Source organism: Mobula birostris, chromosome 20 (assembly GCF_030028105.1).
Source record: "Mobula birostris isolate sMobBir1 chromosome 20, sMobBir1.hap1, whole genome shotgun sequence".
In the NCBI taxonomy this organism is placed as follows: Eukaryota; Metazoa; Chordata; class Chondrichthyes; order Myliobatiformes; family Myliobatidae; genus Mobula; species Mobula birostris.
The window spans coordinates 8622070-9198785 of NC_092389.1; the positions used below are offsets into that span (position 1 = coordinate 8622070).

The 576716-nt window shown below is 42.7% G+C and overlaps 2 protein-coding genes and 1 long non-coding RNA gene across 21 annotated transcripts; all 3 read right to left on the reverse strand.

The window, feature by feature from the left end:
- Nucleotides 1-606: 606 nt before the first annotated feature.
- nlrx1 (NLR family member X1) lies at nt 607-37747 on the reverse strand. Of its 8 annotated transcripts, none has more exons than XM_072283976.1 (11): nt 37730-37747; nt 37382-37487; nt 35607-35699; nt 20914-20958; nt 20694-20822; nt 17836-17920; nt 15766-15857; nt 12561-14553; nt 7716-7802; nt 5945-6196; nt 607-2467 (listed from the first exon to the last, which is right to left on the reverse strand). In XM_072283976.1, the coding sequence occupies exons 4-11, from the start codon at nt 20933-20935 to the stop codon at nt 2149-2151; spliced, it is 2979 nt and encodes a 992-aa protein (XP_072140077.1). In that variant the 5' UTR covers nt 20936-20958; nt 35607-35699; nt 37382-37487; nt 37730-37747; the 3' UTR covers nt 607-2148. The 8 variants fall into 8 exon arrangements, with proteins under 8 accessions (XP_072140077.1, XP_072140078.1, XP_072140074.1 ...); XM_072283977.1 differs by having other exon boundaries at nt 12561-14550; nt 37648-37741; XM_072283973.1 differs by having other exon boundaries at nt 37648-37741.
- A 22700-nt stretch (nt 37748-60447) lies between these two features.
- On the reverse strand, nt 60448-467020 carry phldb1b (pleckstrin homology-like domain, family B, member 1b). Of its 12 annotated transcripts, XM_072283985.1 has the most exons (28): nt 425088-425184; nt 421294-421540; nt 308525-308623; nt 295051-295174; nt 282822-283001; nt 226085-226207; nt 198761-200346; nt 148273-148605; nt 145178-145321; nt 144125-144262; nt 133559-133687; nt 132840-132995; nt 132366-132476; nt 130999-131088; nt 128814-128939; nt 126036-126161; nt 121765-121926; nt 117702-117857; nt 114640-114756; nt 111320-111422; nt 109775-109810; nt 108787-109099; nt 93939-93977; nt 76130-76220; nt 72567-72713; nt 65199-65418; nt 64873-64958; nt 60448-62338 (listed from the first exon to the last, which is right to left on the reverse strand). In XM_072283985.1, exons 3-28 carry the CDS (start codon nt 308582-308584, stop codon nt 62198-62200), a joined length of 5037 nt encoding a protein of 1678 aa, XP_072140086.1. In that variant the 5' UTR covers nt 308585-308623; nt 421294-421540; nt 425088-425184; the 3' UTR covers nt 60448-62197. The 12 variants fall into 12 exon arrangements, with proteins under 12 accessions (XP_072140086.1, XP_072140082.1, XP_072140087.1 ...); XM_072283981.1 differs by lacking the exons at nt 421294-421540; nt 425088-425184 and adding an exon at nt 466851-467020; XM_072283986.1 differs by lacking the exon at nt 421294-421540.
- A 48489-nt stretch (nt 467021-515509) lies between these two features.
- Nucleotides 515510-559365, reverse strand: LOC140185445 (uncharacterized). Its single transcript, XR_011882637.1, has 5 exons — nt 559258-559365; nt 530988-531048; nt 529524-529651; nt 520703-520826; nt 515510-516888 (listed from the first exon to the last, which is right to left on the reverse strand). It is a non-coding gene; the product is annotated as an uncharacterized lncRNA (long non-coding RNA).
- Nucleotides 559366-576716: the final 17351 nt, after the last annotated feature.

Consider the following 576716-nt stretch of genomic DNA (forward strand, 5'->3'; position numbering starts at 1 on the left):
ACTTTCTGAGGAAGCTTAAACAAGCATCACTCCCCACTAACATCTTAACCACATTCTACAGAGGCGTGGTTGAGAGTGTGCTGACCTTTTGCATCACAACCTGGTACTCCAGCTGCAGTGCTGTCGACAAAAAAGCCTTGCAGAGGGTGGTTAGGGGAGCAGAGAAGGTTATTGGGGTCTCCCTACCTTCTGTCCAAGACCCCTTTCAGAGTCGATGCCTCCAGAAGACCCGGTACATCATTAAAGACCCCTCACACCCTCTCCATGAACTGTTTGTTCTTCTGCCATCAGGCAAACGTTACAGGAGCATCAAAACTAAAACCACAAGGCTACTAAACAGCTTCCTCCCACAGGCAGTCTGACTGCTAAATAGCTGCTCCACCTGATGTATGGTTAGAAGGACAATAAAGTTTTTTGAATCTTGAACCTTGAAAGCGATCCATTTCATATCAGATTCGAGAGGAGTCAAGCCTTTAAATAAAAAGCCATTGTCCCTGAACGCTGTCTCATGATTGCAATTAAACCAAAAATCAGTAAGGGCAGAAGTTAACAAGCTTTTCGTAATATCGTACCAAACAGAACATACCAGACTAGTTCTAGTTACTTTCACATATTTTCATTGCTTTTAATTAGAAATCACACTACAATGTCTTTACAGAATATACTTTTCATTACAAAGGAAATCTTCCCTATCCATTATATAGAATATAGAACAGCCAGCACAGGAACCCTTGAACTTCTGCAGTGCTTCTGCTCTCTTTTTACACACACACACACACACACATTTCTTATTGTAATTTCTAGTTTTTTTTTGGTATTGCTCTATACTGTTGCCACAAATCAAGAAATTTCATGACATAGGTCAGTGATAATAAACCTGATTCTGCATGGAAGCTTAGCATAAATTTTAAATGCTCCAAAGTGCTTCACAGCAAAGAGTCTGAAGGGTCTCCAATCATACATGGAAAAACTCAAATCAAGTCCCCCATTAATGTCCATAGAGTACTCATTATCAGCAACAAATAGAGGTATGGAGATTTTTAAAAATCTACAATTCTTCATCCATACCTAATCCACCCTCCCTAATAAATCTTCCATTTAATGTTCTTCGTTAGGCAGTGCATTTCCTCATACAATAACCCTCTATATTTAAAACTTCACTCCCTTTCCTTCCACAAAACCCGCCTATTCCTGACCCCAACCAGCCTCTGGCTCTTTCTCCAAGTGCTTCATCTGTATCCCTAGGTTTCAAGTTCCACTCTCTGCAGGAACCGTTTCCCCACATTCATTCCATCAAAGGCCTGAAGAAATTTTACTTTATGTTTTTGTGTACAAGTGCTGAGGAAAGGGGTGATAATCAAATGCATGCAAGTCGACAGAGCACATTTTCTTTCAAAATTCAAGTATTTGTTTTTTTGTTGATAACCTTCTAGCTCCTGGGGACATTATTGGCCACTTCCATGGTTATTGTTTTCCCACTTGTTGTAAGCAGTAGATTTAAAGTCCTGATGAAGGGTCTCAGCCCGAAAGTTGTGTTAAAGATTTGAAGCATTACTGGCTATTGTTAACCAAATACTAAGTGCTACAAGAAGTCATAGTGCAAATCTTGAAATAATAGTGCAATGTCCAAGGAACATAATCCAATGCCCAGAGATTTCAGAATAATTTTAGAGAGTGGAAATATCATAATGGACAGCAGCTATGAGGTGTGGGAGACTTGTTAATGCATTTCAAAGAATTGTAGGAATCACCTTGGGTCCTCTTCCTTCATTTCAATCAAACATCAAACTCTTAATCCAGAAGCGCTATTGAAAATTTAACTGCCCTTTGAACTTAACATGGTTCCAATATCAAATCCAGCTTTTCACACTGAGGGTCAGGACATTGCACCGTGTCCTCAAACAAGTGACACCGATGCCTCCGATTCCTCTCTCATCCCTACCTAACCCTCCTGTGTACTCCATGTAAAGGGGAACACTACAGCACCATCTCACTGGAATTCAAATCTGCAACGACTCTCAGTGCAACTTTCCACTCGCAATACACCCTGGTAAGAAAGGCACAATTACAGATGGCAGATAGATTGTCACCAGAATGAAATCCCATCCCTCTAAAATCCCACAGCAGAGAGAGCTTGTCAGACCACAACTATTTCTTCTGCTGCTGGACTTGTTGCTGCAAGTACTCAAACTGGTTTTGAACCTGCAGGAGTTTCATCTTTTTCCACGGGTTCCTCGTCTGCTGCCAGCTGAAGCTCAGGTCGTCCCGCAGGAGCTGCAGGAATTCCTCGGCACTCTGCTTATCCCGGTTTACTGCGTTCCGCGCAATGTTCTTCAGGGTCAGTGTCCAGGGCATGGAATCACTTGACCCTTCTGTGATGGACACCAGGACATTCACTCCTTCTGGGTCCTGTCTGAGCGCCTGTAGCTTCTCCTTTTCACAGACGCTGAGCTCATTTAAGTAAAGGCTGTAGAAAACAAAAGGCTGATGAGGTACTGACTCTCTGAAATCCAAAGCAAATTTATCATCAAAACACATATATTTCACATTATACTACTCTGAGATTCATTTTCTTGCAGGCATTCACAGTATAATAAAGAAATGCAATACAACGGAAACAAAGACCGACATACAATCAATGTATAAAAGACAGGATTTACAAATATTTTTAAAAACCGAATAATAATAATAAATAAATCATACTGAGAACACGAGCTGTAAGATCCTTGAAAGTGAGTCCATAGGTTGTGGAATCAGTTCAGTGTTGTGGGGAGTAACATTGTCCCCACCGGTTCAGGAGCCTGATGGTTGTAGACTAATAACTGTTCCTGAATCTGGTGGTGTGCTACCCAAGGCTCTTGTACCTCCTTCCTGATTGCAGCAAGAGGAAAGCATGGAACACAGAAAATCACACCAAGGAAGAAAACAGAGATACATGTGGCTTTACAGCAGATGATCGAATCCAAGGGCAAATGTTCTGGTGGTCATTTTAAAGGAGCAGGGAAGATGGGCATATCTTTAACGTAGAACATTACAGCATAGTACCCTTCGTTGCACTACCAGCTTCAACCTTGTTAGAGGACATCTCTCAATGTCCTGACCCTTCGTGTGAAAAGCTGAGTTTGATAATTACATCATCTTAAGATCAAAGGGTGGTTCGACTTTCAACAGGACAGCATATGAATTATTTGATGTTTCATCAAAATTAAAGAATAGAAAGTAAGGTATGTATATAGTTTTTACAATTCTTTGAAATGCAGAAAAGGACTTCCATACCACAAGGTTCCACTCTCCAAGATTAGTTTGAAATCTCTGAGGATTAGATTAAGTTCCTTGGACTTTGCTGAGGAAAACCTTGGAGGAAAATCATTGGGCACCCATCTTTTGTGTGTGTTCAGCTTGATAATTAAAATATTAGATGAATATATTGGAGAATGAGAAAATGTTAAATAGATGTCGAAGAGCAAGGCTGGAGGACCTGAAATAAAATCTCCAGAGTAGGTTAAAAGGTTGGCAGTATTTTGTAGGGATCAGAAAGCATGAGTACTCATGGTGGAACAATGAAAATTTGGATTTCTGTTCTGATGCCACAATTGGAAAGTGTGAAGGAATTTGAATAGTTGAGGATTGTACGGCTGTTTAAATAGTTCACCATGGGCTATGCTGGGGCATGAATGAAATGGTGGGTAAAATCCCAACTCTTTGACACTTATACCACGGGGCATTGTAACTGCAAAGGCGTAGCATTTACCAATGAAATAACAACACCGTTCACAGAGGACACAGAATACACAAGAATTCAGACTTGTGCTCCTGGGAACATAAGGGTTAACATATAATGGCTCTGGGGTTGTACTCGCTGGAGTTGAGAAGAATGAAGGGGGATCTAAATGAAATCTCTTGAATATTGAAAGGCCTGGATAGAGTGGATGTGGAGAGGGACATCCATTTAGAACAGAGATGAGAAGGGATTTCTTTAGCCAGAGAGTGGTGAATGTGTGGAATTTATTGCTACAGATGGCCATGAAGACCAAGTCATTGGGTATACTTAAAGTGGAGGTTGATAGATTCTTAATTACTAAGAGCATTAAAGGTTACAGGGAAAAGGCTGGAGAATGGGGCTAAGAGAGAGGGTCTGAATGACACAGCAGACTTGATGGGACGAATGGCTTAATTCTGTTGCTATGTCTTGTGGTTTACAGTCATCAATGGTACAGAACTGATAACATTAAAAAAACTCACTGACTAGAAACTATTGCCTACTCTCAAATTGCCTTCAAGAAGGTGATAGTGAGTTGCCTTCTTGAATCTCTACAGTCTGCTCTTACAGTACCACAATGTTAAACACCCTGGAAACATTAAACTGGGAAAGTAAGATAGCAAGGCACAGAACTTATTCACCTAAAGGACATTCACAGTCCATGAATAAGTTGAAACTGAGTAAAGATTAAAAAAGATTGAGGACAATGAGGGACAAGGTGTGAAAATGAATCAACATGGGGTTTGAGATGGTGGGACAATGGAGTTGAGGGACGTAGTGTGGAGATGGGGGGGGGCGCGTTGGAACATAGTGCGAGGGTGAGTTGATAAGACTGAAGGTGTAGTGAAAAGATGGTCCCAGTCCCTGATCAAAGACAAGTTTGTTGCACCCAACACTCTGTGTTCTTGGAAAAGACCTGACTTATCTTCAGATCTGCTGTCTTGCTCGGTGAAGCCACAAACAGATTTACCCAGGGTGAGAAGGGTGACACTTGTTAATCCCAGTTGCCTGCTTTAGTTTCAGATTTCCACTAGCTGCAGCTTTTTAAAAAGATACCAATAAAAGAAATGACAAAGTCAGAGTTGGGAAATACAAGAACAGAGAAATCTTGGGGGAGATGAAGATAATAATGTGTATTGTGCAGCTGCTGTGAAAGCAACAACAGCATATTGCAATATATTTTATACGTAATATATACTTGTCATTATAATTCACAGTATATTTTATGTATTGCACTGTACTGCTGCTGCTAAACAACATATTTCAGAGACATATGCCATTGATAATAAAGTTAATTCTGCTTCTAGGATCCTTAGTGTTACTAAAAGAGAAAACAGTGTACAAAAGCAATGAAGTTATGCTTAGCTACAGCATAATGGTTAGATGTCACATGGGAACGACACTTTATGATCTGTCAAAGGAATGAACACAAGCGAACAAGACACACAAAGCAATGAGGGGTCTTGGCCTAAAATGTCAACTGCTTATTCCTCTCTCCATCAATGCTGCCTGACATTTTGGGCTGAAACCCTTCATCAGGACTGGAAAGGAAGGGAGAAGAAGCCAGAATATGAATGTGGGTGGAGAAGTAGTAGTACAAACTGGTAGCGGATAGGTTAAACCAGGTGAGGGGGAAGGTGGATGGGATGAAGTCAGAAGCTGGGAGGTGATAGATGGAAAAGGGAAAGGGCTGAAGAAAGGAGGAATCAGATAGGAGAGTGGACAGTGGACCATGGGAGAAAGGGACGGAGGAGAGGAACCAGAGGGCGGTGATGCAGTGGTTGCTCTTGAGACCAGAGAGATTGTAAGGAGACTTCGGAAGAGGTTTCAGTAGCAGAAGGATTGATAACCAGAGGCCAGATTAATGAAGGCTAGCAAAAAAAAATTCACAGGGAGAGATGCAGAACAAAAGAATCACACAATGAGCTGCCGTGATCTGGAATGGATTGTTTGAAAGGGTCGTGAAAACCAACTTAATAGGGAAAAGTAAATTACAGGGTTTTGTGGGGGTATTTAATAAGTAAATAAAAATATCTTAAATATTGAGCAGGACCAATTTGATGGACCTATTAAGGAGCTGGTAGAGGCACGCCAGGCCCAAAGCCCCCCTTCTCAACTGCTTTATTCTTGGATTCTATGAAGATAAATGGCATCAGCCAATTTGCAAACATTGACACTACTCACTGAACTTTTTCCAGCGTTGGGTGTTCTTTGACCATCTCCACAAGGGCCACTGCACCATCATCAGTGATGAGATTATTGCCGAGGTTAATCTCCTTTAGGTTTGTGTTACCCCTGATGTACGGCATAAGGATTCTCAGATCGTCATCAGCAAGTGACGTATGAAACAAAGACAAATGGGAAATAGAACGATTCTGAGTGATGGAAGTTCCAATACTGTTAATCGCAGCCTCCGACAACACGTTGTGACAAAGCCTGAGGGTTAAACAAAGATCACAAGTTTATAGTCCTGGAAAAAAATCTGAGATTACTTTCTCGATGAGGACATGCAATTATTCTCCAGACAACAGTTAGTCAGCTTTTGAAAATCGGCCAGCTCCGTTACGGGCACGAGCCTCCCCACCACTGCGGACATCTTCTAAATGTGCCTCCAGAAGGTTGCAGCTGTCATCAAGAACCTCCACCACCCAGGACATGCCCTCCTCTTGTTACTACCAGAGAGGAGGTACAGGAGCCCAAAGACAGACACTCGTTGTTTTAGGAACAACTTCTTCCCCACAACCATCAGATTTCTGAATGGTCCATGAACACTACCTCACAATTCCTCTTCTGTACTAATTATCTTTTTTATTTTTATTGTAGTTTGTTTTTCTAATGTCTTGCACTGGACTGGTGCCACAAAACAATAAATGTCATTATGTACATGAAGTCAGCAACAATAAACAATTCAGATTCTGAACTATGGAAGTCATCTTAATCCAATGGTACCCTCCCCTATAAGAGTGATCACTCTCTGCATGAGGAATCACTGTATTGGAGCATCCAGATTCTACAGAAGTGCCCCACGATTTCCCATCCATCAGTGATGGACAGGGAGCTTCACTACTCGATTGAGGGTGGGAGGGCATCCTGAATTGTACAAGAATAGGATGCAAGACTGGTTCCCATGCCACTTGGCATTCAAAGAAATGACTGAGGGAAGAGGAAAGGACCCTGTCCCTAGCCCTCCTCTCAATCCCATGTTCTTAACCTGTCCTCCTCCCTCTGCTTCCCCTATTCCCCTCCCTACCCTTCACCATGCGTTGCCCACTCCTTCATTTAGTGTTTCCCTGCGTGAAAAAGGGGCAAAAAAAGAAAAAAAAAACCTCTGCAAATTCTCACTCCAAACACAAGAAATTGAGTCCCCTTTAGAAGATTTTTCAGGACCAACACAAAAAAAAACACAAACACTCATTTACTTGGGCACATATTGATCACATGATCTATAAACCAGTATTAATAACACTAGTTATACTCTGTAATTTTTCTTGTTTTTTATGTAAATAATAAGTATTCTTTTAAGGCAAAGAAGTCCTTGAAAATTAAAATTACAGTTTTAGTCGATTTAATGTATTCCTTCCCAGAAGGAGACCATCATTTGTAAAATCAGAATTACAGCTAACATGTAACCACCCTCAAAGGTACTTTTAGAATATTGTCCCAATAGTGGCAAGTACAATAGTGGGTGCCCAAATGAGGGTGTAGGACTTGGAAGGGGATGTTGGAAGCAGAGATATTTTCATCCACCTGCTCCCCTCATTTCTAAAGTGGTGAGTTTGGGAGCTGCTGCTGAACAAGTCACTGCAGCCCAGGGCAGACACGATGGGCTGAATGGCCTAACCCTTCTCCTGTGTCTTATGATAGAGCAACAGGTAGCTTGGCATATCATAGACAAACAACTTGCATCACAAAAGGCAAATGAGTAAGATTTGGCTTAACAAAGATCTAGCCTTACCACAGATTTTCTATTGCACAGTTTGGATCCTGTAATAGATTGCTAATCTCCTTCCAGGCACCAATCTCCAAATTGTTAAACTGCAAACTGCAAAGAAAAACAAATTAAAACTTTAATACAGTAATTAAATTACACTTTCAATAAACAAAACCAAAAGATTGTAACCAGATTGGAGCAAAAAGAGAGGGTGTGTTCACAGTCCATCGAATATTTGCCAAAGGCGTTGATTCTTGTTGATTCTCTAACCAATTGGTAATGGGAGTGCAGGCAAATTCTTTTTGGAAGCTAAGTGAGTCAGGAAGGTCACCGGGGCACTTCTCAGCCTAACTCTTTAATATACAGCTCTGTATTAAAAATGATAATTTTAGAAGTACTCAGCAGCTCAGGCAGAATCTTTGGAGAAGATATTGCAGGTTTATGACCCCTCACCTGCTCTATGCAACTCTTTTTGCATGTAGTTTTTGCGAGGTTGAAACTGACCAAGCACATCTTTGCAACCTTCACCTGCCACGGCAGCATTCACTTTTATTCCCTTCCATCACATGGATTCCAGATGAACGTACCAGTGCCATTGTAGACTCTGAAGAATCCGTGGTCAGTAACAGAACTCAAGCCCCACTCCAGGGACTAGACATAATCTAGACCTGACCTCCCAAGGAGTATGCAGTAAAGCAGAGCTTCCATCTTGCAGATGTTAAACCTAGGCCCCTTTTCTGCTCTCATCGATCCCAGAATGTTGTTGTTAGGGATCAATAAAGTGCTGTTGCTACAACTTCATGCAATTGGCGACAGTGTTTCCTACACTGGCCATATTTCAAATGTACTATATTACCATAAAACACTGGAGCATGTTAAAGGGGTGATAGAAAAGCACACTCTCTCTAAATTGAGCATATCATTATTTACAGCAAGCCAGGGAAATCTACCTGAGCAAGATTTAATACTCTATACATGCATATTCTGTGTCATTGTACTTTCACTAACATTCTGTATGTGCTTGTATATGCGAGAACTGGGCCTCCAAGCTGCGGTTGCCAAGCAAGCGTTGGGGCCGGTTGACAGATGATATGCCCTGCTGAGATGTTTTAGCCTGAGACATCGACTGTTTAATCGTTTCCATAGATACTGCCTGCCCTGCTGAGCTCCTCCAGCATTTTGTGTGTATTACTTGAATTTCCTGTATGTGCAAATTTTCTCCTGTTTGCGACACACAGGGCTGGGCTTTAGGCAGGGCTAGGCTGGGCTGCAGCCCAGGGGCCAGAGCCGCAGGGGGGCCCAAAATAGGCAGCTATCATCATGGCGAACAAAAAGAAATACGAGAGTGGAGCACAGAAAAGAAAAAAGAGATAAAAAGAAGACCACCATGAGAAAGAAGCATTAAAAAACACAGTGAAATTGACAAAATTTTTTAAACCTGTTCTCGATGATGCTGCAGTACCATCGCTCTTGTCACAGTCTGAGACCGGTGGACAAATGGAGACTTGTTCAACAGCTAGCGTTAGCACCAGCGTTAGCACAGGACCACCGTCCTTGCCACAGTCAGCAGCTAACATTGAAGAGGCAGAGAGCATGACTTTGGGATTCCTGACCACAGAGGCCTCTGAACAGTCAGGTCGCCATTAATGTTAATGTTACCGCTGCTGAGGATCGTGACAGCACTGATCCTGCTCGCTGGGGAAAGGAAACGTTAGATGATTCAGTCCGAGCGTACTGGGCTAAGAAAGGGTCGGAGTCCTCCCAGAATAAGGATGTGGATATCAAAGCTTCGGAATGAGTATACAAACAGCAGAAACGTTTTTTCTCCAAGTTTCACTTCAAACACAAGCTGATAAATGGTGAGTACATTTCAAGGCAATGGCTCTTATATTCCCCTTCCACTGGCTGTATGTTTTGTTTCTTGGAATAGTGGGATCCATGTGCAGCACACACATTGAATCTCGTTGGAATCAACAGTGTCAACTTTTGTGATGAAACAGCTGATATTTTCAGCTTCGTGCAGAATGTGTTCAACTTCTGCTCCAAGTCAACTTCTAGGTGGAAAGTGGTGACTGCAGGACTTTAGCCTAATGCGAACAAGCAGATTGAAACTCCGAAGTCTCTCTCTAATACTAGATGGGCTGCACATGCAGAAACCACACAGGCATTGTGTGGAAATTATGCCAATATTGAAGATTTGTTAAAGAGCATTGCAGATGACATTAATCAGAATGTGGCAACTAGAAATGAAGCAAGGTTACTATACAAAAAAATGGACAAGCTTGAGATAGCTTTTCTGAGCAAATTGTGGCATTGCATTCTTCAGCGCTTTGAAAGTGCAAGTGTTGCATTGCAAGCTGTAAATCTAGACCTGTGTGATGCTGTGGATTTGGTGAGATCACTACGGGAATACATAGCAAGCTTGCGTGATCAATTTGATACTTTTGAGACCCAAGCTAAAACTACGTCTCCAACATTCTCACAAGTGTACAAAGAAGACACCCAACGACAAAGAAAATGTAAAGCCTTTCTGGGTGAATTAACACCTGATGTTGGCTTGCCAGCCAGAGAAAAATTCTCAGCTACTGTTTTTTTGGTCGTGATGGATAGATTACTTGCAGAAATTGATTGCAGATTTGCATCATGTAATGACCTTAACAACACATTTGGCATCCTAAACAATATCCCTTCTCTCTCTGTACAAGATCTGCGCAGGAGAGCATCTGATCTTCAAAGCAGATATTCAGCTGACCTGGAGTTAGACTTTGGGGAGGAGATTGTCCATTTCTGGGAATTTGTAAGTGGCAAAGATATTTCATTGCTACAGAGCTTTTATGCTTCCTCAGAGAAAAAAAACTTGCAGGTCATCTTCCCAAATGTAAGCATTGCTTTGAGGCTTTACCCAACTCCCCCTGTCACAAATGCAAGTGGTGAACGATCTTTCTCCAAGCTCAAGCTAGTGAAGAGTGGGCTCAGATCCACAATGGGACAGGACAGGCTGAATCATCGTACTCTGATGTCACTTGAAAGTGATCTTGTTCAGAAACTGGATTTTAGTGATCTGATCAAGGACTTTGCTGCAAAGAAATCCAGAAGAACTAGGCTTTAATTTTGAAAAACAAGCATCTGACTTTGTAAATATCTAGACAAACACGAGGAAATCTGCAGATGCTGGAATTTCAAGCAACACACATCACAGTTGCTGGTGAACGCAGCAGGCCAGGCAGCATCTCTAGGAAGAGGTACAGTCGACATTTCGGGCCGAGACCCTTCGTCAGGACTAACAGAAGGAAGAGATAGTAAGAGGAGGCCTGTCTTCTCCTATCATTTTGGATCTCCCCCTCCCCCTCCCATTTTCAAATCTCTTACTATCTCTTCTTTCAGTTAGTCCTGACGAAGGGTCTCGAAACGTCGAATGTACCTCTTCCTAGAGATGCTGCCTGGCCTGCTGCGTTCACCAGCAACTTTCTTGTAAATATCTAGGCTTGTGTAACAGTGCTGTTCCTGTTTTTGTGGCAATAGGCTAATAGTTGTCTGTTTACAAACCTAGTAAGTAATAAGTGGTCTTTACTCTGCAAGCCACACAGCACAGCAATAGGTTAGTATGTGCTAGATCTCATTTTTCAAAAAAGGTTGTTGGAGTATTGTGAAGTTTCCTAGTTTACCATAGTGCCATCTCTCTTGGCCTTTTTGTCTCTCATTTCCATTTTACTTTCTCAGAACACACGGTTGAGAAAAATACCTAGATAAAAAAGTTTTGACATTGTTTAAGAAATAAGGCCTATGGTATGTGCAGCAATAGCTAAATAAAGATTTAAGATTGGGTACATCATACTTCGTCTCCCTCATAACTTTACTAAGCCAACTAAGCCTGGGTCAATATTTGAGTGCTTTAGATGCTGTCCTTCAGACTAAGAATCTGCATTACTTTCTGTCCCCCCTTTTAAGGCCTGTAAGTTTATAGCCTACGTATTGTACTAAACCAATGTCTTGGTCCACAGCTTTGATATTTAGACCAGTTTGACCTTTGCTCTTGTTCTTGCCTTTTTTTTGCTTGGCACAGCAGCATTTTACGGTGTCAGCAGGGGCCCAACAGGGCCTCCAGCCCAGGGGCCCCGGCCCTGGCGACAGATGATCTCGGTGGGCTGGGGGCCTGGACTATATACATGCATATTCGGCGTCGTTGTACTTTACTGATATTCTCTATGGGTTTGTGGACTTGTATGTATGAGGATGGGGCACCAGGCTGCTGGAGGATGTGTGTGTGTGTTGGGGGGGGGGGCAGCGTTGGGACTTTTATTCCATGAATGTGTTCTTGTCTGTGACTGTCAGTAATGTGCTTTGCACCTTGGAATAGTCTCATTTGGCTGTATTCATGAGTACTCACATACAGTTGAATGACAATTAAACTTGAATTCTCAAAAATTTGGCACTTGTGGTCCCAATCCCTGACTCTACAAAACTGTAGCATGATTGCATGTTTTTTTTTTCTGTACGAAGCTAACGCCTTGACCTACTCTAGCAAAGATCGAGAACGAAATGAACCGGGAAATGCCTCAGCAGAGAGTGTGCATACTTTTCCTTAAGTTACCAAAGAACGGCACTGGATATAGTTCCTCAACACACTATTTCAATAGATATTCTCAGGAAAAGTAGGAAGGGTTAGAGTGGACTGAAAAAGAGAAAGAGGGGAATAAAACAAAAAACGAAATAGAAAATGCTGGAAGATAAAACTCTGCAGGTCAGGCCGCATCTGTGGAGAGAGCCAGAGAATTTAACATACCAGGTTAACGATCTTCCACCAATTCTGATTTCGACTCAGTTTTATTTTTCACTTTTCCAAAGATGAAAAAAAATTGGAAAACTTACTTCAAATTCTTGCATCTTCGAAGAATTGGGTGGAGGATTTTTATGTGGTCTCCTGACAAGTTGCAGAGGCTGAAGTCCATCATCTCGATTAGATGGTTCGACGTACTCATAACTGACACAATCACGATGCACTTCAATAAAGTTATCTTAACTTGAGATAAATTCAAACTATTTAAGGTTCTGCTGATCTGCCCAGAAAAAGCATCATTCTGCAGCTCATACAGGAAGATAAGCAGGTCCATGAGCTCTGAAGGAGCCAATTGCTGACTGACAGTGCTGCTGAGATGCTTCTTCAAGTTATTTGCTATTTCACGCACGGTTACATTCTTTATTGTACACCCAAGCTGATTTAGGAGAGCGCAATTCTCCTGAGCCAGTAAACCAGCCATGAAAGTTGGAAAGAGCTCAAAGGACTGAGCATCCATTTTTCCACCACTTTCCCTCTCTCCAAGAATGCTGGTATTTATTTGTTCCAATACATCGTTGTTGAACTCATCATCTTGCCTGAACATTTCAAAGATTATGGTGTTAGCGATTGCCTTCTTGCTCTTCCAGTTGATTTTTCCGAAGATCCGTGGGAAAATATTTATGAGCCTTACAAAAGCCAGAATTCTGAATGGCAGCAGTTTTGAGACAATAGTCAAAATTGCAGTCACATCTTCACTGGCTTTTCCAATGGTTTCAGACACCATGTTTCCAACTTGTTCGAAGATGGTTTTCTTCTCACCCAAGACAACATACAGGGCAGCCAAGTACTCTTGCATTGCAGGTATGGTGAACCTGAGAAGGGGTTCACAGCTAGATTGAGCAACAGGAGACATGAAAAAGCCCAGCATATCAATCTGAAATGCCGTGACCTGATTCAACTCTTCCTCTGACATGGCATCCAATCCAAAGCATCTCTGCAGGTCCTCCTCGCTGAAAAATGAAGTCTTCTTTTCTATCCCCTCATAGGCAAGCTTGCCGACCGTTTTGGCAATGTATCGCACAATCGACATGCTTTGCTGATTGCTGAAGTCTAGAATTTCACCACCAAAATTGAATCTCAGGAAGTTGGTATAGATGCCAGTCAGTGTCTGAACAGGCATGTTCGCAGTGGTAAAGTGGAGGAAATGCAGCGTAACACAGATAAGCCAGCAGTACGATGGTAAAAAGCAGCCTGCTGTGATCTGGCTTTGTCTTTCCAAATTCTTATAGAGCATCGTCAGCAAATCTTCATTGGTTTTATTGTCCTGAGACACTTCCAGCCTGTTTCTGAAGTACAGATACTGCTGTGCAACATCACTGAAACCACAGATACGGGTGTACTTGTCTACATACTTGGTTGGGATTGAATGCAAGACTGAAGGACGCATTGTGACCAGGATGCTGGCGTCTGGGAGCATGTATTTGCGAAGCAGGTTGACTAGCAAGTTGCCAGGTGGTAGGGGCTCATTTGGATCATTACAAAGTCTGTTCTTTAAGAGGCGAAAGTCAAGTTTAAGCTGCTCCAGACCATTGAAAATAAAGAGGATGTTCCCTGCTTTTCCTGACCCAATTTGAGGGGCAATCAATTTCAGTTGAGTATACTTCTGACAGATCAACTTGTTCAGAGAAATGGACTGATTCTGTGAGGACAAATCTTCACAGGAGAATGGGAGGATCAGATCAAACTGATTTAACTCACCATCACACCAGTCCAAGACAAGCCTCTTAACCACTGTTGCCTTCCCCATTCCCACTATCCCAAACAAAACCACATTCTTCACCAGAGACTCAATGGACCCAGTTGAGAACACTTCATTGAGCTTTATGATCTTGGATTCTTTGGGTTCAATGTGACTGTAGATTCCGAGTCTTGCTGTGAGTTCCCTGTTCTCTTCAGGAGAGCTTTCAACAATCACTGGATCGATGTGCCAGTTTTCCACTGAAAATAAGCCAAACTGCTTTTCCTCACTGGGCAGAAAACCAAACCAAGCTCTCAGTCGCTTTCTGTGCTCTTCAATGGGATCTGCTGAAACAGACAGAATTTGGCTTGTTAAGGATTCTGCATTAAAATCTCAATTCCAGAGCCCTGCATCAAACACATTTAGAGCATAAAGAACAGACCATAAAAGGAGGCCATTTAGTTCACTGTGTCCTACTAACCCATACGACTTTTGGAGCGTGGGAAGAAACCAGAGCACCTGGAGGAAGCCCATGGTCATGGGGGGGGGGGGGCGAGGGGGAACGTACAAACTCCTTACAGTCAATAGCAGAACTGAAACCAGGATGTCGGTGTTGTAATACTGGTAGGCTGAGCACTACGCTACTGGGCCGCCCCATGGCTGTGCATGCCACCCATCCACACAGATCTTTTCATTGCATCAGTACAGCGAGGTGGCACAAGGGAAAAGCAAAAACGCAATGCAGAATAAAATGTTATAGTTACAAAGAAGGTGTAGTGCAGGCAGACAAGAAGGTACAAGGCTCTGATGAGGTAGATTGTGAGGTCAAGAGTCCATCTTGTCATACAAGGAGATCATTCAAAGGTCTCATAACAGCAGGATCAAGTGATCGAGTTTAATCTTGCTTCCCAATTCAGTGTTCCGGCTTGCATGCCACCAAGTACACATTCACACACTTTGAAAAGTGATGAGGGTTTCCGCCTCTGGCACTTGAGCTTCTGGCCCCCAACCACTCTTTGGGTCTAAAAATCTTTCAGTTCCTCTCTTAATCCTTCTATTACTTATGTTCCATAGTTAATGGCCTCCTCTCAAAGCCATAAGACCTACCTGTTCAACGTTTCTTAGCCTCTCTTTGGTACACCTCAGTTAAACTTACACTGTCTACCTGTAATGAATTTGAAAACTGCACACAATCCTTTAATTTACAGTTAACAGTGGTCATGCTCATCATTGAGTCTGTAGTCCTTTCCAATCCTCAAACCCTTTCCTCTTGTGCAACCCCTCCCCCTTTACACTACAGTCTTGCAGCTGCCAAGGTCTTGAACTCCGAAGCTGAGGTTGTGGTCTTGGAAACAGAGGACACAACCCTCTCCAGCTCTTTTCCTTCTCCTTAAGATGTTCCACACAGACTTCCTTTTGAGCCACGGCTTTAGTCAACTCTTAAATATCTAATTCTTGGCTCCGCCAATTTTGGTCTGAAAATGTACACGTCACATTCAAGGGAGGGTTTGCAACATTCGAGGAGTAACAGAAATCCCATGTCTTGCAAGCAGTCCTACCTTGAGCAGAGCTGGTGTTCAGGGCCCTGCACTGGTGGTGTGCACATTGGTAATGCTGCGCAGATCCAGGCCTTCCAATGCTGGAGGGATTTCTGGATGAAAAAGGAAAGGAGATGGTTTTTCTTTGACTGCTGATGGTATGGATAAGTAGCTCCTCCATCACAACAATCTAAATGAAGTGGCCTGGAGATGTTTTGGAGCACATACAATAAATACAACGCCCTTCAGTAGATCGGACAGTACTGTGACACGCCCAAGTGCTTATCGTCCTTCACAGCTGCAGTGAAATTGTAATGGAACACTTTTGTAACTTAGCTGCTGCTTGGGATTGAGAAGGACTTGTTTTCCCTTTGGTTCTGAGGTGCAGATAAGGCTGATAAAGCCACAAGATATAGCAGCAGAATTTAGCCATTCACCCCATTGAGTCTGCTCCACCATTTGATCATGGCCGATTTATTTTCCCCTCTCAACACCATTCTCCTGCCTTCTCTCCATAACGTAGATGCCCTTTCTGATTAAGCGACTATCAATCTCAATCTTTGCCTTAAGTATATCCAATGACTTGGCCTTCAAAGCCAAATGTGGAAATTAATTCCACAGATTCGCCACCCTCTGGCTGAAGAAATTCAGCATCTCTGTTCTAGTGTGATGTCCTTTATTGTGAGGCTGTGCTCTCTGGTCCTAGTTATCCCAGCCATGATCAAATGGGGGAGTAGACCCAATGGGCCGAATGGCCTAATTTTGCTTCTATATCTTATGATCTTTTTTTTTTAAATATATGGATGGTGATGGTGTTCCACATCATATTTATTAAGGCAACAGAGGAAAGTGGAAGGGGATTTGGGTGGACAACCCAGGAATGACTAGATGGGCTGAATAGCTCACTTCTATACAATGTAGTTGTCTCTCTGGGCTGGGAGAGGCACACAGACTCAACTGAGATCTGATATTCTGCCAAATAAAACCATAAGATACAAGAGCAGAATTAGGCCATTTGGCCCATCAAGTCAGCTCCGCCATTTCATCATGGCTGATCTATTTTCCTTCTCAGCCCCAATCTCCTGCCTTCTCATCGTGTCCCTTCATGCCCTGACTAGTCAAGAATCTACCAACCTCTGCCTAAAATATACCCAACGAATTGGCCTCCACAGCCGCCTGCGGTAATAAATTCAACAGATTCACCGCTCTTTGGCTGAAGAAATTCCTCATCTTCATTCTATAAGGACGCCCCTCTATTCTGAAGCTGTATCCTCTGTATCCTTTCCACGTCCACTCTACTGAGGCCTTTCAACAGTCAGTAGGTTTCAATGAGGTCACCCATCATTCTTCTGAGTTCCAGTGAATACAGGCTCAGAGTCATCAAACACTCATATGCCATATATCCTCATATGACAAGCCTTTCAATCCCAGAATTGTTTTTGTGAACCTCCTTTTGAACCCTCTCCAGTTTCAGAATGTCCTTTCTAAGGGGCCCAAAACTGCTCTCAATACTCCAAGTGAGACCTCACCAGTGCTTTATAAAGCCTCAACATATTTGCTTCTATATTCTCGTTCTCTTGAAATGAATGCTTACATTGCATTTGCCTTTCTCACCACTGACTCAACCTGCAAGTTAACCTTTAGGGGAATCCTGCATGGGGACTTCAAAGTCCCTTTGAACATCAGACTTTTGATCTTTCTCTCCACTTAGAAAATAGTCTATGCTTTCATTTCTTATACCAAAGTGCATGACCATACACTTCCCGACACTGTCACTTCTTTGCCCATTCTCTAAACCCGTCTAAGTCCTTCTGTAAGCTCTCAATTTCCTCAAAACTACCTGTCCCTCCACCTATCTTCATATCATATGCAAACTTTGCAACAAAGCCAACAATTCCATCATCCAAATCATTGACATAGAATGTAAAAAGAATCGGTCCCAACACAGACCCCCATGGAATGCCAGTAGTCACCGGCAGCCAAACAGAAAAGGCCCCCCTTATTCCCACTCTTTGCCTCTTCCAAAGTGATGCCAAGCAGCCACTTCTGAACTCTTGCATGCAAGATGGCAGACCCAAAATCTGAACTCACAAGTTCCTAGCAATTGCGAAGATAATCTGCTTCACGTTTGGCAGTGGCCCATGCTGAAACCTTCCAGATGTTGTCCTGCATGCACCTGGTGAGAAGCCAAATGAATTAATAGCAGAAACCAAGGAGTTAAGCAAATGCACTCATTGAATTTGAAGAATGCTCAGAATACATAAGTAGTTCCAAAATAACTCCTGTGTGACCAAGAATCCATCAAATACTCCTCCTGATCTCAAGCCTTACGGCTAGTTCTTATGAAAATACTTCCAGACTGATTGAAATGTCTGCTGGATTCCCTGCAGTACCCGGTTGGCAAGCTGTCTCAATCAACATTCATTGGATTCAGTACACCGTTCCCAATGCATCACTCACACTTTGTTTTACACTTCATGTGACCACTCATCTCAATTCATAAAAACCACAGTTTCCCTTTACATATGGCTGATGTTATTCGCCTCAGTTATCTATTAGTGACACTTCATGTTTAATACATTGATTAAAATGAGATCCTGATTGGAATAGTTATGCCTTACTTAATAGCAATTGTCTATATTTATGGATCTTTCTTTCAGACTCAATTCACAAAGAGTGGATACATTCTCCACATGTTAATATATATATATGTGATGATAATAAATTGATTTACCTATATATATATATAGGTAAATCAATTTATTATCATCACATATACCAAAGTACGGTGAAAAACTCTGTTTCTGCAGTGTTTTCTATCTTCTGCTTGATGGGAAGAGGGTAGAAGAAAGAACGTCGAGAATCAGGAGAGGAGGTGCCTTAGTTATGTTGGCTGCTTCACTCAGGCAACAAGAAGTGCAGATAGAGTCCATGGAGGAGAGGCTGGTTGCCATGTCAACAACCCTGTTTCTTGCAGTTTCAGGCAGAGCAGTTGCCACACAAAGCTGTGATGCATCTGGTGCATCGATAAAAATTATTGAAGGTCAAGGGCCATATGCTACATTTTGTTAACCTCCTGAGAAAGTAGGGGTACTAGTGAGCTGTCTTGGCTTCTGTACTTTGTAATAAACTTCTTTGGAAGGGCTTTATGAAATCTTACACTAAAGTCACAGGCATTGCTGCCTGTTTAGAAATGGGTGACATTTTCAAACAAACAAAGTGAACTAAAATAAGATAAAATAAACTCTCAAACAGAAGAAAATCTACAGATGTTGGAAATCCAAAGCAACCCACACAAAGTGCTGGAGGAATTCCGGCCAGGCAGCATCCATGGAAAAGAGTAAACAGTTGACATTTTGGGCCAAGATCCTTCATCAGGACTGGAAATAATATAGGAATTCAGAGTAGCAAAGAAGCACAAGGTGGTAGGTGATAGGTGAAACCGGGACAGGAGGAAGGGTTGAAGTAAAGGGCTGGGACATTGAATGGCGATGGTGATAGAGAACTGGAGGAGGGCTAGAGCAGCATGTAGGGTCAGACCAGTCTCTGGCAGACAACCTGGCAGTGCTACCCAAAGACTTGGACACATACAACAACTTTAAAGATATTCCCACGACCAGGGATGGATGGATAGCAGCCAGCTGGAGGATGGGATGGAACACTAGTTCTCTGAGGTATGTTCAGTGAAAACTTCAAAATGGAGAGATCGATCTGGTGGGGTTTAGTGATAGACTGTTGGCGTGGTAACTTGACATGTAGCATTTGTGAGGCACCAAATGAAAGGGCTGAATAAATTAGATGGCAATCAGAAACAAGATTCTGCAGATACTGGAAATCCAGAGCAACACACACAAAATGCTGGAGGTATTTATGGAGGGGAATAAACAGTTGATGTTTTGGGCCAAGGCCCTTCCTTGACTGTTTATTTCCCTCAACAGATGTTGCTTGACTTGTCAAGTTCCTCCAGCATTTAGTGTTGTTCAAATCAGACCGTGTAGTGGAGGTGGACTGAATTGCAACATTCAAAGGAAATGGGTAATTAAATGAGGGGGAAAATTCCATGGCTTTCAGGAGAGGGCAGGGGAGTATTTGAGATTCACGTTTCAGGATTCAAGATTGTTTAATGTCATTTCAATTACACAAGTCTAAAGGAGAAAAAATTAATTATTACTCCAGATCTGATGTAGCACAAGAAAAACACTAAGATAAAGAACATATACTATATTATGTGTTTACATTGATTATGTCCATAAAGTGACACTAGGTACAGGAGTGTCTGTACGCAAGGTCACTCTGACAGGAAATGATAAAGTAGTGGTGGTTGGGGGTGTGGAGGGGTGGGTCAGTGGGTGGAAGTGTTGGTCAGCCTTACTGCTTGGGGAAAGTAACTGATTTTGAGTTCGATGGTCCTGGTAACTACATCACTGCTCTTGCATTGAGCTGGCACAGGCTGCAATGGGCCAAATGGTCTCCTTCCATTACCCTGTGGTCATGGGGCAGGGGATGAGTGGAAATTGTGGAGAAGCAACTCCATGAAGGACTGAGTGAAGAAGTTTTTTTAAAATCGGTGAAGATCAACAAGGATGATCGCCAATATGAAATGCCATTAAGGTGCTGGAGTTAACTGCTGTTATATGGCAGGTTCTGTGGATACCTGTACTATCTGGAATCAAGGCATCAAGGTTCTCATGAAATGGGAACTGGATACAAGCTCAAATGGATACAGATGTGAATGAGGCTTTCAGCAGCACCAGTGAGGAGGTAGAAATGGAAGGAGTAAAATTAATCAATTTATTAAAATATTTACTGGTTTACTATCACACAACAAATGCAGCACATCAGCAGAATAGACTATCAACTACTACCACTGAAGCACTCCAATTCGCTATAAAGCAACAAGTGTAGTTGCTTGGTCTGATGGTACACGACGCTGGAAGCTTAGGACTTACTAGTCAAAGGATTCATAGGAGTGCTTCCTGTCCAGAGCTTCATTGAAGTCCATTTTATTCCAGTGGGTAAGTGCTTCACACGCTGCATTTTGTCTCTGCCAGACACACATTCACAGAACTCTCCAACTCCTGAAAGTGAGAATCAATTGACAAGATAAGCACACCTGTAAAAAGAACAAGACAGATTCACAATCAGCGTCAAAGTTCAAAGTAAACTTACCAAAATTTGTGTATGTCTCCATATATTACCTTGAGATTTTATTTTCTTGCAGGCATTTACAGGAAAATAAAGAAATAGCATTAGAACCAATGGAAGCTACACACAAAGACTGACAAGTAACCAATCTGCAAAGGAAAACCAACCGTGCAAATACAAAAAATAATAATAATAATCATAATCAATAAGTAAATAAATACTGAGAACAAGAGTTGTAGAGTCTGTGTGTTCAGTGCTGGAGTGAAGTTGTCCACACTGGTTCCAAAACCTGATGGTTGAAGGGTAACTCACATTAGAAAGAGCTAGAATTCCATTTTCACACTAAAATTCTTTGGGACATCTGGTAGGTGTGTTAAGCCATTTGAAATTTTGTGATCTAGGTGCACAAGACTGGAATGCATATGAGTCTCCATTGTAGTCTCAGCCTCAGTCTGTCTGTCTGTCTGTCTCTCCTCTCTCTCTCCCTCCCCCCTCACGTTTTCCCAAGATAACAAAACTACAGCTCTTTCCAGAAATAACACTGTTATCAACATGAACCATCCAATACAAATTAAATATTTAATCAATGACTTGCAGCCTCCAGGACATAATAGTCAGTCTTAGGAACACAAGTAGTGTTGTGTCTTTTAGTTACTGATTCCAGTACATACACAGCAACAGGTCTCTATCAAATTTTCATGAGGGAACAGAAATTCCTGCTGTGCACAGTCAGATGAAATGAAAAAGCACACAATGCCAAGTGTTCTGAAAAACTATGGCAGGCGCCAATAATTTTCGAGGAAATGCTACAGTATCATTTGCGACATTAGGTGGCACTGATAGCGTGGCCAGGATCAGTTCAGAATTCAAATCGGTGTCTAGAAATAAAATTATTTTGTTTTTTTTTTGGGAGCACTCGCTATAAACTGCATGTAGCTCATCGTCCATCTCTCTCCACAAGCCTAGAGCAGAAGTATCAATGTTTCTCAAGGGCAGATGATGTGCAAACTTCCAGGTATCATCTCAAACACTGCCAAGTTATTAATCCAGCAGCTTTGAGAAGAGAAGCAGCGTGCTTCAGATAAAACGTGCAACAAATCAACTTTTCTGGTTGAACTATTACGTTTAGCACTGGACGCCAAGACATTTGAATGGAGAATTATGCATTGCCCTAGTTTGCAGTAAAATCTGGAGCGAGTTTCTATGGAGAGTGTTGCATCACTGGTGATTGAACATTGAAGAAGGAACACCAAGTTCGGTCTGGACTAACAGTTTAAGCTATATTTAGCAGTAGTATTGAATCTTCCACATCTTCAGAGCTGAGAAATTTGATAACACTCTTTTCGCAAATGTTTAAATTATGCAGCACAAGTTCTCACTAATAAATGAGAGAAGTGACCTGCTTTGACCCAGGTTACTCCTTAAGTTACACACTGACACAAAATGGTGGAGGAACACAGCAGATCAGACAGCATCAATGGAGAGGAATAAACAGTTGACATCTTGGGCCAAAACTCTTTATCAAGACACTCAGGTCTTCAAGGGACTCAGCCCAAGACGTCAAATGTTTATTCCCTCCATGGTCCTCCAGCATTTTGTGTGTGTTACTCTGGATTTCCAGCATCTGCAGAATCTCTTCTGTTAACCTTTAAATTACCAAGGATATGGAGAATTTCCTGCTGTTTGAGCCCATGTAACATATTTTTGGAACAATTTTCAGACCCCATCAAAAAAATCTGCAAGCTAAGTTCTTGCACACAATCAACACAGAGATTTAGGCAAACAACTTAACTGAGATAATAAAATATCAAAGAGTACAGCACAGGGCTCATTTTGGAAATCTTGCCATTCAAGGACCACTATTGGCGCAGCGTAGCAAGTTCAGGATTTCCTGACAGTTTTTGACCACATAGGTGTCATAGATACCGTGTGCTGTACCTGCAAGGCCAAGCTGCTTTATCGTGCATTGAACTGATAAATGTGCAGTTGGGATCTGAGCCAAAGGTCCTTTGGGCAGCAGTGATACCTACCCTCCTGTACACGGATACGGACCACCAACAGCAATAACAACAAAACACCAGAGAAACCACCAATTTTGCCCCAAACCCTCTTGCAGAATAACTAACATCAGTGTCCACTTCCAGACAAGTGTCCCCACCACTGATGACCCAATTACACTGTCAGTTCTGTTGAGCGGGTCACATCTTTCATATGCCTGATATTAGAATCCAGAAATGGACATTCAAGCCTGCAAGAGATTACTCGGTGGAAAAGGAATCACCTTGGGGATGTCCTTGAAGCTGTCTTGAAAGTATTTATCATCTTTATTAATATGGGAATCCCTGACGTATGACTAATAAAAGTAGAACAGCATTCAGAATGGAATTATACTAATTTGGGGCTACACATAGGTAGCCTGTGTAAACAGCAACAGGAGAACATCACCTTCTGAACTACCCACCTCCTTCTGTCCCCTCAGGGGCAGAGTCTGTGACTTCCATATTGGTTTCATCAAGCAGCTTAGAAGCCACAGGCTAATCCAAAACATCCTCGATTCCCAAGTTCTGCTTAAGAAGGTGACAATATAAAAACTAATAACACCAAGCACCTTGTAATAACCGACTCGCTGAGATCCACTTTAAAAATTGCTCTCCACATTAAAGGAGTCTCCTTCAGTTATGATGCAGAAATACCGAAGTTTTTATAATAACTAGCATTTATCACAACAATAATAACAAGCATAATATTCATCCTGAGGTACTTCATAAAAGCATTAGTGACCAGAAGACATGTTAATGTAAATGGCTTAAAGTTTGATTAAGGAAGTAACTTCAGTGTCTTAGAGAAGGAGACAGGCAGAGGGATTAGGGTAGTTTAGGACTTTGACAGCTAAAAGTACAGTAAGTCAACTTGGAGATGACCAACAGACTATAATTCAATGATCCTAAACATTTTAGACATCGGCAGGGAATTCAGATATACTGTGGGACAAAGTAGGTTAACACATATGGGAGTTATAGACGACAGGGGTGTGTGCAACAGAATTTTTGGTAACGTTAAGTTTAGAAGTCAGTGGAAAAAGAATTGAAGAATGATTGTTGAAAGATGCAAAATTGTTGAGAAGATTTTACCCTTGTGATGATCACAGGGAACGTTGTTGCTAGCTTTGAAAACAATTCTCCCAGATCCGAGGAACAAAATGCAAAGGTACAGTCGATTTCCACCTTGGAAGTTCATTGAGAAAAGGAGAGTTTTCATGCATAACAGGGCAGACAAAACGGAGGTATAGTGAGGAATCCAAACTCCCAATCATAAATATCAAGACATCCAACATATATACTTCTCCGGTCAGAGTTGAAATCTCTCAGGAATTTACGTTAGTGAACTACAACTTGCATTGCTGATTTTTTAAAGATCACCCCAACCAACACCATGTGCGGAAAGAGCAAAAAGCACAACTATAATGTTCACATAATATTGATATTGGTTTCCTTGTATGATGTGCACTAAAATGAACATTGCAAATTTCACCTTGTTGTTCCCCGTTGATTTTATACAAAATCTCAGTCCTCAGAATTTAACCCCACAGGTGAGATACTTGAAATCAGCCCCAAAGAGAGATTCACAATAAAAAAAAACAATACTCTGCAGGTTACTTGGCTCCCTACACTGTTCCCATGGCAGTCAAGAGAAACAAGAGAAAAGAGATCCCAATTTTATACCAGGCGCTACTCCATCTCACACACACACACACACAATATGTGTGCATATATACACACATATATACATCATATTGTAAATGTTGTAATTTATAGATTTTTTAATACATTTCACTGTACTGTTGCTGCAAAACCTGACATTTCACAATATTTGTCAGTGATAATAAATGTGGTTCTGATTCAAACCCTCTGACATCACTTTGAAATGAAGGGAAAATACTAGGGATACTCAGCATGTTAGACAGCTTCAAATGGTGAGAGAGACAGCGATAATCATTCAATGCAAGGTCAATGCAATGGAACATGCTAAAGTTACAGGTTTTTAAGCAGATACAAATGGGGAAGTGAGACAAACAACATTCTTTGCTGAAGCGGGTAGACAGATTCAGTTCAAACCTTGATTCAGGGTTCAGTGCTGCTATGGGGCAAGAAACAAATAACTTGTGGAATTGAAAGTTACAAAAGCAGAATCATTAACAGAAATAAACGCCCATCTCAGTTCCTATAACCCACACTCATCTTTTACTTCATCTCCAAGATTCACACATTGTTGTTCTTGGCCCTATTTTCTCCCTTTTATCTTTTTCCCCTCCCTTGTCCAAGGTCTTCAGGTAACCCACCATCACATCTCCTCTCCATCTTTAACGGTTTAATCGCGAAGCGCAGAATCAAATATCGCTGTGATGATTGTACATTCTAGTATCAATTGTTTGGCGACAATAAAGTATAAAGTATAATCTCCAACTATCTGCTTGATACACCAGTGGAGCAACTGTACCTAAAGGTTAAAATACGCTAGTTAGTCCTGAGCTCCAAAATAGTCAATGACCAGCTGATTCCTCTAACTGTGGCTTTGCGTACATTTAATATTATTGGCACCTGTTTATAATCAACCTTAGCAATTCCTGACCTCAAATCTTTCTCTTCCTGCCAAAAAAAAGCCACGCTCATTAAGTCTTGGTTATATGTCCCATTATCTACATATGTAAATTAGAAATAAAAAAACTGCAGATGATGGAGATCTGAAATAAAAATAGAAAATGCTGGAGACACAGTCAGGTAGCAGCTGCAGAAACAGAAATAGAGTTAACGCTGCAGGTTGAAGAACATTTGTCAGAACAGGGAAGGAAAGAACAAAAACACTAGTATTAAGTTGCAGGGAAAGTGGAGAAGGGATGCGAGGATAAAACAAAGGGCATACTTCTAATATTCCCGTCACCATGGGGATAAGGTATAAAGAAAGTCATGGTCTATAAATTAATGGGGGCAGTTAGGGAAAGAACATTCTTTTGTTCATAAGGGCTATGAAATGAGGGCAGTTAGAGTGTTAGAACACAAGGGAAGGGTGTGAATACTGACAAGGTAGAATTGAACAATATGTTCAGTAGGTGGAAAAAATAGCCATTATCACTGGGGGATAACTTGTCTGATATGAAGGGGGAGGGTGCTACTGCACAAGAATCAGAATCAGGTTTATTATCACCGGCGTGCGTCATGAAATTTGTTAACTTATCAGCAGCAGTTCAATGCAATACATAATCTAGCAGAAAAATAAATAAGAGTATACCTATATCGAATAGATTAAAAATCATGCAAATCCAGAAATGATATATATTAAAAAGTGAGGTATTGTCCAAAGATTGAATGTCCATTTAGGAATCTGATGGCAGAGGGGAAGCTATTCCTGAATTGCTGAGTGTGTGCCTTCAGGCTTCTGTGCCTCCTACCAGTGAGAAAAGGGCATGCCCTGGGTGATAGGGGTCCTTAATAATGGACGCTGCCTTTCTGAGACACCGCTCCCTGAAGATGGGACCGAAAGAACCTACAGAAAGTTGTAAAATTAGTCAGCTCCATCTTGGGAACTAGCCTCCATAGTGTCCAAGACATCTTCAAGGAGCAGTACCTCAGAAAGGCGGCGTGCATCATTAAGGACCCCCATCACCCAGGACACGCTCTTTTCTCATTATTACCATCAGGGAGGAGGTATTTTCACAACACATGCTGGTGATAATAAACACGATTCAGATCAGGCAGCATTATCCGGAGGGGGGAGTAAACAGTTGATGTTTCAGGTTGAGACCCTTCATCAGGACTGGCAAGGGGAAAAAGCCAGAATAAGGTTGGGGGAGGGGAGAGGTACAACTGGCAGGTGGTAGGTGAAACCAGATGAGGGGGCACATGGGCGAAGGGAGGGATAAAGTGAGAAGCTGGGAGGTGATTAGTGGAAAAGGCAAGGGTTGAAGAAGGAGGAACTGATAGGAGAGGAGAGTGGATTAGGTTAGGGGAGAGTGGGATAGAGAATTAGAGTGTCAAGGGAGCACAGGGTTGGACCTTGAAACCATCCAGAAGGAGAAGACCATAAGATATAGAAGCAGAATTAGGCCATTTGCCCCATCTGGTCTGCTCCACCACTTCATCATGACTAATCCAATTTTCCTCTCAGCCCCAATCTCCTGCCTTCTCCCCGTATCCTTTCATGCCCTGACTAATCAGCATAAAGATACGGCCTCCACAACTGTCTGCGGCAAAGAATTCCACAGATTTACCACTCGCTGGCTCCTCGGTGAGTGGAGTCCAGGAAACGTGAAATTAAATTAATGGCTCTGTTAACTGTGGTGGGGGACAAAGCAAGGTTCAGGAAGAAAGACATCGCAGACAGAACTATATGGAAATACTCACTGGACTAAGCACAATGGAAATGGAGACAGACATAAGGAGATTGGAATAGGATTCAGGCAGGAGATCAGCTGGGACCAAGCATAATCCAGATAGCCCTGGGAGTACATGGGCTTGTAATGGACATTTACCACTAGGCGTTTCCCTGCAATAGAGATGGAGAGATCCTGAAAAGGAGTGAATAGGTCAGAGATAGACGATGTGGAAGTGAGGACAGTGTAGAAAGAGGCAGTAAAAATAATGAAAGCTCTGAAGATCTGCAGGAAAGTTATGGATCAGAAAAGGGGCCCCGAGTAGGAGTGAAATAAAAACTGCTCCACAAAAAGGTGCAGATTAGGCCCAAGTGAGTCCCCAAAGCTGATCAGGAGAAATTGAGTGGAGTTGGAATAGTTTCTCAGTGTGAAAGTGCATTGGTGGAGGAGAGTTAATTGAGATGCTTTCAAGAAGCAGAGGACCCTCAAACCATCTTGGTGGAGGAAGGAGGCAGGGTCTTGTTCGAGCATGGTACTAGTTGGTACCATGAAATTGGGAACAATCCAAGCGGCAGAGGGCATTTGAAGTTCCATGTGTGCAAGGGGGAAGGGACTCTACCGGGGAAGAAAGAATGGAGTTCATGTAGGAAGAAATAAGTTGCCTGGGACATTCCTACTTATAGATCCTGCCCAGGAGGCAGAAATAGACTATACACCATAGGATATAGGAACAGCATTAGGCCACTTGGCCCATCAAATCTGCTCAGCCATTCGATCATGGATGTAGGCTGTGCCAGGCCGCAAGAGTACAAGGTTGAAAGATGGGGAGGGCAGATCTCCCAAGGAACTGAAACCCATTACTGCATGGAAGAGAATGATGGAATGTTCCATGGTGGGGTTATGATCCAGAGGGAGATACAAGGATGTCATGGGAGGTTTGAGAGCTAACATTTGGTCTCTGTTGTGTAGAGGTCAGCTTGGAGACCTCAAAAACACCACTTTGTAATTGAGACAATGACAATATCAGAGCTGCTTCTTTAAGAATGGAGTACTGCAAACTCAGAAGGGCATAGATTGGAGTGAGTGGGTGGCTAGGTGGTAGAAAATCAAGGCGAATAGATCCAGAGAGTCCAGAGGGTGGAGTCCCAGTGGGTTGGGTGCTTTAGACTGAAGCTCCACAATCTGAGGTGCAGGCTCCTGACCAAAAATTGGGCAGAGAGGAAGGAAGAATGCCAAGTCAGGAGTGGAAATTTATTTGGGTGGATTGGAGAAGGATGAAGCCAGGGTCTTTGCTGAGGACTGAATGTTTGGGATTAGAGAGGCAAAAATGAGATGGGATGTTGAAAACACAGCAAACTGGTGGGAGAAATTGTCCCATAGGAAAGTGTCCCATAGCTTAATCTTGTTTGAAAAGTACTTCCGTGAGACTTTATTGCATGTTTTACTGGAATACAAATGCAAATTGTTATTCAGACAACATTTAAAGGAGAGCACCAATGTGACTCAGAGCAAAAGCATTGTTGAACATTCCAATTCCTTTCACTTCCCACTTTCCCCACTGGGCCTCAGCAGAAAGCAGTAGTAGATAATTTGCCTATGCCCTTCACGTTGCACCATGGCAGGTTAGAGACTGACCTTTGACGTCAAGGTTGGTGTTGTCAAACTGCGATACTCAACTGATCTTAAAGACAAGCTGCTTTCTTCACTGTAGGCTGAACAAATGAGCGGAGGGCAAACCGTCTACTCTATGCTTTGATGATCACTGACAAGGGAATTGAAATCCCAGCCACAATCGATGATGTGCAAGAACCGCTGTTCTATTTTGGCTGCAGCCAATGACAGAATTACATGACTGGTTGTAATGCACGCTTGTGGAATCCTAAACTCACTACAGATGTCATTGCAACTACCGTAAGATCTCATGTATACGCTGCAACTCAACTATAGGATGGCAAATTCTAGACACACGAGATCTCTAAGTTCATGATTAAATTGTCATGGCAACCTAACTGGAATCAGCAAGGCAGGGGCTCATGCCACACCCAGGGGAAAAGTTGCTGATATAGACCTGGGAACTGTTAAAAGTGCATTGCATTGGCAAAGATGCCAGCTTCAATCTAATGCCCAACTTGCAAATTGTTGATTGTGTCCGGTCATCCCGATGCGGCCTCCACTACACTGGGGAGACCTGTCATGAATTCGGGGACCTTTTCACCTCCACTCCATCTGCAGAAGTGGAATTTCCTGGCGGCCAAGCATTTTAATCCTGATTCCCATTTCAACATGTCTGTCCACTGCCTCCTCTTGTGCCATGATGAGGCCACCTTCAGGGTGGAGGGGCAACACCTTATATTCTGCTTGGGTAGCCTCCAACCTGATGGCATGAATATCCATTTCTCCTTCTGGTAAAAATTCTCCCCACCCCACCCCTATTTCCCACTCTGACCTTTTACCTCTTCTCACCTGCCTATTACTTCCCCCGGGTCCTCTCCTCCTTCCCTTTTCCATGGTCTACTCTCCTCTCCTATCAGATTCCTTCTTCTCCAGCCCTTGACCTTTCCCACCCACCTGGTTTCACCTATCACCTTCCAGTTATCCTCCTTCCCTTCCCCCCACATTTTTAGTCTGGTGTCTTCCCCCTTCCTTTCCGGTCCTGAAGAAGGGTCTCAGCCCAAAACGTCGATTTTATTCATCTCCATAGATGCTGCCTGACCTGTTGAGTTCTTCCAGTATTTTTTGTGTGTTGCTTATCACTGGAAGGGCTAGTTCTCTTTTTCCAGTAGTTTAGATTGCAAGTTTAGCATCCTTCAACACGTTTCAAACACCAATGATCACCATTCACGGCGTAATAATTCTTTATTTATTTGCTGTTTGTGAGATTTTGCTGTACATGGGTAAGGGTACATTGATAGCAGTGGTGAATTTGACACTAGAAACATGCAAAAAGTGCCTGACTGACACTATGGTATAGTGCTGGAGGAATACTGCATTGTCAGAGAGGCAGACTTTCAGAAAGAGTAATGATACAGGAGCTCTACCTGCTGTATTACTCAGATATGCAAGGTCCCATGGCAAAGCATAAAAGTGAACAGAAATGTTCTGGGTTCAGTTTGATTTTCTTGCCACAGGTGGAAACCAAATTCTAATCGGTTGAGATTCGACTACAAATGATCAAATTCACATACAGGGCCTCAATAAAGTCATTAAGTTCCTCAGCTGAGCACCGCAGTAGTGTAGCGGTTAGTGCAACGCTATTACAGCTGACGGCACCGTCGTTCGGAGTTCAATTACGGCATCTTCACTAAGGAGTCTGTACGTCCTTCCCGTAGAATGCATGGGTTTTATCCCAGTGATCCGGTTTCCTCCCACAGTCCAAATATGTACCAGTTGGGAGGTTAATTGGTCACTGTGTATTGTCCCGTGATTAGGCTAGAGTTAAATTGGGGGTTTCTGGGTGATGAGCATCTCCAAATAAAAATACGAGGCAGTAGGGAAGAACTGGCTTACTCAGGCACTAATCGCTTCTCAAAGTTGAGCCCCTGATCTACGTTCCAAAAAAAACAAATTAATAATTAAAATCACTGCTACTTGTGGCATCTTGGTGTGTGCACTTGCTTCCAAAATATTTAATGTTAAGCACGTTGTCATGACTTTTGCTGGCTAGGTGGAAGTCTACAAAAAGCAGTAAAAATTCCAAATGTACTTTTCAAATACTGTAATTGCAAAACAAAGCAACCAATGCATAGGTACATAGTCTGGCTGAACGACTATATTAAATAATTTGTTAATTTCTAAAATTTTAACAGTCTAAATTGCGGTTTTCTCCCAATTTACAGCCCTTCCATCTTTAAGCTGTTTCTGTATAGAGTTGAGAAGCTGCTTATGTTTATACAGCTACCTCAAACTTTACAAAATGGATCAGCAATGATGAGTATGAATCATGCAAGCCTTTCCTTCCAAAAGGGAAAAGTGAAGGTTATTCAAGAGTAATGAATTTACTTACTTATTGAGAGACAGCATGGAATAGGCCCTTAGAGCCGTGCTGTTCAGCAACCCCCGATTTAACCCTGGTCTAACCACAGGATAATTTACAATGACCAATTAACCTACCAACCAGTATGTCTTTGGACTGTGGGAGGAAACATACACACTCCTTACAGGCAATGGCGGAAATTGAACTGATGTCACTGGTACTATAAAGCATTGTGCTAACCATCACACTACTGCGCCACCCCAATTCAGCACAACACACCAATTACCCAAGAGATTTTATTTAACCTTTTGTCTCAGTACAGCTCTTCTCCCTTGAGGGGGAGAAGGCCTTCAGGATATGATTGCATTTTCAGTGCACCTGCCACCTAGTAAATGGACATCTTGGAAATTGCACTAGGTCTCATTGGACTGGGTGGTTTGAGAGATGATCATTAGAACTGGATAAAGTCACACACAATAAGCAATTTCTTCTATTTCAGGACAGAAACACTTCAAACACAAATGAATGTGAACTTAACGATACAATCATATCAGAGTGAATCATCTGCGATTGAGGTTCTCAAGGAGACTGTGAAAGCAGAAGAGGACATGCTGACCAGACTACCTGAGTAAATAAAGATGTTAGGACAGCACCAGCAAGTTTGGGCTTGTAATTATAGCAAGACTAATGTACCCATGAAATGCTTGCTATGATTTACAGTTCTTCAGAGTTCCTGTACTAACATATAATTTTGGAATTTTTACTGTGCATTTATCTTCAGCTTAAGAGCCGTAGATAGAGTGGACAGCCAGGGAGTTTTTTCCCTGTGCTGAAATCACTAATACAAGGGGGCATAATTTTAAGGTGTGGATACCAGAGGCTGTGTGTTTTTTTTAACTAATAACGCAGAGAGTGGTAGGTGCATGGAATGCACTGCCAGGGGTGGTGGTAGAGGGAGATACATTACAGAAGGTTATGAGTCTCATAGATAGGCACATGGATGAAAGAAAAAATGCAGGACCATGTGGGAGCGAGGGGTTAGGTAGATTAAAAGGTCAGCACAACATTGTGGGCTGAAAGGCCTATACTATACTGTTCTATGATCTATGTTAACACAATCCACATACAGTACCTCTTCAAATTAATCCTGCTCAAAGTTAATTCTGGAAAGATGCACTATTTACCGAGGAAGCGTGGGAAAAGAGCTGGGCTGCTGGTCAGATTGAAGCTGAGGGGCTTCAGGGTCCCTGTGCCCACCATCCTACTAGCTAATGTGCAAGCCATAGAGAACAAGGTGGATGATCTTAAAGGGAGACTCACCTACTGCAGGGAGATGCAGAACTGCTGTGTATTCTGTTTCACCGAGACCTGGCTCTCCCCTTCCACCCCCGACTGTGCCATCCGACCGGAGGGATTTTCGATCCATCAGATGGACCGCACGGTATCTTTGGGCAAGATGAGGGGAAGTGGTGTCTGCCTACTGATCAACACTGCGTGGTGCTCAGACACAGTGACACTGACAAGCTCCTGCAGCCCAGACCTGGAACACCTGTCGGTGAAGTGTCGTCCCTACTATCTGCCGCTGGAATTCACCTTGGTCATACTGACAGCGGTCTATATTCCCTCCCAGGCGGACGTGGAGTGTGCTCTGAACATACTGTATGCCAACATCAGTGAACTTGAGACCAGGTATCCGGAGGCTTTGCTCATTACAGCCGGGGACTTTAACCAGGCCAACCTCAGAAAGGCGCTGCCAAAGTTATACCAACATGTCTCCTGCCCCAATAGAGGCCCGAATATACTTGACCACTGCTACACAGCAGTCAAGGATGCCTACCGTTCTGTCCCACGACCTCACTTCGGAAAAATCGGACTATCAGGCCATACTCCTCCTCCCGGCTTACAAACAGAAACTGAAGCGGGAGGTCACAGTGTCAAAAGCAGTGTCGCATTGAACGGAGGAAATGGATGAGGTCCTCCGTGACTGCTTTGAATCGGTGGACTGGTTTGTATTCAAGGACTCGGCAGCTAACCTCGATGAGTATGCCTCAGCTGTCACAGACTTTATTTGGAAATGCACGGAGGACTGTGTGTCTCGCAAGATGATCCGGGTATTCCCTAACCGGAAACCTTGGATGAATTATGAGGTCAAGTCCCTTTTAAAGGATAGATCTGAGGCTTTTAGGTCCGGGGATACCAGTCGCTACTCGGAATCCAGGCGTGAACTCCGGAAATAACAGGAATTCTGCAGATGCTGGAAATTCAAGCAACACACATCAAAGTTGCTGGTGAATGCAGCAGGCCAGGCAGCATCTCTAGGAAGAGGTCCTGACGAAGGGTCTCAGCCTGAAACGTCGACTGTACCTCTTCCTAGAGATGCTGCCTGGCCTGCTGTGAACTCCGGAAAGCCATTAAGGGCGCCAAGAGGGAATATCGAGCCAAGTTGGAAGCCCAGGCTAACCACAGGGATGCCAGTAGACTATGGCAGGGTCTCAATGAGATCACTGGGCACAAAGAAAAGGCTGGGAATATCAAGAACTGTGGCGCTTCTCTTCCTGATGAACTAAACGTATTCTACACAAGATTCGAACAGAAGAGGAGCGTCCCGCTCCCTCCGGATGAACCGGACCTGGTGGTATCGAGATCCATCGTCACCGAGGAGGACGTTAGAAGGGTCTTCCTGAAGATAAATCCAAGGAAGGCGACGGGCCCAGGTGGCGTCCCAGGACGGGTTCTCCGGGCCTGTGCAAGCGAGCTAGCTGGAGTGTTTGCTGACATCTTCAACTGCTCCTTGCTTCAGTCTAAGATCCCCTCATGTTTTAAGAAGGCAACGATAATCTCAGTGCCAAAGAAGAGCAAGGTGGCATGCCTGAATGACTATCGACCTGTGGCTCTGACATCAATTGCTATGAAGTGCTTCGAGAGATTGGTTATGGCACACATCAACCACAGCCTACCGGTCAACCTCGACATTTTGCAATTCGCCTACCGGAGCAACAGGTCAACGGCAGATGCCATCTCTCTGGCCCTACATTCTTCCTTAGAACACCTGGAGAATAAAGACACATACGTAAGGCTCCTTTTCATTGACTATAGCTCTGCCTTTAATACCATCATTCCAAATAAACTGATTCCTAAGCTCTGGAACCTGGGCCTTAGCACTCAGATCTGCAGTTGGATCTTCAACTTCCTCACAGACAGGACCCAGGCTGTAAAAATAGGGGACAAGCTCTCCTCTACAATCACCCTGAGCACTGGTGCCCCACAAGGCTGTGTACTCAGCCCCTGCTGTACTCACTGGACACCCATGATTGTATAGCCAAGTTTCCATCAAACTCAATATATAAGTTTGCTGATGACACAACAATTGTAGGCCGTATCTTGGGTAATGATGAGTTTGAGTACAGAGAGGAAATTAAGAACCTGGTGGCATGGTGCGAAGACAATAACCTATCCCTCAACGTCAGCAAGACGAAGGAATTGGTTGTTGACTTCAGAAGGAATAGCGGACCACACGACCCAATTTACATCGGTGGTGTGCAAGTGGAACAGGTCAAAAGCTTTAAGTTCCTCAGGGTCAATATCACAAATGACCTGACTTGGTCCAACCAAGCAGAGTCCACTGCCAAGAAGGCCCACCAGCGCCTTTACTTCCTGAGAAAACTAAAGAAATTTGGCCTGTCCCCTAAAACCCTCACTAATTTTTATAGATGCACCGTAGAAAGCATTCTTCTAGGGTGCATCACAACCTGGTATGGAAGTTGTCCTGTCTAAGACCGAAAGAAGCTGCAGAAGATCGTGAGCACAGCCCAGCACATCACACAAACTAATCTTCCATCCTTGGACTCACTTTACACTGCACGCTGTCGGAGCAATGCTGCCGGGATAATCAAGGACACGACCCACCCAGCCAACACACTTTTCGTCCCTCTTCCCTCCGGGAGTAGGTTCAGGAGCTTGAAGACTCATACGGCCAGATCTGGGAACAGCTTCTTTCCAACTGTGATAAGACTGCTGAACGGATCCTGACCCGGATCTGGGCCGTACCCTCCAAATATCCGGACCTGCCTCTCGGTTTTTTTGAACTAACTTACTTTCCATTTTTCTATTTTCTATTTATGATTTATAATTTAAATTTTTAATATTTACTAATTTTTACTATTTTTAATATTTTAATATTTATTATTTGTAATCCAGGGAGCGGGAAGCGCAGAATCAAATATCGCTGTAATGATTGTACATTCTAGTATCAATTGTTTGGCGACAATAAAGTATAAAGTTCAAGGTAAATTTATCGAAGTACATATGTGCCACCAAATATTGCAAGTTTGAAGTTTCAGCACCAAATTCAACCTTATGTCTGAGATTAATACTTACATTTAATTCCCTTTGTGCGGCTTCACGTATAACTTGATTTAATAGGATGGACTCCAACTCCAGTATTAGATATATACACAGACTTGATGGTTGCTGAAAAAATGGAACATTTCTGCTCACCCAGATCTTGGGAATGTATCCAAAATAATCAAGTTGCAAATATCAGACACATAGGAAGAAAGGAGGCAAGGCATTAAAAACATTAATATATTCTTATCACTCTTGTTGAGTATCTTGCTTGTGTATAAACTTCCTAGTCTGATAGTTTCTTGAAGTTTTGCTACAAGTTTAATTCCATGGTGAAAAGATGCCAAGACTGAAATAGAAATATTCTAACAGTTATTTTAGAATAGTGCTTATTTTTGACATTAGCAAATAAACACTTTTAATAAATGAAATTAAAACATATATTTATAGAGTCGTAGAGCACAGAAACAGGGCCTTCGCCTGTCTAGTCCATGCTGAACTGTTATTCAACCTAGCCCCACCAACCCACACCTGGATTGTAGACCTCAATACCCATTACCTATATACTTATCCAAATTTTTCTTAAATGTTGCAATCAAGCTCGCATCCACCACTTCTGCTGCAGCTCGTTCCACACTCTCACCACCCTCCGAGTGAAGTTTCCCCTCATGTTCCTCTGAAATATTTCACCTTTCACCCTTAACCTATGACAAGTTCTAATCACACCCTACCTCAGTGGAAAAGCCTGCTTGCATTTACCCTATCTATACCCCTCAGAATTATAAATGCCTCTATCAAATCTCCCCTCATTCTCCTCTGCTCAGCTTTTCCCTATAACTCAGATCCTCAAGTCCTGGCAACATCCTTGTACCCTTTCGATCTTATTGATATCAGAGTTTTACATTTCTCCCTTTCCACTTTGTTGCATCAAAAATGTAGGGAACTCCTCCTCAGTTGGATCAAATGGGGGTGAGTCAATAACTGGGAACCAACTGATAGGAACTTTTGGAAATAAGGAAAGTGTGCATTCTTTAAATCAAATGCAAAACTAAAATGGCAAATAAAATGTGAGAAACTTGAAAGAAAAATTGTTCCATTACTGTTTCCTTCCATCTCGGGACATCCCGAAGTGTAATGCTGTTTGAGTGGACGTGACACGGTGATTTGTGACAGTCAATTTAAAGACAAGCTCCCTCAAGCAAGAAGATGTTTCACTTAAACATAGAAACATAGAAAATAGGTGCAGGAGTAGGCCATTCGGCCCTTCGAGCCTGCATCGCCATTTATTATGATCATGGCTGATCATCCAACTCAGAACCCCGCCCCAGCCTTCCCTCCATACCCCCTGACCCCCGTAGCCACAAGGGCCATATCTAACTCCCTCTTAAATATAGCCAATGAACTGGCCTCAACTGCTTAAAGTGGTTGCCACGGTATAGAGATACTGGCTTGGGGCAGGGGTGCAAGGCCTCGACTTAAAAGTGGCATTTGAAAAAAATCGTGAATTTTCGGTAAGTTTCTGAGGAGACTGAATCCCCAACGGATTCAGAAAGAGGCAAATTATTCACTACCCCTTGCTTGCTAATGGAGGCAATTCGTTAAATGACTTTAAAATTACTACACATCGGCGCCCAGTGAGTGGGAGATCTGTGAAAATAAAACCAATTTCCTCTCTCATTTCGCAGTCACGAAATCTGTCTCGGAAAAGATCCTACAACTCGAGTTCTACAACAGCGATTACGTGCAACGTCCCCAAATTCCAGCCTCGAACCCTTTGAACGCAAATTAAGGGAGAATGGAAAAGTTACCTTTACGTGAAGGACAACTTGAGGTCCCCGTTTATCGTCGATGCAACGGTCCCTGCTGCCTGTTTCTCAGACTTCCCGGTCAAAACACTATCTTCATTACACAGAGCTGGTGAAAAGAACATTAAAAAAATATATTAAGACTGGGCTCAGCCGCAGCTTCCGATCCCGCTGTGTTCGGACATTAGAGTTAGCAGAATTATAATGAACAACTTCCAACATTCTATAGAGTAGATCCCACTCCTGAGTTGCGTTGAATGAGGACCGACCTCATTATAGTTAATTAAAACTATTAATCGTTTTTGATTCGTGGGAAATCTGGGCCACTCAAAGTTATCTTGCTCCGCTCACTTTGAAACTTGGTGGTGTCAGCCAACTTCCTGTCAAATCGGTGCAGCTTTCAAGCTCCCCCTGCTGCAAACGTGTCGCTTTGCACTTTCTTGTAAATGTCTGAACTTCCCATCGGGCAAAATATTAAAAACCCGAAAGCACGTACCACCAAACTCCAGGGCAGCTTCTATGCCGCTGTTCTAAGAGTATTGAATGAACTCGTGTACAATAAGATGGACTCCTGGCCTCACAATTTACCTCAGTATGATCTTGCTCTTATTTCTTATTATTATTTCTAGTTATTATTTTGGAGGCCCTGTCCTGGCCCAGCATATCAGTGCAATTATGGAGAAAGCACGGCAGCACCTCAACTTCCTTAGGAGCTTGTGAATGTTCAGCATGATATCTAAAACTTTGACAAACTTCTACAGGTTTGTGGTGGAGAGTATATTAACTGGCTGCATCACAGTCTGGTATGGAAACACCAATGCCCTTGAATAGAAATTCCTACAAAAATAGTGAATATGGTCCAATCGATCACAGGTAAAGCCCTCCCCACCATTGAGCACATCTACATGGAGTGCTGTCGCAGGAAAGCAGCATCCGTCATCAGAGACTCCCACCACCCAGGTCCTGCTCTCTTCTCAATGCTGCCATCACGAAGAAGGTACAGGACTCACACCATCAGGTTCAGGAACAGTTACTACCCCTCAACCATCAGGCTCTTGAACCAGAGGGGATAACTTCAAATTCACTTGCTCCATCATTGAAATGTTCCTACAACCTATGGTCTCACCTTCAAGGACTCCATGTAGCCAATGAACAGGCAGGCATAGCTAGGACCCGCGTGAAAGCCCATGGCTGCAACACTGATTTGTAGAAACTGAGAGGAATCAAAATAGAAATTGTTTAGGGTGAGAAGGGTGTCAGTAGAGAGGAATGTGGTATCTAAATTCATTAAAGGAATGGAAGGCACTAAAGCACTTCCTAATGGGGAATGGAGGTGTGCCCATGGTGAAGATGAGGCAGTGAGGATTAGGGAATTCAGAGTTGCTAAAAGCATGTGAGATGCTATGGATGTAATTGGGAAGGGTCTGGACAAGACAGTTGGCAAGAAAGAGTCAAGTAATGAGATGCTCTGTGGGGCAAAAGCAGGCAGAAACCTGCTGTGGGATGAAAGGATTTGCTGATTTTTCGATCGTGGGTGGAGTTTGCAAGTTGCATATTTATTGATTGAGATGCCCCTCGTGTCATGATGTTGAGTGCAAAGCACATCGTAGTAGTGCAGATACCTGCTCCCCCTCCCTCCACCACATCATCTCCCCGGTTCCTCATCAGCTCCACCTGTGCTGCTCTTGGCTTTTTTGTCATTTGATGATGTTCATGTTCTGAAAATGTTATCTTTCCCATTTCTGATTATCCTATCCTCTGCACAGTGCATTTCCTCCATTTCCCATTTCCCTGCCCCACCTTTTGTATTTCTCTGAATCCTGATCATATTTTGAACTTGATGTTTAATCTTGCTGTTGAATTAGCACAGCACAGGAGGCTAAGGGAAACTTACAGAGGTTTATAAAATTATGAGGGGTTTAGACAGGGTAGATAGTCACAGCCTTTGTCCAAGGAAAAGGCAAAGGACAAAATAAAGAACATACTGTACACTCAGTGGTCACTTTATTAGGTACACCTGTACGTTAATGCAAATATCCAATCAGCCAATCACGCGACAGCAACTCAATGCATAAAAGCATGCAGACAAGGTCAGGAGATTCAATTGTTGTTCAGACCAAACATCAGAATGGGGAAGAAATGTGATCTAAGTGACTTTAACTGTGTCAGATGGGGTGGTCTGAGTATCCCAGAAAATGCTGATCTTCTGGGATTTTTAGACACAAAAGTCTCTAGAGTTTATAGAAAATGGTGCAATAGTTTGGATGCTGGTTGCCTCTGTCAGCTGTATGAGGAATAAAGTACTTTTGTTGATAGTTTATATTATCAATTGTTTGAGACCATAAGATATACAGTAGGGGCAGAATTTAGCCAATTGAGTCTGCTCCATATTTTAATCATTGTGGGGTTTTTTTCAACCATATTCTCCCACTTTCTCCCATAACCCTTCATCCATACAACCATAAGACCATAAGGCACGGGAACAGAATTAGGCTATTCAGCCCATCAATTCTGCTCCACCATTCCATCATGGCTAATTTATTATCTCTCTCAACCCCATTCTCCTGTCTTCTCCCAGTAACCTTTGACACCCTTACTAATCAAGAACCTATAAATCTCCACTTTAAATATACCCAAATGACTTGGCCTCCACAGCTGTCTGTGGCAATGAATTCCACAAATTCACCACCCTCTGGCTTAAGAAATTTCTCCTCATCACTGTTCTAAATGAACGTCATTCTTTTCTGAGGCTGTGCCCTCTGGTCCTATGCTCTCCCACATCCTCTGCACATATACTCTATCTAGACCAGGGGTTCCCAATCTGAGGTCCGTGGACCTCTTGTTTAATGGTATTGGTTAAAGAGGTTGGGAAACCCCTGATCTAGACCTTTCAATATTTGGTATGTTTCAATGAGATCCCCCTCACTCCTTTGAACTCCAGTGAGAACACGGTGCAATGCCATCAAATCCTCACACATTCACCCTTTCATTCCCAGGATCATTTTTGTAATCTTCCTCTGGACTCTCTTCAATGCGTTCCTCAGATATGGGGCTTGAAACTGCTCCCAATACTCCAAATGCATTCTGACCAATAATTTATAAAGCTTCAGCATTACGTCCTTGCTTTTATATTTTTATCCATTTGAAATGCATGCCAATATTGTATTTGCTTTCCTTACTATTGACTCAACCTGCAAGTTAATCATTAGGGAATCCTTCATGAGGACTGCCAGGTCCCTTTACAGCTCTGATTCTGTATTTGTTTCCTGTTCAGAAAATAGTCTATGTCTTTCTGCAGTCTCACCGCTTCCTCAACACTACCTTCCCCTCCACCAACCTTTGCGTCATCTCCAAACTTGGCCACAAAGCCAACAATATCATCATCCAGATCATTAATGTGAAAAGAGGTAGACCCAACACTGACTCCTGTGGAACCCCTTAACCAATCAAGAACCTGTCACACCAGGGTGCTGGTAATGGACCCAAATGCCAGACACAGACACTGAAGCACAAGGAACAGGATTTGACTAGGAGGACCGCCCCTGTCTGCAAATGGAGTAGCAGTAATTTTGTGCTGCTCTTAGTTTTCTTTCTCTCCCCCTAGTTTAAACTTTGAATTTAAAATTTTTATTTGCTGATTCTTCAGGGGGAACAGTATGTCTATATCTACGAGAAGTGGGAAGAATTTACCTGAACTTAGTGATAAAGGTAATGGGAAAGGAAAGGTGCAAAAGGAAAGATCTGATGAAATGCCATCGTGGGTTGAAGATATCGTTTGGACACTGACTTCAATTAAGGATCAGAATGGATCAATTAAGACCAACTGGAAATGAATAGTAATAAAATGAAGTCATTTCTGGGAAAACTTGAAGACTTGGAAACTCAAGTTATTACACATGAAGAGGAATTGAAGATAACTAAGCAAAAGTTGTCTGAAGCTACAACTTATTTGGAAAGATATCAAAATAAGATTATAAACCTGGAAACTAGGTCTCGCTGAAAGAATATACGAATTGTTGGGCTGCAAGAAGGAGCTGAAGATGGAGATTTAACTGCTTACTTTGGTAAGCTTTTCCACACTTTATTTCCTACCATTCTATCAAAGCCGCCTGCTATAGAAAGGGCACACAGGGCGTTTATTTTGAAATTTAAGGATTCTAGTAAACCAAGATCTGTTCTGGTTTGCTTTCATCACTTTAAAATTAAAGATCAAATAATGCAACAGGCAAGAAAACAGAAAGTTTTTAGATTTATGGAATCTGAGCTCTGCTTTTACGAAGATTATCCAAGAGAGATAATGGAACAAAGATCAAAATTTGCCCTGGTAATGAAACAGGCATATGATAAAAAACTCTTTCCCTCTCTAAGGTATCCGACAAGAATTAAAGTTTTTCCTGCTAATTCTCCTCCTCGTATTTTTTTTGATCCAAAAGCTGCACTGGACTTTGTTCAGGCTATACCCGCCGCTGTTACTGATGCTGCTACTGAATGAATTATCTGAAAGGCTGTTTGGCTACCTGTATATTATTCGCATTTTGGAGGGAAGTTTATGAAGGTCATTTGTATATTTCATTGAGAGACTAATTAAAGAAGACAAGGAGAGTTGTTCATTATTGCATACTGTTGGTTTTCCATAGAAACCATAGAAAAACTACAGCACATAAACAGGCCTTTTGGCCCTTCTTGGCTGTGCCAAACCATTTTCTGCCTAGTCCCACTGACCTGCACACAGACCATATCCCTCCACACACCTCCCATCCATGTATCTGTCCAATTTATTCTAAATTGTTAAAAAAGAACTCGCATTTACCACCTCGTCTGGCAGCTCATTCCATACTCCCACCACTCTCTGTGTGAAGAAGCCCCCCTTAATGTTCCCTTTAAACCTTTCCCCCCTCATCCTTGTCCTCTGGTTTTTTTCTCCCCTTGCCTCAGTGGAAAAAGCCTGCTTGCATTCATTCTATCTATACCCATCATAATTTTATATACCTCTATCAAATCTCCCCTCATTCTTCTACGCTCCAGGGAATAAAGTCCTAACCTATTCAACCTTTCTCTGTAACTGAGTTTCTCAAGTCCCGGCAACATCCTTGTAAACCTTCTCTGCGCTCTTTCAACCTTATTTATATCCTTCCTGTAATTTGGTGACCAAAACTGAACGCAATACTCCAGATTCGGCCTCACCAATGCCTTATACAACCTCATCATAACATTCCAGCTCTTATACGCAATACTTTGATTAATAAAGGCCAATGTACCAAAAGCTCTCTTTACGACCCTATCTACCTGTGACGCCACTTTTAGGGAATTTTGTATCTGTATTCCCAGATCCCTCTGTTCTACTGCACTCCTCAGTGCCTTACCATTAACCCTGTATGTTCTACCTTGGTTTGTCCTTCCAACGTGCAATACCTCACACTTGTCTGTATTAAACTCCATCTGCCATTTTTCAGCCCATTTTTCCAGCTGGTCCAAGTCCCTCTGCAGGCTTTGAAAACCCTCCTCACTGTCTACTACACCTCCAATCTTTGTATCATCAGCAAATTTGCTGATCCAATTTACCACATTATCATCCAGATCACTGATATAGATGACAAATAACAATGGACCCAGCACTGATCCCTGTGGCACACCACTAGTCACAGGCCTCCACTCGGAGAATCAATTCTCTACTACCTTTGGAAAGAAGATTTTCGGCTCAAGTATGACTGTCTAAATGATCATCTGAACATTCAACTGAGAGAAGGAGATAAGGGGATTTGTTCCTTTAATTTAATACTTGGTTCGTTTCTTTTTTTAATCAGCTAATTGGTAGTTTTTTCCTACAAATAGGGCTTTATATATATATATATATATATATATATATATATATATATATTTGGGAGGGTTTAATTACTTATGACATTATTAATCAGTCTTTTTGAAAATTCAGCTGGGTCAAATATACTATTTTTTTCAGTTTTATTATAACATTTTATAATTGAATTTAAAGTTTTTTTAGGGAATTAATATTAAACTTAAAGATGGCGCTGGTTTTTCTCTCCAAGAGATAACATTATTTGGGTTCTCTCTTGTTTATTAGTTGATGGAATGTAAATACCTTTTTTTGCTGAGACTTTATTGTCTTTTTCACAAGGTCACTCTACTTTTTTACTAACTGGGAGGAGGGAAAGAAAACACAGACAGAACGGTCAGTAGCTTTGAACTCTATCGTAGATCGCTTGCCTTTTCGGGCTTCTGGGTGTGAGAGGGTGGGTTTAGAGTTAGGAGTTTTTTCCCATTGGGTGGTTCCGGAGCACGCGTGTTTTTTATGTGGTCGTATTCTTCATCACCGCCATTTTTGATCATCCCATATTGGTATGTGCTCTGCGCATGTATAAAGTAGAATAAAATTATAGTACGGTATTTAAACGGAATAATATAATAAGTTGGAATGTACGTGGTTGGAATTATCCTATTAAACTAAAAAAGACTTTTAAAATTATTAACCGATTCCAACCTGATATAATTTTTGCTCAAGAGACACATACCAGGGCAGGAGATCAAAATAGATTTTTTGGATGGTGGAATGGTTTGCAATTCCACTCCACTTCTCAGAGTAAAACAAAAGGTGTGTCTATTTTTATTAAACCTAATATATTTATTCAAGAGGATATTGAATCAGATTCTAATGGTAGATTTTTAATTGTTAAATAAATGATCTATAACAGAAAAGTTGTTTTGGTTAATTTGTATGGTCCTAACTTAGATGATCCTTTTTTTGAAAAAGTATTTGCTTTACTACCTGATTTAAATGAATATATGCTGATAACAGGCGGGGATTTAAACTGCTGCTTAAATCCTATGGTTGATAAGAGCTCAACCAATCAGCGACTTCCAAATCGATCCGCGTCATTTATTAATTCCTTTTTGATTGATTTTGGGTTGATTGATTTGTAGAGGTAGCTCCATCCCAATAATAGAGAATATTCTTTCTTCTCACATGTTTATAAAAAATATTCGAGGATTGATTTTATTATAATCGATGCCTGCTTCTTGCCTAGTGTTAAAACTTGCGAATATGACGCGATTGCTATATCTGATCATGCGCCTCTGAGTTTGTCTTTTGAATTTGATGATGTCATTCTTGTCCGCCCACCTTGGCGCATGTCTCAGACATTATTGCAAAACTCTGACTTTGTCAGTTTCATTGAAACCCAGATAAAAGCATTTTTTCTTTTTAATGATGTAGGGAATATGTCTAAATTAATTATATGGGATACATTTAAAGCATTTTTAAATGGTCAGATGATTTCTTCTTCAGCTAAACTTAAAAAACATGACTAAAGCAGAATTAGATAGAATTTCAAAACAAATTAAAGATTTAGATAATATCTATGCAATTTTCCCCAATACTGATTTATTTAAACAAAGGGTGGAACTTCAATCACAATATAACCTGTTAATAACTCATCCCATTTAAGGATATTGGCTTAAGTTAAAGAACCAATTTTATATGTTTGGAGATAAAAATAATAAACTGCTCGCATCTCAATTAAAATGGCTGCAGTCAAAAGGCAAATCATGAAAATTCGTAGGAAAGATGGTACCTTGGCTCAGGAATATGAAGAAATTAATAAGATTTTTCAAGATTTTTATGCTGAACTTTATAAATCTCAATGTCCGTTAGATTCCTCTGAAATGAATGCTTTTTTACAAAAGATTGTTTTTCCTAAAATCTCGGCTGAGGATCAAAAAACTCTTGATGCTCAAATCACTGAAGCTGAAATTCATAAAGCTATTTTTTCAATGCAATCTGGTAAATCCCCGGGACTTGATGGCTATCCTGTAGAATTTTATTAAAAATTTGGAAAGTTGCTTTCTCTGTATATGTTGGAAAAGTTTAAGGATTCTTTGGTGAAAGGTGACTTACCCTCTACTTTTTATGAGGCTTCTATTTCTTTAATTCTTAAAATAGATAAAGATCCACCTGACTGTGCTTCATATAGACCTATTTCATTACTGAATGTCGACGCTAAGATTCTGTCAAAGATAATGGCCATTCGGTTGGAGAATATTTTGGGTAAAATTATTTTTAAAGATCAAACAGGCTTTATAAAGGGTCGCTATTCTTTTTCAAATGTTCGGAGACTATTTAACATTATATATTCATCCTCTTTTAAAACTCCACAATGTGTTGTGTCTTTGGATGCTGAAAAAGCGTTCGATTGAGTCGAATAGAAATATTAATTCAATGGTTTAGAGAAATTTGGCTTTGGTGCTAATTTTAATAATTGGATTAAATGATATATAAAGTCCCTATTGCTACTGTTGTCACTAACAATTGTAGGTCTCCTTTTTTTCAGCTTTCATGGGGGATAAGGCAAGGCTGTCCATTAAGTCCTTTGTTGTTTAATGTAATATTAGAACCCCTTGCTATTGCTCTTCGTGAGGCTAAAAATATCCGTGGGATTTTTGTGAATGAGACCATGCATAAGATCTCTCTTTACGCTGGCGATTTATTTGTTTATATATCTAATCCTGATGAATCTATTCCTGCATTGTGAAAATTATTTAATGAATTTGGAGGTTTTTTAGGATATAAAATAAATTTTAGTAAAAGTGACTTGTTTCCTTTAAATGATTCTGTCTCTATATATGATAATACTCCTTTTAAAGTCACAGTTTCTTTTAGATATTTAGGTATGATAATTACCAAAAAATATAAGGATCTTTATAAAGCCAATTTTGTTCCTTTAGTAGACTCTATGAAGTATTTATTTAGTAGATGGAGTCCACTTATATTTTCACTTGTTGGTTGTATTCATATAGTTAAAATGATGATTTTACCAAAATTTTTATATTTATTTCACAATATTCCTGTTTTTTTGACTAGGAAGTTTTTTGATCAGATTGATTCTATTATTTTATCTTTTATTTGGAATAATAAAAGACCAAGAATTGGTAAATGTCACTTACAAAAATTGAAAAAGGATGGAGGTCTTGCTTTGCCTAATCTAAGAATGTATTATTGGGCTGATAATGTGCGATACATGTCTTTTTGGTTATATTGGGTTGATAAGAGTGATCGGCCAATTTGGGTAGACCTGGAACTGAAAGTTGTAAAACAGTTTTATTTAACCTCGTTATTGGGAGCTGCTTTACCTATGCAATTAGCTAAAGTTGGTAATTTAAACCTATATCCTGTGATTAAGTATTCTTTTCAAATTTGGCTCCAGTTCCACAATTTTTTTAATCTTTAAAAATTTAAACTTTGTAGTTTAATTTATCGAATTAATTTATTTTCAATCTTTAAGATAATGTCTTTTTTGAGACATTGTAGGTGTTGTTACTTCAGTGTACTCATGTTATTTCTCTTGTATAATATAACAATAAAAAGTTTTGAAAAGAAAAAAAAAAACAGGACTTGACTAGAGTATGGATGTGACAGGATTCAGACCAGGAGCAGGGACAAGAATGCAAACTTGGGCGAGGGAAAGCGGGACCAGGACTAGAAACCATAGACTAGGAGACAAGGCTTTGACTCCGAGCCCGAGACTGGACAAGGACCCAGAACCTGGGTCTTTCCTCGGGCTCGGATTCCAGAACCAGGCAAGGACATGACATGGCTTCAGGACAGGACATGGCTGGGGCCTTGGGTCGTGAGCTTGGCTGTAGGCTGGGGTCTTGGTATTGGGGCTTGGAGGCTGGGGTCTTGGTCTTGGGGCTTGGAGGCTGGGGACCTCAGGCTTAGGTTTTTGGAGCTTGGCTTGGGATCTTCGAGGCTTGGGTTCTTGGAGCTTGGCTTGGGATCTTCGAGGCTTGGGTTCTTGGAGGTTGGCTTTGGATCTTCGAGGCTTGGGTTCTTGGAGGTTGGCTTGGGATCTTCGAGGCTTGGGTTCTTGGAGGTTGGCTTGGGATCTTCGAGGCTTGGGTTCTTGGAGGTTGGCTTGGGATCTTCGAGGCTTGGGTTCTTGGAGGTTGGCTTGGGATCTTCGAGGCTTCGGTTCTTGGAGCTTGGCTTGGGATCTTTGAGGCTTGGGTCTTGGAGCTTGGCTTGGGATCTTTGAGGCTAGTGTTCTTGGAGCTTGGCTTGGGATCTTCGTCTTGAAATGTGGAAGCTGATCACTCGGAGAATGGAGCTGAGAGACTAACTGGGAACTGAACATCAACATAGAGCCGGGACTTGTCCTTCAAAAAGCCGGGACTCATCGTTAACACAACACCAACATGAGACAGGACAGTACATAGACATAGAGCCGGGACTTATACTTAGACAAGCCGGGACTCAACCTCTCCACACCAAGGTGGGACAGGTCCACCTGTTGGGTAACGGCAGAACGGCCAGACTTACCCAACAGAGGCAAAGACAAGACATGTCCCCCCGCAGGGCAACGACAAAATGGCCTGACTTACCCCACAGAGGCGAGGACAAGAAGAGACAAACACCAAAGAACGACAGACAGATCCATCTCTGCTTCGGGGTTGCTCTGGGTCGCAGTTACAGCCAACAACCTCCGCTGGCTATGGAAACAGCCAGATCCCTACCTAGCACAGAGTGGCTGACGGCCACTCAGCTGGCCCAAGAAACAGCTGAATCCATACCGCAAAGACTACTCCAACGAGTGGCAACAAGGCTCCATGAAGCAGTGGTCCTCCAACCAGGCCTAGAGATCACAAATGGTTTCACTAGCCTTCCATCGGCTGGTTGCTCCAAGGGGGACTAACAAGACAAACCAGCCCCCACACTCAACCCCAAGGCTACTTATATTCCAAGCCTAAAGATGGGAATCAGGTGCCTATGATTAACTCAACCAAACGAGGGGCAGCTGGAAGACCCGGAGTCCTGAGTCCATGGACTGGACCGTGAACCGGAATGCAGACTTCACGGACCGGACCACGACAGAACCTATTAATCCCAACCTTAGATACACGAAATGGTTTTGCATCCTGAGCCATCAGTAATAACAGTTTCCACAGATTCACTACTATCTGGCTGAAGACGTTCCTCCTCATTTCTGTTCGAAAGGCGCTCAAATATTAGACTCTCCCACTATTGCAATCAACTATGGTTTCCAGCATAATAGAGAGTGAATGTGAGATTCTGAGAAAAATCATTTTTATTCAAATAAATTCAAATATCTTCCTCAATCCTCTCCATATTTCAACTTATAAAAGTTAAATTTTATATAATGGGCATCACTGTTCCCTCTAAGCTGTGCAGGTGCGTGGCCACACCGTGACTGAAATGCTTCTGCGCACGTAGCCTTTGTTACCATGCAGCTGGAATTTTCTTTTATATAATGTCAATATAATTTTAAAATAATGATAATATAATTTTGAAATTTGTTAATATATTTGTGGAATAGCCTGCAAATGATTATGTGTTAATGAATATAATCCATAAATTTTCTAAATTTCCTATGTAATAAATGTACGACAACCTTTATTTTGAAACATTTTAGAGCTTCAATGTATTTACATTATCGGTGTTTCAAGTTACCACACTGTTACAAATTGTGACAATAAACATAGAATGGAAGTTGATAGCTCATTGTCAATAAACCCACTGGCCTGCTGAACACCGACACCATCTAGTCAAAACATTTTACTTTTGCCATTGTGCTTGAAAGTTGTTTTGACTGCCTGACATAATTTATTTGTGCTCTGAGTTGTGGTTTGTGTTTGTTTGATATGCATATTACAAAAAAAAACATTTAAAGTGCTGCACAATGGTTGGTCCACAGAGCTGTAATTTAGATTGTGGAAAAATGTTGGACAAGGAGGTGCCACAGTAGTTAGTGCAATGCTATTATGCCTCGGGGCATTGAAGTTCGGAGTTCAATCCCAGCATCCTCTATAATGAGTTTGTACATCCTCTCCACGGAATGCACAGGTTTCCTCCCACAGTTCAAAGACATACCGGTTAGTAGATTAATTGGTCATTATAAATTATCCTGTGATTAGGCTAGGGTTAAATTGGTGGGTGGCTGGCAGCGCGGCTTGAAGGGCCATAAGGACTTATTCCGTGCTGTATAACTAAATAAAATAAAATTATTTATTTCAGGTCAGTCAGCTTTCAGGAGATTCAGAGAACCCAGTTGATATGTTTAATATTATTCTTGGCTCAGTAACTGAACCTGCTGGATCCGATGCACAAAATTCTTCTACAAGCAGATGGATGAAATGATTTCTCCAACTCCGGAAGTCAACATTGATTTTGCTTCCCATCTTCATCAAACAACAGGTGTTGGCAGATCTTCTGTTCTTGCTACCTACAGCCTTTTTGACCCATCTTCTGTCCCAGTACATTCCAGTGCTGCTTCTATCCCGTTTTCTCCCCGTGTTCGATTCAAAACTGTCACAACTTCTTCCATTTCTGAAAAATGGCCTTAGTCTCTGACCTGAGGCATTAATTTTGTTTATCTCTTCAGAACTGCTGTTGACTTGTTGAGTGTTCCCAGTGTTTTCTGTCTGTGCCATATATAGGGCTTACCAACTCCAAGCCGCAACAGTAGCTGACCAAGATAGTGACTGTACATTGTAAATCATGCAAAATGCTGGAAGAACACAGCGGGTCAGGTAGCATCAATGGCGAGGAATAAATAGTCAAAGTTTCGGGACAAGACCCTTCATCTCCTGATCTGTGGAGTTCCTCCCGCATTTTGTGTATATTACTCTGAATTTCCAGCATCTGCAGAATCTCGTGTGATGTAATGTAGGTATCGTCTGGTCCAGGTGTTACCAACGAAGGTCCACAGACCTTTTGCTTAATGGTATTGGTCCATGGCATAAAAAGGTTGGGAGCCCCTGGACTAGTCAATTACCACCCACAAGACTGTCAGAAAGATGCCCCAGGGTAACATTGATCGCCAATGGACTCCTACTTCTAGATTGTAACAGGTGTTCAGTGTGAATCAAAGAATGAGGCAGAAAAGGACAAGGGCTCTCAGTTTAGAGAGACTCTTTGAAAGGCAGTCCGCTTCTTCCCCAATAGTCCTACATGAGAAAAAGGAGCAGGAGGAGGCAGTCTGACTCCATGGACCTGTTCTTCTATTCAATGGTATCATAATAATCTTAGCCCCAACTCCATCTTCTGCCCCATAAATCCTTAACCAATATACTGATAATCTATCTTCCGCATTTTATAAAATACTCAATGACTTAGTGCTTACTCATCAAATATTTAAGGAAAACGGTTGTCTCCAGAACTTTGGAATTAAACACTTAAATAAGAGCTGCCAAGGAGTTGAACAGTTCTGATCTCCGCACAGCAAGATTCCACAAAAAGTGGAAGTCCATTGTAGCCAGACCTAGCACAGTAGCTGTGCATTGCCTTTGACAATGCTGGAGAGGTGGAGTTCCACTCCACAAACATCGATCCAAAGCTTAAAGTGACATTTCTGAGATGAAACATTAGCTTTTCGAGGGAGTCAAGAATCTTAATACCACTGGGTCACAGTCCATTTGATCGCTATCACATCCACCTCCTTGAATATTCCCCCTCACCAGAGAGGTGCAGAGTGTACAAAATGCACTGCAGTGACTGGCCAAGCCTTTGAGTGCATATCACAAACCCACAAGGTTTACAACTCGAAGTTGTCCTCAATCACATGCTATCCTGACTTGGAAATGTATCACCCTTTCTTCATTACTGTTGAGTCGAAGTTCCTACAGATAAGAGTGGAGGGGCCACCTTTACCATTTGGAAGGTGTCAGCAGAAAGTGTTCATCACCATCTTCTCAGGAGCATTAAACGTTGACCTTGCTCACAGTGCCCACATAATACAATGAAAAAACAGAGAACATTGAGAAGAATGTTGCTGGGAATCGAGGATCAGAGTTACAGGGATATGTTGAATAGGTTAGAACTTTATTCTTTGGAGTATAGGAGAATCAGAGGAGATATTACAGTTATATACAAAATTATGAGGGGTACAGATAGGGTGAATGCTTGCAGGTTTTTTCCTCTCAGGTTGGGTGAGACTCAAATGAAAGGTCATAGGTTAAGGGTGAAAGGTGAAATATTTAAGGGGAATCTGAGGGTGCCTCTTCACTCAGAGAGTGGAATGAGTTGCCAAAGAAATTGGTAGATATGAGTTCACTTATAACACTTAAGAGAAATTTTTATAGGTACATGAATGAGAAGGGTATGGAGAGCTCTGGCTGTAGTACATGTAGATGAGGTGACCATGCTGGGCGAAAGGGTTTTGGATAGCTTCTAAAAGAGAGTGAAGAGGTGTGGAGAGAGAATTACAGAGGCATAGACAGAGGCTGCCACTGAGAGAGTGACTTAGAAACAATTGCTCCTATTTCTCCCTTTGGGATCTTAATCTTACTCTTTTTTTGCGTGAGTAATCAATCAATCTCTGTGTCATGAGCTTTGAGGGCCTCTGTGGTGAGCTGCAGAGTGTTAGACTTTTGGGTTTCTCGAGCATCTGTATTTACTAATTGTTGCTTTAACCAGAGTCATTAAGCCCTGTGCTTTCTGTTCAACATTCTCAAATTAATGGTGTCTGGCACGGGTTTTCCATTTTCTATGATTATTTAATGTGGACTCCTGATTAGCTTGGATTGTGGGGGCCTTGTATCGAGAATGATTTATCTCGCAGTGTCACCAATGTTGGAATTCCTATGTATAACCTTTTGTTTCCATCTCTACATGGAAGTCTGCCATTCCTCCACACCTGGTTTCAGCCTTTGCCAGCGCGCACTGTGACACCCTGGTTAGTGTAAGTAAATGAAAACCAAGGCTCATTCAATCTGGTGCATTCATTAGCACCAATACATTGTACTGGGCAAGTCTGCCATCTATTCTGGACCAGTAAGCCACACCACAGATCTTAATATATAGGGGCAGAATTAGGCCATTTGGTCCATTGAGTCTACTCCACCATTCAATCATGGTTAATTTACTTTCAACCTCATTCTCCTCCATTCTCTCTGTAACCCTTAACCCTTGTAACAGTCAAGAACTTAATTTCTACCTCCAGATTCCTCCATGGAGAGGAATTCCACAATTTACCAGTCCCTAGCTGGAGAAATCCCTACTCATTTCAGATTAATTTTCTTTATTCTGAGGTTGTGCCCTCAGATCCTAAACTTGCCTACTGATGGAAGCATCCTCTTCTGGTCCACTCTAGCCAAGCCTTTCAGTATCTGGTACCAGGACAGGTTCCCTGTTGATGTCATATGGGACATGGCAATTTTCTGACAATCAGAGATGCAAGCAGTGTAGACTCTTCCCAGCCAGTGTCCATCCTGCTAGCAGATATATGTTGGTCTTACCTGAAGACAGACAGATAACTGACTGTCCATTTCCCTCCACAGACACTGCTTAACCCACTGAGGTCCTCCAGCTTTCTGTGTGTTGCTCCAGATTCCAGCATCTGCAGAATCACTCGTGTCTCCAAATAATCCTGTTGCACTTATCAGGGAGGAAGTGAGGTTATAGACAATAAAACCACAAAACATAGGAGCAGAATTGGGCCATTCAGCCCATCAAGTCTGCTCCACCTCATGGCTGATCATTTCCCTCTTAACCCCATTATCCTGCCTTCTCCCCATAAACTTTTACACTTTGATTAATCAAGAACCTATCAACCTCCACCTTAAATGCACCCAGTGTCCTAGCCTTCACGGCCGCCTGTGGCAACGAATTCCATTGATACACCATACTCTGACTAAAGAAATTCCTTCTCATCTCTATTTTGAGGCTGTACCCTCTGGACCTAGACTCCCCCACCAAAGGAAACATCCTCTTCACATCCACTCTTTCTAGGCCCTTCAACATTCAATAGGTTTCAATGAGATTCCCCCCCCCCCTCATTCTTCAAAATTCCAGCAAATACAGGCCCAGAGCCTTCAAATGCTCCTCATATTATAACCTTTTCATTCCCGGAATCATTCTCGTGAACTTCCTCAGAACCCTCTCCAACGTCAGCACATCTTTTCTTAAATAAGTGGTCCAAAACTGCTTACAATACTTCAAGTGAGGCCTCACCAATGCCTTATAGAGTCTCAGCATTACATCCTTGCTTTATATTCTAGTCCTCTTGAAATGAATGCTAACATTGCATTCACTTTCCTCACCAACAATTCAACTTGCAAACTGACCTTTAGGGAATCCTGCTTGAGGACTACCAAATCCCTTTGCACCTCAAGTTTTCAAATTTTCTCCCCATTTAGAAAAAAGTCTACACTTTTATTCCTTCTATCAAAGTGCATGACCGTACACTTCCCGACACGGTATTCCATCTGACACCTCTTTCCCCATTATACTAATCAGTTTAAATCCTTCTGCAGCCCCTCTGCTTCCTCAACACTACCTGCTCCTCCACTTAGCTTTGTATTGTCCACAAACTTGGCCATAAAGCCACCAATTTCATCATCCAAATCTTTGACATACAACATAAAAAGAAGTGGTCCCAATACAGACCCCTGTGGAACATTATTAATCATCAGCAGCCAATCTGAAAAGGCTCCCTTTATTCCCACTCTTTGCCTCCTGCCAATCAGCCACTGCTTTATCCGTATGAGTATCTTTCCAGTATACCATGGGCTCTTATCTTGTTTAGCAGCCTCATGTGTGGCACCTTGTCAAAGGTCTTCTGAAAATCAAAGTATACAACATCCACTGATTCTCCTTTGTCTAAGCTGCTTATTTCTTCAAAGAATTCCATTTGCTATTTTCCAGTCCTCCAGAACCATGCCAGACTCTATTAATTCTTGAAAGATCATTTCTAATACCTCCAAAATCTCTTCAGCTGTCTCCTTTACAATGTTGAGGTGTAGTTCATCTGGTCCAGGTGACTTATCTACCTTCAGATCTTTCAGTTCCCCAAGCACTATCTCCCTAGTAATAGCAACTGCATTCACTTCTGTCCCCTGACACTCTCGAACCTCCAGCATACTACACACATCAAAGTTGCTGGTGAACGCAGCAGGCCAGGCAGCATCTCTAGGAAGAGGTACAGTCGAGCTGTACAGAGCTCTAGCATACCACTTGGGTCTTTCACAGTGAAGACTGATGCAAAATACTTATTGTCCCCCATTACTACCTTTTGGGCATCATTTTCCAGCAGTCCAATATCTACTCTCATCTCTCTTTTACTCTTTATATCTGAAAAAACTTTTGGTAACATCTTGGATACTATTGGCTAGCTTCTCTTCATACTTTATCTTCTCTCCCCTTAAGTTTTTTCAGTTGCCTTATGTTCATTTAAAAAATCTCCCAATCCTCTAACTTCCTACTACTCTTTGCTCTATTAAATGTTGGCTTTGACCTCCCTTGTTAGCCACGGTTGCGTCATCCTGCCTTTAGAATACTCCCTCTTCTTTGGGATGTATCTACCTTGTGCCATCCAAACTGCCTACAGAAACTCCACCATTGCTGCCCTGCTAGTGTTCCCTTGTAGTCAACCTTGGCCAGCTCCTCTCTCATGCCTCTGAAATCTCCTTTACTCCATTGTAATACTGATACATATGACTAGCTTTTCCCTCTCAAATTGCAGGGTGAATTCTACCATATTATGACCACTGTTTCCTAAGGGTTCCATTTCCTTAAGTTCCCTAATCATATCCAGTTCATTACCCAATCCCCAGTCCAGAATTGATGATCCCCTGGTGCGCTCAACCACAAGCTGCTCCAAAAAGCCACCTTGGAGGCATTCCACAAATTCTCTTTCTTAAGATCCAACACCAACTTGATTTTCCCAATCTATCTGCATATTGAAATCCTCCATGACTAATGCAACATTGCCTTTTCGCCATGTTTTTTCTATCTCCTGCAGTAATTTGTAGACCACATCCTGGCTACTATTTGGAGGCCTGTAAATCACTCCCATCAGGGTCTTCTTACCCTTGCAGTGTCTTAACTCTACCCACAAAAATTCTACATCTTCTGATCCTATGTCACCTTTCTAAAGATTTGATTACGCAAACACGGGGAAATCTGCAGATGCTGGAATTTCAGGCAACACACATAAAAGTTACTGGTGAACACAGCAGGCCAGGCAGCATCTCTAGGAAGAGGTACAGTTGATGTTTCGGGCCGAGACCCTTCGTCAGGACTAACTGAAGGAAGAGCTAGTAAGAGATTTGAAAGTGGGAGGGGGAGGGGGAGATCCAAAATGATAGGAGAAGACGGGAGGGGGAGGGATGGAGCCAAGAGCTGGACAGGTGATTGGCAAAAGGGATATGAGAGGATCATGGGACAGGAGGCCTAGGGAGAAAGACAAGGGGGGAGGGGGGTAAAAAAGCCTAGAAGATGGGCAAGGGGTATAGTGAGAGAGACAGAGGGAAAAAAGGAGAGAGAGAAAAAGAATGTGTGTATATAAATAAATAACGGATGGGGTACGAGGGGGAGGTGGGGCATTAGCGGAAGTTTGAGAAGTCAACGTTCTTGCCATCAGGTTTGAGGTGACCCAGACGGATTATAAGGTGTTGTTCCTCCAACCTGAGTGTGGCTTCATCTTGACAGTAGAGGAGGCCGTGGATAGACATATCAGAATGGTAATGGGACATGGAATTAAAATGTGTGGCCACTGGGAGATCCTGCTTTCTCTGGCGGACAGAGCGTATGTGTTCAGCGAAACTATCTCCCAGTCTGCATCGAAGATTTGATTTCATTTTTTTTACCAGCAGAGCCATTCCCCTTCATCTGCCTACCTGCCTGTCCTTTTGATAGATTGTGTATCCTTGGATACTAAGCTCACAACTACAATCATCTTTCAGCCATGACTCTGTGATACCCACCACGTCATACTTGCCAATCTCTAACAGCATTATAAGATCATTTACCTTATTCCATATGCTCTGTGCATTCAAGTAGAACACCCTCAGTCTTGTACTTATTACCCTACTCAGTTTTGTCCCCCTTTTACACCACAACCTATCCCACTGACTGCAATTTTGCCCTATCATCTGCCTGTCCTTCCCAGCAGTGTCACTATACACTATTTCTGCTGGTAAACCAACATCCCTATCACTCTGGCTTCCATTCCCCTGCCAAATTAGTTTAAACCCTCCCCAAAAGCTCTAGCAAACCAGCCTGCAAGGATATTGGTCCCCCTCAGCCCAGTGAGTCAGTGAGTAGTGACGGGCAGGAAATGGAGAACATATTGATCAGAATAGAGCTTGATATGAGGTTTAAACTGACTGTCTCTGGCAATAATCCGGTCCAGTGGATGACAAAGTAGCTCCTACCTTGCCCTAGGACATTTGTGGATTTCGTGGCCATGCACATCACAGCTGAATCAGGTACCTGTGAGTGGGGCTGATGCACCTCAGTGAGGTCTGACAAGTGAATCAGTGAATACAATTCCATCCAATCATCCCCCACTCCTCTCCAGCCTCTCAAACCTCCTCCATTCTTACAAGCCTCTGAGATCTCCGCACTTCTGCACTCCTCCAACTAGGCTGTTGTGTACCTCCTCAATGTACTCACTCCACTGACTCAGTATGCCTTTAGCTGTGGAATGTTTTATATTTATTTTGAGAGACGGCATGGTAACAGGCCCTTCTGCCCAATTACATTGATTAACCTATTAACCCGTCTGCCTTTGGAATGTGGGAGGAAACCTGAGCACCGGGAGGAAATCCACATGGTCAGAGGGAGAACATACAAACTCCTTACAGACAGTGGTGGAATTAAACCCAGGTCGCTGGTGCTATTATAGCATTATGGTCTCACTTCAATTTCTGATCACCTGCCCCAATGCCTCTTTATCCTACTTGATGACATGATCTGTTTGAAATTTATTTCAGGTTGTTAAGAATGTCATGCAAATGTGAAGTGTTGACAGAGGAGAGGAGTCAAAATTCTGTTTGAAATTGTGGGTGACATTTAAACTTGGTCAGGTGGAATACGACAAGGGTTTACTGCAAGAAATTGTTGGGGATTGGTTTATCTGTGTGCTCCATGAAATGCTGCCCAACCTTGCGCCTCTCTTTTATCCACATCCAACATCACCACTGCAGCACAACCCAAGCACTCACCATTTCTGTGTAAAAAAAAAATTGCCCCACACATCTCTTTTGGACTTACCACCACTTTAAATTCACGGCCTTTAGTGTTGGATATTTCAATCCTTGGAGAAAGGTACCGGCCGTCTACTCCATCTATTCCCCTCACAATCTTATAAACTTCTATCAGGTCTCCCCTTAGTTTCCATCACTCCAGAGAAAACAAACCAGAGTTTTCCAACCTCTCCTTGTAGTGCACGCCCTCTAATACAGGCAACATCCTGGTGAACCTCTTCTGCAAATCCTCCACATCTTTCCTGTAATGGGGTGACCAATTCCAGATGTTGCCCATCCAGAATGTGATAAAGTCTCAACAGAACTTCCTGACTCTTGAATTCAGAGCCTCAACTAATAAAGGTAAGCATGCCGTATGTGTTCTTTACCCCCAAACCAATCAATTTGTGTGGCCACTTTCAAGGAACTAACCAAACAGCAAGACCCCCTCTAACCTTACATCAGGATAAGTAAACCCTGGCTTCCTCCCCCTTCCTTTCCAGTCCTGATGAAGCGTCTCGGCCCGAAACGTTGACTGTTTATTCCCCTCCATAGATGCTGCCTGACTTACTGAGTTCCTCCAGCATTTTGTGTTTGTTACAAGTAAAACCAGTGGTGGTGTTTTCCATTCTTACTGGAAAATCAAATGCAAGGTATCAATGAATAACACATTAAATTCACACCTTCCTTTTCCAATTAAAGTCCCAGAATGTTGAGAATTAAAACGTTAGGTCAACGTATCACGTTGGGTGAGTACGGCAGGTACTGACTTGGGAATTATGATAACTGTAATATTTCACAGCAATTTAAGCAACGGCTCTGTCATAGCAAGCCTGACGCTCTTGGGGGTTACAGGACATCCATGTTAGGTTGGATGGATCCCACATTTTTTTGTTGTTTATTTCTGGGTTTGATTGGCGAGGCCAATATTTCACGTCCATCGCTAACTGTCCTTGAGCAGGTGGCAGTGAGTCATAGCTACAGTTCAACTGCTTGCCCCAGTGGAGTGCGACTTGGAGAGGGACCTGCAGTTAATGTCATCCCCATTTGCCTTGTGGCCTCGTCCTTCTCTGTGCTAGAGCACAGAGATGTGGAAAGGTGCTCCGGCAAATGAATGCAGTGCACTTTAGAATATAAAAAGTACAGCACGGTACGTGCTCTTCAGCCCCCAATGTTGCGCTGACCTGCATAAACCTGTAGACCGTTTTGTTGGTGCTCACACTGTATGAGTTTAGGGTGGTTGAACAGATTGAGAATTCAACACAGCAGTCAGTGTAAACCATAATCAGATTTCACAGTAACCACTAACAGCTTTGATGAAAGAAAGTTGTCGGATATGACTTTATGGTGTAAATATACAGTACGTTACATGAACGAATGGCAGTGATTATTCATTACTTGATTTGCATAATTTATGTATATAAAAATATGACATTTTAGTCATCACGTTTCATAAGGATCATTATTTAACCAACTAATAAGACCCTTATATGATACAATTATATACAGGGTCCCGTGTAAATAGGGTTTTCACCAGAGCCACCACGATTCTCCTGAATTCACTTTTTCTGACTTATTAGCGTTAGGAACAGGTTTCACCTTGGTAAGATCCAACACAGTCCTTTAAGTAGCTTTATCCTTTAATTTAAAAAAAATTGCTGAGATCAGGGTTTGAAAGCTGTAAAATCCTTTAAATCTGTTCAATTCAAAAGCTAAAACATTGTCAAAAAAGGATAACATTTAACTTCCCCGTCTGTCTTTGTTGAACCTCTCATTCTGTAACAGCTCGCTATGGTAGAGGTGGGAACAGATCTGTCACTATATAACACTGCATTTCATTACCCACCGGTCTGCTATATGAACCAGGATGCAATCCTGACGAATACATACTGGATATTGTACTGGTCACTTTCCAGCACTGGGCTAAAGAAATGATAAGTGCAGGTGGGCTGTTTTATAACACTCCCGGCCAGTACTGTTGTTGTATAACACTAAAGGCTCTTAGTCTGGTAAGTATAAATCCTTTGTTACAGGCGATGGGATCAATTTAATGAATGAACAGACCGAAAATCAATGAATGCATTACTCCAAGTGATAGAGGCACTTCACACAATTAGCTTTGGTCAAAGTGAAGGACATTTACCCTACAATAATTCTGGCAAGAAGCTGTATAATGGGAACACAAGGGCCAGATTTTTTTTCATTGTAGTTAGGATTGTTACTGACAGGAATCCAAAGATAGTCGATGACTGATTCATATCCAATTATGTCTCTCTTAGTAAACAATTCAGTAACCAGGGAGGCAGTTCTACAGCTCTTTTCCAAATAGCATGTTAGGATGGTACAGCAATGGAGGAGGCCATTTGGCCCATTGCATTAATACTTGACTTGTTTAACTCCACAAAGAAGCATTCCTTTACTTACTGAAAATTAAACACTGCACAAAATATTCCCTACTCTGAGAAAAAAAGACCTGAGATGCATTTTGTTTAATATATAGAACTGTAATTGCAATTTGACTCTAATTCGTGAATGCTTCAGGAAAAACAACAATTTGTCTCAACAATAAACTTCAGAGTCTAATGGAAAATTGCTTCACGGTGAATATTCAAAGATGACACCATGACTTTGGGGGGGCGGTTAAAACACCATGTTGGGCTATATCTGGCAATGACCTTTGATTACATGGGGTGGGGGGGGGGGATGGAGATCAGATTGCCCTAAAACGCTTTCCCTAAAAGCTCCAGATCCTGTCAGTGTAGTTTTCTCCAAGTGTTTGTTTGCAGTTGGTGCACAAGTCAGTCTGCTGGATGCTTTCCTGCCAGCCTCCGCAGGGGACAATCGATACAGATCCTGGAACGTACCTGAAGTATCCGTGGACGTACATCCCCCATGCAGTCAACACGATGGAGGTGAGGTAGGGGTGGAGGGGATGAAAGGAAGGGGTGAATTGGGGAATGGAGTGGATGGGGGGGGCATGAGGTTATGGGGAGGAGCGAAGGAGGGAAATGTTGCCAAGTTATGCTATCAACAAAACTCAGCTTTGGGTTTAAGAGAACAGCAAAGTGTAAAACATATAAATGTAATTTATTAATCCAAATTCAATAGGCATTACTGGAGAGCAATGAGAAACAGCAGCCTGCTTGATCCATTCCTTCCCCTTGTAATGAAGATACTAGGACCAAGTACTGGTCTGACAAACAATCTTCCTCCTGGTAAATGATCCTAGGATGTTCCCGTATGTGTGGTTAAACTACATATCAAATGGCAGTGGACTATTCAAACACAGAGGTGGCTTACACAACCTCAGTCAACCTCCATCCAAATCCTCCTCCAACCAAAGGGTGAAGAAGGGCTGACGATCGCATTAAAAAGATTACAGCCAATTCTAGCACCAACACACTATGTTCTCCCTGGTTTGGGGATTTTCAGATATCATAAAACATAGATGTTGCTCCTCCGCTGGGTAAATCCACCCTTCAAGTGACCTACAATATGTAATACAGTTAAACCATCACAATGTCTAGTCAATAAAGCAAGGATGAAGCTCCCATAGCCTCTCTTTTTCCTAGAAATCATCAAATCTCTCAAACTGTTAACACATAGTCCTCAAGAGACACAAAATGGAATTCCCTTTTCTTCTTGTCTGTAGTATGATACTGGCTAAAACGCAAAGTTTAAGAAAGCATAGCTGGGTACGATTATTGACGTGTTAAGCAAACTATGGCACAGGATGTATGGGAGGCAAAAAGCAATACTGGGCCTCTAATAGTTAAAAAACTGTAAAAATTACCCTTAGCATTGAGATAAGTCTTGCTTACGGCAACCTCAGCTAAAGCCGTTGTTTAACAGAGTAGTTCAACAACAAGACCAAAAGTTAATAAAATAAAACATATTTCAATCCCTGATTCAACTCCCAAGAAATGCTGCTTATGCCAACACAAGTCCATAGATTGAGCACTTGGAATCCCTGGACCGGAAGTTTCAAAGGCACGTAATTTCCACCTTGTCTGCAGGCAACTTGGAGCTCGTCCAGCTGTTCGTGCTGCCAGTATCGCTGCAGTCAGTCCACACGTAAGTGGGTGTTCGCTGGGAAGAGATCACGTTCCTTTATTTTGCCTGTCACTGAACACTGGACATTTCCAATCAATGGGGGTGGGGGTGGGGGGGGAGAGGAGGCGCAGGTCATGCCTGAAGCTGGCACCGGCACCAATCTGTCCCCATGGCGACATCGTCAAAGGGAATTTGACACTTCTGAAGCCTGCCTGACGTTTCGGGTCAGGGAATAAATTATTCTTTTCTTGTGTCTTTTTGTCCTCTTTTTGTCTCCGTTCACCATCCACTTGAAATGTCAGAATGTTCAAACTGCAATACTGGATGGGAGTCTTTGGAGCCTTTATGTTTCGATTATGAGTGTAGGTGTTTCTCCTTATCATTTGTTTGAAGCCAACTTCTGGTAAAAGCATTAGAAAATGTTGCATTGCCTACTTGCACTCTGCATGGCTCGGTGGGACAGGCCCCACTTACTGCCCACAATCAGTATTCAGGCAGAGGACAAGAGAGTGAGAGAGAGAGAGAGAGAGTGTGTATGTGAGAGATAGAGAGAGTGTGAGTGAGAGAGAGAATGAGAGAATGTGAGAGAGTGAGTGAGAGAGAGAGAATGTGTGTGTGTGCATGTGTGAAAGAGAGAGAGAGAAAGAATAAGAAAGGCAGGGGGTTAGTTAGTCAATACAGGCAGTGCTGGACAGAGCAGGTTGACTCAATGAAGCTCTGCACGACCCCAACTCACTCCACCCCAAGGAGGGGAGCTTCCCCTTCTCCTCAGCTCATGAACTGTGTGTAACCCTCGGCGCCCGTCACAATCACATCCATCCAAATCCGCATCGCCTCTGGCGTCGGAGCCACCATGAAGTAGAGCCGGTCGTGAGTCTTCACACAAAACGTGAGGCCAGGATTGGGGCTCTGAAATGACAATAAAATGGGAGGATAAATTCACATCAATTTCTCAAGGACAATCAGACCATTTTCACTTTAAATAAAAGTTTGTCTGTGAAGTGTTTGTGATGTTCTGAGGATGTGGAGGATGCCATATATAATGAACTATCTCTTTTTATGAACTAGGCACAAAATTGGGAAGACTACATGCCTTGCCATCAGCCGTGGCTCTGTGGGTATACACTCGTCTTTAGCTCTCAGAGTTTTGAGTTCAAGTCCCGCTCCAGAGATTAACACTGAGGCTACCAAAGCGTTTTTCTGGGGTAACTATTAAACTACTGTTTCTTCAAATTGAATACAAATGATCCCGTGGGATAATTCCGAAGAAAAGCAATGGGGGTTTCCCTTGTGCTCTGGCATTTATCCCCTACTTCCTACTGGAGCAATTAAGATGGTCTTTGTTCACAGCCTTGCAGGATCTTACTGTGTAAATTGGCTGTTTCTTTTCATACTTTCCAAAATGGCTACACTTTACAATTCCTTGGTGGTACAGCACTTTGGAACACTGTGGGGCCCTGAGTGGTGCCCAAAAATGGATATAAAGTTTCCCCCACAGGGGACTGCTTGCCTCACTGGCTCTGAAACACCACTTCACTGTCCATTTGTTTCACAGGACAGCCCATGGAAACCTGGAGACCTTCACCAGTCTTCTTAAACTGTACTAGAAGCAGCAGGCTTGTCAACCCGACTGCTACCCAGTGATCCCAGCCGGAAATAATACTCTGTCCCTCTCAGCACCCAATATTTTTATTACCACTGTTGGTGGTTTCAATTTTCTGCTCCCCAAATTAGACCACAAGACCATAAGATATAGGAGCAGAATTAGGCCATTTGGCCCATCAAGTCTACTTCACCATTTCATCATGGCTGATCCATTTTTCCTCTCAGCCCCAATCTTCTGCCTTCTGCCCGTATCCCTTCATGCTCTGACTAATAATGAATCTATCAACCTCTGCCTTAAATATACCCAATGACTTGGCCTCCACAGCCACCTGTGGCAACAAATTCCACAGTTCACCACTCTCTGGCTAAAGAAATTCCTCCTCATCTCCATTGTAAAAAGATTCCCCTCCATTCTGAGGCTATGTTCTCTGGTTCAGACTCCCTCATCATCAGAAACATCCTCTCTACATCCACTCTTTCGACATTTGATAGGTTTCAATGACGTCACCCCTCATACTTCTGAATTCCAGTGATTACAGGCCCAGAGCCATCAACCACTCTTCATATGACAAGTCTTCCAAACTTGGAATCATTTTTGTGAACCTCCTTTGAACCCTCTTCAGTTTCATCACATCCTTTCTTAGATAAAATTCTGGAATCCCCTCTGTAGATCATTGCTCTCTCTCTCTTTCAAAAACAGGTGTTGGTACCAACCTATCCCCCTGGTTTCTACGTGCATCTTTCTTCGTGGGCTCAGACAACTGCTGCTCAACAAACATGCCTCCCACAGGCTGGACCGGAGAGGGATCAGGCCCAGTTATTTCTGTGATGGTGTGATAAAGTATTTTGTTCTGTATTTCTGAGTGGTATCTGTTCCAACAGATTATGGCTACAAGTGTGATCAAAGAAGTTACCAAGAAAGATATTGCGGCAAAACTCACCAGTGTAAGACCACCAATTCTGCAAAAGCAACGTGAAGATCAGTCCTGGCTGTAAAACTTACGCAAACCCTGAAAGGCGTGTGCGATTTGAGCTGATGCTGGTGTGGATTTGAAGGGGATGTGTGTGCTTGTGGCTGGAGTTTTATGTGTGTGCGGTGTTTTGGTATTTATGAGGGTAGAGTGACTTACTTTGTGTGTGTGTGTGTGTGTGTGTGAGAGAGAGAGCGAGTGAGTGAGAGAGGGAGAAAGAGAAAAAAAGATGTCATTTGTGATGAAGATGCTGTCAAAGACCATAAGATATAAGAGCAGAATTAGGCCATTGAGCCCACTGTGTCTGCTTCGCCATTTCATCATGGCTGATCCAATTTTCCTCTAAGTCCAAATCTCCTGATTTCCCCTGTATCCCTTTGTGTTACATTTTCAGTCTTTCAAAAGATTAATACTGGGATGCAACAAACATCTCTATCTCTTTTAAAGTGCCCTTAAAAAGAGGTCCTGATATCCTTATTACTCTTAAGGTCTCAGCTTTTGACTGTGAAGTGTCTCGGGAATTTCAAGGTAAAGCTACTCTGTAAATACAAGCTGTTCCTGGATACCACAACAGATTTACTTTCCTCACAGGCTGGATGTAGACCAAGCTGCTCTTTCCCTGGCAAACAGACAAAAAACCTGCTCTTCACCAGTGTTCAGTGGCCTTCAGAGAACTCAGATCGTCAGCCAAGGACCCCTATCATTTACGCGGCAATCATGTTCTAAAGTTGTTTTGACACAGAACAGAGACAAAGCCTGGGAAACCAGACTGCAAGGCCAACACACGCCACGGAGAGCTGCAGTTCATATGTACATTTGCTGTACGCAGGCTCAAATATCCCTTCGGAGAGCACTTAAAGTCCTTACCTTTGAGGCACTTCTGAGATGGTCATAGTAAACCTCTTCAATAGCTTGAAAATAAATCACTCCCTTTAACTTACTTTCGTGTTTGTCTGTCAAAGAAATACATTATTTTAGTTAAAATGGCCAGATCAGATGTTCTAAACATATTGCCTCATCTCTTGTCTTATCCTTCATTCTTGATGTAGCATTGTTAAACAAGCCTACTCTTCTAACAACACTAGTTTCTCCTGGGGTCCAAGATATCCAGGGAGCTCGATCTTCCATGCAGACAATTTTGAAACAATTATGGATTTGAAGACAAAATGCAGATCAGGTTTAAGATAATTTACCTACGTAATAAGACAATGTCCGCTTAATGCGATCAAAGACGAACCAACGTTTTCTCCAGGATTTAATTTTCCCACCCATTTTTGTCAGGTAGCCTTTACACATCTTTTCAGACATGGTAATTTGGTAGCAGGTTTCCAGGTTGTGCCCAGATGATTCGATATGTGACCGCAAATCAAAATCTTCCTTCCTGATTGGTAGATACCGGGTTAAAGGTCGTGCCTGAAAGAAAGTTCAGAATGAGCTGGTAGAATGCAAGGGTAGATTATCAATAACTTTCCCCAGTGAATCCACCTAACAGCAATGCCCTCATTCCTGGAACATAAACCTTCTGTTTCCACTCCAAGGGCCTTTACACTTCTGAACCCTTTTCAAGAGTTTTACATCCTTTCTAGTACCACTGTCTGGCTGGCTTATTGTTTTCAGAAGGGGTTGTGATATTTATTTATTTAGAGATACAGCATAGAACAGGTCTTTCCAGCCCAAGGAGCCATGCCACCCAGTAACCCACCTATTTCACCCTAGCCTAATCACGGGACAATTTACAATGACCAATTACCCTACTAACTGGTACATCTTTGGACTGTGAGAAGAAACCTTAGTACCCAGAGGAAACCCACGCAGCCACACGGGGAGAATGTACAAACTCCTTATAGTTGGTGCCAGAATTAAACTCCAAACTCCAGAACTCCACAAGTTATAATAGTGTTGTGCTAATTGTGGTGAGTACTTGTAAGGGCTCTGGCTATGAGTTGTACTAGTCTCCACACATTTGGTCCCATTGACTCCAACGCAGCCCGATTTCGGAGGATGTTTGTAGAATAAAGCTGATTCTTCAGTGCAGTTGATTGCTGATTAACTTCTGGGTACTTTCCAAGGCTCCTACGTCTTGTTGTTAGTTTACTGTTGTCACATTTACCAAGGTACAGTGAAACATTTTTATTTGCTTAAGATGCAGGCAGATCAAACCATAGGTAACTACATCAAGGTCATAAGAAGAAAATATGGCACAATGTGGTACTGCAGTTACGTCTCACAAGTGAGATTTAAAAGAGAATGATTGTAGTAAATGTAATGATGATAAGATCATAAGACATAGGAGCAGATATAGGCCATTCAGCCCATCAAGTTTGCTCTACAATTCCATCATGGCTGATTTATTATCCCTCTCAACCCCTTCTCCTCATAACCTTTGCTGCCTTTACTAATCAAGAACCTATCAGCCTCTCCTTTAAATATACCCAATTAGATTAGATTAGATTATGAGGACATGCAGTCCTCTTTAATTGTCATTTAGTAATGCATGCATTAAGAAATGATACAATGTTTTTCCAGAATGATATCACGAAAACACATGACAAACCAACTTAAAAACTGACAAAAACTACATAATTATAACATATAGTTACAACAGTGCAAAGCAATACCATAATTTGATAAGAACAGACCAATTTGATAAGAACAGACCATGGGCACAGTAAAAATCTCAAGGTCTCTCGAAAGTCCCATCATCTCACGCAGACGGTAAACCTCCAGCGCCGCCAACTTGCCGATGCAGCATACCGGAAGCATCCGACCACTGTCTGACTCCGAGTCCGTCCGAAAATTCCGAGCCTCCGACCAGCTCTCCGACACCGAGCACCACCTCTGCCGAGCGCTTCAACCCTGGCCCCGGCAACAGGCAATACGCAAAGCCGAGGATTTGGGGCCTTCCCCTCCAGAGATTCTCGATTGCACAGTAGCAGCGGCAGCGAAGCGGGCATTTCAGAAGTTTCTCCAGGTGTTCCTTCGTGCTTCTCATGGCTGTCTCCATCAAATCCCAATGAGTTGGCCTCCACAGCCATTTGTGGCAATGAATTCCACAGGTTCACCATCCTCTGGTTAAAGCAGTTCCTCCTCATCTCAGTTCTAAAGGGATGTTCCTTCTATGTGCTTTCTGCTCCTAAACTCTCCCTCAAATGGAAACGTCCTCTCCATGTTCACTCTATCTAGGTCTTTCAATATTCGGTAGATTTCAATAAGAAATCTTCTGAACTCCAGCAAGTACAGGCCCAGGGCCATCAAAAGCTGGAGTATTATGCTGGGGTCCAGGGTCCTGCTCTTTGGGAAGGTTTAATTGAAGCAGTTTGTGGATTGGACTCTGTAGTTTATGTTGCGATGTGTTTCTGGTTTCTGGTCACTCCATTTTTTGTTGCTATTTTAGGCAATTTTGATCACGGCAGCCTGCAGTATTGAACGACACAGTGTTAGACTGAATTGAACTGAATATGCCTGGACCCTTTCGATTTTTTCTTTTACATTCTGTGTTATTCACCTGTTTTTTTTTTGGCTATTTGCATGATTTGCTTTTTTAGTGCGCGGGGGGTTGTTCAATGTTTTTGAACGGGTTCCATGGTTGTCTTTGTTTTGTGGCTGTCTGTGGGAAAATGAATCTCAGGGTTGTACACTGCATACAAACGTTGATAATAAATGTACTTTGAATCTTTGAACCCTTTCATTCCCGGAATGAATCTTGTCAACGTCCTCCAGACCCTGCTGGTGACAGCTGACAAAGGATTGCCGCAATCATACTTTGAAAACCAGAAACACCGTAAGTCTGGAACAAAGACAGAAAATACTCAAAACCCTCAGCAGATCAGGCAGTGTCTGTCGGAGGAAAAACAGGATTAACATTTAGTAAAACAACAGGAATTCTGCAGATGCTGGAAATTCAAGCAACACACATCAAAGTTGCTGGTGAACGCAGCAGGCCAGGCAGCATCTCTAGGAAGAGGTGCAGTCGACGTTTCAGGCCGAGACCCTTCGTCAGGACTAACTGAAGGAAGAGTGAGTAAGGGATTTGAAAGTTGGACGGGGAGGGGGAGATCCAAAATGATAGGAGAAGACAGGAGGGGGAGGGATGGAGCCAAGAGCTGGACAGGTGATAGGCAAAAGGGATATGAGAGGATCATGGGACAGGAGGTCCGGGAAGAAAGACAAGGGGGGGGGGGAACCAGAGGATGGGCAAGAGGTATATTCAGAGGGACAGAGGGAGAAAAAGGAGAGTGAGAGAAAGAAAGTGTGCATAAAAATAAGTAACAGATGGGGTACGAGGGGGAGGTGGGGCCTTAGCGGAAGTTAGAGAAGTCGATGTTCATGCCATGAGGTTGGAGGCTACCCAGACGGAATATAAGGTGTTGTTCCTCCAACCTGAGGACAGAGAAAGCAGGATCTCCCAGTGGCCACACATTTTAATTCCACATCCCATTCCCATTCTGACATGTCTATCCACAGCCTCCTCTACTGTAAAGATGAAGCCACACTTAGGTTGGAGGAACAACACCTTATATTCCGTCTGGGTAGCCTCCAACCTGATGGCATGAACATCGACTTCTCTAACTTCCGCTAAGGCCCCACCTCCCCCTCGTACCCCATCTGTTACTTATTTTTATGCATTCTTTCTCTCACTCTCCTTTTTCTCCCTCTGTCCCTCTGAATATACCTCTTGCCCATCCTCTGGGTCCCCCCCCTCTTGTCTTTCTTCCCGGACCTCCTGTCCCATGATCCTCTCGTATCCCTTTTGCCAATCACCTGTCCAGCTCTTGGCTCCATCCCAACCCCTCCTGTCTTCTCCTATCATTTTGGATCTCCCCCTCCCCCTCCAACTTTTAAATCCCTTACTCACTCTTCCTTCAGTTAGTCCTGACGAAGGGTCTCGGCCTGAAACGTCGACTGCACCTCTTCTTACAGATGCTGCTTGGCCTGCTGCGTTCACCAGCAACTTTGATGTGTGTTGCTTAACATTTAGTAAGGTGTCCATAACCTGATGATATTTCTGGATGATGGTTCCAACACTGAGGACACATGACTGCACATGCTGGAATCTGGACCAAAAACAAACTGTTGGAGGAAATCAGCAGGTCAGGTAAAAAGACAGATGGGTCGATAACTCACATCAGTCTTCAATCCAAAACACCGTCTGGCCCTTTGCCTCAATAGATGCTACTTGACCTGCTTCACGGCCTGGTATGGGAACACTAATACCCAGGAATGGAAAAAACTACAAAATGTGGTGAATACAGCCCAGTCCATCACAGGCAAAGCCTTCCCCACCATTGAGCACATCTACACAGAGTGATGTCATGGAAAAGCAGCATCCATCATCAAAGCCCCCTCCATCCAGGCCACGCTCTCTTATTGCTACTACCATCGGGCAGGAGGTACAAAAGGTCCCACAACACCAGTTTCAGGAACAGTTATTACTCTTCAACCATCAGGATCTTGAACCAGCTTGGATAACTTCACTCACCTCAACACCGAACTGACTCTACAAGCTACAGACTCACTTTTAAAGGCTCTTTACAACTTACGTTCTCAGAATTATTTTTATTCAGTTGCACAATTTGCCTTCTTTTGCAAAGGCGACAAATTGTGGTTGCTTGCCAGTCTTTGTTTCTATATAGGTTTTTTGAAAATTCTATATTTCTTTATTTTTCTGTAAATGGCTGCAAGAAAATGAATCTGAAGTTAGTATATGGTACTTTGATAATAAATGTTACTCTGACCTGCTTTGTCTGGCAGTTGGATTTTGCTCCTTATCCAACATTGCCTTTCCAGAAGTGGGCACTAGATGGCGATCACAGACCAGAGGCGGTCTGATCTCCCTTCTGCCTGGTCTGAAGCCCCTGGGGTTCAGGACTACAACACTGAGATCTCAATGTAATGTCTCAGAGAAAGAACTCTAAGATCTAAGTGATTTTTTTTTAACAAATTCCATAAATAAATTTAATTTATAATATATAAATACAATTGGTACACACCTTCTACCTTCCTTCTACTATCAATTCAATAGTTCTCTTACAATGTGTCAATGTTTCCATCCTAAACAATTAAGTATTGGAGGGGTATTTCATATGTGGCAGCTGGATCCTAGACTGTGGTTGCTTCTCACACAGCTTTGGCAGTGGCTGTACTTCAATGCATCTCTCAGGATGTACTCTGAGATACAAATACAAAAATACCAAAGGTTTAAGCCCGGAACCCAAGATTTGTGGACTTTATTCAAACTGAAGCCCCCACTGTGCAGTCACAAGGCAGAGCACCCCCAATCGAGGTCCTGCTGTAAAGGTCTCACAGTCTAGCATACCCAGAGAAAGATACTCTGCAATGTTCTGGTCAGATTCTCTTCTTTAACCAAGAGAAATGAAACTACACTCACAACACGCTGGAGGAACTCAGCAGGTCAGGCAGCATCCATGGAAAAGATCGGTCGACGTTTCGGGCCGGAACCCTTCGTCAGGACTGTAGAGGGAGGAGGCAGAGGCCCTATAAAGGAGGTGGGGGGAGGGTGGGAAGGAGAAAGTGTTGCTTTGACCCCAGCATCTGCAGATTATTTTGTGCTGAGAAATGAAACTAGTTATTTGTTTATTGAAACAATGTTGCCTGTGGGAACTTCATCTGTACAAAATGCTCACATGCTGGGAGAAAGTCTCATCCGTCTGAATGAAGGATCAGCTGTTAAGGAAGACACAAACAGAATTTTGCACATTGGGTGGTTGTCAGTTTTTACTTATGTGTAGTGTTTCATTGATCCTATTGGACTTCTTTACTTTACTGTGAATGCCTGTTAAGAAAATGAATCTCAGGGTAGTGTATGGTGATACAACCATATACGGTGCTCAAGTCCAGATGACGAAATGAGGGGAATCCAGACTCAGGAAAGGTGGAAGGTTAGAGACACAGGAACATAGATAAAAATGCAGTAATTATGGCTGACCGCTTATCTCAATATCACATTCCTGCTCTCGCCCCACTCTCAACTGCATCTGCATTTTTATCTATCTTCTTAAATATATTCCGGAACGTGGCTTGTCTGTGGTGAAGAATAACACTCTACGAGTACAGAAATCATACCACTTTTCAGCCCCACCTTATACTGAATGATACAACCGATAGACAGTGTAACTGCAGAGGCCAAGTCACTGATCATTGTAATACACGCCTATTACCCAAACAGAGTCATTTATCTGGGGTTAAGTCATCTTTCCATGCCATTGATTTCTCCAGCATTAGCTTCTTACTGATACCAACTTCCATCAGTTTTCAACCTTCAATACATTCTTGGTTTCCTAACATTTTTAGAAAGTTACTTGTATTCTCTTGTGTGAACATAGAACCAAGGTACAGTGGATTTAATTGGGACCCATCAGGACCAGTACATTTTGGCCCAATTAAACAGCTGCCACAATTAGCTGAAGTTTCATGGAAATGAAAAAGGATCCAGTGCTTTCCTGGCGTATATAACAAATAAACTCTTCTCCACTAGGCATACCAGGCATCATCCATGATGAAGATGTCAGAATTTGTCATCGAAATGTCGGTTAAAATTGACACCTGTACCCAGCTGGAAGCCCAAGAAGAGTTTATTTTTCATGGAAGTAGTTAAAAAGGCATTAAAAAAAAAACAAACTACAGTTTAACTGAGTAACAAATTATGTATTTAAATGAAATACAGAACAAATTAGAACACTATCAGTACTACTACAGTACCATAAAACTGTATTCATTCCTAATAGTTATCAACGGAAGAATTCATCCACTGAATATGTTGCCGTGTTCTTTCGATTGATTGTGAATGGATCAGCGCAGACACCTAGTGTAGATAATGGCCTGCCTTCATACAATGCTTTCAATGGATTGCATCCTCCAAATCTTCATTTGTATTGTAAAATTCAAGATATTTGTTGATACCTTCAAATTCTTTGTAGTTCCTAACTTGTTGAAGTAGTGAAATTGTTTCGTTTTCACTCCCGGCCATTTCTGGCATCTCCAAGTGTGAAAGCTTGAAACTGCAGTGAGCAAAACGGTTCTGAATTGTCTTGCTGCTTATTTCTCACCAATGACAAAAATCACTGCGTTTTGAATACAAGCACACGCAACTGACACTATTTAAAAATCGTTTTCTCTTAGCATGGTGTAGTGTCTAATGGCCACACAAATACATATGAATAACACTAGTTAGAAAATGTTCAGCAAGTCTCCTGTCCCAATTAGGCAGTATAGTGTCCCAAATAAATGAAGGGAATTCTGGCTATTTTCTCAATTTGTTTTTATTCTTTAAGACTTGGCTCAGATAAGTGGCTGCCCCAATTAACCAATGATGCAATTAATCAGAATCCACTATATTTGTTTAATTGTTCTTGCAATTCCCTGTTCCCCACGATAAATGTTCTCATTTCTGACTGGAGGGGACCAACCCTTGACTACTTTAATCTTTCTTGTTTTATATATTTGTAAAGGCTTTTACAATTTAGTTTTGACAATTTACACAAAATGCTAAATGGGCTCTTCCATTAATCTGTGATAAATAGAAACAATAAGTTTCCAGTCACCTGTGAAAAATGTTTCTCCCGCATCTTGACCTCCTTGTCAACCAGCTGCTGCCGATGGACAGTTTCTTCCTGAAGCCTCTTCTCCAGTTCCTCCCGCCTCTTGCGCTCTTCCTCAAAGGCCTGGCGACGCATTTCCATCTCACGTGCCTGAGGGGGAGGGGGGGCAGGAAACAGCACCAGTGTTAACACCGCAAATCCTGACCCGACCTGTCAAGCCTCCATCTCTACTCTGATTGAAAGAAGATCATTCCATGGTCAGGATAACCTCATGATAATAGGGATGTGCTCTTATCCACCAACAGTATTGTTACTAGGGGGCAGATTGAGTTTATATATAATTGGAAGTTCCACCAAGAATTGCCATCTAAAGACAAAATGATCCCATGTGCACTTGACAAAACACAGATGTCCAAAGCACACTGGAAGTCAAAACTCATTAAGCCCAGTGATGGGACACAGATATGCTGATGTGAGGGGATGTATATATTCTGTACTTAGACCTGCATTTCTACGCCAGGGCTGGTTGGTATAACAATGACCACATTTGTTTAGACCCGAGTCTAAAGACAAGTGTGATAGTTTACTCTATTTAGCACAATTAGAGCAGGAATAACCCTGTTAGCATTCCCTGGTTGCTCTGATACTCATCAGAATCATGCCTGGTGATCTACTTCAGTTCCATCTCGCTGTATTATTCCCAAATCCCTTGTTTCCCTCAATAGCCAGAAATCTATCTGTCACTGTTCTGAAAGATCCCAGTGACAAGTCCAAAGCCCAGTGGTTAGAGAATTCAATCCCCTTATGGAAGAAAGCTCTTCTCAGCTTGGTCCTAAATGGACTATCCTTTATTCCAAGAATATTACCCCTGCCTTTAGATTCCTCAAAGAGAACATCATCCCTGTCGAGCACTGTAACAACTTCAGTGAGATCATTCTTCTAACCCCTGGGGAATATCAGCCTAGTTTGCTTAGTCAAGCCAAGCGTGCCATCAATGAAACCAGTGCAGTCAATCTTTGCTGCACACCTGTAATGGGCAGCCTGTTCTTCCCCAGGTGTGGGAAACCAACGTTGTACACAACACTGCAGCTGTGGTCCCACCAAGGCCTGTGTTCATATCCTTTCACAGGCTGCCCAGGGTGGCACTGGGTGCAAGTACGACATAGGCACACGGATGTGCTGAGAGTGGGAGGATATGGGCGTTGTGTAGGCAGAAGGGATCAGTTTAGTTAGGCGTTTTGTTAGTTCAGCACAACATCGTGGGCCTGTTCCTGTGCTGTACTGTTCCGGGTCCTGTGATCTCAAAACCAACAGGTCATTTCATATATATGAAATATAATCACCCTGTATTTATGTCGACTCACTCTCGCTCACACACACCTAGTTTCACAAGCTGATAAACACAGATCCATTTCTTAAGTATTCACTGAGTTTATGATTATACACGCCAATAAATTTAGAGACAAAAGACACGTGCGCATTCATATACATACAGATACAAGTTTCCATCCCTCCCAGAATATCCTGATGGTCTTTGGCAATTTATTTTTGCAGAACATTTTTGAAACATCAGAGATATTTATAAACAGTTCTAAATTTTCTTTTGAAAAGCCATGATTTTTTAACATGTTAATCTAAACTCTTTAAAATGCTTACAAATAGCTTCAAAGAGTCAGAGTAAATAAAAGGGAAATCACGTTTGACTGAACTATTGGACGTTCTTTGAGAACAAGCAATGAAACATCATGTGTTCATCTCCACCACACATCACAGACCCAACAAAGAATGTCGGAATCATCTCAGTTTTCATCTCCCAAAGCAAGAAACATTTTAATTTCGACTAAAAGATAAACAGGAAATGATTGTATAGCATTATTGAAGCCTCCAGAGCCAATTGATCTCAGAACAGGAAATAATGCCCATGATTCCAATCTTCCCTTTCATACCGTGTGGCAGGTTGTCACGTCAGAAACACTGCGATAGAATAAACATTTGCTAGATGTGGGATGCCAGCAATGAAAAAATTAAAAGTTAATGAGAGGAGCTTTAAAAATTATTTAATTCCTATTGATTACTAGAGGCAGAATAAACTCAGCTTCTAACCATTTAAAGATTAGCTTTATTTGTCACATATAACTTGAAACATTGAAACACACAGTGAAATGTGTTGTTTTTATGTCAATGACCAACACAGTCTGAGCATGTGCTGGGAGGAGCCTGCAAATGTTACCATACTTCCAGCGCCAACCTAACCCGTATGTCTTTGGAAGAAACTGGAGCACCAGAGAAAATGCATGCAGTCACGGGGAGAACATACAAACTCCTTACAGACAGTGGTGGGAATCAGACCCTGATCTGTAACCGCTAGTGTTGTAAAGTGCTAGTGCTAACCGCTATACTACTGTGCTGCCCTGAAGAATTTACTTTTTCAGTAAGGAGTTTGATAAATTTCAAATTGAGGATGAGGACGATGATTATAAAAAGACAACATATGATCTCTGAGGATATAATGATGCCACTGTAAGGGGGGGACAGAAAAAGTGTTCATTTATGGTAGGAAAAGAAGCATGGACTCTATAGATTTCAGTGTAGATTTTAAAGATAGATATAACCTTTAAGAGTTTGTGAAACAACACAATCAGCATTATTCAAATGACTCAGTAGAAGAGTTGAAATCCACTGCAATAACGCTTGTGTGTGGGATGTGTGAAAACAGAATTATTGGACAAACAATCTTTTCAAAATCTTCTCAATTATCTTCCAGTGTAGCCCTCTCAGGTATGAGAATAAAACCTTATGGTTATCATATACTTAATAGCGAAATTACAGCATAGAAATCGCTCAATCGACCCTTGCTAGTGTTAAGCTCAACACAAGCCTTCTCAACCCTTGTCCATCAAAATTTCCTCTTTATTCCTTCCTCTATCAAATAGATACCTTTGCAGCTCACTTCAGTTCCTCCATGTGGGTGGTAAAGAAGCTTCTTCCAAATCCCTTATTGGATTTACGGTAACCCACACTTCGGATTCCACCACACCTTCCCTATGTCTACTTTATCAAAAATGACAATCTTCTTTTTGTCTTTACGAAAAGAAATAGCCTTGAGCTGTTCAGTTAAGGTTACAAGTGAACAACTCAAACATGTCCTGTTTATAATTAGGACTCAGAAAGCTTGAATGTTAAAAGCAGAGTGATGTGGGAAGTGACAAAAGGGCGTTCAGCCGGAATAAGCTGTTGGAGTGAGATGGGTTGGACAACAAGATGACACTAAGAGTGAACAGTGTGAGGCAGGAAGTGTGGCAAGGGTCACAACTGTCCTAACAGTGGCAAGGAAAGTTACACACACAAAATGCTGGAGGAACTCAGCATCTATGGAAAGGAATAGAATTGACGTTTCAGGTCCAGGTCTGGCTGGTGAGGGAGGAAGGGAGGCCATGAAAATTTGGGCATAATTCCAGTGGAAGAAGGAAATGGTTATTTTCCTGATTAAATAGAACCCAAACAATGACACATTTTATTGACTAGTAAGTAACTGATGAGCTCAAACCTTGGCTTCAGTTACATACCCTCGTCTCCAAAAGGCGAGCTTTCTCTGCTTGTGCCTCCTTCAGCATCTTTTCCATCTCCTCGATCTTGGATACATCCACGCCGCTGGCGCTTTCGGAGGAAGAAAAAAACATCAAGCATCAGAATAATTAATCAGAGGCATGAACAAAGTCCACAAATACCATCCCAATCTTTTGAGCACAATGGATCACTTTGCCATTTTAGAAAGGAATAAACCTGGAATGTGAGAAGACAATGCTGATGTCAACAGGCACATCATCACACACTGGGGTGTGAAAATCTAACTCTGCAAGAATATTAAAATTTTTTTTATCTGAGCTGTATAGTGCTTTCTTCCTGGAATGGGGCATTGCTGACAAGGTCAACAGTTATTTGTTTCCTGGCTGTCCTGAAAAAATAATGGTCAAAGTAACCTTACTACCAAAGTACATATACAGTACTTAGTGGACAGTTTATTAGACACACCTGTACACTTGCTTGTTAATGCAAATATCTAAGCAGTCAATCATGTGGCAGCAACCTAATGCATTAAAGCATGCAGACATGGTCAAGAGGTTCAGTTGATGTTCAGACCAAACTCAGAATGGGGAAGAAATGTGATCTGAGTGACTTTGACTGTGAAATGACTGTTGGCGCCAGATGGGGTGGTTTGAGTATCTCAGAAACTGCCGATCTCCTGGGACTTTCACACACAACAGTCTCTAGAGTTTACAGAGATTGGTGCAAAAACAAAAAAAAAATACATCATTCAGTGAGCGACAGTTCTGTGCACGAAGATGTCTTGTTAATGAGGTCAGAGGAGAATGGCCAGACTGGCTGAAGCTGACAGGAAGGTGACAGTAACTCAAACGTGTTACAACTGTGGTGTGCAGAAGAGCATCTCTGAATGCACAACACATCGAACCTTGAAGTGGATGGGCTACAGCAGCAGAAGACCATGAACGTACACTACCTTGAGATTTATTTTCTTTCAGGCATTTACAGGAAAATAAAGAAATATAACAGATTTTAAAAAAAAACTCTACACAAAGACTGACAAACAACCAATGTGGAAAAGAAGACAAATTGTGTAAATAAAAAAATAAGCAAATAATACTGTGAACATGAGTTGTAGAGTCCTTGAGAGTGAGTCCATAGGTTGTGGCTTTCTTGAACCACTTTAAGCAAACTGGTACAACTGTGTGTTGTGTTATGCCCACTTTGGAAAACAGTTAACAGAAGTAGTGTGAGCACAGAGTCAGATATAGAGAGGAGGAAAGTAAGGGAATAAATTTCCTTTCTTCAAGAACATCAGTGAACAACCTAGAATCTTACCACAGGGGGATGTAGGTTCTTACTTGGCAGCAGTTAAATGGAATCAAAGATGGGCGGGGGGGGGGGGAGAGAGAAGGTTCGTTACTGCTTCACTCAGCTAAGTTTGGGTGATAGTATCTGGAGGGGGTTAGTACATGGGAATGTGGGGGGAATAAAAAGCAATCGTGAAGGATTATGTAAAAGTGGGAGGTTGATGGTCAGCACTTGTGTGGACTGTGTATCTCTCTACAAGCTTATGACTCTCAGAGTCAGAATCAGAATTGGGTTTATTGTCACTGACGTGGTGAAATCTGTTGTTTTACGACGGCAGTACAGAGCAAAAAAGAGAACAAAATAGTGAAGTAGCATTCAAAGATCGGATGGCAGACTCTTTTGCATTTTATGTCTCTCTTACCTAAAAGGCTGTGCAATCTGCACTTTAAGCTTAATTTGCCAAATCTTTACTCACTCATTCAATCTGCCAATATTCCTCATAGCCTTATGATATCCTCTTTGCTAATTACATTCCTGCATATTTTTGGTCCTCTTGATAGCTTGACAATCAAACTTTATTGATTTATACAAATAGAAAAAACGTTGCTATGATGCTCCCAAAAGCATTTGACGTGATCACACTGCCATGGGTGTAGGGATGAGGAAAACAACTTAATGTAATTTCCACGTTAACATAAAAGTCTTGGATCCACCTGCAAACTAGAAAGTATTTATGGCTCAGAAGCAGGCCACCAGTTCTGGACCAGAACTTATGATCCACACAATCCTCTTTCCACCTTAACTTGTCTAATCCTCCCAATGTAGTTTCTATCCCTTTCGCCTGATGCTTATATAGTTTCTTCTTTAGTGTATCTGCACTATTTCTCCCTCAGTTCTGGTACTGTTCTACTAACTCGAGTTTCTGAATGTCCTGCAAATCTTTTTTCCTCATCAAGGTTCTATAAATTTAACACAGCTTCTTTGGTGGGGGGTGGGGGTGGATCTCATTGAAACCTATTGAATGTTGAAGGACCTACATAGAGTGAACATGGAAAGAATGTTTCCTATAGTGGGAGAGTCTAGGAGCAGAGGGCACAGCCTCAGAATAGAAGGATCTCCCTTTAGAACAGAGATGAGGAGGAATTTCTTTAGCCAGAGGATAGTGAATCTGTGGAATGGAATTCATTGCCACAGACGGCTGTGGATGCCAAGTCATTGGGTATAATTAAAGTGGAGATTGGTAGATTCTTGATTAGTAAGGGCATCAAAGGTTACAGGGAGAAGGCGGGAGAATGGGATTGAGAGGGATAATATATCAGCTATGATTGAATGGTGGAGCAGACTCAATGGGACAAATGACCTAATTCTGCTCCAATATCTTATGGCCTTTAACCTTCAAATCTACCCTTGCAGAAATCGAAGTGGTTTAATTACATTTCTCAAACTAGGCTTATTGACATCAGACTTTCATCGACAGTGTGAACAAACCGAGGGGTGAAAATAGATGTAGACACGAGAGTGGTGCTTGCTTTTTTTTAAGATTATGAGGACACTCAGTCCTCGTTTATTTTCATTTAGAAATGCATGCATTAAGAAATGATACAACGTTCCTCCAGAATGATATCACAGAAAAAAACAGGGCAAACCAAAGACTAACACTGACAGAACCACATAATTGTAACATATAGTTCGCAGGCTTGAAGCAAAAGCAAAGGTTGGAGTCAGATTCAGCATCAGGTTATTTACCACTGACATATATCGTGAAATTTGTGGTTTGCACTATGTTCAGAATTACCAAGGCCACCATGGAGACATACCTCTTATGACAGTTTCTGCTGAAAACCATAAATCACCAATCATTACAGTCACCATCCCAATGACGGTAAAATATTGAATAATTAATTTCATATGTTACTGAAAAAAATCAAGGTTAGAATTGCAATACTATCCAAATTGGAAAGCAGACCACTTTCCTTGCAGCGCACACCGAAGGGGCCATCCTATCTTTAGGTTATAATTAGATAATGTGTAAGTGCGGCTTTGCCAGATGGAACAAACATAGTAATCTTTCCCCATTCTCCAATTGCTATTCAAGGTCAGGCCGGGAGAACAAGAAACGTTAACTGTCCATGGGAAGAGATAAGAAGCACGGTAAACAGTGATCAGGTAGATTGAAAGAGAGTAATCTGCTGCAAATAAGATAAGTTGTTATGGAGACACTCGCAAGAGATAAGACTTCAAATGGTATATGAAATTAATGACTATTCATGTGTGGGATGGTCTGTGTCTAATGAGCAACACACAAGGGGAAAATGCCAAACAGTAACACCTACCCTCATCATTAAGCAAGCTTACGTGTCTGTCGCATAAGGTGCTGACGCATGGTAGCAACATCTGTCCTATGTAATTAAACCCATAAATGATAGAAAAACACTGGAGTTTATAGGAAACTGGACTTGCTGGGGCGAGTTGGGTGTACGCAGCTCAGACAACAACCTTGTGACCAGGTGTAACTGATACCAATCTCATTTTCACTGTATGCAAGGGGCTGAAGTTAAAGTTGGCTTAATTAAATAAAAAGAGTTTCAGCATTTTCTAAACCTTGTGTATACCCAAAGTCAACGGGCAGTATTTCACCGGTCCTGAAGGTGTTAGGTATACTAGTATGGTACTAGCTTTTCAGCTCTGTACCTTTCTACACCAATCTCTTTACAGTTTGTCAGCACTCCTGGTGCAGTGGGAAACTTTATTAACATCACTTTGTAAGTGCAGGTTATTATAGAGTTAATCAGATCACCATTATGTACAAATTGCATTGAGACATATAATTCTGTTAAATAGTTTATGTTCGAGCCAATACTTTATAATGAGAAGTTCCAAAATCTTATTCATTATTTATCTATTTAGAGATACAGCGTGGAACAGACCCTTCCATCCCAATGAGCTGCATTGCTTAGCAACAACCCACTGATTTAATCCGAGGCTAATCTCAGGACAATTTACAATGACCAGTTAACCTACTAACTAGTACATCTTTGGAACGTGGGAGGAAACTGGAGCACCTGGAGGAAACCCGTGCATTCCATGGGGAAGACGTACAGACAGTGACACAATTGAAGTCTGAACTCTGACGCCACGAGCTGCAGTAGCATTGCGCTAAACACGACGCTACTGTATCTTTCGATTCACAGGAATACTTCAGGAACAATAGTTTGGCCAATTTAAGTTGTAGAAAACAGAAATCGGTTCAGTTCCTCAATGGTTTTTGAGCATTCCATGATATTATTGATGACTTGCATCTCAACAGTTCACCTTTGATCTATAAGTCTAAGTATCCTTGGATACAGTAAATTAAAATAAAATCAGCCTAGAAAACTACAACTAATTCTTAATAGTCAAACAAAAGTTAGAATTAAAAACAGGAAATGCTCAAAACACTCAGGGGAAGTCAGGCAGCATCTGTGGAAAGAGAAACAGTTAATGTTTCAGGTTGATTAAGAGTTCTGTCGGTGCATCTTTGACATGAAATGTTAACTTTGTTTCTCTTTCCACAGATGCTGCCTGACCTGTTGTGTATGCAGTGTATTCTGGCTTTATTTCAGATTTCTAGTTTCTGTAGATTTTCAATTACTTTTGGAGATTATACTCCTCCTTCCTCTTTCCCCGGGGGTTTCCGACCAACAGAAATAGCTTTTCATTATCTCCCTTTTCAAATACATCTATTTTCAAATAAACAGAATAGATTCTGCAGATGCTGGAAATCCGGAGAAACGCACATAAAACGCCGGAGGAACTCAGCAGGTCAGGCAACGTCTATGGAGGTGAATAAACAGTCAAAGTTTCAGGCCGAGACCTTTCTTCAAGACTGAGAAGGAAGGGGAAGAGGTCTTAATAAAGGGGAAGGGATGGAGTGCAAGCTGGAAGGTGATAGGTGAAACCAGGTGAGGGGGAAGGCAGGTGGCTGGTGGAGTGGGATGAAGTGAGAAGCTGGGAGGTGATGGGGTGGAAAAGGTAAAGGGCTGAAAAAGAAGGAATATGATAGGAGGGGAGAGTGGACCTTGGGAGAAAGGGAAGGAGGGACACCAATGGGAGGTGATGGACAGACGAGAAGAAAAGAAGGGGTAAGAGGGGAGCTAGAATGGGGAATGAAAAAAAGAGAGAAGGTGGACAGCGAAGAAATTACTGGAAGTTGGAGAAATCAATGTTCATGCCATCAAGTTGGAGGCTACCCAGATGGAATATGAGGTGTTGCTCCTCCAACCTGAGAGTGGCCTCATTGCTTCCACTAGACCCTAATCGACCACAAATATTCATGGTTAAGATGCAACATTGCCATCTACCGTTAACATTGCTTTGCAACATGGATATTAGTAATGATTTTGCTTGTCACTGGGAGGACGAGCTGACACATGACTTGAGTGTTTCCAGGAATTGAATGAAGAATCAGGAATCGGAGGGACAGAGAAATGCAAGAAAAAGTGAGGCACTCGGAGACAAGGCCAAAGGGTTAGGTTCAAGGGTTGGGTGTGAGACACTTGTCCATGGTGTTGCTGTGAAAACCTACTGGTGAGTTACCTAATGTCAGAAAGTTTCTCCATTGAGTAGAGTTCTCATTGTACCTGACTTTCAGCAAATATCAGCAAGTGACGGTCTGGTTGAAGCCCCTCAGTTCACCAAGAAGAGTACATCAAACCGTATTGTACCCAGCAAGGGTCAACAAGCTCAAAATAAAACAAGAATTGTACTGTGCAGCTTTACCGATTTTACTGCGCCAGCAGTAAGATCGGGGTTCAATCCCTGCCGTGGCCTGTAAGGAGTTTGTACGTTCTCCCCGTGACCATGTGGGTTTCCTCCGGGTGCTCCGGTTTCCTCCCACAGTCCAAAGCCACATGGGTCAGGGTTAGTGAGATGTGGGCATGCAATGCTGGTACCAGAAGGATGGCATCACTTCCAGGCTGCTTAGCACAATTTTCGCTGATTTGATTTGATGCAAATTGCGCTTTTTACTGTATGTTTTTAGGTACATATGAACAAATAAAGCAAATCTTTATCTTTATGATGAGCTTTGTAATTGGCTTGGCTCAGTACTGCATTATATTTACAATACCGAATGAAAGCAGGAACCTGCATCGAGCACGAGTCTTGGAAATGCCCCACACTTTGTTAACAGCTTTGCTGTGCTATTACATGGCGAGTATAGGGAGAGATGCTGTAAATGGACAACAATATGAAGAATCTGTGCAGGGAGCATGTCAACAGGACACATGGAACATAACCGGTCCTTTCTCCAAATGGCGCAGTGAGATAGCAGCATTGGGACCGAGTCACCTGGCCTGCGGTGGACTGGGCCTTGAGGTCTAAATAAAGCACAACTGTTACTAATATTCATCTTGTAGAACAATGCTAAGGTGAGGTGACAATGTTGAATTTTACAATCAGAATCAGGCTTATTATCACTGACGCAAATAGTGAAATCTGTTGCTTTGTGCCAGCAGTACAGAGCAAGACATGAACATCACTATAAGTTACAATAAATAAATAGTGTAAAAGAGGAATAGTGAAGTGATGTTCATAGACCATTCAAAAATCTGACCGCAGACGGGGAGAAGTTGTTCCTAAAATGTTGATTGTGGGTCTTCAAGACCTTGTACCTCCTGCTTTGAATATTAGTTGTAGTCCCTTGAGATATAGTGGAAGCATATACAATAATAAAGTATTTGAAAAGGGAGATCATAAAAAGCAATTTCTGTTGGTAGGAAAGAGAAAGCAGGAGTATAATCTCCAAAAGTAATTGAAAATCTTGAAAAAAAAGCTGCGGAAACATCATCAGGATGGACTCAAACCCTGGTTTGCTCACGCCTGCTCTCACCTCATCCTCCTGCCATCCTACCACGGATAGGGTTCCTCCTGTCATCACCTACTGCCCCACCAGCCTCCACATCCATCACATAATTCTCCATAACTTCCGCCATCGCCAATGGGATCACAACACCAAGCACATCTTTCCCTCCTCACCTACTTTCTGATTTCCACAGGGATTGCTCCCTACATGACTCCCTTGTCCACTCGCCACTCCCCACTGATCTCCCTCCTGGCACTTACCTTTGCAAGCAGAACAAGTGCTACACCTGCCCCTACACCCCCTCCCTCACTACCATTCAGGGCCCCAAACAGTCCTTCCAGGTGAGGCGACACTTCACCTGTGAGTCTGTGGGGGTCACGTACTGTACCCAGTGCTCCCGGTGTGGCCTCCTGTATATCGATGAGACCAGGCATAGATTAGGAGACTGATTTGTCAAGTTCCAAGCACCAGAAAAAGTAGGATCTCCACTTTCCATTCCCATTTTCACATGTCCATCCCTGGCCTCCTCCACTGTCGTAATGAGGCCACACTCAGGTTGGAGGAGCAACATTTTATATTCCGACTATGCAGCCTTTAACCCAATGGCATGAACATTGAATTCTCAAGCTTCTGGTAATTCCACCCATTCTCCATTCCCCATCCCCTTTTCCCCCTCTTACCTTACCTTCTTGCCTGCCCATCGCCACCCTCTGGTGCTCCTCCCCCTTTTTCTGTCTCCGATGGCCTTCGGTCCTCTCCTATCAGATTCCCCCTTCTCCAGCCCTGTATTTCTCTCACCAATCAACTTCCCAGCTCTTTACTTCATCTCTTCCCCATCCTCGTTTCAGCTATCACCTTGTGTTTCTTCCTCCCCCTCCCCCCACCTTCTTATCCTGACTCCTCGTCTTTTCTCCCCCAGTCCTGATGAACGGTCTCGGCCCGAAATGTCAACTGTTCCTCCAGCATTTTGTGTGTGTTGCTTGGATTTCCAGCATCTGCAGATTTTCTCTTGTTTGTGAAACCACATTAGCCTTTCGCAAAGCCTTTTATTATCTTCGGCAAACTCTTATTTAAATCCTTTTTTTTGAAACATTCTAATTCTGTACTCCAGCCCTTGAGAGGTTAATAGCTTCAGACCTGTTGCTAGCAAACTGTGTGAGGGCGTGGAGTCAGAGAAGGGTTTAAAGGTCGCCTCCCAGGTGCCAGGAGCACACGGGTCAGTTTGCCCTCCGCATCTAACACTGGACATCACACCAGCTGTGTCCAACCAACAATCACAGAATGCCCTTCCCTGCCCACTGGGGAAATAGTTGATGCTTACAAAAAAAGGACAGATCGAAGAGACAGAGAGAGAAGGAAAGAGAGAGAGGGAAAGTGGGAGGGAGAGTGGGAGGGAAAGGGGGAGGGAAAGGGGGAGGGAGGGAGAGAGGGATGGAGGAAAGGAGAGAGGGATGGAGGGAGGAGAAAGGGAAGGAGGGAAGTACTGAAAGCACTCAGTGCACTCTGCACACTCACCAGCCACACTTCTTGTTACAATTAGAAGCCATCGGTTTAGGTGAAGCCCAGGTCACTATTCCCAACACAAAAGAACTGGGAACACTTTCTTCTTTGTTCTCATTTTCAAGACAGTTTAGGTGTAAGGTGACATTGAGTGGAGGCTGCCTCTATCCGTAAGACCGACTGACAGCAATCTCTCTCTCTCTGTATCTCTGTGAAACTTTGGCAAATGCAAACATGGATCAAGTGCACGGGCGTAAAAGGAGAGGAAAGCTGGCCGGAAAACCCGGAGTGGAATCTGTGGCCCAGTCACAGAATCCCAGCAATGCAGCGCACAAGGAACCATCTCGGAATTCTGAAACCTTTCCTCTCCCTGCCTTTGAAGCCAGGGCGGCGTGGTGAAGTTCGAAGGACAATTATAAACAGCTTTGTAATTAGAGTGCAGAATGGGGATGTTGTGCCGGAAAACTCTGAAGTGAATGAAGCAAAACAAGAATTGGCTTATTTTGTCAGGATTTTTTTCCCATTTCTGATCCATTTCCTGTATCTAACACAAATCTGCTCATTTATCTTGACTACTAAACAGTTATAAATCTTCAAAAGATAAACTCATACCATCCACTGAAGGAAAATGTATTTCCTTCGTTTGCTTTTAAGGTTTGCTGTGATTTTAAGGTACTCGTACCTTAAAATCTTAAAACCTGAAGAGACAATTTCCTCTGGTGTGGGAGAGAGGCAGAATAAGAAGACCCTTATACCGGTCTCTCCCACACCAGAGGGAACAGTTCATCTCTTTCTAGCCTAGCATCCTCCTATATTACCTTAAACACCTCAACAAGTTCCCAGTCTTAACTTCTGAACCTCAAAAAGAACACAACATGAAATTTCTATTCCTTTCCGACTTCCCTGTTCATCTCCATGACATGCAATTTTTTTTCAAGTGTGTCATATTCCTTGGCAACACACACAAAATGCTGGAAGAACTCAGCAGGTCAGGCAGCATCTATGGAAATGAATAGACAGCCAACATTTTGGGCTGGGACCCTTCATCAGGACTTGCTTTACTTTTTCATTTTGTGGGCTGTTATTCCTTTTGTTTCCCTATTTACTCACAGCTTGGTGAATCGATAAACCACTTTCAAAGCTTGTGAGGTTGATTCTGATAAAAGTTACCTTCCCCCAAGCAGAGTTTTCAATGATAATTTGATGACTCTGTGGTCCCGATAACTGATTTCACTCCTCGTGAATATTAACCTGCCTACAGTCTGCTGAGCACTGGTAAAGGACAAAATGACATCTTGTGTAAAGAATCTAAACAGGGGTTTCTACTGCAGATGAACAGCTGGGCACAGTTTACTGACCCTGACAAATGGTGGATGTGCACTTGGTTAGGTACCAGAGGCTGATGCTTGCAGAAACAATCAAAATCTGAATCAGATCATAGTTTATTATCACTGACATGCAATATGCCATAAAGTTTGTTGTTTTGCGGCAGCAGTACAGTGCAATACATCAGAACTATAAATTACAATGAGAAATATATATACTCAGTGGCCACTTTATAAGGTACACCTGTTCATTAATGCAAATACCTAATCAGCCAATCATGTGGCAGCAACTCAATGCATAAAAGCATGCAGACATGGTCAAGAGGTTCAGTTGTTGTTCAGACCAAACATCAGAATGGGGAGGAAATGCGATCTAAGTGACTTTGACCGTGGAATGATTGTTGGTGCTTGATGGGGTGGTTTGAGTATCCCAGAAACTACTGATCTCCTGGGATTTCTATGCACAGCAGTCTCTAAAGCTTACAGAGAATGGTGTGAAAAGCAAAAAAAAATGGAGTCCAGTGAGAGGCAGTTCTGCGAGCAAAAATGCCTTGTTAATGAGAGAGGTCAGAGGAGAATGGCCAGACTGGTTCAAGCTGACAGGGACTCAAATAACCACACGTTACAGCAGTGCTGTGCAGAAGAGCATGAACCTGGAAGTGGATGGGCTACAGCAGCAGAAGATCACACCAGGTTCCACTCCTGTACCTAATAAAGTGGCCACTGAGTGAGTGTGACTATGTAAAATTACATTAAATAAGCAGTGCAAAGAGAGCAAAAATTAGTGAGGCAGTGTTCATGGGTTGGTGGCATTCCTGGTTCAGAAATCAGGATTCACAGCAGAACCAAACAATCCAGGAAAAAAAATTGAAGAATGCTCCTCAAATTCAGCAACAGGTCAGTCCCGTGTACAGACATGGAACGTCTTTAGCAGATTAACTGCATATCAGTTACATTCCATATGGCTTTCTTGCTGAATGCCAGTAAATAATTAGCCACATCTAATATAGAGAATGCAGGCACAGATAGCATAATTGGGCTCTTATTGATTCAAGCGTCCGGCTTTTGCTTTTCTATCTCTGAAACAGGTTAGATCTGAGCAGAGGAAATGTTTCATGTTGATAGCATCACATTTCTTTAAAACTGCATAACATCATGGGAATTGTGCACGACATGACCAGCTTGAACCTCTCATATTTGGATGCACAAAATACACTGGGGCTACATACAATGGCTTTTCTCGACATGGATGTGTGATCATCATATGCAATTAACCCATGCCTAGTGAGCACAATATAAGCAGATAGTGACCATCTCAGACAGGACTTATCTCTGATATCCATATCCTCTACTGTAGTCGACATTACTGTAAACTTTTGCACACACTGCCAGCTTATTCAACAGGAGGGAGTGTACTGTAATCTCCTGTCAATGATCATTGCCATGAGATTGTAGGAGACTTTCCCCTTTCTTATGTGGGACAAGGCAATTCAAAGGTTCAAAGTACATTTATTATCGAAGTATGTATGCAGTGTACAACCCTGAGATTCATCTTCCCACAGACAAGAAAAACCATGGAACCTGTTCAAAGAACAATATCAACCCCACCCCCACGTGCAAATAAAAACACAGATCACACAAATGGCAAAAAACGAGCAAAAAACACAGAACATAAACCCCAATCCACAAAAGTCATCGAAAGAGTCCAAGCATATTCAGTTTGGCTCAGTTCAGTTTACTCTAGCACTGTGTCGTTCATTTTCTGCAAGCCGCCCTTATCAAAACTGCACAAAATAGCACAAAAAAAGGAGCAACCAGAGACCAGAAACATATCATAATATGAAATGTATCAAAACGTCAACTACAGAGTCCAATCCACAAACCACATTGATTAAAGCTTGCCCAAGACCCAGAACTCCAGCACCATCCTCCAACAGCATCAAGGAAGGGGAGGGGGAGGGAGAAACCGTTACACACAGACACCCTCCTCCGGCAGCACCGAGCAGAGGCTGGTAGACAATGCAGAACACCTGCTCGCCTTCCGCTCTCGCCTTGATGACTTCAATTTTCCTCAGTGCTTTAATTGGCGAGAAATAGAGTCGATCATGGGCTCGCGCCCTGTCTCCAGGCTTCTTGGCCCAAGGCTGCACGCTTCGCTCGAAGCCTCACCAAACACCCTTGGAGACAGCAAAGCACCAGACTGCTCAATTAGCCTGAAAGCACACCATCAAAATGTAGATTGCAAACTCCAACAGTAGCAGAACCACATTTGAATGAAAAAGATGTAAAAGAAGTGAAGGAAGTAGTTTCGTAAACCGTCTGAAGGATGTTGCCCTTGGTTGCGTTGTCTGCTGGCGCCATCTTCTTCGGCACCATGTCTGCACGCCCAGGCAGGGCACATGATAATTAGAGGGAAACTTACAATTCCCAATCTCCATGGAAGAAGGAGATTGTAACAGGGACAATTACTATTCATGAGACATGCAGGGCTCAAAATGAGGGAAAACTCCTACTCAAGAATATGAGGGGTATTCATTCCCAGATTGATCAGACTGCCATTCCTCGGCTATCTGACAGGTAAAGTATGAAATGGACACATACACCATCTGCAGTAAATAAATCTTATAGGATTAGAACTCCTTGAGGTTCTTTGCCTGCAGTTTCCTCCAGGAGGAGACCCTGATAGCCATTGGCAATGCAGTTTTTGCCCTGTTCTCAGTTTGCAAGTGAAATTTAGGTTTAATTATCATCAATCATACATGAATAGCCAAATGAAACAGCATTCCTCTGAAGTCAAGTTGCAAAACAGGTTGCCAACAGCACACAGCACATATGGTTATGATAGCAAAAAATATACAATATAGCCTAAGCTCCTGAATGGCATGGCCTGTAGATTAATGGTGCATGGGATGATGTTCTGGTCCAGCTTGTTCTTCCACCGAGCGAACATTAGCGGGCAGCACAGCTGGGAGGGGTCTGTCTTCAGCAGGTGGATGATTTCACTAAGGACATCTTTACTGTGTAGACACGTCCTTGGGTTTAGGCAAGATAAGATTAGCTTAGTTTTACTTGTCACATGTATATCGAAACATACAGTGAAATGCTGGTTTATGTCAAATCAAATCAGCAAGGATTGTGCTGGGTGCAGTGGTCACAGGGAGAAAGTACAAACTCCTTACAGGCAGTGACCTGAAATTGGTCACAGGGAGAAAGTACAAACTCCTTACAGGCAGTGACTTGAATTGAACACTGATCGGTGAAAAGTGGCGCTGTAAAGCGATGCGCTAACTGCTACGCTATTGCACTGGCATCCCTCCTCCACCTTTCTTGTCCAGAATGTGCCGGTGCTGATCTCAGTGACCCCTGCCCATTCTCCCAGTCGTATTCCCAAATGGAAACATCTCCGAATGCACCAGTGTCTGAGAGTAATTGTGCAGAGGCCTCCAAATCAGTAAAACACTTTTCAGCTCCTGCCTCACTAATCCCTGTAAATGTTTACAAGACAAAACAATTATAAAACTGCAAAAGCCACAAAAGTAGAATTATTGTAACAAACAGGAAGGCATGGTAGTGATTATAATTTTAATTCACCCCAGTGCTGATGAGGTATCATTTGATGGGATGAGTAATAGGTAGGCCTTACCCATGCAAGCTTGGTGTTAAGTAGTTCAAAATGGCAGTACTGTCTTCTCACTGACTGATGACATGTTCTCACTAATTCCAATTTACACTCGATGAGTGTTCGCCAGCACAGTCACCATGGTAACATGGCAGTTGGCATAATGCTTACAATCTGAAAGAGTGTCGTGTATCTAAGTTTGCTGATGATACTAAATTGAGTGGAAAAGCAAATTGTGCAGAGAGATATAGATAGGTTAAGTGAGTGGGCAAAGGTCTGGCAGATGAAGTACAATGCTCGTAAATGCAAGGTCATCCACTTTGGAAGGAAAAATGGAAGAGCAGATTATTATTTAAATGGTAAAAAAAATTGCAGCATGCTGCTGTGCTGAGGGACTTAGGAGTGCTTGTGTATGAATCACAAAAGGTTGGTTTGCAGGTACAGCAGGCTATCAAGAAGGCAAATGGAAAGTTGGCCTTCATTGCTAGAGGGATTGAATTGAAGAGCAGGGAGGTTATGCTGCAAATGTACAGGGTACTGGTGAGATCGCACCTGGAGCACTGCGTGCTGTTTTAGTCTCCTTACTTGAGGGAGGATATACTGGCTTTGGAGGTGGTGCAGAAGAGGTTCACCAGGTTGGTTCCAGAGTTGAATGGGTTAGACTATGAGGAGAGATTGAGTCACCTGGGACTGTACTCACTGGAATTCAGAAGAATGACAGGAGATCTTATAGAAACATATAAGACTATGAAAGGGATTGATATAGGTGAGACGAGAACTAGGGGACATAGCCTCAAGATTTGGGGGACGAGATTTAGGACGGAGATGAGGAGGAACTGCTTTTTCCCAGAGAGTGGTGAATCTGTGGAATTCTTTGCCCAATGAAGCAGTGGTGACTACCTCAGTAAATATATTTAAGACAAGGCTGGGTAGATTTTTGCATAGTAGAGGAGTTAAGGTTTATGGGGTAGGTGGAGATGAGTCCATGGCCAGATCAGCCAGGATCTTATTGAATGACGGAGCAGGCTCGACGGGCCAGATGGCCGACTCCTCCTCCTATTTCTTATGTTCTTATGTTCGAGCTCCAGTGACCAGCAATGGGGGTTCAATTCCTGCCACTGTCTGTAAGCAGTTTGTATGTTCTCCCTGTGACCGCGTGGGTTTCCTCCGGGTGCTCCGGTTTCCTCCCACAGTCCAAAGAAGAACGGGTTAGGGTTTGCAAGTTGTGAGCATGCTATTTTGGTGCCAGGAGCATGATGACACTTACGGGCTGCCCCCAGCCACTCCTCCCGCTGCGTTGCTTGTTGACACAAAACAATGCGTTTCACATGCACACGTACATGTGCCAAATAAAGCTGATCTGAACTTAATCACCATGTTAGCACTTTACCACACAGACAAGGCAGCACCACAGATGTCATTTATGCATGGCAAGGACAGTTGTAACCAAAACAAATTTATTGCTGGAGAACTTAAATCAAAAATCTAATTTATTAAGTTCTCCAATATTGGGGGATGTAATAGCCTTTTTGGAATTACCAACTAAACATACAGCACTTTCAATCCAAACTTGACACAAGGGCTTGTCACTCTTTGCTACCTGACCTGACCTAACCCCAATACATATAGTTGTAAAAACCAGGGTCAAGTAGCTGGACTCGAAAGCAATAGAAACTGCTTCCTGTGTTTCCTGACACTCAGTGGATTGTCAGCCTTTAAAATTCCTTAGTAATGAACCTTCTCGCTTTTATCTGTAACTAACTGGCCTGGCCTGGTCATATTTGATGCAAATCTGAGGTTTTTAATTTATTCATTTGAAATCTCACCCCACCCTCATACATATACTCAAGATCCATAGCCCAGCACAGCTGCTCAAACTCTGGGTACAGACCAAGTTTTACATTGAACCACATTGAAATCCTTGAACTTGTTCTGTTATTCAAATGGAGTATGGGTGAGATTTATCTCAACTCCATCCATGCAGCTTGGATGTATCGCCAATGACATTCCTACCCAACCAATGCCGCTCACTCCACAGGTGAAGACAGGTGTCATCCATATCGAAGGTAGGTTAGAGGAACGCTGGGCAGATAACCTGACAGGATGGACACAGATACTAACAATGGGATGCTTTGCTAACCCCAAGATTGTTCTGAAGATCTGGAAAATGAACTATAACCTGGATACCAGGAGGGGAAATCATAGAGAAAATTTTAAAAAGTTATTTTTATCTTCTATGAACACATTTATAGTTCTATAAATATCTTAAGTTTATATAATCATAAGACTGTTATGGTTTAGGAAGCCATTCCTATACCATAACTAAATCTATTCTCTGTCACTTCCTGGTGGAGCGGTCACACCAGGCCCATTTTCCCCTTTTTTCACCTTAGCCCTTTAAGCCATTATCCCTCAAGTGCCTGTGCAAATTCCTTTGAAGGCCGTGATTAATGAAGCTTGGCATGCAAGTGTAGCCAGGCTGACTGTTGAGTCTTGCAGTGTTTGACTCATTCCACTGAGGTAAACAGCACCGTCCCTCACAGAAACAAAACATAACTTGTATTTAAACAGCTTGTCTCCTCATCTCAGAACGTCCTGAAGCATTTTATGGCCTGTGAAATAACTTTATACCATTGACTGCACTTCACAAGTAGTCAATGGCTTTAGAATATCCTGGTGAAAGTCTTTCAATTGCTGATTAAATTGCTGGTGCTTCATTCTTTTAAATAATATCCCCAAATCATCATAACAAATATAGAAAAATAACAAACGTCTTCTTAAACAGACTTGGACAATACTCACTTGCAGACCCCAGTCAGTCTGGATTGGCAACAACGTCTCCTCCACAATCTCCGTCAGCACGGGTACACCACAGGGCTGTGTCCTTAGCCCCCTGCTCTACTCACTTTATACCTATGATTGTGAGGCTAAGTACAGCTCCAATGTCATAGTTAAAATTGTTGATGATACCATGCCATAGGCTGAATCAAAGGTGATGACAAATCAGCATATAGGAGGGAGATTGAAAATCTGGCTGAGTGGTGCCACAACAACAACAACCTCTCACCCAATGTCAGCAAGATCAAGGAGCTGATTATTGACTTCAGGAGGAGGAAACCAGAAATCCATTTGTCAGTTCTCATTGGGAGATCAGAGGTGGAGAGGGTCAGCAACTTTAAATTCCTTGATGTTATCATTTCAGAGCATCTGCCTTGGGCCCAACAGGTAAGTGCAATTATGAAGAAAGCACAGCAACACCTCTCCTTCCTTCGAAGTTTGCGAAGATTTGGCATGATATCTAAAACTTTGGCAATCTTCTATAGATGTGTGGTGGAGGGTATATTGACTGGCTGCATCATAGCCTGTTATGGAAACACCAATGTCCTTGAATGGAAAATCCAACAATACAATCGTGGATACGGCCCAGTTCGTCGTGGGTAAAGCCTCCCCACCATTGAGCACATCTACATGGAGTGCTGTCGCAGGAAAGCAGCATCCTTCATCAGGGACTCCCACCACCCAGGTCCTGCTCTCTTCTTGCTGCTGCCATCAGGAAGGATATACAGGATCCTTAGGTCCCACACCATCAAGTTCAGGAACAGTTATTACCCCTCAACCATCAGGCTTTTGAACCAGAGGGGATAACTTCACTAAACCTCACTTGCCCCATCACTGAAATGTTCCCACAACCTCTGGACTCACTCTTCAGCTTATTTTCTCAATATTTATTGTTTATGAATTTACTATTATTATTATTATTATAGGTTTTCTTTCTTAGCTCATCTGGTAGAACCTGAGGAACAGACATAGCGAAGTACACTCATTTCTCAATTGCTAGGAATTTTATTATTATTTCTTTTTTTTCTTTTTATATTTGCACAGATTGTTGTTTTTGCATATTGGGTATTGCTGGGTGCAGTCTTCCACTGATTCTTTTGTGTTTTCTCCATTTGCTGTGAATGCCCACAAGAAAATGAATCTCAGGGCTAATATGGCGACATACAGTACATGTACTTTGGTAACAAATTTACTTTGAACATCAGTTGCCACGCTGGAACACCAACAGGACTTCCATTAGCACTTCACCACTGAGAATTACTTCAGACCTCCTGAGATCATGAATAACCCCATTCCACTGCCAGAATCCCTTTATCTTCTATCTCACACAGAACATGATATTCCAGAAAAGGAATATCCTTAATGGCAATTAAATTGTTAATGCTGATTTTGCTCACCTCAGCTCAGCTGAGCTCCTTCCATTGTCCTCAGTATCCCTAGGGTGGAGAGGAGAGGGGAAAAAAATCAGCCACTGGAAATCTGCATCCGACATCCTTCCTTTTTCCCAACCTCATCCAGAGAACTAAATCATCAGACTCCACTCTGGACTGGCCACTGCTTTATATGGCAAGTTAATGGAGGGATACACCTCCCAAGAAACTGGAGGCAAACTAAGGACTGCAGGAGGAACTAAAGCATTTGAACCTCAGTCAATAGTCATTAAGTTAAGTTCCAAGAAAAGTCCATATCCAAACTTACATGAAGTCCCGTGTTTGCTCACCTACACTGACACCCAATGAAGTACAATGCAAATCCTTAAAGAGAGCAGACAGTAGCTGTGCAAGGTAAGGGGGTGTAGTGGAGACTCAGGGTGGATTTGAGAAGACCAGCTAAGGTGAAGGATGTACAACAGGCCAGATTTGGAAGGTTGGCTGGGCAGAAGAGATTCTCGGGATAGGGGAGAGTGAATGCCATGGAGGGATTTGAACACAAGGGTGAGAATTTTTAAATTGAGTTATCACCAATTAGCATAGGAAGCAGCAGAATTAAAAAGCTCCATTGGTAAAAGAGAAGGTCCATGTATACAAGTTCAAGTTCATTGTCATCTGACTGTACGTATATACAAACAAAGCAACGTTCCTCTAGTCCACGGTGCGTGTGTCTGTCCGTGTGTGTTTGTGTACACATCTGTGCCTGTGTGTATGAGTGTGTTTGTGTGTGTGTGTGCACTTGTATATCTTGAGAGTTTCAGCCTGCTATTGTACAGCCGACCAGGAGACAAGGGCAGGCAGTGTGTCTGCACTGGAATGCTATGTTGTTTTCACTATAGTCCCTTTAACAGTGATTCACTCAGAGCCACAAATTGTCAGGAGATTTTGGGCCTCAACATGCCATTAGATCTGTAATAAAAGCCTTACCCTCCGGCTACATTCTGGTTCCACAGAGGAGAACGTGCAAAGCGCACAGGGTGGAGCAGGCAAGCAGAGATCTGCTTGAGATAGTGGCCCCTATCATCACAAGAATCACCGACTGGAGCCATGGAACTGCTGGGGAGACAAGCACAACTGCCTGTGCACAGCCAACAGTCTCCACTGAAAGGTGAGCCTGTCACACGTTACAAGGCACCCCGAAAGACAGGATGAGTTCCACAAAGGAGTCAGTTTTTCTTCTAATTGAAAACTAGGGTGTGCAAAGTGACAAAGGTTATATACAGGTAGATCAGAGGCCTGGGAAGTATTTAAGATCCAGCAGAAGACTAAAAAGCTCATAAAACTCATAAGCTCATTGGCAGAAGAAATGAAAGGGTTGACTATTTTCTAAAATACAAAAACTGAGGTGCAAAGGGACTTGGGAGCCCTTATGCAGGGTTTCCTAAAGGATAAATTGCAGGTTGAGTCTGTGGTGAGGACGGCAAATGCAATGTTAGTATTCATTTCAAGAGGACTAGAATATAAAAGCTAGAATGTAAAGTTAAGACTTTATAAAGCACTGGTGAGGGCTCACTTGGAATATTGTGAGCAGTTCTGGGGCCCTTATCATAGAAAGGATATGCTGAAACTGGAGAGGGGTCAAAGGAGGTTCATGAAATTATTCTGGGATTCAATGGCTTGTCATATGAAGAGCTGATGGCTCTGGGTCTGTATTCACTGGAATCTCAAAGAATGAGGGGTGACCTCATTGAAACCTATTGAATGGTGAAAAGCCTAGGCAGAATGGATGTGGAGAGGATGTTTCCTATGATGGGAGAGTCTAAGACCAGAGGACACAGCCTCAGAATAGAGGGGCGCTCTTTTAGAATGGAGATGAGGAGGAATTTCTTTAACAAGAGAATGGTGAATCTGTGGAATTCATTGTCGCAGGCAGCTATGGAGGCCAAGTCATTGGGTATATTTAAGGCAGAGGTTGATAGATTCTTGATTGGTCAGGGCATGAAGGAATATGGGGAGAAGGCAGGAGATTGGGGCTGAGAGGAAAGACGGATCAACCATGGTGAAATGGCCTAATTCTGCTCCTATATCTTATAGTCTTATTGTCTGAAAAGGGAGAAAATGAATTTTGAGGAAACAACATGTATTAAAACAAACAGTCGATAGCTTCTATTGATATAAAAGTAGAAAGATAAGTATACATGTGCACTTTCAAGAATTAACAGCAGCAAGTAAAAATGGCATATAGGTTGAATGTGGGAGATATCAGATGGGCTAATTTCAAATCACATAGTTGAATTCATAAAAATTCCAATTACAAGGGACAAGGGATATGCTGGGATTATCCAGAACTAGAGGGCACAGCCTCAAAATTGAGGGGTGACTTTTTAGAACAGAGGTAAAGAGTAATTTATTTAGCCAGAGAGTAGTGAATCTCTGGAATGCTCTGCCACAGACTGCGGTGGAGGCCAAGTCCGTGGGTATACTGAAGGCGGAAGCCGATCGTTTCTTGATCGGTCAGGACATCAAAGGATATGGCGAGAAGGTGGGTGTATGAGGTTGAGTGGGATCCGGGATCAGCCATGATGGAATGGCAGAGCAGACTCGATGGGCTGAATGGCCTAATTCTGCACCTCTGCTTTATGGTCTAAGTTATTGGAGAGACACATGCATGGGGGTGGGGAGGAATCAGCAGGACTTGATGGATTGCACACGAGACTTTTAAAGGAAGTGGCTGCAGAAATTGCGGACCCATTGGTTAAAGCTTTGTTAAGTTGCTGAAGTCTGGGAGGGAAACTGAAGATTGGAAACAACCAATGTGACTCCCCTTTTCACAAAAGGAGAAAGGGAGAAGACATGGAAGTACAAGCCATTTAGTTTAACAACTAGTATTGATAAGATTCTAGACTAAGTACTCAAAGAGAAAATAGCTAATCAATTTGGAAAGCTGAATATAATAAATTCTGGTCAGCACAGTTTAATGAAAGCTAAATCATAAAACCATGATGATTAGGTTTAATTATACTGGGTGCCATTGTTGCATAGCAGCTAGTACAATGCCTTTACCGAGCCAACGACCAGGTTCAACACCCATCGCTTTCTTTGAGGAGTTTGTACCCCATGACCATGTTGGTTTCCTCTGGGTGCTCTGGTTTCCTCCCACAGTCCAAAGACAGGGTGATAGAAGATTAATTAGTCACATGCATGTAATTGGGCCAGAAGGGTCTGTTACTGTGCTGTATCTCTACATAAAACTAAATAAGAATAAAAATCATGTTTGAAAATCTTTCCTAAATCCTTTGAGGATGTAACAGGGAGAGTTGATAGAGCATACTTAGATTATCAAGAAGCATTTGAAAAGGTGCAACAGAGGAGGTTGGTGCCAGAATGGATTAAAAACTGTCCTACAGAAAGTAAAGTGATGGAATAAATGACAGGAAAGAGGACTCAAGTGGAATATTGTTCAGTATTTATATTAATGAGGAAGTAACAGTGCATAATGCTTCCAAATTTGCTATTGCTAAGGTGGAAGATGGAAGATCATACTGTGATTCTGAAAGGGTATATAAATAGATGAATGAGTGGGCAAAAGAGTGGCAAAAAGAGTATAATAAAACCATAAGACAAAGGAGCAGAAGTTGGCCCATCGAGTCTGCTCCGCCATTTTATCATGAGCTGATCCATTCTCCCATTTAGTCCCACTCCCCCGCCTTCTCACCATAACCTTTGATGCCCTGGCTACGCAGATACCTATCAATCTCTGCCTTAAATACACCCAATGACTTGGCCTCCACTGCCGCCCGTGGCAACAAATTCCATAGATTCACCACCCTCTGTCTAAAAAAATTTCTTTGCATCTCTGTTCTGAATGAGCGCCCTTCAATCATTCAGTCATTCCCTCTCGTACTAGACTCCCCCACCATGGAAACGAATTTGCCACATCCACTCTGTCCATGCCTTTCAACATTCGAAATGTTTCTATGAGGTCCCTCCTCATTCTTCTAAACTCCAAGGAATACAAGAGTGGACAAACGTTCCTCATGTGTTAACCCTCTCATTCCCGGAATCATTCTAGTGAATCTTCTCTGTACCCTTTCCAACGTCAGCACATCCTTTCTTAAATAAGGAGCCCAAAACTGCCCACAGTACTCCAAATGAGGTCTTACCATCGCCTTGTAGAGACTCAACATCACATCCCTGCTCCTATACTCTATTCCTCTAGAAATGAATGCCAACATTGCATTCGCCTTCTTCACCACCGAATCAACCTGGAGGTTAACCTTAAGGGTATCCTGCACGAGGACTCCCAAGTCCCGTTGCATCTCAGAACTTTGAATTCTCTTCCCATTTAAATAATAGTCTGCCCGCTTATTTCTTCTGCCAAAGTGCATAACCATACACTTTCCAACATTGTATTTCATTTGCCACTTCTTTGCCCATTCTTCCAATCTTCCAAGTCTCTCTGCAGACTTTCTGTTTCCTCAGCACTACCGGCCCCTCCACCTATCTTCGTTTCATCAGCAAACTTAGCCACAAAGCCATCTATTCCATAATCCAAATCGTTGATGTACAATGTAAAAAGAAGCAGCCCCAACACTGATCCCTGTGGAACACCACTGGTAACCGGCAGCCAACCAGAATAGGATCCCTTTATTCCCACTCTCTGTTTCCTGCCAGTCAGCCAACGCCCTATCCACGTATGTAACTTTCCCGTAATTCCATGGGCTCTTATCTTGTTAAGCAGCCTCATGTGTGGCACCTTGTCAAAGGCCTTCAAAAATCCAAATACACAACATCCACTGCATCTCCATTGTCTAGCCTACTGGTAATTTCCTCAAAAAATTGTAATAGGTTTGTCAGGCAGGATTTTCCTTTAAGGAAACCATGTTGAGTTCTGCCTATCTTGTCATATGCCTCCAGGTACTCCGTAACCTCATCCTTGACAATCGACTCCAATAACTTCCCAACCACCGATGTCAAGCTAACAGGTCTATAATTTCCTTTTTGCTTCCTTGCCCCCTTCTTAAATAGCGGAGTGACATTTGCAATCTTCCAGTCCTCTGGAACCATGCCAGAATCTATTGACTTTTGAAAGATCATCGCTAATGCCTCCGCAATCTCCACAGCTACTTCCTTCAGAACACGAGGGTGCATTCCATCTGGTCCAGGAGATTTACCTACCCTTAGACTATTCAGCTTCCTGAGTACTTTCTCTGTCGTAATTGTTACTGTGCACACTTCTCTCTCCTGCCACCCTTGAGTGTCCGGTATACTGCTGATGTCTTCCTCAGTGAAGACTGATGCAAAATACTCATTCAGTTCCTCTGCCATCTCCTTATCTCCCATTACAATTTCTCCAGTATCATTTTCTATCAGTCCTATATCTACTCTCACCTGTCTTTTACTCTTTATATACTTGAAAAAGCTTTTAGTATCCTCTTTAATGTTACTTGCTAGCTTCCTTTCATAGTTCATCTTTTCCCTCTTAATGACCTTCTTAGTTTCCTTTTGTAAGCTTTTAAAAACTTCCCAATCCTCTGTCTTCCCATTAATTTTTGCTTCCTTGTATGCCCTTGTAATGTGGGGAGTCTGAGGTCATGCACTTCGGTGAGAGCAAACAGAAGGCAGATTATTATCTAAATAAAACGAGACTACGAGTGAGTGGTGCAGAGATATCTAGGTTTCTGATGCAAGAATCACAAGAAGCTAGCAGGCAGATCTGGCAAGTAGCTAAGGAGGCAAACAACATGTTCAACTCTAATCCCTTTGCATTGAACAACATGTTTGCCTTCAATGCAAGGGGATTAGAGTTGAAAGGAGGCTCTGTTGCAATTGTACAGGGTGTTGATGAAGCCTCTTCTGGAATATTGTGTCATGTTCCAATCTCCTTACCTTAAAAGAAGCATTGGAGGCAGTACAAAGGAGACTCACCAAGCTAATTTCTGGGATGAGAGGGTTATCCTATCAAGAAAGACTTAACAGTATGGCATCTATTCCTTTGAGTATGAAGGAATGAGGGGTGACCTTTTTCAAATATATAACACATAAAGAGGCACTTCCATAGGCACATGAACAGGTGTGGAGTGATAGGCACTGAACTGGCATCATCGAGTACATTTATATACAGCACGTCAGCACATTGTGGATTGAAGGATCTGCGCGCTCTTCTATCATGGTAGCACAGATAGAGCTTGTTCCTGTGCTATGTCTGTTTATTATTATGATCATAAGGGGGCTGGAAAGGGTAGATGTTAGCATGTTTTCAGATGGGACTTAACTACAAGAAAAGGGACCAGTCATTAAAACTGGGTTAAACAGTAACGCACATCAAAGTTGCTGGTGAACACAGCAGGCCAGGCAGCATCTCTAGAAAGAGGTACAGTCGACGTTTCAGGCTGAGACCCTTCGTCAGGACTAACTGAAGGAAGAACTAGTAAGAGATTTGAAAGTGGGAGGGGGAGGGGGAGATCCAAAATGATAGGAGAAGACAGGAGGGGGAGGGATGGAGCCAAGAGCTGAACAGGTGATTGGCAAAGAGGATATGAGAGGATCATGGGACAGGAGGCCCAGGGAGGAGGAAAAGGGGGAGGGAGGGAAAAACCCAGAGGATGGGCAAGGGGTATAGTCAGAGGGACAGAGGGAGAAAAAGGAGAGAGAGAGAAAGAATGTGTGTATATAAATAAATAACGGATGGGGTATGAGGGGAGTTGGGGCATTAGTGGAAGTTAGAGAAGTCAATGTTCATGCCACCAGGATGGAGGCTAATTTCTTCTTGCAGAGGTGGTGAGTCTCTGGAATTCTCTGCCCCAGTGGATGGTGGAAGCTGGATCATTTGAAGAATTTAATGTGCAGCTGGATTTTCGATAGATTGAGGAATAGTGTAAATGCAGAAACAGCACAGAAGAGACGTTGAGGCCCACTAGCCTAATCCAGTATCTATTTGCACTGCACGGCTGTGTCTAACCCCTGCTCTACTTGCTTTACACTTATGACTACATGGCTCAGCACATCTTCAACGCCATATTTAAGTTTGCTGACGACACCACTGTCATAGGCTGAATCAAGGGTGGTGAGGAATCAGCAGATAGAAGGGAAATTGAAAATCTGGCTGAGTGGTGTCACAACGACTACCTCTCGCTCAATGTCAGTAAGACCCAAGGAGATGATTATTGACTTCAGGAGAAGGAAACCAGAGATCGATGAGCCAGTCCTCATTGGAGGATCAGAAGTGGTGAGGGTCAGTAACTCAGTGTTATTATTTCAGAGAATCTGTCTTGGGCCAAACATGTAAGTGCAATTATGACGAAAGCACAGCAGCCCCTCTACTTCCTTGGCAGTTTACGGAGATTTGGCATAACATCTAAAAATTTGACAAACTTCTATAGATGTGTGGTGGAGGGTATATTGACTGGCTGCATCACAGCCTGGTATGGGAACACCAATGCCCTTGAATGGAATCCTACAAAATGCAATGGATATGGCCCAGACCATCACAGGTAAAACCCACCCCACCAATGAGCACATCTACATGAAACACCATCGCAAGAAAGCAGCATCCAATTTCAGAGACCCGTACCACTTAGGTCATGCTCTCTTTTCGCTGCTGCCTCAGGAAGAAAGTACAGGAGCCTCAGAACTCACACCACCAGGTTCAGGAACAGTTCAATACCCTTCAACCATCAGACTTTGGAACCAAAGGGGATAACTTCACTTGCCCCATCTATGGACTCAATAATCTATGGACTTGCTTTTCAAGGACTCTTCGTGTCATGCTCTCAATATTTATTACTTATTTACTTATTATGATCATTATTTGTTTTTTTTTCTTTCTTTTTGTATGTGCACAGTTTGTTGTATTTTTCACACTGATTGTTGCCCACTGATAGTTGGTGAGGTCTTTCATTGGTTCTGTTAAGGTTATTGGATTTACTGAGTATACCTGCAAGAAAATGAATCTCAGGGTTGTATATAGTGACATATATATACTTTGATGATAAATTTACTTTGAACTTTGAGCTATTTTCTGGTGTTAGAACATAGAACATAAAACAGTACTGCTCAAAACAGGCCCTTCGGCCCACAATGTGCTCTTGTGTCATTGGAGGATTTGATAGACTACAAAGAGAAGAATGCTACGTCTTCAAGTCTTAGACAGGGGGCATAAATGAAAGTTAATGCCTTACTCTATTGAATTGCTGCCAAGAAGCACCTCTTAACAAAAAAAAACGTAGTGGAAATTATTCCCACAAATTGATGTTGAACTTGGTGGTCAAATGAAAACTTGAACAGTGAATTTACATTTTTGCACAGGTAATAGGGTAACAGAACAAGGAGAGGGAGATGGAGTTAAGTTGTAGGTTTAACCATGCTGGAACAAGGCACAAAGGGATGGGTAGCTTCCATAGGTTTATATGTTCTGCAGACACAGACCTCCCTCAGGGACCAGGCACCAACAGGTAGCCAGTCTCTCCCATAACCCTGTCCAGGTCAGTAAGGATTGATCAACAACTCATTGTGGCTTTGAGAGAGGACGATGCACCCCACTAGGCTGCACATTCTATTGAAGAGGAATTTTAACCAGACTTCTGCTACCTCCTCAATACATTATGCTCAATTCCTGCCTCTTTATATTTAATGTGCAGGTGTCAAAAGCACCCAAACTGGCGTGAATTGGGGTCTTATTTTTAAATTTGTGCCAATTACACCATTGGGCTCAAACACAGCTTTAATTGGAACTTGAGCAAGGAAACCTTTGTGACTCTGAGATAGGCAAGGAACAGGGCATCTGGGATGAGAGGCACCAGATAGAGAGCTTCTAATGTTTTAGGTTCAATTCTCAATCCAGGGACGAGGGGACAAAACGTTTACTGAGGGCTTGCTGCACAGTTAGACATGTTATAGCTTAGAATTTGACACTGTCATGCCATATCAGCTCTTTCAGGGCGGGGATAAATGATCCAAGAAGAGTGGGGAAGGTTTTTCTGGGCTTCATTTATTTCTCAATCAACATTATTTTAAAAAATATCTGCTCATCAGGTACATTTAAGAGACTCCTAGTTACGTGCATGGATGAAAGAAAAATGGAGGGCTATGTGAGAAGAATTAGATTGATCTCGGAGTAAGGTTGAAAGGCCAGCACGACATTTTTGCGCTGAAGGGCCTGTACAGTACTGTTCTACGTTCTATTTCTTTTATGAAAATTGGTTGCTGTGCTTGCTATATTACTACAGTGACCACACTTCAAAGTATTTCATTGGCGACAAAGTCCTTTCATCCTTATGATATTATGAAAAGGACTGAGGAGAAAAATGTCAGACTTTCTTTCTGGGAACCAGTTGTGGATCATCTTGTTTTGCAGGGTGTGTTGCGCCATATATTGCCAAACACCGAGACACACGTGAACTGTAAGTTACCAGACACAGGAGCAATGAGGCCTAATTTAAGCTGAAGGAACAACACCTCATTTCTTGTCTGGACATGTTACTGCTTGCATGACTCAGTATTGAATTTTCCTTCCTTTGGTTTGTTTCAGAAGTAGGCAGTTACTATTTACCATCAATTTTTCTTTCAATTTGTACATTCTGGCCTATTCACCACATTCCAGTAGGCTGAGCTGTACAACATCATCTACGCTTGGAGACACAAGGAGACTACACTTGCTGGAATCTGGTGCGAAAAGTAAGCTGCTGGGGGAACTCAGGGGGTCGAGCAGCATCTCCAGCGGGAAAGGAATTGTGGACATTTCAGGTTGAGACCCTATATCAGGATTATTACAGGGTCTTAACCCAAAACATCAACAATTCTTTTATCTGCACAGATATGCTCAACCTGCTTCGTTCCACCAGCAGTTTATTTTTTATCACCCAGACTTCCGAACATTAGCATCACATTACACAGACCAAGGAGCTTAACTGTTCATTCAATGGCTGCGTCATTTCAAGATTCAAGATTTAAGATTGTTTAATGTTATTTCCTGAACTCAAGTGTAAAGGAAAACAAAATAATTGCTACTCCGGATCCGATGCAGCACAAAAAAAACACAATAAGATAAAGAACACAATAAACATCAATACATAAGATAGCTTATATACATAGACTGATTATATGTCCATCAAGTGATGCTGGGCACAGCAGTGTCTGTACATAAGGTGACTCTGACAGGAAATGATAAAGTAGCGGTGGCTGGGGGTGTGGAGGTGTTGATCAGCCTTACTGCTTGGGGCAAGTAACTGTTTTTAAGTCTAGAGGTCCTGGCGTGGCTGCTATGTAGCCTCCTCCCCGATGGGAGTGGGACAAAGAGTCCATGAGCAAAGTGGGTGGGATCCTTCATGATGTTACTGGCCCTTTTCTGGCACCTTTCTGTATATATATGTGACCTTGATGACAGGTAGGCATCGGACAGTTTAGGCTACCAGTTGTAGAGCGTTTCTGTCTGCCGCAGTGAAGTTTCCATACCATGCAGTGATGTGGCATGTTAGGGTGCTCTCCACTGTGCATCTGCAGAAGGACCTGAGTATAGATGTGTATGATCCAGCTCTCTTCAGCCTCCTCAGCGGCTGTCACTCGATTACTGACATTCCACGGCCCATCCCCACCTTCTCTGTTACTGAGGCCAACATGAGGCCTACTCCCTTTCTCAGTTCTGATGAAGTACCTTCAGCCTGAAACCTTAACTTGTAGTTGCTACTGATGCTGCCTAAACCCCTGGGCTTGTCCAGTATTTTCTGTTTTAATTACAGGCAGTGTGGTGCCAGGCACTATGACATACCGTATACAGACACTGGAATGGGTATAGTTCATGAAGAAGCAGACACTGAGGAAAATACAGGCCATATTCCATTAGAATCCATACATGGATTATGTGATACTACAAATGGACACCACACAAGAACCTTAAATTACTGACGCTCAGTCATACAGTAGCGAACAGTGAAGGATATGTGGGGCATATGGTACATATGGGCCAGACGCTTAACAGCTATACAATGGCAGATACTGTGGCAAACATGGGTCATACATTACCAGGGGCAGATTGGAACATTACTAGATACATTCAAACTGTGGACCGCACTGAAAAATACAGTGTGTACTCGACACTGAGACATAAATGAACTGTGCATCACAGAGTACTGGACATGTAGCTCTTGTGTTGCACAGCAAGAGCAAACCTTACTGAGTGACACATAATTAATACATAATAATTCTTATTTGGATAACGTTGAGTACGATCTGAGAACGGTCTTTGCACATAAATCATACTCCATTGTCTTTTGTCCAGTGGGCATTGCACAGAGAACAGTCAGGATTGAATTATTTCCTGGCACTGCACGTGGAGCGAAGCTGACAGGACATCACACGAGCTACCCTGTACCAGCAAGCACCAGGCTGGAACAGACAGCTGCCACCCCCAATCGATTACCAAGGTAACGTGCTGAAACTGGACAGCTGTCAAGTGAACGAGATGAAAGCCACCAGCAACGTCTACTCTGTGATCCTTGCCCATTCAGTTAAAACAGAGCTTCAAAAAGCTTTATAAAGACATCCAGGAAAAAGAACATTCAACATCCTGTCAGACATTTAGAACTCTGCATCTAGCAGTTCCTAAAAGCCAAAGCAAGGGATCATTCCAACGTTGAATACCTCCTCTGCTGTAAGTGGGGCCAAGGTACAACTGAAAATATTCTAGTAGACCAGGGGTTCCATGGACGCCTTGGTTAATGGTAGGGGCCCATGGCATAAAAAGGTTGGGAACCCTTGTCATAGACTGAGGGGATGGGACTACATGGATAGCTCATGCCAAGAGACAGCACAGGCGTGGTGGCTAAATGGCCTCCATTTCTACTGCATGATACTTTGAAGAAGGCCAGAATCTCCAGGATCAATGACTCAGAGCTATTTTTCACCATCTGCTCCTCTGGTGCCCAACTGACTGATTGGGCTAGTTTTCTGTACCCTAGCAGTGAACTTTGTACTAAAGGTAACTTCCAACCAAATTCCCTTTGATGGGTTCAAAGGCTTGGGCACCAGAGTTAGAAGCAAAATTATGGGGGCAGAAATCAACAATAGCAGATCACTCAAGAAGACTCCCTTTCAAATTACCAAACATCAGCAGTGGCAATATAGAGCTTATACAGCACTGGAACAGGCTGTTCAGCCCAACTAGTCAATGCTGACCAAGACGCCCATCCAAGCTAGTCCCATTTGTCAGGGTTCGGTGCATGACCTTTTAAACCTTTCTAATCCAAGTACCCGTCCAACTGTCTTTTAAAAGTTGTTATTGTACCTGCCTCAACTACTTCGTCTGGCAGCTCATTCCACAAAAATATTACCCTTTGTGTGAAAACGTTGCCTTTCAAGTCCCTCTTAAATCTTAACCGTATCTCCTTAAACCTATGCCCTCTAGTTCCTGATACATCAACTGTGGGGAAAAAAGAGCGAGTACAATCAGGCAATCTAAGTCCCTTATTATTTTATACACCTCAATAAGATCATCTCTATGCTCTACAGAATAAAATCCTGGCCTGTCCATCCTCTCTCTGTCACTCATTCCCTCAAGCCCTGGCAGCATCCTTGTAAATCTCTTCTGCACTCTTCCCAGTTTTGCAGAATCTTTCCTACAGCAGGGCAACCAAAACTGAACATAATACAAGAAGTAGGGCCTCACCATGTCCTGTACAACTGCATCATGACCTCTCAACTTTTACATTCAATGTCCTGACTCATGAGGGCCAGCCTACTTCACTACCAGGACTCCACTTTTAGGGAACCATATATTCTCCTCTTGAGGGACTATATTCTCTCTTTAGTTACTCTTTCCCTTAATGTACTTATAAAATCTCTTTGAATTTTCTTTAACCTTCTCTGTCAAAGTTATCTGATGTGTTTTTTTTTGCCTTCCTGATTTCCATTTTGAGGATACATCTGCATCCCTTGTACTCCTCCAGGGATTCATTTGAACCCTACTGCCTACACCTGACCCATGCCGCCTTTGTTTCCTGGCCAGATTCTCAATATCCCACATCATCCGGTGTTCCCGACTCCTACTAGCCCTGCCCTTCCCTGTAACAGGAACAAGTAGACCTTGAGCTCTCGTTATCTCACCTTTAAAAGCCTCCAACTTGCCTGTGGGCCTTCTACTTACAGATAACATAGTCCAAAACACCTTTGCAAACTCCTGTCTTATACGGTCAAATTTGCCTTGTTCAAATTGCGAACCTGAAACTGTGGACCTGTTCGGTCCCTTTCCATTACTATTTTAAAACTAATAGAACTCTGGTCGCTGGTCCTAAGGTCTTCTGCCACATCACTGGGAGGTGGGGGGGAGAACTCTGTCTCTGATCATTCTGTGTCTCCAAAAGGCTTGAATTAAACTTCAATATTATCCCAAAGTAGAAGGTGTTCCCATTGTTGCAGCCATTGAACTCCACATCTGGATAATAATTTAAAGTCTTGCATTTATATACAGCACCAAAAAAATCTGCTGGAGGAACTCAGAGGGTCGAGGAGCATCTGTGGGATGGCATTTCAGATTGCAACCGTACAGCAGGACCTTGCCCCCATAGATGTTGCTGGGTTCCTCCAGCAGATTATTTGTTGCTCCAGAATCCAGCAACTGCACTTTCTTGTGTCTCCACTTGCACTGACAGTACATAGCATGTTTCACAACTCTTTTAAGGTTCCCTAAGTCCCTTAGGGTCGGGATATGTCTCTACCAAATGAGGTGGAAGGCACTCCTTCCCTCTGCTGGCCTGCAGGTCACCCTTGGGTAAGGTGCAGCACCAACTGAGCAATCCAATCAGAATCACGTGAAGCCACGGGGGCAGGTGGTGGATGGCTGTATGAATGGCTGGTGCATATCACAAGTCCTGGTTATGTGAGGGTTAACATATGAGGAACGGGAATGAGAGGGTTAACATATGAGGAATGTTGGTCCGCTCTTGGACTGTATTCTTTGGAGTTTAGAAGAATGAGGGGAGACCTCATAGAAACATTTTGAATGTTGAAAGGCATGGACAGAGTGGATGTGGCAAAGCTGTTTCCCATGATGGGGGAGTCTAGTACGTGAGAGCACGACTTAAGGATTGAAGGGCGCCCATTCAGAACAGATATGCGAAGAAATTTTTTTAGTCAGAGGGTGGTGAATCTATGGAATTTGTTGCCACGGGCAGCAGTGGAGGCCAAGTCATTGGGTGTATTTAAGGCAGAGATTGATAGGTATCTGAGTAGCCAGGGCTTCAAAGGTTATGGTGAGAAGGTGGGGGAGTGGGACTAAATGGGAGAATGGATCAGCTCATGATAAAATGGCGGAGCAGACTCAATGGGCCGAATGGCCGACTTCTGCTCCTTTGTCTTATGGTCTTATGGACCCCTGACGCCAGGCAGGCAATCTCTGAAGAGTATAGATAATGGCTGGAGTCACCCGTCTTGTAAAGTCACTACCCAGAATGCAATGGCAAACCACTTTTGTAGAAAAATTTGCCAAGAACAATTATGGTCATGGAAAGCCCATAATCGCCCACGTCATAACGACATGGCATGTAAAGATGTTGATGAAAGTCCCTTAGAGCCATTAAAGTACTATTGAAGAGTAGTCACTGTCACAACGCAGGAAGTGCATAGTAAGCTGCAAAAAAAGTTTAAGGTACTTGCATTTACTGACTTCAACATCTTCTTTAGGCAGGGTGGAGGGGAGGGGATGTGGTGTTTGAGTCCCAGATCTCCACAACTCTTTGTGTGGGGGAGTGTTTCTACCACAGTTACTGACAGTTGAACTCTGATTTTGGAAACCCCAGAAGAAGAAATCATTTCATTCTAACCTATCTTTGTGACTCCTTGAATCAACAAAGGGCCTTCCCCCTCCCCAAGCTCACTCTCTTACCTCGACATGTTGTCAGGGGAACAGGCCGAGTTGCCAGTGGATATGCTAGTCTCCATGCTGTCTGAGCTCTCCAGACTGAGTGTGTCGAAGGCATGATCCACGTCTGTGCCATGTTGAGCAGAGAGGGGCTGAGAATGGTGGTGGAGGATGCTGTGGTGGATGAGGTGTGACTGCAGGTTGCACGGCTGGCTTGGGTGAACAAACATGGGCGAGTGCTGGCTGTGCAGGGCGTCCCATTGCGATTGGGCCTCGACTGCAGCCTTTTGTTTCAGCTCCGCCAATCGCCGCTTTTGCTCTTCAATCACCTGATGGCCTGCGCAAAGATTTACATATGTTACTAATTACACAACTGGACTGCACTTGTTCCTCAAATACAAAGTCTCCCCATTATGACACTAAATTCTTCCAGAAAAAAACAGCAATTGGAATTTATATAACGCCCTAATTCTGCAAAATATCCCATCATTCTTTCCAAGGATATTAGTGAAGTCAGAGCCACATAAGGTCAGCTGACAAAAGTTAATTGGTTTTTAAAGGAGGATAGGGGGGCATCTTAAACAAGAGCAGAGAAGCACATAGTTAGGGCTGAGGCAGGCAATGTTTAACAGTGGATAGATTATTAACAGGAAAGGATATGTGGCCAGAAGTGGGGCAGGACTGAGGCCTCAATCAGTTGTAAGGCTTAGGAAGGTTATAGAACTAGAGCAGGTTGGGGGACATGTCTGTGAGACCATGGAGGGTTCTGAAAAGTAGTTGAAAACTCAGAACAGAAGAGCAAGGTTGAATTAATTGATTCTTTCTCGACCCTAAATGCTGTTGAAAGCCTATCATTACAGAACCTCGCTGCAATCCGAATCTGGTCTTACCAGGATCTACAGAAGGGCTACCAATTCACAGAGCACCCAAAACTCTCTCATGCAAACCCAGGCGCTAACCTACGTTATAAAGCAAACCACAACTTTCTTCCAATTCCAATCAGAATTCCTACCTCTTCTGTGATCCGATCTGGATATCCCTATTGTTTCTGCACAGCACCAGAAAGGAGAGAGGAGCGCGAGAGGTAGAGTCAGAAGTGAGGAGTCACGCGCCGTTCAAAGAGGAAAGAAGCAGAAAAGAAGAAGGCAAAAGAAAAAAAACAGTAAGTGTTTCTTTAAACAAGAGACTTGGAAATATATATACTGTATATTTAAAACATTACAAGATATGTGTATCTCACACTACAAATCAAATTGAAGTACTGGAGGTAAATGAGGAAATCAATGCAATGGTTGTCAATGCATTCGTTCTCATAACCAGTTAAAAATTTTTAAAAATTGTACAGAATCATCCTTCTACTTCCAGAGGATGTCACAGCCAGGGACAAGAAGAGTCAATCCCACTTTGGCTGCTGGAGTGGTTGCAGCATTGTCTTGAAATACAACACCAATGCCTGTCTAGCATATCTGGTAACACGAACTAATTGGTCTCCTTGAGGGCTGGACTGCTCCTACCATCAATAAACACAACGGACACACGCCCTCTTCTCATTGCTACCATCAGGAAGGAGGTACAAAAGCCTGAAGGCACAAAGTTAACAATTCAGGAACATCTTCCCCTCTGCCATCTGATTTCTGAATGGACATTAACACTACCTCACTGCTTTTTTATTTCTTCTTTTTTTTGCACTACTTATTTAATTTAACTATTTAATATAATTAAATTCTTACTGTAATTCAGTTTTCCCTCTCCATTATTATGTATTGCTGCTGTTGCAAAGTTAACAAATTTCACGATATATGACATAGGAATATTAAGCCTGATTCTGAGATTCTGCAGATGCTGGAAATCCAGGACAACACACACAAAATTTGGTAGGGTTAGCATCAGTTTGTATGTTTCATTACTCTTCAGATCACAGAATTGTACAGAAACAAGCTATCCTGCCCATTAAGGGATATTCAAACATCCTTGTCCCATAAAATGTGTGACTTGTACCTACTCTGAAACAGAGACACTGCACAGAATTGCAACTAATCTAAAAAAAAAGTCTCCCGTGGTTTATTTTGGATGGTTACAGACCAGTGAGAGGACAGATGGAAGCTCAGTTTAACGCCTCATTGGATTTGGTAGCAGTTTCTTTAGTACAGCAGTGGAATTAGACCTCAATTTATCTGCTCAAGCCTCTCTAGTGGGACTAAAAACTTCTGATTTCCAGATCAAGTGAACAACGCAAGCCCAAATAAACAAGACAAAGCTGTGTAATATCAGGGCGCTTGGTAATCCTGAAGTTGAAAGTTTAAGATAGCGAGAGAGGGGAATGACAAGCAAACATCTTAAGTGATCTGATCTGCAATGTGCTGTCATAAAAAACAGCAGAAGTAGCTTTGATAGTCAGTTGTAAAAAGGTGTGTTTTTGAAGAGAAGAAATTTGCAAGACTCTGGGGATCTGGATACTTCTGCTAATGGCTATCTTCCTCCGTTATGATATCCCATGCTATTCTGCAGTCTTTTTAGAGTTTAGCTCAGTATCAGTAACTTTGAGCCAATTGCCTACCTTTCTGCTGCAACGCCAGCTGGCGCTTGGCTTCGATGTCTTGAAGGGTTGCAGCCAGGTTCCGTGGTAAGCTGCTCGTGCCATTCTGTGCCAGTGCAACATTCTGGAAAGTTAACACAACGCATTTGACTGAGGGGAAAACAAGACTTCACCGTGAAACACTATGTGGAGAAGTTATTCAGCAACAATGATTCTGTCATGAGCCCTGCAGGTCTCTGCGGCGAGCTGTAGAGTGTTGGGTTTCTAACTTTCTCTTGCACCTGTATTTACTCATTGTTGTCCTAACTAGAATTGTTAAGCCCTGGTGCTTTCTGTTTAATTTTGTCAAGTTAATTGTGGCAAGTACGGGTTTTCAGCACTCTATGATTATTTAATTCAGACTCTTGTTTAGCGCTGATGGTGGAGTCCTTGTGTGTTGAGAATGACGTCTCACGGTGCTGTTTGGTCGTGCCACCGATGCCCTGTTGGCATTCTGATGTCTAACCCCTTGTTTCCGTCTATATGGGGGCCTGCTGTTCCTCCACACCTGGGTTGAGTCAATGCTAGCATGCACCGTGACAGAATTACTTCGCCAGCAATGGACCCAGCAGAGGTACGACAATGGCTTGGACATCAGTCAGCTGGGGGTGAGGATGCCTCCTTTATTTAGTTCGTGTCCCAAGTCTACGCTCAGAGGTTCCTTTGTCTACATTCCGAGTGTCCCTAATCTACGTCCCAAGTGCCCCGAGTCTACGTTCAAGAATTTTTTCCAAGGTTCTCTGGGTTGGCAAGGTTCATAAGGTCTCCCACGGTATTCAATGTTTCCAAGCTATATGCATTGCCTCCGAGCTATTCACAATGTTTCCAATCTTAATCACAGTGTTTCCGAGTTATATGCACAATGCTCCCTAGTCATATGCACAATGCTCCTGAGTTATATATGCAATGCCCCCAGTTATATGCAAAATGTTTCCAAGCTATTTGCACAATGTTCTCAAGTTAGACGTGCAATGTTCCCGAGTGACATGCACAATGTCCCCAAGTCATATGCACAATGTCTCTGAGCTATTTGCAATGTTTCCAAGCTATATGCAATGTCTCAGAGCTATGTGCAATGTTTCCGAGCAATTTGCAATGTTCTCGAGCTGTTTGCAATGTTCCCAAGTTATATGCGCAATGTTCCCAAGTTATATGCACAATGTTCTCAAGTTATATGCGCAATGTCTCCAAGCTATTAGCAATGTTTCAGAGCTATTTGCAATGATTCTGAATTATATACAGTGCTTCCAAGCTATTTGCAATGCTCCTGAGTTACATTTGCAAAATTTCCAAGTTAAATGCGCAATGTCCTGAGTTATATTTGCAATGTCTCCAAGCCATATGCAATTTTTCCAAGCTATATAAAATATTTCCGAGCTACTTGCAATGCCTGCAAGCTATAAGCAATGTTTCCAAGATATTTGCATTGCCTGCAAGCTATATGCAATGTTTCCAAGCTATATGCAATGTATCTGAGCTATTTGTAATGTTTCTCAGCTATTTGCAATCCCTGTGAGCCATACGCAATGCTTCAGGGATATTTGCAATGCCCGAGAGCTGTAAGCAACGTTTCTGAGATACTTGCAATGCCTGAGAGCTAATGCAATGTTTCCAAGCTATATGCAATGTATCCAAGCTATTTGCAACGTTTCTGAGATACCTGCAACGTTTCTGAGATATCTGCAACATTTCTGAGATATTTGCAATGCTTCTGAGATATTTGCAATGCTTTGGAGATATTTGCAATGCCTGCGAGCTATATGCAATGCTTCCAAGCTATATGCGCAAAGTTTCTGGACTATTTGCTACGTTTCTGAGCTATTTGCAATGCTCCCGAGTTATATGCACAATGCTCCCGAGTTATATGCGCTATGTTTCCAAGTTATATGCTCTGTTCCAGGTTTTCCAGCTGTGTCTCTAGTTCGGCAGTGCTCCTTGGGCCATCAGGTGTTGGCCATAGGGAGGGAGGTACTGTCATTAGTCCTGCTGGCCTCTGCAGTGAGCCGGAGAGCATTGGGCCTCCAGGTTTCTTGAGCACCTGTACTAACTCATTGTTGTATTAACTACAGTCATTAACCCCTTGTGTTTTCTGCTGAATCTTGTCAAGTTGAATGTGGTGGGCGTGGATTTTCCACTTTCTATAATTATTTAAATTCAGACTCTTGTTTTGCGCTGATTGCGGCGACCTTGTGTGTTGAGAATGACTTGTCTCGTAGTGTCACTCAGTCACACTTTACAAGTAGATTTGTGGGTTCAAGTTGCACTGCAGCACAGTAAGCACCACATCCAGGCCGACATTTTGTGCGGTGATGATGGAGTGCTGCACTTTTAGAGATGGTGCGATTAGATAGCACTAAACTGACGTTTTGCTGCTCTCTCAAAAGGATTAAAAGAGAGAGTGAGGCAATTTTGAAGAGCAGGTGATTTTCCAAGGTTCTTTCTTCAGAGTTTATTCTGAAAACACCATGATTAAAACCAGAATCACTTGGTACTTTGGAGTGCAGTGGCTGTTAAGTATGTGAATAATGCACTGTTTTGCAGATTGGAAGATTCCTCAGTTGGCAATGAGCTGAATGACTGGTTCATCTGCTTTGTATGTTTGAGGGAATAATGTTGGAGTGAAGAACACTTCTTTAATTGAGGCAGGTAGGTCTTTGTGCTCTGCCGTGAAACAAAGCACACGGCTCCCTGACAAGAAACTGTGGATAACCTGCCAACTAAAGATAAAGAATTATTTTTATTTGTCACATGCACACTGAAACAGACGGTGAAATGTGCCATTTGCATCAAATCAAATCAGCAAGGATGGTGCTGGGCAGCCCGCAAGTGTTGCCACGCTTCTGGTGCCAACATAGCATGCCCACAACTTACTGACCTTAAGCTCCCATCAAGCCACAAACAGAATCGTAACGGACAGGGATGGGAAAACCTATGGTTGAGGGTTGCAGCAAGAGGTTGTGGGATCAGCCCCTGATGCCCAGGAAAGGGGGATTTATTTATTTACTTCTTTTTATTTGGAGATACAGCACAGTAACAGGCCATTCTGCTTCAATGAGCCGGCTCCACCCAATTACACCCATGTGACCAATTAACCTACTAACCCGTACATCTTTGGAATGTGGGAGGAAACTGGAGCACCCAGAGGAAACCCATGTGGTCAAGGGGAGAACATACAAACTCCTTACAGACAACAGCAGGAACTGAACCCCAATCTTACAGCTGGCAATGCAAAGCGTTGCACTAACCACTACACTACCATGTAATCCTTAGCAACTAATTACTATTTTACTGAGCCTTCCTACCTTGGAAGTAAGATTTCGTCCGAGTGTTGAGGCGGTGAATGGTGAGGAGGGGGCAGACCCTGTCTTTGTCCGAGGTAGTGTACCACAACCATCACTCTCCATTTTGGATCGGTAGACCTGAGGCAAGAAAACACAGAGAACAGGAAATCAAGCTGTTGGACCTTCAGACCTTGTTGTGTTGGAAGTGGTCAACTGTTCAACTGCAGTTGAAGTTGTAAATTTGCCCAGGAGAACCTCAAGGGCAAAGAATTGCTGGTCTGCACTTGACCTCAACAGTGAGATTCAAGACCAAGGCTGTCTGATCCAGAGAGGTGAGGATGAACAACTGGTCAGTTTACAGGAGTCCTGGCAATTGGTAACTCCAGTTTTCTTGCCTTTTCTCTATAAATGGTGGTTCAAGTCACAGTAAAATTTTAGTTTTTTCCCCTCTCCCAGAGAGGTGGCACCCCTCAATCTGAAACTGGTCCGCCTGTGTTAGTAGGTGATCTGAACAAAAATGCTGTTGTCATATCAGATCTGAACCTGAACTTGCGCCTGGAAATCATAACAGGAGGACATTTGACCCATCAAGCCTATGCTGGTTTCCTATGTAGACATCCATTCAATCCCATCCTCCCAATCTTTCCCTGTCAAACTGCAATTTATTTTCCCAAGTGGATATTGACATCATTTTTAAAGGATTTGGTTGGCAGCTTCCACCAGTGAGTTCTACGTCATTATCACACTCTGCAGTACTTTCGTCCTTCACGTTAAATTTGCCTCTTCCTGGACCTTGACCTTCTACTAATGTGAGCAACATCTATTTCAGACCCATCATGAAAATTTACAAGGATGTTGCCAGGACTGGAGGACCTGAGTTATTAAGAAAGATTGAATAGGTTAGGACTTTATTCCTTGGAATGTAGAAGATTGAGGGGAGATTTGATGAAGGTATACAAAAATATGAGGGATATAGATAGGGTAAATGCAAGCAAGCTTTTTCCACTGAGGTTGGGTAGGACTATAACTAAAGGTCATGGGTTAAGGGTGAAAGGTGAAAAGTTTACAGGGAACATGAAGGGAAACTTCTTCACTCAGAGGGTCATGAGAGTGTGGAACGAGCTGCCAGCGATTTTAACAGCTTAGAGAAGTTTGGATGGTAGAGGTGTGGAGGACTATGGTCCTGGTGCAGATCAATGAGAGTAGGCAGTTTAAATGGTTTGGCATGGACTAGATGGGCCGAAGAGCCTGTTTCTGTGCTGTACTACTCTATGACTCTGTGATCTGTACACTTCTATCAACTTTCTCAGGGAAAACATTTGCTTCCCCTCCCCCCCCCCGCCCCCGCAATCTAACTTCAAGGCTTAAATTCTTCATCTGTGGAACCACTACTTGACACCAATCCATAATAATTTTCCATGAAGTTTCAATAAACAACTGGACAGCTTATCTCATCTCCAGCTGGGAGTGTATGACACTGAGCATAAACCTGACTAATCCTTCAGGAGAAGCTGCAAATCATAGACAGGAAGAATCTTTTTTTAAAACACAAGGGATTCTGTAGATGCTGGAAATCTTGAGCAACACACACAAAATGCTAGAGGAACTCAGCAGGGTCAGGAGAGGAATAAACAGTCAACTTTTTCGGCTGAGACCCTTCATCAGGACTGGAAAGGAAAGGGACAGGAACCAGAATAAGAAGGTCAGGGGAGGAGAGCTGGCTGGTGATAGGTGAGACCAGATGAAGAAGATTCTTCTTCAACCCTTTACCTGTTCTACCTGTCATCCCACATTCTTGCTTCACACCCCTCCCCTTCCTGCAACCACCCACCTTCCCCCTCACCTGGTTACCCCTGCAACAACATACACCATCAAAGCTGTGTAAGAGCAACACATACACTCCACTGTGTACACTTTGCAATGGGAACTTGTGGTGGCAGCAAATGTAATAATCACCAAACAGTGATCAGCTATACCTGTTTATAAATGCCTTCCAATATCAGATGATATGTCAGATTTTGGAAGAGGTAGTAAACACCACCTCAGCAGGTCACTTCTAGTCACACTGACTAAACTCCCTTCACCCTTGAACAGGATCACTTAGTCATCTTCCCCTTGTCCACAGGGATCATTTGGCCTACTGCATTTGGGTGGACCTCCAGGAGAGAATTCAATTTAACAACTCATTATCTCGGAAATTCAATCTTTTGAAAGCATTGTCCAATTCTTTTGAAAGGTACTGTTGCATCTGCTTCTATTTTCCTTCAGTCATTTATAGCAAATCAGTGTCTAAAGTAATCCCATATTATTATGAAGAACTTGCCAATTATCTAGTATCATTTACCAGTAAAAAGAGTTTCATCTACTGCACAGAAACCTTATCCTTCACTCTTCTAAATACTGCTGCTTAAGCTAAACAACTTAAAAGGAGTGCAATCATTGTGAATCTACGCACTAAGCATTCCAGACTTAATTTGAAAATCGTTGGGATTATTTTTATACACAAAGGGAGAGGGAATTGGTAGCGTAGCAGTTCGCACGACGCTGTTACAGCTCAGGGCATTCCAGACTTCAGAGTTCAATTCCGGCGCAGTCTGTAAGGAGTCTCTGTACATCCTCCCCATGGAATACATGGGTTTTCCCCAAGTGCTCCGGTTTCCTCCCGATGTACTGGGCATGTTAATTGGTGTTGTAAATTACCCTGTGATTAGGTTAGGGTGAATTGGGGTTGTGGGATTGCTGGGGCAGTGTGGCTCGAAGGGCCGGAAAGACCTACTCCATCCTGCATCGCTAAATAAAATAAACCAAGGCCCTCAAGACAGGCTGTGGATCCTGGGGACTGAACGGGAGCTCTAACAAGGAAGATCAATTGATTTTTATTAGGTAAGGATATCAAAAGATTATAGAGAAAAAGTTGGTAATTAGAACAGTTTCAGATCAGCCATGATCTAACAAAAATGGACAACATGATCAAAGGGCAGAATTGTCTTCTCAAATCCAAAAGCCCTGTCTCCCCACATAATCTATTCTTTTAAAATATCTGGTCTCTAAGACTGGAGAGTGGAAACAGAAATGACATTTACCTGAATGGATCTTCGAGTGGAGTGAGTTTTAGCTGGAAGAGGAGGAGGAGAGGAGGAAATTGGAGGTGAAGAAGATGAGGCCTCAAAGTTAGCCATTATTTCTTGGTACCATCTCTCTAGCTCCAACGTAGAGGTCAGCAGCCTGCTGGTAGGCTGCTGCAAGATGTCACAGGGAGGGAGAGAAGGAGAGAGAAAAAAGAAAAAAGAGGGAGAAATTCAAGAGTGTAGCAATAAAGGGCAGGAAGGTAGATGAGACAGGAGGAGAAATGGGAGAAAAGAAAAGTCAGTGAAGTAGAGGGGTAGGTGTACAATGGGTGGAGAGAGAAGAGGAAATCAAATAGAAAATAATTAATGAGAGAAATGAATGCTAAATTGAAAAAACAACTTAAAACACATTGTGCTTTGAGATCTATACAGAGATATACTTAAAAGATTATTGTAAGTAATAAAATCACAATGCTTTGAAAGAAAAAGATTTCAACAGGCACTTGAAAGTGAACTTAACGCCTTTTTCACAAAACAGATCCAATTTTGGGCTGCTGACACCAAGTTAGGTAAAGTATGAATGTCACTATAAACTCCAGCCCCATATTCCCTCCACCAGCCCAATCTTACAGAAATAGCCACTTTCTAACCCAGTAATATTCATGGATGTGTCACAGTAATTTCTCTCGAGGGTATTGTCTTTAAATTAATTTTGTTTAACGTTGGCACAATTTTTCTCCTGAGTCTTACTTGGAGATCAATCTTCAATCAGGCAGACATCAGGGGCATCTTAAGTCGTACAAGGATAGATCAAACAATCATTTGAACAATGGTCTATGGCTAAGATTATGGCTGATTTACTTCTTCAAGTCCACTTTCCTAGCTGATCCCCCAATCCTATGCATTCTGACATACTAATTTACATATCACTCACTGACCAATTAATTAATATCATTAATTCCCTTTTTCCTAATGCCTCAGGTCTCTACCCCTCTGTAGCCTTCCTGTTCTTCACTCCGAAGCTCTTAAGATCCTTGTTGGTTTCCATTCATTGCTTCACTCTCACCCCCAAGCACCCCCCACTGATCAGTGCCAACTTTTTTTTGCCATCCCTTAAGTCACTTGTGACATAATGTTCAGCTGTTTCAGAAACCTCACAAAAAATTGCCTTCCTGAGGTACCTTTATCATGTGAAATCTCCCAAGGTAAAATCGGAGGCAAAATCAGAAAGAATGGACACTAATATTAATGAGAACGCATTAGAAAGGGGGATGAAAATTTTCAAAGAGGATTAAAGACAGAAACTAAAAGAGGGAAAAGATGAGGCAGCGAAGCAGAGGGAAATGCACGAAGTACCGCAGTACTTGAATCTTCCACATTGGCATGAGTTAGGAAGGATCGAGACCATGAGGAGTTTAACCAAAGAGATGATTTTTTTTAAAAATCTAAGATGTGCAAGACAGAAAGCTAATGTTGCATAACATGCACTTGTGATGTGCCTGTCAAGGACTGGATGTCATTGAATAAATTCCTGAATATATATGGGGCTTTACAGTAATGTTCAATGTCTCCCTAACTCCAGGTAAAAATATTGGGCACTGTTACTGCCCACTTAACAGTCCAAATTACCCTGATTATCCACTTCAAATCTGGTACAATGTGTAGTCCAGCACTGGGCACGGTTTTGATCAACCTGCTATAAAAAAGACATGGCTAAACTGCAGACAGTATAGAGAAGATTTATGTACACATTGCCAGGACTAGGTGGCCTAAATTACAGGGAAAGGTTGGCCAGGCTAAGTCCTTATTCATTAAAACATGGGAGAATGAGGAGTGACCTTAAAGAAAGGCATAGTTAATATGGATGGTGACAACTTCTTGCCCATGGTAAGGAAGTCCAAAACTACAGGAGGGGGCATAGGTTTAGGGTAAGAGGGGAAGATTTAAAAGGGACCTGAGGATATTTTTTTCATGTAAAGGATGGTGAGTAATGATATGAGCTGCCAGAGGAAGTAGTTGTGGCAGGTACAATAGTATTACTTAAGAATCATGCAAGTGTGGCACTTAAAGGGGTACGGGCTGAATATGGGAGATTGGAACCAGCTGGGTGGGCACTGTGGTTAGCATCGACTGGTAGGGCCAAAGGGCCTGTATTGTTCTATGATTCTGTAGTATGTCTGTTTGGAACTGTCAGTATTTACCTTACCCACACAATTTCCGTTCAGTTAGTCACCAGTTTTGGGACAAATAGTTCTAGTTTTCTTGTGGAGAACTGCTTCAATTTCCTAGTGACAAGATCAAGCCCCGACCCCAAAGAAGCGAGGCAGCAGCACACTCTGCCTCACTGTTGTGATGCCCTGGTTAGATACACTTTTTAAGACTGCATGCGGTTAGTGCTGTAACAAAGGCAAAGGGAGAGTCAGTGACTCCACACTTGCGCTGCACGTTTACATCACAGAGTACAACAATTCTGAAGTTTAAGTTTAATTTTCAGAGAGTTCAGGATCTACCTGGACAGTTAGCAACCCCAGTGCCATCAAAAGTGTCAAAAACAATTCTTCTGTTTAACCTAATATCCCTATTCCCACTTATGTGTACAAGATGATAAGAGGCACAGATCGAGTGGATAGCCAGAGAATTTTCCCCAGATGGAAATGGCTAATACTAAGGGGCATAATTTAAGGTGATTAGAGGGAAGTTTAGTGGGGGGATGTCAGAGGTAAGTTCATTAAACAGAGTGGTGGATGTGTGGAACACCCTGCCAGGGATTGTGGTAGAAGCAAATACATTAGGGGCATTTAAAAAACTCTTACGTAGGCACAGGGGTAATTTAAAAAATGGAGAGTCATGTGTGTGGGAAGGGTTAGATTGATCTCAGAGTAGGCTAAAAGTTTGGCACAACATTGTAGGCTGAAGGGCCTGAACAACTGTCCTACGTTTATTTCTAGCTCAGTGTTTGCAGGGTGAACAGCTCTGAAAAGATCTCCGACACAGGGAATACATCTCAATTCAATTTGACATTGACTTAAGCAAATTTTCAATGAGAAGCTGATTTTTATTTTTGGAGAGAACAATTTCACAACCAAACTGAGGTGCCTATAAGACCGAGCAGGCTGGGTTATTCTCTCTATGGAAATTACTTGATTATGAAGAAATACAAATCTGAATTTGAATCTGAAATATTTTTAAGTTTCAGAGGCCATAAATATGTCCATTCAGAATTTCAGAATAAACTTATCAACTTAGGGTGCTTGGGACTTGCTCCCTCAGGAGTTGCTAAGGTCTGTTGATCTTAACTACTACAGATGTATAGTGGAGAGTGTGCTGACTGGCTGCATTACGGCCTGGTATGAGAACACTATGCCTTTGAACGGAAAATCCTACAAAATGTAGTGGATTTGGCCCAGTACATCACGAGTAAACCCCAACCATTGAGCACATCTACATGAAGCACTGTTGTAGGAAAGCAGCATCCATCATCAGAGATCCCCACCACCCAGGACATGCTCTCTTCTCGCTGCTGCCATCCGGTAGACTGTACAGGCGCCTCAGGACTCACACCACCAGGTTTAAGAACAGTTACTATCCCTCAACCATCAGGCTCTTGAGCAAAAGGGGATAACTACACTCATCTATTGAGATGTCCCACAACCAATGATCTCACTGTAAGGACTCCCTATCTTGTTATTTCATGCTCTTGTTATTTGTTGCTGTTTATTTATATTTGCACTTGCACAAGAGTGTTGTCTTCTGCACTCTTGCTCTTTCTATAGATTTGCTGAGTATGCCCACAGGAAAAAGAATCTCAGGGTTGTGTGTAGTAACATGATGTACTCTGATAATAAATTTCACTTTGAACTTTGAGAACATAAGTTAGAGGTCTTTGAGGTGAAGATAACAAGTGTGTTAGAGAGAAGTCTGGACCATCAGTCACATCACAGACACAAGATTGATCTTCAAACAGGAACTGATTGTTGAAAAGCACAGTTTGGTGGGAGGACTTGGTTAGAACTGGGGTTTGCTGTCAATTCATGCAATGAAGAAAATTAGAGGAAGTTAGCACTATCCTCATACCAACCTCAGCTGTGAACAGTGTAGAGGAAGAAGCCAGCAAAGGCAGTGAGCTTTCAGCAGAGAGAGTCAGAGAGGCAGTGGCTGAGTTAGTGTGGAATGGGGCTGGAGCTGAACTCTCTGTTGATCTACCGTATAACTCCTTCAGCTGACCTAGGGTAACGTACTCCTGGGCAGAGCGGCAGAAAAAGCAGAAACCGTTGGGAGACAAGAAACAGTCTGTTAGTTGAATAAAAATGCTAATTTCATAAACATTCAAAAAGTTGAGAAGTTTCCATGCTAAATTAATGAAGCAGAAAATATAAATTAAAACACAAGAGATTTTGCAGATGCTGTAGATCTTGAGGAACGCATGCAAAATGCCAGAAGAACTCAGCAAGTCAGGCAGCATCTACAGAGGGGAATAAAGAGTCGACATTTCGGGCTGAGACCCTTCATCAGGGCTGGAAAGGAAGGGGGAGAAACTAGAATAAACACAAATTAAGTTTTGTTTTATAAAATTTGCTGATCTTTGCAGATGTGAGCAGCAGAGTCCACACCAAGTACACTTTTAATAAATGTACAGGAGTTTTTGCATAAAACAATTATTACTGCAGGTCTGAGACTTTTGTCCAAATAGTTACATCATTTGTGGGAAGTGGGTACTGTGATAATATAACAAGGGAACAATTTGCTGTATAGGACAGAGCACTCCTGTCAGTCATTTTATGGGTGTTTATTCCCCGTGAGTGGGGAATGACAACAGCTATGGAAGAAGTCATTCTACCATCCCACCAGTGGACAGCCAACTCACCCAGGTTTCACACCATCCACTATTAAAGGAATAACAAGCCTTTAGATTGCAAGAAAGGTAATGGGCTTTCCAGGACTGATGCTGTCAGGAACACAGGGGCAGAAGAAAAGCACGGGGTCATTCAGGATTGACGTCAGTAACATCTGTTCACAAAAGGGCCTGTGGAAACCTGGAGCTATCTTCCTCCAAAACTTGTTAAGGCTGGGATAAGTCAAAAACTAAAGCTGAAATAGGTATTATTTGGCATATATGATATGCATTGTTGCACTGAGGCAAGTAAACAGATCAGTCACAACATAGATGAGTGGAAATACAGGCCTGAGGGATCTGAAAGACAGGATCTTCTACACACCCAAGGTATTCCGTTTTATTAACCACTAAACTCACAAGATTATAACCAACAGATTTAAGCTTCAAAGCTCCTGTGATGTAGATATTTTACACTCTGCCTTTGAACTTGGATCAAGTGACAATTCCAAGTAACCTTTGGATAGTGAAGACCCAGGTTGTGTACAGGTGCTGAGAATACCCTTCAGGGGCAACTCCGAACAATTTGGATGATGGGATTGATGGCTTCGTGGCCAACATGAAGATAGATGGAGGAGCAGGTAGTGTTGAGGAAGCAGGCAGTTTGCAGAAGGACTGAGGTAGATTAGGAGAATGGGCAAATAAGTGGCAGATGGAATATAGTGTAGGGAAGTGTATGGTCATGCACTTTGGTAGAAGGAATAAAGGTGTAGACTATTTTCTAAACGTGGAGAAAATTCAGAAATCAGAGGTGCAAGGGAACTTGGGAGTGCTTGTGCAGGATTCCCTAAAGGTTAACTTGCAAATTGAGTCGGTGGTAAGGAAGGCAAATGCAACATCAGCATTAATTTCAAGAGGACTAGAATATAAAAGCAAAGATATAATGCTGAAGCTTTATAAGGCATTGGTCAGACCGCACTTGCAGTACTGTGAGCAGTTTTGGGCGCCTTATCTAAAAATTAATGTCAAACAAGAGAAAATCTGAAGATGCCAAAAATCAAAGCAACACACACAAAATGCTAGAGGAACTCAGCAGGCCAAGCAACATCTTTGGAAAAGAATAAAGTCGACGTCTCGAGCTGAGACTCTTCATCAGGACTGATGAAGGGTCTTGGCCTGAAACGTCGACTGTTTACTCTTTTCCATAGATGCTACCTGGCCTGCCGAGTTCCTCTAGCATTTTGTGTGTGTTGCTAAGTGTTAATGTACTGGCATTGGAGAGGGTTCAGAGGAGGTTCACGAGAATTATTCCGGGAATGAAAGGGTTAACATATGAGGAGCATTTGATGGCTCTGGGCCTGTACTCACTGGATTTTTGAGGAATGAAGGGAGATCTCATTGAAACCATTTGAATATCAAAAGGCCTAGATAGAGTGGATGCGTAGAGAATTTTTCTTATAATCCGGGGGTCTATGATCAGAGGGCACAGCCTTAGAATAGAGCGACATTCTTTTAGAACAGAGATGAGAAGGAATTTCATTAGCCAGAGTGTGGTGAATCTGTGGAATTCATTGCCACAGACAGCTGTGGAGGCCAAGTCATTTGGTATATTTAAAGTGGAGTTTGATAGGTTCTTGATTAGTAAAGGCATCAAAGGTTACAAGGAGAAGGCAGGAGAATGGGGTTGAGAGGGATAATAAATCAGTCATGATGGAATGATGGAGCAGACTCGGTGGGCTGATTGGCCTAATTCTGCTCCTATGTCGCATGGTTTATGGGTCTAACTCCTTGCAAGATTGGCAAGCATTTCTAAGATACCATGTTACAGCTGTGTGATTATTTAGAAGCTTCATATGGAAACTAAAAGGAAATAATAACAAGCAGGTTCCAATAGACAATTGCTTAATAGTGATGCCATGTTTCCGTTACAATATGATTAAAATATCTTTCATATAAATTGGGAAAATTTGATATGGACATCCATCTGCAGGTAGTCATATACAATATTACCGAACATAGAAATCTACAGCACATTACAGGTCCTTCAGCCCACAATGTTGTGCCGACTGTGTAACCTACACATTATCTGGCAACATTTTGAGATCAGGTCTCCAAATGATGAGTTTCATCAGTAAATGTCTGAAACTTAGGTACCTAATTAATTAACCCTGAGACGTCACTAAATTTCTACTGAACACATGACTGAAAATCTATCATTCTCTTTGCGCTGCTTCATAATGTACAGAGTTGAGCCTCCTAATCAGTGAGATCAGAAAAATCAAGGACTGGTACTCCATTTAGATGTCAGCAGATCTCAGGCAGAAATTAAACCCACGTTTGTGCTTTTCAATCTGTATTCAAACAGTAAACTGTGTAAAATTTCCAAAATAACAAAACAATTATTTGTATGATTTTCCTTTCCTTTTGAATCAAACCACCTGGTTCAACTAAACCGTAACCTGTCAACAGGGGATAAAAATATTCTTTTTCCATATGTGGTTAAGTACACAAAACCAAATATTGATCCGATCTACCTACGTGTTTAAAGAAACAGTGCCTGTAATATCGTTTGCTCAGGTACTATTCTAAATTCTGTTTATTTTTTGTACACGTCAAACTGAGAGATGCCAACACAAAGAAAAAGGACTGTGATCACTCAGTATGGCCATTAATTTCTTCTTTTTACAGTATGCATTAATCCCCTCTTCCTTACTCTTCAAGTCCGACTTCAGCTGCATGAAAGAGGACATCTTTGTTTGAAGTGTCAACTTTCTGCATTCTAATGATGGTGAAGTCATTAATTTGAGTCAAACAGTGGCATTTTGGCATACTGAGTCCATACCGACCATCAAACACCCATTGACACTAATCCTGTTCTATTCTCATTTTACTCTTTCCACGCTTGCCCAATATTCCTGGGCACAACCCTTCCCGTCATCGAGAACATCTTCAAGATGTAGTGCCTCAAGAATGCAGCATCTTTCATTAAAGACCCTTTTGTCATCTGGCACACGCCCTCTTTGCGTTACTACAATTGGGGCAGACATACAAGAGCCAGAAGACCTACACTCACCAGTTTAGGAACAGCTTCTTCCCCTCCGCCACCAGATTTCTGAAAGGTCCACAAATCCATGAACACTACCTCACTATTCATCTTTTGCATTATTTATTTCTGTAAGTTACGGGAAGTGTTATGTCTTGCACTGTACTGCTGCTGCACAATGACAAATTTCATGACTTACCTCATTGACAATAAACCTGATTCTGAGATTCTACTATTCCATCTAAACATTAGGGGTTGTCAATTACCTCACAAACACTTCTGTCTCTGGGATGTTTGAGGAAATGAGAGCATTAGCGAAGCTAGCAGAACCTCTGGACTGCCTTAACTGACTGAACTGAAAGGTGATTGCTCAAATCCTTCAGCATTTGACAAAAGAGTTGCAGTCAAGTCATGCAGAAAGGAGTCAATTAGTACAAGGACAATAATAACAAAGCATGATGTGGCAAGCGAGTACCTCATGGACTGATGGAGGTACAGTAAGCGGCAGAGAACGCAGCGGAGAAGCAGAGAGCGCAGCATCAGTGCCTGTGCCATATATATCACTGTAGAACTTAAACACGTCAGCCAGCTTCATATATTCCTAAAATAAGAGCAATGTTAAGGCAAAGAGACAGAGACAAAAAAAAAGATTAGGACAATAGTGTAGAACAAGGACTTGCTGTTTCAAATGCATAACACAACACAAAGGAAAGAAACATCAATCATTTTAGCCAAGATGATTCAGAAGCAATGTTAAAAGTTCATTCATGGAGCATGTTGTTTAATTCAATATGGTTTGCTTTTAGAAAAAAAAACAATTAAAATTCACCATTTAGGGAGAATATTATGAAAAACCAACGTTTCCTGCAATCATAAAAATCTTCTCCTGAACAGTCAGTCTATATTATTACACAAGTCTGGAGTTTTGTTCCATTGTGGTCAATATGCACAACACAAGTGATCATTTCATGCTTGCCAGTCCTCCAACAACATCTTGCTTTTATAGAATCCGTTCAGCTCAGGTGAACTAAAGCTTCGAAGAAGGAGATTTTAAGGAGGAAGAATGGAAAGGTTAAGTGCCCCAGCAAGTGAAAGCAGGGCTTCTAAAGGGAGAGCAAAGGAAATCAGGGACGTGCGAGACAAAAAAAGAAGCCCAGTGAGTTCAGAGTGACGCCGAGCATGAGGAGGCTACCGAGATAGGAGGGGCAAAGTCATAGCAGGATCTGAACACAAGGAGTAGTGTTATAAATCTCCTCTCTCAAATGAGGAAACTTCATGTCTGAAAAGTGGGAGTAGAATGGCATAAAGAATTTTTACAAAGAACCTCGTAGATCCCTGCTCTCTATTACCACCTGGCTGGCGATGTGTGTGAAGAGAGTGGATGGTCCAGTGGGAAACACTTTACAGCAGGGTAGCTCACTTCAAACCCTAGATCTGGATTGCAGCTGAAGAATGATGCCATTCGTGTTATAACCTAGTAACAATGCCATTAGAAAGGAGTCTGAAAAATTGTTGTAATATTTTTGGATATATGTTGCTTGGGAAAGGAGCTAAAAGATGTAGATTAAAAGTAGGAAAGTAGAGCTGAGAATGCACTACCTATATATTTTTTATATTTCTCTTTGTGACTTATAGTAAGTTTTTAATCTATTGTATTGTACTGGGCTGCTGCCATAAAACAACAAATTTCATGACCTATGCCAGTGCTGATAAACCTGATTCTAAGTCACAGATCAGCTGACATTCAATGTAATGCTGGAACTCGTTGGATGGGCTGAATGGCCATCTTTGCTCTTAATGAAATTATTCATAAAAACATCCTTCCTTCTGTGGACTGTGGCTCTGTCTGATATATAAATTGTGGGCACTAACTTTTCTTTGTTTTTCAGATAATTCCCACGTTAACAACATAATTATTACTCAGTTCTATAATGAATGTATTTTCCTAAAGTCATACTGTGAGGGCTGTGTGAATTTCTTTGTTACAGCTCCAATTCATTCTAGACTATCCTAACAAAATTCTGAATCATCAGTGCAAAATATCCCTGATTCCAATTCTGAACGTTATCCATTTTCATTTCCTAACTTATGAGCTGTGCTACAATGAGGTTCCCATATTAATGCTGATCTGTGCACAACTCTACACAGGAGCACTAAATGATCACCAAATTTGGGCAGAGTAGGGAGGGTCAAGTTTGTCAGGATGTGGTCACCCACAAGCACATTTCCTGATGGAGCAGAAAGTAGAACCAGACCACACACAAAAAAAAATCTTTACCCAACTTCCACAAGGTGGCTGAGTGCACCAGAGTTGTTCTGATGTACATATCTCAGATAATCTTTCAGAAAAAAAGGTCGATATTTTGGATGCATTGAAAGCAAACAAGACCTTTTAACTTAAAGGTATGCATTGTTATTTGGTTCAAGCATTTTCTTGTGAGTGCCCATTGGAGGTGAGTTGGAGGGATGGAGGCGCTAGTGATAGTTCGATGTGTTGTCAGAAAAAGATCCAATGGCCACTTTATTAGTTACATCCGGTGTCTAATAAAGTGGCCACTGAGTGTATGTTCATGGTCTTCTGCTGCTGTAGCCCATCCACTTCAAGGTTCAATGTGTTGTGTGTTTAGAGATGCTCTTCTGCACACCACTGTTGTAACACGTGGTTACTTCAGCTACTGTCACCTTCCTGACAGCTTGAACCAGTCTGGCCATTCTCCTCTGACCTTCTGATTAACGTTTTTGCCCACAGAACTGACGCTCACTGAATGTTTTCGTTTATCGCACCATTCCCTGTAAACTCTAGAGACTGGTGTGCATGAAAATCCCAGGGGATCAGCAGTTTCTGAGATACTCAAACCACCCCATCTGGCACCGACAATCATTCCACGGTCAAGGTTACTTCGATCACACCTCTTCCCCATTCTGATGTTTAGGCTGAACAACTGAACCTCTTGACCATGTCTGCACGCTTTTATGCATTGAGCTTCTGTCACGTGATTGGCTGATCAGATATCTGCATTAATGAGCAGGTGAACAGGTGTACCCTAATGAAATGACCACTGAGCACAGATGACGCCAGAGCAACAATCCAAAGTAGCCATGATTGAGATTCCAGGCCTTGAAATCAACGTTCAGACACATTGCATTAACTTTACTCAGCAAGCCTTCAACAAAGTGACAATACCATAGTGAACAAGGGAAAACTCTTTTTAAAAGCAAACCCAGAGCATGCAGTAAGTGTTAGTGCTGTTACCTCCTGTATCTTGGGGTACGATGGGGTGGAAGGAGAGGGGGATAGAGAAGTTGCTTTTCCTGGTAAGCAATGCTGATACTTAGTCTCTTCTAATAAGTCGCTAGGCTCTGTGATACGAAGGACTTCCTGTTCAAAGGGCAAAGGTTGAAGCAGTGTTGTGATGAATGAACAAAGCATGTGTGTAACAAGCATAATTCAGAATATCCCACATGAGGACTTTGAGCACTTCATTAGCTTGAGAGTGAACAAAAGTTCTCACCCATTCAATGCAATGGCTAACACAGCCTGAAGATATGAGGGGGCAGCCCACAAATGTCGCCATGCATCTGGCATCAACATAGCATGCCCACAACTTACTAACCCTAACCTGTATGTCTTTGGAATGTGGGAGGAAACCAGAGCACGTGGAGAAAACCCACTCATTCAACAGGCAGGACGTACTAACTCCTTGCAGAGGACGTCGGCATTGAACTTGGAACTCCAACGCCCTGAAGTGTAATAGCGTTGTGCTAACCGCTGCCCTACCATGGCGCCTGATATTTATTTATGATTTTTTTTCTTTTCTTTTTGTTGTCTTTTGCACACTGATTGTTGTCCATCCTGTTGGATGTGGTCTCTCATTGATTCTATTGTATTTCTTGCATTTACTGTGAATGCCCACAAGAAAATGAATCTCAGGGTTGCATATGGTGATGTATATGTACTTTGAAAATAAATTTACTTTGAACTTTTATATCACCTGCTCCAACATTGCTTTGGACTCAAAGCTGTCAGAACTTGGGGCTTGATGATCACACAAGGTAGTGTGTTGGAGAAAACAACAAACACATCAGTAAAATCTGTAAAATCCTGAACCTCTGACACAATAGCAACATATTCATGTTGCACCTTTGATACAGAAAAATATCCCAGACAAGATTTGGCACTAAGAAACCTAAGGAAATATTGGGGGCAGATGGCAAATGATGGTCAATATGATAAGTCGAATTCAGTGTCTTAATGAAAAAAGCGAGACAGATTTCAGGAGGGAAATCCAGAGCTTCGAGTCCCAGTAGCTTGGAAGCATGCTGTCAAAGGTGGACAGAAGATCATCCGTGAGACCATGGAGGACTTTGAAAGGAAGTTGTTCATTTTAAAGTCAAGGCATTCTTTAAACTGGTGACAGTGTGGGGCGTGTCGAATTGAAGAATGGTTAGGATGGTCCAGGTTAGGAAAAGGACAGCAGAAGATAGAATGACTTCAAGCTTCTAGAGGATCAAACAAAGGGTGGTGAACAGGAACATATTGGAATATTCAAGCCTAGATTAAGAAAGGCATGGATGAGAACCTCAGCAGCAGATGAGTTGAGACAAGGAAATATTACAGAGATACATTGAACCTTAGTAATAGCATGGATACGTGGACTGTACCCCTGGGTCCAATAGGAACAATTGGGTTCATTCTCTGGTGGATGCCAAGGTGTGGCATGGAGTCAAGGGCCTAGTGGCAAAGCAATTGGAGGAGTTGGGTTATCTCAGGCTATAGGGGGACAACGATCTCTGGTTTTTGACGATATTGCTGAAGGGCGGCTCGTAGGTGAAAAATGAGAGAGGACAAGGGTAGATCCTTCCTACACAATGGGAAGGGGAGCCACTACAAGTGATTCTCTCCCTATAAGACCATAAGATATAGGAGCAGAACTAGTTTGGCCCATTGTGTCTGCTCCACCATTTTATCATGGCTGATGCATCATCTTCCTCAGCCCCATTTTTCTGCCATCTCCCCCATGACCTTTGACACCCTATCAACCTCGGCTTTAAATATACGCAATGACTTGGCTGCCACAGCCATCTGTAGCAATGAATTCCACAGATTCACCACCTTATGAACGGACATATAAAGATGGAAAACTATTGGGAGATGGCCTGTGAGAGAAAGTAACTCATGATAAATTTTAACTGAAATGGATTGACCAAGGCAATTTTCACTGGAGAAGGTTTGAAAAGGCTAAGCATCTGGCTCGTTAACAAGCCTATGTAGCGTTGCATCAACCCTATTGCCTTATGTATGAACAGTTGCTCTACTGTTATTGTTTGTGCAAACACTTGAGATGTCTTAATTTGATAATAAATCTCTTTAAATGCTCTAAGTATCCAATGTCCATGAGCCAATAAAAAAGTAACCATGGTAACATAGATTATTTTACCTCTTTCAATGCTGTAGAACTTTTGGAGAAGGCTTTGCCACCAGTCACCATGAAATATTGTTTTTCTAGATTGGCCAGTTTGTCTTTTTCCTGAAAAAGGAAGATATTCGGCAAATTAGCAAAATCATTGAAATTAGATGAATTCATATGATGTTCTGAGATGGAAAGCAGGTGACATGAGAAGGAAATTTTCATTATGAACTACAGTGGGTAAACCAGGGCTGAGCTATACCACTGGGATGAGTTCCTGCTCCTAGGTTGTAGCAACAGGCTAGAAGGACGTCAAGAGCTCCCTCTCCTCTCCAGCTGACAGCTGTCCTTCTTAAAGAAGCACAAACTGAGGTCCTCTGGCCCAGCCATCCTCATCCCCATTTCCTTTCTAGCCCTGGTCCCATCCCAGGAGGCTGGTATCACCTCAGCAAAATACGAAGCTGAAAGAGCCCATTAGGCCTGTGAAAGCCTATTGGTACAGCTATCTAATAGGTTTTACACCCCCTGCTTTTACCATTGAGCCCTTGGAAAATCAGCCTTTACCAAGACCCCCTCCCACCTCAGTCTCTGCCTCCTTCCATCAGATAGAAGATTGAGACCACATACCACCAGGCTCAAGAACTGCTTCTATCCTGTTGTTATAAGACTCCTGAATGGATCTCTTGTACAATAAAGTCCCTGAAGCCTGAAGTCCCTCACTACCGAGTTCAAGAACAGCTACTTCCCTTCAACCATTAAGCTTTTCAACCAACCTGCGCAACCCTAATTGTTACCTCAGTATAGAAACACTATGACCATGTTGTACTATAATGGGCTTCGTAATTTTTTTGTTCTGCTTGTGTTCTTGCTAATTGAGGGGATGAGATACATTTAGCAGAATATTAAAAGGTGTAAGTTAAAATTGTAAGGTTTTTCTACCATTCACTCATTTCTTAGGTTATCTATATCTCAATTCCATCCAACTATCTTGTTCCATTATCCTTTGCTTTGATGAAAATCAAATCAAGTTTTTCATTGAACCCCACCCTGATGACTCATCTCTTACACTCATCACTGCCACTGACTCAGCAGCTTTTAGAGAAAGAGGGCTCCAATAAGATTTGTATGAAGATTGCTTCCAAATGCCACCCCTCAACTAGTTCGAATCTGAATACTTGTTCTGGGTAGCTGATTTATTTTCTCTTCACTTACCCTATGTGTTGATGAAATTATCACTAGATTCATTATCCACAAGGAAATATATGTCTAGACTAGGCAAGTTATCCTTATGATTTGACTATCTAACTTTGATATCACCTCAAGAGAAAAGACATGGGAAATAACTCAGAGTCAAAAGACTTTCTTCAAAAGATTTCTGGCAGTGTGGGTATCGTTACCTTCTGAAGCATTTGTATCATTGCGTTTTTTTCCCTGTTCAGTCTCTCACACTCCTGAATTGCCTGATAACGGATTTGATTGGCTTGGTTCTCGAGGGCAGAGACCTTGTCCTGTGGAGTAGAGATGACACGTTTTAGCAAGAGATCTGGACTGATCCAAACCATTACCCAAGAAAGAGCTGTGCTGTTGGGTGAGATGCCAAACAGGGGTCCCGGGATCCCTTTTCCACTGAATGTAAGTAAAACCATGGCCATGTTTTTAAGTTGTTCGGGGGCTTCCATTTGTCACAAACAATACCAATCATCAGCATTATAAATAGCACAGTTTGTAGGATCCTGCTGTGCAGAATATCCACCATGTTTCATCCTACTTCCAACAGCAACTACACTTAAAAAAGCCTTAACATGCAGCAAGCTCAAGGGAGGTTGCTGGCACATTTGACGTGGTTAGGGAGCAGGGAGCTGTGCTCGTACCTTTCTCCGCATGGTGCTGCGCTGGTACTCAGCCTTATCCTGTTGCAGCTGCTGACTAACTGTCTCCCGCTCCTCCTCCAGGCGGCTCTCCTTCTCCAGCTGCTGAAACTCCAGGTCCTCGAACAGTTTGGCTTCGGATTCCAGAGCTTCTGCCTCCTAAGACAAGCCACGAGAGGCCCATCACTACTGGCAGGCAGGGGCGATACAAAGCACATTTCCTACTGGAATAACCTCCCAACATACTTGGACGTAACTTGTTTAAAAGCGGCATAGGATGCAAAGAGCTCAATCACACGATATTGCCTGACACCCTCAAAATCTATCAGGATATTGGGATCAAGGCATCTAAAGCTTCAACATGACCTCCAAAGACTGCCAAGTATCAATGCGTGCTGCACATTGTTAAAGGAAATGTTAGTTGTGTTTTAAAAAGCAGAAGATGAAAATATTTCATTAAATTTAGTAAAGTGCAATGGAATCAAACATAAAGAACAAAACCAAAACCAATATACAACACATATCTGATCATGCATTGCAAGCTTCCTGAATCTTATATTTTGTAGGGACTACTGCAAATACCTTACTAAACAGTGCTGATTCCAGGACTCCTAATTGGCTCTTTACAGTGACATTAGTACCTGGAATCAGTCAGTGTGCAGGGACAGAGAGGTCACACGATCCACAGAGAGGGGAAGCCAATGAGGTAAGAAAAAACTGACCCTTCTGAGGTGTTCCTGTAACTGCTCCCTCATTGATTCAGGGCAGTTATCAAGCTGGCTCTTCAACTCATGGCAATGCGATTGCAGTCTCTCTACTTCTTTTTTCTCTGCATCAAGCTTTACCCTTTCCTGAATTTGAAAACAAAAACAAAAAAAAGAGAAAAAAAAAACACACTTCTCAAATCCACGCCATGCAGAAGCCTAAAGATTAGAACAGTGATATAGCCATAGAAGGTTGGAATGATGAGTGAGGTTGGAAGAGGTTTGGGGGCAAGTTTAAGGAAGAGGCCTGAGAACAGAAGCCAAATTGAGTTTTAATCTTTAGAGCTTTCTTCAGTTTTGGGAGCAAGAGTCTTGCAAGGGAGGAGGAGGCTATTCAGCCCATCATACCTATGCTTTGCAGCATCTCTCAATTAAGTCTCACTCTCTATCTGCTTCTCCATAGCACTTCAAATATTGCTTTTCAAATCGTTACCCAATTGTAATGAAATTTACCCAACTTCCATATTCATAAACTTTGTAAAGATTCTATTGTCTCTTGGTTGCATGTATTGTGAGGTGTGATGTCAGTAACAAACGGTGACGACGTAGCCAGTCAGTGCACCAAGCCATTGTGTGAATTGCTTGGGAACTAGCACAATAATGAAGCATTATCGAGGCTCATGGTTCTTTATTCAATGCATTTGAATACAATTTCTGAATAAGATAGGGAGGATTTCATTCAAACACATGAACAAGTTTGTTACTAAACTTCATAGTGTAATATCAACACAGAAGTATTTCAAATGAAGTAGCTCAGTGTGATTTCATGTCTACTTGGATATGTCTTTCAGTTGATAAGACATTCTTATATTCTTAGACAGGAATAATTTACAAATTTTCATTCCTATTTATCAAATTTTGCCGCAACCCAGTCTGACTCATTTTGATATCTGATTCAAGCCACTTTTGTTTCCATCTCTAAATTCTTTGATGCTTCAATGAATACAATCCACTCTAATTTCTTTGCTGAAAGTTGCAGCTAAACTGGATCCATTCACTTCCCTGGCTCAAGACTTCCTGTCCTATTCCAAACCTCACTAAAACACAATATTCAAAGTGGTCACAAGGAGGAACTCCACCCTTTCCAAATCCCCCCCACTGGAACCCACACCCTGGCTTGGATGTTTTTCCTCATTCCTTACTTCAACTATGAGATCCTACTGTTAGGAAGCCATCAAGTAGGTAAGGCAGACTAGATGATCCAACTGCTCCCCATCATTGTTCAGTTACACATCACCATAAGTTTCTAGTATCTCAAGGTCGGACTTGGCCTTTCCTAGGATTCTCTCCCTCACTGCATATAATCTGCAGCAGACTGTAGACACTTAGCCACCTATGAGGTGTTAGTGCTCCACACAAACACCCTCCCTCATCTTACATTATCCCTGCCTGTGAGATCACTATGGACATGCAATGTGGCACTGGAATGTGTAGCCACACTTGTGGGCTGCCCCCAGCACATCCTTGAGCGTGTTGGTTGTTATCGCAAATGCTGCATTTTCACTGTATGTTTCGATGTACTGTACATGTGATAAATAAATCTGAATCACCCTGCCTGTGTGTCCCTCCCCTACACATCCCCATAAGCAGCTGCCATTAATATATATGTGCAATGCTTTTCAACCTCTCTATGTGGCGACAATTTTCAACATGTTCTTGGCAAAATCATTATTAGATTAATTGGTAATTATTTTATATAATTCTTACAACGCAAGCATCTTTCCTACATGAATCCTATCATTATCCTAATAATATGCTGGACATTTCTACCAATTCTTATTGTAACTTTAACCAGGCAGGTCACAAGAGATCCCACGGAAGGGCAGAAGCAAGGAATTTCACTTATACAAATAAGATAGTCGTCTACTGGTGCCTGTAAACATTCAAAATCCCTCCCATCCTGACACCAGCCTGTACAGTAGACTGGTGGTGGTAAATTTTTACAGTCTTTTACTAAAGTGGCTGAAAAGGATTATCTTCGACACCAGAAAACCAGCTATAAATCTATTGAATTGTGTCCCAGTAAGAGGAGGCAAGGAAAGAAACCAGAGGGAAATGCTGTATGACTCTATGAAAAAAATCATTTTAGTTGTGTTGACTTGTCTCTAAAATTATGAAGCTTTACAGCACAAAAAGGGTGTTTGGATCTTACCTCTGCCAGCTTTCTGAAAGATTCATTCCATCCTATTCCCTCCCAATCTTGGCACGGCAATCTGACTCACACGACTTAATAATTTAGAACATGCATGTTAAATACCTATTCCAAATCCCAAACTTACACAAGCTAAGGTATCTCTGGGCCATTAAAGTCAACACTAAGGAGCACCACTCAGGGTGTAGCATGGGCTGGGCTTCCATCTGGGTTATAGCTTCAAAAAATGGAGGCAGAAATGAAATCTTGCCGTTGCCGGGGACTTTGGACTGTAAAACAACTAGGATTGAGAGACATGTCAGACTCCAATTTCAAGCCTCTTGCACACTCAGCTCAGTTCTAAACATTTCATCCATCTACCTTCATCCTTCATGGTTTCCCCTCATCCAATAGCTGTAACCTCCTCCAACACCTTGGAATTACTCCAAATCTCAAATTCTGTGTCTTTGTACCCCTTCTTTGATGCCCTCAGCTGCTGCTTCCTTCTTTCTCTTTATCCCTCATTAAAACCAAACCCCTTTTATTCACTCATATGGTGTAGTGTTGTATCCTGGTGACCACATCACCGGTCTGTTCTTGGCTTGGTTGCAGTCTTGTAGCTTAGATTAAAGCTGCTTTATTAGGTTCTTGTGAAGCATCTTGGGCTTCTATGCAATGTGAAAGACGTTACATAAATGGAAGTTGTTGTTGCAAGCCTGAGTGACTTGAAAATTGTGATATGCCAACTTTACAGTAGCTGCGGCAATCTTTTGGAAGTTATACTCTAAAAGGGACGTGAGAGACTCTGCAGATGATGGAAATCTTGACATAAAATGTTGGAGGAACTCAGCGAGTCATGCAGCATTTATGGATGGGAGTCCCGATGGAGGGTCTTGGCCTGAAACATTGACTGTCTATTCCCCTCCACAGATATTGTCTGACATGCTGAGTTCCTCCAGCATTTTGTGTGTGATACTCTAAAGCAGGGGTTCTTAACCTTTTTATGCCATGGACCCATACTATTAACTAAGGGATCCGTGGACCCCAGGTTGGTAGTCCCTGCTCTAAAGGGATTCTGTTATTATTGTTGTCAGAAACCCACCAATATTGGCAAGACCTTATTCCATTTTGCACCAAAATAGTTGAAAATGAGACTCTCCCAACTACTGCACTACACAGTTGTTCCAACTTTAGCCATCCATGAAGAACCCCACTTTGGACCAGTATGGGCTATGTAAGGTGTACTTGCAGGCATACGTACTGCATCCATGCAGTAATAAGTTGAATGCATAAAACATCCCCTCTACAAGCACTGCTGATGGAGCCATTTCAAAGAAGCACTGAGTCGGCTGTGTTTGGCTTGACCTTATTTCTTAATGGTTATGATGGGTTGAGGTCAGAGAATGGCTCTTGTCACTGATAAAGGAAGTTGGCTAATTTATTCAAGAAATGTCTAAATTCACCACTTTTTACCCACATTGATTGGATCATGATCATGCCACCGTCGCCCTACGTGTTTCTTCTTCACAGTGTTGGGAAGAATGGATGCCTTCTTCTCGCCCATCCATTAGCACCTTAAATCCCACTCTGCGCCAAAGGAGCGATAAGGAACTTTAGGTTGCCCTGTTGAAATGCGGTTTCCCTGATCTTCACCTCGGTAGACTTTGTGCTTCATTTATTAGGGACAAAGTAAATGGCATTAGTTTGACCCCCTTCATCCTACCAGTTTTGGGAAAGAAGCTTTATGAATGTTTAAGAAATCCATCCACTTTGGAAAGAATCTCAGGCCACTTCTGTTGTTAATTAATTTAAAGCAAGCAACTTGTGACATTGATTTCCCTGACAAGGCACAAAAGGGTGCCTCTTCCCCTTCTGAGCTGTATACGATGAAATCTCATCCATCTTCCTCTGGCCATGCCACCAGATTAGGAATAATAGCAGAAAGATGTCATTACAATCGGTTAACTTAATACATAAACGTTATGAACAAATTTATGTGGATAAGCTGAGAAATGAGGTGCCTCACGAGGTGGTTAGCTCATGGGCACGCGCATTTGTGCACGGTTAGGTGCGGATGAACATGCAGTCATATCGATAATGTTGCTTCTGAAGAGAAGGATGGGAGAGGGTGCAGAGGAAGCAAGGTTGCAGTTACTGTATGTCACCTCTATTTTCTCTAATCTACGACACCGTGCAGCAGACAACGCATGCAGAAGAGTAGAGCAAAACCAGACGTGGTCAGTATATCAAACAGTTACACATCTAGAAATAGTTAGTCCACAGTAAATTAGAGACATTATTTAAGCAGGAGTAAAATCTGTCACAAAACCCTTGTGTAGTAAGCCTTTAATATCAACTTCTGGCTAGCTTGAACTTGGGCTCTCTCTGCATTGTTCACTGAAGTTTGAGACCACTTGGGGGAGGTTAAAGCTTGGAATCCTTGTTTATTGGAACTCTGAATCCATACCTTAAGTTAGAACTCACAAACCTGTAATGTAATAATTATCACAATAGCTCACTGAAATGATGTATCAGGTGTTGTTGATGTAATCTGGACCCTGTGGCTTCAAATGGCCTGAAATGGTTAAGAATCCCGAACTGATTAAAGGGCAGTCTATTTCCAAAATCAGACTCATTTGGAATGAGGGGTTGAAAAAGATCTCCATAACAATCTGAACAATCACCAAAAGACACTGCACAGCTCAGTATTTGAATTTTTGTGTCATTGCTAAAAATCATCATATTACAATCAATTGGTATGGTGTGATTTGACTCTGCATCAACATCACCTAATATACAAGATATTGGTAGGATCTAGAGGCCTGTCCCACCATGGTATGCTGAAGTTTTTGACATTATGGACTACTACACCTAGGATTGATACCATCAGAACATTATGTCAGTGACTCTTCTATCTGCATCAGCTCAGCACTGTGACTCAGCATGTCAACTGACCAAGACAACTTCCTCCTAGCCTGTTAACAGCCAATCTCTGCATCTGAGCTGACATTTAGGACTTGACAGATCAATATTACTTTGCAGTGATGAAATCAGAGTATGAAGACCCATGTGAAGCAAATAGCATCTTCTGCCACGTGTAACACCAGAGATTACAGTGTCAGAGAAAACCTTTGGAGCACAGATCAGGCTTTCCAATAGCAGTGGCTCTCTGCTGATGGTGAAGGATTATCGTCAGAGTTAATGTTCCTTGTTCCGAAAATTGCTGGCTTGAAACAAAATTATGGTATTCCTGAAATAAAAGTGTATGTTGGGCCTGGAATGGAATAACTTCAGCATAAAAAAAAAAGCCCAGTCTGTTTACCCTCACAGGGAATCCACAGTTTAAGTTTTTCTGCTGATAAAATGTCAAAGTCTTTTTACACTCTCTCAGTCAACATTCTTGGAGCAAGTACAGTAATTCCAGTTATGATATAAATCTCCCTGCACACAGTCTTATCAAACACTCTCTTGGTATTTCAAGCATGGGTCAGAGGAAGAGTGGAACTCCCTCCACGATCCCTCATAGAGTCCCAGGGCAGACAACTGCATGGACAGGTCACAATGTAAAAAGGTCCCTCTATATTTTATCAAAGCAAATAAAATATAATTTATCAGATACCCCCTATACCTAATGAAGTGGCCACTGAGCGTATGTATGGGCACCACGCTATTAGCGTGCCGCTATTACAGATTGGGCGTTCTGGAGGTTGGAGTTCAGAGTTCAATTCCGGTACCATCTGTAAAGAGTCAGTACATCCTCCTCGTGGATTGTATGGGTTTCCCGCGGAGGCTCCAGCTTCCTCCCACAGTCCAAAGATGTACTGGGTAGGTTAATTGGTCTTTGTAAATTGCCCCATAATTAGGTTAGGGTTAATTGGGTTGTTGGGGGTTACTGGGGCTCAGAGGCCTGGAAAGGCCTACTCCATGCTGTATCACTAAATAAATAAATACATTAAAATGTCCGTGCTGTTCTAGCCCATCCAATTCAAGGTTCGACTTGCTGTGCATTCGGAGATGCCCTTCTGCACACCACTGTTGTAACACATGGTTGTTTGAGTCACTGTCACCTTCCTGTCAGCTTTAACTTGTCTGGCCATTCTCCTCTGACGTTTCTCATTAACAAGGCATTTCACCCACACAACTGCTCCTCACGGGATGGTTTTTGTTTTTCACACCATTCTCTGTAAACCCTCAAGACTGTTGTATGTGAAAATCGCAGGGGATCAGCAGTTTCTGAGATACTTAAACCACCCGTCTGGCAACAACAATCATTCCATGGTCAAAGTCACTTAGATCACATTTCTTCCCTATTCTGATGTTTGGCCTGAACAACAACTGAACCTTTTGACCATGTGTGTAGGATTTAATGCTGCCACATGACTGGCTGATTAGATATATGCATTAACAAGCAGGCATACTTAAAAAAAGTGGCCACTGTATGCATATAGGGTAAAACTTACTTTATGCTCTCATATCCATCTCTCCTAAAGAAGGGACATCACAAGCTGAACGCAGAAAAAATCTCCCTCTGGCTCAATGAAATGCCACAACCACCTTCAATCCACTTCCCACATTTGCATCTTTTACAAATCTCTGTCAGGAACCCAGTAACTATCTTGATTTATACTATAGCTAATCTGTACAAATCCCTTGCAATTCCATAAATGCTTGGCTTTCATTGCAAAAATGTGCTGCATGATTATACTAGCTCTCTGCCAAGAAACACAATTTTACACAGAGGCAAAAAATCATTTTGTGAACCCACAGATCTGGGACAAGAAAACACCCATTATGAGAAAAGACAACCATCCTTGTGCCATTCCATCTATCACAATTCTCAGCACCCAGGTTTCTTGGAAGCTTTTCCTCCAAACTGTTTCTTTTCAAGCTATTTTGAACCTGTCATGGCTTTTAATCAACTCTATGGAAATAAAAATATGGGTGAATTCAAACTGAGGAACTGCAGATCAGATGGCTAGTTATTTTAAGATGGGACAACACAAAATCTAGTCATCTTTTGGAGAAAATCTCAGGAATCAATTTGTTTTACAGGATATTAGAAACACAAGGCTTCACAATACGTAAAAGCCCAGATGTAAAAAGAGGGGTGAAGGTAGAAAGGGAAAGAGAAAAAGAGACAGAGAGAAATAGACTAACCCACAACAAATCATCCATCACTGTAGGCTAGGTGAACAATCATTTCATACACAAACATTATCTTGAAGGAAGCAATCAATTCTCAATTAATTCAAGCATATCTTACCATATTGACATTATAATAACTAGAAACGAGTTGTCCATTTGATGCTTGTCAAACTTTTATTCTGATTCTGTGACAGAGTAGATTGTAGAATGTTTTGGATTGTTTTTCTCTCCATTTCTATATACTTCTTACTGCATATCTATTAGCATATCTGCTTAGCTAATCACCTGCACTGTACCCATTGGCAGGCATTTCCATATTCTCAGCATTCTACATGAAGAAGCTTCTTTTGAGATTATTGAAGTATGAATAAACCTCTAGCATTTATAGCATTAGTTTTGGAATATTCCACAGTTAGAATGTCTCCCTACAGCAGATTGAAAAGAAATTATTTTCTTTGCGAAGGGTCCAGAACAAGGGCATAGAGTCTTAAAATGAGAGCAGGAACTATCAGGACCTATCTAGGGAATAATTTCTTCCATCAGGGAATGGCAGAAACCTATCATTATCTTATACTACCCTGCCATGAAACCTATTCAGTTTCTAATATCAGCATTGTGGAAATCACTAGTGCTGTATTCCATTTTTAAATTAACACCTACAATACTGCTAAGTTTTAACCCCAGTTGAAACCTTTGGGATGTCAGTGTTCTCTTTAATTCAACTGCTCTTTTGCTTTACAGTTTTTGATGAAATATTTAAAGTTTTTGGTTCACAGCTCAATGCAAGTGGTTTAAAATTTATCGCAGATTTAGATTTCCATTGCAGCAATTTATACATTTACAACAATTAAGCATATTTTTGATTATTGTGGTCAATCTTAAATAAAATGACAAGATAGGCCTTACCTAATCCTTGTAACCAATTTTCATTGGTTATTTCATAACAATTAAGCATATTTTTGATTATTGTGGTCAATCTTAAATAAAATGACAAGATAGGCCTTACCCAATCCTTGTAACCAATTTTCCTTGCACCTTTCAGAAAAGCCAATGCCTTTATGTTAGTCCATTTTAAACATTGATGTTTGTGAAGCTGGATGAATTAAATATTCCTTTGATTTTTAAAAGTTGTAAACTTTTGTCAAGCACAACAAATCTAATTATCTGCACTTGCTTTATTGCTAAAATTATCATGAACAACTTATTGTAGACAATTACCAACAGAAAATATTGCTTTGTAGCGTGCAAGATTTGATTGAAAGTGTGCTGTTATGGGGTGACACAGCTAATGGAGTTGCTGCTTCAACTCCAGCGACCTGTGTTCTTTCCTGACCTCTGGTACTGTCTAGGTGGCATTTGCATGCTCTCCCATTGACTGGTTCCTCTGCTTCAGTTTGAACTCACACCCCAAAGAGTTTTGTTGGCCACTGCAAATGATCACTTACCTAACGTTAGGGATGGAACATGAGAGGAATTGACGGATAAAGATTAAATTAGTGCATTTGGATGCTTTGTGTGATATGGACAGGGAGTCAGTGGAACTGTTTCTGTGCTCTCACTCTGACTCTGTCTATTTTGGAACCCTGCGTAGCTTGCTTAAACGAGAGACAACCAGAGAGCATGTTACCAACTGATGGAGTTTTATCGCCAACAGTAAATGGAGTTTCTTTGGCTTATTTTAACCATATTTATTTCAAGGTACTTTGAGGCCTTTATTCATTGCGTATTCATGAGGTAAATTCAAAAACCTTCCACGTGTCATATCAGCTATACACAGCTAATTTATTTAAGCCTTTTGCTGTAGAGTTTCAGTCATTTGACTTATTCAGCATAGCTAGTGATATAATAGGGCGCCACAGTAGCACAGCCGTTAGCGTGACACTGTTACACCTCGAGGCGTTAGAGGAGTTCAGTTCTGGCACCATCTATAAGGAGTTTATATGTCCTCCCTGTGACCATGTGGGTTTTCTCTGGGTGCTCCAGTTTCATCGCACAGTTCGAAGATGTACCAGTTAGTAGACTAATTGGTCATTGTAACTCGTCTTGCCATTAGGTGAGGGTTAAACATTTGGGTTGCCAGGCAGCACGGCTCGTTGGGCCAGAAGAGCCCGTTCCACATGGTATCTCGATATAAATAAATAAATAAAATAAAACCAGGAACCTGTGTCGGTAGATAGTGGGAGGTCAACAGAAAAATTCAAGCTGACGAACTGTTTTAGGCCAGGATATTTACCCATTCTCCAAAAGCAAGAAGTAAGGACTCAGTCTCACTGCTACAGAATCATTCACAAATTCATTTAACCCAGAGGGGAAATGCTGGCACATTACATAACTGCTGCACTGCTACAGTGGCATCTGATTCCATTCTTGCATTGGTATTCATGTATTCTCCAGCAGTGATCATTGTCAACCAATCCTTAGACATTCCCTCTTCCCCTAAACTCTGCGATGGTTTGGCCAATGATCTCCCCAAAAGCTTCATTTAACAACTGGCCTGACTGTTTCTGTCCTTGGCCTTGTTAATCTGTGAATCTTGTGGGTGTAGGTGTATTAGCATCCTCTCTGTAGTATTTTACGGGGAAGCTATTGCTAAAATTATTCACAGGAATTAATAAATCTCAAATCAAATACGATATAACATCTACATTAAAGACAAGAGATTCTGCAGACGCTGAAATTCCAGAGTAACACACGCAAAATGCTGGAGGAACTCAGCAGGTCAGGCAACCTCTATGGAGGGAAGTAGTCTAAGTTTCAGGCCGAGACCCTTCATCAGGACTAGTAAGAACTTTATCTACTTGAAAAGGTCCTATGCCCAGATATACAGATAATTCCAATTTTAATCTTACCAAAGAACTGTTGTTAAGAACTTATCTGCAATTAAAAGCCTACACCCATCATGCTTCAACCCCTGCCCAAGCATGTTAGGAGACTGGTGTGTTTGGGAGTTGGTTAAGAATATAGCCACCAGGCCCCAATTATAAAATATGCCATGACCCATAGAGTTGTAAGGAAAGTAACCAAAGGAAATACAGTGTCACTTCTCTGAACAGAATAGCAAGGCTGTGGTGACCAAACATAATGCAATTGTGCTTCAATCCTGTGTCACATCTTCCTAACAATTCACCAGGTGCATGCAGTATAAAGAGAAAGCAGCCAGCTCACACTGAACAGACCACGACTGCTCGTCCTTTTGAAGAAAGAAACATTCCAAGATTAGAAGAATACCGAGGTGGGACTGACAGTACCTTGTCCTTTTCTCTCTGTATATTGTGCTCTAGCTCAGAAAGCTTCTCCTCCAGCTGACTGATGATCTCCTGCTCCTGGTGGATCTGGGCAACTTCAGACTCTCGCTCCCCCTGAAGCAGCGCTCGCTCCATCTCCACCTGTCAACAACATTGCAGAAGTACAAAATGGAACATGTACAAAGCGTACGTTTCAAAAGGGAAAAAAGGTCCTGCACTTACACTCAGAGGCCTCTTTATTAGGCACACCTGTCCACCTGATCAGTAATACAAAAATCTAATCAGCCAATCACGTGGCAGCAACTCAATGCATTAAAGCATGCAGACGTGGTCAAGAGGTTCAGTTGTTGTTCAGACCAAAACATCAGAATGGGGAAGAAATGTGATCTAAGTGACTTTGACCATGAAATGATTGTTGGTGCCAGACGGGGTGATTTCTTTATCTCAGAAACTGCTGATCTTCTGGGATTTTCACGCACAACAGCCTTTGGAGTTGAGAAGGAATGGTACAAGAAGCAAAAGTCATCGATTGAACAGCAGTTCTGTGGGCAAAAGTGCCTTGTTAATGAGAGAGATCAGAGAAGAATGGCCAGACTGATTCAAGCTGACAGGAAGGCACAGGAAGCACCTAATAAAGTGACCACCGAGTGTGTAAAGCACAACACAACATTCCAGGCTTCAAATGCAGTTGCTGTTGTAAAGAAGATAAGAATCAGGATAAAGAGTGGAAGTTCTTGCCGATTAAAGCAGCAAGGAAGATTGAAACATCAAGGCGAATGCGGAAGGCGAGCGTGTGTTCAACGCCGTCTACCAACCCTCGCTCGCTGCTGCTGGTCATGGGGAGAACATACAAACTTCTTACAGACAGCGATGGGAATAGAACCTGAGTCTCTGGCACTGTAATTAGCGTTACGCTGATCGCTACACTACCGTGCCACCCGTTAAACTTCTAGGAACAAGTCCAATTAAAGTTAGCCCAATGAGAATCAATTTTCTAAAAATTTAATCAACAGTTTGCAAATTAAAGGTAAACCCATAGCTGGAGCAAATTCCTACCTCACGTGTGGACTCCTCAAGTTGTTGATCCAGCTCCTTGATTCTTTGCTTCAGTTCGTCCACGTTGGTGAGAACTCTCACCCTCTCCTCCTCCAGGTACACCACCTGCTGGGCTGACTGACCACCTGCTGAATCTTCATGCTGCTTAAAATTAAAACATATTAAAGAATGAGAAAGGAAGACAAAAATAGAGAAATCAAAGGATCCAATGTTTTGCCTGATATGGATGCATACAACACAGGAGGTAATTCAATGCATTCATGCCTCTGCCAGCAGTTTTACTGCTGTTAATCGTGTTCTTTTCCCATACTCCTGTAAATATTTCACTTCAAGTAGTTACCCAATTTTCTTTTTAATTCTTCCCAGATATTAACAAAACACTTGGTCATTTTTCCCCCCTCAACTTACATGTTTTCCCCTTAAATTCTTCAAATTTGCATTCTCTGTTGACCAAATTTCTGCCACTGTAAACAGTCACTATTTAATTACTCTAGTTGGGGTAGCACAGTAGCCTAATGGTTAACAAAGCGCCTTACAGTAGCAGAAACCCGGGTTCAATTCCCACCACTGCCTGTAAGGAGTTGCACGTTCTCCCTGTGACTGTGTGGGTTTCTTCCAACTGTCCAAAGATCTACCAGGTCATTGTAAATTGTCTAAGGATAAGCTTTAAGGATAAGGATAAACTTTAAATCAAGGATTGCTGGGCAGGGTGGCTGGAAAGGCCTAATTATATAACCATTCATGGCAGTGAACCCTTTTTCTAACCCCGTCTGCATGAGAGTGAACAACACAACACACACAAAATGCTGGAGGAATTCAGCAAGTGACGCAGCATCTGTGGAGAGGAATAAAGGCTGATTTATACTTGTGCATCAAATGGACGCTGTAACCTCCGCAAGTGGCCTACACGCATTGTGAGCATTTATACTTGTGCGTTGGTGTGTCTGCATTGCTCTGCAATTCGGGCACGTCGTGCATGCGCACACATCTGCCCGCACAAGGTTTCATTGTCATGGTAGTTTTTCTCGGGGTAAACAAGTTTAATGCGAGCATCTTTTTTTGTAAAAGTGAAATGTGTCCTCCATAATTTCGGAGGTGTGTAAAGCTTTATGGAAAGCATTGCAGCCAGAGTTCCTTCTCTGCCCTTCAATCGCCCAATGGGAAGCTATTGCAGTGTAGGAGGAAATGCGATGCTACCAAGCCGACCAATCACAGTTGTTGTGGTCTACATTGCTGCAGCACGCAGTTACATTTTGGGAGAGGTGCACGTCAGGCTATGGTGTAGGGATCCGCGTCGGCTCTGCGTAGGGTTCGCGGCAACGCCGTACCTACAGCATTGAGTTGACACGCATGTATAAATTAGCCTTAAGCGGTCAATGTTTCAGGCCAAGACCCTTCATCAGGACTGGAATGGAAGGCAGAAGAAACCAGAATAAAAGAGTGGGGGAGGGGGAGGGGGAGGGGGAGGAGTACAAGCTGGCAGCTGATAGGTGAGACCAGATGAGGGGGAGGGTGGAATGTGTGGGGGAGGGTGGATAAACTAAGAAGCTGGGAGGTGATTGGTAAAAGCGGTGAAGGGCTGAAGAAGAAGAAATCTGATATGTGAGGACAGTGGACAATGAAAGAGGAGGGGCAACAGAGAGGGGTGTTGGGCAGGTAAGGAGAAACAAGGGGAGCCAGAATGGGAACAGAAAAAGAGGGAAGGGGAGGGGAAGAAATTACTGGAAATTAAAGAAATTAATGTTCATATTGTCAGTCTGGAGGCTACCCAGATATGATCTGCCACCCTCTCCTTATATTCTTTGAATAACCAGACTCCTTTTGCCTTCTTTACATCATTAATGCTGCTCTCCTGATGCTTCTGCATATTACCAGGAATACAATATAGTGGGTGATGATGGTCTTTAAACATGTCAGCCCAGCTTCCATTATCTCATACAAGCCCAGAACGGTTATATTCACAGGATATACAACTCTCCAGTTTTCGTATGGCTCTCAAAGCACATACATGTGCAAACACACCACCATAACCACCACACCCCATGCATAAATACACCATTCAGGTATTCTTGCTGGCCTTCCCCCAGTCTAGATCCACAATATTTGTCTAAGATATGAACAGAGCGGAAGGGAGAGTTGCTCTGCATTTACTGTTGTGCAATGCAACAGATAGGAAGTGGGAGAGGATTTAATGGTGGTTTACTCAAATCTTAAATCACTTTATAAATGTCTTAGGTTTGGAAAACCTAATGTTTATAAGTGATTAATAAATGTTGCAGCTGTGGAAATTGTCCTACTTAGCTTCACCCAAAATCCCCTGTAAAGAAAAAATATTGTTCCTGTGAAAACTCATTGCCTGAGTTAGCAGTGCTAAATGCCCTATACAACAATGACTATGCATTATCCCTCAAATCTAAATTCAGTTGTACTGAAGTCAATAGAATCAAAATTTGCAGGCAGATTGCTAATATAATGCTCGATGTCAAGATAACCTTGTATAAAACCCTAGTTCTGCTACAACTGTAGTGTTATGGCTAATTCTGGGGCCACTAGGGAAGATGTAAAGGCATTAGAAAGTGTGCAGAGGAGATTACTGAAATATTCGAGGGACTTTAGAAGGACTTTAGTTGTGTTGATAGATGTGAGAAACTGGGATTAATCATCTTGGAACATTAGAGGTAAAAGGGTATTTAAAATCATAAAGTCCAGATTGAAACAATGCCCATTGGAAAAGTCAAGAAACAGGAGATGTTGAATGAAGGTGATAGGCAAAAGAATCAAAATAAACTTGAAGAAAGTTTTCTGTGTGCAGCGAGTGGTTAAATCTGGCAAACCGCGCTGGGGTCGTGATCGATGCAGATTTGTCTGAGATACTTAAAAAGGATGTAGATAAGAAAAGAAAGTGCAGGTTTCCAGTGAGATAGTGAGGTTGAGGACAAAATGGGGTTAGTATGTACTTGACTGTTGAATACTCTTTTCCCACACTGAACACTTTCTGAGACTCTGTAATTATAACGTTTACTAGTGTGGATTAGGGAGGAATTTCTTGGCATGTCTTTTTGTAAGGAGCAGAAAACTGGCTCGTGCCAACCTACCTCGTGGTGTGTGCTCTCTGTGCTGCTGCACTCTTCCTTAAGGTTCTCCTCATCCGATCTCTCCAGACCGTCTCGTGGTTTCTGCATGCTCGGCTCCAATGGCTGTGCTGGGCTAGGCTCACTGTAGACTTTACCTCCGGTGCATCTGTCCATGGAGGTTCCTCTGCTGGCTGTAGTTGGGGCAGGCTCCACTGAGCTGGGGAACAGTCTCTGCTCGTCGAGCTGCAACTGCTCGCTGGCCTGGTCCACCTTTCCCATATCAGGGCTGGTGGGTGAGTCAGTTTTTGTGTATTCGGCACACAAGTTCAGGATGGTTTCCAGTCTCTGACGCTCCTGAGAGATAAAGAATTGGAGTTCAGAAAAATGTCATTCACACAAAAAAATTACACCTAAACATAAGTTGTAGAAGCAAGAATGCACAGCCCCTTGAGCTTATTTCACTATCTTGTACCTTGTCCACTAATCCACATATCCCTTGAGGCCATTAATGCCCAAAAATATATCGATCGCAGACTTGAGTATATTCAACGACTCAGTATCCACTCTGTTCCAGGGTACAGAACGCCCATGAATTACTGCACTCTTAAAACTTGGACAGGTACATGGATTGGAAAGGTTGGAAGGTCATGACCCAAATGATGGCAAACAGGACTAACTTTCTATATTGCATGGACACAAAGGCATTTATATCTTTTCCCTAACAATGAAGCCCTAAGTTGTGCACACGGTATCATCAAAATCCCATATACATGCAGCAAGGTTACCTTAACTCCCCTAAAAATGTAGTTTGCCTTCATAATTGGTAGACTTCCTGCTGTGTCACAATCTTACTATTCAATAAACGTTTTGATTTGTTATTCTAACGGTAAATTGGGTTATCTTACATTTCCACATCATACTCCAAGATCTGCTTTTTTACCCACTTATTGACTGTAACTATTCCCCCACACAGCTGATTTTCTCATCTAGCTTTCTGCATCAATATTTCAACACAAAGTATTAATATGGATTAAAAATAGTTGAAAGCCAACATGAAAGTGATGCATTTATTCCTGCTGTTTTCTGCCCTTTAAGCAATCCCTATGTGAGTCAATATATAAATGCAAGCCCATGACAATCTTTGAGTGACACCTGATCAAATCCACTGGTTCCATCTTATCTGCTATATACATCTTCAAGAGACTAAATTAGCTTTGTGAAACACAATTTCAATCATCATTGCAGCCACAGCATTAAAGATGCCAGGAGGCTTTACAATGGGCATACACTGAGGGGTTGAGAATATTGTTTGTGACTGATAATTCTGGGTCATATTTCAGGAGGATTAATTACAATGATTACTGACTTCCTATAGTGAATACTTGTAGCAGACACGTCTGTCAAAAAAGACAAAGACAAACATGAATAATAACTTACATTTACTGTATATAGAACTTCACGTGGCAAAACATTCCAAGGCGCTTCACAGAAACATGAACAAACAGATTTGGCACCATCCCTTATAAGGCAGTATTAGAATGAATGACCAATGACTTGGTCAAAAAGATAAATTGCAAGGAATGTCTTGGGAGGTTTGAAAGGAAATTCCAAAATTTAGCAGCCTGGTGGTTGGAAGTGCATCTGCCAACGGTGGAGCAAGTAAATCCAAGGATGTGAATGAGACGGGAGTTGGAGGAGCACAACTACCTTGTTGGGCTGGAGGATATTAAAGAGGTCGGCAGGGTGAGACCAGAGACGGAGCTTGAAACAAGGAAGGGAATTTTAACATTCACCAGAATTCAATGCTGCTCGGTGACACTGATGAGTGAATAGGACTTAATGGGAGTAACAACCTCTGCTGTGCCACAGAGGAGAAGAGCCAGCTGCAGTAGGAGAGACTGAACAACCAAACGACCCAAGCATTAACCACAGACACCACTTCTTCATGCCAACACTGCACCAGAATATGTACATCTTGGATCAGCCTCTACAGCCACGCAAGGACCCAGCAAAAAAAACAACCCTTTAGAAGAACATCATACTCAACTCAAGTGTGCGCACTTGAGATAGGACAAGGACAGCACACTTTAGAATGAGTTCAAATACACAAAGAGCTGAAGAACATCAGCAAGAATGCATCGGAATAGTCAAGCTCGGAACACGATCATTCCAACGCATTCTCTCCAGAAGATGGATTCAGCAGTAACAGGAGTAGAGTTATCCATAATATCCATGTAGAGAGAGGCCACACTATTTATATGATCAATATTAAATCACTCTGACAAGCACAACAGATATTTATTATATGGAATTTAGATGTATGAGGGGTGATCTCACAGTAATGCATAAATTTCCTCGTGGTTTAACAGAGTAGATTTTAAGAAGCTGTTTATTCTGTCTTGAATCTAGAACTCGAGCAGATGCTAATGTGTAAAGTTTTGGCCATTTGGGATAGAAAGGGAGAAATTACTTCATTCAGAGAATTGCAAATCTTTTCAATTCTCCACCCCGAGGGCTGTGGTTGCTCAGTAGAGAACATTCAAGAGTGTGACTGATTGTTTTCAGCTACAGAGGTATAGGTGTTCCCCACGTTACAACAAGGTTTCGTTCCTATCAAAGCCAAAGTCAAAGTCAAAGTAAACTTATTGTCAAAGTATTTTTATGTCACCATATACTACCTTGAGATTCATTTTCCTGCAGGCATTTACAGGAAAATAAAAAAAAAATAGTATTTATATAAGCTGATCCTAAGAACTGTTCGTGACCCAACCAGTTTGCAGGTTGGAAATGTGCCCGTGAACAGAGTTGCCATGCAGCAGATAGATGGCTGCAGCCAGCAAACCCATCCTGCTGCTCTCCCATATACACAGTTATCTGTATAGGCTGTACACCAGTCCGGATTTTGTAAGATGAGAAGGACCTGTTATATGGGAAGGGGGACAGAGCAGTAAGGTGAAAGTGGAAATTTAGCCGTGTTGAAATTCTAACAGACTTGAGGAGACAAATGATCCAATTCTGCTCCAAATTATGTATTAGGAACAGAAAGATATGTTGATAGGTAGTAGGTGGGAGGTGGCTTATAAACAGACTGATTGGCTGACTCCTCATCCTCTGTAACTCTATATAAAAATCTTAACATGGTATGGGATTGTCAACACCACATTATCTGTGATTGGTGAGGGGGGCATGGTACCATGGCAGTTAGCATAATGCTTTACAGACCAGCTGTAAATTTGGGGTTCAATTCTGTTAGGAGTTTGTATGTTCTCCCTGTAAACGTGTGGGCTTCCTCACACATTCCAAAGGTGTACAGGTGAGGATTAGTAAATTGTGGGCATGCTAAATTGGCACTGGAAGCATGGCGACACCCGCAGGCTTCCACCAGCACATTCAGAGTGTGCCGGTCATTGGTGCAAACAATGCATTTCACCGGACGTTTTGATGTTTCAGTGTACATGTGACAAATAAAGCCAATCTTCAGACTTTAATCTGCATCTTATTGTGAAAGAAACTTCACCTGAAGTGATTTGTGCAAGCGGGAGTACAGAGACATGGACCTGACAGTGAGTTTGTTAAGGCCACTAGGTTTAACCAATATTTCCCCCTCAAACCAACATAATTAAAAACACAGATGAAGTTCACTATGTGCATAATCACAGAACCCTACAACGCAGGATACTATTCAGTCTATTACGTTTGTTTTGGATTCCATAAATTCGACTCTATTCCCTCTTCTCCATCCCTTTAGCCATCACAGCTTATACTTTTGCACAAACAAGAGAAAATCTGCAGATGCTGGAAACCCAAGCAACACACACAAAATACTGGAGGAATTCAGCAAGCCAGGCAGCATCTATAGAAATTAATAAATAGTCGATGTTTTGGGCTGAGTCTCTTCATTAGGACTGGGAAAAAAAGACGAGGTCAGAGTAAGAAGGTGGGGGAGGGGAGGAAGAAACACAAGGTGACAGGTGAAACCGGGAGAGAGGGAGGGATGAAGTAAAGAGCTGGGAAGTTGATTGGTAAAAGAGATACGGGGCTGGAGAAGAGGGAATCTAATAGGAGAGGACAGAAGGCCGTGAAGAAAGAAAAGGGGGAGGAGAACCAGAGGGAGGTGATGGGCAGGCAAGGAGATAAGGTGAGAGAGGGAACTGGGAATAGGGGATGGTGAAGCGGTGGGGGTAGGAATTACCGGAAGCTTGAGAAATCGATGTTCATGGCATCAGGTTGGAAGCTATCCAGACATAATATAAGGTGTTGCTCCTCTAGCCTGAGTGTGGCCTCATTGCGACAGCAGAGGAGGTCATGGACTGACATATCGGAATGGGACTGGGAAACGGAATTATAATGGGTGGCCACCAGGAGATCCTGCTTTTTCTGGCGGACATTTTGTTCATGCTTTTGCGCAGTCTTCTTTTGAAACCAACAAATAAACCTAAAGCTATAATGTAACTGCCATTCCTGGCATGGAATTCAAGATTAAAACAGTGAGTAAATACAATGAAAGTCAAAAAGAGTGCCGAAGCAAGAAATCTAAAACAAAACAGCAAAATAAAGTGCTGGAGATGTTCGGCGCGGATCGGGCAGCGTCTGGAAAGATGAGCCTCACTTGTCACATGTGCGTCGGAACATACAGTGAAATGCAGCAAATCAAATGTGCGTTGGTCAGCCTGCAAGTGTGGCCACGCTTCTGGCGCCAACACAGTGTGCCCACAACTCACTAACTCCAATCCGTCTGTCTTTGAAATGTGGGAGGAAACTGGAGCAACCCTGTGAGAAACAGTTACCATTTCAGCTCTGGTACTCTTCCTCAGTCCTGTCTGGCCCTGAAACACATTAACTGTTTTTCTTTCCATAGTGAATGCCTGATCTGTTGAATACTTCCAGCATTTTCTGCTTTATTAGTGTGTAAATATTTTTCAGCAGCTTCTCCGTGTCCTTAGCCAGTACTCTTTGACAGTTCTATTTCCTCTGCATTCTAATATCTTGCTGAATTACACACACCCCATCACTGAGTGCAAAATGACTAGAATTGTTCAAGAACATGTTGTACCAAAGGAAATGTTTTCCAAGGGGAACATTATCAGTTACATTTAATTTCCATTTTCTGCGTCACTACTCAGCTTCTCTGCATGAACTTAAATTTAGAATGAGCAAACAATGGTCCAGATGTTGTGAACATTTATTTTCCAATTTCTTTGTTGTCTCCTTGTATTTTGACAACTGGTTGATAATTTGGAAATGAAGCAGTCATCGATCAATACAAAAACAAGCCACTTAAGCAGCAGCATCTCCAGAGTGCTCATGGGAGCATTATCACTCTGAACTTAACAGGAGACCACAAAGAAATTTTAATATAAACAGTAAGTAACAATAATCAGATATCTTAGAAACATTTAAGAAACTCTTAGATAGGCACATGATGACAGAAAATTAGAGGGCTAAGTAGGAGAGAAGGGTTAGATTGATCTTAGAGTCGGTTAAAAGGTCAGCACAACATTGTGGGCTGAAGGGCCTGTACTGTGCTCTGCTGTTCTATGCTTCATGTTGTTAATAAAGCAGGTCTGTGCTACTTATAGAAGCAGCTGGGATATTCAGTTATTCAGTCAGGGAGGTTTCAATAGAAGTCAATCAATAGGAAAGTGAAGGAAATTAGAGGCACACAAAATTAGAAGAGCACAGAGATACGAGAGGGTTGTTGAGTTGTTTACAGCCAGCTGGGTGGAGGCAAGGACAAGATTTAAATACAAAGGTAAGGAAATCTTGCTGGATCAGAAGCCAATATAGATCAATGAACACAAGGGTGAAGAGACATAGGATTTAAGACACATGCTGCAAAACATTCCATGAACCAAATAGACAACAGACAATAGACAATAGGTGCAGGAGTAGGCCATTCGGCCCTTCAAGCCAGCACCACCCATTCACTGTGATCATGGCTGATCATCCACAATCAGTATCCAGTTCCTGCCTTATCCCCATAACTTTTGATTCCACTATCTTTAAGAGCTCTATCCATCTCTTTCTTGAAAGCATCCAGAGACTTGGCCTCCACAGCCTTCTGGGGCAGAGCATTCCATACATTCACCACTCTCTGGGTGAAAAAGTTTTTCCTCAACTCCGTTCTAAATGGCCTACCCCTTATTCTTAAACTGTGGCCTCTGGTTCTGCACTCACCCATCAGCGGGAACATGCTTCCTGCCTCCAGCGTGTCCAATCCCTTAATAATCTTATATGTTTCAATAAGATCCCCTCTCAGCCTTCTAAATCTGTAACAGTTCCCTTGTAAACCAGCTATAATAAAATATTCCAAGACAATCCTTCAGGAAGGAGTAGAGTGCTTATTTGGATGCTGGGAAAGAGATGGAGGATATTGTGAAATACACAGAGTGATGCTAATAGCTGCTAGCTGTATCAAGAGGCTTTCCTCCAACTCAGTCTCCCTCCACCTTTCTAGGGTGGCACAGATGGAGAAAACTCCTCACTCTTGCCCATTTTCTCTTTACTCCTGAACCCGTTCGCTGTGACAAATCCTCATTGTTTGTAACATTCTTATCATTTTTCTCCACACAGAACTTTGGTGCTTTCTAAACCTATAAACTTCCTGATTCCTTTCACCTCACCACACTGTCATCAGCACTCACTGATCCAACTTTATTCTGCACAGTGCTTCAAATCTGTGAGACCTCCTGTCTCCCTCAGCTCCCTTCGTCCTACAAACTGTCAGCTATTTATACCCTAACTTGGCACCAACAAACACTCCTTCACCTTCTGATTTTCTTGGCGTTGCATCTCAGCTCCTGATGAGACTGCTAAACGAGTAGCTCGATTCCTTTATCTGAATTCTTAAATTTAATATAATAAAATATTCCTGGTGACTCCTCCCAGGGATTCTTTCTCTATAACTAACTTAACTTGAATACGAGATTTGACCAACATTGCTCAGCAGTTTAAGAGTTAAATGAAAAGGTTTCAGGCCATCCCAAACCAGCACAAGGCACTTACAACTGATCCATTGGTGAGTTCATCTCCCGGAACGTTGTGAATCTGTAGGTCCATTTAGTAGCAAGAAGATTTCAAATCCAAACACTTCAAAGAGCCTTCCCTGCACACATACTGTTCAAGGTGTCCTGCCTGATACATTCCCACCCATAACATGTCAAAACAGTTAACGTTCCTTTATTGCTTCTGCTCTCTCTATCCCCACGGTCACATGACACTACCAATCAGAACAAGCAGCAGAAGTCAGGTGCCTCCCTCTAAACTTAAGCCTGGCTTTCACACCAGCCTCTGCATTTTAAGGCGTGGTTACATTAGAAACTTTAGCCAGTGGAGCAGGAAGAAGGAATGGCTCGTGGCGGTGGTTCACACCCCTTTCAATGAACCCGAGTTCAAAATCCAGGTAAAGGATCCGGTGACACAATATCAGAGAAGAGCAGGACAGTTACAGTCATAGAGTAAACAGGCCCTTCAGCCCAACTGTCCTGTGTCTACCACAGCATCCCTCTGTTAGTTCCAGTTGCCTGTGTTCAGCCCATAACCATCCAAGCCCCTCTCCTCCATGTACCTATCCAAATGCCTCTTTAAATTGATATTGATGCAATTACAAAGAAGGCACAACAGTGACTATATTTCATTAGGATTTTGAGGAGACTTGGTATGCCACCAAAGACTCTCTCAGATTTCTACAGATGTACCGTGGAGAACATTCTAACTGGCTCATCACCGTCTGGTATGGGGGTGGGGGGAGGGAACACTGCAAAGGATCAGGAAAAGCTGCAGAGAGATGTAAAATCTGTCAGCTCCATCATGAGCACTAGCCTTCCCAGCATCTAGGACATGTCTAGATGCTAGAGTGCGTCTAGGACACACTCAGTGATTCAGGAACAGCTTCTTCCCCTCTGCCGTCGATTCCTAAATGGACATTGAACCCGTGAACACTACCTCAATACTTCTGTTTATTATTTCTGTTTTGCACTATTTTTAATGTAGCTATTTAATACACATATATACTTACTATAATTGATTTACTTATTTTTTCTTTCTACGTTACAATGTCTTGCATTGTACTGCTGCCACTAAGTTAACAAATTTCACAACATATGCCAGTGATATTAAACTTGATTCTGATTCTGATGTTCAAAAGGCGAGCAGCATCCATCATTAAAAACCCCCATCACACAGGACATGCCCTTTTCTCATTGCTACCATCAAGGAGGAGGCAAAGGAGCCTGAAGTCACACACTTAACATTTTAGGAACAGCTTCGTCCCCTCTGCCATCAGATTTCTGAATGGACAATGAACCCATGTACAATACCTTAGTATTCTCCCCCTCACTTTTTGCACTATTATTTAATTTAATTTTCTTTTTATATATACTTCTTTTTGTAATTTATATTTTTTATTATTATGTATTGCAATGTACTGCTGCCACAAAACAACAAGCTTCATAACATATGCCAGTGATATTAAACCTGATTCTAATTCTGAACGTTGCAACTGTACCTCATTTCCGGTACTCTCTATCCTCTGGGAAAAGAAGCTCCCAGCAGGACTCTAGTAAATCTCTTCCTTCTTATCTTGTGTCAGTGCCCCCTGGTTTCACAGAGTGTTTTTTTAAGCAGCCAGTGAAGTACTTCTCAAGGGTACCTCGCTGTTGTACTATGACAAAGTGACACACAGTTTGTGCACAGCAAGCTCCCAAAATTAGGTGACACAGTGAGGCAGTAGGGGAGAGCCATTGCCTCAAACCTCTGGTGCTTTCTGTTTGGAGTTTGCATGTTTTCCTCCAGGTGCTTGAGTTTTCTCCCACATCCCAAAGATGTGCTGATTCATGGGTTTGTTGGACTCCGGAAATAGCCCAAGTGGTAAATCTGTATGTGAAGGTAGGAGAGGGGATGGGGGGGGGATGTTAAGAGTAGGTCACGGGGAAACTGGAATTGCTCTGAGAATTGACAGACTTGAAGGGCCAATTGGTCTCCTCCTCTGCCATAAGCATTTATGGAATATGAATGACATGATGAACAAGTAATCATTTTTAATGAGGAATAAATGGTGAGAGGTAGAACTCCTTTGTTCTCTGAAATGATGCCACGAGAAGCACTTTCCTCACTTATGAGAGCAGACAAGATCTCTGTTTAATCTAATTGAAAAGATGGGACCTTAACTCCCTCTGTGCTTTGCAAAATGTCGGCCCAACTTGTGTGTTCAAACCCCCAATGGCCTGAACAAGAATGGGAATCTGGGATTATCTATTATCAGCATTGTGCAATATACTCTTCTAAATACTTTTATGCATTTAACACCAATATAAAACTTTTGAAGAAGGTACTTTTCCACAATGCACACAGCTGTCTTCTTGAGTATAACCACTTCTTTACTGATCTATGCTGCTGTTATTACTGTGTACATATATCCTTCCCTCAGTACTCAATACAGGCAGAAACACAAAGGAACCTACAGAAACTAGTGTCACACTATGAATTGTAACCTTCTCTGGTTATACCCTCTATTCAATTGTTGCCTATATTAAGGATTGCTGGCCCTCAGTAATTTGACCCTACATTTAAGACATTACTATTAAAAAGATAAGAATGCTGTACACACCTCATGCTGCCATCTTTGCTCAGAGTGGATTCATCCTGGAAGCCTGAACCTCAGTGTTCATGGCTCCCAACTGTGATTACTTATCAGACAGCAGATGAAGTAGCTTATTTATATCTGAGTCAGGGAACTTGTCTGACTGTGTCAGAGGGAACTGCGGTTCTCACTGATCACTGGGCTACACTTTCAGATGCTGAGAATCCTTGGGGACATTCCAGACATTTTAAAGGTTAGCCATTAATCATTAGACAGCCTTGCTTTCCTGGATTGCCCTGGCTTCCATAGCTCTGACTCTTATCACCAAAATTCCAAAGCATTAGTGGTGTTTTATTGATGTCCCAGAACTGTGCTCAAATTAAAGCAAAACCATTTTGGTTAAAGTATAGTAAAATGGGTTTGTCCTCCTCTTCTGAGACCGTCTGAGAGGATCGAGGGTGACACATTTCCTCCTTCTCATACATTCCTTTCTCTCTTTCACCATTCCCCATTCTGGTTACCCTCTTACCCCTTCTTTTCTCTTCACCTGCCCATCACCTTCCACTAGTGCTCCTCCTACACCTCTTCCCTCACTACCATTCAGGGCCACAAACAGTCCCTCCAGGTAAGGTGACACCTGTTGGGGTTATATACTGTGTCTGGTGCTCCTGGTGTGGCCTCCTGTATATCGGTGAGACCCGACGTAGATTGGGAGACCGTTTCACTGAGCTCTTTCTGCCAGAAAAGGGGGGGCCTCCCGGTAGCCACCCCCTTCAATTCTACTTCCCATCCCCATTCCAACATGTCTGTCCATGGACTCCTCTACTGCCACGATGAGGCCATACTCGGGTTGGAGAAGCCTTCAGCCTGATGGCATAAATATTGATTTCTCAAACTTCCAGTAATTGTCCACCCCCTATCTTTTCACCATTCCCCATGAATAGTGTGAGGTGCTGTTCTCCTAGTTTGCATTTGGCCTTACTGTGGTAGTGAAGAAGGTCAAGGGCAGACAGGTCATTGTGGGATTGGGAATGGGAGTTGACTTGTAACTGGAGATTCAAGGTGGTCAGTGTGAATAGAACACAGTCGCTCTGCTGAGAAAACTTGGTAACCTGTCAGAAAGTAAATCCGTAGGGTTTGGAAGTAGAACAGGACAGAGTGGAGCAACTGGGGCAGCACACTTTACAGAACCAGCAAAGGCATGATGGACTGAATGGCCTCTTCTACGCTAAAAGAATCTATAAAGGAGTCACAGACTGCCTGTCAACCTGTTTGCCTGCTTGCCACCCTGTTATCTTAAGAAGATAATCAGTTGGGAGGTATGGCACATCTGCACAGTGTAGTGGGAGAGAAAACTCATCAGAACTAATCATGGAAATCAGTAAATCATACAGAGTTTGGAAGGAACATATACCTGTATCAACAAGAATCTGTGGAATTAAACAAACCATACGTTCCTTATCACCAAACACTGTGTGGATCTTTAGACCAGCTAACTACACACTGTCGACACTGTCTTTTCATAGAGTTTAATGCAGTCAGCTCCCTAGGCGTTGTCCACAACCCCGTGAAATACTTGAGGAATGCCGACAGGGTCAAGTAAAGGGCAACATTTCACAGTTTCGCCACTACATTTTACCAAGTGTTGCAACAGGCCAGACAATCTGTTGAATGCCTGTGTCCCGGCTGAAAATTCTTTCCCGCTTCACCTTCCTTATCCATGTTTCGTTAAATGTGAACACATCTGTGGAACCCAGTTCCTTTCATTATACATCATTTGAACTGGAGACAGGCAGATGCCTGCACCTACATTATTTGATAAGGATGGTCAGGAAGAATCATCCACCAATTGATATAAAACACTAGAATCAGAAAGAAGGAATGTACGTGGTAATAATACACACCAAGAGACTCTGCAGATGCTGGAAATCTTCAGCAACACACACACACACACAAAATGCTGGAGGGACTCAACTTGTCAGTTTGTACTCATTCCCTTCCTGCTGCCCTTCTTATAGTAATTTCTGCACCCTTCCTTTCTAGTCTTGATGAAGGGTCTTGGCCTGAAACGTCAACTGATTATTTCCCTCCACAGATGCTGCCTAACTTGTTGAGTTCCTCCAGCATTTTGTTTGGGTTACACATCTTCATGTTATTTCATGATCTATAGATTTGGGTGGTGGGCTGGAGATACGTCTCTATCCAAGGAGGTGTAAGGTGCTCCTTCCCTCCGCTAGCCTGCAGGTCACCCTTGGGTGAGGTGTAGCATCTGCTTAGCCCCCTCGATCAGGGTCATGTGAAGCCATGGGAGCAGGTGGTGGATGGTCGTATGGCAACTTGTGCGTATCACAAGTCCTGTGACCACTGAAGCCAAGCAGACTATCTCTGAAGAGTATTGACAATGGCTGGGGTCACCCATTTTTAAAGACACTGCCCAGAACAAGACAAAGCACTTCTATAGTAAAATTTGCCAATAACATTCATGGTCGTGGAAAGGCCATGATCACCTACGTCATATGACATGGCACATAACGAATTAATGAACAGATTAAAACTGAAATATTAGAAATGGAATACAACCTGTGAACAACAAGATAATAATCAGTTGGCCTCTGCCTTCTCTGGATTTTATTGACAGTAGTGATCTGGAGGTCACTTTTTATTTTCCAGATGTTTCATGGCACTCCTGGACCATTGGTGATTCTGGCACTGAGGTGAACTCATTCAGAAGGACCACTCCATTGAACCTGGGTCCCTGGTACTGTAAAGTGTTGTGTTAACCACTACGCTATCATGCTGTATGAGGAAATGTGAAGGTTTGGCTCATCCATGAAGAGAGACTTGCTTGGTTGTGATGACCTCTTCCTGTTTCTCAAAACATTAATTATCAGAATCCACAGTGTGGTCATCACATAAATCTCAAAAATATCCTGCAAACCTTATTCATCCAATACACTGAAAGCTAATGCTAGTTAACATTATTCCACATGATCTATCTGGATTTAATCAATGGTGAAAATTGAGCTGCTGGAATTATCTGAGTTTTACATGGTTAGCTTTATCTGCACAACAAATTAACCCATGCTTAATAGTGCCATTACTGAGTAATATTATCTGAATAAAAATATCTGCACAACAAATTAACCCATGCTTAATAGTGCCATTACTGAGTAATATTATCTGAATAAAAATATCTGCCAAAGATCCTATCACTTCAATAGAGCAATATAAGGCTTGCCAGAAACAAACCTACACAAGAAGGCACTGCGATTCCTAAAACTTATTTCCCAAGACAACTCAGTGCTTATTCTAATTGACAAGGAATGATAACAATTACTTGCATTGTTATCACAAAATTTCACATTAGCTCAATGAAACATCACCAGGCGCTTCATGGGAATGTTATGTAACAAATCTGTCGCTGAGCAACATTAGGAGATGTCAGGACAGATGGTCAGAAGTTTGGTCAAAGAGATTGGTCACGTCTTAAAGGGAACAGAGAGGCTCCACAGAAAAACTGCAGAGCTTACAGTTCTGGCAGCTGCAGCCGTAGCCACCAATGGCGGGGTGCTGAAAATCAGGAATGTACAAGCGGCCAAAGCTGCAGAAGTGCTGAAATCCTCAAGAGTTTTGTAGCGGATGCATTTAAAATCCCATAACAGCAAGAAGTAAAGCGAACTTGTTAAATCTATTCACTAGTGAGCGGCCACCAGCCAATGAAATTATAGAGATCTCCCAGTCTCAAACAACCCCCAATGGCTTTACTCCACAGGAAATTTTCTCCAAGGAATGAAACTTAATCAGCAGTGGGAACTGAACCCTGATTGACGATCACTGGTGCTGTAAACTGCTACACTACTGTGCTGCCCCAATATGGTTGGTGCTAATGTTCCCTCTGATTCTTTTTAACAACTGCACCGATCAACCATTGCCCTGAGCAGGAAATTTTTACACGGCCTGAAAACTGTGCAGCACCTTAAATGATTCTTTTTTGTAATATGCACATCAAACAAACACAAACTACAACTCACAACACAAGTAACCGATGTCAGGCAGTCAAAATAACTGACAGGCACAATGGCAAATGTAAAATGCTTTGAATAGGCAGCGTCAGCGTTCGGCTTGCCGGTGGTTTATTAACAATGAACTACTGACTTCTATTCTGTGATTATTGTTACAATTTGTAACAATCTTGTAACTTGACAACGTCAATACATTGAAGCTCTAAAATGTCTCAAAGTAAAGGTTGTGGTACGTTTATTATTTAGAAAATTTCTGGATTATATTCATTAACACATACCTAATTACAGGGTATTTCACAATTATATTAACATAGATTTCAAAATTATATTAGCATTTCAAAATTATGAAAGAAAATTTCAGCTACACAGCAATGAATTCTGTGCACGGAGCATTTGAGCAGTGTAGAGGGAATAGTATTTGGAGCTATAATATGAGATTAGACACAATCTTATTGAATAGTGGAATAGCACAAATAGCCTACTCCTTTTTCTGCTTGTCTTGAACACCTTCTTTATACCTATTTCTCAAGTATTATACTTACAGGTGCTTCATGCAGAGGTAAGAAGGATTCTGCTAAATTTCGGGCCAACCTGAGCAAACTTGGATGAACAAGCAACGGGAGCAGAAACGAGAGCCTCTTTTCCAGCTGAATGGGTCCACAGGCGAATTGCAGCTGACCATTGTCAGAAGAAGCAGAGACTGCCTCCAGTGAAAAAAGTCATGCTACCCATACTGTGTTCAGTTAGAGACCTGCTTTGAATGGGGTAAGCAAGTCATTGGAGAGGATGAGTGATTGAGTGAACAGTCTTCTCGGTGGGTGAATTTGCAGATATCTGCCATCACAAACAATTCACCAGCACAAGACTGGAGGCAAGGATACTAGAATTTGACTCAGAGATCGTTGAATAGGTTCCTTTCAAATAAAACTCATTCAATTTCTATGCCAGTTTCCTATCCAGTTGCTTCTTCAATCTGTCAAAACCTCTTTGCAATCTCTGCCTTAACTATCAATTACTCAACAGTCTAACTGTCTATTCAACCTTCGACTTCTGTTACTGGCTCTGTGTTCTGTGACAAATGCACCCACATCAGTCTGCATGCTCTATTGTCCTGGTAAATCCTTTCATTGAACCTTATTTCATCAATTGTCAAATGAACATTACTGGCAAAGGCAGAGCAAAATGCTGACTGAAAAGTAGACAGGAAAATAATAATACCGGAGTAGAATTAGGCCATTTGGCCCATCGAGTCTGTGCCACCATTTGATCATGGCTAATTCATTAGCCCTCTCAACCCCATTCTCCTGCCTTTTCCCTTTGATGCCCTGACTAATCAAGAACCTATCAACTTCCACTTTAAATATCCCCAATGACTTGGCCTCCACAGCCATCTGTGACAACAGATTCTGAGTTCCACAGATTCACCGCCCTCTGGCTAAAGAAATTCTTCCTCATCTCTGTTCTAAAGGGATGTCCTTGTATTCTGAGCCTGTGCCCTCTGGCCCTGGACACCCCCACGATTTGAAACATCCTCTCCATGTCCACTCCATATAAGCTTTTCAATATTCGGTAGGTTTCAATGAGATTCCACTCCCCCCCGCCAACCCTTCATCATGACCCAAAACCATCAAATGCTCCTCATGTGTTAACCCTTTCATTCCTGGAATCATTCTTGTGAGCCTTCCCTGGCCCGTCTCCAATGCCAACACATCCTTTCTCAGATAAGGGAACCATAACTGCTCACAATACCTCAAGTGCAGTCTGATCAAAGCCTTATAAAGCCTCAATTTAAAAAAAAATTATAAATATTTACGAAAAGTACAGGATCTTAACAGTCAGTGAAGTATCGTAATGAAACTTATCTTTGAAATTACCTCAGTAGCCTTATTCTAATAGAGCTCTACACTAGCACGTTTGCCATAGTGTGGTTTGATATGCTAAGTGCTATTTCCACTTCCAGAGGAACACAGGGGTTTCTTCTTGTGCTGTTGAGGGCATTTGCACTATACATTTTGGAAGATAGGAAAGTTCTATCCCGCTGTTATCAAAGTCCCGAATAGACCTCTTGTATGATAAGATGGACTGTTGCCCTCACAATCTACCTCGTTATAGAAACATAGAAAATAGGTGCAGGAGTAGGCCATTCGGCCCTTCGAGCCTGCACCGCCATTCATTATGATCATGGCTGATCATCCAACTCAGAACCCCGCCCCAGCCTTCCCTCCATACCCCCTGACCCCCGTAGCCACAAGGGCCATATCTAACTCCCTCTTAAATATAGCCAATGAACTGGCCTCAACTGTTTCCTGTGGCAGAGAATTCCACAGATTCACCACTCTCTGTGTGAAGAAGTTTTTCCTAATCTCGGTCCTAAAAGGCTTCCCCTCTATCCTCAAACTGTGGCCCCTCATTCTGGAAACTTGCACTTTATCATTTACCTGCATGGCTCTTTTTCTGTAGCATTTATACTTTATTCTGCATTGCTATTGTTTTACCTTATTCCAGCTCAATGCACTGTGTAATGATTTGATCTGTATCAACAGTTTGCAAGACAAGAGAGAGAACAGACAATTTAGTCGTTTGTTTGACCTGCAATTAACAACAGATAGATTAATTGCAGAATAATTTCCCACCACAATGAATTTTAATTCTTTTGCACACTGGTGTGATCTTTATAAATGATCCACTCGCCTCTCTCCTCCCCTTCAGATGCACCATTAAAAAGTGCTGATCATATTTAAAAAAAACACCCTAATGCAAAGGCATAGATTGAGTAGTCTTCGCACGGGACTCTGACCATTTATTGCTATTTGTGCAGCTGCTTTTAACTATTCATTTTGTCACTCATCGCAGAGTTGCAAAGGCAGCTGATCTGTAGTGTGGTCAAGGAGGGAGAAGTTGAGTTAGTAACAGGTGCAGGATGGGGGGCTAACTGTACTGAGAACGTACCCCCGGCTCCATCCGTTAAATGATCTTTCCTGCTCTCCTTACTCTGTTGATAATTATTGACTCAGTTCACTCAGTTTCCCCTTAAATATTTCATCTTTCACCCTGAACCTATGACCTCTGGTTCTAGTTCCACCTATCCTTTGGTTGCATTTACCCTATCTATGCCCCTCATAATCTATACCTCTATCAAAACTCCTCTCATTCTCCTACGCACCAAGGAATAAAGTCCAAACCTATTCAACCTTTACAGCTTAAGTCCCAGCAACATCCTTGTAAATTTTCTTTGTTCTCTTTATGTCACTTACAACAAATTTTGTATATTTAATGTAATTGAGGGGAGAGTGGTGGTGAGAATTATAATTAGTTAATGGAAGTAACAGCAGTTCATGAAGATATTATCAAACATGCTGAGTGAACTTTTAAATTGCAAATGAATTTCAAATTAGAAACACAAATAACTGCAGTTTTTGATAACAAATAAAGTGTCATGTAATCCTTGAAAATTTTCCACCTAGATTGAGCACAAAGGGACCTAGAGGTAGAGGTTTACATATCATAAAAGGGCACCACAGGTCACCAAGATCTTAAGAGTGTAAATCTTTAAGAGTTAGTTATTCAAGGGGAAGAATTAAAAGGCAGCTATAAGTCCTCAACTAAACCTCACGTGGAGTGTTGCATACAATTCCGGTCTTTGTAGCACCAAATGGCATAGAGGCACCAGGAATTGAGAGTTTACAATTATCGGGGGGAAGAAACTTACGTCTGGAGAAAGTAAGATTGATGGATAATCTTGTATGAAGTGTGTAAAATTGTGAAGAAACTTGATAGGGAAGGACGTAAAGGGGATTTTGATTTTTGTGTGTTAGTCCAGAACTAAGGACATAAATTTATAAAGCTTAAACTATCTTTTCTTCGGAAAGCGGTGAGAATGTGAAACTTGTTAACATTTGAAGCCTTTGAGAGGGATAACTGATACATTTATACAAAGGAGAAATGATTGGAAGGATATGCTGACAGGCTGAGAAAAAGTGCAGTGGGGAAGAGGTTTATGTAGAGCATAAACACTGGCTCTGACCCGTTCTGGTTCTGTGCTGTAAGTGTCCTTGAAAATCACAGCCCATAACTCATTCTCAGATATCTGTTACTCTAAAGATAAACCCAATGAACCCTTTATTAGGTCTCACTTATAACTCCTGCACGATTTCTATTTGTCTTTACAGGAACCCGCTGAACCCCTCAATCAGTTTTAAATAGACATTTAAAATGGAACACAGACACAGTCTGCATGAAAATAGTGACAAAGGAATTTCACTTTGTCTTCTTGTCCGTGCAGTAAAATTGCAGATTTCATTTTATTTCTTAAATGACCTCTACACAAAGATGAAGACAATTAACTAAGAAAATTCAATTAGTGAGAAATGGAATGATAAGCTTAAATTAATTCCTGAATCAATAATCTCAAACCTCTCCCTCACTAGGTGTTGGACACAGTTCGAGTCTCTGTACCACAAGATAGATACAGAGGTGCCAGAGAAAATGCAATTTAGGTTTAAAAGGAAGATGAAGAACTGTGAAGTTCCGGTTATCAGGTACGACTGAGCTAGTTGACACTGTCCGAAAAAGGTACAAACGAGGAGTGAAGCGCTTAAAATTCTGAAGTAAAGGCAAGAGTTCAGAGGTTTTGAGTATTATTGCACGGTGCCTTTAATGCTGTACCATAATAACAATAGATTTCACCAATACTTTACCTTCAACAGAACTCTTCAACAGGGTTATAACAGATTCATTGCTTAGGAATGTAACTACTCTCTCAATTTCCATGCAGATTACCTGCTTTAAAGCATCAGCAAACCTCGACCAATCCTTGTTACAGCCGGAATTCAGCTTAGAGTAAGCAAGTAAGTGCAACCAGCCAGTGTCAGTCTGATTGTCGGCTCTCTCCTGTGCTGTCTTTGTTCTCTCACTCGCTGATCGCTGCTCCATTGGATAATTAAACTGCTGAGAAACCAGCACAACTTTCTCTTCTGGAAGCTTTTGTTCCTCCATGGGTCTGACTTTTCTCAGCACTCACTGGTCCCCACCCTCCCCAACCCCAACCTTTCCTCACACCTCCCCCCACCCCAACTTCATTCCGGTACAGTTGTCACGAGTTCAGCCCCTCAAACAGATTGCTCCATGTGTGGGTTACAATCAATCTCAGCTGGCTGGCTGTGGAAACACGACGAGAATACAACAGGATGGGTGTGGAGGTGGGGAGAAGCTGCAATGGGCTCCTGGACTGTGCGTAATGACCTTGTGTCGTTCAACAACTGTCTGCTATTTTCTAACTAATGTTGCCACTTTCTCTAAAGTGCGGTTGCAAATCATCTTCCTCTGAAGCACTTTTAACACGAAAGAGGTCTTTGCTGGTAACCGATTGGCATTCCTATCCCAGCTAATGACTTAAAGATAGGGCAGGCATTATATCACACCTCCAAGCAGTAAAGTCTATTTAAACAGTGCACATAAGCAAACAGTCTACAGAGTCTACCTAAAAGTCCTTCGAACCACAGCTAGCAAAAATTATGAATATAATCAACATTTAAAATGGATTATTGGCTTATATTTTTAGCACTGTAGTGGTGTTTGTTAAGCCATTGGTAGCTGGATTTTCTACATGTTAACAGCAACAGTGCTTCTAAAATATCTCAGCAGTTTAAAGCAAGTTAGCAAGCAAATAGAGAGTGAGGGGTGAGAAGGTGAAAAGAATTGGGTAGTCAGGAAAAGGAAGGGATCGTGAGAGCAGGGATTAAAGAGAGTATAGGAACAATTGTGGAGAGAGTCAAAATATTCTACAGTTCAGACAGACTAATATGGCTATAGTTCATGATGTCATGATATAAGTCCATGAACTCACTAACACTACCTCTCTATTCCTCTTTTGCACTATTTATGATTATTGTAACTTACTGTAATTTGTTATTGCCTGCATTGTACTGCTGCCACAAAACAACAGATTCCCTGACTTATGTTACTAACAATAAGTCTGATTCTGATTCTGATATAGTAAGTCAGTCAACTGAGCCTTGACTTCAAACTACGGCTCTTATTTTTCTTTGCAAAATTATACCATCACCTTGAATGTCCCTACACAACGAAGCTCAGAATTCTGCAGGTGGATGCCTTTTAGGTTGTGCAGTGCCTGCTAGACATTAAATTGCATAAGGTGTACTCAACGGTGATAACAGTAACTTAAACTTATTTCACACCTTTAACACAGAAATATATTCCAAGCCGCTTCATCTGGGTGTCGAAGTTTGACAGCAAACTATATTCAGAGATGTTAGGGGAGGTGACAAGGAGGAGATAATTTTTACAGATTCCTTAAAGGGAGAACAAAATTTAGAGAGAGGATTCCAGACGCACATCATTGACAGCAAGATGGCAGTATTCCCATCTGGAGGAGTGTAGATGCCTTGGAGAGTTGTAGGGGAGATCACAGGGAAAGAGTTCATTGACTCTGTGAAGGATTAGGTCCTGGCTCAAGCATCTAATGCGGAAATTTGGTAATTTCTGGAAAACACATCTGAAAATGAAACCTGGGAGGTAAAGCTCCTCGATTGGAGACACCCACACAAGTCACAATATGTTGCCTCAAGCAGGCTCCATCTCACTGCAAGCGCTCTTCACAGAATCCCAGTTTGGCCCAAGTTTTACTCATCTTGAGCAGATTAAGCAGCGCACAGTGCAGACATCAAAAGAAAAATAAAGCGAGGAAAAACTGTGCAGGGGACAGGAAATGGCTAACTACAACCTGGGAGGTTGCTGCTTTCATCGTCTCAAAATCCAGGGTGGTCACAAGGATGTGTTCAAGGAGCTCAATCTGCCTTTTCCAAAGGCAGTAAGAATTAATAAGTAACTTTAGTTTTATTCTGCAGATTAGTCTGTCACAGAGAGGTCTTCAAGTGCAAGTAATTAGCTATTAAACTAATTGGTACATTTGGGAATGTGAAAAGCAAGATAGAAGTGATACTTAAGCAACACACAACAAACTCAGCCAGTCGGGCAGCATCTACGAAGGAAATAAACATTTGATGTTATGGGCTGAAACGCTTCATCAGGAATAAGTGTTACTTATTTATTCAGTACGTTTTTACATACTGAAGGGTTGAATGAAAGAACTTGCAATGATTTGGGGAATTAGACAAATATGAGAAAGGAAAGAAAGTGTCAGGGCTGTTGGGAAGGAGGGGATAATTGAATGGCTATTTCACAAAGTTGCCTGATGCACAATGGGTCAAATGGTCCTTTTGCTGTCAAATTAACTGAGTCGACAGTGTTTCAATTCTCCCAAGAAGCATCGAGAGCTTTGAAGACAATAAATTATTTTGAACAATATTGCAGTATAGACAACAGTTAGGTTGATCTTAAATACAAGAGATTCTGCAGACACTGGAAATCCAGAGAAACACACACGAAATGCTGGAGGAACTCAGCAGGCCAGGCAGCATTTACGGAGGGGAATAGAGTCAAAATTTTAGACCAAGACACTTCAAAGTAGGTTAAAGGGTGTGCTGTTTGCTTTGCTTTTAGTTAGTTGCACGGTGGGTTTTTTTGGGGGTTTTTTTTTCCTTTTCTCTGTTGATATATATATAAAAATTAGTATACTATTATGTTACTTTGGTACATTATGTTTAAATTACATTGTTTGTATTTTTTTTTGTATTAATATCTTCTGTAATTTTATTATATTCTAACAGTGTATTAGTGCCTATATGGCTTACCTTTTTGTATATTTATTCAATAAAAAGATTTAAAAAGGGTGTGCTGTGGTGTTCTATGTTATAAAGGCGGTAGAGTGGCTGGGAAGGGTGGGCAGCAGAATGGAGGAATATGTAAACAATCGGAACAATTAGGATACATGGGCCTCTCTGAAACTTCTAACGTGTTTTCCATTAAGGCTGTCAGCTCGGTGTGGTGGTGGCAGGGTCTCACCATCTCTCCGGTAGAAACCACAACGGACAGAAGTTGCAGTAACAGAGGGAGGAACAGTTCAGCTAGTCACCGAACCGCACAGCAGAACAGCAGCTTCAGGAAGACGTCAATCAACTTCCGGATCAGGAAAGCCTGGACCACAAGGAAGAGAGAGGCTGAGGCTCCTCATTAAACCATTCACACAAGGTAGACAAGCAGTGTGATGAAAAGAATTTAACAGTCCAATCGGGCATCAACGAGAACCATTCTTATGAGGGGCGGGGGTGTTAGAATAGGCAATTCACCATCCTGGGGGTAAGTTATGGACTCAGAGTTTTACAGCATGAATACAGGCCCTTCAGTCAAACATATACACACCATATATTTGAGTAGTGCAAAAACAGAAATTTAAAAAAAGTGATGAGGTAGTCTTCATGGATTCAATGTCCATTCAGAAATCAGATGGCAGAGGGGAAGAAGCTGTTCCTGAATCACTGAGTGTGTGTCTTCAGGCTTCTGTATCTCCTACCTGATGGTAGCAATGAGAACAAGGCATGATCTGGGTGATGGAGATCCTAAATGATGGATGCTGCCTTTTTGAGGCATCGCTCCTTGAGGATGTCCTGGATACTAAGGAGGCTGAGTTTACTACCCATGATGGAGTTTACAACTCTCTGCAGCTTACTTCGATCCTGCGTAAAAGCGCCCCCTCCCTCCATACCAGACGGTGATGCAGCCAGTTAGAATGCTATTCATGGTACATCTGTAGAAATTTTTGAGTGATTTACAACCAACAGTCCATCGACTGGTTTAGCTGCTCAGACAGTTTTGATGCTATAAGTCCCATGCATCCAAAGTGAGGAAGCATACTGAAATTCAGGACAGTGTGTCTTGTTCTGAAAACCAAGCCTTGACAACATATGTACATTCGGTCCTGACTGACCCTGAATTGGGGAGATGTGCAGCACAGAGTGTGCAGGCATAAAATGTGAGTTGTTTATCAGCCCCTGTCACAATCGCAGAGTATCATAAACACAAGAGATTCTGCAGATGCTGGAAATCCAGAGTAACACACACAAAATGCTGGAGCAACTCAGCATTCTATGGGGAAGTCCAGATAAAGGGACTCAGCCTGAAAATTCAACTGTTTATTCCTCTCCAAATGCTGCCTGAGCTGCTGAGTTCCTCCAGCATTTTGTCTGTGTTACTTAGAATATCACAGTTTTTTATAGGCATTGAAGTATTTTAAGTGTTATTACATAGACAGTCACACGAACACAGAAAGCTCCCCAAAACAGCAATGTGAAAATTACAAGAAATAATCCTTCCTGCTGAGGCTGCCTGGGGGGGGGAAATGTTATTCTTGGAAAACTCCTCTGTCCTTGCATAGCAGTTAGCATCACGCTATTACATCATCAGCGACACCGCTGTCTGTAAGGGGTTCACACATTCTCATCCTTGCTGACCAATGTGTCTACCTGAACAAGTCCCATTTGCCTGTACTTGGCCAATTTCCTTCTGAAGCTCTCCTATCCATACACCTGCCCAAATGTCTTGTAAGTATTGTAATTGTTCCTGTTTCTACAACTTCCTCTGAAAGCTCGTCCCATATACCCACCACCCTCTGTGTGGAAAAACTGCTCTCAGTGCTGATTTAAATCTTCCCTCTCTCAACTTAAATCTGTTCCCTCTAATTTTAGACTGCCCTATCTTGAAAAAAAGACTATCTTTGGCCCTCAAAATTTTATAAATCTCCTGAAGTTCATCCCTCAGCCTCCTTTATACCAAGGAAACCAACCAATGCCTATCCAGTCTCCTCTTTTAACTCATCCTCCAGTCCCAGCAACTTCCTTATGAGTCTTTCTTACATCTTCTTGAAGTTAACCACATCCTTCCTGTTCTCAAGACCGTAGAGAATGATACCATTAAGAAAGTCTTTGACTACAAGTACCTCGGGTCAAGAATGATGAGTTCGGAGAAGGACATAAAAATACGGAAGGCGCTGGCGTGGAGGGCTATGAACGACATGAAGGATATCTGGAAGTCGACCCTGACCAGAGGCCTTAAAAAGAGGATTTTCTTAGCAATCATAGAGACCATTCTCATGTACGGATGTGAGACGTGGACACTCACCAAGACGATGCGGAAGTCTCTAGATGTTTGCTATACACGAATGCTCCGGATGGCTCCTGATGTGAGTTAGCAACAGCACATGATGAACATTGAGCTCTATAACAACCTACCGATGCTCTCTACTAAAATCGAGGCGAGAAGACTGCAACTAGCGGGGCACTGTCTGCGCCACCCCGCGCTACCTGTCAGCCTAGTCATCATATGGGAGCCCAAGCACGGGAGGATGAACCCTGGGCGCCCTCCCAAGACTATGGTCAACACGCTCCTAGAAGACAGTGGCGCGGCTAACGTAGATGAACTGAACACACTGATGAGGGAGAGGGAGAAGTGGAGAGTCTGTCATCGTGCCCGACGCTGGCCCCCTAGGCCTGAGTCGATGTAGTAGTAGTAGTAGTTCCTATTCCATGCCGACCAGAACTGTACACAGTTCTCCAAGTGTGGTCTCACTGGCATCTAGCACAACTGTAATATTAAGTGCAAACTCTTGTGCTCAGTGGGCCAACTGAGAAAGCAAGAGTACCTGCCTACATGAGTCACCACTTCTAGGAAACTTATATGTACCCCAAAATCTTTCTGTTATTCAACTCTCCTTAAAGCCCTGTCATTCACTGTGTACGTCCTGCGCTGGTTTACATCTCTGAAATACAATGCTTTGGACTTGTCCGAGTTAAATTCCATCTGCCCTTCCTTGGCCCACTTTCCCAGTTGATCTAGATCCAGTTGTAACCTTAGACAATTTTCTTCACTGTTCAACATACACCCCTCACGCCCCCCCCACCCACCTTCTAGCTCTGACTTCTCATCTTCCTTTTGTTCCAGCCTTGAAGAAGGGTCTCGGCCCAAAACGTCAACTGTTTACTCCTTTCCATAGATGCTGCCTGGTCCTGCAGAGTTCCTCCAGCATTTTGTGTGTGTTGCTTGGATTTCCAGCATATGCAGATCTTCTTGTGTTTGCTGTTATCTACAAACTTACTGATCATAACACCTCCATTCTTATCCAAATCGTTAACATTAAGTTCAACAATTTCAGAAATCAGCCCACCAGCTTATATCAAAACATGTCTATGTTTCCAATGTACTGCTTTGATTTCAGATTTCCTGCATCTGCAGAATTTTGCTTCCCCAGTGACCTGATCTGTTTAACGTGACTTATACCCAGGAACAACTGTCTCTAGGGCAAGGGGTGACTAAGGATGGACAACAAATGCTGGCATTGCCAGCAACATTAACCCCTGGTGCACCTCAGGGGTCTGTGCTTAGATCACTGCTCTACCATCTCTATACCCACGACTGTGTGGCTAGGCATAGCTCAAATACCAGCTATAAATTTGCTGATGATACAACTGATGATACAATTTGCTGTTGGTAGAATCTCAGATGGAGACAAGAGGGCATACAGGAGCGAGATATGCCAACTAGTGGAGTGCTGTCGCAACAACAACTTGGCACTCAACATCAGTAAGACGAAAGAGCTGATTGTGGATTTCCGGAAGGGTAAGACGAAGGAACACATACCAATCCTCATAGAGGGATCAGAAGTGGAGAGAGTGAGCAGTTTCAAGTTCCTGGGTGTCAAGATCTCTGAGGATCTAACCTGGTCCCAACATATCGATGCAGTTATAAAGAAGGCAAGGCAGCGACTATAATTCATTTGGAATTTGAAGAGATTTGGTATGTCAACAAGAACACTCAAAAACTTCTATAGATGTACCATGGAGAGCATTCTGACAGGCTGCATCACTGTCTGGTATGCAGGTGGGGGGGGCTACTGACATGACCGAAAGAAGCTGCAGAGGGTTGTAAATTTAGTTGGCTCTATCTTGGGTACTAGCCTACAAAGTACCCAGGACATCTTCAGGGAGCGGTATCTCAGAAGGGCAGCATCCATTATTAGGGACCTCCAGCACCCAGGGCATGCCCTTTTCTCACTGTTACCATCAGGTAGGAGGTACAGAAGCCTGAAGGCACACACTCAGTGATTCAGGAACAGCTTCTTCCCCCCTGCCATCTGATTCCTAAATGGACATTGAACCCATGAACACTACCTCACTTTTTTAATATATATTATTTCTGTTTTTGCATGATTTTTAATTGTTTTGTAATTGATTTACTTATTTATTATTATTATAATTATTTTAATATTTTTCTTCTTGTTCTATAAAATATTATGTTGCCTGGATTGGGGAGTATGCCTTATGAGAATAGGTTGAGTGAACTCGGCCTTTTCTCCTTGGAGCGACAGAAGATGAGAGGTGACCTGACAGAGGTGTATAAGATGATGAGAGGCATTGATTGTGTGGATAGTCAGAGGCTTTTTCACAGGGCTGAGATGGCAAGCACGAGAGGGCACAGGTTTAAGGCGCTTGGAAGTAGGTACAGAGAAGATGTCAGGGGTAAGTTTTTTACGCAGAGAGTGGTGAGTGCGTGGAATGGGCTGCCGGTGACTGTGGTGGAAGCAGATACGATAGGGTCTTTTAAGAGACTCCTGGATAGGTACATGGAGCTTAGAAAAATAGAGGGCTATGGGAACCTTAGGTAATTTCTCAGGTAAGGACATGTTCGGTATAGCTTTGTGGGCTGAAGGGCCTGTATTGTACTGTAGGTTTCTGTGTTTCTATTATGAATTGCATTGAACTGCTGCTGCTAAGTTAACAAATTTCACAACACATGCTGGTGATAATAAACCTGATTCTGATTCTGTGACCGAATACACATGAAATAAGTTTCAAACAACAGGTTCCGATCTGCATGTATTTCAAAAGCATTATTCTTCAATACAGAAGACTAAATGATGATTTAAATGAAATGCTTCAGGGTGGTGAATCTGTGGAATTCACTACCCCAGACGGCTGTGGAGGCTTAGTCATTGTGTACAATATATTTAAAGTGGAGGTACACCCAGCAGTATATTTGGGTATGAATCAGCCATGATGGAATGGTGGTATAGACTCAATGGGCCAAATGGTCTAATTTTGCTCCTATGTCTTATGGTCTTATAGTCTTTAAAATAATCAAAACACCGGTCATGTAGGATGGACTCCTGAGCAAAGAGGAGCAAGAGTGCAACACTCTTCTCTAACAATCAGCTGAAGTGAGGGGGTCAATTGAAAATTACAAAACTGGGCAGGAGTTACCAAACTTAGGGAATAGATGGAGTTAAGACACAGGCCAGCCATGAGCAATTGAGTAACAGAACAAGCTTTATATTCTGATTGAATTAACCCACATCCACTGCAATGTATCTGAGTTTGCTCTGGATGTGAAGAGAAATTTAAAATAAAGTCTGAATAGAAAGTCATATTGAGCTCTGTGAACATTTCGTTTTAGTCTGAGAACAATTTAATTCCCAGCATTAATAGGTACGGTAATATCTTTAATATCGTAGACTGCTGAACAAGATAAGAGTCCATTGTATTACAGGAAAGACACTAGTACTGACAGAATATTGTTTGACTGCCAGAAGGTAAAGAGTGGGGATAAAGGGGGCCTATTCTGATTGGCTGCCGGTGACTAGTGGTGTTCCACAGGAGTCAGTGTGGGGTGCGCTAATTTTTATGTTATATGTCAATGAACTTGATGATGGAATTGATGGCTTTGTGGCTAAGTTTGCAGATGATACGAAGATGGGTGGAGGGGGAGACAGTGTTGAGGAGTCCGCAGAAGAACTTAGATGTGAAGAATGGGCAAAGAAGTGGAAGATGGAATATGGTGCAGGGAAGCTTATAGTCATGCACATTAGTAGAAGGAATAAAGAAGTAGACTATTTTCTAAACGGACAGCAAATTCAGAAGTCGGAGGTTCAAAGGGTTTTGGGAATCCTCGTGCGGGTTCAGTCGATAGTTAGGAAGGTAAATGCAATGTTAGCATTCACTTTGAGAGGTCTAGAATATAAAAAGGTGTAATGCTGAGGCTTTGTAAGGCATTGGTCAGACCGCACTTTAGTAGGCAGTTTTGTGCCTCATACCAAAGAAAGGATGTACTGGTATTGGATAGGGCCCACAGGAAGTTCATGGGAATGATCTCAGGAATGAAAGGGTTAATATACGAAGAGTGTTTGATGGCTCTGGACCTGTGCTCACTGGAGTCTAGGAAAATAAGGCGGTGGGGGGGGGGGGATAATATTGAAAGACCCAAACAGAGTGAATGAAGAGGTCATTTCTAATAGTGGGAGAATCTAGGGCCAGAGGGCACAGCCTCAGAATAGAAGGACATCCCTTTAGAATAGAGATGAGGAGGAACTTCTTTACCTAGAGTGTGGAATTCATTGCCCTGGATGGATGTGGACGCCAAGTCACTGGGTATATTTAAAGCGGAGGCTGATAGGTTCTTAATTAGTAAATCCATCAAAGGGGAGAAGGCTGGAGGATGAGTTGAGAGGAAAAATAAATCAGCTATGATCAAATGGCAGAGCAGACATGATGGGTTGAATGGCCTAATTCTGCTCCTATGTCTCATGGTCTTATTAGCAACACAGCTCCATCTGATGCAACCACTCGGCAGCTGCTTATTCTTCCCCAGCAGTGAATTGCATCAGTGGTAGCATTCCCATCACTCAGTCAGGGGGCAGTGACTTCTCATCTCACCTCAGTGGAAGTGAAGCTTTACTTCTCAGGCGTGCGACTCCTTCGACAGTGCAGCACTCTGTTGTTAGCTAACACCCTGAAGTTAGCTCAAATTCACAAAATCATGATTCAGGAAGCAAAACTACTGATTCTTCAGTCACAACTGATGCACTCCACCCAAATTTGATGGCCAATTTTTAAATGGATGAGTTGATGCAAACTCCTAGGCCTGAGATTTTGGACTGTCCACCATTCTAGACCTTGTCTCCTTAGCTCCCTCTGGTGGTTTGATGTGATCCTTAAATGCTCACACCTGTCTCAACTTATGAGGCACACTTTTGTGAGGTGATTGTAATGAAGTGGTTGTCCATCTCTAATACCCCACATTTCCTTTGTGTTTATTTTATTCAGGGAAAGCATAAATGGAATAGAAACAGGAGTAGGCCATTCAGCCCCTGGTGTTTTGTGTTTGGCTGGTTCCTCTTCTTCAACCTGTTATAATTCTTAAATATGTCTTTGTTGTGGAGGGCATACAATATTCCAAATGAACCTTGAGATAGTCGTGCAGCAGCATGCCACACATGTGTAAGAGAAACATCTGTTTCTAACGTTCTATTTTAAAACAAAGGCTTTTCACACAATCACCATCTGTTACTCTTGTAGTAGTTCATGGCAATCTCACTGCATTCCAGTCCCAACACAGGCCCATGGGCTCAGTCAGACTCCCATTCCACACCTGAGCTCTTAATGACTGTGCAGGCTCCAGTGTGGCTGTATTCTCTCTATTTATGGGACTCAAATCATTCCACTGGGAATGAAATAGAATTAAAATTCGGATGGCACAATCTTTGAAGTACCCAGATGCTTCATCGTTTGATGTTCATCGCCCCTCACAGTTGCAGCATCATGAAATGGAGGTCATCTGTGCTAGCTTTCTTGCTGGCTGCTTATTTACTAACTTTTTCCTCAAGTACTTACCTAGTTTCCCTTTTGAAGGCTATCATTCAATGCTATCCTGGGGAAAATAAAGTGTTTGAACTGGCTCCCTACCTCACCAAGGTGATGTCTATATAGAGGAATAAACAGTTGATATTTCAGGCCGAGACCCTTCATCAGGATCAGATCTGATGAAGGGTCATGGCCTTGAAACCTTTATTCCTCTCCATAGATACTGAGTTCCTCCATCCTGTTGCTGTCTGTAAGGAGTTTGTACGTTCTCCCCATGACCGCATGGGTTTCTGCCGGGTGATCCGGTTTCCTCCCACAGTCCAGAAGATGCACAGGTTAATTGGTCACAAGGGTGTAACTGTAATTATTTTAAATAAATTAATCTCACAACATAGACCTGTGATGTTAAACCTGATTCTGAAATCCGTCTGGAAGTAGCAGGGATGTAAACCGTTGTGTTCAGAGGAGGGGAGAGGGATGAGCAGAAGTGTTTGGTCTCAGTTTCAGAAGTGTTTAAAATTCTATCTCAACTGCTTCAGACACGACTTTGCTGGTGATGAGCTCACCAGACACCATTTGACTTGACAACACAACAGCGGGCCAGCTCAGCAGACAGATATTGCCAATGCAGATACCTCCAACCAGACAGCATGAACAGACATGAGTAAAACGTACACATTTTACAACCACTTTTCAAAGCCACAAACAGTAAATCGCCGGATAATAATGGCAAAGTAAGACAACCTAGTCTCTTCAATTAACCATGCTGTCTCAACCCACAACTCCCTGTGATATCCCATTATACTCTGACATTGCTGCGATTAGTAATGAGGGTTCTTGAATTAGCTGCAGTCCTTATTGTAACCAATCAATGACTGTACATCAGAGTGACAGACAATTATACTAAGTGACAGAAAGTCTGCCTGATAAATTGAAAGGTCAATTATATAAACTCCGGGAGTGGCTTGCGATTGGCTTGTTAGGATAATTGAATATGTGTTGAAATTGGCACTGCGGAAAATGCTAGAAAATTAAATGTTTAAATATCCTTGTGCCCTTTAGAAAATTTCTGCTCTACCAATGCCCTTGTTAAAGGTCTTACCCAAGCTACAAATTTAAGATGCAGCAAGAATACTTCATTTGATCGAAATGAATAAACAGTTGACGTTTCGGGCTGAGATCCTTCATCAGGACTGTTGCAAAGGACCTCGCTCCAGACCATCAGCCACTGTCTCCCACACTAACCTCATCAACTCTGGAGATCTCCCATCCACAACCACCAAACTCGTAGCACCCTTATCCCATTACTGCTCATTTCCACCTCCTACTCAAGATCCACAGCAACACACACAAAATGCTGGAGGAACTCAGCAGGTTAGGCAGAATCTATAAAAATAAATAAACAGTCAATATCTTGAGCTGAGACCCTTCATCAGGACTAAGTCACACACACAAAATGCTGGAGGAAATGAATAAACAGACAACGTTTCAGGATAAGACCCTTTGTGTTCTTCTGAGTAAGATCTCTCAGTTCCAAGAGCAGTTAATTGGACTATGTGAGCTTGGTGCCCATGGAGTGGCAGAGAAGGATTATGAAACTAAAAGCTGGCACTAGGTTTCTGACATGGTTGAACTGCCTTTATAGCTGAACAGCCTGATTTCCCAAGCTGAAGAATACCCACCTGAAACTTTCTCTGGATAAAACCTTGCAGTGTGTGACAGTACCATCCCTTTTCACTTTGCTCAACATTTAGAACATAGAACAGTATAGCACAGCACAGGTCCTTTGCTCCATGGTGCTATGCTGACCCTTTAAGACCAAAAGACCATAAGATATAGGAGCAGAATTTGGCTACTCATCCCATCCAGTCTGCTCCAGCATTCCATCATGCCTTCTCCCTGTAACCTTTGATGCCCTGTCTAATCAAGAACCTATCAACTTTTACTTTAGATACACCAAATGACTTGGCTTCCACAGCCAAATATGGCAATAAATTCCACAGATTCACCACCCTCTAGCTAAAGAAATTCCTCCTCATCTCTGTTCTAAATGGACGTCCCTCTATTCTGAGACTGTACCTTCTGGTCCTACACTCACCCACATAGAAGTTTTCTGATGACTCTGCCATAGTTGGATGCATCAGCAAGGGAGATGAGGCTGAGTACAGGGCTACGGTAGGAAACTTTGTCACATGGTGTGAGCAGAATTATCTGCAGCTCAATGTGAAAAAGACTAAGGAGCTGGTGGTAGACCTGAGGAGAGCTAAGGCACCGATGACCCCTGTTTCCATCCAGGGTGTCAGTGTGGACATGGTGGAGGATTACAAATACCTGGGGATACGAATTGACAATAAACTGGACTGGTCAAAGAACACTGAGACTGTCTACAAGAAGAGTCAGAGCCGTCTCTATTTCCTGAGGAGACTGAGGTCCTTTAACATCTGTCGGATGATGCTGAGGATGTTCTACGAGTCTGTGGTGGCCAGTGCTATCATGTTTGCTGTTGTGTGCTGGGGCAGCAGGCTGAGGGTAGCAGACACCAACAGAATCAACAAACTCATTCGTAAGGCCAGTGATGTTGTGGGGATGGAACTGGACTCTCTGACGGTGGTGTCTGAAAAGAGGATGCTGTCCAAGTTGCATGCCATCTTGGACAATGTCTCCCATCCACTACATAATGTACTGGTTGGGCACAGGAGTACATTCAGCCAGAGACTCATTCCACCGAGATGCAGCACAGAGCGTCATAGGAAGTCATTTCTGCCTGTGGCCATCAAACTTTACAACTCCTCCTCAGACACCCTGAGCCAATAGGCTGGTCCTGGACTTATATCCTGGCATAATTTACATATTACTATTTAACTATTTGTGGTTTTATTACTATTTAATTATTTATGGTGCAACTGTAACGAAACCCAATTTCCCCCGGGATCAATAAAGTATGATTATGACTATGACTATAGATAGGAAACAGCCCCTCCACATCCACTCTTTCCAGGTCTTTCAATATTCAATAGATTTCAATGAGGTCCCCCCGCATTCTGAAAATACTGTAAATTTACCCGACTACATTCCAAATGTTAACGTTAAGTAGGTGATAATAGCAATTAAGACTGTAGTTACTGTTATCTTTATGTTGAAGCATAAAATATCATGTCAGGAGAGGGAGATTCTTTTGGATTTTCCTGGACCCTCTCTCCTGGAGGTGCGCCGTGTGAACAGGACTTCCCAGTGACAGTTTGCATGTGGCTCAATTGTAGTTGGTCACAAAACCCCTTCACAGGCCACTTTCGGTAACACTACAGATACAAAACATGACTCAACTAGAAATACTAAGATTGATTTGAATCACTTCTTCCCCAACAGTCCAGCTGTAACATATCACGCTATGTGGCGGATCTTACTGCAAAGTCACTCTTCTCCATGCAGCTGGCTACTGAAATTCAATCCAGGAGATTAACAAACCTGATTTGTTCACATGCATGTTAATAAAGGTATGCTTTTCAAAGTGAGCAATTGCTTTCAAACTTAATAGGCAGGAATTTATAATGAATATTTAATAAAATCAAGAGCATTTTTGCCTTTGAGCAGGAGTTCAATTCAGCGTCAAGGAGGGTGTGGGGGCAGCGAACAGAAATTACTGGTGTCGTTTTCACTACGCAACCTGAGCACTAACTTGACCAGTACAGAAACCTGCTCCAATGATGTTCCTCACAGTGTTTTCGGCCTGAAAAAAACATAAATTGGATGGATCGTACAATTTGTCATACCGAACAGGCAGTGAGGATGAAAATTAGTCTTCTTGTCATTCTGGTCTTGGGCTCCTCTGGTGACACGAGTTTGCAGAAAGAGATCATAAGACAGAGCCAGGCCACTCGGCCCACGAATCTGCTCCACCACTCCACCAATGCTGATCCAGTATCCCTCCCAACCTTACCCTCTCGCCCCTCCCAACAGCCCCTGCCCCAGATATACCCAATGACTTGGCCTCCACGGCCAACTGTGGCAACAAACTCCACAGAGTCACCACCCTCTGGACAAAGAAATTCACCTCTGCTCCGCGGCTGCATCCTTCGGTCCAAGACTCACCCAGGACAGGAAACATCCCTTCCACATCCACCCCATCCATGCCCTTTAACCTACTCCAAGATCAATCTAACCCTTCCCTCCCACAAAACCCTCCATTTTTCTATCATCCATGTGTCTATCTACGAGTCTCTTATCTGTCCCTACTGCCATTAGTATCTGCCTCCAACACCACCCCCAGCAGGGTGTTCCACACACCCACCACTCTCTGTGTAGTTCAGCTACCTCTGACATCCCCCTATACTTTTCTCCAATCACCTTAAAGTTATTCCCCCTGTATGAGCCATTTTCGCTCTGGAAAAAGTTTCTGGTTGCTCACTCCATCTATGCCTCTTATCATCTTTTACACCCCTATCAGGTCACCTCTCACTCTCCTCTCCAAATGGAAAGCCCTCTGATCACGCCGCCTATCCTCAAAATAACATGCATTCGTCCCGATAAATCTTCTCTGCCACCTCCTGAAAGCTTTTACATCCTTCCTATAATAAAAGGACCAGAACTAAACACAACTCCAATGTTTACTCCTGTTTTCCCAAACCTCGGCGACTTCTTCCAGTTTGCCCGCAAAACAGCTTCTTCTTCTTTTCTCGTCTTTCTTTTCTTTCCAAGGTGACAGGGGTCCTGTCGGAGTCCACGATCTACCGCTGCAGCTCAAACCACGGTTTTCTATGAGTGGTGGGTTCTCAGATTTGCCATGCGGCCTGGCATTTCGATATCTCCAGGTGTACCTTCGGGGTGTGGCCCCATGGACGACCTTGTTCCTCGCCAATTTTACTGAGTAATGTGTCGTGGGAGACTGAAGCATCGAGAGAACCCCCCCCCCCCCCCAAAGAGCCTACAGGTCCTCAAGTCAAAGGACTCAGAGAAGCGATGCGGAAGATCGTAACATTGGAACGGTGATTTGCTGGTCTCCACTCTCGTTGTTGCAGCAGCGACCTCTCTCTCCCTTGCTGGGGAGGGAGAGCCTGTCTGACGTACCGAAGTGCTGGGTTATGAACTGTAGTTTTTGATTGACTCCAGATCACGGTCAGTTTGGGGGCTTTTGCTATTGCTTGCACAGTGGGGAGGGGGGAGGGCAGTGCTTTTGCAGGTGCAAGTGGGGGAGGGTCGATACTTTTGCTATTGCTTGTGTGTGGGAGGGCGGAGGGGGTGCTGCGGGATTTTAATGTTTCTATCATTCATTCAATGAGGTTTTTTTCTCTGTTTCGAGGATGTCTGGAGAGTAAGAATTTCAGGTTGTGTACTGTATACATTCTCCGATATTAAATGGAACCATTGAATCATTGTATTGTTGAATGTGTGACTTCTAATTAGCAAATATTCCACACATCATCTTCACCATCTGTGTTACCACTTTCAGAGAACCACGTACCTATACCCCAAAGTCTCTCTATTCTAACACACTCCCTGGAGCTCGGTTGTAACACACTCCCTAAGTCCTGCCTTGGCTTAACTTCGCACTTGTCCGGGTTAAATTTCATCTGCTATTCCTTGGCCCACTTTCCCAGATGAACTAGAACCTCTTGGAACTTCAGGCAACCACACCATTTGGTGTCATCTACAAACTTACCCTGCTGCCCACATTCTCCTCCAAGTCATTAAATTCAACAATTTCAGATAACCGGCCCTCCTGAGGACAGTGAATGGACATCAAACTTAGTTATACTTTGCAACAGGCACTGCTTATCGACAAGTATTTTATCATCTGTAAAGTCTTTTGTACCTCACTAGGAATTAATAATGGTAATCTTGTACTTCATTAGAACGTGTCCAATGGCTGCCCTAATGGTGAATGTGATACAACAGGTCCTCAACTTACAAAAGGGATGTGTTCCTGGAAAATGTTACAAATTAAATTTTGTAAATGGAAATGCTGGGTGAAATTCATTATGTATGTTTTAATACAATGAATGCCTGCAGAAGGAGGGTGATGTCCCACTAAATATAGTGATTGATAGCTTTGTGAGTCGAAGGTGTGTAACACAAAGAGACAATACCACTATAGAAAAACTTCATAAATCAACCATTGTAAATTGTGGAACCACTCAAACAGCTACAACTTACATTTAAGCAGTAGCGATCATAAAACATCCCTAGATACAAAAGATACAAGATCCCTAGTATCAGTTTCTTCCCCTCTGCCGTCAGATTTCTGAATGGTCCATGAACACTAACTAGCTATGCAACACACACAAAATGCTGGAGGAACTCAGCGGGCAGCACCTATGGAAAAGAGTAAATAGTTGATGTTTCGGGCTGAGACCCTTCATCAGGACTGCAGTGAGGTTGGAAATGGAGAGAGGAGTGGTGAAGTTGAGATGGCTGATGTCTCATCAGCAATTAGCAATGAAAAGATCCAGAGCAGGCAGAAGACCAGAGTGGGGTGTCTAAGAAGAGGTGGAGCGTTGAAGATGAAAGAAGGAGTCACCGGTGTGGGCTGGAGAGTCCTTACCAAAGAAGTAGGCATGGAGATGGAGGTGGTGGAAGACGAGCTCAGCATCATGACGGCCGCAGAACTCACTGAATGGGGCAGGGGTACAAAGGTGAGGCCCTTACTGAGGACAGAACATTCTGCCTCAGAGAGGGTAAGGTCAGAGGGAATAGTGAAGACCCGGCATGGATGAGAGCTACACACACAAAAAAAGAGAGTGGGTTTCACTGAACTCCCGTCAAAGGGAAGATTTAAGCTTTTTCAGGGTAGGCATCCAATCACAAGTAAACACAAGAAAATCTGCAGATTCTGGAAATCCAAGCAACACACAAAAACTGCTGGAGGAACTCAGCAGGCCAGGCACCACCTATGGAAAAAAGTCCAGTGGATGTTTTGGGCCGAGATCCTTCTTCAGGACTACTTAACTATTCCTTTTTTTGCACTATTATTTATTTATAATTTTTGTAAGGAAGCCCTGAACACCACCAGTGATGGAGGAACTTCAATGCTGCCCTAAATGCCAGTGGCAGCAGCAGGCAGTAAGCAGCACTGTACTGCTGCCACAAGACAACAAATTTCAACAACTGAAGTCAGTGACAATGAACCTGACCCTGATTCTATATTCGTGCTGTGTCAAACAGACTGTGGCACTGGATTACATAAGAGGTGATAGGAAATGTCAGGAAGGGACGTGCTTTAAAACGATCCACCCTTCAGTAAGTAGAAGGGGATAAAAGCTTTTAACACCATCTCTTTAATACGGTACATGGTCATGTAATTTGAAGAAGGTAGCAGGTGTTAGGAACCAGGTGGAGTGAAATGGAATTTTTTCCAAATGTCATCCACTGGCCAACATTCTATGAGTTGCCATGACACTCAGCCTCTCTTTTGAAGCTTTATTTTGGACATCCCTCTAATTTGGCACAAACAGCACATTCCACATTCATCTAACAGAACCAATGTGGCTGTCAGCTCTGCTGTACCGCTGTGAAAGCCACGTTGCTCTTGCATTGAAACCTGACACGTGTGCAGTCAAGTCAACCTCTTTCCTACATTAAAATAGTGACTACGCGTCAAACCAAAATAACTTCTCATTGGAGGAGTAATGTCTCGTATTGCATCTGGGTAGCCTCCAACTTGACGGCATGAACACTGACTTCTGTAACTTCTGGTAATTTCTCCCCCCTCCCCCTTCTGTCTTTTACTATTCTCCAATCGGCTCCCCCTCCCCTTATCCTCACTTGCCCATCACCTCCCTCTGGTATCCCTCCTCCTTCCCTTTTTGCAATGGACCACTCTCCACTCTTACCAGATTCCTTCTTCAGCCCTTTACCTCTTCCACCTATCACCTCCCAGCTTCTTACTTCATCCCCGCTCCCCCACCCACCCATCTTCCTCCTTACCTGGCTTCACCTATCACCTGACAGCTTGTAGACCTTCCTCTCACCCCACTTCCCCCTTCTAGTCCTGAAAGGGCTTCTTCCCACTTCCGTTCTAGTCCTGATGAAGGGTCTCGGCCTGAAACGTCAACTATTCATTCCTCCCCATAAATACTGCATGACCTGTAGGGTTCCTCCAGCATTTTGTGTGTGTTCCAGTGCCTGTAGAATCACTTGTGTTTGAAAAGAACTTCATTGCTTATTACATCCGTACGACATGTTATGGTTATGAAAACCACTGTGGAGGTACAAGGCAAAAGTCCCTTAGGGAATCAGTGAGTGTGAGAGAGAACCCCTTTACACTGCTCTATGTTCTCAGTACTGAAGCCAGGTCTTGATCCAAAATGATATCGATCGCCCCACTTCAACGGATGGTTTTTGAACCACTGAGTTCCTCAGCAATTTGTTTTTTGAATCAGTGAGTTAGTCATGGTGAGTGAGCCAAGTCTAGATTTTTACTGAGTTTCATCTTGAAACTTTCATCCCTGACATGAGGGAGATGGAGAGCTTAGTGATGTTGTGGTGTCGTGACAACAATCTTCCCCTCAATGTCAGCAGAACAAAAGAGCTTGCCATTGGCTTCAGGAAGGAGGGTGATGCACCTGCTTTTGTCTACAGCAAAGGTATTGAGGTTGAGAGGATTGAGAGCTTCAGGTTTCCAGGAATGAACATCACCAATAGCCTGGCCTGATCTAACCAAAGAACTGAAAGCTGATCTGGGTTAAGTGTAGCATGGTTGGGAGAGAAAGGGTGACTTTGGGCTCTAAATACCCAATTGCCTCCATCACGTTGGGCTCATTGTAGACACTGATTCAAAAGGTTGGTGGTTATTAGAGGGCAACTCCATTATATCTTGTAACCACCACAATACAAGATGGTGAACTAAAAGGATCTTATTTCCTTTGTCTAGTATGCCCTAGCTATCTCTAACACTGGTCCAGCTGCTAAAGTTCTCGGATCCAAGGCTAGATTCTAGCTGTTTGAAACATTAGTGCAGAACTCTCCCACACAGCAAAGTCGTTGAAAATTCTTGGACATATTTTCTGGAATTGCCTGTGGTAACCACATTAGCTGGCATGAGGCAGAGTGAAGAGATGGCTGGTGGTTGTCTATCATATCTGGGATTTCCCCTGCCCCTGCTAATTGACAATATTACATAATTTGTATTTCCAGTGATGCAGGATGAGAGGACAGAGCAGAGGAGGTGAGCACATTGGTCATTAACGAGGCGACATTCTCACTCTCTGAGAAGCCAAGTTCATCACCAGGTCAGAATGAGATGGCTTAAAGGTCTTCTGGCTCCCCGGTGAAGTGACATTTAAATCTGCTTAATAACACTTCTCAGAGCATAAGGTAATCTACGGCATAGCATGCCTGATGATAAAAACGTTTGCAGTTTTGGTACTGCCGAGAACTTGGCATGGCAAAAAAATGTCTTTTAGTGTGGTTTAAAATGTCATTATAATAAAATGGGCAGAACTTTTTTGTGCTTAACACTCCCCCACTCTACCTACATATATTCATAAAGGTTGTGCAACTATTCCTGATATGACATATTCCAGATGATTTCATCATATGACACCCATGTGACCCCTCCATTACCTGTCAGTCACCTTATGCACAGATACTCCTGCCCTAGCATCACTTTATGTACATACAATAAGTCTACGTATAAGCTAATCTTATATGTTTATGCTTATTGTGTTTTTACGCTGCATCAGATCTTGAGTAACAGTTATTTTGTTGTTCTTTACACTTGTGTACTGAAGAATGGCAATAAATCATCTTGAATCTTGAACTTATCCCACAGTCCTATCCCAACGGAAAAAAATTGGAACTTTTGTTGTCTAATTAGATTAACCTTGTGTATCAGGCAACCTGTTGATAATAAATTTAGACATTCAGAATCCCAAGAATATACTTTAGTAGACAAATGAAAGTGACTAAGGAAATCCAAAATATTTTGTTTATTATCTTGGTCATATTTTTCCCTGGGATATGCAACCAGCTCTGGCAGGGAGGTTAATCTCCAGTGTGCATTGGGATTGGCCAATAGAGATAACTTGAGACAAGAGACAATTGAAGGGTGAATAGAGGAGGGGGTAGTAACTCTCCTACAAGTACAACTTCAGGTGGGTCTACCACTATCCAGAGCCAACAATATCTTGAAACATTGCTGTCTATGAATCACATCTCAGAGAGACAATTGCAGTAAGGACAGCACAAGGAAGAAGTGTTTACATACAATATGCTTTTCACAAACTCGGTATTTTTTTAATGTACTCACAGCTGAGTGTAGGAAGTGTGATAGCTGTCAGTATGCTTTTGGCATTACAATAAGTGCCTTAAAGTGATCAGTAGTATTGCAGGTGCTGCATTAAACATTGTCAGTCATAGTCATTGTCATACAGCACAGAAACAGGCCTTCAGCCCAACTGGTACATTCCAAACTCAACCACTTTCTCTCGCACCTGATTCCACATAGATACTATCCTTTGTGAGAAAAAGGGAGCCCATTAAATTCCTGTCTCAGCTTGAATCAAAGCCCTCGAGTTCTTGATTCTGCAACTTTGGGGGAAAAGATTGAGTGCATTCAGCCTATCTACTGTCTATCCCTCATGATTTTATACACCTCTGTGAAATAACGTCAGTCTCCCACATTCCAAGAAATAAATTCCTAACCTGTCCAACCTCTCCCTATTACTCAGTCCTTCAAGTCCTGGCAGCATCCCTGTTAATCCTTTCCGCACTCTTTCCATTTTAATAAAATCATTCCCATAGTAAAACAACCAAAACTGAACACAATACTTCAAGTGTGGCCTCACCAGTATCCTGCACAACTACACCATGATCTCCTGACTTAAAGAAGGCCAGCATGCCAAAAACTTTCTTAACCATCCTGTATACATGTGGCTCCACTTTCAGTAAGACATGCACTTATACTCCAAGCTCAATCTACAACACTCCCCAGGTCCCTGCTGTTCCTTATGAAAGTCCTACCTGGATCTGACTTTCCAAATGCAACATCTGACACTTCTCTAAATTAAACTCTATTTGCTATTCCTTGGACTACTTGCTTAGCCCACTATATCACCTATTTTAGTGTCATCTACAAACTTACATGGCTTCTACATTCTTATCCAAATTGTTGATATAGGTGGCAAACAACAATGAGCCCAGCACCAACTCCTAAGGCACTCCACTAGTCACAGGCCTCCAGTTTAAGAAACAACCTCCGCTTTCTACCATCAAGCCAATTTTCTATCCAATTATCTCCAGCTCTCCCTGGTTTTAATTACACTCTACACATTCAGGGCCATCAGGTGTGCTAAAAAGAGTTGCAATTCAATGCAGGTTAGACAAGGAAACTTTCTGTTGCTTGGAAACAGAACAAATCTTTGCACAGATGAGACATTCCATTAGAGGAAGAATTGCAATAATGGACAGGAAGGGCTTGCATCATTTATTGGAAATGCAATACATCTCTCAAGATAAATCCACTCATTTCACATTTTTTTGTATCTCATTTAAAGCAACAAAGAAATCAATCAACTCAATTCAGCTTTGCACAGAATAACCGAAGAGCCATTGTCCCAAGGTACTCTGCAAATTTGATCAAACAATAATTGGCAAGAGATACACAAGGGAATGTTTGGTCAAATTTTATCAAGGAAGAGAAATTGATAGATTCAAAAAGGTAATTCCACAGTTGAAAGCAAAACATTGGAGAAGTGAAAGGGACTAAAACTGGGGAGCCCAGGGGTGCTGAAGGTTTGTGGTGGAGGTCTCCGAGAAAGTGAGGAGCAACGCTGAGGGTGGTCTGAATGGCATAATCAAACAAAAAGTCAACTCATGTCCAATGTCCTCTCACACACTCTCCCTCTGGTTTCCTCGCTGAAGGACTGTTTATTCCTCTCCATAGATACTGCCTGACCTGCTGAATTCCTCCTGCATTTTATATGTATTGCTCAAGATCTCTAGTATCTGCAGAATCTCTTTTGTTGAGATATAGGGTTCTGTTTTTTTAAAGGGAAACGGATCTATTTTTTTTATGTCTAGATTGGAATTATTTCCAGGAACTCAGTTCATAATTCACTACACAGCACTGATTTTTTAAAAGGTCTATGCACATTTTAAAACTTCTTTGTTTTTAGAATGCTGTTATATCTGGGTACTCAGGCTATGATTCACTCTTTTGCTGATGACATAATTTCTGCAACAGATGTACATAGTTCCCCAATGTAGTCTTGTCCTAGAAATTAGCTCATGGTGTTCTGATGTGTGGCTGTCATTGGTCACAGACAGAATCACAGTGGTTTCTGGGCAATGCTGGCTCTAAAGTGGAGCTATGCAACACCCCTATATTTTAAGTAATTGACTTGTTCTCCTCAAGCCTCGGCCTCCAGTCCTTTGTGCTACACAGAAAAGAAAGTGTGCAACAGGCTGTCGGGAGCCTAGAGTCAACTGGATTTTGCAGTCGTGATCTCACAACCAATGCATTCTGACTGGATGTATAAACAGTTTGATAGACCAACTGTTCTGCCTGTGACCGCAAGAAACTGCAGAGGTGTGGACGCCTCTTAGCACATCACAGGAACTAGGCTCTCTTCTCTGGACTATGTCTATACTTCTCGCTGCCTCAGTAAAGCAGCCAGCATAACCAAAGACCCCACCCACCCTGGGCATCTCCTCTTCTCCCCTCTCACATTGAGCAGAAGATACAAAAGCCTATAAGCACATTCCACCAGGCTCAAGGACAGTTTCTGTCCTGCTGTTATCAGACTCTTGAACAGAGCTCTTGCACGATAAGATGGACTCATGGCCTCACAATCTACTTCGTTATGATCTTGCACTTCATCGTTTACCTGCAGTGCAATTTGTCAGTAGCTTTTACACGTTATTCTGCATTGTTATAGTTTTACCATGTTCTAGCCCAATGCACTGTGTAATGATTTGATCTGTATGAACAGTATGCAAAACAAGCTTTTCACTGGATCTTGGTACATGTGACAATACTAAACCTAACCCAGAAACAGTTGTTGCCACAATCATCATGCGGAAATGTTGAAGACGGAAGAGAGGCCAACTCCATCAGAGATGAAGGGACCTTCACTGCTGTGCTAATCATCAGCGGGATAGTGGGCAATAGGTAAGTAAGAAATGGTCATTGGCTTCCTATACAAACGTTTTAGTAAGTCTTTAGCAATACTCATCAATTCCTCCGCTCACTTGATTCCCCACAAAAGCTTCCTGACACAATCAGCATTTCCAGCATTATATTAAACCTATTTCTCTTCTTAATTCCATCTCCATATCAAACAGGAACAGAAAATGCTGGAAATACTCAGCAGATCAAGCAGCATTTTGCAAGACCTGCTGAATGTTTCCATTATTTTCCGTTTCAGACTTTCAACATTGGAAGGGATTGGCTTTTTGCCCCAGCCCATCTTCCTTTCTTCTCTCTCAGTTCCCCATAGCCTTCATACCATTTTTTGACAAATTAATGATTCGAGAAGATCCTTAATAGATGATAGATGTATTATTATAGTAACTAACACGGGCAAACAAAGGCAACCTTTCTCATAACGTCAAAGTAACCATTTGCTTATAATGTAACCATAGAGTCATAGACACATAGATTTCTCTGACTTCCAGTAATTTCTCCCACTCCCTCTTCCCTCTTCTTTCATTTCCCACTCTGGCTCCCCTCTTCTCCTCACCTGCCTATCACCTCCGGTTGGTGTCCCTCCTCCTTCCCTTTCTCCCATGGTCCACTCTCCTCTCCTATCAGATTCCTTCTTCTCCAGCCTATCCCACCTTTCCCACCTATCATCTCCCAGCTTCTCACTTTATCTCCCCTCCCCCACCCAGCTGGCTTCACCTATCACCTTCTACCTTGTACTCCTTCCCCTCCCCCAACCTTCTTATTCCTGCTTCTTCCCCCTTCCTTTACCATCCTGATGAAGGGTTGTGGCCTGAAACATTGACTGTTCATTCCTTTCCATACAATGCTGCCTGACCTGCTGAGTTTCTCCAGCATTTTGTGTGTGTTACTCATAGAGTCATAGAATTATAAGCACGGAAACATGCCCTTTGACCCAATTTGTCCACGCTCACCGAGATATCAAGAAAAACTAAACCCAATTGCCTGCATTTGGACCATATCCTTCTAACCCCGTTCTATGAATGTGCCTATCTAACTGTCTTTTAAACATTGTAATTGTTCCTGCCTCTATCACTTCCTCTGGAAGTTCATTCCATATACCCACTCTCTCTCTGTGGAAATTGCTTCTAAGAAAATAGACCATACTGTAGAGCATAGAAAAACTGCTCTTAGTGCCCACTTCAATCTTTCCCTTCTCAACTTAAGCTTGTGTCCTCTAGCCTTGGACTATTCCACCTTGAATAAAAGACTATCTCTGGCCCTCATGATTTTATAAACCCCTAAAGGTCACCCCTCACCATCCTTTATATCAGCGAAAATGTATGAATATATTACTCTGGCTAAAACCTTGCTGTAATGGTTTGGAAATTTACACTTAGTTCATGTGCGCTTCTGTATAATCAGGTACCTGGACTCAGTTACAAGAGCTCATTGCTTGTTTTTGCTCCGGAAAATGCCAGAAACAGCTAGTCAATCAATAAAGTGCAAGGAACCCAAGGAGAGGCTGGAGGTGGGGTATGAAACACAATCTATTGAGATTGAGACATATCCCAGATCTATATTGCACACTGACGCAATTGCTGAGTTTTTGGGAGCAATTCGAAAGGCGCAGGATAGGTATATCCCAAAGAAGAAGTATTCTAAAGGCAGGATGATGCAACTGCGGCTGCAAAGGAAGTCAAAGCCAACATAAAAGCAAAAGAGAGGGCATTTAACTGAGTCAAACTTAGTGGGAAGTTACAGGATTGGGAAGCTTTTAAAAACCAACAGAAGGCAATTAAAAAAGCCAAAAGGAATGAAAAGATGAAATATGAAGGTAAGCTAGCCAATAATATCAAAGAGGATACCAAAAAATTTTCTGATATGTAAAGCATAAAAGAGAGGTGAGAGTAGATATTGGACCACTGGAAAACAATGCTGGAGAAGTAGTAATTGGGGACAAGGAAATGGCAGATGAACTGATTGGGTATTTTGCATCAGTCTTCACTGTGGAAGATGCCAGCAGCGTGGTGGATGCTCGAGAGTGTCAGGGGGCAGAAGTGAATGCAGTTGCTATTACTAGGGAGAAGGTGACTGGGAAGCTGAAAGTCTGAAGGTAGATAAGTCACCTAGATTAGATGGACTAGACCCCAGGGTTCTGAAAGAGGTGGCTGGAGAGATTGTGGAGACATTAGTAATGACCTTTCAACAATCACTAAATTCTGGCATGGTTCCAGAGGACTGGAAAATTACAAAATGTCACTCCATTCAGCCTTGTGGGCCGAAGGGCCTGTATTGTGCTGTGGGTTTTCTATGTTTCTGTGATAGAAGGCTATGGGTAATTTCTAAGGTATGGACGTGTTCAGCTGAAGGGCCTGTATTGTTCTGTAGGTTTGCTATGTTTCTATGTTTCAAGAAGGGAGGGACGCAGAAGAAAGGGATTATAGGCCAGTTAGCCTGACCTCAGTGGTTGGGAAGATGTTGGAATTGATTGTTGAGGATGAAGTTTTGAGGTATTTGGAGGCACATGATAAAATGGGCCAAAGTTAACATGATTTCCTTAAGTGAAAATCTTGCCTGGCAAATCTGTTGGAATTATTTGAAGAAATAACAAGCAAGCTACATAAAGGAGAATTGGTGGATGTTGTGTACTTGGATTTTCAGAAGGCCTTTGGCAAGGTGCCACACATGAGACTGCTTAGCAAGATACGATCCCATGGTATTATTGGAAAGATACACACATGGATAAAGCATTGGCTGATTGGCAGGAGGCAAAGAGTGAGAATAAAGGGAGCCTTTTCTGATGGGCTGTCAGTGACTAGTGGTGTTCCACAGGGGTCGGTATTAGGATGGCTTCTTTTTAAAGTTCAAAGTTCAAAGTAAATTTTATTATCAAAGTACATATATGTCACCATATACAACCCTGAGATTCATTTTCCTGTGGGCATACTCAGCAAACCTATAGAATAGTAACTATAACAGGATCAATGAAAGATCAACTGGAGTGTAGGAGATAACAAAACTGTACAAATGCAAGCATAAATGTATAGTAATAAATACCGAGAATGAAGTAAAGAGTCCTTAAAGTGAGACCACTGGTTGTGGGAACATCTCAATTGATGTCAATGGTTTGGATGATAGAATTGATGGCACCCTGCAGGATTCCCTAAAGATTAACTTGCCAGTTGAGTTGGTAGTGAGGAAGGCAAATGCAATGTTAGCATTCATTTCAAGAGGGCTAGAATATAAAAACAAGGATGTAATACTGAGGCAAAGTTGGGCACGTGGCCAAGTGGTTAAGGCGTTCGTCTAGTGATTTGAAGGTCACGAGTTCGAGCTTCAGCTGTGGCAGCGTGTTTGTGCCCTTGAGCAAGGCACTTAATCACACATTGCTCTAGTCTGTGCGAGGAGTGGCACCCCACACAGACTTCCAATCTGCGCCTTGTAAGGCATGAAAATGCCCGACACAGGCCTCTCATGGTCTGAGTGGACGTTCAACGTTCGTTTATAAGGCACTGGTGAGGCCTCACTTGGAGTATCGCAAGCAGTTTTGGGACCCTTATCTAAGAAAGATGTGCTGACATTGAAGAGGGTTCAGAGGAGATTCACAAGAATGATTCCGGGATTGAAAGGCTTATCACATGAACAGCAATTGGTGGCTCTGGGCCTGTACTTGCTGGAATTTAGAAGAATGAGGGGGATCTCATTGAAACCTATTGAATGTTGAAAGGCCTAGATAGAGTGGACGTTTCCTATAGTAGGGAGCCTAAGACTGGAGGGCACAACTTCAGAAAAGAGGGGTGTCTACTTAGAACGGAGATGAGGAACTTCTTAAGCCGAAGTGTGATGAATCTGTGGTATTTGTTGCCATAGGCAGCTGTGGAGGCCAGATCACTGAGTGTATTTAAGATGGAGGTTGATAGATTCTTGATAAGTCAGGGCATGAAATGTTACAGGGAGAAGGCAGGAGAATGGGGTTGAGAGGGCAAAGGATCAGCCATGATTGAATGGCGGAGCAGACTTGATGGGCCAAATGGCCTAATTCTGCTCCTATGTCTTGTGGTATGTTTGCAGCGAGAAGAAGATACCCATTGCGTCAGAATAGTGCACTTGGTACAGGAAACGGGAATATCCATACCTAGAAATGAGTGTTAATATTGTGAGAAATTATTGTTTCTGGCATAGAAAACAGGTGTGAGCATACCAGGAATGAGTGTTAATGTTCCAAGAAATTAGTATTTCCGTTACAGGAAATGGGTGTGATCATATATGGAAATTAATGTTAATTTTTACAGAAAATTAGTGCTTCTGTCAAAGCAATCAGATTCAAACATACCTTTGAAAATGAGTGCTAATGATATGGAAAATTAGTGTTTCTGATACAGAAAGGCAGCTGAAGGCAGTGTGGACAGGGCCAATGAACTTAACCTGTTCTTTAACAGATTTGATATTGTGGCCCCTGCCCATCCCCCACATGAGCCATCTGTTGTCGGCCCCCAACCAACACATATTCCACTCTCCCCTCCTACCTCTCCTCACAGTCTCCCACCCTGCTCTCATGACCATACCCCTTCCCCATACGAAGCCAGCACGGTGGGCTTCACAGCTGAACAGGTGAGAAGACAGCTGAAACGTCTCAACCCAAGCAAGGCTGCAGGACCGGATGGTGTCAGTACCAGGGTGCTCAAAGCCTGTGCCCCTCAGCTATGTGGAGTACTTCGCCATGTATTCAACCTGAGCCTGAGGCTCCGGAGGGTTCCTGTGCTGTGGAAGACGTCCTGCCTCGTCCCTGTGCCAAAGACACCGCGCCTCAGCAGCCCCAGTGACTACAGACCGGTGGCATTGACCTCCCACATCATGAAGATCCTGGAGAGACTTGTTCTGGAGCTGCTCCGGCCTATGGTCAGGCCACACTTAGATCTACCAGCCACGACTAGGAGTTGAGGATGCCATCGTCTACCTGCTGAACCGTGTCTACGCCCAGCTGGACAAGCCAGCGAGCACTGTGAGGGTCATATTTTTTTGACTTCTCCAGTGCGTTCAACACCATCCGCCCTGCTCTGCTGGGGGAGAAGTTGACAGTGATGCAGGTGGATGCTTCCCTGGTGTCATGGATTCTTGATTACCTGACTGGCAGACCACAGTACGTGTGCTGGTAACACTGTGTGTCCGACAGAGTGATCAGCACTGGGGCTCCACAGGGGACTGTCTTGTCTCCCTTTCTCTTCACCATTTACACCTCGGACTTCAACTACTGCACAGAGTCTTGTCACCTTCAGAAGTTTTCGGATGACTCTGCCATAGTTGGATGCATCAGCAAGGGAGATGAGGCTGAGTACAGGGCTACGGTAGGAAACTTTGTCACATGGTGTGAGCAGAATTGTCTGCAGCTTAATGTGAAAAAGACTAAGGAGCTGGTGGTAGACCTGAGCAGAGCTAAGATACCGGTGACCCCTGTTTCCATCCAGGGGGTCAGTGTGGACATGGTGGAGGATTACAGATACCTGGGGATACGAATTGACAATAAACTGGACTGGTCAAAGAACACTGAGGCTGTCTACAAGAAGGGTCAGAGCCGTCTCTATTTCCTGAGGAGACTGAGGTCCTTTAACATCTGCCGGACGGTGCTGAGGATGTTCTACAAGTCTGTGGTGGCCAGTGCTATCATGTTTGCTGTTGTGTGCTGGGGCAGCAGGCTGAGGGTAGCAGACACCAACAGAATCAACAAACTCATTTGTAAGGCCAGTGATGTTGTGGGGATGGAACTGGACTCTCTGACGGTGGTGTCTGAAAAGAGGATGCTGTCTAAGTTGCATGTCATCTTGGTCAATGTCTCCCATCCACTTCATAATGTACTGGGTGGGCACAGGAGTACATTCAGCCAGAGACTCATTCCACCGAGATGCAACACAGAGCGTCATAGGAAGTCATTCCTGCCTGTGGCCATCAAACTTTACAACTCCTCCCTTGGAGGGTCAGACACCCTGAGCCAATAGGCTGGTCCTGGACTTATTTCATAATTTACAGGCATAATTTACATATTACTATTTAACTATTTATGGTTTGATTACTATTTATTATTTATGGTGCAACTGTAATGAAAACCAGTTTCCCCCCGGGATCAATAAAGTATGACTATGACTATGACTATGAGTGTGAACATTCCTGGAAATGAGAGTGTCTTTTGAAGAAAATAAGTTGAATATATTATACAAAGTGCAAGTATTAAAGGAAAAGGGTCCTATAAGATACAGTATGCACTCCTACAATTTCTTCATATTGTAACTTCCAGAGTAATATGTGTGAAACACGAAGAGCTCTACAAATTATGCCTGGGATTCAATGATTGTGCAATTATACACAGTGAAGTATGCTTTTCTCTATGTACTTACATGTCTGACTACGCTATTGACTGGATGTAAGAACGTCGAGGTGTGCCTAATTTACAACAGTGCAGTATTGTCATAAATACTTAGTTTACACAAACAGTTTAGAAACTCAACAGATAATTGTCAGCATGCTATCTTGCAAAGAAACCTCTATCACATCGGATATTGGTTATTGGTGAACCTGTGAAATCTGTTGCCACAGTTGGTGGTGGAGGCAAAGTCTGTATGCATATTTAGAAAAGAGGTTGATGGATTCTTGATTAGTCAGAGATACAGGGAGAAGGCAGGAGGCTGGGTCTGAGAGGAAAAATGGATTCAGTCATGAGGAAATGGCGGAGCAGACTCGATGGGCCAAATAGCCTAATTTTGCTCCCATGTCTTGTGGTCTTATGGTCTTATATCTTCTTGCTGTGCTCCAATTCATTGATGAAAATATTATACATAAGTGAAAAATGCATGGGTATTCATACATACCAGGAGGTTAATTTGACCATTATGGGAGGTGGATGTGACCTTACCTGGAAATGAGGTGGCCCTAACGGGGAGTTTGGTAGCCATAGAAGTGAATATGTGCGGCCATTTTAGAAGTGGGTGTAGACACGACAGACTGCAGATGCTACAATGGGGATCAAAAACAATCTGCCAGAGAAATTCAGTGGGTTGAGCAGCATTTGTGGAGCGAAAGGAACCTTCTAGATGAAATGTCAACAATTCTTTTTCCTCCCACGGATGCTGTTTGATCTGCTGAGCATTTCCTGTATATTATCTATAGAATTAGGCATGATCAGTATAGAAAAGCATGTCAGCATGTTAGAGGAAACAAGTGTGACTACATCAAGAAATAAAAGGCCCCATCAGAGAAATGACGAGGATGGCAGCTACAGGAGTGACATTTCAGAGGCTGGGTGGAGTTACGTTGTCAGAAGCACGATGAAACTAATCCACTTTGGAGATCAGTAGCTGGTCGTGAGGAACAGGTTGAGATCTGAATTTAATTCAGAATTTATGAGCGTAATATTAGATTGCTAAAAATGATTAAGAGTATAATCCAATCAAAGTACTTAAAAACAAGAAGATCAAATGTGACGTTCACTGATTTGTAATTTATCAGAGAATTTCATGGTTACTCCTTTGAAATCGCTCACAGGAATCTGTTACATTCTGCAATATGAACTATTCTGTAGACTGCGACAGCTCCCTGACTTTGCTGCAGGGATTTTAACAGTGATTATTATGAACGTGGACAATAACAGCCTGGGGCACTTTGAGGTCAAAACACAATGACACCCTCATTGTGAAATGTTCTTTGTGAAATGGTAACAACAAGGGGAGAGAGAATGGCAAGGAGAAGACGAAAGGAAGTAAGGCAAGAAAAGAGAAAGGGAAGATGAGAGAAAGAGAAAAATGAAGAAAAGCAAGCCGAAAAACAGGGAAGAATGAGAAACAAAGGATCAAGGGGACACTGAGAAAGAAAGGAGGAAGATGATAAGGAAAAGTTACGGAAAACATTTAAGAGAAGTTTGGATAAGTACATGGATGGGAGGGGTACGGAGGGCTATGGTGCAGATGTGGGTCAATGAGACTAGGCAGAATAACAGTCTGGCACAGACTAGATGGGCCAAAGGGCCTGTTTCTGTGCTGTAATGCTCTATGACTGACTCTAAAAGAGAAAAATAAAGGAGAGAAGTTGAGAAAAAAGATGGGAGGAAGAGGGACAAAAACAGAAAAAGGGAAAAGAGAGAGTGAAGTAAGGAGAAACAAGAGAAAGAGAAAAATGTGTAGTGCAAGAACAGAAGAGAAAGTGTTAACAGCATGGAGATTCTCTATCATTCTATGCTTTAGCAGGTTAAAGAAAATTGAAACTATAAGCTCACCAGCATCTGCATTTCCTGTTCCCGGATTCGTTCCTCCCTCTGTCTCCGGTGATAATCCAGGAGTTCATCCTCATTGTCGCTGATTTCAGAGATACTGTTTTTCCGCTGTCGTGGTGCTGGGATCCTCTCATCCCCCACCATTTTCCTCTGCATTCTTGGGCTTTGCAGTGGTGTTGAGATGGGCAAAGATGACAAGCTGTGTGCCGGGGTTAAGGTATTCCCATAGGCTTTCCGTGAATGGTCAACAGACAGCAAAGTTGGGGATGGGCTGCGATCCCTGACTCCTCTTCCAGTGCTTAAGGTGTTTGACCCGGAGGTACTGTGCACTAAGAAGTCCTCATTCCTTTCTGATGAGCCTGAGGAATATTTGCGTCTAAATCGAGGGCTTTCTGGCATTTCCTTCACCAGCTTCATCTGATGGGAGGGACTATTGTGAATGACCATATCTCGAGAGGTCCTTGCTTGAGGAGAATTTGGTAGATTAGAGAACGTGGGAATTGGTCCAGCCCTCCTTGTCATGGAAGGACTTAATGGAGGCAATTCCCTCATGCTTTCTATGCTTCGTCTACCCATTCTGGGGCTCTCAGGAGGCTGCAGGCTTCTTGGTTGTAACTGGACAGGCTGATTTACATGAACATATCCCAAGCTCTCCAATGGCTGGAAACCCCTTGGGGACATCTGCCGAGATGGGCTGGAAGTGATGGATCGATCAACGGGAGTTTCCTTAGCCTCTCTGAAAGGACTTGGAGGCCTTTCTTGAAGGGCAGCTCCTTTGGTCCTTGGGCTTGAAGGTGGATGAAACTTGGCTGCAGATCGGGGGCTGCTTGGAACGTTGACAACTTGAACTCTGGCATTTCCTCCACTGAAGTCACTCGGGCTAACAGATACTGATGGTAGGTGGTGACTTTGTAGTGATAGTTTTGAACTCTCTGGCATCTTCCTGGTTTCATTAAGCATCGCTGAATTCAAGGTATCAAGTGGAAACCCTCTACGGTTAAGGGTTGGGCTTGGCGGGGTTTCATGGACATTGGGCACTTTTCTGTGAGCACGTGGACTCTCTGACACCCGCTGCATCCCTGGGCCAAGACCATTACACTTAGTTAGGTCAATCGCCATTCCACCATAGGTTGGCACAGGCCGAGGGGATGGAGGCTGCACAGTGTGATTATAACTTGAAGATCTAATAGGCACAGTTGGAGGCAATGTTGGCCCTTGTTCCTGACTACCTGGGGAATGGCTGGTGCAACTGCTGCTGCTGCCAGGAGATGGAGAGGACAGAGGGGAGAAGGGCGGTGACATGTTGTCGTAACTTGATCCCACTGACATAGCGCCAGGACTCGTAGGAGGTGACAGGAGGTACCTCTCGCCTCCATTGACTATGGGGGATAAAGGCGATTGGGCATTGGCTGCCTTTTTTTTACCAGGAGACGTAGCATCCTCCATCACCAAAGAGTCCATAATATCTTGTAGATCCTTCTCGATTGAGCAGACCAGTGAACTGGGAGTGGGTTGGGGTCTTGATGGCTGATTGTTTGAAGCTTCGTTAAGGTGAGTTTGGTGATTGCCATTGACCAGACTGGTAGGATCTGAATAAAGAAAAAGGAACAAGCTCAGTTACTGGAGATTATTTCACATTCTAGTGATATTACTGTCAGATGCTTGGTATTCTGGGACATGGCATCAATACAAGCTACCAAAATGGTCTTGCTGTTATCCCTTATAGAGCTACTAGGCCAGTCCTTTTCAGAGAGTCTGTCTTTTCCCCTGGTTAGAAATGTCAAACACTTGAAGACAAGCTTTTCAGGGTGGCGGGGGGAAAGGGTCTAAAAGTGACACGAGGAGCAAGAGTTTACGTGGAGAGTGATAATGGAATGCATTACCTGGGGTAGTGGTGGAAGCAGGCAGCTTGGTAGAGATTAAAAGGCTTTTAGGTAGACACAGAAATATGAGAGGAATGGAGGGATATGGATGACACACAAGAGGAAGACATTGAGTATTAATTGGTATCTAGGTTGGCACAACATCATGGGTTGAATGGCCTGTCCAGTGCTACATTGTTTTATGTTCTATGTTCTTAGAAGCAATTTTAGACAAATCCAGTTAATTTCAGATCATAAGACCATAAGCTATAGGAGCAGAATTAGGCCATTTGGCCCATCATCTGCTTTGCCATTTCATTGCCTGCTAATCCAATTTTCCTCTCAGCCCCAATCTCCTGCCTTCTCTCCATATCCCTTCATGTCCTGCATAATCAAGAATTGATTAAATATACATACAGACTTGGCCTCCACAGCTGCCTGTGCAAAGAATTCCACAGATTCACCACTCACTGGCTAAAGAAATTCCTCATCTCTGTTCTAAAAGGACGCCCCTCTATTCTAAGGCTGCGTTCTCTGGTCTTAGACTCTCCCATCAGAGGAAACATCATCTCCACATCCACTCTATCAAGGCCTTTCACCATTCAATAGGTTTCAATGAAGTCACCCCTCATTCTTCTGAATTCTAGTGAATACAGGCCCAAAGCCATCAACTGCTCTTCATATGACAAGCTATTCAATCCTGGAATCATTTTTGTGAACCTCTTTTGAACCCTCTCCAGTTTCAGCACATCCTTTCTAAGATAAGGGGCCCAGAACTGTTCACAATATTCCAAGTGAGGCCTCACCAGTAGAGCTACTAGGCCTTGATGTTTCAATCTCTATGGTAAGTTGACACTCTTGATGTTGGCAGTGGGTTTGGAGTGGTGACAAGGAGGGAGGGTAGGTACGTCATCTCAACATTACATCCTTGCTTTTATATTCTAGTCCTCTTGAAATGAATGCTAACGTTGCATTTGCCTTCCTCACCACAGACTCAACCTACAAATTAATTTTCAGGGAATCCTGCACAAGGACTCCCAAATCCCTTTGCACCTCAGTTTTTTTTGTATTTTCTCTCCATTTAGAAAATAGTCAACCCTTTCATTTCTTCTACCAAAGTGCATGACCATACACTTCCGAGCATGTATTCCATCTGCTATTTCTTTTCTCTTTCTCCTAATCTGTCTAACTCCTTCTATAGCCTCTCTGTTTCATCAAAACTACCTGTCCCTCCACCTATCTTCGTATCATCTGCAAACTTTGCAACAAAGCCATCAATTACATTACCCAAATCATTGACAAATAACGTAAAAAGAATTGGTCCCAACACAGAACCCTGTGGAAAACCACTAGTCACCGGCAGGCAACCAGAAAAGGCTCCCTTCATTCCCATCCTTTGCCTCCTGCCAATCAGCCACAGCTTTATCCATGCTAGAATCTTTCCTGTAATACCAAGGGCTCATTGCTTGTTAAGCAGCCTCATGTGTGGCATCTTGTCAAAGGCCTTCTGAAAATCCAAGTACACAACATCAACCAACTCTCCTTTGTCTATCCTGCTTGTTATTTTCTCAAAGAAATCCAACAGATTTGTCATGCAGGATTTTCCATTGAGGAAACCATGCTGTCTACAGCCTATTTTATCATGTGCCTCCAAGTACCCTGAGACCTCATCCTTATCAGTCAACTTCAACCTCTTCCCAACCACTGAGGTCAGACTAACTGGCCTATAGTTTCCCTTCTTCTGCCTCTCTCCCTACTTGAAGAGCAGTGTGACATTTGCAATTTTCCAGTTTTCTGGAACCATTCCAAAATCTAGTGATTCTTGAAAGATCATTACTAATGCCTCCACTATCTCTTCAGCCACCTCTTTCAGAACCCCGGGTGTACACCATCTGGTCCAGGTGACTTCTCTGTCTTCAGATCTTTCAGTTTCCCAAGAACCTTCTCCCTAGTTATGGTAACTTCACACACTTCATGACCCCTGACACCTGGAACTTCCACCATACTGCTAGTGTCTTCCACAGTGAATACTGATGCAAAATACTTATTTAGTTTGTCTTCCATTTCATTCTTCCCATATTACTACCTCTCCAGCATCATTTTCCAGTTGTTCAATATCCATTCTCGCCTCTCTTTTACTCCTTACGTATCTGAAGAAACTTTTGATATCCTCTTTATTATTACTTTCGTATTCCATCTTTACCTTTATTACTTTTTTGTTGTTTTTTATGTTGGCTTTGACTTCTCTTATTAGCCACAGTTGATATTATACTAAATGGCTGGACTTCTTTTTAACAAGTGGTAGACGATGAAGAGTGGGAAGGTTGGGACTGATGCTGAGGCCAATTCCAGCACAACCAACCACTCTTTCCCTAGAACTCCTTCCAGTTTTACAATCCTCTAAGACCTCTGACTCCCACTTTCCCATCCGTGTTGTCTCACCACTGATGGCCTGGCCTTCAGCTGCTCAGCCCCTAACTCTGAGACCGATGGGCACCCCTCACCCAAACCTCTCCATCAGTCTCTTCAAGAAATTCTACTACTTAGTCAAACTTTCGGTGCTCTGTCTTTCATGGCCTTTCTTGAGTCTATGGCTATTTATCTAATAATTCACTGTGAAACACCTTGGAACATTTCAGAGGCACTACGTAAATGCACATTGGTATTTGAATGCAATCGAATCACATATCCCATTCGACATTTAGTTTATTTCAGCTTGCTGACTCATACTGCGAGACTGCATCACCCAGTTAGAGAGACAATCACCGGGTTCTTTTAATCTTTATTCTGCCCATAACCTGGAAATGTTTCCAGTTTTATTAAATAAAAATAAATGAAATCAGTAGTACTGGAATGGTACCAGAGCTCCTGCTTGCTCTTTGCTCCATCATTAAGCCCACAGCTCAGAGTTAATTGGATGTTGCCAAAATAACAGAGGGAAATGTTATCCTCTGTAACAAGGAAGATGTCATTTAAACTTTTAAAGGATAAACACTGGTTTGTGTTCAGATGGCCTTTGCAGTCACAAGTTATTTTGTCAAATTTTAATTTGATATTAGTACTTTTAAAGATGGCCTCATCTGCTTTCGTACTTCCTTTGCATTTTGATTCTGCATTCACTTGGCCTAAAGTAGTCAGGAAAAACAGACACGAGCATCTCAGGTCGTGGCCAGTGACAACAACAATTGTATTTCTCTTGATGTTGAAAGTCTTGATGTTTAAATACAAAAGTTACTGGAAATACTCACCAAGTCAGGCAGCATCTGTGAAAAGAGTCATTCATCAGAACTGGTGAAGGGTCTTTGACCTGACCACTTAAGTGTTTCCAGCACTTTTTACTTTTATTAATGTATTTATATAGTGTTACAACTTGACTAATTGTCCCAAGGATCTTGATAAGAGCGCTACTCAAAAAAATTGACGTCATGTCACACGAAAAGATATTAGGAAAGGTAAACAAAGGCTTGGCTAAAGACATATGTTTTAAGCAGTGGAAGATATAGGAGGTGGAGAAAGGGAGATGTTCAGGAAGGAAATTGCAGAACATTGGATAGAGCCAGCTAAAGAGTGAGGTGAAGAATTGAATGACCTTGTAGAAATAGGAAAGAGCAGATTTGAAAGCAAGGAAGAAAAATGTATAATTAAACCATTACTTTTGTTGGTTTAAGTCAGGAAGAGAGTGAAGTGAGCACAGGCATGATGAGTGAACACAACTTCAAGGGAATTGGGAATGGGTGGCAGAATTTTGGATGAATGAGGAGGCTGCCCAGGAATATGCTGAGATAATAACATTTTGATTTGAATGATTGCTTAAGCAATAGATAAGTTAAGCGGGGTGGAATTAGTTGGGTGATTTTATGGAAAGAAAAACTGACCATCTTGGTGACTGCATGGATGACTTGTCTGAAGCATCTCACCTACTATCTCTCCCAGGCAAAATTCTCCATTAAGGTAACCATTTTTTCTTCTGGCTCATCCATTTAGTGCCTTCCTTACACAGCTGTATTTTGCAACCCTCTTGGTTACTGCCTACACTACATAGAGTAATACAGCATAGAAACTTGTCCATGCCAATCATATTGGTCTATATCGGCTAGTGGCATTATAGAAGTAACAAACCTGGGTGTAATCCTTGATTAAGATTTGAATTTTAAATCCTACAAGAAGAATGTGACCAGAGCTGCATTTCTACACTTAACAAATATTGCAAAGGTACGTTCGTTTCTGTCATATAATGAAGCTGAAAAACTAATTCACCCCTTTATATCAAATAGACTAGATTACTGCAATGCACTTTTTACTAGACTTCCAAAGCAATCTATAGCCAAACTTCAACTCATTCAGAATGCTGCTGTTTGACTTTTAACCAAAACCAGGATGAGGGAACATCTCACATCTGTACTAGCTACTCTGCATTGGCTTCCTGTATCTTTTAGAATGGATTTTAAAGTTCTCTTCCTTGTTTTTAAAGCTCTCAATTGTCTGGACCAGACTACATCACAGAATTGTTTACATTATATAACCCTGCTCGAGCTCTCAGGTCTTCTTCCACCGGTCTCTTAAATTTAAACGACTCTCTCAAAAGATAATTGGCAGGTCAGCTTTATTGAACTATGCTCCTAAACTGTGGAATTCAATACCTAAGACTATAAGTGACACAGACTCAGTGGACACTTTTAAATGCCAGCTCAAAACTTATTTATTTAACCTTGCTTTTAACTAACATCCTTCTGTCTTTTATTTTCATGTTTGCAATTTATCCCATTGTACTTTGAACTACACCATCTGCATGAAAAGTGTTCGAGCTTTCCTGTCCATACACCTGCCCATTTGTACCGGCTGATGCTGTAGTGCATTAGCACCGGACTTCGAGGTGACTGGTCCCGGGTTTGAATCTGACTGGCTCCTTGCACGCTTTCCATCCGTGCTGGGTTGAGCTTCATAACTCGGTCTCATAAAAAAGCAGACAAAATACTAAAGGTTGCTGCCTGATGTGCCACAAGGCGCAGAGAGGAATAACAACAACCTGTCCAAGTGTCTCTTATGTTCTATAATTGATTCCAGATTCAAACCACTTGATTGAAGTTTCTTATGATCGCACATTAATATTTCACCAATTTTTCTCACTATGTTTCTTTGGGTTTTTATCAAGTATTCAAATACATTTATAAATGACATTACTTAGAATGGCTAACAATTTAGATGCTAAAGTAAGACAGAAGCTGCATTCCCTGGAGAAGGACATCCAACAAGATAGCATCACAAAATTTCCCCGAGTGATACAACTGACAAAATGCATTGCCATATCTTTTTTGGTGAAAGTTTCAGAGACAGAACAAGGATAAAGATATCAGGGTGTGGCTGTCTCTCAATAGCTGCTCAAATGCTTCTTGTTTTGAGGGGATAATAATCATTCCACATGACCTCATGATGCTCATGGTCAACCCTGTAATTGTCAACCCTTCTCAGTGCACGGCACACCCTTGCCTGTGCCAAATGTGCATATGTTCAAGACCCAATCCACACACTTGAGTAGAGATCTGACTGACCAAGCTGAAGGAGTCCGGCTTTGTTGGAGGCACTCGGTCACTAACTTGGCCATGTAATATGTCCTGTAGTTCCATCTAATGTGGATGGAACTATGGGATATGTTACCTGGCCAAGAAAGTGACCAAATTATGCAGAGGTCTCTACTAATGTTGAGGCAAGGGATTTCTGGGTAATATCCAACCTATAAACAAGTCCAATTGAACAGATTATCAAATGGATTTGAATGGTTATTGCTGCAGCTTGCATTTTGCGACTTGGTTCTTATGATTCACTCAATACAATCATCCCTTTAAATTTCTTGTGTTTGTAAAAGGCACTTCCCCTTCATTCTAAGTATATGCTTACATAATCAAGCACCAGCTGGCATTATATGCCACCTGCAGTTTTCCTATCCATTCAATGGCCCTGCTGAGGTCTCCAAGAATTATGATGAGGTGTCAGTGTTGTCTTACCCAGAGATGCAAGTGTAGGGACACCTGCTTCCACCATTGTGATGACATTTTATGTGTTTGCAGTACTGCATAGGAACAGCAGTAAGCTATTCAGACCCTTGAACCTCTTCTAGCATTGTTAAGTACTTACTTATATTTATTTGCAGGGCACGTGTCACTGACAAGGTTCGAATTTCCGTGGGTTTTCTCCGCGTGCTCTGGTTTCCTCCCGCAGTTCAAAGATGTACTGGGTAGGTTAATTGGTCATTGTAAATTCTCCCATGCATTAAATCAGGGTTATCGGAGGTTGCTAGGTGACACGGCTTGAAGGGCTGCAAGGGCCTACTCCGCACTGTATCTCTAAATGAATTTGTTTCCCATCCTAATTCCTCTTGAACTAATTGGCTTTCTAGATCATTACAGATGTAGTTACATATAGGTCAATCTAGGTAAAGATGGCTTAGGTGACTCAGATAGGTTTTAGGATGGCTTTTAGTACAATCCAGCTGTTTGATAATCATCATTGCTAACTTAATATTATAGATTTGTTTAATTAGCGACATTAATGGTGACATACTTTATTAGATAAAGTGGCCACTTTATTAGATACATCTAGATCTGCTCGTTAATGCAAAAATCTAATCAGCCAATCATGTGGCAGCAAGTCATTGCATAAAAGCATGCAGTCATGGTCAAGAGGTTCAGCTGTTGTTCAGACCAAACACTGGAACTGGGAAGAAATGTGATTGAAGTGGCTCTGACTCTGGAATGAGTGTTGGTGCCAGACAGGGTGGTTTGAGTATCTCAGAAACTACTGATCTCCTGGAATTTTCACACACAGCAGTCTCTAGAGTTTACAGAGAACAGTGCAAAAAACAAAACAAAAACATCCAGTGAGAGGCAGTTCTGTGAGCAAAAACGCCAAGTAGATGAGAGTGGTCAGAGGAGATGGTCAGACTGGTTCAAGCTGACAGGAAGGTGACAGTAACTCAAATAACAAAGAACATAGAATAGTACAGCACTCTACAGGCCCTTCAGCCCACAATGTTGTGCCAACCCTCAAACCCTGCCTCCCATATAAGCCCCCACCTTAGATTCCTCCATATACCTGTCTAGTAGTCTCTTAAACTTCACTAGTGTATCTGCCTCCACCACTGACTCAGGCAGTGCATTTCACGCACCAACCACTCTGAGTAAAAAAACCTTCCTCTAATATCCCCCTTGAACTTCCCACCCCTTACCTTAAAGCCATGTCCTCTTGTATTGAGCAGTGGTGCCCTGGGGAAGAGGCGCTGGCTATCCACTCTATCTATTCCTCTTATTATCTTGTATACCTCTATCATGTCTCCTCTCATCCTCCTTCTCTCCAAAGAGTAAAGCCCTAGCTCCCTTAATCTCTGATCATAATGCATACTCTCTAAACCAGGCAGCATCCTGGTAAATCTCCTCTGTACCCTTTCCAATGCTTCCACATCCTTCCTATAGTGAGGTGACCAGAACTGGACACAGTACTTCTAAGTGTGGCCTAACCAGAGTTTTATAGAGCTGCATCATTACATCGCGACTCTTAAACTCTATCCCTCAACTTATGAAAGCTAACACCCCATAAGCTTTCTTAACTACCCTATCCACCTGTGAGGCAACTTTCAGGGATCTGTGGACATGTACCCCCAGATCCCTCTGCTCCTCCATACTACCAAATATCCTGCCATTTACTTTGTACTCTGCCTTGGAGTTACAACAGTTATGTGCAGAAGAGCATCTCTGAATGCACAACATGTCAAACCTTGAAGTGTACGGGCTACAGCAGCAGAAGACCACAGACATACACTCAGTACAGGAGGTATCTAAGAATATGATAATGTAGTGTACATCTTAAATCTACTTCACACTGGCCCTATTCTTCAATGACATTTATTAATAAAACTTACAACAACTGCCTTTAAATAAAGGTAAGTTTTAAAATGGAGGAACTGCCTATTTATTCCAGAAGCAGGACATGAAGAAGAGTCAGCGAATTCATGCCCATGTCTCAGTCATTACTTAAACCAACTTTGAAAGCAGATAATCCAGTTACATATAACATTGTTATTTTTGGTAGCTTTATGTATATAAAGTGGCTGTCATGGTTCTTATATCACAACAGTGGGCACATTTCAAGAGTATTTAATTGGCAGCAAAACACTTGGGGTATCCTGAGATTATAAGAAACACACGCAATTCTTCTTTATAAAATTACAGACCCTTTAATCTCTTCCCATTCAGTGGGGAACAAAAAGATCCAGCACTATTATTACAGTTATTAATACATTTAACTGATAAAACCCTATGGATTTAGCCCAGACTGGAACAGCACTCATCAACTCTCTTAGAATTAAAATGATTCAAACAGCAGCTAAAATCTGATAGGCGCAACAAGTAAAAACAAGTATACATATATCATAGCTGAGAACCTACTGCCTTTATTTACTGAATCCCTTAATAATTATTTTAAAGTCCAGGGAATAACCTCTCGTTGTAACAATCAATATACAAGTCTCAAGAAACTAAAGCATTATCTGTCTTAAAGATTTCTAAGTCTCAAATATACAGCTATCGCAAGTTAATGAAACTAGGAACATATTCCCTGGATGGCTTATTAAATCTATTCAATGCAGTTGGAAAAGCAGTTATGGATTAAAAAGAAAAGCAGCAACAACCCTTTGACTTACTTCGTTCTTCTGACTGGCATCTCTCCTGGTGTGTTGAGAGACAATGGGCTTTGGCTTTGATCAGGTTTATCTTAGAGGTAATAAAGTAACATAGCCCTTTAATTGCATTAATCTGACTCACCACCTCGCCCAGTAATAGTTGCTCCTCACCAGATAGCCAGGCGAGGTAATGGTCGCAGCAGGCTAGAGTCAAGATGCCGACCCATCTCACTTTAAACAGTGGCAGAGAGTTTCCCTGGAGCAATATCACCGGTGGATTTCTCTTCCACAACCAACCCCATGACTCCCCTCCACCCCTTCTCCAAACCCAACCAACAAACCCCTCCCCTCAAGAAGCAGGCTGAGGCACCAGCTGCTTGCCTACAAGCACGAAGGGGAGGCAGGAAACAGCCTGTTTCTATGGAAGTGTTTGCATGAGCAATCGTTTGAGGGCAGGATTGAAAGCAGTCTTGTGTGCCTGTGTAATTTCTTTTAAAGAAAACTAATACATTACCTTGTTTGGACAGGTCCATAGTGGTTAGAATAGGACAAATCAAACAAGCTGTTTATGTTTCTGTCAAAGTCTAACTATGATCATAATGTGATAGAGACTTACTTAATCGTAGTTTGTAAGTCTCTGACTTTTATTCTTGTATTTTTGTTTTTGACTGAAGGCATTAACTCCTTGTTGGACCCCAGCTAACTGCAACATCTTTCATTATTTCTCTGTGAAACTTAAATAGAACTATACTGTACAGGAGAAGGCTGTTTAGTCAGTCTTGCCTGTGGCACACCTCACAAAGAATTATTTAATTAGTCCCACTGCCTTGTCCTTCCCCTGTGGCTCTGCAATGAATTTCTTTTCCAAGTATTTTTCCAGTATCCTTTTGAATGTTTGAGTGTGTGTTCACCATCCTTTCAGGCAGCAAGTTCCAGATCATAACAACCTGATATGTAACAATTTTGATCTAATCTCCCTCTATTTATTTTGTTAATAATTACAAATCTATGCCCTCTGGTTACTAAACATCCTGCCAGCAAAAACAGATTTTCCTTATTTAGACCCTTCAAACTCCTCAGAAGTTTTACGTGTGTCCCCATTTAGAAATTCTGCTGTTTCTGTCCTTTACCTCTTCCACATATCACCTCCCACCTTCTTTCTTCATCCTGCCCCCTCCACCCACCCACCTTTGCCTTCACCTGGTCTCACCTATCACCTGCCAATTTTTACACCTTACTTTCCCCCACCTTCTTATTCTGGTTTCTGCCTCTTTCCTTTCAAGTTCTGATGAAGGGTCTCCACCCAAAATGTCAACTATGTATTTCCCCTCATAGATGCTGCCTGACCTGTTGAGTTCCTCTAGCGTTTTGAGTGTCCATTAAACTTCTTCTTTGCTCATAGGAGAACAATCCCAGCTTCTGAACACAAGTCCTTCAGCTTCAGGATAACGTCCACCGTTCAGGCATGCGGGCTCCTTTCATCTGACCTCAGCTATCATTGGCAGAAATACTAAAAAGTTTGGAGCTCCATCTTCTGACTTCTTCCTATATTTTTCTTTCACCGCTTACAATTCGTTCATTTGTATTCCACCTCCATACTGATAGTAGATCAAAAGGCATGACGAGGCACAGAAGTCATGGTGATCCATGACAATCAAGGAAGGCCCCAGTAGGGACGACTACTCGTACCATTAGACTCGGACTTCTGGGGTCGAGGTAGTGGAACTGCCCCAGTGCAATGGCTTTTCCACTTTAAAAACTCCCCCACAGGTCTCCTGTCATCCTCGGACACGACAGACAACCACCACCCACTTATAATTTTCAGGATCCCACATGCTTTATTTTGCACACCTGTCATGTCAGCTTTGGATAATGACATTCATTCTGATCCAATACTGTCCTCAGCCAACACTCACACCTCCTGCAGGATCACTGAACAATAAAGAAAAGCAAAAAAATGAGTCATAAAGCTTAAATTTTGCCCCAGATCACATCGACTACCTCAGTTCAGATTCAGGATTGAACCTGGGCTCTCTTATCGCTCACCTCCATGCTGACCAGGACAGTAAGAAACTCTTTCAGGAAGCTTTCTTACACAGAGATTATTTTATGCAATTATTTTCAGTGGGTTTGTTATACGCCCAAGACTTTGATTTTACACTGGGTTTGCCTGTCTCTGTTGCAAACCTCAGGGTAATTGAAGGGAATATCCTGCACCAACTCGTCTCCAGTAGGACAGTGTAAGTAATATCTTTGTCATCATGTTCAGCACTTGGATATTGCCTTCACTGTCAGCTCTGCTGCCAAGAGAGGGAGATGCAAGTTTGGGACTGGGATGATCTCATGCTGGCATTTTATTGTTACCGCCATAGCAAAGGGAGGAGGTGGGAATTACACCTGCAAATGGATGCATTAATCTGAAATTGATTTTGGACTGTTGGGGCAGAGGAGCACAAACTCCCATGTTGATATGTACTGCAACAAAATGCCTCTATTCATGATGAGCAATACAACACAAAATGCTGGAGGAACTCAGCAGGCCAGGCAGCATCTTTGGAAAAGAGTAAACAGTTGATATTTTGGGCTGAGACCCTTCATCGGGGCTGGAAAAATTAGATAAGAAGTCAGAGTAAGAAGGTGGGTGGGAGGGGAAGAAGTACAAAGTAGCAGGTGATAGGTGAAACTGGGAGAGGGGGAGGAGGTGAAGTAAAGAGTTGGGAAGTCAATTGGTGAAAGAGATAAAGGGCTGGAGAAGTGGGAATTTGATAGGAGAGGACAGTAGGCCATGGAAGAAAGAAAAGGGGAGGAGCGCCGGAGAAGGTAAAGAGATAAGGTGAGAGAGGAAATGGGAATGGGGAATGATGAAGAGGGAGGTGCAATTACTGGAAGTTTGAGAAATCAATGTTCATGCCATCAGGTTGCAGGCTATCCAGACAGAATAATAAGGTGTTTCTCCTCCAACCTAAGTGTGGATTCATCGCAGTAGTAGAGGAGGCCATGGACTGGCATGGGCCCACTTTCTTAGTCTACTTCTCATCTCTTTTTTCACCAGTCCTGATGAAGGATCTTGCCCAAAATATCGAATATTTACTCCGAAACTTGGCTAAAGGATGGCTGCCATTGGGAGCTGAATGTCCAAGGTTATACGGTGTATCAGAAAGGTAAGTTAGTAGGCAAAGGGGGTGGTGTGGCTCTATGTATAAGAAATAATATTAAATCATTGGAGAGAGATGACATAAGATTGGAAGGTGTAGAGTCTCTATAGGTTGAGTTAAGAAATGACAAGGGTAAAAGGACCCTAATGGCAGTTGTATACAGGCCTCCAAACAGCAGCCAGGATGTGGATTACAAATTACAGCAGGAGATAGAAAAGGCATGTCAGAAGGGCAAAGTCATGATAATCGTTGGGGATTTTAACATGAAAGTGGATTGGGAAAACTAGGCCAGTACTGGACCTCAAGAGAGAGAATTTGTAGAATATCTAAGGGATGGCTTTTTAGAACAGCTTGTTGTTGAGCCCACGAGGGGATCGGCTGTGCTGGATTGGGAGTTGTGCAATGATCCAGAGGTGATAAGAGAGTTTAAGGTTAAGGAACCCTTAGGGAACAGTGATCACAATATGATCGAGTTCACTTTGAAATCTGAGAGGGAAAAAATAAAAGTCCAATGTGTCGGTATTTCAGTGGAATAAAGAAAATTACAATGGCACGAGAGGGGAACTGGCCGAAGTTGACTGGAAAGCGATATTTGCAGGAAGGACAGCAGAGCAGCAATGGCTGGAGTTTCTGCAAAAAATGAGGGAAGTGCAAGACAGATATATTCCAAATAAGAAGAAATTTTCAAAGGAAGAAAAGCCACTATTGTGGCTGACAGCATGGGTGGAGTATTGGTTGATCGGCAGAAAACAGAGAGTGGGAATAAAGGGATCCTATTCTGGCTGGCTGCCGGTTACCAGTGGAGTTCCACAGGAGTCGTGTTGGGACCGCTGCTTTTTACGATGTATGCCAATGATCTAGACTACGGTATTAATGGATTTGTGGCTAATTTGATGATGATACAGAGATAGGTGGAGGAGCGGGTAGCGTTGGGGAAACAGAGAGCCTGCAAAGAGACTTAGATAGTTTAGGGGAATGGGCAAAGAAGAAGTGGCAAATGAAATACAATTTTGGAAAGTGTATGCACTTTGGTGGAAGAAATAAATGGGCAGACTATTATTTAGATGGGGAAAGAATTCGAAATGCAGAGTTGCAAAGGGACTTGGGAGCCCTTGTGCAAGATACCCTAAAGATTAACCTGCAGGTTGAGTCAGTTGTGAAGAAGGTGAATGCAATGTTGGCATTCATTTCTAGAGGTATAGAATATAAGAGCAGGGATGGGATGTTGAAGCTCTATAAGGCACTCATGAGACCACACTTGGAGTATTGTGTGCAATTTTGGGCTCCTTATTTTAGAAAGGATACACTGACATTGGAGAAGGTTCACAGAAGATTCATGAGAATGATTCCAGGAATGAAAGTGTTACCGTATGAGGAACATCTGGCAGCTCTTGGGCTGTACTCCCTGGAGTTCAGGAGAATGAGGGGGGATCTCATATAAACATTCCAAATATTAAAAGACGTGAACAGATTAGATATGGCAAAGTTATTTCCCATGGTAGGGGATTCTATGACAAGAGGGCATGACTTCAGGATTGAAGGACGTCCATTTAGAACTGAGATGCGGAGAAATTACTTTAGTCAGAGGGTGGCAAATCTGTGGAATTTGTTGCTACTTGGCTGTGGAGGCCAAGTCATTGGATGTATTTAAGGCAGAGATAGATAGGTTCTTGATTAGCCAGGGCATCAAAGGGTATGGGGTGAAGGTAGGGGAGTGGGGATGACTGGAAGAATTGAATCAGCCATGATTGAATGGTGGAGCAGACTCGATGGGCCAAATGGCCTACTTCTGCTCCTATATCTTATGGTCTTATGCTGCCTGGCTTGCTGAGTTGCCCCAGCATTTTGTGCATATTACTCTGATTTCTGGCACCTGCAGATCTTCCCTTGTTTCTATTCATGATGACACTATCAGTTTATTTGTTAAGACTGTGGTAAACAAGGAAGTTGCCATTATTAAACATACTTGGGGGGGGGGGGGGTTGATTGTTGTCAATGCAACACAATTGGGGTGAGCAAATTTGCCAGACCAGTTGATTTAGTAGAGAGCTTTGTTTGGGATGAACTTATCTTTACCAACTGAGTTACTGCGATAGGTGAGATATTGATTAGAGCTGACTACTGAATCTCAAATATAGCACTTTTGGAGGTGAGAAGCATCATTTTATGGAAAAGATTGCATGAACCCTGGCTGCTCTCATTTCTCTTATCACGTAAACTCTGACATTGTTATGTTACACCCCAGTCCAATGGAACTAAATCTTTAACAAGGTCTTTTTGGTTTCCTGTTTATAAATTCTGAACTTGGTTTGTCCTTGCAAACATTAGGAAGGTATTGCAAATAAAATTATGTAAGAATACATTTCCTGATACCCAAACTAACCATAAGACATAGGAGCAGAATTAGGCCATTCGGCCCATTGAGTCTGCTCCGCCATTCCATTATGTCTGATTTCTATCCCTTTCAACCCCATTCTCCTGCCTTTTCCCCGTAACCTTTTTAAATATATACCCATTGACTTGACCTCCACAGCCATCTGTAGCAATGAATTCTGCAGATTCACCACCTTTTGGCAAAACAAATCCCTCCTCATCTCTGTTCTAAGGGGACGTCCTTCTTTTCTGAGGTTGTGCCCTCTCATCCTAGACTCCCCCACTATAGGAAACATTCTCTCCACATCCATTCTATCTATGTCTTTCAATATTCAAGCAACACACACAAAATGCTGGAGGAACTCAGCAGGCCAGGCAGCATCTATGGAAAAAAGTACAGTTGATGTTTCGGGCCAAGACCCTGTGTCAGGACTGGAGAAAAAAAGATGAGGAGTAGATTGAAAAGGTGAGGGAGGGGAGAGAGAAACACAAGGTGATGGGCGAGGGATGAAGTAAAGAGCTGGGAAGTTGATTGGTGAGAGAGATACAGGGCTGGAGAAGGGGGAGTCTGATAGGAGAGGACAGAAGGCCCTGGAAGAAAGAAAAGGGGGGAGGAGCACCAGAGGGAGGCGATGGATGGGCAAGGAGTTAAGGTGAGAGAGGGAAAAGGGGATGGAGACTGGTGAAGGAGAGGGGAGGGGCGCATTGGCTTCCTGATCCCTCTTTCAATATTCAATAGGTTTCAATGAGATACCCCCTCATTCTTCTAAACTCCCGCAAGTACAGGCCCAAAGCCATCAAACGCTCAAACAGTATTGCTATTAGTGTTAGTTTATTATTGTCACATGTACCGAGATACAGTGAAAAACTTGCCTTGTATACTGTTCCTACAGATCAAATCATTACACAGTGCACTGAGGTAGAACAAGATAACACTATTCTTTGCATTTCTGGTTAGATGCTAACTGCATTTCATTGTCTTTGTATCTGTACTCGGCACAATGACAATAAAGTTGAATCTAATCTAACCTAAAACAATAACAACATAGAATAAAGTGTAACGGTTACAGAAAAAGCACAGTGTAGGTGGTTAATAAAGAGCAAAATCATAAGGAAGTAGATTGAGGTCAAGCATCAATCATATTTGCCTTCCTTGTAAATCTTACTGTGGCAGAAACAACAGTGTGCAGTTCCAAAAGTGATTAAAGTAACATTTCTATATTATCTCTCAGGTTGCTCCTGAGCACTTTATAGTCAGTAATTCTGAGGTGTTGTTATTGTTCCAGCATAGAGAGGCCTGCAACTGATTTCTGCACAGCTAACACCTCCAAATACCAACGGGCTACAATCCAGATTAGCTTTTATCCAGTGCTGTTAATTGTAGGCAAAACACAAGAGAGAAAGCATGTGCATTTATTCAAAGTAGTGGCATTGGATGTCTTAAGCTTCTGAGATGTTAGATGGGACCTTGGCTGCTAGGCATCACATTCCTTTCCATTGCAACACAGATCCATGTACAGTAGGCCTGGAAGAAATATTGTGAACCTTCAAGTGGACATTGAATTCACACTGATCCATGGTTGACCCAGTCCCAATCTCAAGCAGTTGATAGAGATGTGAGCTGTGGAATGGCAGGTTGACGGTGCGGTCTCAGCGATATAAAGTAAACAGCATTACTTCTGGATGAAGGGTCCTAATGAAAGAGCGCAGCCCGAGGCATTGACTGTTTATTCTTCTCCATAGATACCTCCTGACCTACTAAGTTCCTCCAGCATTTTGTGTTTGTTGCTCTGGATTTCCAGCATCCACAGAATCTCTTGTGTTTATGATTTGTTGCTCCATTGCAAAGTCTCTTTGAGGGATGTCTATCCTGAAGAAGTTTAAATCTTCTCTTCAATGGGAGTTCACTGAGACCTTCTCTCACTGCTCCACCCTGTATTTCTGTTGCCCTCCAACTCTTCGACCATGTACTCAGCCAGCCTTGCAACCACAGCCATGCCTTTCACTTCACAAACACGAGTTATCTGATGTATTTATATTTATTGTGTGTTTTTATGATTACTATCATTGTGTTCTTTTTACTTTGTGTTTTTTTTGTGCTGCATTGGATTCAGAGTAACAATTATTTTGTTCTTACACTGGTGTACTGTACAGGAAATGACATTAACCAATCTTGAATTAAACAATCTGAAACCAGGCAGGTCAGGCAGTGTTTCTGGAAATACATTAACAGCTGACAATTTGGGCTGAAACCCTTCAGCAGGACTGGAAAGGAGGGAGGAAGAAGCCAAAATCTTTCACTTGTTAGCTTGTACTTCTTCCCCTCATCCTACCTTCTTATTCTGGCTTCTTCCCCCCTCCTTTTCAGTCCGGATGAAGGGTCTCAGCCCAAAACATTGATTGTTTATTCCCCTCCATAGATGCTGCCTGACCTGCTGAGTTCCTCCTACATTATGTGCGTGTTACTTTCATAATTTCTATTTTGTGTATCACAGTACTGGCATGCTGCACCAGTTCCGTCATAAATAAATCTTAGCCAAGGTCTTTTTGATATCCTGTTCGTGTGTTCTAGGCTTTGCTTGTCCTTGCAAGTGTCATGAAGGCACAGAAAATAAAACGATACAAAACTGTTCCTCAAGGAAAAAGAAACATAGAAAATAGGTGCAGGAGTAGGCCATTCGGCCCTTTGAGCCTGCACTGAAAAGTTGGCTGAAATTGTGGACCACTACATTGCTTAGTTGAATGCTAGACCTATTATTATCTATTGTTTCATGAGACAAGGGATGTATTGTATAGGGGAGGTCAGAAAAATGTCAGTGATGTTATAAACCAGGACTACAATAAGTCTTTCAATCCTGTTTGGAGAGACACTGATGACGGTGAGAAGTTTCAACACTCATTGTTGACCAACTCCTGAACTGAACATGGTTGCTTCTGTCCCTATCCGGGCAAGGTAGGTCCATGCCGGTGAGGAAGAAAGACTAGGGAAGACTGAGCTTTTACAGGCAGCTGTATAAAAGTGACAAGAACAACAAAGGTTCAATCTTTCTGTAAAGAGGAGCACAAATTCTGCTACCAAGCCATTTGTATTCATTAGAGTTGTGAAGTGTGTCGTATTCCATAATATTTACATTATAACTATTTTTGATGGTAAATGTTCCTCATCTGTCAAAAGATACTGATGTTAAGGTTATTAGGATCTCAAGTTGAAGTCTCCCCTTTTCTGATCGACTTTGAAGATTTATACTACAGACCGTATAACTGCATTGTCCAACTGGGAAATGCCATTAATTACTGGGACTATGAGATCAGATAAGAGTTATCTGTTCTGAAATTATTTGCAGCAGGATGTAATAAAAATCCATTGAGATCTATGGGTGGCTGCGTAGCTTGTGATCTGACAGTTTGAGATTGCGAGGCTGCAATAAATTTATTATTGTCATAGTCTATTAGAGATCCTTCATCCCTGCTTCTGACAGGCCCGCTGTGGTGTTGCCATGGAATTGACCAGTGTTTATAGCTTTTGTTCCTTATGACCCAACTTCCACCATTCAGTTCCTTTCCAATATTCCATTTAATGCAATAAAACCAGCAACATGATGTTCACATACAAGATTGGGTCTCAGGGCGGGGATGAAGCTATTGCGTTTGATACCAGAAATCCCTTCCAATTCTGTCCACTCACCGGACGAAGGGTCTCGGCCTGAAACGTCGACTGTACCTCTTCCTATAGATGCTGCCTGGCCTGCTGCGTTCACCAGCACTCTGTGTGTGTGCTGCTTGAATTTCCAGCATCTGCAGATTTCCTTATGTTTGAGGTTTTTTTTAAATGGAGAATGTCTTTTGTATTTACATATATATTTATTTTAATTTTTTTTTAATGCAGCATTAAACCTGGAGTAACAATCATTTCGTTCTTTTTTACACTTGTGTACTGAAGAATGACATTAAACAATCTTGAATCTTGAGTCTTGAGAGGAGCGCTGTCCTTGGGAATAGGATTTTATCCCAGATGAGATGAAATGGTTAATGTGACAACAGGAGCCCAATGATTTTGCAGTTACTCAGTGATCCACTCACCTCTCAGTGTCAGTGCTGTCATGTGCAATAAATAACACCTTCATCTGCATCCCTTACTTCCTGCTGGAAACATTCAACCAATATCTAATGACCACAACTCTTTCAGTCGCCAGGGACAATGTTAAATGTCCCTGTATTTTCAGATGTCTGCATCAGATCACAATTATTCCAATATCCTGAGTAAACATTATCTTACTGCCGAGCTCCCTTCTATTCAAACAAGCTGGGTAGGGTGGCAGTCAGTTATCAGGGAAACAGCAGGATATTTATTACGCAGATGTTACTGGGAAATATCAGGTCAATTTCCTTTTATGTATTCTTCTTTCCCTCCCTTACTTTTGCCTAATTTTCAGCGAGGACCAGTTTCCCATTTCTAGTTTCAGATCAATTAGCTGGTTTCATGGAACATAGAACACTACAGTACAGTACAGGCCCTTCGGGCCACAGTGTTGTGCTGACCTCTTAACCTACCCTAAGATCAATCTAACCCTTCCCTCCCCCATAGCCCTCCATTTTGCTATCGTCTATGGGTCTATATAAGAGTCTCTTAAATAACACAGGAGATTAGTGTGCAAACTTAAAGCACACGGTATTGGGGGTATGGTATTGATGTGGATAGAGAATTGGTTGGCAGACAGGAGGCAAAGAGTGGGAATAAACGGGACCTTTTCAGAATGGCAGGCAGTGACTAGTGAGGTACCGCAAGGCTCAGTGCTGGGACCCCAGTTGTTTACAATATATATTAATGACTTGGATGAGGGAATTAAATGCAGCATCTCCAAGTTTGCAGATGACACGAAGCTGGGCGGCAGTGTTAGCTGTGAGGAGGATGCTAAGAGGATGCAGGGTGACTTGGATAGGTTAGGTGAGTGGGCAAATTCATGGCAGATGCAATTTAAGCTGGATGAATGTGAGGTTATCCACTTTAGTGGCAAAAACAGGAAAACAGATTGTTATCTGAATGGTGGCCGATTAGGAAAAGGGGAGGTGCAACGAGACCTGGGTGTCATAGTACAGCAGTCATTGAAAGTGGGCATGCGGGTACAGCAGGCGGTGAAAAAAGTGAATGGTATGCTGGCATTCATAGCAAGAGGATTCGAGTACAGGAGCAGGGAGGTTCTACTGCAGTTGTACAAGTCCTAGGTGTATTATGTGGAGTACCTGGAGTATTATGTGCAGTTTTGGTCCCCTAATCTGAGGAAAGACATTCTTGCCATAGAGGGAGTACAAAGAAGGTTCACCAGATTGATTCCTGGGATGGCAGGACTCTCGTATGATGAAAGCCTGGATCGATTAGGCTTATACTCTCTGGAATTTAGAAGATTGAGAGGGAGGGAGGGAGCAATATCCCTCGAGAGGGAGCAATATCCTTGCAGGTAGGTTTGCTAGCATGGTTCAGGAGGGTTTAAACTAATTTGCGAGGGGGATGGGACCCAGAGCGATAGAGCAGTGAAAGAAGTGCATGGAGTAAAGCCAGATCTAACATACAGAGAGGCTTTGAGGAAAGAGAAGCAGAATAAACAGTGTAAAGACAGTAAGGTAGAAGGGCTGAAATGTGTGTACCTCAATACAAGAAGCATCAGGAACAAAGGTGATGAACTGAGAGCTTGGATACATACATGGAATTATGATGTAGTAGCCATTACACAGACTTGGCTGGCACCAGGGCAGGAATGGATTCTCAATATTCCTGGATTTCAGTGCTTTAAAAGGGATAGAGAGGGAGGAAAAAGGGGAGGAGGGGTGGCATTGCTGGTCAGGGATACTATTACAGCTACAGAAAGGGTGGGTAATGTAGCAGGATCCTCTTTTGAGTCAATATGGGTGGAAGTCAGGAACAGGAAGGGAGCAGTTACTCTACTGGGGGTATTCTATAGGCCCCCTGGTAGCAGCAGAGATACAGAGGAGCAGATTGGGAGGCAGATTTTGGAAAGGTGCAAAAATAACAGGGTTGTTATCATGGGTGACTTTAACTTCCCTAATATTGATTGGCACCTGATTAGTTCCAAGGGTTTAGATGGGTCAGAGTTTGTTAAGTGTGTCCAGGATGGATTCCTGCCACAGTATGTGGACAGGCCGACCAGGGGGAATGCCATACTAGATCTAGTACTAGGTAATGAACCAGGTCAGGTCACAGATCTCTCAGTGGGTGAGCATCTGGGAGACAGTGACCACCGCTCCCTGGCCTTTATAATTATCATGGAAAAGGATAGAATCAAAGAGGACAGGAAAATTTTTAATTGGGGAAAGGCAAATTATGAGGCTATAAGGCTAGAACTTGCGGGTGTGAATTGGGATGATGTTTTTGCAGGGAAATGTACTATGGACATGTGGTCGATGTTTAGAGATCTCTTGCGGGATGTAAGGGATAAATTTGTCCCGGTGAGGAAGATAAAGAATGGTAGGGTGAAGGAACCATGGGTGACAAGTGAGGTGGAAAATCTAGTCAGGAGGAAGAAGGCAGCATACATGAGGTTTAGGAAGCAAGGATCAGATGGGTCTATTGAGGAATATAGGGAAGCAAGAAAGGAGCTTAAGAAGGGGCTGAGAAGAGCAAGAAGGGGGCATGAGAAGGCCTTGGCGAGTAGGGTAAAGGAAAACCCCAAGGCATTCTTCAATTATGTGAAGAACAATGATGATAGGAGTGAAGGTAGGACCGATTAGAGATAAAGGTGGGAAGATGTGCCTGGAGGCTGTGGAAGTGAGCGAGGTCCTCAATGAATACTTCTCTTCGGTATTCACCAATGAGAGGGAACTTGATGATGGTGGGGACAATATGAGTGAGGTTGATGTTCTGGAGCCTGCTGATATTAAGGGAGAGTAGGTGTTGGAGTTGTTAAAATACATTAGGACAGATAAGTCCCTGGGGCCTGATGGAATATTCCCCCGGCTGCTCCACGAGGTGAGAGAAGAGATTGCTGAGCCTCTGGCTAGGATCTTTATGTCCTCGTTGTCCACGGGAATGGTACCGGAGGATTGGAGGGAGGCGAATGTTGTTCCCTTGTTCAAAAAAGGTAGTAGGGATAGTCCGGGTAATTATAGACCAGTGAGCCTTACGTCTGTGGTGGGAAAGCTGTTGGAAAAGATTCTTAGAGATAGGATCTATAGGCATTTGGAGAATCATGGTCTGATCAGGGACAGTCCGCATGGCTTTGTGAAGGGCAGATCGTGTCTAACAAGCCTGATAGAGTTCTTTGAGGAGGTGACCAGGCATATAGATGAGGGTAGTGCGGTGGATGTGATCTATATGGATTTTAGTAAGGCATTTGACAAGGTTCCACATGGTAGGCTTATTCAGAAAGTTAGAAGGCATGGGATCCAGGGAAGTTTGGCCAGGTGGATTCAGAATTGGCTTGCCTGCAGAAGGCAGAGGGTGGTGGTGGAGGGAGTACATTCAGATTGGAGGATTGTGACTAGTGGTGTCCCACAAGGATCTGTTCTGGGACCTCTACTTTTCGTGATTTTTATTAACGACCTGGATGTGGGGATAGAAGGGTGGGTTGGCAAGTTTGCAGACGACACAAAGGTTGGTGGTGTTGTAGATAGTGTAGAGGATTGTCAAAGATTGCAGAGAGACATTGATAGGATGCAGAAGTGGGCTGAGAAGTGGCAGATGGAGTTCAACCCGGAGAAGTGTGAGGTGGTACACTTTGGAAGGACAAACTCCAAGGCAGAGTACAAAGTAAATGGCAGGATACTTGGTAGTGTGGAGGAGCAGAGGGATCTTGGGGTACATGTCCACAGATCCCTGAAAGTTGCCTCACAGGTGGATAGGGTAGTTAAGAAAGCTTACGGGGTGTTAGCTTTCACAAGTCGAGGGATAGAGTTTAAGAGTCGCGATGTAATGATGCAGCTCTATAAAACTCTGGTTAGGCCACACTTGAAGTACTGTGTCCAGTTCTGGTCACCTCACTATAGGAAGGGTGTGGAAGCATTGGAAAGGGTACAGAGGAGATTTACCAGGATGCTGCCTGGTTTAGAAAGTATGCATTATGATCAGAGATTAAGGGAGCTAGGGCTTTACTCTTTGGAGAGAAGGAGGATGAGAGGAGACATGATAGATGTATACAAGATAATAAGAGGAATAGATAGAGTGGATAGCCAGCACCTCTTCCCCAGGGCACCACTGCTCAATACAAGAGGACATGGCTTTAAGGTAAGGGGTGGGAAGTTCAAGGGGGATATTAGAGGAAGGTTTTTTACTCAGAAAATGGTTGGTGCGTGGAATGCACTGCCTGAGTCAGTGGTGGAGGCAGATACACTAGTGAAGTTTAAGAGACTACTAGACAGGTATATGGAGGAATCTAAGGTGGGGGCTTATATGGGAGGCAGGGTTTGAGGGTCGGCACAACATTGTGGGCCGAAGGGCCTGTACTGTGCTGTACTATTCTATGTTCTATGATCTTATTGAAACGGATAAAATTCTAAAGGGATTGGACAGGCTAGATGCAGGAAGATTGTTCCCGATGTTGGGGAAGTCCAGAATGAGGGATCACAGTTTGAAGATAAAAGGGAAGCCTTTTAGGACCGAGATGAGGAAAAACTTCTTCACACAGAGAGTGGTGAATCTGTGGAATTCTCCACCACAGGAAACAGTTGAGGCCAGTTCATTGGCTATATTTAAGAGGGAGTTAGATATGGCCCTTGTGGCTAAAGGGATAAGGGGGTATGGAGAGAAGGCAGGTACAGGGTTCTGAGTTGGATGATCAGCCATGATCATACTGAATGGTGGTGCAGACTCGAAGGGCCGAATGGCCTACTCCTGGATCTATTTTCTATGTTTCTATCCCTAGTGTATTTGCCCCTTTCACGCACCTACCACTTTCTGTGTAAAGAGCTTACCTTTGACATTGTCCCCTATACCTTCATCCAAATGCCTTAAAATTATGTCATTTCCACCCTGGGAAAAAGTCTCTAGTGATCCACTCAATCTATGTCTCTTATCATCTTGCGCACCTCTATCAAGTTGCCTCTCATTCTCCTTCGCTCCAAAGAGAAAAGCCCTAGCTCGCACAATCTATCTTCATAAGACATGCCCTCTAACCCAGGCAGCATCCCGATAAATCTCCTGTGTACCCTCTCTGAATCTTCCCATCCTTCCTACAATGAGACAACAAGGACTGAGCACAATATTCCAAGTGTGGTTTAACTGGAGTTTTATGGAGCAGCAACATTACTTTGTGGCTCTTCAACTCAATCCCCCAACTAATGAAGGCCAACACACCAGATACCTTCTAAACCACCCTATCAACTTATGCGGCAACTTTGAGGGATCTATGAACGTGAACCCCAAGATCCCGCTGCTCCTCCACACTGCTAAGAATCCTACCATTTACCCTGTATTCTGCCTTCGAATTTGACCTTTAGAAAGCCCCTGCAGGTGTATATTTTACAATTCAGGAGGTTTTGCACTAAATAGGGTACCAACAAAATTACAACTATATTCTGTTTTAGAAGACAAAAACCAACCTGCTGGTTGAGTTGAATGATAAACTATATCTTTCATATATCCATGCACTAAAATGTGATCCCAATACTGCTTCTCAAGGTGAGACCAGAGTGGATGCTTTGTTTTATCTGTCTCACATCCACATTTCAATTTACCTACTGGAGTTCACTTGCTGATGAACAGGGACAAACTCCCCAGCCTTTTGCGCATCTTCTCTCAAACAAGACCCAAATTTACTGTTGAGTCAGTCCCCTTGGTCAAATTCAAATATTTCACCATAGCACAATGGTTTAACCAGGAGCCCACACATGGGATAGTTTAGCACTAATGAGAAATAAGCATCACAATGCGTCAGTGGTCAAGCAATGGGGTGCCACGGTAGCATAGCCGTTAGCGTGACGCTATTACAGCATAGGGCGTTGGAGCTCGGAGTTCATTCCTGTACATCCTCCCCGTGGAATGCGTGGGCTTACTCCGGGTGCTCCGGTTTCCTCCCACATTCCAAAGACGTACCGGTTAGTAGGTTAATTGGTTATTGTAAATTGTCGTGTGATTAGGTTAGTGTTAAATCAGGATTTGTTGGGGATTGCTGGGCAGCATGACCTGAAGGGCCGGAAGGGGCTACTCCATGCTGTATCTCGAAACAAATAAAAAAATAAATAAATGGAAAAAGCTTCACCATCATTTATTTTTTATCCCCCTGCCCCACTGCCTGCAGTGTATTTTCACTCAATTATATCCAAGCAAGTAAAAGGCTTGATGTCTGTGACGAGCATTAAAAGAGAAACTGTCTCCTGACATTAAATTGCAATACTAAGGAAGTAGATACTGATAACAAAAAAGGACAGAAGATTCCTGGGCCAAACATTACAATTGCACAGAGATCACACCAAGAAAGAAAGACTCATGAGCATTACAGTAAGGAGCAAAAGAAAAAAAAATGACAGATTATTCCAAAAATCATCTTTAGCCCTCGTTTAATAGGATAAAACTGAATAGTTTACTGGAACAATTCAGAGACAAATGTCATAGGGCAGATATAGCACTTAACCCAGCTGGTCAATATGTCAATGTGGGGGTCAAAATTATATTAAGATCTGCCATGATCTTATTAAATACTGCACACATTGAAGGCTTCAAGTAGCCTAATTCATACGTTCATATCCCAGTGTCCAGAGTTCATGAGCCTCCTCCCACCCGATATCACACCCTATCAATAAATCTTCTTCTTATCCCTTACCTCTTTGATTTTTTTCTAGCTTTCCTTCAAAGTAACCACATACAGTATAGGCAGACAATAAATATAAAAACAGAAGATTACTTACTCAAATAGTTATCAGTCAACCAGTTGACTTTTTATTTACTACAATTCTACTGATACCAACATTTTATTGCAAAATTATTCTTTATTTCAGAGTCTGCCTTTTGAACTCTCTACCTCTGGGTTATTAGTGTAGATCTTTGGATAACAACTTCATTAACATAATCTGCATTTCAATTAGTGACAAGTAAGTAGAAACCTTCACACCTCTGTCCTATTTTCACAAGGCCCGGTGCTTATCCACATGTCTAAAGACCAACAATGAACCTGTTGCTGAATTAAACACACAATAAATCATACCAGGCAATGACTTTGCCTAATAATGATACAGAGCCTGATGGGATACTTGACAACTGTCTGGCTGCTAAGGACCTATACACCTCAACGTACAATAGTGCATGGTGAAGACACTATACCTGAAGAACGGCCATAGGTCACTGCAGAGTTTTGGTTCCCGGACATCATGCTCTTCATTTTGTGAGCCTCAGCTGGATGGTTGAAGCGAAAAAATGTCGATTGCCCAAGGCAGAGCATGCACCCTGTAAGGAGAAAGCAAGAGGTGCATTGATTTATCTTCCTTGCAATTTTTCTGAGAACTTTATTAAAATAAAGCAGCAGAAGAAACTAGCCAATTAACTGAGACACCAGCCTTTGTGCATGACAGTCAACGCCGATTAACTGGACTCATTCATCAACCACACTTTCTTTTACTTGTGCACACGGAGAACAGCATGACCCCTGTCACCAGACTGTTCTTAAGTCTGAACAGAGAAATGCTATTTTTACACAAAATTGACAACCAGTTACGGTTATTGACCATTTAGTAAACTATGTATGTTTGAATTCCTTGTTTGCAAGACCAATCACCATTCACAATACAAGTGTTAAAAGTCAATAGAAACTACAAGCTAACAACTGACCATATTTCGAAGTTAGTAAAGTAATTGCCCCTTTAATTGCTTTGTGTGTGCTTCCCAGTAGCCACACATTTTAATTCCACATCCCATTCCCATTCTGATATGTCTATCCACAGCCTCCTCTACTGTAAAGATGAAACCACACTCAGGTTGGAGGAACAACACCTTGTATTCCGTCTGGGTAGCCTCCAACCTGATGGCATAAACATTGACTTCTCAAACTTCCACTAATGCCCCTCCTGCCCCTCGTACCCCATCCGTTATTTATTTATATACACACGTTCTTTTTCTCTCTCTTTTTTCTCCCTCTGTCCCTCTCACTATACCCCTTGCCCATCCTCTGGGTTTTCCCCCCACTCCCCCTTTTCCTTCTCCCTGGGCCTCCTGTCCCATGATCCTCTCATATCCCTTTTGCCTATCACCTGTCCAACTCCTGGCTCCATCCCTCCCCCTCCTGTCTTCTCCTGTCATTTTGGATCTCCCCCTCCCCCTCCCACTTTCAAATCTCTTACTAGCTCTTCTTTCAGTTAGTCCTGATGAAGGGTCTCGGCCCGAAACATCAACTGTACCTCTTCCTAGAGATGCTGCCTGGCCTGCTGCGTTCACCAACAACTTTGATGTGTGTTGCTTGAATTGCCAGCATCTGCAGAATTCCTCGTGTTTGTGTGTGTTTCGCAGTTTTCTATTACATTCTTTTCCCCAGTAAGCAAGATGGCTTCAGTAATACAAAGGGAAATTATGGTCTTCAAAGCCCATTCTTGCCTATGTTGTCTATCTGGATACTATATTAACCTTTGTCTTACCATAAATTCCATAAGACAGGTCAAAGGTTTTTACAGCACACTAGCAAAACCAACATATCGAAATGATTATGCATCATAAATAAACAAGTAACTCCAGCACACTGCTCCCTGTTTAACTATGATATAGACCTTTGCTTACTGGGGATTATTGTAGGGACTGATATGTATATATCGTAAAAATTGTGGAGACTGAACTATGTTTATTAAGGAATATCATGTGCTAATTAGGGAATATAAGGAATGGCATTTGTTTACTGGGGAGTATCATAGGTATAGATCCACGTTTTCTGGACAATATCATAGTGGGAAGTTTGTGTTTAGTTGGAGATGTTAAAGGGGCAGGCCTGTGTTTATTGGGAGATATTAAATGGGCAGGTCTGTGTTTATGAGGAATATCACAGTTGTGTGTTTATTTTAACAATGACAACATCAGATGGTTCACATTTTGAAATCAATTGAACTCACTTCTAAAGAGCTACATTTCACAGATCAGACTTTAGATGAGGATAAGTAACTTGCAGCAGAAATGGGGTGGGTAAAAAAAAGAAAAAGAAAAAAAAGAAATGCTTAGCTATTGTTCTTCCCAGGCCCCTAGATGTTTAGTTACACTAGTGGAGCACATCTCCAGAGATGTGAACATTCACACTGTTTTTCATAGAGTTATAGCACAGAAATAGGCCCTTTGGCCCATCTACTCCATGCCAAATGATTATCCTGTCCCATTGACCTGCACCTGGACCATAACCCCTTCCACGTCTCTCCCATCCATGTATCTATCCAACATCCCTTAACATATGAGGAGTGTTTGATGGCTCTGGGCCTCTACTCGCTGGAGTTTAGAAGAATGGGGGGGGTAGAATCTCATTGAAACCTATCAAATACTGAAAGTCTTAGAAACAGTGGAAATGGAGTGGATATTTCCTGTGGTGGGGGAGTCTCAAACCAGAGGACTCAACCCCAGAATAGAAGCGCGTCCTTATAGAACAGGGATGAAGAGGAAATCCTTTAGCCAGTGGGTGGAATTCATTGCCATAGGCAACTGTGGAGAACAAGTCATTGGGAATATTTAAAATGGAGGTTGATAAGTTCTTGATTAGTCAGGGTGTCAAAGATTACAGGGAGAAGGCAAGAGAATGGGGTTGAGAGGGATAATAAATCAGCCGTGATTGAATGGCAGAGAAGACTCGATGGGCCAAGTGGACTCATGTCTTTTGGTCTAAATGTTGAAATCAAACCCACATCCACCACTTCTGCTGGTAACTGTTTCCACACTCTTTCCACCCTCTGAATGAAGTCAAAATTTATATTCCTATTGAGTGCGCACAATCAACATCAGAAGAGCTTTTGAAAGGAGTGCCAGATGTGATTCAAAATAATGAATAAAAATGTCTCAGTGTTTTATTACAACACTCAGGAATGTACACAATTAAATTAAACACTTTATAGTGACATTAATTTTTTACACAGTTTGAAGAGCTGGTTACAATTCCATCATTCTGAAAATATCACTCCAGCTCCATATTAAACTTGAACACCAGTCTTCACACTTGAGCAACCTCTCTCTCTCTCCACACACAAGAGTTTCTTGATCACTGTTATAAGACTATTAAATAGTTCTCGAGTATGATAAGTTGGACTCTTGGCCTCACAATCCACCTTGTTATGATTTGCATCCTATTATATATCTATCCTCTGTAGCTGTTGACGCCGCGCCCCAGCGGCCTCAATGACTACAGACCGGTGGCATTGACCTCCCACATCATGAAGACCCTGGACAGACTTGTTCTGGAGCTGCTCCGGCCTATGGTCAGGCCACACTTAGATCCCCTCCAGTTCGCCTACCAGCCACGACTAGGAGTTGAGGATGCCATTGTCTACCTGCTGAACCGTGTCTACGCCCACCTGGACAAGCCAGTGAGCACTGTGAGGGTCATGTTTTTTGACTTCTCCAGTGCGTTCAACACCATCCACCCTGCTCTGTTGGGGAAGAAGTTGACAGCGATGCAGGTGGATGCTTCCCTGGTGTCATGGATTCTTGATTACCTGACTGGCAGACCACAGTACGTGTGCTTGCAACACTATGTGTCCGACGGAGTGATCAGCAGCACTGGGGCTCCACAGGGGACTGTCTTGTCTCCCTTTCTCTTCACCATTTACACCTCGGACTTCAACTACTGCACAGAGTCTTGTCATCTTCAGAAGTTTTCGGATGACTCTGCCATAGTTGGATGCATCAGCAAGGGAGATGAGGCTGAGTACAGGGCTATGGTAGGAAACTTTGTCACATGGTGTGAGCAGAATTGTCTGCAGCTTAATGTGAAAAAGACTAAGGAGCTGGTGGTAGACCTGAGGAGAGCTAAGGTACCGGTGACCCCTGTTTCCATCCAGGGGGTCAGTGTGAACATGGTGGAGGATTACAAATACCTGGGGATACGAATTGACAATAAACTGGACTGGTCAAAGAACACTGAGGCTGTCTACAAGAAGGGTCAGAGCCGTCTCTATTTCCTGAGGAGACTGAGGTCCTTTAACATCTGCCAGACGATGCTGAGGATGTTCTACGGGTCTGTGGTGGCCACTGCTATCATGTTTGCTGTTGTGTGCTGGGGCAGCAGGCTGAGAGTAGCAGACACCAACAGAATCAACAAACTCATTCGTAAGGCCAGTGATGTTGTGGGGATGGAACTGGACTCTCTCATGGTGGTGTCTGAAAAGAAGATGCTGTCCAAGTTGCGTGCCATCTTGGACAATGTCTCCCATCCACTACATAATGTACTGGGTGGGCACAGGAGTACATTCAGCCAGAGACTCATTCCACCAAGATGCAGTACAGGGCGTCATAGGAAATCATTCCTGCCTGTGGCCATCAAACTTTACAACTCCTCCCTTGGAGGGTCAGACACCCTGAGCCAATAGGCTGGTCCTGGACTTATTTCATAATTTACTGGCATAATTTACATATTACTATTTAACTATTTATGGTTCTATTACTATTAATTATTTATGGTGCAACTGTAACGAAAACCAATTTCCCCCGGGATCAATAAAGTATGACTATGACTATGACTATGTTACGAGGCATTGATAAAGTGGACATCTCCTGCACTGCTGAGGTAGCATCAATGTTGGGGCACACGGCTGATTGATTTTAGAAATGTTTGGAGAAAAGCAAGAGAAGATTAAGGAGTTAAAAATGCAGCCTTATGCAATTGAATGATGTGAATTTGTTACATTATACTTTCAGATTGGGAAACATCAATATTGCAAATATCCAGACTGATAAAGGGGTTAGCCATGTTATGATGGCAGATGGAATCTTGATATGCACAAAACAGTTGCTACATTGTATGACAACAGTCATTATATTTCATATTTTCTGAGTAATCTTATCCATTTAGCTCTTTAGAGGTTCTTTGGACCCTCCAACCTCAGAAGCCTAGGTTTTATTGCATATCTCACTTTCCATTTTTAATTCAATGTTTTCCTCATGTTTTTCAAACTGCAAGCATATCAGAAACAAGTTCACATCCAGACACGTTCATATTTGTGGTTGTTATGGCCTTGGCCAGAAGTTAGAGGGGGTGGTGGACATGGGGGAGACAAAAGGAAGAGGTCTGAAGATCAAAGTCTTCGCCATTTGTATAAGTGCAAGGCAGTTTAAAGCTGTAGCAAACCAAAGATTACTAACAGTTCTGCTCCCGTGCAAAAATCAGACAAAACTTTTCCATTTATGTGAATGTTATAGTTGGGTTTAACAGTCCTGTTACAACGACCAGTTGCCAACGTAACAGATCAAAGCTGGAAGATTTGCTAAAAAAAGCTAACCTCATTTTTGTCTAATGTTCGGCACCTTGTCCAGACAAATCTTGCTGGGGTGTACATTCCTTCTCAGAAACAAATTACAAAGGAGAATTGACAGTTTCATAACATTTTCCATAACCTCAAGCAGTCTTAAAAGACTACAGCAATCAATTTACCTCAAAAGCACTTGAAGAATCTCAAAACCCTGAAAGCTGCTACAGAAATGCAAGCTTTTCTATCTTTCACAGCTGTCCCGCAGTCTTCTAATGCCTTCGCATCTTATTCAAGGTTAATTATGGTTTTCAATGCCAAGTTTTTTAATTCAGTACTGTAAATACTTTGAAAAAACAAATCTGGCTTGCATTTCTTGATATGTTGAAGTGATTCAGAGTGTTTAGAAGTCCAGCATGAGACAGAACCTTGCAGTGTGCCTCAGCTGCTGGGCTAAAGCAGAAGCCACAAGATTAAACAAACTGAAATTCTCCTGGCTGGCTTCCTATCCTCCACCATCCAGACAGCTACTGAACCAAACCATTGCTTCCCTTGTGCTCTCCCAAGCCAAGCTCTGCTCACTCACTTATGATGCTCCACGTATCTGGAATAACGTTCCAGAAGATCTGAAGTCTGCCTCATCTTCAAGCTCTTTTAAATTGAGGCTTAAAACTTTTCTTTTCAATGTTACTTTTAATTAGAATCTCCTGCACTGTAACTCCTATTTATCACATCTATTTTTGTGTGATTTTACTCTCTTGTATATTGTCTGAAATTTGATGTTTGATTTTTATATCTTGTTCTACACAAAGCACTTAGAACTGCCTTGTGTTTGAAAAGTGCTATACAAATAAACTTGCTTGCTTGGTGTTTGCAGAGCTCTTTGTTCCAGTTCCCTCTAAATGCCTAAATTTAAAGACCATAAGACAGAGAAGCAGAATTAAGCCATTTGGCCCAACGAGACTGCTTTGCCATTCGACCATGGCTGAATTATTTTCTCTCTCAACCCCATTCTCCAGCCTTTTTGCTGTAAACTTTGACACGCTGACTAATCAAGGACCTATAAACCTCTGCTTTAAATATACCCAATGATTTGGTCTCCACAGCTGTCTGTGGCAATCAGTTCCAGAGTCATAAAGCCATAAAGCACAGAAACAGGGCCTTCAGCCCAACTCATCCATGTCAACCGATATGCTAGTCTCACTTGACATCTAGCCCACATCCTTCTTTTTTCCTATACATATACCTGTCCAAAATGTTTCAAAAAATATTATTGTACCTGACTCAACCATCTCTTCAAGCAACTCACCCCCTACTCACAACAACAGCATTGCTTATAAATTTCTCCCATTCATTCCTCTAGACACTCATCCACTCTCCATGACCCACAGTTGACAGATGAGTTGTCAGCTCACCCAGCTGTCATCCTACATGATCCTTTCATTAAACTGAAGGTGCAGAGACAGGTTCCGATTCAGATACATCTATTTATCATGTGCACATTGAAACATACCGTGAAATTGTCCTGTAATTATGTTAGAGTTAATGGGGTTTGTCACGGGTAGCTGAGGTGGTGCGGTTCAAAGGGCCCAAAGGGCTTACTCCGCGCTGTAAGCTTAAATTTTTAAAAATGCATCTTTTGCATTAACAACCTAAGAATGTGCTGGGGGCAGCCAACAAGTGTTGCCACACATTCTGGCACCAAAATAGCATGCCCACAATTACCATGAACAAACTCATTAAATTTGTCCTCTGCTCCTCTGGTCTTTCTCTGCCTTAAAATCACCACATTCATGCAAGTAACTGTTGTGGCTGTCTGTACAAGGCCAAACTGCACTGAAGGTATGCAAAAGTGCCTTAGAGCTCTGTACCTACCAGCAACTGATCAAAATCTTGGTTCATCTTTTGAGCAATTTTTTTAAAAATATCACTTCGCAATTCAAAATAAATTGAAGTGCCATCAAGATAAATATCAGATTTGTCTGACAAGGTTTGAAATAACCTGGCCCTGAATGATTAGCTAGTGTTGTTAACTTATTCCAGAGGTGACTGTGACCTGATAAACACCAGACGGTAATGAATAAAACATTTAACACTCTACACAAACAGTCTGCGTAGGACTGGTGTCTCCCCTGCTAATCTATGTTTACAATGGACCAGAAGTTGTATTACCACTAGCTACCGAAATCATAGTCATACAACACAGAAATAGACTCTTCATCCCACCATATCAAGTACCTATCTATACTTTTCCCAATCACCTGCCCAGGGGTTTTTATGATAAATTATCTATATTTGAGGGGGGGAGAGATTACAGTAACCTGACTGAAATGGCTGAGGTAAAGAGATACTTCCCTTACTTTCCACCACTCATTGCCATTTCCTTGGAGAGGTGTCAGCTGATTTAAATTGACACCAAACCGCAATTCTGAATTATACTGAATCGTGACAGTGGTGTGACTTTAGTTTAACAGGGTCACAAGGAGGAAATCACTTTAAATTGAATCATACATATACATTGAGTACAGAGGTAGAACGTCCCAGTGCCTGCTCTTTGTTGATACTGAGATGATCGTCCATTGACGTGATTAATTTTTAACTAATTTCTTCCTGATGGCAGCAGCGGGAAGAGAACATGGCCTGGGTGGTGGGCATCCTTGATACTGGATGCTGCTTTTCCATGACATCACTCCATGTAGATGTGCTCAATGGTGGGGAGGGCTTTGCCTGTGATGGACTGGGCTGTATCCACTACATTTTGTAGGCTTTTCCACTTCTGGTCATTGGTGTTTCCATACCAGGCCGTGATGCAACCAGTCAATATGCTCTCCACCACACATCAATAGAAGTTCTAGATGGTATGCCAAATCTTTACAAATTTCTAAGAAAGTACAGGCGATGCTGTGCTTTTTTAGCAATGGCACAAGTCAGATCCTCTGAAATGATAACACCGAGGAATTTGAAGTTGCTGAATCCCCAGTGAGGACTGGCTCGTGGACCTCCAGTTTCCTCCTCCTGAAGTCAATAATCAGCTCCTTGGTCTTGCTGACATTGAGTGAGAGGTTGTTGTTGTGGTACCAGTCAGACAGATTTTCAATCTCCCTCCTGTATGCTGATTCGTCACCACCAGCCACATAACCCTGCTACCTGCTACCACTTCCATTGGACACTGCTACTGTACTTCTTCTTTTAAGCTACTGATGTACTTCGTATTCATTCTTGAAGTTGCCATCACAGATGATCTGAAAATTATCACCCATCAGTCACTGCTATTGAGAAAGTGGCAATGTGATGTGCGTGTGTGTGTGTGTGTGTATATATACGATGACAGTGCTAGTGAGCTCACTTTTTTTTAACCCTTCCAGTCACTTGTGTGTCCGTTTTATTACCATTGGCCTGCAAAGCTGAGCCTTCCAAGACCTTAATCCAAAGAACAGCTGATTAATGTCCTAAAATTGACTGAGGTGGGTGAATTCTGAGAAGAAGTGTTGGTACCTGCCCATACCTCCCTCTGGTGCCTCTCCTCCTCCCCCTTCTCCTATGGTCCACTCTCCTCTCCTATCAGATTCCTTCTTTTATAGCCCTTTACTTCCACCAATCACCTCTCAGCTTCTTATTTCATCCTGCCTCCTCCAGCCACTCACCTGGTTTCACTTATCACCTGCCAGCTTGTTCTCCTGCCTGTCTACCCACCTTTTTATTCTGGCTTCTTCCCCATTCCTTTCCAGTCCGGGTGAAGGGTCTCGACCTGGAATGGCCCGGTTTATTCCCCTGCATAGATGCTGCCTGACCTGCTGAGTTCCTCCAGCATTTTAGTCATAGCCATAGTCATAGTCGTACTTTATTAATCCCGGGGGAAATTGGTTTTTGTTACTGTTGCACCATAAATAATTAAATAGTAATATGTAAATTATGCCAGGATACAAGTCCAGGACCAGCCTATTGGCTCAGGGTGTCTGACCCTCCAAGGGAGGAGTTGTAAAGTTTGATGGCCACAGGCAGGAATGACTTCCTATGACGCTCAATGTTGCATCTCGGTGGAATGAGTCTCTGGCTGAATGTACTCCTGTGCCCACCCAGTACATTATGTAGTGGATGGGAGACATTGTCCAAGATGGCATGCAGCTTGGACAGCATCCTCTTTTCAGACACCACTGTCAGAGAGTCCAGTTCCATCCCCACAACATCACTGGCCTTACGAATAAGTTTGTTGATTCTGTTGGTGTCTGCTACCCTCAGCCTGCTGCCCCAGCACACAACAGCAAACATGATAGCACTGGCCACCACAGACTCGTAGAACATCCTCAGCATCGTCCAGCTGTGTCCAGCATCCTCAGCATTTTGTGTGTGTTGCTCTGCATTCCCAAAAGCTGCAGAATGTTTTGTGTCTATGTAGGTGCAGATGTTGTCATGCACCTGATCTGATGTTCTTTTGGGTGCTGGTGGTCACGCATTTGGGAGGAAGTTGATTCAATTCCCTAGAGGGCAAGTGCAGTCATAAGGAAGAACTTCAAAATTGCCACATTAGAAGGTGCCACCAGATTTCTTATAGAAGCACTCTCAAGAAAAAGTCTTGGTTCAATTTGAAGAACTGTATTGACCATGCTGATCTCAGTCAAGATGAGAATTCGGCTTCAAATGGCCTCAGGGTACCTGTGTGAATGCAAGGCGTGGTGTTCCACTCAGATGAGAGATCAGGATCAAAGTAAATCTCACAGAAGTGAAGATAAAGTTAAAAGTGGAATGAAAATTTACTTTTGTGACCACCACAAATTTTGCTATTATCCAATAAATTTTGTCTTAAACACAATTGGGTCCATGGCAGTCAGTCCTGTTCAGATTTTGATTCATTTATTTTTCACATGTACAGCAAATTGAATTATGTTCCACAAATTAGCAAATAAAATTGCAAATGCTGGAATCTCAAAAACTGAAATACTGGAAGAACTCAGCCTGTCAAGCAGCACCTGTGGAAGGGATGTCGGTGACACTTCTTCAGAACTGGTGGGAGTGGAGCGGTGGGGAAAGGGGGAGAGCAGAGGATTTGCCAGTTCTCAGGCCAGAGCTGGGAGAGGTGTGAGGTATTAAAAAGAGCCTATGTAGGTTCAAACAGATTCGATGATAAGGGGTATTGATTCATAAAGCTATGTCATATGGAAACAGTCTCTTCAGCCTAACTCAAACCATGTCAACCAAGTTGTCTATCCAAGCTTGTTCCATTTCCCTGTGGCCCATGGACCATATCCCTCTAAACTTTGCGTAATGACTGTTAGCCAGTTTGTCCTAAGTAATGGGTGAGAAGGGACATCAGCATTGATAATGGGAAACAATTCTGGAGAAACGAAAGATTGTAGACGCTAGAATCTGGAGCAACATACAAGGTGCTACACAAAGTCAGTGAGGCAATCTGTATCCAGGGAGAGAAATGGACAGTTGGCTTTTCAGGTCAAGACCTTTCATCTAGACAAGGTCAGCCCAGTTTCACACACCAAGACTGAAAGTGCACTGTGGCAGCACACATTAACACTGGAACAGATATCCTGGTGCACACAGTTAGCTCTGGAACGGTCTCTCCTGATGCACCAAGACAGGAACAGTCTGTCCTGTTGTACGCAGCAACAAAGATGACTGTTGCACACAGTCAGCTCTTGGGCAGCCTTTAATGACGAACAATCTCTATCAGATTAATCAACTGTACCCTGATGAACTAAGAAAGAGGAAATTGAAAACAGGCTGGAACATACAGACATAAATATTCTCTCTTTGATTGCCAGTCACAAGTTGGTGACAGATTTTGCAACATTTCCATCTTTGCCTTTGTGAGTTAGACAAGCAGTGTCACGGCACACTGATTAATCACACATTAATTCACACATTAATTGACTCATCAATCATACCCAGTAGCTGCAAATACACTGGGGAAAGGACTTGTCTCAGCGCTGAAAATGACTTATCCCCACTCAGTTCACCCTTATCCACGGTTAAAGTTAAAAGCTTTATTTTAGTTTAATTCTCAGGAGCAAGATCGGCATTTAGAACATGCTTTGTTGTCCTGAGGTCTTTTTTTTCCCTGAACCCTGTTAGTGTTAAAGCAACTTGTTGGTTTATTCAGCACTCCAAACAATAATTAAGAATTATCCATATTGGTCTGGTAAGAGAATCAGAAATAAACCCAGTTTGATTGAGGAAAACGGCTTACCTGTCCTTAAAAGGATATCGCTGAACCAGTTGCGCTTTTAGTAACCACCTGACATCTGCTTTAAATCTTTAGATTATATCTTTCAACCCAAGTTCAAACTCTCAATTTGCCATGGTAGGATTTGAACTCAGAGACACAAAAGATTGCAGATGCTGCAATCTGGAGCAACAGACAAAATGCTGGAGGAACTCGGCAGGTAGGACAGCGTCTGTGGAAGGAAACCAATGGTCAACGTATTGGGTTAAGACCATTCGTCAGCACTCAGGTTCTTGAGACCAGTTCCTCCAGCTATTTTCCTAATGACCTAAAGCACAGAACAGAATCAAGCCCAGAGGTGTCCATCATGCTCTAGCTCGAACAAGGAGTGCATATCCAGCCCATGCCTGTGACAGATGTGAAGTCAGAACTTCAAAGTCAGTCTCAAAAGTTGAAATGGGCAATGAGGAACCATGGATATAACAATAGGAAATACAGGAAAAATAAATGTCCTTATCCAGAGAGTGCCTGAAATCTGGGGCTCACTACTACAAGGAGCATTTGAGGCAAAAACCAAGGAGGTTGAAAATGAAAGTTAGATGATCACATGGATGAAAGGATTTGCTTGTGCAGTTGAGTGAAGGAGCTTGGGAGGATGTGCTGGAGAATAAACAGAACTGTTGGCCTGAACGACCCATTCTCATGCAGTAAACATTCCTTTCTGTCTGTCTGTAAACCGGCTTTGCATTGACTGCTAGAGATAATAAATTACAAATGGTGTGCCTGGCCTGAATGACAATGAAGGCTACTGCTAACTCCCTCACTTTTTACTCTCTGACTTTACAGATAAATCTTTGCTGGGATTGACTGCTCCGTAACAATAGATTGAATGGAGGGGTGGGGAGGTTGGTGGTAGTTCCAGTCTCCAGCAACCACCAAACTGTGAAGCTGGCAAATTAGTCAACTCCATCTTGGGTACTAGCCTCTGTGGTATCCAAGACATTTCCAAGGAGCGGTGCCTCAGAAAGGCGGCGTCCATTATTAAGGATCCCCATCACCCAGGACGTGGCCTCTTCTCATTGCTACCATCAGGAAGAGGGTACAGAAGCCTGAAAGCACACACTGAGCAATTCAGGAACAGCTTCTACCCTTCTGCCACTTGATTTCTGAATGGACAAAGAGCCCATGAACACTACCTCATTACTTTTTGTATGTATTTCTGTTTTTCACTATGTTTAATCTAACTATTTAATATACATGTATATACTTACTTATTGATTAACTTACTTATTTTTTCTTTCTATATTATCATGTATTAAAATGTACTGCTGCCGTAAAGTTAACGAATTTCACGACACATGCCGGTGATATTAAACCTGATTCTGATTCTGATTCGGTATTTATTTAGTGATAAAGTGTGGAATAGACCCTTCCGACCCTTTGAGCCATGTTGTCCCAGCAACCCCACAACCCTAATCCAATCACAGGACAATTTACAATGACCAATTAAACTACCCGGTACATCTTTGGACTGTGGGAGGAAACCTGAGCACCTGGGGAAAACCCATGCATTCCACAGGGAGGTCGTATAGAGACACCTCACAGAACTGTGTCAGAATTGAATTCTGAACTCTGGAAAGCCCCGAACTGTAATTGCATCATGCTAACCGCTACGCCACCGGGGAACCCTGAGACTGTCACCAAAGATCCTGGCAAATTTCTATAGACATACCGTGGAGCGCATTCTGCATCACCGTCTGGTATGCAGGCGTCAATGTATACAGGGGGTTGTAAACTTAGCCAGCTCCATCACAGGCACCAGCCTCCCCATCAACAGGGACATCCTCGAAAGGGGGCATCCATCACAAAGGTCCCTCACCATCCAAGACATGCCCTCTTCTCATTACCGCCATCAACGAGGAGGGACAGGACCCATACTCAATGGCTTAGGAACAGCTTCTTTTCCTCTGAACCCATGAACAGTACCTCACTATTTTACTTATTTTTTGCATTTTTAAAAATATACTCTTATTGTAACTTATAGTAATTTTATGTATTCCACTGTACTACCGCTGCAAAACAACAAATTTTACAGCAGACAGTATGTCAGTGATAATAAAGCTGATTCTGATTGCGATGGTCATGACCAGGTTCCCTTGTCCCCTTGTCCACTAGTGACTGTAAACCACACACATAACTGTTGGAAGTAGTCATTAAGTTAAATCAAGGACTGTGCTGGAGTCTATCCTGACTGAGAAATGCAGCTGTGCAGCACACACCGCTTCAATGACCAGGGGCTGCCAACTTCACATCAGTGAAGTAATTATACAGTACATCCATAAATAGTTTATTTTCACATGAAGCTGAGATCTGTCCAACATATACTTTTGTGTTGTGGGAGCTAATTTAAACATTTCATCTAAAATCCCAGTAATCCATATATTTACCAGCATCACATCTGCCTTGATGTCTTCAAAATTTTCTCTTAGTGTTTTTAGTTTCTCTCAGCATCTCAGGCAGCATCTATGAAAATGAATAGATAGTCGATGTTTCGTGCTGAGATTCTTCATCGGGACTGACTCCTCATGCGCTCTGATTCTTCCTGAGAAGACCCCACAAAGAAATTGCCCACCTCAGCTCATCTTCTGTTGCCCCTCATCTGGGCTTTTGTTACCTCCTGCCTCAGCAGTCCTTTTTTCAAGTCTCCAAGACCATCCACCCAGCCAAGACACAGGCACTCACTGACTCGCATCCAGCCCTCCTTCCTGCACCTGTTGACTTGGAACAGTTGCTGGCTTCAGCGTTGTCAAAAGTCCTTCTTGGCCTCACTATCCCTATCTCTGTTATCTCCACCAGCCCAAAAAGATGCTTGCCACTTTCCCAATCTGCCCCTTGCCTATTCCTGCCATTTTATGACATCACTGGAGGCCCTGCTTTCATTTTACCAGGCTTTAACTTCTCTAAGGATCATCACCTCATCACTTGGTGAGTTCCTGAGATCGTGACAATGTAGCCATCTGGCGCTTAGCTCCTGGTAGGGTCACAAATGGTGGTAAGATCAAAGGGGAGGTTCCAGACAGAGCAATCCAACCAAGACCTCAGCGGTGGAGCTGGTGGAGGATGACGACACATCCCAACGGCAGTGAAGGTGGAAGAAGGCCGCAGCAATGGAGCGTCCCCAGTCTTCTTGAACTCCATACCACTAGACCCCGATCCCAATCTGTCCTGAATTATGCTGGGGACTCCACTTAGCGCATTAGTAGATGTTATTTTTCTACATAGAAACCATAAGGACTGCCTCTCAAGCCTGAATCAGCCATCAACACCTGCTCCCTGGCCAATATTAGCTCTCTATCTAATGATGCTTCCATTTTAAAACTACCATCCTTGATTTCAGATCCTTCCAGGATCTTGTCCTTTCCCAAATCTGGAAGCTCTTCTAATCCCAGAAAGTATTCCTCCAAGATATCTACTCTCGTCCGATACTTGGCCCTATGTATCACAATTTTTAATCAACCAACTTTGGAGTTATTTATTAGCTACTCAGTCTTAAATTCTTAACTGCCTCATGTGACTCCTTGTGGATGCTTCTTAAAGCCTATCTACTCATTCTAATCCTTCTTAAATTTGACATGGAGACAATTTGGATGCATTTTGGGCGATTTTACGTTATTACATACACTGTAAAAATGCAAGGTGTCGTTTCTGGCAACAGTCAAAAGCTAACTCTGTCTCACCACAGTCCCACTGAGTGCATCCAGAATTTTATGTTTTAATTTCAGGTTTCAACGTCTACAGTAGTTTATTTTTGACGTAGGGTGATAGTTAGTTGTGGCTTTTCCTTTTGATGGATTTGGACCATGTTTTTTTAGGTCTGAAGCATACTAACCTTTCAATGGTCCGATCCACTGTGTTGAAGAAAGAATCTTAGTTTATGAATGAACTGAAACAGCAATTGACAATTGAACAATGTCATCCAGGCAAGTTGTAAAGCTAGTCATCTTAAAACATTTGTCGCCACATTACAAGAGGAGAAAGGAATTTTGTATGTACCAGCCTAGAACCTATCAATCTGTAGCACTGTCGTCTGACGGGGAGTGTGTGTGTTCTGGTAAATGAAGAGGTAATAATTTAGCCTGGGACGTTTTAGACATTTTCAAACTGACTCAGCTGAAGCATGACCTTATAATTCAATCAAAATAGACGTGGTATCTTGTAAAGTGTGACCCCCATAATGTAAGTGATCTGTTGGCTGACCAACAAGAAACATACAGAGTGTATAGTCTAGGGGTACTTAATTAGTAAGGGTGTCTAAGGTTATGGGGTAAAGGCAGGAGAATGGGATCAAGAGGGAAAATAAATCATCCATAATGGAATGGCAGAGAGGACTAGATGGGCCGAATGGTGTGATTCTGCTCCTATGTTTTATGGAGATCAAAAGCAGATGATGTTGAACCTGATACCTACATGTTCAAAAATAAATTGAATGTGGAACTGAACTTATACTTCATTTTGGGTCAAAATCTCTCCTGCCCCAATCCATTCATGATCTACTTAAGACTCCACGGACTCCTTGCTTAATGGTATTAGTTCATGGCAGAAAAAAGGTTGGGAACTTCAAGTGAAAGGGCCACTATCTCTTAACAGGTCAATATGTCAGGGGTATGGGACTAAAATAGTTGACAGAGGGAGAAGAGGAGAAGTCATTTGAACCTGAAGGTGATAGGAAACCAGATTGTTCTACCCAAAAATGTGTAGATGCACAAACCTCCATCACATTTGAACAGTATTTGGATGAATCCTACAAGGATAATAATCTGCCAGGTTTAGGGCAAATGTAACAAATGTGTTGTAAATTTTCAATGCTTTAAAATATATTTTAATGCATCAAGTCCATTTCACTTATCAACCCTGTGTTCACTGATGTACAATGATTCTTGGTCCAGCAACCTAGAACTTAAAACAAACTTCCATTTCCTGCTTATATCCTTCCAAGGCTACCCTCCTTCCAGGATACATTCTTCCACAGCCCTCCAACTTTCTGAAAGCTCTACACCGCTCCAACTCTTGCACTCTTCACTCCAACTTTGATGGTCATGCCATCTGTCTCCAGAAATACCTTGAATTCTCCAACTCTTTTATGATGCCCTTTAAAACCCACGTTTCAGACCAGACTCATGGTGTGCATGTATTTAGTTGTAATCCTCTTTCCGGTTCTTTGGGATATTTCACTATGTTGAGACACAGTCTTCAAGTAAAGCAATTATTCAGCCTATTGAATAACTTTATGGTTTATTAATATTCAGAATGAAATACTAGGTTTAAGCATAAGACCTCCTACAATGGATATTCTAACTTCTCCATCTTGTAGACCTCTTCTCAGTGGACAGTGGATCAAACAGTGTATTGTTTCTGGAGCACTCACTTGGATTTACAAACTGTGTCTCAACTGTTCATCACCCGTTTCAATTTATCCACTGAGAGCGTTAAAACATTTAATACAGCAGTGCTGCTGGAATAGCTCACTTGTCTGTCGTGAACGTTGGGCTTTCAAACCAAGTTGTAGGCAGAGGTCATTAGATTTCTGCTATTTACTATGCCATCTCCAATACCTGATCACTCACTTTTCTCATTGCTAGTTAATGCCACTGAACAATAGCTTTGATAACTGACTCCTTCAGTCAAACTTGTCAGTTTTTGTAGGCGTTTAATTACATGGCAATACTTGACAGCGATTCCTCCTTAATGATTCAAAGTCTTCAGAGCTTATCCTGAAATATACCCATATTACAGAGGTTATTTGGAAATGTATCTTATTTGCGGGGATGCCCTGAAATCCTTATGTACTGAGAAGAGCTCCCTAAAACTTATTAGTGTTTGCTGGGGTGTCCTAAAATGTATCCATACCTACTGAGGTTCCAAAGGTCTCTATATTTGCAACAGTTTCCCTAAAATGTATCACTATATACAGCCCTGTGCAAAAGTCTTAGGCACAGTGCCTAAGACTTCTGCATGGTACTGTATATTACGTCTTTCCAGTTACCAAATAACATTTAATACTACTGAGCTAATACAAAGCTAAGTACTCTTATTTCTGTTTGCCAATCACCTTCCTAGTTTAACCAATATACAGTAATATGTAAGAGTCTGAGGCACCTAACTATATATGTGCACAGAACTGTACAAGATTTGCCCTGACATGAATATCCGCAATTGAAGTTCATTGTTATTTACAAGGTCCCTCTCCCCGGAATGTTTTTGCAGGAGTTGCCCCAGTTTAGTACTTGAGAGGCAATAATTCAAGTGGAACCTGTAAGTGTGTCACTAATTCTGTGCGTGGAAATAGGTTCACCAGGGTGTGTAAATATTTGGCTGAAATTTTTCACATCTCATCATTTTTATAGAGTTGCTCTACATAAAATGGAACACAATCACTCTGTAGTGGGCTGGGTAATTATGTATGATATTATCTGAATTGCCTTTTAATTTAAACTTATTATCCACCACATTTTATAAGGCCTTGGGGAGCACTGCCCATGAGGAAGCTTTTATTCACTGTACTAATGGAGTCAGCAAGGGGAACAGTAGTAATGGAAATATGATTTTACGATTTGGAATCCTGCTGTCTGAAGAATCTATAAATGTGCAAGCAGAAAGGAAGCTCCATTCAATACCATTCAGATACTCGCCTCCTGGAACATAGAGCAGTGCACCAACAGGCAGTTCAGCCCACAATGTCTGTGCTCCATCACGCCCAATTAAGCAAATCCATTCATATTCATGTGCCTGCAGCTAACACAAGAGGCAAGAACTTTACGGTGTTGGGAAAAATATAGGGGGGATGTCAGAGGTAGGTTTTTTTCAAACACAGAGTGGTGTGTGTGTGGAATGAGCTGCCGGGGTGGTGGTAGAGGCAGATTCTATTAGGGACATTTAAGAGTCTCTTAGATAGGCACATGGGTGGAAAAAAATGGAGGGCTATGTGGGAGGGAAGTTAGATTGAATTTGGACTAGGTTAAAGGGTCGATACAACATCATGGGCCGAATACATTGTTGTGTATTTAATATTTGAATAATCTTGTAAATATATTGTTGGATTGAGTATTCTTGTTCGTTTAAATAATTAATTACAGGTTATATGTAAAAACACGTTAATTGCATACATCATCACACTACCACGTGATACAAGTGCGCCTCACTTAAAGTACAGACCAAGTTATACCCGTACTTCCTGTGTCTTCATTGGAATTAATTTAATGTTTTGAAGTTATAGAGCATAACAGTTCTTTGTTCTCTGTGCTAGCTACAAGCTCTCTCACTCTTATTTGGACATTGAACCTGTTCCTGTACAACCAACGTTAATTAGGAAAACATTTCCTTTTTGAATTTGGTCTTCACTACAACACTTCTACATTATATAAGAATGTTAAAAGTCAAAGCAGAGCCAACATCATGATTCAATATGATCCTACCTTTTTTAGTTCCACTTAATCCTCACTTCCCTACATTCCAAAAAACTATCATGTATGCTCTCAGTAACTCAGCAACTAAGCTGTCTGAGGTGGAGAATTCTGAAGCTTCACAGACTAAAATTGTTCCTCAGCTCAGCCCTCTTCAACACCCATCCATGGCATGGTTATCGGTTTTTAATATTGCCTCGACTTCTTTCTCTGCTTCCTGGCCTGCTGGGAGCTTTCAGCATTTTCTAACATAGCATCATAGAAATTCAAGAAGGAGGCCATTCTGCCCATTGCCGTTATACTCGGCAGAGCAGTAAATTTACAATGTCAGTATTCAAGCTAGATGACATCAGATTAGGCAAGAATGCTAACTATGTTGAGGAAAAGATTGGAAAATTCCTTTGTAAAGGAGTGAAAAAAACACCTATATGTCTATTTGCCCTGAGTCAGGCTTTATTTGGCACAGGTGAAGTTGCCCTCACCATTCCAGCCCACCTCCGGTTTGGGTGTGCAGTTGAGAAATTCAGATTTGGATGTTCAAATGCAAGTCAAGGTTTGGTTCTACACCACAGGTACTAGGGTCAAATGATGGCAGAATTTACAACCAAGTCCTTGGAAACCCGACAATCTATATAACACACTGGAGATTCCAGCTGAGAATTGTAGCACATCCAGAAGAGGGACGAGCCTAGCATGGATACCATGTGCTAGTGGAGAGGTAAGCACAACATACAGCAGACCTCCTTTTCAGAGAATGCACAGAGAGAAAGACAATAGGTCTTTCTCTCTTTAACACTCAGTTTACAAATGCAACTCTTTCTTCAGTAACTCAGTGCAGACTACCTTGTGTGTGGTATCTTTCCCTGCAGATCCGTGCAAACCCCAGAGGGCTTTCTTTCCAAACTTGCAAAAGTTTGTACCATTTATCAGCGGACAACTGGAATACACAGCAGAATCTGTGGTAACAGAAGTCACACGTTTGGGAAACAGAAAATAAAGTGCAAAATTGTATGGATATGGACTGCTACGAGTTTCAGATCACAAACTAAAATTTGCAACCCACTGACAATGTAATAAAATGCACCAAGGAACTTAACAGGGAAAAAAAAATGTGGGAATAGATGATGAAAGGATCGGTCAAAATGTTTGGCAACATTACTACTACAAAGTTTTTTGGAAGATGAGAGAAGATTAGCACAACTGGACAGCATTCAAGAGAGAATGCGAACTCAAGTGTCTCCAAGAAGCAGGAGACAGGACCGCACACAGCTGGGATGGTGATACAGCTGAACGGAGGGATCTGAAAATAGGAATGAAAATTTAAAAATCAATATGTAGGGGGAACCGGGAGCACTGTGGATCAGTGAGCAGGACACTGATGGGTGAAGGAGACTGGGTGGGTTGGGACTCAGGTGAGAGGGGAGAAAAATTTATGGAGAATGTAACATGGGAGGCTGTGCACCAGTTTACTGCAATGATTACATCTGGAGGTGCTCAGGCAGGGTTGGAGTTGTGCTCAGGCAAGCAATCTGTCTTTGATCTTGGAGAAGATATGAGGTCCAAAGCTCAATTCCATTTGAGCAGTGTTAAAATTAATAAGTTAAAAAGCAGGCGTCGTTAAATGTGACCAATAACTTGCAATAAATCCAGGCGGTTCCCCGAAGAAAGGGATATGGCATCTTAATCCCACTTGTCCTTTATGCAATTCCAGTTCCCAGACCAACGTGTGTATCTGTAGGTCCTGGTATACGCAATGTGAATTCAGAATTTCCAACATTATAAGTGACAACAATTCCAAACCACTTAAGTGGCTATGAAAAGCTTCGAGGTGTCCTGATAATGAACAGTGCTATGGAAATGCAAACTCTCCTTCTCATTTAACTCTGTCCTCAAAAGTACAGTAAATCTGCTGCCATTCATTGACATCAATTGCACCATCAACACCCTGTCCTTGCTCGGGTGTCAACATTTAGAAGAAATGGCAAAGAAGTTTTCAACATTTTACAGAAGGAAGATGGGGATAAAAGGGGAAATGCATGAGGATTGTTTGGTGGCTCTGGGCCTGTACTCGCTGGAGTTTAGAAGAATGGGGGAGGGGGGTCTCATTAAAAACTATGGAATATTAATAGGCCTAGGTAGAGTGGCGAGGATGCCTCCTATAGAGGGCACAACTTCAGAATAGAGGGATGAACATTTAGAACAGAGATGAGGAGAATTTCTTTCGGCAGAGGGTGGTGAATCTTTGGAATTCATTGGCACAGATGACTGTGCAGGCCAATTCATTGGGTATATTTAAAGCAGAGCTTGATAGGTTCTTGGTTAGTAAGTGTGTCAAAGATTATGGGGAGAAGGCAGGAGAATGGGGTTGAGAGGGATAATAAATTAGCCTCGATGGATTGGTGGAGCAGACCCAATGGGTTAAATTGACTAATTCTGTTCCTATGCCTTAATGGTTTTATAGTCTAATGACAAAATTCTCATTGTGAAACGGGGACACCTCTTTTTCCCTTATTAGGGAGAGAGGGAGCCTGTGGTAAGTCAAATTACCGGGTGAACATGTAGTCTTTGGGGTACTGCAAGTCTGTGTCTTTATTGATGCTTTGCTGCACGCTTGAGTGCTTGGTGGAGGGGCTGATGCTTTTTGCTGGTGGGGGGAGGGGTGTCGTTGCCTTGCTGCTGCTTACGTGTGGGTGGGGGGAGCTGGGAGGAAATTTGGGGTTCTAACATTTAACTGTCATTCATTCTTTGGGGCACTCCTCTGTTTTTGTGGACAGTTGCAAAGAAAAAGAGTTTCAGGATCTATATTGTATACATTTCTCTGACATTATATGTACCTTTGAAACCTATTGAATTTTCACTGGGAATGTTAGAAACCTAGGCTATTTACCCATGACTGAATCACAGTTTCCTCGTTGGTTTTGAAGTGGTTTTCACTTGCATTTAAACACAATGTTGTGAGATGCTTTAATATATTGTTTGTTATTCTGCTAACTCACGACTCCCAGAGGAAGCAAGCTCTCGGAGACTAATTGATTCATTTGATCCTATCATGGATTGCACTGTTTGATGTTTTCTCTCGCTTTCATCTCCATTTATCTGCCACAAGCTTTGATTATTTTTGTTGATCTGATGGAAACTGACAGCCGTGAGTTGGCTCTCCCAAATGAACTGGTCACGTTTGACCCCAAGCTGTAAGGAATGATGAGCTGATTTCTATTGTTGCCAACAGCACTAAAAGTTAAATAGGACTTACCTGCCTGCATAAACTTGAAAGAGATGTGTACGAACACAAACCCAATACTTACACACAAGCACAAACACATACATATATCTACAAAGTGTGCAAACATGTGCATACCTTGTAAATTTATACACACACACACACATGTGAGTCTATCTAGATTTACACATATAAACAGCACAGATGAAGATTCATGTACAGTTATGCACAGCTTCCATATGTTCAGAAGCCAGGAAGCATTTACCAGCAGAGGGAATATTTTGCCTTGTTAATCTAGAAGCATCAAGACAGATCTATTCATTCAAGGGACTGATTATTGACTACAGGAGGAAGAAGTCAGAGGTCCTCATGAGGGGATTGGAGTTGGAGAGATGGCGCTAAGTGGACACGCCTTCGCTTGCATCTTTGGAAAACAGCTCTACTTCTATCTTTGATATCTCTTTTTTTCCCTTTTCAAGGTTCTTTTGAAGACCCTGACCTGCAGTTACACTCTGACTTTGCTTCTTCACTCTCAGGGCCTCATGACCAGCTGCTTTTCGATATGCCAAGGACACGGCCTGGAAGACTAGTGCGCCTTCAGGGTGCCGGATTTTCGTGACTCTGGAGACAGGCTGATTCAAGGCCGGTGCCCATGACTGAGGTGTCGCAGGAGAACACAGAACATCGGAAGCTGTGTGCCTGGAGACTTGATCCTTTCTGGGACCAATTCTCTGGGAGCAGAGCTCGGAAAAAGCGATGCAATAGCCTCTTAACATCGCAAATCAGCAAGTTGTTTTGTTATGTCTCCCCCCTCACTGTGAAATGGGGACACCTCTTTTTCCCTTATTAGGGAGAGAGGGAGCCTGTGGTATGTCAAATTACCGGGTGAACAAGTAGTCTTTGGGGTACTACAAGTCTGTGTCTTTATTGATGCTTTGCTGCACGTTTGAGTGCTTGGTGGAGGGGCTGATGCTTTTTGCTGGTGGGGGAGGGGTGTCGTTGCTTTGCTGCTGCTTACGTGTGGGTGGGGGGAGCTGGGAGGAACTTTGGGGTTCTAACATTTAACTGTCATTCATTCTTTGGGGCACTCCTGTTTTCGTGGATGTTTGCAAAGAAAAAGAATTTCAGGATGTATATTGTATACATTTCTCTGACATTATATGTAGCTATTGAAACTATTGAACCTGTTGAGACTCAGTAACTTTAAATTCCTTGGCGTTATCACACTAGACACAAAGGATCTAGCTTTCCTGGCATATATGACAAATAAACTCTTTTCGGGCTTCCAGCTCAGTACTGCTTTCGATTATAACTGAGGTTTCGATAACAAGCTCTGCTATTTGCTTCAGGGACAATGCCTGGGCATGTCTAGACTGGTGATATTTATAACCAAGGGACAGACTACATGTTTATAAATACCACTGGTCTAGACATACCCAGGCATCAACCCTGAAGAAGATGGCAGAGTGTCAACGAAACATCGGTTATAACTGATACCTGTACCTAGCTGGAAGCCCAAGAAGAGTTTAATTATCACACCTGGGACCAGCGTGGAAGTGCCATCACAAAGAAGGCACAACAGGGCTTCTACTGTACTTTACTGGAAGTTTGCGTAGGTTCAGCATGTCACCAAAAACTTTGACAAAACTCTATAGATGCACAGTGAAGAGTAACTGGTTGCATCACAGCCTGCTACGGAAACACCAATGCCCAGGAATGAAAAAGTCTCCAGAAAGTAGCTGATACAGCCCAGTCCATCACAAGAAAGCCCTCCCCACCAATGAGCACACTTACAAGAGGCGCTGTCAGAAGAAAGAAGTACCCATCCTCAAAGACCCCATCCATCCAGGCCATGCCCTCTTCTCGCTACTACCATCAGGAGACAGGTACCACACCACCTTCGATCCCATACCACTAGGTTCAGGAACAGCTATTACCCTACACCCATCAGGCTCCTGAGCCAGCGTGGATAGCTTCACCCACCTCAACACTGAACTGATTGCATCATCTACAGACTCACTTCAAGGACTCGGCAACTCATGTTCTCAGTACTTTTTTTCCCCTTATTTGCACAATTTGTCTTCTTTTGCACATTGGCTGTTTGTCAGTGTTTGATTATGTATAGTTTTTTTGCAAATTCTATTGTATTTTATTTTCCTGTAAACGCCTGCAAAAATGAATCTCAAGGCAGTATATGTTAACATATTGTATATGTAGTTTGATAATAAATTTTACTCTAACTTTTGACTTTGAACCCAGGGTTCATCTATCACTCTGCTGCAGGGATTTCTTACACCATGAAGTGGTTGTAAAACTGCGAAATATAGACTCCCAATACTTCATAATCCTGTGGACGGACTTGATTGCCTTGTAAACCCAGGCACTCCCAGTTTTGGCCCAGTCAAATATTGAGGCTATGCAGACTAATAGAAGCAATTTGGCTACAGTGGGGGTTGGGATTGATAAAACTCCAGCACCTTGGAAAACAGAAGGCTTAATCAGATGTAAATTGCAAGGAAAACCAACTGGTTGACCAATGGACCTTTAGCTTGGATGTTTAAAAAGAATAGAAATTGAAAAGCCTTTGACAGCCAGGCTATAAATGGGTAATTAAGGTATTTTAAATCACAGCCTGGGCTCCAGCTGAAATCAAATGCTAATGTTAGCCGGGGAGCTGACATTGGTTGGGGGAGGGAGGAGAATTTGTGGGTCTACATTCAGAAAGTCCAGCTGCATGACAACCCAGAAATGTTTGTGCTTGCTAATGTGGGTGCGAGATAAAGCAGGTATGGTGACATTTGAGCTGTTAAGGGCAGGTGTGGGACTGTCCTAGGCCAGTATTAACAGTAACTGAAAGCTGGTGTGGGACAAACCCTCCACAATTGAATAGCACTATGAAGATTGCTATTAAGATTGGGAAAGGAAAAAACTGCACTTTCACAAGCTATATGACCTTAAGACACTGTAAAGAATACCACAAACCAAGGTACTTTTTCAAGTTTTGTCATAGGACATGGCCTAACCAATCTATGCATCCCAAGCATTGTACTACTGCCACAAAACAACTAATTTCACAACATATATCAGTAGCAATAAACCTGATTCAGATTCGGAAAAGAAGTGCTTTAACCTTCCCACTTATTTCATTGTAGCTTCACTTGGCCTGTCGTTGAACGCAAATTGGAGTCTCTTCTTGAGACCCCGTTGTGACTCCTCCCTCAGACTGTATCTCCTCTGCCTGAAGCCACTGATTGATATCAGATACATCCACAATGCACCTGCGTTTTTACAGTAAAATGCCAAAACTGTTTGACTACTAAGAGATTCTAGTCAGTTTTATGAAAAGAACAATATTAAGCCTACATTTGTCAAGACGATCGTATGAATATATAAAAAAAGCACACTCACTAGAGGGCATCATAAAACAAATCCAAATTATAAATGGATTACAATGAAAGGATCCCAATGGTGGAGGAAATACCACTATAACGATCCATGAATAAATGGAGTCACATCCCAAGGACCTGACTCTCCCAGAATCTCTTATGAGGATCCCAACAAGAAAGGGGTAGTCACATAATTCACAAGAGGTTCCCATCAGAAGGATCTTATCCTCAGAGGGAGGGAGCCACATTATAAGAGTCCCTGTGACCGGTGGGGGGGGGGGGGACAGGGACATGATACAGAATTATAATTTCATCATAAAGGAAATCACACACCAAGAATTCCAATAACAGTGGGAGCCATCTGGGTCCCAGAAATGGGGCCAATCGAGGAATCTAAACAGAAGTCACAATACAAGGGTCCCAAAAAAAAAACAATGGGGCCAATCAAGGAATCTAACCAGGGGTCACAACACAAGGGTCCCAACAATGGGACCACACCATGAGCATCCAAATATCAAAGCTTCAGTGAAGAAACTCTTGCTGAAAAACTATCAGGATATCACAAAGCAAATTTTAACATCTTCACACAATTATATCTCCATTTCATTTTCACTACAGCTGCACTTTCAAATAACTTAAAATGTATGAAATGAAATATAAAATCTGTCTAGAAAACAAACTTCTGTTTTCCAGCCCAATTGTGTGCATTTGTTCCTTTGTTCTTTGGGTTGAATGTTGAGATGGTTGACTGTTTGATCTGAGAATGGGGAAACTCTCTACACTGGCACGAGGATCACATTTCTAACATCAAAGCTTCAGACGACTCTCAGTATTGCCGGTCTGCTGTCTAAATGGGAAACAGTCCATTCCATTCCATGCCGTGGGATTTACTGCTCCTACATCTAAATCAAGTTTTGACGTGTAAAGACTGAACAGGGAGAGAAAAAGGAGGGAGAGAATGATGCACAGTTGGAAGGGTGTAATGGAGAGACAAAGTAAAAAAAGATATGCATGGAGCAAAGGTCAGATGGAACTTGGGCAACAGGAGGCAGAGGGAAAGCGTAAGCAAAACAAAAAAAGGGCAAATACATATAGATAGAGACCCCCCACACACACACACACACACACACATGCATGGAGTCACACACATCAAAACATCCACATATACTCTCAAAAATATCCACATGTACACACACACCTGCATGCACACACGAAGTCACACACAGGCTGAAAACATCCACATGTGTATACATACACACACACACACACACACACACACATCGGAGACAAAGAAATCACACATAAATTAAACAGGCAAAGTCTCCCATGTAGGGAGAACTGTGGCGCACAAAGAGAGACAAGTGAGCCACGCACAAAGAGAAAAGGAAAACACAAAAGAACAAAGCGAGTGAGGCAGCGAGACTTGTAAATCTGTCAGTCCACTTCTCCCTCACCTTTCTCCTGGTTCCAACTGCGAGCTGACCGCACAGACTGCCCGACTCGAATTAATTCCTCCACTGCCCTTGGTCCAAAAGGAGGTCAGAGCGGTCTGCCGGATTTAAATCAATCCCAGTGTTTCTCCAGAATCTTCCCTCTTCCTTCCCCCTTTGCTTTTCAAAATTGAATAATAAGTCCTCGGAGCCACACCAAGTTGTTCCAGACGGGAGTAGTAATTTCAGTGACACTGCTTTTGTGACAGGATGAGATTGTGTGTTGGTTAAAGGGCTGTAGGGGGGGGGTGGTGTGTGGGTGTGGGGGGGGGTGGGGAGGGGGAGGGGGAGGGGGAGGGGGAGGGGGGGGAAGCAGTTAAAACTGGATGGTGGCTGTAGCTGATCCTATCCGAGGGGTTGGCCTTCCTACTTCGCGGCACAAAGTAATGAACATTCCTCTCTTGGTATGAGCACTGCAAGGATCCAGTTTCATTGCTACTGACCTCACTGAAGATCTCCTCCCATTCCAAAAGCACTCCAGCTATCCACCTCCTGCACCCTGTCCCAAAATCACTTAAAAATAAATGGGTTTCTTTCAGCCAGACAGAAAGCAGAGTGGATGCACATGTAGGCAGCGAAATACAAAGAGGCAAAGAGACACACATAAACACCACACAAAATACATTGTGAAAACACAAGCACAATAGCAGAGACAAAGACATGTGCAAATATACAGAGAGAGGAGTGTGGGAGAGAGAAAGAGACGCGAGCACTTGGAAAGATACACTGAGGCAGAAACACTCAGCAAAGACGCAGACACATACTGACACACAGGGTAAAAGATACTGACACTGACATAATAAAACATCAAGAAATGGAAAAACACACATAGATAAGCAACAAGTAGAAAGACATTCTGAAAAACAGAGACAGCAATTCACAAAGATGAACAAAGAGAGAGAGAGAGAGAAGCAGGGATGGGGGGAGGTGGAAGCTATACTTAAGATAATTCTAAAAGGAAATGTTGCCAAATCTTTCTGGAATGAAAGATATAACCAAAGGATGTTTCCAAGGTAACCTGTCCTCTGGCTAGACAGATTTACAGTTCCACAATTTTGCGGTGACCTTCTTTGATGGAAAGTTATGATTTGTCAGGGAGCAATCTGATTACTCACTCGTGAGGGAACCTTTGGAGAGGAACCGAGAAACTCGAGGCAAGCATGGGCTGAGGCAATCTCTGAGGGATTCAATGGAGCAATTGCAAACAGAAAACCAAATGCTCTCTGTTGTAAGGAGCAACTGAGGAGAACCCAAGTGCAGAACACAGGCACAGAGATTGAGTTAGGACGCTTGCGCAGGTATGAACATTGAACGGCAAACAGGAAGAATCTTGACACTGAGCTCTGATATGGAGTCTTGACACAGAGACAGGGTCTTCATGGAATATCTTGAAACTGGAGCTGAATTTAGAACTAACAGTGCTAAACAGTCAGAAAACAAAGTTATCACACAAGAATAGACCAACAAACTGGCAACTAGTGGTTGTGACGCCAGGGTTCTTATATTGCAGTTCTTGGTGTGCTGTCATAAAGTGAATTAGCAGTAAATGGGACATTAACGATTGGAATCAAGGCATAATCGAAGGAGATTAGGGGCAAAATAGGGGATTAACAATTGGGACCATGATACTCTCCTTGCAACTGTACCAGCAGTTTCCTTTTGCTGTGAGAGATATTTTTGTTCTTTCATTCCTTCTATCCTCACACAAATGGCCATTCTTCTTTTGATACACCAGAGAAATACGCCTCTTAACTATTGACTTTCGATCCTTATGCTCTGCAGTTTCTATTGGATACATGGGAAAGGAAGAGGCTACTTAGCTATTCAATTATATATTTAATATTGGTTGTCCAAATCAAAGATACTGATGGCTTGTCAACAACATCTGGTCATAAACAGGTCAATGTTTATAACTCTTCTGTGGGCGTAGACAGACCATAAGTCAGACAATGCAACTCAGGCTATAGACCAGAAATTACAGACTATAAACGATAAAGTAATCCACTTATCTTCTTCATTGGAGAAATACTGTTACCTCATAAACTCTCCTGGAGCTCTTCCATGATTGGACAATCTCCATTTTTATATTTAAGTCCTTAACATATTGCCATGATCTATTGCAATAATAATCTTTGATTGAATTCCACTCATGTACCTTGCTTCTGTGACCCTGACTACTCCTACCGAAAATATCTATCAAAGCTTATGTTGAAAGTTTTCATTCACACTATACTCCTGCTCCTGACACCAGACCTCGTGAGTTTCTGGGGGAGAGTTCCAGCTAAAAAAAAAATGCTTCTTGATTTCATCCTGAATAACACCGCTCTACATTTTAAAGGAAAGTGCTTTGTCCTGGATATCTGTTCTCAGGAAAAATGCTGCCATCCTTTTTTGCTTTTGAGCAAACTTCATCGTCAGTTGCAGTACCGCAGGCAGCCTGTCAATGGCAGTACTGAGCTGCTGGACTTAACAATGCAGCCTGTAGGAATCTGGTGGTACTGCATTTTGTTTTTTTTTCATATTCTTTTTATTTTTTTAAACAAAAAAACAGTATATCTACAAAAACCACAAACATAACAAAATCTAATTAAATATTGAGCAGCAAAAGGGAGAAAAATATAAAGGCAAAAGTAAGCATACACAGCAGAGGTGAACCGCACCAAAAAACCACAGTCCTCACCCCGTAAGAAAGTCCAATACAGGGCCCCATATCCTTTCAAAGATGTCCCCTCTGTCCTCATTGCATAGTCTCAGTCTCTCCAAACGTAAAGTATTTGCCAGTTCTCTCAGCCACAGTTCGTACGTAGGCACAGAATCCATTTTCCACATTTGCAGGATTAACTTCTTAGCAATCACCATGCCAAACAATACAGCCTTTTTTTCATACTTATTGGCTGAAGATAGGGAGCTTGTTGCTCCAAGGATGGCTATGAGCGGGTCTGGTTCCCACCGCTTCCCAAAAGCCTCAGAGAAACAGTGAAAAATACTTTTCCAGTATGCGTAAAGCTTACAACATGACCAGAATGAATGTGACAAGTTACTGTTATCTTTGGTTTCAACCTTCTCTGCATTCTAAACAGCCTGTGTGGCTTGGTGGCTACAATAAGACTCTGATTATCCATTATCTAACTGTTTAGAATCCTCATGGTTCGACATTTGGCTTAATCGGTAATATTTGCCATGGTCCCTTTCCACTCGAGTTCCTTAAGGTTGTTAGAGCCGGGGTAGAGGGGATACCACTACCTATTAAATGTTCCCAATGGTGTGCATCTCAAATAGCCTCTGACAACCACGTCCAGCTCCTGGCCTTCATGTGTGGCTTAGCTACCAAGTCCGGCGGAACCATTTCTACTGACAGGAGAAGGGGCAAAGGAGGGTTACTACTGGCACCCTAAAACCAGTCATTTTGAGGAGATGGGGCTCATCAGCCGTGGTTGGCAGCTCATCTAGGAGAAGAAAAACCCTGATCCCAAACCTCTGCTGCCTTGCAGTTATATGCACTCATGGGGAATGCTTCAGGAGTAAACCCCGAGGGAAAAATCCAGAGCTGGAGGCCCTAAGGCAGTCCTGTGTTTAATTCAACGCTGACTGGCAACTCCTGCGATGCTGCTGGTAACGACCTCTGTTGTTCCTGTTAGTTCATCAGATGCGTGGAGAGGGCGGGTTTGCTACATGGGCAACAGCTTGCTCTCCATTTTGTACTGCTCTGGCTTGCGTACCTGGACAGCGAGGACACAACATCCCTGGTGGACCCTGACTGATGGAGGCCTCAGTCACTCACCCTTTCCACTCAAGGCCCCGGTTCCTGCACTCCCTTTCAACTTAATTGATTAGTCTCTGGAGCTATGCTCTTTAGCCTCTGCCTGTATGCAGGCAGAAGAAGGACAGGCGAGTGATCATATCGAACAAAATGTGGCCTGCGCATATGGAATGTTAGACATGCCTTATCTTAGTATAACACACAATAGTGTGTTGGGTCCTCTGGTGCTACAGATTATCTGCTGATGGTCAGTGTGCAGAGATTTCTTCAAACAAGCCTGGTTAAAGTCCTCGACTATGATCCAAAGTGTGCCAGGATGGATTGTTTCTTGCTTGGAGATGTCTCTCAGTATTACTTTATTTTATTTGCAGGGTTTGTCTTCTTTTGCACATTGGTTGCTTGTAAGTCCTTGTCTTTATCTATAGCTTTTTGTGAAATTCTATTATGTTTCTTTTTTCCCTGTAAATGCCTGCAAGGAAATGAATTTCAAGGTAGTATATTGTACTTTGATCATAAATTTACTTTGAACTTTGAACACTAGTGATGCCTCTAATCATTTTTTATACATGTATTATGTCATCTCCATCTTCTTTGCTCCAGGTGGAACAAACCTAGCCCATCCAATATCTTCCGATAACTCAAACCCTCCTATCCCTGAAACATCCTCGTGAATATATTCTGTACCCTCCTTAAATTAATATGGAGACCAGAAGTTCATACCGTACTCCAAGTGTAGCCTAGCTAACATTTTGTACAACTATATTATGACATTCTGGCTCCTATATCCACTGCCTTGACCAATGAATATAAGCAGGCCATATGCCTTCTTCTTCATCCTGTCTGTCTGTGTTCCCATTCTCAGAGAACTATGTACCTGTACTTCAAAGTCTTGCTGTTCAACAACACTCTCAACAAAACTTCCAAAAAGTATCACTTTAGAATTATTTGAACTAAATTCCATCTGCCATTCCCTGCCTATTTTACCTGTTGATCTACAGGTGTTAAACTGAAGAGCTGTCTGTGCTCTGAGGTTCAAAGTTCAAAGTAAAATTATTATCAAAGTACATGTATGTCACCATATACCACCCTGAGATTCATTTGGAATCATTGAAATGAACCATACATTATTTAAAGAACCATACATTATTTAAAGAACAGCATGAAGGTTTGACACAGAGTCTTTGCCAAGATTTACCCTTCAATTAAATTCACGGAGAGAAACAGCTTTATGGGATCTTGCTTTGTAAAAATGGCTGCCATATTTCTCTATGTTTCTACACTAATTTCTAAAGGTGTTCTATTCAGGTTTGAGATGTTTTGAGGCTGTGACAGATTCCCTCAGGAAGAGAAAACCTCTCTTTTTGCTTTTCCTCAAGCCTTGAATTTTGAACACCATGTATAAACAGAAGTTGTAAGAATAAAAAATTGGCACCCATCTGTTTCAATCTGTTTATGTGTTAAATTTGTCAAGAAAGCTGATCCAGGGCCTTAATGTTTAATTCACAATCTTGGCTATCAGCATTTCAATGCTGGGGGTGGTTCACGAGGAGAAAGATTGGACTGAATTGGAGTGGGGAGAGCAGGAAGAAGGACAAAGGAAAAGGGTGGGCAGCAATGGAAACTCGGAAACGCAAGAGATTCTGCAGATGCTGGAAATCTAGAGTAACACACACAAAATGCTGGAGGAATTCAGCAGGTCAGGCAGCATCTATGGAAAGTGGTTTGAGCCGAGAAGGGTTTATTCTCCTCCATAGATGCTGCCTGACTTGCTGAGTTCCTCCAGAATTTTGAGTGTATTGATGGAAACTCCAGTTATTTTTTGTAATTGATCAGTGGCCACCCTCCTTGTCTCAGAAACCCCATTACCATGAATTGAACTGAATTTGAATTGACTTTATTTCTTACATGCTTCACATACATGAAGAGCTAAAATCTTTACGTTACATCTCTGTCTAAATGTGCAATGTGCAATCATGGTAATTTATAATAAGTAGAACAGTCAATGTAACATAGAAATACACTCAAATCAGCGTGAGTTAATCAGTCTGATGGCATGGTGGAAAAAGTTGTCCCGGAGCCTGTCAGTCCTGGCTTTTATGCTACGTACCGTTTCTCGGAAAGTAGCAGCTGAAATAGATTGTGGTTGGGGTGACTCAGGTCCCCAATGATCCTTCAGGCCCCTTTCTCACACCTGTCTTTGTAAATGTCCTGAATCATGGGAAGTTCACATCTACAGATGCACTGGGCTGTCCACACCACTTTCTGCAGAACCCTGCGATTAATGGAGGTACAGTTCCCATACCAGGCAGTGATGCAGCCAGTCAGGATGCTCTCAATTGTGCCCCTGTAGAAAGTTCTTAGGATTTGGGGTCCCACACCAAACTTCCTCAACCGTCTGAGGTGAAAGAGGCGCTGTTGTGCTGTTCTCACCGCACAGCCAGTGTGTACAGACCATGTGAAAGTGTATAAATACAGTATATCCATCTTTGGCCCATGAAAGCCCTTGGACTCATTTCCAACACCCATGGAGATGAAAAGGAATTCTCTCTTAATGGCTCCAGGTTACTTTCTCTTTTTTTTTTGATTCTCCTAGCTTGCAGACCAAGGGGTGGGGGCAAAGGAAGAGAAAATGGCAGATGAAGGAGAAGGGTGAAAGCACAGGGAGAGGGAAGAAAGTGTAAAGAGGCTGAAAAAAGAAGAATGGGAAAGGTGGGGGGAGGAATACGATGAATGCAATGAGAGAGCGAGGAGAAGGAGAGGATGGGAGGGTGATGAAGTGGGGCAGTAATCACAGTGCAGTACAACTAGACCTCTGTAGGTTAGTCTCTATAAGGCACTGTTCAGGAAACATTTGCAGTACTGTGAGCAGTTGTGGTCCTCATCTAAGAAAGGAAAATAGAAGGATGTCCCCTTTAGAGTAGAAATTTGGAATTTCTTTAGCTAGAGGGTGATGAGTCTATGGAATTTATTGCCACAGACGGCTGTGGAGGCTGAACCATTGGGTATATTTAAGACGAAGGTTGATAGGTGTTTGGTTAGTTAGGGAACCAAAGGTCACAGGGAGAAGGCAGGTGAATGGGGCTGAGAAGGAATATAAATGAGCCATGATGGAATGGCAGAACAGACTCGATGGGCCAAGTGGCCTAATTCTGCTCCCATGTTTTATGATCTTATGTTCTCATAGTACTGTTCCTCAAGCAAACAGCGTGCCATTGAGTATGCTCACACGTGAAGAGAGGGTCCTGGAGTAGGTACAATCAATATCTGGGGCTGCTAACTCCTTTAGGGTGAGGAGGAGAAACTCTGGGGAGATTCATCTGTACTGTAACCAAATATTTCTAGGCATTATATTCCAATTCTCATTCTAAACGAAATCTTATCAGGACTTCAAAACCAGTTCTGTAAAATATTTAAATGTTAGTTAATTATTTATTCAAAGTTTAACTAAACCACTGAAGTGTTAGTTATCAGAACAGTAAGCACTGTTTAAACGCAAACACGAGGAATTCTGCGGATGCTGGAATTTCAAGCAACACACATCAAAGTTGCTGGTGAACGCAGCAGGCCAGGCAGCATCTCTAGGAAGAGGTACAGTCGACGTTTCAGGCCGAGACCCTTCGTCAGGACTAACTGAAGGAAGAGTTAGTAAGAGATTTGAAAGTGGGAGGGGGAGGGGGAGATCCAAAATGATAGGAGAAGACAGGAGGGGGAGGGATGGAGCCAAGAGCTGGACAGTTGATTGGCAAAAGGGATATGAGAGGATCATGGGGCAGGAGGCCCAGGGAGAAGGAAAAGGGGGAGGACGGGGGGGAAACCCAGAGGATGGGCAAGGGGTATAGTCAGAGGGACAGAGGGAGAAAAAGGAGAGAGAGAGAAAGAATGTGTGTATATAAATAATGGATGGGGTATGAGGGGGAGGTGGGGCATTAGCGGAAGTTAGAGAAGTCAATGTTCATGCCATCAGGTTGGAGGCTACCCAGACGGAATATAAGGTGTTGTTCCTCCAACCTGAGTGTGGCTTCATCTTTACAGTGGAGGAGGCCGTGGATAGACATGTCAGAATGGGAATGGGATGTGGAATTAAAATGTGTGGCCACTGGGAGATCCTGCTTTCTCTGGAGGACAGTGTGCAGGTGTTCAGCAAAACGATCTCCCAGTCTGCATCGGGTCTCGCCATTCCCTTTTGTGCAAGGAACAAATTTGTTGTTATCCTTGGGTGAAGGATCATGAATTAACGGGTCCTCTGTCACTCTCCAGGACACTAGCTCACTCATCAAGGTATACTCAGCCAAGTAGACCTTACACAAAGGTCAAAGGTCAGAGGGAATGAGGTACTCACTCCTTAGAAAGCTGAAGGCCAAGTAGCACTGTCAAGACTGAAATCGAGGAAGTCTAAGAGTTTTACACAACAGAATGAATCTTTTCACTCAGAAGCCTTGCTCTAGTTCCCCACATCATTCCATTGTTCTTGGCTCAGAGTCATTAAAACTGTTTCCAAACACATCCCCTTTCTTGACAAAACACATTTGTGGATTATTGTGCGGCAGTTGACAAGGGTGGGTTGATGGAGCTGGACTGAAGTCCAGTCGGAAGATAACTGAAGGAAGGAGTGGGATCAAGGAGCTGGCCAGTCCCGTCTTGTTCAGGTATTAACCTGACCAGTTGAAGTTTAACCTGTGAGATGTGACTGAATGTGTGTTTATACAGAGCAGAGCAGACAGAAACCTGGACAGAACTGAAAGAAAAGAACAGCCAAAAACCATCAATGAGAGAGCCAAAGTGTCAAAACCACAAACAGGGTGAGACTGAATCAATTTAAATGAAGAGCCTGATACTCCTGTACCATAAATACTCCCATAAACTTCTATCATAAATATCACAGAAGACAGTTTTAACTTACAGACAGATGAAATAGGAGTAAAAGCAGGCCATCAGTTCCTTCAAATCTGTTCCACTATTTAATAAGACCATGGTTTATTTGACTGCAACATTAATTCTGTACCTCCTTGTTTATCAAGAATCTATCTATTCTTTTAAAAGTATCTAAAGACTTTGTATCTACCATACTTCGAGAAAGAAGATTCTAGAGACTCAGGACCAGCTAAGAGAAAAAAGATCACATCATCTTTGTCTTAAATGGGCATCTCTTATTTTTAAACTGTGATTTTCAGTTAGTTATATACTTTTCGAGGGGGAAAATCCTTTCCATATCCACCATGTTAATACCCTATTATATATTGTGAACTACAAGTAAAAACCTTCAAGAGGACTACAACCTTGCCTTTGGGTTTGGAGGCTTGCATGCTTCGGTGACCCGGAGAGTTATGCTGGCTGGGGTCAGGGCTTTATGCTTTGGCTCTTGGTAGGGTCACCCATGACAAACAGGTCAAAGGGTAGAGGGCAGACTAACAGTTGTCCACCGAACCTCCAGGTTCAGGGGTTCAGCTAAGGGCTGACAACCCTGACTGGTCAAACAAAACTGTTACGGAAACAGCAATGAAGAATTCCTCTACATCTGAGTGCGATGGTATTCCTGATTCTCCACGCAGGACTTGCATGACTGACAGTAGTGAAAACCGAGAGGAGTTACTGACACGATGAAGGAAGCCGTGAACACCAGAGATTCATTGCTGCCCCTAAATGCCAGTAGTTTAATGGGCAGTAAGTAAGTAAATACAAGTTAAAAAAACAAGCTTCTGTATGAATTCTTTACATGTTAACCATTGCTTATTTAATGTTAAACCCCTTTATATAGCTTACCAATTTTCCATAGCCAATTCACACCTCACACCTCCAGGGTTTGCTTTTAAGAACCTGCCTTGAGATTGAATGAAATCACTGTCAATATATATTCAAAACTATATCATATTGTGATCCTTGTTCCGTAAAGGCTTCTCAGCTACCTGATCATTAATTAACTGTTTCTCATACACAATACTAAATCTAAAACAGAACGTTCCCTTGCCAGTTTCTCAACATACTAACCCATGAATCTGTGGACTCCGTGCATTTGTTCTCCACAGTGTCCCTGACAGTTTGATTTACCCAGTCTATATGGAGATTAACCTGCCTTGTGGTTATTGTATTACCACATCTAAGGAGAGAAGGATATGCTAAGGGGCCTCAGTGCAAACATCTTCAAGGAAGGAAACAAACTGATAACTGCGGGGATGGAGGGGAGGGGTCTCTTTCCTGTTTACCACAGAGTAAGCTATTGCCACGGTCCTTCATGCTTGCCTCCTCCCAGAGGCTGAGCAGCTGTTTCGTGTTGGTATTAGTTTATTAGTGTGGCTATAATAAACCGGTAGAAATGGCTGGTGAATCTGTGGAGTTCTTTACCACAGACAACTGTGGAGGCCATGTCATTGGGTACATTTAAAGCAGAGGTTGATAGGTTCTTGATTAGTCAGGGTGTCAAAAGTTACAGGGAGAAGGCAAGAGAATGAGGTTGAGAGGGAAAATAAATTAGCCATCATGGAATGGTGGATCAGACTCGACGGGCAGAATGGCCTAATTCTGCTCTTATGTCTGACGGTCTTATAACTTATGGCCTCATTATGGTCTTATAACTCATGGCCTTAAAACCCATTATTGCTTAATTTCACCACACTTTATTTATAGCATTAACCGTCACTCAAAAGTGACAGATCTCTTGCCGCAGATGTCCCTTACTCATTCTTCCAGGAATATCACTCCTCCCAGTCTCATCCTGTGACAGTAAACACCTTCCTTTGAGCTCTCTTCCCATTTGCCTTTTAGTGATCAGTTCTCAACAACTTGATTCAACTCCTCCCATCCAATTCAGCTCATAGCAATCGATATACCCTTCTGTGTTTTCCACTGTGTTTACTGAACTACTTACCTGTGCTCTTCAAATCAATTACTCTTTATGAGTCACATTCAAACCATTCTGCTGAACATCCCACTGCATGTGATGGAGACCAGCCTCCCCTCCATGGACTCTGCCTACACTTCTCACGGCCCCAGTGAAGCAGCCAGCAAAATCAAAGACCCCACCTGCCCTGCACATCCTCTCTTCTCTTCTCCCCCAACCCCCATCATCAGGCAGAAGAAAATTTACTTACAAAAATAAACTGTGTAATACCTTTTCATTCTTACATTTGCTGTCAATGCTTCAGTACTGTTCTATTACATTCCTGAAAGCCAATAGGACTGTTGCCCCTCATGTTGCCCCCTGAGGTGGTACACTACTACAAAAATTGAGGAGCTTCCTTCCCCAACTTGGTCCCTCCCTGTCCAGTAGTGGAAAAACCCTATACTCTGTCCTTCCCCACTGAACCCTGGCAGTGACTGCTCCATGATTCAGGCAGAAGATACAAAAGCCTGAAAATGCATACCAATAGGCTCAGAAACTGCTTCTATTCCATATTTATAAGACTATTGAAGGTCTCCTAGTATGATAAGATGGACTCTTGACTTGTTTTGACCTTGCACCTTATTGTCTGCTTGTAACTGTAACACTTTATTCTGGATTCTGTTACATTGTATTGTAAAGCAATGAATTTTATGGATGGCATGCCAAACAATGTTTTTCCCTGTATCTCGGTACATGTGACCGGGGGACATAGATGGACTGTTTAATAACACAACTCATCCTTGCTCTGTCCTCATTTTATCATCCATCACATCCACTCGGTGGATATCAATCCTGCCACTGAATCAATCATCAGGGGCTTGAACACATAATCCCAGCGTTTGAAATGGCCGTGGAGGCACCGCCACGCGATGAGCTGTTAACTCAAGGCCCCAGTTCATGACCATAAGAACGTAAGATTTAGGAGCAGAATTAGCCCATTCAGCCCATCAAGTCTGCTCTGCTATCTCCTCATGGTTGATTTATGGTTCCTCTCAACCCCATTCTCCTGCATTCTCCCGATAACCTTTGACGCCTTTACTAATCAAGAAGCTTTCAACCTCCACTTTAAATGTACCCAATGAGATAGCCCCCACAGATGTCTGTGGCAATGAATTTCACAGATATACCACCCTCTTGCTAAAGAAATTCCTCCTCATCTCTGTAATAAAGAGACATCCCTCTATTCTGAGGCTGTGCCCTCTGATTCTAGACTCTCCCACTATTGAAAACATTCTCTCTGCATGTCCATCCTAGACCTTTCAATATTTGGTAAATTTCAATGAGATTCCCCTTGCCCCCCATTCTTCTAAACTCCTGTGAATATAGCCCCAGAGCCATCAAATGCTCCTGATATGTTAACCCTTTCATTCCCACGACCATTCTGGTCCGTCTCCAATGCTGGCACATCCTTTCTTAGATATGGATAAGACTGTGTGAACAATCTGTTAGTATTACTTTGAAGAGTCATTGTCTTCAGTCTCCTGAAACCCTTCAACCTGCATCACTAAGCAAATAATCAGGTCATCATCACATTGTGGTCCCATAATTCTGTCATCTTAACAACAGGAAAAGCAATTAAAGAGTAATTAAGGTACCGCAAAGTGCCTAGCAATATCCTCAGGATGAGGAAGGACCTACATAAATCAAGTTCTTTCTCTTTTTTTCTTTATTGTTAGTTTATTAGAATACAGTTGGCAAGAAGGACTCTAACATTATAAGGGAAAGGAAAAAGTATATGAATTTCTTCTACATTGCTCGCAAATCCAGTTCAGCAGCACAATGCTTCCTTTACTGACTCTGTCCTGTCAGACACACAAGGGAACGCTGGGCAGGTGTACCTCACCATACTGGTGCACGACAAGAAATGACTTAACATCGTGACCTCTCCTCCATCTCTCTCTCTCTCCCCCTAACTGTCATTGTTCCTTATTTCAGATTGCCTGTCTATTCACAAGAATCTGATAAATGGCCTGAATATCCTGAATCAAACCATTCAGCCCATCTACTCTATGTCCCTGCTTTGGCTCCCCTCAGTCCACCTCCTGTACTTTCTAATCTAGTTGTGCTCTTTCAGAATGTACAGTATTCAACTATTCGCCTCAAACACTTCCGGTGAATTTCATAGCATTTTCTGGGAAAGAAATTTCCTCTAAATTCCTTTCACTTTGTTGGTGACAATCTTACATGCAGGCTGTTATTTTTACTCATCGCCACATGGAAATGTCTCTATTTATGCCAAACTTTTCATTGAGAACACGATTAGAATCTGAGTGAAGATTTCTACAGGAATACTACTCAGCCTTTTCCATTCCAAGAACGGTCATCTTTTACCATGAATTATAACTTTACAGTTTGGTACTACCATTGCAAATCTTTTAAGCACCTTTTCAGTGCCTTTATATTTAGGCAGTGGCATGGATTATAGAGCCATTGTCTTTGTACAGATCTGGACCCAAGTTTAGACCTGATCTCAGGTGCTGTCTGTGTGCAGTTGTATGTTCTCTTTGTGACCACATGGGTTTCCTCTGGGTGCTCTATTTTCCTCCCACATCCCTCAGATACACAAGCTGATCATAAATTTACTTTGAAATTTGAACTTTAATTGGCAACCGTAAGTTAGTTAGTGTGTTAGTGAGTAGTGGAGTCTGGAAGGAGCTGAAGAGAATGTGGGGAAAATTTAAAATGGGATTAGCATTCTACCAGTGTAAAATGGATGGTTGATGGTCGGTGTAGACTTGGTGGGCCGAATGGCCTGTTTACTTGCTATAGCACCCTACAACTCTAATACAGCAAACAGACGTGTACCCAGTATTCCGAAAGTTGCCCAGCAATAGTCTGATAAATATCAAATATAACTTCACTGCCATTCAGTTTCATCTTTTTTAAAATAAAAGTGTATGAATGTCTTCAAATCTCTTAAAAAAATTCTTCCGGGCTTGCACCTCCCACATTCCTTATATCTTTTTCTTTGCAACTCTGCTTTCTCCCAGTTTGTAACAATAGCAAAATTCTGCTGAAATTCCTGTCTTGAAGGCATGTTTTTGGGACAGCAGTGACTGATACTCTGGATCTTTGTAATACATATGTACTTTTCACAAACCATGGATAATCACATTAATTGTGGGTGGGTGGGTGGGTGGGTGTGTGTGTGTGTGCGCGCGCGCGCGTGGTGTGTGAGAGAGAGAGAGCGTGCATTTAGCTAAAATGATCAAAAAAAATTAAAGAAGAGTAACAAACATAAAATGCTGGAGGAACTCTGAGGGTCAGGCAATGTCTACATAGAGGAATGAACAGTCGACATTTTGGGCTGAGGCTCTTCATCGGGATTGGAAAAGAAGGGGGTAGAAGGCAGAATAAGAAGGTGAGGGGAGGAGAAAGAGTAAGAGCTGGCAGGTGATAGGTGAGACCAGGTGAAGGGAAAGGTAGGGTGGGGGTGGTGAAGATGAAGTGAGAAGCTGGGAGGAGATATATGGAAGAGGTAAAGGGCTGAAGAAGGAATCTGATAGGAGAGGATAGTGGAGGAAGGGCACTAAATAAGATCTTTTGTTTTTAGCTACCTTGCTATTTTTATTTGTTTGTGATTCTCTCAGCTGCATCGTGGAGACTTCTAGAGATTTTTCACCTGAAACATTGCTGAATGGGAATGGTGTGGCCTGCACTGGGTCTGCTTGACACTCAGTGAAAAATGCAACCAGTACCGATGGCCCTGTAATCAACGCCTCCGTCCTTACTCTGTCAATTCTGTTCTGTATCTTTAGCTACACAGCCTGCACTAATGACAGGGAGAAACCAGGCTTCCACATTACTTATTGTAGGAAGTATGGCCTGAGGTTATAATTACAGACACTCCATGATCAGAGTGTGGGTAGAATCACAAAAAAAATCAAGTGCTGCTTGAATATTCCAGGCTATTAAATGTTATCTTGGGTGATGTATTCACATTGATTATCACTAGCAAAAGAGAACATTCCACCTTAACACGAATGTCAAGGTGTTTAAATGGCTGTGACAGAATGGGATGTGTGATGACTCAATTAAGGATTTTATTCATGAAATCTTGGAGCATTTTGTGCTCAGTGTGTGGGAGTGGCTCAGCTCAGATTTCAAAAACATTGTTTTCTGCGCAAGCCGTTTATCAACAACAGCTCCTCTGGTTCTTGCGTGCTTCTGCTTTTAAAGTGAACTACCCTCCAAAGCAGGAATGTCGGCAGGAGCCCACCTACCCATCCCAGAGCAGCTCTGCCCTTGATGAGATCATGGCTGAGGACAGACCCAGCTCCAGTTCATCCACGTATTTAGTTAGCAAGGATCCATCAACCTCCATTGTAAAATGAACAATAATAATAGGTGCTCTCCAGTGCTCCAGTTCCCTCCCGTATCTCAAAACGTGCAGAAACAAGCAGTCTTCTGGAGCAACTCCGTGCATCAGGCAGCATCTGTGAGAAAGAATTGTTGACATTTTCAAGCAAAAGCCCTGTACCAGGACTTCAACCCGAAATGTCGACTTCTTCGTTCCTCGCACAGATCTGCTGATTCTGCTCAACACACTGAGCTCCTCCAGCAGGTTGGTGGTTGTTCCAGACCCCAGCATCTGCACCCTCTAGTGTTTCCCAAAGCGTGTAGGCTTGTCAGTAATTAGCCACTATAAGTAGCCTCTACTTGGTAGGCATGTAGTGGAACTTGGGATGAGGTGGTAGGAATGGGGAAGAATAAATCGGGATTACAGTAGATGGGTATTTGATGGTTGGTGCGGTGTCACGGGGCCAAAGGTCCTGTCTGCATGTTCTGTCACAGCCAGTTTTCAAAACATAATCCTAGAGAAATTGAATGAGATAAGTGACCAGAAATTCTCTCCCAGATGAAGGAAGAACATTGGTCAGTGTTTGAGAGAAGACAGGAGAACACCTACTCTCGTCTTATGAAAGAAGTAGCGTGGTTAGTGCAATGCTTTATAGTACCTGCTGTTTAAGATGGGGGTTCAATTCTCACCATCCTCTGTAAGGAACTTGTACTTTCTCCTCATGACCATGTGGGTTTCCTCCCGCATTCCAAAGACATATTGGTTATGGTTAATGAATTGTAGACATGGTATGTTTGCGCCAGAAGTGTGGCAACACTTGTGGGCTTGCTGATTTGATTCAACACTAAACAACACATTTCACTGCATGTTTTGATAAACGTGACAAATAAAACTGATCTTTAATCTTTAGAATACCACTTAGGATAATGCAGCAACCACTGGTGATTTTGTGTGTCAGTCTGTGTGATATAAAAGTAAGGCTCGCATTTATATGCTGCTTTTCACATAATCAGAACTTTTCAAATATTTTCCAGCCAATGAAGCATTCTGAAGTGTAATTAGTGTTGATCTGTAGGAAATGTTGTGGTTAATTTGTGAGAATAACATCTCGCAAACAACAGAGAGAACCATGGCCAGCTAGTCTATTATTAGGTGTATAGCATTATAAATATTGGCCAAGGTTATCATCATGGATAGCACAGACATCCTGGCCAAAGGGCCTGGTTCTAAGCATTCTATTTTCTATGTTATCCACACCCGCCCCTGCTGGAATTCTCATGGAGCTGAGAGTTCCAGACAATCCTGAGCATTTATGCTTGGAAATCCACTCATGGACTCCACATGGTAAGATTATTTTATTTTGTTCAACATTTCGGGGTGCCACAGTAGCTTAGTGGTTAGTGCGATGCTATTAACAGCTCGGGGCGTCAGAGTTCAAAGTTCAATTCCAGCATCCTCTGTAAGCAAGGTTGTGTGTTCCTTCCCGCGTTTGGGTGTTCTGACTTCCTCCTACAGTCTAAAGCTGTACTGGTTAGTATGTTATTGGGTATTGTAAATTGTCCTGCGATTAGGCTAGGGTGAAATTAGCGGGTTGCTGGGTGGCACGACTTGAAGAGCCATTAGGGCCTGTTCTGCGCTGTATCACTAAATCAATTTTAAATTGTTAAAAATGCTTTGTGTTTTTAGTTGATTTTATTACATTGAGAGATACTGTTTAAACTGCTTTTGGTTTCTTAAGTAAGCCACTGGTGATATGCCATCAGTTTAAAGATTGTGGTTCAAATTTTACTTCACAGGCAGAATCTAGTTGCCCTGTTCAGTACTGAGCAAGTGTTACATTGTTGGATGTGTCATTATCTGGATTAGCTGTCAACCCAGGACCCCAGCTGTCCTCCAAACTGGATGTAAAGAAGTAATTCCTACAGACAACAGGGGATACACACCAATGTCCTGGCCAATATTTATCCCTCACTATGTTAAAAAAAAAGGGATGTCACATAGCTGCTTTTGGCACCTTGCTCTTTATTGACATGGTTCCTACATTACAACAGTGACTCTACTATTTTGGCTGTGATTTGTGACTTTCTGAGGTCAGGAAATGAGTATGTAAATACAAGTCTTTTAAATTTCTATAGATGCACCATGGAGAGCATTCTGACAGGCTGCATCACTGTCCGGTATGGAGGGGCTACTGCACAGGACTGAAGGAAGCTGCAGAAGGTTGTAAAGTTGGTCGGTTCCATGTTGGGTACTAGCCTACAAAGTACCCAGAACATCTTTAGGGAGCGGTGTCTCAGAAAGGCAGTGTCCATTATTAAGGACCTCCAGCACCCAGGACATGCCCTTTTCTCACTGTTACCATCAGGAAGTAGATACAGAAGCCTGAAGGCACACACTCAGTGATTCAGGAACAGTTTCCTCCCCTCTGCCATCCGATCCCTAAATGGACATTGAACCCGTGAACACTACCTCACTTTTTTAATATACAAACGTTTGTATATTATTTCTGTTTTCTGCATGATTTTTAATCTATTCAATGTACATATACCATAATTTATTTATTTATTTATTATTATTATTTTATTTTGTTTTTTCTTTTATATTATGTATTGCATTGAACTGCTGCAGCTAAGTTAACAAATTTCATGACACATGCCAGTGATAATAAACTTGATTCTGATTCTAAATTTTAGAAAGAATTACAAGAAGAATTCCAATAGTCCATCAGAACAGATGTCTCTGAAAGAAGCCAAATCTTTATATCATAATGGAGCTGCTGTTTTTTGTCTCTCCCATCCCACAACCTGGAGGCACTTTTCTGGAACTGCGTTATGGATCTTTTGCTTACAAAGCTCGACACTACTTCCTGCAGCCTTGCCGAGATAATTGGTCTGGAAGCAGTGACCCGAAGCTTTCAGAAGACTGTGGTTTGCTTCAGCTGTTTCCAGGCCTCGATGAAAAAAAAGCCATACTCCCAATGCTCCTGCACCCTCAGGAATAGAGACGCCTTTGCAATCTCTCAGTTACCAAAGTCTTCATCTCCGATTCTTATCCCTGGCACACTGAGATAACAGGGCAATAATAACACAAGAGCCACATCCTGATCTAGCAGCACTTTTCCTCCACTATCAGATTTCTGAACGGTCCATAAACCTCACCAGCCCTCTCAAGCACTTTATTTATTTATTTTACTTTTTTCTTGTAACCTATAGTATTTTTTATGGCTTGCATTGTGCTACTGCCACAAAAACAACACATTTCATAACATATGTCAGTAATAACAAATTTGATTCTGATGCAAATCTATCAGAAAAGGCTTCTGCAGACAACCCCTACAAACTGCTGGACCTTCAAGAAAGTATGAGGGACAGAAACAGAATTCAGATAAGCATAAGAATTCAAAAAGGCATGAACAACAATTTCTCCTTCTGGTAATTTTTCCTCCCACTTCCCTCTTCTTCTATTCCTCATTCTGTCCACTTACCTCTTTTCGATTGCCTATCACTTCCCCCTGGTGACCTTCCTTCTTCCCTTTCTCCCATTGTCCACTCTCCTCTTCTAACAGATTCCTTCTTCTCCACCCTCCTGGCTTCACCTATCACCTTCTGGCAATCCCTCATCCACTCCCCCCCAACATCCTTCCATCTTCCCCCTTCCTTCTCGGTCCTGAAAAGGGCCTCGGCCCAAAACGTTGACTGTTTATTCATTTCCTTAGATGTTGCCTGACCTGCTGAGTTCGTCCAGCATTTTCTGTGTGTTGCTCTGGATGAAAGTACATATATGTCACCATATGGTTCATTTTCTTGCCGATATACTCAATAAATCTATAATAGAATAAAATGTGACAAATAAAACTAATCTTTATCTTTCTCATCTTTGGTGCCGAAACCTTGCAGGTCCTAATGTTAGGTTTTGACCCAAAGCCACAGATGCTGTTTGACTCATTGAGTTCTTCTGTCAGATTGTTTATTGGTCGAGATTCCAGCATCTGCAGATTTCACTCATCCAGATTTCACGCTTTCCCCTGTATATTGCTGATATTTCTTTCTTACTCAATTACTTGAGACAATCTTGCTAACAGTTAATAGTTCATGCCAGTGCTCAAGGTCTACATAAGCTTGACTTCATCCCAACCTATTAGCACATCCCACTTTTCCTCCTGTACGAAGCAAACACACCGTTAAATCTGTCAGTGCTCATTGTCCCAACTGTTCCAAGCAGTAGTATTATTATGATCCCAAGCACTAAGTGTTTTACAGCCAATGTGATGTATTCTTGAATCATATGCTCTGGTGTAATGTAGGGAAACATGACAGCAAGTTCCCTCAGACAGCGTAGTAGTGATGACCTGGTTACTGTTTCCAAGGGTTTGGTTATTATTGGATAAACATTGGCCCAGAATTCAGTCAGAAAATCTGGTGTTCTTTGAAGCATGCTGTGGGACAGTTTAGTATTATGAGGAACAGTCCAGGCAAAACTGTGTAACACACATGAATGCATAATTAGAGAATCTGTAAGTACTTACAATGCAAGATCAAACAGCTGGTGGGGAAGCAAAAGGGCAGTTTGCCTAATAATGCCAGATGTGCAGAACAGACCCTCTGGATATTTGATTTAACTGGCCTATCACTCAGGCTTGTGTTTTACAGAGTAGGTTACTGTGTAAATACAGCTGGAGTAGTGATAACCCAATCCATCAGGAATCTGTAGACGGCAAAGTACGAGGTTTCCTCTCACCTCTTTCTAACATTTGATAGAATCGGTGAGCAATAAAGCACAGATGGAGGCCATTTCATCCACTGTGCCTGTACTGACCCTTTAGAGTCTGAGTCACACAGCACCCAGAAATGGGCCTGTCAGCCCATCAATTCCATGCTTCCTTTTCACCCATTTACACTCAGCCTGTTTGCCCACACAGCAACTGTTCCTTCTTAAACATAGTGAGAGTGATTCCATCAAGCACTCTGACAGCAAGTTCCAGACAATAACCACTTTCTGTGTAAAAAGCTGTCACCTCAAATACCCTTTAAACACTTTTTACTCACCTTAAACCTATACCCCCTTGTTTTTTGATATGCCTCTCCTGGGAAATAAATTCTGATTGCCTCTCATAATTTGATATTACCCTATCAGGTCACCAGTCAGGGAAAGCAAGCCCACACTATCCAATCTCTCCCTGTTAACAGAATTCTTTGATCCTGGTGAATCTTCAGTGTACAATCTTCAGTGCAACCACAATCTTCCTCTAGTGTACCAGCCAAAATTGCACACAGTATTTCTAATGTTGTCTGACCAGGATTTTGTAAAGCTGAAACACAACATCCCAATTTTTATATCCAATGTCCTGATTTCTGAAGATAAGCATGTCAGATGTCTTCTCCACCACCCTGTCTATGGTGCTGCCACTTTGAGGGAAGACTAGACTTGAACTGCAAAAACCCTCTGAATTCAACATTTGTTAGCACTCTACCATTTACTGTTAATGTCCTACTCCTATTTGACTTCTCAAAATGCAAGCAGAAGATTCCTTCTTCTCCAGCCCTTAACCTTTTCCACCCACCTGTCTTCACCTATCACCTTCCAGCTAGCCTTCTTCCTCTCCCACCCAATACCTTTTTATTATGGCAACTTCCCCCTTCCTTCTCAGTCCTTAAAAGGATCTTGGCCTGAAATGTCGACTGTTTATTCATCTCCATAGATGCTACCTGACTCGCTGAGTTCCTCCGGCTTTTTGTGTGTGTTGCTCCAGCTTTCCAGCATCTGAGGAATTTCTCATGTTTATCAAAATGCATCAGCTCACATTTCAGGTTAAATTCCACCTTGCCAATGCCCTGTCCAATTTTCCATCTGATCTACATCCTGCTGTAGTCTTAGACAATGTACTTCACTACCCACAACCCCACAACTTAAGTGACATCCACAAATTTAATAATCATCTCTGCAAAGGTTATGAGGAAAGGCAGGAAAGTGGGGTTGGGATGGATAATAAATCAGCCATGATGGATTGGCAGAGCTGACTTGATGGGCCGAATGGCCTAATTCTGCTCCTGTGCCTTATGGTCTTATAAATATATATCTCCAAGTTTAATTAGTGATATATCACGGAGTAGGCCTTTCTGGCCTTTTGAGCCACGCCTCCGCAGCAGCGCCCGACAAACCTGATTAACTCCAACCTAATCATGGGACAATTTACAATGATCTTGGTCACATACTGTATCTGCCCAGTGTTGCTTATGTTAATTACAGGCACCTCAATGTCCATAACCAGAGGAGATGAAATAGAGTAGGGCTAGGTTTCTCTAGAGAATAAATTAACCGATATTAGGTGGCACAGTAGGTTCGCTGTGGATGTAACGCGATTAAAGCCCCCAAAACCCAGATTTAATTCTGCCACTGTCTGTAAGGAGTTTGTACGTCTCCCTGTATTCGTGTGGGTTTCCTCCGGGTGCTCCAGTTTCCTCCACATAGATGTTTGGGTTAGTAGGTTAGTTGGTCACATGGATGTAATTGGGCGGCACGGCACGGGTTCGTTATTTTGGAAGGACTTGTTACCGTGCTGTATCTCCAATAAAATACTTGAAATAAATATTTCCAAGCTGTAAATGTAATGTGATACATAACTGTCCAAACACTGTTCAATTAGTAATGCAGTGGGAATGAAAGAGCTGCCTTTGGTGATGCTTTGAAAAGCAGGAGCACTGGCAAGCAGCAGGTCCCGACCCTATGGGTGGCAAAATATTCACTGAAAAGGGAGCTATTCAAGACCCGGAAATCAGAGCACTTCAGCCAAATGCACAAACAGGAACAGTCGACCGTGCTGAGAGCTTGTCAAGTTGATAATCTGAACAAACCAGGTTGCCTCTATACTACAGCACATTCAACAAGCCCTATTGAGTAAGAGTGCAGAATCAGACAGTGCTAAATGACAGGGTCAGTGGGAGCTGAGGCAACACAATGAGGGAGGGCACAGGGTGAGGGAGTTTAGAGAAAGACATTCAAAAGTGACACAGTGGGACCTAACGGAGTGATGTAGATAAGGAGAGGGCAGAGGAGCAGGAAAACACAGAGGGAACTCCATAGAAGTGAGACTACATTGATTAAAATGTGAGTCATTGATGACATGTGTCAGGACTCCACGATTGTGAATTACATTTATTGAATGTCCCTGGTCCTCAGTTAATTGAAAAAGCTCCATTTTGGCGATGGCTCACGATACCGTCTCATCCTCAGTGAAAATTAAGGAGGAGCAAAGCTGAACCCAATGGTGCAAATCGCTGGTTGCTTGTAACAGGCAAACTGCAAAGAAAGGCTCCGTATCTAAGGTGCATAAAGCGTTTCCTATGACTCTTGTTTCTGAGCCAGTTACACAAAGGGTGCGATTCAAAGACTGCTTGTCTAATTTGGGAGCTGGAATAGACCATCTGTTTCAGATCAGGAACACTTCTGTTCTCTGAAAAGAAATTTATGAGAAATTTTTATAGAAAGAAGAATAGAAATTTCATTTTTATAGTACTCTTCATAGTCTTAAGGGTATCAAAGGTTACAGGGTGAAGACAGGAGAATGGGGTCGAGAGGGATAATACATCAGCCATGATGTCTTATAAGACATAGGGGCAGAATTAGGCTGCTCTACCATTTCATCATGGCCGATCTATTTTTCCTTTCAGCCCCAATCTCTATCCTTCCTCCCCATATCCCTTCATGCCCTGACCAATCAATAATCTATCAACCTCTGCCTTAAATATACATACAGACTTGGCCTCCACAGCTGCCTGTGGCAATGAAGTCCACAGATTCACCAAACTCTGGCTAGAGAGAGTGCTTTATGGTCTTATGGTTTCAAGACTGGGTAGATAGGAAGAACCTATTTTCCTTGGGAGGGTGTCAAAAACAAAATGGATAGGTATAAGGCAATAGGTAGAAAGTTTATAGGGATATACTATAAAGGTGGGATTTTTTCCTGGTCACCACAGGAAGGATATGGTGGCATAGAGAGAATGCTGCAGAGATTTACCAGGACGTTGCCTGGAATGGAGTGCTGTTATTATAAGGAGAGATTGGACAGGCTGGGTTTACTTTCACTTGAATGTAGGAAGCTAAGTGATTCATAAAATTAGGAGGATACAGGGAGGATTGAGTCTTTTTTCCCAGGGCAACAGAGTGCATAGGTTTAAGGTGAGAGGGAAGAGATTTGCAGGAGCCCTGACACACAGAGTATGGTGAGTACAGGAACGAGCTGTCAGAGGAAGTGGTGGAGACAGACACAATTACAACATCCAAAAGGCATTTGGGCAGCTATTTGGAAAGGAAAAAAGGAGAAGGATACAGACCTAATGCAGGCAAATGGGATTAGCCCAGATTTGTGTCCAGGTTGGCATGGACAAGGTGGAATAAAGGGCTTGTGTGCGTGCACTGTGATCCTACGATGAATATAGATATGATTTGATAGTCAGCATGAACATGGTGATCCTAAAGGTCTGTTTCAGGGTCTGGATGTGACTCTGGAGTGGAAATTGAACTCACAACTTCCTGTCTTGAAGATGACAGTGCTCCCCATTGAGCCATGGCTGATATTGAAAATGCTGAAGGTCTTTAAAACTGGATTCAAGATATTGACAGACCAGTTGCACTGTTATCTGAAATGCTTTGCCATCAGAAGACATAACATCTCTCTTCCTCTGAGGGATCTCATGGGCTCTCACTATGCAAGTATTCCACTTCTTGTTAAATATTCATAACGCACGATGATCATTAATGTAGACTCTGAAGATGATCTCTGTCTTTTTAATTGAAAACCATATTTCATTTGTCCAAACTTCAATTGGCAATGAGCTTTATACAAACTCCAGATGGTCTAAAGCTGTGGAATCTCTACCCTATCTCACTCAGTCATTCTTTGGACCTCAAAGTTGGTTCTTCACTTTGTCTTGCTCAGGTCTTCCCTAGATTACTCTTTCTGAGTCGTCCATTTTCCCATCTTTCAACCTTTCGCCTCTAGTCTTGAGACTTCGAATATTGTCCCCACCAATTTAAAAGTTCGCATTCAAAAACTGGCACACATTTACATCTGCCACAGAGTGATTACAGTTATCAGTCTGTGATAACATCAGTCTCAGAGCCACAATTACAATCTCTAAAGTATAGAGTACTCTTTTTCTCTCTATGCCTGTCTCTTGCTCTTTGTTTTTCTAGCACAGCCAGACACAGTCCAAATCCAAACAACTCAGAAGTATAAAGCTTTACTTGTGACAGTCCTGTTTGAGCTTGTTACATTAAGGGTGTGGTCTGTCTGTAATGAACTGGAAGGCATTGGAAAAAGAAACACAAAAATATTTACTGAATTGCCTTCATTCAATTTCTGAAGTATCACTCCTTAATATTCCTTACTATTGACCATTCATTTTTATCCTTTTGTTGAAGAAGCAGACATTGTCGGTTGGAAAGCAATTTAAGCCGTATCACCAGTTACCCTTGAGAAAGTGGTGGCGAGCTTTCTTGAACTGCCCCGATACCTCTGGTGAAGGTGCTTCCACAGTGCTAACGGGGAGTTTTTAAGCCCAGTGAAGATATATTTCCAAGTCAAAGTGGTGGGTCACTTTGAAGGGAACTTGAAGGTCCTGGAGTTTCCATGCATTTGCTGCCTTTGTCCTTCTAGGTGGTCTTGGAGATACTGTTGAAGAGCCTTGGTGACTCATTGTGGTATATCTCATAGATCTAACAAAGCAAAAAAATTTTATGCTGTACTCCATTTCAGAAAAATATTTTACTCCTGTTCTCCTCCCCTTCTCCACTCAAACTGAAAGAAATAACCACATGTGAAACCTGCTGTTTTCCATAAATGTGCTCCCTACCTTCTAACTTTACACAGCCTCTGGTGTGAATAATGTTGACTGTGACACCATAAGACATACAAGTGGAATTAGGCCATTCCGCCCATTGAGTCTTCTCTGCCATTCGATCATGACTGACTTGTTATCCCTCTAAGCCTTATTCTCCTGCATTCTTCCCGTAATCTTTGATGCCCTTACTAATCAAGAGCTTATCAAGGCACACAGGCCTATATGGAGTGGACACAAATTTGCTTCTTAAATCATCAGCTTCATCCCCTGACATCAAATGCATCAGTACGCTTCAAAACTGGACAAGACATTGCTGATGGCAGAGTCAGCCTTGATCAGGTGCTGCGGTTTAGTCTGCCAGAGGCTGTGATTGTGGGTCCCCCCCACCATCTGTAGCAAACTCAGAAACTCTGTATCAGGCACCCGGTCCATGGTGTCAGTCTTGCACATTGGGCAAGCAGGCAACAGTTTACATTGAAGTGGAAGATATTAAAGCGGATCATTTTTAGAATTTGAGGCAAGAGCGATAAAATAAAACTGGAGGAATTTTGTTTTCAGAGCAGTGAAGCTCAGATGTGAAAGAATAAAGCATTCCTCCTGGTCCAATTAACAACAGTATATGGCAAGTTAATCCCTTCTATCATATTGCTTGAGAGAATAAACTCAATATGATCACACAAAGGACCAATTACCACATAAATTACCTAGAATAATAACATTTAAGAAATAGTGGAGTAAACAGGGAACTAATATGCCTGAGAAAATCTGATGATATCAGAAAGATTTAGAAAATGGTTCCTTCATTACTATTGTACAAGGTATTGGTGAGGCTACATCTGGAGTACTGTAGATAGTTTTGGTCCCCTTATGCAAAAAAAAAGGATAGCCTGGAACTGGAGGCAGTCCAAATGAGGATTACTCAGCTAATGCCTGCGGTGAGAGGGTTGTATTATCACAGGTGGCAAAAGAAACTGGATCTATATTCTTATCTTAATGAAACATAAGATCCTAAGGGAAGCGTGGCATGATAGATGGTGAGATGTTTTCACGAGGTGGAGCAGCTCAGGAAAGAATACATGGTTACAAAGATGAAGGGTGGTCATTTAAAACTGAAGTGTGTGGGAATTTCTTCTCACCAAGAGTAATGAATGCTTGGAATTCTCAGCCTTGGATAGCGGCAAAATTGTGATCATTCCACTCCAGAGCATTGATCACTAAATCCAAAAATCACCAAACCAGTGCAGATCTGGGGACGCTCCGCATTATTGGTAGTGTAGACTTCCCTTTGAGATCCTATCCCCAAAGATGAAGGAAAAATATCCTAATGTACTGTTCAAAGAATTGCACTGGAGATTATAATGGTGACTGTATTTGCTACATTACAATAGTTTTAGCAAACAGAAGTATTCTATTGGCTGTTCAGAGCTTGAGGACATCCTAAGGATTTGGAATGGCTGACATAAACGGAAGTCCTTTGTTTTTATTTTCCTTCTTTCAAATCAAAAATGGGGAAACTTAGGATAGGGGGCATAGCTCAGAATAGGAGGACAGCCCTTTTGATCAGAAATGAGGAGGAACTTCTTTAACTAGAGGGCGGTGAATCTTTGGAATTCAATGCCACAGACGGGTGTGGAGACCAAGTCATTGGGTATATTTAAAGTGGAGGTTAATAGGTTATGGGGAGAAGACAGGAGAATGGGATTGAGAGGTATAATAAATCAGTCATGATGGAATGGTGGAAAAGACTTGATGGGCTGAATGGCCCAATTATGCTCCTATGTCTTACGGCTTTATAGTCTTGTTACTCCCCTTTCTTATTCCTGCTCTAGGCCAAATTATTAAAAAGAACTTTTCATTAAATTTCACAGATATAATTGTATCACTAACTGTCAAGACTTCCTTAAAGGCTTCTCCCAAATTCACAATCTCCACCCCAGACAAGGACAGAAAGGAAATAGATATATCGTCACCTCTAAATTCCCTTCCTTGGTCACTTAAGATACTTGCTTTCATTAAGTGGAGCTTAGAATATAATAGCAGAGATGTTATGGTAAACTAAATGAAATTTGGTCTAGGCCATAGATGAAATATTGTGCACAGTGCTGGTCACCATGCTATAGGGAAGGATGTGAAGTACAGAAATGGGTACAGAGGACATTCACCAGGAAGTTGTATGGGTAGATCATTTCAGTTATGAAGAGAGACTGAACAAGTTGAAATAAAAACAGAAACTGCTGGAAATACTCAGCAGGTCTAGCAAAAATTTGCAGGAAAAGAAATAAACTAATGTCTTAAGTCAAAGAACTTTTGCCACAACTGGAGAATATATCAAGTAAAGATAATTTTGTCACAGAGAAGGTGGTAGGAGGGATGGATAGGACAAAGGAAATGTTTGTGATAGGGTGAGACCCAGAACAATGCATTAATAGAGTGGTCAGAGGCTGATTATACTTCTTCCTCCATGTTCTAGATCGCTAAGAGCAGGCCTGTGGACCATGCCCAGCAATCTAGCTGTAGGAATAGAGAAAGCCATAATCACAGATGGATTACTAGCAGAAATGGACAGTTCGGATGGAAACAGCAAATGTGAGTTGACTCAAGTTGGAGAATTCAGTACTGAGTCTGGAAGGCTGCATGTACCTAGAAGGAAAATGAGGTGCTGTTCCACAAGCTTGTGTTGAGCAAGTCTGAAGGGTAAAGCCTAAGGGCTAAGTCCAGACTCCATGAGTCCAGAGCAGAAACCTCTGGTTGAAGACTGAAGTCGGTGAGTCTGGAGGTAGAGGCCCGAAGGTTGAGTCTGCGAATCCAGGCCAGTGACTGGAGGTTTGAGGCCCAATGTCTGCAAATCTGAGATTCTGAGGCCAAGGACTGGAGGCGCGGAAATGGCCTGGCCTGGGGTTGGAGGCATGTCTCTGTGTGTGAGGGTGGAAAAAGGGCTTGTTCTGCTGTTGTGGTCTTGTCTTGTTATGATGTTGTTGTTGCTGCTTGTTTTGTTCCGCTGAATGTTGCGGGCATGTTTTGTTGGTGCTGGAATGTGTGCGACACCCCTGGCATATCTTTGGGATGCGTTGGTGTTAAATCAAATAACACATTTCAATTGACGTTTCGGGCCGAGACCCTTCGTCAGCACAAAGGGTCTCGGCCTGAAACGTCGACTGTAGCTCTTCCTAGAGATGCTGCTTGGCCTGCTGCGTTCACCAGCAACTCTTATGTGTGCTGCTTGAAACTCCAGCATCTGCAGATTTCCTCGCGTGAGCACATTTCAATGTATGTTTCCATGAACAGTACATGTGATAAATAAATCTGAATCTGACCACAGATTTATAAGCGGGGGATGGCGATTTAAAATGCTAGACAACAAGATGAGAATTATGAGCTCCAAATGAAACTGCATTAATCTGAAAAGGCGGAAGGACATCTCCTGCAGTTACAGGAGAGAGTGTCATAGGACAGACAGTGATAGGAGCAAGATGGTGCCAGCGACCAATGTGACCAATGTCAATGTCCTGCAGACAGTTCACTGAATTACTTCTTCCCTTTCTTCTTTTCAACATACTTCAACTACTAATCTGCGTGCAATTGGAGCCTGTCATTTACATTTTGATAATGTATTTTTGGGCCAACAGAGTATTGTGTCGCTTTTGATGTCTCTGAGGGAATTCAGCATGTTTGAAAGCGAGGTTGAGAACAGAGCGTGTGGCCTAGTAGTGGAGTGTGAACCCATAATCGGTTCCATTTCTTGCCAATCTCGCTGATCGCAATGATTAACGCGTTGAGCAAGATTGAAATAAACGAGGAGAGTGAAAGGCGCCAGCGCCTGCCTGTGTCTCCCTCTCGCTCACCGCTGCAGGAGGAAGGTGTAGGAGTCTTGGGTCTTGGGCAAGGTTTGATTTGCGCAGTTTGTTGATTGGACTCTGCAGTTCACTTTATATGTGTTTCTGGTTACACCTGTTTTATTGCTATTTTGCACGATTTTGATCGGGGAGACTGGCTCTGCGGTCTGCAGTCAACAAACAGCACAGCGCTAAATTGAATGGAACTGAATTAAACTGAACATTCCCAGACTGTTTCACAGATTCTGTGGTTTGAAGTTTAATATTCTGTGTGCTATTCATTCACTTTTTGCCATTTGTGCAAATTTTTTTCTTTTTTTCCCCGTGTTGGGTGTTTGATATTTTTTTTTGAACAGGTTCCATAGTGTTTCTTTGTTTCATGGCTGTCTGTGCAAAGACAAATCTCAGGGTTGTATACTGCATACACACTTTGATAATAAATGTTCTTTGAATCTTTTGACTACTGGGAACCAAAGATCAGACAAGTGAGTTGTAAAGGAACAGTTCCTTCAAAATGCTGAAAGAGGAAGGGAGGCAAACATAGTTTCAGTGGTGGAAACCTTATTGGTGTTTCTGGAAGGAGACTGGTTGATTGAAGGTGAGGACCAATTTCTTCTACCCTGGAAGATTTAGCTAAGAGCAGGGCTGTGGGAAATGCATGAACCATGGTCAAGGGCTCATTATGGTAGAGGGGAATCTATGGTTCAGGAAAAGGAAGACATCAGTGCAGAAAATGTTACCATCAGAACAAATAGGGTGGTCCAGAAATGTCCAGAATTCACCGCCTAAAGGGTTGATGGAGGCAAATACTTCCACAGCATTTCGAGAGCATTTGAAATGCCATGACATACTGTGGAAGGCTATAGAATGAGCCTTGTGAATTGGGATCAGTATAGATATTTCATACTCAGCACAGATAGGGTGAGCCAATTGGCTTGTCCTACACTGCAAAACTCTACAACTATATGCCCATTCCAACTTGGAGTCATGTCATTGATCCCTCATCAGACTTAGGCCTAATGCTGGAGCTCCCTAACACTATGTCACAGTGAGTATATTTGCAAGTATACATCAATGCTTTTACAATGTGGCTCAATGTTGCCTTCTGATCACAAAAGGAGATGGAAATAGATGTTTTGATTGCCAGAAACACTCACATCCCAAGATTGGATGGGATAAAAAAGATTTTCTTGTAATAAGAAATTGGGATGTCTTCTGCCTGGCAAACACACCTTATATATGCAAGTTTCATTTCACATTTAAATGCACTGAAATTCTATTTTTTGGTCATTTTCTCTTACCTTGGGTTAGGCGCGTGGGCTGTTTCACCTGAACTCCATCGATTGCGCATAGATTCCCGTATGGGTACAGGGTTATAACTCCATTTTGGTTTTCAATATGGCAATGCTGAGCTGCAATACCCGGACCTTGAACGCTGACGTCTTGTGAGGGATTATCCGAGCTGCCAAACGTGGTCTTCCCTGTGAGGCAAGATTCAGAAGAATGTCAGGAGACTCACTCTTCATTTATACGTACCAGATGATAACGGAGGCAAAAGCCACTATAAAACTAGAAAGCCTTGGTGTGATTCCAGCTCCAAATCCTCTCCACTCTCCGCCACCCACTCCCATATTCCTGCTCCCCAACAGAGAGAAACATGTGGAGATGAAAAAGACTGGAACCCGGGACAAAAGATTAACTGCTGGAGGTTCTCAGCAGGTCACAGAAGTTCTTTGTGAACACTCTTCTTACTGCACAGTGGCTCTGGTGAGATACAGTGAAGACATTTTATTGATCTGATCCCTTCATAAGAACACATGACAGAATCAATTTTAAAAATAGCCTGCAGTTAAAAGAAGATTGACTTGACGGGAATATAGTTAGTTACAAGTTGCCATTGGGCTTTAAGAAATTAACAGTTAACATCTGGTTAACATATTACATTAAAAACAAACAAAAAATTGTGAAGTTTAACAAAGTAGTTTCATGTGAATGTATAAAAATAAACCATTGGATCCTTGCCCGAACCTATTTCTGGGTAACAATAGTAGGTTATTCTCACTACCTCTTGTAAATATAGAGCACTTTCCCGTAAGTACATCTTATTTTTGTGTGGGTAGAATAGTGAGAATACCAAATAAGCTGTTCATGGTGTTTTATTAATTTGTTTGAAGTATTTATAGCATAGTTTCATCTTGTGTGGCATCTTTAACATTTCAAGCATTTTTTAGCCACTGAAGTACCTTTGAATAAAGTTCACCATTGTGGTATGTGGGACGAATTGATGGGAAAGTGAGGAGAATAAATGGGCTTAGTTTAAAAGGGTACTTGATGGCTGTCATGGACTTGCTGGGCTGAAGTGCCTATTTCTATTCCATACAACTCTATGACACTATGGAGTAGGAAATTGAATTGGTTCATAGCAAGCTTCCGCATACAACAATGCCATAAAAAAACAGAGAATCTGTTTTCATACATTGACTCAGGAAATAACATTGCCCACAGTACCAGGGATAACATCCGCTACTTGTCTTCACGGTAATGAACAAGGATTTCATTTACATCTAACTGAGAATGCTTTGGGTCTCATCTCCAAAATAAAATCTGGGATTGACAGTCTCATCTCCAAAAAAAAGAAATCTGGAATTTGGGGTCTTGTGCAAGGGGGAACCTAGAAGGAGATAAGATGATTGGGGGGGAATAAGAGCCTCAGAGAGTAGTAAGGTCTGATTGGGAGATTTTGATTGATAAGAGAAAGGTTAATGCCATGTTCATGGGGAAGGGGTCTGTGGGAGGAGGGGTGCTGAAGGACGAAAGATAGAAGTGGGATTTAACATGCAGTGAACGCCTAATCTAATGGCACCTCCCAAGGCAACTTGGTCTAATTTCCTCCCCAGTGACCCAAAAGAAGTAGGGGAAATTTGATGTGCAGCTGACATGGAAAGTGATATTGACACTGAGAAGTACTTAGTTACAGTTCTCGAGTGACTTGAAACAATCTAAAATGAGACATAATTGCATTTCATTCCATGGGAAGTACGCTTCCAATGGTTTAACCATAAAATATAAACAGCACTAGACAAGCCGAAGATTTTATATGTTAAGTTCTGGAATTCTTTCCATCCACCTCTTCTTCTTTTAAGATGTTCCTTAAATCTTTGGAATTAACTACTCACCCTGACCTTGATGAGTATGCACCAATTTTGTTTGATAGCTTTCCCAAGAAGCAAACCAACCATGAAGGTTCCATATAAATGTGCACTGTTGTGATCCTTAAATCTTAGTCTTTCTGGCTCATTGACACTCTAGTGGCAACAAAGGTCAACAAGAAAATCTCAACAGGACTTGATATAATCTTCAAGCCTGTGGCATTTCTGACATTGGCTCATAAGCTAAACGAGCCTTGTCATGAACTATTTTGGGCATCAATTCCATCCAGGCCAAGGCTCACTTTACAGCTGGATGAGTTTCCTCCCAACTCTGCTTGTAACGCGGTGCAAGCAGCGCATGTCTCTGTGACTTGGTTTGTGATGGAAGGCAACAGCTTCACGCAGTCACCTCCCCTTCGCACAGCAGCTGTGCCAACAGTTAGCTGGGTCATAACTGTCCTCATCAAAAATCAGGAGCAAAATTAAAACTAGTCACGAGAACATTTCATCTTCCATATTTTACTGCGTTTTACATTGGAACCCATTGCAAGTGGAAGGAATATAAAGAATTAAGCTACCAAAAAGCTTGTTTGAAGCCACAAGCTGAAGTAATATATTTCAAGGTACAAGACACTGACACACACAGGGTGCACACACATACCTAAACACGTGTACACAACTACACATCTATGCACCAATAGCTGCAGATACATATACACTGCACACTAGTCTGCAGATACAGACACATAGGTAGACAAACTGATATGCAAAACACAGGCACACCAATGAAATGTGCACATAAAGATATAAAGATTAGCCTTATTTGCCATATGTACATGAAACATATCGTGAAATGTGTCATTTGTGTAAATCAAATCAGGGAAGATATGACGTGGCAGTTCACATGTGTGACCAGTGGCAACATAGCATGCTCACAACTTACTCACCCTAACGCTAACTGTACAGTTTTGGAATGTGGGAGGAAACTGGAGCTCCTGAAAGATACCCACGGAGTCATGGGGAGAACGTACAAACTCCTTACAGACAGAGGTGCGAATTGAACCCCGATTGCTGATTGTTGGCGCTGTAAAGCAACTGCGCTACCCACTTACGCTACCGTGCCACTGTATGTTCAGTACAAAACTGCTAAACACAAGATACACGGGTACACACACACTTGCACTCATACAGTGCAATAAGACACAAACACACCCAGAAGCACAAGCAACACACTCAAAACGTCTGGATGAACTCATCAGGTCAGGCAGCATCTATGGAAATGAATAAATAGTCGACGTTTCAGGTCAGGGCCCTTCCTCAGAACCGGAAAGGAAGAGAGAAGACACCAGAATAAAAAAGGTGGGGGGAAGGGGAAGGAGGATAGCTGGAAGGTGATAGGTGAAGCCAGGTGGGTGAGAAAGATAAAGGGCTGGAGAAGAAGGAATCTGATAGGAGAGGAGAGTGAACCATAGGAAAAGGGGAAGGAGGAGGGGTCCCAGGGAAGCGATGGGCAGGTGAGAAGAGGTAAAAGGTCAGAGTGGGGAATAGAAGAAGGGGGAGGTGGGGGAGAAATTTGTTTACCGGAAGGAGAAATCGATATTCATGCCATCAAACTGGAGGGTACCCAGACAGAATATAAGGGTGTTGCTCCTCCACTCTGAGGGCAGCCTCATCTGGGCACAAGAGAGGCCATGGACCAACATCTTGTTACGGGAATGGGAATTGGAATTAAAATGCTTGGCCACCAGGAAGTTCTGCTTGTGGTGTATGGAGCGGAGGTGCTCGATGAAGTGGTCCCCCAATTTATGACAGGTTTCATCAATGTAGAGGAGGCCACATCAGGAGCACCAGACACAGTAGATGACCCCAGCAGATTCAGAGGCGAAGTGTTGCCTCACCTGGAAGGACTGGTTGGGCCCCTGAAGGGAGGAAAGGAAGGAGGTGTATGGGTTGGTGTGGCACTTTGGCAGCCTGCAGGGATAAGTGCCAGGAGGGAGATTAGTAAAGAGGGATGAATGGACAAGGGAATATAAGCATTAGTATACACTTCTCATGTTATCTTAACAATACAAGATTTGTGCACAGTTCAGGTAAACATAGTTACAGAATAATACACAAAACACACACACACACACACACACACACACACACAAAATGGAGATGCACAAACACTCTTGCACATCCAGCCCATTGGAAACCTTTAAAAAGTTGAAGGGATGGAGGAACAATTCCAAGTTCAAGGGTGGTTCATGACACAGGGCGATCTAGAACAGCAGCAACAGTGAAACATCATTCCTGTCCTCAGCAATGAAGTTACTGTCATCCCGCAAGTCTGTGACCAGATGTGCAGTTCTTTTAGAGAAATAACCCCTTGGATATAGCTTATAAGTAGGACAGGAGGAGGTGGGGGTGGGTGGGGTGGTCTCAAGGCTTGGTGGTCCCCAGGAAGATCAACATTCAAGATTGTATAATATCATTTCCTGCACACCAGTGTAAGGAGAACAAAATAATTGTTACTCCAGATCTGATGCAGCACAAAAAAACACAAAAGATAAACAACAATAATAATGATAAAACACTCAATTAATATAAATACATACCGACGATACTACGTTGATTGGCCTAACCTCAAACAATAACGAGATGGCCTACAGGGAAGAAGTCATCACCCTGACACAGTGGTGTCAAGAAAACAACCTCTCTCTCAATGTCACAAAAACAAAGGAGCTGGTTGTGGATTACAGGAGGAATGGAGACGGGCTAAACCCTATTGACATCAATGGATCTGGGGTTGAGAGGGTAAACAGCTTTAAGTTCCTCGGCATCCACATCACTGAGAATCTCACAAGATTACATACCAGCTGTGTGGTGAAAAAGGCACAACAGCACCTCTTTCACCTCAGACGGTTGAGGAAGTTTGGTGTGGGCCCCCAAACCCTAAGAACTTTCTACAGGGGCACAATTGAGAGCATCCTGACTGGCTGCATCACTGTCTGGTATGGGAACTGTACTTCCCTCAATCGCAGGACTCTGCAGAGAGTGGTGCGGACGGCCCAGTGCATCTGTAGTTGTGAACTTCCCATGATTCAGGACACTTATAAGGACAGGTGTGAAAAATGGGCTCGTAGGATCATTGGGGACTCAAGTCATCCCAACCACAATCTATTCCAGCTGCTACCATCCGGGAAATGGTACCGCAGCATAAAAGCCAGGACCAACAGCTTCTTCCACCAGGCCATCGGACTGATTAACTCACGCTATTTTCTGTGTATTTCTATGTTACATTGACTGTTCTATTTATTATAAATTACTGTGATCGCACATTGCACATTTAGATGGAGACATAACATAAAGATTTTTACTCCTCATGTATGTGACGGATGTAAGAAATAAAGTCAATTCAATTCTTATATACATAGATTGATTTTATGTCCATAGAGTGACACTAGGCATAGGAGTGTCTGTACATATGGTGATTGACAGGAAATAATAAAGTACTGGTGGAGTTAGTAGGTGGAGGTGTGAATCAGTCTTAATCTTGGGGAAAGTAACTGGTTGGGTCTGGTAGTTCGGGTATGGATGCTACAGTACGTAGCCTCCTCCCTGATGGAACATAGAAGGGGGCAGGGAGAGGAAAGGAAAGAGTAAACAGAGTATGGGCAAAGAGAGGGAGAGGTAGGGGACAAGAAAGAGAGAATGCCAGAATCAGATGCAGACTTATTGCTCTCTCAGATTATGTGAAATGTAGGAAGAGGTGCAGTCGTCGGTGCTCTCGGCCTGAAACGTCGACTGCACCTCTTCCTACAGATGCTGCCTGGCCTGCTGCGTTCACCAGCAACTTTGATGTGTGTTGCTTGAATTTCCAGCATCTGCAGAATTCCTGTTGTTATGTGAAATGTGTTGTTTTTCAGCAGCAGTACAGTGCAAAGACATTAAATTACTCTAAATTATAAAATAAATAAATAGTACAAGGAAAGAAATAATGAGTTCATGGGTTCAATGTCCATTCAGAAATCTGATGGCAAAGAGGAAGAAGCTGTTCCTGAATTGCTGAATGTGTGTCTTCAGACTCCTGTACCTCCTCCCTGATGGTAGTAAAGAGAAGAGGGGATGAAGAGACAATGAGAAAGAGAAGAGAGAATATGAGAGAGAGTAGAAATACAGACAGAGAGAAAGAAATGGGCAGATGAAAGAGAATGAGAAAGAAGGTATGAAAATCTCCCAGAGTGCTAAAGCTAAACCTGAGTGGAGCGGTCATCGCTGCAATGTGGGAAATGTGGCAGGCAGTTTGTGCTCAGCAAGGTTCCACAAAGCAATGTGATAATCTGCCATTAAGTGTTGATTAGAGAAAACAGGAAATACTCTTTGTGACAGAGCTGTTGTATCTTCAGTATCACCTGAGAGAGCAGTCAGGGCCTCATTTCAAACCCACTGAACCATAGGGTAAATAGGGCTGAGGAAAATCATCAAGCAAACAAGGTGACAAAGTCAGGCAGCCAGTGAGGCCTTCTAGCCAAGCTCGGCGGGCTTTTTAGCACCTTACCATGAAAAGTAAAATGCAGAAAACAAGAAGTTTCAGGAATCAGCTGCTAACTCCCACCAGCAGCAAGAAAACAAAGAACTCGAGTCCAAAGCACAACATGGAAAAAAAATTCGAGAAGGCACTTACCTCAAATCTTTGTATGCAAGGGGGAGAAAACGAACCAGATCAAAACTTAGTTGTGATGCAGCTCTGAAAATGTTCCTCATTTGTCTGATAAAGTGCCACTCAAATGAAACAAGTGACTTCTGTACTGAGCACATTCAGTGGCTCGACTGGTCTGCGGTGCAGAGTTTGGGCCTGAATGCTGTGTGCAGGCAGCCTGTTATCTCTCTCTGCACAGCTATTCCAGGGAAATTTAATTTGATCCTTAATCCCCAATCCCCAGTTCCAGCACTAATCCATTTCCTTGGGAGCAAAGGCAGGCTTCAAGAATGGAGAATGGGGTGTCCAGCAATATGCCTACAGTACTTTCCAAAACTCTGTTTAAAAATACCCAAAGTTATGTTCTCAACATAACTCGTCAGTACAGTTGAACTTTTGTTTCGAATATTACTTTTCCAGCAAAATCATTGACAAACAAATCATTGTAACACCATTTATGGATGTGATATTTCAGTTTATTTGAAGATCTGCTGGAAGTGATAAATAATTTTGGTTTCTTTACTTCATTTTATTTGACATGGAAGACTTAGAGGATTTTCTCATTTGCCTTTCCTCTTTACAATTAATATCTGAACTTCCAAAGAACTTTAAAGGTGATTGGAAAATACTGGCAGAGTTTGAAATGCAGTAATTACCAGTAGGGTCAAAAAGCATCAGAAATAGGCGGCAGAATCTGCTAGTGTTAAATATTAACATTTCAGATGGCAAAACTTTGGCACAGTAAGACTCCACAGATATCATAACAACAGGTATGATCTTGGGATAAGGGTTGGCCATCTAAGACTGAGATGAGGAGGAAATACTTCTCTCTGGGTGCTGTGAATTCTCTAGCTCAGAGGATTGTAAAAACTGCATTATTAAGTATCTTCAGGACAGTAGCAGATTTATGCTTTGATGAGGGTGGAATCCTGGGCTTGGGGAGGAAAGTGGATGAGTTCTAAGATCAAAATGGACAAGACCTTCTTGGATGGCAGTCTAGGCTCCAGGGCTGCCTGATCTTGCTTTGTTTTTTTTGGTCTTGTGTCCTTCCAAGCTGCTTTGAGAAGCATTTAGTATATTTCAATCCTCAATGTTATCAGGTGCAATCCAGGAATATTATCATGTGCTATATATTCACACCAGGGTTCTCAAGGTGTTGAAGGAGAGGTGTTTAGTTTCTGAAACAAAACACCACTTTCTGTGCTAACAGACACAGAAAATAAGATTGAACACAGTTTTTTTTATACTCATGTCATCAGGCAACCCTCTTAACCCTTCCATTGCTCCAGGTGGATAACCAGGTAAAACTTAAGCTTAAAATTCTGATATGGAGTCTGAGAAGAGGGGACCAAGAGAGAGCTTTGAAGATCATACAGAAAAATGGCAGAAGGTTTGCAAGTGAAGACAGAGCATAAGGAGACACACAAGCCAGAGGAACATGGATAGAGACACAGAAGAAATGCCGTGATGGAATCAGCTGACATGAAAATTGGAAGAAAAAGGGTGACATTTATAAAGCTCCTTCAGAATTACAGGATGTTCCAAAGGGCTGCATAGCCAACAAATTAATTTTGGAGTTTGTACATTGCAGTCACAAAGCCAATTTGAACACATACACTCAAACAGCAACATGGCAATGATCAAATAATCTGTTGTCAGTAACAGCAATGAAGGGCATATATTGGCCTGGTCACCAGGGAGAACCTCATCAGCCATTTTACAAAATGTGCGATGGGATCTATTCACTGAAATGAAGGAGCAGAAGAAGCCCTCAGAATGGATGTCTAGGAGTGATGGCCTGCATTTTGGTGCTAGGCATAACCCAAAAGAAATGTAAAATTACAGTAAATGAAAATGAAAGAATGCAGAAACTGGAATATGAAATAACATCAGAACATCATGAAACTTCAGCAGGCCAGGCAGCACCTGTTGGAGAAAAACATTCAATGCTTCTGGCCCAAGGCTCATCGGCAGAATTGGTAAGTGAGTTGAGTTTTCAGTTAAGAGGGATGGTTGTAGATGGGAAAATCTCTGGTAGGATGAACCCTGATGGGTTAATGGCTGCTTTGTCTATGTAATGTGTTCATCATGGTGAGGTTGTGAGACATGCCCATTTGACCAGACAATATGAGTAGAATAAGGAAAATGGGGGGAAATTATAATTGGCAGAAATGGCCATTTCTGATAGAGACGCAAAGAAAAGCAGTTGCTTAAAGTTGGTGAATTAGATATTGGTGCTGGAAGGCCCCTACAAGATTCCATTATACAACTTCTATTTCCCTCCATTACCCTTTCAGCACGTCAAAGAAATCATTCCCTTTGCGGCCCCTTTCTCTGCTCTTCTGTCCTTACCAATCACTCCTCACCTTAAAGCACTTTACAATGCAACTGAAAGAGATACAACATCTATCCTTTCACCGTAGGTCTTCCTACCATCCAGGCACAAAACAGTTTTTGCTGGGAAGGAGTTAAAAAGGACATGCGCGGCCACTTTTTCACACAGAGGTGGTCAGTATATGGAACAAACTGCCAGAGGAGAAAGCTGAGGGAGCTATAATCGCATAGTTTAAGAAAAATTTAGGTAGCTACATGGGGGGCAAGGCTTACGGGGGATATGAAGTAAACACAAGAAATTGGGACTAGCTGTGTGGGCATGCGGTCAACATTGACTTACTGAATCAAAGAGCCTATTGTTGGATGACTCTATGCTGAAGCGGTGGCCAACTTGAACTTCTTCCAATCTGGTTTATTGCATCTGGGGTTCACAATGTGGTCTCCTCTACACAGTTCCCACCATTTTAGTTCACCACTCCATTTCCACCTTATCTGTGGGTGTCTAGACCTGTTATACGAAGGCCCAACACAAGCCTGAGGAACAAAGTCTTATCTTCCAGAGTCAATGCTGAAGTCTTCAACTTCCTTTCTTTCTGTCTTTATCAGGAATGGCCATTTCTGTCTCAGATCATTTTGGCTCAGTTTTCCTTATTTTGTGTATTAGTAATGCCTTGCCAATTACAACATACTACACAGATAAGCCAGTTTAATGTGAGTGCTGCTGTATCCTTTAGTCTATTTGGTGTTGCCCTATCTGAGATATTTCCTTTGTTCTATCCATTCCTCTCTCTACTGAAAATTAAATTGCTTTTTTTCTCTTTTCCAGTTCTGACAGGGTCCTGAACTGAAACATTGATGAGAAAGAGGAGAGAGGAGGGAGAGAGGGGGGGCAGGGGGAGAGAGGGAGAGAGAGGGAGAGAGAGAGAGAGAGGGAGAGAGAGAGAGAGAGAGGGAGAGAGAGAGAGAGGGAGAGAGAGAGAGAGGGGGGGAGAGAGAGAGAGAGAGAGAGAGAGAGAGAGAGAGAGAGAGAGAGAGAGAGAGAGAGAGAGAGAGAGAGAGAGAGAGGGGGGGCGGGGGGGAGAAAGAGGGGAGGGGGAGAGAGAGAGAGAGAGAAACATTTCAGATCAATGACATTTCCTCAGAACCAGGAATCCTTAACAATTAATCATAGGTAAATTTGCAAGGCTGGAAGCGGGTGGACAGAATGAAGGGAACGTCAATGATAGGATAAAGATCAAGATGATGGAAATGCTGGTGATAGTAGCTGAGTGTGGATGGCTAAGTCTTGAGAACTGCTTAAATCCATGTGTGATGCCAAACAAAGCTATCGGACGATTGATGCTAATGAGAGAGATAAGAGAGACCATGGAGAAACATTCAAAATGCTAATAAGAGAGGAGGGAGGGATTAACGGAAAAGAAACACAATTCAGAATATTGACAGACCGGTTACTTTGAACCTGAACTGTTTGAAGTTTGATGGACAAGTGATACCCCAGCAGGGGGATAAAAAGAGCAGATTCGCTACGGCACGCGACACACCACGACACCATGAGACAACGAGACCCTGGAAAGAGCGGTATGCCCCCACAAGTGGTGGGAGTTTGGAGGTCCGGTTCGTGGGAACCGACCAGAGGCTCACAGGGTGTAAAGGTACGATTGGTGGGAACCTGAGGTGTGTGTCCGCCCTTGCCCGGGTGCTGGGTTCACTGCAGAAGAACGATCGTATCTGGAACGGAGGGGTCACAGTCGGTGACCACAGCGGGATTAGAAGGCATAAAGGGGTCGGCCCGAAACCAACTGCGAAGACGTCAAAGGTCTGCCTGATCCAAATTGCATCCCTCTCTCTCCAATGGTACAACAACAGTGATTGCTTCGAACTACACTAGACTGAACTGAACTCTGCTTCACCTTAAGACTGATCATTTTACCCCTAGACTGCGATAGAGCTTGGTTGATTCCTATTACCCTAGTTCTGTGTATATGTGTGTATTATCATTGCTAACCTGTGACATTTATATCCTTATGATTAGAGTACTGTATTACTTAGTTCTTTAATAAAACTTCATTAGTTCCTAGTAATCCAGACTCCAACGAGTGTTCCATTTCTGCTGGTTTGGCAACCCAGTTTCAGGGTACGTAACATTAACAATTAAATATAGGTAAATTTGCAAGGCTGGAAGGGGGTGGACAGAATGAAGGGAATGTCAATGATAGGATGTGTGACGACAGACCAAATTATCAGAAGATTGATGCTGATAAGAGGACAATGGGGGAACATTCAGAAATGTTAATGAGAGACGAGAGGGATTAACGAAAAGGAGACACAGTTCCAAGTATTGTCAGAGACCGATTGCTTTGAACCCTGAACTGTTTGAAGTTTGATGGACAGGCAATACCCCAGCAGGGGGATAAAAAGGGACAGGTTCGCTAAGGCAACAGACACACGACACCACGAGGTAACAAGACCCTGGAAGCGGTGTGCCCCCACAAGTTGGTGGGAGTTTTGGTGGTCTGTCGCGGGACCAGCCATAGACGCAAAGGGTGGAAAGATACGGTCGGGCGGGAACCCGGTGTGTGTGTCCGCCCTTGCCTGGGTGCCGGGTTCACCGCAGAAAAATGATCGTATCTGGAACAGAGGGGTCACAGTTGGTGACCTCAGAAGACATTACAAAGGGCTCGCCCGAAAGCTAACTGCGAGGAATATCGAAGGTCTGTTTGGAATCCGATTTGCATATTCATTTGTTCTCTCGCTCTCTCTCCCCAATGGCATGACAGTGATTACTGCGAACTGAACTAAACTGAACTCTGTGTCACTTGTGACTGATCATTTTACCCCTAGACTGCGATAGAGCTTGATTGATCCTATTGTCATAGTTCCGTGTACATGTGTGTTTATTCATTGCTGAACTGTTGCATTTATATCCTTACTATTAGAGTACCGTGTTGCTTATTTCTTTAATAAAACTTTCTTAGTTCCAGTAATCCAGACTCCAACTAAGTGGTCCATTTCTGCTGGTTTGGCAACCCAGTTACGGGGTACGTAACAGATGAAGATCAAGATGGAAATGCTGGTGATAGTAGCTGAGTGCGGATGGCTAAATCTTGAGAACTGCTTAAATCCATCTGGAGGAGACACCGATGGGAGGAGCTGAATGGAACAGAGGAGGAAGAACAAAAGGGATGACTTGACAGGCCTGCGAGATGCAGAACTCAACAGCTGCTGGGAATCAGAGCAACAAGAGGAACATTGGAAATGCCAAAAATCAGGTAGCATCTGCGTGGAGAAAAACTGGGTTAATGTTAATGACTATTTAGCCTATGTCCGAAAGGCATTGTTAACCCGTCCCCGGCAATCTCTCACCTTCTTCAAGCGGAAGCAATGTGATGGCGATACTGAGCCGACCACTCCCGAGGCTGACCAGGTGTGGCTTGTCCGTCTGCACTCTCAGCCCCTTCCCTGTGTCAATCAGGTCCAGAGGCGTATTCTGGAAGAGAAAGGAAAAGGTCAGCACGTGTTTACCAAATAGTTCAGGATAACAGCAGCTGCAATAAGCCACCCACCCTCATACCATCCCCCTCCTACGCGTCACATCATCAATGGATCATCACAACTCCACTCAGCTCTACAGTGAGAAGCAGCAGAGAGCAGTAATGCAGTACAGACACATTCCTCCCAGCATTGGTATGTCTACATGAGGTGCTGCTTCAAGAAGACAACATCAGTTAGCAGATATCCCCGCTATCTGGGCAATGCCAACCTCTCAGGCAGGAGGTACAGAAGCTGAGGTCCCACACTACCAGGTTCAGGAATAGCTATTTCCCTTCAACCATTCGGTCCTTGAACAAACTAGCACAGCTCTTATCACTACAGTATAGCAACACTATGATCACCTTGATCACTTTGCACTGAAATGGACTTTTTTGTTCTGTTTCCTTTTGTACAAATTGTATATGACTTATGTTAAATTTATGTTTTTTTCTGAATGCAACCTATCTGATGCTCTGTGCCGCGATGCTGCTGCAAGGTTTTCAATGCACGTGTGAATACATGTACTTGAGCACATGACAATAAACTTGACTGACTTTGAAAAAATTCTTTCAATTTTTGTCTTGAACATATTCAACAACTGAACACCCTCAGTATTCTGATTCGGAAAATTCCAAAGACACACAACGCTCAGAGTGAAGACATTTCACCTCAGCTGAGTCCTGAATGGCAGATCCTTTACCTTAAGACAATGCTCTCTGCCTCAAGGTCTCCTGCTGGGGAAACAGCCTCTCAGCATCCCACAAGAATCTGATGCATTTCAACAATTTCAACTCTCATTCTGCTAAACCACACAGAATATGTTTTTTTCCCCTACTCAGTAACACAGACATTTTAATAAACAATGGACACAAAATGTTTAAAGTAGTGAGCTCGCATATGGATAGGATGTTTGTCTTGGCTCAGTTGGCTTAAAATTTGCACAGTGGGACAGCAAACATTACAACATTTTTCTGGATCTCAGATGTAACCCAGAATTATCAAAGCATGAACAACACGACATGTCATGGTACAATATCCTCCCCTCATTCTCCTCAATAGCCCTACATACCAGCTGAATTCATTTTCTCTGCACAAGCTGCACTGTGTTGTCCAGCCTTCAGGAAACACCCTCACTTGCTCCCTCTCCCAAGTACACACAGCAAACCTATATCACAACTCCAGTTTCAATTTGAAGCATTCTACTCAGTGCTAAGTGGAATGGCTTGCCAAATTGTTTCAAAGTAAATGTTGGTGAACCTGTGGAATTCATTGCTACAGACAGCTGTGGAAGACAAGTCACTGGATATATTTAAAGAAGGGTTGATAGGTACTTAATTAATAAGGGTGTCAAAATTTATGAAGAGGCGGCAAGAGAATGGGGTTGAGATGGAAAATAAATTAGCCATGATGAAATGGCAGACCAGACTCGATGGGCCAAATGGCTTAATTCTGTTCCTGTTACTGTGTTGTCTCACTGTTACCTTCAGGAAGGAGGTACAGAACCCTGAAGGCACACACTCAGAGATTCAGAAACAGTTTCTTTCCTTCTGCTATTCAGTTTCTGAATGGACATTGAACCCATGAACACTACCTCACTACATTTTATTTCAGTTTTTTACACTGCTTATTTTAACTTAACTATTTAAGAGAGAGAGACACACACACACATATATATATACTTAATGTAACTCAGTTTTTTTCTCTCTATTTACTTATTATGTATTGCATTGTACTGCTGCCATAAAGTCAATAAATTTCACCACATGTGCTGATGACATTAAATCTGATTCTGATTCTGTCTTATAGTCTTATGGACTATGCAAGAGCTGGACCTGTTTCTGGGTGAGATTCAGGCTAAGTTTCAATTACTACTAAGAATCTGACAGATTTCCTTCCCCCTGTGCCACATCACCCCTTTATGGAGATCCCACATTTTGAGTGGGGAGGCCAGTGTAACATTGTGATCCACAGGACATCATCAGTGTATATGCGCATTCACTATTTCATAACAAATCTCTGCTTCTACCTTTGAAATATCCACTGGTTTCTCTCCCATCTCCTCACCACCGCTTCTACATAAACACTTATTCGTGCCTTTATTAACCATCCCACCTCACACCCAGGCATTTCAGCTCTGCTCACATTGTCCCAATCCAACTCACCTATTACCCTGTCTCTGCTGACTGATTGGTTCCTGCTCCTCTTCTCCACCCATTTGAGGATTCTTTTAGTTTACATGTATTCATGGACGTTCCTGTCTCTGCCACCTCTTCTTTGCCTAAATTGCTATCTTTCTAAGACTCTCCATTCCTTATACATAGCTGGTCCGTTCGCAGTGGTGATTAAGAGCTGCCACTACTTCCATTCAACACTGGCATGTGACTACCAACTAAACCTCCAGTACAAGCAAGTCCAAACCAGAGCTTGATTGATTTTGGATTACGCCACCATCATTTAATGCCAACAATCTTAAAAGAGAAAGAAATTAACTCATTTGTATAGTGCCTTTCACAACCTAAGGACATTCCATGTACTTTACAGACAATATTCTGATGCAGGATTCCACCGTAAAAGATAAATAAAATATGATTATGACTTCAGCTGTATATAAATTATCCTGCATTCCTTCAGATTGTCCAAGAGGTGGAGAGGGTCAATAACTTTAAATTCCTTGTCGTTATCACAGAAGAGGATCCGACCTGGGACGAGCATATAAATGCTATCACAAAGAAGGCGTGGCAGTGTCTCTACTTACTTTGAAGTTTGTCACTTAAAACTTTGACAACCTTCTAAAGATGCACAGTGGAAAGTATATTGACTGGTTGCATCATGGCCTGGTATGAAAACACCAATGCCCTTGAACGGAAAAGTCTACAGAAAATGCTGGATATGGCCCAGTCCATCACAGGTAAAGCTCTCCCCACAATTGAACACAATTACTTTTACAAGGAGTGCTGCTACAAGGAAGCAGTGTTCATCTTCAAGGACCATCCAGGCCATGCCCCCTTCTCGCTACTACCATCGGGCAGAAGGTACAGGAGCCTGAGGTCCCACTCCACCAGGTTCAGGAACAGTTATTACCCCTCAACCATCAGGCTCCTGAACCAGCGTGGATAACTACACCCACCACATTCTGAACTCATTCTACAACCTACAGACTCACTTTCAAGGGCTCTACAGTTCCCAGTATTACTTATTTTCTATTTGCATAATTTGTCTTCTTTTGCACTTTGATTGTCAGTCTTCGTTTCTGTATAAATTCCACTGTATTCTTTATTTTCCTGTAAATGTCTGCAAGATATGAATCTCAAGATCGCATATTGTAACATTCACAGTTTGAAAATAAATGTAATTTAACTTTAACATTGCAGGGTTGAAGCATCAATGTATAAAGAGCAATACACACGAACAATAGAGTACCTTCTCAGTACAGCAGAACTACCAGCCTGGGTCTGCACCTCTTTGGGGCAAGAAAACAAGCCGCCGAGCAACAACTGCCACCTGTAGCAAAAAGCCTTCATTTTCTACAACAAGGGCCGTTCCTGGTAAACAAGCAACCGGATGACATCTGAATACTTACGTTGCCATGGCAGCTCCAAATCCTTTGAATTCCAACTGCTCACTCATGAGACATGTTTATTGAGAAATGTCGCTACAGCCTTGTTTCAATTAATCAGCAAGCACCGTACCATCACCCCCCGGTTCAGAGAGCCTGGATTCTGTGAGGTCACCTTCTAAACCACCTTTCCGCGAGTGCTCATTGCATCTCATCAATCACAGGAATTGCATTGCGTCGCACCAGAGAATCCCCAGTCTAATGTGTCTGGGAATCACTGGTTGTAACAGAAATGAACAAAAGAACACATCACTTCTGCTCTTCCTGATGAAGAGTCTTGACCTGGAACATTGACTGCTTACTCCCTTCTCTTTTCCAAGGATTGTCATCTTGTCGTGGTGGAGAGGCTTGTGATTTACTGATATCCTGAGAGTGATGTTGTCTGGAGTTTAGTCATCTGTTGCTTAGCTCCTGCTAGGGTCACCCATGGTGGTAAGGTCAAGGAGATGGCAGAAGATGATGGCACTGGACCTTGACCTCAATCTGTTAAGTACTGTGTGATGGCTGCCTATGCATTAGACAAAGTCACACACAGACTTTCTCCATTAAGGGCAGACAGCCTCTACAGCCATCTGAGGACCCACCAATAGACAACCCCTTAGCAGATCATTATCCACAACTCGAGTGATTGGATCCCACTACACCCTCCATAAATGGTATCTGAGTTGCTGAGCTCCTCCAGCATTTTGTGCCTGTGGCTCAAGATTTCCAGCATCTGTGGAATCTCTAGTGCTTTCGTTTTGTTTAGTACCTTGATAATCAACCCCCTCTCTAAACAACCAAACACGTGTGCATGTGCGTGTGTTTGTGTATGTACTTTGGAAAATTGCCACCTCTAAAACATTTTACAAACACACCAGGAGAATAACTGCATAACCATCAGTGTCCTCTCCTGAACCAACATGCCCAGTATTAGGCTCTCATTCCTCTCATTAAGGTCTGTAGAGTGTGCCTGACACCAGGATCCGAAAACAAGCACTGATTCCAAGCTCTGTCAGGGGAAAAAAGGTTCATAAGGTTCACAGGTTTATTTTATTATTGAAGTATGTATGCAGAATACAACTCCGAAATGTGTCTTCTCCAGGTAGCCACAGAATACAGAAAGCCATATGAGTAGTTGAAAGAAAGACATCAGTTCCTCACCACTCTGCACAAAAAGAAAAAGAACCAAAAACTCGCAAGCCCCAAACACCCCAACCCCTCTAACAGATCACCAAGACATTTCCAGGAGGAGAGAGAAAAAGATTCAAGTATGTTCGCAAAACCTCGTGAAAAAAATTACATCCTCACTGACTCCTGGGAATTTTTAGTCCATAACTTGTCAATGTAGAGAAGGAACTTTCAGGGTGATACTGAGAATCTCAAGTCGGGTTATTGTCATGTGCAGAAGTATGGTAAGAAACTTGTGTTTGGAGCATGACAGGCATATACTGTAGATACTGAGTATAAATTATAAATACTGTAAATCATATCTAAATTATACAAGGCTTTGAAGAGAGAGAAAAGAAGTCTGTGCAAAAATGAGACATCAGTGCAAAAAAAGCCAGAGACAAGACCATGGTAGTGGTCATGTTCCGTTGCTGAGGTAGGATTCGGGTTGTGGTGCAGGTCGGATCAACTTTGCGCATTGTGAGCACCCAGAAGCCCTTTGTAAGTTGTGGCTCCCACCTAGGAACCCACAAAGCAGAGTGGAAGCAAGTTACCCTTGATTCAGAGAGGCTGCCTGAGAAGTGAAGATGTGTGCACATATGGAGAGGGTGTATATTCAAGTATTAAAATAGCCTTTTTCCTTTAAAATGATCCACATGTTTATTGTTCTTCGACTACAACAATGGCTATAAAGAGCTGTAAATTGCTTTGGGATATCCTCAGGTTGTGAAAGGCTTCACATAAACTGTGAACTTTCATTCTTAAGGTGTGACAATTGTACAGAGTGTTCTAAACACTGTTTTGGCTGAAAAAGCAGAGGTAGCACTGCTATTTGCTTTTCAACACAAAAGGTAAGAATTCCTCCAGTCAGGATCTGTTGCCAACATGGTAAAGATGGCGATCAGAGACAAGATCCTATCCCATAATGAGGAGTTGTGGGACACACCATTTCCAAATATAGCAGGCAAAGCAGAGGTGTTTTAAGAAGATTAATGTTATCCAATTACATTTGAGATGATTTGGGCAGCAAATTCACAAAAGCAATTAAGAGATAGACTCTGCAGTATATAGCTCTTCCTATAGTCAGATGAAAGATCTCACAGTATCAGCAATGCAATGTATGGAATGTTTTGAGAACTGCATTCACTCAGGCATCAATGTGATCTTGGCACTTTTTAAAATCAAAGTGGACAGAAGTCACACTCAATTCTGTCTGTGGTACAGTGGGTAACATTCTTGCTTCTTATTCAGAAAGTCAAGGGTTCAAAACCAGTTCCAGAAGTTTGAACATGTAATCTAGGCTGAAGCTCCATGCAGACACCTTTCATTTACAGAGCTTCATTAATAGAGAAGAAAGTTTCAGATCTGCAAGGGACATGCAAGGTGACATTAAATAAGATGACCAAAGGTGGTCATGTTAAGGCTAGAGCACAAGGCAAGGACATTTTGGGAGGTAGTTTCGGGGTTTAAGGTCCTAGTTAGAATCATGTCATATAGCACAGAAAGAGACCCTTCAGCCCAACTGCTCTATGCTGACTACAGCATCCTTCCTGCTAGTCCCAGTTGCTTGCATTCAAAGTTCAAAGTTAATTTATTATCAAAGTACATATATGTCACTATTTACTACCCTGAGATTCATTTTCTTGCAGGCATTCACAGTAGAACAAAGAAATACAATAGAATCAATGATACAATAGAAATACAATCGATTCGGCCCAAAATCATCCAAGCCCCTCCTTTCTATGTACCTATCCAAATGCCTCCTAAATGTTGCAGTTGTACCCACCTTGAACACTTCCTTTGGCAGCTCATTCCAGACACTTCACTATCCTCTGTGTAAAGAAGTTTACTCTCATACCTCTTTTAAAACACTCCCCCCCCCTATATCTTTTATCTGTGCTTTCAAATTTTGGACTCTTGAATCCTGAGTAAAAGGGTTATTATCCACACCCTTCATGATTTTATAAACTTCTAGGAGGTCATCCCTCATCCTCCTTCGCTCCAAAGATCAAAGGTCCAGCATGGCCATCCTCTTCCTATAACTTAGGTTCTCTAGTCTGGGTAGCATCTTCATAAGTTTCTGCTGCACTCCCTCCAGTTCGTTATGATCTTGCACCTTATTGCCTTCCTGCACTGCACTTTCTCTGTAGCCGCTACACACTGTATTATGATTCATGTGACAATAATAAACCAATTCCAATTCCAGTTGGCAATGTCTTGCTTATAACAGGGTAACCAAACAGTACACTATACTCCAAATGCAGCCACACCAGTATAACTGAAACATAACACTGCTGGGGGTGTAGTGGCATCAGCACTGGACTTCAAGGCAGACGGTCCTGAGTTCAAACCCAGCCGGGTCCCAACCTGGGCAGCAGCAGTATCTGTGCGGAAGAAAGGCCTGGCAATCTACTTCCATATCTCGCCATGAAAACCCGATGGACCATAAGGTCACAAAGAGTCAGACTTGACTTAACAACTGAACAACAAACATAATGTCTTCTCCCCTGAACTCGAAGCTTTGGCTGATGAAGACCAGCACGCTAAACACTTTCTTCACTACCCTGTCTACTTGTGCAGTTACTCCAACAAACTGTGCATGTACTTCCAGATCTCTCTCATCCACAACACTCGTCAGTGCCCTGTCATTTACTTTTTGGTCCTACCATGGGTTGAAAGTCAAAAACACTTCACTGTTTTCACAATTAACAAGACCCCCTAATCTCCTATCATCAGCAAACTTCCTAATGAAGTATAGTCACTGGGTTCTTAGTGGTTGCATCAATGTGTTGGACCCAGGATAGAAGTTGCTCACCCTTTCTGCAGCTGATCCCTCAATGAGGACTGGTGTGTGTTCTCACGACTGTCCTTTCCTGAAGTCTTCAGTCAATCCCTTGGTCTTGCTGACATTGAGTGCAAGGTTGTTGAGACACCACTCAACCAGCCAATCGACTTTGTCCTATACAGCTCCTCATCACCATCTGTAATTCTGCCAACAACAGTGGTATGTGTCATCGGCAAACTTACAGATGGACTTCAGGCTGTGCCTCGTCATGAGTGTAGAGAGAGTAGAGCAGATGGCTAAGCACACATCCCTGAGGTATTCCTGGGTTGATTTTCAGCACCGAGGAGATCCTATTACAAATCCACACTAACTGTGGTCTCCCAGTGAGGAATTCAAGGTTCTGAAAGATGCAGAGGGAGGTACAGAGCATCAGGTATCGAAGCTTGTTGATTAGTACTGAGGAATGATGGTATTGAGCACTGAGAAGAGAATCAATAAACAGCAGTCTGACACATTTTTGATGTTGTCCAGGTGCTCCAAAGCTGAGTGAAGAGCCAGAGGAATTGTGTTCCCCGTAGACGTGTTAGCCATCTTCTGGGACTCCACTAATCTAACAATGAAGCAAATATATCTACAAAGGTGTCCCTTTCTTCTTTGGCCTCCCATAAGCCCGAATGTGCACTTGCACAAGACCTGGAGATTTGCCCACTTTAATGTGTTTCAAGACTGCATGAGCACGTGAGTGACTGGAAGATGTAATCAGTCAGAATGTTACAGTAAATTAAGATTTAAAAAGACAACTGCAGATACTGGAAACTAAAATAAAGAGTACCTTCAAGACCACAGATTCTGCCTTCCTCATAATAAGCATATGGTCCAAGATGTTACTACTTATTACCCTAATTTCTTTGGTTGAAGGCATGACTGCCAATGGTGCAGCTATTAGATCTGGATGTGATCAAGAAGCCTTAATAATAGGGGTGCAGATATCTCAGCTGGAGAATAAGGAGGTAGAGAAGGGAAAGAGGCATGGAGTGGTTTGAAACTCCAATTTGAAATGTTCATTGTGGTTTCAGTAAATAGGACAAATGCACAAATGGGTGTCTGGGACTTGGAGCGGGCAAGGGCAATGGAATGTTGGATGATCACAAGTCCAAGGAGGGCAGAAGGAAGGAGGCCAACCAGAATGTGTTGGATAGACAAGTCTATAAGTACAAAGATGTGAATGAGGGTCTCAGAAGGAGGTATAGAGGAGGGTGACTTTCTATGGACGGCTCTAGTTGGAGTTGTTGGGTTTGGAGGTAGAGCGTACCATGTGACAAACAGAGTTCAACGTGTAATGCTATGTACTTTGACATGGGGAAGCAAAAGCTGGATTATTATCTGTGTGGAGATGGACTACAACAGACTAAAGGTCAGAGGGGTCGATGTGTTCTAGTGCATGAATCACAAAAAGTTAGCAGGCAGGTCCAAGAAATGGTCAAGGAGGCAAACTGCATCTTGACCTTTACTGTGAAGGGGCTGAAGTCCAGAATGGGGAGGCTTTGTTACAGTTGTGCAGGTGTGGTGAAGCCGTACTGGGAATATGGTGCAGAGTTTTAGTTCAAGTGCCTAAAATAGGATACAGTAGCATTGGAGACAGTCCAAGGGAGATTCACAAGGCTAATTCTTGGGATGCCAGGGCTGTCCTGTCAAGAGAAATGAGACAGTTTGTATTTATATTCCTTGGAGTTTTGAAGAATAAGGAGTGATCTTATTCAAACACATAAGGTCATGTTTTTTGACTTCTCCAGTGCGTTCAATACCATCCGCCCTGCTCTGCTGGGGTAGAAGCTGACAGCGATGCAGGTGGATGCTTTCCTGGTGTCATGGATTCTTGATTACCTGACTGGCAGACCACAGTATGTGTGCTTGCAACACTGTGTGTCCGACAGAGTGATCAGCAGCACTGGGGCTCCACAGGGGACTGTCTTGTCTCCCTTTCTCTTCACCATTTACACCTCGGACTTCAACTACTGCACAGAGTCTTGTCATCTTCAGAAGTTTTCGGATGACTCTGCCATAGTTGGATGCATCAGCAAGGGAGATGAGGCTGAGTACAGGGGTACGGTAGGAAACTTTGTCACATGGTGTGAGCAGAATTATCTGCAGCTTAATGTGAAAAAGACTAAGGAGCTGGTGGTAGACCTGAGGAGAGCTAAGGTACCGGTGACCCCTGTTTCCATCCAGGGGGTCAGTGTGGACATGGTGGAGGATTACAAATACCTGGGGATACGAATTGACAATTAACTGGACTGGTCAAAGAACACTGAGGCCGTCTACAAGAAGGGTCAGAGCCATCTCTATTTCCTGAGGAGACTGAGGTCCTTTAACATCTGCCGGACGATGCTGAGGATGTTCTACGCGTCTGTGGTGGCCAGTGCTATCATGTTTGCTGTTGTGTGCTGGGGCAGCAGGCTGAGGGTAGCAGACACCAACAGAATCAACAAACTCATTCGTAAGGCCAGTGATGTTGTGAGGATGGAACTGGACTGTCTGACGGTGGTGTCTGAAAAGAGGATGCTGTCCAAGTTGCATGCCATCTTGGTCAATGTCTCCCATCCACTGCATAATGTACTGGGTGAACACAGGGGTACATTCAGCCAGAGACTCATTCCTCCGAGATGCAGCGTCATAGGAAGTCATTCCTGCCTGTGGCCATCAAACTTTACAACTCCTCCCTTGGAGGGTCAGACACCCTGAGCCGATAGGCTGGTCCTGGATTTATTTCATAATTTACTGGCATAATTTACATATTACTATTTAACTATTTATGGTTCTATTACTATTTATTATTTATGGTGCAACTGTAACGAAAACCAATTTCCCCCGGGATCAATAAAGTATGACTATGACTACTATGACTAAGATCTGAAAGGTCTTGACAGGGTAAATGTTGAAATGTTTCTATTAATGAGAGAGTATCAAACCGGTGTGGGAGGGGAGGGCATATTAACAGTTTGGATGCAAAAAATGGTTGGAAAATGGAACTTGTGACAGGGACCAGTCTGGATGCCTTCTGTCTTCCCATAGCAAGGAAATTTCTCTTCATTTCTTCCTGGATATTCAACAGGGGTCTGAATCAGGAATTGTAGTGCCAGCAGAAACTGGGATGAAAAAGAACAAGCTGGAGGGAAGTTGTCACTGGTGTCTGTGCCAACATTTATCTTTCTGCCAACTTGACGAAAAATAATTTATTCAACCATTATTAAGTGATTGTTTTTGCAGTCTGTTATGTGCATATTGACAGTTGTCTTCTGAAAATTTAACAGTGAATATACTTCAGAAATATATCATTGGCTCTGAATAAAGTTGCATTTATATAGTGCCTCTCATTACCTCAGGCAACCATGCAGCACTTTCTTATCATTTTAAATTTTACCATCATTTTGTGACTGTTATAATGAGGGAAACCTTGGTGAAAAATTCATACTGGAAGCTTTCTGTTGTTACACTCTTTGATGCAGATTCCATTAAAATGACTGGATTTTAAATTCCAATCTTTGATGCAGAAAGAATAAATTTACACATGCAGCACATTCCAGGAGTACTGGGAACATTGTCAAAGGTGCAGACTAACACTCACAATTTGGACTAGTTTTTCTCCTTCTGCTTGCAACCAGATCAAATAGCCAAATGACAGACACCAAGAATAATCTGGCCAAGCATTGTCACTCAACTAGGAATGGTGACAGAATACAGATCACACAGGGATTTATTCATTGTATTAAATTAGCCCAGATCTCTGCTGGGAAACATTACTGAAACATCCATACTGGAAGCCTTCCATTTTGCAAAGTCCATTAAAATGAGTGGATTTTCAGTTCCAAACTTTGATGCAGAAAGAATTTTTAATATTTTTATCAAAATAAGCTTTATTCATAATAAAAATATTTACACAAATAAACCATGCAATGCTTTTTCATTCTTACATTCACATTCTTACATTTCAGTACTGTTCTATTACATTCTTTAAAACCAATAGGACTGTTGCCCCTCATGTTGCCCCTGGAGTGGTACACTACTACATGGACTCACTTTACACCGCACGCTGTTGGAGCAGTGCTGCCAGGATAATCAAGGACACAACCCACCCACCCAACACACTTTTCGTCCCTCTTCCCTCTGGGAGAAGGCTCAGGAGCTTGAAGACTCGTACGGCCAGATTTGGGAACAGCTTCTTTCCAACTGTGATAAGACTACTGAACGGATCCTGACCCGGATCTGGGCTGTTATCTCCAAATATCCGGACCTGCCTCTCGGTTTTTTTGCACTACCTTACTTTCCATTTTCTATTTTCTATTTAGATTTATAATTTAAATTTTTAATATTTACTATTGATTTGTACTTCAGGGAGCCGGAAGCGCAGAATCAAATATCACTGTGATGATTGTATGTTCTAGTATCAATTGTTTGGCGACAATAAAGTATAAAGTAATTGAGAGACTCCCTCACCCAACCTGGTCCTTCCCTGTCCAGTAGTGGAAGAACCCTACACTGTGGTCCTGCCCCACTGTACCATTGCAGTGGCTCCACCAAGATTCAGTGCATCCCTCAGCACATAATACTGCAACCCCAGAAAGGATAATGGAATAACAAACACAACACATTCTAGTTGTACTGGGAAAGGTGGTGGGCCAAACACAGTCAAATGTGATTAGCTTAGATAATCATCTCGGTCAGCATGGATGAGCTGGGCTGAATGAACCTATGAATCTGTTATTTGGAGTTTACTATTACCTCACCTTCCAGCCTTCTTCACATTAATCCTCTCTGTTATACTGTGAGTGAACTGGCACTTTCTAAATGAACAATCGGACCCTAATACCCATCACCATCTCCAATTTACTGAGTAAAACCATTAACACCAGCTCTCTCATTAATACATGCACAGAGTGTTTCGCATAAAAAATGTGCATTGAAGTAGTTTCAGGCTCTGGTCATGGAGCAATGTTGAAGCCTAGGCTTCTGAAATCTGCCTCAGAAGGTCATCAGCAAGTTTCGAAATAAAGTCATCAACTAACTCCATAAAGGGCAATTGAATCACTTGCTAAAAGTTGAATGTGGATAATTTCAGAAAGTGCCTCTAATATATGACCAGTTTGTTTCCTCTCAAATGGGGAGAGAGAATGCACTTTTACAACCCCTGTCATCTGCTCAGTACTTCCGCAAGAGTTTTGCAGCCTTTGAAAGAGGTTTGAATGCCATGTTCAGAAGTCAATCTGGACATTGCAACTTCCTATCAAGAAGCTAACTAACCAAATAATCTTATTTCATTGACATCATTTGAATTATAAATTCCAGCCAAGAGATTATAAAGAATTTTAGAATCTTTTGCATCTATCCATGGGGGAAGATGTCTCTTACAAAAGATGACACCCTTGACGTGGCACTCTCGATGGGGGCTACATTAGAACATCAACCTTGGTAAGGGGATTTAATTTTTGACGTAAGCCTTGAATTAACAACTTGAACACTAAAGAGATGAACGTCACCCACAGAGCCAGAACAGAAATACAAATACTGTGAAATGGCTAACCTTGAATATACATATTACATTACATTCGTACACAAGACAAAACAGTCAATTTGCCAAGTTAGCATCTGCAATGTCTTGGAATGTCCACCCATACTAAAATTGACCAATAAATCAATAAAAGGTGCTGCTAATATACTCCAGACATAAATGTTCAAACTCTTTTGATCCAACATGTTACCTGAATGGTCTTCTGTGCTTTTTTCATTTGGTCTGGAGTATTTCTGTTTTTCTTGTCCATGATGTCATTCACAATTGCACTTTCACACTCCTGGATATCCTGAGATGAGGAGAGAGAGAGAAAAAAAGCTCTTATTTTCAGATTAGTTATGCCCTAGCATCTAACACAGAAAATCATTTTGCCCTTTGGCTCAGTTCTTTGAAAGAACAGTTCAGTTAGTCCTATTCCGTTTAACTTTCCAAACACCTCTGTAATTTTTCCTCATTTTCAGGTAGTTATGAAAATTATTCCTGAATCTGCTTCAACTGCCCTTTTGGATTGACATATGGATTCTACAGAATCATGGAAAATTCACACATGAGAACACACATTGGGAGCATGAGGTTAGTGCCAGTCGATAAAGTGCCTTCACATTCACCTTCAAAAGGGCAGCAATCACACCTGTGCCCAGTGGCAGCTCGGTCAGCTGCTACACTGTCCATCAACTGGCAGAACTAATATCTACTTGTGGTGAACTGCTTCCAGAGGTTCTTCCAGAATTAACTCTTGTCGGAGCAAGGATCTGGCCTGCTGCAATTCGTTGACTGCCATAACACGTTTACGGCAGATGCAATCTCACTGGCTCTCCACTCGGCTTTGGAGCACATAGACAACAGATCAGTGAGACTGCTGTTTATCCATTACTCTTTGATGTTCAATACCATCATCCCTCAGTATTAATTACCAAGCTTCTAAACCTGGGCCTCTGTATCCCCCTCTGAAACAGGATCCCCAACTTCCTCATTGGGAGAGCACAGTCATCATGCATTGGTGATAACATCTTCTACTCACTGACAAGTAACACAGGCAGATCTCAAGGATGCGTGCTTAACCCACTGGTCTACTCTCTCTACAGTCACGATTGTGTGCTAAGCACTGCTCAGACAGTGTCTATAAATTTGCAGATGATATCACTATTATTGGTAAAATCTCAGACGGCGATGAGGAGATATACAGGAGTAAAACAGCACATTGATAAAGTCACAAAGAAGGCATGCCCACAGCTCTACTTCATTGAGAGTTTGAGGAGATTTTGTATGCCACCAAAGACACTTGCAATTTTCTACAGATGTACGGTGGAGAGCTTTCTGACTGGTTGCATCACTGCCTGATATGGAGGCTCCAATTCACAGGGTCACAGAGGTTTGTAGTATCAGTCAGTTCCATCATGGGGATAACCCTCCCAACCACTGAGGACCTTCAAGAAAACAGCATCTATCATAAGGACCCTCGCTATCTGGGGCATCCATCACTAAAGTCCTTCACCATCTCAGTACTACCATCAGGGAGGAGGCACTGGAGCTTGAAGAACCAGACTCCACAATTCAGAAGCAGCTTCTTCTCTCTGCCACCAGGTTTCTGAACAGTCGACGAGTACTACCTCATCATTCCTGCTCTCTGCACTATTTATTTATTTTGTAATTTACGGTAGTTCTACAATATGTCTTTGCACTGTAGTGCTACCTTAAAACAATAAATTTCTCATCATATAAGGCAGTGATAATAAACCTGATTCTGATTCTGAACCACTTGGTCTGCAAGCTGTACCGCCTCTGATGCACTTCGATAATGTGATGAAGGTTTCTGTCTCTACCACCATGTGAAGCACCATCCTTTGTAAAAGAAAATCTTTTCATCTTTCTCCTAATGCTTTGAACAGCTACCCTCGTTTTTTTACCCATCTGCAAAGCAAAGTAGATCTTTTATTTTTATTTTATGTGGCCCCCTCATAGATTTTATCATCTCAGCTAAATTTCCATGTATTCTTGCTTGTTCCAAATAAAGCAACCCTAGCTCATCCAGTCCTTCCTAGTAGCTACAGTTTTCCAGTCCTGGCATCATCTTAATAAATCCTCTTTGGACACTTTCTAGTGCAATCACATCTTGTGGTGACCAAGATTGTGTGCAGTCTACTCAAGCTGTGGTCTAACTACAGTTGTAATCATTTCAACAGTACCTTCCTCCTGTTCCACTCTGTGTCTTAACCAATAACATATCTTCCTTTTAACTCATTGCATTGACCTCTCCCACTCCTTTTAAATACCTATGAATGCATACTGCAAATTCCCTTTGATCTCCAACACTTCTTAATAACTTTGTGGTGTTTGGAGCAAAGTATAGGGGGGGATGTCAAAGGGAGGCTTTTATACATAAAGTGTGATAGGTGTGGAACACGCTATCGGGGGTGGTGGTAGAGGCAGATACCTTAGGGGTATTTAAGAGACTCTTAGTTTGACATATGGATGAAAGGAAAATGGGGGACAACATGGGAGGGAAGGGTTAAATTGATCTTATAGTAGACTAAAGGGCTGGCACAACATCGTGGGTCAAGGGGCCTGTATTGTGCTATACTGTTCTATGTTCTAACCTTCCTTTCACTGTCATGTTGTACCTCTTCATAAACAATCTCTGGATTGGAGTGAGCCAAAGGATATAAAAATGAGTTCACATGTTGCTTTGCTCCCTCTTTATGGATCTATGCAGATTGCGGGGCAGATAATGGGCATTTATGCATCAGGGCATAAGAGATTCTGCAGATGCTGGAAAGCTTGCACAACACATAAAGACTGATGAAGGGTCTTGGCCTGAAACATCGACTGTTCAATTCCCTCCATAGATGCTGCCTGACCTGCTGAGTTGCTCCAGCACTTTGTACATGTTACGTTTGTACATCTGGATTAGTGTGTTTTCTGGATTAAGAGGCTTTTCTCAGAACGTGAGCCTCCTATGGCAAGTTCTAGATTGACAAAGAGGTCACACCATCAGATACAGAAGTACTTCAGTAAGCGAAGAAAAGTTTGGTAACTTTACCCCTTTGGACATGCTCAGTTCTGATGAAGAGTCCCAGACATGAAGCAAGATCTACATATATAAGGAACTCTAGATGCTGGGATCTGTTGCTAAAAAAAACATTCTGCTGGAGGAACACAATGGATCAAAGAGTGTCTGTGGGAGGAAAGGAATTGTTGATGTTTCATTGCAGTGTTTTGAATCAATAGATCAACAACTCCTTTTGTATACAGCTCAACCTCCTGAAATCCTCCAGCAGACTAGAAATGGAATTGGAATTGAAAAAAGGTTTGTTGTTATCACATGTATGGAAATACAGTGAAAAACATCTTGCATAATATTGTTAAGGATCAAATCATTACAAGTACATTGAGGTAGAACAAGGTAATACAATAACTGAACGTAGAATAAAAGTGTAATAGCTACAGAGATTGATTGCTGCTTCTAAAGCATTAACTGTTTCACCTTCCATCTTTCAGATTCATTTATTTGAAACATACAGTGAAATGTGTTGCTTGCCTTACCAATACAACACGAGTGTGTGCTGGGGGCAGCCCACAAGAATTGCCATACATTCTGGCACCAAAGCAGCATGCCCACAATGTTCAGCAGAACAACACAGGCAACAACAACAGATCAACAGCAAAAAACTGACGGGAGCAAGATAAGCCCCATTCCTTCCTCCCACCCACGCACGCACTCCGACACACACACGCAGGCCTCCGGGCCTGCAGCAGACTCGCAGGCATCAGCTGCTAAGTGACTTGCTGAGATGTTCCAGCAAATTTTGCTTTCATTTCTCCCCTTACTGCGTTCAGATTAAATTCACCCTACTCTCCTCACTTAAAATGTACCTCCAGTTACGTGCTTCCACCTTAAGAAAGAAATACTTCTCAATACTTGTCACTTTTCCTATGGCCACTGCTCCCACTCCTGCTCTCTCTTCCTCTCCCACCTTCTGCTGTATCTGATTGAAATACCATGCTCACCCCTCTACCAATTTACTCTTTCTCCTCTTTAGGGTAACCTAAAATGGACACATTCAGGGATCAAGATGCATCTGGACAAATTGCACCACTTTTAGTTCACAAATAGCCTACTGATACAGGGAAGGTTGAGTAATATTTTAATAAAGATTTCAAATGTCCTGAAAGATTTCAAAGGTTTAAATTGTGGAGGATCAAAGTTCAAATTTCAAAGTAAACTTATTATCAAATTACGTACTGTGTATGTCACCATATGCTACCTTGAGGTTCATTTTCTTGCCAACATTTACAGGAAAATAAAGAATTTAGAATTTATGAAAAACCATACATAACAAAGATTAACAAACAACCAATGTGCAGAAGACAAATCATGCAAATAATGACAAAGTAAATACATAATACTGAGAACGTGAGTTGTAGAGTCCTTGAAAGAGAGCCTATAGGGTGTGCAGTCAGTTCACTGGTGAGGTGAGTGAAGTTCTCCACGCTGGTTCAGAGCCTGGTGGTGTGGGTCCGAAGTTTCCTATACCTCCCGCAGAGTGGAGTAGCAAGGATGGTGAGTATATGGAACGTACTGCTGGAGTAAGTGGTGGAGGTGAGTACATTTATAGCATTGAAAAGACATTTAGGCAGGTACACGAACAGGAATAGTTTAAAGGGATAGCCCAAATGAAAGGCGTTGTTGTGCTCTTTGGTTATATGGGTCCTGGTGACAAAGATTGTCAAGAATCCAAAGCCAACAGCCAAGCACTTTGAGGGTTAAAAAAAATTACATCAGCTCAGCTGAGGCCCATTCACACACTCCGCCCACCTCCCCCTCTGGTCAGATGGAGTTTTGAGTCATTAACAAGCCAGCCCTGTTTAATGCTTTCCTATTTAAATCAAATAACCGAAATGCTTCAGCCCAGCTGCCCGTCTTGAGCAGAAGAACAAAACCAGAAGAATGGAAAACAAATTCCCCCGACAATCAGCATTTCAATCACAGCTGTGCATATGCACAATCCCTACTCAAATCACCGCCCCCACTCCTGGCAGCGTTCCGCCGTGGGGAGGGGGCGTGAGTGTGGTGCTAGGGGGTTGTCGGGGAAATGATGACAGTGTGCTGCCGAGCTCAGCTGCCATGGCAACACAACAACAACGTTACAGTAAACAATCGCTACAATGGTTCTAATGAAGGACCGCATAATGGAGGCAATTATCAGCAGGGTCATGAGGGACCGCTGGGGTGAAGGCAGGGTGCAAGGGGCAAAGCAGAGCTTCTGCCAAACACTTCCCTCACTGCTTCCAATCAGTTCACAGTCAGACCTGTTGTTAATTCAATTATTTGGCTGTAATCCTCTAAAATATCTATAACTCATCGAACAAATAAGCTGCACTGAGAATCCGTTACTTAAAAGCATGAAAGAAGAATTTGTGCTTCGCTGGCATCATTAGCCTGGAATCAGATGTCATTATGGCAGGAAAGTAGGACATTTGGCCCATCAAGTCTGTGCCAGATTGCTGTCATCCAGTCAATGTCCCTGCTCTTTCCTCATAGCTGGGCACTTTTCCCTCCCCACTCCCCACAGGTGCCTACACAATTTCCTTTGTCTCTGACAGGTGTGAGTTCCAGGTCATAGCTTCCCCTCCCCCTTCTCCCTGGATGCCATTTGTCCATCACTCTACATTTGTGTCTCTGTCTCTTGTTCCTTGCACCATCTGCTAAAGTGAACCATTTCTTTCTCTTTACCCTCTCTAAGCCCAAACTGATTGGCTGACCTTTAACCTAACTACTTACATCTGCCTTTGCTCATATTCCCTTGGCTCTCCAAATATACGTATAAATTAACTATCTAAAAATCAACTACAAATTCAACAGGTTTTTCATTTACACTCCCAGTTCTAAGTTTTGGATTGTCTTGTGTATCTCTATTAAAACTCTTCTCTATACTCCAAAGGTAATGAACCCAACTTCATCTGTCAACCCTTGTATCAGAAATCCCTCAGTGTGGAACATTTTGGTCTTAGTGTGATCTAATCTAAAGCCGCTGTTGCAAGGTGTTAGCCAATTTGTGACCAGCAAGATTCCACAAAATGATCAGATAATCAGAGGGATGGTTGAGAAATAACTGTTTGCAGGGATAATAGAGGAAACTCTTTCAAGATTGTGCCTCTGATATTGTCTACAATTCTAATAAAAGATTAATTATTAGCTTTATCTGTTGTATTGCACATCAAAACATACAGTGTAATGCATCGTTTGCGTCAAATTGAATTATTATGCTGCAAGTGTCACCATACTTCCGGCACCAACATAGCATGCTTAGAACTCACTCACTCTATGTGTATATCTTTGGAATGTGGGAGGAAACTGGAGCACTTGGAGAAAGCCCACACAGTTATGAGTAGACTGCCCAGCCCCTTTTTTTTGTTTCTTTTTTTATATAGTGTAGTGGGTTTTTTTTCTTCATTTAAAATTCAATGTTTTTTCTTTCCTCTTCATGAACTGATAAGAGGAGAATTGCTGTTTTTGTTTTTTTTATTGTATATTTTATACTAGCTTAACAATATATATGATTTTGATAATGTCTATCTTAATCTCGGTTTGTATTGTTATTGATATATATATTTGAGATAATTCTCCTCTTGTTTGTATTTATGTTCCTTTTAAATCAATAAAAAGATTAATAAAGAAGAAAGAGTAGAATATACAAGCTCCTTGCAGATCGCGGCAGGAGTTGAACCTCAATCGGTTTTCGCTGGCGCTGTAGGAGCATCATGCTAACTGCTATGCTACTGTGCTGCAAACAAGATGTTAGTTTCAAGTCAAGTCAAGTCACTTTTTGTTGTGATTTCGACCATAACAGCTGGTACAGTACACAGTAAAAACGAGACAATGTTTTTCAGGACCATGGTGCTACATGAAACAATACAAAAACTACACTGAACTACGTAAAACAACACAAAAACTACACTAGACTACAGACCCACCCAGGACTGCATAAAGTGCACAAACCAGTGCAGGCATTACAATAAATTACAACAATACATTACAACAAGACAATAAGCAAAGTCTGGGTATTGTTCATAAGATGACACCTTTGACAGTGCGCCAGTTGCCTGCTCGTTCTTCTTTCAAGAGACACGGCCAACGATGCAGGAAATGCAGTACAAGAGCAAGTGTATTGACAACGGGAGAAATTGAGCTGGTCTCAGCCGCAATCTCCTCGTGATGAACAGCCTGCACCCATTGAAGTTGATATGTAAAGAATGGTCACTTGGGAAAGATACCGGAGAATAGCTGCAAACTCCCCTAACAGCCTCAGGATGGGATTAGTGGCAGATGTACACTATACAGACAAAGGGATTAAACTTTCCACTTTGAAACACTTGAATCTAGACTTCAGACTATTTGCACATTTGTAAACACTTATACAAGCAGGCTTTTTCCGCTCAGGTTTGGTGAGACTAGAACTAGAGGTCATGCGTTAAGGGTGAAAAGGAGAAATATTTAAGGAGAACATGAGGGGGAACATTTTTACTCAGAGGGAAGTGTGAGTATGGAAGGAACTGCAAGCGAAAGTGGTGAATGCGGATTCAATTTCAACATTTAAGAGAAATTTGGATAAATACATGGATGGGAGGGGTATGGAAGGCTATAGTCCTGGTGCAGGTTGATACGGCCAGGCAGATTAATACTTTGGCATGGACTAGATGGGCCAAATGGCCTGTTTCTGTGCTGTGGTTTCTATGACTCTATATTACAACTATGGGAGCTTCAAACCACGACATTTGAACTCGAGAGGTCTGAGACTACAAGAACTCCAAACCCAGCAGAATCTGAAGGCAAACCAGCCTGGAAAACATTTAAGTAGATTGTGACTGAGATTAGTTAATATCGGGACAGACAGATGTCGGAAAAACAAGTTCCCACTTGATAAGAAAATCTTATCAAATGAACTGTGGAATGCTTGGATTGCAATTCTATTCAACAGCAATAGACCTGCAGAGGATCTCAACATAATAAAACATTCCGGAGAGCTCCACAGATAAAAGTTGACACCATTCTTGAGAAATTTGTAGGAAAATAAATGTTTAACGAAGAGATAGGCAGAGAAACAGGATTTTTCCAGAGCTAAGGGCCCAGGCAATGAAGGAATGATCATCAGAATCAGGTTTATTATCACTGGTATGTGTTGTAAGATTTGTTAACTTTACAACTGCAGTTCAATAAAATACATGATAAATAAATATAGAGATAAAAACTGAGTTACATTAAGCAGAACAACACAAAGGATGTGTGGAGTGGTATGAAAATGATCACAGGGTACAAAAAGACAAAAGACCAGATGATTGAAGGGGACCAGGACAGGGCCAATGACTTAAACAGGTTTGATGAGGAGGTTTCTCTTTACCCCTCCACAACCCATCCACCCCAGCTCCTCCCCTCTCACCTCCTGCCCTCCATCTCTCTCCAAGGACACCGGCGAGCCAACGGCCACAGACACGTGGACTGTCACTGCCGATCGGGTAAGGGGAGAGCTCAGCAGGCTTCACCCAGGCAAGGCTCTGCACCCGGACAGCATCAGCCCAAGGGTACTCAAGGTGTGTGCTACTCAGCTGGGTGCAGCCTTTCAATACATCTTTCATCTGACCATGAGCCTAGAGAGGGTCCCTGTGCTGTGGAAAACATCCTGCCTCGTTCCAGTACCCAAGAAGGCAAGTCCCACCATGCCCAGTGACTACAGACCAGTGGCTCTCACCTCACATATTATGAAATCATTAGAAAGACTGGTCCTGACATACCTTCGGACCATCGTAAATCCGTCACTGGACCCCCTGTGGCTTGCTTACCAACCACATATTGGAGTCGAGGACACCATTATCTTCCTGATTCAACAGATTTACATCCATCTGGATGAGCACTGTGAGAATCATGTTTTTTTTATTTCTCCAGAGCTTTTAACAGCATACGACCTGCTTTACCAGGGAGTAAGCTCACGGAGATGCAGGTGGATGCTCCACTGGTGTTCTGGATGACAGACTACCTGTCCAGGCGGCCACAGTATGTGAGATTGCAGAGCTGTGTATCAGACACTGTGGTTAGCAGCACAGGAGCACCTCAGGGGACTGTCCTGTCCCCCTTCCTGCTCACCACCTACACCTCAGACTTCAGACACAACTCGGAGTCCTGCCAACTGCAGAAGTTTTCAGACGATTCGGCAGTTGTGGGCTGTATCAGTCGGGGTCAAGAGGCTGAGTACAGAAGAGTGGTGGACAACTTTGTTGAGAAGTGTGGGCTGAATTACCTGCAGCTCAACATCACTAAGACAAAGGGGTTGGTGGTGGACTTCAGGAAGGTGAAAGCACCCTGCATTCCCATTTCCATCAAGGGAAACAGATGTGGAAATCGTCCGGGACTACTCACACCTGGGAACTCACCTGGACAATAAACTGGACTGGACTAAAACTACAGGGACTCTGTACAAGAAGGGACAGAGCTGACTGTACTTCCTGAGGAGGCTCCGGTCCTTCAACGACTGCAGTACTCTGCTGCAGATGTTCTACGACTCAGTGGTGGCCAGCGTTCTACTCTACATTGTAGTCTGCTGGGACAGCAGGGTGAGAGCAGCTGACACCAAGAAGATCGATAAGCTCGTTAGGAAGGCTGGTTCTGTTCTGGGGGAAGGAACTGGATTCCCTGGTGGTTGTGTCTGAGAGGAGGATGCTGCAGAAACTGCAAGCATTATGGACAATTCACCTCACCCCATCAGTGACATACTGGACAAACAGAGGAGCCCATTTCGTAACAGGCTGATTCTACCAAGGTGCAAAATAAGTAGTGCAAAATAACAGAAATAAAATATAGTATTAATGGTAAGACTCTTGGCAGTGTGGAGGATCAGAGGGATCTTGGGGTCCAAGTCCATAGGACACTCAAAGCTGCTGCACAGGTTAACTCTGTGGTTAAGAAGGCATATGGTGCATTGGCCTTCATCAACCATGGGATTGAGTTTAAGAGCAGAGAGGTAATGTTGCAGCTATTTAGGACCCTGGTCAGATCCCACTTGGAATACTGTGCTCAGTTCTAGTTACCTCACTACAGGACGGATGTGGAAACTATAGAAAGGGTGCAGAGGAGATTTACAAGGATAATGCCTGGATCGGGGAGTATGCCTTATGAAAACAGGTTGAGTGAACTCAGCCTTTTTCTCCTTGGAGCGACGGAGGATGAGAGGTGACCTGATAGAGGCGTACAAGATGATGAGAGGCATTGATCGTGTGGATAGTCAGAGGCTTTTTCCCAGGGCTGAAATGGCTAATATGAGAGGGCATAGTTTTAAGGTGCTAGGAAGTAGGTACAGAGGAGATGTCAGGGGTAAGTTTTTTACACAGAGAGTGGTGAGTGCGTGGAATGGGCTGCCGGCGACAGTGGTGGAAGCAGATATGATAGGGTCTTTTAAGAGACTTCTGGATATGGAGCTTAGAAAAATAGAGGGCTATGGGTAACCGTAGGTAATTTCTAAAGTAAGTACATGTTCAGCACAGCATTGTGGTCCGAAGGGCCTGTATTATTCTGTAGGTTTTCTATATTTCTAAAAAAGCAGTGAGGTAGTGTTCATGGTTTCCATGTCCATTCAGAAATCGGATGGCAGAGGGGAAGAAGCTGTTCCTGAATTGTTGAATATGTGCCTTCAGGCTTCTGTACCTCCTTCCTGACGGTAACAGTGAGAAAAGGGCATGTCCTGGGTGGTGGGGATCGTTAATGGTGGACGCTGACTTCCGAAGGCACCGCTCCTTGACGACACGATGGAGGCTGGGACCCATGATAGAGGTGACTAATTTTACAAATTTCTGCAACTTATTTCGACCTTGTGCAGTAGCACCCCGCCACCACACCCCCAACCCAGATGGTGATGCAGCCAGTCAGAATGGGACAACTGTACATTTGTAGAAGTTTTTGAGTTTTTCATTACAGGGCACTAAACTTTGGAGGTGTGTCAGAGGCAAGAACTTAAAGTTGTGAGGAGAATTTGGAAAAAGACCATTGCTGCAGATATACTTATTACAATCATTGGTGTCAGGGGAGGGAATTACTTCAAGAGTTAGCAGAATCTAACTTCACTCTGCGAACTCTGTGATATTGGCATTCAGCAGAAAACATTTCTAGAAGTGAGTTGCAGGCTGGTACAGAGCAACTTAGGCATAGAATACATATCATACGTAGAATAACAAGTTTCCAGGAGTGAGTTAGCTGAAATCTAATCAAGGGTTTCTGTGATTTCTACATCGAATAACAGTTTCATGGAGTGATTCTTGGATTATAATTTAATGAAGAAGTGGTTTATTTACATTGCCCAAAAATAACAAGATATAAGGCACAGGCTGCGACTTAATTGAAGAGTTTGGATGACTTACATATAAAATAACAAAAACATAAAAGTAAGTTACATGCTGCAGATTAAACAAAGGGTCAGAGGCACATCTATCTGATGAAATTACAGCTTTAAGTGGTTGGAGCTATTTTTATTGTACAGTGAGATACAATTTAGAATGGAATATTTACTGCTGAGGTTTATGTCATTTTGGCACAGTACCCAGGCTGTGTAACAAACTCCTGCCCAGAAATGAGCCTCCTCCCCCTCCCTCCCTCATCATTCAAGGGCATTATAACTACCCAAGCAAGGTCAGTGTAGCCTGTTCTGAACTCAGTCCCATTTCCAGTTATATCCCAACCAGCAGGACTGCTGGATGAGCACTGTATCATGTCTGATCTCTCTGCCTCAGGCAGTTTATTATTAAGCCTTGACTTCTGGTCAAGATGGTGCTGAGCTGTGATGTCCGTCGATGTCGTAGCTCAAACTTAGCTTTTTTTAGGTTCATAGGGATGGTTTAGGGGGACTCTGTGTGTGTGTGTGTGTGTGTGTGTGTGTGTGTGTGTGTGTGTGTGTGTGTGTGTGTGTGTGTTTGTGTTTGTGTGTATTGTTGTGGGTGTGAAGAGGAATGGGAAAGGGGTTTGTTTTGTTCGGTTGCTGCTGTTGTTCTGCCGGACATTGTAGACATGTTACATTAGCATCGGAATGTGTGGCAACACTTGTGGGCAGCCCCCAGCATAACCTTGGGTGTGCTGGTTGTTAACACAAATGATGCATTTCACTGTATGTTTCAATGTGTATGTGATAGATAAATCTGAATTTGAATCTGATTGATATGGTTATTATATAATGTAAAGTTCAAACTGTTAATTCGGCAGAATTTCTTTTTAACCAGAATTGAAAATAAAGTATTAAGCCCCCCGAGATCACAAGTATATCATGGTAGAGAGCACTCTCACCTAATGATTAGGTTTACATCACATGCTGGAAACTCATAAGGTACCTTATGCTGTTGCCACACGGTAAATGTCCCTGCTGGTATTTATGCTTCATACAAGCCTCCTCTTATTCAGCCTCAGTGCCCTTCTCCCTCAAGTGTTATTCAGCTTCTTTGCTCATAGCATCATTGTTATTTGCTTCAACCACTCCATATCTGAGTGAGCACTCTGGACAAAGAGGCTCTTCATAAACTTTTGTTTGGATGTATTCATGTCTGAATTACACTGGGACAATGTTTAAAGCATTGTACAAAGGCAGAGCTTTCCCACATAGCTTGCTAGAATTACCTGTAGGCTTCACTCAAAGTTCAAAATTCAAAGTAAATTTCATATTGAAGTATGTACACATCACCATATACTATCCTGAGATTCAATTTTCTTGCAGGCATTCACAGTAGAACAAAGAAATACAACAAAATCATTGAAAAGCTATACACAAACACAAGCAAACAATGTGCAAAATATAACAAACTATGCAAATACAAAAAAAAGATTAATAATAGTAATAAACAAATAACACTGAGAACATGAGTTGTAAAGACCTTGAAAGTGAGTCCATAGGTTGCAGTGAGTGACGTTATCCACACTGGTTCAGAAGCCTGATGGTTGAAGGGTAATGACTGTTCCTGTACCTCCTTCACAATGGCAGCAGTGAGAAGCGGGTATGGCCTGGATCGTGGGGCTTCATCTTTAAGTGCAAATTTAACTCTCCATCTGACTCTGACCTCTCTGTCTGGCCTTCGACGTAGTCCCAGTGAAGCTCAAAGCAAGCTTGAAAAATGACACCTTATCTTCCAGCTACGCATGTTACAGCTTTGCAGGCGGAACACTAAATTTAACAATATCGGCTATTACAGCCTTATATCTCACATTTCCTGCATTCATTTTTTTCTTCTCTCTCCTTTTTGGCTAAATTCGGAATTCATTTCTGTTCTGTGACATCCGCCCAAGACAGTCTATTTGTTATTCACTTGTTTTTTCATCTCCAGCAGATTGTTCTCCTGGACTCTCTCCCCCACCCCCTTCCTTATCTTTGTCAGGTAAAAGATCACTGACCTGAAATATTCTTTCTGATCCTCTAAATATTTAGTCAGTGGCCACATTATTAAGTACACCTGCTCGTTAGTGCAAATATCTAATCAGCCAATCATGTGGCAGCAACTTAATGCATTAAAGTACACAGACATGGTCAAGAGGTTCTCTTGTTTATTTATATAGAGATACAGCACGGAATGCAATGCCCAGCAGCCCCCAATGTAACCCTAGCCTAGTTACAGGACAATTTACGAAGACTAATTAACCTACTAGCCAGTATGACTTTGGACTGCAGGATGAAACTGCAGCACCCAGAAGAAACCCATGCACTCGCAGGAAGAACGTACAACTTTCTTACAGACGACTCTGGAATTGGATTCTGAAGTCGGACGCCACGAGCTATAATAGCGTCGCACTAACCCTCAGAATGGGGAAGAAATGTGATCTAAGTGACTTTGACCATGGAATGATTGCTGCTGTCAGACGGGGTGCTGATCTCCTGCGATCTTCATGCACAACAGTCTCTAGAGTTTACAGAGAATGGTGTGAGAAACAAAAAGCGTCCAGTGAGCGGCAGTTCTGTGGTGAAAACACTTCAGTAATGAGAGTGGTCAGAGGAGAATGGCCAGACTGGTTGAAGGTGACAGTAACTCAAATAACCACACGTTACGACAGTGGTGTGCAGAAGAGCATCTCTGAATGCACCATGTTGAACCTTGAAGTGGATGGGCTACAGCAGCAGAAGACCATGAACACACACTCTGTGACCACTTTATTAGGCACAGGAGGTACCCAATAAGGTGGCCTCTTAGTGTATTTCTTTTGCAATTCTTTACACTTTAAAAGTAGTAAAAATGATCACTGGAGTTTGACAACAGTTTAGATAAGGCAAAATCTGACAGTGTACCAGATAAGGAACTAACAGGGACAGGTCACAAAGGAGCTTGATTTTACAGGAGAATGCAGGGAGATTTGGGGAATTCATTCCAAAAGGCATAGTCATCATTAGGTGTATGTTGGAAATCAGGGAGAAGCGAAATCAGTCAGAAGTTGAGAGGCACAGAGATACTTTGAATGATATGGAGCTGAAAACCAAGATCAGAATTTTAAGATAAATTCATCATAAAATCAGGAGTTGATGCAGATTAACAAGCATAGAGGCAGTAAAACAAATGCACTGGAAATCAGAGCCAATGGACATTTCTTTCACTGACATTGCTGAAAAGGAATCAACTACTAATTTGTTATCAGTAACAGTACCCTCTCAAGTTTATCGACATTACCTGGCCCTAAGTCTCAGAATTGGAATCAGGTCTAATATCACAGGCATAGTTCTTGAAAGTTGTTGTTTTACGGCAGCAGTACATTACACTACATAATAATAAAAACTATAAATTACAATAAGAAATATTGTATATGCATGCCATATGTATAAAATTAAATTAAATTAATAGTGCAAAAAGAGTGCCAAAAAATAGTGAGGTAGTGTACATGGGTTCATTGTCCATTCACAAATCTGATGGCAGAGGGGACGAAGCTACTCCTAAAATGTTGAGTGTGTGTCTTCACGTCCCTTTTCACGGTAGCAATGTGAGGAGGCCATGTCCTGGGTGTTGGGGGTCCTTAATGACGGAGGCATCACCTTATGAAAATATCCTCATCCAGAAAATTTCACATGGCATCCCTTTGCTCTCTACCTGACTCACTTCAGCTTTTCAAATGTCTAAACCACGAGATTCTCAATGACAATATTAAGAGTTTTTTTTAAAAAGAGAAACACATTAGAGTTTGCTTGGGTCAAGAGAGATAAATCAACACACACACACACAGAAAATCACAACAGAAGTAATCACTTACATAGTGTGCATCCTCGGGTAAGAAGAAACTCTGATGGTAGGAGCTAAGACCGACTGTAGGTGAAAACTAATCACACATCATTGTTCAATACAGATAAGAGGAGCAGATGTCTCTCTGGGAGTAGGGGGAAGGAAAGGGACCTGGAGGCGCTGCCGGCTATACAGAATAAGAACATGAGATGACATGCCTTTCAAGAGAAAAGAAATCTCAAATTGCAGTCTGTGAGCATGCTTGTGCTAAGCAAATTGTTCGTGCAGGTTCACACAAGCTGAAACCCAAAAATGTGAACAATTTGCTGCAATGTAATATGTCAGCACATATTGTAAAATCAATTCTTAGCATTCCATGATGATAACATGCATTGCATTATAGCAAATAACCGTGTCCCAATTGAAGTGCAGGTGGTGTGCAACATTCAGCAAAATAGATTTCTCAGCAATGCTGCCTTTTTATACAGATCAATCAGCAATAGTGGCTCCATAATCTGAATATTTCCCTGTGTGTGGAAGCTCCTAGGTTTGATGACACTCTTGGAAGTACTCCCTTTACCAGTCGTTCCCGGCTTTTGGAACTGAGAAGAACAGATGCAAATGCATTGATTCCAATAACAACAGCAATTCATACGATAGAATAATTCCCAATAAAATGTCCTAAGCTACTTCAGAGGAGCATTATCAAACAAAATTTAACTCTACAACTCATCAGATATCCTTTCTTACACAGTCTGCAGACAAGACTTAGATTTTTCAGCCTACGTGAGGTTTTGGCAACAGTGTCACAAGTGGCACATCTGATAGATGTTCGATTATTGTGATGCAATTTGTTTCATCACAGTAATACAACATGCTAACAGCACCTTCAGCCCATCATGTCGATGTTGATTATAAATCACACAGGGAATTCAGCATGTTCCCAATGAGCTCTACACATATACCATGCGGTCAGGATACATCACAGCTTGATGAGGCAACTGCTCTACCCAAGACCATAGGAAATGGCAGAGAGTTGTGAACACAGACTAGTCTATCACAGAAACCTGCCTCCTCTCTATTGACTCTCTCTCTGCTTTCCACTGCCTTGATACAGCAAACAACATACCCCTACTCTCCCATCCCAGTCACTCTCTCTCCTCCTCTCTTCAATCAGACATCAGAACATTCTCTGATATGAAATTGAACCATTGAACACAAGATACAAAAGCTGAAAACACATACCACCAGGCTCAAACAAGAGATTCTGAAGATGCTGAAAATCCAAAGCAACACACACAAAATGCTGGAGGAACTCAGCAGGTCAGGCAGCACCTATGGAAAAGAGTACAGTTGACGTTTTGGGCCGAGACCCTTTGTCCTGCCCAAAGGGGTCTCCACCTGAAACATTGACTGTACTCTTTTCCATAGGTGTTGCCCAGTCTGCTGAGTTTCTCCAGCATTTTGCGTATGCCACCAGGCTCAAGGACGGTTTCTATCCTGCTTTTATAAGACTCTTGTACAGTAGAGGTGAATTCTTGATCTCTCAATCTACCTCCACATGGCCCTCGTATCTTATTTGTCTACCTGCACTGCACTTTCTCTATACCTACAACACGACATATATTCTGCATTCTGCTATAGCTTTTCCCTTTGTGCTACCTCAGTGTCCATATTTTTGGAATGATCTGTCTGGATAACAGTCAAAACAAATGTTTTTCACTATATCTCAGTACATATGACAATAATAAACCAATTCCAATTCTATTTATAGTGATCCTACACTAATCCATTGTAATTTCCCCACATTCGTATCGATTCTTCAGCCAAAGAGACACAAGAGACTGCATGTACTGGAATCTGGAGCAACAAGCAATCTGCTGGAAGAACTCAGTACGTTGAGGAGAATCTGTGGAGTCTGGATGCAGGGCTTTCCTCCACAGATGCTGATTGACCTTCTGAGTTCCTCCAGCAGATTGTTTGCAACTTTCCAGCCAGCTTCTACCACTCATCTCCACACTATCATGACCATCATGGGTACGGCCCAGTCCATCATGGGTAAAGCCCTCTGCAACATTGAGCACATCTGCATGGAGCTCTGTCACAGGAAAGCAGCATCCATCATCAGGGACCCCCACCACCCAGGCCATGGTCTCTTCTCGCTGCTGCCACGAGGAAGGAGGTACAGGAGCCTCAGGACCCACATCACCAGGTTCAGGAACAGTTATTACCCCTCAACCATCAGGCTCTTGAACCAGAGAGGGTAATTTCACTCAACTTCACTTGCCCCATCATTGAAATGTTCCCATAACCTATGGACTCACTTTCAAGTACTTTTCATCTCATATTCTCAATATTGATTGCTTATCTATCTATTATTGTTATTATTATTTTGTTTTTTTTTGTATTTGCACAGTTTGTTATCTTTTTCACATCGGTTGCCTGTATTATGTGCAGTTTTTGGCAGGTCTAGCAGACCACAGTACATGTGCCTGCAACACTGTGTGTCCGACAGAGCGATCAGCAGCACTGGGGCTCCACAGGGGACTGTCTTGTCTCCCTTTCTCTTCACCATTTACACCTCAGACTTCAACTACTGCACAGAGTCTTGTCATCTGCAGAAGTTTTCTGATGACTCTGCCATAGTTGGATGCATCAGCAAGGGAGATGAGGCTGAGTACAGGGCTACAGCAGGAAACTTTGTCACATGGTGTGAGCAGAATTATCTGCAGCTTAATGTGAAAAAGACTAAGGAGCTGGTGGTAGACCTGAGGAGAGCTAAGGTATCAGCAACCCCTGTTTCCATCCAGGGGGTCAGTGTGGACATGGTGGAGGATTACAAATACCTGGAGATATGAATTGACAATGAACTGGACTGGTCAAAGAACACTGAGGTTGTCTACAAGAAGAGTCAGAGCCGTCTCTATTTCCTGAGGAGACTGAGGTCCTTTCACATCTGTCGGACGGTGCTGAGGATGTTCTACGAGTCTGTGGTGGCCAGTGCCATCATGTTTGCTGTTGTGTGCTGGGGCAGCAGGCTGAGGGTAGCAGACACCAACAGAATCAACAAACTCATTCATAAGGCCAGTGATGTTGTGAGGATGGAACTGGACCCTCTGACGGTGGTGTCTGAAAAGAGGATGCTGTCCAAGTTGCATGCCATCTTGGACAATGTCTCCCATCCACTACATAATGTACTGGTTGGGCACAGGAGTACATTCAGCCAGAGACTCATTCCACCGAGATGCAACACTGAGCATCATAGGAAGTCATTTCTGCCTGTGGCCATCAAACTTTACAACTCCTCCCTTGGAGGGTCAGACACCCTGAGCCAATAGGCTGGTCCTGGATTTATTTCATAATTTACTGGCATAATTTACATATTACTATTTAACTATTTATGGTTTTATTACTATTTATTATTTATGGTGCAACTGTAACGAAAACCAATTTCCCCCGGGATCAATAAAGTATGACTATGACTATGTTTTTCATTGAGTCTATTGTGTTTCTTGTATTTACTGTGAATGCCCACAAGAAAATGAATGTCAGGGTAGTATATGGTGATATATATGTATGTACTTTGATAATAGATTTACTTTGAACTTTGAATATTTAATTTTGAATTTGTAGTGAGCAATTCACTTTCCAACCCAGTTTTGGTCACCTACAGTACACACAGAAAAGACATCAACAAGATCGAGAGAGTACAGATAAAATTTACAAGGATATTGCTGAGACTTGGGGACCTGAGTTATAGGGAAAGATTGAATAGGTTAGGACTTGATTCCCTGGAGTGTAGGAGAAGGGAGATTTTATAGAGCTGTACAAAATTATGAGTACAGTCCAGGTTTTTTTCGACTGAGGTTGGGTGGTACTACAACTAGAGATAATGGGTTAAGGGTGAAAAGTGAAATATTTAAGGGGAACCTGAGGGGGAACTTTTTCAGTCAGAGGGTGTTGTGAGTGTGGAACGATCTGCCAGCGGTAGTGGTGGATGTGGGCTCAATTGCAGAATTTAAGGGAAGTACATAGTTGGGAGGGATGTGGAGGGCTACGGTCCAGTTTGGATCAATAGCATGAGGCAGAATAGCAGTTTGGCATGAACTATATGAGCCAAAGTGGTGGTTTCTGTGCTGTAGTGCTCTTTCACTCTATGAAAACCACGTCTTTGAATGTGGGAGGAAAGCAGAGAACCCCAGATGAAACCCTTGCGGTCACAAGGAGAAAACTCCACACAGAGGTCAAGGTTGAACCCATATCACTGGAGATGTGGGCCAAAGGCAGTATTAACTGCAATGATGCCAATGTTGCTTTACACCATCAGGGCGGTCAGTGCCTGGACTTTGAAGATCTAGAGCTGGAAGTCCAGAAAGAACACAGATCTCAACAGTTTTGCAAGATATTCTCCATTTTAAGGAGTATTAGAGTTGGAGACAAATGATTCAACAAGGAACTTTGTAAAGAAGCAGTATCAATGGCTGGATAAAGACTTGTGGATCCGTGCTTGTTTAAATGTTCTCTGGTCCCAGGATAATTTCAAAATAGCTTCAATACAACCACATGTCATTGATAGAGATTTCAGGATATTTAGGGAATCAAAAGAGAGAGTGCTGGGAAAAGGTGCTAAAGATTGGTAAAGATCTTGATGAATGTTGGGAATGCCTCAAAGTGCCAGATGCCTTCCTCCTGCTCCTACATCTTATGCTCTTAGGCTCATGCAGAGAGTTGACTTGAGTGAGACGGTACAAGAATTTGCTGGAGATCCAACTTCAGCAATAACGGATCTCATCACTGTAAACAAAATACAGATGTCTAATAAGTTGATGAAAGCAATGAAGTTATGCTAAATCTTTATAAATAATGCTTTATCTTCAGCTGGAGCAGTGCATTCAATTCTGGCACTGCATTTTAGAATGAGGGTGAGAGCGGAGGTGATTTATGAGGTTGGTACTGGGGGTAGGAAGTTATGTGCGGAATATTTGAGAAGATACCTCTAAGGTGTTTAAAGTTCTGAATAGGAGGATTTCAGATTTTACTCCGCATGAGGAAATGATTTTTTACCCACAGCAAGTCACTGTGACCTGGACAGCAATGACCCACAGATGAGGAGAAATAGACTCAACAGCAACATTCAAAAGAAAACTGAATAAATATGAGAGCAGATTTACAGAGCTCTGGAGGAAATGGATTTCATTGAATGATACCAAAAAGCACAAAGGGTCAAATGCCTCCTACTACGACCGTGTGATAGCTCACCGCCCTGACTTGCTAACTTGTTTCTCTGTCTAACTTGCTGGATCTCCCAGCATTTTCTATTTACATTTCAAGCTTCCTACATTTTCAATATTTGTTCCTTTAAGAATCTGCAGGGTTGTTTTTCCCCCCTCATGAATCTGTTCTTGGCTTCAAGCAAGGCCACACAGGCAAAGAAATCTATATAAATCCATCGTAGATAAACAGTTAAGCAATGTTGATATCTCTCTACGAGTGTCAGGGTGATCTCAGGTTGAAGTGTACAATTCTCATGCTTTTGCTTTATTGTTCTCCAAAGTGCCCTCTAATAAATATGCACACGTAAACACAAGAGTCTCGACATGTGCTGGAAATTGTGAGCAACACACACAAAGTGCTGGAGGAAATCAACAGGAAAGGCAGCATCTGTGGCGAGGAATAAACTGTTGATAGTTGAGGCCAAGACTGCCCATCAGACCTGGAAAGGAAGAGAAAAAGGAGCCAGAATAAGAAGGTGGGGGGAGGGGAAGGGGTACAGGCTGGCAGGTGATAGGTGACACCAGGTTATGGGGAGGAGCCTCACACTCAGGGTGGAGGAGCAACACATCATATTCTGTCTGGGTAGCCACCAACCTGATGGCATGTATATTGATTTCTCTAACTTTCACCAATTTCTCCCCACCCCTTTCCCCTTCTCTCTTTTTCCATTCCCCATTCTGATTCCCCTCTCACCCCTTCTCTTCTCCTCACTTACCTATCACCTTTCCCTAGTATCCTTCCTCCTTCCCTTTCTCCCAAGATCCATTCTCCTCTCCAATCAGATTCCTTCTTCTTCAGTCCTTTACTTTTTCCACCAATCACCTCCCAGCTTCTCAGTTCATCCACCCTCCCCAACCCACCCACCTTCCCCCTCATCTGGCTTCACCTATCACTTGCCAGCTTGTACTTCTTCCCCTCCCCACCTCCCCCCACCTTCTATTCTGGCTTCTTTCCCTTTCCTTTCCAGTCCTGATGAAGGGTCTCAGCCTGAAATGTTGACTGTTTATACCTTTCCATAGATGCTGCCTGACCCGCTGAACTCCTCTAGCATTTTGTGGGTGTTGTTTGATAGATACGCACAGCCAATTTATCATATTCCCAGTCTTTCTGCTCTTCAAGCTCCCTTGTTCGTATAACATAGAAACGTCATTTTGGTCATTCATTGATTCACTGTTCCTTTCTCCATTTGTCAGCCTCTGCCTCTGTGACCTCTTTCTTCCTACTCATTTAGTTACTCTCACTTGTTGTATGACCACTTGTCATTTAGTCAGAGCTTCCCGCTGTCCAGAAAAGTCATCGGCTCATCATCTGACTCTGCTTTTCTCGTCAGATTGACGGTCTCGTTCCTTATCTCTCAGACACATGTAAAAAGTAGATTTACATTCATTTGGCCACCTTTCACATTGCTCATATGTCACCTTAGACCCAGTGAAGTATTCAAATTGTACTCCATGTTGTAAGGGAGCAACCAAATTGTGCACAGGAAATCCAACAAACAAGATGAAAAAGCCCACATTTCACGTGAAGGGTAAGTATGAAATGCAGAATTATTCTTTCAAACTATTGCAAAGGGATCACTTCACATCCATCTGAGCCAGAGCTCAAACATCTCATCCAACAGTTCAGCACTCCCTGCACTGGAATTTCAGTCAGGTATTTAAGTGTCTGGAATGGGTCTGAATTCACAACTGAGTAGCTTCTTGAAGAACACAGCAAAGGCACTAAAAGCTAAGTAACCTCCTCCACTGTTGTAAGATTCTGTGACATATTACATGGGTCATGAATAAATAATCTGAACCAAGGTAAAGGTTGCACAGCATGAAGGGTAGAGGAAAGATTTACGATGACCTTTTCCATTAGTACCTCTGCAAGAGAGTCTGGCAACGAACAAAGGCTAAACATTGGATTCTACTGCATTAAACTTAAGTAAAATATATAATGTAAGGATAAAGGTCTTTATAAAGATCATAAAGATAAAGATTAGCTTTATTTGTCACCTGTACATTGAAACATCCAGTGAAATGTGTTGTTTGCATCAAATCAAGGCAGCAAGGGCTGTGCTGGGCAGCCCACAAGTGTCACCATGTTTCGGGCGTCAACATAGCATGCCCGCAACTCACTAACACGGACCATACATATTTGGAAGGTGGGAGGAAATTGGAACGTCCAGTCCCAGGGCAAATGTGCAAAAGCCCCTTACAGGCAGTGGCGGGAATCAAACCCCGATGGTGAAGGCTGGAACTGTGAATCAAAGCGCTACCGTGCTGCAGTGAAGCTAAAGAAAACAATTTGCTGCTCTGAAGAATTTAGCAACCATTTTCAATTCCTAAAATCAATCCATTAAGAAAATTAATACTTAACTTCTAAGCTTTAATTTTAAACATAAACACAAGAGATCCTGCAGATGCAGGAAATCCAGAGTAACACACACAAAATGCACATACAAAACTCAGCAGGTCAGGCAGCATCTATAGAAATGAATAAACAGTCAACATTTCGGGCCAAGACCCTTCTTCAGGACAGGTTTATGTTGGGTGGATTTTGAAGTTGACCCATGGTACAAAGCAGATAAGAATTTCTGGTTGGCTTCAAAGGAAACAAAAATGGGAAGTGGTATAAAAACTGATTGCCCGCTCATTATCATTTGTTTTACATGATCTTGCAAAGTCTGGTCCACCCTAGGTAATTGAGGCAGCAAAATCTTGGCAGACTTTGTAAAATCAGACGTAACTAATTATCATCTGGCTCCAAATTAAAAGCATATTTTAAAGGAAGCAGATATTTTATTTCTCAGATTCTGAGGAATTTGACTGACAAGCCATCATGTAGAACAGCAGCAGACTCACCATAAAGCCATACTGCTCCAGAACCTGCAGTTCAATTCTGACCTCAGGTGCTGTCTGTGTGGAGTTAACCGATGATGGTAAATTGGCCCTGAGTATAGATGGGTGTCAGAAGACTCGGTGAGAGGATGGAGTTAATGAGAGTGAGAGTGAGATTTGGTTGCAGGAAAATAAATGGGAAACTAAGACCAATAGAAATGCTCTGAGAGCTGGCATGGACTTGATGGGCCGATTGGCCTACTTCTTTAACGAACTATGAACTATGGGAAAGATCAATAAGAGCAGGAGGAAGGAGAGATGGAGCAGATTTTGGAAATGAACCAGCAGAAGAATGGATGACAGGAGATCGAGCAATGGTCCCAAGCTCTAGGAAGTCGTCTATTGCTTATGCCTCAACACACATCACACTGACCCTGTCAAGTTATAACATAATCCCGACCCAAGAGACCCTACTTGGAATGTGAAGAGATTGCTAAATTATTTGACTTCAGTGAGAGGTGTCCTGGGTTCTCTTCCTTGGCCATCCAGTCATCATGGCAGATGAAAAGCAAGACACACATTTATACAAAGATCAAATGCTGCATTTGTTGGGAATCTGAAGTAGAAACAGAGAACCCTCAGCAGTTGCCTGTGGAAGTCAATAATTTAGGCCAATGGCTTTCCATCAGAATTTCACTTGTTCTGTTCACCAACAGCTCAGAACATAAGCAGCTTAGCCACACTCCAGATAGATCAGCTTATTAATTCATTGGTGGCACATTTAATTTCTTCCCACTGTGCAGAAACACGAAGCAATTTGCAAGCACCATATTGAAAGTGGGGATATTTCACATATAATGATCATCATTATTCTGTTGTCCCACTTCCAATTACTCTGCGTGACGACAATCAAAGGCAGCCAATCTTTCTGATGAGTGGCACAGTGTGTTACAGAGGCAAATTAGAATTATAATGTCTCCCTTCCTGTTTACAAGGAACAATAATTTCTCCACCCCAGCTCCGCCACACTAAAATGCAGAGAATTTCAGCCCAACCCTTCAGCAAGTAATTTTGCAAAAAGATTTGTTGCCTTCTCTAATTTTTGAAACACTGTTTGGACTACCATCAAGGAGGAGGTATAGGAGCCTGAGACACACACAAATGGTTTTAGGAACAGCGTCTTCCTCTCCATCATCAGCTTTCTGAATGGACAATGAACCAACCCATGAGCACTACCTCACTATTTTTTTCTCTCTTTCTGCATTTCTTATTTAACTTCCCATATATGTTTCTTATTGTAATGTAAATTTTTGTTTATATATTGCTCTGTATTGCTGATGCAAAACAACAAATTGCATGACATATTCCAGTGATATTAAACCTGATTCTGATTCTGCTATTTCTGAGCTGTGAACTGCACCCCAGAAATTCAATGTGGTAATGTGAAAACCAGGACGTTACAGGCTTTTTTGCAATCTCACCACTGATTACAGCCAATCTTGTTATCATTTCCCGACTATACATCAAACTTGCACTCTCACCTCGACAGCACTGCCAGATGAGGAAAATAACCTTCTAAATGCTCACTCCTGTTCCAGGTAAATATCAGCTGACCTCAGGGCAGGCATGAGGGTATACAGCAGTGCCAGAGATGCCATCTTTCAGATGAGATCTGATATGCACAAAAATCTTCTCACGTAGCTATATACTAATGCTTTGGCGTTTTTCAAAGTATTACTGGGATCATTCCCAGCCAAAGTTTATCCATGATTATGGTCACTGAAATTGACGATTTATCTGTTATTCTCCTGTTTATGACAACCCGTTGTGCACAACATCAGCTGATGTATTTTCCACAATTCAACATGTGGCCGTTTGGCATTCCAAGGTAGTGAAAGATGGTATTTAACCTGTAATTAGTAAGGCTATCGGAATATTGTTCACTAATGCAAGGGGCCCGATGTATTAAAAATGGAACATTTTGATGCAATCTTATAAGGAGGGAGAATCTGGAATATTGTTATCATTTACCTCTGACCCTTCACCTCTTCTAGCTATCCCATCCCAGCTTCTTACTCCATCCACTCATCCTCCTCCGCCCACCCACTTTTCCCCTCATTTGGTCTCACCTGTCACCCACAAGCTTGCATTCCTTACCTATCCAAACTCCTTATTCTGGCTTCTGCCCTCTTCCTTTCCAGTCCTGATGAAGGTCTCAGCCTGAAACGTCGACTGTTCGTTCATTTCCGTGGATGCTGCCTGACCTGCTGAGTTTATGTGTGCTGTTCAAGATTTCCAGATTCATCTGCAGAGTCTGTTGTGATTATGATCTCCCTCTTTGTGGAACAAGCTTCCAGTAGAAGTGGTAGAGGCAGGTTTGATTTTGCCATTTAAAAAAAATTGGATAGCTATATGGACAGGAAAGGAATGGAGGGTTATGGGCTGAGTGCAGGTTGGTGGGACTAGGTGAGAGTAAGCATTCGGCACAGACTAGTAGGGCCGAGATGGCCTGTTTCCGTGCTGTAATTGTTATATGGTTATATGGTATACTGTGTATAGTTTGGAGACGCATCTTTAAAGAAGGAAGACAGGTCAGAGAAGGTACATTAGGTTAATTCCTGGGATGAGGGGGATGATATGTGAAGAAAGGTTCAGTAGGCTTCCCCATACTAACTGGAGAATAGAAGAATAAGAGAGGCTATTCATGAAACGGGTAAGATTCAGAATGGGATTGACAGGATAGATGCCAAGAGAACATCTTCCTCAGTGGAAATCTCTAGATTAAGAGGGCATGGTTTCAGAATAAACCATTTAAATATTATCTTTATTTGTCACATGCACATTGAAACATACAGTGAAATGCTTTGTTTGCGACAATAACCAACACAGTCTGAGGATGTGCTGGGGGCAGCCCACAAGTGTTGCCATGCTTCCAGCACCAAAATAGCATGCCCACAACTCAGTAACCCCAACCCATACGCCTTTGCAATATGGGAGGAAACCGGAGTACCAGGAGGAAGCCACACAGTCACGGGGAGAACGTACAAACTCTGTACAGACAGCGGCAGGAATCGAACCTCAGTCGCTGGCGCTGTAAACCGCAGCGCTACTGTACCATGGAGATGGTGAGAAACTTCTCCGAAAGAGTTCGAAATCTTTGGAATTCTCTACCTCTGATAATTGTGTGGGCAAAGACTTTCGATATATTCACACAGACTGACAGACATTTAAACTACAAAGGGAAATGTGAATAGAGCAGGGAAGTGACGTTATGGTCAGGGTTCGGTCAGCCAGAATCTGACTGAACGGTGGAGCAGGCTCAATGTACTGTCCCATTTCTAATACTTCTCTATTCTTTTCTTCACCTATGGAGTCAACAGGGATTTAGGTGGAATCTGCAGAAACAGTTCGTGACCAAGTTTTGTTGAGAAAAAGAATGGTGCATGTAGGATGCCCACCATTGCAAATATAGCAACTCGAGAAGATATAAATCAGTGCAAGATGCTGGAGTTAAGCCTACCGCTAATACCCTCCCAAAGATCAGTAGATTTCCTCTCATTTCCCTAAGAGTTGCTCTAAAGTTAAGTGTACTAACTCACAACACCAGTCTCCTTTTAATGATCAATCAAAGGTCGAGTGCATTAGTCTCTCTCGTTCCTTACAAGTTTAAATTATCACATGGTTAGGTGTGCCAAATTTCAAATCCTTTTTTGTTTTTTTTCTTTTTGCCTTTTCTGTTCACTCTCTTAATCCAACTTCTTTTTCTTTTTCTTTTAGCACTGGTTTGACAGTGAATTCATCTTTTCCCTTCTCAATGCTTTCTCTGCTTACTTTGCAATCTTTCAGTCTCCCCAGTTTTGTGTTCTTGGAGATCCTGACGTCCCTGTTGAATCATTATCAGCTCACTGGTAACTTCATTGATTAAAAACTTCATTGGACACGCTGGAGGCAGGAAGCATGTTCCCACTGATGGGTGAGTCCAGAATCAGAGGCCACAGTTTAAGAATAAGGGGTAGGCCATTTAGAACGGAGTTGAGGAAAAACTTTTTCACCCAGTAAGTGGTGGATATATGGAATGCTCTGCCTCAGAAGGCTGTGGAGGCCAAGTCTCTGGATGCTTTCAAGAAAGAAATGGATAGAGCTCTTACAGATAGCAGAATCAAAGGTTATGGGGACAAGGCAGGAACTGGATACTGATTGTCAGCCATGATCACAGTGAATGGCGGTGCTGGCTTGAAGGGCCGAATGGCCTACTCCTGCACCTATTGTCTAATGTCTATAAACTATTCATACATAAGGCATAGACACATTAACTTTCCTTCACACAGTTGATGCCTGGGTGGGAAGGGCTGCCAGGGATCGTGGTGGAAGCAGATACAATACTGGCATTAAATGAATGTTAGACATACACATGTGCAGGAATTGGAGGCAGAAGAGGTTTAATTTAATTTGGCATTGTGTATATTTTATGCTCAGTGATGGTTCATAGTCAATTTTTAATTTGTATTAACGCATTTTTTTTCTTCAGGTGGTGTCCCATTAAGAGTAAACTAGGCACTTTGGGAATGTGCTTCATGGATTCTATTTCTTATCTACAATCACTTTGTGATTGATGCTTTAGTGATGGCATTCACCCTGACCAAATCTAGTCCTGCTCAAGATGAATCATTTGTTCTATATAAGGTTGAGTGACCCAGGTAGTGTTTAGATGAGGTTTTTGTTATGCTGGGTGATGTTGGTGCATGCAACCCTCCACCGCTGCACAACGTTACTTGGTGGTGTGTTAATAGAACGCACTGCAGATGGTGTGGTATGATTTTAGATTGGTTTTAGGTGCATTGTTCACCTCAGCCATGTTAGCTACGCTGGATTAGTGGTGATTTTCTCCATAACGATTCTGGTTTCAGCAACTCCTCGGCCTGCAGCAGGTGGCATGACTCAAAACAGCCAACCATTCATTATATCTAATGAAAGGGCCAGAGTTGCCTGGCAACATCTGGCCTGGGAACATCTGGCGCATCACACCCTTCAGTGGAAGCGCTAGACAGTTGTGAGTTATTGGAGTGTAATCCATCCAGCAGGTGAGATGACATCACCAGCCATTAGACTGAAGATCAACCAAGTTATTTCTGACATTTGAACCAGGGATTATTATCGGTAAAGCACCAACATCTGTCCAGCATTATTGGTAATGGTAAATAGCGGTAAACTTTGAGATATAATGAGTGGATTGTTCTGTGCTGACAGTAGCTGATTTATTTCTTTTTGCAGGAGGAACATTGGCTTGATTCAAAAATGGCATTATATTATGACCAACTCAACCTTTCAAAAAAGCTGGAAGGTTGGGTAGGACTGCAAATTGCACAAGAGAAATACTTAATAATTACAAAGGTACCTTAGGCATAGAAAACTCTCACAAACTCTTTTCAAATTTTAAAAATTATTCCCCCACCCTCGATTGCATAACGTATGATTTTTTAATAATACCCTGCCCTGCACTTTGGGCAATGTACTATGTTAAGCCTCTATGCAAAGACAGATTGTGGTTGTTAATTGTGGGTTTGCTTCAAACGAGCAACATTTCATTCCTTCCTTCCTAATTTTTGTATTTTACTATTGCGATCTGAAATTATTCATTTGGCCATGAGAAGGGAGGGATGGGGAGAGGAAACTCACTTCTACTGTCTAAAGTAAATACATATCAGCAAGTACGACTTCCCTGGACTTGGAGCTGTGTGGTCATAAACAAAATTGCTCCTTGCAAACTGAAGCCAAGCCCATGAACTACTGAAGTGACTAAATTTATCCTCGACGCAGACTACGCCCAGTCAACATCTGTTTCTCCCCTCTCTCACTCATCGTTCTCACCTCCTTCCCCCATGCAAGGCAAGCACTGAAGAATCTTCTACAAATCTTATAAGTTTCTTACAAGACTATTCATAGTTTCTGCCCCGACTACCCATCTGTGTGCAGTGATGTGGAACATTCATACTTAAACTCAGAGAAATTTGGTTAGTTGGGTTAAGATGTGGCCTTCCAAACCCAAGCTCATGTCTAGACAGTGTATTATGGACTGTGAAGTAAGAGGGGCACAGGAGTAGGCCATTCAGCCCTTCAGCCTATCCCACAAGTTTGACTATGTTTTGATACCTATTGGTCCCTTTCTGGTAAGAACCCTTTGAAAGGATCACTTAATGTACATTGCATAAGATGTAAGAAAGACTCACATTTGTCTGTCAATTCGCATGGCTTCCAATCATCCCAAACCACTTACCAGACAATCCATTCCCGAGACATTCCTATAGCCATTGGTGTAAAGTTGGAAATAGAGCTGCTAATTTGCCCACAATGAGATAATGGTCCAATAATCAAACAAGTGGCCGAGGAAAAATTATTAGCCAGGACACCAGAGAGAGTTGGCTTGCTTTTCTTTGAATGGTAGCATGGGAACATTTCACACCTACTTCAAAGAGCAGCCAAGGCATCGGTTTAATGTACACTAGTGGCCAGTTTATTAGGCAAAGAAGTGGTACCTGGTGTGTTCTTTTGCTGCTGTAGCCCATCCACTTCCAGGTTCAATGTGTTGTGCATTCAGAGATGCTCTTATGCACACCACTTTTGTAAGACGTGGTTATTTGAGTTACTGTTGCCTTCTTGTCAGTTTGAACCCGCCTGGCCATTCTCCTCTGACTTCTCTCATTAACAAGGCATTTTCACCCACAGAACTCACTGGATGCTTTTTTTTTTGTTTTCTGCAGCATTCTCTATAAACTCTAGGGACTATTGTACATGAAAATTCCAGGAGATCAGCAGTTTCTGAGATACTCAAACCACCCCATCTGGCGCCAACAATCATTCCACGGTCAAAGTCACTTAGATCACATTTCTTCCCCATTCTGATGTTTGGTCTGAACAACAACTGAACCACTTGACCATGTCTGCCTGTTTTTATGCATTGAGTTGCTGCCACATGATTGGCTGATTAGATATTTGCATTAACGACTAGGTGGACAGGTGTACCTAATAAAGTGGCCACTGAGTGTACAATCCAGGAGACGCCACCTCTGACTGTGTGGGGCTCTAGTATCCTGTACTGATATACCAGCTAAACTGAAATTCCCTCACTCCAGTTCAATTATTTCCCCTCCTGTGTATTATTATTCCAAATATTCCAGTTCAAGTTCAAGTTTATTGTCATTTCAACTGTATACATGTATACTGCCAAACGAAACAGTGTTCCTCGGGACCACGGGTGCACAACACAGTGCATATAGTAACACACAATGCATAAAGTAATATTACCACAAATAAATTAACAAATAATAAGGTGCATTTATGACTCAAGTTAAAAAGTATCCAGTAGAACACTACTGCCGCTTCTAACAGTGTTCGCTGAGATCTGGGTGGTGGCAGGAAGTTCAGTAGTCTTATGAACTGGGGGAAGAGGCTGTTTTCCATCCTAACAGTCCTTGTCCTAATGCTACAGTACTTCCTGCCTGATGGTGGGGGGGGGGGTGAAAGGGATTGTTGGACAGATGGGAGGGATCACTGACAATGCTAAGGGCCCTGTGTACGCAGCGCTCGTGATAAACGAGACCCCTGATGATCCTCTCAGCAGTCCTCGCCATCCTTCGTAGGGTCTTGTGGTCAGAAGCCTCGCAATTCCCATACCAGATGGGTATGCACACCAGCAACATACACTATTAGGAAGGATTATAATTATGAGTAATATTGTTTCACTTCCATCTGTCTTTGCTTGTTTGTGTTGTGGGTGGAGAATATTGCTTAATGATCTTCAATTACTGCTTTAGATGGCAGTGTCTATGAGGCCTCTTGAATTAGCAGCTGAATCAACAGCCTGAACTGAGCTTTTGACACTATGACACTCTCCAGCACCAGCGCTTGTACCTAGGAGTCAGATGGATAGTTATTATACCATGGGAATAGCTGATCAGGAAATGGTTCCACATCAGAAAGTACCAGTTCATGGAAGCCTCCTCCCTATTCACCCCTGCAACACTCAAAATCACAGGCAGCCGAACTTCATTGTTCCAGTGTCCATAGAGACACTTATCTTCGAACTATCAGATGCTGTCAACTACTTAAACGTAAGAGTGAGAGTGAAGTAATTATGCTGCCCAGCATACAGCAAAGGAGATTCCTGCATTTCCCAATTCCATGAGAGGAAGTAATGAAGAGATGGGATGGACGTGCAGTAGGGATTTAAGTAAATTGAAGCCAAGATGAGAAAACTGATCAAATATGACCTTTGCATGAAAGCAACTTGCTTGATGATGTAAAAAGTCACTGCATCTCAAATAAAGACCTATTTTTTTGGAACAAAACCCGTTGTGGAAAATTTGAAAGCTCAATACTTATGGATTGTCTAAATGACAAATGAAACAAAAGCATATTTGCATGCAAATTTAATATTGGCTTGAGAACAAGGATTTGTAGATAGTGCTGTTCTGTTGCCTCTGCACTGATTCAAGACCCATTCCAGAGCTGGAGACCAACCACAGTCTCAGCCCAGATCACCAGCAGGCTTGCTCGCCACGGCATCTGACTGGCAACTGAAAGTCGACCTTAGCAAGCAATTAAAGTTCCCTGACTTCATCGCATCATCATCACTGAGGCCTGACATGGTCATTCTGTCAGAAACCTCAAAGCAGGTGATCATGGTAGAACTGACAGTGCCTTGGGAAGACCAGATTGAGGAGATGTTTGAGTGTAAGAAAGCCAAATACCAGGAGCTGTTAGGGCAGTCCCAGAGGCAGGGGTGGAAGGTATGATGTGAGCCTATAGTGGTGGGGTGCAGAGGTTTTGCTGGTTGCTCGCTCTGCAGAACCTACCCTCTCCTTGGCGTTACGAGGGCTGCGAAGAGAAGAGGCATCAGGGCCATCACAGAGGCTGCTGAGTGAGCCTCCAGATGGCTATGGATCAAGAGGTGTGAGTCGTGGATCAGTGCTGCTGGGACAGAAGCCAGGGTCTGATCTGGCTGGATCGTCCGGGCGAGAGTGTCCAATGTTGAAAGAACTGAGACACCCGATGACCCCAGGTTACATCACTGCTGTATAAACTCAGGCACTTTTGGTCTTTTGGTAGTGTAGCAGTTAGTGTCACGCTATTTCAGCGCCAGCGACATGGGTTCAATTCCCACTGCTGTCTGTAAGGAGTTTGTACAATCTCCTCATGACAGCATGGGCTTCCTCCTGGTGCTCTGGTTTCCTCCCACTGGTTAGTAGGTTAATTAGTCATGTGATTGTAACTAGGCAGTGTGAGCTCGTGGGCTCGAAGAGCTTGTTACCATGCTGTATCTCTAAATAAAAACGGCACATCAGTTACTTAAAGGTATAGGATAAATGCAGAACTATGTTTTCCAAAACATCAATGCAAGTGAATCGTTTCAACTCAGGAATGACATGTTTGGCACAACTAAACATAGAAGTGTTTAGCAGCTGGAAAGGATTGCATGAGGGAGCAATAGATCTGGTCCTATTGTATTCAGTGGAGACCTACCCCAAGGGCTGGTTTCCGGGAACAGATGTTAAGTGTTGGCTTTGGTGATGTGAGCGGTATTGTTTTTCAGTTTAGAACCAGTTTTAGAATTCTTTGTCATGCAAAGTTCAACCAGAAAAAGGAATGACTTCAGTGAAACCCAACATTACACAAGTTAATTATTCCAGCTGCTAGAAATCTGAAAGTGATATGAATACTCAGGAGGCCTGTCAGCACCAGCGGAGAGAGAAACAGTTAATGCTTCATGTAGTTGACCTTGTATGACACAAAGTGCTGGTGCATCATATAACTTAACGTTCAGAGCCATACCTAGGGCAGATCATAGAAATGATATAACTATCATTACACTGAGAGAGGCAGTTCAGTCCTTCCAGCTTAAATTGTGGGCAGCACAGAGGCATAACGATTTACATAACGCTAGCGACTTGGGTTCAACTACTGATGCTGCCTGTTGAGAGTTTGTATGTTCTCCCCTTGACCACATAGGTTTCCTTTGTGTGCTCTAGTTTCCTTCCACATTTCAAAGCTGTACGGGTTTGCAGGTTAATTGGGTGTAACTGGCTGGCGAGGGCTCACTAGGCCGGAAGGGCCTGTTACCGTGCTGTGTCTCTAAGTAAAATTTTAAAAGTACAGACATCCCACCTCTCCCGGGAGTTCCGGGAGTCTCCTGCATATCGATAGCGATGTACAATATCGATATCGATATACAATATTCCGGAAATCAAATTTTTTAGAGAGGGAGAAGGAAAAAAGAAAGAAAGAAAATTATGAATCCTGCTTGATCTCTCTTTGTGCTAAGTAGACCTATCAGTTTTCTCTGTGGGCGTGCTTTACAGTCGACCTCTCTCTCTCTTCCATATTCCATCAGTTCAGTTACTGCCGTCTGTAATGACGATAAAATCATCCGGACAACCGTCGGTGATGAAGTACAAAAGCCTGGCGAAGAAATTCCCAAGGCTGGCGGTGACAACCTGACTACGCGAGGCTGTCCTATACGGGTGGGGCACGTTGGCGTCTTAAAGGGGATTAGAGCAGGGTTTAAATTGGAGCGAAATTCCAAAATCGTCCGCTATGACATCTTTAAAAACGCGCTCACAGCAAGCAAATTCTTCGGGTTTTTTTTCCTGAAACACTTCCACTTACAGGTACATTGAAGCCCAAGATGGGCTGGGTTTAAGCGCAGCCATTTTTAGAAGAAAAACCAATTTTAATAAATACCCAGCCCCCAGCAAACTGTTCACCTGTGCTGCGCACTTTATGTGCATTTTGAATTACACTTTATTAAATAATATGGTAATATATTGTTTTATGTGGTGTGCGTGATATATGTATTGTGGCTACACCGTGGTCCGGACAGAGGTTGTTTCATTTGTGGACAATCAACCAGGTGACAATAAACTTGAACTTGAAGATAGAGAACTTCTAAATCACTCATTTAAAATCCCCCATTTCCATGTAAAAAAGTAAGTTCTGATCCCGACTATTGCAGGCAGTGTGTGTGTGTGTGTGTGTGTGTGTTTCTGTGTGACTACGGATGTATATGTGATCGGACGTCCGAATGGACGTTAAGTGGCGCACACCTGTAACAAGGATACACCTTATGCTTTTATTTCTTTCAGGGACCACAACATACTAGGGAGGCTAAGCGCAGGGAAGGCTGCTCAAGTATTTCAGTTCTTTTCAGCAGAAAACCAAGGTCTGACAGAGAAGGTCACTAGAGCTGAGGTGTACTTTACACCTTTCATCGTTGAGCATAACCTGCCATTCCAGGTGTGTAAGCACACAGGCAAGCTATTCAGAAAAATGTTTCCTGATTCAGAAATAGCAAAAAACTATGCCTGCTCATCAACCAAGACAGCAGCTATTGTGAACATGGCACATTAAGACAGAATTCAGAAGTCAGCTGTCTCACAAAACACTTGTGAATCTGATGTCTTGCAAAATTAACAAATTCATTGACACAGACTGCTATGAGGTTAAGACTTCTGGTTGAGACCTCCCTAAAATGAGTTTTTGCAGGGTGGGATGTCTGGAAATACTACCAAAAGCACACTTCCAAACTAAAAAGAAACCAATATCTGTATTCCTGTGCCACCTTCAACAGGGTAAATTTTCCCAGGGCACTTCACATTACTGTCACCAGACAAAAATTTTACAACAACTCACAGAAGGAAACAGAGCTAGATCGTTCTGAACACAGCCCATGACTCAGCTTCACCACTAGTAAGATGTTCATGGTTGCCATGGTTGCCTGACCACAGTTACAGGAAACTCAGGCCCCTTTCACAGATCATTAGATAATCCTCTGATATCTATTGCTGTCAAAGGCCTTTTCTCTATTTCTAATCACATTCGGGTGATCAGAGACATTGAGGGCATTTAGAAACTGCTGAAAAACATACAGCTAGTTTTAAAAATTAAAATAATTAAAAGAATGATTTTACTGCATCTGGATGATCGGAGTTATAAGGAAAGATTGAATAGGTTAGAACTGTTTTCTTTAGAGCATAGAAGATTGAGGGGAGATTTGATAGAGGTATACACAATTATGAGGGGCATAGACAGGGTAAATGCAAGTAGGCTTTTTCCAGTGAGGCAGGGTGGGACTGCAACCAGAGGTCAAGGTTAAGGGTGGAAGGTGAAAAGTTTAAGAGGAACATGAGGCGAAATTTATTCACTCAAAGAGGGTCACGAGAGTGTGGAATGAGCTGCCAGCACAAGTGGTGCATGCGAGCTCAATTTTAACATTTAAGAGAAGTTTGGATAGGTACATGGATCGTAGGGGTGTGGAGGGCTCTGGTGCCAATGGAAGTAGTCAGTTTAAATGGTTTTGGTATGGACTAGATGGGCCAAAAGGCCTGTTTCTATGCTGTACTTCTCTGTAATTCTAATATATTAAAAGCCCTTTTCAACTTACTGACTGAAAAATGTTGATACTAATTTAATTTGAGTAAATAAAGTCTAGCCCTTTACAAACAAATGGGCCTGTTTGTATGCATTAAGCCGAGGGAACAGAAAAGGAGTGTTCCTGGTCCCTCACCTCAGTACATTACAGAACCCCTGAACGTCCAGCAGCGCAGTGGGAGGGCAGACGTGGCATCATTTAACTCCCAGTCAGTGTGTTCCACACTTGGCACTGTAGTACGCATTATACAGTGGAATAAAGGAGATGATCACAAGCTCGGTCAACACCGATTTGAACACTTTAAGGAACGGCTGAGAGCCCAGGGAACTTAAGGCCTATTGCCCATGGAGAAGCAATTAGAATTTAGAATATATGAGGGGTCAGTATTGAAGAACATGCAAAAAATTAGTCACTGACTCTTCATGCTTTTGCCCAGTTGAAATGACCTTTCTTGATACATTCTGCAGTACAGATAAAGAGCCTGCAGTATAAATAGGCAGACTGCATCATTACACTGACCAACAGTAATTCTAGAGGCAGAGGCCATGGAAATGTATACCGTCAGTCTGGCTGGTCTACTGCTACTTGATTCCGCTGTTCCTGTTTCCTTTATCCCTTAAACTTTTCTGTGGAGAGCTGCATTTAGCTCAGACACAATGCCATCTACAGGAACAATGTGGAATATCTTAAATACAAGAGATTCTGGAGATGCTGGAAATCTTTAGCAACACAGGAGGAACTGAGCAAGTCAGGTGGCATCTATGAGAGGAATAAACAGTCAAGGTTTTGGACTGACACCTGGGAAGGAAGAGGGCAGAAGCCAGAATAAGAAGGTGGAAGTGGTGTGGGAAGGTAGGAATGCTGGCAGGTGATAGGTGAAACCAGGTGAGGTTTAAGGTGGATGGGTGGGGGAGGGAAGTTAAGTAAGAAGTTTGGGGAGGGGATAGGTGGAATAGGTAAGGGACTAAAGAAGAAGAAATCTGATAGGAGGGGATAGTAGACTATGGAAGAAAGGGAAGAAGGAGGAGAACCAGAGGGAGGAGTTGATATACAGGCGAGGAGAAGAGAAGGGGTAACTAGAAAGAGGAATGGAAAAAGAGAGAAGGGGAGAAATTACCAGAAGTTAGTGAAATTGATGTTCATGCCATTAGGTTAGAGGCTACCCAAACGGAATATGCAGTGTTGCTCCTCCAACCTGAATTTGGCCTCGTTATGGTTGTAGAGGAGCCCATGGACAGACATGTCAGAATGGGAATGGGAAGTCAGATTGAAATGGGTAGCCACTTGGAGATCTTGCCTTTTCTGGTGAACAGAATCTGATATTTATTGGGATATCTGACATTCACCAATTGGATGTAGGTGTCATGGGCAAGGCTGGGATTTATTCTAATTGTCATCTGAATTTAGTGGTTTACTGGGGCATTCCATAGGGCTGCCTGGGGTCAACTACAATGAGTAGTCTGAAGTCAGATATAGAACAAGCCAAACATTTCAATGTTTAACACCCTTCACAGATGTACAGAGGGATCTCGGGGACCAGATCCATAGCTCCCTTAAAGTGGCTGGCCAGGTTAATGCGGTGGTAAAGGAGGCACGTGGCAAGTTCGCTTCTTCAGTTGAGGCACTGAGTTCAATGGCTGGGAAGTTATGTTGCAGCTTTATAAAACTCTAGTTAGGCCGCATCTGAAGTTTTGCATTCAGTTCTGGTCACCCCATTACAGGAAGGATGTGGAGGTTTTGGAGAGGGTGCAGAAGAGGTTTACAAGGATGCTGCCTGGAACGGAGGGCATGTGCTATAAGGAGAGGTTGGAAAAGTTGGGTTGTTCTCTCTGCAGCGGCAGAGCCTGAGGAGAGATCTGAGAGACAAGGTTATGAGAGGCATAGAGAAAGTAGACAGCTGGCGTCTTTTTCCCAGGGTCAAAGTATCTACTACTAGATGGTATGCATTCAAGGTGAGAGGGGGTAAGTTGTGCTGGGCAAGTTTGTTGTCCACATAGGTGCCTAGAATGAGCTGCCAAGCTAGTGGAGGCAAATATGATAGAGATGTTTACGAGACTCTAGATAGGCTCATGAATGTGCAAAGAATGGAAGGATATGGATATCGGCTAGGCAGAATAGTTTACTTTAGTTAGGCATTTTAGCTAAATAAACTAGTTTAATTCATTTGGCAGAGCATCGTGGGCTGAAGGGGCTGTTCTTGTGTTGTACTATTCCGTGAGATTTTCTCCCTGAACAACATCAGTGAACTAAATGGGGTTTTTACAGCAATATGATGGTTTCAGATTCACCATACTGAGACTAACTTCTGATTCCATATTTATTTAATTACTTGAATTTAAATTGTCCAGCTGCTGAGGTGAGATATGAACTCGGGTCTCTGGGATCAACAGGCCAGTACACTGGATTACCAGGGGCCTCACAGTCTGATTGAAGCCAGCAGTGGATTGGGAGCAGATTCATGGGCCTGGAGTCAAAAACACACATACAGGGATGGTCAGTCCAAGTAATTGTCCGCAGAGATGTAACAATTGTACTGAATTACTCAAGATTCCAGGTCAGATCTAGAGAGCTCCCAGGTATAAGACATGTACTTAGTTAACTGAGCAGGGGTAGCACATTTACATTGGAATCAGGAGCTTGCAGGTTTGTTCTGTATCTTAGAGACGAGCACAGTGGTATAGTCTGATCATAAACACAAGAGATTCTGCAGATGCTGGAATCCCAGATTAACGCACAGAAAATGCTGGAGGAACTCAGCAGGTCAGGCAGCAGCGTATCAACCCTATCACCTGTCCTGATGAAGAGTCTCAAAACATTGACTGTTTATTCCTCTCCACAGGTGCTGCCTAACCTGCTGAGTTCCTCCAGCATTTTCCGTGTATGGCTCTGATATAGTCTGCTGTTTGCAGTGGAGTGCCGGAGAGGGGCTGCAGTGTTAGAGGTAATACAAAAGCTGGAAAGCACATACCACCAGGCTTGAGGACAGCTTCTGTCCTGTTATAAAACTATTGAATGGCCCCCTGGTACGGTAACTCTTGACCTCACCATCTACCTCATCATGGCCTTGCCCACACTCCACTTTCACTGTAACCATGACACTTTACTCTGCATTCTTTTATTGCTTTCCCTTGTACTATCTCAATGCACCATTGTAATAAAGTTATCTGTATGGATGGTATACAAAACAAAGTTTTCACTGTTCCTTGGTATATGTGACAATAATAAACCAATTTATTGACTTAACGTTGATGTGATTTTAAGCTGAGTCTGCTTTCTAATATGGATGTAAAATATTCAATGGTACTATTACAAAGCAGAGTAGAATAGTGTTCTGGCCAACATTTATCCCTCAAAAATCTCATTAAAAAAGAGATTTTCTGACACTTATCACATTGCATTCTGAGGGATCATACCGAGCATAGCTGGCTGTTGCATTTGTAACAGTGCTTCAGTGGCTGTAAGGCAACTTGGATTTTCTTGCAGTTGTGAAAAGCTTTATAGAAACTAAAGTTTATCCTTTGTTTCCATTGAAAGACTGTGTTTCAGATAAGCTGTCCAACTTTCCAATATCCTTTGTTAAGAAAACAAGACCTGAAGGAATTCAGTACAAAATGTCGATGACAAAATTCAATTAGGCTGACACTCAAGTTAAGTATCTTGATCTCTCTGTCAACATAAAAGTTGTTTAAAATGATACCCTGTCTGTGTTCAGTTAACTGATCTCCTCTCTGGCTTTGTTTGAGATGTTGCTCTTGGATTCATTGTTTTCAATTCTGTTGACTTCAGTCCAGAGGCAAATCAAGGAAGATAGGCAGGAAAGTGAGAGAGAGGCGGGTGATCTTACTGAATGGCAGAGCAGGCTTGAGGGGTTCAGTTACCTACTGCCACTCCACTTTCCAATGTCCCTAACTTCATTCAGCTCCCAGTGAGAGCCCAGCACTGGCTAAGGTGCCACCCAGTGTATTTACCCTGGTGTTGGAAGCCAGAACTAGCCCCTGTACCCTCAGAGGAAATAAAACAAGATATTGAAAAAATTGTTCTTAAAACATTTGAACAAAGAACATAAAACTACGATGAACTGGACTTTTCAACCTACTTCAGGATCAATCTAACCATTCTTTCCCACATAGACCTCCATTTTTCTTTCATCCACAGGCCCATCTAAGAGTTTCTTAAGTGTCCCTAATGTTTCTGCCTCTAATACCACTGGCGTGTGTGCTCCATACACTTACCACTCTCTGTGTAAAAACACCTGACTATGATGCTCTCCTTTCCCTTCCTCCAGTCCCCTTAAAATCATGCCCTCTCATATTAGCCATTGCTGCACTAGGAAAAAGGCACTGGCAGTCTACTTTATTAATGCTTCTCATCTTCTACACCTCTATCAAGTCACCTCTCATCCTCTTTTGCTCGCTCGACCTACCCTCATAAGACATGCTCCTTAATACAGGCAGCATCCTGGTAAATTTGTTCTGTGCCTTCTCTACAGTTTCCATATCCTTCCTATTAACAGACAACCAGAGCTGAACACAATATTCCTAGTGTGATCTAGCCAGAGTTTTATAGAACTGCAACATTACTTTGTGGCTCCTGAACTCAATTCTCTAACTAATGGAACCCAACCCACCATACAGCTTAACCACCTGAACAACTTGTGTAGCAACTTTGTGGGATCTATAGATTTGGACCTCCAAAATCCCTCTGTTCCTCCACACTGCTACCTTCATCAATTTGCTTTATCACCTGTTCAAAAAGTTCAATCAGGCTCATGAGGCATGACCTGACCCTTATAAAGCCATGCTGACAATTCTTAATCAGACCATGCTTCTCTAAATGCTCAATGTGGCCATTGAGGACGCAAAGATCACCGGCAAAGGTGTAGCAATCTCTTCCATCTCTTTCTGTAGTATCCTGGGGTATATCCTGTCTTGTCCTAGGACTTAACTATCATAATGTTTTTCCAGAACTCTAGCACATCCTCTTTCTTAACTTTAACATGTTCCAGCATATTAGCCTGTTCTACGCTAAGCTCACATTTGTCAAGGACCCTGTCACTGGTGAATACTGAAATAGAGTATTCACTAAGGACTTCTCCTGCCTCCTCCATTTCCAGGTATATATTTCACCTTTCCAATCCCTGACCAGTGCTACTCTCACTCTAGTCATCCTTCTGTTCTTCATGAATATGTGGAATGCCTTGAGGTTTTCATTAATCCTACTCGCCAACGACTTCTCATGTCCCTTGCTAGCTCTCCTAGTTCACTTCTTACTGGCTACCTTATAACTCTCAATCAGAATCAAATTTATTATTTATCACCGACATATGTCCTGAAATACGTTAACTTTGCGGCAGCAGTACAATGTAATACATGATCAATATAGGGGAAAAACTGTGAATTACAGTAAGTGTATAGTGTGTGTATATATATATATATATATATAATAGTTAAATTTTTAAAAAATCATGGTTTCAATGTCCATTCAGAAATCGGATGGCAGACGGGAAAAAGCTGTTCCTGAATCACTGTGTGACTTCAGGTTCTTGTACCTCCTTCCTGATGGTAACACTGAGAAGACGGCATGTCCTGGGTGATGAGGGTCCTTAATGATGGACGCCCCCTTTTTGAAGCACCGCTCCTTGAACGTGTCTTTGAGGGGGGCATAGAATCAGGAGATGTAGAGTCAGTATGGATAGAACTGAGAAACTGTAAGGGCAAAAAGACCCTAATGGGAGTTATCTACTGGCCCCCAAACAGTAGCCTGGATATAGGGTGCAAGTTAAATCAAGAGTTAAAATTGGCATGTCGCAAAGGTAGTACTATGGTTGTTATGGGGGATTTCAACATGCAGGTAGACTGGGAAAATCAGGTTGGTACTGGACCTCAAGAAAGGGAGTTTGTGGAATGCCTCCGAGATGGATTCTTAGAGCAGCTTGTATTAGAGCCTACCAGGGAGAAGGCAATTCTGGATTTAGTGTTGTGTAATGAGCCGGATTTGATAAGGGAACTCAAGGTAAGGGAGCCATTAGGAGGTAGTGACCATAATATGATAAGTTTTAATCTACAATTTGAGAGGGAGAAGGGAAAATCGGAAGTGTCAGTATTACAGTTGAACAAAGGGGACTATGGACCCATGAGGGAGGAGCTGGCGAAAGTTGACTGGAAAGATACCCTAGCAGGGATGACAGTGGAACAACAATGGCAGGTATTTCTGGGAATAATACAGAAGGTGCAGGGATCAGTTCATTCCAAAGAGGAAGAAAGATTCTAAGGGGAGTAAGGAGAGTCCGTGGCTGACAAGGGAAGTCAAGGTCAGTATAAAAATAAAAGAGAGGAAATATAACATAGCAAGGATGAGCGGGAAGCCAGAGGGTTGGGAGAGTTTTAAGGAGCAACAGAAGATAACTAAAAAGGCAATACCAGGGGAAAAGATAAGGTACGAAGGTAAGCTAGCCAAGAATATAAAGTTATTTAAAGTTAAATTGGATAGATATATGGACAGGAAAGGAATGGAGGGTTATGGGCTGAGTGCAGGTCGGTGGGACTAGGTGAGAGTAAGAGTTCGGCATGGACTAGAAGGGCCGAGATGGCCTGTTTCCGGGCTGTAATTGTTATATATGATTATATAAAAGAGGATAGTAAAAACTTCTTTAGTTATGTGAAGAAGAAAAAATTAGCTAAGACCAAAGTTGGGCCCTTGAAGACAGAAACGGGTGAAATTATTATGGGGAACAAGGAAATGGCAGATGAGCTGAACAGGTACTTTGGATCTGTCGTCACTAGGGAAGACACAAACAATCCCCCAGATGTAATAGTGGCCAGAGGACCTAGGGTAACGGAGGAATTGAAGGAAATTCGCATTAGGCAGAAAATGGTGTTGGGTAAACTGATGGGACTGAAGGCTGATAAATCCCCAGGGCCTGATGGTCTGCATCCCAGGGTACTTAAGGAGGTGGCTTTAGAAATTGTGGACGCATTGGTATCATTTTCCACTGTTCTATAGATTCAGGATCAATTCTTGCGGATTGGAGGGTAGCTAATGTTATCCCACTGTTTAAGAAAGGAGGGAGAGAGAAAACAGGCAATTATAGACCGGTTAGCCTGACATCAGTGGTGGGGAAGATGCTGGAGTCAATTATAAAAGATGAAATTACGACACATTTGGATAGCAGTAACAGAATGGGTCCGAGTCAGCATGGATTTACGAAGGGGAAATCATGCTTGACTAATCTTTTGGAATTTTTTGAGGATGTAACTATGAAAATGGACATGGGAAAACCAGTGGATATAGTGTACCTGGACTTTCAGAAAGCCTTTGATAAGGTCCCACATAGGAGGTTAGTGGGCAAAATTAGAGCACATGGTATTGGGGGTAGGGTACTGACATGGATAGAAAATTGGTTGGCAGACAGGAAACAAAGAGTAAGAATTAATGGGTCCTTTTCAGAATGACAAGCAGTGACTAGTGGGGTACCGCAGGGTTCAGTGCTGGGACTGCAGCTATTTACAATATACATTAATGATTTAGATGAAGGGATTAAAAGTAACATTAGCAAATTTGCAGATGACACAAAGCTGGGTGTCAGTGTGAAATGTGAGGAGGATGTTATAAGAATGCAGGGTGACTTGGACAGGTTGGGTGAGTGGGCAGATGCAGTTTAATAGATAGATAGATAGATAGATATACTTTATTAATCCCGAGGGAAATTTGGTTTCGTTACAGCTGCACCAACCAAGAATAGAGCGTAAATATAGCAATACAAAAAACCCCAACAATCAAACAACAAAATGCAAACTATGCCAGATGGAAAATAAGTCCAGGACCAGTCTATTGGCTCAGGGTGTCTGACCCTCCACGGGAGGAGCTGCACGTTCGATGGCCACAGGCAGGAACGACCTCCCGTGCTGCCAGTGTTGTATCACGGTGGAATGCGGCTGAAGTCCAACAGTAAAAAGTTCAATATCCACTTTGGTGGCAAGAACAGGAAGGCAGATTATTATCTACATGGTGTCAAGTTAGGAAAAGGGGAAGTACACCGAGATCTGGGTGTCCTTGTTCATCAGTCACTGAAAGCAAGCATGCAAGTACAGCAGGCAGTGAAGAAAGCTAATGGCATATTGGCCTTTATAACAAGGGGAGTTGAGTATAGGAGTAAAGAGGTCCTTCTGCAATTGTACAAGGCCCTGGTGAGACCCCACCTGGAGGACTGTGTGCAGTTTTGGTCTCCAAATTTGAGGAAGGACATTCTTGCTATGGAGGAAGTACAGCGTAAGTTCACTGGGTTAATTCCAGGGATGGTGGAAATGTCATATGTTGAAAGATTGGAGCAACTGGGCTTGTATACACTGGAATTTAGAAGGATGAGAGGGGATCTGATTGAAACAAATAAGATTATTAAGCAATTGGACATGCTAGAGGCAGGAAACATGTTCCCGATGTTGGGGGAGTCCAGAACCAGAGGCCACAGTTTAAGAATAAGGGGTAGACCATTTAGAACGGAGTTGAGGAAAAACTTTATCACACAGAGGGTTGTGGATCTGTGGAATGCTCTGCCTCAGAAGGCAGTGGAGGCCAATTCTCTGTATTCTTTCAAGAAGGAGTTAGATAGAGCTCTTAAAGATAGCGGAGTGAAGGGATATGGGGAGAAGGCAGGAAAAGGGTACTGATTGTGGATGATCAGCCATGATCACAGTGAATGGTGGTGCTGGCTCGAAGGGCCGAATGGCCTACTCCTGCACCTATTGTCTATTGTCTATATCACGGAGGCTAGTACCTATGATGGAGCTGACTAATTCTACAAGTCTCTGCAGTTTATTTCGATCCTGTGCAGTGTCCCCCCTCCCAACACACCAGACGGTGATGCAGCCAGTTAGAATGCTCTCCATGGAATATTTGTAGAAATTTTCGAGTGTTTTAGGTGACATTTCAAAAATCTTAAAACTCCTAATGAAACATAGCCGCTGTCTTGCCTTCTTTATAGCTGCATTGATATGCTGGGACCAGGTTAGGTCCTCAGAGATATTAACATTCAGGAACTTGAAACTGCGCGCCCTTCACTTCTGCTCCCTCTGTAAGGATCAAAAGCCCTGTTTGATCTTTGATTTCTAAAATACAAGTATGCTTCCTTCTTCCTCTTGAGTAGATGTCCCACATTTGGTATGCTGCAGTCTGCTGGGTTTGCCAGCAGTACCTGGACAGCCCTCATACTCCTGCCATTGCTCCACCTTTCTCCCCATCACCAATCATGAATAATCTCACTGCTCGCCAACTGGATTAACCTCAGACTAAATACTTCATCCATGCCTCAGTGTTTGATAACAAACAAAACTTCACTCACCCCATCACTGAACTGTTCCCACAACCAATGGACTCACTTTTAAGGACTCTTCATCTCAAGTTCTCAATATTTATTGCTTATTTATTTATTATTATTATTTCTTTCTTTTTGTATTTCCAGAGATTGTTATCTTTCGCAGACTGAACACCTAAGTTGGTGCGGTCTGTTGTTGATTCTGTTATGGTTATTATTCTATTATGGATTTATTCAGTATGCCCACAAGAAAATGAACCTCAGGGTTTTATATGGTGACAGATAGTACTTTGATAATAAATTTACTTAGAACTTTGAACTTTGAAAATGAAAAGCTCAAAGGAAAGGATGATAAAGTGATTTAGTTTAATAATGGAGATCCCTGGCAGTTTTGGAGAGCTGGAAAGTGTAAATTCTGCTGCAGAGTGAATTTGCCTTATTTTGAATCACCTCTGCCCCTCAACACAGGTGCCCCTCAGGGCTGTGTACTAAGCCCCCTCCTTTACTCTCTATGTACCCATGACTGTGTTGCCACCCACAGCTCCAATCTGCTAATTAAATTTGCTGACTATACTACACTGATTGGCCTAATCTCAAATAATAATGAGGCAGCCGACAGAGAGGAAGTCATCACCCTGACACAGAAGAATCAAGAGAACAACCTCTCCTTCAACATTGCAAAAACAAAGGAGCTGGTTGAACGGGAGGAATGGAGACGGGCTAACTCCTATTGACATCAATGGATCTGGGGTTGAGAGGGTGAACTGCTTTAAGTTCCTCAGCATAAACATCACCGAGGATCTCACGTGGTCTGTACACACCAGCTGTGTGGTGAAAAAGCACAACAGCGATTCTTTCACCTCAGATTGTTGAGGACATTTGGTATGGGCCCCCACAAATTCTAAGAACTTTCTACAGGGGCACAACTGAGAGCATCCTGACTGGCTGCATCACAGCCTGGTATGGGAACTGTACCTCCATCAATCGCAGGACTCTGCAGAGAGTGGTGTGGACAGCCCAGCACATCTGTAGTTGTGAACTTCCCATGATTCAGGACACTTACAAAGACAGGTGTGAGAAAAGGGCCCGAAGGATCACTGGGAACCCGAGTCACCCCAACCACAAACTGTTCCAGCTGCTACCATCCGGGAAATGGTACCACAGCATAAAAGCCAGGACCAACGGACTCCAGGACAGCTTCTTCCACCAGGCCATCAGACTGATTAATTCATGCTGACACAACAGTATTTCTACGTTATATTGGCCATTCTGTTGTACATAATATTTATTACAAATTACTATAAATTGCACATTGCACATTTGAACAGAGACATAACAAAGATTTTTACTGCTCATGTATTTGAATGATGTAAGTAATAAAGTCAATTCAATTCAAAATACACATTTGAACAGGAATTAGTCAAGCAAAACCACGCCTTACTCGAAAAGCTAGAAGAAGAGGAATTCATCCTTCTGAGTAGCACAACTCAAGACTTTGCCTTGAATCATTTTTCATTTAAAAATATTTAAGATACCTTGTGCTAAACTCAGTAATCTTTGCTTATTCTTGAAATGAATGGAATTGGAGCCAATTTTAATATCATCTGTTCTAAAGCCACTGGATGCTGTCTGAGTGGGTGTTGTGGGCTGCTTCAGCCAAAGGAAATATCGTAGAGCTGTTAGTCCTTCCCTTGTGGCCATGAGTCAGCAGATAGTACTCTCACCCTAAGGCAGGAGACCAAGAGTTCCAGGGGTGACAGCATAAACAGCAGGCTGTCAGTCCCAGTGGAGTGGGATTGAGAGAGTGCAACACTAACAGAGGTTCTGTTATTCAGAAGGCATTTCAGCTCAACGCTTTATCTAGCCACTCAGACAGCACACAGGGTCCTACAGCACTCTATTGATATTAGACCACAAGGGGAGGACGGTCTGCCAGTCTTAATAGAGCTGTTGAGCCACATCCCATGTCCTTCATTCTGTATCCTTGAAAACATCAGCACAGCAAATATAAATTTCTTCTCTCAAAGGCACAAGAGATTCTGCAGCTGCTGGAAATCCAGTGTAACAAACACAAAATGCTGGAGAAACACAGCAGGCCAGGCAGCATCTATGGAGGTTAATAAACAGTCGACATTTCAGGCCAAGGCCTTTCATTAGGACTCATGACAAACGGTTTCAGCCTGCAACCTCAACTGTTTATTCCCCCTCCATAGACGCTGCCTGACCTGCTGAGTTCCTCCAGCACTTTGTGCGTTGCTCTTCTCTCTGCCTTGAGGGTGGCAGAGACAGATTGGTAGTGGTATTTAGAAGAGCAATGTGGAAATGGCACAGAAGAGGGGTTGAGGCCAACACAGATCAGCCATGATCATATAAAATGCCAGGGGACACTTGAGGGGTCAGATGTCTATACCTGCCCCTATTTTACTCTTTTTATTCTTGTTTTCTAGATCCTTTTTAAACGTAGGAGATTGAGAGGTGAACTGGTGGAGGTATGTAAGACAGGGTGAAAGCATGAAGTCTTTTTCCCAGGGAGGGAGTGTGAAAAACAAGAGCACAGAGGTTTAAGGTCAAAGGGAAGTGATTTAAAAGGGACATCAGGGACAGCTTCTTCACACAAAGGGTGGTGTGGGTGTGTATTTGAAATGAGCTGCCAGAAATAGATATTGAGGTGGGCACATTTAGCAACATTTAAAATCCATCTAGATAAGCTGGATAGGAGAAGTTTAGAGGTTTATGGGCCAAATGTGGACAGATGCAGCCAGCTTATTGACCAACACATTTGGCATGGATGAACAGGGCCATCATAATTTATTCATGGTGAAGTCATCATTGGGCCCATGCTATAAAACTCAATAAGTCTCTGATGCTATGACAATGAGGGATTCTGCCTCTAGCAACTTTACAAACCTTTACCATTCTCTCATTGAAAATTCCTTTCCTTAGTTCCACACTAATCCTTCAAACGTAAATGTATATTCCTTCTCAACTCCTATAGGTATTGACTGAATAGCACTATTCCAAAAGGGGCAAGGAAGGTCTGCCTAGCTTCCCGGCTTAACGTCTGTTCCTTGTGCAACCTCAGTAAAACATCACCTAGCCTTACTGCAGACATCCCACCCTGCAAAAACTCATTTCAGGGAGGTAGCATCATCAATTTGCGGGAGACTCCTGGAACTCCTGGGAGAGGTGGGATGTCTGCAATAGAGTAGCTCTTTAGCAGCTAGCCAGCTAGTTTAAATAACGTTAGCTATGCTAATGAATGAATGACACCTGTTAAATTCACCTCAACAAGTCTTTTATAGTCTTAACCCACCACGGGCAATAGAAAAGTCACTGTTGCAAACAGTGCAGCGAGCAACACTGTCATTATTTTTGATCCCTATTAGGCAGGGGTACTCTTTAGGGTGGTCTGGGGTGACGTACGTTTTATATTTTCTTTTTTTGGAACACTCTGCCAAGGCGCGCTCTCTCTCTCTCTCTCTCGTGGTCGCTCTTGCTCTTTCTCTCGTGCTCTCGCTCTCTCTCTCTCGTGGTAGCTCTCACACTCACTCTCTCTTGCTTTCTCTCTGTCGCGCTCTCTCGCTCGCTCGCTCTCCAAAAAATTGGTTTCCGTGATATTGTATATAATTTGCGGGCATCAGGGAGCCACTATTAATATGCAGGAGACTCCCGGAACTTCCAGGAGAGGTGGGATGTCTGCTTACTGTCTGTGGAAGCTTGCAATGCTCGGTGAATACCTGACACCAAGGACTTCATTTGCTGCCAAGTACTTTCAGACTTCACAGATCTTGAAAAGCACTACCGAAAAGCAAAGCTTTTTTACTCTCGGGTGAGTGTTTAAGATCTTGCAAGGAGAAAAGCCATCCTATAGAGAGTATAGATTTAAGGTGAGAGGGGAAAGATTTAACAGGAACCTGAGCGGCAACTCATTCACCCAGAGGGGGGCTCAAATGAGCTTCCAGATGAAATGGTTGAGGCTGGTACATCAATAGAATTTCAAAGGCATTTGGACAGGTACACAGATAGGAAAGGTTTCGAAGGATGTGGGCCAAACATGGGCAAATAGGACTAGCTTAGATGGGCATCTTGGTCAGCATGGAGTGGTTGGCTGAAGGGCCTGTTTACAGGCTGTATGACTCCATGACTCCACTGTTAAGCTAAATTATGCCTTTTAGGCCAGAAGGTCCATAGTGGACAAACTGAGGTCAGTGGATGATGGTAAGGGGTGTTTTCATACTTTAAACAATATTGTTAGTATGAAACAAACAAGAGGTTAATTAGCTTTACTCATATAAATAAATGTGATGTTTTTAATGTTGACACCACAGAATGAAAATCTAAATAATTCATAAGTTTCAAAATCTTAAGCTCATTCCACTTGGATGGGAGGGGTATCTAGTTAAAGAATTGACAATTGGTTGGAAGGAAGATTAATTTAACAGGCACACACAACTGGTTGGTAGAATACTTTAAATTGTCCACAAAAAGGCTGAAAAGGTTCTTAGTTATGTGACCTATATTAATCGTACAGGGGTTTATTTAAATGACATACGCGATGTATTAGAAAGGGGATTTATTTAAAGGGTGCACACAATTGGTTGGAAAGGGGATTTATTTAAAGGATGCTCAGATTGACACATGAGTGAGCAAATGCCAAACTAACAAGCAGTGCATTAACTGTAACCAGGTCAGGCATAGAGCTGCTATTAAACTCTCCAAAGTTCCCATGGAAATAAACAGTTTGAACAGCTGGCAGATTACAAAATTCTCAATTAATATATCTGAATGGATGTATAATAGACAAGGGGCTCTTCTGGCAAGATGGCGCCAGCAAACAACGGCGACATCCTGCAGGCAACTCAGGAAACTACTAGGTACTCTTCTTCTTTTAAGTATACTTCTCCTGAACTGTGATCAATTGCAGCCTGTAATTTCCACCTTAAGGATGTATTTTTGAGCCGACTAAGCGATTTGATTGAAGCACTTCAGCACGGAACTGGCTCTGCGCTCTGTGGCCTGCAGCCATCGACACAACACTGAACTGACTGACTTGGTAGCTGTGGCTTCACTCACCTCAGCAGCTTGTGGGAGTGCGCTGACTTTCGGGGACTTTGCAGTTTGTTGTTTAATGTTCTGTGTGTTATTTGCTCGCTTTTTGCTGTTTGCGTGATTTGTTCTTTTTATCACGCGTTGGGTGTTCAATGGTTTTTGTTGTGTGGGGTTTTTCTTTAAACAGGTTCTATGGTGTTTCTTTGTCTTGTGGCTGCCTGCGGGAAGGTGAATCTCAGGGCTGTAGACTGTATACATACTTTAATAATAAATATACTTTGAAGCTTTGAGTCCTGAGCATCAATTAACATATTTGCAACATCATTGGCTAACTGGTTCACTCAAGAGTTACTGACACAGAGGAAACTATGAATTGCACATTTGAGGTTGGATATTACTTGGCCAGATAAATTTTACTTTGATTGCTGTATACTATTTTCAAAGGAATTCCATGGAAGCAGGAATTTACAACCTAATGAAGCTTTCCAAGTCAATCCAAAAGAAAGCATACTCCAAAACTAAGCTAATACGGCGTCATCTAGTCACAGAGCTTTTCAGTGTGGAAATGAGCCATGGAGCTTCTGATTTTTCCCTGATTTTGTGGAGAAGAGAGAATTCTGACTTTTCCCTGATTTTGTAGAGAAGGGATCTACCCACAAACGTTCAGTGAGTTTTGTGGCATTGATTTCCCCTATTTAGTCTGGTATCATCTATAACAGGGGTTCCCAACCTCTCTTATGGCATGGAGCTTACCCCATTAATCAAGGGGTCCGTGAACCCCAGCTTGGGAACCCCTGATCTATGGGAATTTGTGGCATCCAGGTGAAGTCATCAGAAGCCTGAGTTGGAAATCTGAGTGAAGAATTAAGAAAGCAAACCAGGGAGGAAAAATATAACATTTAGTTATATTAAAATGAATCACAATAAAAACAGGAGCATTCATGTGGCATTAAATACAAAAATAAAATATGAACAAATTAGATTAAAATATGTTTTTATGCATTGAAAGATCTTTATCATCTAGTAAGTGGAATGAAATTTCCTGCATATAAAACGTATTTTACAGGTCCAGTAAGGTGGGCTAGCGACTATAGTTTGTGCAATATTAAAACTGTGGTTTGTCCTTCAATGCTTAACATTTTTAAGGGAGCACACCCCATGAAAATTGTTTTGCATTAAATAGTTCTTCAATGCAATCATTGTGAATCTGCACCAGCAGCATTCTGTAAGAAGCAGGGATTCACTAGCGGAAACTTCCCTGAAAATGAACCATTACTCAATAATGTTAATAATAAAATTAACGGGTTTTTGTAAATCCCATCTGGTTCAGGACTGGGAGCCTGCCATCCTACCCATTCTGGTGTGTACATTGGGGTGCATGGTAGCATAGTGGTTAGCATGATGCTATTACAGCTCAGGGCATTGGAGTTTGGAGTTCAATCCCAGTGTCCTCCGTAAGGAGACTCTGTACGCTCTCCCTGTGGAATGTGTGGGTTTTCTCTGGGTCCTCCAGTTTCCACCCACAGTCCAAAGACATATCGTTTAGGTGAAATGTAAATTGTCCAACGATTAGGTTAGGGCTAAACTGGGGTTGTCAAGGGTTGCTGGATATCTTTAAACAAAAATAAATACATAAAACATTACTGTCGACCCACCAATGTGGTTGACTCTTAGCTATGATACTAAGGATGGATAATAATTGCTGGCATTGCCAGTAATGTCCATACATCATGAACAACTAACAAAAACAGTTGATATTTCACTGTTCATGGGCAGACTCCAGAAGCAGCTGTCAAGTTTACGCAATAACAACATCAAAGCACTATCTCCTTCACCGTTATCATAGCAGCAAATCCAGAGACGTTGTAAAATGACCCATATCTGCCACTTCTTGCACGATCTCTTGCACCTTTGCCTACACAGAATTATTTTTCTGCATTCACCTGCAACAATTTTGGAAACACAATGTAGCCCATGAATCAGTGGACAACTGTGCAAATAAGGCATTTAGACCTGCTTTCTGCAAGTATGAAGCAAGCAAGTTGCCAGACAGGCAATTGGCTGTCTTTTTAATTTTGTGGTGATTACAGATAGCCCTTTTACAAAATAGGTTCACCACAAGCCAGCCAAATTCAGTCTCACAAACGGTAAAATTAAGAAAGACCATGTATATAATTTTGTCTAGAAGTTGGATTTCACCTGTCTTGTGTGGTAAATGTGTGTACTGTCTTTAGATTGGCCAATCAGGAACCAACTAAAAATAGCTAAACTATCACATTAAACTTTGAAGAATTCATCAGGTGGGAAGTCTTCCCCATTTTTGTGTGCTAAAGCTTGACCTCTCTGATTCCTGTTATGTCAGACAGGCTGGTCATGACACACACCAACTCCAGCCTCCAGGACAACCTCAATCCACTGCAATTTACCTTCAGATGAAAGAGGTCCACACTGGGTACCATCTCCCTAGCCCTACACTCATCTTTGGAATAGTTGGAGAACAAAGCCACTTACATCAGACTCCTATTTATTAATTAGAGCACTGCCTTCAATACCACATTGCCAAACAAACTCATCTCCAAACTCCTTGATCCAAAACTTGGCAACCCTTCTGTAACTGGATCCTTGACTTCACCATCACTTTAGGGGATTTTAACCAGGCCAGTCTGAAAAAAATCACTAAGCAACTACCATCAACAGATCACTTGCAATACTAGGGGACGCATTGCTACACCACCATCAAGAATGCCTACCGTGCTATTCCACACCCTCACTTCGGGAAGTCCGATCGCCTGGCTGTATTTCTACTCCCTGAGTATAGGCAGAGACTGAAGACTGCAGCACCAGTAGTGAGGACCAAGAAGGTATGGACAACGGAAGCACAGAAGTGCCTACAGGACTGCTTTGTATTGGTGGACTGGACTGTACTCAGGGATTCATCTTCAAACCTGTATGAGTATGCTGCGGTTGTTACCGACTTCATTAAAAGTCAAGTCACCTTTTATTGTCATTTCAACCATAACTGCTGGTACAGAACATAGTGAAAATGAGACAATGTTTCCAGGACCATGGTGCTACATGAAACAATACAAAAACTACACTGAACTACGTAATAAAAAACACAAAAACTACACTAGACTACAGACCTATCCAGGACTGCATAAAATGCACGAAACAGTGCAGGTGCTACAATAAATAATAAACAACACAGTAGGCACAGTAGAGGGTATAGTAGGTTGGTGTCAAGCCAGGCTCTGGGTATTGAGGAGTCTGATGGCTTGAGGGAAGAAACTGTTACATTGTCTGGTCGTGAGAGCCTGAATGCTTCGGTGCCCTTTTCCAGGTGACAGGAGGGAGAAGAGTTTATATGAGGGGGGCGTGAGATCCTTCATAATGCTGTTTGCTTTGCGGATGCAGCGTGTGGTGTAAATGTCTGTGATGGCGGGAAGAGAGACCCCGATGATCTTCTCAGCTGACCTCACTATCCGCTGCGGGGTCTTGCGATCCGAGTTGGTGCAATTTCCGAACCAGGCAGCGATGTAGCTGCTCAGGATGCTCTCAATACAACCTCAGTAGAATGTGGTGAGGATTGGGGCTGGGAGATGGATTTTTCTCAGCCTTCGCAGAAAGTAGAGATGCTGCTGGGCTTTCTTTGCTATGGAGCTGATGTTGAGGGACCAGGTGAGATTCTCCGCCAGGTGAACACTGAGAAATTTGGTGCTCTTGACGATCTCTACGGAGGAGTCGTTGACGTTCAGCGGAGATCCTGTGTGGATGAGTGTATGTCTACCAAGACTCGCTGTACATTCCCAAACCAAAAGCCGTGGATGAACCAGGAGGCATGTCGTCTGCTGAAGGCTAGATTGGTGGCATTCAAGCCTGGCGAACCAGGTCTGTACCAGAAAACCAGGTATGACTTGTGGAGGGCTATTTCAAGGGCCAAGAGACAAATTTGAATGAGGTTGGAGGCAACATCGGATGTACGACAACTTTGACAGGATTTGCAAGACATTACTTCCTACAAAGTAAAACCCAATAGCATGAATGGCAGCGATGCTTCACTACCAGATGAACTCAACGCCTTCTATATCCACTTTGAAACGGAGTATATAACTACAGTTGTGAAGATCACTGCTGCACCCGATGAGACCCTGTGATCTCTGTCTCAGAGGCTGATGTAAGGCTGTCTTTAAAGAGGGTGAACCCTCACAAGGCGGAAGGTCCCGAAGGAGTACCTGATAAGGCTCTGAAAACTTGTGCCAATCAACTAGCGGGAGTATTCAAGGACATTTTCAACCTCTCACTGCTACGGATGGAAGTTCCCACTTGCTTCAAAAAGGCAACAATTATACCAGGTCTAAGAAGTATAATATGAGCTGCCTTAATGACTATCGCCCAGTAGCACTCACATCTGCAGTGAAATGCTTTGAGAGGTTGGTCATGACTAGACTGAACTCCTGCCTCAGCAAGGACCTGGACCCATTGCAGTTTGCCTATCGCCACAAAAGGACAATGGCAGACACAATCTCAATGGCTCTTTACGTGGCTTTAGACTACTTGGACAACAAACACCTATGTTCATCAACTATATCTCAGCATTTAATACCATCATTCCCAAATTCCTGATGGATAAGTTACAGAATCTGGGCCTCTGCAATTGGATCCTTGACTTCCTAACTGGAAGACCACAATCTGTGTGGATTGGTGCTATCATCTCCTCCTCGCTGATGATCAACACTGGCGCACCTCAGGGGTGTGTGCTTAGCCCACTGCTCTACTCTCTATATACACATGACTGTGTGGCTAGGCATAGCTCAAATGCCACCAATAAATTTGCTGATGATACAACCATTGTTGGTAGAATCTCAGATGGAGATGAAAGGGCGTACAGGAGTGAGATATGCCAACTAGTGGAATGGTATCGCAGCAACAACCTGGCACTCAATGTCAGTAAGACAAAAGAGCTGATTGTGGACTTCAGGAAGTGCAGGATGAAGGAACACACACCAATCCTCATAGAGGGATCAGAAGTGGAGAGTGAGCAGTTTCAAGTTCCTAGGTGTCAAGATCTCTGAGGACCTAACCTGGTCCCAACATATCAATGTAGTTATAAAGAAGGCAATATAGCGGCTATACTTCATTAGGAGTTTGACGAGATTTGGTATGTCAACAAATATACTCAAAAACTTCTATAGATGTACCGTGGAGAGCATTCTGACAGTCTGCCTCACTGTCTGGTATGGGGGGGGGGGGGTGGTGGGCTACTGCACAGGACTGAAAGAAGCTGCAGAGGGTTGTAAGTTTAGTTGGCTCTATCTTGGGTACTAGCCTACAAAGTACCCAGGACACCTTCAAGGAGTGGTGTCTCAGAAAGGCAGTGTCCATTATTAATGACCCTTGCCTCCAGCACCCAGGGCATGCCCTTTTCTCACTGTTACCATCGGGTAGGAGGTACAGAAACCTGAAGGCACACACTCAGCGATTCAGGAACAGCTTCTTCCCCTCTGCCATCCGATTCCTAAATGGGCATTGAACCCTTGAACACTACCTCACTTTTTAAATATGTAGTATTTCTGTTTTTGCACAATCTTTAATCTATTCAATATACATATACTGAATACAAAATACATATTATTTATTTATTTATTTATTTTCTCCTATATTATGTATTGCATTGAACTGCTGCTGCTAAGGTAACAAATTTCATGACACATGCCTGTGATAATAAACCTGATTCTGATTCTTGACCAGCAAACCATAGTCAGTCAGGATAGGCAGCAATAGCTCCACCATGATTGTCCTCAACACAGCTTGAGAAACACATACCACCAGACTTAAGGGCAACTTCCCTTCTGCTGTTATAAGTCTCTTGAATCAACCTCTTACATGCTTAAGGTGATCTCTTAATCTCTCAGTCATACCCCTGATACTTTAGTTGTCTACCTGCACTTCCCACCTGTTGCAATCTACAAAGTTGGGGTGGCACTTAGCATCAACACGCACTTCTGCTCTCACTCCATCCTCCCGCCACCCCAATAGGAATAGGGTTCCCCTTGGCCTCACCTACCACCCCACCAGCCTCTGGGTCCAACATATAATTCTCCGTAACTTCCGCCACCTCCAACGGGATCCCACCACCAAGCACATCTTTCCCTCCCCCCTCTCTGCTTTCCGCAGGGACTGCTCCCTACGCGACTCCCTTGTCCATTCGTCCCCCCCATCCCTTCCCAACGATCTCCCTCTCGGCACTTATCCTTGTAAGCGGAACAAGTGCTACACATACCCTTACACTTATTTCCTCACCACCATTCAGGGCCCCAGACAGTCCTTCCAGGTGAGGCGACACTTCACCTGTGAGTCGGCTGGGGTGATATACTGCGTCCAGTGCTCCCGATGTGGCCTTCTATATATTGGCGAGACCCGACGCAGACTGGGAGACCGTTTCACTGAACACCTACGCTCTGTCCGCCAGAGAAAGCAGGATCTCCCAGTGGCCACACATTTTAATTCCACGTCCCATTCTCATTCTGATATGTCTACCCACGGCCTCCTCTACAGTAAAGATGAAGCCACACTCAGGTTGGAGGAACAACACCTTATATTCCGTCTGGGTAGCCTCCAACCTGATAGCATGAACATTGACTTCTCTAACTTCTGCTAATGCCCCCCCTCCCCTTCTTACCCCATCCCTTATATATATATATACACACACACTACACACACACACACACACATATATATATATTCTTTTTCTCTCTCTCCTTTTTCTCCCTCTGTCCCTCTCACTAAACCCCTTGCCCATCCTCCGGGTTTTCCCCCTCCCCCTTTTCTTTTTCCCTAGGCCTCCTGTCCCATGATCCTCTCATATCCCTTTTGCCAATCACCTGTCCAGCTCTTGGCTCTATCCCTCCCCCTCCTGTCTTCTCCTATCATTTTGGATCTCCCCCTCCCCCTCCCACTTTCAAATCTCTTACTAGCTCTTCTTTCAGTTAGTCCTGACGAAGGGTCTCGGCCCGAAACGTCGACTGCGCCTCTTCCTAGAGATGCTGCCTGGCCTACTGCGTTCACCAGCAACTCTTATGTGTGTTGCGTGGCACTTAGCATAACGCTTTACACTGGCAGCAACTGGGTTTCAATTTCCACTGCTGTCTGTAAGGAGTTTGTACATTTTCCCTGTGACTGTGTGGATTTCCTCCGGGTGCTCTGGTTTCCTCCCATATTTCAAAGATGTATGGGTGAGAGTTAGTAAGTTGCAGGCATGCTACGTTGCCACTGGATGCGTGGCAACACTTGCGGGCTGCCCCCAGCCCATCCTAAGACTGTACTGGCCATCGATACAATTGATGCACTTTACTGTATGTTTCAATGTTCATAAGTAAATAAAGCCTAATCACTTTAATATGTTTCTCTGTAACTTTGTACTCTGTATTTTTTTTTGCTTTTCCATGATCTCACTGTATGTATGCATGAAATGATATGTCTGAATGGCATGCAAACAAAAACCTTTTCACTCTATCTTGGTATATGTGACAATCATAAACCATTTATCAAGAGGGAAAATAATCCCTCAGCACCAAGTTGAAGAGATGCCATATTTTGCATGAGTCTTTACAGTAAGACCAACTTTGCCCCTTCAAATAGACATAAAGAAATCTTCCAATGCTACTTTGAGCAGGAAAAGTCTTCCTAGTGACATGACAGATATTCATCCTTCAGTTCACTCGTCACCGAAAACAAAATGATTTCACAGCATTGGGGCTTGTGGGAGATTGTTGTGCACAAATTTGGCTGTGATTTTTCCAACATGACCAAAATAACCTCACTAGAAATACTTCATTGTCTGGAAAGCACTCAAGAGCTCCGGGATTCGTGCAAGATCCTTCGAAACTTGAGACACTGCAACAACTTACCCAATCCTTCACCAAGCAGTAGCCTTGAAACGTCAGCACTAATCATGACACTTTCATATCAAATAATTACACTCAGATGGGCAGAATTTCACAACTAACTAATCCAATTATTTCCCATCAGTCAGATCAATCTGCAGAGATGGGCTCTTTGCCCAGAAGGTGGGCTCACTTTACAACAGCTGCACTGTAAAATGCAAATCTCTCACTCAGCTGAATGTGACTGTGTCCTGCAATTCTTTCAGACAGCCAATCTACATTATAGTCTTGCTTCATACATCTTTCGTAATCCATGGTACAATGTTTTGGGGTGGATTCCTACAGAGCATGTAATCAGGTCTGGTCCAACAATCCAGATTTGTAAGGAGCTGTGTGTGATAATAGATAAGGGAAGCAACAGGAAACCGCTCTGCCCTTTGGCCCTGATTTGCATCTGAACATCATTTGGCTTAAATATTGCTCAGTGGTCAAAAATCAATCCATCCCAAATTTAAAATAAAATTCTGAGATTGAGTAACAATCCAGAAAAAGCGGACGGAAAAGCCCACAGTGAACATTCTTTCTCTCCCCAAATATTCCCTGAAGGCTATTCACTTAGAGCAATAAAACTCGGATGCAGGCCCCTCAACTCAATGAGTCTGTACTGACCATGTTGTCCAGTAGTGAGTCGCAATGTCCTGCATTCAGGTTCCCCCCCCCCCCACTTCATGTACCTGTCCAAGTGCTTTTTTAAAATGCTGCTATTTTACCTGACTCAATCACTTCCACAAGCAGCTCGTTCCATATACTCATCACCCTCTGCAAAGTAAAAGTTGGCCCTCGGGTTATTTTTAAATCATTCTCCTAACTTCCAAGAGTTCTAATTTCCTGTCCTTATTTTCTGTTCTCACCATGATCTTACTTCCCATCAGCTTACATACTATAGAGGTGTTGGCTGTGTATGACAAACTACATAAATCTGTGTCGCTGCTGTCTAGGTTACCCAAGGATACTGTATGCATTTTGTTTAGACCAGTATATAAAATTGATGCTGCATCCAGTAATCAGAATCTGCTACATCTAATGATAAACATATAACCAGGTGAACATTGAATGTCATTTTTATTATTAAAGAACATTTATGTATTCACCCTGGTAATGCTAAAATAGTTGCCTGTGCTTTTAGGAGAAAACGCTGACATCATTTTGCACGTGTGTAGTAGAAAGAAGAGTTGCAAGGTTCTAGAAAGGGCATCGAATGCTAGTCATATGGTGAAGAAAGGTGAATAATATTTGATAATTTCTGTGTAAATTCATTTTCACTTGTTTGTAAATCTAGAATACCGGTAACTTGACATGTTTTGTTTTACTTTACTTTATTGTCGCCAAACAATTAATACTAGAGCGTACAATCATCACAGCAATATTTGATACTGCGCTTTGCGCTCCCTGGATTACAAATCGACAGTAAATGTTAAAAATTCAAATTATAAATCATAAATAGAAAATAAAAAAGGGAAAGTAAGGTAGTGCAAAAAAAAAACCGAGAGGCAGGTCCAGATATTTGGAGGGTACGGCCCAGATCCGGGTCAGGATCCGTTCAGCAATCTTATCACAGTTGGAAAGAAGCTGTTCCCAAATCTGGCCGTACGAGTCTTCAAGCTCCTGAGCCTTCTCCCAGAGGGAAGAGGGATGAAAAGTGTGTTGGCTGGGTGGGTCGTGTCCTTGATTATCCTGGCAGCACTGCTCCGATGGCGTGCGGTGTAAAGTGAGTCCAAGGACAGAAGATTGGTTTGTGTGGTGTGCTGCGCCGTGTTCACGATCTTCTGCAGCTTCTTTCGGTCTTGGACAGGACAACTTCCATACCAGGTTGTGATGCACCCTGGAAGAATGCTTTCTACGGTGCATCTATAAAAATTAGTGAGGGTTTTAGGGGACAGGCCGAATTTCTTTAGCTTTCTCAGGAAGTAAAGGCACTGGATGCTTTATATAGTAAGGTATCAGTGCTGGATAGCATGGTTGTGCGAAGTTCCTTATCGGCCTAGTCTTTTTAGTAATCTAAACTCCAAGTCAATATATTGTAAAAGTTTTTGCAAAAAGTTTCTTTTTCTTTTTCTTTATTGCTTCATGACCGAATGTGAATGTAATGGAGTAATGCGAATATGTTAATCTCGGTTCACGTAGTGTGAGTGAGGAGAATTCATTTCGGGGTCTATGTGTTTGGAAGTTAAACACGTGTGTGCCAAAGTGAGTATATCTTTCAGTTAAGATGAGATGTATTTATACATATTTTTGATGTTGTGTATAAAGTACAGGGTTGGTGGGATTCTAATGTTTGTATTTTTTTAGAATTGCCACTCCTGTATTGGTTTTGTATGTTTTTTATTTATTTTCATACTGTATACGTAACAAGGGTGTGGACTGAAATTAAACTGAGATTGAAACAGCTGGAAGCATGTTTTTTTAAATCCATTTTGTCATTTTTTATACTCTTTCTCTGTATTAAAACATCTAAAACAGATAAAGGAATTAAAGACCCGAAAAAATATTTGTTGTCCTGCGTGTGTATTCTTTCCCAGGCTACAAAAAAACTGCAGATGCTGGAAATCTGAAATAAAGCAGAAACTGCTGGGAATTGTAGTTCTGACACATTCTCAGACTGGAAGTGTTAACTCTGTCAACACACATAAAAGTTGCTGGTGAACGCAGCAGGCCAGGCAGCATCTCTAGGAAGAGGTACAGTCGACGTTTCGGGCCCAGACCCTTCGTCAGGACTAACTGAAAGAAGAGCTAGTAAGAGATTTGAAAGTGGGAGGGGGAGGGGGAGATCCAAAATGATAGAAGAAGACAGGAGGGGGAGGGATGGAGCCAAGAGCTGGACAGGTGATTGGCAAAAGGGATATGAGAGGATCATGGGACAGGAGGCCTGGGGAGAAAGAAAAAGGGGAGAGGGGAAGCCCAGAGGATGGGCAAGGGGTATAGTGAGAGGGACAGAGGGAGAAAAAGGAGAGAGAGAAAAAGAATGTGTCTATATAAATAAATAAATAACAGATGGGGTACGAGGGGGAGGCGGGGCATTAGCGGAAGTTTGAGAAGTCAATGTTCATGCCATCAGGTTGGAGGCTACCCAGACAGAATATAAGGTGTTGTTCCTCCAACCTGAAAGTGGCTTCATCTTTACAGTAGAGGAGGCCATGGATAGACATATCAGAATGGGAATGGGACGTGGAATTAAAATGTGTGGCCACTGGGAGATCCTGCTTTCTCTGGCGGACAGAGCATAGGTGTTCAGTGAAACGGTCTCCCAGTCTGCGTCGGGTCTCGCCAATATATAGAAGGCTGCATCGGGAGCACCGGACACGGTATATCAGCCCAGCCGACTCACAGGTGAAGTGTCGCCTCACCTGGAAGGACTGTCTGGGGCCCTGAATGGTGGTGAGGGAGGAAGTGTAAGGGCATGTGTAGCACTTGTTCTGCTTACAAGGATAAGTGCCAGGAGGGAGATTGGTGGGGAAGGATGGGGGGGACAAATGGACAAGGGAGTTGCGTAGGGAGCGATCCCTACAGAAAGCAGAGGGGGGGGAGGGAAAGATGTGCTTAGTGGTGGGATCCCATTGGAGGTGGCGGAAGTTATATACACACATTATTTTTCTCTCTCTCCTTTTTCTCCCTCTGTCCCTCTCACTATACCCCTTGCCCATCCTCTGGGTTTTTCCCCCTCCCCCTTTTCCTTCTCCCTGGGCCTCCTGTCCCATGATCCTCTCATATCCCTTTTGCCAATCCCCTGTCCAGCTCTTGGCTCCGTCCCTCCCCCTCCTGTCTTCTCCTATCATTTTGGATCTCCCCCTCCCCTTCCCAGTTTCAAATCTCTTACTAGCTCTTCCTTCAGTCAGTCCTGACGAAGGGTCTCGGCCTGAAACGTCGACTGTACCTCTTCCTAGAGATGCTGCCTGGCCTGCTGTGTTCACCAGCAACTTTGATGTGTGTTGCTTGAAATTCCAGCATCTGCAGATTTCCTCATGTTTGCGTGTTAACTCTGTTCCTCTTTTCTGCCTGACTTCTATTTCCAGCAACGTCATGTTTGCTCCAGGATTGATGAAAGCTCTGAAACCCTCGACAAATGGAGCCCTTGACTTCAGAAGCTAATCAGTGGACACACGTTCTCCTGAGGAAATGCAACCCTAGCCCAGTTTACATAGTCAAAAACCCTGTAAGAACAGAGAGCTAGGAGAGGAAAGGTAACTAGAAATGAAGAAAGTATCTGTTTTGGCGAACAAAGTCTCTTTATTTAGCCCAATTTAGACACTACCTGAATTACTGCTTGGAAATTCCTTCTCAGAGACTTAGAAAAACTATGCTGTGCAATTAAAAATAGACTTAATCCAGGAGTAGGGGAAAATCATGGCTATTTCTGGGTTTCTTGGCTCCTGGTGATAAAGTGGGGTGAAATTCGATCCTTTTCTACCTGGTTCACACTCAACCTGAGGGGAGAAAGCTTGCATGCATTCACCCTCTCCATACTCCTCAAGATTTTGTGTACCTCTACTACCAAATTTCCCTTCATCTTCCTGCACTCCAAGGAATAAAGTCCAAACCTATTGAACCTTGCCCTATAACTCAGGTCCTCGCATACTTATGTATTTTCTCTGCTCTCATTCAACCTTTTTGAAAATATTCCTGTCGATAGGTGGCCAGAACTGAACACAGCACTGAATTTTGAACGGCCAACCCACCTGCCTGTGAGCTGTGGGAAGGATCCTAACCAATCACAGGAAGAACACGCATACTTCAAACAGACAGCTACCAGGGTCAAAGCATGTCACTTCCGCAGTGAGGCAACAACTTTACTAATGCACCACAATGTTGCTCCTCGCAATGTTGCAATTGTCCCTTACAGGAATCTCTCTGGAAACCTCTTGCCAGGAGATCTGACCTTAGCCAGATGGGGATGGACTGTAAACATCAGAAGAATGACAGGCAGCCTTGTGGACCATTTGGGAGATATAGGAGGCCTCATCATCCAAAACTGTGTGTATCAAAGTTTACAGAGATCCATGTTCCTTGTCCCAGACTTCTTTGAGGGTTGATGCCTATGGAAGATGGACTTCACCAATATTGTCCTCACTGAGATCTGTGACTTCCTGCAATCTCAAAGGCAGCTTCAGACATGTTCCTGGACTGCCTCTCGCATGGCAGTGGAGGTCACTTGTATCTTTCTTTCCACTTGCAGGCTGCCCCCAGCACATCCTCAGATTGTAAAAGCAAATGACACATTTCACTGTTATGTCTCGATGTGCACGCGATAAATAAATCTGAGTCTGAATCCGAACAGGATCATTCCAAGCAGCTGCCACTGGTCTACCTGACTGATTGCTGCATTAGAGAGACCACCTAAGAAGAGAAAACTTCACCTACCTTTCCTTCAGACCACATTTTAGAAAGCAAATGGCCTCCAATGCTTTGGCACTGTGCTGGTGCCCCAGTAGTTTCTGGCACTGCATTCACATGTGGTCGACCCTGGCACTCTCATACCAGGAGCAGCCTTTGCAGTCACCTTTCACAAAGAATAACGTGTGCCTTTTCCAGGTAATGGTCTACACATGCTGGCCCAGATCCCTCAGAGCCCCTGTGAGCATCGTCCCTCCCCCAGTCCCTTCCATCATTACAGCATGTATATTTGAAACAGCACCATTCTCCAGTAACTCTCAATTACGATAACAAATTTCCCGATCATTGTATAATACTTTCAAAACATTTCAAATAGCAGTAGATCAGTTTGGGACATCATAAGGTCTTAAATGGTGCCACATAAATGCAAGGCTTTCTTTAAAAATATCTGGCATGTCTTCAACATTAATCACAACAGTCAGTTCGAGGACCTCACTTGATATGTGAAAGGGTGCTCAATCCTTTTACAAATTTATTTTCTTTATCACCCTGAGAGAGGCAACTGATGAGGTTGCTCTTATTTTATTTTCCGACACTGTACCAGAGCCTCTGGCTTTCAGACTCACAAACCTTCCATTATCCATTCAACAAGGCAACTGATATTTTCCACTGCTAATGTACCAGCATCTGTAATAAAGCTCCTTTTGTTTCTCTGTGCATTGAGCACTTTAACTGAGAGAATCTTTTGTTAACTGTTTTTGTGAATTTTATGCTGACTGGTCAGTTCTGGAGAATAACTATTTCTCATTTCAGTCATAATTAAGTGTGGGCAATACCATGGTTCTCCTGTTTGACTGATCCAGAGAATGCATTCAAATTCCATGCAGACTGTTGTAAGGAATTGAATTAGGTTTTAAATATGTGAAAGTTAAAACAAGGTGACAGAGAAAAAGTAACCATCATGCTGGATGTGTAAGGGGCTGCAGAAGCTGGGATCTGTGGAAAAAAATCAACTACTGAAGGAACTTTATGTATTAGGAGGCATTTGTGGAGGGAAATGGACAGTTGACATTCAAGACCCTTCATCTGGGTGGAGAGTTGTAAATCTCCAAATGGTTCACCAGACTCTTTGGTCTACAAGAGCTCAAACTGATTTCATTCCCAGTCCAATGGGATTGACTCTTGTCCTCTGAAGCAGCCAACCTAGACATTATGTTCGGATGGGAGTCTGAAGACACACATTCGATGTTTCAGGAACAGATTCCTCCCCTCTGCCGTCAGTTTTCTGAATGGACAGTGAACCCATTAACACTACTTCATTATTTTTCCCTCTCTTTTTGAACTACTTATTTAATTTAATTTTCATTTATTATATATACCTATTGTAATTTATAATTTTTATCATTATGTATTGCAATGTACTGGGGCCGCAAAACAACAAATTTCACGACATACGCCAGTGATATTAAACCTGATTCTGTCTCTGATTCAGATTCCTTACAATATTGTCACAGAAACAAACCCTTTCCCACTGCACTCAGGCCATACAGTACATCACAGAATAATTTATACATATCCCATTTTCCACCACTTTGTCCACAGCTGAAGTGTTGTGAGAGTCTCTGACTTCAATACTCGTTCATTCTAAACACTCGCTCAGTCAAAAAATTCTTTCTGAGATCACCTCTAAACCTCTTGGCCTAAACCTGGGTACTCTGATTTTCGATACCGCTCTTGTTGGAAAAAAAACTTCATCTTATCTACCCTGTCTCTGCCCTTAACATTTTGTCTACCCAGTCTCTTCATAGAACTAAATCCTTCCATCCTAAAAAAATCTCCCCTGTACCACCACCCCCCCCACACCAATGAAACCATGTCCTTATTCTATTTGTTATTACAAGTATGTTGAAATTGGCCATGCAGTCAGTGAATCTATAGTGGCTGTCAGAGTAATCTTGTCAATTTCATTCTCCTAATTATTCTCCTGTAAACTGTTCTCTTACACATCTACCAAAATCTCCTCTGATTCACCCAATAGTCACCTGTGCAAGGGTTAATTTACAGTGGACCAGTAACCAAACAACGAGAAGTAGTCCCAACACGTACACCTTGGGACCTTTGGATCCATAAATAGACGCACAGGGTATAAGAGGGAGGAATTCTGGCTAAACCAACATGGAATTCCTTTTGAATGCAGTACTGTGTCCAGTTCCATTAATCACATTTCAGGTAGGATGTGAAATTCCTACTAAGGGAATGGAATAGATTTACTAGAGTGGTTCCAGAGATGAGGGACTTCAATTAGGCATTAGATTGAAGAAGCAGCCAAAATCCTAGAAATTCCTCCTACCCCTTTCTCTTTCAAGCCCTACTAACAACTTTCCTGTTCCACTCAAACCCATCCATCAGGTGTTCAGTGTTAAGAGGGCTACAGCACCAAAAGTGGGTAGACTCTAGTAATTTTACTGGGTGCAATTTTAAGTGCAAGTCGAAGTAGAGTTTATTGTCACATGCACAAGTACATGTCTGCACTGGTGTAATGAAAAACTTACTGGCAGCCACTTCGCAAGCACATCTGGCATCATGTGAGCAGTATTCATCAGAAAAACATAAATAAAATCAAAATTATACACAACTTTTACGAGGAAGAAAACAATTGGAACAAAAAATTATGTCCATTATCTGCAAAATAATCAATGTCATCATAGTCACAAACAAGAGAAAATCTGCAGGTGCTGGAAATCAAAGTAATATATATAAAATGCTGGAGGAACTCAGCAGGCCAGGCAGCATCTATAGAAAAGAGTACAGTTGACATTTCGAGCCGAAGCCCTTCATCAGGATCTTCCTACCCCTCTGTCGTCATGGTGTTGCTTTACTGAGGTAATGATTGGGGTTGTGCTGGTTGGTTCAAGAACTGAATGGTTGAAGGGAAGTAGCTGTTCTTGAACCTGGTGGAGTGGGGCAATATACTTCTGTACCTTCTGCCCAATGGCAACTGCAAGAAGGAGGCATGGCCCAGATAGTGGTGATCTTTGATGGTGGATGCTGCCTTTGAGAGGCAGGGCCTCATATAGATACTACCAGTGGAGGGGAGGGATACACCTGAGATGTATTGGGCTGACACCACTACTCTTTGCAGCTCATTATGAGGTGGACCTTTCTCCATACTCTTCCCAGACTCACTGGAAGGAAGGTAAGAAGGGAATGCCAGAGGTTCATTCCAGGCATCGACAGAAACCACCGCAAACTAGGGTATCTGTTCATTTGTCCCAGTGCTCTTGATGGGAACTTGCTATGAGTAAATTGGCCATTTGGTAGTTAACATTACATGACAAAATCAATTTGTAAAGCTCTCTGGGACATCTTAATGCTGTGACAGAGCTAGAAGAAAATTCTGCTTTGTTGGTCCTGCATTACTAAAACCAAACATAGTGTCAATATTACCACCTTGGCTGACACCAGCTAAAATCAGCACACAGACTTTGGGACTGAAAAATAATCAAGGCTTTCACGTTGCCTTGAGCTACTCACCAATGGAAATACCGTCAACTGAGGCACTGTTTGGAAGTTTAGTCACAACACATCCTTTCTGTGGCTGTAGCAAAATAAATAACACATGGAAAGGCTTCGGCCTCTGTGTGGGGGCTGACGGGAATCAGCTGCCACATCTGTTTCGATTACTGGGCACTGGGCTAAAACAAACCTTCAATGACGGAACAGCCACACCAACAAGCTGACAGCCATTGTCTGCACTGCCTTCCCTTCAAGAGTTATAAATAGGCCAAAGTAAATATAGTTTAGTGAATGACGGGTGAGTGAAAGCTGACAAACATGGACAGCACAGTGGCATCATCGCATCATGCCTTGAGCTGCAGTCCATCTGTCAGCTGCACCTTAGCTGGCAGCACACTTATCTCCAAATCAGATGTTTGGGGCTTTGGCCTACTTCAGAGGCTGCTGCACAACACCGTGGTTGGTATTCCAGTGCTGCTCTAAGTGCAGGGGAACAACACCTGAACCATACAACAACTTCCATGGTTCTTCTTTGAAGAAGAACAGGTCAGTAATCCTGGGTCATAAGAATTGTAGGAATTAAGGGCAGTAGTTGTCCAACCAGCCCTTTGGGCCTGCTCCATCCTGTGTAACTGCAATAAAAATTCCTTTCTCCTTTTTTCATATTCTCTTCAAAGGTTAACATTTACCCTCCTCATCCCCTGCTGCAATTGCACATTAGCCACCAGTGATGTGTGTATAAGCATGGCCAGGTTCCATGGTTAACATCATAAAAACATCTGGTCCTGTTACACACATATTTCTGTCAGTGGGATCTTGCTGCTTTCCAAACTGGCTACTAAAGTTCTTACACTGCTACAGTGGCAAACTTCAGAGGTATTTCATTAGCTGCGAATTACTTGAGGCCGTGGTATTGCTGAAATGGAAGCCCTCTCGTCTACTCTTTTCCAATTATTTTACCGAATTCTCATAAAAGACTTGCCTCTTGCAGAGCATTTTCACAAGCACTGGTTAATGGCATCATTTTACTCTTCAGTTAAGACAAAGTCCTATTGAAACAAAAACTTCATGCTATCTTAAATGTTTCTTCCCCAATGCAGTAATCTGATCAACCATTCTAGTTAGCCACCCCATCCCCTCTATCTATTACCACAGTCACTGCACTGCACTTAAACACTTCAAGCCATTTTTTATAATGTTGTTTGCATTGTAAATACATGCTGGTACTTAGGAAATTATGCATATTTTATTCCATGTCTGTACTTCAATTCTAACTTAATTTTTTTATATAATTCTTTATCATTGTTGAATTTTTTTTTGTTGCATGTGACACCAACAAGCCATAGTGAATCCCTAATACATATACCACACCTGGAGTACTGTGTGCAGTTTTGGTCTCCAAATTTGAGGAAGGACATTCTTGCTATTGAGGGAGTGCAGCGTACGTTCACGAGGTTAATTCCCAGGATGGCGGGACTGTCATATGTCGAAAGATTGGAGCGACTGGGCTTGTATACTCTGGAATTTAGAAGGCAGAGAGGGGATCTGATTGAAACATATAAGATTATTAAGGGATTGGACACGCTGGAGGCAGGAAACATGTTCCCACTGATGGGTGAGTCCAGAACCAGAGGCCACAGTTTAAGAATAAGGGGTAGGCCATTTAGAACGGAGTTGAGGAAAAACTGTTTCACCCAGAGAGTGGTGGATATATGGAATGCTCTGCCCCAGAAGGTTGTGGAGGCCAAGTCTCTGGATGCTTTCAAGAAAGAGATGGATAGAGCTCTTAAAGATAGCGGAATCAAAGGTTATGGGGAGAAGGCGGGAACTGGATACTGATTGTGGATGATCAGCCATGATCACAGTGAATGGTGGTGCTGGCTCCAAGGGCCGAATGGCCTACTCCTGCACCTATTGTCTATTGTCTATAATTGTATATGGCGAACAAAGTTGATCCTTGATCCTTGAAGTGCAGTCCTGGATGGTGGACTATTTCACAGAGGACAGCAAGAAAACCAGGCTTGATCCGATGCTCAAGCTTTATATAAACATGATCTTCTGACTAGCAAAGTCAGCATATGTTACCCCACTCTAGTTATCACTGAGGGCAGCATGGTAGTGTAGTGGTTAGCACAACACTTTACAGTACCAGTGACCTGGGTTCAATTCCCGCCGTTGCCTGTAAAGAGCTTGCATCTTCTCCCTGTGACTGCGTGGGTTTCGTCCAAGTGCTATGGTTTCCTCCCACAGTCCAAAGACGTACCAGTGGGCAGGTTAATTGGTCACTGTAAATTCTCCATTAATTAGGCGAGGATTAAATCAGGGGATTGCTGGGTGGTGCAGCTTGAGGAGCCAGAAAGGCCTACTCAGTGCTGTATCCCAATAAACAAATAAATAATGAGCCAGTCTCTACCTGGGCACAAAGAAGGCATGCCAGCAACTATACTTCATATATTAGGAGTCGGAGGAGATTTGGCAGGTCAACAAGGGCTCCAGCAGATTGCCCCAGATGTACCGTGGACAGCATTCTGACTGGTTGCATCGCCGTCTGGTATGGAGAGGCCACGGCACAGGATTGGAAGAAGCTGCCAAGGATTGCAAACTCAGCGAGCTCTATCATGGGCACTCGCCTCCCCAGCATCGAGAACACCTTCCAAAGCCAGTGCCTCAAGAAGGTGGCATCCATTATAAAGGACCCTCACCATCAAGGACATGCCCACTATTCATTCCTGCCATCAGGGAAGAGGTACAGGAGCTGAAAGTTAGACAGTTAACATTTTAAAAGCAGCTTCTTTCTCTCTGCCATCAGATTTCTGAATGGCCCACGATGGTATGAACACTGTCTCACTCTTTGCTCTCTTTTTGCAATACAGTACTTATTTTTTAATATATTTTTATCGCAACTCAGAGTGATTTCTTCTGTATCGCACTGCACCGCTGCTGCAAAACAACAAATTTCACAACACATGTTAGTAATAATAAAGCTGATTATGATTCACCTGCTGCTATAATATGGTAAAGCCACTGGGTAAGGAGACCTGGAAGTACATGAACCTTCACCATACAAGCTGTGTGGTTCAGGATGTCTGCTCTTCGCCATCTTCTCAAGGGACAACTAACGGGCAATAACTGCTGATCTTCCCTGATATCCCACATCCTCAGAATGGCTTTTTTTAAAATAGTCTTTTCCTTTTGTTTTGTTCCATGACTTAATCAATTAACTGGCTGCAGGTGTGTCCCTCTGACCTGAAGTGAAATGTGCTTCTACATTAATTGATGCGGCTAGCAGTTATTTTGATGTACTGGAGCCTCACAGGAAGTATAAAACAGAGCAGGCAGGATATGTATTCCTCCAATCCATCCCACAGGGACATAACAGCCATCAACAACCCCTCAGGTTCCACCAACTGAGTTGACGACGGGATAAGATGCAAAGGAAATGGGGTAATGTGGCAGGTAAACAAAGTGAAAATTCCACGGAAGTAGCCCATAAATTTCAGGAACAATGAAAATTGTTGATGCTTTATCAGAAGTCAGAAACATCACCGAATCCTCTAAAGCTCTTTACTCTAGAGAGATGAAAGGAATCAGATACCCTTTAAATTTATGAAGCAGTTTAATATGGAGGACAGAGAGAAATTACAGCTTGGAACTGGTTGCCATCAAAGTGAAATACTCAACAATAAATCCACAATAGGAATAACTACTGATAAGAATATGGAACTTGCTACATGGACTACCCATGGCAATCTGTACAGATATAGTGAAGGGAATGATAGATAGGAACAGAAGAGAGAAACAAAATAGAGAGACCTGGTGACAGAATGACGGAGGTTGTGTATTGACTCACGTTGAACATAAAATGGCAGAGATCAGATGGCTGAATGGCCTCATTCTTTATCCCTAATAGTTATGTTAAGATATCAGGTTATATTTTTAACAAGAGTTTTATTCCTTTGATGTGCTCCACTTCTGTTCAGATGCTAATTCACTACCCCTATTGACTAAGGTTGTCCCTGTCTCATCTCAAGGTCATTGTTGTCTGTATTTTTTCTTCTCATCTCTGGTATTCCCTCATGGTTAGGACCACTTGCTTCCCCTCTAGTTCTGTCTGTTCTGAGGTGATTGAGGATACTGTAGGTGGTTAACACCCTGCTTTTTCACTGGGCTTCCATGTGCTCCTGTCAGCGAACACCAAGTTCTCAACAACATAATTGGCGTTCCTCTTCCATTGTAATTGTTCGGGCATTTGCATAAGTTGTTGAGGATGATTCAGGAGAATCCTCAAGATTCAGGGGAGAAGTTTTAGGATGGAGATGAGGAGAATCCGTTTTTCCCAGAGAGTGGTGAATCTGTGGAGTTCTCTGCCCAGGGAAGCAGTTGAGGCGTCTTCACTGAATATATTTAAGATACAGTTAAATAGGTTTTTACATAGTAGGGAAATTAAGGGTTATGGAAAAAAGCAGGTAGATGGAGCTGAGTTTACGGACAGATCAGCCATGATCTTATTGAATGGCGGAACAGGCTCGATGGGCCGGATGGCCTACTCCTGCTCCTATTTCTTATGTTCTTATTTTTCAGTTTAAGCAAGACACGCACTTAACATGTGGTGGTGTGATGACATATGCCATTTACATACTTTTACCTACACTCTGCGGTGCATTATGTAAACAACAAAGAATACTTAATCAAACAATATATTTACAATATTACTGAAATATGAAATACACAACAGACATCCATTTACAGCTACAATGAAGAAGAATTTCTTAAGCCAGAGGGTGGTGAAATTCATTGCCACAGATGGCTGGGGAGATCAAGTCATTGGGTAACTTAAGTGGAGGTTGATAGGTACTTAATTAGTAAGGGCATCAAAGGTTACGGGGCAGAGGCAGGAGAATGGGGTCAAGGGAATATAAAGCAGCCATGATCAAACGATGGAGTAGATTTGATGGGCTGAATGGCCTAAATCTGCTCTTATGTCTTCTGGTTGAGTTTGAAGTCTGAAGTGCTTTGTGGTTGGGGTGCTACTAAATCAGCTCAGCCATACTACTTCCAATTCGCCAACAGATAGTCACTGCTGAGATCTCTGAACAAATAGTTATCAGAGGAGCTGGGAGAAAATACAAGAAAAGTCTTCAGTTATAAAAATAGCTCAACATACATTTAACTATTTTTCTGTACCTTTCCTGACGCAATATTTTGAGGTTTTTGAAATATGGCCACCACTGTTGCAAAACAGGAAATGATGCAACTAGCTTGTGCATTCTGTAGCACAATTGTGCAAACAGGACTGCTCCTTGTTCTTTGGGTGAGAGTGTTGCATACAGCTCTCATGAGTGGCCCGAACAGAAACCTTCCCTATTCATGATTCAAATGGAAAAGTCCACCACAAGTTCCTTTGGGAATTGCATTGAGAGCTAGTTGGATCCACAATGCAGGAGGGAAGGCCATTTATGTGAGAGTGTGCCATTTATGGAGGAATGGACAATTTGTTCACAGGTTTAGGAACAACTGCTTTTGTAACATTACATGATGTCTGATATTTTGTAGCTTAGTGAGGGAGGTCACATTGTTAAAACATTCTGCCCAACAACAACCTGGGCTGGTGTAGGAAGGGTGGATAGTCGGGGAGAGGGATTGAGAATTAGTCTAAGGGCAGTCATCCCACCCTGCAAAAACTCATTTCAGGGAGGTAGCACCATCAGTTTGCGGGAGACTCCTGGAACTTCTGGGAGAGGTGGGATGTCTGCAATAGAGTAGCTCTTTAGCAGCTAGCCAGCTAGTTTAAATAACGTTAGCTATGCTAATGAATGAATGACACCTGTTAAATTCACCTCAACAAGTCTTTTATAGTCTTAACCCACCACGGGCAATAGAAAAGTCACTGTTGCAAACAGTGCAGCGAGCAACACTGTCATTATTTTTGATCCCTATTAGGCAGGGGTACTCTTTAGTGTAGTCTGGGGTGACGTACGTTTTATATTTTCTTTTTTTGGAACACTCTGCCATGGCACTCTCTTGATCTGTCTCTCGTGCTTGCTCTCTCTCTCTCTCTCTCGTTCTCTCATGCGCTTTCTCTCTCTCTCTCTCTCGTGGTCGCTCTCTCGCTTGCTCTCAAAAAAATTGATTTCCGGGACATTGTATATAATTTGCGGGCATCAGGGAGCCACTATTAATATGTGGGAGACTCCCGGAACTTTCGGGAGAGGTGGGATGTCTGCTAAGCAGAAGAAACAAATCAGAAACAGCGGTTCACAAGTTCCACCTCAAATACATCCTATTGTTCACGATAAGGATACCCTCAGGTTGGAGGAGCAACACCTCATATTCTTTCTGGGTAGCTTCCAACCTGACTTCATGAACATCCATTTTCGGCAATTTCTTACCCCCCCCCCCCCATTTCTCGTCTTCCACTCATCACTCTGGCTCCCTTCTTACCCCTTCTCTTCTTCTCACCTGCCTATCACCTCCTCTTCCCCTTTCTCCCATGGTCCACACTCCTCTACTGTCAGATTTCTTCTTTTTCAGCTCTTTACCATTTCCACCTATCTCCTGCCAGCTTCTCATGTCATCACCCTCCCCCCCCACCACCTACCTCATCTGGCTTTACCCCACTCACCTACCCCACCTTCCCCTCCCACCATATTCTTGTTCTGGATTCTTCCCCCTTCCTTTCCAGTCCTGATGATGGATCTCAACTCAAAACTTTGACTATTTCCCTCCATAGATACTGCCTGACTTGCTGAGTTCCTCCAGCACTTTGTGTGTTACTGAAGATTTCCATTATCTTCAAAATTTCTTGTGTTCACAGCTCATTGTTCATCTGCTGAAAGAAACTGCATTTCCATCATGCTCGCAAATAGTAATGGTATTCCTGGCACTTCATAAGAGCGACACCGGGCAGCATAAGAAGATGTAGTGTACCGGTAGGCATTAACAGGTAAACAGGCTAGGCATTAAAAAAAGTCTTAAAGGTGATAAGTTGGGGTATGGCAAGTGGATGTCTGGGGAGTGAATTGCAGAATTTAGGGCCCAGAAAGCTGAAGTCAAGGTTATTGAGGGGTGGGGAGCCAAGGAAGAAGGAACTCAAATAGTCCAAGTTGGAGCTCTCAGCAGGGTGTGGGACAAGAGGAGAAGAGAAAACGAGGGGTTGAAAAAGAAATAAATGATTGTGCAGATGAAAAAATATACTGACTAACTGAGAGCTAATTCACAGAAGTGAATACTGTTGCCTCCAAACTCTCCCAACAGCCCCTCCACCGGAGAGATAAACCGACAACTTTCTAATAACTCATGTGACACTTTTCATCATTAATTCCTGCTACACCTTCTCAGCCCCATTCACACCTTCAACTTCAGAGGCCTTGGCCCCTTGCTGTAATAAATAAAGAACAGCTTGCATTTGTCTGATAAATATGATAAATATGCATTTATATGATGTTAAGAGGAATAGTTAGAGTGGGCAGCCAGTGCCTTTATCCCAGGGTGGAAACGGCTAATTATGAGAGGGAATAATTTTAAGATGATTGGAGAAAAGTATCAATGGATATCAGAGGTAGATTATTTTTCCACACAGAGAGTGGTGGGTGCATGGAACATGCTGTCAAGGGTGGTGGTCGGGGCAGATACATTAGGGACCTTCAAGAGTCACTTAGATAGGCACATTGATGACAGAAATTTGGAGGGCAATGTGGGAGGGAAGCATTAGTTTGATCTTAGAGTAGGAGACGGTGGCAAAGCACCATGGGCTGAAGGGCTTGTACAATGCTGTGCTGTTCTGTGTTCTATATGACAACTTTCTTCTCCATTTCAGATAATCGAAGAGTGTTTGACTGTATTTTTTGAAGTACACTCTCTATTGTGCTATGAGGGAGATCACATTCACTTTGCACCCGGCAAGGGCCACACACAATGGCATAATCCATCATAGAAATGTAAATTCATGACTTAGTATAGCCCCAGATAATGTGGGTGTTTAAAAAATTATTGCTGTACAGTTTTTCATATCTGCCCATAAGAGCTTTGTGGCAGATATAAAACGTAGAGAAGTTTGGATAAATGTCTTATCTGGGGAAGCCACACTTCTGATAGTGCCGTACTCCTTCCATACGGAACCTGACTGTCAAGCTAGAGTTTTATGGGGGTAGGTCCACGATATCTCGGATCGAGTTCTCAGTATTCTCAAGAGGGAGGGTGAGCAGCCGGATGTCGTGGTCCATGTAGGGACCAATGACGTGGGTAGGAAGAGTGAAGAGGTCCTGAAAGGTGAGTTTAGGGAGTTAGGCGCCAAGTTAAAGGACAGGACCTCCAGGATAGCAATCTCAGGACTACTACCAGTGCCACGTGCAGCCGGGTTTAGAAATAGTAAGATAGCGCAGATCAACACGTGGCTGAAGACATGGTGCAGGAGGGAGGGCTTCAGATTTATAGATATTTGGGCAGTTTTCCAGGGAAGGTGGGCCCTGTTCCAGTGGGACAGTTTACATCTGAACTGGAGATGTACAAATATTCTTGCAGGTAGGTTTGCTAGAGAGGCTACAGTGGATTTAAACTAGATACAAGGGGGGAGGGGAACCAGAGTTTAGGAACAGATGTAGGGGAGAAGGAAGAAAAAGAAAATAGTAAAGTTGTTTGCACCGTTAGTGATAAACAGAGAGTAAGAGGTGGAAAATTTCTTAAATACATTTATTTTAATGCTAGGAGCATTATGAGAAAGGTGGATGAGTTTAGAGCATGGATTGATACCTGGAAGTATGATGTGGTAGCTATTAGTGAAACATGGTTGCAGGAGGGGTGTGATTGGCAACTAAATATTCCTGGATTTCGTTGCTTCAGGTGTGATAGATTCGGAGAGACAAGAGGGGGAGGTGTTGCTTTGCTTGTCAGAGAAAATATTACAGCGGTGCTCTGGCAGGATAGATTAGAGGGCTCATCTAGGGAAGCTATTTGGGTGGAATTGAGGAATGGGAAAGGTGTAGTAATGCTTATAGGGGTGTATCATAGACCACCTAATGGGGAGCGAGAATTGGAGGAGCAAATTTGTAAGGAGATAGCAGATATTTGTAGTAAGTACAAGGTTGTGATTGTAGGAGATTTTAATTTTCCACACATAGACTGGGAAGCCCATACTGTAAAAGGGCTGGATGGTTTGGAGTTTGTAAAATGTGTGCAGGATAGTTTTTTGCAGCAATACATAGAGGTACCAACTAGAGAAGGGGCAGTGTTGGATCTCCTGTTAGGGAATGAGACAGGGCAGGTGACAGAGGTATGTGTTGGGGAGCACTTCGGATCCAGTGATCACAATGCCATTAATTTCAATATAATTATGGAGAAGGATAGGTCTGGACCCAGGGTTGAGATTTTTGATTGGAGAAAGGTTCACTTTGAGGAGATGCGAAAGGATTTAGAAGGAGTGGATTGGGACAATTTGTTTTATGGGAAGGATGTAATAGAGAAATGGAGGTCATTTAAAGGTGAAATTTTGAGGATACAGAATCTTTATGTTTCTGTTAGGTTGAAAGGAAAGAGTTTAAGAGAGCCATGGTTTTCAAGGGATATTGGAAACTTGGTTCGGAAAAAGAGAGATATCTACAATAAATATAGGCAGCATGGAGTAAAGGAGGTGCTCGAGGAATATAAAGAATGCAAAAAGAATCTTAAGAAAGAAATTAGAAAAACTAAAAGAAGATACAAGGTTGCTTTGGCAAGTGAGGTGAAAATAAATCCAAAGGGTTTCTGCAGTTATATTAATAGCAAAAGGATAGTGAGGGATAAAATTGGTCCCTTAGAGAATCAGAGTGGACAGCCATGTGTGGAACCAAAAGAGATGGGGGAGATTTTGAACAATTTCTTTTCTTTGGTATTCACTAAGGAGAAGGATATTAAATTGTGTAAGGTGAGGGAAACAGGTAGGGAAGTTATGGAAACTATGATGATTAAAGAAGAGGAAGTACTGGTGTTTTTAAGGAATATAAAACTGGATAAGTCTCTGGGTCCTGACAGGATATTCCCTAGGACCTTGAGGGAAGTTAGTGTGGAAATAGCAGGGGCTCTGACAGAAATAATTCAAATGTCATTAGAAACGGGGATGGTGCCGGAGGATTGGCATATTGCTCATGTGGTTCCATTGTTTAAAAAGGGTTCTAAGAGTAAACCTAGCAATTATCGGCCTGTGAGTTTGACGTCAGTGGTGGGTAAATTGATGGAAAGTATTCTTAGGGATGGTATATATAATTATCTGGATAGACAGGGTCTGTTTAGGAACAGTCAGCATGGATTTGTGCGTGGAAGGTCATGCTTGACAAATCTTATTGAATTTTTTGAAGAGGTTACTAGGAAAGTTGACGAGGGTAAAGCGGTGGATGTTGTCTATATGGACTTCAGTAAGGCCTTTGACAAGGTTCCACACGGAAGGTTAGTTAGGAAGATTCAATCGTTAGGTATTTATATTGAAGTAGTAAAATGGATTCAGCAGTGGCTGGATGGGAGATGCCAGAGAGTAGTGGTGGATAACTGTTTGTCATCTTGGAGGCCAGTAACTAGTGGTGTGCCTCAGGGATCTGTACTGGGTCCAATGTTGTTTGCCATATACATTAATGATCTGGATGATGACGTGGTAAATTGGATTAGTAAGTAATACAAAGATAGGTGGCATTGTGGATAATGAAGTAGGTTTTCAAAGCTTGCAGAGGGATTTAGGCCAGTTAGAAGAGTGGGCTGAAAGATGGCAGATGGAGCTTAATGCTGATAAATGTGAGGTGCTACATTTTGGTAGGACTAATCGAAATAGGACATACATGGCAAATGGTAGGGCATTGAAGAATGCAGTAGAACAGAGGGATCTAGGAATAATGGTGCATAGTTCCCTGAAGGTGGAATCTCATGTGGATATGGTGGTGAAGAAAGCTTTTGGTATGCTGGCCTTTATAAATCAGAGCATTGAGTATAGGAATTGGGACGTAATGTTGAAATTGTACAAGGCATTGATCAGGCCAAATTTGGAGTATTGTGTACAGTTCTGGTCACTGAATTATAGGAAAGATGTCAACAAAATAGGAGAGTACAGAGAAGATTTACTAGAATGTTACCTGGGTTTCATCACCTAAGTTACAGAGAAAGGTTGAACAAGTTGGGTCTTTATTCTTTGGAGCCTGGAAGGTTGAGGGGGGACTTGACAGAGGTATTTAAAATTATGAGGGGGATAGATAGAGTTGACGTGGATAGGCTTTTTCCATTGAGAGTGGGGAAGATTCAAACAAGAGGACATGAGTTGAGAGTTAAAGGGCAAAAGTTTAGGGGTAACATGAGGGGGAACTTCTTTACTCAGAGAGTGGTAGCTGTGTGGAACGAGCTTCCAGCAGAAGTGGTAGAGGCAGGTTCGATATTGTCATTTAAAGTAAAATTGGATAGCTATATGGACAGGAAAGGAATGGAGGGTTATGGGCTGAGTGCAGGTCGGTGGGACTAGGTGAGAGTAAGTGTTCAGCATGGACTAGAAGGGCCGAGATGGCCTGTTTCCGTGCTGTAATTGTTATATGATTATATAGCATCTTCCTCTGTGTTTTTCTGATTCACAGGTGATTATAGAACATTACAGCATCGGTTGATGATGTTGTACCGACCTATTACTCAGTAGAATTATATTACCTAATTCTATATGAAAGAGTTTGTACATTCTCCCCATGGCCACGTGGGTTTTCTCCCACATTCCAAGGACGTATAATTAGTAGGTTAATTGGGCAGTGAGGGCTCATTAGGCCAAAAAGGCCTGTTACTGTGCTGTATCTCTAAATAAAAGCATTCATTTATCACTAACAGCACAGACCAGCACTGTTCTCCATATTAAACAGCAGATGCATGCAACATCATAGCCAAGCCAAGATGCCCTCCTCTCATATGTACTTTGCAGTATAAGTCACATTATGATGTGGTATAGGAAGCCCAAAACAACTCTAACACACAAGTGATAAGGTCAAGGTAAGTAACCCTTCTTTTTTTAAAGAAAGGGGCTTCCCTTCCTCCACCATCAACTCTGCTCTCAAACGCATCTCCCCCATTTCACGCACATCTGCTCTCACCCCATCCTCCCACCACCCTACTAGGAATAGGGTTCCCCTTGTCCTCACCTACCACCCCAATAGCCTCCGGGTCCAACATATTATTCTCCGTAACTTCCGCCACCTCCAACGGGATCCCACCACTAAGCACATCTTTCCCTCCCCCCCCCGCTTTCCGGAGGGATCACTCCCTATGTGACTCCCTTGTCCATTCATCTCCCCTGATCCCTCCCCACTGACCTCCCTCCTGGCACTTATCCTTGTAAGCGGAACAAGTGCTACACATGCCCTTACACTTCCTCCCTCACCACCATTCAGGGCCCCAGACAGTCCTTCCAAGTGAGGCGACACTTCACCTGTGAGTCGGCTGGAGTGATATACTGCGTCCGGTGCTCCCAATGTGGCCTTCTATATATTGGTGAGACCTGACGCAGACTGGGAGATCGTTTCGCTGAATACCTACGCTCTGTCCGCCAGAGAAAGCAGGATCTCCCAGTGGCCACACATTTTAATTCCACGTCCCATTCCCATTCTGATATGTCTATCCACGGCCTCCCCTACTGTAAAAATGAAGCCACGCTCAGGTTGGAGGAACAACACCTTATATTCCGTCTGAGTAGCCTCCAACCTGATGGCATGAACATTGACTTCTCAAACTTCCGCTAATGCCCCACCTCCCCCTCGTACCCCATCTGTTATTTATTTATATATATATATATATATATACATATATATATACACATTCTTTTTCTCTCTCTCCTTTTTCTCCCTCTGTCCCTCTCACTATATCCCTTGCCCATCCTCTGGGTTCCCCCCCCCTTGTCTTTCTCCCTGGGTCTCCTGCCCCATGATCCTCTCATATCCCTTTTGCCAATCACTTGCCCAGCTCTTGGCTCCATCCCTCCCCCTCCTGTCTTCTCCTATCATTTCTGATCTCCCTCTCCCCCTCCCACTTTCAAATCTCTTACTAGCTCTTCTTTCAGTTAGTCCTGACGAAGGGTCTCGGCCCAAAACATTGACTGTACCTCTTCCTAGAGATGCTGCCTGGCCTGCTGCGTTCACCAGCAACTTTTATATGTGTTGCTTTAACCCCTCTTTATGCCTCACCTGAGATTAAAAAGAACAGGACCTGGCACCATTCTAGCCAGGAAATGTCCATTTAATTTCACTCAGCATTACACTGGATCGATTTCTACACATTAACAATTCATTCTTTCAAATTTAGTTAAATAAACTTTACATAAAACCCCTAAAGGAAGAATCACTTTATAATGAGATCCAGTAGTTCTATTAGTGTAATACACACACACATTTCTCGATTGTTCAAATAAAAGCTATAAGTTTAAGTTATAAAGCCGCATTATGCCACGGTAAATTTCCAGAGACTGAACATATCAAGTAATGAACTGTTTGTGAAGAAGTTACCATAATTGTGTGAAATTTGAAACCAACCAATGTATTTTTTGGGTAAACCAAGGAATTAGAATGGTCTCTTTATATTGGAGGCAAATGTATAAATACAAACAACAAGTTATACTGTACATGTGATCAACCAACTCCTTTCAGTCAGCTCTCTGATACTTCCTGGCTCAGTATGTTTTCCATGTATATATATATTAAACTCCTGAGGCCATTTTCTTACATGGGGACAATATAGAGATCCAACCTCCATTGCATTGAGAATAATCGTTTTTAACAGACCCAAAGACAAACTTAGATAATGACTCACTCCTAAGGATGGGGGGAGGGGTCTCTTTGTAAATATTATTAAAACTCCCCATTACATCATGCAAGTATTAACAGAACCTCAGATGGAAAATTAATATTAACTATGGCTAGCCACCACCATTGTGCTTGTTATAGAAAATAGAGCACTACAGAACAGTACAGGCCCTTCAGCCCACGATGTAGTGCTGACCCTTTAACCTACTTGAAGATGATGAATTAAAGATCCATCATGGATGATAGAAAAATGGAGAGCTACGTGGAAGGGAAGGGTTAGATTGATCTTAAAGTAGGTTACATAGTATACAATGGTACTTCTTGGAAATGATTACAGTGGTGACCTTGTTCATGGGAATGTTTTAATTCAGCATATTTCTGGTGTTTTCACTTATTGATTTCTGTACGTTATGTGTGTTTGGAATGGTTATATCTATTCAGTAAGTTGTTCTTACTTGTATATCCTGTATTATTATATCTGGATGGTTACTATGGATCACCCTATCTGTAATAATGGATTGGTCACAATATAATTTGTGTGACTCTGATTCTGTAACTGGTTCAGGCTTGTATTTATAGTAAGCTATGGTGTTTTTTGTATTTTAAAGCAAGGTTTTGGTGAATGATGTTTGCCACTTAATTGTGCCTGTGTAAGTAATCAGATTGAGTTAAACTGCTGCAGGATCCTGTGATGTGTTGGATTGTATCTGGTTTCTCTTGGCATTCTCTGAATTTATTGTCTTGAATTTGTTGGTCTCTTGTTATGCATTTTTGAGAACATTTTGTGTTAACCACCTGGTCCTTGATTGCCACAAGGAACCTCTGTGTTTCTGGGTAGAGGTCTCCGACTCTGAGACAGGCGTTCAATGCTTCCTTATCCACGTCTAGTCTGTTCAGATCGTGGGGATGTCTTCCATGAGGGTTATGCTCTTCCATTGGTTAACTTTTTTTCTTCTATAGTGATAATTTCTTCATTTTTCTGGGTTGTGTTTTCATTTAAGTTTAGTGGTGTGTACTTTTTATCAGAATTGCATATGCTCATGTGGAGTGCTGAATCCTGTTTTCGTTGGTGAAAATATATCCTTAGAAGTTTTATCTGACCGTTGTGTAAAGTTTTTATGTCTGTTATTTCTCTTCCTCCTTCTGTCCTAGGCAGTGTTAATATGAGTGTGCTCAAGTGTGCATAGCATTTTCTAAAACTTGTCATTTCAGTTCTTACATTTCTTGTAAATTCTTCAGATCGGTTTTGGACCAAGCTATTACATCAAAAGAATACATTAATATGGGTGTAGCAAAAGTGTGTATTGCCATGGTTATATTTTTACTATTGAGCTCCCTCTGGCAGATTTTCTTAAGCATTGAAGTAAATTCTGTTGAAAGTTTTCCCTTTATCGCAGTATGATCTATTTTCTTCGTTTGTTGATATCCCAGATATGTTTCATTTTTATCCATTGGTTGTGTTGTATCCTGCTGCTTTGTTTTCTATTGTACCTTTCTTTATACTTATGTTCGGCACTTATCTAGTCCAAAGTTCATGTTTATAGCTTTAGAAAATAGTTCTACTGTTGGTATTAATTGCTTTAGCTTTAACGATGAAGGTTATGTTGGCGCGAGGCCAAGTGGTTAAGGTGTTGTCTAGTGATCTGAAGGTCGCTAATTCGAGCCTTGGCTGAGGCCGCGTGTTGTGTCCTTGAGCAAGGCACTTAACCACACATTACTCTGCGACGACACCGGTGCCAAGCTGTATCGGCCCTAGTACCTTTCCCTTGGACGACATCGGTGGCGTGGAGAGGGGAGACTTACAGCATGGGCAACTGCTGGTCTTCCATACAACACTGTCCAGGCCTGCGCCCTGGAAACCTTCCAAGGCCCAAATCCATGGTCTCACGAGACTAATGGATGCCTATATAATGATGAAGGAGCATGTAATTTCAAATCATCCATGTATAGAAGGTGTGACAAGGTAGAATTTGTTTGGTCGCTTCTGATTTGATACCCTATTTTTGTCTGATTCAGTAAACTGGAGAGCAAGTTTAAAGCTAGACAAAACCGTAGTTGGCTTAAGCGAATCATGCAGGGAAATACCCCAGTTTATTGATAATGCTGGTTGTTCTTTGTTTGTTGTTCATAGATAGGGTGATTATAGTACACCAATGCTTCATCAGATGTTGAAGGAATTTCACAAGTATTGAGTATCAATTGTATTTGTTAAGAGCTTCTATCAAGCATGAGTGTGGGACAAGATCAAATGCTTTTTGGTAGTCAATATAACAACATGAAAGATTTCTGCTTTTCCACCTAGCTTGACTTAGAATTTCAGAATCTTAGAATCTGTTATTGGTTGTTCTTTACATCCTTTCTGTTCTTCTGAAAGTATATTGTGGTTATCTAAGTGAGTGTGATTAGTTGCAAGATACATGATGATACTATTTTATACATAGTTTGTAAACAAGCAAAAGGACAATATTTTGATGGGCCGTTTGCGATTTCTCCTTTAGTTAAGAGATATGTTATACCTTTTGTCAAAAAATTATTATTATATTATTGTGTTCTTAGCCACTTGTGTTTTTTATGCTGCATCGGATCCAGAGTAACAAATATTTTGTTCTCCTTACACTGGTCTACAGGAAATGACATTGAAACAACATTAAGCCTCCTTGAATCTTGAATCTTCTATCTTGTCAGACAGCCTCAGCAGCTTCTCTTCACAAGATAAGGTGCCAATTCCAAGTATGAAAGGAAGTCTCCACTACCCCAGTGAAACAATTCCTCCAAGAATAATTCCCTGATACTCAGAAACAAGGTATTGAGGGAATTGGGGTAGAAGGAGAGGATGAAGCAATGAGGATTATTCTCCTTAAACAGCAGAAATGTTGGTGCACAGAAATGCTGTGGCTTCTCCAGCTCCCAAAGAGTGGCACTAGTCTGAAATTTGTAGATAGTGTTTCAAAGGTTCTAGTCAGGGATTTTAGTTAACAATCTTGAATCTTAAAGCAGGGAAGGTTAAGTGAAGCTTTAATAGAGCTGATCATGTTTGAGGGCTTTTGATGGAGGTAATAGAATAGTTTTCAGTGGCAAGTAGTGGCAAGTATTAAAATAATAGTCTAGGACCACAGGGCACAGCCTCAGAATAGAAAGACATCCCTTTAGACAGAGATAAGGTTGAATTTCTTTAGCCAGAGAGCGGTGAATCTGTGGAATTCATTGCCACAGGCGGCTGTGGAGGCCAAGTCATGGAGTATATTTAAAGCAGAAGTTGAAAGGTTCCTGATTAGTCAGGGTATCAAAGGTTACAGCGACATGGATGACAGGAGAATGGGATTGAGAAGAATAATAAATCAGCCTTGATTGAATGGTGGAGCAGACTCAATGGGCTGAATGGCCTACTTTTGCTCCTATATCTTCTGGTCTTATACAATGAACAGGCATGGGAGATTTTTTTAAAACTATATGTTACAGTCTGCATAGCACTGTCTGGAAGGCAGTGAGCAAGTTTAATAATAACCTTTCAAAAGGGAACTGGACAAACATGCGGAAGGAAAATGTCTCCAGAGATATAGGATAAAGGCAGGGGAGTGGAACTAATCTGATCACAAGATGGCCATTCTGGCACTGCAGCACCCTCACAGTGTGCAACTATGGTGTGACGTTAAATTGTTTCTCCACTTCCTTTCTGTATGGGTACTATTACATTTGCTTCCATCACCCTTTCAGACAGATGCTTTCACATTGCAGAAACACAATTTCCTTTGCTTTATCTTTATATCAATTTTTTAAAAAACGGTTACTGAGTTGGTTACCACTGGAAACAATTTCTCTTCATTAACAATAATCTTAAATGTTTCCTGTAGTTACTTCTACCTATAGCTAACTTCTAACAAATATCTTGCCTTCTAATAATAATTATATTTAAAAAATTATCAAAAATACATAATAAAAGACCAACAAATTCCAGATAGTAAATGCAGAAAATGCCAAGAGAAGCCATGCCAGTAACAATCTAACACATTTATCAATGTATTAAATCAAGGCAACTGGACTTGCTGTGTTGTCTGGAAGACATTTCACCACTCATCCGAGAAGCTTCTTCAGTTCTAATCTGTTCTAATACCAGGGGTAGAGATGTTAGGACTACATTGTGCGTAGCTGATAGGTGGTGCCATACCCCACCCCCTCTGTTCAGGGATGAGTTTTCCAATTTAACAAAGATGGCTTCTTTAAAATAAAGAACTTCCTAACATCTGACATCTCTACCCCAGCATATCCACAACAGTTCACACTTCCATTCATCAAAGATAAGACTAATCATCCTCTCATTATCTCTACGACTCTTAATGATCCTCATATGATTGCTATATCTTTAAACAACTCACAGAGTTCATAAATTGGAAAACTATCCACTGTAGATTAGAATGGAAGAAGCTTTCTCGGATGAGTGGTGAAACATCTTCTAGACAACACAGGAAGTCTAGTTGCCTTGATTTACTACTGAATGATGTACAATGACCTGGCTGACTGAGAACCTTCATAGACAAATCCAACACATTACAGGATCCTGAGGCAATTTAACTCAAACTGATTACTAACACAGGCACAATCAAGTGGCAAACATCATTCATCAAAATCTTCTTTAAAAATACAAACTGATAACAGAAGATACGATACCTTACTATAAATACAAATCTGGTCCAGTTTTAGAGTCAAAGTCTCAAAAATTATATTATGACTGATCCATTATTACAGATAGAACAATCTATAATAACTGTCTGGATATTATATTATGGGATAAACAAGCAAGAACAACTTTCTGAATAGATATAGCCATTCCAAACACACACAACATACAGAAAGCAATAAATGAAAAACACCAGAAATATGCTGAATTAAAAGAGGAAACTGAAAGACTTCGGAATATGAACAGGGTATACATTGTCCCAATAGTAATGTCTACAACTGGTATCATCCCAAAGTCACTACACAATAGCATTAAACAATTAGGCCTACACGGCAATATTTATGTAAATCTTCAGAAAGCCAAAATACTAAACACCACTAGAATAGTCTGAAAATTCCTAGTAATTTAGAAATGAATGTGCTTGGCTATGCCCATACCTCATGTTTTACCGGATAGAGCTGAGAAAAAATTATTTTTAAAATAACAATAATAATAATAATACAGAAGACATTTCTGCCCATTAGGTCATTACCAGCACCAAGGGAGCAATCCCATTCTCCTTCACATTATTTCTCTGCATCCCTATAATTTACCTCCCTCACATATGCCCATCTACTCTCCATGGTTTCTTTTTGCCACTTACCAACACTAAGGGGTAATTTTCAATACCTGATTAACCAACCAGCATGTGCTTGGGATGCAAGGAGAAACTGGAATGCCAAGGGGAAACCAACAGGGATAGAGGTAGACCATGCAAATTCCACACAGACAGCATTCAAGGTCAGAATTAAACCTGTGTCCCTGGAGCTGAGAGCCACTTCCCTGCGCTGCCTGAGGTGATGAACATGAAACATCCAACCCTGCACATCAGAGGGAAATGGAAACATTGTAGAATGGGGTGTACGGATGCGGGAGAGGATTAGTGGGGGGGCTTTATGGGAACTGATATAAAAAAACGACTTAAGTATGCTTCAACTCATATTCGTTTTATCAGGTGGGGAAGGATGGCATATGGTTCATGTGGATTCTCCCCAGAGTTACATCAGTACTTTTCTGAGGAATTGGAGACAGTTCCAAAAGCTAAGGGTCTCTGGCTAATATCCTTCAACAAAGCCCGCCTTCCGTAGCGTTAACCTGATCATTCGCTGTATTACTGTCAGTGGAATCTATCTGCATACCAAGTAACACACAACAGCCAATATAATTCATCATATGTGCTGAGATTTGAAAATGCATTTGTAAAGTTATCATCAAACAGCCTGCATAACAGAGACAAAAGAGGTACAGATGTAGCCATCAGCCTCCATGGATGCTGCCTGACCCAGAGTTTTTTTGCTGACACAAAAGATTTTATTTAAATCTTTTAAAATTAAGTATCACTCAAATGTTCAGAGCTTGGGGAACTCTTATGTTAGTAATTAAGTTTGAGATCTAAATGGAATTTTTCTGGCATTCCCAAAATCTTGCTTCATGAATGATTTCTTTCAGACAGCAGACATGCGGTGCATAAAAAAGGGTCTGTTTATTTTAAGACAACTCTGACTGGTTGCCTGGAGAGCAGGCCACCTGATTCACTTGGCCACATACATAGCTCCCTGTGGTTGCAGGCCAGCCAGCCAACACGTTGTGACTTAAGGGGAAAACTGACCTTTCCGTCTATAAAATACACGTTATTTTTCCTTTGCGTTTACTCAGTGTTTCAAATGTAATCTGTGACAGCAATCTCTTGTCATTGAGGACGTTCCTGGAACCTTTGCAAACTAACTGCTTGAAGATAAAGATGTCATAAGCTGGAAAGGATACAGAAAAGATTCATGAGATTATTACTATGATTAGGGGCTTGACTTATAAGGAGAAGCTCAATAAACTGGGACTTCATTCTCTGGTGCATGGGATGTTGAGAGGGGACCTTACAGAGTTATATTAAATCATGGGGACGTACTGTATACTCAGTAAGTGGGCAGTCACAAATGTTTTCAAAGGCTAGGGGAGTCTAAAACTAGACGAAGTAGATTTAAGGGGAGGATAAAAATCTGAAAGGGAGCCAAGGGTTAACATTTTCCCACAGAGGGTGGTTGGGGGTTATGAAATGAAACACCAAGGAAGCTACAGAAGTGGGCACAATTACTATGTTTAAGAGCTATTTGGACAGGGACATGGATAGACTAGTTCGAGGGAGGTATGGCAGATGAGACTGGCTCAGTTTGGTCTGCATGGGTGAGTTAGCCGTGGGGCCTGTTCCCATGCTGTATGTTTCTGTGATTCTATGAAGTGTTTACTTACAAGCAATCGCAAAGAACCTTGACAGAAGCAAACGTCCTGAGCCACCAAACAAGTCCCTAAAGGGAGATTTATTTATTTATTTCATTTAAAGATACCCGGAGTGCAGAATCCACTAAACCATGGTGGAGGCAAGGCATACTTAATCTTGATTGATGGTTGAGAGAAGACAATGAGATACAGCACAGTTACAGGCCCTTCCGGCCCGACGAGCCCACTCCACCCATGACACCAATTAACCTACTAATTGGGCAAACACGAGGAAATCTGCAGATGCTGGAAATTCAAGCAACACACATCAAAGTCACTGGTGCACGCAGCAGGCCAGGCAGCATCTCTAGGAGGTGGTAAAATCAATGTTTCGGAGGGGGAGGGATGGAGCCAAGAGCTGGACAGGTGATTGGCAAAATGGATATGAGAGGATCATGGGACAGGGGGCCCAGGGACAAAGAAAAGGGGGAGGGGGGAAACCCAGAGGATGGGCAAGGGGTATAGTCAGAGGGACAGAGGGAGAAAAAGGATAGAGAGAGAAATAATGTGTGTATATAAATAAATAACGGATGGGGTACAAGGGGGAGGTGGGGCATTAGCGGAAGTTAGAGAAGTCGATGTTCATGCCATCAGGTTGGAGGCTACCCAGACGGAATATACGGTGTTGTTCCTCCAACCTACTAATTGGTACATCTTTGGACTGTGTGAGGAAACTGGAGCAGCCATGGAAAACCCACACATTCCACAGGGAGGACGTACAAGTTCCTTACAGACAGTGGCAGGAAATGAAGCTAAGTCACCGGTACTGTAATAGTGTTACGCTGTTACACTGCCGTGCTGCCCTTCAGAGATTGGATCTGTAGTAACACTCTTATTTCTTAGCCCTCTACGGATCCAAAGCTTAGTCATGAGTACATAAGCCAGTCTGCTGCATCAGCCCGGTGGTAAACGTGTGCTGAAGTGCCAGAAGTGTGTTAAACGAAGCAATCAATATGCAAGCAGCAAGGTCCCATAACAAGCATGTGGAGATGAACAGGTAAGTGTTCTAGTGAAGTTGGTTGAGGAATAATTATTGGCCAAGGCACTGGAATAAGGCTATTGCTCTTTTTCAAAGAGTGCTTTTGGACCTTTTATGTCTGCTCAGAAGGTTTAACACTTTATCCAAATGACAATGTTGCAACCCTTGATACCCTGGGGTGCCATTTTGTCTTCAAAACTCAGGTTGGATTTTGAACCCACACCTCAGTGAGATGTGGGTCCAATCAATCAGATGAAAAGCTGACTGAGTGTTGGCCGATGGAAATTAATCCTTACAAGTGCAAAATAATGTATTTTGAGAAGTTGAAAAGAGGCAGAGCATATATAGTAAATGGTATGGTGCTAAGGAGTGTTGACGAAGCGGTAGACCTCCGGGTTCAAGTCCATATTTCCCTGAAATTGGCAATGTAGATTGACAGAGTGGTTGAAAAGGCACGTGGCATGCTTTCCTTCATAGGTTAGGGCATAGAATATAACATTTGGAAGGATATATTATAACTCTACAAAAGACTAGGTAGGTTGCACTTGAAATATTGTCTGCATTTCTGGTTGCCACACCATAGGAAGGATGTAACAGCACTGGAGAGGACACAGAGGATGTCATCTGGATTGGAGGACTTTGGTTATGGGAGAAGATTGGATAGGCTGCTTTCCTTGGAACAAAGGGGATGAGAAGTATATAAGATTATGAGAAGCATAGTGTATATAATCAAGATCTTTTTCCTTAACAGAATCAGAAGCAGGTTTATTATCACTGCCTTATATGACATGGAAATGTATTGATTTATGGCAGCAGCACAGTGTAGACAACCACTTAAGTAACACTTAAGTAGGGTCTTTTAAGAGACTCTTGGATAGGTACATGGACCTTAGAAAAATAGAGGGCTATGGGTAACCCGAGGTAATTTCTAAAGTAAGTATATGTTTGGCACAGCATTGTGGGCTGAAGGGTCTGTGTTGTGCTGTAGGTTTTCTATGTTTCTATAACATACACTTAAACAGAAAAGGCTAGAAAGATATAGTCCTTACACAGGCAAATGGGATTAGTGTAGAGGGCAAAATGGTTAGCTTGGTCATTACTGGCTATTGGACCAGTTTCTGTGCTGTAGAGTTCCATAACTCACTAGATCAAGAGTGGTATCCAGTAAGCCACAGATAAAACCAAAACACAAAACCAAACCACACTAAAATCTTCAGAAATATGGAAGAAAAAGTATCTTTTGCTACTATGCTTGCTGTATCTTGTGCTGGCGGCAATTCAATAAAATCTATCTGTTGGATTGGAGTCCATGCTAAGTCAACAGAAGCAGGAGCCTCCTGCTTGCAAGTTCTAACTGTGTAAATTTAATGCAGGCTACTGGAAGTTTTCAGATGGAATGGACCAAGCACGGAAGAACGGCCTCCCAGAAATGATGTGGCTTTCATCCCAGATAGGAGAGCAGTATCAGTGTTTGGTTCAACTGGCCTTTCCCATAGGTTATGCTCCGCCCCAGCCCCCTGTTACTCGACATCATCTCATGCTTTTTCTATATTCATTATTTTTGCCTTCATGTTTATCTAGTGTTTTCTTAAATGAGTCTGCTGCTGTTCACCTCAGTTACTCCATGTGACAGCAATTCTGATGAGGTTTTATCAACATGAAACATTAGTCCTGTTCCTCTCTACAGTTGCTGGCTTACGTGGTGAGTATTTCCCTCATTTTCTGTTTTATTTCATATTATAAATCAGTCAAATGCAATATTATAATCAATCAATGGATACAGAAATTTCTCCTGAAGACCTGACTGACATCAGTGAATAAGTTTTTGTAATGAGACCTGGTTCAGTACAATCTCACAAGTAGAAAATTTTACTCTGCCTCAACACTGTCAAATCCTTAAACATTGTTCTAGACATCTGAAAACAGACCTGCAGGCAGCTTATCCTGAGAACATTCAGCTCCAAGATTCTAACTGTGTCTTCATGCAGCTTTGATGCTAAGTGCATATCTGTGCTGTATGTGACTGAGAGGAATTCAGTTGTCAACCAGCTGCCTGAAGTGACCTGTGGTTCACTCTCAAATCCCTGGAACCCTGGTAATCTTCATAAAGTACTTGACAGTCTAAATTAAATCCTGAAGTCCCCTCTCATTCTTCTTCCTTCCATTGAAAAGAGCTCCACCCTGCTCAGTATTCTGAACAGCACCAACTACTCAACTGAAGAACGACACATCTCAGAATAGTACTTTTGATTATTTTTATACCTGGGAACACAAAACAAGATGAAGACCAAGACTTCTGCCTGTGCTTTTGATTTCATGCTGATTGCTTGTCTAAACTGGTCACAAATGCTACCCACTTGAGATGTAGTATCTTATTATTTCATTATTTCTACATATATGCAATGCATTGAAAGGTTTAAGTATGCAATGTGTCTAGAATTCTATGGCATCAGAGGGCATTCAGCCCATAGTACATATACTGGCTTTCTGAATGATTACTTTGTGGTACCCTGTTCTATTGTATTTAATGATTTTGTGGTAGGAATTAATTCTATTCCCTCTAGTTTTCCTAGAGCTCTGAAAAGCTTTCCAAGGATTCCACCATCTTGTGCCACACTTTCCAAGGATTTATTTAGATCCCTTTCATAAGTTGCTAAATCTGGTTCCACTTGTCGATCAAATTCAGAAAAACTCAATGCATAAAAGGAAGTTTTCCCATCTCCCCTTTTCTTGATTAGTCGTGGAGTCATAACAGGCCCTTTGGCCCAACTCATCCATGCTGACCAAGCTGCCTTTGGAGATGGTCCTATTTGCCTGCATTTGGCTCAGATTCCTCTAAACCTTTCCTATCCATGAACCTGTCCAAATGTTGTAACCGTAACTGCCTCTGCCACTTCCTTGTTCCATATACCCAGTAGCATAGAAGGCACAGTAGCATAACGGTTAATGTAATGCTTTACAGATTCAGCTATAAAATTGGGGTTCAATTGCTGCAGCTCTCTGTAAGGAGTGGGTTTCCTTGGGGTGTTCTGCTTCATTCCAAAGACGTACAGGTTAGTAAATTGTGGGCATGCTAGTTGGCGCCAGAGGCATGGTGACACTTGCTCTCAGCACGTCCTTGGACTGCATTGGTCATTGACGTAAGCAACACACACTTCACTGTATGTTTTGATGTACATGTGACAAATAAAGCTAATCGTTTAAAAAAGTACCCACCACCTTCTGTGTGAAAATCTTTCTCCTCACCTTAAGCCTATGCCTCTTTGTTTTAAGCTCCCCTACCCTGGTAAAATAACTGTGACCATTCACTTTATTTATGGCCCTCATAATTTTACAAATCTCATCAAGGTCATTATAAGGTAACTTTAAGTTTGTGTCTTTTGGTTATCAGCCCTCCCATTCATTGAAAGCCCCCATCAGCTCTATTATGCTGTAAGATGCCCAAAGCACAAAGTGAAATTACTCATGTATACCTCAAAGAACTTTCTCCAGAGATTGTGAGAATTATAACCAGGAAAATTTATTTCACTGCCCTTTCAAACACCTTCACTAACTTTGTCTGGCATTCCCTATTTCCCCACTGATTTCATCACTGAAAAACAGGTGATGGGCATACATTTACATAGCACCTTTTACAACCTTGTTCTAAGGAATTTACCAAGGAATTTAAGCAACACACACAAAATGCTGAAGGAACTCAGTAGGCCAGGCAACATCTATGGAAAAGAGTAAGTCAACCTTTTGGGCCGAGACCCTTCATCAGGACTCCTGGCCTGCTGAGTTCCTCCAGCATTTTGTGCGCGTGTGTGTGTGTGTGTTTGTTGCTCTGGATTGCCAGCATCTGCAGAATCTCTCCTGTTTATGAATGGATAACTTGTCTTTGGAGTTGTTGGCTGAGGAATGATTTGCAGGTTGTGACAGAGGCTAGACAAATACCCCTTGAAGGAAGAGAAAGTGCCAAGGCAGAGAGGCTTAGGGGTCAGGTGTTGGGGTGGGGTTTGTTTCAGGACTGTGGGATGCTGCTCAAACATCCACACACAAGGCTGCTTTGAGGGAAGATCAAGTGCCCTTTAGCACAATCCTCACTTCACAGAAATGGCCAGATTGCTGCTGGTGCTTTCTGAAGGCTGCGATACATGCTTTTTTATTGGAATTTCTGCCAAAGACTGAGGGCTATTCATAGGCCGTCACCATTCAAAATTCATTCAATTTCTCAAGATTACTGGAATTCAAGGCATGTCAGCCATGGATGTAGAACTGATCCCCAACCGCTCAAGTGCTCCATTCTTTTCTGGCACATAGCACAAATATTTATGCTAAACAGCAGCTGGATAAACTCTCCTTGTTACTTTGAGTAACAAAGAGAACTAGGGGTTTGATTTCTGTGGAGAAGCAGAAGAAAGGAGGCAAAAGAGCATTTAAAATTTTTGATACCCATGTTTTGTCATGAAAACTGCAGAGGACCAGAAGTCCAAGTCATAGTGGGATCTTGATCGTCTTTACACACGTGGCACATCTGGGTCTAATTCTCTCTAGAGATCTCTTCCAGGACAACAAGGAACATGCATCTGTTTTTATTCACCAAAGGCGTTAACAGAGATGTCATGTTCAAGAAGTTTGATTGATGAATGATTCTTTCAGTGATGCAGCAGTTAGTGCTATTGATGCATAGTTACAGTGACCCAGGTTTGAATCTGAGCTCATCTGTCTACTGTGAAGAGTTTGTGTCTTCATCCTTCTGTCGTGTGAGTTTCCTCAAGATGCTCCAACTTCCTCCCACGTCGCAAGTGCTTTATGATAGATAGTTGGCCACAGTAACTTGTCCCTGGTGTAGGTGGGTGGGAAGAGTTGATGGGTGTGTGTGAGAAATGAGTGGGTGAATGGGATTGATTGCACTAAGCTGGCATAGACTCAATGGGTTGAACAGCCTCTTATGACATGAAGAAATTTTGTAAGGTACTTTCTCAGTGGAAACTTATTCTGAACAACTTGACTGGAATGTTCACACAAGAAACTGAACATACTGTAGTCTGCAGCAAAAAAACTAACTAGTGGAGGAACTTCAGGGTAGTTCCTACCGCCCCACCAGCCTCCGCGCCCAGCGCATAATTCTCTGTAACTTCCATCATCTCCAACAGGATCCCACCACCACACACATCTTTCCCTACCCCCTTCTTTCTGCGTTCTGCAGGGATCACTCTCTATGCGACTCCCTTATTCATTCGTCCCCCCCATCCCTCCCCACTGATCTCCCTCCTGGCACTTATCTTTGCAAGCGGAACAAGTGCTTCACCTGCTCCTACACCTCCTCCCTCACTACCATTCAGTCCTTCCAGGTCATCTACCGTATCCAGTGCTCCCGGAGTGGCCTCCTGCATATTGGTGAGACCCGACACAGATTGGGAGACCACTTCGCCAAGCACCTACACTCCACCCGCCAGTAAAACCGGGATATCCCGATAGCCACCCACTTCAATTCTACTTCCCATTCACGTTTCAACATGTCACTCCATGGCCTCCTCTGCTACTGCAGTGAGGCCAAACTCAGGTTGGAGGAGCAACACCTTATATTCCATCTGGGTAGCCTCCAACCTGATGGCTTAAACATCGATATCTCGAACTTCTGGTAGTTTCGCCCCCTCCTTTCACTATTCCTATTCCCATTTCCCTCTCTCACCTTATCTCCTTACCTGCCCATCACCTCCCTCTGATGCTCCTCCCTCTTTTCTTTTCTCCACGGCCTTCTGTCCTCTCCCAGCAGATTCCTCCTTCTCCAGCCCTGTATCTTTTTCACCAATCAACTTCCCAGCTCTTTACTTCACACCTCCCTATCCCGGTTTCACCGATCACCTACGACCTTGCACTTCTTCTTCCCCTTCCCCCCCCCCACCTTCTTACTCTGACTTCTCCTCTTTCTTTCCAGTCCAGATGAAGGGTCTCAGCCTGAAACGTTGACTGTGTGCTCCCCTCCATAGATGCTTCCTGGCCTGCTGAGTTCCTCCAGCATTTTGTGTGTTGTTAGTGGAGGAACTTAGCAGGTCAAACAGCGTCTGTGGGAGCAAAAGTCAAGACTCTGTAGCGAGTCTGCTATGCTTCCTATGTTACAATAGTAATGCCCATAAGACCATAAGGAATAGAAGCATTTGGCGATTTGGCCTATCAAGTCTGCTCCGCCATTCCATCATAGCTGATTTATTATACCTCTCATCCCTGTTCTCCTGCCTTCTCCCCATAACCTTTGACACCCTGTCTAATCAAGAGCCTACCAAACTCCACTTTAAATATACCCAATGACTTGGCCTTGCCTCTCAAACTCCACTCACAACTCTGCGACAATGGCAAAGACTGCAAACAATCACAGACTTCAAGAGGAACAGCAGCAGTGCAGCCAAGATTGCCGCCTCGCTCCTGGGCGAGCTAAATGTTTTTTTTACGCTCAATTCGAGGTTGACAGGACTGAACCTGAGGAGAGCCGCCAATGCCACCTGCCCCTTAGTCATCTCCGAGGCTGAAGGTCCGTAGAACATTCCAAAGCAGCGGGGCCGGACAGCATCCCAGAGCAGGTCCTCAAAGTGTGTGTGGAACAGCTGGCTGGTGTGTTTACGGATATTTTTAATCTCTCCCTCTCCCAGTGTGTAGTACCCTCCTGCTTCAAATCGTCCATCATTGTCCCTGCACCTAAAAAAACCCAGGAAGGATGTCTGAACGACTGGCGCCCTGTCACACTCACCTCAATAATAAGCAAATGCTTTGAGAGGCTGGTTAAAGACTACAACTGCAGCATGCTACCACCCACACTGGACCCCCTACAGTTCGGCTACCGACGGAACCAGTCTACTGATTTTGCCATAGCCACAGAACTACACACCATCCTCACTCACCTGGAGAAGAGGGATGCATACGTTAGAATGCTGTTCCTGGACTACAGTTCAGCATTCAACACCATAGTTCCTTCCAACCTGACAGGAAGCTCAGAGACCTTGGCCTGCACCCCGCCTTGTGCAGCTGGATCCTGGACTTCCTACTGGATCGCTGACAGGTGGTAAGAGTGGGCTCTCTCACCTCTGCCCCTCTGACCCTCAACATAAGTACCCCCCAGGGTTGTGTCCTGAGTCTCCTTCTCTGCTCCCTTTACACCCACGACTCTACTGCCACATACTGCTCCAATCTGCTGATCAAATTCACAGATGACACAACTTTGATCGACCTTACTTCTAGCGGTAATGAGACCGCCCTCAGAGGAGAGGTTGACACCCTGACACAGTGGAGCCAGGATAAGAGCCTCTCCCTCAATGTCCAAAAAGCAAAAGAGCTGATTGTGGATTACAGGAGGAATGGAGACAGGCTCGGCCCGATCAACATCAATGGGTCTGCAACTGAGAGGATGAGCAATTTCAAGTTCCTCGGTAAACATATCACTGATGATCTCACCTGGACTGTACACACCGGCTTTGTGGCAAAAAAAGCACAACAGCTTCTCTTCCACCTCAGGCCACTGAAAAAATTCTGCATGGGGCCCCAACTCCTCAAGACCTTCTGCAGAGACACCATTGAGAGCATCCTGACTGACTGTATCACCACCTGGTACAGGAACTGCACCAACCCTGATCGCTGGGCACTGCAGAGAGTGGTACGGACAGCCAACGCATCTGTGGATGTGAACTTCCCACCATTGAGGACATTTATAGCAGCAGGTGCAGAAAGACGGCCTGGAAGATCATTGAGGACACCAGTCACCCCAACCATAAACTGTTTCAGCTGCTTCCATCTGGCAAACGTTACCACAGCATTAAAGCCAAGACCAACAGGCTATGGGACAGCTCCTTTCTACAAGCCACTAGACTATTAAATACACATGTCTGTACATTGCGACAGAGTCATAACGCAAAGATTTTTACTCCCTTGCATTGTGGGATAAGGTTTAAATAAATTCTAATTCTAAATTCTAACCCTATAGGTCCCCATCGAGAGAGGTAGAAACTGGTAAGGCCAGCCAAGAGGGCTTTGGTGAAGCTGTATAGGCCAATCCCCCGTACAGTGGATACAATGGATGACAGAAACATGGATGAACTCCAACCAGACCATCGACTTTGGAGGATGGTGATGGGAGGTCATCAATGGCCTATGCTCCACTGGGAGCTAAGTGCCCAAATAAGCAATGACAACCTCCACAGCCATCTGTGGCAATTATTCACCACCTTCTGACTAAAGAACTTCCTCTTCATCTCTGTTCAAAGGTTCAAAGGTTAATATTATTGTCAAAGTATGCATGTATAATACAACTCTGATATTTGTCTTCAAATATCAGATTTGTTTTCTAAAGGGACTTCCTTTCACTCTGAGGTTGTGTCCTCTGCTTTTAGAATCCCCCCAATTGGAGGCATACTCTCCACGTCCACTGAATCAAGGCCTTTCAATATTTTATAGGTTTCATTCAGATCCCCCTTCATTGTTGGAGAAGTTTTTTTGCCTGTAAAGTACTTGTGAGTGATGTTAGCTCATGAAAGATGTTTCATAAGTCTGCCTTCTTGCTCCTTACAGACAAATAACTCAAAGATGTGCTTCAGCTGATGTTTGCAATATCCACAAAATGAAAAGTCTTGAAATAATTGTCTGAAACTCTTTTACATTGAGGCCTCCTCTGCGAATTACTGCAGCCTTGTGAATCAATTACAATCTATTTCTAAGGTAACAACAACAACAATTTGAGCAGTGTTGTAAATAATGATAAATGGTGCTCTGACATAGTTAAACACCCCAGTGCAAACCCTTGACCACAGAAAAGTCACAATGTGGCCAGCAAATGTACAAATGAACAAAAACTTGTGAATAGTGAGAGGAGGGAAGCAGACCAGCAGAACATTGCAATTGTCACATTTGGATGGCTCTTCAGGAGGTCGTCATTTGTCAACTAAACACCTTTACAGAAAAAGCAACACACATCAAAGTTACTGGTGAACACAGCAGGCCAGGCAGCATCTCTAGGAAGAGGTACAGTCGACGTTTTGGGCCGAGACCCTTCGTCAGGACTAACTGAAGGAAGAGCTAGTAAGAGATTTGAAAGTGGGAGGGGGAGGGGGAGATCCGAAATGATGGGAGAAGACGGGAGGGGGAGGGATGGAGCCAAGAGCTGGACAGGTGATTGGCAAAAGGGATATGAGAGGATCGTGGGACAGGAGGCCCAGGGAGAAAGAAAAGGGGGAGGGGGGAAATGTAGAGGATGGGCAAGGGGTATTATGAGAGGGACAGAGGGAGAAAAAGGAGAGAGAGAAAAAAGAATGTGTGTATATAAATAAATAAATAATGGACGGGGTACAAGGGAGAGGTGGGGCATTAGCGGAAGTTTGAGAAGTCAATATTCATGCCATCAGGTTGGAGGCTACTCAGACGGAATATAAGGTGTTGTTCCTCCAACCTGAGTGTGGCTTCATCTTTACAGTAGAGGAGGCCGTGGATATACATATCAGAATGGGAATGGGACATGGAATTAAAATGTGTGGCCACTGGGAGATCCTGCTTTCTCTGGCGGACAGAGCGTAGGTGTTCAGCAAAACGATCTCCCAGTCTGCGTCGGGTCTCGCCAATATATAGAAGGCCGCATCGGGAGCACCGGACGCAGTATATCACCCCAGCCGACTCACAGGTGAAGTGTCGCCTCACTTGGAAGGACTGTCTGGGGCCCTGAATGGTGGTGAGGGAGGAAGTGTAAGGGCATGTATAGCATTTGTTCCGCTTACAAGGATAAGTGCCAGGAGGGAGATTGGTGAGGAGGGATGGGGGGGACGAATGGACAAGGGAGTGCGTGGGAAGCGATCCCTGCGGAAAGTGGAGGGGGGGGGGTAGGGAAAGATGTGCTTAGTGGTGGGATCCCGTTGGAGGTGGCGGAAGTTACGGAGAATTATAAGTTGGACCCGGAGGGTGGTGGGGTGGTAGGTGGGGACAAGGGGAACCCTATTCCTAGTAGGGTGGCGGGAGGATGGAGTGAGAGCAGATGTGCGTGAAATGGGGGAGATGCGTTTGACAGCAGAGTTGATGGTAGAGGAAGGGAAGCCCCTTTCTTTAAAAAAGGAGGACATCTCCTTCGTCCTGGAATGAAAAGCCTCATCCTGAGAGCAGATGCGGCGTAGACGGAGGAATTGCGAGAAGGGGATGGCATTTTTGCAAGAGACAGGGTGAGAAGAGGAATAGTCCAGATAGCTGTGAGAGTCAGTAGGCTTGTAGACATCAGTGGATAAGCTGTCTCCAGAGATAGAGACAGAAAGATCTAGAAAGGGGAGGGAGGTGTCAGAAATGGACCAGGTAAACTTAAGGGCAGGATGAAAGTTGGAGGCAAAGTTAATGAAGTCAACGAGCTCAGCATGCGTTGAGGAAGCAGCGCCAATGCAGTCATCGATGTAGCGAAGGAAAAGTGGGGGACAGATACCAGTATAGGCTTGGAACATGGATTGTTCCACAAAGCCAACAAAAAGGCAGGCATAGCTAGGACCCATACGGGTGCCCATGGCTGCACCTTTAGTTTGGAGGAAGTGGGAGGAGCCAAAGGAGAAATTATTAAGAGTAAGGACTTTACAGAATGCTACTGGGTAACTTTCCCAATGTCCCATCACACTGCTCTTCTGCGCTGCACATTTAAAATATTTCTCATGAATACCAACTATCCCAAGCCAGAGAACAATAGACACAAGAACTTAACGGCCCATCACTCCAGTGCTGGCTCCTTGATATAGATGTTTAATTAACACCTCTCTGCATGCCCCCTTGGCTGAACAGAGGAGCACTTTTAGTAATAGACTAAGATAACTACGAGGGGTGATTGATAAGTTCATGGCCTAAGGTAGACGGGGTCAATTTTAGAAAACCTAGCACATTTATTTTTCAACATAGTCCCCTCATACACGTACACACTCAGTCCAGCGGTCGTGGAGCATACGGATCCTTTCTTTGTAGACAGCAGGGGTCCACAGCAGGGGTGATTGATAAGTTTGTGGCCTAAGGTAGAAGGAGATGAGTTATACAGCTCTTGTTACATGCACGTGCAGTTCAACTCTTTAAGTGAAAATGCAGAATGAAAATGCAGAAAGTTTGAAGTTAATAACTCATCTCCTTCTACTTTAGGCCACAAACTTATCAATCAGCCCTGCTGTGGACCACTTTCTGGAGGTCCAAGATGCCGACTTCTACAAAGAAGGGATCCGTATGCTCCAAGACCAGTGGACTAAGTGTGTAAATATAGGAAAAATATATCGTTAGGTTTTCTAAAATTGACTCCTTCTACCTTAGGCCACGAACTTATCAATCACCCTTCGTATGCTGCTCCAAGGAGCGCTATATGAGGTCATCTTACCCTCAGCCATTAGGCTCTATAATGAGTCAACCTATAGCCGGGGATGTGATGACCCCATACTGTTAGACTTTTTGTGGTAACTTATTTTTTATTCTTTCTTACTGCTAACATTTGTTTATCTGCACACTTGTAATGCTACTATGACACTGTAATTTCCTTTGGGATCAATAAAGTATCCATCTATCTAATCCCTCTCCATTCTCTTTTCTATGGCTGCTAACTCATTCCCCTTCACTCCCCATCTAATTCTCAACAATATACAACAAGAAATTCCTTTCTAAATAATCCTTCAAAGCATTTCTAACACATTGTTTGTCACTTACCCTGGTAATAACTTGCACATTTGTATTAGGCAGTAAGGCGGTGGTTAGCTTCAGAGAGCAGGTTGCTCGAGTCAGTTTTCTATACTCCATCTCATGCTTCCACTGGGCTTAGCAGAGGCCAGGCAGGTACCTGGCAATCTCTGATGACCTGAAAGATTCTTTTCCCCTCAGTGATGCCAAGGTAACTAAATGCCGGTGAGAATTGCATACCTCAGCCACCCCTTCAGAGCCACATAAAGATAGAAGGGGATACAAAAGTTGAATTCACAGATGTGTAGAAGCTGCTGTCCAAATATAAGAGTCGGGGTAACCAAAGAGTGGATCATGAAGTCTGGAACTGAGCTAGAATTTCACTGCGCAGTCTGTTCATGTAACATTTCAGACTAATACTGACATTTCTCATTTCCAGAACTGGGTCTCCATTGTAGTAGTTTGTTTCTTATGTTAACATCATAAGAGCGTTTCAAATGAAAATTCTGCTAGAGCTCAGGAGTGAAGCATTCTCTGTCTCTATTCCCTCCCTCTCTCCACCCTCTGCAGTTTTAAAAATAATTTTCAGCGGAAGGAGACAGGAACAGGACACTGTGGGTGGAGAAAGAGTTGGAAAGAAACTTGCCTGCTGGTAAAGCATTCCCTTAACTCCTTCTAGCCCATTTCAAGTCAAATTTCTCTCCAATGGCTAGTCCAAAATAAGCGTGTACTTTATCATCCACTCCTCAAGCCTTCCTCGTCCTTCATCTCAACAATTATTTTATTCTCCAAGTTCGTAAACTCACTATTGTTGCTCCTTGGAGCTGTTGATGGAGCAGGAAGGTGGCACTAATGCTTTATTTATCCCCCTCCTGGTTAACTTCCCAGCTTGTACAGGCTCATCCAAAACCCCAAGTCCTGTCCGCTTCTTCCAGCCCTCAAGCTCTATGAGTTCCCTGCTCTCCTCCAGTTCTTGTGTGTCTTCAGTTTTAACAGCTCTACCACTATCCGGCTCTTTTTATCACCAAATGTCTCCAAGCCTCTCTCTCCACAGATGGGTCCTTTTCCTACTTCCAAATGTTGTCAAATTTTGAATGACAAAGTTCCCATATTACTACATTACCAATAGGAATCTATGTTGTAACTTGTCATAGTTTAAACATCAAATACCTGTCTTCATTTTAATAAAGTCCATACTGGTGAATATTAAACCCCCTTAGAGAAAGGGGATTTAATTGTATACTCACAAAAATAATTGTACAATATTTTTGCATGACATTAGCAATCCTTCTTAAGTTTCTTTGAACAATTGCAATTGCATTTTAATTAAATGTAAATTCAAGTAATATAAATTCAACACTTTCAGAGAAGAAGATCCTCACCATAAAAGAGCTTGGTGCCATTCATCAAAAAGCCATAGAACTTATTACAGAATTTTTGTACAAATTTGTATGCAATTCTTCCTCACTGAGAGATCCTGAAGTCAATCTTATTGAGATATGAGTACCAAATTGACACCTTACTAGTTTGCACTATTTGGTACAAAATGATGAGTGTACCAAAGGGATGAAGGAAATGTAGAACACATCGTCAACGTTGTTTGTTTTACATTTGAATCCATATTTGCAACCTCAAAATAACTGTATTTGTTGGTCAAAGTCATTTTGCAAAATCAAAGATAATTGTGACTTTCTTTGTGCAACTTTCAAACCAACATTTCTTGATACCTTCTGTGAAGTGGTGTTAGTCAATTCCATATTATCGCACCATGGCCGTGGACTTATTCATTTGTTAAATCAATTGAGAATTAATTTGACTTCATAAGAGATCATGTTGGACACTTGTCAAAGAATGATGGGCAGATGGTAATCCAATCCTGAAGTTCATCTCCAGGGCAGAACATCCAAGGAGGTGATCTGGTTCTCTAATTGGACTATGGCTGTGCAAAACCACCTTTTGAATACTTTTGTCAATATGTACATAGAATTATTCAATAACTCTTGTATCTCTTTTGATTTATTATCCAATGTAAACAACTGTTTCTTTAATGTATTGTCATTTTATTAATAGAAAATAAAAAAAGAAAATGCTGAAAACTCTCAGCAAGTCAGGTAGCATCTGTGGAAAGAGAAGGACCAAACCTAAAACAGTAAATGTTGCTCTTTCCACAGATGCTGCCTGACCCATTGAGTGCTTCCTGCATTTCTTGTTTCGATTTCAGATTTACAAAATCTGCAGCTCTTTAATTGTCATTTTTAAAATACTTGAGTAAGTACCAGTAACTTCCAACTTAATGCTAGAGGGACAATAGATAGCCATTCACCCCCGAAAGTTTTCTGCCATTAAGCTGAATGCAGATAGAATATTATCTCAATGACATTTTGCTCTAATCCTTTGAAGTTCACTCACCAGGATCTATTGTTCCTGGATGTTAGAACTTCAGCTCCTCAGAGAGTAGGAGTTTCAGATTACTTTTACATCTTAGACCATAACACTATAAAATATAGGAGCAGAATTAGGCCATTTGGCCCATCAAATCTGCTGCACCATTTCATCATGACTGTTCAATTTTTCCTGTCAGCCCCAATCTCCTGCCTTCTCCCTGTATCCCTTCATGCCTGACCAATCAAGAATCTATCAACCTCTGCCTTAAATATACATAAAGACTTGGCCTCCACAGCTGCCTGTGGCAAAGAATTCCACAGATTCACCTCTCTCGGGCTAAAGAAATTCCTCCTCATCTCCGTTACATATACACGTTCCTCTATGTTGAGGCAGTGTCCTCTGGTGTTAGACTCCCCCACCATAGGAAACATCCTCTCCACATCCACTCCAGTGAGGCTTTTCACCATTCGCTAGGTTTCATTTGGGTCACCCCTCGTTCTTCTGAATTCCAGTGTGTGTGCAATTCCTGTGTGAAAAAGTGTTTCTTATTTTGACCACAGAAAACAACAATTTTAAAGTGATGTTCCCTTGTTCTGGACTTTCTGCCCAATCTCATCAGCTATTCAAAATCAGAATAGTTCTAGAATAAAAAGGAAGGAAGCTGTCTGCACTGGATAAAACTGAAATGAAAGATTTCCTTCACTTTAGAATGGATATCTTGGCCTTGGAGGGAGCCCAGCTAACCTGGTTTGCTGCCCGGCTTAAAGTTAAACACATGTAACAATCACTCGCCTCAACTCTGAACTGATTCTATGTCTGACAGGCTCACTTTCAAGGACTCTTTAGAACTCATGGTGTCAGTATTATTTTTTACTTGTGTAATTTGTCTTCCTTTGCACATTGGCTCTTTGTGTATAGTTTTATGTAAATTCAATTGTATTCCTTTATTTTCCTGTAAATGCCTTCAAGGAAATGAATGTCAAGATAGTATATGGTAACATATACATACTCTGATAATACATTTTACTTTGAACATGGAACAATTACGTAAACAAGAGACCCAAAGCATCAGGGGTGATTTGATTGAAGATAAAATATTAAAATGAAATTAATAGTGTAAATTGGGAGAATTCATTTTCATTGGTCAGGACATTTCTGAGCAGGAAGCATGGTGTATGTTCCAAAAACCTATCCCATAACTGAAACCTGGGAGTGCACAACAGAGTTAGTGCATAGTCCAAGGAGAACGTTGATGGGGAGATTAAAGTCCAGGTGCCAAGGTGCCCAATGCCTCCCCCTCCTCCCCCCTGCAGTTCAATGTGTGGATGAACAACACAGGTTACCAGTGTCTAATCCCCTCCTTGCCCTGCACCTACCATCCACACCTCCACCTACTAACTGTTATTGTCCTAACTTCACCTCCCACCAACTCCCCAGTCATCATGGACTCACCTTCACTACTGAGCAGCTGAGAAGGGCTCTGGGAAACTCAGACACGGCAAAGCATTGGGACCCAATGGTGTGAACCCCAAGGTCCTGAAGGAGTGTGCTGAGTAGCTGTGCAGGGTTCTCCAGTGCATTTCCAATCTGAGTCTCAGCCTGGAAAGGGACCCGACTGTGTGGAAAACGTCATGTGTGGTCCCAGTACCCAAGAAGAGCCACCTGAAAGTCTTGAATAACTACTGTCCAGTGGCCCCGATCTCACACATCATGAAGACCCTAGAGAGGCTGGTATGCCTCACCTCTGACCCCTGGTCAGATCAGCACTCAATCCTCTACAGTTTGCCTACCAGGAGTACATTAGAGACAATGACGCTGTCATCTACCTGCTGAACAGAGCCTAGTCCCATTTGGATAAGCAGGGCAACGCTGTGAGATCATGTTTTTTTGATTTCTCAAGCGTCTTCAATACCCTACAGCCCTCATTGCTGGGGGAGAAGCTCTGTTCAATGCAGACTGGCACTTCCATTGTATCCTGGATAATGGACTACCTGACTAGCAGACCACGGTTTGTGCGGCTTCAGAGTTGTGTGTCAGACGTGGCCATAAGCAGCACTGGGGCCCCACAGGGGACTCTATTAGCTCCCTTCCTGTTTACCTTTTATACCTCGGACTTCAGATCCAACACTGGGTCATATCATCTGCAGAAATTCTCTGATGACTCAGCAATAGTTGGGTGTATAAAGGGAGGACAGGAGGATGAACACAGGGGGAGGACTTTGTCAAATGGTGCAAGCTGAATCATCTGAAGCTCAACATCAGTAAGACAAAGGAGATGGTGATGGACTTTAGGAAGACTAATCCTGCACTGCTCCCTGTTAATATTAATAGTGAGGACGTGGATGTAGTGAGGACCTACAAGTACCTGGATGAGCACCTGGATGACAGTGGAGCACCAACACAGAGACTGTGTACAAGAAGGACCAGAGTCGCCTCTACTTCCTGAGGAGACTGGGGTCCTTTGGAGTCTGCAGGCCTCTCCTTCACATGTTCTACCAGTCTGTTGTCACCAGTACAATCTTCCGTGCGGTGGTGTGCTGGGGCAATGGCATCAACGCGGGTGATGCCAACAGGCTCAATAAACTGATTAGAAAGGCTGGCTCTGTTATAGGAGTCAAACTGGACACACTGGAGGCTGTGGTAGAACAAAGGACCCTCTGGAAAATCCTGGCAATCCTGGACAATGTTTCTCACCCTATGCATGCCACCTTGGCTGAACAGAGGAACACTTTTACTAATAGACTAAGGCCACTGCACTGCTACAAGAGCACTATATGAGGTCATTCTTACCCTCTGCCATTAGGCTCTATAATTAGTCGACCTATAGCCGGGGAAGTGATGACCCCCTCCTGTTAAGACTGTTTAAGGTAAGTTATTTTTTAATTCTTTCTTACTTCTCTTCTAATATTTGTATATCTGTGCACTTGTAATGCTACTGTGACACTATAATTTCTTTTGGATCAATAAAGTATCAATCTACCTAAAGAGATCAAGGGTGTGGATAACACCATCGGTGGGGAATTTTAAAGTTTCAGCAAGCAGCAATAGCAGAACTCCAAAAGTGTGCTGAGTAGCGCTGGAGGGGAAATCTTCAGGGTGCCTTGAGTAAGATTGACAGTACTTGATAGGCAGTTCTCAGAATGCTCTGAGCAGCAATGGTGGGGATTCACCAGCGATCAGATAAATGCAAAAAAGTGTGTTTAAGCAAGTTTGATTTCCCTATACATGAGCAGGGGAGTATTGACTATTATACACTGCTGCTGTTAACAATACAAAATAGAGCCAGACTTTGCAGCAGTAATTGAAAAACACTTCGAGATGCAGCTAGTGGGAGAAATTTGCTGCTCTATTTCATAACTGGCATTTGTTAGGTTACTTTTCACCATTTTGGAAAATACTCTGATCATGGCTCCAAAACTCAAAAGATTTTGTTTTTTTATTATATTTTCTTTTCAGAAAATCCACACAGCAGTTATGTAAACAGTTAGAGTAAGACAGCCTCACCCTGGAAGGTAGCCATTCAAATATAATGACTCTATGGAAACCAAGCACAACAGAGAATTCCACTTCTAGGAAAGAGCCAACTGTTAACATGACAGCTGGACTGGAAGTATTCCCAGATATTCAACTACCTCCAATTTTCTCCCAAAGTCCTGCACTTAGAAGTTTGTGCAGATTTGGCATGTATTGCCATCTAAAAACTTGACAAACTTCTAGAGATGCACTGTGGAGAGTATCCTGACTGGTCATAACCTGGAACGGAAACACCAATGCCCAAGAATGGAAAATTCTACAAAAAGTATTGGACACAGCCCAGCCCACCACCGGTAAAACCCTCCCTGCCGTTGAGCACATCTACAAGTATCACTGCCCAAGAAAGCAGCATCCGTCATCAAGGACTTGCACCACCCATGCCATGCTCTCTTGTTATTATCATCACCAGATTCAGGAACAGTTGTTATCTTTCAACCGTGAGACTCCTCAACCAGTGTGGACAACTTCACTCACATCAACACTGATCTGATTGCTAAACCTACGGGCTCACTTTCAAGGACTCTAAAACTCGTGTTCCCTATATTACTTATTTATTATCAGTCGTAGTATTTTTTTGTATTTGCACAGTTCATCTTCTTTTGCACATTGGTTGTTTGTCTTTGTGTGTGGTTTTCTATTGATTCTATCGTATTTCTTTGTTCTACTGTGAATGCCTGCAAGAAAATGAATCTCAGGGTAATTTATGGTAACATAAACCATATGTGCTTTGATAGTAAATTTACTCTGAACTTGGAACTTTGATGGTTCCATTGGGTCCTCAGTCATTGAGGCATACAGCACAGAAACAGTCTCTTTGACCCATCGAATCCACACCCAGCATCAGACCCCCACTTTACATTAATCTTATTCACCTCAGCTCCCAGCCAGATTCTAGCATTCAAGACATAAGGGGAAGTTTACCGTAGCCAACTAACCTATCAACCCGCGAGTCTTTGGAATATAGAAGGAAACTCTGCCAGCTGTACCACAGTGCCACTCTGGATAGAAGAGTCCAAATCACCATTCTTGCAGTGTTTGCCCAGTTAGTGAGCTTCCGTTGCTTTGCCAACATCTATAGCACATTGCTCTTGGTCAAAATCTAATTCTATTTTATGGTTCACTCATTACTATCTTGTTGCCCAGTAATAAATGAATCGCATTCTAGAGTTCTTACTGGGTTAATTCTCTTCAGTGTTGAATGGTATGGACAGTGTCGAAGGAGCCCAGGACAACACAGAAAAGGTTAAAATATTGGAAAACAGATTAAGAAATAGTTAATTAGATTATGGCAGATCTGTGCCAGTTCCTTGACCCCAAATTTCCCTCACATCCAGAACTATATTTGATTCAACTAAGTTGTAATTTGGCCTTGGGGTTAAACACAGTAAAGATTCAATTGATATCTAAGTCTTATGAGTCATTTTCTGTCAGTTATGTCACAGGAAGACAATAGTCTCTATTTTGTCCCAAAGGCAGTGGATCACATTCAAAAATTCAAAGTGCATTTATTATCAAAGTAGGTATGCAGTGTACAACCCTGAGATTCGAGAACTCCAAATTTCCATCACTGTATGTAGAAGCATTACCTAACAACTCCTGAAAAGGAGACTTAATTTAAGATTATACATTCCAGACCAGCTTCGCTTTATTAACCAATTCAGTTTCCCTTTATATGTTGAAAACCTCAGTGAAGTCACCTCCTAAATTTCTAATTCCAGAGAATACAAACTCTAGTTTATATAATCTCACCTCATAATTTAAATCTTGGACATTTGGCACCAGTTCGATTAAACTTCCAATACTAATACATCATTTCTGAACTGTGATCTCAGACTATTCAATGTTCCAGGTGTGCTGCAATGGAGGGCTTCGTACAACCTTTTTGTACCTCAGTGACCAAGGTGTAAAGACTTGTATTCCATTAACATTTCTGCTCACTTTCTGTAACTGCCCATAACAGTTTACTGTATATTGACGTTTTGTTGCACTATGTGAAGGTGGTGGGGGGAGGGGTTGATGCTTATGTTTGCACGGTTCCATGGTGTTCCTTTGTTTCGTGGCTGTCTGTGGGAAGATGAATCTCAGGGTTGTACACTGCATACCTACTTTGATAATAAATGTACTTTGAATTTTTGAATGTGATCCACTGCCCTTGGGACAAAATGGAAACTATTGTCATCCTGTGACATAACTGACAGAAAATGACTCATAAAACTTAGATACCAATTGAATCTTTACCGTGTTTAACCTCAAGGTCGAATTACAATTTAGTTGAATCATTACAAATCTCTCACACTCTGAGTCATTTTCATTTGGGAAACACCCTCTATTCATTTTTATCTATGCACACAAAATATGAAGCAGCAAGTTTTACACTAAGAATTAGGGACAATCTGCAAATTTGAAAGGAATACATTAGTGAAACACAGTCATTTGTTTTTCTATACGGGCAAAAAAGTCACTTCACCTGTGCAGAGAAACAATTCAAGACTAACAAATGGACTCAATGGAGAATAAATATTTCCTCTAGTGGTGGAGTCTAAGACCAGAGGGCACAGCTTCAGAATAGAAGGACATCCTTTTAGAACAGAGATGAGAAGGAATTTCTTCAGCCAGAGGATGAATCTGTGGAATTCATTGTCATGGACAGCTGTGAAGGTCAAGTTGTTGGGTATATTTAAAGCAGACGTTGATGGGTTCTTGATTAGTCAGGGTGTCAATCGTTACGGAGAAAAGGCAGAAGAATGGGGTTGAAAGGGATAATATATCAGCCTTGATGGAATGGCCTAATTATGCTCCTATGTCTTATGGTCTTATAAAGGTTTGCATTTATACAGCAGTTTTCAAACTAAAGGTGCTTCACATTCAATGAATTGCTTTTGAGGCTGCCTCACTGTAAGGAAATGTGACTATTTTGTGCACAGTGAGCTTCTCCATAAACACCAATTAAATAATGAAAAGTTAATCTGTTAAGGGATATATGGTAAATCTGGACATCAGTAGATTTTGTCATCAGGGGATTTTGTGAATCGTGTCATGCAATAATTTAATCAGAACAACATCAAGCTTTGTTTTTTGTTCTATCATGCCAAATTTGACTCCCTGCATAATAATGTATGAATAGTCAGCTTGTTCTACACTTCACCTGCATCCTGAAAACTTGTTGTTCAACTCCATGCCTTATGGAACATCAGGCAGCATCCTTTGCCATTTCCTTAGCATTTGTTTGTTTTTTACAAGGCCAAGTTGCTAGCTCAATATTCAACCCAGCACTGAAGGAAAGCATGCAAGCAGCTGCCCGGATTTGAACCCAGGACCACTCGCCTCAAAGTCCAGTGTAGATGCCACTACACCACTGGCCAGCATCCTGCAAACTGCCTTTTTCAAAAGTTCCCTTCTGAAAAGTGCGATAGGGCTATTAAAACAAAAGCTTCACGCCATCTTCAAGCCAACCTTTTTGTACCTCAGTGACCAAGGTGTAAAGACCTGTATTCCATTAACATTTCTGCTCACTTTCTGTAACTGCCCATAATAGTTTACTGTATATCGATGTTTTGTCAGACTCTGTGAAGATGGAGGAGAATGTGATCCACTGCCTTGGGGATAAAATGGAGATTGTTATCTTCCTGTGGTATAACTAACAGAAAATGACTCAGAAAACTTATTATCAATTGAAGTCTTTACTAATTATAACCCCAGGATCAATTTACAATTTAATTACATCATTACAAATCTCCCAGGAATTACTCTAAGTCATCTTCATTCGGGAAACATCATACATTCATTCCTATTTAGGCACACACAGTATGAAGCACTAAGAATTAGGGACAATCTGCAAATCTGAAAGGAATATATTAGTGAAACAATCATTTTTTGGTGTATGGGCAAAAGTCACTTCACATTTGCATAGAAGCAATTCAAGATTAGCTAGTGGGATCAACAGAGAATGGATGTTTCCTCTAGTGGGGAAGTTTAGGACCAGAGGGCACAGTCTCAGAATAGAAGGACGTCCCTTTAGAGCAGAGATGAAAAGGAATTTCTTTAGCCAGAGGGGAGGGAATTCATAGAATTCATTGCCACAGATGGCTGTGGAGGCCAAGTTATTGAGTTTTGGGTTTCCAAAAGCTCCCTTCTTCAAAGCACTATAGGGCTATTAAAACAAAAGCTTCACACCATTTTAAGAGTTACTTCCCCCAGGCAGTTAATCTGATCAACCATTCTAGTTAGCCTCCCTCCACCCCCAATAAATGACCAAACGGGATAATCAACTAACTTGCATTTCAAAAAAAATAAGATCATGTGTTGGTTGACAAGTATTATAATAATCTAAAAGACAGAAAGTACAAATATGCAACTCCATAAAGATAGTGAAGCAGGGTTAAGAAGGCCATTGGATTATTTCTGAAGTAGAAATGAAAAGGGGGGGAGGCTTGCTATCAAGAAATCATTTTCTTGATCGAAGACTGCCTTTACCATCAGATTTCCGAACAGTCCATGAACATCACTTCACAATTTTGCTCTCTTTTTGCATTATGCATGTATTTATTAATAAGTTTTCTTTCGCAATTTGTATTATTTTTTATGTATTGCATTCTACTGCTGCTGTAAAACAATAAACTTCCTGACTATGTGAGTGGTATTAAACCTGATTCTGTCTTAGTTAAACCATTTTCAGAAAGTGTATAGTTCTTGTTTCTTCACTATATAAAGGATATAAAAGAGGCTTCGGAAAAGGTGAACCCAGAACTGTGAGGTTAGAACTATCGTGCACAGACTGAGGACTCAATTAACAGAGGACTTTAAATTTTTGTGGAAGGGAGATTTCTTTAACAGTCCTACACCTATGGCATGTAAAACAACTCTTGGAAATACAGTAACTCTATACTAATGTCTGTAAATAGAATTTTAAAAAAACATTCAGACACAATTATTCACCAGTCTCTGATCTGGAGATTATGGCACAAACAATACTACAAAGAGGAAGCAACACCAGCACAAGACACAATAACCATTCACATGAACGGATGTGTGTCCACAAGCTGTTTAGAGCAGGTCTTGAACTCTGGCACTATGACAAATTTAGGATCAGCCTTTAACATAAGTGCACTTGATTGATATAATTGAGCAGCATCGCAACCCACAGATAGACATAAAATATGAAGCAGGGGCAGCATGACGAATAACAAAAGGCGTGCGCTGCCAGACATGATCTAATTCAATAACAATGATGAGCAATGACAGCAAATTCACTGCCAATAATCTCATCATATCCAAAGTGTATACAAGGTGGTTGTCATGGATATTCTGACTAAACTGAAATAAGATTCTCCACATAGAGATATTTGAGCTGCCCTCCATTTTGGATGGCACAGGTTCTTTCCTAGTCCCTCTGCTGGAATAAATAAGTGAAAGGGAAGGGACCTGTAATGAGATTCTATTGAAAATGTTTCTATTTCTGCTATTTGCCTCTGCAAGCAGCAACACAAAAGAAACTTGGTGCTGATTTTGGGGTTTTGCTAACTGAGAGGCCAGCAAAGTTTAGGTGTGAACAAAATAGAGCATGGAACTACCTAAGTATGGCAGTACATCATTAAGCTCAAGTGACAGAAGTACCCACAACCATTTGCACTTCTCATAGAACAAAAGGAAACATTCCAGAGGGGAAATTATCTCTTTGGGAGAGGACACAAAACAGAGACCTGTGTATGTGAGGAAAAGAAGATGAGATTTTTCCCAGTGGTGGAAATGATTAAAGATTAAAGATTAACTTTAATTGTCACATGTACATCGAAATATCAGAAAAGACAGTGAAATGTGTCATTTGCGTCAAAGCAAATCAGTGAGGATTGTGTTGGGCAGCCTACAAGTGTTGCCATGCTTCCAGTGCCATTATACCTACAATTCACTAACCCTAACCATACGTTAGTGAACTGCGGGAGGAAACCAGGGCACCCAGAGGAAACCCACCCAGTCACAGGGAGAACATACAAATTCTTTACAAACAGCAGTGGAATTGACCCCGTATCATTGGTGCTGTAATAGCAATATGCCATCCCAAGTAGGACCGAATATATATGAACGCTGGTGATCTCTCTGATAACCTTAAACTACTGATTGGGTGTCATGATGAAAACCTAGAAAAGAATTTTTATTTCAGCAACGCCACAAATTTAGTGGAGCAATATCTAGCATTGGCCTCTGCGGTTCCCTTGGTGGTCTCAATAGTCATATCAGAGCCCATACTCAAGAGGGGAAGTAAGTTGTTCCAATCCTGAGGGACCGCCTACGAGGAAGACACAAAACCAGAGACAAGAAGAAATAGCTGGTGAAATTGTGACAAGGTTAAAGACACTGGCAAAATGGTACAATTTCCACAATTTTTAACGTGGGTTTGCTTAGAGATGGAATAGCAGATGGGAGAATTCAGATGAATTTATAAGGAGTCCTTAATGTTCAATGGAATTCCAGGATGACTATGGAAATTTCTTAAGAACAGAAGGCATTTTCTCAAAGTGAAGTGGTGAAGTTGAAGCAAGCAAGAGACAGTAATAGTGGTTTTCTTTTCTTTACCTACAGCATTCTTTACCTGTATCATAGATTGAATAGAGTGCAAAATCATGGTGTAAGAAGAACCGAAAAGACTTGTGAGACCATGGTGGAAAGCAGTAGCACGGTGGTGCTCAGTTGACTGGGGTATTGCAGGAACACAGGGCATCCCCACAGATTATTGATTTCTAATACAATTGTCAAGATTATCATGAATGGCTCCTGACCTGCTATGCACGTGGCCCATGTTCCAGGAAAAAGCTTCCGCCCAGTTACCATCAATGCCATCTCTGGAAAATCCCTCAAATTCACTTTAAGGATAAGTGCACTAACATCAGTGTCTTCTCATAAGCCAACACTGAGGTCCTTGTTACATCATTCGGTCAGCTCAATTGGGCAGGCTACATTATTTTCACAGTCAACATCAGACTCCCCAAGTAGACATATTACTCCATTCCTCATCATGGGAAGAGCCTGCCAGAAGATCAGAGGAAAAAAATTAATAGAAGTACTCAAAACTTCCTTGATGAAGTTCAACATCTTCACTCACACTTGGGAACCTGTGGCCAATCACCACTCAAAGTGGAGCATTAGGAATGGTGCTTAAGACTGTGAGATTGTGTGTCAGCAGTATGCAAGTACCCACCTGTTGGCCTTTGCCTACTCCATTTGTGGAAGAATCAGTGGTTCCCTCTTTGACCTAATCAATCAGTGCAGAACCCATGAAACCATACTGGAGGCAAGGCATCCTTAATCCCAATCGACGGTTGAGAGAAGAAGAAGATAAATTATTTATTTGGAGATAGAGCACTGTAGCATGCCCAATGAGCCCTCATTGCCCATTTACACTAATTAACATACTAACGCCTTTGGAACGTGGGAGGAAACCAGAGCACCTGGAGGAAACCCACATGATCATGGGGAGAATATGCAAACTCCTTACAGACAGCGATGGAACTGAATCAGGTCACTGGAGCTGTAATAGTGTTATACTTACCGCTACCCGACCATGCCACCCTGTTGGTAAGAAGTGGTGATTGACATGGATGAAGATCACTTATTCATGGACCATGCAAGTTGCAAGAAAATGAATCTCAGGGTAGTATATGGTAATATATATGTACTTTGATAATAAATTTATTTTGAACTTTGAACTCCTTCGGTAAACACCAGTGTCACGTTCTGGGTGTACTCTGGGCAGGCCTTGCTAATTGTACATGGCCTAGTACGTGAAGAGGTAAATGCTGAAGATCGTGGCCAAATGAATAGATGAGGATACTGCTGGGAAAGAACTGGTACAAACAGTGCACGTCAATTTGGCAGCCATCCATGACGTTGGCACTTGTGAGCCTGCACGAGCAATGAATCACACGATGGCATTGTAAAACTTGCATTTACATTTGTTTGGGAACCGTGCGTATTTACTGCTGACAGAGACTGGTCCCCTGTGCCCTTAAGCTACAGGTGTTGAACATGCTGTACAAGTTAGGATGGAAAGGGTTACTGGTGAAGGTCCAGCATGAAGAGTAGGCACCCATTCTCAATAGTCATCAAAGTACTTAAAATACAACTGCCAAACTGCAACCTGATAGGTTTGCTCTCGTACTGGTTACAAGGACACCTGTGTGTCACCTGCAGCATCTTATCCACTCTCCAGTGTCTTCTGGTGTTCCTGTTTGCCTTCTGAGATATGAAGCTATCAAAGTTCAAAGTAAATTTTATTATCAAAGTACATTAATATCACTACACACAACCCTGAGATTCATCTTCTTGTGGGCATACTGAGCAAATCAAGAGAATAGTAACTATAACAGGATTAATGAAAGATCAACCAGAGTGCAGAAGACAACAAACTGCAAATGCAAACATAAATAAGTAGCAATAAATAACGAGAACATGAGATAACAAGATAAAGAGTTCTTAAAGTGAAATCATTGGTTGTGGGAAACATCTCAATAACGGGACAAGTGAGTGTAGTTCTCCCCTTTTATTCAAGAGCCTGATGGTTAAGGGGTGGTAACTGTTCTTGAAGCTGGTGGAGTGGGTCTTGAGACTGGGTAACTGGGACTAGCAGTGAGGATGCTGTGACCAGCATGGAACAGTTGGGCTGAAGGGCCTGTTTCTGCTTCTATTACTCTTTGTGACCTGGCTGAGGTGAGGATGGGTTGCCAATTGCAAACTTAGCCAAGTCTGAAGCAGCCTGGATTGGAATGATGACGGAAGAAAGGAAGGGACAGCAGAAAAAGGAAAAAGTCATGAGGTTAGGAGAGATGCATTTGTGTGGCAGATACTGAGAGATCTGGTATATTGACAAAAATGGGCGCCATGGTGGTGTAGCAGTAAGCGTGATGCTATTACAGCTCAAGGCGCCAGAGTTTGGAGTTCAATTTCGGAGCCGTCTGTAAGGAGTTTATACGTTCTCTCCATGAACTGCGTGGGTTTCCTCCGGATGCTCTGGTTTCCTTAATTGGTCATTGTAAATTGTCAAGTGGGCTCGTGTTAAATCGGTGGGTTGCCAGGTGGCACAGTTTGTTGGGCCAGAAGGCCTGTTCCACACTGTATCTCTAAATAAATGGGGGCAACAGGAGGAATCATATAGCACTGACATAGAACCTTTGGCACTGTAGGTCCATGCCAGCCATTAAGTACCCATCAACGCTGATCCCATGAACCAGCAAATGGTCCATAGCCTTTGATGTGAGAGTACCAGCCTGCAACATCCACTCAGGCAGTCCAAGCATCTCTGAATGAAAATGTTCTTCCTTGGATCCTTATCCCTTACCTTATAGCCAAACCCTCACTTCTGCTGTGAGGAACACTTTACCACTTCCAATGTTATCTATGTCAACATGGTTTTATATGCCTCAACCAGGTCTCCTTCAGTCTGGTCTTCTCCAAGGCCTATCAAGTCTCCCCTCATTACTGAAATGCTCCATCTCAGGCAACAGCCTGATGAATCTCCTCTGCACCCTCTCCAGTGCAGTCTCATCATTCCTACAGAGCAGTGAGCGGAAATGTGTGGCCAAACACACTCTTACCTTAGTCTTTCCAACACACAAACTCTCGACATCCATCAGCGCACCAGCACAGACATTGACACATTTAGCACCATCCAGCACGCAAGCATTCACACACTCTCACACTTACCGTACAATGTCACCAGCACACCAACATACAGACTCACACCTTCAACCCAACACACATCATCACAGACAATACCACTAGATACATTCACATGCCATCATTCCAACACATCAACATAACGTTTACCCTCATACTCTCGTTACTACAGTATCAGGCACAACTAACATCCCCCACTAAATGGACTTCAATACTTGAGCATTCACCACCATTCATGACAGATAAGACCCATACTCACTCATGTAAGCCCACTCACGGTCAAATGTCCTCCCATGATCTGAGCTGCAATTATGCTATAATATTATACTTCGGTTCAGTATAATAGTGATCAACTATGCTTGAAGGAATGCAATCTGCCCTTGAGTTCTGCAAAGTACACAAATACAACATCACTCATTCACCTCACTCACTCCTCCAGTTGGGCATGCACACATCCTACACAACCGTACATACACCAGTACACTCCCGCACGGGATCCCTCGATACATCCCACACAAACACATGTAGCCTAGATTCCCTCACACACCCCTTACTAACAGACCTACTCTCAACACGCACCCTACGTATTGTCGTCCAGCCCAGCACATAGCGAGGCCACAGAATGTTTCACCAGACACGGGATAAACAGTTGAGCTTCAAAAATAGAAAGGAATATGGAATAAAGAAAATGGGGTTCAAGCAGACATCGTTAGTATATCTAATTCTTGATATTGGCATTGGCACAATCTTAATCGATCAAATGGCCTCCCTCATGATTCGAGATGATGCTCTAATGTTATAATTCAATTCAGCATCATAATGATTAACAATACTCTGTGAAGGAAAGCAGTTTGTCCGTCAATTATGCAAAGTAATAATTTGGATGGTGAAAAAAATGTACCTTTCACTCCACTCAGAAGCTCCTTTATGAATTAATCTGGCAGTATCAGGACGTCCGTGGGTGCTCCTGTCCTGAATTAATTCCCCAAAAGCTCATGCAAACACCCGAGCCATGGCTAACCTTCTCTGCAGTCCCTTTTTAGCCCGACTCAACTGCCCGTAGCCTTCTCACAAATCAGGACGCATGCAGACAGACAGTGCAAGTGTGAGAGTGCAGGGAGGGGAGAGAAGGGGGGAACTGGCAAGGATGGGAGCTCTCAGACTGAGGGTTGTCTTTCAAACTAGCCCTGCCTAAGGCAATGTGACCCTACTCCTCCACCCCTGTCAAACAACAAGGCTGCCTTTATTCCTCTGGAAAGGCCTCAATAACACAGCACTTGTTCATCAGAAGGGAGAAAAGGTCCACAGTTTAAAACGCCAGGATGTTAAAATGTAAGCATTAAATATCAACAACCCCAATGAATATCGCACTCAGCCTCACTTCCATCCTTGCTGGAAAGAAGCCTGATACATTTGCCTGTGACATTTTTCTTTAATTTTTAGTTTCATTTAATATAACCTGACACAATGGGGTGAAACAAAGCAAACAGATTTACCTCATTAGTCAAAGTTCCCAGGCCTAAACAGTTAAAATAAAACCCTGCTTCTATTTTAAAATAACTGTTTCATATAAACACATAAACAGAGTTTTACAATGTTATATTTACTAATTATCAGCTTAAATTCATCTAGCATGAAAATATTAGTTTGTAACAAGTAGTCTGGGCAATTATGTAGGCATGGTGCTCTAGGCAGCATGTGCTTATTAAGTGAGTTAGTGAAATAATTGTATTATCTTTAAAAGTGTAGGAAATATCAAAGCAAATAGCTCATTATGGTAGATCCAGTTGCTTTACAAATGCATGCACACAAACAGACATGTAGATAGAAAGACACACACACACACAGTGCAGACACATATCACATACACATACATTCCCCTCCACTATCAGATTACTGAATGAACCCATGAACCCTTTCCTCCAAGAGGACCACAATCTTGTCATAGGATTTGGAGGCTTGAGTGCCTCAATGACCCGGAGAGCTATGTTGGCTGGAGTCAGGGCTTTATGCTTTGGGTCTTGGGAGAGTCACCCATGCCATACAGGTCAAAGGGTAGAGGTCAGACTAAGAGTGGTCCACTGGTCCTCCAGGTTCGGGGGTTCAGCTCAGGGCTAAAAACCCTGAGTGGTAAAACAAAACTGTTACGGAAACAGCAATGAAGAATCCTCCTACATCTGAGTGTGGCGGTATTCCTGAGTCTCCACCCGGGACTTGCATGAGTGACAGTAGTGAAGACTGAGAGGAAGCTACTGACACGATGAAGGAAGCTCTGAACACCACCAGAGACAGAGGACCTTCATTGCTGCCTTGAACACCGGAGGCACAACGGCCAGTAACATGAACTCATAGACACTACTCATTATTTGCACTACATTTTTAAAATATATTCTTATTGTAACTTATAGTAATTTTAAAAAATTTATTGTGCTGCACTACAGCCACAAAACAACAAATTTCATTGCATATGCCAGTGATAATAAACCTGATTCTGATTCTGAGTGCAGAACACATTACATGCACACACATGGAGTGTAGACACACATAACGCAGACACATATATACACACACACACACACAATGCAGCATACAATGAACAATTGTGACACAAATACAAGTTGACATGTACATATAGTAAATGAAAATGAACAACAGATGCTGGATTTCTGAAATATAAAATGATTTGTTCTGAATTTACCTCCAGCACAGTATTTGTGGAATGAGAAATAAAGTTTAACATTTTGGATTGGGCAGTTTTGTTTTGTATGCACACATAGAAGCAATGTGGCAGGCAAAAAATTAGTGCACAGCTTCGAAAAAGGAAGCATGGGAATTAATTGGAGTTTTTTAAAAATTACCATTGAGGAAAGGACTAGGTCATCACAGATCTTGAAGGGTCAACATAGATATGGCAGGCCAAATATCTTCCTAGAATGTGAAATATTGGGAGGGGGAACTTGGAAAACAGAGACAAGAGTAGAATCACATACTTAACTCATGGTTCAGTGTAAGTAGCACGTGTAAATTGTAAACTGGTGCTACCTTGATATTAACATGGCTTTAGCAATCAGGCAGAGCTATTTGTCCAGCTTGTTTGCTTTTACACCAGCTGGTTGTCCTGTTTTGTGAGCAGCTAGCCAGTTAGAGGTATTCTACACCAGCTAAAGCTAGCCTACACCTGGATGGCTCACGAGTGAGGCTAGCCTGTACCACCTAACTGGTAGAATTAACTTGCATCAATCAGTTAGAACTAATCTGTACCAGATAGTTAATCTGCACTTTTTAAAAATTAATCTACAGATGTTAGAGCTAGTTTGAACCATTTGCAATTTGGCTGCAGAAATTAGAGCTGGTTGGCACTAATTGGAGCTTATTTGCACAAGTTAGTTAGTCTGTACCAGTTAGAATGAGCTCACTTCAGTTACAGCTAGTTTAGAGATGTATTGTGATGACAACAAAAAGAGGGATTGTTCTGACTCAAGAGATATTCAAGAATGGAACGGTCCTGGAAGGAATGGACTCTGTGAATTTCTGAGAGGAAGTGGAGAGGAGGGACGTCCCATGTGTGTGCTCATATGGCAGTGGGAAGCAGCAGCCATGGCTAACAGACAAACTTAACAAAAAGGGCAGATGTAAATCACATCATCTCTCAATTCTGCTCTAGCATTTTTAAAGAACTGAGCTGAACTAACCTTGGCCCCAGTCTCTCTTTCCTTCCTTCCTGTTAACTTTGACTCCTTGCTGACCAAAATTTCTATCTCAGCTTTAAATATACTGTATTCAGTAACTCAGTCTCTCTGGTGTACAGAATTCCACAGGTCCATGAGCTTCTGAGATCGAAATTTCCGATTTGTCTTTGTCTTACATCAACAATATCTTTTCCAAATATATGTTCCCTTGTTCTAAAGTCCTCACTAAAGGATAATATCTTCTCAGCATCCACCACATCAATTCCCCTTTGAAACTTATATGTTTTATGCCTAAATTTCAATAAGTATGGATCCAACTTGTTCCACCCTTCCTCATTAAGAAAAAACCTAATGACCCTTTTCAGAACAACCTCAAACGGATATAACAGGAATCAAACTTTATACAGAAGTCTAGATGTGGTCTCACCACTGCCTTCTAGAGTTGTCATATCACCCAAATGTTTAGAAAATAGTCATGGAGCACGACAGCACAGAAACAGGCCCTTTGGCTAAACTATTAATCTGCCTAATCTGCCCCTGGACCATAGCCCTCCCTACTCCTCCCATCCATGTATTTATCCAAACTTCTCTTAAGTGTTGAAATCAAACCTGTATCCAGCACTTTCACTGGCAGCTTGTTCCACCCTCTCGACACCCACTGAGCAAGCAGGTTTCTCCTCATGTTCCCCTTAAATATTTCAACTTTCATCCTTAACCTATTGCCTCTAGTTCTATTCTCACACAACCTGAGTGGAAAAAGCCTGCTTACACTTACCCTATCTATACCCCTCATAATTTTGTATACCGCTATCAAATCTCCCCTCATCTTCTTATGCACCAGGGAATAAATCCTTAACCTATTCAACTTTTCCCTATAACTCAGGTCCTCAAGTTCCAGATACATCCTTGTAAATTTCCTCATCACTCTTCTTACTGTAGGTAGGTGACCAGGACTGCACAGATTTGTAACACCTAGTGACTTTTTTTTCCACACAGTACATTAAGATACACAATCAGGGACAGCAGCAATTAGTCAGAAAGAATGTCATCACCATCTAAGGCGAATGAAGAAGCTAGTTCTGGTTGTTACTGAAGTGATTATTACAGACATCCCACCCTGCAAAAACTCATTTCAGGGAGGTAGCACCATCAATTTGCGGGAGACTCCCAGAACTTCCGGGAGAGGTGTGATGACTGCAATAGAGTAGCTCCTGAGCAGCTAGCCAGCTAGTTTAAATAATGTTAGCTATGCTAATGAATGAATGACACCTGCTAAACTCACCTCAACATGTCTTTTACAGTCTTAACCCACCATGGGCAATACAGTGCAGCGAGCAACATTGTCATTATTTTTGACCCCTATTAGGCAGGGATACACTTTAGTATAGTCTGGGTAGTTTAGAGCACGTTTTATAGTTTTCTTTTTTGGAACACTCTCCCGTGGCGTGCTCGCGCTCTCTCTTGCATGCGCCCGCTCTCTCTCAGGCTCTCTCTCTCACACTCACTCTCTCGCTCTCAAAAAATTGATTTCCGGGATATTGTATATAGTTTGTGGGCATCAGGGAGCCACTATTAACATGCGGGAGACTCCCGGAGCTTCTGGGAGAGGTGGGATTCTGCTATTACAGAGTCCCAGCCTAAGTAGCAGATTGGAAACCATATACGAGGATAGCTTCATGTACAATACAACTTCATCTCACAAAATCTGCTGGATTATAAGCTTATTTTAATATACATATACATATTGTCCTCATTCACACCTCGCCACTAATGTATCCTTCTGCTTCCACCTTGAAGGCATTTGGTGTGCTTGCTTTCATGGGCCAAGGTGTTGAATGTCATGTTGCAGCTGTACAACATGCTCGTTAGGCCTCACGCGGTGGATAGGTCTGGTTGTCACACTACAGGAAGAATGTGGTCTCATTACAAGGAAGAATGAATTCACCAGAATGTGGGCCAGAACAAAACAAGACAAAAACAGGAAAATAAACAAGACAACAGCAGCAAAACAAACCCCTATTCCACCCTCCCAAATGGTCGGCATGGATGAGTTGCCTGTAAGCAACTTACTGAGGAGGGGTATGTGACAGCTTCAGATGCTGAAAAGCTATATTTTCCATGTTTGCAAGGTTCTGGGTTGCTTATTAGGTGTTAATCCCATCAGCTTTACCTGGGAGCCTTCCAGATTTCCTTTGATTGCTCTTACTATTGTTGCAGTCTAAGACTACAGTTGAAAAGGTTTCAGGGTCAACTATGTGTGATCTTTTGCCAATGATTGTCTCATAAAAGTTTCTTCTCCTAAACTCTCCTTCAAACAATGTGAAACTGTCTCATCACACATTCTCCAAATTTATTATCCTTCTCCTGCCTTCTGTCCGTAACCTTTGATGCTCTTACTAAGAATCTATCAACCTCTTTGTTAAATATACCCAATGACTTGGCCTCCACAGCCATCTGTGGCAATGAATTCCACAGATTCACCAACCTCTGGCTAAAGAAATTCTTCCTCATCTCTGTTCTAAAAGGATGTCCTATTCTGAGGCTGTGCCCTCTGATCCTCCACTTTTCAATCTATGGAGGAAAACAAATAGTTGACTTTTCAGACCAGGACCCTTGATCAGGACTAAAAAGGAAGAGGGCAGAAGCCAGAATAAGAAGCTGAAGGGGGAGGGGAAGGAGTACAAGCTGGCAAGTGATAGGTGAGACTGGTGAGGGGGAAGCTGGGTGGAGTGATGTGAGAAGCTAGGAGGGGGATCGGTGGAAAAGGTAAAGAGCTGAAGAAGAAGTAATTTAAAAACCTGTTGAGTTCCTCCAGCACCTTGCATGTGTTGCTCAAGATCTCCAGCATAAAATGAGCTGTGCTCCCTCAGCATTGCCTTGCCGACACTCCTGCCCTTTTAAGAATGCAGATTTCTCTCTGCACTCTCTGACAGTGCACCACCTCCTCATTGCTAATCCTTCATCAGCGCAGGATGCCCTTGACACTGTGTACTTGGATACAGCAAACCTCGTGATCACTCCTCTGACAATTCCAAAGTCAGTCTGCGCCACTTCGGCAGAGCAATACTCCCTCAGCTGGCATCATTCAGTGCAGCAGTAGCTCCCACTACAGCTTCTTAATAGTTCACTACCCCCTCAGTACAGGATTTCCAAGACAGTTCGAATCATGTGTGCACAGCTCTGAAGTCCAGCTTAAACTTTTTAGTGTTACTAGAACCAACACGCGTCAGCAACTACATTAGTTCCTCTCCCTTGCTGCCAGTAAACCTTTTGTGTTTTTGAGGACGGTCTGCTCTAGACAGATTAACTCTTTTCCATTTCTCGATGATTAATTTAGCTGAACTCCAAGGGATATTCAGTGACTTGAAAATTTTCTTGTATCCATCTCCTGACTTACATTGGCATGCAAAAGTTTGGGCACCCCAATCAAAATTTCTGTTACTGTGAATAGCTAAGGGAGTAAAAGATGAACTGATTTCCAAAGGGCATAAAGTTAAAGATGACACATTTCTTTAATATTTTAAGCAGGATTACTTTTTTGTTTCCATTTTTTACAGTTTCAAAATAACAAAAAAGGAAAAGGGCCCGAAGCAAAAGTTTGGGCACCCTCCATGGTCAAAAAGTTCCATTCAAAAGGTTCAAAGGAACATCTAAGCAAGCCTGATGCATTTTGGAAACAAGTCCTGTGGACTGATGAAGTTAAAATAGAACTTTTTGGCCACAATGAGCAAAGGTATGTTTGGAGAAAAAAGGGTGCAGAATTTCATGAAAAGAACACCTCTCCAACTGTTAAGCACGGGGGTGGATCGATCATGCTTTGGGATTGTGTTGCAGCCAGTGGCATGGGGAACATTTCACTGGTAGAGGGAAGAATGAATTCAATTAAATACCAGCGAATTCTGGAAGCAAACATCACAATGTCTGCAAAAAAACTGAAGATGAAAAGAAGATGGCTTCCACAACAGGATAATGAACCTAAGCACACCTCAAAATCCACAATGGACTACCTCAAGAGGCACAAGCTGAAAGTTTTGCCATGGCCCTCACAGTCCCCCAACCTAAACATCATTGAAAATCTGTGGATAGACCTCAAAAGAGCAGTGCATGCAAGACAGCCCAAGAACCTCAGAGAACTAGAAGTCTTTTGCAAGGAAGAATGGGTGAAAATCCCCCAAACAAGAATTGAAAGACTCTTAGCTGGCTACAGAAAGCACTTACAAGCTGTAAGCACTGCCATGCAGGGTGCCCAAACTTTTGCTTCGGGCCCTTTTCCTTTTTTGTTATTTTGAAACTGTAAAAGATGGAAATAAAAAAATTTTCTTGCTTAAAATACTAAAGAAATGTGTCATCTTTAACTTTATACCTTTTGGAAATCAGTTCATCTTTTACTCACTTAGCTATTCACAGTATCAGAAATTTTGACCAGGGGTGCCCAAACTTTTGCATACTCTTCAATAACCTTTTTGCAGAATTGCTTGGAGCGTTCTTTTGTCTTCATGGTGTAGTTTTTGCCAGGATACTCACTCACCAGCATTTGGGCCTTCTGCATACAGTGTATTTTTACAATCAATTGAAACACCTTGACTGCACACAGGTCTCCAAAAACAGATCTCCATTTAACTAACTGTGTGACTTCTAAAACCAATTGGCTGCACCTGTGATAATTTCGCGTGTCATATGATAGGGGACGAGGTGTGAATACTTACGCAATTAATTATTTTGTGTTTTATATTTGTCATTTATTTAGATCACTTTGTGGACGTCTGTTTTTACTTTAATGAAAGAGTCTTTTTCTGTTGATCAGTGTCAAAAAAACCCAATTAAATCCACTGTTATTCAATGTTGTAAAACAATACAACATGAAAACTTCCAAGGGGGGGGTGTATACTTTTTTATAGGCGCTGTAGAAATGTATTTCCAACAGACTGCGGCAATTTACAGAATACAGTATATTTCAACAAAATTACGATAAACTACAGAAAACGATAGTCATCACTGAAATTGTGGTACTGTTTCCTATTAACAACAGGCTTATTTCCCTAAAATGCAATAGGCAGCTGTCACTCAAACAATACACATTTCAGAAATCAATCACAGGATTTTCAGTCATTGCTGGGTAATCACCAAATCATACTTAATCTTAACAGGAAAAATGCCTCCTGTCTTCTTGATAAATACCTTAAATTTTGAATCAATTGGGGCACTCTCTTCCTGAAATCTTTTCTATCCACTTAACTATTTGTGATCTGAAACTGAACCAATCCAAATCTTAAGCAACACCCAAAAAATGCTGGAGAAACTCAGCAGGTCAGGGTGTTGTTTTGGATATCTAGCACCTGCGACTTTCTTGCGTTTGCAATCCAAATCTTGCCATTTCTTACGGTATTTTTAAATTATGTAATGCTTAGTGGTACCACTTTACAGTAAAACTACAACACATACAGAGTGTAATACAGTACAGGAACCCACCCTTCAGCCCAACTGATCCTTACCGACCATAGCAACCTCCACGCTCATCCCAGATTGGCCAACATAATATTTGTTGCAGTCCCCACACTGGATTTTGTTGACCACATTGATCTTGCCCATTGCTTGGTTTGTTCTTCTCAATGCGACTGAAATTCTATGTTCTTGGAGCAGTCGGCTGTCATTTCTGAGATATTTCAAATGTATGGAAGGACAACTCATTTAGTTGCTTCTTGGTTGGTGCATTGTCGACCTCACAGGCAGCTTCGTATGAAGTTATGCGGATATCTGCTTCGTGCAAATACTTTTAGAATGATTGGTGCCTGGAGCACACAACCAAGTGTGGTAGTGGAAGTAGATATGACAGTGGAGGTCAAGGGGCTTTTAAATAGATGCATGAATTTGCAATAAACTGAAAGTTATGGATCATATGCAGGCAGTCGTGATTAGCCTGATTTTGCATCATGCTTGGCACATACATGATGGACTGAAGGGCCCTGCTGTACTGTTGTAGGTTCTATGAAAGGGGGAAAGGAGGGAACATGCAGCCAGAAACAGAAGGATTGGTCACTTAAGAGGCTGACTGAATGCTGTCTACAAATCTATTGGTGACCACCTGTGTTCACCGCTGACTCCTATATAAACTTATACGGGAAAGCCTGAGTCACGAGAGGTTGCAGTGAAGAGCCAGCTGATACCTAATGATGACTGCAGAAAGCAGCGCAGAAAGCAGCACAGAAAGGCTACGAAGAGTGGTGGATACAGCTCTGCCCCATCACAGGCAAAGCCCTCCTCACCATTGACTACATTTGCACAGAGCGCCACCGCAAGAAAGCAGCGTCCATCATCAAGACCCCCTACCATGCAATCCATGGTCTCTTCTCACCACTAACATTGGTCAGGAGGTACAGAAGCCTTAGGTCCCACATCACTAGGTTCAGGAACAGTTATTAGCCTTCTGAACTGGCACCGATAAATTAACTGACCACAACTCCGAACTGATCTAATGACTTATAGACTCATTTTTAAGAACTCTTTACAATTCATATTTGAAGGATTTTTTTTTTGCAGTTTGTCCTCTTTTACATCTTGGCTCTTTGTCAATCTTTGTTTATGTATTTTTTCATAGATTCTATTGTATATCTTTACTTTTCCTGTAAATGCCTACAAGAAAACAACTCTCGAGGTAGCATATGGTAACATATACGTACTTTGATAATAAATTTACTTTGAAGCTTGAAATCTTGTACGATGGTAGACTGAAACTAGATCATAGGTGGTTGCTCAGAACATGTACCACCTGCAAGAATGGACTGTTCAGGATATGCAGATTACTGGCAAAGGTGAGAGCAAATGCAATCTGGGCAGTGTGAGAAATTAGACCCAAAATCAGTTTAATCGTGGGAGTTATAGAGTGGTGGTGGAGAGTTGTTTTTTGATTGGAAATCTGTAACTAGTGGTGTATCACAAGGATCAGTGCTGGGGCCATTATGTTTGCGAGAAGCATTGCTGACTTGAATGCAAATACAGGAGGTAATGATAAGGAAGTTTGTAGATAAGAAAATTGGTGTTATTGAAGGCAACAAGGAACACCATAAGATCATAAGATACAGGAGCAGAATTAGGACACTCGGCCAATCGAGTCTGCTCCACCATTCCATCAAGGTTGATTTATTATCCCTCTCAATCCCATTCTCCTGCTTTTTCCCCATTACACTTGACACCCCGACTAATCAAGAACCTATCAACCTCCACTTTAAATATACCCAATGACTTGGCCTCCACAGTTGTTTGTGGCAATGAGGTGCACAGATTCACCACCCTCTAGCTAAAGAAATTCCTCCTCATCTCTGTTCTAAAGGGTCGTCCTTCTATTCTGGGGCTGTGCCCTCTGGTCCTGGACTCCACCACTGAGGAACCATCCTCTCCACATCCATGTCAATATTCAACAGGTTTCAATGAGATAACCCCTCATTCTTCTAAATTCCAGCAAGTACGGACCCAAAGCCATCAAACGCTCCTCATATATTAACCTTGGGATTATTCTCATAAACCTCCTCTGGACCTTCTATAAGGTCAGCAAAACTCCCATAATACACCAAGTGTGGTCTAACCAACGCACTATAAAGCCTCAGCATTACCTTATTAGGTGACTCATATTAACCAGACAAAGATCTAATTATGTATACCTTACTTCTTGTTTGCCAGCCAATCTTCTACCTGCACTTTCTACACAACTTTGATCTATATCCACCATTTCCTCTTTACCCTCAGAAGTGTATATTGCTTCTTCAAAAATTTGTGCATAAGTGTGTTGGGTCCAAAAATCTCCAATAAATTTGTTTCCTTTTGACAAAACCAGCTTGGTGTTACTTAAAAAAGAGTGCATTTTGGCCAATAATGTTAATTTTGGTTTATTTCCAACTGCTTTAAGAGTTTGAGAAGAATTAGGGTGTCACCAAATTTCTGCAGATGTATGAAGGAGAGCATTCTGACTGGATGCACCACCAAGTAGCATGGAGGCTTCAACGCACAGGATTGCAAAAGGCAGCAAAAGGTTATAAACTTAGGCTGCTCCATCATTGAAGAGGTCTTCAAGAGGTGGGGCGTCATGAAGGTGGCTCCAACACTAAGAAACCTCACCATCTAAGAGACGCACTCTTTTCATTGCTACCATCAAGGAGGAGACACAGGAGACAGAAGACACATACTCAACATTTTAGGAACAGCTTCTTCCTCTTCACTATCAAATTTCAGAATGATCCATGAAAACTATTTTGTTATTCTTTTCTTTCTTGCAATATAGGTTTTTTTAAATTTTGCAATTTCAGAATTAGATTTATTGTCACTATTCTATACGACCTAAATTTAAAGCCATTTTATGTCTTTGCACAGCACTGCTTCCACAAAATAACAAATTCACATCATATAAGACAGCAGTAATAAACCTGATTTGCTGAGAGTTCACCATTTTATTCCAGGTTTTCAACATCTGCATTATATTATTTTTTACCATGGTGACATTGCCTGATAATTTTTCTAAGCATCTCTTATTACAAATTTAGTGATAGCTTCTATCAAGTTCTCTATATCAGATGTTAAGGAACTTAACCTGTCCTGGGCTTGCACTTTCTGCTTTCAGATTGAGAATAAAGTGGTTAGATTTACAATATTTCAACCCATGGAGCATATCGCTGATCGTGGGAGTTCCATGAAATTAAGTCAGGAGTCACATTTTTAAGAAGGAGTCCCAGGGATTTGACAGCCTTACACCTTTAACCCTTTGCTCAGTAACATTACCTGGAGACTGAAGTTTTCCAAAGTCTTTCTTGGCCTCTTGATTTCCTATCCTTGCTAGGATGCTACTTGTATCCTTCATTGTGAAAACTGATCTAAATGACATGGTTAATTAATCTGCCATTTCTTTGTTTTCCACTTTTAATACCACATGCTCTTGCTCTATAAGTTCAAAGTAAATTTATTAAAGTACATATATGCCACCATATACTACCCTTCACAGTAAATGCAAGAAATATAATAGAATGCATTAAAGACTGCGCCGAACAGGGCAGGCAAGCAGTGTGCAAAAGACAACAAACTATGCAAATACAAAAAGAAACAAAATAAAAATAAATAATAATAGTAAATAAATAAGCAATAAATATCAAGAACATGAGATGAAGAGTCCTTAAAAGTGAGTCCATAGGTTGTAGGAACTCAGTGATGGGGCGAGTGAAGTTCACCCCTTTGGTTCAAGAGCCTGATGGTTCAGGCGTAATAACTGTTCCTGAACCTGGCGGTGTGGGTTTTGAGGCTCCTGTACCTCCTTCCTGATGGCAGCAGCGAGAAGACAGCATGGCCTAAATTGTGGGGATCCTTGGTGATGGATGTTACTTTCCTGTGTCAGCACTCCATGTAGATTTGCTCAGTGGTGGAGGGTGGGGCGCTTTACCGGTGATGGACTGGGCCACATCCACTAATTTTTGTAGGCTTTTGCTTTCAAGGTATTGGTGTTTCCATACAGGCTGTGATGTAGTCAGTCAATATACTCTCCACCACGCATTAATGGAAGTTTGTCAAATTTTTAGATGACATGCTGAATCTTCACAAGCTTCTAAGAAAGTAGAGGTGTTTTTTCATGCTTTCTTCATAATTGAACAAATCCTCTGAAATGATAACACCAAGGAATTTAAAGCTGCTGACCCTCTCCCCCGCTGATCCCCCAATGAGAACTGGCTCATGGACCTTCGATTTCATTCTCCTGAAGTCAATAGTCAGCTCATTAGTCTTGCTGACATTGAGTAAGAAGTTGTTGTTGTGGCACCACTCAATCTCCCTCCTATATGCTGATTCATCACCGCCTTTGATTTGGCCTACAACACTGGCATCATCAGTAAATTTAAATATGGCATTGGGGCTGTGCTTAGCCAGAACAGTCCCCTAATTTGCCTCAAGACAGCAAACACTTCCTCCTCTGTAAACTGTATAGGGTCCCTGACCTCACAGCTGCACTGCCTCAGACCTACAGATTCTGTGTCCAACTCCCGAATAAATTCAGATACAAAAAATCCATCTGAGGTCTCTCCTATCTCTTTCGAAAAGTTTAAAGTGAGTAGAGCAGGGGCTAAACACACAGGCTTGTGGTGCACCTGTGCTGGTGGAAATCGTGGAGGAGATGCTGCCTTTCCAAACTGGCTGGGTCTGCAAGTGAGGAAATCGAAGATCCAGTTGCATAAAGAGATACCTGAGGCCTAGGACTTGGAGCTTATTGATTAGTTTCAAGGGGATGATAGTACTGAATACCAAGCCACAGTCAATGCTGCCCAGATGTTCTAGGGCTAATGTTCCCCTTGTTCATTTTCTTTGTTGAATACTTACAGAAAATCATATTATGTTCTTATGTTTCTGGCCATGTTTATCTTGTCTTTCAATTTTCCCTTCCTTATAAATCATTATCTGTTATCTGTTGTTGCTTTTATTGGGTCCAATCTTTTGATCTGCAACACATCTTTGCACAATGCTGTGCTTCTTTTCCCCTGTAAGTTTGATACTACTTTTAACATTTTTAGTTAATGACAGATAATGGATCCTCTCCTGTTCTCTGTAATGCAAAAAATCTCCTTTGATATCACAGCTAACCAGTCCCTCAACCTGTGCTCTATGATCCTCAGACTCTGTTAACAGGTTAATTTAGTTTGCTTACATGGCCTCAATATTGCTTAATTTAAGTTGAAATAATAGTCTTTGATCCCTTCTTATCTCTTTCAAACTGAATTTGAAATTCAATTGTGTTGTGATTGCTGCTGTCCAGGGGTGCTTTTGTCTTACTGTACAAAACCAGGTCTAGTAATGCCTGTTCTCAGGTTGGCTTCAAAATATGGTGTGCCAAGAAACCATCCCAAACCACTTTACAACTCTTCAAGAGAAAATCTGCAGATACAGGAAATCCAAGCAACACACACACACACACAGACAATGCTTGAGGAACTCAGAAAGCCAGGCAGCATCTGTGGAAATGAGTAAACAGTCAACGTTTCAGGCTGAGACCCTCCTGATGAAGGGTCTTGGCCCAAAACGTTGACTGTTTACTTTTTTCTATAGATGCTGCCTGATCTGCTGAGTTCCTCCAGCATTTTGTGTGTGTTACAACTCTTCATCATACTTTGCCAACTTTTCACTAAAGTCCCCCATGATTATTTTCATTTATTTATTTAGAGATACAGGGCAGAACAGGCCAATCTGGCCCAACCAGCTGTAGCACCCAGCAACTCACCTACTTAACCCTAGCTTAATCATAGGAGAAAAATCTATGATTAGTAACCTTCTAACTGGTACATCTTTAGACTGTGGGGAAAAAACCACAGCACCCAGAGGAAACCCATGCGGTCACGGTGAGAAAGTACGCACTCCTTAGAGATGGCACTAGAATTGACTCCAAGCTGTAATAGCACCGCGCAAACTGCTATGCTACCATGGCAACCCAATAACTGTAGCTTGCTCCTCTGGAGATCAGATGGGGTGTCTGGAATGTGGCTCTTCCTCTTTCAATATTTGTTGTGCATCAGCCCACGCCCAAATGTTACCCAAGGCTTGCTATATATAGGCATGGACTGCTTCACTTTCAGAGGAGTTGTCAATGGAATTGAACATTATGTAATCACCATTAACATAAACATTTCTCGTTTTATAAGATCTAAACAAATAAGAGGTCATGGTATTACAGGAAAAATACCAACATGGGTAGCTGACTGGCAGGAGCTAAAGAGTGGGAATAAGCAGGCCTATTCTGGTTGACCGCCAGTTATGTCAATGATCAGCATGACACAATTGATGGCTTTGTGACCAGGTTTGCATATGATACAATAATAGGTAGAGGGGCAGATGGTGTTTGGAAACAGGGACTGTGCAGAAGGACATAGACAGATGAAGATAATTGGCAAAGAAGTGGCAGATGGAATATAGTGTAGGGAAGTGTATGATCATGCATTTGGGTAGAAGGAATAAAGGCATAGACCATTTTCTAAATGGGAAGAAAATTCAGAAATCAGAGATGCAAAGGGACTTGGGAGTCCTTGTGCAGGATTCCTTAAAGGTTAACTTGCAGGTTGAGTCCATGGTAAGGAAGGTAAATGCAATTTTAGCATTCATTTCAAGAGGACTACAATATAAAAGCAAGGATATAATGCTGAGGCTTTATAAAACATTGGTCAGAGAGCACTTAGAATATTGTGAGCAGTTTTCAGCCCCTTGTCTAAGAAAGTATGTGCTGGCATTGAAAAGGATCTAAAAGAGGTTCACAAGAATGATCCTGTGAATTAAAGGGTTAATGTATGAGAAGTGTTTGATGGCTCTGGGCCTGTACTCACTGAAGTTTAGAAGAATGATAGGGGAACTCATTGAAACTGAGTGAGTATTGAAAGGCCTTGATAGAATGTGGAGAGGATGTTTCCCATTGAGGGGGCATCTAGGACCAGAGGACGCAGCCTCAGAATAGAAGGACATCCCCTTAGAATAGAGATCAGGAGGGCAAAATTATCGGGTATATTTAAAGCAGAGGTTGATGGCTTCTCAATTTGTAAGGGCATCAAAGGTTACAGGGAGAAGGCAGGAGAATGTGATTGAGCTGGATAACAACTCAGCCACGATAGAACAGTGGAGCAGACTCAAAGGGTCAAATGATCCATTTTGCTCCTATGTCTTATGGTCTCATGGAAGGAAGATCATTAATGAAACAGATGAAGGTGGTCATACCAAGGTCTAAATCTAGTTGAGCTCTCCGAAGAACTCCTGAAGTTACAGCCAGGGTTGATTAACTTCCAATAACCGCAATTGCTTCACCTTATGGAGGTCTGAGTCCAACCATTGGAATGTTTTCTCCTTGATACCCTTCAACTTCACATTTGCCTTGATATCAAGAGCAATTGTTTACACTTTACCTCCAAAAATATGAAAATTGTAAAATATATATATTTTTAAGTTATTAACCAAATAATACAAAGTACTTAAAACATATTATTTTTAAAAGTTCTAGAGGAACTAATACTGATTTTACCTTGCAACCATTTCCTTTCAATTAGATGGCTGGGAAAACATCTTTTGCATCCAAAACAGTTTGATCCAGTGACCACAACTTGGTGGGAGTTCCAATTTACTGACTTTTACAGAATGTGTATTGATGTGGGGAAATGCCAAGCCCTCTGTTTGCAGACTTCTTGGAAACTGTGGGCTATAGTTTCTAAACCATTTTTGATGTGCTTCTTCTCATTTTGTATGCAGGTTTCACTTCTTCATTTTGCGTGTGTCCATCATATGAGGGGTAATTGATAAGTTTGTGCCCTAAGGTAGAAGGAGTCAATTTTAGAAAACCTAGCACATTTATTTTTCAACATAGTCCCCTCCTACATTTACACACTTAGTCCAGCGGTCGTGGAGCATACGGATCCCTTCTTTGTAGAAGTCGGCGTCTTGGACCTCCAGAAGTGGTCCACAGCAGGGGTGATTGATAAGTTAGTGGCCTAAGGTAGAAGGAAATGAGTTATTATCTTCAAACTTTCTGCATTTTCACTCAGAGTTGAACTGCATGTGCATGTAACGAGAGCTGTATAACTCATCTCCTTCTACCTTAGGCCACGATCTTATCAATCACCCCTGCTGTGGACCATTTGGTGGTCAAAGATGCTCTCGTTACATGCATGTGCAGTTCAACTCTTTGAGTGATAATGCAGAAAGTTTGAAGTTAATAACTCATTTCCTTCTGCCGTAGGCCACTAATTTATCAATCACTCCTGCTGTGGACCACTTCTACAAAGAAGGGATCCGTATGCTCCACGACCGCTGGACTAAGTGTACATGTAGGAGGGGACTATGTTGAAAAATAAATGTGCTAGGTTTTCTAAAATTGACTCCTTCTACCTTAGGCCATCAACTTGTCAATCACCCCTTGTATAACCCATGTATGAGCTTACATGTTCTGCTTCTTTGTATTGGCCTGTCAGAGTTGTATTTGTCAGTAAGTGTAAAAGGAGGCTTGACTCAAAAACAGAGCGGCAGAGACAACTTTAGCAGTGAACAAAAATTGACTAACAAATGGCAAAATAACAAGCGACAAGGGGCCACAAAATGAGAGAGAACAGATACTTAACACAACAAGGTAACTGAAGGTTAAGAAAACTGATTGAGGTTGGCTGGTTCAATGGGCAAACAAAGATTGTGGATGAGAGCTGGGTTTAAATAGGCTGCAGGTGATGTGTTGTGAACGAGTGGCAGGTGAGTCCTGTTAGCTGGGTGGAGACGACTGGGAGGTGCCTGCCTGCGCAGGCCTGACAGTGTTTGCTGCTTATTGAGATAGAAAGAAACAAACACATGGTTAACATCGCACTTGGCTTCCAGTTTGCAATTTAATGCAGTTGAGGCTCACTGATACAGATAAACATTTTCATACAGCACAACCTCAGCATGTCCTAAAGTGCTTTATGCCCAATGATTTTGTTATGACGTCAGGTTAAGATGTAAAGAGTACAAAGGAGATTTACAAGAATGTTGCCAGGACTTGGGAACCTGAGTTATAGGGGAGTTTGGGCAGGCGAGGACTCTATTCTTTGGAGGATAGGACAGTGAGTGTGACCTTATAATGGCGTGAAAGGCCATAAGGGGAATGGATATGGTGAATGCATGCAGGATTTTTCCCAGGTAAATGGAACCAAAAACTAGACTTGAATACAGTTAGGCTGAAAGAGAAAGCTTTAAAAGGGACCTGACAATGGCTTCACTTAGAGGGGGATGTATATATAGAACAAGCTGCCAGATGAAGTAGTTAAGGCAGGTACAAAAGCAATATTTAAAATACATCTGGGTGAGTATATGGACAGGAAAAGCATGGGACAAATGCAAGCAAATGGGACTAGCTCAGGTGGCTAAGTTGGTTGGCAGAGATGAGTTGGACTGAAGGGCCTGTGTCCATGCTGTATTACTCTGTCAGGTGTTGAAGGAAGCATGGCAACCTATACAGATTTACAAAAATCCCATTATTTGCAAATTTGCACAATGCTACAGCCTCACAGCTTCAACCACTTGACGTAAACACGAGGAAATTTGCAGATGCTGGAATTTCAAGCAACACACATCAAAGTTGCTGGTGAACACAGCAGGCTAGGCAGCATCTCTAGGAAGAGGTACAGTTGGTGCTTCGTGCTGAGACCCTTCATCCCTTCGACCCTGACGAAGGGTCTCAGCCCGAAATGTCGACTGTACCTCTTCCTAGAGATGCTGCCTGGCCTGCTGCCTTCACCAGCAACTTTGATGTGTGTTGCTTCAACCACTTGAGTTTGATCCTGACCTCTGGTACATCAGTGTGAACTTCATATATGCTCTCTGTGACTGCATGGGTCTCCGCCAAGGAGCGCCAGTTTTAAAGTTCAAAGTAAGTTTATTATCAAAGTACACATACGTTACCATTTGCTATCTTGAGATTCATTTTCTTGCATTTACAGAAAAAATGCAATAGAACTTATGAAAAGTTCAGGCAAAGACTGACAACCAATGTGTAGAAGAAGACAAACTTTGCAAATAAAAAATAATACATGAGTTGTAAACATGAGTTGCTCCCACATCCTAAAGATATACTGGTTGGTAGGTTAATTGGTCAGTGTAAGTTCACCCTTGAGTGGCAAAAGAGTTAAAGAGTTAAAGTTACACTCAAAATGCTGGAGGAACTCAGCAGGTCAGGCAGCATCTATGGAGGGGCCAACACCCTTCTTCAGTCCAAATCTAATCAATAAGCCCCAAGACCTTGGCTTCAATATCTCCTTGTGCACTCCTCAATTTCCTCACTTGCAAACCCCATTCAGTTTGGATTGACAACAACATCTCCTCCATATAGAGGGGAGATTGAAAATCTTTCTGAGTGGTGCCACAATAAGACCTCTCACTAAATGTCGGTAAGACCAAGGAGCTGATTATTGGCTTCAGGAGACTGAAACCAGAGGTCCATGAGCCAGTCCTCACTGGGGATCAGAGGTGGAGAGGATCAACAACTTTAAATTCCTCAGCATTATCATTCAGAGGATGTGTCTTGGGCCAGCTTGTAAGTACCATTCTGAAGAAAGCACAACAGCGCCTTTACTTCCTTAGAGGTATATGAAGATTCAGCATGACCTCTAAAGCTTTGACAAACTTCCATAGATGTGTGGTGGAGAATATATTGACTGGTTGTATCATGGCCTAGTATAGAAACGCCAATACCCTTGGATGGAAAATCCTACAAAAAACTAGAGGATACGGCCCAGTTCATCATGGGTAAAGCCTCCCCACCATTGAGAATGTCAACATGAATCCTTGTTGCAGGAAAGCAGCATCCATCATCAGGGACCCCCACCATCCAGGTCATGCTCTCTTCTCGCTGCTGCCATCAGGAAGGAGGTACAGGAGCCTCAGGACTCACACCATCAGGTTCAAGAACAGTTACTACCCCTCAAGTATCAGGCTCTTGAACCAGAGGGGATAACTTCACTTGCCCCATCACTGAACTGTTCCCATGACCTATGGACTCACTTTCAAGGACTCATCTCATGTTCTCGATATTTATTGCTTATTTATTTGCTACTATTATTTCTTTTTTTTTGTATTTGCATAGCTTGTTGTCTTTTGCACATTGGTTGTTTGTTTGTTCGGTGCAGTCTTTCATTCATTCTATTGTGTTTCTTGGATTTACTGAGTATGCCCGCAAGAGAACGAATCTCAGGGTTGTATATGGTGACATGTATGTTCTTTCATAATAAGTTTCCTTTGAACTTTGAAATAAAAGTAGTCTCTCTAATCTCACACAGAGTAAACCACATTTGTGGTAATAAATAAAATTATAAATAGAGCAAGGAACCCAATACAACAGAATCGTGGCAAGAATTTGCTGTCCTGAGTCATCGCAGTCCTGCATGCTACTCCCACTCTGACCTGTCTTTGACACACATAATTTCTGACATCTCCAGACATAACTTCCTTTATGCAACTACAGCCGGTATAACTCCTGACGTGCTAAGTACTTACAGCATTTTCTATTTTAATTACAGACCAGGATGCAGGTGAGAACTCACCTCCTCTTTTCAAAGTAGAAACAAGGGATATTTCAGAAGGAGCAAACAAGGTCTTGTTTTAATGATGCCATCTTCAGCTGTAAGGCACTTTCCTCAGTATTAATCATAAGAGCCAAGATAGATGAAGTGATCAAGTCACTGGAATGGCTATTAAACCATAGGAATGAAACCCCAGAGCACAGACCCAAACCAAACACTCTAATGAGACTTCTGAACATCCTGCCACCACCCTGTACACATTTATGACAGTGCCAGTAACATTATACTTTATGTTTAACTATATAGTACTATATTTAACTGTAAAGTACTGTATGTACTTTATGCCACCTTGTACATCAACACATTTTTTTAATCTGTTAATATTATTTTATGTGCTGTATGTGACATATATACTGTGTTTTGCACCTTGCATCCAGAGAATCATTGTTTCATTTAGTTGTATACATGATGTACAGTTGAATGACAATAAACTGGAACTTGAACTTGAACTATGATACATTTACTGAAACTATATATTTTCCCATAAACACAAGTGTAAAGTCAAACCTGAGCTCAACTAACAGCTATAATCCCTGGAAATAGCTCATTGGCATTCAGTGTCTGATGTTATTCTGGGAAAACCTGTTGCCTTTTATTTTAGTTCTTCTTTGCCACTCCTCAGATCAACCGGTCAGGAGTTACACCCACTGCAGTTGCATGAGGAATGTTATGTCTTCAGATGTCAGAAATTATGTGCGTCAAAGACAGGTCAGAGTGGGTTGGATCAAAACAGAGCCTCGCATTTGTGTGGGAAAGAATCGGGAATAGAAAAGAATTGTTCCTAATTCTACGGCTAGAACAAAATACTATCTACTAAGCTGCGTTATCTATTGTGTGCTCTTTAGCCTGACCTTTATGTTAATTTACTGCAGCATTTGCAGTGAGTATCGGCATAGATTGGCACAGGAAAATAAAACTTGTGGCTCAGCTGGATATCAGAGCAGGGACAAGACAGAGATTGGTGAAGATATGGGAAGGAGAGAGATTTCCCCGCTAGGAGTGGAATTGTGTGTGGAGTATTCCCACACAGAGGAGCTTGCAATTTTATTATCTGATGTCCCTGGTCCTATTTTGTGGATTGTCAAAGAATGAACAGTCCCCTTCAATGAGTTGTGTACTCAATAGGATATTGAGAAGTTTTTTTTTCTCATGACTTTATTGTGCCCAGTAATAACTGCACATAACTTGATGGTAAAATCATAAGTGTTCTGACATCCTGCAGTTACAGTATCTGACTAATTTTAGCTCTTTAATTGAAGAGATAATCTCCAAACACATCCTGTTGGATTCGCAACGAAGAACGAAAAAAGACAACAGGTTTCTCCAGGGTAATATCAGAGGGTGTGAATAAACCCAATCCTCAGCCATGGGATATGTCACATCCTGATTGCAGGAGTTCAGATCTGCCTGACCCTGCCTAAGTAAGTTAGACCTTTAGAATTTCTGTGCTTCAGTTTTATAGAAATGCTTGTTGCCAAATATTAGTGGAACCGGAAACTCTTGATGCTCTGAAGCGGAATGTGGTGAAAGGATGTATGAATTGATAGAGTTGACGTGGTGAGACTTTTTCCATTGAGAGTGGGGAAGATTCAAACAAGAGGGCATGGGTTGAGAATTAGAGGACAAAAGTTTAGGGGTGACAGGAGGGGGAACTTCTTTACTCAGAGAGTGGTAGCTGTGTGGAACGAGCTTCCAGCAGAAGTGGTTGAAGCAGGTTCGATGTTGTTGTTTAAAGTTAGATTGGATAGATATATGGACAGGAAAGGAATGGAGGGTTATGGGCTGAGTGCGGGTCGGTGGGACTAGGATAGGGTAAGATTTCGGCACGGACTAGAAGGGCCGAGATGGCCTGGTCCGTGCTGTAATTGTTATATGGTTATATATGAATCAGACAGGAAAAAAAGGGGAAGTTAATAGAGCAAGGGAAAAATTGTCTGTTTCTTTATGAGAGAAAGCAAGCAAAAACACTGACAGATGGAGCAAGAAAAAGGGTGGCGCATTACTGTGTGTGTGTGTGTGTGTGTGTGTGTACCTACTATGCATATGTGTTTATGAAGGAGATGGGGAAAAGAAATAGAGGGAAGAGATACTCATACAGAATCACATTGTCAAAGAGCCTGAACAGAGAGCAAAGATAGAAAGTCGGTGACAGCTAGAGAAAGAAACACACAAGTTTACACAGAGGGGAAAAGAGAAAGCAGAGAGATTAAAAGAAAGGGTAAGTGAGAGTCTGGGAGACAGAAGTGGTGTCGTAACAGTTGTTGATGAAGAAAGAAGATTCAAGGATTACCGCTGCTCACATCGTGAATGGGTGGTTGGGGCTGGGGGTTATCTTTCCAAGTTCAGTTCTGAAGGTTAGCATATCTGTGCTCCACATCCTGTCCTCTCTCCTGATAAATGGTTCAAAATTTTATTACAACTAGCACTTCTCCCCGGCCACCCCTACACTTTCTTGCACAGAAGGTACTGGGCCAAATGAATCAGTTCTGGATTTGCCTATGCCCAAATAGAACAGAAGCCAATGACAGGTCTGGGCCTCGTTTTGAAATTCCTATGGATGAATGGTGTGTGTGAATCCCCATCCACTATGATGACAGACATGGACCAAACCCAGAACTGCTGGCAAGTAACTGAGACTCTGTGCCTATAACCGAGCCACAGATACCATGATCAGCTTCTTTACCTCAGTTACTCAAGCACTGGGGCCAGCACAGAGGATTAATTACTAGCAATCTCAGTATGGACAGCAGTGAATATGTTTTGAACGGGTCATATCTACATACGAGATGGACTTATATCTTCGAAACATGAATAAAACATGACAAGACAGGCAGATAGATAGACAGACCCAGGTACACTGGTTTTATCACACACAAGCACTGGCTAATGAAAGATTCTTCTTAAGTGTCACTATTCAAGTTGAGAATACGTCCCATGGTGATCAGAAAGTGAGTACACCAAGGCTTTCGATACGGTCAGCAGAGAAGGCTTGTGGAAGATCATGGAGAAGTTTGGCTGCCCCAGCAAGTTCATCACAATCGTCCGGCAGTTCCACGACGGTATGATGGTGAAAGTTCTGGATAATGGCGACGAGTCGGAGGCCTTCCCAGTGACAAATGGCATCAAACAAGGCTGCGTTCTTGCCCCAATTCTGTTCAGTATGGTATTCTCTGCCATGCTGACAGATGCCTTCCGTAACTACGAAGAAGGAATCCACGTCAGGTACAGGACTGACGGCAGGTTGTTCAACCTTAGGCGCCTGCAGGCAGTTACAAAGGTGCGAGAGACTGTCATCAGAGACTTGTTGTTTGCTGATGACTGCGCACTCAACGCCAGCACAGAGCAGGAGATGCAGCGTGAAATGGAGTGCTTCTCACAAGCCTGCGACAACTTCGGTCTCACTATCAGCACCAAAAAGACCGAAGTTATGTACCAGCCTGCCCCAGGAAAGCCATACCAGGAGCCGCGCATCACGGTGAAGGGCCAGAACCTCCAGGCAGTCGACAACTTCACCTCCCTGGGCAGCATACTCTCTTGCGCAGTGAATATAGATGCTGAGGTCAACAATAGGATTGCCAAAGCCAGCACCGCCTTTGGGAGACTCCGTGAGAACGTCTGGGAGCGGAGAGGACTCAGCCTTACCACCAAGCTGAAGGTCTACTGTGCAGTGGTCCTTACCACCCTCCTTTACGCCAGCGAGACCTGGACTGTCTACAGCAGACACGCCAAACAGCTCAACCACTTTCACCTGAGCTGTCTCCGCAGACTCCTCCACATCAGGTGGCAGGACAAAGTCCCCGACACGGAAATCCTGGAACGAGCTGGGCTCTGCAGCGTCTACACCCTCCTGCTGAAAGCCCAAGCCAGGTGGGCTGGACATGTGGTCAGAATGCCAGACAGCCGATTGCCTAAGCAGCTGCTGTACGGAGAACTGTGTCAGGGCAAGCGCTCAGTCGGGGGGGGCAGAAGAAACGTTACAAAGACTGCCTCAAAGCGTCCCTCAAAGGCCTGGGTGTTGACATCAACACGTGGGAGACGCTTGCCCTCGACCGTCCAGCTTGGCGCAGCAAGATCACCACAGGAGGCCGTGCAGCTGAAGTCAGGCACATCATCGAGGCGCAACGAAAGCGTGCTGTGCGCAAGGCCCAAGCAGCATCCACTGCCATGACAGCACCCACCCACTTGTGTCCCACATGTGGGCGAGCCTTCAGGGCCCGGATTGGCCTCATCAGTCACCTCCGGACCCACAGCCACCAATCTCCCATTTGACTTTGAAGCCATGGTCATCTTCGACTACGAAGGACGAACAACAACAACAACAACACCAAATAGCCAACTCAGAAACTAAAAGCCACTCAATGCAACAGCTCAATGTGATTTATACCATGTGCTTTATTTACATTAGTCACAAATCGCTGACCGCTGCCAGAAACAGGTTTATCAGTTTATGCTGGACTCTGCACGCACACACGCACGTGTCTGTATGTGCGTGTGTGTTTCATGTGTCTGTCTGTGTCAGTTTGTGCCTAGTGGGTTTATGTGTTTTGTGTGTGTGCCTGTGTGTTTTTGTGTGCCTGTGTATTTGTATGTTGCGTGTCTGTGTTTGTGTGTTGTGTGTGTTGTGCACTTTGTTTGTGTTTGTGAGTGTGTGTGTGTGATTGTGTGTGCGTATGTCTCTGTGTATGTTTTGTGTGTGTGTGTGTGTGTGTTTGTATGAGTGTCTGTCGTGTGTGTGATTGCGTGTGCGTATGTCTGTCTGCGTATGTTTTGTGTGTTTATGTGAGTGTCTGTGTTATTCTGAGTGTGTCTATGCATGTGAGTGTGTGTGTGTGTGTGCATTTTTTATTTGTGTGTGTATGTCTGTTTGTGTGTGTGTGTGTATCTGTCTGTGTCTGTGTGTGCGTGAGTGTGTCTGTGTGAGTATGTTTGTGTGAGTGTGTTTGTGTAGGTGGGTGTGTCTGTATATGTGTGTGTGTGTGTGTGTGAGAGTTTATGTGAGTGTGTGTGTGTCTGTGTGTGCATTTGTGTGTGTATCTGTGTCTGTGTCAGTGTGTGTGTGAGTGTGCATGTGTGTGAAAGAGAGAGTGTGTGTTTGTACATGTGTCTGCATGTGTGTGCGCATGGGTTTGTGTGAGTATGTGTGTGTATCTTGTGTATTTGCATGTGTTGGTGTGTTTGTGTGAGTGAGTTGTGTGTGTTTATGTGCGTCTGTATCTGTGTGTGTGTTGTGTGTGTTTGTGTTCGTGTGTGTGTGTGTGTATGTCTGTGTCTCTGTGTGTGAGTCTGTGTATGCGTATGTATGTGTTTGTGTGAGTGTGTGTGTGTGTCTCTGCGTGTGTGTGTGTGTAAATGCATACTTGTGTGTATATGTCTGTGAGTGTGTGTGTGAGAGAGAGAGTGTGTGTGTGTTTCTGCGTGTGTGTGTGTGTGAGTGCGTGTGAGTGTGTGTCTTTGTGTGTGTGTGAATGTGTGTGTGAAAGAGTGTGTGTTTGCATGTGTCTGTGTGAGTGTGTGTGTGTCTCTGTGTGCGCATGGGTTTGTGTGAGTGTGTCTGTGTGTATTTGAGCGAGTGTGTGTGTTGTAAGTGTTTATGTGTGTCTGTGTGTGTGTTGTGTGTGTTTGTGTGCGTGTGTGTGTGTGAGAGAGAGAGAGAGAGAGAGAGAATGTATGCATGTGTGAGAGAGAGAGAGTGTGTGTGTGTGTGTTTCTGTATATGCATTGGTTTGTGTGAGTGAGTGTGTGTGTGTCTGTATGCATGTTGTGTATTAAAGTGTGTTGGTATATTTGAGTGTTTATGTGAGTGTATGTGTGTCTGTATATATATGTGTGTGTGTGTGTTTATGTGAGTCTATGTGTGTGTGTCTGTGTTTGTGTGAGTGTGTCTGTGTGCATGAGTCTGCGTGGTGTGTTTGTGTGTGAGTGTCCATGTGTGCTTGTGTGTGTAATTGTCTGTGTGTGTGTATTTTTATGTGTGTATATCTGTTTATGTGTGTGCCTGTGTGTGTGTGTGTGTGTGTGTCTGTGTCTGTGTGTGCGTGTCTGTGTGAGCATATGTTTGTGTGAGTGTGTTTGTATTTGTGTGTGTGTGCATGTGTGTGTGCATATGTGTGTATGTATGTGCTTATTAAGTGCGTGTGTCTGTATATACATGGGTTTGTGTGAGTGTGTATGTGTGTTGTGTGTGTTTGTGTGAGTGTGTCTGTATGCACGGGTATGTGTGGGTGTGTTTTTGTGTATGTGTGTGTTTGTGTTTGAGTGTCCGTGTGCGTATGTATGTGCTTGTGTGTGTGTAATTGTGTGAATGTGTGTGTGTATGTCTGTTTATGTGTGTATGTCTGTGTGTGTATCTGTCTATCTGACTGCGTCTGTGTGTGCGTGAGTGTGTGTGTGTGCCTGTGTGAGCGTGTGTGTGTGAGTGTGTGTAGATGGGTGTGTGTGTATTTTTGTATGGGTGTGCGTGTGTATGTATGTGCTTATTAAGTGTGTGTGTATGAGCAAGTGTGTCAATGCATGTGAGAGTGTGTCTTGTGTGAGTGCTTTTGTGAGTGGATGTGAATGTGTGTGTGAGAGAGTTGTGTTTGTGCATCTGTCTGTGTGAGTGTTTGTGTGTGTCTGTGTGTGCACGTGGGTTTGTGTGAGTATGTGTGTGTGTTGTGTATTTGAGCGTGTTGGTGTGAGTATATTGTGTGTGTATTTGTGTGTGTGTGTGTGTGTCTGTGAATGTATGTTTATGTGCGTGTCTGTGAGTGAGTGTGAGTGTGTCTGTCTGTCTGTTGTGTGTGTTTTTGTGTGAATGTGTGTTTGTGTGTGTGTGAGAGAGTGTGTATTTGTGCATGTGTCTGTGTGAGTGTGTCTGTTAGTGTGCATGGAATTGTGTGAATGTGTGTGTGTCTGTGTGAATGTTGTGTATTTGAGTGTGTTGGTGTTTGTGTGTGTGTGTTTACGTGTGTGTTGTGTGTGTTTGTGTTGTGTCTGTGTGTGTGAGCATGTATGTGAGAGAGAGAGTGTGTGTATGTTGTGTATTTGATTATGTTTGTGCGTGTGTGCATTTATGTGAGTCTGTGTCTGTGAGTGTGTGTGTTTATGTTTGTGTGTGTGTGAGAATGTGTGTATGAGAGAGAAAGTGTGTGTTTGCATATGTGTCTGTGTGAGTGTGTGTGTCTGTGTGTATGTTGTGTATTTGAGTGTATTGATGAGTTTGTGTGTCTGTGTGTGTATGTATGTTTGTATGTGTGTATGTACAGTATGCCTGTGTTTATGTGTGTGTCTGTGAGTGTGTGTGTGAGTGTGAATGTTTGTTTGTATGTGTGTCTGTGTACATGCGTATGAGTGTGTGAGCATGTGTCTGTGAGTGTGTGAGAGAGCATATGTGTGTCAATGAGTGTGTGTTTGCACATGTGTCTGTGTGAGTGCGTGTGTCTGTGTATGTTGTGTATATGCTATGTGTGTGTTTATGTGTGTCTGTCTGTTGTCCGTGTTTGTGTTGTGTGTTTGGCTGTCTGTGAGAGTGTGTGTGTGTGTGTGTGTGTGTGTTTATGTGTGTCTGTGTCTGTGTGTTGTCTGTATTTGTGTTCTTGTGTGTGTGTGTGTGTGTGTGTGTGTGTGAGAGAGAGAGCGCATGTGCCTCTGTGTGCATGGGTTTGTGTGAGTCTGTGTGTATGTTTATGTGTGCATGTGTTGTGTTTGTGTTCTTGTGTGTATATGTGTCTGTGTGTGTGTGAGAGAGAGAGTGTCTGTTGTGTGTGTTTTTGTGTGAATGTGTGTTTGTGTGTGTGTGAGAGAGAAAGTGTGTGTTTTTGTGTGAATGTGTGTTTGTGCGTGTGTGAGAGAGTGTGTGTTTATGCATGTGTCTGTGTGAGTGTGTCTGTTAGTGTGCATGGGATTGTGTGAGTGTGTGTGTGTCTGTGTGAATGTTGTGTATTTGAGTGTGTTGGTGTTTGTGTGTGCATGTGTGTGTGTTTACGTGTGTCTGTGTGTGTGTGTGTTGTGTGTATTTGTGTTCTTGTGTCTGTGTGTGTGAGCGTGTGTGTGTGTGTGAGAAAGAGAGAGTGTGTTTGAGTGCGTGTCTGTATGAGTGTGTTTATGTTGTGTATTTGATTATGTTTCTGTGTGTGTGTGTTTGTCTGTGTCTGTGAGTGTGTGTGTGTGTCAATGAGTGTGTGTGAGAGAGCTTGTGTCTGTATATGTTTATGTGTCAATGAGTGTGTGTTTGCGCGCGCGCGTGTGTGTGTGTGAGAGAGAGCATGTGTCTGTGTGTGTTGTGTGTGTGTGTGTCTGGTGTGTGGGTTAATGAGTGTGTGTGATAGAGTGTATGTGCATGTGTCTGTGAGTATGTGTGTGTGTCTGTGTGCATGGGTTTGCGTGAGTGTGTTTGTGTGTATGTTGTTTGTTTGTGTGTGTTGTCTGTGTTTGTGTTCTTGTGTGTATGTGTGTGTGTGCCTGTGTGTGTGTGTGTGTGTGAGACAGAGAGAGCATGTGTCTGTGTGTGTGTGTGTGTCTGTGTGTATGTTGTGTGTTTGCGCGCGTGTGTGTGTTGTGTTTCTGTTCTTGTGTGTCTGTGTGTGTTGACCCCATATTGACCCCTGTTCATTTACAGGGCAACATGAAACAGGGTTGTTCATACATTTGGCCACACACCCCACACCACTGCCAATTCATCATGGAAGCAGGGCAGATATTTACTCTCTCTGTGGAAAACCAATAGATTCCAACTGTTGAGAAGTGAAGACGGTACAAGTCAGACAGGAGCTGAGAATAAAGACAGCCTTCATGTTGGGTCGTAGTCCTAGCAATCAACCTGTTTAAAGGAGCTACAACAACGTGGCGAGAAACTGGAGCACCCAGAGGAAACACACACAGTCAGAGGAAGAATGTACAAACTCCTCATCAGAAATTGGAAGAACTGGACACAGATTGCTGGTGCTGTAATTGTGTTCTACTTAACTGCTATGCTACTGTGACACCCCATCCTCTCTGCTATTTCCTGTATCTTTATCTATGCTTTTCCTATATCTTTCTGCTATCTTTGTTTCAATTTTGTTTAACAGGATTACAAATGAATTTTTAATTAAATAAATATTGCAATTATGAAAATAAAATGTGATAGTATTAAAGTTTAAATACTGTACCTTAAAGTACATTGCAACTAGTTTTTTGTCCTGAAGTGTCTTCCGGAAGAGAGACAATCTATTTCCCATGACTGGTTGAAGAAGGATGGCGTTTGGTTAATTACAGAAAGGCCAATCCAGGATTGCATTTAGAAATCCAACAGCGTCATACAGAAGACTGTACTCACACAAGAGCTACAAGGAAGTGAGAAGCAAACCAGCAATCTGTTCTACCCAAACAGAGCCCCAGTAGAAGTTTCCAGTTTCTGAGCTGGGGCTTGGGAATATTCACACAGGAGCTGGATGTTCCCAGGACCGGGTGCATAATCCACCTGTTGTTATTTGATGCCCACTCACAAGCAGAGAAAGAAATCGCATATACTGGTTGCATGGCCAAGCCATCTCATGACTGCTCACTTACTGCAAGGTGGCAGGGGTGGGGGGAGGGGTGCTGGAGATCTGAATATTGTGAGAACATGAACTGCATATTTAATGATTGGATCTTTGCATCTGAACTGCTTCAAATGTAGCCATGTCAGCTGCTGGACACTTGCCCAATGGCTTCAGCTTCCTGTGTCTAGCTCGTCTGTATCATTTCCAAATATTATTCCACACATGTTAACCAGAGATCAATCAAATTAATCATATACAATCTCAATTAGACCCAAAGCAAATTACAACCAGTGAAAGATTGATTGTGTACTCATTACTGCCAGTTAGGAGATGTACTGGGTCAGATATTGGGCTCTGATTTTGATGATATGTTACCAAGAAGTTAGACTTCTTGTCAAAGCTCTGAACTAAATAGTTAACACCAGAGGTTATGCAGATACTGGAAATCCAGGACAACACACACAAAATCCTGGCAGAACTCAGCAGGTCATGCAGCACATTTTTTTGTGTTATTGATTTAATTGTGTTCTCTATATCTAGTTTTAGGACTTGCGTGATGTGTATATGTATGTATGTGTAGTTTTCCATGAATTCTATTGTATTTTTTTTATTTCCCTGTAAATGCCAGAAAGAAAGTGAATCTCAAAGAAACATATCACGACATATCTATATATAATTTGATAATATCTTGACTTTGACTTTGTTGATTAATTATCTCTTCTTGGAAATCTACCAGAAAAAAAATCGCTGAAATGATCAATTATTCTTTCAATATCCCTTCTAAAATCATAAGTACCGCTGACAACACAGAGTGCAAAAGACATCCTGACATTAATCTTGAGGCTATTGTCAACTGCAAAGATTCACAGTGACACAAATTGCAATTGAATCACAGGGATTAACAACTCAGAAGATCATTTGGTTCATTCAGTCTGTATCAACTCAGAATTGTGCAACCTTAGATCATCTTGCACTAACCAAATGATTTGACCAACTAAAAGTCTATAAGTGAGGAAACATTTGAGTCCTGTGTAGAAATTCTGGCTCATAATCACCCTACTCATCCAGAGCAGACTGGACGTATTCCATTTTTGTAAAAAAACTTTGGACCCCAAAACTACAATGTTATTTCCATATAAAGCAGGGGTCAGCAACCTTTATGCCTCTGAGGGCCAGATCGCATATTAATGAGCAGACGGTGGGCCAGATAAATGCCATTAAAACTTGAAATATGGGAATTATCTGTTTAAGTGAGACGTGGCTAAAGGATGCATGTCTCTGGGAGCTGAACATCCAAGGATACAAGGTGTATCGGAAGGATAGGCAGGTAGGCAAAGGGGGTGACGTGGCTTTATTGGTAAGAAATAATATCAGATCATTAGAAAGAGGTGACATAGGATCGGAAGGTGCAGAATCTTTATGGGTTGAGCTAAGAAAGGACCCTGATGGCAGTTATTTACAGGCCTCCAAACAGCTGCAGTGATGTGGACTACAAATTACAACAGGAAATAGAAAAGGCTTGTCAGAAGGGCAGTGTTATGATAATTGTGGGGGATTTTAACATGCGAGTGGATTGGAAAAATCAGGTCGGCACTGGATCTCGAGAGAGAGAATTTGTAGAATATCTGCGAAGTGGCTTTTTAGAACAGCTTGTTGTTGAGCCCACTGGAGGATTGGCTGTACTGGATTGGGTATTGTGTAATGAACCGGAGGTGATTAGAGAGATTGAGGTGAAGGAACCCTTAGGAGGCAGTGATCATAACATGATAGAGTTCACTGTGAAATTTGAAAAAGAGAAGCTAAAATCCGATGTGTCGGTATTTCAGTGGAGTAAAGGAAATTATAGTGGCATGAGAGAGGAACTGGCCAGACTTGACTGGAAAGGGACACTGGCGGGAAAGACAGCAGAGCAGCAGTGGCTGGAGTTTATGCGAGAAGTGGGGAAGGTACAAGACAGGTATATTCCACAAAAGAAGAAATTTTCAAATGGAAAAAGGATGCAACTATGGCTGACAAGAGAAGTCAAAGCCAAAGTTAAAGCAAAGGAGAGGGCATACAAGGAAGCAAAAATTAGTGGGAAGACAGGGAAGTTTTTAAAAGCTTACAAAAGAAAACTAAGAAGGTCATTAAGAGGGAAAAGATGAACTATGAAAGGAAGCTAGCTAATAATATCAAAGAGGATACTAAAATCTTTTTCAAGTATATAAAGAATAAAAGACAGGTGAGAGTAGATATAGGACCGATAGAAAATGATGCTGGAGAAATTGTAATGTGAGATGAGGAATTGGCGGAGGAACTGAACGAGTATTTTGCATCAGTTTTCACTGAGGAAGACGGCAGGATACCGGACACTCAAAGGTGGCAGGGAAGAGAAGTGTGCACAGTCACAATTACGACAGAGAAAGTACTCAGGAAGCTGAATAGTCTAAAGGTAGATAGATCTCCGGACCAGATGGAATGCACCCGCGTGTTCTGAAGGAAGTAGCTGTGGAGATTGCGGAGGCATTAGCGATGATCTTTCAAAAGTCGATAGATTCCGGCATGGTTCCAGAGGACTGGAAGATTGCAAATGTTACTCCACTATTTAAGAAGGGGGGAAAGGAAACAAAAAGGAGATTATAGACCTGTTAGCTTGACATCGGTGGTTGGGAAGTTGTTGGAGTCGATTGTCGAGGATGAGGTTACGGAGTACCTGGAGGCATATGACAAGATGGTTTCCTTAAAGGAAAATCCTGCCTGACAAACCTATTACAATTTTTTGAGGAAATTACAAGTAGGCTAGACAAGGGAGATGTAGTGGATGTTGTATATTTGGATTTTCAAAAGGCCTTTGACAAGGTGCCACACATGAGGCTACTTAACAAGATAAGAGTCCATGGAATTATGGGGAAGTTACATACGTGGATAGAGCGTTGGCTGATTGGCAGGAAACAGAGAGTGGGAATAAAGGGATCCTATTCTGGTTGGCTGTCGGTTACCAGTGGTGTTCCACAGGGGTCCATGTTGGGGCCGCTTCTTTTTACATTGTACATCAACGATTTGGATTATGGAATAAGTGGCTTTGTGGCTAAGTTTGCTGATGATACGAAGGTAGGTGGAGGGGCCGGTAGTGCTGAGGAAACAGAAAGTCTGCAGAGAGACTTGGATAGATTGGAAGAATGGGCAAAGAAGTGGCAAATGAAATACAATGTTGGAAAGTGTATGGTTATGCACTTTGGCAGAAGAAATAAATGGGCAGACTATTATTTAAATAGGGAGAGAATTCAAAGTTCTGAGATGCAACGGGACTTGGGAGTCCTCGTGCAGGATACCCTTAAGGTTAACCTCCAGGTTGAGTCAGTGGTGAAGAAGGCGAATGCAATGTTGGCATTCATTTCTAGAGGAATAGAGTATAGGAGCAGGGCTGTGATGTTGAGGCTCTATAAGGCGCTGATAAGACCTCACTTGGAGTACTGTGGGCAGTTTTGGTCTCCTTATTTAAGAAAGGATGTGCTGACGTTGGAGAGGGTACAGAGAAGATTCACTAGAATGATTCCGGAAATGGGGGGGGGGGGGTTAACAAATGAGGAACGTTTGTCCGCTCTTGGACTGTATTCCTTGGAGTTTAGAAGAACGAGGGGGAATCTCATAGAAACATTTCGAATGTTGAAAGGCATGGACAGAGTGGATGTGGCAAATTCGTTTCCATGGTGGGGGAGTCTAGTACGAGAGGGAATGACTGAATGATTGAAGGGCGCTCATTCAGAACAGAGATGCGAAGAAATTTTTTTAGTCAGAGGGTGGTGAATCTATGGAATTTGTTGCCACGGGCAGCAGTGGAGGCCAAGTCATTGGGTGTATTTAAGGCAGAGGTTGATAGGTATCTGAGTAGCCAGGGCATCAAAGGTTATGGTGAGAAGGCAGGGGAGTGGGACTAAATGGGAGAATGGATCAGCTCATGATAAAATGGTGGAGCAGACTCAATGGGCTGAATGGCCGACTTCTCCTTTGCCTTATGATCTTATGTTAAATACACCTAGTTACGTTTTGCCTCAAATTAATGAATAACGCATGCTAGAAAATCATTTGTGCTTAACCAAGGATGCCAATTAGTAATCAAAGAATTCAGTTTAGTTGCAATTTATTTCAATCAAGGCATCTTTTGAATCTATTAAAAGGACACAAAGAATCTTTAAACATAAAACGTATGAACATGATGCATTGAATGGTGGTAAATAAGTGTAATAAAAAAGAAAATTTTAATGCAAACAGTCGATAAATCAACGTGAAACTTGATGCTGTTTGTTGCTTGAAAGCTTCTCAATATTGGGTGTCAGACTTGTTGATGCCAAGAGCAAGACATTATCCAGATGGGCATCAGTCAGTCTTGTTCTCAAATGGTTCTTGGTGTGTTTCATTTTTGAAAATAATTGCTCACACAGATAAGTGCTGCCAAACAATGATGCCATCTTTTTTGCATGGTCCACTAAGTTAGGACACTTCCCCTTAAACAACTTTTAACATCTGCTGACATTTCTTCAACTCGCCGTGTGATCGTTCTTGCTGACAGGCTGATAGATGCAAATAAAGATTTCTTTTCAGGACAAACAATATCCACCACTGCCAGTAAGCATTCTTTGACAAACTCTCCATCTGTAAAAGACTTCATCTTTTCTGCAATACGTTTTGAGACTTCGTAGCTGGCACTGGTATTTCCTTCATTTTCACTGCTTTACTTGGCAAAAAATGACGTTTGTTTTCCAAAACTAGCCTTCATTCACTCAACTTCATCTTTCCTTGCTTGCCCAGTAAACTTGCTAAAATTTCCACTATGGTGGGTCTTGTAACATTGCCTGATATTTGCCACCTTCTTCACAGCAACATTTTCTAGACAAATGAGACAAACTGGTTTCCCAGCTTGCTAGATGAAGTAGTAATCTCGTGTCCAAGTGTCTTGGAAATTTCGGAACTCTCCTGTGTTTTGCATTCATTGCCATTGGAATTTTTTTCTTCGATTTTATTTCGAAACGCGAGTTATTCAACAAGTATCGTAGCACATGTAAATATCTGGATATTTAGCGTGGATTTCTTGTTAAAACACAGTGACACTGTTTCTGTTTATAAATTTGAACGATCCCATCTGAAAACCTGTGCGTGCGCGGAGAGCATCTAATACATATTAATAAGGTAGTCTGTCTTCCCGTCATTCGTATATACCAGTGTTTGGTTTGGAACAAAACGGAACCTGGGGCAGTGTAACAAGACGCCATGAATGTTCATCAGTGTGGTCGCGTGAAACACTCAGAATAAGGAAAAATCACTTGCGGGCCGGATAAGCATAGTATCCCAATATTTGCTCGCCTACCCCTGATATAAAGCAACAACTGGAAGACATTACTACATTAGCTAGAGTGTGTTGAATAGCTGATTTCCTGTCTCACTTATTAAGAAATTACCTCAGACCAAATGAATAAGAAATGCATGAATGAAGAGCTTCTGCAGACGCTAGAAATCTTAAGCAACGCAAACAAAATGCGGGAGGAACTCAGCAAGTCAGGCAGCATCTATGGAGTGGAATAAACATTCAGCGTTTCAGGCCGAGACGCTTCATCAGCACAAAAGGTTGATTGCTTATTCCCCTCCATGGAGGCTGCTTGACTTGCTGTGTTCCTCCTGCATTTTGTGTGTGTTAAATAAGAAATTCATCCTCTTTCTCCACATAGAGGTCTTCCCCAGGTTACACACACAAATGAGCAGTTGGGAGACCAAGGGAACGCATTTGTTTGTTTATTTATTTATTTATTTTATTTAGCGATAAAGTGCAGAATAGACCCATGCTGCCAGCAACCTCTGATTTAACCCTAGCCTTGTTGACTGCTATGGGACTGTAAACATCTTCTATTGCCTGGAAACTTCATTCGCAACTGCAATTCTGACTTGTGAACTGCTCGGTTTATGAACGGTTCCCTGACATCACCTGAGGATAACCTGCATTCCTCTTAAGATGAAAAATGGATGGACTACTTCCAATATCTCAACCAGCAATATACATCCCAGATCCACCACTTCTGAAACACGGCTAACAATGGGATAATGTTTCCATAATTACCTGTCAACCTTAGGCACTGGCTGAAGGGACCAAGGTGCAAGAGGGAGTTGTATAACTATCCATCAGTGGCTCCTGCTCCAAATTCCAAAGCTTATAATCACTTAGAAGTGTTTATTACCTTTGAATCCCATGTAATCAGGTCGATTCACTCTCCCAAGACATGCATTGGCTGCAAAGTGAATGGAATGCCTGCTGCAGGCTCCTGTCATCAGTTCATTGAGTTCACTTACACTCTGATTTGGATTTAAGGTGATTTTAAAACAGAGGCATAGCAACATTACAAAGACAATTACAGTTCAAGAAGATTCATGGGCTGCAAGGTACTTTGGGATGTTATGAGGTTGTGAAAATGCAAATCTTACGAACTTTATTTCCCAGTTGTTATAAATAATGCTGAAGGTGTGATTTCACACTTTGTGTGCTAAAAGCCACATTTTTGTCATCATATAACAATGAAAATGGTAGGCGCCGTACGTGATAAACTTAGCCTGCGTAGATCCTGCACGTTGTGGAGTTTCAAGAGCGAACGACTTACAGCGAATAATATTTGATTTCAGATGCAATAGTTTAATCTTTCATTGAATAAAAAACAGACAATTCAAAAGGTTAAAGAGAAAGAGAAAAGGTTAGCTTTATGTGTCACATGTATATCAGAACATACAGTGAAATTTGTTGTTTGCGTAAATGACCAACACAGTCCAAGGATTGTGCTGGGGGCTGCCCATACGTGACGCCATGTTTCCTGCGCCAACATATCACGGCACAATTTAATCCGTACATCTTTGGACATGGGAAGGAACCGGAGCACCCTGAGGAAAACAGTGCAGAACCTCTTCTGCACCCTCTCTATTGCTGCCACATCCATGCCATAGTTTAGCAACCAGAACTATACACAATAGTGCAATCTAACCAATGTAACTGTAACCGCGGAAGGCGAGTGAGAGTTCAGCAACGACTGCCTTCCTTTTGATCACTGCCGAGAAGTCTGTGAGCGGCCTATTTCTGTGTGCCTCACTGTGGCACATGGGGAGGTTTCGCTGCCTCATGTGGTGTCCCTCCCTTTCGATGAATGTCAGTGATATCAGATGATGGTATCGCAGTCTGTGTTCATGGATTGGACTATTGCATTTATGTACTGTGGACTTTTTCAGACATGGTTTTTATATTCTGTGTTTTTTTTTATTGCCCATTCCTTTTTCATTTTGTTGTGCAAGGGGAAAATGTTTGGAGGTTGACGTTCTGTTAGTTTTTTTGTGTGGGGAAGGGTTGTTTTTGGGGGTTGATGTTCCTGTTCCATTTTGTGTGGGGGGGGAACAGGGATTTTGGGGGTTGATAATGGTGATGCCATTCTTTTTTTGTGCAGGGTGGGGAATGGGTTTGATGTTTCTCTCTGAATAACTTTCATGTCCTTTCATTGTTTCGTGGCTATCTGGAAAAGAAGAATCTCTGAGTTGTATATGGATACATGCTTTGATAATTGAATCTTTGAGCCTTTGAATTTGTAAAGAAGGAGCATAACATTGGGCTCACTCCACATGCGGGGGGGGGATATAGATGGTGGATTTCCTTGTCCATCTTTAATACAGACTGATAGCCTGATGGTGAATAAACGGCCTGTAGTTACATAGTGCCTTTCATGATCTAAGGACATTGCACAGCGTGTTACCGTCAAAGTTGTACTCCGGTAGTGCAGTTACTGTACTGAAGTGTCATGAGCACTACTGGCCCTTTGTGTTAGGCTTCTAGGTTTCCCGAGCACCTATATTTACTAATTGTTACCTTAACTAGGGCCGTTAAGCCTGGTGCTTTCTGTTTAGTCTTGTCAAGTTAATTGTGAGTGGCATGGGTTTCCTGCATTCTATGATTACTTAAGGGGTCTCTCATTTAGCACAGGAGTGGAGTCCTTGTGTGGAGAATGACTTGTCTCGTGGTGTCACTCAATCGTGCCACCGATGCTCTGTTGGTATTCATATGTTTAACCTCTCGTTTCCATCTCTACACTGGGGGGGTCTGCCGTTCCTCAGCTCCTGGGTTGAGTCATTGCCAATGCTCATTGTGAAAGAGTCTGGCGTTCCTCCGCACTTGGGTGCAAGTCCTGCCAGTGACCACCGTAACATGAAGGGAGGCTTGTCACCCACTTTGTGTGGAGCAAGACCTCACAAATAGCAACATCTTAATAATCAGATGTTTTGTCTTGGCTGTGCCGGTTAAAATGTAAATTTGGCAGAAGGTTAGAAGTTTCCTGCTCTTCTTCAAAATTAGGTCTGCTTGAGGGGGCATTCTAATACCTCACCCGAACAAAGTCATTTACATTAGGGATTGCTAATCCTATCAGGATCCAGAAAGAGCCGTGAGCCTAAGAAGCACCAGGTGTTTCGATGGTGCCGTTTGGAGCCCAGCTATCAATTCTGAAAGCGGCAATTACTCCAACTTGAGCTGGTGCTTTTGAGAATTACCTCTTTTGATGCAGGTGCTGTGATAGTACCTGCAGCAAAGACACACAACGCTGTCACTGTGTTCAGTTCCACATTTTAAACACACGGCGTGAACTAGTTTCTTGGTAGATTTCAGAGCTTTGTAAAGAAGTAACAGATGGGGCACAAGAACTAGATAGTGACATAGGTGATCCTACTGAACCGTAGGGTGGAGAATGAAGATCTGATTTACCACACAGTGTGTTTCTGGATGTGTAATTGTACATGTACAACCTCAGAATAGAAGGACGTCCCTTTAGACACCCACAGAGATGAGGTGGAACTTCTTCAGCCAGGGGGAGGTGAAGCTGTGGAATTCATTGCCACAGACGGCTGTGAAGGCCAAGTCATTGGGTACATTAAAAGGAGAGGTTGATAAGTTCTTGAATAGTAAGGGTGTTGAAGGCTAAGGGGAGAAGGCAGGAGAATGGATTGGAAAGGGAAAGTAAATCAGCCATGATGGAATGATGGAGCAGACTCGATGGGTCAAAAGACCTAATTCTGCTCCTATATCTTATGGTTTTATTAGAAAGAAGGGAAGCATAGTTTGCCCATTATTTACCAGCTCAAAGGGAATGCAGTAGTGAACTAGTAATCAAGAGGCCTCCTAGCCAAGCAATTTGGCATTACAAATACAAATCACAGCACATTTATTTTCAAATGTAATGTATTTAAATTTGGTGAATTTAATTCTAACTAATTAATAAACCTTGAATTAAAAAGCTAACAAAACTAACAGACTGTTGTAAAAAGAAATGAATCTGATTCATCCGCCTTCTCCAGTGGAAGGAAACCTGCCATCCTTTCCTCCTTCACATGACCTGAGCTACAGTAACATGGTTGATTCTTAACTGATGTCTGAAGTGGCTGTGCATTCAGAAATACACTATGGGAGTAATTCGCTCTTGGACTGCTGTGGTTCAAGGAGACAGCTCACACCATCTGCTCAATGGGAATCAAGGCTAGAACTTGGCAAACCATGTCCACATTCCATTAATGAAAATTAAAAGAAACTCAGAAATTGTTCAATCAAATATCTGCCCTCTGAGCTGTTCATAAAATCTTTCTCAAATAGTGGAAGGGAATTTCTCCCTAATATCCTAGGTTAATATTTATTTTTCAGTGAACCTCACTAAAAATTAATTATCTAGCTCTGTACCATGCCACTTATGGGCATAAATTAGCTGTATTCTTCTATATAGTATTTCAATGGTTACCTTTTACTTTGGGGCACAACAAACTCCAGATAAATGCAAGCTTCTTTCTTTGGGGTGTGCAGGGAAAATGGGCCAAATGGACACTGCCTGATCATTTTCTATTGCTCTGTGATCAGAACAAGATGCCAACCTGTGCCTGCAAGAAACTCTTGGCAAATTGAATCACTGACTTCAGAGGAGGCAAGGAAAAAGATAAATTTGAGAAGTAGTTTATGGAGAACAAATTTTCCTACCAACTAGTATTCCCCCACCCCATTGAAAGGAAACTTCTCACAAATTTCGAACCTTCAGAAGTCTGACAGAAATTCCACAGATACATAAGAAATTCCAATGTAAGTTTATCTTTGATCAAACATTCCCCATCTTAAACCTCCTTCCAGACGTTGAGCCCTCAAGCATAGTGAAGTACTGACAGTCTTCACGGAGATACAAGCCACATTCTAACAGCTGGTTGTCACACATCCACTTGACAGTCCCCTTACAGAGGAAGGCACATTCTAACTTTCAGATATTGTGCTGTTTTCCAGCTCTGATTGGATGATTTATTCTGACACTTCAACCTGCAGTGTCAAGTATCTTCCATAATGTTTACATCCATACAGTTCAGTGACAGTTTGTAAATACCAACCATGGCTTGGTGGGTTGCCTCTTACGTCTAGGTCTATGATTTCAGATGCAGACCCCAGTTCAAAGATCTGTTGTCTTACTCAGAGTTAATACGCACAGAGCAGTACTAAGAAGGGTCACAGCCCGAAACATTGACTACTCCATAGGTATTCTTTGACTTTCTGAGTTTTGTGTGGGCTGCTCTAGATTTCCAGCATCTGCAGAATCCCTTGTGTTTATGGTTTACACCCCAGATCTACACTCTCTTAGATGAGGGTTGAACCAAGGTACTGTCTACACTATGAAATGAATATGAGCAATCTCATGGCACTCTAAAGCAGTTTTATTTCTTAATCAGCATCACTTATTTTCTTGAGGTTTGTGAGGACTTGTTATACTCAACTGTCTGACACCAACCACACACCACAACATGGATTGTGCTTTAGTTTTTCATCATCATCAACAACAATTTGGTTTTATATAAAGTTTAAAATTAGTAAATAGTCTCAAGATGCTTCAATGGAGCCCTCATCAAACAAAGTATGACCTGGAGCTGAATAAAGGGAAATAAGATCAGTAACCAAAAGTTTAGACAAAAGAGTAGGTTTTAAGCTGAATCTGAAAGGAAGAAAGAGAGGCTGAGGGATGAAGAAGCTTAAGGAAAGAATTCTGGAGCTTAGAACCCCTGAAGCACTCACATCTCTTACTGTGGGATGTCTAAATTCAGATTGTGCAGGAGAAACAAGTCAGGGAGTGCAGCAATATTCAGACAATTAGAGAAATAGAGTGGGGTGAATTTGTTTGGGTCTAGACTCACAAACAAGGGCATTTAAGGCAACGATGCAAATTTCCATCCTTGAAGAACAGTTCATTTTCTTACCTTGATCCAATAGATTTAATGATTATTATTACAGAAACCTATGTGCATTTCTGGTTGCTCAGCTATAAGAATGATGTCATTAGGTTCGAAAGTGTGCAGGAAGGCTCTGGTTGAGCAGTGATCTCATAGCGGCATATAAATTTAGATCAGGTTACAGATCTCTTGCCCTGGTTACCGGAGACTAAAACTAGAGGACCTAACTCTTCCACACAGAGGGTGGTAGGTATATGAAACAAGCTGCCAGAGGAAGCCTTAGAGGTGGGTACAACTTCAATGTTTAAAAGACATTTGGACAGGTACATGGATAGGAAAGACTTCATGGGATATGGACCAAATGCAAGCAAATCAGATGAACTCAGCTAGTCATCTTTGTTCGCATAGATGAGTTGAATCAGAGGGCCTGTTTCCATAATGACTCAGACTTATTTTTTCTCTATTGCTGATTCATTTAATTATTTGAATTTAAATTTTCTAGCTGCTGTGGTGAAATTCAAATCTGTGCTTCTAGTTCAAAGATCCAGGCTTTTGGATGTTTGTCCAGTAACATATTCACTATACTCTTGTCCCTGTTGCATTTTCTAATACTTTAAGGAGACAGTAGGGAGATGAGCAAAGGACTGATCCAGGCTTACAGGATTCCAGGAGTAACGGCATGCAAGTGAAGTTACTGGAGTGAAACAAATTAAACAAAAAGGCAGTGCAACCCAGCTGAAAAACCAGTGATTTTTGCAACAACTTTATAATTCCTTTACCAGATAACAATATTTTTAAAGAACCGAGTTTAAATTCTTATCGTATAGTAATAGCATTCGTACTCGCAAGTTCTGCCTTATTATCCAGTGGCGTAATATTGCACCATTAACTAAAACAAAGCTCAGATTAAAACAGTAGCAATTGGTTTACCAAAGATCTCCCACATTTCCAGAGGACTCCGTAGGAACGGGAACATTTCACAAGTACAGTGAAAACCAAACTACTTGCTCAGCAGATGGATTAAACAGAACTTGGAGCCCAGAAGCTGTCCGTCTGGCCCTGCCAATTTGCGCTGTAATTTTTTTGTTCCATTGAAGCCTCCTCCCACATTACCCCACCTCACTCACAGAAATGGAGGGCTTACCTTAAAGCGCACTTTTTTTGCCACTCTCTTGTTGTCCACCACCAGCAAGGCAGAGGTTTGTTCATCGTGGCTGTACTGTGTCCTGCTCTCGAGCAGCTGGGAGACCTGAGAGCTGGAGTCCTCCTGCACCCCCTGGCCTTCCTTCTTCTCCTTCATGTTTCTCCTTCAATCCCTTGGCTTTTGGAACAGGTCAGGAAGCCTGCACCACCAATTGCCACGCTGAACGTCTCAGGAAAGCGACCCTTGAATCAAAGTAAATCTGTTGTCTGGAAGCATTCCTTCTTTCCTGATTTCTCTCTCGCACAGCAGGTGATTTTTCGCGTGCTGCATCAGTCAGGGCAGCACAGGCTTGTCAGGGAGAAGAGACACAAGGATAAAGCACTTGGAACTCTCGAATGCCGTTCCTCCCCCGCCCTCAAGGCGAGATCATTCTCTGTTAAAAACCGGCAGAGCACTTAAAATGGAAATCGTCCTCCCCTTTTTATGTAGCGAGGAAGCGAGACAATGAGCAAGCTCTGTGGACTCCCACCTACACTCCCCTGAAATATAAACACACACTGCCTGCCTGAATGGAGGTCAACAAAGAAGCAAGTGTCCTTTCACTCACCAGGGCAGTTCAGAATAACAGTTAGCATTTTCCAGAACCTGCCAACTTTTCCGTTAACCTTTCGCGACTTTCTCTCTGCTGCAACTGCCTATCGATAGGTCCACTTTTACTGAGTTCCAAGCGGCCAACACAGTAACAAATCTGTGCAAGAGCAGGCTCTGATGAACAGTTGTAATTGATAATTGGTCTATTATCGGCACATGTACTGAGATACAGAGGGAAAAGTTTGCTGGTGTGACGCCCAAACAAATCATTCCGTACATAAGTACATCAAGGTAGCATGAAAAAAAACTGCAGAATGCAGTGTTCTGGCTGGTTACAGAGAAAGCGCAGTGCAGGTAGACAAGTGAAGTGCTAGGGCTGTGACAAGTTATAGTGAGAGATCAAGAGGTCAAGACTATCATATAGCGAGTTTGTTCAGGTATCTTCCAACAGAAGCAGTTGTTGAGCCTGGTGGTACATGACCTCATGCCTTTGAAACTTCTGCCTGATGCAGAGTGAGAAGAAAGAACAGCTGGGATTGGAGGAGTAACAAGAATGACAACTCAAGTTATCTTAATTAGAGGATAAATACTGGCCAGAGAGAATAACCACCCCTACCCATCCCTGTCATGTTGATTTCTAATCATGGAAAATAGAATCAAAGCAATGGTCACGAGAGAGAAGGAGGCTATTTGACCCATTATAACCAACATAGCTCTCGATCAGAGAGCTTCACTAACTCCACCGTCTGGCCCCTTCTTGTCCAGCTGAGAGAACAGGTCAGTTTTCCATTCAACTGACTGCACTGCACTCCATCTGCATGAGAATCCTTGCACATGGTGATCTCCCTGCCTTGCTCTACAGTCACCCACATCACACTCAGTGACAACCCGCTGGGCTGCTAAGTTTCACGGAGGACCTCCTCTGCCCAGGTTCACTTAGACCTCACTGTTGGTAAGTTATTGAACTACCTGGGGTTTCCCCTGGTATTACTTAGCAGACCTTCATTGCCTCCAGTTCCTAAGTGTTAATGCAACTATACTAGACATGGATTCCTGTCACATGGTCACTGTGTAGTTATTACATGGAATGATCATTCTGTTGTTAACATCTTAACTACATTCTACAGAGGCGTGGTTGAGAGTGTACTGACCTTTTGCATCACAACCTGGTACTCCAGCTGCAGTGCTGTCGACAAAAAAGCCTTGCAGAGGGTGGTTAGGGGAGCAGAGAAGGTTATTGGGGTCTCCCTACCTTCTGTCCAAGACCTCTTTCAGAGTCGATGCCTCCAGAAGACACGGTACATCATTAAAGACCCCTCACACCCTCTCCATGAACTGTTTGTTCTTCTGCCATCAGGCAAACATTACAGGAGCATCAAAACTAAGGTGCAAGGCTGCTAAACAGCTTCCTCCCACAGGCAGTCAGACTGCTAAATAGCTGCTCTACCTGACTCTGCTTTGGACACTTCTAACTTGCACTGGACACTTATAACTGATTTTAACTGACATGTGGCTGTTGTGTTTTACTATTTATTGTTATGTTTATTATTTAGTGTTGCATTTGTTATGTTATGATTGCACTGCCCCTGAGAAACGCTGGCTCATTCTGCCCTGCAGAGCTGATGTATGGTTAGAATGACAATAAAGTTTTTTGAAACTTGAATCTTGTTTCTCTCCATACCTTGTGACACTTCAGGTGGAAACTTTGCTGTTTCTTTAGTGTTTGCTTGTTTTTTATGAGGCTGAGTTGCTAGCTCGATGGCGAACCCAGCACGGATGGAAACTGTGCGAGAAGCCGGCCGGATTCGAACCCAGGACCACTCGCCTTGAATTCCGGTGCGGATGCCACTACAGCACCAGCCAGCCAATGATCATTCTAACTTACAGTTCATTTATGCGCAACCCATCGGCCTCAGAGCGACCCAGGGAATGACTTTGCAACTTTGAATCAACAATTCAGCCCAATGTGCCCAGTCACAAACAAGAGAAATTCTGCAGATGCTGAAAATCCAGAGCAACACACACAAAATGCTGGAGGAGCTCAGTAGGTCAGGCAGCATCTATGGAAAAGTGTACAGCCGACAGTTCAGGTCTCAGACCAAAATGTCGACTGTACCCTTTTCCATAGACGCTGCTGGCCTGCTGAAGTCCTCCAGCATTCTGTGTGTGTCACCAATATGCCCATGCTGGATCTTTGGAAGAACCATCTAATTAATCTCACTCCTCTGCTTTTTCCACACAGCCGTAACATTTTTTCTTTCTGATGATCAAACCGAATTCACTTTGGAATTTACTGCTGTCTGCTTCCAACACTCTGTCAGACAGATCAGACCATAAATCAAAAGTAGAGAAAAAAAATCTCTTCTTGCTGCCTTCAGTTCTTTTGTCAATTAATCTGAGTTCTTTACTTACCAAGCCCTCCTGTCAGTGGAAGTATTTCATCTTTACTTTTAAAACTATTCGAGTAAGTTCCAAAGGTGCAAGCAGAACAAGGAACAGAGACTGCACCAAACATATTTTACCAACTTGTCTGAAGGGTGAAATCAACCAGCAGCTGAATTTAATTTCCAATTCTCTTACCAACTAATATCTTGTCTGGCAGAAAGAAAATCTGGTCCACCTCCCCCCCACCACCACCTACCTTCTTATTCTAGCTTCTTCCCTCTTCCATTTCAGTCTTAATGAAGGGTTTTGATCCAAAATGTTGACTGTTTATTCATTTCCATAGATGCTGCCTGACCTGCTGAGTTCCCCTAGCATTTGGTGTGTTGCTCTGGATTTCCAGCATCTGCAAACTATCAGTTAGCAACATCCCAGAAACTGTAAATGGTGAGATTAACTCTTTTAGTGATACAAACCAACAGCCATCTTCATCCAAACTTTAAACAGTTCCCACAGTGTCCTAAGATTACAAGTTGCTGAGATCACGGTGTTCCACAGAATTTAGCAAAACAATTATTCTTATGTTTTGGACAATATTTTTATGCAGAGATGAAGTCCTTGGGAATTATCTCCCTATTGCTCATTGTGTCTAGTACAGTGTTAGCATCCCTATCTGCTGATGTCTAGCAAAGTTATTTTTTTATTAAAGAAAATCAAACAAAAATAAGTGCCTCAGTTGGCTGTCCTTTTCCTCCTTATGTGACAGTAAGTCACATCAAATTGCAGTTCTATGAGTGCTGCCATTCTAACCAGCAAACTTAATGATTGCACCATCTCAACACCCACACATACAGGTTGTGTACAGATAACAGATGGTCCACACAATCTGGGTATTCAATGAAAAGGTTCAAAAACCTAACTGGTAGACACAGGAACAGGGAGGCCTCTCCCTAAGATATGAGACATAGAAGCAGAATAAGCCCATTCAACCCACTGAGTCTGCTTTGCCATTCAATCATGGCTGATCCCTCCCCAAGTCTGAGAGCCCGGGGTTGAGGACAGGGTGCCCATCTGTGTGTGTGAGTGGGTAGGAAAAGGGCTTGTTTCGCCATTGTTGACTTGTTCTGCTCTGTTGTTGTTGCTACTCGTGCTGTTCTGCTAAACATCGTAGGCATGCTATGGTGTCTCTGAAATGTGTGATGACACTTACAGACTGCCCCTTATAGCACATCCTTGGACGTGTTGTTTGCTAACATAAACAACACATCTCACTGCATGTTTCGATGTACATGTGATAAATAAATCTGAATAAATTAATAATAAATAGTCTATCAATTAATTACGTTAATTTATTTTGTGTCCTTGCTTCACATGTCTAGGTAATCTTACTTGACATGAATTTACTACTCTTGGAACTAATGCTTTCAATTGAGCTTAGAAAGGATTCTTGGAGTTTTTATTTCTGTCCTTTGTCGTGAAGGATTTTTACCCTCCTTAAGCATTCAAGCAAATGGGAGTCAATGTCCTACCGGTCTAACCAACAGGTGTCTTCCATTCCCACCATTTGTTCCCCTCAGATGATATCCAATATGCATTTTTCACAGAGACTGCAAGACAGGCTCAGTGCATTGATATTTTGCTTCCGTCACATAATACCAGCTCTTCCCATTCAGTCAGTTACGTTACCACGACAGCTGTCAGCACTTCACACTTGGAAGGATGGAGTACCAGAAGCGTATCCATTACAGTGGTGCTTCAGCCCAAACTCAGTTCCTGATGGCGTCAGCCTTTGAAATTTGGTCAGGCTGTTGACTTACTGATCAATATTGAAGTCTGACACCAGATTACCAGTTTAAGAGGTCCCGCAAAGATTGAACAAGGAGGAAGAGAGAGCCTTAAAACAACTCCAAATCCCCCATCTCCTCCCCAAAGCTGTTGGGTTACAAGTCCAGTAGCACAGCTGCTCTCTGGTAACTCACCCACCAAGTTGCTCATCCTGTGGTATGTATAGAACTCACTGCTGGGATCTAAACCTTTGGCTCATTACTGGTCAGAGAAAAGTTGAACAACCTAAGGATGTAAACCACTAAAAGCAATGTTAATGTTAGATTTTTTTTTGCAAGAAGATAATGCACGTGAAGCTTATAAAAATTCTCATGGGACTGGACAGACACAATGTAGGAAAGATGTTCCTGGTGGTGGGGAGGCCACATCCTAAGAGTATGGATAAAATATTTAGGAGCCTATTGAATACTGAAAGGCCTAGATCAGGGGTTCCCAACTTGAGGTCCACAGGTCCCTTGGTTAATGGTAGGAGTCCATGGCATAACAAAGATTGGGAACTCCTGGCCTAGATAGAGTGGATGTGAAGAAGATGTCTCCTATAGTGGGAGAGTCTAAGACCAGAATACAAAGACATCCCTTTAGAACAGAGGTGAGGAGGAATTTCTTTAGCCAGAGGGTGGTGAATCTGTGGAATTCAATGTCACAGACGGCTGTGGTAGCCAAATCATTTGATATATTTAAAGTGGAGGTTGATGTTCCTGATTAGAAAGGGCATTAAAAGTTACAGGGAGAAGGCAGGAGAATGGTGTTGAGAGGGATAATAAATTATCCATGAGGAAATGGCGAAGCAGACTTGATGGACCAAATGGCTAATTCTGCTCCCATGTCTTATGGACTGAAATTTGGAGATTTTTTTTATTACCTGTGGTGAACCTGTGGAATTCCTTACCAGAGGCACCAAATTATTAATTATATTAAAGAAGCAGTCAGATTAAAGCGCTCAAAGTGTAAGAAGAGAAAGCAGGAAGAGAATTCTGAATTTGAATGATTATCTCCGATTATATTGAACAGCAGGGTACACGAAGGGCTGAATAGCCTTCTCCTGCTTCTTATTTCCATGGTGCAAAATATTCTTCAAAGGTGCAGAACACAGACCCTGCTGATTTCCCTGAGGCAGACCACAAACACAGATTATTCTTAAAAAGCATCCCAATCCATCATCACTCACAAAAGTTGCTGGTGAACGCAGCAGGCCAAGCAGTATCTCTAGGAAGAGGTACAGTCGATGTTTCAGGCCGAGACCCTTCATCAGGACTAACTGAAGGAAGAGCTAGTAAGGGATTTGAAAGTGGGAGGGGGAGGGGGAGATCCAAAATGATAGGAGAAGACAGGAGGGGGAGAGATGGAGCGAAGAGCTGGACAGGTGATTGGCAAAAGGGATATGAGAGGCTCATGGGACAGGAGGTCCGGGGAGAAAGACAAGGGGGGGGGGAACCCAGAGGATGGGCAAGGGGTATAGTGAGAGGGACAGAAGGAGGGGGGGGGGGGGGGGAGAGAGAGAGAGAGAGAGAGAGAGAGAGAGAGAGAGAGAGAGAGAATAGATAAATAAATAAAGGGTGGGGTACAAAGGTGAGGTGGGGCATTAACAGAAGTTAGAGAAGTCAATGTTCATGCCATCAGGTTGGAGGCTACCCAGACTTAATATAAGGTGTTGTTCCTCCAACTTGAGTGTGGCTTCATCTTTACAGTAGAGGAGGCCGTGGATAGACATGTCAGAATGGGAATGGGATGCGGAATTAAAATGTGTGGCCACTGGGAGATCCTGCTTTCTCTGGCAGACACAGCGTAGGTGTTCAGCAAAGCAGTCTCCCAGCCTGCGTCGGGTCTCGCCAATATATACAGTGGCATGCAAAAGTTTGGGCACCCCTGGTCAAAATTTCTGTTACTGTGAATAGCTAAGTGAGTAAAAAATGAACTGATTTCCAAAAGGCATAAAGTTAAAGATAACACACTTCTTTAATATATTAAGCAAGAATTTGCATCTTTTACAGTTTCAAAATAACAAAAAAGGAAAAGGGCCCGAAGCAAAAGTTTGGGCACCCTGCATGGTCAGTACTTAGTAACACCCCCTTTGGCAAGTATCACAGCCTGTAAATGCTTTCTGTAGCCAGCTAAGATTCTTTCAATTCTTGTTTGGGGGATTTTCGCTCATTCTTCCTTGCAAAAGGCTTCTAGTTCTGTGAGATTCTTGGGCCGTCTTGCATGCACTGCTCTTTTGAGGTCTATCCACAGATTTTCAATGATGTTTAGGTCAGGGGACTGTGAGAGCCATGGCAAAACCTTCAGCCTGCGCCTCTTGAGGTAGTCCATTGTGGATTTTGAGGTGTGTTTAGGATCACTGTCTGTAAAAAAGCCGAAGATGAAAAGAGGATGGCTTCTACAACAGGATAATGAACCTAAACACACCTCAAAATCCACAATGGACTACCTCAAGAGGCACAAGCTGAAGGTTTTGCCATGGCCCTCACAGTCCCCGACCTAAACATCATTGAGAATCTGTGGATAGACCTCAAAAGAGCAGTGCATGCAAGACGGCCCAAGAATCTCACAGAAATAGAAGCCTTTTGCAAGGAAGAATGGGCGGAAATCCCCCAAACAAGAATTGAAAGACTCTTAGCTGGCTACAGAAAGCGTTTACAAGCTGTGATACTTGCCAAAGGGGGTGTTACTAAGTACTGACCATGCAGGGTGCCCAAACTTTTGCTTCGGGCTCTTTTCCTTTTTTGTTATTTTGAAACTTTAAAAGATGGAAATAAAAAAGTTTTCTTGCTCAAAATATTAAAGGAATGTGTCATCTTTAACCTTATGCCTTTTGGAAATCAGTTCATCTTTTACTCCCTTAGCTATTCACAGTAACAGAAATTTTGACCAGGGGTGCCCAAACTTTTGCACGCCACTGTAGAAGGCCGCACCGGGAGCACTCAGACGCAGTATATCACCCCAGCCGACTCACAGGTGAAGTGTCGCCTCACCTGGAAGGACTGTCTGGGGCCCTGAATAGTGGTGAGGGAGGAAGTGTAAGGGCATGTGTAGCACTTGTTCCGCTTACAAGGATAAGTGCTGGGAGGGAGATCGGTGGGGAGGGATGGGGGGGACGAATGGACGAGGGAGTCGCGTAGGGAGCGAGCCCTGCGGAAAGCAGAAAGGGGGGGGGAGGGAAAGATGTGCTTAGTGGTGGGATCCCGTTGGAGGTGGCGGAAGTTACAGAGAATAATATGTTGGACCCGGAGGCTAGTGGGGTGGTAGGTGAGGACAAGGGGAACCCTGTTCCTAGTCGGGTGGCGGGAGGATGGGGTGAGAGCAGATGTGCGTGAAATGGGGGAGATGCGTTCCCTGTAGGATTTGATGAGGAAGATGCGTGTGGAAAAGCTCCCCCACACTCAGCCCTTTTATGTGCTCCAGTGGAAGAGAACATTTGCATCCAATGATAACTCCGAATCGGTTGCCGAGTTACGGATTACTGCACAAGCACAATTGGACTCTTTTACTGCTTCAAATGAAGGCAAAGGAATTAGCACTGACAGACAATGAAGGTGGAATTCATCAGATTCTGAGCAGCTGGAATACAAAGGCAACCATCACACTGAGATTTCCACAGCGGTATTAGGGATGGGTCTGATAAAGAAATAAAGGTCCAGGTTGCTATTGAAAAAGTAATTTATTGTTTCATATTTGGTCTCCCTATATTAATATGAAAGACTTTGCAAATATTTACACAAAATGGGGTGACCCTGCATTGACTGCGCCACAGACAGCAGGCACTGACGCCCCACCCACAGTTACACAGACATTCTTCCAACTGCCCATGCTGGAAAAGGGATAACAGTGGATTTGTCAATGAAAGTAAGAGAAAGTCAGGTTTGGGGAGCAGACTGAAAGGGCTGAATGGCCCAATTCTATTCCTATGTCTTATGGTCGAAAATGGAGGGCATATTGGATTATTACTGTATCAGTGCTTGGAATAGCAGAAGAGAATGAACTCTGGATAATATATTTTTAATTATATTGAATTCAGGACAAGAGCTTGTCATAATTAGAAGAAAAAGATACATTCAAAATGGTCACGAGGCTTCAAAGTTTCTTAATAATATGCGGTGAATGTAATGTTAGCCAGTACCACTTTAGGATATAACCAACTGCTCTCTGTGCTGGTGCAATGTTTAACACAGAACACGTCAGAGCGTCCACACATCTGTGTGGAGAAGGCAGCAATAAGAAGAAAATGGAAGGATAACATGGTAAGATTTTCTCTCATTTAGTAAAGCATCTGTGGCGTTTAGTTGAATTAGAGAGACAGAAATACCAAATGAGTTGCCATTCCAAAGTTTTCACAGGAACCTTGGAGATTACTTAATAGATGCAATTTTTCCAAACTTCTCTTGGTTTGGGGATTATTCATTCAGGTCAGAGAATTTGCACATTCCACTATGTTCTTTCAGTAAAGTGAGAGGGGGTAATATGAAAATTATTGACCAAATATCTTAGTACTTCTTATCAGTTAATTACCAGTGTGTATAGTTGATGAGGGAGTGAATAAGCTGAGGGAGTTACCATGGAATTATAAAGGTTGGTCATGCCTGACAGTCCAAACTGAATTTTTGGAGAGGTGGTTGAACTAGTGACAAGTGAATGCCAAAGGCCTTAAGTTATATGAACTTCCAGACAACTTACGATAATACCAGTCACAACAGCTTCTTTGCAAAAATTAAACGTCAAGGAACTGAAGATGATTTATTGAATTAGCAGGGACATTGGCTGAATTGCAAGTAGAAAGGGAGAAACGGCAGTGTATATCACAGAATATAGAATAGTACAGCACAGTACAGGCCCTTCGGCCCACAATGTTGTGCCGACCCTCAAACCCTGCCTCCCATATAAGCCCCTACCTTCAATTCCTCCATATACCTGTCCAGTAGTCTCTTAATCTTCACTAGTGTATCTGCCTCCACCACTGACTCAGGCAGTGCGTTCCACGCACCAACTACTCTCTGAATAAAAAACCTTCCTCTAATATCCCCCTTGAACTTCCCACCCCTTACCTTAAAGCCATGTCCTCTTGTATTAAGCAGTGGTGCCCTGGGGAAGAGGCGCTGGCTATCCACTCTATCTATTCCTCTTATTATCTTGTACACCTCTGTCATGTCTCCTCTCATCCTCCTCCTCTCCAAAGAGTAAAGCCCTAGCTCCTTTAATCTCTGATCATAATGCATACTCTCTAAACCAGGCAGCATCCAGGTAAATCTCCTCTGTACCCTTTCCAATGCTTCCACATCCTTCCTATACTGAGGCGACCAGAACTGGCCACATTACTCAAAGTGTGGCCTAACCAGAGTTTTATAGAGCTGCATCATTACGTCGCGACTCTTAAACTCTATCCCTCAACTTATAAAAGCTAACACCCCATAAGCTTTCTTAACTACCCTATCCACCTGTGAGGCAACTTTCAGGGATCTGTGGACATGTACCCCGAGATCCCTCTGCTCCTCCACACTACCAAGTATCCTGCCATTTACTTTGTACTCTGCCTTGGAGTTTGTCCTTCCAAAGTGTACCACCTCACACTTCTCCTGGTTGAACTCCATCTGCCACTTCTCAGCCCACTTCTGCATCCTATCAATGTCTCTCTGCAATCTTCGACAATCCTCTACACTATCTACAACACCACCAACCTTCGTGTCGTCTGCAAACTTGCCAACCCACCCTTCTATCCCCACATCCAGGTCATTAATAAAAATCACGAAAAGTAGAGGTCCCAGAACAGATCCTTGTGGGACACCACTAGTCACAATCCTCCAACCTGAATGTACTCCCTCCACCACTACCCTCTGCCTTCTGCAGGCAAGCCAATTCTGAATCCACCTGGACAAACTTCCCTGGGTCCCATGCCTTCTGACTTTCTGAATAAGCTTACCGTGTGGAACCTTGTCAAATGCCTTACTAAAATCCATATAGATCACATCCACTGCACTACCGTCATCTATAGGAAGGGAGCAGTTACTCTACTGGGGGTATTCTATAGGTCCCCTGGTAGCAGCAGAGATAGAGAGGAGCAGATTGAGAGGCAGATTTTGGAAAGGTGCAAAAATAACAGGGTTGTTATCATGGGTGACTTTAACTTCCCTAATATTGATTGGCACCTGATTAATTCCAAGGGTTTAGATGGGGCAGAATTTGTTAAGTGTGTCCAGGATGGATTCCTGTCACAGTATGTGGACAGGCCGACCAGGGGGAATGCCATACTAGATCTAGTACTAGGTAATGAACGGGGTCAGGTCACAGATCTCTCAGTGGGTGAGCATCTGGGGGACAGTGACCACCGCTCCCTGGCCTTTATAATTATCATGGAAAAGGATAGAATCAAAGAGGACAGGAAAGTTTTTAATTGGGGAAAGGCAAATTATGAGGCTATAAGGCTAGAACTTGCGGGTGTGAATTGGGATGATGTTTTTGCAGGGAAATGTACTATGGACATATGGTCGATGTTTAGAGATCTCTTGCGGGATGTAAGGGATAAATTTGTCCTGGTGAGGAAGATAAAGAATGGTAGGGTGAAGGAACCATGGGTGACAAGTGAGGTGGAAAATCTAGTCAGGTGGAAGAAGGCAGCATACATGAGGTTTAGGAAGCAAGGATCAGATGGGTCTATTGAGGAATATAGGGAAGCAAGAAAGGAGCTTAAGAAGGGGCTGAGAAGAGCAAGAAGGGGGCATGAGAAGGCCTTGGTGAGTCGGGTAAAGGAAAACCCCAAGGCATTCTTCAATTATGTGAAGAAAAAAAGGATGACAGGAGTGAAGATAGGAACAATTAGAGATAAAGGTTCGAAGATGTGCCTGGAGGCTGTGGAAGTGAGCGAGGTCCTCAATGAGTACTTCTCTTCGGTATTCACCAATGAGTGGGAACTTGATGATGGTGAGGACAATATGAGTGAGGTTGATGTTCTGGAGCATGTTGATATTAAGGGAGAGGAGGTGTTGGAAAATACATTAGGACAGATAAGTCCCCGGGGCCTGACGGAATATTCCCCAGGCTGCTCCACGAGGCGAGGGAAGAGATTGCTGAGCCTCTGGCTAGGATCTTTATGTCCTCGTTGTCCACGGGAATGGTACCGGAGGATTGGAGGGAGGCGAATGTTGTTCCCTTGTTCAAAAAAGGTAGTAGGGATAGTCTGGGTAATTATAGACCAGTGAGCCTTACGTCTGTGGTGGGAACGCTGTTGGAAAAGATTCTTAGAGATAGGATCTATAGGCATTTAGAGAATCATGGTCTGATCAGGGACAGTCAGCATGGCTTTGTGAAGGACAGATCATGTCTAACAAGCCTGATAGAGTTCTTTGAGGAGGTGACCAGGCATATAGATGAGGGTAGTGCAATGGATGTGATCTATATGGATTTTAGTAAGGCATTTGACAAGGTTCCACACGGTAGGCTTATTCAGAAAGTCAGAAGGCATGGGACCCAGGGAAGTTTGGCCAGGTGGATTCAGAATTGGCTTGCCTGCAGAAGGCAGAGGGTGGTGGTGGAGGGAGTACATTCAGATTGGAGGATTGTGACTAGTGGTGTCCCACAAGGATCTGTTCTGTGACCTCTACTTTTCGTGATTTTTATTAACGACCTGGATGTGGGGGTAGAAGGGTGGGTTGGCAAGTTTGCAGACGACACAAAGGTTGGTGGTGTTGTAGATAGTGTAGAGGACTGTCAAAGATTGCAGAGAGACATTGATAGGATGCAGAAGTGGGCTGAGAAGTGGCAGATGGAGTTCAACCCAGAGAAGTGTGAGGTGGTACACTTTGGAAGGACAAACTCCAAGGCAGAGTACAAAGTAAATGGCAGGATACTTGGTAGTGCGGAGGAGCAGAGGGATCTCGGGGTACATGTCCACAGATCCCTGAAAGTTGCCTCACAGGTGGATAGGGTAGTTAAGAAAGCTTATGGGGTATTAGCTTTCATAAGTCAAGGGATAGAGTTTGAGAGTCGCGATGTAATGATGCAGCTCTATAAAACTCTGGTTAGGCCACACTTGGAGTACTGTGTCCAGTTCTGGTCACCTCACTGTAGGAAGGATGTGGAAGCATTGGAAAGGGTACAGAGGAGATTTACCAGGATGCTGCCTGGTTTAGAAAGTATGCATTATGATCAGAGATTAAGGGAGCTAGGGCTTTACTCTTTGAAGAGAAGGAGGATGAGAGGAGACATGATAGAAGTGTAAAAGATAATAAGAGGAATAGATAGAGTGGATAGCCAGCGCCTCTTCCCCAGGGCACCACTGCTCAATACAAGAGGACATGGCTTTAAGGTAAGGGGTGGGAAGTTCAAGGGGGATATTAGAGGAAGGTTTTTTACTCAGAGAGTGGTTGGTGCGTGGAATGCACTGCCTGAGTCAGTGGTGGAGGCAGATACACTAGTGAAGTTTAAGAGACTACTAGACAGGTATATGGAGGAATCTAAGATGGGGGCTTATATGGGAGGCAGGGTTTGAGGGTCGGCACAACATTGTGGGCCGAAGGGCCTGTAATGTGCTGTACTATTCTATGTTCTATATATGCCTGGTTACCTCCTCAAACAACTCTATCAGGCTTGTTAGACACGATCTGCCCTTCACAAAGCCATGCTGGCTGTCCCTGATCAGACCATGATTCTCTAAATGCCCATAGATCCTATCTCTAAGAATCTTTTCCAACAGCTTTCCCACCACAGACGCAAGGCTCACTGGTCTATAATTACCTGGACTATCCCTACTACCTTTTTTGAACAAGGGGACAACATTCGTCTCCCTCCAATCCTCCGGTACCATTCCCATGGACAACAAGGACATAAAGATCCTAGCCAGAGGCTCAGCAATCTCTTCCCTCGCCTCATGGAGCAGCCTGGGGAATATTCCGTCAGGCCCTGGGGACTTATCTGTCCTAATGTATTTTAACAACTCCAACACCTCCTCTCCCTTAATATCAACATGCTCCAGAACATCAACCTCACTCATATTGTCCTCACCATCATCAAGTTCCCTCTCATTGGTGAATACCAAAGAGAAGTATTCATTGAGGACCTTGCTCACTTCCACAGCCTCCAGGCACATCTTCGAAGCTTTATCTCTAATTGTTCCTATCTTCACTCCTGTCATCCTTTTTTTCTTCACATAATTGAAGAATGCCTTGGGGTTTTCCTTTACCCTACTCGCCAAGGCCTTCTCATGCCCCCTTCTTGCTCTTCTCAGCCCCTTTTTTGCTTCCCTATATTCCTCACAGACCCATCTGATCCCTGCTTCCTAAACCTCATGTATGCTGCCTTCTTCCACCTGACTAGATTTTCCACCTCACTTGTCACCCATGGTGCCTTCACCCTACCATTCTTTATCTTCCTCACCGGGACAAATTTATCCCTAACATCCTGGAAGAGATCTCTAAACATTGACCACATGTCCATAGTACATTTCCCTGCAAAAACATCATCCCAACTCACACCCGCAAGTTCTAGCCTTATAGCCTCATAGTTTGCCCTTCCCCAATTAAAAATTTTCCTGTTCTCTCTGATTCTGTCCTTTTCCATGATAATGCTAAAAGCCAGGGAGCGGTGGTCACTGTCCCCCAGATGCTCACACACTGAGAGATTTGTGACCTGACCCAGTTCATTACCTAGTACTAGATCTAGTATGGCATTTCCCCCAGTCGGCCTGTCCACATGCTGTGACAGGAATCCGTCCTGGACACACTTAACAAACTCTGCCCCATCTAAACCCTTGGAACTAATCAGGTGCCAATCAATATTAGGGAAGTTAAAGTCACCCATGATAACAACCCTGTTATTTTTGCACCTTTCCAAAATCTGCCTCCCAATCTGTTCCTCTGTATCTCTGCTGCTACCAGGGGGCCTATAGAATACCCTCAATAGAGTAACTGCTCCCTTCCTGTTCCTGACTTCCACCTATACTGACTTCAAAAGAGGATCCTGCTACATTATCCACCCTTTCTGTAGCTGTAATAGTATCCCACCAGTAATGCCACCCCTCCTCCCCTTTTTCCGCCCTCTCTATCCCTTTTAAAGCACTGAAATCCAGGAATATTGAGAATCCATTCCTGCCCTGGTGCCAGCCAAGTCTCTGTAATGGCCACTACATCATAATTCCATGTATGTATCCAAGCTCTCAGTTCATCACCTTTGTTCCTGATGCTTCTTGCATTGAGGTACACACATTTCAGCCCTTCTACCTTACTGTCTTTACACCGTTTATTATGCTTCTCTTTCCTCAAAGCCTCTCTATATGTTAGATCTGGCTTTACTCCATGCACTTCTTTCACTGCTCTATCACTCCATGTCCCATCCCCCTTGCAAATTAGCTTAAGCCCTCCCGAACCATGCCAGTGAAGGATATTGCTCCCCCTCGAGTTCAGGTGTAACCCATCCAATCTGTACAGGTCCCACCTTCCCCAGAAGAGATCCTAATGGTCCAAAAATCTAAAACCCTGCTCCCTGCACCAACTCCTCAGCCACGCATTCAACTGCTATCTCCTCCAATTCTTACCATCACTGTCACGTAGCACTGGCAGCAATCCTGAGAACACCACCCTTGAGGTCCTGTTCTTCAGCCTTCTGCCTAGTTCCTGAAACTCACACTTCAGGACCTCATCCCTCTTCCTGCCTATGTCGTTGGTACCAACATATATCACGACTTCTGGTTGCTTTCCCTCTCGTACCAGGATGTCATGCACCCGGTCAGAGACATCCCGCACCCTGGCACCCGGGAGGCAACAAACCATGCGGGTGTCCTTCTCACGTCCACAAAATCTCCTGTCTGCTCCCCTGACTATAGAGTCTCCAATGATGACAGCTCTCCTCTTCTTCATCCCACCCTTCTGCACCACAGACTCAGACTCAGTGCCGGAGGCCCTGCCACTGTGGCTCACACCTGGCCGGTCGTCCCCGCCAACAGTATCCAGGATGGTAACCTTATTATTCAGGGGAATGGCTACAGGGGTGCTCTGCACTACCTGTCTGCTCACCTTCGCTTTCCCCCCTCTGACTGTCACCCAACGACCTGCTTCCGACAGCCTAGGTGTGACTATCTCCCTGTAGCTCTGATCTATGACTGCCTCATTCTCCCTTATGAGTCGAAGGTCATCCAGGTGCTGCTCCAGATTCCTTACATGGTCTTCCAGATCGCCCAGCCGCATGAACTTCTGGCAGATGTGACTCTGCGGGAGAGGGGCGTTCCCCCAAGACTGCCACATCTCACATGAGAGGCACATCACCGTCTCAGGAGGCATTGTAAAGACTAACTGTGAGTAAGCTTGTCCTCCGCCTCTTCTCATCGAAGCCTCTCGAGTCGAAGCCTCAAAGCTCCACTCCTTCACTGGCCCACTCACGCTCTGGCCGCTTCGCTTGAGCTTCCCCTCTATTTATCTCGAGGGGTCCTGTGTGAGGCTGGGTTGGAGGCTGTAATTAATTATTCACTGTATTAAGCACCATGACAGCATAGCGGTTAGCATAACACTATTACAGTTCAAGGCGTTCCAGAGTTCAGAGTTCAATTCCAGTGCTGTCTGTAAGGAATCTGTACATTCTCCCCGTGGAATGTGTGGATTTCCCCTGCGTGCTCCGGTTTCCTCCCACAGTCCAAAGACATACTGGGTAGGGTCATTGGTCATTGTAAATTGTCCCGTGACTAGATCAGGGTTAATCGGGTTTTGTTGGGGATTGCTGGGATGGCGTGGCTCAAAGGGCCGGAAGCACCTACTTCGCGCCGTATCACAAACGAAAAAATTAAAATATAAAAATAAAATACAGTGGATTCTGGCACACACTGGGGCAGGTACCTTTTGGCCCAATTAAGTGGCTGCCCCAATTAGCCAAAGTTTCATGGAAATAGTTAAAAAGGTATAAAAAAAGGACAACAAATTATGTATTTAAATGAAATACAGAACAAATTAGAACACTACCGATATTATTTCAGTGTTATAAAACTGTGTATTAGTTCCTTATAGTTATCAACAGAAGATACTGCACTCTTTTGATTGACCGTAAATGAACAAAATCTGTGCAGGCACCTAGTGTAGATAACGGACAGCCTTCATACAATGCTATCGATGATTGCGTCCTCCAAATCTTCATTTTCATTGCAACATTCAAGATGATTGTCCATACCTTCAAATTCTTTGTAATTCCTAACTTGTTGAAGTAGTAAAATCATTTCATTTTTACTCTCCCGGCTGCTCCTGGCATCTGTGAACCTGAATGCTTGAGACCGCAGTCAGCAAAACAGTCTTACTGCTTTTTTCTCAGCAACTATCAGTGACAAAAATCACTGCTTTTTAAACACAAACACACGCAACTGACTGCACTTAAAAATTGTTTGCTCAAAGCACAATGTACTGTCTAACAGCCACACAATCGCACATGACTGATGCTAATTAGAAAGTGTTCAGGAACAGTCTCCTGTCCCAATCAAGCAGTATACTGTCCATAATAAATGAAGGGCTATTTTCTCAATTAGTTTTTGATCATTAAGAGTTATCCCAAATAAGAGGCTGCCCCGCTTAACTGATGGCCCAATTAACTGGAATCCACTGTATTTGCAAATGCCAAGGATCACTCAAAGTAGAGGAACATTCATTATGATTCTGAGAACCTGGAGGCCTTACATCAGGGGTAGACATGAGTCCCCTCATAAGACAAGGAAGGGCCAAACCATTTGTCCATCGGACGTCTCCTGTTTGCACCTGCAAAAGTGTCTGTGGTTCTCACACTGGACTGACCTTAGAACCCAGAAAACTAGCATAAAAGCAAATCAATGCTGAGGAATTGCCTGAGAGCAAGATCAAATGGGGGAATAGACTTGAGGGATTAATTGGCAACTCTTGTTCTCATTTCTTATTACTTAGATGATGGCACACAAATGCAGAAATCTAGACACTACAGTAATCAATATGGATGGAAGCATAAGTATCCCAGTGAGTTTAATAAACTTAATGAATGCACAACATTGAGATGAATGGATTTTAATGAAGGCATTTGTGAGTTCATCAACTTTAGACTGTAAGTTGATTAAATGGAGTACTTCAATTTGTGAACAGCAAAATGCAGTAGTGGTCTAAAGAGATTGTGAGCCCATGCACATAGATCATTAGGATGTCATTGATAGATAGAAAAAGTAAACAGAGATTAACGGAATGGATTGGAGAACACAGGGATAGGTATTTTGCCAAAGGGTTCAGAATCAGAATCAGGTTTATTGTCGTGACGTATGTCATGAAGTTTGTTGTTTTGTGGCAGTAGTACAGCGCAAGACATAAAAAAGTTACTTAAGTTACAATAAAAAGTAAAATAAATAAATAGTGAAAAAGAGGAATAATGAAGTTCATGGACTGCTCAGAAATCTGAATACGGGGGGGAAGAAGCTGTTCTGGAAACATTGAGTGTGCATCCTCACGCTCCTGTAGCTCCTCCCTGATGGCAGCAATGAGAAGAGATGTCCCTGATGGTGAAGGGTCCCTGTGATGGGTCTGCCTTCTTGAGCCACTACCTTCCGAAGATCACAGACAAGAGAAAATCTGCAGGTGCTGAAAATCCGAGCAACACACCCAAAATGCTGGGGGATCTCAGCAGGCCAGGCAGCATCTTGGAAAAGATGTCGATGTTTTGGGCCAAAACCCTTGGGCACAACTTTGTTATTTGTTTGCCAACATAAAATTGTAATTTTGGAGACTTAGTTTGTGGTTTAATACCCTCAAATTTGGCACCTTGGACACATTTCATGGGTAATCATTGCCCATGATGGGCAACATAACCAAGCCCGAATGGACAGCAGGGGAGCAGAATTGATTAATCCTCTCTGAATTCGAAAACAAGGATATGAATAAGATTGCAATTGCTGACTTATTTTGGTTCTTTCTCTCTGTACTTCCAAATACAAAGCTGAGCAACCTTGCAATAATAGTACTCCTCATATTGAGAATGTGATAAATGCAGAGCACAACATATCATTTTTAAAGTTGAATTTAACATGTTTCAAATGCAAGGAATACTCTAAACACAGCCAGCTCACTGCATTACCCCAGACATTCTATTAGATTGGAAAGGTTCTCTTTATTGGAAATGATCTAAAAATTACAAACATTTGCCACCACTGACTAGGTTTATTCTTGGAAATTACATCACTTACCTTCCTTTCAAATGTCCCATTAAACCAAATGTCCACTTCTCCTCTGACATTATTATAGCCAATAAACAAAGCCATTTAAGGATAAAGAGGAACAAAAACAATACTTTTAATATCCTTCTATATCATAGCCTAGGTTTTGTTCATAGCTATGCTCAGGATAGCAAAATACTGTAAGTACAAGAAGCTTAAATTTTTAAAAAATAGAATGCCAAAAATACTCAGCTCATCAGATAGCTTCTGTGAGAAGAGAGAGACTATTAATATGAAACATTCACTCAATTAAACTTTGCCCTTGTGATTTCAGCAGAGTTGTCAATGCAAACCATTCATGGGACATGGGTATCAGTGACCTTGCTTGGTCATCTCAATTGCCCTTGAATATTATGGCTTGTTAGACTAGTTATGTAATCAGTAGCACAAACGGTAAAAGAAAAGATCAACTTTGTTCCTAGCAGCCAGGGTTTTACGTTGCAGTTCAGCATTTCCTTGGTCACTATTGTCTGTCATTGCAGAATTAAGGAACCAACAGCTGAAATTCTCAGATTTTACAACTTCAGAACCCTTGCCCCGTTTGTGCTTTCACAATTTTAGGTCATGTGAATGCTAACAAAGTATTTTTGAACACAAGAGATTCTACAGATGCTGAAAAACCAGAGTAAAACACACAAAATGCTGGAGGAATTCAGCAGGTCAGGCAGCATCTATGGAGGGGAATAAACAGTTGATGTTTCTGGCCAAGACCCTTCATTGGCTTTTAAATAAATGTAGGAAAATAATATTTCTCTTTCATTGGTACTTCCTTGGAGGAAAGGTTCTCGCAGAAGAATGGAAAATGCACAGACTTCAGGATAAGAAAGATTCTTTGTCATATACATTAATGATCTGGATGATGGGGTGGTAAATTGGATTAGTAAGTATGCAGGTGATACTCAGATAGGTGGAGTTGTGGATTATGAAGTAGGTTTTCAAAGCTTGCAGAGAGATTTAGGCCAGTTAGAAGAGTGGGCTGAAAGATGGCAGATGGAGTTTAATGCTGATAAATGTGAGGTGCTACATTTTGGTAGGACTAATCGAAATAGCACATACATGGCAAATGGTAGGGCATTGAAGAATGCAGTAGAACAGAGGGATCTGGGAATAATGGTGCATAGTTCCCTGAAGGTAGAATCTCATGTGGATAGGGTGGTGAAGAAAGCTTTTCGTATGTTGGCCTTTATAAATCAGAGCATTGAGTATAGGAGTTGGGATGTAATGTTGAAATTGTACAAGGTGTTGGTAAGGCCAAATTTGGAGTATTGTGTACAGTTTTGGTCACCGAATTATAGGAAAGATGTCAAAATAGAGAGAGTACAGAGAAGGTTTACTAGAATGTTACCTGGATTTCATCACCTAAGTTACAGAGAAAGGTTGAACAAGTTGGGTCTTTATTCTTTGGAGTGTAGAAGGTTGAGGGGGGACTTGATAGAGGTATTTAAAATTATGAGGGGGATAGATAGAGTTGACGTGGATAGGCTTTTTCCATTGAGAGTGGGGAAGATTCAAACAAGGGGACATGAGTTGAGAGTTAAAGGGCAAAAGTTTAGGGGTAATATGAGGGGGAACTTCTTTACCCAGAGAGTGGTAGCTGTGTGGAACGAGCTTCCAGCAGAAGTGGTTGAGGCAGGTTCGATGTTGTCGTTTAAAGTTAAATTGGACAGCTATATGGACAGGAAAGGAATGGAGGGTTATGGGCTGAGTGTGGGTTGGTGGGACTAGGTGAGAGTAAGAGTTCGGCACGGACTAGAAGGGCCGAGATGGCCTGTTTCCGTGCTGTAATTATTATATGGTTATATGGTTTATATGGTTATCCTCAGAATCTACCTTGTTCTGACTTTGCACTGCACTTTCTCTGTAACTGGAACACTTTGTTCTGCATTCTGTTATTGTTTTACCTCAATACACGGTGTAATGATCTGATCTGTACCAACGATATGCAGGACTGTACCTCAGTGCATGTGACAATAACGTGCCAGATTCCAATTTATGGCAGAGTTACCTGTTTGAAAGAGTCACCTTTCACCCTTCACTTTTTCCCTTCCATGACTCTGTTTAGATGGTCATTCCAGAAGCCTAAGTTCAATTTATCATCACAGCCGAGGCCATTTATAACCTCATAAAACACCCATACCTATGCTTTCCAAAAGGATCATTGGATAGTGAACACATAAAGGACTGCAGTTGGAACAACACACCTGAATTCCAGCCATTCGTAAGTAATAGAAGCAGAAGTCAGTCTTTTGACCCCCTGAGTTTCGCTCCAACACCCAGTCAACTTATGGCTGACCTTTTCCCTGAATGCCATGTTCTTGCATGAGCACCTTATCCATTAACTCCCTCAATATCCAAAATCTGTCTGTGTCTGTCTTGAATACACTCAGCGACCAACTTCACAGACATTCCTATCTGTTGAAAAAAGAAATTTCTGCTCATTTCAATCCTGTTTCAAGAGCTCATTTCTCATTCTTCTGAGCTCTAGAGCATATAAGCTCATTCTAATTAATTACTCCTTATAAGATGAACCCACTCTTCAACGTTCAATGCTTATTAAACTCCTCCTATCACAAGTACACTTAGTGGCCACTTTATTAGGTACACCTGCACATTACTGCAAATATCTAATCAGCCAATCATGTGGCAGCAACTTGATGCACAAAAGCATGCAGACATGGTCAAGAGGTTCAGTTGTTGTTCAGACCAAATATCAAGATGGGGAAGAAGTGTGATCTAAGTGACTTTGGAATGATTGTTGGTGCCAGAAGGGGTGATTTGAGTATTCCAGAAACTACTCACCTCCTGGGATTTTCACCCACAGCAGTCTCTAAAGTTTACAGAGAATGGTGTGAAAAGCAAAAAAAAAAACCGAGTCCAGTGAGTGGCAGTTCTGTGAGCAAAAATGCCTTGTTAATGAGAGAGGTCAGAGGAGAATGGCCAGACTGGTTCAAGCTGACAGGAAGGTGACAGTTACTCAAATAACCACAAGTTATAACAGTGGTGTGCAGAAGAGCATCTCTGTATGCACCACATATTGAACGTTGAAGTGAAAGGGCTACAGCAGAAGACCACATTGGACTCTACTCCTGCACTGAGTGCAAGTGGTGTGGTACAATTTACTTTTTTGTGTAGAGCTAAAGAGCAAAGGGGAAGACTACTGGAACTGAAATATTTCTAGAAGATTACTAGAACTAAAATGACATGTTCACTCAACATGCTGATCTGGAATACCATCCTTTATTCTGTACATTCCTTAATTTATCTCATTAATGTTTTATTTATTTCATTCATTGGAACCAGAAATGCAATTTTCATGCTACGGATGATCTGTGAACGAGCCATCCAGGTACAAAAAGACATCTACCTATGTTTCATTGACTATACAAAAGCTTTTGACACTGTCAGACAGCAAGATCTTCTGGAAATGCTTCAAGATCTTGACATAGATGGGAAAGATATACATTTCTTAAGAAACTTATACTGGGACTAGACAGCATCCATCAGAATAGAAGGAGAAGTGAGTGAGTATGTGAATATCATGAGAGGAGTCAGGCAAGGTTGTGACTTTTCGCCAGACTTATTCAACCTGTACAGTGAAAATATCTTGAGAAGTATCAAAGACATCAAAGGATTCACAATTGGAGGCCATAATATAAATAACATCAGATATGCTGATGACATGGTACTAAGAGCTGACTCAGAAACAAAACTTCAAGAACTACTCACTATAGTGGCAGCAGAAAGTAATCGCAGAGGCCTCTCAATCGACACCAAGAAGACAGAAAGCCTGGTCATCTCCAGAAAGACAAACATCCCACAATGTGTGATCAAGATCAGAAGTACAAACATCAAACAAGTCAACAAATTCAAATATCTTGGCAGCCTAATAACAAGTAATGGCAGGTGTGACACAGATATCAAATACAGAATAGCAATGGCGAAAGAAGTTTTCCAAAAAATGAAGACCATATTAACAGACAGAAAGATGAGCACGTACACTAAAAACAGAATACTGCAACGCTACATTTATTCTATCCTGGCTTATGGAAGTGAATGCTGGACCATTTCTCCAGCAATGGAAAAGAGACTAGAAGCAGCTGAATTATGGTTCTACAGGAGAATGTTAAAAATATCATGGACCACACACACATCAAATGAAGGAAGTTCTCAGAAGAGCCCAAGCAGTTCAATCACTCATACCAACAATAAGAGAAAGGCAACTCAGATTCCTAGGACAAATCATGCGGAAAGATTAACTAGAAAAACTCATACTCTCTGGAAAGTTCGAGGGGAGCAAACCTAGAGGAAGACCTCGGCTTATGTACATCAAAAGCATAGCCAGGTGGCTACGCATCGAGGAAATGGAAGTCATCCAAAAAATGAAGGATAGATCTATATGGAAAACCATGGTCACCAAAGTCCGCATCGGATATGGTACCTAGACAGACAGACAATGTTAAAATGGCTTGTCAGATCTATATGCTGATTCAAGTCCCCCACAAGTAAATTATCATTATCACATGCTTCTTTAATATTTGATTTATGCTATGACCTATATTAGCACTGCTGTTAAGGAATTTTTACATAACCAGTGTTTTCTACACATTGCTGCTGTTCAACTCCAACCAAACTGTTTCTACCTCTGTTCTCTGAGTTTAAAGTTTTAATCACTATTTTCTTTATCCCAAACTTTATTGCCAGGGCACACTCCCCTCCCCTCCACCATTTTGCTATCTCTTCTAAAAGTCAAGTGTCCAGACTCAGTCACTATGTAACTACATTTCTGTCCATTAGATCTTATCATTTTATTTTTATTTATACCATTGACTCTTCTATCAAGTGTTAAATTCAGAAAAAGAGACTTCAATGTTGTCTTTTACAATTTTTCTCCGCACTAATTTAAGGTATACTCTGTCCCTCTGGTTATTGTTGTGCAGTTTCCTACCCTATGCCATCTCTTTGGCCCTTGTTAATTTCCTAAAATTCCCCTCACCAAAACTCTCCACCCACTACTTACTTTCAAACTTCACTTACAGCCTTAGGTATTTACTTTGCTAGGCCACTGGTCCTAGTCCTACACAGGAGAAGCCAATCCTCTTCCTTCAGTTAGTGTGCCAGTGTCAAGAGATTCTGCAGATGCTGGAAATCCTTGAAGGGTCTTGGCTATAGATGCTGCTTGATCTGCTGAGTTCCTCCAGCATTTTGTGTGGATTAAAACTTATTTCTCCCAAACCAATCTTTCAGCTAGATTTTCAACTTAATGACTCTATGCCAATTTATTTATGGATTAGACAAAAATTCAGAGATTGTGAGCTTTGTGGTGGATGTCATATACTTGGACTTCCAGAAGGCGTTCGATAAGGTGCCGCAGAAGAGACTTATAAATAAGATACAGGTGCATGGAGTCAGAGGAAGTGTATTGGCATGGATAGTGGATTGGTTAACCAATAAAAGGCAGAGAGTTGGTATAAATGGGTGTTTCTCCGGTTGGCAGTCAGTGGTGAGTGGGGTGCTGCAGGGGTCGGTGCTGGGCCCGCAGCTGTTTACTATTTGCATTGATGATTTGGAAGAGGTGACTGAGTGTAGCGTAGGAAAATTTGCTGATGACACTAAACGAGTGGAAAAGCAAATTGTACAGAGGATGTGGAGAGTCTGCAGAGGGATATACTGTAGATAGGTTAAGTGTGTGGGCCAAGGTCTGGCAGATGGAATACAATGTTGGTAAATGCGAGATCATCCACTTTGGAAGGAATAATAGAAGAGCAGATTATTATTTAAATGGTGAAAGATTGCAGCATGCTGTTGTGCAGAGGGACTTGGGAGTGCTTGTGCATGAATTGCAAAAAGTTGGCTTGCAGGTACAACAGGTTATTAAGAAGGCAAATGGAATGTTAGCGGGATTGAATTCAAGAGCAGGGAGATCATGCTGCAACTATACAGGGTACTGGTGAGGCCGCATCTGGAGTAATGTGTGCAGTTCTCGTCTCCATACTTGAGGAAGGATATACTGGCTTTGGTGACAGTGCAGAGGAGGTTCACCAGGTTGATTCCAGAGATGAAGGGGTTAACCTATGAGGAGAGATTGAGTCGCCTGGGACCATACTTTCTGGAATTCAGAAGGATGAGAGGGGATCTTATAGAAACATACAAAATTTTGAAAGGGATAGATAAGATAGAAGTAGAAAAGTTGTTTCCATTGGTAGGTGAGACTAGAACTCAGGGACATTGCCTCAAGATTCAGGGGAGAAGATTTAGGACAGAGATGAGCAAAAACTGTTTTTCCCAGAAAGTGGTGAATCTGTGGAATTCTCTGCCCAGGGAAGCAGTTGAGGCTTCTTCACTAAATATATTTAAGATACAGTTAGATAGATTTTTACATAGTAGGGGAATTAAGGGTTATGGGGAAAAGGCAGGTAGATGGAGCTGAGTTTACGGACAGATCAGCCATGATCTTATTGAATGGCGGGACAGGCTCGATGGGCCGGATGGCCTACTCCTGCTTCTACAGGTTTCCCCTGCCATCTGAAGGTAGAGTGTTCCTATGAAACGGTTCATAAGCCAGAATGTCGTAAAGTGAAGAAGCAATTATCATTTATTTATATGGGAAAAATTTGTGAGCGTTCCCAGACCCAAAAAATAACCTACCAAATCACGCCAAATAACATATAAAACCTAAAATAACAGTAACATATAGTAAAAGCAGGAATTATATGATAAATACACAGCCTATATAAAGTAGAAATACTTGCCTACAATCATTGCCGCACTGTCCACCGTAGCAAAAATCTCACGCAAGTGTTCTGGCAGAAACACTCTCTCCAATAACCTTTAAGCTGTGAAGCTGCCAAATCATACCAAATAACACACAAAAATACACAGCCTATATAAAGTAGAAATAATGTATGTATAGTGTAGTATCACTTACGGGAATCGGGAAGACAGTGCCGAGCACATTGATGATGGTGTGTTAGGCTGAGTTGTCGGAGGTTGGGGTGGTGCAGTGGTCCCCAACCTCTGGGCCGCCGACTGATACCAACCCGCAAAGCATGCACCGATCACATCTTTAATTTAAAAAAAGCTGAAATAAACAAGCTAATTAATTAGGTGCCGCCCAGCGTGGAATTAATTACTTGTTTATTTTGGCTTTTTTTCTTAAAGATGTGCTGGCTGCGTCCCGGCTACCGCTGCATTCTCCGCAGCAATGTATCGGTCCGCGACCCGGAGGTTGGGACCACTGGGGTATCAGCTCATCGTCATCTGTTTCCATCAGGGCAGGCAGGTCGTCATCTTCTATGTCTGCCTGCCTCGATGTTGAAGGTCGAGGTTCGTTGTCTGCTGTGGTTGATATGGAAGGCTTGAGAAACGACCGTATGCTTGACTGCTAAGCCTCGTGCATTTTTCTATCATACAGTTCTTCGTAAGCACTCAAACCATCCTGCAAATATGCCCTAAACCTACGTACCCTTTCAAAATTAAAGTTGTGTTTTTCTGCAATCATTGCAGTGAAAATCTCATGCAGTTCCTTCACGTTCAGTTCCTGGACGACTTCACTTTTGGTCCGTTCGCTACTGCATTTGGTTTCGATTGTTATCCTTTCCTCTTCCAATTGCATCAGCTCTTCACTTATCAGTTCTTGGTCATGGGATGCCAAAACCTCTTCAACATCATCTTCGTCAACTTCCACAAGCCAAACTCACTTTGTCCTTACTTCGTTCACCACGATCGAAACGCTTATTTATGTCTAGTTTTATGCCAAGTGTAACACCCTTACAAGCTCTTTTAGGCTTTTCTGATACCTTAGAACTCACCTTGCAGACGGATGCTCAAAATAAATCGACATAAAGCACAGATGCTCACAGGCACGTGTTTAAGCAATGCCAGCTAGAATGCAGTTGCGGGAGAGGAGCCTGGCTGCTCGGGGCACGCACTGCCTTTTTTTGTAACAGTTAAAACACCTTCTGTTAGCGAAAACAGGTAACTAATGTAGGTCTTTCGTAGCAGCGAGGTGTCGTAAAGCGAATGTTCGAAAAGCGGGGGACACCTGTATTTCCTATGTTCTTATGCTTTAACTTGGATCTTTGCTATTCACATTCCTTCAGCAGAACTTCCTTTTTGTTCCTTCTAAGGCCTTAGTTCCCATATGGACAATGTGTTTTTCCCTCCCACTCCAAATTCCTCTCCAGCTCCAACGTGGCTGTTCCACACCTTGGTTCTATCCTCAAGGGAATACATCAAGTCAAAATGATCTGTCCTCATGTTAATGATTCTATCTACAGTGAAAGCACTCTCGCTTCTGAGCTTAACCCCTGGATGATATTTCTTTCTCAGACCTGTTTCTGACATAAGTAATCATGGTCTTTCCCTAACCATGATAACTCTTGACAATTTTTTTTTCAACTGAAGTAGTCTCTCAGACCACATTACTCAAAATTAGATGACTGGATTGTAATCGTGTTGATACTGGCTGTGCATATGGAGAACCATATTTCTCTATATTACATCAAAGTTTCCACTTGACAGATTCAAATAGCTTTGAAGTCGTTTTGCCCAACGCCGGCCCCCTAGGCCTGAGTCGATGTAGTAGTAGCAGAAGTCGTTTGGAGCATTCTGGGTGCAACATGAATGAGTTGCTGCAATTTCGAGAAAATATCAAGCAATCAGAAACTAGTGATATGTGTATTTTCAACTAATTTAACCAAGAAATATTGGTTTAGTTTAACAAAACAAAAGGGTAAAGGAACCATATCAAATAACAGATAAGTGTTATTGTTAAACAAAATTACATAAAGACTGTACAATAAAAAGAAAATTACCATGAAACACTTTCCGAATATAAATAAGACAGATGGTGCTAATTTCCCCAGTGAGAGACATGATGGCCAAACTAAAAGCAGACTTGAGAAGGTGAAATCAGTAGCATCAACTGTCACCTCATTCTTTTTACAACTTTTACAAGTCAGTCAGTAGGTCAGGTGAAAATTGTAATCATCTGCTTTGAAAGCTGCCTTTTTCCTGTAAGGTGATGGGCAGGAAGCAGCTGCCTGCTATAACTGAAGATGTCGTTTCACATTTGGATATAAGTGTGACACAGTGAAAGGTTTCACAGCTTGACGGGACTATCTTTATATAAAACTATAAGACATGGGAGCAGAATTATACCATTCAGCCCATCAAGACTGCTCTGACTTTTCATCATGGCTGATTTATTTTCTCTCTCAACCTAATTCTCCTGCTTTTTCCCCACAACCTTTGATGCCCTGATTAATCAACAACCTATCAATCTCCGCTTTAAATATACTCAATGACTTGGCCTCACAGCCATGTGTGGCAATGAGTTCCACAGATTCACCTCCCCCTGGCTGAAGAAATTCATCCTAATCTCTGTTCTGAAAGTACGTTCATTTATTTGGGGGCTGTGCCCTCTGGTCCTCGACTCCCCCACAACAGGAAACATCTTCTCCACATCCAATCTATCAAGGCCTTTCAATATTCAACAGGTTTATAGAAACATAGAAATCTACAGCACATTACAGACCCTTCGGCTCACAATATTGTGCCAACAATGTAACCTACTCTAGAAACTGCCTAGAATTTCCCTACCACATAGCCCTCTATTTTTCTAAGCTCCGTGTACCTATCTACAAGTCTCTTTAAAGACCCTATTGTATCCGCCTCTCCCACCTTCAGTGGCAGTGCATTCCACACGCCCACCACTCTGTGTGAAAAAATTACCTCTGACATTCCCCTTGTACCTACTTCCAAGCACCTTAAAGCTATGCCCCCTCATGTTAACCATTTCAAACCCGGGAAAAAGCCTCTGACTATCCACACGATCAATGTCTCTCATCATCTTTTACACCTCTATTAGATCACCTCTCATCCTCCATCGCTCCAAGGAGAAAAGGCCAAGTTCACACAACCTATTCTTATAAGGCATGCTCCCCAATCCAGGCAACATCCTTGTAAATCTCCTCTGCAGTCTCTCTCTATATTATCCACATCCTTCCTGTAGTGAGGTGACCAGAAATGAGCACAGTACTCCAAGTGGGGTCTGACCAGGGTCCTATATAGCTGTAACAGTACCTCATAGCTCTTGAACTCAATCCCACAGTTGATGAAGGCCAACACACCATGTGCCTTCTTAACAAAACTGTCAATCTGAGCAGCAGCTTTGAGTGTCCTATGGACATGGACCCCAAGATCTCCGCTGATCCTCCACACTGCCAAGAGTCTTACAATTAATACTATATTCTGTCATCATACTTGACCTACCAAAATGAACAACCTCACACTTATCTGAGTTGAATGCCATCTGCCACTTCTCAGCCCAGTTTTGCATCCTATCATTGTCCCGCTGTAACCTCTGACAGCCCTCCGGACCTTTCACAACACCACCAACTTTTGTTTCATCAGCAAAATTACTAACCCACTCTTCTACTTCCTCATCCAGGTCATATATAAAAATCACAAAGTGGATGGGTCCCAGAACAGATCCCTGCAGAACACCACTGGTCACCGACCTCCATGTGGAATATGAACCATCCATGACTACCCTTTGTCTTCTATGGGCAAGCTAATTCTGGATCCACAAAGCAAGGTCTCCTTGGATCCCATGCCTCCTTGCTTTCTGAATGAGCCTCACATGGGGAACTTTATCAAATGCCTTGCTGAAATCCACTGCTCTACCTTCATCAATGTGTTTTGAAGCCTCAAAGAATTCAATCAGCTTCATAAGGAATGACCAGGCCTTGACAAAGCTATGCTGACTACTCCCAATCAGATTATGTCTCTCCAAATGTTCATAAAACCTGGCTCTCAGGATCTTCTCCAACAACTTGCCCACCACTGAAGTAAGACTCACTGGTCTATAATTTTGTGGGTTATCACTACTCCCTTTCTTGAACAAGGTTCCAATCCTCCTGCCCCTATTGTTAATGGAAAAAATCATCTCCAGAGGCTCAGCAATCTCCTCCCTCACTTCCCACAGTAGTCTGGGGTATATCTCGTCCAGTCCCGGTGACTTATCTAACTTAATACCTTTCAAAAGCTCCTGCACATCCTCTTCCTTAATGTCCATACCCTCAAGCATTTCAGTCTGCTGAAAGTCATCCCTACAATTGCCAAGGTCCTTTTCACTGGTGAATACTGAAGCAAAGTATTCATTAGGTACCTCTGCTATCTCCTCTGGTTCCATACACACTTTTCCACTGTCACACTTGATTGGTCCTATTCTCTCATGTCTTATCCTCTTGCTCTTCACATACTTGTAGAATGCCTTGGGGTTTTCCTTAATCCTGCTCGCCAAGGCCTTTTCATGGCCCCTTCTAGCTCTCCTAATGTCTCCTTGATCTCCTTCCTGGAACCCTTGTAATTTTCTAGAACTGTAACAGTATCTAGTTTTTTGAACCTTTCATAAGCTTTTCTTTTCTTCTTAACTAGATTTTCTACATCCTTTTTACACCATGGTTCTTTTATCCTACCATCCGTTCCCTGCCTCAATGGAACGTACCCATGCAGAACTCCATGCAAATGTTCCCTGAATATTTGCCACATTTCTGCCATGCATTTCCCTGAGAACATCGGCTCCCAATTTATGTTCCCAAATTCCTGCCTAATAGCGTCATATTTCCTCCTAGCCCAATTAAATGTTTCCCAAATTGTCTGTTCCTATCCCTCTCCAGTGCTATGGTGAAGGAGATAGAGTTGTGATCACTACCCCCAAAATACTCTCCTACTGAGAGATCTGATACCTGATCAGGTTCATTTCCCAATACCATATCAAGTACAGCCCCTCCTCTAGTTGGCTTATCTACATATTGTGTCAGGAAATCTTCCTGAACACACCTAACAAACTCCACCCCATCTAAACCTCTTGGTCTAAGGAAATGTCAGTCAATATTAGGAAAGTTAAAATCACCCATCACAACAACCCCATTATTGTTGCACTATTCCAGAATCTGCCTCCCTATCTGCTCCTTAATGTCTACTGGGGGGTCTATAAAAACACCCAGTAGAATTTTTGACCCCTTCCTGTTTCTGACTTCCACCCACAATGACTCAGTAGACAATCCCTCCATGACTTCCTCCTTTTCTGCACCGTGACACTATCCCTGATTAGCAATGCCACTCCCTCACCTCTTTTGCCTCCCTCCCCTGTCCTCTTTGAAACATCTAAAGCCTGGCACTCAGCAGCCATTCCTGCCCCTAAGTCATTCAAGTCTCTATAACGGTCACAACGTCATAGTTCCACGTATTGATCCACACACTAAGTTCATCTGTCTTGCACATGATACTCCTTGCATTAAAATGAGGTTTCAGTGAGGTCACCCCTTATTGTTCTGAATTCTAGTGAATACATGCCCAGAGCCATCATTAACTATTTCATTCCTGGAATCATTCTCGCCAACCTGCTCTGGAGCCTCTCCAATGCCAGCACATCCCTTCTTATATAAGAGGCTGAAAACTGCTCACAACACTCCAACTGCAGTCTGATCAATGCCTTAAGGGAGGGTTGGGCAAGGGTTTAGTCAGACATAAGAAGTTGTCTATGGATTTCCACAATCCATGTTGGAGACGCCCATTAGATGACAGGATCCTGTTGGATATCAACTGTGACGAAAGAGAGTTACAAAAGTACACATAGACTAAGATGTTAACTGTCCTGTGCTGGCACCAGTGGGATCAACAGTTGGTCTGCCATCTGTCTTCAGGAGAGAGAGATAAGTAAGACAATGGAGCAGCATTTGGAAATGTTAATGAAGAGACGAGGGAGTTTAACGGAAGGAGACACTGGTCTGAATATTGTCAAGACCAGCTCCTTTTGAACCCTGAACTGTTTGAAGTGTGATGGACAGGCGATATCCCAGCAGGGGGATAAAAAGGGACAGGTTCGCTAAAACAACACACACGACTCCACGAGGTAACGAGACCCTGAAAGCGATGTGCCTCCCCCACCCCACTAGTTGGTGGGAGTTGTTGGAGGTCTGGTTGCGGGACCAGCCATAGACGCGCAGGGTAGAAAGGTATGGACCGGCGGGAACCTGGTGTGTGTGTCCACCCTTGCCTGGGTGCTGGATTCACCACAGAAGAACGATCGTATCTGGAATGGAGGGGTCATAGTTGGTGACCTCAGAAGACATTACCAAGGACTCGCCCGAAAGCTAACTGCGAGGAATATCGAAGGTCTGTGTGGAATCCGTTTTGAATATTCATTTGCTTTCGATCTCTCTCCTTTTTCCCCGCCCAACGGCACAACAGTGATTACTGCGAACTGAACTGAACTCAATTGAACTGAACTTTGTGTCACTTGAAACTGGTCATTTACCCCTAAACTGCGATAGAGCTTGATTGATTCTATTATCCTAGTTCTGTATACATGTGGGTTTTATCGTTGCTGAACTGTTGCATTTATTATCCTTGTGATTAGAGTACTGTGTTGCTTATTTCTTTAATAAAACTTTCTTAGTTCCAGTAATCCAGACTCCAACTAAGTGGTCCATTTCTGCTGGTTTGGCAACCCAGTTACGGGGTACGTAACACAACACAGAATTCCAAGCTACACCTCATTGTTCCATTCACTGGCATTGTCTGGAGCTGAGTTTGAACTGGTACCTTCAGATACTATTGTTAACAAATTATCATATTTAGCAAGAAAATAGAAGGAAGCCATTTAGCTCATCAAGTCTGTGTAAACCCCCAGAATAATCTCAGCAGAATCAATTCCCCATTTCTTTATACCATATTTTCTCATACACTCCCATCAACTTCTGCTTCCCCTGCCAAATACCTGCACTGGGGCGGCTAACCCAAACTAGCAGACCTTTGAGACATAGGAGGAAACAACATGGGGGAAATCTGCGTGCTCTGTCTACATGGAATTTGCACACACACGGAGCAAGTGCAACAGCAGCCAAGATCGGGACTTTAGCCAGGTCAGTGAAGCTGATTCAGATGTGTAAGAGCAAAAGGTTGTTCAAAGTAGATGAACTCAAAATTCACTGTCAGTATCGCTGTAAAGGAAAAGGTGAGGGAATGAGTTGGACTTTATTTGGAAATGCACGGAGGACTGTGTGTCTCACAAGACGATCCGGGTATTCCCTAACCGGAAACCTTGGATGAATTATGAGGTCAAGTCCCTTTTAAAGGCTAGAGCTGCGGCTTTTAGGTCTGGGGATACCAGTCGCTACATGGAATCCAGGCGTGAACTCCAGAAAGCCATTAAGGGCGCCAAGAGGCAATATCGAGCCAAGTTGGAAGCCCAGGCTAACCAGAGGGATGCCAGTAGACTATGGCAGGGTCTAAATGAGATCACTGGGCACAAAGAAAAGGCTGGGAATACCAAGGACTGTGACGCTTCTCTTCCTGACGAACTTAACGTATTCTACGCAAGATTCGAACAGAAGAGGAGCGTCCCGCTCCCTCCGGGTGAACTGGACCTGGTGGCATCAAGATTCATCATCACCGAGGAGGACGTTAGAAGGGCCTTCCTGAAGATAAATCCAAGGAAGGCGACGGGCCCAGATGGCGTCCCAGGACGGGTTCTCCGGGCCTGTGCAAGCGAGCTAGCTGGAGTGTTTGCTGACATCTTCAACTGTTCCTTGCTTCAGTCTAAGATTCCCTCGTGTTTTAAGAAGGCAACGATAATCCCAGAGCCGTAGAAGATTAAGGTGGCATGCCTGAATGACTATCGACCTGTGGCTCTGACATCAATTGCTATGAAGTGCTTCGAGAGATTGGTTATGGCACACATCAACCACAGCCTACTGGTCAACCTCAACGCTTTGCAATTCACCTACCGGAGCAACAAGTCAATGGCAGATGCCATCTCTCTGGCCCTACGTTCCTCCTTAGAACACCTGGAGAATAAAGGCGCATATGTAAGGCTCCTTTTCATTGACTACAGCTCTGCCTTTAATACCATCATTCCAAATAAACTGATTCCTAATCTCCGGAACCTGGGCCTTAGCACTCAGATCTGCAGCTGGATCTTCAACTTCCTCACAGACAGGACCCAGGCTGTAAAAATAGGGGACAAGCTCTCCTCTACAATCACTCTGAGCACTGGTGCCCCACAAGGCTGTGTACTCAGCCCCCTGCTGTATTCACTGTACACCCATGATTGTGTAGCCAAGTTTCCATCAAACTCAATATACAAGTTTGCTGATGACACAACAATTGTAGGCTGTATCTCGGGTAATGATGAGTTTGAGTACAGAGAGAAAATTAAGAACCTGGTGGCATGGCGCGAAGACAATAACCTATCCCTCAACGTCAGCAAGACGAAGGAATTAGTTGTTGACTTCAGAAGGAGTAGTGGACCGCACTACCCAATTTACATCAGTGGTGCGCGAGTGGAACAGGTCAAAAGCTTTAAGTTCCTCGGGGTCAATATCACAAATGACCTGACTTGGTCCAACCAAGCAGAGTCCACTGCCAAGAAGGCCCACCAGCGCCTTTACTTCCTGAGAAAACTAAAGAAATTTTGCCTGTCCCCTAAAACCCTCACTAATTTTTATAGATGCACCATAGAAAGCATTCTTCTAGGGTGCATCACAACCTGGTATGGAAGTTGTCCTGTCCAAGACCGAAAGAAGCTGCAGAAGATCGTGAACACAGCGCAGCACATCACACAAACCAATCTTCCGTCCTTGGACTCACTTTACACCGCACGCTGTCGGAGCAGTGCTGCCAGGATAATCAAGGACACGACCCACCCAGCCAACACACTTTTCATCCCTCTTCCCTCCGGGAGAAGGCTCAGGAGCTTGAAGACTTGTACGGCCAGATTTGGGAACAGCTTCTTTCCAAATGTGATAAGACTGCTGAACAGATCTTGACCCGGATCTGGGCCATACCCTCCAAATATCCGGACCTGCCTCTCGGTTTTTCTGCACTACCTTACTTTCCATTTTTTTATTTTCTATTTATGATTTATAATTTAAATTTTTAATATTTACTAATTTATTTACTATTTTTAATATTTAATATTTGTAATCAAAAGAGAGGAAAGCACATAATCAAATATTGCTGTGATGATTGTACGTTCTAGTATCAATTGTTTAGTGACAATAAAGTATAAAGTTTACATTATTGAGGAGATGCCCCAGAAGATTTCCAGTTTATTCAGACTCACTTGCATTGCACCCTGAATTTACTGCAGCAGGCCTCTCCTGACCATTAAAGTGATGAATGTTGAGAATGGATTGGCAAATAAACGAACTAATATACATTTTCAACTTTCTTTGCAGCTTTGTGTTTTTTTCCATGTCCCTTTGCTGCCTGTTCTCTCCTGTTGGGTGTGGAATAAAGTGATGGAATTGGCAACGCGTGTCCCTGTGGATTTCTGCTGGGATGCGGTCAATTACCGATGGGCCTTCTGCATTCTAGCAGATCTCTGCTGTGCAGGGTTGACACCAGGTGCCCCTGAGAAATGGCTCTCAACCAGAATGAACGAAAAGGTCCCTCTACATGGCTGGCAGTTTCCTACAAAGTGAAATTATCTTTGATTCATTATCTCATGCTTGAGCTGATATCTAGTCATTAATTTCCATGCCATTCTCTTCTTACAGGTGTTATTGGAAAGTAACCAAAGGAACAAGCCATGACCAATTCCTCATGGCCCAATCATAGCACTTTAGAATAACTGCATCGTGAACAGAGGAGCAAGTGAACCATTTGATCTGCTAATAGTTTCATGAAATTCTCATGATGACATCAGAATAATTAAACCCAAAACACACCCCATTTTTTTTCGGAATATTTCAAACATCTGAGCAGATCAGTAGATAATATAGTTATCTTTTAAAATAACTTTTATACAGATTTTAATTAAACAAACTTGTACCCAAGCTAACAGCATCAGTTTATTCTGAATTCAAAAATAAACTTTATTCACTATTTTCCTACCTGGCATTCCCCGCACTTTATGGTGCAGGTCCTGAGATTGATAAGAGTTGCTCAGAGAAGAAAATCAAACATTTCCTTACATCAGGTGAGCTCTCCCAGTTCAGACTTCCTGCGGTCTTCAAACAAGCACGTGCAAAAATGATCTTCATTGCATTTTTTGCACAAAGAAAATGGGGGAACAGAACTACAAATTCAACTCTTCCAACTACGCTTCCCCTTTTCATAAAACAAACTTAAATAAATCTTTCTTCACTCAGCTTCGCTGCCAACTTGAAAAGCCCTTTTCTTATAACATAGCTTCCATTTCTTAAAAAAAAATTTCCACAGTCTTGTGAGGTGTATTCCAATGGAGTAGCTCGAAGCCCTGAATCTCCTGATCTGCCCGGAATAGGAAGAGAAGGCAGCCTTTGTTCAGTGCCTTTGACTCCCCTGAGTTCCAGGCCTTGGCTTCAGCCAACCACCTCCTCCCCCTCCACTCTTCTTTACAGAGGTTTCCAGGGATGATTCTCACACCCTCTCAAATATGCAACCCAGACCAGTATGATATTGTGTGGGCAGTTTTACTTGCTTCAAGCCATTTTAACAAGTTATTTCCAAAACTGCAATTTATTGCATAGATAATTCAGAACTAATGTCCAACAATCATTTCCTTTCATTCTGCTTTCTTTTACAGTGAAGCTAATTTTGAGTTTAATTAATACTTCAAGCCTAGACATGTACACTGTTTATCCAACTTCCTTCGAAGAATAGGAGCATGCTTTCAAAGCTACAAAGTATAGTCCTTAAAAGCTCTGTGGATTCCAAAATAAAAATCTTTTAAAAATGCAGCTCCAGAGACCCAGGTGTAATCCTGATCTCTGACACTGTCTGTGTGGAGTTTTCACACTTTCTGTGTGGGTTTCGTAAGAATGCAAGAAATAGGAGTGGGAGTCGGCCACCTGGCCTGTCGAGCCTGCTCCGCTATTCAATAAGATCATGGCTGATCTGGCCATGGACTTATCTCCACCCACCTGCCTGTTCCCCATAAGCCTCAATTCCTCTGGGGTCTCTGATTTCCTCCCATGCCCCAAAGACATGCCAGTTAGGAAGTCTATTGGCCACTGTAATCTACCCCTAGTGCGTAGGTGAGTGGGAGGATCTGGAGGTGGGGAGGAAGTAGACAAGCTGATAAGAAAATGGAAAGAATAAAATGGATAGGATTAGTGTAAATGGGTGCTCGATAGTCAATGTAGATCACCCCACTATAGGAAGGATGTTGAGGCTTTGGAGAGGGTGCAGAAGAGGCTTACCAGGATGCTGCCTGGTTTAGAGGGTATGTGCTATCATGAGAGGTTGGACAAATTTGAGTAGTTTTCTCCTGAGCGCTGGATGCTGAGAGGAGATCTGACAGGGGTTTATAAGATTATGAGAGGTATAGATAGAGTGGACAGGGAGTATCTGTTTCCCAGGGTAGAAATGTTTAATACCAGAGGGCATGCATTGAAGGTGAGAGGGGGTAGGTTCAACGGGGATGCGAGGGGTAAGTTTTTTACTCAGAGAGTGGTGGATGTCTTGAATGCACTGCCCGGTATGGTGGTACAGGCAAATACATTAGGAGATCAAATACATTAAGAGATTTTTAGATAGGCCCATGAATGGAGGGGTATGGACATTATGCAGGTAGGAGGGATTAGTGTTTGCTTTTTTGCTGGTTCCGAACAACATTATGGCCCAAATGGCCTGTTCCCATGTTATATTTTTCTATGTTCTATGTACGTGGGCTTCTATCACCATTTAGCCTAGCAAAGCAACAATTGCAGCACTGCTAGATGTTGAAAATGTCTACTATTTCCCCAAAACCACAATACTTTAGATTTGTATTTATTCTAGTGTCCTTTTGCAAATTACTGATAAACCTACCTCCACCATTCTTCCACAAACTGCATACGAGAAATATCAACACAACACAGCAAAACCAATTAACCTCCACTCTGCTTTTCCATATACCATTTTAAACAGAGAAGCCTTTATGTTAGTCTGGGATACTCTGTGTTGTATCGTGGATGAAATTACTGGAGAGACAGAGTCACTGGTAGATACAAAGCAGCTTCTTTATTCGACACAACAAGGTACAGCAGGCATCTACGTACCGAGATGCTTTCCGCAGAAAGGTCTGCTAGCTAAATGTGGGCTCGATATTTATATGCTAAACACAAAGGCAATCGCTACTTAAAAGTTATAGACAATGCACAGACAATGCTTCCTTTTGAAACTACATACAAACATCACACCTTCGGATTTCATCCTTTCCTTCTGACTCGGCGAGGCAGCCAGTGTTGAAGCATACAACTCACCCTCTTGTTGCTCCCACAGACAGAGTGCGGAACCAAGTGTACCCAGTAACCATGTAATTACAGAGAACCTAAGAGAGGAACACCAGCCGGCCATGCCAGACCTGACCACAGCCATTAGGAATGTAAGTTAAGTCTACAATACATTTATTTGGCATTTCCCGCGCTAACATAGAAGACAATTAATATTTATCATGTATAGGTGATACTGCCTTCGAAACTACAGCATCAGGTCAAACTACCAGAAGCATCTGGTATTCACACCTTTTAGGAAGCCCATTGTGGTGGACTCAATCCACAGTCCTTCGTCAAACAGTTAAAATAGAAGTCTGGTGGCCAAAGTCATTTAAGTGTTAACAAATCATCTACCCTAAAAGAAATCCACTATAACAGTCCCTCCTCTTGGCCCTCCTAGACAAATTAAATTTGTATCAGGAAAGGCCAGCCTAGGAGGATCTGCTCAAGCAGGGCAGCAAAAATGCCCTGTCTCAAAATTTCCCCCCAATTTTATTTACCTCGATATCTATCCTAGCATTACCTACCAAATGTTAAGCAGAGAGGCTGTTCCAAGTCTTTAGGAATGCGGCCCCTTTGGTGTGCCTGCTCTTTCCCTGCAGGCTGACTGCATCTTCATCACATTCCTTTGTCTTCAGCCCTTTATCCTCTGGTCGCTGAAACTCTCCTTCCAGGAGCACCCACAGGCTCTCTCATCGATGTACAGGAAGGGGTTGGGGTGGCCTCTACGTAAATGTCTGCAAGGACCTCTCCCTGGTGGCACCCCCTTCCGAACTGTTTGGTCGATCACTGGCTCAACTGCTGAAAAGGGCTCAGCTCTTCAGACTCGGGGTGACTATTTCCAGATGCCATGTGCAGTCTGAAATGCCATCGAAGTGGTGGAACTTACCATCTCTGCTTTAACTCAAAAATCCCTCCCCATCTATTTCCCAAATAATTTTCTATACTATGCTATAAAATTAATCACCTACCTTCAGCAACCAGCCTTCTTTACAGAGTACCATCGTCATCACACTTGAGCAGGCTATTCATGGTTTTCAAACACGTTCATAGTCTCTTCTGCCACGCTCTCGGCATTTTCTGTCTTTGCGCTTTCTCCAGGTATGTTTTCATCAGCTGTGGTCAGGTCTGGCATGGCCGACTGGTGTTCCTCTCTTAGGTTCTCTGTAATTACATGGTTACTGGGTACACTTGGTTCCCCACTCTGTCTGTGGGAGCAACAAGAGGGTGAGTTGTATGCTTTAACCTGAGTCCAATGTTTCCACTGGCTGCCTCGCCACGTCTGTACACAGACACACGTATCATTGGTTAAGAGTACCATATGTGGTCCTATCCACCTGGGGGCAAACCCTGGCCCTTCTGACAGCACCCTCACCATAACTTGGTCGCCGGGCTGTGGAAGAACTATCCCCTTTCCCTCTGGCTCTTTCTGATCAGCGATTCGCTGTTGTTTCGCTCGGTCCTTTAATACTTTAAGTTGATAGTAACTTTACCCCCTGTTTTTTGGCAGGGGCCCTGTGAAGTCTATCTGGATGTCTTTCCAGGGTTCCCTCGACCGAGGCTGATTTGCCAGCTGTAGCTTTCTGCCCTTACCAGGGTTATGCTGGGCACAAGTGATACAACGGCGGCAGAATCTCTCAACATCTCCATGTGTCCAGCACCCACCTGGTCCCTTCTTCTCTCCTTTTCTCCAACATTTTTCCTTCTCTTCTGCCTCTACCTCTTCATATAATTTTACTAAGCTGGCTTCTGTCGTTTCCTCCTGCACACTTGCAATTTCAATTGCCTCTTGTTCCTCTGCTTCCTTATTCGCAGTAATGTCTGCCCTCGGAGGAACTGCGAAATCTTTATGTTCTGGAGTGGCCGCAGTCTCTCTGAGTATCCCCTGGTGTTTCTGTTCCTTCGCTATACCCTGAACAGCGGTCAGTGTGTCAGTTTGTATAGGGTCCTGCTTAGGGGGTTTATACAGACCCTCCTCTATTTTAACTGGGTCTATCTCTACCTGCTCACAATCTTGCTTGTCTCTAGCCCACACTGCTGGGAACTGCTGACAAGGTAACCCATAGACACCATCCTGTCTCCAGTCTCTAATGATCGGGGCAGCTACGCCTATGCTAGCCAGGCCGTGTATTCTGTTGGTTGTACGTGTTCTCTGCCCCTGACTCGTCCATATTATTTCTCCTTTTCCTGAATCTATAACAGCTCCTGCTTCCCTTAGGATATCTATTCCAATGGTCGTGCCTTCATTATTTGGACATACCCAGAAATACACTGGAAGCTGCACTCCTCCGATTTCTAGTATTTGCTTCTCGCTTCTTTCTGATTTTACTGCTTTCCCTCCTACACCCCTGATATAACTGGCCTGTCCAGTTGTTGGTAAGGGCAAGTCTGTTATTGATATTGATGCCCCTGTGTCCACCAACATATTGCATTGCCGTCCCTCTAACAATGCCGTTATGTACATCCTTGAGTCACCAGAGCTGGCCATGGAGCCCGCTGCCACATCCTTTTCTGCCTAAGAGGCGCCGTCACTAACTCTTTGATCTGATCGACAGTCAGACTGGTTGCTGATGGGGTGAGTGACTGGGTGTCTGCTGTGACCTTCGCCTGGGTTTCCCCCCTCCCTTTTGGACACTGTCTCCAGCCATGTCCTGATAGGCCACAGCTGTAGCATATCAACTCCTTCACTGTCTCATACCTCGTCCGGCAGTCCTTTGCAAAGTGCCCTGGCTGCTGGCAAGCAAAACAAGCCCTCTGGGACATCACAGCAGCTGCATCCACTATACCCACTTTACGATTTCTCTTGCCTTTCCTTTGGTCAATCTCACTGGCCCACGAAACTATCTCAGAGTAGCTGGACCCTATCGTTATGCCTAAATCCAAAACTTCCTGGTGGGCTGAGCTCAGGCCTTCCTCCAGCATTTTTAGGAAGACTGGGTCGTCCCTCCCTGGATTATCCAACCCTGAATACTCCTCGTACACTCTGTATTTACGTTCTGCGTAATCCATGGCTGCCTTGTCAGCTTTTTGAGTCACTGCCATTATCGTTCCCCAGCTACTCTAGCCTCCCCCCAGTCGCTGCCTCACTTCCCCTTTAAAAGAGTGATATCTTTCTTCATTACTGGCGCTCCCGATAGTTGCCCATGTACCATCCCGCACCCACTGGGCCATCCTGTCTCACATATTTCTCGGGCACTTGGCTTTCACTAACACGTTTCCTCGAGTTTACGCCAGAATTCTGAATTCCCACAGGCGACTTTAAGTGACGGCAACTCAGACAAGATGCTCTGTTTCTCCCTGGGGGGTGAAGGGCTTATGAATAGTCGTAATCAAGGTCAAGGGCTGGCTCGGATCATCAGGGTTCTCAACCTGACGTTGCCTGACTTCAATAGGTGCCATTCCGGTAGACCTATCTGGGTAAAACCTCTTCCTGAGATATCTCCATACTAATTCCCACACTACGCAAAATATAGACGGGTAGCAGTTACACAATACATACTTAAAACCGCAGAGTATGTATTCCACAATCTGCTACTTTTGAGTACCTGAACTCATGATGCCCGCTGTATTCCCTTGCATCACACTTGCACACACATACATTAAAATGCAGCTTCCTGAACGAGTATACACACCCCTACTCCGGCGTCTCGAACCGTACCGTTGGTTACCACCTTTCGCAACTGGTGGTCCAAGGCTCACCAAGTTAACATGCAAAGATTCCTCACTTACATAAACACACATGCACACGCACACACTACTTTAATATCTACCAGTTCAGCTGTCCACGTTCGTGATACCTCGTGTTCCCGTGTGTCCACCGACCGAACAGATCCAAGTGTGAGTGTTAATTTAGAAAAATACTCACCAACTTAAGAGTGCTAGGAACGCTGGCCACACAGCAGGTCACGAAGGTATCCCACTCCTGACACCAAATGTTGTAGTGTGGATGAAATCACCTGAGAGACAGAGTCACTGGTAGATACAAAGCTGCTTCTTTATTCGACACAACAAGGTACAGCAGGCACCTTACGGACAGAGATGCTTTCCGTAGAAAGTTCTGCTATCTCAATGTGGGCTCGATATTTATATGCTAAACACAAAGGCAATCGCTACTTAAAAAGTTACAGACAATGCTTCCTATTGAAGTTACATACAAAATATCACACCATCCTTTCCTTCCGACGCCAACATGTCTGGGATGGTATCCACAGCCTTTAGGAATGTAAGTTAAGTCTACAATACATTTATTTGGCATTTCCCATGCTAACATAAAGACAATTAATATTTATAATGTATAGGTGATACTGTCTTCGAAACTACAGCATCAGGCACCAGAAGCATCTGGTACTTACTTTTTTTTTCCAAAAATACTTTATTCAGAAATATTACAAAATAAAAATAATTACATACAGAAAAAGAAAACCATTCGTTGACTGTGAGTCCTTATTCAATACAGTTATTAACAATAAAATTTTGCGTTGACTCTGTTCATTTACAAATGAAAGATGTTTACAGTAAATCATGCGTTTACTCTCAACTCTTGGTCAAGTGTTAAGACTTATTAACAATCAAAATTTTCAACAATAAAGGCAGGCAATGGCTCTAATACTTTCCCAAATTAACAATTCCACCCACTCCTTGGGCACCATGTTGATTATCTGTCCACACCGCTGATGAGGGTAGGTCTCCTCCCCACCCAACCTCTCCCCCTCCTACGGGTGATGAACGTTAAACTGTGGTCCTTCCCCACCGGGCCTTCGCGGTGGCTGCACCAAGTTTGAGTGCATCCCTCAGAACGTACTCCTGCAGACGAGAATGTGCCAGTCGGCAGCATTCTCCCACGGACATCTCCATGTGCTAGCAGACCATCAAGTTTCGGGCCGACCAAAGAGCGTCTTTCACCGAATTGATGATCTGCCAGCAGCACCGGATGTTGGTCTCCGTGGGCGTCCCCGGGAACAGCCCGTAGATCACGGAGTCCTCGGTAACGCAGCTGCTGGGCATGAATCTTAGTACTGTCCCTTCCATTCTCTTCCACACCTTCTTTGCGAACCCACAGTGTGCAAAGAGGTGAGCCACTGACTCCACCCCATCACAGTCCTCCCGTGGGCAGTGGGGTGTTACACCTTTTAGGAAGCCCAGGTGGGCTCAATCCACAGTCCTTTGTCAAACAGTTAAAATATAAGTCTGGTGGCCACAGTCATTTAAGTGTTAACAAATCATCTACCCAAAAGCAATCCACTCTAACACTCTGCAAAGACAAAACTTGCACTAATCATGTATAGTCATAGAGTCATAGAAAAGTATGTCACAGAAACAGGCCCTTTGGCCCATCAGGTCCATGCTAATCCATTTAAACTGCCTACTCCCATCAACCTGCACCAGGACTGCAGCCTTCCACACCCCTACCATCCATGCACCTATCCAAACTTCTCTTAAACACTGAAATCGAGCTTGCACTGGCAGCTCGTTCCACATGCTCATCACCCTGTGGGTGAAGAGATTTCCCCTCATGTTCCCCTTAAACTTTTCACCTTTCACCCTTAACCCATGACCTCTAGTTGTAGTTCCATCCAACCTCAGTGGAAAAAGCCTGCTTGCTTTTACCCAATCTATACCCCTCATAATTTTGTATACCTCTATCAAATCTCCCCTCAATCTTCTACGTTCCAGGGAATGAAGTCCTACCCTATTAAATCTTTCCGTATAACTCAGGTTCTTCAGAGCCACAATGTCCTTGTAAATTTTCAAAAGCCAAAGTCAAGTTTATTGTCACATGCACAAGTATCTGTGTGTACAGGTGCAATTAAAAACTTACTTGTAGCAGCATCACAGGCAGTACAGCATTTTGATACACAACATTCACAAGCAAAAAATTTAAACATCAATCACTCACAATTTTTATATTAAAGAAGACGATTCCAACAAAAAGAATACAAAGCCCATTTTAGTGAAAAGTTATTAAGGTGGTCATAGTCAATAATTAACTGAATAGGCTAGGCGTCGTGGCATTTCACTCTCCAGGCCTGGAACAACAGCCCATCATAACAAGATGGGAACTGGTTCCAAGAACCCATAATAGCATGGTCACATAGCAACCCTCCAGCATCAGTCTCTACTAAAGCAAAACCAAGGGCAGTTTGTTTTAATCTATTTCTGATTCTTTGTAAGTCATAAATCTTTGGGTGCGATGCACTAATTTCCACTTCCAGATATTTGCAAAAAAGGTAAAGGCTAGCGTCATTTGTCACATGTATATCGAGAAATGACTGTCACAATCATCAAAACCACTATGATGTGTTGAGACTCATATTTATTAAAAGCAGCAGGGCAAGTTTTTAATAAAAATGTAACTTTATCTGTCAGGCTTACAGAAATTCCAAGAAGAGAGAAGATGAGTAACGTCCTTTAAAACAGCTGTTATACTGATTTAAATTTCATTACGGTTACTACGTGAGCTCAAAGATTACCAGACTTTGTAGCGGAGAGAGGCTTTCCAAACCTTTTTTAGATTTTGCCTCTCACTAAGTGGTTGCAAGCTTCCAAAACAAACTATTAGTGTAAATAGATTAACCCCAAAAGTGCTTGGTGAATGAAGTGGAATTTAATTTCAATTCTTCTTGAAACTCAGTGTCACAGAATCATATAGCAGAATCAGAATCAAAATCAGGTTTAATATCACTGATATGTTGAGAAATTTGTTTTTTTTTTGCAGCAGCATATAATAATAAAACCTAGCTATAAATTACAAAAGGGAAATTTATTTTTAAAATTAAATCAGAATCAGGTTTGATATCACCAGCACATGTCATGAAATTTGTTAACTTTGCTAAATAACTAGTGCAAAAAAGAGAGCAAAATATATTGAGGTCGTGTACAGGGGTTCATTGTCCATTCAGAAATCAGGGGATGAAGCTGTTCCTAAAACATTGAGTGTGTGTCTTCAGGCTCCTGTACCTCCTCACAGATGGCAGCAATGAGAAGAGGGCACATCCTGGGTGATGGGGGTCCTTAATGATGGATGCCACAGCTTTGAGACATTGCCTTTTAAAGATATCCTCTATGCTGGGGCGGCTACTAAGTCTCTTCAAATTCCTAATGAAATATACAGTAGCTGCTGTTATGCCTCCTTCGTAATTGCATCAATATGTTGGGCCCAGGATAGATCGTCAGAGATGTTGGCACCCAGTAACGTGACACTGTTCACCCTTTCAACTGCTGATCCCTCGATGAGGACTCGATAAGCACACACTCACAAACACAAAAACCATTAAAAAGAGCTAAGAGGTGAAATGTTTGTCCCCCATCTGGGTGGACCCGCTAACGGGCAGCTAACCACCACCTTGGTTCCAATCCCACCACATTTTATGTCCTGAAGGTGTCATCACAGGTAGAGAGGTGGTGAAGGCAGCTTTTAGCACACTGGCCTTCATTCGTCAGGACATTGAGTGCAGAAGTTGGATGTAATACTTTAGTTGTGCAAGGTGTCAAAGAGGCTAAGCTTGGAGTCTTTATTTATTTATTGGGATATAACAAATAAGCCCTTCTGGCCCTTCGAGCCACACTGCCCAGCAATTCCCCCGATTAAATCATAGCCTAATCACAGGATAATTTACAATGACCAATTGGCCTATCAACCGGTGCACCTTTGGACCGTGGAAGAAAACCAGAGCACCCGGAGGAAACCCTCGCGGTCACGGGGAGAACGTACAAGCACCTTGCAGACAGTGGCGGGAATTGGATCTGGGTCGCAGGTACTGTAAAGCATTGTGCTAACCACTTTGCCACTGTGCCATCCTGTGTTTCTGTATTTATATTTATTGTTTTTTTATTTTTGTGTTCTTAATCTTAGTGTTTTTTGTGCTACATCAGATTTAAAAGATTTAAAAGGATCCTGAGGGGCAACTTTTTCCACACAGAGGTTGGTGCATATATGGAACAAGCTGTTGAAGGAAGTGGTCAAGGCAGACACAGTAACAACTTTTAACAAGATATTTGGACAGGAAAGGTTTAAAACGATACTGGACTAGCTTAGATAGGTGCTGAACCCAGCACGGATGGAAAGTGTGCAAAGAGTCGGCTGGATTCAAACCCGGAACCACTCGCCTCGAGGTCCAGTGCAAATACTCTGTCTGGTTGAGTTGGGCTGAAGGGCCTGTTTCTGAGCTGTACAACTCTGTGACTCAAGGATTTTGGTATTTGAGTTCCAAGGCCTAAACTCACAGGAATAAACCTAAACATAACCTAGCATCACATTAGCAAAGAGCAGAGCACACTAAATCTGGCATGGCAAAGTAAGCTGTTTGCCAAACCAATCATGGTTAAAAAAAAAAGTGACAAGAAAATAGCAGCAGGAATAGGGCATGGTTCCTCATGTCCTCCCTTCCATTCAGTATAGTTTTGGCTGATCTGTCACAGGCCTCAACTGCTTATTTCTGCCAGTTCCCCACAACCCTTAAATTCCTCATCTTACAAAAAATTACCTAGCTCCACTTTAAATAGCTCCAATGATCTAGCATCCACATACAGTGGCTTGCAAAAATTTGGGCACCCCTGGTCAAAATTTCTGTTAATGTGAATAGCTAAGCGAGTAAAAGATGAACTGATTTCCAAAAGGCATAAAGTCAAAGATTATACATTTCTTTAATATTTTAAGCAAGAAAACTTTATTTTATTCAAAAGGTTCAAAGGAACATCTAAACAAGCCTGATGCATTTTGGAAACAAGTCCTGTGGACTGATGAAGTTAAAATAGAACTTTTTGGCCGTAATGAGTAAAGGTATGTTTGGAGAAAAAAGGGTGCAGAATTTCATGAAAAGAACCCCTCTCCAACTGTTAAGCACGGGGGTGGATTGATCATGCTTTGGGCTTGTGTTGCAGCCAGTGGCACGGGGAACATTCACTGGTAGAGGGAAGAATGAATTCAATTAAATACCAGCGAATTCTGGAAGCAAACATCACACCATCTGTAAAAAAACTGAAGATGAAAAGAGGATGGCTTCTACAACAGGATAATGATCCTAAACACACCTCAAAATCCACAATGGACTACCTCAAGAGGCGCAAGCTGAAGGTTTTACCATGGCTCTCACAGTCCCCCGACCTAAACATCATTGAGAATCTGTGGATAGACCTCAAAAGAGCAGTGCATGCAAGACGGCCCAAGAATCTACAGAACTAGAAGCCTTTTGCGAGGAAGAATGGGCGAAAATTCCCCAAACAAGAATTGAAAGACTCTTAGTTGGCTACAGAAAACGTTTACAGGCTGTGATACTTGCCAAAGGGGGTGTTACTAAGTACTGACCATGCAGGGTGCCCAAACTTTTGCTTCAGGCCCTTTTCCTTTTTTGTTATTTTGAAACTGTAAAAGATGGAAACAAAAAAGTAATCCTGCTTAAAATATAAAAGAAATGTGTCATCTTTAACTTTATGCCTTTTGGAAATCAGTTCATCTTTTACTCGCTTAGCTATTCACATTAACAGAAATTTTCACCAGGGGTGCCAAAACTTTTGCATGCCACTGTATACCTGGGTAGAAAATTCCAGAGATTCACTACCATTTCAGAGACAAAATTCCTACAGTTTTAAATTATCATTCCATTATTTTGTAACTATCTCCCCTCATTTGAGACTTTACACGAGTAGAAACACCTTAACATATCTTCTAGCAGGCTCTTTTAGGAGTTTCAATGAGATCATACCTCATTCTTAAATTCAAGGAATATAGATCCAACTTCTTTAACCACACTCACCCCCCCCCAACCAGGAACTAGGCTGACAAAACTCTTTAATTTCTGCAGTGTCAAGAGAATTGCAACACACACACACATACACACACAGCAGTACAAGGATAACTGTGTATTTCCTTATCCTGCACTAATTAGTGCAAAACAATTCCCGACTAGGCAGCCAGTGGCGTAGAGGCATGTGCACTGGACTTCAAGGCAAGTGGTTCCAGGTTCAAATCCGGCCGGCTCCTTGCACGGTTTCCATCCGTGCTGGGTTTAGCGTTGAGCTAGCAACTCGGCCTTGTTAAAAAAAAGACAAATGCTAAGGAAACGGCAAAGGTTGCCGCCCAATGCGGAACAACAATTTCTGATTACCCTCAGATGGGACCCTCAGATGGATATAAAAAGTCACTGAGGCCAGCTTTGAATGAGATATCCCAAGTGCAAAGTTCACCTCTAAACCACCGTTGCCAAAAATAGATTACTTCGTCATGATTTCACTGTTTAACTTCCTATGCTTCAAACCATCTATGAACTGCTTTCCACTCTTCAGTTTCTCCCCACCCCCCCATCAACCACAGATAGCAGACATTTCTGGGTGAGATTAGACACTGAAGGAGGAATGGACTCACCTCTAAGTAAATAGAGTAGGACACACTGTTTTTCATTGTTCACTTTATGGAATAAATACACAATAGCAAAATACATAAATATGTAAACTTCATTTGTTGAAGGTGCAGGAGAATCTCCAACAACAAAGGAGAAAAAAGCTATTTGTAAGGGACTTCTAATATTATTAAAGATTCACAAGCAGTTAACAGAAAAGGTGCCAAACAAATTATTAAACACAAGGAAGTCTGCAGATGCTGGAAACCCACAGCAACACACACAAAATGCTTGAGGAACTTAGCAGGTCAGGCAGCATCTATGGAAATCAATAAACAGTTGAAGTTTCAGTCCGAGACCCTTCTTCAGGGCTTCAGAAATAATAATTCTGGATAAAAGCAACTTTACCAGCAACTAACTTTAAAAGAACGCTTGGAAGAAGAGATAAAGAGCTGCAAGGAAGAAATTCTAGGCCTCAGGGCCTGGTTCACTAAAAGCATGGCAGTCGTCATTTAAATCAGGTGCATGTGAACAGAGAAATTAAGATCAAAAAGCATTGCAGAGTTGGAAGACGCTGCAGAGATTAAATGCAGAGTGTAGTAGATGCGTCATTCATAGAAATACAAACAACTTTAAAGTTAATTTAGAAATGATTATAAAATTAAACGTATACAGTTTAATATGCACCAGCTTCAAAACGTTGAACTTGTCTTTGGAAGAACAGTGTGGGGAAGTTGAAAGGCAAGTTTAGGAGGATGAGAGGTGACTTGATAGAGATGTACAAGATTAATGTCATAAATCAAGTAGAGAGCCAGAGACCTTTTCCTAGGGTAGAAAAGGCTAACACATAACTTTAAGGTGTTGGGAGGAAAGTATGGGGCAGGGTTGTCAGGAGGCAGATTTTTCTTATTTTTTTAATATACACAGAGTGGTGGATGCATGGGACATGTTGCCGGGGTGGTGGTCGAGGCAGATACATTAGGGACACTTAAGAGATTCTTTGATAGGCACATGGATGGATAGAAAAATGGAGGGCTATGTGAGAGGGAAGGGCTAGATAGATCTTACAGTATTTTAAAAAGTTGGCATAACATCATAAGCTGAAGGGTCTGTATGGTGCTGTAATTTTCTATGTTCTAATGCAAATTTCCATAGCACAGAAGGTGGGAGGTTGGTCAGGACACCAATGGGGACTCTCCTAGAAGAAACAAAAGCATCAATCAATGCGGAAATCAGAACATGAGAAGTGAAGGAGAGCGTCAAGTGGCCACAATACACAAAATAGAAATCTGTGATAAAACACAAAATACAATCTCTTAGTTTAGTGTGAATAAGGTAGCAAACAGAAAGCAGCAGCCTCGGCATTTCCAGGGGAAGGCAGCGATTCTTTGGTGCTCTGCTCATGTCAGTTGACCAGTCATTGGTCCCTTGATGCCAGTTTATTCATACAGCAGCTGTGAGTGAAGGATGCAGATGTTAAAACCCACTCTGTAATTTCACATATACACCATACAAAGCCCAATCTCGCCCTTTCAAACACAATGAGGAACACACATTCAAACCACAGAGGCAAAGAAGCAAGTGGCTGGGATACCAATCTGCAACAAAGACGCAATTGACAGTGGATTTGATAAAACAAGGACTCTTCATCCTTGGGCAACAGTGGCTGAGGAGAAAACCACAGGCAAGTGTTAAGAGAGAGTAGAAGTAATTCTCTGCATCAGAAAAAAAATGGGGTGGGGGCATGGTCAGGTAAAATTTTAATTAGTGTCACAGGAAGAGGAAAGGTGGCAAGAATCAGGGAAAAAAATCCAGAAGCTTAAGCAGCAATGGCAGTTGGCATGGCCACTTATGATAGGCTGGTTGCACAATAGAATAATTTCGGCCATTGAGGGAAAGACATTTTTTGAAAAAAAGTTATGTTGTGTCATGTGACAGCCAATCCCAATAAACATTAATAAGACTGAAACAGGAGACCAAAAAAAAAACACAAACTAGGGTTGTTGTCAATGTCAGGAAGGAGGAACTTTAAAGCAACTGCTATAACCCTTTGCCCATGATTTATATCCTAGTGTTCCTTAATATGAATAAAGACACTGAGTATGGTGTAGAAATGAAATTAGTTGGTCCAAACTCCAAGTTGTTTCAGGGGTCGAAATAGAAGATCCCCCAGTAGCAGTGACCAACGCAAACTGAATGAGAAACTATACCTTGCTGTGGAAAGAATTAATTCTCTCCATTCAAGCATTTACCAACTCTTCTTTTACATTGTCTCCTTCAACAAATAGTTCATCTGAATCTCTGCTGCTGTAATCTATCAGCAATGACTTCATACATCACAGTCTATGCACACTCAACTATAGGTGCTACTGGTCAAGTTTGGCCTTGTCTCCTATATCAGGACTACAATCTTCATGGTCCTTCAATTTCAGACTTTTGTGCAACCTTTGCATTATAAGCTGCTGGATCATAAACTTGCAAACTTTGTCCCAAAGCTATTCCATATTTCTCTCCTTAAATTACTCATGAAATCCACTTTTTGACCAATCAAAAGGTTGCCTGCCCTAATAAGGGACTGGGCTTCTGCAATACGCTGTTTTACAATGTTAGAAGCACAGTACAAATGCAAGCAATTATTGCTGTTAAGATCCCTCTCTATCAGTTGCTAATTCTTTACAGCTGGACATACACTCCATGGCAACTTTATTAGGTACACCTGCTTGTTAATGCAAATATCTAATCAGCCAATCGTGTGGCAGCAACTCAATACACAAAAGCATGCAGACATGTTCAAGAGATTCAGTTGTTGTTCAGACCAAACATAAGAAATGGGCATAAATGTGATTTTGACCATGGAACGATTGTTGGTGTCAGATATGGTGGTTTGAGTATCTCAGAAACTGCTAATCTCCTGCAATTTTACAGAGAATGGTGCGAGAAACAAAATAAAATATCCAGTGAGTGGCAGTTCTGTGGGTGAAAACCCCTTGTTAATGAGAGAGGTCAGAGGAGAATGACCAAACTGGTTCAAGCTGACAGGAAGGTGACAGTAACTCAAATAACCATAGAAGAGCTGAGAGGTAATATTCACAGCTATATAGGACCCTGGTCAGACCCCACTTGGAGTACTGTGCTCAGTGCTGGTCACCTCACTACAAGAAGGATGTGGAAACCATAGAAAGGGTGCAGAGGAGATTTACAAGGATGTTGCCTGGATTGGGGAGCACGCCTTATGAGAATAGGTTGAGTGAACTCAGCCTTTTCTCCTTGGAACAACAGAGAATGAGAGGTGACCTGATAGAGGTATACAAGATGACGAGAGGCATTGACCGTGTCGATAGTCAGAGGCTTTTTCCCAGGGCTGAAATGCTAACATGAGACAGCATAGTTTTAAAGGTGCTTGGAAGTAGGTACAGAGGAGATGTCAGGGAAAAGTTTTTTTTTTAAACGCAGAGCGTGGTGAGTGCATTGCTGCCGGCGACGGTGGTGGAGGCGGATATGATAGAGTCTTTTAAGAGACTCCTGGACAGGTACATGGAGCTTAGAAAAATAGAGGGCTATGGGTAACCCTAGGTAATTTCTAAGGTAAGGACATGTTTGGCACAGCTTTGTGGGCCGAAGGGCCTGTATTGTGCTGTAGGTTTTCTATGTTTCTCGAAGAGCATCTTTAAATGCACAATACATCAGGCATTAAAGTGGATGGGCTAGAGCAGTAGAAGACCACATTGGGTTCCACTCCTTACCTAATAAGGTAAGTGGTGTGGTACAATTTACTTTTTTGTGGAAGGCTAAAAGGCAAAGGGGAAGATTATTAAGTACAGCATGAAGAGTTACAGGTACCATCCTAAATCTAAACCACCAGTCCAAACAGCTTCAATGGTTCACTCTACATTTATGAAGTTTATTCAATAAGCAAAAGCATTTCTAAATAGCCTCACAGGAATGTTATCAAGTCTTGACATTAAACTAGATAAGGGAATATCTGTACAGAGATTTTAAGGACCAACTTAAACAGGGAGGAGGAGGAGAGACCAGGTGACAGATTCCAGAGCTCAAGGCATTGGAAAATGAATGCCTATGGTGGGGCAATTCATTTGTGGATAATCAATAGGTCAAAATCCAAGGAGAGAAAACAATTAGAAGATAATTAAGTGTTGGATTCAACTGTATGATTGTTTTTTCTGTTGCAGTTCAGCAATTTTTGCCTTCTTGTATTTATTTAATTACCTATGTATGTACAATTATTCAGTGTGTCTCCCAGTGGTTACAGTTCTGTCTCTTTCTGGAAATATCTTTAGTATTGCATTATTTGAATAGGGGCTATTCGATTGGTTAACTCTTATCTACAAACCTGAATGAAATGTCTCTTATCTATTGCTTAAGAGCAGTGCATGTTGGCCTGCCATCTTTCTTTATACTTCCTTTCTTAATCTTTCCTTTCTTTTTGTTCTTAGCTACTAGACTTTTGTTCTCCCCCATTTTCAATTCCTTTGTTCTAATCATGATTATTAAAACAATTGTACCACAACAAGTTCTATACCTCTTTCTTGACTTCTGAAAGAAGCTTGGATGAAAAGCATCCAAATCCAACAGGAGCAAGCTAAAAAGATAGGGCAGCACAGTAGCATAGCAGATAGAGTAATGCTTTACAGTACCCCCGACATGGCTTCAATTTCCACCACTGTATGTAAGGAGATGCAAGTTCTCCCCATGACTGCGTGGTTTTCCTTTGGGTGCTCCCATTTCCTCCCATAGTCCAAAGATGCACAGATGAGTAGGTTGATTCATTACATAGTGTAATTGGGCACCGCTGGATCACTGGGCTGGAGGGGGGACTGTTACCATGCCGTATCTCTAAATAAAAAATATTAAATATTTGGTATGGGGTTGAGGATTGAGTGTGGTGAGGGGAGAGGGCAAAACAATGGCGGGAGTTGAAAATAGGATGAGAATTTTGAGAACGGGACATTGTTTATTTGTTACATATTCAAACAATCCTCTACTCTCTTCTGTTTCATTTGGCCCTATCACCTGCTTATTGGCTCCAGTCACTGGGAATAGCTATTCTCTATTTTCTCTCATCTAAATCCCATCATGTTCTTACACAATTTCTATCTGAATTTCCAGCATCCCTAACGTGGAACTCTGATTTGCACTGTACTCCATTTTACTATAAGCCACATTTCCTAATATATCACAAAAGCAGTTTAATGTTTAAACCATGATTTCTCTCTTTTGCAGCTCCCCTCCCCCCCCATTGTTACATACCTGTTTTTGTATTTTTCAGATGAGCTCACATATATTGCGAATCATATCATTCTCTGATTCACTGCCTGGGAATTCCAGCTTACCAAACGTCACGATATACGAATAATATTTCATGATCACTCCACTGCAGGTAAAACAGACATAATCACACATTAGTGATTGCACGAAACTCCATCAGGCCAAGTGCACAACCAGTTCTCCTGCTTGGATAATTGCAGCTGCAGTAGCTCAACACCATCCTGGATAAAGCAGACCAGTTGATTAGCGCCATCTTGAATATTCATTCCCTCCAATGCTGGCAGACAGTGGCTGTAATCTGTATCATTTCTAAAAATACTTTGCAATTACACACCCCAGGCTACTGTAGGTAGCTTCTGAAAAACGTTACCGTCAAGAAATACAAGGACAACATGCTTTCACTCATGTCTCCACTGTACATTTACATGAACAGTGCACATACACATGGAGCAATGCCACAAGAATCCATCAGCAAAGACGCCTATTGTTCAGGCCATTGAGCCCTCTTCTCACAACTACTACCTGGCAGGAGGTACCAAGTTCAAGAACAGTTATTACCCTACAACCAGCAGGCTCCTGGACTGGTGTGGGTGACTTCAATCACCACTACACCAAACCAATTCTGTGACTACAGACTCACTTTCAACGACTCTCAGTATTATATTTTTCTGCAATTTATCTTTTTGCACATTGGTTGTTTGTCAATCTTTGTCTATTTATGTATAGCTTTTCAGAAAATTCTATTGTATTTCTTGATTTTCTTGCAGGCCTTTACAGAAAATGAAACTTGTAGTAATACATGGTAACATACACTCAGTGGCCACTTTATTAGGTACACCTGCACACCTGCTTGTTAATGCAAATATCTAATCGGCCAATCATGCGGCAGCAATTCAATACATGAAATGCATAGACTACACCTGCAGAACGCCACACCAGATTCCTCTCCTGTACCTAACAAAGTGGCCACTGAGTGTACACGTACTTGGATAATAAAGTTACTTTGAACATTAAAACCATCCTCACTCGGAACTATGTCCCTGTTCCTTTGTAAATCCTGGAATTTTCCACCTAATAGCTGTGGGAGAACCTTTATTAGGAAAATGGTAAGTGATTATATCTCCTAAAGGACAATTTGGTCTTTATAGCAATAGCTACATTCTGGAAAATGAATAAAGTAGTTATCATGAATAAAGAGGTGAATGACAATAAACTCGAACTTAAATCTGGACATGCTTTGATTGCCAGCAGTTGTGTTTAGTGTGTTTAAACCCAATGTTTCTTCCGTTCTTAGGGAGCAATGCTCAAACAGCAGGCATCTGATGCAGAGTTTCAACAGTGGAAGTACCCATATGTTGGCTGGCACTACCTTCAATTAACAAACTTCCAATAATTTATTACTAACTGTCTTCAATACTTTCTGTTTCTGACAGATAACAAAGATAGAATCATAGTCTATCCCGCTCATATGATGAACTTCGACTGAGGCTTTGGGCCTACTCCGGGCATTCAGATCAAAGGACTCAATCTCGTTCGATTGTTTGCATTATTTGCTTTTTTCTCTTTCTCTGTGCATTGGGTGTTGGTCGTTTTTTTAAAAAATTGGTTTCTTTTGGGTTTCTTATTTTATGGCCGTAAGGCAGCAGACAAGTTTCAAGGGTGTATAAATTGTACATTGATAATAAATGTACATTGAATCTTGAATAGTCATACAGCACAGATAAAGGTCCTTTGACTCATCAAGTCCAAGCCGGCCATCGACCACCCATTTACACTCATCTCATTTATTTTTATCTCCCCATTTCCTATCAACTTCCTCCCTCAGATTCTGCCTCTTACCAAGACGTTAGGGACAATTTACAGTTGCCTACCAACCCAATGATCTGTATTAATATTTCAGTGATACAGTTATCCCAGTTAATGGAGTCAAATGCTTCAATAAGGTCACAAAGGCTGGTGTGGCTCCTGGCAGCATTTGTGGAGTTATTGCACAATGAAGATCGCGTTCTGCGAGCCCCTAGCGGATGGCAGCCCCGAATTAGGTTGCAACAGGAATTTGACTGCCTTTGACCTTACCCCATGACATAATGCAAGTTATGATATTAACCAATAGGTCTGCAATAGAACCAGTTTCTGTGAAAGCTAGTGTCAAGACTGCATCATTGCCCCAACACAATTCTCAAATCACTCTTGCCGGAACATTACCTTAACACCAAAAAAAAACCTTCCCTTGGGAGAAATCTTCAGAACAAATGGAAAGTGGTTCAAACCATAGTGTTAAAATTCTAGACCCAAAGACACTTGAATTGCAGTGATTATTCTGCAGTACACAGATGATACATGTGTTTTCATACTCAAAGATCAAGCTCTGAGCCATTGTCAATGCTTTCTCTGAATTATGAGAGAATTGAGCTTACAGTCAACATTTACAAGGCAACAGACCTCCACCAATCTGTCCACATTGCACCTCCCTTGATAAAGATTCATTCCAGACCCTGGAGAATGTGGACATTTCACATATCCTGGGAGACATGGTTGGTGACAGTGGACGTGAACGACAAAATTTACCACCATCTTCAATATAGCAGCACAGCCTTTGGCCTATTCAGGAAAGAGGTACACAAAGATCAAAACTTCAGAGCTAGTACAAAACTCAGTCTGCAGGCAGCAAGCACACTTGCCTTTCTGACACTGAACTATCTACAGCAGACACTTCAAGGCATAGGAAAAATGCCGCCAACACTGTCTCTGCAAAATCCAAATTCACTGGGTTTAATAAACAAACATCAGTGTTCTTTCCTTGGCCAATATCCCCAGCACTGAGGCCCCAATGACCTTTCGGGCTCCTGTAACAGCTGCAGTGCTGAACTAGCTCTGTGGCTGAGGCCATAATTTTGGGGACTCCGCGCTTCGTGTTGTATGGATTGTTTGCTTTTTTTTATTGTTTGCACAATTTCTTTTTCTTTTTTGCACATTGGATGTTTGACTGTCTTTGTCTTGTGGGGTTTTTCATGAATTCTATTGTTTAAGTTTTGTGGCTGCCTTCAAGAATACGAATCTCAAAGATGTACGAGGTATACCTACTTTGATAATAAATGTACTTTGAACTTTATATGCTCTGTTGGGCATCGTTTGTACAGTTGATACCAGACTGGGGAAATAGGAAACAATTACTAGATGGCTGTATGAGAAGATCCAAGTGCTTACCTAAATTCTCCTTGAGAAGAATGACCGATTCATAGAAACATAGAAAAACCTACAGGACAATACAGGCCCTTTGGCCCACAAAGCTGTGCCAAACATGTCCTTACCTTAGAACTACCTAGGGTTACCCATAGCCCTCTATTTTTCCTAAGCTCCATGTACCTGTCCAGGAGTCTCTTAAAAGACCCTATCGTATCCGCCTCCACCACTGTCGCCGGCAGCCCATTCCACGCACTCACCACTCTCTGCGTAGAAAACTTACCCCTGACATCTCCTCTGTACCTACTTCCAAGCACCTTAAAACTATGCCCTCTTGTGCTAGCCATTTCAACCCTGGGAAAAAGCCTCAGACTATCCACACAATCAATGCCTCTCATTATCTTGTACACCTCTATCAGGTCACCTCTCATCCTCCGTCGCTCCAAGGAGAAAAGGCCGAGTTCACTCAACCTATTCTCATAAGACATGCTCCCCAATCCAGGCAACATCCTCTGCACCCTTTCTATGGTTTCCACGTCTTTCCTGTAGCGAGGCGACCAGAACTGAGCACAGTACTCCAAGTGGGGTCTGACCAGGGTCCTATATAGCTGCAATATTACCTCTCAGCTCTTAAACTCAATCCCACAATTGATGAAGGCCAATGCGCTGTATGCCTTCTTAACCACAGAGTTAACTTGCGCAGCTGCTTTGAGCATCCAATGGACTCAGACCCCAAGATCCCTCTGATCCTCCACACTGCCAGGAGTCTTACCATTAATACTATATTCTGCCATCATATTTGACCTACCAGAATGAACCACCTCACACTTATCTGGGTTGAACTCCATCTGCCACTTCTCAGCCCAGTTTTGTATCCTATTGATGTCCTGCTGTAACCTCTGACAGCCCTCCACACTATCCACAACACCCCCAACCTCTGTGTCATCAGCAAGTTTGCTAACCCATCCCTCCACTTACTCATCCAGTTCATTAATAAAAAAATCCACAAAGAGTAGGGGTCCCAGAACAGATCCCCAAGGCACACCAGTGGTCACCGGCCTCCGTGCAGAATATGACCCATCTACAACCATTCTTTGCCTTCTGTGGCCAGTTCTGGATCCACAAAGCAATATCCCCTTGGATCCCATGCCTCCTTACTTTCTCAATAAGCCTTGCATGGGGTACCTCATGAAATGCCTTGCTGAAATCCATGTACACTACATCTACTGCTCTTCCTTCATCAATGTGTCTGGTCACATCCTCAAAAAATTCAATCAGGCTCGTAAGGCATGACCTGCCTTTGACAAAGCCGTGCTGACTATTCCTAATCATATTTTGCCTCTCCAAGTGTTCATAAATCCTGCCTCTCAGGATCTTTTTCATCAACCTACCAACCACTGAAGTAAGACTCACTGGTCTATAATTTCCTGGGCTGTCCCTACTCTCTTTCTTGAATAAGGGAACAACACCGTAACCCTCCAATCGTCCGGAACCTCTCCCGTCCTCATTGATGATGCAAAGATCATCGCCAGAGGCTCAGCAATCTCCTCCCTCACCTCCCACAGTAGCCTGGGGTACATCCCGTCCGGTCCCAGTGACTTATCCAACTTGATGCTTTCCAAAAGCTCCAGCACATCCTCTTCCTTAATATCTACATGCTCAAGCTTTTCAATCTGCCGCAAGTCATCCCTACAATCGCCAAGATCCTTTTCCATAGTGAATACTGAAGCAAAATATTCATTAAATACCTCTGCCATCTCCTCCATACACACTTTTCCACTGTCACACTTGATTGGTCCTATTCTCTCACATCTTATCCTCTTGCTCTTCACATACTTGTAGAATGCCTTGGGGTTTTCCTTAATCCTATCCACCAAAGCCTTCTCATGGCCCCTTCTGGCTCTCCTAATTTCATTCTTAAGCTCCTTCCTGCTAGCCTTATAATCTTCGAGATCTCTATCATTACCTAGTTTTATGAACCTTTCATAAGCTCTTTTCTTCTTGATTAGATTTACAACAGCCTTTGTACATCACAGTTCCTGTACCCTACCATCCTTTCCCTGTCTCATTGGAACGTACCTACGTAGAACCCCACGCACAATCCCCTGAACATTTGCCACATTTCTTCCATACATCTCCCTGAGAACATCTGTTTCCTATTTATGCTTCAAGTTCCTGCCTGATAGCCTCATATTTACCCTTACTCCAAATGAATGCTTCCGTAGCTTGTCTGTTCCTATCCCTCACCAATGCTATGGTAAAGGAGATAGAATTGTGATCACTATCTCCAAAATGCTCTCCCACTGAGAGACCTGACACCTGACCAGGTTCAGTTCTCAATACCAGATCAAGTGCAGCCTCTCCTCTTGTAGGCTTATCTGCATATTGTGTCAGGAAACCTTTTTGAACACACCAAACAACCTCCACCCCATCTAAACCCCTCACTCTAGGGAGGTACCAATCGATATTTGGGAAATTAAAATCTCCTACCATGACAACCCTGTTATTATTACACTTTCCAGAATCTGTCTCCCTATCTGCTCCTCAATATCCCTGTTACTATTGGATGGTCAATAAAAAACACCCAGTAGAGTTGTTGACCCCTTCCTGTTTCAAACTTCCACCCACAGAGACTCAGTAGACAACCCCTCCATGACTTCCTCCTTTTCTGCAGCCGTGACACTATCTCTGATCAACAGTGCCACGCCCCCACCTCTTTTGCCTCCTTCCCTGTCCTTTCTAAAACATCTAAAGCCTGGCACTTGAAGTAACCATTCCTGCCCCTGAGCCATCCAAGTCTCTGTAATGGCCACAACATCATAGCTCCAAGTGCTGATCCCCGCTCTAAGATCATCCACTTTATTCATAATACTCCTCGCATTAAAATAGACACATCTCAAACCATCGATCTGAGTGTGTCCCTTCTCTATCACCTACCTACCCTTCCTTTCGCACTGTGTCCAAGCTTTCTATTTGTGAGCCAACCTCCCTTTCCTCCGTCACTCCAGTTCAGTTCCCACCCCCCAGCAATTCTAGTTTAAACTCTCCCCGATAGTCTTTGCAAACCTCTCCACCATGTTCCTGAAAGCAGAGAGGAGCTGTCAAGATAGTAGTGAGAACGTTGAGAGCAGACAGTGGAGGCGCACACAAGCACCTGATAAACTACCATTCCACATACACTATCAGCATCTGACTGTGGTTTCTACATTAGCTACGCCAGCCACAGACTGAGAGGAACTAAATCATCCTATATCTCATGGGACTAAAGAAGAAGTGGTATAATTAAAAGCAGTTTCCAAAATCAAGGTTCAAATTTCTTTCATGCCTTTATACAAAATACTGTTGGTATCAAACGTGAATGAAGTCAATCTGCTCAACCATCACCCATGTAGTTACTGACCTTCTGGGATATGGTTCAGGAATGTTTATGATATTTAAATTTTTGTCATTATATTCATGTCCTCTGTTCCCTTGCCTCCCCTCCTCCTCCTCTCCAGTCTCTTCACCATTTATATTCTGTTCTTTGTGCATTCCCCATTTTCTTCATTTTACCATTGGTGCACATCTCTTCTGCTGGTAGAATACTTGTGCAGCACTTTGAGGCGGCCGAACATCTTAATTCCAACTCCCATTCCTGTCCCCACACATCTGTCCATGGCCTCCTCTTGTTCCATGGTGAGGCTACGCTCAGGGAGGAGGAACAACACTTCATATTCCCTCTGGATAGTCTCCAACCTGATGGCATGAATATCGATTTCTCTTTCCAGTTTTTTTTCCTTTCCCCTCTGCTCTTCCTCTATTCCCTACTCTGGCCTTTTACCTCTTCTCACATGCCTATTACTTTCCCCAGGTCCCCTCCTCCTTCTCTTTCTCCAATGATCCACTCTCCTCTCTGATCAGATTCCTTCCTCTTCACCCCTTGACCTTTCCCACCCATCACTTTCCAGCTAGCCTCCTTCCCCTGGCCCCACTTTTACTCTGAAACTTATCGTCTTCCTTTTAAGTCCTGAAGAAGTGTCTCGGCCTGAAATGTCGACTATTTATTTATTTATTTCCATAGATGCAGCCTGACCTGCTGAGTTTCCAGCATTTTGTGTGCATGTTGCTTTGAATTTCCAGCATCTGCAGACTTTTTCATGTCTATGTAAAAGGTGTTTTTTTTAAAATGTAAGAAAACTCTTAAGATGTCTTACTGAAATTATAGAAAATATACAGCAGAGAACAGGGCATTTGACCAGCCTACTCTGTCTGAAGTCTCGCAATATCAGGTTCAAGAACAGCTACTTCCCCTCATCCTTTCAGATCTTGAACCAACCCACACAACCTTTGGAGGGTTAATGGTGCCGAACGGCGACTCCCTAGTTTGCATCTTCGGAAACAGCTCTAATTCCACCTTTAATATCTTTATTTTTCCCTTTCAGGGTTCTTTTGAAGACCCTGACCTGGAGTTACACACTGACTACGGTACTTTGCGGGAATGGGACCCGTTCTCTGGGTTCCACAACTGGCGTCATTCGACATGCCAGGGGTTTGGCCTGAGAGTCTCGATCGTGTTCAGAAGCCTAAGATCTTGGGCCTCTGGAGACGGGCGGATTGAGGGTCAGTGTCATGGCAGAAGACTCATGTGTCATCGGGGAGGCCGGAAAATCTTTTACTGTGGGCCCGAAAACCCAAGGTCTTTGCGATCTTCGGACACAGAGCTCGAAAAAAAGCAACGAAACGGACTTTTAACATCGTAAACCAGCAGGTTGTTATGTCTCCTACTCGCTGTGAAAATGGGAGACACCTCCCTCTCCCTTGCCAGGGAGAGAGGGAACCTTTGGTTTGTCGATTTTCGGATGAAATGCGAAGCCTTTGGGGTAACTTTGGTCTGTGTCTTTGCTGTCGCTTAGCACACACTTGGGCTCGGTGACAGTACCGATGCGCTTTTTTTTGCTGGTGGGGGAAGGGGGGGTATTGTTGCTCGCTCCCGCTTACACACGGGAAGAGGGAACAGTGGGGGGGGGGACTTTGGGGTTCTCACGTTTAACTGTTGTTCAATCTTTGGGGTACTTCTGTTTTCGTGGATGTTTGCGAAGAAAAAAAGCATTTCAGGATGTATATTGTATACATTTCTCTGACATTAAATTCAACCTTTGAACCTAGTTACGACCTCAGTATAAAAACACTATTTCCATTTTGCATTATAATGGACTTTGTTTCTACTTGTTATAATTACATTCTTTCTCATAATATTGTGAGATTAATTTGTGTTTTTCTTATGAATGTTGTGACTCGTGCCACGTGCCTGTGATGCTGCTGCAAGTAAGTTTTTCTTTGCACCCGTACATACACGTACTTGCGCATGTGATAATGAGCTCAACTCGACTTCTTTACTCTGGCACACTGCCCTCCTTGTAATAAAGACCAGCACACTGTTTGGCTTGCTCTACCTGCATGGTAACTTTCTGCATTTTCATACAGCCTAAGGCTGACACTTCCATTTTGTTGATAATGCTGGTGCTTCTGGACCCCAGGAGAAACCAAACTTTCCCAAGGCACTCTCTGTGTAGCCCACTCAACACTGCATGGAGAATGATAGGTTGTCAAAGTAGACATTTGTAACAGAAAATACCCAAACCTTGTATGATGAGGGAAATGCTGCTGGACTCCTTCAATTATCCTCCAGAGAAAGTCATCCTTCATGGGATTATATCCCTTTTCATCCTGGATTGGAGTTTCAAGCAACTGCAATATGGTGTGGCTTTGCTGTACATGAAAGAATTACAAGCAGTTAATAACTACCCTAGGAAGCAGCACAGCCTTGCCTTGATTTACAGAAGAAATTCACTAAAAAGAACCTTCAAACACTTCACATCCTCTCTCGCAGTAAGTTAACATAGGTACATGGATGGAAGGAGTATGGAGGACTATGGTCCAGCTGCTGCTCAATGGGGCTAGGCAGAGCAACAGTTCAACATTGGACTAGATGGGCTGAAGAGCCTGCTTCTGTGTTGTAGTTCTCTATGACTCTGTGTAAACACACAGATCTAGTGAGGAGATAAGTGGGGAGCTAATTGAGGAGCAGGCTTGGGTTAAAACCAAACAGGCAGGTTGAGATGTAGAGGGAAGAAAACGAGCAGTAGGGTCTGTCTCATTAACTGTGGCCCTCTATTGGTCATGGTCAGCCATGGATGTTGCGTCCCAGTTGCCTGTGACACGCAAGCCAGGGCAGTACGATATTGATAATAAGCTGTTGCCCGTACAGCAGGCTCCCCCTCCCCACACAGCTGATGAACGGCAGTAACCAATACAGTTTGGTACCAGCGGCGTCGCAGGAGTTGCCAGTCAGAGTTGAACTCAATGAAGGACTGCCTTAGAGGCTCCAGCTCCGGAGATTTCTCCTGGGGGATCACTCCCAAAGCCTTCCCCACGAGAGGATATAGTCGCAAGGCAGCAGAGGTTTGAGATCAGAGTTTTCCTTCTCCGGGGTGAGCTGCCAACCATGGTTGAAGAGCTCCATCTGCCCAAGGTGACTGATTTTAAGTCACCTTTGCCCCTTCTCCTGTCAGAAGAAATGGCTCTGCCGGGCTTAGGAGCTAAACCACACGTGAAGGCCAGGAACTGGACCTGGTTGCAACAGGCTAGTTGAGATGCACACAGTTGGGAGAATTTAATAGGTAGTGGGAGCTTATCCCCATTACGTACCACCCCCACCCATAACAACATTAAGGAACCAGTCTCATTAATTTTGCCCAGAAATTCTAGTGAGAGATGGAGGGCTACTCACGAAGCCACAGCTAACCATACATTGGGTTTCCTCTCAACACACATCAAAGTTGCTGGTGAACGCAGCAGGCCAGGCAGCCTCTCTAGGAAGAGGTACAGTCGACGTTTCCAGCTGAGACCCTTCCTCCAGCCCACTCCTCCCAAGGCTAGTCCCCCTCATTTTATTGGACATGAACTCTGAAATGCGGCAGTGGTGGAAACAATGACCCCCCCCCCCAGTGAAAGTTACTGCATGTTCTGTTTGATGATAATCCAAGTGTCACATCCCATCAATACGTGATACAGGAAATATTTAGTGCAATATTCATCATCGTACCTGCACATCTTCAAAGTCCATGACTTAAAAGGTAATACAGTCAGTCTCCAATGAACGCTTCCTGTACATGAAACAGAGTGAGACCAGTCACGACAGATCATTTCCAAAAATCCATCATATTGTAATATCGCACATTTTCATTGGGGAACATAGGTCCGGACAACAGAAGAAATACAACAAACCTGCATACAAGGGGGGGTGCTGTCGTAGTCTGGTGGACTGGCCTCTACCTTGCTGAGGCCGAACAACAACTCTCAAACACCTCCTCTTATTTGCCTCTTGAACAGGACCACACTCAGGACCACCAGGCCATTGCCTCCACACCATCAGCGATCTTATTAAGTCTCGGGATCTCCCATCTACTGCCACCAACCTCATAATTCCCTCAACCCGCACCTCCCATTTCTACCTCCTACCCAAGATCCACAAACCTGCCTGTCCAGGTAGACACATTGTTTCAGCTTGCTCCTACCCCACCAAACCCATATCGGCACACCTTGACTCTGTTTTATCTCCACCCCCTTGGTTCAGTCCCTTCCCAACTACATCCATGACACTTCACACGCTCTTGATCTTTTCAATGATTTCAAGTTCTCTGGCCCAGAGCATCTCATTTTCTCCATGGATGTCCAGTCCCTATGCACCCTCGTCCCCCACCAGGAAGCCTCAAAGCTCTCTTCTCTTTCTGAACACCAGACCTAACCAGTTCCCCTCCACCACCACTCTCCTCTGCCTAGTGGAACTTGTCCTCAATCTCAATAATTTCTTCTTCAGCTCCTCCCACTTCCTTCAAACAAAAGGTCTAGCCATGGATACTTGCCTGAGTCCCAACTACGCCTGCCTTTTATTCAGTTAAGTAGACAGTCTATGTTCCAAGCCTACACTGGTGTCCGTCCCCAACTTTTGCTACACTACATCGATGACTGCATTAGCGCTGCGTCCTGCACCCATGCCGAACTTGTTGACTTCATCGACTTTGCCTCCAACTTCCACTCTGCCCTTAAATTTACCTGGTCCATTTCCGATACCTCCCTCCCCTTTCTCGATCTCTCTGTCTCTATCTCTGGAAACAGCTTATCTACTGATATGTTTTATAAACCCACTGATTCTCACAGCTACCTGGACTATACCTCCCCCTACCCTGTTACTTGTAAAAATGCAATTCCTTCTCTCAATTCCTCCACCTCTACTGCATCTGCTCTCAGGATGAGGATTTTCATTCCAGAACAAAGGAGATATCTTCCTTCTTCAAAGAAAGGGGCTTCCCTTCCTCCACCAACAACACTGCCCTCAACCACATCTCTTTCATTTCACACACATCTGACCTCATCGCATCCTCCTGTCTCCCCACCAGGGATAAGCCCTCACCTACCACCCCACCAGCCTCCACGTGCAGCACATAATTCTCCGGAACCTCCGCCATCTCCAACAGGATCCCACTACCAAACACATCTTTCCCTACCACTCCTCCCTCCACTTTCTCCTTTCTGCAGGGATCGGTCCCTATGCAACTCCCTTGGCTAATCATCCTTCCCCACTGATCTCCCTCCTGACGCTTATCCTTGTCAGTGGAACAAGTGCCATACCTGCAGCCATACTTCCTCACTACCATTCAGGGCCCCAAACAGTTCTTCCAGATGAGGCAATACTTCATCTCTGAATCTGTTGCGTTCACTTATTGTATCCAGTGCTCCCGGTGTGGCCTCTTGTATATCGGTGAGACCCGACGCAGATTGGGAGACCGCTTTGCTCTGTCCGCCAGAAAAAGAAGGCCACCCACTTCAATTCCACTTCCCGTTTCCATTCCAATGTCTCCACCTCTACTGTTACAATCAGGCTTCACTCCCGTTGGAGGAGCAACACTTTAGATTCTGTCTGGGTAGCCTCCAACCTGATGGGATGAACAGGGCCTGCTTCTGTTATGTACTGTCCTAAAATAGGCACAAATGGTATTACGGGTTGAGGTACCCTTCATCCGAAATGGCTGGGGGCAGAAATGTTTTAGATTTTGGATGCAGTATGCTGATCATGAAACAAGCAAAGATCCATCACCTGTATCAGCTTCTGCTCACCAAAGCCCAGATGAGGAAGTGAAATTCACCACTAGAGGGAGCACAGTAAATCATATACTCGAGGTGCAGATGGTAACTGGTGTAACTTAACTACCAGAGTGGTTAATTTGAGGATATAATAATTGATGAGGAGTGCAGATATTGAAGAGTTACAAGGCTGGAGGAGATTATGGACAGGACAGGCCAGACCAGGGTAAGGAAAGATATGAAAAGAATTTGACAAAAAAAAATGTTGCTTAACATGAGCAACAAAGTAGAACAAAGCAGAGTAGGTGAACAGGGCAAGTTTAGACCACAGGAAGCAGATTTTGATAAATTTAGAGTTGAGAAGCAACAAGGCCAGATGGGAGTGTTATGGGACAGTACTGAAAGTAATATCAAGGATGAGGTTACGGAGTACCTGGAGGCGTATGACAAGATAGGCAGAACTCAGCATGGATTCCTTAAAGGAAAATCCTGCCTGACAAACCTATTACAATTTTTTGAGGAAATTACCAGTAGGCTAGACAAGGGAGATGCAGTGGATGTTGTATATTTGGATTTTCAGAAGGCCTTTGACAAGGTGCCACACATGAGGCTACTTAACACATTAAGAGTCCATGGAATTACGGGAAAGTTACATACGTGGATAGGGCGTTGGCTGATTGGCAGGAAACAGAGAGTGGGAATAAAGGGATCCTATTCTGGTTGGCTGCCGATTACCAGTGGTGTTCCACAGGGGTCGTGTTGGGACCGCTTCTTTTTACATTGTACATCAAGGATTTGGATTATGGAATAGATGGCTTTGTGGCTAAGTTTGCTGACGATACAAAGATAGGTGGAGGGGCTGGTAGTGCTGAGGAAACAGAGTCTGCAGAGAGACTTGGATAGATTGGAAGAATGGGCAAAGAAGTGGCAAATGAAATACAATGTTGGAAAGTGTATGGTTATGCACTTTGGCAGAAGAAATAAACGGGCAGACTATTATTTAAATAGGGAAGAATTCAAAGTTCTGAAATGCAACGGGACTTGGGAGTCCTCGTACAGGATACCCTTAAGGTTAAACTCCAGGTTGAGTCGGTGGTGAAGAAGGCGAATGCAATGTTGGCATTCATTTCTAGAGGAATAGAGTGTAGGAGCAGGGATGTGATGTTGAGGCTCCATAAGGCGCTGGTGAGACCTCACTTGGAGTACTATGGGCAGTTTTGGTCCCCTTATTTAAGAAAGGATGTGCTGACGTTGGAGAGGGTACAGAAGAGAAGATTCACTAGAATGATTCCAGGAATGAGAGGGTTAACATATGAGGAACGTTTGTCCGCTCTTGGACTGTATTCCTTGGAGTTCAGAAGAACGAGGGGAGACCTCATAGAAACATTTCAAATGTTGAAATGACAGAGTGGATGTGGCAAAGTTGTTTCCCATGATAGAGGAGTCTGGTACAAGAGGGCATGACTTAAGGATTGAAGGGTGCCCATTCAGAACAGAAATGCGAAGAAATTTTTTAGTCAGAGGGTGGTGAATCTATGGAATTTGTTGCCATGGGCAGCAGTGGAGGCCAAGTCATTGGGTGTATTTAAGGCAGAGATTGATAGGTATCTGAGTAGCCAGGGCATCAAAGGTTATGGTGAGAAGGCAGGGCAGTGGGACTAAATGGGAGAATGGATCAGCTCATGATAAAATGGCAGAGCAGACTCAATGGGCCAAATGGCCGACTTCTGCTCCTTTGTCTTATGGTAATATATAAGGTTTCAACTGTGCATAATCCAATGATCAACACTGGAGAAGCAGAAATTGGTTGCATGCATAAATTGAATTGAGACTGAAAAAGGATCTAGTGCTTTTCCAGTGTATATGACGAATAAACACTCTTGGGCTTCCAGCCGTGTACAGGTATGAATTATAACCAATGCTTCGATGACAAGCTCTGCCATCTTCTTCAAGGATGAAGACTGCCCAAATTCATTTCACCTCATACTTAGATCAGATTTGCATTACATTGATCTGGACTGCATTTAGACTCTGCTCTTTGCTAAAGGGCTTGTTGTCCAACTTGTCTCTTGTTCCACCTAAACCCCAATATTTACTAAAATAACATTTTCTGCATGTTATGCTAATTGAAACAATAAGAGGGCCAAGGCTGGACTGAGCACTGGAGTGAAGGTATCTTACTGCAATTATGGGGGACAGTGAAATTTCCTTAATTTTGCTTTGAGTACATAGCTCAATTCACCAGCCAGTAGTGTAGTGGCATCAGCATCGGACTTTGAGGCAAATGTGCCCATGTTCGAAACTGATGGCTGCTTGCACGCTTTTCATCCGTGCTGGGTGGAGCATCGAGCTAGCAACCTGGCCTCATTAAAAAAAAAAGGTCAAATGATACAGAAACAGCGAAGATGGTGCCTGATGCACCACAAGGCGCGAAAAGAAACGACAACAACAACATAGCTCAATTTTATCTCCTTAAGTAATGAGTAAGGGCATCAAAGGTTACGGTGAGAAGGCAGGAAAATGGGATTGAGAGAGAAAATAAATCAGTCATGATCGAATAGCTTCTTCATGCACACAAGCGTCAAGGATTAAAATAACACATTTACAATAAATTTTATCAGTGAATTTTCCACAATGTGGATCTTGAGTTAAAATATTACTGTCACAGTGAAAAGTTTGACTTGTATACTGTACATACAGAACAATTCATTACACAACACACTGAGGTAAAACAAGGTAAAACAACAACAAACTATAGAATAAAATCTAGCAGCTACAGAAAAAGGCCGTGCAAGTAGATCATAAGGTGCAAGATCATAACAAGGTAGATTCAGGTCAATTTATCATACGATGGAAAAATTAAGAGTCTTATAACAGCAGGGTAGATGCTGTCCTCAAGCCTGGTGGTACATGCTTTTGGGCTTTTGTATATTCTGCCCAATGGGAGAGGGATGAGACTATGTCCAGGGTGGGTGGGGTCTTTGATTTTGCTGACTGCATTACTAAAGCAGCGAGAAGTATGGACAGTCGATGGAGGGGAGGCTGGTTCCTGTGATGTGCTGAGCTGTGTCTATACCTTCCTGTAGTTTCTTACACTCATGGGCAGACCAGTCGCTCTATGTGGTGCATCCAGATAAGATGCTTTCTAAGGTGCAGCAATAAAAAGTGATAAGGCTCAGCAGAGACATGTTGAATTTATTTAGCCCCCTGAGGAAGGAGAGGCAATCCCTTATACAGATATAAATCAGAAACTATTTTCTGTATTCAATTAAAATTCATGAAGGTCACTTTTACTTCAACTCTCAGATCACATCCACTCCCTCACTCAGTCTTTTCTAATGGGTGTTCCGCACCCCCACCCCCAAAGTTTTGGTATCAATCTTATACTTTGCACTCATTTTGATCCTTTATACAATGTGATGCTCGAAACTAATCACAATATGCAGTGTAGCCAACATTCAAATAGTTCCTTGTTTTTGACTTCTCTCACATTGACATAATTAACCATCCCATAATCCTTATTTAGATTTTTCTTCAATAAACTAAATATTTAGAACATAACATTACATCACAGCTCAGGCCCTTTGGCCCAAGATGTGCAGATATTTAAACCTACTCTAAGATCATTCCAGCCTTTCGCTTCTACAAAGACCTCCATTTTTTTTAAATCATCCATGTACCTAAGGTTTTCTTAAATGTCCCTAATGTATCAGCCTCAAATGTATATATAGATGATGTCCAATGTTCATTTGACTAAATGCCAAAGGGACAAGACAATGCAAGAGTGGATGGAATTGAAGGAGAAAGAATACTTTACATGCAGGGAATGAACTGGCATGACAATGAACAAACTAGCGTTCAACATCAGCAAAACAAAGGAACTGATTGTAGACTTTAGGAAGGGGAAATCAGACAAACATATACCAGTCTTTATCGGAGAGTCTGTGGTGGAAAGGGGGAGCAGATTCAACCGCAACCATGAAGACAGTGCGCTAGCATCTCCCTACATTTCACCTTCAAGTTCAGGTTTATTATCATTCAGTCAAACAAAATAAAAACTGACTGTAAAAGCTTTTATAGATATTTGAAAAGAAAAAGATTGATCAAGACAAACGTAGGTCCCCTACAGTCAGAAACAGGTGAATTGATCATGGGGAACAAGGACATGGCAGACCAATTGAATAATTACTTTGGTTCTGTCTTCACTAAGGAGGACATAAATAATCTTCCGGAAATAGTAGGGGACAGAGGGTCCAGTGAGATGGAGGAACTGAGCGAAATACACGTTAGTAGGGAAGTGGTGTTAGGTAAATTGAAGGGATTGAAGGCAGATAAATCCCCAGGGCCAGATGGTCTGCATCCCAGGGTGCCTAAGGAAGTAGCCCAAGAAATAGTGGATGCATTAGTGATAAGTTTTCAAAACTCTTTAGATTCTGGATTAGTTCCTGAGGATTGGAGGGTGGCTAATGTAACCCCACTTTTTAAAAAAGGAGGGAGAGAGAAATCGGGGAATTATAGACCGGTTAGCCTAACGTCGGTGGTGGGGAAACTGCTGGAGTCAGTTATCAAGGATGTGATAACAGCAGGTTTGGAAAGCGGTGAAATGATCGGACAAAGTCAGCATGGATTTGTGAAAGGAAAATCATGTCTGACGAATCTCATAGTATTTTTTGAGGATGTAACCAGTAGAGTGGATAGGGGAGAACCAGTGGATGTGGTATATTTGGATTTTCAAAAGGCTTTTGACAAGGTCCCACACAGGAGATTAGTGTGTAAACTTAAAGCACACGGTATTAGGGGTATGGTATTGATGTGGATAGAGAATTGGTTGGCAGACAGGAAGCAAAGAGTGGGAATAAACGGGACCTTTTCAGAATGGCAGGCAGTGACTAGTGGGGTACCGCAAGGCTCAGTGCTGGGACCCCAGTTACTTACATTATATATTAATGACTTGGATGAGGGAATTAAATGCAGCATCTCCAAGTTTGCGGATGACACAAATCTAGGCGGCAGTGTTAGCTGTGAGGAGGATGCTAAGAGGATGCAGGGTGACTTGGATAGGTTAGGTGAGTGGGCAAATTCATGGCAGATGCAATTCAATGTGGATAAATGTGAAGTTATCCACTTTGGTGGCAAGAACAGGAAAACAGATTATTATCTGAATGGTGGCCGATTAGGAAAAGGGGAGGTGCAACGAGACCTGGGTGTCATTGTACACCAGTCATTGAAAGTGGGCATGCAGGTACAGCAGGCGATGAAAAAGGTGAATGGTATGCTGGCATTCATAGCAAGAGGATTCGAGTACAGGAGCAGGGAGGTACTACTGCAGTTGTACAAGGCCTTGGTGAGACCACACCTGGAGTATTGTGTGCAGTTTTGGTCCCCTAATCTGAGGAAAGACATTCTTGCCATAGAGGGAGTACAAAGAAGGTTCACCAGATTGATTCCTGGAATGGCAGGACTTTCATATGATGAAAGACTGGATCGACTAGGCTTATACTCACTGGAATTTAGAAGATTGAGGGGGGATCTTCTTGAAACGAATAAAATTCTAAAGGGATTGGACAGGCTAGATGTAGGAAGATTGTTCCCAATGTTGGGGGAGTCCAGAACGAGGGGTCACAGTTTAAGGATAAAGGGGAAGCCTTTCAGGACCGAGATGAGGAAAAACTTCTTCACACAGAGAGTGGTGAACCTGTAGAATTCTCCGCCACAGGAAACAGTTGAGGCCAGTTCATTGGCTATATTTAAGAGGGAGTTAGATATGGCCCTTGTGGCTAAAGGGATCAGGGAGTATGGAGAGAAGGCAGGTACAGGGTTCTGAGTTGGATGACCAGCCATGATCATACTGAATGGCGGTGCAGGCTCGAAGGGCCGAATGGCCTACACCTGCACCTATTTTCTGTGTTTCTAAAACAGTGTCCCTCCTGGGCCAAGGTGCAAAACACAGCACATAAAGTCACACACAGCACACAAAGTTACAAAAGCATATGGTCACACAATAATATCAGCACAAGTCCCTTTGTGGCATGGACTGGAGAATCATTTATCCACAAGTCACCAGCAGCCAACCAGAAAAAGTTCCCTTTATTTCCACTCTTTGCCTCCTGCCAATCAGCCACTACTTTGTCCATGCTAGAATCTTTTCTGTAATACCATGGGCTCTTATCTTGTTAAGCAGCCTCATGTGTGGCACCTTGTCAAAGGCCTTCTGAAAATCCAAATACACAACATCAACTGATTCTCCTTTGTCTATCCTGCTTGTTATTTCTTCAAAAAATTCCAACAAATTTGTCAAGCAAGATTTTCCCTTGAGGAAACCATGCTGACTAAAGCTGCTAAGTGCCTCCAAGTACCCTGAGACCACATCCTTAATCAGTCCAACTTCCTAACCACTGAGGCCAGACTAACTGGCCTATAATTTGTTTTTCTGCCTCTCTCCCCTCATCTCACGTTGAATCAATCGCAGACAAAGGTAATCAAGTTTGACTTCAAGGAAGTTAGCACTGGAGAGCAGCATTGACAGGATAGCTGGCCTACAGGGGGCAGCCCTCACCCCAGCGCACCCGCCACACCCTCCTTCACCACCTCCAGTGTTTAAGATTTGCCATGTCATCGAAGACTCTGAGAAACTTCTACAGATGTACAGTGGAAAGTACTCTAACTGGATGCATTCTGGCCAAGTATGGAAACCCTATAGTAGATGAATGCAAGAGGCTACCAAGAGTGTTGGACTCAGTCAGTTCCATGATATAGCTCTCCCTACCAAGGACACCTACAAGAAGTAATGTCTCAAGAAGAACCAACCATCATTAAGAACCTCCACCATCTGAGCCATGCCCTTCTCTCATTGCTGCCATCAGGCAGGTATAGGAGCCTGAAGACACCTCAAAAGTTCAAAGGTTTCTTCTCCATTGTCATTATGTTCTTGAAGACCATAGTTCTACCTCAGATTATACTTCCTTCAACATGTACTAATGCTGTCATGATCATTTTTGTTTATTTTATTGTGCAAGCTTTTTTTTGTATAAATTTATGTTAATTTCTGTTTGTCCTGTTTGTGAAGTAGAAACATAGAAAACATACAGCACAATACAGGCCCTTCAGCCCACAAAGCTGTGACAAACATTTTCTTACCTTAGAACTACCTAGGCTTACCCATAGCCCTTATTTTCCGAAGCTCCATGTATCCATCCAGGAATCTCTTAAAAGACCCTATTGTATCTGCCTCCACCACCATCACCAGCAGCCCATTCCACGCACTCACCACGCTCTGCGTGGGGGATAAAAAACTTACCCCTGACATCTCCTCTGTACCTACTTCCAAGCACCTCGAAACTGTGCCCTCTCGTGCTAGCCATTTCAGCCCTGGGAGAAAAGCCTCTGACTATCCACACGATCAATGCCTCTCATCATCTTGTATACCTCTATCAGGTCATCTCTCATCCTCCATCGCTCCAAGGAGAAAAGTCGAAGTTCACTCAACCTGTTTTCATAAGGCATGCTCCCCGATCCAGGCAACATCCTTGTAAATCTCCTCTGCACCCTTTCTATGTACTGTGCTGTTACTGCAAAAAGCTAATTTTCATGGTATTTAGACCATGGGGGTGTTTTTTTTGTATATGCCATACTCTGCCAGAGCCTCGGCAACCACTTTTTTTCTCAAGTGGTTGTCTTGGAGGAAAGATTCAGTGAGTGGTCCCCCAAGTCCTTCTCACAGCACAGTTGTTTTTTTTTTACGAGGCCGAGTTGTGAGCTCGACACTCAACCTGGCACGGATGGAAAGCGTGTCCGGGAGCGGCCCGACTGGATTCGAACTCGGGAACCGTCGCTCCAGAGTCTGCTGCTGATGTCACTGCGCCACCAGCCGGGTCTGGGTATGTCTACCCATGGCAATAGATGAATTTGATGAATGCCTTCAATTCTAATTGTTGTTGTTATTCCTCTCCACACGTTGTGGCACATCAGGCAGCAACCTTGCCGTTTCTTAAGCATTTTCTCTGTTTTTTTTTTTATGAGGCCGAGTTGCTAGCTCGGCGTTCAACCTAGTACGAGTGGAAAGCGTGCAAGGAGCCAGTTGAATTCGAACCCCGGATCACTTTTTTAAAATTTCAAAATATACTTTATTCAAAAATAAAATTATATACAATAAGCCATTCAATAACTCTCCATCCTTTACATACGTTTCCATTATAGTCTGTACATATCCATACTTATGTCCACCCACGTGGCACTCCAGTAGTTCAGCTTAGCATATCATTGTTGAGGGGTATACTCCCCACCCTCCCGCGGGTGGAGAAACCTATACTGTGGTCCTTCCCCACCGGGCCCTTGCGGTGGCTGCACCGAGTTTCAGAGCATCCCTCAGCACGTACTCCTGCAGCCGAGGATATGCCAGTCGGCAGCATTCTCCCACGGACATCTCCATGTGCTGGCAGATCATCGAGTTTTGGGCCGACCAAAGAGCGTCTTTCACCGAGTTGATGATCTGCCAGCAGCACCGGATGTTGGTCTCCATGTGCGCCCCGGGAACAGCCCGTAGATCAGAGAGTCCTCTGTTACACAGCTGCTGGGGATGAAACGTGACACTAGCCCATCCATCCTCCTCCACACCCTCTTTGCGAACTGACAGTGTGCAAACAGGTGGGTCACAGACTCCTCCTCACTGCAGTCCTCCCGTGGGCAGTGGGGTGCGGAGACGACGTTCTGGGCATACAGGAGGGCTCTGACTGGGAGGGCCCCTCTCACCGCCAGCCAGGCGAGGTCCTAGTGCCTGTTGGTGAGGTCTGGCGATGAGGCATTTTGCCAGATGAACTGGATGGTCCGCTCAGGGAACCACCCCACTGTATCCTGCAGGACATTACGTGCTGACCACTGCCTGATGGCCCTTTAGTCAAAGGCATTGTCCTGGAAGAACTTTTCTACGAAGGACAGGTATGGAGGCGACGACCAGTTGACTGAGGCGTTGCGCGGGAGTGGGGCCAGACCCATCCTTCGTAGCCAGGGTGACAGGTACAACCTGGGCACATAGTGGTACTTGGTGCCCACATACCTGGGTTCTACACACAACCCGATGCAGCCACATACGAAGCTGGCCATCAGGGTGAGGGCGACATTGAGGACGTTCTTGCCCCCGTTGTCCAGGGACTTGTGCATGATGGTCCGTCTCACCCACTCCATCTTGGATCCCCAGACGAATCTGAAGACAGCTCGGGTGATTTCCGAGCTGTAGGAGCGGGGGACGGTCCACACCTGCGCCAAGTACAGCAGCCCTGAGGGCACCTCACACCTGATGACCAGGTTCTTGCCCATTATCGACAGGGAGCGCCCTCCCTACAGTCCCAGTTTCTGTTTCACCTTGGCAGTCCGCTCCTGCCAGTTCTTGTTGCACGCCTCAGCCCCTCCGAACCAGATCCCCAACACCTTCACGTGGTCAGACCTGATGGTGAAGGGGACGCTGGGTCAGTCGGGCCAGTTGCCGAAGAGCATGGCTTCGCTCTTCGTGCGGTTGACCCTGGCCCCCGACGCTAGCTCGAACTGTTCGCAGATGCCAATCAACCTGCGAACTGACCTCGGATCAGAGCAGAAGATGGTGACATCGTCCATGTACAGGGAGGTTTTCACTTGGGTCCCTCCACTTCCTGGCAGCGTCACCCCTCTTATGCCCTCATTCCTCCTGATGGCTTCCGCAAAGGGTTCTATGCAGCAGACAAACAAGACAGGGGAGAGGGGACAGCCCTGCCTGACTCCAGACCTGATGGGGAAGCTGCCTGTTTCCTACCCGTTGACCTGGACTGCACTACGGATGTCTGTGTAGGGCAGTCTGATCCAATTCTGAATTCCCTCCTCAAATCCCATTTTGGAGAGCACGTCCGCCATGTACGTGTGCGATATCCTGTCGAAGGCTTTCTCCTGGTCTAAGCTGACCAGGCAGGCGTTCACCCCCGTCCTGCACGTAGGCGATGGTGTCCCTCAGCAGCGTGAGGCTGTCTGAGATCTTCCTGCCCGGTACAGCACAGGTTTGGTCTGGGTGGATCACCTGTCCCAAAGCAGACTTGCCCCTGTTGGCGATAGCCTTGGACAGGATCTTGTAATCCACATTCAGGAGACAAATGGGTCTCCAATTTCTAATGTCCTCCCTTTCCCCCTTCTGCTTGTAGATGAGGATGATGATGCCCTTCCTCATGGACTCTGACATATTGCCGGCCAGAAGCATAGCGTTGTACGCTTCCAGCAGGTCTGGGCCCATCCAGTTCCACAGAGCCGAGTACAACTCAGCTGATAAGCCGTCACTTCCGGGAGTCTTACTGGACTCAAAGGAACGGATGGAGCCTGTCAGCTCATCCAGGGTCAGTGGCTGATCCAAACTCTCCCGCTTGCCGTCGTCTAAGACCTGCGTGATAGACGACAGGAAGTTGCGGGAGGCTGTGGATTCTGTGGCCTTTTCGTCGTACAGACCGGCACAGAAGGACTTACAGATCCTCAGTATGTCGGTCTGCAAGGACACGACTGAGCCGTCCTCTTCCTTAAGGTTGTGGATCACAGAGCTCCCCCTGTGCACCTTTTGGAAGGAAAAGCGTGAGCACGTCTCGTCCTGCTCCACGGTTTGAACCCTTGATCGGAAGATGATCTTGAAGGATTCGGCGGCGAGGTGCTGGGCTTGCTGGCTCTTCACCTCTCGCAATTCCTCCCTGATATCCACCCCCTTTGACTGCAGAAGGAGAAGTTGCTGCAACTCTGTCTGGAGTTTACACAGTTCCCTCTGCTCCTGCCTTGCTTTCTGGATACCCTTGCGGATGAAGAACTTCTTGATGTTCTCCTTGGTGGCTTCCCACCAGTGAACTGGGGAATCAAAGAAGGCTTTCAAGGTTCTCCAACCTGTGTACTCCCTCTCTAGTTCCTCGATGTTCTCTGGGGTCAGTAGCTTTACACTTAGCTTCCAAGTCCCCCTGCCTGCCTTCTGGTCCTCCTGTATCACTTGCTTCAAAGTCCGGTGCTGATGCCATTACATCATCAGCTGGCTTCAGTTCTAATAAAGGGTCCTAAAACTGAAGTGTTCAATCCATGCAACACACATCAACGTTGCTGGTGAATGCAGCAGGCCAGGCAGCATCTCTTGGAAGAGGTACAGTTGACATTTCAGGCAGAGACCCTTCGTCAGGACTAACTGAAGGAAGAGCTAGTAAGAGATTTGAAAGTGGGGGACTTTCCGGCAGGGGACTCAGAGTGAGCTGCATTTGGGCGTCGCTCCATACCCTTTACTTTCTTACATGTAACCACTCTTACTTACCTCACCTATACCTACACTAAACGATCTATATTATTGAACTACGACTTTTACTTATTGAAAATGAATACCAGAGCACAAGAAGTTAAAGAAGGGAAAGGTTCCGCTGGGAACAGAAAAAAAATGGTGATCCTGGAACTTCGAAGGAAACTCCAGTAACTATGGAACTAATGAAGAAACTTTTAGAAAATACAGTTAATCGAAGACTCACCGCAATTGAAGAAGTGTTGAATTTGAGGAAAGAAGAATCAAGAACATTCAGACATGAAGTCGACCAACATCAAGTCAGAATTTCGGAATTAGATGAAGATGGCCGTAAAAGAGAAAAAAGAATTGAAGCGCTTGAAAAATGTTTAACTTCAGTAACTCAGCAATTGGAACGCTATCAAGCTAAGACTATCGATCTTGAAAATCGTTCCGGACGACAGAATTTGCGATTAATTGGTTCTCCTGAGGATGTTGAGAAGGGAGATCCTACCAAATATTTTTCTAAATTGCTAATGGATGTGTTTGGCTCTGATATATTGGAAGAACCCCGATATTAGATTGTGCTCATCGCTCATTCCGTTTTAATCTGGAGAAATGGGCCAAACCAAGACCGATCATTATTCGGTTTCATTATGTCCACGAGAAGGAACGAGTTATCCAAGCTGCTCGGAAGAAAGGTATGATCGAATTTCAAGATTTCAAGTTCAGAATTGTTGAAGACTACAGCCAAGACAAACTGAAAAAACAGATGGCTTTTAAACCTCAGATGGCAGAACTTTATTGTCGGGGTTATAAAATAGCACTACTGTTTCCAGCCCGTCTGAGAGTGGTTATGCCGGATAACTCGCGTAGTCTGTTTAAAAATCCGATGGAAGCCCAAAGTTTTCTCGATGATCTGCCTCCCTTTACGGAGGATTAATCAATGTATCGTTTGGTTTTTTCTCTCGTCTCTGATTGTTTAGTTCGAGGTTTTGTTTTCTCGATTTGGCAGTGTAGGTTCGTTTTATATAGTTAAACGATATTAGGCTTTTTTGTTAGTGATCCTGTAGATCTTACTCTTAATACCTTTGGGTAATTATTTAGTTATAAGTTTAATGCCTGTTTTCTTTTTGAAATGTTACTAAAGTATTATATTTTAAAATGGGGGATTGTTTTTTTCTTCTCCCCATAATCCTTGCTGTTTCTCACATCATTTCCGATCAGTTATATTTGAAAAATTAATATAGTAATATGATTTAACGTTTGATGTTCTTTGAAATATGAGTAGCAAGGAACTATTCGATGCTTTTAATCGCTTTAAGATTTTTTTTCTTGCTATAGCTAGTTTTTACTTTTTTCCATAAGGGTGGTGTCTTTTTTTTGATAAACATATTTCTGTTGGGTCGCCCTCCGGAAAGATGGGGTTAGGTTTAGTCTTAGATTTAGCATTGGCCACTGTCTGGCTTTTTTCTGGGGTTTTGTGGGAGGTGGGTGGTATTTTTCCTTTTATTCCTTTTTCATTTTTTTCTTTTTAAACGGGCTGACCAGAAACTACCAAAATGTCTGAAATGTCGTAACTTCCGGTTCCTCTTTGGACCTTTTTTCCTCTTCCGGGGTCATGATTCTCTACTCTGGTTAACCCTTTACATACTTTATACTCGAGCTCATTATGATGGATAAGACTATCAATTTAGTTTCTTGGAATACAAATAGTTTAAACCACCCGAATAAACGGAAGAAAAATTTTGAAGTATTCCATAGGATGAATGCTCATATTATTTTTGTACAAGAAACTCATGTCCGGAAAGAGGATAATCAACATTTCTTTAGATTCTGGAAGGACTAACAGTATCATGCGAATTCACAAGCTAAAGTAAAAGGCATTTCTATATTTATAAATTCGTCAATTTCATTTATGCACTATGAGACAATTTCAGATTCTAATGGCAGATTTTTGTTCATTACTGGCTTGCTATTTAACAAAAAAGTTGCTATGCTCAATGTTTATGCCCCAAATGTTGACTGTCCTGATTTTTTAAAGAATCTCCTCACATCTCTTCCCAACTTAAATGACTATATGCTGATTATGGGTGGTGATTTTAATTGTTGTTTAAATCCTTTGATAGATAGATCCAAGTTTAGTCAAGCACTTCCGAATAAATCGGCTACCCTTATTAACTCTTTTATGACCGACTCTGGAATCTCAGAAATTTGGAGATTCTTACATCCGAATGACAAAGAGTTCTCTTTTTTTTCACATGTACATCAGCACTATTCAAGAATTGACTACCTTCTTATTGACTCTCGATTAATTCCTTTTATTACGGGTTGCGAATATGATTCTATTGCTGTTTCTGACCATGCACCGTTGAAATTATTTATTAACTTAAGGGATATATCTACTAATTCTAGACAATGGAGATTTAATATCTCTTTGCTTCAAGATTCAGATTTCGTTAGGTTTATTGATGAACAGATTAAGTTTTACCTTTACAACGAATTCCACAGATGATATTTCCAGTGGGATCCTCTGGGATACTTTTAAAGCATATATTCGTGGACAAATTATTTCCTACACTGCTGGACTAAAAAAGCGAACTAATAAGGAAATACTTAAACTGGTTGACAAGATTAAAGAAGTTGATAAGAAATATTCTATAGCTCCTAATCAAGAACTTTATAAACAGAGAGTTGAACTTCAAATGGAACATAACCTCTTATTATTATCTTCAATTGAAAGTCAATTAATCAAAACTAAGAGTCAATTTTATTTACATGGTGATAAAACTGGGAAACTTTTAGCTAATCAATTGAAATTGGCCTCGGTTAAATGACAGATTCTTAAAATTCATAAACAAGATGGCACTTTGACAGTTGACCATGACGAGATTAATAAATCCTTTCAAGAATTTTATACCTCCCTTTATCAATCAGAATTTCCTGATGACTCCACTATAATGCATGAATTTTTTAAGAAATTGAATATTCCAAAATTATCATCTAATGAACGTTCAAAACTAGATGTACCTATTACAGTACAAGAAATAAAGAATGCTATTTTTTCAATGAACTCAGGTAAAGCACCTGGTTCGGATGGATTTACAGTAGAATTTAAAAATTTTTCTCAACTACACTAACTCCTTGGCTATGTAGTGTTCTTAGGGATGCAGTTTCAATAGGTAAATTACCACAATCTTTCTATCGAGCTTCTATTTCCCTAATTCTTAAAAAAGATAAGGATCCTACTGAATGTGCATCTTATAGACCTATATCTCTGCTGAATGTTGATTCTAAGATTTTTTCTAAAATATTGGCAACGAGATTGGAGAATGTATTACCCCAAATTATTTCTGCTGATCAAACTGGATTTATTAAAAACCATTACTCTTTTTTTTAATATTAGGAGATTAATGAATATCGTTTATACGCCTTCACCCAAAATTCCAGAATGTGTCATTTCATTGGATGCTGAAAAAGCTTTTGATAGAGTTGAATGGATATATTTATTCAATACCCTTGAGAAATTTAATTTTAGTCGATATTCATTTCCTGGATTAAACTGATATATTTTACCCCTTTGGCCTCGGTATTTACTAACAACCAAAGATCCCCTTTCTTTCATTTATTCCGTGGTACTAGGCAGAGTTGCCCTCTTAGTCCATTATTATTTGATATTGCTTTGGAACCACTAGCTATTGCCATTCGTGACTTCACTAATATATTTGGCATTACCCATGGAAATGAGACTCATAAATTATCACTATATGCAGATGATCTACTTTATATATTTCTAACCCAGGAAAATCTATTCCGGCAGTATTAACTTTGCTTGCTCAGTTTAGTAGCTTTTCTGGTTATAAACTGAACCTAAGTAAGAGTGAACTCTTTCCATTAAATATGCAGGTTCCCATTTATAGAAACTCTCCATTTAGACTGATTACTGATTATTTTACTTATTTGGGAGTTAAAATTACTAAGAGACATAATCTCAACCTTTTACCATTAATTAATCAGGTTAAACAACTGATTACTAAATGGTCCCCTTTGTCTCTATCATTGATTGGCCGTATTAATGCTTTTAAAATGATTATTTTACCCAAATTTTTATATTTATTTCAAGCGATACCGATTTTTATTCCTAAATCTTTTTTTGATACTATTGACTCTAAAATTTCCTCTTATATATGGCAAAATAGAAATCCCAGATTAAGTAAAAAATACTTACAGAAAGCTAAGAAACAGGGTGGTTTGGACAACACACAAAAAAGTTGCTGGTGAACGCAGCAGGCCAGGCAGCATCTCTAGGAAGAGGGTGGTTTGGCATTGCCTGTCCTAAGATTTTACTATTGGGCAATTAATATCCGATACTTAATATTTTGGACACAAGATTGGAATACAACTCCAAGCCCACATTGGGTAAACCTTGAAGGCCACTCTGTACAAGGGTTTTCTTCAGCCTCCATTTTAGGAACTTCACTGCCTTCTGCACTATCTAAATTGAATAAACAAATTTTCAACCCCATAGTTAAACATACATTGCGAATATGGTTTCAATTTCGTAAATTTTTTGGCCTGAATGAATTTATGTTATCAAGCCCTATTATATCTAATTTCTTTTTCCAACCCTCGGTAACGGACCAAGCCTTTTTGATATGGAAAATGAAAGGCATAATATGTTTTCGTGATCTATTTCTGGATAACTGCTTTATGTCTTTTGAGCAGTTATCTGAGAAATTTGATTTGCCTAGATCCCATTTTGTTTTAGATACTTACAAATAAGAAATTTTTTAAATACTACGTTGCCTACCTTTCCGACTTCAAATCCTTCTGGCATTTTTGATAAAATTTTAGGTTTTAATCCTTTGCAGAAGGGATTAATAGCAATAATTTATGATATAATTATGAAATCACAGCCAGATATATCTAATAAAATTAAAAATGAATGGGAAAGGGAACTTCAACTTTCCCTACCTACAGAAAAATGGGATAAAATTTTTCAATTAGTTAGTACTTCTTCTATATGTGCTAAACATACTTTAATACAATTTAAAGTAGTACACAGAGCTCATATGTCCAAAGATAAACTAGCTCGTTTTTATTCCCATATAAACCCTACTTGTGATAGATGTCACTCTGAAGTGGCTTCTTTAACTCATATGTTTTGGTCCTGTCCTCTTTTGGAAAAATATTGGAAAGACATTTTTGATATTATTTCAACAATTCCATGCTTTGATTTAAAACCCCATCCTATTACGGCAATCTTTGGATTGCCAATGGTAGAACATAGATCTTTATCTTCTTCAGCCTCTCGAATGATAGCTTTTGTTACCTTAATGGCGAGAAGATCTATTTTGTTGAACTGGAAGGAAATTAATCCTCCAACTACGTTCCAATGGTTTTCTCAAACCATATTAGGTTTAAATTTAGAAAAAATTAGAAGTGATATTTTTGACTCTTCGGTTAAATTTGAAGATACCTGGAAACCTTTCATGCAACATTTTCATATGATGTAATCTGACCCTTCCGAATCTTTTTTCTAACATTATATAATGAGAGGAGCGGAGTTAGCGACATTATGGATCATGTCTGATACAAGTTGTTGGTCTAGCCCTGTTTTGCCTTTTTTGGGGTTTTTTTTTTCTCTTTTTCTTTTGGGGTTTTTATTTGTTTATATATATTTTTTTCTTTTTATTTCATTGTTAATGTTTAATCTCATTATGAGTTTGGAAGTCTTTTATTTCTATGTTACTTAAAATCCATTTTATATATCCTGATGAACATTTTTCCAATCTCTTTGTACCAATTTTGTTATTGAGCTTATAATTTTGAAAAATTAATAAAAAGATTTAAAAAGAAAGAAAGAAAAGAAAGTGGGAGGGGGAGGGGGAGATCCAAAATGATAGGAGAAGACAGGAGGGGAAGGGATGGAGCCAAGAGCTGGAAAGTTGATTGGCAAAAGGGATATGAGAGGATGATGGGACAGGAGGCCCAGGGAGAAAGAAAGGAGGGGGAACCCAGAGGATGGGCAAGGGGTATAGTCAGAGGGACAGAGGGAGAAAAAGGAGAGTGAGGGAAAGAATGTGTGTATAAAAATAAATAATGGATGGGGTACGAGGGGGAGGTGGGGCATTAGCGGAAGTTAGAGAAGTCAGTGTTCATGCCATCAGGTTGAAGGCTACCCAGACGGAATACAAGGTGTTGTTCCTCCAACCTGAGTGTGGCTTCATCTTTACAGTAGAGGAGCCTGTGGATAGACATGTCAGAATGGGAATGGGATGTGGAATTAAAATGTGTGCCTTTTTGTTGGCTTTGTGGAACAATCTATGTTCCGAACCTATTCTGGTATCTGTCCCCCATTTTTCCTTCGCTACATCGACAACTGCATTGGTGCTGCTTCCTGCATGCATGCTGAGCTCGTTGACTTCATTAACTTTGCCTCCAACTTTCACCTGCCCTCAAGTTTACCTGGTCCATTTCCGTCACCTCCCTCCCCTTTCTAGATCTTTCTGTCTCTAACTCTGGAGACAGCTTATCCACTGATGTCTACAAGCCTACGGACTCTCACAGCTATCTGGACTATTCCTCTTCTCACCCTGTCTCTTGCAAAAATGCCATCCCCTTCTCGCAATTCCTCCGTCTCCGCCGCATCTGCTTTTCATGAGGCTTTTCATTCCAGGGCGAGGGAGATGTCCTCCTTTTTTAAAGAAAGGGGCTTCCCTTCCTCCTCCATCAACACTGCTCTCAAACGCATCTCCCCCATTTCACGCACATCTGCTCTCACTCCATCCTCCCACCACCCCACTAGGAAAAGGGTTCCCCTTGTCCTCACCTACCACCCCACCAGCCTCCGGATCCAACATATTATTCTCCATAACTTCCGCCACCTCCAACGGGATCCCACCACTAAGTGCATCTTTCCCTCTCCCCCTCTTTCTGCTTTCTGCAGGCATCGCTCCTATGCGATTCCCTTGTCCATTCGTCCCCCCCCATCCCTCCCCACTGATCTCCCTCCCAGCACTTATCCTTGTAAGCTGAACAAATGCTATACATGCCCTTACACTTCCTCCCTCACCACCATTCAGGGCCCCAGACAGTCCTTCCAGGTGAGGCGACACTTCACCTGTGAGTCGGCTGGGGTGATATACTGCATCCGGTGCTCCCAATGTGGCCTTCTATATATTGGCGAGACCCAACGCAGACTGGGAGATCGTTTCGCTGAACACCTACGCTCTGTCCGCCAGAGAAAGCACGATCTCCCAGTGGCCACACATTTTAATTCCACGTCCCATTCCCATTCTGACATGTCAATCCACGGCCTCCTCTACTGTAAAGATGAAGCCACACTCAGGTTGGAGGAACAACACCTTATATTCCGTCTGGGTAGCCTCCAACCTGATGGCATGAACATTGACTTCTCTAACTTCCGCTAATGCCCCACCTCCCCCTCGTACCCCATCCGTTATTTATTTTTATACACACATTCTTTTTCTCCCTCTGTCCCTCTGACTATACCCCTTGCCCATCCTCTTGGTTCCCCCCCCCCCTTGTCTTTCTCCCTGGGTCTCCTGTCCCATGATCCTCTCATATCCCTTTTGCCAATCACCTGTCCAGCTCTTGGCTCCATCTCTCCCCCTCCTGTCTTCTCCTATCATTTTGGATCTCCCCCTCCCCCTCCCCCTCCCACTTTCAAATCTCTTACTAGCTCTTCTTTCAGTTAGTCCTGACGAAGGGTCTCGGCCTGAAACATCGACTGCACCTCTTCCTAGAGATGCTGCCTGGCCTGCTGCGTTCACCAGCAACTTTGATGTGTGTTGCTTGAATTTCCAGCATCTGCAGAATTCCTGTTGTTTGCGTGTTCAATCCATTTCTCTTTCCTGACATGCTGACTTGCGAAATATTTTCAACATTTCCTGTTTGCATTTCCGTTATCAGTATGCAAAGCATTTTTCTAGTGTGTATTCAAGCAGCATGCACCTTGTTAAAGAATTCTCAGTGTTTACTCTCTTCATCTAAAATCCTCACTCTGGCAGTTGTGTACAATTCAGTAACTATCCAGCCAGATGTTTGATGAGTAGTTTAGCTTTGTTTCATTACATAGGAAACCTGACTAAAAATGTTCATAGTTGTCCTACCAACAAAGAAAACAATATTCTGTTCATGTGCATTGATCAGAGAATGAGTCAGATATAACTGAATATTCTAATACTGTAAACGGAAGTGGCATCAACTGTTAGTTTGAGCTGTAAGAATGCCTTTGTACATTTACATTGGATGCACAAAAATGATGACTTCATTGAAGACCAGATTGGTTCAAATAGAGAAGCCGGGTCAGTGGTTGGTTGGGGCCAGGTTTGTGCATCAAGTAAGCAAGCATTGCTGGTTCATAAGCAGCGTAAGAACTGCCTCCCTGATCAAATTGGGTTATTCCCCTAATTTGTGATTGTTTCAAAATCAGTCACACCTAATTGGAATCTCCAGAGGAAATGCTTTCACATTACATTATTTGAAAACAACTCTTATGCTTTCAAATCTGTATCTTATAAATGTCCATCTTCCAAATTATCAGATGTTAAAAACTTGCTGTTTAGATTATGCTAGGCCACAGTAAAAACCTTCTCCTTCATTAAAGTAACCTTCCAAGTGGTAGTATAGTTCAGTTGAATGGACAGCACTAGTTCCTTGAAATCTAAAGGGCCTGGATTCACAGCCTGAAATTAATGAATGAAAATAGAAACACAAGGAAATCTGCAGATGCTGGAATTTCAAGCAACACACACAAAATGCTGGTGAACACAGCAGGCCAGGCAGCATCTCTAGGAAGAGGTACAGTCAACGTTTCGGGCCGAGACTCTTTGTCAGGACTAACTGAAAGAAGAGTTAGTAAGAGATTTGAAAGTGGGAGGGGGAGGGGGAGGGGGAGGGGGAGATCTGAATTGGTAGAAGACAGGAGGGGGAGGGATGGAGCCAAGGATTGGCAAAAGGGATATGAGAGGATCATGGGATAGGAGGCCTAGGGAGAAAGAAAAGGGGGAGGGGGGGAACTAACCTAACCAGTTCCCCTCTACCACCATTCTGCTCCGTCTAGCGGAATTAGTCCTTACTCTTAATAATTTCTCCTTTGGCTCCTCCCACTTCCTCCAAACTAAAGGTGCAGCCATGGGCACCCGTATGAGTCCTAGCTATGCCTGCCTTTTTGTTGGCTTTGTGGAACAATCCATGTTCCAAACCTATCCTGGTATTTGTCCCCCACTTTTCCTTCGCTACATCGATGACTGCATTGGCGCTGCTTCCTGCACGCATGCTGAGCTCATTGACTTCATTAACTTTGCCTCCAACTTTCACCCTGCCCTCAAGTTTACCTAGTCCATTTCCGACACCTCCCTCCCCTTTCTAGATCTTTCTGTCTCTATCTCTGGAGACAGCTTATCCACTGATGTCTACAAGCCTACGGACTCTCACAGCTATCTGGACTATTCCTCTTCTCACCCTGTCTCTTGCAAAAATGCCATCCCCTTCTCGCAATTCCTCCGTCTCTGCCGCATCTACTCTCAGGATGAGGCTTTTCATTCCAGGACGAGGGAGATGTCCTCCTTTTTTAAAGAAAGGGGCTTCCCTTCCTCCACCATCAACACTGCTCTCAAATGCATCTCCCCCATTTCACGTACATCTGCTCTCACTCCATCCTCCCGCCACCCCACTAGGAATAGGGTTCCCCTTGTCCTCACCTACCACCCCACCAGCCTCCGGATCCAACATATTATTCTTCGTAACTTCCTCCACCTCCAACGGGATCCCACCACTAAGCACATCTTTCCCTCCCCCCCTCTCTCTGCATTCCGCAGGGATCGCTCCCTACGCGACTCCCTTGTCCATTCGTCCCCCCCATCCCTCCCCACCGATCTCCCTCCTGGCACTTATCCTTGTAAGTGGAACAAGTGCTACACATGCCCTTACACTTCCTCCCTCACCACCATTCAGGGCCCCAGACAGTCCTTCCAGGTGAGGCGACATTTCACCTGTGAGTCGGCTGGGGTGATATACTGCATCCGGTGCTCCCGATGTGGCCTTCTATATATTGGCGAGACCCGACGCAGACTGGGAGATCGTTTCGCTGAACACCTACGCTCTGTCCGCCAGAGAAAGCAGGATCTCCCAGTGGCCACACATTTTAATTCCACGTCCCATTCTGATATGTCTATCCACGGCCTCCTCTACTGTAAAGATGAAGCCACACTCAGGTTGGAGGAACAACACCTTATATTCCGTCTGGGTAGCCTCCAACCTGATGGCATGAACATCAACTTCTCTAACTTCCGCTAATGCCCCACCTCCCCCTCGTACTCCATCCATTATTTATTTATATACACACATTCTTTTTCCCTCTCTCCTTTTTCTCCCTCTGTCCCTCTGACTATACCCCTTGCCCATTCTCTGGGCTTTTATCCCCCTTCTCCCTTTTCTTTCTCCCTGGGCCTCCCGTCCCATGATCCTCTCATATCCCTTTTGCCAATCACCTGTCCAGCTCTTGGCTCCATCCCTCCCCCTCCTGTCTTCTCCTATCATTTTGGATCTCCCCCTCCCCTTCCCACTTTCAAATCTCTTACTAGCTCTTCTTTCAGTTAGTCCTGATGAAGGGTCTCGGCCCAAAACGTCGACTGTACCTCTTCCTAGAGATGCTGCCTGGCCTGCTGCGTTCACCAGCAACTTTGATGTGTATTGAATGAAAATAGAGTTACTCAATCTCCCAGATGGATGCTCTTCAAGTAATCCCACTCCTTGATAATCTTTATTTAACTTTATGTACTTGAAAGGATCTAAGATTGACAGCTTCTCAGCATTTCCTGATAGCACAATATATCAACATTTGCACTAAACACATTTCGCTCCCGGGCTCTTATTTGGACATTACCCTTAAAGCAAACTTTGCAGAGCAACAGACCTGACAAAAGGCATTGACTGTTTCTCTTCCAACAGTTGCCTGACCTGCTGACGTTTACCAGATTATTATTCAGAACGAAATACTGTAAAATCAACTGTCAATAGAAAGTTTTGGTGACAAGTTTGCATGGTGACAACTCGATACTCTGACATATGGCTTAATCACACAAGTATCTTTCAGATTTCCCTATCAACCCACAAAAGTAACAAGATTACAGTAAAGATGAAAGAATTATCTGAATATTGCTACAGCACTACAGAAAAGTAGCACAGTTCAGAAGTATGCAACCACCTCCCTGTCTAAATCTGTCCCCAACCATCGAAAATCTCTGCACTCTCCCAATTATGTCTTCTAGAACGATCCCAGATTTATTCTCTCATCCTTCAGAATTATCAGCTCTTAAACATCTACCGGTCCTCTTAATGGTCCAGACTCCTCTTCTATCAGATGCCTCCTTCTTCAGCCCTTTATCTTTTCTACAAATCACCTCCCAACTTCTCACTTCATTCCCTCTCCCCTTCTCCCTCACCTATCACCTTCTAGCTTCCCCTCCTTCCCCTCCCCTACTCCCCCCATCTTCTTACTCTGGCTTCTGCCCCCTTCCTTTTCAGTCCTGTTGAAGGGTCTTGGAGTGAAACATTAACTCTTTATTCCTTTCCGTAGATGCTGCCTGACCTGCTGAGTTCCTCCAGCATTCTGTGTGTTACTCCGTCCTCTTAATCCCTATCTATCCCTTACTTCACTTTACCATGAATCACTCACTATCTAATCAGCTGAACTATCATGTGGTCTTACTCTTATATTCATTTAGTATTCAATATTAAATAATGCCCACCACAAGTCTTCAGAAATGCACTTGTCATGTTTTACTACAATGAAAGTTACCACTGTTGCCTGGCACATGCTTCCTCAGGCTCTATTTGCCACATAGTTGATAGAACTGCTAATTTTGCTTTTAGAAATATTTGGACTATATTAACTATATTGACTATATTAACCTATATAAAGGCCTTTCATTTATAAAGCAAACAAGAAAAAGAATGTTCCCCGAGGCATAATCAAGAAGATGGTCAGTGCACTTAAAAGGTCTGCAGCTGGCACCTAAAAGAATTGGAGACATACTACAAAATCCTTCAAGGCTATTGGCAGAATAAGCCATTCTCCTGGCAAATTACAGTCTCTGGAATACAAAACCAAAAACTTCAGAGAAAGATTACAGTACCAGAGGGACATCAGGGAGTGCTGCATACTTTTATTTATGGAGACATGGCTCAGCCTCAGCACTCCAGACACAGTCCTTCAGCCAGAGGGCTTCACCTTCCACTGCATAGACTGGACAGCAGCACTTGCTCCCTGATTAACTCATCGTGTTGCACAGACATGGCGGATTGATCACAGTTATGCCCCTCCACCCCCAGCGACCTGGAACATCTGTCAGTCTATCTGCTGAGGGAGTTTTCCACCATCATCCTGGTAACGGCATACATGCCATCTCAGGCCATTGTCAAGCTGGCACTGGATCTGCATTCACAAACAGCACACCATGATGCCTTCCCTATCATTGCGGGGGATTCCAACCAGCTTAACTTGAAGAAGTCTCTAACCAACTACCACCAACTTGCCACCTGTGGAACCAGAGGAGCCAACATACCACTACGAAGAACACTTACCATGCAATCCCACATCCACACTTTGTAAAGTCTGATCACCTGTACTACTCCTCCCAGCATACAGGCACTCACTGAGGACTGCAGCATTAGTGATGAGGACTGCAAAGGTATTTATTTTATTTAGAGATACAACACTGCAACAGTACCTTCCAGCCCATTATGACTTTGCTGCCAAATTACCTACTAACCTGCACGTCTTTGGAATGTGGGAGGAAACCAGGGCACCTGGAGGAAACCCACAAGGTCAAGGGAAGAACGTACAAACTCCTTACAGACAGCAGTGGATAATGAACCTGGGCTGATGGCACTGTAAAGCAATTACTCTAACTGCTACACTACCATGCCATGCAAAGGAAGCTCAAGGGAGGTGGAAGAGAGCTTACAGGATTACTTTGAATTGCTGGACTGGTCCATGTTAAGAGATTCATCTTCGGTCTGAATAAGTATGCCACAGTCATCACCAACTTCATCAAGACCTACATGGATGAATGTGTGCCTTCGAGAACATAGCAGACATCCTTAAACCAGAAGCCGTGAATGAACTGTGACATTTGCAGTCTGCCAGAGGGACAGATCTGTGGTGTTCAAGACTGGTGATCCTGAACGAAACAAAATTAACCAACAGAAGACTATTTTAAGAGCAAAAACACAATTCCAAATGAAGTTAGTGATGAAATTGGAAGCACATCATCTCCAGCAGGGTTTGCAGGCCATCACTTCCTTCAAGCTAAAACCTAATATTATAAATGGCTGTGACGCTTCACTCTCCGATGGACTGAATGCCTTTTATGCACACTTTAAAAGGGAGAATAAAAGTAAACCTATGTGAACCTAGGGACCCTGATGTCTGTCTCACAGGCTGAGGTCAGAACATCATTCTACTGGGTGAACCCTCATCAAGCCCTGACAGTGCAGCTGGTAGGTCTTTGAAAACCGGTGCCAACCAACTGACTGGAGTGTTCACGGACATATTCAATTTCTCACTGCTGCAGTCCAAGGCTCCCCCTACTTCGAAAGGGCAACAATCATGCCAGTGCCCAAGAAGAGTAAGGTAAGCCCAGTGCTCTGAGACATTGGTCATGGCTAGAATCAACTCATTCCTATCCTAAGAAGCCAAACTCGTTGCAATTCACCTACTGCCACAACAGGTCCACAGTGGATTTAATCTTACTGGGTCTCCACTCAGTCCTAGACCACCTGGAGAACAACAATACCAACGTCAACTGCGATTTATTGGTCACAAATCTGTGTGCAACACCATCATCACCTCAGGACAAATCAATAAACTTCAAAGAAGATCTCCTTCTGCAACTATATCCTTGGCCTGCCATCAAGAAACCAGTCTGTCCCGATCGGAAATAATGTCTCCGCCTCACTGGGTGGCTGTGGTGTGCAGCAGGGGTGCAGATGGTGGGGGGGGGGGGTTGAGGAGGAGGAGGAGGTGAAGGGAGTAGAGGGGTAGAGAGCTGTGGGGAAAGGGGTGGTGCGTGGCCAGAAGGGGGTGCACGCATGGAGGGGAGGAAGGGAGAGAGAGTGGAGGGAGGGACAGTAAGTGAGGGGGGTGAGTGGGGGGGCTACACAAGAGCGGGGGGGGTGAGTGGGAGCAGGAGGGAGGTTGGGGGTGACAGAGGGAGGGAGAGGGGGTGATGGAGGGAAGGAGGGAGCGGGAGTGACAGAGGGGAGGGAGGGAATGAGGGAGCGGGAGTGACAGGGGAGGGAGGGAGGCAAGGGAGGGAGCGGGGGAGGCGAGGGATGGAGGTTGGGGGTGACAGAGGGAGGGAGCGGGGGTGACGGAGGGGAGGGAGGGAGCGGGGTTGGGGTGACGGAGAGAGGGAGGGAGCGGGGGTGACGGAGGGGAGGGAGGGAGCGGGGGTGACAGAGGGGAGGGAGGGAGCGGGGGTGACAGAGGGGAGGGAGGGAATGAGGGAGTGGGAGTGACAGGGGAGGGAGGGAATGAGGGAGTGGGAGTGACAGGGGAGGGAGGGAGGCAAGGGAGGGAGCGGGGTTGGGGGTGACGGAGGGAGCGGGGGGAGGCGAGGGAGGGAGGTTGGGGGTGACAGAGGGAGGGAGCGGGGGTGACGGAGGGGAGGGAGGGAGCGGGGGTGACAGAGGGGAGGGAGGGAGCGGGGTTAGGAGTGACGGAGGGAGGGAGGGAGCAGGGTTAGGGGTGACGGAGGGGGAGGGAGGCGAGGGAGGGAGGGAGTGGGGGTGACGGAGGGGAGGGAGGGAGCGGGGTTGGGGGTTAGCACAGTACGGAAGGTAAAGTGGTTTTAAGCTAAGGGAAAAAAGAAGTCGTGAAGTTTTATCCTGAGCGCACGTTTAGCCCCTCCCGCGAAACAGTTAACAATTATCCCGGACGGTTACTAACTTGATCCGCGTGAATGGCGAGCACCTGATGAGATCCCGGTTCATCCTCTGCGCTCTCGAGCCGGCCCAGGCTGCCCGCCGATGAGCTGGGAAGCGGGTCGTGGTCTGCCGGTGGTGCCACCTGAGTTGCTCCTCCCCGAGGTTAATAAAGTTCATCAAGGCCTTAACATTCCCCGCTGTCCAAGAGCGATACAAAGTTGTGAGAGCGTAGCCAGGGTTGGAGTAAAAGACAGCCTGCTGTGGAGAGTTTTCTTTCAGGGGGACACGGAGGTAACGATAGTGTCAAAGCGACGGGAGTTGTGTGATCGGAATTGTATGGAAGAAGGTGGATGGAAGGTTTCTGGGAAACGGGAAAATAAGTGGCCGATTGAGAATTGTAAAACGCAAACAAGAGGAATTCTGCAGATGCTGGAAATTCAAGCAACACACGTGAAAGTTGCTGGTGAACGCAGCAGGCCAGGTAGCATCTCTAGGAAGAGGTGCAGTCGACGAAGGGTCTCGGCCCGAAACATCGACTGTACCTCTTCCTAGAGATGCTGTTGTGGCTTATCGTCGGGAGATGAAGGCACACAAGGTTTAAATAAAAGGAGGAAGAAAGTTCTGTTGAGTTTTGATTGTGGTTCTGTTTCTGTTATCAATACAAGTACACAAATTAAGGATTTGAAAAAAAAATTTAGATCTTATGGGCACAAACTCTTTCAGAGATGGGGTAGTCAGTATTTTGTAAAGATAGTAAGCAATGTAAGAAAATTTGGGGGTTCAAAACTGTGGGAGGAAGGAAGGTAAAAGTCCATAACATATAGGAGCAGAATTAGGCCATTTCATCATGGCTGATCCAATTACCCTCTCAGTCCCAATCTCTGCCTTTTCCCGGTATCCTTTCTAGCCCTGATCAATCAAGAATCTATCAATCTCTGCCTTAAATATACATAAAGACTTGGCCTCCAAACTGCCTGTGGCGATGAATTCCACAGATTCACACTGTTCATATACTTCTGACTCTGACACTATGGAATTTCCACCATACTGCTAGTATCCTGTGAAGACTGATACAAAATACTTATTCAGTTTGTCTGCCATTTCCTTGTCCCCCATTACTACCTCTCCAGAATCGTTTTTCAGCAGTCCGATATCCCTTCTCGCCTCTTTTACATTTTATGTATCTGATGAACCTTTTCGTATACTCTTTAATATTATTGACTGGCTTACTTTAGTATTCCATCTTTTTCAGGTCATACAGGTGTTTCTGTTTATGTTCCAAATTTTCAGATGACTATTGAGAAAAGATTGGCAAAGTATTCACATCTGAGATACCTGCTATTATTTTAGCCTTGGAATGGGTCAAGGAAGTACACCCTGTTTGTATACTTCTATGCTCAAATTCATCTGGGTCTTGACACCTATTAAAATGGGTACTTCACATTGTAGGCCAGACATTCTCTTGCGATTGGCCAACGTCTGTTGAGGCTGCAGGGTCTAGGTCTGTGTATACAATTCATATAGGTTCCTGCCCATGTTGGGGTGAAGGAAACAAGGTGTCAGACATTCTTGTCAAGCAGTCACTTAAGGATACAAATGTAGTAGTGCCTTTGCATAAGGGAGAGATGAAAACCAAAATTTAAAAAGTCTATTCAATCACTGTGCCAACAAAGTTAGGATAAGGAAAAGAAAGGACGGCATTTATATAAAATTCAGAGGATGGGAGATGGGTATAAAAGAAGAGAGGAAGTTATACTTATAAGTTTATGTATTGGACATACTAGGTCAAATAATTCCCTGTTCAGAATTAATATGCACGATACTGGCATCTGCAGGGAATGCATTTGTCAAGAAATAGTGTGGCACATATTGTTTGAATGCAGTTCCTAACAGGTGCAAAGGAAATATCTAAGTGCTGAATTGAGATCTTTGGGACAGACACCGTTTAACATGGAAAGTTTGTTCGGATATCACTGCCATTGTAATGTAGTTAAGTGTGTATTTGACTTTTGGCATAATTTGAGGTTTTTTTCCCATGGGGCCACAATAAGGTAGACTGGAAAAATCAAGGATTCATGCCTTCACACATGAAGTCCATTCAAAAGTCTGACAGTGGAATAAAAGTTGTCCTTGATTCTGGTGGTACGTGTTCCCAAACGTTTGTGTCTTCTGTTCGATGGAAAAAGTGAAAGTGACAGTGGGAGGGTTCTTCATTATATTGGCTACTTTCCCAAGGCCGTGGGAAGTGTAGACAAGTTGATGGAGAAGAACTGGGTCCTTGGAGTAAAAATTTCAAGGAACTAGTAGCATCAGAGGGCCAGGTGAAATGTATAGAAAGAGAGAGTTCATGTTGCAGGTTGGAGACCCTTCATAAGAACCTTGGTCTCTCCTCTCTTCTCCCCACCACCCCCCCCCCAACTTTCTGACCTCTCTTGTTCTCTCCAACATCTGAATTTTCTACAGCATACAAGGGGAACCTTGCAGAAATATTTCCTGCAGTCCTGATGCAGGCGTTTGACCCAAATTTTCAACAGTCCTGCTCTTCCCCCCCGATGCCTCTTGACTCAGTGCATTCCTCCAGCAGATAGTTTCTTGCACTCTGTGCCTGTAAAACCAAACAAAAGGATACGTTATGCTGCAGTATGATTCACTCTTACCTTTTATATTAAAATGAGATTTAAAAAATACATTTCAAATGATTAATCTAAATTTTGGTGGTTATAGTTGCGTGACAACTATAACTACTGAAGTTGTGTTTACTGATTTGAAAAGTTGTTCCAAAATGTTACTTCCTAATATTACTATAAGATATATGATATTACTTATAGATGTTACTTGGGTCAGACAACATTTGGTGCAGGAATAAATGACATAAATGTTTTGGGTAAGATTGTAGATGTGAAACAGTTCAGGGAAATGTATTCATTTAGAATATCACACATTCTAGCTGGGGGAAATACCAGTAATGACAACATTATGTCAATTCAGATTTCTGAAATTAGAAATCATTACTCAAATATTTGAGATGCAGAAGAGAACTTTTCTCTTGCAATGTATAAAGAGACAACTCCTTCATGCCAGACACATCACAGAGTCAAACAGCACAGAAACAGATCCTACAGCTCATCTGGTCCACGCTGACTGAGATGCCCATCCAGACTAGTCCTATTTGCCAATGTTTGGCCCATGACCTTCTAAATCAGGGATCGGCAACCTTTTTGCCTCTGTGGGCCGGATCACATGTTAATGAGCGGACGGTGGGCCAGATAAATGCCATAAAAAACTTGAAATATGGGAATTATCCATTTAAATACATCTAGTTATGTTTGGCCTCAAATTAATGAATAACGCATGCTAGAAAATTATTTGTGCTTAAGGTTGCCTACCCCTGTAATCTAAGCATTTCCCATCATGTGCCTGTACATCTTTTAAAAATTGTTATTGTACCTCCCTCAACTTTTTTTTTCCTGGTAGCTCATTCCCTGGTGTTCACTATGAAAGTCCTATTTTGTTTTGACTTAAAAATGCAATACCTTGCACTCATCAATATTTGTCAGTACCTCCAGTTGAACTCTACCTTTTTGTGTGTTCCCCCGAGCTGCTAGTCTGTGGTTTTGTATTGCCACGTGCTCCTGTCCCCACTCCTGCTCTACTCCAGCCCCTGTATTACTGAGTACTCTGTCTCTCACCTGTTCTGTCTGTCTGTATCTTGTTTTACGGCAGTTGGCATCCAGCTTAATGGTGCATTACCACCACCCTCTGCTCCAGAATGTGCACTAGACATACATTCTAAATCCCCCTCTCACCTGTTTCTCATTATTACCTGTTTTGCTGCCACCTGTGTCTCATTGTGCTCCACCTATTATCTGCCTCTCTGTTTATTGCTCAGTGTATTTCAGTCCTGTGTTTTCACCTGCTTGTTACCAGATTGTGTCAGTGAGTTTTCCTGAGCCTTTTCAACATTTGTATCAGTACTCTGTCTGTCTGTCTGAATATCAAACTCTGCCTGTTTCCTGATTCTGGGTTTTGGATTTCTCTGGATGTTTTGATCTCTGCCTGAACTTTGACGCTGACTTTGTTTGCACCTCAGGGTTGTATACTCTGTCTGTCTGAATATTGACTCTGCCTGTTTTCCCATTCTGGTTTTTGGATTTCTCTGGATGCTTTGACCTCTGCCTGCGCTTTGACCTTTGCCTGCACTTTGACGCTGACTTTGTTCGTACCCTGGGATTTGTTGCTCAATTAATATCACTGTGTGAACAGCACTGGGTCTGCGATTGGATCCCTGCTCCAGCGCCCTGACAATATTAAAGTCTATTTGCCATTCTTCAGCCCAGTTACCCAACTGATCAAGGTTCTCTTATTATAATTCATAATTTTCTTCACTGTTAATGGTGCCTCCTATTTTGTTCTGATCTATAAACTTACTAAGCATGCCATGTACCTTCTCATCCAAATCATTAATATAGATGACAGACAACAATGGGCCTCGCACCAACCCCTAAAACACATCACCAGTCACAAGCCTCCAGTCTGAGAAACAACCTTCCACTGTCACTCTCGGCTTATGTACAATGTTTGTGCATGTAATAAATAAATAAGCAGCTCTCCCTAGTTTCCACACTATCTAAAATTCCAAACCAGTGGAACCTTATTAAAGGCCTCACTGACCATGTCTACCTCCCTGCCCTCAGCGACCTTCTTGGTCACATAATCAAAAAAACTCAATCAAGTTAATAAGACATGATTTCCCACACACTAAGCCATGCAGACCAACACTTCCCTTTCAAGAGATGCATGTTTATCTCACTCCTCAGATGTTAGGCTTAGGGGTTCTTAAGATTAAAAAATTGGACTATTTTACAACATTTTATATACTCCATCAAAAAAAGCATTGACACATGTGAATTCTACAGTCATAGTTTTCTCAAAGCATACTAATAGTACTGTTTAGTATATGGAACAGTACCACAACTGTACAGCTGACTGTACACCCTGTTAATTTAGATAGATAGCTGTTCACCTACAAGTTCTAATCCAGGACTCTTCCCTGATTGCCATCTTGGACAATGTCTCCCATCCACTACATAATGTACTGGTTGGGTACAGGAGTACATTCAGCCAGAGACTCACTCCACCGAGATGCAACACAGAGCGTCATAGGAAGTCATTCCTGCCTGTGGCCATCAAACTTTACAACTCCTCCCTTGGAGGGTCAGACACCCTGAGCCAATAGGCTGGTCCTGGACTTGTTTCCTGGTATAATTTACATATTACTATTTAATTATTTATGGATTTATATTGCTATATTTATACTCTATTCTTGGTTGGGGCAACTGTAATGAAAATCAATTTCCCTCAGGATCAATAGACTATGACTATGACAATAGACTGATATCTTCATTTCTTGAGAGCAGTCAATTCAACCAAATTATCATCTCCTATATTTGTAATCTCAAATATTAAACATCCTGTTCAGAGTGAAATCAACTTCACCATCTGACTTTCAGTTACCTTTCACAATAGTTTGCTCAGTCTCTTTCCACAATCAGTCCACAAATTTTGAACAATTTTATCGAAACCAGAATAAATAATAGATTTCTAATGTATTTCAGAATTCATTACTAACTTTCCATCAAGGTGAGTCAATTTCCACTTAAGAAACCTTTTAAAATCAGCAATTAGTTGAGACCGCAAAATAGCTTTCTCTCCGTAGACTCAATTTTCACTTTCCACTACCTTGGAAAGCACCTGATGTGACCAAGGTCCCCTCTCACCCCATTCAGTCTCTCTTCTTTCCTCTCCCATGAGGCAGATGACGCTGTACTCTTCTTCCGTCGCCTACGTCTCCCAGCCTACTTCTTTGGCAAGGGTTCCCCTCACCCTACTGATGACCCCTTCTTCTGTCTTTGACCCTCCTCCTCCTCCTGGACACCCCGCCCGGGCCTTATACCTGCACTCGATCTCTTCATCTCCAACTGTCGCCGAGACATCAACCGTCTCAACTTCACCACTCCTCTCTCCTGTTCCAACCTCACTCCCTCTGAATGCACTGCCCACCACTCTCTCTGCACTAATCCCAACCTCACCATCAAACCCGCTGACAAAGGTGGTGCCGTAGTAGTCTGGCGGATGGACCTCTACCTCACTGAGGCCAAACGGCAGCTCTCTGACACCTCCTCTTACTTACCCCTGGAACAGGACCCCACCAAAAAACATCAAACCATTGTCTCCCGTACCATCACTGCCCTTATCAACTCCGGGGACCTTCCATCCTCAGCCGCTAAACTCATTATTCCCACACCCTGCACCGCTCAGTTTTACCTCATCCCCAAGATACACAAAGCCTAACTGTCCCGGTAGACCCATAGTTTCTGCCTGCTCCTGTCCCACCGAACTTGTATCTGCCTCCCTGGACTCCATATTGTCACCCATAGTTCAGTCCCTCCCCACCTACATCCGGGATATATCCCATGCCCTCCACCTCTTCAATAACTTCCAGTTCCCCGGTCCTGACCGCTTCATTTTCACTATGGATGTCCAATCCCTATACACCTCCATTCCCCATGAAGAAGGCCTCAAAGCCCTCCACTACTTTCTGGACAATAGACCTCACCAGTTCCCCACCACCACTACCCTCCTCCGGTTGGCGGAACTGGTACTCACACAATAACTTCTCTTTTGGCTCTTCCCACTTTCTTCGGACTAAGGGTGTAGCTATGGGGCCCCAGCTATTCCTGCCTCTTCATTGGTTATGTGAAACAGTCTGTGCTCCAAACCTATTCTGGTACTGCTCCCCAACTTTTCCTTCGGTACATTGACGACTACATTGGTGCTGCTTCCTGCACCCATGCTGAGCTCATCAATTTCATTGACTTTGTTTCTAACTTCCACCCAGCCCTCAAATTCATTTGGTCTATCTCTGACACTTCTCTCCCCTTTCTCGATCTTTCAGTCTCCATCTCTGGAGACAGACTGTCCACTGAGATCTTCTACAAGCCCACTGACTCTCATAACTACCTCGACTATATCTCTTCCCACACTGCCACATGCAAAAATGCCATTCCCTATTCCCAGTTCCTCCGTCTCCACCGCATCTGCTCCAAGGATGAGGTTTTCCGTTCCAGGACATCTCAAATGTCCTCTTTCTTTAAGGATCATGGTTTCCCTTCTGCTGTCATCAATGATGCCCTCACCCGCATCTCCTCCATTTCCCGCACTTCAGCCCTCACCCCATCCTCCCGTCACCACAACAGGGACAGAGTTCCCCTTGTCCTCACCTACCACCCCACCAGCCTCTGGATCCAGCACATTATCCTCCGCAACTTCCGCCACCTTCAACAGGACCCCACCACTAAGCACATCTTTCCCTCTCCACCCCTCTCCACTTTCTGCAGGGATCGATCCCTCCGCGACTCCCTTATCTGCACGTCCATCCCCAGTGATCTCCCACCCGGCACTTATCCCTGTAAGCGTAAGTGCTACACCTGTCCCTACACCTCCTCTCTTACCATCATTCAGGGCCCCAAACAGTCCTTCCAAGTGAGGCAACACTTCACCTGAGAATCTGTTGGGGTCATCTATCGCATCCAGTGCTCCCAGTGCGGCCTCCTCTACATCGGTGAAACCCGACGCAGATTGGGGGACCACTTCGTCAAGTACCTCCGCTCCGTCCGCCACAACAGACAGGATCTCCCGGTAGCCACCCACTTCAACTCTGCTTCCCACTCCCATTCAGATATGTCCATACATGGCCTCCTCTACTGCCATGATGAGGCTAAACTCGGGTTGGAGGAGCAACACCTCATATACTGTCTAGGTAGTCTCCAGCCCCTTGGTATGAACATAGAATTCTCCAACTTCCAGTAATTCCGTCTCCCTCCCTTCCCCTATCCCTATGTCACTCTGCCCCCTCCCCCTGCTGCCTATCAACTCCCTCATGGTTCCGCCTCCTTCTACTACCCATTGTGTTTTCCCCTATTCCTTCTTCACCTTTCCTGCCTATCACCTCCCTGCTTCTCCTCCCCCACCCCCTTATCTTTAATCTTTTAATTTTTAATCCTTTATTATCGCCAAGTATGTGGACACATACAGGGAATTTGATGCCGGTTTCCCTGAGCTCTCGCTGTACAGAATCAAAAAGCAAACAAAACAATAGTACAAATAATCGTGAACTATATACAATGAGGTATACCTGTGTATGTACAGGTGGACTTGGTTTACAATAGACTAAAATTCAAGTGTTCATAAGACTGATGGCATACAGAAAGAAACTGTTCTTGTACCTATTTGTCCTGGCATACAGTGATCTAAAGCGCCTACCAGAAGGAAGGAGTTGGAACAGGTGATGTCCAGGGTGTGATGGGTCTACAGTGATGCTGCTTGCTCGCTTCCTGACTCTAGATGCATAAAAGTCCTGGATCGAGGGCAGCTTCACACCAATAATCCTTTCCGCAGCCCTGACGGTTCTTTGGAGTCTATTCTTGTCTTGTTTGGTAGCTGATCCAAACCAGACAGTGATGGACGAACAGAGAACAGACTGGATTATTCCTGAATAGAATTGAATCAGCAGCTCCTGAGGCAGGTTGTACTTCCTGTGTTGACGTAGGAAATACACCCTCTGCTCAGCCTTTTTGATAAGAGTGTCCGCGTTGGGTGTCCACTTGAGGTCCTGGGAGATTGTGACACCCAGAAACCTGAAGGTCTCCACAGCAAACACAATACTGTTGAGTATAGTGAGTGGGGGGAGTACTGGGGGGATCCTCCTGAAGTCTACTGTCATCTCCACAGTCTTGAGCGTATTTAGCTCCAGATTGTTCTGACCACACCAGAGAGCCAGCCATTCCACCACCTGTCTGTATGCAGACTCATCACCGTTATCATCATCATACTCAACATCATCATTATCTTTCCCCTTACTGGTTTTTCACCTGGCACCTACCAGCTTTCTCCTTCCCACCCTCCCCCCACCTTCTCTATAGGGCCTCTGTCCCTTCCCTCTACAGTCCTGACAAAGGGTTCCGGCCCAAAACGTTGACTGATCGTTTCCACGGATGCTGCCCGACCTGCTGAGTTCCTCCAGCGTGTTGTGAGATAAAGCAAAAGCTTGAGAGTATATACCACTAGACTCAAGGATGCTTTATATCCCACTGTTATCAGATTCTTGAATGCACCTCCCATGCGCTAAAAGGTGAACCGATGATCTCCCAGTCTACCTCATCGTGGCCCTTGCACTTTATTTGTCTCCCTGCACTACACTTTCTCTTTAACTGCTACACTATATTCTGCATCAACACACAAAACATTGAAGGAAATCAGCAGGTCAGGCAGCATCAATGGACAGTCAACATTCTGGGTCGAGACCTTTCATCTGACATCCAATGGGTTCCGTTTACTAATATCCAGTCTTTAAGTGGAAGTTTTTATTTTCTCTCTTCACTGGCTTGTAGAACTGCTCTCTGAACCTACATATCTGCAATGCTGCTGCAAACAAGTTTTGAATTGTGTCTATACCTCACCATACTTGTGCACAAGACAGTCAACTCAGCTTGACCATCCAACACCACCTGATGGCTCTGGGCCTGTACTCACTGGAGTTTAGAAGAGTGAGGGGTTATCTCATTGAAACCTATTGAAAGGCCTAGATGGAGTGGATGTGGAGAGGAGGTTTCCCAGATAGTGGGAGAGTCTAGGACCAGAGGCCACAGCCTCAGAATAGAAGGATGTCCCTTTCGTACAGAGGGGATGAGGAGGAATTTCTTTACCAGAGGGTGGTGAATCTGTGGAACTCATTGCCACAGATGGCTGTGGAGACCAAGTCATTGGGTATATTTAAAATGGAGATTAATAGGTTCTTAATCAGTAAGGCCATCAAAGGCTGTGGGAAGAAGGCAGGAGAAATGGGATTGAGAGCGATAATAAATCAGCCATTATGGAATGGTGGAGCAAACTCGATGGGCCAAATGGCCTAATTCTGTGTCTTGTATCATTAGCTCCCAGAGCCTCTCCACCTTTTCCTACATGGAATCAATATGATTTTTTCTTTCTTTCTTTTTAAATCTTTTTATTGAATTAGTACACAAAAGGTAAACCATGTAAAAACTAATACACTGTTGCGATATAAAATTACAAGAGATATTAATACACAAAAAAAATTAGTACAAACAGTGCAGTTTAGATATAAAATAATGAGGTAATATAAATGTATACTAATTTTCCATATATATCAATAAAGAGAAGAAAAAACCCAAAAAACCCCGAAAAACCCCCCACCGTGCAACTAATCTAAAAAGCAAAGCAAAGCAATGGGCTAACTAGGTAACAAGTAGACTTAAACAACTTAAAACAATCACGTCCTCAAACCCGACCTCCATTAAAAACAGTTAAAAAGCAAGAAGGGAATGTAAATATGGGCAAAGAGAGAAAAAAAAAGGTTACATTAAATGAAAATGTTGAATAAAAGGTCTCCAGGTCTGTTCAAATTTAACTGAAGTATCATAAAGATTACTTCTGATTTTCTCCAAATTTAAACATAGTATCGTCTGGGAAAACCAAAAGAACGTAGCTGGGGCATTAATCTCCTTCCAATGTTGTAAAATACATCTTTTCGCCATTAAAGTAAGAAATGCAATCATTCTACGGACTGAAGGGGAAAGATTACTGGTAATTTTAGGTAATCCAAAGATAGTGGTAATAGGATGGGGAGAAATATCTATATTCAATACCTTTGAGATAATATTAAAAATGTCTTTCCAAAAAGTTTCCAAAGTAGGACAGGACCAAAACATATGAGTTAAGGAAGCTATCTCCCCATGACATCTGTCATAAAGAGGGTTAATATGGGAATAAAAATGATCTTAATCAATTTGGGCTAGCGATCCCTATTTTAGGCAATATATTCTTTCCTCCCTCTTCTACGGACCGTGCCTTCCAAATTTGGAAGACCAACGGTATATCACGGTTTTTGGATTTATTTTTAGATGGCTCCCTTACGTCTTTTGAACAATTATCTAATAAATATAACTCACCAAGAATACATTTTTTTTAGGTATCTTCGAGTTAGAAATTTCCTAAGTACCATACTTTCTTCCTTTCCAACGTTACCCCCTACATATATTTTAGACACTATAATTAACCTTAACCTATGTCAGAAAGGTGTAACGGCTATTATTTATAATACTATCATGAAACTTAGGAAAGCTCCATTCGATAAGATTAGGTCAGATTGGGAAAAGGAATTGGGCTTTACTATCTTGGCAGATGACTGGGCACATATTTTACAACTAGTCAATACTTCCTCTATCTGTTCCAAACATTCCCTAATTCAATTTAAAGTTGTTCATAGAGCACACATGTCTAAAGGTAAATTGGCTCAATATGATTTTTTCATTCCCTCCTATTTCTCCTCAGATAATTGTTAACCATATCAACCATCATCAACATCCTGTCAGACCCTAGAACCCCCATTCCTTCTTGATCCTATTTTGTCCATGTACACTTTCATCAAGCTCTCAAAGGCTAAACTGCTATTTGTAAAGGTTTAAACACTACCCCAGCCACTGTCTCTCCTGCCTCTCTCTAAACCTAACCGAGATTCATGCAATGAAGAGGGGAACACGAATCAAGAAGCTTCCATGCCTACTCAATATTCTCCTCATTTCAATTCGGGTAGTCCGACATTGTGCCCTCTCCACTTCTGTCACTTGATTCCATGTTCTACCTTCCTCTCCTATCAGATTCCATCATCTTCAGCCCTTTGTCTCTTCCACCCATCACCTCTCAGCTTCTGGCCCTATTCACTCTTCCCGGTCTCCCTTAACAATTAATTGGGACACATCAGGACCAGTACACTTTAGCTCAATTAAACAGCTGCCCCAATTAGCCAAAGTCTCATGGAAATAATTAAAAAGTTATATTTAAAAAAAGAAAAAATTACGGTTTAACTGAGTTACAAGTTATGTATTTAAATGAAATACAAAACAAATTAGAACAGTATCAATACTACTAGAGTACCAAGAAACTCTAGTTCCTAACAGTTATTGACAGAGGAATTCATCATATGCTGCCACGTTCTTTTGATTTACAGTAAATAAACAAAATCAGCGCAGACACCTTGTGTAGAAAATGGACTGCCTTCATGCCATGCTATTGGCAACTGCGTCCTCCAAATTTTCATTTTCATTGTAACATTCAAGATGATTATCAATACCTTCAGATTCCTAGCAATTCTTACCTTGTTGAAGCAGTGAAATCTCCTTTTGTTGTCTTGTGCTCTGGGGAATAAAGTTCTAACCTGTTCAACCTTTGCCTGCAACTCAGGTTCTCAAGTCCCAGCAACATCCTTGTAAATTTTCTCTGTACTCTTTCAATCTTTTTCAATCAAACATAGAAACATAGAAAATAGGTGCAGGAGTCGGCCATTCGGCCCTTTGAGCCTGCACCGCCATTCAGTATGATCATAGCTGATCATCCAACTCAGAACCCTGTACCAGCAATCCTTTGGTAGGTGACCAGAATTGCACACAATACTCCAAATTAGGCCTCATCAACATCTTATACAACTTCAACATAACATCTTGACTCTTGTACTCAGTACTTTGATCATTGAAGGCCAATGTGCCATAAGTTCTCTTTACAACCCTATTTACCTGTGACACCACTTTCAAGGAATTATGGACCTGTATTCCCAGATCCCTCTGTTCTACTGCACTCCTCAGGGCCCTACTAATCACCATGTAAGTCCTACCCTGGTTTGTCCTCCCAACGTGCAACACCTCATACTTGTCTGCATTAAATCCCATCTGCTACTTATCAGCCCATTTTTCCAGTGATCCAGATCTCACTACAAGATATGATGGCCTTTCTCGCTGTCCACTATACCCCTAGTCTTGGCGTCATCCACAAATTTGCCGATCCAGTTTACCACATTATCATCCAGGTCGTTGATATAGATGACAAACAACAAAGGACTCAGCACTAATCCCTGCAGCACAGTACAGGGCTCTTGTCTACTACCACTCTCTGGCTTCTCTCGCAAAGCCATTGTCAAATCCAATTTATCACCTCACCTTGAATGCCAAGTGACTGAACCTTCTTGACCAACCTCCTGTGGGACCTTGTCAAAGGCCTTACTAAAGTCTATGTAGACAACATCCATTGCCTTTCCTTCATCAACTTTCATCTTTTAGAAAAACTCTCTAAGATTGGTTCAACATGACCTACCAGGAAACTTTCCAGAACACTCTATCCCATCCAGCCTTTTTACAGTGTGGGGTCCAAGTCATATAGAAGTACAGCACAGAAATAGGCCTTTTGGTCCATCTAGTCAGTGCCGAAATTATTTAAACTGCCCACTCCCATTGACCTGCACCAAGACCATAGCTCTCTACACACCTACTATCCATGTACCTATTTGAACTCCATTTAAACACTGAAGTTGAGCTCACGAGCTCAATATGTGGAAAGATAAAATCATCTACTATCACAACTTTATGTTTTTTTCCAACTGTCTGCAATCAGTCTACAAACTTGGTCCCTAAGACCTGCTGACTATTGGTTGGTCTATAATATAATCTCACTAATGTGGTCATCCCTTTCTTATTCCTCAGTTCCACCCATATAGCCACAGTGTATGAGCTCTATGTGACATTTTCTCTAGCTGGTAATGCCAAGGCTCCCCCTTAAATCCGTCCTGCTCTATCACGTCTAAAACACCAGAACACTGAGCTGTCAGTCCTGCCCCTCTTGCAATTTAGTCTCACTATTGGCTACAATGTCATAATTCCACATGCTGGTCCATGCTCTAAGTTCATCCACCTTATCTTGCATTGAAGTAGATGCAACTCAGAACATTATTCCCACCTGGCTCAACCTTTTGATTCCTTTCTTTGTTTCCCCACAACCACTCTACTAGTCTCCTAACTTTTTGAGAAAATCATTCTTGTTAAGAAAACCAGATTTGAGATTATCCCCAGTTGCAAAGTATTTAGCAGCAATTTGGACAGTTAGATGGACAGGATTTATTTAGAACAGGGCTTCCCAAGCTTTTTCATCCCATGGACCCCTACCATTAATCGAAGGGTCTGTGGACCCAGATTGGGAACCCCTGGTTTCAAGGGACATGGGCCAAATGGAACAAACTCAGTTTGGCAACTTGGTCAGTATGAATGAGTTGGGCTGAATGGCCTGGTTCCATACTGTAAGGCTCCGAAATGCAAACTTCAGATTTCCAATTTAAATATATATTAATTATCAATTTCCCAAGTTCTTTCCAAATTGTGGGAATCTTATAACTGAAAATTAGAAACTTATTTCCAAAACCTTAACTAGGATTATGCAATTCAGACCTTTTGCTTTCTCATATCAACTTCATTGAAGAGGACAGATATGAAAGAGGGCGAACTTAAACCAGGGATAGGGAAGAATAAAACCCATGGTTGCATTTATCTTTACAAAACATTTGCAAATAACAGAGAAACTTGCACTCCGGGGCCACTTTAAGTACACCTGCTCATTAATGCAAATATCTAACCAGCCAATCATGTGACAGCAACTCAATGCATAAAAACATGTAGACATGGTCAAGAGGTTCAGTTGTTGTTCAGACCAAATATCAGAGTGGGAAAGAAATGTGATCTAAGTGACTTTGACCGTGGAATGATTGTTGGTGCCAGAAGGGGTGGCCTGAGTATCTCAGAAACTGCTGACCTCTTGGGATTTTCACATACAACACTCTAGAGTTTACAGACAATGGTGCAAAGAACAACAAACTTCCAGTGAGCAGCAGTTCTGTGGGTGAAAATGCCTTGTTAATGAGAGAGGTCAGAGGAGAATGACTGGTTCAAGCTGACAGGAAGGCAACAATAACTCAAATAACCATGCATTAAAACAGTGGTGTGCGGAAAAGCATCTCTGAATGCACAATGTTTTGAACTCTGACGTGGAGGGGCTGCAGTAGCAGAAGACCATAAACATACACAATCACAAAATAATCTGCAGATGCTGGGGGTCAAAGCAATGCTCACAACACGCTGGAGGAACTCAGCAGGTCGGGCAGCATCCGTGGAAACAATCGGTCAACATTTCGGGCCGGAACCCTTCGTCAGGACTCAAGAGGGAAGGGGCAGAGGCATTGACTGATCGTTTCCACGGATGCTGCCCGACCTGCTGAGTTCCTCCAGCGTGTTGTGACCATGAACATACACTCAGTGGCCTCTTTATTAGATACTGGAGGCACATAATAAAGTTGCTTCTCAGTGTATAATAAGAAATTAATTTCTATCGTGAAAACTCTTAACACAAATTGAAAAGAAAGGAAAAGAAGACATAGATAGCGTCTGCACAACTCTCATATTCATTCAGTTTATTAAAGAGCTACCATCACTTTAAAACAAATGGGCTTGCAAATTACTTTTACTTTAAAACACAGAATCTTTCTCTTAGCCAAATTCTGTTCCCTGGTGCATAGGATTAGTCATTAAATATCACAAATTTCCAACAGCCTTTTCACTCACTCATTAATGCATTTTCCTTCTGCTTCAAAATGAACTGGCAAGTTGCCACATCTCATGCAACATCTCAAAACATCTTAAAACCACTCACTTTAAAACTGTTTAGAAAACAACTTACTCTTAAGAGTTAAACAGTTTAAAAAGAAAACAACCTAAAATGCCTCTCCCAGTAACTGTTTGTTATATCTATCCAATTCTGCTAGCAAACAGTGTAACTGTTCTCTGTACTTGACACTCTTCTGTAACAGTGTAACTGTTCTCTATACTTGACCCTCTTCTGTAACAGTGTAACTGTTCTCTATACTTGTATCACACATCAAAGTTGCTGGTAAACGCAGCAGGCCAGGCAGCATCTATTGGAAGAGTTTCAGTCGACGTTTCAGGCCGAGACCCTTCGTCAGGACTAACTGAAGGAAGAGTTAGTAAGAGATTTGGAAGTGAGAGGGGGAGGGGGAGATCCAAAATCTATACTTGTATAGTTTATTCCTCTTCCTCTGCCTGACACGCATTTCCCTCCACATAATTCACATGGCAAAAGCCCACCACCACTTCCTCTGCCTAATCCTTTGACACCTTTTGGTTTCTCTGGGCTTCAGCTCTTACTCCACCCAGCTTTAGCCTTCTCCCATTCAACCTTCTCAAGTGCATGGACTATGTTTTGTGACTTCTCCCAGAGCACAGCAGAAATCATGCTATATTTCCTTCATGTAGATTCTTAAACATTCCTGCCTATTGTCCCTCATTTATTTTGAGATTCAATACGGTATCAGGCCCTTCTGGCCCAGTGAGCCTACGCCATCCAATTACATCCATGTGACCAATTGACCTATAACCCGTATGTCTTTGGAACATGGGAGGAAACCAGAGCGTTTGGAGGAAACTCATACGGTCATGGGAAGAATGTACAAACTCCTTAGATTCAATGATAGAATTAAACCTGGGTCACTGGCACTGTAATATCATTATGCCAATGTGTCACTCCTTGATATTATGTATATATAATATAACTCACTCACACACACTCATTCTTCACCTCCCCTCCCTGCCAGCTTCCCAAATGGTGAATAAACCCTGACCCTGACCCTGTGGTGTTCTGCAGCTAGGCACCACCACCTTCTTACACCCACATCACCAGTTTTCTGCTCTGTCCTTATCAATACACCACAAGCCTATGGCCATTGGCCCAAGCAGATATATGCTATGTAACACAAACAAAATGCTGGAGGAACTCAACAGGTCAGCCAGCATCTATGGAAGTGAATAAAGAGTTGATGTTTTAACCCTGCTTCAGGACTGGAAAGGAAGGGAGAAGACAGCAGAATAAAAAGGTGGGAGAAGGGGAAGAAGGATAGCTGGAAGGTGATAGGTGAAGCCAGGTGGATGGAAAAGGTCAAGGGCTGGAGAAGAAGGAATCTGATAGGAGAGGAGAGTAGACCATGGAGAAAGGGAATGTCTAAAAATACATACCACTTTAGACAGCTGGGGTCATTGGCCAAATGGCACATCAGGGCATCAAATGTTATGGAGAGAAGGTAAGCAATTTGGGTTGAGAGAGATAATAAATAAGCCTTGATCAAATAGCGTAGCAGACTCGAGCCAAATGGCCTAATTCGGCTCCTATGTCTTATGGTCTAAGATTTCTTCAAGTTCATTTCAGCTTCCAAAGCATAACTCATTGGCTTTCAGTGAGCCAGCAGCATATGTTCTTGAAATAAGGCTATTTGCCTACACACAAACAAGAGAAAATGTGCAGATACTGGAAATCCATCCGCCAGAACAAGCGGGATCTCCCAGTGGCCACCCATTTTAATTCCACTTCCCATTTCCATTCTGTTATGCCTATCCATGGCCTCCTCCACTGTCGCGATGAGGACACACTTAGGTTGGAGGAACAACACCTTATATTCTGTCTGAGTAGTCTCCAACCTGATGGCATGAACATCGATTTCTCGAACTTTCGGTAATGTCCCCC

Bases quoted from the DNA above. Each gene is read 5' to 3' on its own strand.
- nlrx1 (XM_072283976.1), bottom strand. From the start codon at position 20,935: ATGGAGACATACACAAATTTTG. The intron at 17,921-20,693 runs GTAAGTCCTAAG...GCTTCTCACCAG, and splicing joins TCCTATGAATCCTTTGACTA to GTGCATGCAGGACAACATCT. The intron at 15,858-17,835 runs GTGAGTTCAGAT...TTTTTCATCCAG, and splicing joins TTCGCAATTGCTAGGAACTT to AAATCCCTCCAGCATTGGAA.
- phldb1b (XM_072283981.1), bottom strand. From the start codon at position 467,006: ATGAAGGAGAAGAAGGAAGGCCAGGGGGTGCAGGAGGACTCCAGCTCT. The intron at 132,477-132,839 runs GTACGAGCACAG...TCTACTCCACAG, and splicing joins GCAGCACCATGCGGAGAAAG to GACAAGGTCTCTGCCCTCGA. The intron at 64,959-65,198 runs GTAAATTATCTT...TTTCTTTGACAG, and splicing joins GACATTGTCTTATTACGTAG to ACAAACACGAAAGTAAGTTA.